General features: G+C 41.4%; 6 protein-coding genes across 22 annotated transcripts; 1 reads left to right on the top strand and 5 right to left on the bottom strand.

The window, feature by feature from the left end:
• Positions 1–13,215: 13,215 nt before the first annotated feature.
• LOC118830760 (transitional endoplasmic reticulum ATPase) lies at positions 13,216–30,576 on the bottom strand. Of its 3 annotated transcripts, none has more exons than XM_036737680.1 (17): positions 30,483–30,576; positions 25,260–25,371; positions 24,964–25,136; positions 23,555–23,697; positions 22,794–22,924; positions 21,998–22,129; positions 20,408–20,510; positions 19,403–19,536; positions 19,176–19,311; positions 18,779–18,891; positions 18,090–18,254; positions 17,879–18,001; positions 17,443–17,655; positions 16,934–17,242; positions 16,507–16,662; positions 14,256–14,410; positions 13,216–13,882 (listed from the first exon to the last, which is right to left on the bottom strand). In XM_036737680.1, exons 1-17 carry the CDS (start codon positions 30,485–30,487, stop codon positions 13,777–13,779), a joined length of 2,409 nt encoding a protein of 802 aa, XP_036593575.1. In that variant the 5' UTR covers positions 30,488–30,576; the 3' UTR covers positions 13,216–13,776. The 3 variants fall into 3 exon arrangements, with proteins under 3 accessions (XP_036593575.1, XP_036593574.1, XP_036593576.1); XM_036737679.1 differs by lacking the exon at positions 30,483–30,576 and adding an exon at positions 29,493–29,859; XM_036737681.1 differs by lacking the exon at positions 30,483–30,576 and adding an exon at positions 29,390–29,449.
• A 949-nt stretch (positions 30,577–31,525) lies between these two features.
• On the bottom strand, positions 31,526–41,217 carry FANCG (FA complementation group G). The gene is made up of 14 exons (XM_036737678.1): positions 40,947–41,217; positions 40,158–40,248; positions 39,667–39,798; positions 39,107–39,297; positions 38,622–38,781; positions 38,161–38,291; positions 35,977–36,123; positions 35,532–35,683; positions 34,412–34,478; positions 33,611–33,954; positions 33,190–33,278; positions 32,762–32,932; positions 32,265–32,394; positions 31,526–32,168 (listed from the first exon to the last, which is right to left on the bottom strand). Exons 1-14 carry the CDS (start codon positions 41,148–41,150, stop codon positions 32,063–32,065), a joined length of 2,115 nt encoding a protein of 704 aa, XP_036593573.1. The 5' UTR covers positions 41,151–41,217; the 3' UTR covers positions 31,526–32,062.
• Positions 41,218–47,625: 6,408 nt separating this feature from the next.
• On the bottom strand, positions 47,626–58,766 carry PIGO (phosphatidylinositol glycan anchor biosynthesis class O). 4 transcript variants are annotated; one of them, XM_036739263.1, is made up of 11 exons: positions 58,735–58,766; positions 56,417–56,916; positions 54,492–54,635; positions 54,061–54,184; positions 53,308–53,467; positions 52,749–52,928; positions 50,953–52,477; positions 50,239–50,445; positions 49,687–49,889; positions 48,669–48,739; positions 47,626–48,355 (listed from the first exon to the last, which is right to left on the bottom strand). In XM_036739263.1, the coding sequence occupies exons 2-11, from the start codon at positions 56,913–56,915 to the stop codon at positions 48,226–48,228; spliced, it is 3,243 nt and encodes a 1,080-aa protein (XP_036595158.1). In that variant the 5' UTR covers position 56,916; positions 58,735–58,766; the 3' UTR covers positions 47,626–48,225. The 4 variants fall into 4 exon arrangements, with proteins under 4 accessions (XP_036595158.1, XP_036595157.1, XP_036595159.1 ...); XM_036739262.1 differs by having other exon boundaries at positions 58,548–58,758; XM_036739264.1 differs by having other exon boundaries at positions 56,750–56,916; positions 58,548–58,740.
• A 1,309-nt stretch (positions 58,767–60,075) lies between these two features.
• On the bottom strand, positions 60,076–64,372 carry STOML2 (stomatin like 2). The gene is made up of 10 exons (XM_036737393.1): positions 64,274–64,372; positions 63,384–63,521; positions 63,013–63,112; positions 62,629–62,687; positions 62,443–62,544; positions 62,096–62,230; positions 61,594–61,738; positions 61,397–61,476; positions 60,904–61,032; positions 60,076–60,388 (listed from the first exon to the last, which is right to left on the bottom strand). The coding sequence occupies exons 1-10, from the start codon at positions 64,316–64,318 to the stop codon at positions 60,251–60,253; spliced, it is 1,071 nt and encodes a 356-aa protein (XP_036593288.1). The 5' UTR covers positions 64,319–64,372; the 3' UTR covers positions 60,076–60,250.
• A 2,288-nt stretch (positions 64,373–66,660) lies between these two features.
• FAM214B (family with sequence similarity 214 member B) lies at positions 66,661–82,899 on the bottom strand. Of its 7 annotated transcripts, none has more exons than XM_036739127.1 (10): positions 76,964–77,069; positions 74,907–74,966; positions 73,649–73,791; positions 70,139–71,107; positions 69,643–69,701; positions 69,315–69,420; positions 68,986–69,144; positions 68,598–68,666; positions 68,289–68,464; positions 66,661–68,070 (listed from the first exon to the last, which is right to left on the bottom strand). In XM_036739127.1, the coding sequence occupies exons 4-10, from the start codon at positions 71,030–71,032 to the stop codon at positions 67,917–67,919; spliced, it is 1,617 nt and encodes a 538-aa protein (XP_036595022.1). In that variant the 5' UTR covers positions 71,033–71,107; positions 73,649–73,791; positions 74,907–74,966; positions 76,964–77,069; the 3' UTR covers positions 66,661–67,916. The 7 variants fall into 7 exon arrangements, with proteins under 7 accessions (XP_036595022.1, XP_036595020.1, XP_036595024.1 ...); XM_036739125.1 differs by lacking the exon at positions 76,964–77,069 and adding an exon at positions 75,891–75,958; XM_036739129.1 differs by lacking the exons at positions 74,907–74,966; positions 76,964–77,069 and adding an exon at positions 82,778–82,899.
• A 17,033-nt stretch (positions 82,900–99,932) lies between these two features.
• Positions 99,933–431,278, top strand: UNC13B (unc-13 homolog B). 6 transcript variants are annotated; one of them, XM_036737945.1, is made up of 41 exons: positions 99,933–100,028; positions 161,087–161,116; positions 198,931–199,030; positions 224,912–225,029; positions 225,737–225,860; positions 242,014–242,087; positions 246,281–246,338; positions 289,942–290,164; positions 308,001–308,324; positions 310,042–310,132; positions 384,426–384,472; positions 388,389–388,467; positions 390,362–390,367; positions 391,110–391,184; positions 391,436–391,655; positions 397,612–397,839; positions 398,690–398,831; positions 399,999–400,168; positions 401,138–401,253; positions 402,886–403,049; positions 403,868–404,018; positions 405,478–405,546; positions 407,124–407,213; positions 407,614–407,745; positions 410,542–410,663; positions 411,339–411,424; positions 417,269–417,395; positions 417,589–417,685; positions 418,027–418,170; positions 418,608–418,685; positions 419,213–419,290; positions 419,601–419,689; positions 419,935–420,087; positions 420,273–420,396; positions 420,623–420,679; positions 421,221–421,301; positions 423,232–423,379; positions 425,381–425,437; positions 428,948–429,040; positions 429,397–429,556; positions 429,708–431,278. In XM_036737945.1, the coding sequence occupies exons 1-41, from the start codon at positions 100,007–100,009 to the stop codon at positions 429,991–429,993; spliced, it is 4,833 nt and encodes a 1,610-aa protein (XP_036593840.1). In that variant the 5' UTR covers positions 99,933–100,006; the 3' UTR covers positions 429,994–431,278. The 6 variants fall into 6 exon arrangements, with proteins under 6 accessions (XP_036593840.1, XP_036593841.1, XP_036593839.1 ...); XM_036737946.1 differs by lacking the exon at positions 390,362–390,367; XM_036737944.1 differs by lacking the exon at positions 390,362–390,367 and having other exon boundaries at positions 410,536–410,663.
• The last annotated feature ends 71,005 nt before the right edge of the window (positions 431,279–502,283 follow it).

Genomic DNA, 502,283 nt, shown 5'->3' with positions numbered 1-502,283 from the left:
CAAGAGAAGCATAAAAAGGTAAACAGGAAAGTTTCCCTTCATAAGGGACTTAATAAGGTTAAACTGTTTACACTCCGACATGGGAAGATGATATTTGTAATTCATAAGACCTTTCTCTTTATTAGATTAGTTAGAAGGAGTATATATTGACAGAGAGCATAGGTGTGAGTTGAATATAAAGGATGACATCTAAAAAATAAAATTAAGGGGTGAGAAAGAAATGTACTAGGAGAAAGAGAAAGAGAAAGGGAGAGGAAGAATGGTGGCAAATTATCTCACATAAAAGAGTCAAGAAAAAGTGGAGAGAGTGGGGAAGTGAGGGGAAGTGAGTGAACTTTACTTTCATTGGAATTGTCTCAAAGACAGAATAACATTCACACTCAATTGGGAATAGAAATCTATCTTACCCTATATGAACGTAGGAGGGGAAGGGGATAAGAAAAGGGCAAGAGGTGATAGAAGGGAGGGCAGATGGGGGAGGGGGTAGTCAGAAGCAAAACATTTTTGAGGAGGGACAGGGTAAAAGGACAAAATAGAATAAACTGGGTGGGGGAAATAGGATAGAGGGAAATAGTTAGCAATAGTAACTGTGAAAAAAAATGTTGAAGCAAGTTTCTCTGATAAAGGCCTGATTTCTCAAGCATATAGAGAACTGAGTCAAATATATAAAAATAAGAGCCATTCCCCAATTAATAAATGATCAAAAGATATGTTCAGTTTTTAGATGAAGTAATCAAAGCTATCTAGAGCCGTATAAAAATACTCCAACTCGGTACTGATTGGAGTAATGCATATTAAAACAATTCTGAGATACTACTTCATACCTATTAGATTGACTAATAGGACAGAAAAGGTAAATGACAAACGTTGGAGGAAACGTAGGAAAAATGAGACTAACGCATTTTGGTGGAGTTGTAAGCTGATCCAACTATTCTGCAGAGCAATTTGGAACTATGCCCAAAGGGCTACAGAACCATGCACACCATTTGACCTAGCAATACCACTGCTAGATCTGTATCCCCTGTGAGACAAAAAACAAAAAGGAAAAGGACCTATATGTACAAAAATAAATATATTTATAGTAGCTCTTTTTTTGGGTGGAGGGGTAAAGAATTAGAAGTTGAGGGGATGCCCATCAATTGGGGAATGGCTGAGCAAGTGATGGTATGTGATTATGATGCAATACTATAGTGCTATAAGAAATGATGAGCAGGATGCTCTCAAGAAAACCTGGAAAGACTTGTGTGGGCCGATGCAAAATAAAATGTACTGTGTATGAAGTAACAGCAATATTGTAAAATGATCAGCCACAAATGACTTTGCTATTCTCAGCAATATAATGATCCAAGACAACTTGGAAGGACTTATGATGAAAAATGCTGTCCATCCCCAGAGAAAGAATAGATTGAAGCATATTTTTTAACTTTATTTTTCTTGAGTTTTTATTTCTTGTCTATGTTTTTTTTCACAACATGACTATTATGAATATGCTTTGCATGACTACACATGTATAACCTATAACAAATTGCTTGCCTTTTCAATGAGGGGTGGGGGTGGGGAGGGAGGAAGGGAAAGAATTTATGTATTAAAAATGAATGTTGAAATTTTTTATATGTGACTGGGGGAAAATAAAATATTAAATAAAAGCTTAAAAATAAATAAAATATTTTGATAACCATACTTTGATATAATTGGTTTCCTTTGTGATTTTCTGTATGTTACTTTAGGCATTGGAAAATACTATTTCGAGGCATTCATAGCATTCATTAGACTACCAAAATGGTCTGTGATGCAACAAAGGCTAAAAATTGGGTTCCCTCACTAATGCATGGAGTTGTGAACTGATCCAACCCTTCTAGAGAGTAATTTGGAACTATGTCCAAAGGGCTATAAAACTGCATACCCTTTGACCCAGCAATGCCACTACTAGGTCTGCGTCCCAAAGACAAGGGGAAATGACCTATTGGTACAAAAATTTAATAGCTCTTTTTGTGGTGGCAAAGAATTGGAAAATTAAGAGGATGCTCATCAATTGGAGAATGGCTGAACAAGTTGTGGTATACTAATGTAATGGAATATTACTGTGCTATGAGAAATGATGAGCAGCAGGATTTCAGAAAAACCTGGAAAAACCTATATGAACTAACGCAAAGTGAAGTGAGCAGAACCAGGAGGACATTGTACACAGTAATACAATATTGTATGATGATCAGCTGTGAATGACTTAGCTATTCTCAGGCATACAGTGATCCAAGACAGTTTCAAAGGAGTCAAGATGAAAAATGCTATCTGTCTCCAGAGAAAGAATTGATGGAGTCTGAATGAAGATAGAAGCATACTATTTTTCACTTTCTATATTTTTATGCGGTTTTTTCCATTGGATTTGTGTCTTTTTTCACAACATGACTAATATGGTAATATGTTTTGCATAATTGAACATGAACAACCTATATCAAATTGCTTATTGTCTCAGGGAGAGGAGAGGTGAGTGATTTTCCTAAAGCTCAAGACTAACCATATCATGATGTTTCTCAACAAACTCCTGTGGCTCACTATTACCTCTAGGATCAAATACAAACTTACCCTATTTGGTATTTCAGGCCCTTCACGACCTTACTCCCACCTACTTTTCCAGTCTTATTAATGGGGTACACAGAGTCAGACATGGCTTAACAGGAAAAAACATGGTAATTATGAACCAATACTTAACTACTTTCTAGGTGTTTGAAATGGGAGAGGGAAACAGTAACCCGCTCCTACTGTAGTAGCCTGAGCCAGAACAATAGACAGCCCCCAAATAAGTCTTACAGCTTCATTGAGAAGAATTACAGGACTCTGATTCAAAACTGATTTGGAAGGCCCGGAGTTCTTTGGTTTCCTTTCTTCTTTCTCATGATTCATTCCATTGGTTATAATTCTTTACAGCTGTGCTATTATGTAAATGAGTTCAATGAGAAGGTATATGTAGAACCTATATTGGATTACATGCCATCTTGGGGAGGATGGGGGAGGAGAGGGAGACTTGTGGAACCTAGGGTTGCAAACTAAAAATTAAAAATAAATTTAAAAAAAAGAAAGAAAAGAAACACTTCCACTAGGAGATCCAGAGAAAACTAAAATGCAGTGAACCCAAAATGGTGAATAGACCTTGTTAATTCTACTCCCCAGAAGAAAGGAGGGGAGGAGAAGAAAGCCTGATCCAAAAACCATCAGTCCCTTTTCCATTTTCTCAGTCTTTTAACGACCCCAGCAGAAGTGGCAATGCAATCAGCTACCCTACCACTGCATTGAACTACGAATGGTTGTGAAGAATGTCCCAAAGGACTCCCATAAGAACTTCTCACAAAGCCACCTGGGCTCTCTTCCCCCTCTAGGCAATTCTGTGCCCTGTTCTCCTCACAAACATATGCTATTTGTGTAATAATCAACCCTCACACTGGTGGAAAAGTCATCATCGCCCTCCCCTCCACTTCCTCTAAGAGCTGGCAATGTCCCTCCTAGGCACTAACAATACTAGGAAAAGAGGAGACTGTCAATTTAAGGATTAAGTCAGGTCTTCAGGGCCAGGTTGGCTCCATGGTCTGGGTCTGTCTTCTACTCTCTGACTACACTTCTCTGAACCCAGCGTCTTTTTGCACCACTGGATGCCACTCTCATGCTACCAGCTTCCCTTGTCACACTCCTTGGGCATACTGGTCTCTTGTGACTAATCCTCTGCCACAAGCTTTCCATTGTCCTTTCAAACTGGTCATGTTGAAACTTGCTGTACCCGTGCACAAGGCCCTGGGGGATGTCATTCCAGAAGTAAACATAGATTCTCTTCTGTTCTGGATCCATCCCTTTTACAGTTGTATTTTATCAAAAGTCTTCTCTCTTCACATAATAATATAATTTTAGGATTTTTTTCACACTGATTATTTTCCTGAAATTAAACTATCCTTCCATTCTAGGGACAATTCCCACTTGGTCGTAATGAATAATTTTTTAATATGCTGCTGCATTGTTTACTACTATTTCACTTAAATTTTCACATTAATATTTATTAACGTCCCATGGTGTTCCTTTTTTCAGTCCTGTTTCTCTTCAGGCTTCAGAATCAAAACTTTATTCTTTTTCCACATAAGTAGGCAAGCTATGAACACAAAGTGTTATTACAGATAAGTCATGTAGCTAACCAAGGACCATAACATTCCGAAGAAAGGAAAGAGGCATTCCATACGCTGTTTCCTGCCAGTTCTTTTCTTATAAACAGGCTGACCTTGACTTTTGAGGCTAGGACTGTTCTTTTGACCAGGCTGAATCTCTGTCAAACACATATAATAAGCCTATATACTCTTGAAAGCCCACCCAGTTCACTAAAAGACATTTACTTTACAGAGGAAGGAAACTGGAGAAATGAAATTATTTCCCTGAAGTCCAGTTACTGGTAGAGTTTTCGTTCCCCAGTCAACAGCATGTCGACCAAAGGGGTTGCTCTAGGCCTCTAGATCTGATGGGTCCCAAAGCACCATTCTGTATAGGAATTGCTTTGCAAGTAATGATTCTTACTTGGGGATCGAGTGGATGAGAAGTGATGTTACTGTGGGTCTCACTTCTTCTGCCCTTGGACAGGTGCTAAATTGTTCTATGCACATTCTATCACATCTGCCAGTCTAGGTTTTATTGCCAGTGTGTGTCTATGTGTGTGGATACGCATGTACATGTATATAAAATTTTAAAAATTTTAGCCTCCTCTCCCATATTTGTCAGTCATCTCCACTTGTCACAATTCTATCTTCAAGACCCAAATCCAATATTACTACATCAAACTTTGCAAAGCATTGAAGCAAAAAAAAGCATTAGTTTGAAGTCAGAAGACCTAGGTTCAAATTGTGACTTTCACCAACTAGTGGTATCACAGAATTCAATATCAAAGGTGTTCATAAAGGCCATCTAGTCCAACCTGAACATAAATCCCTTCTGACATTCATCTAATCTGACATGCTAGAAGACCTTACAGATTAATTGAGAACCCATTGCCACCCAGCTCATTCCACTTTTCATAGCTCTAATTATAAAGAAGCCTTTCTCTTACATCAAACCAATTTTTAATATTTTTTTATTTTTAAACTATTTTATATTTTTAGTTTACCACAACTTTTTTTATAGTTTCCACAATTTCATAATATAACTTTTGTCATTTCCACCTAGTTTTGCCTTATGGGACCTAGCAAAATAAATCTAATTCCTCTTCTATATATATAAAACCTGTGGCACAGTAGAAGAAACACTAGCACTGTGTTCAAATCCCGCCTCTGATGTTTGATATCTATGCAACCCTGAGAAAGTCATTTAACTTCCCTGGGGCTTGGTTTTTTGTTCGGTTGCTGTTTAGTCATATCTGACTCTTTGTGACCCCATTTGGGGTTTTCTTGGCAGAGATACTAGAGTGGTTTATCATTTCCTTCTCCAGCTCATTTTACAGATGACAAAACTGAGGCAAATAGGGTTAAGTGACTTGCCCAGCATCACACAGCTAGGAAGTATCTGCTGCTTGGTTACCTTATCTGTAAAATTAAGGAAATGAACTGGATAACCTATGAGATCCATTCTAGTTACCCTTCTAGCTCTAGGTCTATGATTCCTCACATAACTGGAGACAGCTATGATGTCTCCCCAAGTCTTTTCTAGTCCAGATTCAACATGCACGGTTCCTACAAAAAAATCTTTAAGGCATGAACTCAGGGCCCTTGACCATCATGTTGACTTTCTTCTGGACACTCTTCAACTTATCAATGTTCTTACTAAAATGGTGCACCCAAAAGGGAACTCAATTATCCAGGAGTAATCTCACATTTTTAGGCTTGTTCCCTCATCTGTAAAATGGGGAAATTAGTGTCCATCTTGTGACTTCATAGGGTTGTTATGAGGATCAAAGGAGATTCTCAACAGGGTCTGTCCTCAGCATGGTTCTATCGAACACTTTTATCAATCCTATGTTTGGATGGTAACATGAAGATGTAGTTACCAATTCTGTAGATGTCACAAAGCTGGGGGGGCTAGCTAAAAAAAAAATACAAACCCTTTGATGATAGAATCAGGATCCAAGTTAAGTTAGGAGGTCAAATTTAATAAGATAAAATTGAATAGGGAACAAATCTTCATTGTTGTGGGATCCTCACATTCCTTTACCACTTATCAGTCATACTTGGTGCTTGCATCAAGTTCAGCTAGCTCCTCCCCTTCTCCACTTTTATTTCTGACACTTTCTCAAAGTTCAGAGAAGCTCCAGTTTGATTGGCATGTCCTGGTCCAGCTACCACACAGGAAGGTGGGAAATGGAAAAGCAAAGTGGGATCATCTTTCCTAATCCTCCCCAAAGCTGGGTTAGCCCATGGGCATAGTTGAAGGCACCCCACCCAAGTGCTGTAGAAAAGAGACACAGGATGAATTCCCCATGACTCAGTTGAGCAGGGCTATGTGAAGGGTGAAGCTGTGGGACCCGAATTTCAGAGTAGAAAGTTTTAAAGGGTCTAGAGATGTCAAGCTTGAGGTCTTCCCAAATGCCAGCTGAACCAGATTAAACTATAATTGGGGAACATTTAACAAAATAAAGAAAAATAAATCAAAACAAAAATAGATGTTAACTAGGTGGCACAGTGGATAGAGCGCTGGTCCTGAAGTCAGAAAGACTGGTCTTCCTGAGTTCAAAGTTGGCCTCAGACACTTACTATGTGACGCTGGGCAAGTCACTTAACCCTGTTTGCCTCAGTTTCCTCATCTGTAAAGTGAGCTGGAGAAGGAAATGGTAAACCACTCCAGTATCTCTGCCAAGAAAACTTCAAATCAGGTCACGAAGAATCAGACATGACTTAAACAACAACAAAGTCAAAATGCAGCCCACAAGAATCAGTTTGAGTCTGAAACCACTGCGGAGGAATCTTAACCTTGGGCATGCTGGAAACAGCTAAAAGTGTAAAATAACCCAGACACGTTTTGGCCTTGACTATCTCATTCTGGGAGAGTCAGAGCAGCACAATAGAAAGCTACTATCAGAGGCAAGAGAGACTTCAATTCAAGCTCTGCCTCTGATTCATACTGGCTGTGGGACCCAGGGAAAGACACTTAATCTAACTGAACTCCTAAAGTGCTTCCAGGCACTAGAATTTGTAGAGTAGGTGTCAATCTGCTACGGAGAAAAGATGTTTTCACTTGAACCAAAGAAATCACAGCTCTGCTTGCCCTCCTCCTCCTGCCTCCTTACAAATTACTTTTTCTATTTTCTGAAAGTTATGAACGGGGATTACATTTCCAGGGTAAATCCTACATGGGATATCTAGAATGGACACTATCTCTTGGCAGGGCGAGGGGGAAGAGACAAGAGAATCACGGTAGTGAGCATTTGCAGGGTGTTCCAAAAGCCTTAGTGCAGTCAAAAGTTTAAATAGCTATGAAAGACTGTGGGGACACTATATGTGGGCTCTAGCATGAGTCCTTTCTGCATTTTTTATTGCCCTGACCACTTATCTTCAATGTTCTCCTTGTCCCATTCATCTCCTTGTGAAGGACCTTGTTGGAGCTAGTGCTCTCTCTTGCTATTCTCAATCTGTTCTCATTAGGAAGCCAACTAGTACCTTTTTTCTCATATCTCTGTCTGTCTGTCTGTCTGTCAGTTACCCCTCGCTCATTTTAGATGGAAGGAGGAATGGAAAGAGGGCCACCTGCCATGTAATCCACCTGTCAGACTGTGGGTGGGTCTTGCTACTGTTCAGGTCTACATGATGCCAGCTGGGAGACACTACTACTAGCCTATTCACTTATCGTACAAGTATTGGATATTGCAATCTTACAAACTCAAAGGGGCCTTGGAGGCAATCTATCCAAAATGTGAAGTTCCCAACTCCAACATGCCTGACACACAAACATCCAGCCTCGGAAATTAATACCTCCAGTGACAAAAACTTCTTCCATGGGCAACCCGATTTGGGGTCACTACAATTACAAGGAATTTCCTTCTTAAGCTGGAATCTGTCTCCCTACAAATTCTATCCTGGTTCTAATTCCGGACTTTGCAGACAAGTAAAATGCATCTAACCCTCCCACTTAATAAGAAAATCCTTCTTAATCACTCACAACCCCCCCCCCCCACTTTACCTTTCATTATTTAAGATAAAAACATCCATCATAGTTCTTTCAGTCAATCCTTGGCTCCATTCCTTCACTCCTGGGCATTCTTCTTTGTACAAACTCCATCTTGTCAATAAGAGGGCCGGTTGCCAATGTCCTTTCTAACCCTAATGCCCAGAACTGAACACAGTACTCCGGATGTGGTCTGAGCAGAGGAGGGGGTGCTACAGCACGATTATCAATTCTTTTCTTCTGGACAGTCGCTGAAACTCAGGCATTCTCCAAATCTACTAAGCTAGTAAACTGATTTTTTAGGATTTGTTATTTCTTCAGTAGTTTCTATGTGTTCAAACTCTTTCTGGTGCAGAGAAGGGGAAAGAAATCATGATTTGCTATGATATTTATGAGACACTGTATGAGGCACAATAAAATAAAACTATCTGATGCTACTTCTTGTTACCGAGTCCTTGTTGGCAATGTGCTGCAACTTGCTTACACCCACTGTACATCTCCCTACTGCCCTTTGGGTGAGGAGTAAGAGGAGCATCTACCCCATGAAGGCTAAGCCAATTTTTCCTTAAAAGGCTGTCTTCAAGATTTTACTGATCTAGGGCACAAAGTCGAAGATGACTGATGTAGATTCCTGGTTGCTGAAATAGAAAAATACAGCACATAAAATGTTGTGTTTGGAGAGAGGTGGTCGTCAGGCATGCCATTCCTTTTCTTTTTCTGTTTTTGGAGTGGGGGGAAAGCATGGCAATTGGGGTTAAATGACAGCTAGTAAGTGTCAAGTGTCCGAGGCTGGATTTCAATTCAGGTCCTCCTGATTCCAGGGCTGGTGCTCTATTTACTGCACCACCTGGCTGCCCCCATCTTCTAGTTTCTTACAGAATTTCCTGGTTCAGACAAGAGAAATTTCTTGGAATGAAAGTGAGGCTAGGGGAAAATCATTGATCTGACTGATAGGACCTAGACTTCAGCAGCTAGTTGGCACAGTGGATAGAGCACTGGGCCTACAAATGAGGAAGACTCATCTTCCTGAGTTCAAATCTGGCCTCAGACACTTGTTAGCTGTGTGACCCTGGCCAAGTCACTTAACTCAGTTTCCTTATCTGTTAAATGAGCTGGAAAAGGAAATAGCAAACCGCTGCAGCATTTTTTAGGAAAACCCTCAATGGAGTCACAGAGAGCTGGACGTGACTGAACAAAAGACATCCCCTAACCCAAGAGTTCCTTATCTTTTGTGGGTCAGACTCCTTTGGCAGTCTAGTAAACCCTATGAATCTGCTTTTAAGGGCACAAAATACATAGGATTAACAAGGAAACCAACTGTATTGAAATACCAAACATAATGGAAAGTTACCATTTTTTTTAAAGTTCACAGACCCCAGGGTTAAGAAGTCCCACCCACACCCATTCTTTTACCTTCCTTAACCAGGATAGACCCTAAAAATAAGGAAATATTTCCCATTAGCATTTTTTCATTCATAGATGACTGTACTAGTCACTGAAGACATTTCTAACATAGCACATAGCCTCAAGGAGTCTGAAATTTGTCAGAAGAATAAAGTAGGTACACAAATAACTAACAGAATTTAGAATAAATACAAAAGATCAGAGAAGTAGAGGTTCTGGGTTGGGACATTGATATTTATCTAGAGGGTAGGGATATGCAAACCAAAATTCATGGATATGAGCTTTTCATAAAGGGAAGGATTTCAACTTGTGGAAATGTGGAGGGAGTCTGTTCCAGGGAAGTGAGACAGCCACACAAATGTACTTGACAAGGCAAAGAGATGAAGGAAATGCCTAACAGTTCAGTTTGACTGAACCTAGTGTGTTTGAAACAGATTAATGCGAAATAAGGAGCATGGCGGTCCCATAATCACATCCATGCATTAGGAAGCCCATTTTAATAGTAGCATAAAGGATGTATCACAGAGGCGCTTGATAAGTGGTGGGGAATTGACCTTAGAGTCTCCATGGAGGCAGAGGCGAAGAGGAATCTACTTCAAAAAAGCCAGAGTGGTGGGTAAGGACTAGAGTGGCTGGTGGCTACGGAAGTGAAAAGGAGGGGACATATAAACGATGTAGCTTCATCAGAATCAATAGAACGTGGGAAATGATTGGGGTGGGGTGGGCAAAGATACCAATAGATAAATGGTCAAAGTACATGAACATAAAGTTCTCAAAAGAATTGCAATCATATCAAAAGAATGCTCCAAACTGTCTAAGTCAGAAAGATGACAAAGGATTAGGAAGTCAACATCACAGCAGTTGTGGAAAGCCAGGCAAGCTGAAATATTTTTGATAAGCTGTGAACAGAGACAACTATTCTGTAAAGCAATCTGGAATTACGTGAAAACAAGTGGCTAAATGGTCTAAGCCAGAGACTCCGTGACTGGTATAAACCCCAGGCCAGACAGTAACAGTAACAGAACACTTGTAGAAGCACTTTTTGTGGTAGCTATGTAAACGCCCACTGACCAGGGAATGGCTACGCACACTGTGGTACATGAATGGAACTGATTATTCTGTGAGCAAATACGAATGACAAGTTTGGAAAGAACTTAGTGTGAAATGATGCAAGGTAAAGGAAGTAGATCCAAACAATATACGTAACTGCTACAACAATGTAAAATGAAAGAACCACAAAATAAGCAAAACTGCTTCCAAATTAAGATGACCAAGCCTGGCCCCAAAGAAGAGATGAGAAAATGCTTTTCATTTGTTTGCAGAGGTGTGGGGACCATAGGTCGGAAACATCGCATATGACGTCAGACCTTTTCAATATGTTGGCTGCTGGACTTCTATTTTAAAATTATAAAAAAGATGGCTCTCTGGAAGGTGAGAAAGGGATACTAGTGGGACACATGATGTAAAAATTAAAGATATCAAATAATTTTTTTTAAAGCTAGAGATGAGAGAGGGAGGAGACAAAGGTAACTCCAAGTTTTTGAAGCTGGGTAACTGGGAAGACAGGAATAAGGAAAGGTTTTAGGGAGGAAAAGTTGTTTTTAAGACAGGTCTAGCTTGGGATGTCCAATGGGCCTTTGAAAATGCAGGAGCTCAGGGCTAAACCTAGCACAAATGGTTGTTTAATTGCAAAGGCATGAGTGAAGACAAAGTGGATGAGAAAGCAAAGGGAGTGTCCTTTCTCCCACCCCTATACGAGTGTAACTTTCCATCAAAGGTTTACTTCACCCCAGTCTAAAGGCTAACAGCTCCTATTCAACCCTTCCATGAACTCCTCTTCTAATCACTCCCACAACAGAATCAAGAGTGTTACCCATCCCTGGGCACCAAGGACCATCCATTGACATCTCACTCAGTCAAAAACCAGAGTAAGAAAATATCAGAGTTAAGTGTGCACCCAGTTCCATTAGGAAAAAACTTTCATGAGTACAAGTTATTTACCCAATGCTAAAACATCATTCTCCCTGATGTAAAGGAGTGGGCCCATAGTATTACCCAGGGACAAAAAGATAGCACTTCTTTCTTGAAAATACTGAAATTAGAAAACTGAGGTTCCAGTTTGGATTTCACTGCTTACCACAATTCTAAATCACAATGTGAGATTATTTCTCTGCAAGAGGAGATTATACACAGGCTTATACCACTCACCTCACAGGGTTTGTGAGGAAAGCATTTTTTTTAACTGTGAAGAGGAATAAAAATGAGTCACTGAGCTCAGAGGTAACGCAGCAAAGCGGGGAGCTTGAGTCAGGTAGGCTTAGGTTTGTCTCCCCTCAGACATATGTTGGCCACAGGACCCTAAGGAACTCACAGCCTCCCAATGCCTGGGGCACTCAGAAGGCTCTCTAAGTTTGTAATTTCCATTGGCAGAGAAGTTTCCTCACTGCAAAATCCTTACACTAGTGTTTCTAAAGCTTTTTGGTCAAAGGAACCCTTTACACTCTTAAAAATTAGTGAGGATCCCCCCCAAAGACCTTTCACATGAGTTACATCAATAATTATCATTAGAAATTAAAATACAAATTAATCCAATGCGAAGTTATACAGGACAGTTATATGAGCTTCCATGCCGTCTTGGGGAGGGAGGGGAGAAAATCTGGAACTCAAAACTATGTAGAACCATGTGTGGTAAACTAAAAATAAATAAATAAATTTAAAAAAATAAAAAAAATAAAAAAGAAATTAAAATACAAAAAATTTTGACCTTGCAAGACCCCCTGAAACGATGTCAGAGAACCCAGACCAAACTTTGAGAAACACTGCCTTACATCAGTAAAATGGACACAGACCCACATTAAAATGAATTGCCTTAGCTACCAGGCCTACCTTCAGACAAAATAAATTGCCTGAGCTTACTGGCTTCAGGTAAAATAAATCTCAATACAGTCTTCCCTCTCAGGGATTCACAGGATTGGTATTTTTTCTGAGATCTCGGAACTATAGCACTTCCCAAATTCAAGGCAGGCTCAGAGTAAGACAGCCTTCCCCAGTCTTCATGTAGTCAAGGCCCTGGAAGTTCCAGGTATTCAATGAAGGCCCAGAACTGGACTTATATAGAAACAAGAGCCAGGATGACAAAGAGAGATTCTAATGGTGAAGTATATACCAACAAAACCAGTGTTTTGCCTTGGTCTCATACTAACAAGTTGCCTCATCTTCTCCTTTTGCAACTGATTTACTTTCCTTGGCTCACCCTGGGTCCCAACACCATTTTCTGATTAAGTGGGGAAGAAGGAAAAAGAACATATCGCATTGATCCCTAACAGTGGTCCACCTCCACTATCCAGGCTCATTTTCTAGAGTGTACCCTAGATCCCCCAGGGAAATATAGGCAGTGGAACAAGAGAGTGTCATCTGCTACTACTTCACAAACCAGCTCCTTCACAGATCAGGCTGGGGAGGAATGATGATGACTGAGTAAGCCACAGTTGTCCCTCCATCCCCAGCCAAGAGGAATACTCTAGGTCCTAGCCAAGGCAATGAGAAGCCAAAGCAGCTCTGGAAAGAAATTCTTCTCAAGTGTGGCGTGGGTTTGAGGCACGGCCTTGGTACCCACCCTCCCTATATGTACAGGCCAAGATCAGAAAGAGGCTTCCGGGGAAAAGAAGGAGGAGCAGGGGCCAGCACTCAGGCTCTGTTTTGACCCAACGTTTATTGTCCTTTTACAATGTTTTTGGTTTAGAAACTGCTTGTGATTAGTTAATTTAATTTTCCAACATTAACTCAAAAGCATGTGAAATAAAATGAACCTACTTGCTATGTAAACACCCAGCAGCTGTGGCCCTTATCCTGCTGCGGAGGGGAAAGAAGGGACAGCACGGGCAGCACGGAGTCAAGTTCAGGCGCTTTTATTACTGCTGGGGGCTGGGCGCTGGCTCCCTCGCTCACGCCCCACACAGGCCACCCGCCCGCCGTACCCCCTCCAAACTACAACAGAAATGGCGCAGGCTCAAGGCCCTGATTCCCTGTTGGTAATTCACTCTCCGCCTCCCAAATGAAAATCGCTTTTATTTTATCGCTTTTGTTTTGTATTTTTTGCAACAGAAACCCCCTGTCCAGAGTCTGACTGCAGCGTAACTGTTCGGACTGAGGAATGGAGCAGGCCCCGGGTGCCCCCGGTCCCTCTCAGGCACCAGCCTCCCTCCCCCGGGGACCGAGGCCTGGCCAGCTTGCTCCATGGCCAGCCGCTGCCGCTTAGCCATACAAGTCATCGTCATTGTCTTCCGTGTACACGTTGCCTCCTGTGCCTCCTCCACTGCCCTGGCTGGGGCCAGCCCCGCCTTGGTTCCCTGAGGGGAATCTGCAGGCCAGAGAGTGTTCATTAGGAGACAGTCAGAGGCAGCCTCCTCCCTCCCACCCTCAGGAGGCTATCTGATCTAACCCACTCTGACAAAGAGTGACAAGAAGACCTGGGGAGGTAAGTAGCTTGTCCAAGATCACATGGAGAGGGAGAATTAGAAGCTGGATGTGGGCCCAGGCAAGTCCTGACCCCAGGGCCAGGTTCTTTCCGTAACCACCTGCCTAGCATGACCAACTCCCAAGCACACAGATGCTATCCCATTTCTCTTTAGCTGGTCCACTTTCCTTTCTCCCTCCCAATGGTCTAGAATGTCTATGAGCCATTCCCCAAGTCCCTACCTTGGGTTTCACCTCACAGGTCTCATCCCTCTTACCTGAAGCTGCCAAAGCCCCTGCTCTGCTGAAGGGTCTGGGCAAACATCTCGTATTTCCGGATATCATTGTCACTGACAGAGCGGCGGGCAAAGCGCATGGCCTCCTCAAAGTGGTCCCGGCGGATCTCAGGGACTGGGTCATCCTCTTCTACCTCCTACACAGTAGAAAGAGGTGAGCAGGGGTTAAGGCCTATCAGAGCTCACCAAGCCTGGCTCTCCCTTTCTGCCCCCCTCTCACCCAAGGAGCTCAGGGCGACTGGCACCTCACACCCAGTAACAGAGGTAACCCAAGATAAGGCCCATGCTCCAGGTGGGCACTGAAGATCAGCCCCACGGTCTTCCCAGTCCCAAAGTCTGACTATGCTGTACAGACATAGTGAGGACGCTATTGCTAATGCTGTCTTCAAAGATGCCCAAACATCCTCCAAATTCCCTGTAGTGATCCATTATATCAGATAGGGACTTGTCTAAAACCTCCTTGATTTCAGTTTTTATTTTCAGCTTAAACTACAACCTGGGCAGCTACATAATCTTCATTATTTAGTGAACTACTTTGCAAAGAATATCTCAGTATTTGCCCTAAAACTAACTCCCTTCGGGCTTCATAGTGTATGGATCAGAGAGGTGTGTGTGTGTGTGTGTGTGAAAAAGAGAGAGAGAGAGAGAGAGAGAGAGAGAGAGAGAGAGAGAGAGAGAGAGAGAGAGAGAGAGAGAGAGAGAGAGAGGGAGAGGGAGAAGAGACAGACAGTAGTTCTAGTGTCCTAGAATTTAGGGGAAGAACATGTTCTCCATGGGTCGAGACCTACGATTTCGCTGGTAGAGAGTGAGGAAACTCCCTCTACCAACGTAGTCTGGCAAATGCTTTGCAGCTTTAAAAAGCTGTTTGGGACACTGAAAGGTTATGTGATTCATTCAGGCTCCACTCAGAGATTTGGTCTTCCCAATTCTGAGGCCAGTACTCTATCTACCACACACAAGGCTGCCCCTCAAAAATCTCTCTATTGATTGGAGAGAAGACAGAGACAAAAATAACTATAATCCATGGCAGAAGGTGGCAGAATACAATAGTGCTCGGAGAATTTAGGAGAGGAAGCAATCACTTCCCCCGCTGGGGAAATGCCTAGAGCAGCTGGCACCTGAGCAGTGACTTGAGGGCAGGATGAGATTGAGAAATGACAAGTAGTGTGTTTTGCTATTTCGACCATTTAGGCTGGAGGTCACTGGAGTTTGAAGCAGGGTGGTGGGGAGTGGGAGAATAAAGGAGGGGACAGATTCAAGAGATACCACTAAAGAATCGAGATGACTTAGCAATTAACTGCTCGTGGGAGGTGAAGGAGAATGAAGAGTCAAAGATGACTAGAAGGTTTTGAGGTGGTTGACTAAGGCAATGATGATGCTATAAATGTAGGAAAATATATTCCTATATTTAGGGGTGTGTGAGGGTGGGGAAGATAAGCTGTTCAGTTCTGTTCACACTGAATTCATGCGGCAGATATGTTACAATGGAGCTCTAGAATGAGTTCAGGATTAAAGATACAAATGTAGGAGTTATCTGAATAAAAGCAATAATTGAAATAAACTGAATGGCCAAAATAGCCAAGGGACAGAAAGCAAAGTGGACAGATAAGGCCATGGGGAGAAGAACCTTGATTTAGAGGAGAAAAAAAGGCTAACAAAGACAGCCCCAAAGTCCAGTTTAATGCAAGGAGGGCAGCTATATCAAGAAGGGCATGTTCATCTGTCAAGTACAACATCAAGATCAAGGAAAAGGCAGAGTGAAAAAGCCACTAGGTTTGGTGATGAGGTCGCTGATAGCCTTAAAAGCCATTTCAGTAAATACACTGGTGAAAGTCAGACTGTAAAAAGGGCTGAAGAGGATGTGAATAATGAAGCTATAGCAGCAGTTTGGTGAAGGGCTATGGACAGAACAATAGCTTGAAGGCACATAAAAGCAAGGATTTTTTTTCTTTTTGGATCGGCACTTTTTCAAATGGAAAAAATTAGTGCAATAGAAGGAAGCCGGAGGTGATGAGATCAAGCACTTGGCATGATGGAACAAAAGATGCACGAAAACTTAAAAAAAGAGGCTTTCAGTGGAGGAATAAGAGCTCCAATCAGATGTGTCTGGTCTCCTTATCAGAATGTAAACTCCTTGGGGGAAAAGTCCTATATTGACTCAAGAACACGGTACTGGTTCAGTGTTCCTTAAAGCCTGGCTAAATGAGAAAGCAGGATGGGTAAGAGGACTTACCATGGCAGAGGGGTTGGTCTGCCTTTCCCGCTCTCGTCGGATTTCACTCTCAATGGATTCACGGATAGCCAGTTTGCAAGCACGCTGGCAGATTTCTGTCAGGTCAGCCCCAGAGAAGCCATTAGTCATCTTGGCCAGGAACTCTAAGTCTACATCCTGCCGAAAGACAGATAGCAAATTCAGTACTCAGACCTCAAGTCCCAAATAGGTCTTCCTTCCCCTAGTTCACCCTAATTTCCCCTTCTATAATGACCATTCCAGACCCCAAAACCAGAATTCACAAGAGTTACCCAAGGAACACTCCAAACATGGCTTAAATATTTCTTTTGGTAAAACAATCTGGGAGAAGAACTACTTCTCACCACACCAGGCTGCTGTAAGGAAAGAAATGTGGTTGTCAATTTATCACCACAATCTCTCTACTCACCTTGGCAACAGGTGACTTTCTCAGGTTGGCCTTAAGAATTGCAACACGGGACTTTTCATCAGGTAGGGGTATGTAGATGAGCTGGTCCAAGCGGCCAGGCCGAAGAATTGCAGGGTCAATAATATCAGGCCGGTTGGTGGCACCAATGATGAACACGTTTTTCTTTGTGGACATACCATCCATCTCTGTCAGAATCTGGTTGATGACTCTGTCAGCAGCACCTCCTCCATCTCCAATATTGCCACCACGAGCCTTGGCGATTGAATCCAGTTCATCAAAGAACAGAACACAGGGGGCAGCTTGGCGGGCCTTCACAGAGGAATGACATAGAGAGATATGAACACTTGCATAGGCCCTCCCTCCTCCCTCCCAAAAGCTCCTTCATTCCCACATCCAATGGTTTTAGTTAGGCAATGGTGAGATGGGTTTCATAATTCAGTCCAAATACAAGCCACCCAGTCAGTTTGGAAATCCATAGGGTAAGAGGTCTGATCCAATACAGGGCTTACCTTGTCAAAAATCTCACGGACATTGGCCTCAGACTCGCCGAACCACATAGTGAGAAGTTCAGGGCCCTTGATGGAGATGAAGTTTGCCTGGCATTCATTGGCGATAGCTTTGGCCAATAGGGTTTTTCCACAGCCTGGGGGCCCATAGAACAGGACTCCCTTGGAAGGTGTCATACCAAACTTGAGGAACTTGTCTGGATGCTCCACAGGATACTACATGAAATAAAACCTCAGAGTCAGCCTTTAATATGAGGAATTGGGAAGACAGATGTCACCCAGTTTGTTTTAAACCACCAGTCTCCCACAACCAGAAAAGCCTAGGTTACATTCCAGGCACCCAAAAGTAGTCTCCCCTGCTACTACAACCCCTGGGAAGTAGGTACTAGAAGCCTTACTCACCATTCAGCAGAACTCTGAGGCTTCAAGACCCCCTCACCTGAACAAGCTCTTGGAGCTCCCGCTTGACATCCTCCAGACCACCGATGTCCTCCCAGGTCACCTGTGGCACCTCCACAACAGTCTCCCGAAGCGCTGAAGGATTGCTCTGGCTCAGGGCCCACTAGTGCAGGAGGAAAAGAGCTGGAGTAAGACTGTTAAAGGAACAGAAGGAGAAGGAAAGAAGCAGGAATTATGAAGGGTACCCTTACCCGGAAGTCATCCATGGTGACAGCCAGGGAGTTCATGACTTCAGCATCAATGGTCTCGTCCTCCAGGTCAATGAGGTCCATCTTCTTTCGAATAGCCTGCAGTGCTGCCTCTGAACAGAGGGCTGCCAGATCTGCACCTACGTGTCCATGGGTCTCATTGGCCACCTATAGGTAGAAGGTCGATCTGGTTAGAACCCACCTCCACACCTGCGGTCCCCTCGCTTCCTCACTGTGCAGAGAAGGCTGGTCACACTCCATGCATGCCAGGCCTCCTGCAATCTCTTGCTCATTTCTCTCTCCAGGGTCCCTTCTCAGGACACATGGCACTAACAGATTTGCCTTCAGAATTTCAATTGTTCTATTCTCTAAGTCACAAGCTGCCCATTACTGCTCAGGGAACAGTTTATACTGCCCAAAGTCAGGGCTCTCAGTGACTGGGGCCTCGACACACATCAATGTTTCCTTTGCCATCGCACACCCAGGTTGAGTTAACTTATTTCAAAGTAACCTCAAAATTGTTTTCCTTCCCATCCAAGTTCACGAATGATTACAGTCCATCTCCCAAAGCTCAGGTCTCTGGCTATACCTCTTCCTCGATAAGCGCCCCACTTCAACAGAGCCCAGCAAACTCTCCCCTCATCCCTGTCAGATTCTGATCCTTCTGTTTATCCCCTAAGGTCTCCTCTTACCTGTTCTAGGTCTACATCATCCGCCAGCTTCATGTTCTTGGTATGGATCTGCAAAATCTCCAAGCGTCCTGTCGCATCAGGAATTCCAATATCTACCTCCCTGTCAAATCGACCTGTGGGGATGCATGTATACACACAACTCAACCCTGGGCGCTAGCCACATGTGCCTGCCCCCTCCCTAATGGAAATGTAGGTTAAAAGGGAGGACTCCTATTGTTAAGTCATCTGGGGGAAGGGATAGAAAAGGGAGAAGAAACAGGTGGAGAAAGGGAATGGAACTTCAGGAAAAGCAGTGGCAGGAATCTGTTACTACCCAGCCCAACATCTTAAGATCATACATACGATCCTATGATCACAGAGAGAAGAGCATTCATCAGAAATGCCAGGGGGCCATTACCAAACCGTCTAAGAGCAGGGTCAATGCTGTTGGGTCTGTTGGTTGCTGCCATAACGATCACATGTGCCCTCTGCTTCAAACCATCCATGAGAGTCAATAGCTGTGACACGATTCGACGTTCTACCTCTCCATGGGTCTGTCAAAGCACAAGGCCCTTGCTCAATATGGGCAAGCTCGTACCCCAATTGCCCTCACCTGGGTCCTCTCTCCCTTAGAGCAGTCCATACCTTCTCTCTCTTGGGAGCAATGGCATCCAGCTCATCAATGAAAATGATGGCAGGGGCATTCTTCTCTGCCTCTTCAAAAGCCTTCCTCAGGTTGCTCTCTGACTCACCAGCCAACTTGCTCATGATCTCAGGACCTGAAGAGATGCATTGTGCAAACAAAGATGAGGATGGTTTCTTCTCCACAAGGAGAGGAAGCCACAAGGATTGTTCACTACCCCTGCCAGGCTCTGAGAAGCTCTCCAGCCACCTCTGACAGACCCGAACCTGGGCAAACAGCCAAGGCCATGAATGAAAGCCACACTGCTCATTTTTCCCGGCTTTGAAAATGAGATGATGAAGATGCTGCTAAGGAGAGCAAGTCAAAGGAGACAAGTTGGCCAACAATTTGCTGGCCAGAACAACCATGTGAGAATTTGATGTGGTCCCCCTCCACATCAAGTTACTTTTCCTATGACTGCTCCCTCTGTCCTCAGAGGATGCAGGACCCAAATGGATGATGGATTCTTCATGGCCTCTCTGACCTTACCCAGGCACTTTCAGAGAAGCAGCCTCAACTATCCCTAAAGAGCCAATTCAGCATTCCCATATAGCAAGGACAGGTGATGAAATAATTCTAATTTACCTGCCCACCCATTCCCAAACTGTTACTTGTCCCTCTATTTCTTGAACTCTAATAGAAAACAGTTCTAGAGGCAAGGACATACAGAATATAATTAAAAGAGCCCTGTGACGCATGCCTATAACCCATTTACCTCCCCTGGTAGGGTTTGCATTTGAATGAATTCACACTCTACTAGGGGAGGCAAATGTCATATACCTCCTTTCAGAACCAGTGATTCTCACCTGTATCAGCCTTAACTAACCTGGGGGGAAGGAGTCAGAGGAAAAACTCTGTGTGTGTTTGTGTGTGTGTGTGTGTGTGTACACACTGTGTATTGAGAGGACATTAGAAATCAACACAAAGAGTCAGATCCAATACACCTATGAAACAGCTAAGTAACTCACCATTTATCAGAAAGAAAAACGCTCCAGTCTCATTGGCCACAGCTCGAGCAATCAGGGTCTTCCCTGTTCCTGGAGGCCCATAGAGCAGGATGCCCCGAGGAGGCTGGGAATAGGCACAAGGTAGATTAAAGAGTGAAGCTAGTACCCACCGCTGGTTTTCTTCCCTCCCTCAATTCTCTATCTTCAAGAAGTTTAGCTAAGGCTCCTCATATTGGGGACAGGATGAAAAATTTAAACCTGACAAAAAGAATGAGAATGAGTCCTTAGGTAGCACAAGCAACAGTATGACTCACTATTCAGCCCAGAGGAGTAAGTTGTTCACAGTGAAGTCACTGGAAGGGGAGAGAAGACAGGGAAAAGGTATCAAAAATTCTGGGGCATGAGCACCTGTATCTCAGGAGGTTCAGGAGTTAAGAAACCTCAAAAGACATAATACTTTGGAAAGTTTTAGTCAGAGATTCCAGAAACTAGAACTAAAAGGTGGCCTGGTCCCCAGACTTCAGCAAGTTGACTAGATCATGAAGAATAAATAACAGATCTTAGAGAACTCTGAGGATTCAAGTTCCATACTTTCCATCATTGTCCCATTCTAGTGTTCATTAAATCCTGGGTAAATTCTTCCAAACATAAACTCTATTGTGCCAAGCCCATTAAAAAAATTCAGAACAAAAGTTGAAAAAGACCTTAGAAGTCACCTGACTCCTGCATTATCATCAAGGTGAGAAAACTAAGACTCAAAGAGGTAACTTTGACTTGCCCTCTGCCCTAGTGTTTCCTTCTCCATGACATGAGAGACAAGAGTGACGGCTTAGTACTCCCTCACACACACCACTCACATGCCACGTACTGAATTCATTACTGAGTTCTCTACCTCATGCAAGAGGCTGTGATGAATATACAGATGAATGAAACACAGTTCCTGTACTTCAGGAGCTTTCCATCTTTCAAACTTTTTCTTCTTCAGGCTAATATCAAACTGTAACCTAGATCAATTTTTCCATTCCTGTACTTCTCTTTGATCCTTTTCTCTAAACACTCTCTACATCCTACAAAGTGACCTGACTTGGATATAGCATTCAAATTAGGGACTTACCTAAAGATTACTTCCCAGCATCCAGTCATCCCACTTCTTCTAAGTAAATATTATGTTAGGTTATTAACTTAAAACATCAGTGTGGAATCAGACTCAGCTTGTAATCTGAACTCCACGACTCACGCTCTACCTCTACCCAGGCAATCTATCCCAAAGTGTAATCCCTGGGATGCCCCCGTTAATTGCATACTCATTTTTACTCACCTTTCTAATTACCAAATTTATTTCTGTCTTCTGAAAGACTCAGAAAATCAGGCTAGTACCAGAATCCAGGATTTCCAGGAGCATATGCACCCAAGTCATTTATAAAATGACTGCAGAGCATTACCTCTGTAGGATACCACTCACTATCCCCCTACAATGATATCAAGGCTGCAACAACTATTTTTTACTTTCCTCTTACTTTCCATTCCCCCTTCACAAAGTGCAACTTTAAAATGCTCTCTTCCTTCTGTTCTTCCTGGGCAGGGCCTTATCTGAAGCCAAAGGTCAAATACCTTTACACCAATGGCCTTGAAGAGGGCTGGATGTCTCAGTGGCAGCTCCACCATTTCCTTTATCTGAGCCAACTGTTTCCGGCAACCACCAATGTCATCATACCCCACTTCATTGAGGGATTCCTCTTCATCCTGGATGAAATGAAATATATACATACATACATATATTAGCAAGACCAAAGATTCAACTTTGTCAAATGTCAGAATATGGGGGTATAGATTATTTCAGAAAAAAGGAAGGCCCTGAGAACAGATTTCCACAAGATATCCTGGTTCTGGATCCAAGGGAAATCTCCCCCTAGAAAGGTCTCTAACACAACTATTTCTACCAGCTGATGAAAACAACTCTACTAGAGTGTCACCCAAAGGCTAAGAACTAGGAAACTAAAGACCTCAAGACTTCTGAAGGTACTATTCTTGGGGAAACTAAACTGTCACTGAGGTCTGAGTATCTGTGCCCAAGTGTTTCTTCTAAAATTACCCTATCCAATTGAGTTCAGTACAAGAAACCATCAAGCCCAAAGGCTGCATTCTGCTGATTCTTGGCCCACACCTAAGCCCTTATTTCTATACTAGAGAGGCAGAACCAGGGAAGGCTATCTTATCTCAAGGAGCAGCTTAGCTTGGGCCCATACTTGAAGATGAAGCTCTTCAGCCCCTCTAACTGCTACCATGTCACTCCCAACATACCATTCTACTCACATGAATTCTCTACTCAGCTTCCTCAACACCCCACTTCAAATCGTCCTATACAATCAAAAGATCGATGAGCTTGTACCACACGCGTGGAGCTTACCTCTCGTTTGATGGGCTCGCCTTCACAATGGATCACTGTATCTGGAGCAACAATGCAGTAGGGGCTGGGATCTGTCTCCACCACTTTGAATTCTACAGCACGCATTCCACCACGGACAAGGAAGATGTCGCCTGTAGGATCATTGTAGTATATAGTTACTACAGGCCACAATAGTACATGGATAGTAAGGTAGAAAACACCAAGTGCGAGTTCAGCCACTAACACCCTGAAAGCTCTGAAAGCACATGGGTCCCCATGTCCTGACACTTGGTTAAGGGGCAGAACATTAATCTGGACTCTTTGCCACTTGGATACCCTGTATAGAAGAAAATCTTTCCAATAAATGATCAGTTTTTGCCATAGATGATTAACAGTCTAGACTTCAAACCAAACAAGTAAGAAGGGCCAGTATTAGAGTTTCACATAATGGGGGCAGGAGGAACTATGTACTCACTAAGAATCAGAATTGGGCAAACTGGCAAAAACCTTACCTAGGAAGGGTGTTGAGGGCCACCTGGAACCCAACCACCATCAAGGTCTAGCCTGGCCTAAGAGAAGTAAAAGAGGTAGATTTCTCTCCTGGGGTACAGGATATACCTATGTAAGTGGGGGCAGACGGGCGTGAGAAGTTAGAGAGGAGGTCAGGTGTTAAACATCTTCTAGAGATCATGAATATCTGCACCACATAACCCTACCTATAATCAATACACTGCTATGAAAATACTAGTCCTACTAGTTTATTTCCTAAAGCCCTTACTTACCTTTCCGGATGGGTCGATAAGCTTCCAGGAAGTATGGCTTGAGGTATACCTCAAAGAGATTGCCAGTGATGCCTTCCACCGTGTCATCGATGGGCAGTACATGGATACGTTTGCCGTACTTCACATCTGGGCATGGCTGGATGCTGAGGATGACAAGCAGACTCCACGTTACCCACCACACTGCAGCCCCAAGCACTGGGCATCGGAAAGGGCCTGGTACAGAGAGCTGATGGCAAGTGAAAGAGAAAAGGCAGGGATGGCTTTAGGTGAAGAGAGGCAGGAGAGTGGGGTGGAAGGGAGGGTAGGAGAAAAGGCAGGAGCTGAAGCAAGACATCACACACCCAGGCCCTGGACTCCGAGGGAGAGCAAATGCCAGAAATTCAAGATGGGGACCCAGCTTAAGGACAATGACTCTTACTACCACTCAAGGGAAGCAATATGGGAAAAAGAGAAGAGCAGCTCTTCAAGGCAAATTGTTAACCTCCTAAACCTCCTTCTCACGGCCTCACTTAATAGGGAAGTTTGGGCCAGAGGTGAGAAGGTGTAAAATGAAAGAATAGTAAGCTAAACACGAGAAACAGGAGCCTTGATAGCAGTCATTATACGTATGGATGCAAATATACCTCCACTCTACGTGTCTCAGAATTTTGCTTAAGGGATCTCTTTAGCTCTAGTCTCCTAAGAAAAAGATTACATGAGACTCACAGCCAGGAGAAAGTAACTCAAGACATCCAAGATGAAATAATACAGAGTGAGAACCCTAGTGTAAAAGGCAGTGAAAGAAGACTTCAACCAAGGATTGGGCAGAAGGAACCTGATTGGAACAGAAAGAGAAAGCAAAGAAGGTCACTAGAGAGCACCCATCCATGACCAGTACTACATGAGCACTTTCCTGTGACAGCTGGTTTTCTTAACTGACTTTCCTCAGGTCAAAGTCTGACATGCACAGACTCTCTCTTTTATTCATCACCATAAAACCCCCAGATTCTTGGATAATATCCCTTCCCTTAGTTCTCTACTATCCAGCAGGAAAGCACAGAACCCTCAGCACAAGCAGAGGCAGAAGAGACACCGCAAGAAAAACTATTAGTCTGGGTCCCTAAGCAAAGTCACAAAGCCCTGGTTTTCTATGAAATAGTGAAAGTTAGACATTCAACTTGAAGCCATGGTATTAGAGAATTTACTGGAGCCGATCTCACACCCTTCCCAGTCGCCAAAGTGGTTGCTGGGCCCTTAGGGTACCTGAGACTTCCCCAAGAACATACCTGAACCCTAAACCGAAGCTCCAGTCTCCCTTCTGTGGTAGGAAGGAATGTTTACGATTGGACAACTTGTGCCTACCTAGTCCTACCCCACTGTCCAGATCTCTTTCAGGTTTCCCTCATGAAGGGCCAAGGATCCCCACACACCTGATGACATCCCCCAGGCGCACTCGCAGGTTGTTGCGGACAACCCTATTCATGCGAATCTTCTCATCAGAGCACGTGTCATCAGAAAGGACAATGCATACAGCTTCCCGTCTCTTCTTGCCTTTAAGCAACACTGTGTCACCTCGGAAGAGCTGCAATTCATCCATCTTGGCCTAGAAACAGCATGAGAGCCACTGGTCAGTAGCGGGCAGCCCCAGCCCACATCCCTGCTGATCACTCTTCCCATTAATGCATAAAGCATGTCTGAATAAAACAGATCAGCAAAATAAACTTACCTGGGACAGGGACACCACGCTGTTGTCTTCATTGATAGCCTCATCAACAATTAACCGATTGGGGCGGTTCTTCTGCTTGAGAATGGCTGTTGATAAGTCATCTGCTTTTGAACTGGAAAAGGAAGGTCGGTTAGACTCCCAAGACCACATCACTCTTGGGGGTCTCAGCTTGTCAGGGAGGCTTTAAGGTCAATTATTTTCACAATAGTAAGATGTTTTAATTTCTAATACGGCAAATGCTGACAGCTGTAACTCACATAAACAAAAGCTCTTTGGGTCCCTCGATCCAGTAGAGTACAGCCACAACAACAAGAGACTTAAAGCCCATAAACCAAGCATGGACACTGACCTATGCAAAACCCAGCACCACAAGTTTTCAGTGAATTTACTGCTGGAATATCCAAGTGTTTCTGCCTCAAAGACAGAAAAAGAACACAAGAGACCTAGCTAGACGTTCTGGAAAAACGGAAGAGTGAATACAAATTTCACATGACAAGGTCAAAAAGTCTACTGCCCCCATGGATAGTCATGGGCAAAAAAGAAAACATTTCTGTGAGCAGCCTCAAAGGTTCATAATGGTACTCTGTTGGCTACACATCCATTTGTTCACAACACTGTTTAAATAACTACTATGAGAGAGGCAAGCTCTTATAGGTTTGGGTGGCCAACTGGTATGGCACTGGTCTCATGAACCAAAGATTATGGGTTCTCACCCCGTCCATGCCTGACATGGAAAACTTCTTTAAACCAGAAAATGTGGGGAGGCCGTGTGATGTATGGCATAGAGCACCAGACTTGGAATTAGAAATAATGGGTTTGATTCCTGCCTTTAATCCTAAGCTGTGTGACCTTTGGGAAGCCACATAACCTCTCTGACCCCAACGACTTTTGAGGTCCCTTCCACTTCCTTAGGATCCTCAGTTCCTAATAGAAAAGTTTAAAGTAACAATTTGCACCAGGTCTCAGAGAGGCCCCAACCTTCTTTCAGGCTGCCTAGGATTAAACCCAACAAAAAGATTCTCAATACCCCATGGTCTTCTATTGTCAGGACCCCATTTTAAGCCTTCCCTAATGGCTTCTATCCACAACTGTAATAGCCAGTCCAAGGGCTATATAAATTATTAGCAAATTTGGGAAAAAACAAAGCAATAGAATGAATTAAGTCGGAGGTTTCCAGAAAAAAAGTTCACACTGGATGCGCAAAACCACGTTGGAAGCCAGCAAAATGCTACTAAGCAACGAAGTTTCACAGGAAGTTGAGCCCCAAGACACAGCTTAATGGAACTAGTCAAACGTCAAATGGTTGAAACTAAGAAATGCAGAAACAGGTGAGGAATTTCTTCTTTTCATCTAGGCTTAAAAATCAAGGCTGTCAGGGATAAACTAGCCACTCATTCTACACACTTCATACAAATTCAAATAAAAACTTTGAGAGCATATCAATAACTATCTTACCAAGTCCCACACCAGCACCCATCAGCTAAGCACTTAGGGACACTGCTTGATTTAATTTGGAGAGGCCTTTGGGAAGGAGCAACCAATTCCTTTTTGATCAAGACTGACATAGAAAAATAAACTTAAGCCCAACTGATGAGGGAAAAAAGTCTCTTGCATGGTAACTGTCTTTTAAATCCCAGAACATGCCTTCTGGGGCCAATGGTATCAATTCTCATTCTCTGTCTCTCTTTCTCCCCCTCTCCCCACCCCCATTTCCTTCTCAATAACTTTTGTTAATTCTTCTGCATAAAACGAGCACCCAATACTATCATTTCCATCAGCTGAAAAAGCCACCTGTGCAACTAATGTGGATAACATGCTTCAAAGCCAGAGTATAATGGTAATGATAAAGGATCCGTATGCCCACTGCCACGCAGGACTTAAAGCCACTTTGGGGCAGTGAAAGCTTAGCAGGGCCCTCTTCCCCAGCCTGCCCCTCCCACAATAGGGACCAGAAGTGAATGGTCTCTAAGGCACAGCCATCTTGTTGCCTTACTAATATAACTGGAGAGTAGTAGCATAAAGTGGCAAGGGGAATGAACACAATTTTAAAAAATGCCACTAGGGCAAGTTTGCGCTGCAAGCTACCAATAACCCACCAATATGACTGGCTTCCCCAAGGGCAGCCTCTCCCTCAGAACGAAGGAAAAATAGGTCAATTGAGCCGAGGGTCAAGTGGTATGCTAACTCCTGAAGGCTCTTTAGAACACAGGATTCAAGGTGTATGGTCATTAGTCCAATCCCCCTTTACAGATGAGGAATCTAAAGCCTGGAGAAGCCAAATGCCTAGCCCAAGGTTACACAAGTAGTAAGCACTGGCAAGATTTTGAACCCATGTCCTCTGACTCTAGAGCCAATGCACTGACCTTTTACCATGCTGTGTCATCTTCCACCAGCTTTAACTTGACTCAGACCCTAACCTGAGTAATCCTGGGTCCACACTCTGGGCTCTATGACTTCAGAGGACCAAAGAGAACCCTGAGATACAAGCCACAAATATGAGGAGGGTCCTAAAGAGCAACGTGGGGATTTAAAACCAAAGGTTTATTTAAAAAGTCAACAAGTTCTCTATCATGATGAAGAAAATGCTGAGGGAGTGGCCTTACAGAGGTATTCAATGGAGAATTACTACAGTGATGAAGCAGTACTACTATATCATGCCTTACTTCAGGGAGAAAGGGCAAAGAACAGAAGTGCAGTAAAACACCAGGAGTTACAGTAGAGAGTCCCAGACTTGGGTCAGGAAAACTCAAATTAAAATTATGAACTATTTCCTAATGGATAAAAAGAGGATAACAATACTTTTCCCCTTCCTAGGCTTGTTGGGAGAATCAAGTCAAAGCATTTACTAATGGCATACTATGTGCAAGGCACTGTACTAGGTGGTGCAGACACAGAACAGGAGGAAAAGCACTTTGCGAACCTTAAAGGCCGATACAAGTGTTAGATAGCATTAAAAATGGCCCCAGCGCTGGAAAACCCTGAAACACTCTTGGAAGCAGTGAAGGGCAGAGGAGGAAAACTGCCTTTCAGCCCTGAGAGCTGGTGATCGAAACTTTTAACATTCTAAGCTTTGGGATAAGAATGGATCGTGGATGTCCAATGAATGACCATTCTGGGTTTACCTTCCTCACCACTAGGAACCTACGAGGCGCAGGGGCCGGGTTGCCTGGGCACTCCCACCAACAATGCTGGCAGCTCGGGTAGGTCCCCACCTCCACCCCCAACACCGGTGGAAGTCTGAACTCAAAGGTAGCCAGTATAGGAGCCCACGGGTAATAAATCTAAAGACTGAAACCACTGACCACGGCGGGGAGAGAGAAGAAAGGAATAATCTCAGCTCTTAGAGAAAAGAAACCGGATTTCTCATCTGCATAACAAGAAGCAACGAAGTAGGCCATTTAAAGGGGCCAAAGCAGTGCCCCACCCCAATCAATTGGCTCTCCCCGCCTAGGAAAAAGCAGCAAATCTACCTCCAATCAAAATTCCAGGAAGTGGTTTTTGCCCCAAAATGCCCACCGCTTTGGCCGAGGTGGAGGGGTTTCTTCCCCATAACCCCACCGCCGGCGCGCGTTCCCCAAAGGAGTCCAGGTCCACCCCACCCTCGATAATCGCCGCGGCCCGGCCGACTCAATTTCCCCTAACAGGCTGGTTCCTACTTCTCAGCCAGAATCTGTTCCGAGAGCCCCAGCGCTCACGTGGCCTGTCCCCCCGGGCCGGGGGCCCTGGGCCCGGCATCTGCACAGGCCGGGGCCCTGGAGGAACCACCTACTCCAGCCGAGGAAAACCCCGGCGCCCGTGCACACCTCCCCATCCTCCTCCTTCCGCAATCGGCGCGGTTCTCCCAGAGGACGAGAGCAGGGCAGGTGTCCTGGGCCCGACGCTCCTCGCAGGCGGTGGCGGCCCGAGGGCCAGACTAGGCCCAGCGGGGCCAGGCCCCTTCCCCCGCCCACTGCTCCCGCGGGAGCCGCCGGGGCCTGCATGACACAGCAGGATCGGGATCTGGCCCGGGCCCGGGGCTCCCAGCGCCGCGTGCCCGCCGGGCCGAGCTCGAGGACGCGCGCCGGAGAGAGGTGGCCCGCCTGGCCTACGGCCCATCCCTAGCATGAACTGCGACCGGGGCCGGGGCCTACCCAGCTCGGCCGCCCGCCCGCCCGCCGGCGGCCAGAGGTCCGGGGCCCGGGGCCCATGCGCGCCCCCGCGGGGGGAGGGGACGCGCACGGGGGAGACACTTACTCGGCTCCCGAGGCCATGGCGCGCGCCTGTCTCCCGGCCGGCGGCGCGCGGGTAACGGCTACGAGGGGCTTGCGGCGGGCGGCTGGGCCCGGCGGGGCTCGGCTCTCCCAAGCGGACGGTGGCGGTTCCTCCGGGTGGGCTCCCTCTCGCTCTTCCCACGGAGGCGGCGGCGGGGAGGGCGGGCGGCTCGGGCTCCGGTTTCGGGAGAAGGAAGCGCTTGCGACTACGGCGGCGGCTGCGAGCGCTTCAGGGAGACTGAGCCGAGAAGAGCCGAATCATCGGAAGGGGAGAAGCACGCGGCGCAGCCAATCAGCGCCCGCGCTGCCGGCCCCCTCCCTCCCCTCCGTTCCTCTCCCCGGCAACCCGCAATGATCGGCCAATCAGAAAATTCACTCGTAGATCCGCGCCCGCCCCTGGGGTGCAACACGCCTGGTAACGCAATGGTCATTGGCTACGGCGCTACGCTTCCTCGGCGGAGTAGGAAGCGCAGCCAATTAATAGGAAGGACGACGTCAGATGGACAGACGAGAGGAGGGAGCTCTCCCACTTGGCCCCAGTTCATTGGCTCCGAGGGTTAGCGCTCCAGGGTTCCCCAGCCGACGTTAACACAATGGCCCGGGTCCTCTCGCTTCCCCTATTCCGGTTATCGACCCACACTTCAAACCATCTTATTCCTGTCACCCATCCCTAACCCTAACCCCACCCACCTTCCTGTCATCTCCAAATCCCACCACTCTAACCGCCTTCGCTCCCCCTGCAAAATTCCCAATCGCCGTATAACCCTGTGCCCTAATCTTCAACCCTATCACACCAGTCCTATTGAGTCCAAAAACCAGTCACTCCAGGCCTCTCACGGACCTCCTAGCTATACATAGTCCTCGGGAAGCCCACCTACGCTTTCACCTTTGCGTCACTCAAACCCTGATCCGCCCCCGAGTGCCCCGTTCTCGCTGCTCTGCCGTGGAGCCAGAGCCTCTCCCTCCACCTCACCTCATCGTACCCCATGCAGCGTGCACTCCCCTACGGCTTTAATCAGGTCAACGTGTTCTCACTCCTCAGCCCAACTATTTCTCGAAGTGAGAACGATGGCCAAAGAACTACATATCCCAGCATACACCGCATGCCCCTTACCCCTCCGGAACACTGCATGCTGGGACTTGCAGTCCTTGGCCCCAAGATTAAATCCATCTTTGAACCTAGGCCCCAATACTTGACTCCTGTCCCAAGAATGGGAGGGGGAAGGGAAGCCCTTCTAAAGCACGACCCCTCCCCCATGATTTCACCACCTGAATTTTCTGCTCCCTCCTGGCCAGCTTGCTTCCCTCTCATTCATACTCCCTCCTTCATAATCTCTTCTCCCTGGAAATCCCCAAGTGACCCTTGCTTTCAGTTCTAGATTGGATTTGTCCCAGCCCCGATGGCTGTAGCTTCTGATTTATAAGGAAGTGTAGTGAAATAGAAAAGGTGCTAGATTTGGAGTCTGGAGAAGGGCGTGCAGAATTTTACCAGCTATGTGGTCAGAGGCTCAGTTTCACCAGCAAAGGAGATAACACACCATCTGCCTCACAAGGTTGAGGAAAGTGCTTTGCAAACCTCTAAATGTCAACTATGATTACTGGCCACTGGGTTTCCTTCTATTCTGCTTTGTGTCTTCTCCATTAGACTGGACCATGCTTCCTTTTTACATATTGCCCTAGGGTCTAGCTCAGGGCTCTTAAGACAAAAGACAGGTCAGAGTGGCATAAAGACAAATATTCAACCTATTTTTTTTTAATTTGTCTGTTTTTCTGATACTGTCCTTCATTAAAGAATAGAAAGGAAAGCCCATGACCTCACAAGTCATCATTAACCTCAGGTCATTGAGTCTCTCTCAGGAACACCCAAATTCGTATCTTGTACATGGTCAATTTATCCTGGATAGTTTGTACATAGTTGTTTGCATGTTGTCTTACCCACCACTGTGTGCTGCTTGAGAGCAGCGACTGTCTTTTGTATCTCCAGCACATAGCACAGTGCCAGGCACACAGTATTCACTTAATAAATGTTTTATTTATTGATTGACTGTTCACCACCAAAACACACAAATACTGAAGAGCTGAGTGAAGGAAGAAATAAGGTAAGGATAGGGAACATCTCCATTTCCAAGACAGAATCTCTTAGAGAATAGGGAACTGTCGCCCCTATCATCAGAATGTATCACATCAGGTAAAGGGCCATATGGCCCAGTGTCCAGAGACCGGCACTTATATGCCAAAGACATATATAGTGGGGACAGACAGACCAATGGAAAATTTTACTGGAAAAAAGGAAAGGTGTGACAGGTACCAAAAAAATACAGTGATAGGAAGACTGACACCTAGATAGATGGGAAGGGGACAGAGTGTTCTCTGATTACTCATCTTTACCCCTATCTTTCCCAATGACCAAAAAGACCAGCCAAGAGACCAGGGACATGGCTTTCTTCAGCCTTTATGAAGTCCCAGCCCTAGGCTCTGCTACTCCCCTAGGAAATGAACTAGGAGAGAGGCCCAAATAAAGAAGATCCCTGGGAAGTAAGGATCAAATGACCACTAAGGGCATGTGGGCCTCTGCAGTGATTTCCGAAGCTCCTGCAAGAGGGACTCCTGCTCAGTGATTCGAATCTGGTTCATACAGGACTCCAAGTACTGGGGGAGACTGGAAAGAGGGAGAGGAGCATAAGAGAGAAACAAAGGCAAGATGGTCCTCTTGCGGTCCACCCCCACCAGCCCACCCACTAGCCCTCAGTCTCACCCTTCAGAGTCATCCTGTTGCTGGTCAGCCTCAGCCTCAGCCTCTAGCTTCTGAAAGACTGCAATGGCCTCTTCCCTCCGCTCTAGCCTCCATAGGACACGCAGCAGATGTAAGGAAGCATTTCGGTCACCTGCATCACCCATATACCCGCCCCCCACCCCAGTCTTCATTAGCTTTAAAGGTATCCCCCACAGGTGACTTCTCTCATATGTCACAGAACCCCTCAGAAGTCTCCACCACAACAGATGGTATAAGAGCACACCAGTCCTACACCCAAGCTGGCAAAAGAGAAACACATCCACAACACATATTTGTGATCACACCTTCAACATAGACCTTGGCACAGTCCATGTACCTGTATAAACAAATATACATTTCATATGCCATCATAAATACTGGTATGTGCAAAAATTTCACAGTTGGGCACTAATATACATCCCTCCAAACATACCTATACACACACATCTACATGAGACTTTCATGCCACCCATCCATACCTGGGCAAACCTGTACACCAAGGAGGAAATCCTGTAGAGCCCGAGCATCCTGGCCTTCTGCTACCCATTCCAGCCCTCGGCTAATTAATGCCACTGCTTTCAGCCTCTGAAGAACCTTTGTAGGTGGGCAGATCTCTGAAGGGATCTCATCTTCACCTCTGGAGACAACATCTACACCCCCCCCACCCCGCCCCGCCCCACCCCAGTTAGCAACCTGCCTCATAATCAGAAAGTTCCCAGGGCAGCTCAACATCCATACCCTTTCTCTCTGTTCCCTGTTCTCAGTTCATCTGTGTGTGGCCATCCTATCAAAGCCTCTCTTTGGAGCACACCACAACCCCTTTATAGTATTAGAAGTTCTTTGGAGAGGACCACAGGAAACCCAGAGGTGGTGGGAAAGGAGGGAAGAACCAAAGACTGGAGCTCACCTCCACTCAAACCTTGGTCTGCATCTCCACCTGCACCTTGATCTACAACTCTGTGCAGAGGCTGCACCCGGAAGAGTAACTCAAGGCACCTAAAATGGATGAGATAATGTGTGTTTTTTGTTATGGATCCCTGTGGCAGTCCAGTGAAGATTGGCGGATCTCTTCTCAGAAGGTTTTTAATTGAAGGAAATGGTAATTTTCAAGTAGAAATTAATGAAAATAAAGATATATTCCCCCCCAAGTTTATGGAACCCTGAAATCTATCCATGGACATAGGTTCAGGACCCCTGCTCTAAGAAACAGACAGTATATGAGGACAGACCTCTCTACCCAGAGTCCCAAGAATCCCATGTTAGTAAAAAGTCACATCCGGCCACACACACACACCCCCACCCACCATTCACTGTATTCTCCTCCTCACCTGCTAAACTCCTCCAGGGCTTCCCTCCTGGCCCCCAGCCCAGCATGGCCCTGACCCTGAAGGAGGTGGGCAGCTGAAGCCCACAAGAGGCAGAACAGATGCTCATAGGGGTTCTCAGACAGAGGTGGGACTGAGGACAGAGAAGGCCTGAGGCTAGGCTCCCCTTGACTCAGCCACAGTTTTTGGGGGACCAAAAGCGATATCCGGCTAAGCAGCTCTTCACACACAGTCAGTGAATCTTGGAATCTGCCAACGATAATCAGTGCTGCTGCTGTCTCCAAGAAGACCTCGGGTACACGAGGAGCTTGAGAAGCACCAGACAGGAACCCAGAACACTGCATGCCCTGAAGAGATACCCATGACAACTTGTGACTCTTCTCTTATATTATCCACACTCTCTCCTCTGACACAGGCCTTGTGGCCTGAGAACAAAGGTCTGGAAATTCATAGCCCCTTTAAGGGACTCTTCCTTCTAAGCTCTTCTCAACACCCCTCCAGGAAGCCTTCCCAGACTCAGCTTATCTCAGCCTTCAGGTAGGGATTGTTTAATTCATTCCAGCACTCAGCACAGTGCCTGGTTGGCACGTCCAGGGCTTAGCATGGTGCCTGGCACATAGTAGGTGCTTAATAAATGCTTATTATTTTCATCCCCAGACCCTAGTACAGTGCCCCACATGTAGTACACTAGCTGGTTGAGAGATCACTCAAACCTCATGAGAGGAAGATGGAACTTTTCTGCTATAATCCAGATGGAAAACCATGCATATAGCCCTCCCCCATCCTCCTGCCCACCACACACACCTGTGACATTGATCCATCCAGCAGTAAGGCCATCAGGTCCAGGTACTGCTCCACAGCTTCCTCATTTCTAAGGATCCATAGCATGGATGACCCTCTACCCCCTTCCTCCCCCAGCTCTGTCCCTCCCACCGCCCTCCAGGCAGGACTGGTCCTGACCACCCATGTCCCCGTGACTGTCCCCATTATGTAGGTTTTTCAGAACCATGACTTCCCTTCTTTCTGAGTCACTGCCCCGCACTGGGGGAAGGAATGCTCATATTTTGTTTCTTGGCATTTTAACTGTTCAATGGTCAACAAGAAAAACAAGGGTCGGGGATGGGGAGAAGAGGGAAGGAAACAAGCATCTGTTAAATGCCTGCCACGAACCAGGCACTCCTCTAAGTACTTCACAAACACCACCTCGTTTAGTCCTTGCCAAATCCCTGGGAGGTAGGTGCCATTATTAGCCCCATTTTACAGCTGAGGAAACAGGCAGGCAGAGGTTAAGTGACTTGCCCAGGGTCATTCAGTGGGAGTCTAAGGCTGGATTTCAACTTGGGTCTTCCTGACTCCAGGCCCAGCACCACATCCACTGTGCCACCCACAGTTACAGCTAGGGGAGGGAGAGAGACCTCTCGCTTTCTGTTCCTGATTGTATAGAAAGCAACTTGACATACGTGGGTGTCTGCATCTCCAACCACCTTAGACTGGAGAAATGGGGCGGATGCTGGGGTGGGGCAGGATCGCAGGACAGTGAAGTGAGAAGGCAGAGCTGGGGGCAGGCTGAGGCCAGGGGCCAGGAAGAGAAGAGGCTGGAGGCAAGGGGGAGAGAGGCAGCCTCTCAGAGAATAAAAATTCCTGGGTGGCCTTGGATGCTTGCCCCAGTTCCACCACTAACTTGCTCTCTGATCTTGAACAAATCTTCTTTTTCTGCCACTGTTTCTGACACCTGCAAAATACGGCATCAGACCAGACAGCTCTGAATTCCCTTTATCTTTGTATCCCTAACACCTAGCACAGCGCCTGACCCTACAACTATCACTTCACAAACGTGTGCTGGTTGATTTTAGCTCTAACAGTCTATGATCCTATTAAGTGGAGATGGACATAGGGAGAGGGAAAGGGGCAGATACACCAATACCTGCCTGTCTGGAGACACCTGCTTGCCAGCAGGTGCTTGGCCTGGCTCTGGGTCCCACAATAAAGAGAGGAGGCAGGGCTGGGTGGAGGGATCAGAAGTTCTACCCCAACAGGGAATAAGGGTGGCCTGGAGCTGTGAGGGATACTCAAAGCCTGTGAGAAACAGTAGATGGTAGAGAAGGGCCTGACCCCACCAGCCCAGCCCACGGAATAGGACTGCCTTCCTATCTTATTCCCTAAGATGCTGCTCCCTGCCAACCCTACGAGCTATAGGGATCCCTCCATTCTTACTGAAGCCCTGCCTCCCTCCAGCACCCAAACGCCCAGGCTCCCTGCCCTAGCCTGGCTGAACAGGGCAGATGGGGAGAGACTGTCCAGGCTGAGTGGGGAAAAGGGGAGTCCCAGATCCAGGGCACCAGCCTGGACTCCCAAGCCCATGTGCACACCTCTACCAGTAGCTTTAAGCTGTCCAGTTCAGCTGTGGTGTGGCCGAGCTGTCGATAGAGTCGGGCAGCCTCCAGGAGAGGGGGCCCTTGGCCTGGGCCTGCTTTTAGAGCCTCAAGAAGATGCAGCAGTGCCCTCTGTGGACGGTCCTGGGACAGAGAAAGTCAGGAAAAAGACATGAAAACAGGACCTCAGGGCACTTGCTGAATGCCCTCTCCAGGAATCCTAGCCCATACAGAAAGCTGTCCTACTCCATGTCCCCCTACACCTAAGTATATGGGTCCCTGCAAAATCTCAGCAGAAAAAGACCTCAGAGGCCACCTTGTCCACCCAACTTAAATCCAAACAAGGATCCCCTCCACAACATACCCAACATGGGGTCATTCAGCTTTAGCTTGAACACTTCCAGTGATGGGGGACTCACTACCTCCTGAAGCAGCCCATCCCACTTTTGGACCACTATAGTTGAGATGAGGTTTGCAACTTCCACCAGGTATTTCTAATTCTGCCTTCCAGGAAACAACAGAACAACTCTATTTCCTCTTCCAAATGACAGCTCTTCAGTATTCATAGGTCCTCTCTCCTCTAGGCTACACTGCTCAGATCCTTCAGCCTCTCTTGAAATCGAAGCTCTCCACCACCCCTGCTGCCCTCCTTGGGATATCATATCTTCTGGATATTTCTAGTAAATCAATGCCCTTCCTAAACCGTGGCCCTCAGAACTGCACAGATCACCCCAGATGTGGTTTGACTAGGCCTGAGAGTGGGGGAGTGGCATTGCCTCCCAAGGCCTAGCTGTCATGCGTCTCTCACTGTGGTCTAACATTGGCATCTGCTCTTTTATCAATGTCACATCACATTGGTGAGTTGTACTGAGCCAACAATTCAATGAACATTTATTAAATGCCCACCGTGTGCAAGGTGATGAGCAGGGTGCTGCGGGGAGTCCTCACTGGGACAGAAATTATATCCTACTGGGTGTGATACAACTATACGTAGGTGGTTCAGTGGCTAGAGCGGTGGGCCTGCAGCTAGGAAGACATGTGTTCAAGTCCCATCTCAGGCACTTACTATCTGTGGGAGCCTGGACAATCAACTTGACCTTTGTCTGCTTCAGTTTCTGGTTTTAGTGCTAATAATACTAGCTCCTACCTCACAAGGTTGTTGTGAGGATAATGTGACTGTTTTTTTTTTAAAACAAGTATACATACAAGTATAAAATGTATATGAAATACTATGATAGTTTCGAGAGGGGCCAACATTAACAACTGGGGAAAATCTGGAAAGGCCTCCTGTAGGAGAGGGCACCTGAGCTGTGTTTGGAAGGAAGCTCGAGAGTCCACACTGTGAAGGTGGGGAGGCGAAAGCTGAGGTGTTATGTATGGGGGAGTTCTAGAAGGCCAGTTTACCTGCAAGGGAAAGCATGTTAAGGGGTACAGTAAGACTGGAAAGATCCACTAAAGGAGACTTTTCAAACCATGATCCAGTCATGTCTTCACCTTGTACTCATGGACTCTTCAGACCCAAGTGTCAAACTTTACAAGTGTCAGCATTACATTTCATTATGTAAATTTGGCTCTAGCCTATCAGGATCTTGTTGACCCTTGACCGTCACCCAGAGTAGCAGCTACTTATCCCTTCCAGCTTTGTTTCATCTGCAAATCTTATAAGCGTGCTGCCTGAAGCCAGGTTATTGTGACAAAAAGGATAAAGAGCATAGAGCCAAGCACAGATCTTTGGGCCATTCCATATTAATTATTCCTCTTGGGGTCTGGCCATTCAGAAAGTTCTGACTTCACCTATCATCTACTATAGTCTAGTCCAGGGCTGTCCAACCTTAGGTTTTTATTGAAACAATAGACAATAATATATTCTGATTTGCTATTTTAGTGAGAGCTCTGTGGTAGCTTGGCTTCCTTTACTAAAGCATTTATGCAAATTTCTATGCTGGTAGGTAGGCCGCATAAATCCCATTGCAGCCACACCTTTTGGACAGCTCTGATCTAGTTCATATCATTCCACCTTTTGCAAAACAACAGTATAGGAGACTGACAAATATCTTTTTAAAAATCTAAGTATATCTATAGCATTACCCAGCTTAGCAGGAAATGAGATTAGTCTGACAACCCCCATGAAGTTCGGCATCCTTTCCCCCCAACTCAGGGCCTTCCCCGTCTTCCCGTTACCATTTTCCGAAGGCAGGCTCCCAAAGCTGTGTGGACTTGAGCCAGCACAGGACGGGGGCACAGGCTGAGTGCTGCTTTCTGCAGGCTGCTCAAGGCTAACGGCAAGTTCCCCATATGAAGCTCTTGAAGACCTGGGAGGTATCAGGAGGGAGATCTGTTGAAAGGGGCTGGAGCTGGGGATGGGAGGTGGGGCTGAACCCTTGGGGTCCAGGAGGTTAGAATGATATTCACATGAAGACCTACCAAAAAGAAAGTGAAGGCAAATGAAAAATGGGGAGGTTAGTTGCAAAAGAGACTGAGACCTCGCATTGACCCCATAAGTGATGGGCATATGCTTGGCAAGAAAAGGGGAATACACTCTACAAGAGGAACTCCTTGGGGCTAGAAAGAGAATATGTAACTCACTTTCCTTCATGTCTTGGGGCTGGGTGTACGAGCACACACCTAGGCTCTCTGCTCACCTTGGTGGAACGCAGCTGTCGTAAGAAGGACATCCTTCAGACTCCTGGCATCCTGTAGGGTCATTGGAGCATCCAACTCTTCAACTGGGGGGTCCCACGCACTTAGCAGTGACGGCAGGTCCTCAGGAAGTCCAGGGAGAGGAACCCCACTCTCTTTGCACTTGTTTGATAAGAAAATGGGGTCAGAGACTCCAAAAGGCCCAGAAATCCAGCCACTAACTCTCCCCTAAGGAACCCCTACCGTTGAGCCACAGAGGGAGCTCTCCTCTGCCCCTCCTCTCCTTTCACGAACCCAGACCCACTCCAGCCAGAGTCCAAAGCTCTTACATCCCTGCCTCCCCAAACATTAGCAACCCAGATAGGGGCAAGTTGGACTCAAGAGGTCAGCACAGAGGGGAGGTGCTCAGAATGGGGAAGGGGAGAATTTATGGGGGGCACAGGATTAGGGAAAAGAGCTCTGGACATATACTGCCACTATTTCTCACCTGGCTTTTCATCACGGTACACAAGAGCATAGCTAGGTCTCCAGGACGGTTATCTGTCAGCCATATGGCCCCTTGTAGGCCCACCAAGTGGTATAGGGGTGGTAGCATCTCAGAAGGCATGAAGGGGCTTTGAAAGATGGTCTTCCACAAGTCCCCTGACTGGGGCAGTGGCACCCCTTGGGCATTCAGCACTACAGAGCCATACATGGTTAGAGAGGGCACTTAGAGAAGCCAAGACAACTTATGTGATCCTTCCTCATGTTACTCCACCCCTTTTCCAGATAAACTGTGACTTTTGCTCCTCTACCCTTTACTCCAACCTGTCCCACAGAAGGGCCTACTGTAGTTGGGGAGAGGGACTGAGAGAACGGTTGAGAGTTCAAGCAAGGTTTACGGGGAGGTTATTGTGAAGTGTGTGTGTGTGTGTGTGTGTGTGTGTGTGTGTGTGTGTGTGTGTGTTGGGGCACTGGGAAATTCCAGGTAAGGGAAAGAAAGGTAGTGGTAGTAGTAGTCAGGATAGTGGGTCAGTTGGGGAAAAAAAAATCAGTATCTGTCCTCACCTCTTTCCAGGCCCCGCTGGATGTCCAAAGCATGATCCTTCAGGAATTGCTGGGCCAGGCCAACCCCCAGGGTCAGGGTATTACCCAGGACAGTCAGCTCCAGAGGAAGCACAGAAAGAGCTGAAGGCAGCCCTAGAGTCATACATCAGGAGTCACTAATGGCTCTTTCAACCAGACCTCCCCTCCTGTCTTTCCCAGAAGTCAGCAAGTTCCCCCTTCCAACCAAGGGGATTTCCACCACCTCCACCTAAAAATCCTAGGCCCAGACTGAGCCTCACATCTGGAAATCTGTTCCCCTCCAAATGCACTGCCCTCCTCAACTGAAACCCCTCCTACTATACAAAACTGTGCTTTGAACAACATCAGCAGCTCTCCAGGGGCACAGAAACTAGGCTTCCTTATTCCCTGTGCCCAAAAAGGCACAATCCTTGAGGGTCCTAGAGACTAAGACCCCTCGCTCTCAATGCCCTCCTTCCCCATTCCCGTCATACCCTGCAGTCTGTGGAGAAGCCCCCTGAAGCCCTCGAGGACACGATGAGCAGCCTGCTGCTTCAAGGACCGTCCAGAACCCTGAGCCACCACCTGCCAAACACAGAGAGCCATCCCTGGAGGCACTCCCACCCTCCCCTCCCCCAGCACCTGAGGCCCCGGGACAGGGAGATGCAGGGACTGAGGCCTGAGACAGGTCTACACTCCAGGCTATGAATTAAAGACAGCGCTCTTGGGTGTGAGGCCCAGAAGCTGTCCAGGCTGCTGCTGCTCTGGGAAGAACAGAGGAAGGGCTCAGCAGGGGGCTGAAGGAAAGGTCTGGTGGGGGATCTAAGTGGGGATGGGCCTTTAGAGGCCTGCTTGGCTGGTCTGCTGAGTGGGGCAGCTGAGGTCTCGCAGCAGACCTCAGGAAGGGCTCAGTGAGAGGCACCCACAATCCCCTGTGGGGTGTCAGGAGGAGGGCCCTAAGGTAGGGGAGGGAGCTGTCAGTGCGGGGAGCTGTGGGAGGTAGAACCTTCAGTGCAGAGGAAGCTGTCAGTGGGGGGACACGTTGGTGCAGAGGGGCTGTCCTGGGGAGAGGCTGGGGGGAGGAGAGCTTTCAGTGGGAGGAAGTGGTCAATGGAGGAGGAACTGTCATTCGGCGGGGGGAGGAGGAAGGGGGGGGGCTTTCATGGAGGGGGGCTGTCAGTGCGGGCACCTGCGGCGGGAGTGTCAAAATGGGGGCTCCACGGGCGGGAAGGGGGGGGTGTCTCCGTGGACAGGGTAGGGGAATCGTAGGAACCGAACTTTACCCGCCACTGCCGGACCAGTCGATCATTTTCCTCCCTCCACAGGCCCAGACAGCCGGGTTGAGTCGGGGGCGCGGGGGAGCCTGGGGACATGCTGTCCCCGGCTACTGCCTGGGTATTTCTCAGGGCTTCTCCAGGACCCACGTCCGGCCAGGCAGCTAGCGCGCAGCCTAGCAGTGGGAGACGCCTCGGGAACACCCGCGGCATCCGAGGCGTGGGGGAACACGCGGGAAGGAAGTTCACGCATGCGCAAGCCTGAGTCTCGGCTTAGCTCACCGTACGTCCTCCACACGCAGGGCGAGGAAGAGAGCTCTCCCCGCCCACACAGGCTCCAAAGTCGTAGCGGATAGGCCAATCCGGCACAGTCCACAGCTGTGATTTGCTGTTAAAGAAAGGGCGAGGCCCGCGGGAAACTTGAGGACCGAATGATGGGAACGCCTCCTCAAGGAAGGGCATCTATTAAACTATTTAAGTATATGGGGGATGGTGTTATAGGGTCGATTACGAGATCGACCTAACCGCCGCCCTCGCAAGCAGCCAGTGGTAAAGAAGTCCGGTCCCTGACCGACCTCCCTCTCTCCCCCGAGCCATACATCCCAGCCTGCTTCGGGAGTTCACCGCTTGTCAGGGCATGCTGGGAAGTGTAGTCCTGAGTGGATAGCTTTACAAGCCAGCTATTCTTGGGAAAAGAAGGCAGTCCCCTCTCCGCCTCTTCACCAAACGACGCAGGCAGGCCACTAAAGCCCATCCCAACTTAGATCCCCCATGAAACCTTTCCTTCAATCCCCTCTCTGCCTCTTCACCAGGTCCTGCTCCCACCCACCTACATTCTTTGTAGCCTCCCCATTCAAACCCTCACTCCTTCCCGAGTACCATCTCTCTTCTTGCAGTCTAGCCTAATTGCCCCCCAATAAATCACATTTCTCAAGAGCTGTTTACACTTGCACTTCCCCTTCCTCACCATCCACCCCTCCTCATCTGGATTCTGTCATCACCCCACAGAATCCTTCTTCAAAGTGACTTCCTAATGTCCAAATGCACTTACTTTTCCATCAATGCTCATTCTCTGACCTCTCTACTGCACCCTTTCATTCTTGAAAACTTCTCTATTTTCATTTTTAAGTAGTAGTCATAAAAGCTAGCGTTTATATAGCATCTAAGTGCCAGTCACTTTGCTAAAACATCATAAATATTATCTCACTGGAACCACAGAAGAATCCTGGGAGGTAGGTGCTATTTATTATCCTCATTTTACAGTTAAGGAAAATGTAGCAGACAGGTTAAGTGACTTACCCAGCATCATACTGCTAGTAAATGTCAGAGGTCACATTTGAACTCATCTTCTTGACTCCAGACCTAGCCCCTCAATATGGCACAATGGGTCAAATGAGCTATTTATAAAGAGTTTAGCACAGTGCCTGAGGGACATTAGGTGTTTAATAAATGCTTGTTAGTGACAATGAATTCTGTTTAATTCAATCAATATTTATTCAATTAATCAAAGCCAAACCAGCAGTTGTCCTGAAAAGGATCTGAAGATCTGGGTGGACTGCAAGCTCCATACTGCAAGTGAGTCAGCAGTATGATGTGACAGCCCAAACACTAATGCAACCTCTTGCTGAATTAGGAAGAGCACAGAGAGGGAGGTGATGAGGTTGCTGTACTGTGTCATTATAAAGCTTCCTCTGGAGTGCTGTATTCAGCTCTGGGCACAAAGGTTTAAGGACAGCAATGAGCTGGAGTGTCCAGAGGAGAGCAATCATGAAGGGCCCTGAGTTCATGACATATCTGGTGAAGGAACTGGGCATGTTTAGCCTACAGAAAAATAAACTCGGGGGGGATGTGAGAACTGTGTTCAAGTATTTGCGGATGAGGAGACCAGGAGGAGTAGGTGGGAGCTGAAAAAAGGCAAATTTAGGTGTATTACCAGAAAAAAAAAAAACTTCCTTAAAATGATAGCAGTCACAGAGTGGAATGGTTTGCCTCAAAAGGAGCTAGATTCCCCCTCCTTGGAGGTTTTCAGGCCGTGGAGATTTTTAATGTACGAGTTGGACTTAAATGGCTGCCGAGACTCTTCCAACTCTCATATTCTGTGATTCCCTAACCAATCAACAAATTTTAACTGCCTACTTTGTGCCTACGGGAAGCAGCATGCTATATTAGTTAGAGAGCTGCCTTAGGCATTCAGAAGACCGGAGTGCAAGTCCTGCCTCTGAAGAACACTGGCTGTGACCCTGGACAGATCACAACTTGCCAGTGCTGCAAGCAACTGTCTAAGACTATAAGTTTCAGAGAATGTGCTGACCAACATTAGTAGAGGGAGATTCCTTATCCAGGAATTCTCTAGATCTATCCCAATTCTTATGTGTCAGACGCTCTTGCTAAGTGCAGGGGAATAAAAGACAAAAGTGAAAAGGCCTCGAGGAATTTACATTCTATTAGAGAAGATGACATGGACATAGACAAATATATGCAAAATGAATACAAGGTGGCTTTGGGAGGGAGTATAGTAGCATCTGGGGGATCAGCTGCTCGTACATAGAAGATGGTACTTGAGCTGAGTCTTAAAAGAAAGCCCCATAGTTTGGGGTGAGACTGCCTGGTATAAGTGACAGCTAATACAGAGATAGGAGGGAATTAGATTGCTATGTGTGCAGAAGAGTAAGCAGGCCAGTTTGGCTGGACCAAGTGAATGGAGGAGTGTAATATGTAAACAGGGGTGGGCAAGCTGCAGCCTCTCCTGCAACATTTTCTTACTACCCATAATAGTTATCTTAGGTCAGGACTGTACAAAACATGGACCGCGCGCCCCCATGCGGCCCACCTGTGTCCACCACAAGCACAGAAATCAACACAAATGCTTTAAAGCATTTATGTCAATTTCCACACCCGTAGTAAACACAGAAGGGCTGCATAAAATCCGACTGCAGGACACACTTTGGACAGTCCTGTCTTAGGTCATTCCCTGACCAGATTTTGTGTGTAATAGGTGATGCGTTGCCATTGAAGGTTTCTGAAAAGGTCAGTTACATAGGGCTGTACTTTAGGGAGATCAGGCAAGACAGGAAATAAGATCAATGGAATGATTGAGGCCAAAGGCAGGAAAACCAGTTAACACGCTGTTGCTGTTGCGATAGTCCAAGATAGAAGTAATGAGTGCCAGAATTAGACTAGTAACAATGCGCCTGGAAAGCAGTGTGATTAGAGACATTACAAAATGAAGGCAGAAAGAATTTGGTCACCGATTGGATATAGGGATTGTTAGAAGCCAAATATGACATTGAGGTTTCAAGCCTGAATGACTGAGTGTGCCATTGATAGGAAAAAGGAAGTCACAGATCACAGAATGACAGAATCTCAAACTTGGAAGGGATCTAACCTGTACCTGAAAGAATTCTCTCCATGACACCACCTACCGGTGGTCATCCAGCTTCGTCTGAAGACTTCTAATGAGGGGAACACAATAACTATCAAGGCAGCCATTCAACTTGCGATTACCTATAATTATTAGTTTTTCCTAACATCAAACCCAAAGCTGATTCTGACTTCCTCCTGTTGTTCCTAGTTTTGTCCTATGGGCCAAAAAGAACACATGACAGCCCTTCAGATGTTCGGAGAAGACCAACATGTATCTACCCCCTTGAAGCTTCTCTTCTTTACGTGAAAGTGCAGTTCCATCAAGCAATCCTCATACTGCTTCATCTTAAAGACAACCACCATTTCAATCACAATTCTCTAGAGTCTAGACACTATAGGTTGTCAAGATCCTTCCCAAAATGTGGTTCCCAGGAAGGAACATAATATTCAGTTCAACATTTAGCTACAATAGGACAATCATACTTCCTTGTGTTCTGGACATTCTGCTTCTAAAGCATGTTAGATTTCTTTGCTACTATATTCCACTGTTGATTTTGAGATGTAAGGTCACTAAAAACTGCAGATTTTTTCCACATCTACTGGTTTTTAGCTATGCCTCCTTCCATTTTGTAATTGTGAAAATTATATTTATATTTGTTTCTATCAGACGCCTAGAATCACAGCTAGAACGCTTTAGAGGTAATCTAGTACAATTCATACCTTGGCAAAAATAACCTCCACATCTCTGACAAATAGTCTTCCATGCTAATTGGGGACTTCCAGTAGAGGGGAACTCAGTACCACAAAGGCAGTCCATCTCACTTTTAGATGGTTCTATTGCAAAATTTGTCCTTTCACTGATGTAGAATATAGCTTTCAGCTTCCCCACTCTCAGGCAAGGTGGAATGTCTGACTGCTTTTCAACACAAGCCTTCAAATAAACAATAATTATGTCTCCCCTCACCAGTATTATCTTCTCTGGCCTAGACATCCCCTGTTCCTTCATATACTTCCTTTTTCATGGTGTGGTTCTAGGCCACTTTACCATCTTGGTCACTTTCTGTTGCTTGTTAATGTTCTTCCCAAAATGTAGCCCCAGAACTGAACACAATACTCCAGGTATGGTCTGACCAGGGCAGAGAATAGGGAGACAATCACCTTTCTTGTTCTTGACAAAAATTGTTTTTTTCTTCAGCCTTAAGATCACAGTGCTTGCCTCATCAAACTACAGAGTGTTAAGACTGGAGGCCCTGGACTTTCTGTTCAGGGGTCTGACTTATTAGGAATGGGTCTAACATGGTGCTGACTCATAATCTGCAAAGGTTCGTCTTCTGAATGGGTATTTTCTTTTAAATTGACCTTAAGGATCATAACAGATGAATAATCAAGGGTTTCAGCTTGGAGGAAACAGAAAGTCACAGAATACAGCCACTGGTCACAACTTGAGGAAAGAGAAAGGGGACAGTAAGCATCCACAAATCACGCAACTCCAGAATGGTATTTAAAGAGCACTAAACAGGGTTAGGAGATGCATTCTAAACTTTTTTTTTTTCCTGGGTGGGGGAAGGCAGGGCAATTGGGGTTAAGTGACTTGCCCAAGGTCACACAGCTAGTAAGTGCGTCAGCTGAGGCTGGATTTGAACTCAGGTCCTCCCGAGTGCTCTTTGCCACCTAGCTGCCCCAATGTATTCTAAACTTCCATCTTACCACTAACTCACTGTGTGATCTTGGGAAAATTATTTCCTCTACAACACCATATAATCTCTAAATTCCTTCCAAGTTTCACACTTGGAGGCAGTCCCCTAATTCCATCTCAATTTCTCCCAAAATCAGACTCTATGAAGCGATTCTGACTCAGTAATGATTATATGTCTCATACTCCCAGAGAAGGCTGTAATTGCCTGAGTTGTATCCTAGCTCAGCATTTTCTCCTATCAAGATGATTTTTGGATTTTGACTGTGATCCAACATATTAGCTCTCTCTCTCCCAGATTTCTATTGTCTGCAAATTTAATAAGCATGTCATCACATAATTTATAAAAATGTAGAATACTGCAGGATAAGGACAGATCCTTGGAGTGCTCCATTAGAGACCACTCTCCAAGCTGACACCAGTCCATTATCAACTACTTTTTTTGAGTCCAGTCATAAAGTCAGTTCCAAATTTACCTAAGTGGATGGTAGTCTAATCTACACTTCTCTCATTCACAAGGGTAGCATGATTGCCAATTTACATAAACCAACTTACCTCTCTAGGTCTCAGTTTCTTCAGCAGCTAAGTAGCCCAGCAGACTGAATGTTGGGGCTGGAGTCAGAAAGACCTGAGTTCAAATCTAGTTACAACTCTTACTAGCTGTCTGACCCTGGCAGAAATCACTTAATCTGTGCACCTCACTTTCCTCAACTGTAAAATGGAAATAATATTTGCACCTCCCTCCCAGAGCTGGGGTGAGGATCAGGTGAAACAGTACTTGTAAAGCTTCTAGCACAGCAGCTTGGCACATAGTAGGTACTTAATAAATACTGGGGGTTTTTGTTTATCCTCATGTACCTTTGTAGATTCTTGCACAGTAGGCACATAAACATTTGAATGACTGAAATGAGGATAAGGCTGAGGGAGACAAGTTGTAGCCAGATGGTGGCGTGCTTTGAGGAATTTACAATAGGCAACAGGGAGCTAATGAAGACTAAATTTCAAGTCGGTAAGTGTCTTAAAGCTTTTAAGGAAGATTATCATAAGATCATAGACTTGGAGATAAGAGACCTTAAAAATCAGCTATTCCCACATTTTAAAGATAAGGAAATTCAGAGCCAGTGCAAAGTTATTTAGGTCAGACAAGAAGTAAGTACCCAAGTAAGGGTACAGGATGTCATGGAGAAGGGAGAACCTTCTAATGGGGAGACCAGTTAAACCAGTGCAGAAATTCAGATGAAGGGAACGAGGGCCTGGATTAGGGCAGTAACAATGAGAGGAAAAGATTGTCATTCTCTAGTTCTGTGTGACTCTTATTCTCTCACCCAGCATGCCCCACCCCGAATGCCATTCCTCTCCCCCTCCAAAAGAGGAACTTCCTAAAGGGAGGGCCTGTCTTCTTTTGTGATATACACAGCATAACCTCACCTCAAATAACCTCAATGCCCACACCGAGTATAGGTATTCCAGATTCATTGAATTGAAGGGAGTGAGGGGTACAGACCCTGGGGGGGATGTACTGCAATATGGCAAAGGAAAAGCTGATGGGGACAGGACAGAACTGAGTATAGACAGTATTCCTCCCCAACAAAGTCCCACCCCACAGGACAGAGATATCTTCCCTCCAGCATCTCTCTTTCTTTCACACATACACATTTCTCCAGTGTTTTATTTCATTCTGGGCATACACAGCAGCTCACTTCCCCCAACAGGCCCCCACCCCAGATTTCTCCAGTGCCTCGGCGTCACGTTAACCCAATCTACCTTAGGGAAAGGCAGAGTCATTTTGTTTGGTCAGGCTAAGAAGAGAAAATCAATGGAGAAAACAAGGTCAGGCCCAATGCTTCTACATAGCTGCTTGGGCTGCTCCAACCCTTCCAAAGGAGAAACAATTTCAGCACAGACCTGAGTTCTCTGCCTGACTCCAATCCTGAATATGAAAACCCCAGTGAAGTCACTGCTACCATCTGGCTCCGCAAGCGTGTGACCCACTGCTACAAACCCCCTGAGAGTGGGGTACACACTCTGTCTGGAGTAGAGGATGCTGGTGACCCAGCTACAACCAGGGCAGTACAGGTCTCCACAGAAGTGGGTTGAGTCCCAGCCAGAGGTCCTGCTCAGCAGGTTGTCTCAATCCTAGAACTGTAGGACAAGCCATGTAGAGGTGAACGCAGGGCTCACTTGCCCTGGGGGTATAAGGGAAGGTTGGTCCCAAGGTTCAGGTGACAAAGGCTACCTCTCCTGGGACAGAATGAGCTGCTTGAACCAGGAACCCACAGCTCTGTCTACCCACATCACCAGGGCCACACCCAGAAGGAACGCTAGGCTGCTCACCGCAAAACCCACAGCTTCAAAGATGAACCTATAAGCAGAGAAGCAGGGACATTAGGATGGTGTACCAGGGTAGGGGGACGTTAGTATAAACAGGTAGGTTCAATGGAGACTAGCCTTTTCTGCTCATTCTAATGACTCTCCCTCCTCAGTCTGACACTCTGGATACATACCCCCAATTCACCAGGCTACCACCACCCCTCTTCCAGAAGATACTTCTCTACTTCTCTTTTACTTTGTGTCTGAGCAGACTGATGCCCAAATAAAATCCTCCACCCATGTTCTCATCCAACTCTGGACCCCATCCACCCTATATTCCTTCTTCATTGAGAACAGTCACTCACTTGGGAGCAAACACCTTCCAGACCATGAGATGCCTCCGAAGTATGGAAGCTGCCAGAACACAGGCTAAGACCTGGAAGGGAAGAGAGAATGGGGAAGAGAAGAGTGAGGATAACTGGGGTGGGGGATGGAAGCGTAAAGAGGCAGAGAAAGATGAGAGGGGAAACTCTCATGTGAGCATGAGGAGAAAAGCAGAGGTGAGCACTGCCTCATGCTCTGTGGGCCCAGGTTCCACTCCTGACTTGTCCACTAACTTGCTGTGTGATCTTAGGCAAGTCACTTAACCACATGAACCACAGCCACCTCATGGATAAAACGGCAATTTTTAAAGTTGTTAAAATTCTGCAATTCCTCATCCCTAGTGCTCAGAGCCCCCGCCTCCTTGGGAAAATGCTAAACAAATTACTGCCCCCTCACTTTGGGAAAGAATCGAGTGAGGAATCTGTACTCCGGACCCTTGAGGGTGTGGACCACAAACTCTGGTTTCCCTGTTCACTTTCCATACATCATTAGTTGGGTCTGGAATTGGACTAGGAGTTCTGTGTTCTAGTCTCCATTCTACCAGTGACTCTTGGAAAAATCACATGCATCTCAGTTTCCTTACCTGTAAGTTAGAAAAAATCATTTTGGTCCTTTTCATAGAGGAGGATTGTGGGGACCAAATGAGAGAAGGTATTTCAAAGAGCTTTGAAAACTGCTGTGACTGACAGTGAAGCATGCCTCCTCCCTCTTTGCAGAGAGGTGGTGGACAATAGAGCCAGAATGAGGCATACATTTTCAGACAATGCCAATGTGTCGATTTGTTTTGTTTGATGGTACTTGCTTGTTTTAAGGGAGAGTTATGCTGGGAGGAGGGAGTCACTAGGAAGTGACAGTAATATTTTTTTTTAGCACCAACAGAGCATAAAAAAACAAACTGTAAAGTGGTATATAAAAGTTAAGAATTACTAACTCTTCAGCTTCCATCCCTGGAAATCCCCAGCCATACCAGTTAATAGCATTCCAGTTAATCATACCCACCTGTATGCCTAGGATAAAGAAGTACTTGAGGCCCAGCTGCAGGAGAGCAGCATTGAAATGGTGAGGGGCATCCCGGAGACGCATCTCCATCAAGGGCTCCTCCTCTCCCTCCACCTCAGACCCACTGGCTAGGGGTTTCTTCTTCTTCGTAGAGCCTTGGCCCTCATGCACAAAGGGCCAGAGCAAGAGCAGAGGGCAGCCAACTGCCTCCGGGGGTGAGGGAAAAACAGGTCTGGGGTTACCTTAGGTTCCAGGAACAAGCCTTGATCCCCACAGAACAGCTCCACCCACAATTCTGTGCTTTAGCCAGATCAGGCTGGGGGTACACAAAGGAGAAGTCTTCTCTCTAACAAAAGAAGCTTCTAAGAGGCCTGTGTCTCATCATTCCTTGGCCAGAGTCTTACCCATTGAGCAAATGAGATCAAAGGATGGACGGAAACAACAAGGTTCATCCCTCCACCCTTGTGCTACTTAGGTGGGACTATCACCACTCCCCTCTAGAGTCTTGGGCTCAGTCCCAGGAGAAGGAATGGAGGTTGGGGGATAAGATACCTGAAAAAAGAAGGTGGGAGGCAAAGGTGTTGGCCCCCACGAGCAGAGCAGGCAGCACAGGGGATGAACCATGCCCTTCAGGGAAGCCTACAAAGGCAGCATTCCAGTGGATAGCTGGAAAGACAGGTTGATGGCCTGTGGAGTAGAAGGTCTGAGTAGCTGTGAGAGCCCAAGCGAAGATGGCTAGCCATGGCACGGAGAAGGGACCTGGAAGGAGGTACACAACACTGTTAGCCTGCACCACCACCCCCACCACAAACAATGTCACATGATTTCCCTGTACTTTGCTACTTGAACATTCATTACTTCCTATTCTCTGATCCTGCCTCCAGCTTCCATCTGCCTCCTAAGCCTAGTAACCCTGATCTAACACCACCCCCAAGGTCACAATCATAGACAAATGGTCACTTAATTGCCTAGAGAATCAGTGGGGTACAACTTCTCCAAAGAACGCAGTCCTGGTTGGGGTGGGGGCAGGGGGGAATGCTTGATCCCTTCTTCCTCCCAAATTCTTATAGCCCTTGAGATCTAGTGACGGCAGCACCATTATGGAATGAGACCAAATGTCAAGGTCACTGAAGTAGGCCTGCTATTCCTAAGGAGAGGACAACCTCTACCCCAGCCTCGCTGGTTCACCTGGAATTGTAGCTGTCCCAAGGGCAAGGAGATGGATATTCTAGGGGAATCTACAGAGGGGACAGCACTGCCGCCTACCAGAACTTCCAGCAGGGGTCCCAACAGCGGCGGCGAGCAGCTGTAAGAGTAGGAAACTCTGCAGGAAGAGGATCAGGAAGGCGAGGCTGATCCGCTCAGTGTGCAGCAGCAGCAGCGGGAAGGCCAGCAGGGCGAGAGCAGTCACCAGGGCAGCAGAGTACACACTCCCCAGCCCGTAGGCAGCCAGAGCCATTGGTGTCTGGCCCCCACCCCCGGCCAGCTTCCCCCTCAGTGCTTCCTGCATTCGACGGTAGATCTGAGGGACCACGTAGTCCAGGTCAGCCTGGGAGGCCGGGGGTCCCACAAAAGGGACGACGATGGGATTGGAGCTGCTTGCCCCAGTCTTGACCAATACTGTGACAGGCTGCCAGAGCAGCAGCCCTAGTCCTATGGCTGCCAGACCCAGAACAGCCCGTGGCAACCCTACCACAGCCCCAGACACCAGGGCTTGTAGCCTGGGGGGTGCCTCATCTGAGCCTGAGGCCAATGCCCAGTGAGCAGCAGTCCCCAGTGCCATCAGTGGCAATCCCCAGCGCACAAAGAGGACTGGAGGTGCAGGACTGTTAAGATTCCCACAACGGCGCAGCCAAAATCGTATAGATAGGACCAGCACCCCTAGTGCCCCTAGACATGCCCCATACCAAAGGTTCTTGGCCTGGCCACCACCCATTGCAGCTAGAGGAGCTAACCAAGGCGATGACTGGCAAACAGGTGTCTCTTCTGGGCAGCGATGGAAGAGACTGGACAGGCGTACACACAGAAGCAGGCCAACCAGTAGCCCCAGGGCCCGTGGACCCTCCCGCCGTGCCATAGATGCTGTGGGGGAGCTGAGACAAGGAGCTATGGGCCACCCCGTCAGGAGCCGGCCCTCCCAGTGCAACTGAGCCACTAGAAACAGGGACAGTGAACGCAAAAGGAAGGGGGCTGCCTGGGCTTCAGCTAGGACAAAGCTGTCAGAAAAGAAGGCAGCAGAACGGAGGAACAGGAGCACCAGGATGGGCAAAGGGCCTGGGAGAAAGACTGCCATTGGCAGCCTCCCCCTCGACTTTAAAGCCCACAGGAAGGCTATAAGGGAGGTGGCTGCACCCCCTGCACACAGCAGAACTGGCTCTAGCCCACTCCCACCTGCCATCAGTCCCCCAGCTAGCAAGACAGCCCCTGCCAGACCCCAGGCCACAGACCTTAGGAGCAGGCAGTGGGAAGGGAAGCCAGGGGAGCTGGTGAGCCCAGAGGTCACTAGGCAGAGAAGGCAGGTGGAGGCCAGGAGTATGGTGCCCCCTATCATTCGTAGTGGGCGGAATCGAGCCCATGTCTCTGTGCAGGCTGTCCGCGCCCCCCGCAAGAACAATCTCAGCTGGGAGATCAGAGCCTGTACGTCGGCCTCTCTGACCTCATCAGCCTTCAGCTGATCTAGAAGCCGCTCATATTCAGAAGATGCAGAGGAGAAGAGGTCCTGAAGGCGCTGAAGCTCCTCAGGGGGCAAGTCCTGGGCAGCTAATGAGTAAGCATGAAGAAATCGGGATACCTGGGAGAATGGAACATGAAAGAAAATGGGAAAGGGAGTTATAAGGCATGAGATGGGAGTAAAGGGGGAATAAAATAGAGATGAACAGATGTCTAGAGAGCCCCAGGGATTCCCTTATGGGATGAGTACGGACAGAAATGGGTCAAGAGGTGATGGGCCAAAGGAAGTATGAGGATGGCAGGGTCAGCCCTCGGGTTTTTATTCAGGTTCCTAATTCCTGGGTCTCTAATCCAACATAGTCCCTGTCCCTAGGGAACGCCAACCCCTCTACCTGTTGGGCATTGAGATGGTAGGCAGAGGCCTGGGCAAGAGCTGTAGCAAGAGGTTGGGTATCTCCTTCCCCTGAAAACAGGTCCATTATCACTTCTCCTATGTTTCCAAAAGGTATGGGCAGGCCAAGCAGAAGGGCCAGCGTTGGCACCAGGTTCACCTGAGGAACCACTTCTGGATCCTGAAGGCAATAAAACCAGAGGGAGAAATGAATCAGTGGAAAGGGCAGAGGGAAACGGTGAGGAAAAAAGGCCACTTCACAGACCTAGCTTAGAATACAATGATGGAGAACGGGGAAAAGAGCATTTCAAGGTGACAGAGATGGGTAGGAGTGGTGGGGAGTAGGGTATCTAGAGAGAAGGGGGAAGTGATGGGAAGGTGGTGAAAGCATGGGGAGAGCAAGATATCTAGAGAAGGAGATAATGTGGAAAAAACTTGTTAATCGTGGGGAAGAGGGTGAAACAATCATCTAATGGACACTGAGATCAGAAAGAGTTGAAGGGGGCCAAAAGGAAACAGGAGAGACCCAGGCAAGAGAATTAATGGTTGATTGCACTTACCTTCAGGGGAGCCCTGGGGAAAAGGGGCAAAGGGCTGTAGAGAAAGAGTGCAGCCGTGACTTCTGGCTTGCTGTCCCCACCATGGTCTCCTGTCTCTGTCATGCCATGATCTCCAGCCACCACCAGCAGTGTATCATTCTCCAGTCTCTCCACAAGGGTCCTGATTGCAGGGCACCAAACAATGGGGAAAGAGAAGGGGCCGCTGGGAAGATCCTAGCCTGGGTATAGTCATCCCTTGACCCCTGGCAGTCCCTAAACAGCATTCTCAGGATTTGTGGTTTTGCAAAGTTCTGTTACCTTGTTTAGTTCTTACACAATAACTCTATGAAGCAAGCAGAGCAAACTATTTTCCTATTTCACATATAAAGAAACTGAGGTTCAGAGAAGTTAACTGCTCTGTCTAAAATTTCATAAGTAATTAGGTCCCATGACCCACAGGCTAGTTTTCTATGGGACCCAACTTACTCAGTCAGTAGAGGGAACCCAAATAAACATGAAGTCCTGAGCTTCAGAAAGAGGAAACCAGTGGCAGTAATTAGTGGAAACAGCAGAGTATTAGCCAAATTCTGAGCAATGAATGTCTGGTCCTACAAGAACTTCAACAGAGACCCAACAGACGCACAGAGATCTCCCTCCCCACCAACCTATTCTCCCCCAGGAAGAGGAAGGCAGTCTCTCTTGACCAGATCAGGCTCCCATAATAAATTAGGCCCTGCCTTCTGCCCACAATCAGAGTTCTCTAGTACAACTTACTGAAGCATCTGGTCCATCTGTTTGAGCTTCTTGGCCATCTCAGGATGGTGGGGCCCATGTTTGTGGCCACAGTGATCTACACCCAGGAAGTGAGCAATCAGCAGGTCCCAGTCATTTCTGTCCACTGTAGAGACCAACACTGAGAAAAAGGGCCTGATACCCCTCCTCAATTTCCCAGCCTTTAATATTCCTCTACCAACGGACACTGATTCCAATCCTTATCACCCAGGGCAGTACCATCCAAAAGACCCTCAAAGCATCACACCCTTGTCACTCTACAGACTATAGCTCAAAATCAGATCCAATATATATTGGATCTATTTCACAAATTAAGTATTGGCACTAGCTTCTCAGAATAGGGCCCAAATATAAGGCCCCCACCCCTCCCTTCCATCAGAATCTAAGTTTGGATCCCAGTTGGAACTGCTCACTGGTAGGGTAGAGGTGCTCCAAAATGCCATTGTCCACAGTGTGTAGATCTTTGACATTGAAGGATGGGAAGAAGAAGGCTTTAGAGAAAGCTCCTGGGAACAGGCCCTCCCAAGTGTCATCCCCCATGAAGACCACTCGTTTCCCTGCAGCAATGGGAGAGTCAGAGAGAGGTCAGGCATTGAGCAAAGGAGTGCAGTCTCATTTTACAGTTCCCTCTTTTTTTTCCTTCTCCCATCAATACAAATCTGCTCTAACCATGTCAGTCTTCTCACAAGGCTCACTGTCATTCTTATAGCCCTGCCCTTGCTTACACCACTCACCCCATCTGTAAAACCCTCCCCTCCTCATTGCTCATCCAAATCCTAACCATCACTAAAATGCAATTCAAGTTGTACGGCCTGCATGAAGCCTTACTAGCCATCCTAATCCACCATAACCTCTCCTTCCAAATATCTATAATAATTCTAGTCTGATAAAACATAATTTACTACCACACAAGTACTAAATTATATCAGTCGACAGCCAAAAATAGTCCTGTCCATCAAAGAGCTTATATTTCTTTTATTGTTCTCTAATTGTCTCATAAAAGAAAATCATTTTACAACCATGCTGTGAATTCCTTGGGGGCAGGGACCATGCCCTTATTGCAGCAATCTCCTGAATAGAGCTTAGGCTGGGTACACATCAGGGACTCAAACTGCCTAATAAGGTGTAGAGAGGCAGATAAAACAGTAGGAAAGAAACCCTAGATAAAGAAGAAAGTGGAGATTCTGTGATGGTGAAGGGAAGGGAACACATAAGGAGGGAAGGGAAGGTATAAGAGAAATCTGTGTAATGTACTGGAAGAAGCATGAGATTGGAAGAACACCTCAGTTCAACTCACAGCTCTTCCACAAATTAACTGTGTGATCTTAGGCAAATCACTTCACCAGACTGAGCCTAGTTCATTCATAAAATGAGAGGGGTGGATCAGATCAGAGGTTCTTCTATGTTTTTGTGTGTTAGAGATTGCTTCATCAGCCCATGAAGCCTTTCTTAATGTTTTTAAATGCATAAAACACATAGGATTGCAAAGAAAATCAATTATATTTAATACAGTTAACAAATATATATGTGTGTATATATATATATTTAAAAGTTCATGGACCTCAGGCAAGAAAATCCTAGACTAGCTGGGCTCTAAGATTCCTTCCCACACTAATCTCCATGTCTTAATAGAAGTCCAAGTATTTTGAGCTTTTACTCAAGGGGTTTGAGCTTACTTAAAGTTCAACATGAATCAACAGTGAGACCAAAAAACCAAAAACTAAAAACAACCCTGTGATTTTAGGGTAAATTAAAAGAAATATGTATGGTTTAGACACTAGTGACTAAAAGAAATATAACCACAGGAGGTAATTGTAATCTCATTGTACTCTCTGGTCAAACAACACTTGGGAATGCTGTGTTCCCTTTTGGGTACCATGACATCAACATCAAAAAGAACATTAACAAACTGGTATATACGCAGGACAGTGAGACCAGAATAATGTGTGAAGGTCTGAAAATCATATCCTATAAAGATGGATTGAAAGATCTGGGGACATTTAACCTGGGTAAAAGAGTCTAAGGTAGACATAATAACTATCTTCAAATAGCAAAGGACTATCACAAAGAAGCACGTTTACTTTGTAGTTGCGAAGAACAGAACTGGGAACAACAGGTTTAAGTTTCAGAGGCAGACTTTCTAATGATTAGCACTGCCTTGGTAGGCCATTACTAGGGGTATAAAAGCAGAAGCTGGATGGCTACTTGTCAGGTTCGAGAAGGGATTCCTCACTGAGTGGGAGTTTGGCCTAGATGGTCCCTTTCAACTGTAAGATTCTATTATTTTAAGATCCTAAGAAGTTAAGATTCTAACATTCCATAACCTTATTAGACTGACCAGTGTTGTTGAGCTGAGCAATGAGGTTATCTTCTTGGATGGCATAGCTAGCAAAGTTGCTCCCAGCATCAATGAAGGTAGGTAAAGAGCCTGTGGTGAGGGCCTTAAGTCTTTGCATGGTGGTGGTGGGTGGGTCAGCCAGGAACCGGTAGAGGCGAGCATGTTGTGGCTGGGCTTCCAGAAGGCGCTGTATGGAGCCTAGCCTTCCTAGGAAAGGTTGTGGGGTAGGAAGGCCACCTGGCCAAGGTTGCACAAAATCGAATCGAAGTGCATCTATCAGCACTACCACAGCTCGGGAAAACCGGGGAGCTGTCCAGCAAGCCCCTGGCTCACCTCGGCCACCTCCCACCAGAGGTCCCTTTCCAGGCAACTCCTGACAGCTGCTATGATTGGTAAGCTCCAGCCGGGTGAGCAGGAAGCCACTGGTGAAGACAGCAATGCCAGCATAAAAGAGGAAGCAGACCCAGGCCAGGAAAAGAAGTACCAGGGCCTTCAGCATTCTGGAAGTCAGGAAGACAGACACATGTTACTTAGGTTCTCACTGCTCACTCAAACTTCTTGTGCAATCTCTCTCTCCTTCAACCTCTCCCTCCCTTTCTATCTCTTTCTCCCCCCACTGTTCCCCCTTCTTCCACCTCTCTGTTACTCTCATGTAAATCTTCTAAGGCAGACTAGTCAAGGAAGCTTAAGGTACAGAAAAAAGGTTCTCCCTTCTTCAATCAAACTACAGTTCAAAGCCACTACCTAACAAGCCTTCCTTGGGCCCATTCTCTAACTCAACAGTACAATGTCACGTTCCATTTCAACAGATTGTTAAAATTTCTGAATACAAATAATTCTATCCTGCTTCAACAATGACATGGGCTGTCTCATTCTGTGCCTGTTTTCATTTCTATAAAACTGACTAGATGGGCTCTTTGGTCCCTTCTCCCTCTAGATCTAATCTAATGATTCCCCTTAGACTTGAGGAATTCCTCATTGTGAGGTCCTCCTTATTCTTTGGTTAGAAATCATCTACTATAGCAACTGGACCTACACCAAGAAAGCTGGAGATTAGCAGGATAATAATAGCACTCATCTCCTAGGGTGGCTGTGAGGGTAAAGGCAAAATATGTGTAAGGCGCTCGGCAAACTTTAAAATGCAATGTAAATGCCAGCTATTATAATAATATTATAACAAATAACAAATGTCTGGCAATGAGAGTTGGATGATACAAGCTGGCATGTGTCTGAATTCTTAAATGCAATACTGGTGGGAAAGAGAGAAAGGGGTGTTCTAACCATAAGAGACTATTATCTCTCCTTTTATCCCCAATTATAGGGTCCGGGATTATCATCTACTACATAAATAGCATGAAGAAACTGGGACACTCCTTAGTGAGAAGGGATGGCTCTTTTAACACAGGCTGAAGGGCAAGTGTGGGAATGGAAGACCACTTCAACAACCACCTCTTCTCTGGGACACGGGACACACAAAAAAGGGAGACCACCCTCTAAACCAAGATGTCCCGAGAGTTCTTTCTCCTCTCGTTTCTCCCTCTCTCCTCTCTTGCCACTCCCTGCCCCACAAACAGGTTTGGGCAGTGCGCAGCACGGGGCCCTCGAAGCACCACCCTCCCTTCCCTCCCAGAGACCAACCTCTCCGGTGTCAAAGTCACCCTCACCCCTATCAAATGCAAAGGCCACGCCTCCACGTGGAGAGATTAGGCACAAAGGAAGGAACCACTAGGGACAAAAGCAGGGAGGGGAAGGGGATGAAAGACTGCCCACAGTGGAGGCTGGTGAAGGAGAACCTAAGACACACCGATAGGTGGAGACAGATGGAATGCTAGGCAGAAAGGGGGGCGCTGGGACAAGCCCATTGGGGGAGGGGTAGTGGGGAATAAGAAGCAGAAACGGTATCGGGGGAAAGATGCTGGGGACACAGGAGGGAGAGGGGTGGTGGTGGGTGGGGTGCCTTAGGAGTGTAGGAGACAGAGGGGGTGGGGTGCAGGAGGACGCGTAAGGGGGACGAACAGGACTGGGGTACATTACGGGTGTAAGAGACGGTAGGGGTAGAGCTGGGGGTGCAGAGACACGGCACGGGCAGGGGGGCCCGCGGGAATGGAAGGTCTCGGACCGTCGAGCACACCTGCGGCAGGAGGCTGACGGAAAAGTACGCGGCAGAGGACGGACGGGACGGCAAACGCATAGATCCCAGCTGCCCTCCCCGCCCCGGGGAAGGGGGTCAGGGAGCTAGGATTATGAAGGGTCGTCCCTCCCACCCGGCTAGGGGGTACCGGGGGTCCCCGGAGAGATCTCTGTGAACCCTCAGTCACCTATGAGCAGCACAGCAAGAACCCGGAAGCAGAGCGCTAAGGTCCGGAAGTGAAGCTCCGGTTCCCTAATCCCCACTTCCCCCTCCCATACACCATAGAGAAGTGGGCGGAGAGCTAGAGTGGAGCGCAGTGCCTCGAGCGCCCCCTCCCGAGGACCCTCATATATAGATAGAGAAGAGGGAGTGATGGAGAGGGACGAGAGGCAGGGGGTCCCAGGGAAAGACTAGGGGCCTCCCAGAAGTCCTGGGCGCTGGAGTGATCTTTTTAGTCTTTGCATCTCCAGCAGCTAGCACAGTGCCTGGCAATAGTAAGCACTTAATATGTTTCCTAAACAAATTGTGGGCTGCAACCCATTCCTCACCTCCAAATCACCATTTTAAGCTGAACAGTGAGGAATTCTAAAAAATTTGAGAGGGTCCCTTCATGATGGATCTTTCCCCTTAGGCAGCACTGTGACACCCCAAATGTCTATACTCTGGCCAAACTCCTCTCTAAATGGGGGCAGGAGGAAAGGGATTAAACATGAGGAATCATGGCATTTGGGAAGGGGACTTGACTCGGTTCTGTCCTCTTCTTTTTCTCTCCACCAGTGTTTATAAGTCCTCTGCCTGGTGTCCAGCCCTAATTAGGTCACACCTCAAAAAACAAAGGGAGAGGAACCCAGAGGTTATTCCAGAAATCAGGGTGGAGTAAAGTCAGGCTACTGGTAGAATCTTGACTAGACCCCTGGGGTGGACCTATATGGGTGGTAAATTGATGCATATGGCTAGCTAGGGAGGGACTGGTCTTCAAACTGTAGAGACAGAGAGAAAAAAAGCTGAGTTCCTAATGGAGACATATAGCCTCCTCAAGAAGCTGTTATTACCCCACAAATTTGACCTCTGATCCCCCAGGACAGAATGAAACTGAGATTCCTCTCTTTGCCTTGCAACACCCACTCCTACAATGGGTAAATGAGAAAGCATGGGGCTACAAGGAACAACAGGGATCCCACTTTCTGCCCCAAATCTTCTCAGCAATACGATGCAGACTACAATCCCCAGCATGCATCATGAGTGAGACTCCTCAGCATGCTGGGAAATGAAGTCTAGTCCTCCCCCATAGACAATTCTGTATAGGAGGAAGAGTGAGCGCAATGCAGAGGTGGTATGGAGAACTTCTAGTGTTCCTTTTAAAACTTCACATGTGCCATACTTGCCATAACAGTATCAACTTCTGAGAGAAGAAAAATACTCCCAAACCTAACATGGATATGGAGTGTGCAGGAGAAGGGCAACACGGCCCCACAAACTATAAAACCAGTTTCCTGAATTTCCCCAAACTCCACAACAACAAGGCTGCTTCTTGCTGCTGTCCCACTAGGTGTGTTTATTACATGATTAAAGTTCAAATAAAAAAATAACCAAAATCTTGGCTGAGGGGTCCAGAAGTGTCGAGGGCAGGGGGGTAAGGGTGGGTCCTGGATCAGAAGCCTCCCCCCAGGACTCCTAGGTCCCACAGGCCAAGCCAGATTCTGCTAACTCAGTTTTAGACGCTCCAGCTCTTCATCCAGGCTAGCGTTCGCACGCTGGGCAACCCTGATGTTTCCATCAGAGGGTGAATTTGATGCTTCGGTTGTGGAGGTTTTGGCAAGGGCTCCATACACACCCATAGCCTGAAATTGGAGACAAAATAATGAGACTGGAATGGGTGTAACTGGGTCTAAAATATAGGGCAGGGGACAGAAGCATGAAAATGGGAGAACAAAGAGGCAAAAATGAAGGGAGACATAAAGATGTGAGAGACCATGGAGAGGAGATGCGTGTGAGTATTGTAGGCAGAGGACAGACAGTAAAAACCTTAGGCCTGACTCACTCATAGGCTGAGGGGGAGAAGAAGGGACTATGGTGAAGGGTCATTCATATATTTGAGGTGGGGAATGGGCATTTCATCGGGAAGGAGGCTATCGAACTTGAAAATGGGGAGAACAAGGCCACTGGCTGTCTCTCCAGGAAGATTTAATTCTTTTTGACTGGCGATGTGAACCTCAAAAGTAAGGAAGGCCTTCTGGGAACGGGTGAGAGAAGCTGGAAACAGTATCTAGAAGGCATCTCTCTAGAGTGACCTCAGAGACTACTTCAATTTCTGGTAGAGTTTAGCTAAAATGGGGATGTTGGGGGAGACTCTAACCTGAGCCACCATGCTGGTGACATCTCCAGGATTGGAAGGCAGCAGGATAGTGTTGGAATCCTTTGCCAATTTGGAGAAAGCGCTGACATACTGCTCGGCCACCGTTAGGGAGGCTGCTGCATCTCCATTCTGTAGTCACCAAGGGCATGAGGTCAGGAATTGCAAAAAGTACAAATAACATAAGGGGTCACAGGAAATGAGATTAGGGAATATGGGACAGGTGAGATCAGGGCCCATGGGAAACAGGAAATCAGGGGATCACAAGGGCATGGAGTCAGAGGACACAGGCTTAGGGATGCATTTTAAGGTTAAGTCATGGAAAGGGAGAGGTCATGGGTCATAGGAGATGTGAGGTCAAGGATGACAAGTTCAGGTTACAGGGGACACAGGGCCAAGAGAACCCCCAAAAAGTAGACAGGGGAGCACCTGTGGATGTCCTAAAGAAGGAGTCAGGAAAGGAATCTCACACCTCATCTTTCACTAATATACTTACCTGTTGTGTCAGAGCTGATGCCAGGATCCGTATAGCCTCAGCCTTGGCCTTTGCTTTAGCCAGCACTGCACTGGCCTCTCCTGGGGGAGGCAAAAGCTCTCAATGACAGGGCACAGGGAAAACTTGTTCCTGGCCAGTCACTATAAGGACAGAAGTCTGCCCAGATCAGACCCCCTCTTTACCCCACTATCACTGACCAGCTGCCTGGTTGATCTGCTCCGCCTTCTCTGCCTCAGAGGCCAAGATCTGTGCCTGCTTCTTCCCTTCAGCCACATTGATGGCTGATTCCCGAGTTCCCTCTGACTCCAGCACCGTCGCACGTTTCCGACGTTCTGCCTCTACCTGGAAGCAGGACCACCCCACCCCAAGGTCACCAAGGGGACAGGCAGACCTAGTTCTCAGGCTATCAGGGAAAGTGCTCAGAGACATAGCCATACTCTGATTCCAAGATCATCTTGGGCTAACAAAAGGGCTGAAGAACTCAGATGTGGATAACCATAATCACTGCCGACAGAACTTCCCCAGGAAGATGAAAGGGCAGGGATCAGGGACTAAGAAACAGGAAATGTACTGCCCTTCTCAGTAGGCATTTGAACAGGATGGTCCCTGTCTCTGTAACCAAAGACCCCTCCCAGTTCCTATGGTTTCTAGCTCTGGGCTGCCCCACTGTTCCAGAAACCAAGCCCTCATTCCCCCAACCTGCATCTGCATGGACTCCTTGACTCGAGGAGGTACATGAATGTCCTTGATCTCATAGCGAAGGCAGCGGATACCCCAATAATCAGAGGCCTGATTGATGGCATCTACAATGCTGGCATTCAGGGATTCTCGTTCCTGGTATGAGGGAAAAGACCATAGGTAACATCATATCTCAGTGAGAACCCTGTCCTAGAGAGCAGGGCTAGGCAAACAACCTGACACCCTCCCTTGAATCCCCTTCACATCATCAAGCCACCAGGGCAAGATTAAATAGAGCAAGGCATGTGTAAAGGCACCTTTACACTCTTACCCCCAGCGACCAAAAGCTGTGACCTGACTCCACTCACCCGGAAAACTTTATCCAACGAGAGCTTTCCAAGCTCACTTCTCATGGTTGTCTGGGCCAGCTGGGTTACCGCATACTCTGGATCTTCTACACCGTAACTCGCCTAGGGAAAGGTTTGTGATAGGGACGTGACATCCTGAGATGGGGAGTCACAAAAATGCTCACAAATTTAGAAGTAGGAAGATACCTTGTAAGGGTCCATGATACGCAAATAAAGGACTCCATCGATCTGTAGTGTCACATTGTCTGGGGGGGGAAGGGAGGAGGTCAGGGTCTTTAATCCCTCAGTTTCTATCCAAGTTCTATGTTCACCCTAAAGCCCCTCCTTCCCTCCCTGCTGTACCCTTCCGTCCTTCATTTCATTTCTTTCTTTCCCCCCTCATCTCCCCTACCATGACCTCCCAGTCGCTCCTCAGTTCTCCCATGTTCACAGTCATATATATTCACATGTTCACTAAAAGTTGCCCACACTCACACAATTACACTCATACATAAATATAGGATGACAGTGGTCGCTCTCCCTTGAGCCTCAGCACCCCCCTTGTGCCTCTTGCCCAGGTGCCCTCCTCACCCAGGGTTACAGCTGACTGTTCAGGCACATTGATGACAATCTCCTTGAGGCTCTGTACATATCGGATTCGATCCAGGACAGGGATTAGGATGTTCAAGCCCTGGTTAAGGATGAGAGGAAGAGTCAAGGGATCTGGTAAGAATTAAGACCCTGAAGGAACAGTCCCTACCCTAGAACATTCAGTCCTTAGGTGCTTCTAGATAATCCGTATGTGTTGTTTCCTCCATTAGAAGGTGAGCTCTTTGAAAGAAGAGACTTCTCTATTTGTATCCCCATTCCTTAGTAGTGCTAAATAAATGCTTTATTCATTCTTCCGTTATTCCTCCAGCTATTCTCCAGGGGCAAAAGGGAAGAGAAAAGGGAAATCTCACCGGTTCCAAAATACGGTGGAATCGACCCATCCGCTCCACTACCCATGCCTCTTGCTGTGGCACAAACAGCACAACTGTATTTCTGGGTAGGCCTGAGGCTGTACGGTATTGAGTGGGGCCCAGCCAGGCTCTGGGACCCTGGTGGAAATAACAGTGGATGAGAAGGTGTGGAAAAGGAAGATAGGGAGAATAGGTAAGGAGGAGACTGGAAGCTGCGGACTGCAGGGATAAGATGGGGCAGTGACTCATGAGGCGGGCCAGGTACATTACTGATGGGGTGGGGGTGGGGGGGGGCAGAGTTTGAAGCAGAAGGCTTGTTGTGCCAGGTTAAGTGCAGGACAAGAAGTGGTTACGGAATGGGACAGCAACAAGAGACGTGAGTGTGCGACAAAAAGGGGAGCCGGGCTCACAGCATCATAAATTTTTAGCTGGACCTAAGAGTGCAACCTCCGTCTAAAAAGATGGGGGTGGGGGATGGGTACATGAGACAGAAAGTAGACGTGGGGCGGCCGAAGGGATGGGAGAAGGAACATGGGGGTTACAGTGGGGAACCTGAGGATGGGCAGAGGAGGCACCAAGAAAGGCACATAGGGGGCAGGGCAGGTGGCATGGGTGGGTGCAGGTACAGTAGGACAGGGGCCGGAGATGACATTAAGAGCTGTGGCCGCCGAGAAAGAACCCCCCCACACACACCCCTCCGCTCCATCCCACGTGCATGGGTGTGATCTTTGACCCCTTGGTTTCTCCCTTTAACAGTGACATATCCCACCCCCACCTTCCCCCGGTGGTAAAGGGAGGAGGGGCACGACCTCCGCCTCCACTCCCCCAGGATCATGACCCCTCTGCCGGGAAAGACCTCAGGGAGAAAGGAGGATCGGCCTCATTCTCACCTTGAGCACAAGGCCCCCGGCCCCCCGCGCCACGCGCACTAACATCGCCCACCACCGCCACCGCCACGGCCTGACCTCCGGAACCAACGAGACTCGGCCTAGAACGGCGCCTCCCTATTCCCGGAGCGCGTGCACCGCCTCATTAGACCCCTCCGGAAACACTTCCTTCCGCCGCTTGGTCTTGGAGCCAATCACGGACGCTCGGCAGGACAGGGTCCAAACTGCTCCCCGGAAAGCGAAATCCTTCCGGTGACGGGTTCCGGAACTGACTCATACCCCTCGCTGTTGCCCCCGGCCTCGGACCTGCGAGCCCCGGCACAGACCGTTGTCTGGTTTCCAGCCTCATTGGAAGAAGTGTACAGGTGACCCGGAAGGCCAGACGCCTGCATTCTTTCCCTAACTCTTCTCAAAAGCTCAGTTTACCTTCTTGATATTGTTGGGGAATTGGGGGGAGGGTTGCTATGGTTTCCCAAAGGGAGGCGCTATTACGTTGCCATAGTAATGGCTTCTTCAGGAGATGACCAGTACCCCTCCCCCACTATCGGTAACTGACCTGGTTCTCCGTTGCCATAGTGACTAGGCATCATCAGTTACCCTGGTGATGGGTCTTGGCTTCACCTCGCCCCGGGCTCTCACCAGAGAATGGAAAGAGCCTTGAGGACCACTCAGCCCCTTGCTGGCTCTCCAGATCTAGAGTCCCCTTTAGGCAAAAAACCAAAACAAAACCTGGGGCTGATAGCCATTTTCCTTAAGCCCAGGCGCGTGCCGGATTTCCACTTCTTGTATCTTCGTTATTTGTCAACCTATCTTTCGCGTTTGGATTTTTCCCTCTCCGCTTTTGTAGCCACTAAGCTACGAAGTCCTGTAGATTCAACCTCTGCATCATCTCCAGAATCTTTGCCCTCATCTCTAACGCCTCTACCCCCCTCTCTATTGCTAGAGCTTCCGGCCAGGCATTCCACAATCTGGCACATTAATATTTCTAGCCATTTTTCTCATACTGCTCCGCTCAATATGATCTATGCTCCAAGAACCTAGACCCTTTACTGCTTCTGGTACATAACATACACTTTTACACATTGTTCATGTTATTGCACATTTCCGGAATGTTATACTCCTCCGCAGTTCTACCCCCACCACCTTTGCCTGTTGAATTCTTACCCATTATTTAAAGCCAGTCAAATATCTATTCATTGAAGTCTTTCCCTGTGTTCCACCCTGCCCACCCCCAATTTGGTTTCCCTTAACAATTTTATTTGGTTCAGACCATCCTTAGGTACCTGTTATTATAGTCACCCCCCTCCCCTACTTGGTTTTGAGCTCTGTGTAATATTCATAAGGTTGTGCTCATATTTCTGTGTGACCAAATTGTAGCATAAGGCGCAGTAGTATTAAGGAAAACAGTAACTTAGGAATCAGGAAGACAAGGTCAGATGTAGCCTCCAACACTTACTAGCTGTGTGACCTCATCTGTAAAATGGGAATGATGATAACCCCTACCTCCCAAGGTTGTTGTAAGGATCAAATGAGATAATTGTAAAGTACACATGGCAAGCACTATATAAATGTCACCTATCATTATTATTGTGGGAGTGGAGCCGACCCCTCCCCTTTCATAGTTTTCTACGTAGAAGGTGTTTAATAATTATTGAATTTGAACCACTGGGAGAACATCTAGACTCAGAAACTAGCTTCCAAAAACTGAGACAATACTTACTCCAGGCATGACTGAGCCAAGAGCCGACAGTGCTTAGGCTCAGTCCCTGAGCAGACAAACACGGCAGGGTTTAGAGCAATCTCATGCTCCCTTCCCTCTAACACAGCTAAGTGATTAGAGTGGATAGAGTGCTGGGCCTAGAGTCAGAAGGACTGCGTTCAAATGTGGCCTCAGACATTAATCAGTTGTGTAACCTGCCTTAGTTTTCTCAATTATAAATTGGGGGTAATAGCAGCACTTATCTCGAAGGGTTGTTGTGAGGATCACAAAGTAATAGTCTTAGTGTTTAGCATAGTGCCTGTCACATAGTAGGTACTATATAAATGCTAGATGAAACACTCAACCAAGTCCTTCCAGAAACAGGTTCTATCCCCTTTCACTGAATACTCTCCAGCCTTCAAGTCTGTTTACTGCCCCTCCCCCCCCATGATCTTGAAGAATTAATTTCATCACTCTAGGCCTACTTCTTTCATAAAATGAGGGAATTACAGTAGATTTTTCACTAAGGCCCCCCTTCTAACACTATGAGTTATGGTAGGAAGGCACCATTGAAAAAGCCCTGAAGAGTTTCACAATATCTGCCCTTGACTAGCCTCTTTCATTCTTCCAAGGTCTATATTCCCCATCCAATCTCCATTAAAAAATGTAAGGCTCAAGTCATGTCTCCAAACAAAAATTTATTAAATTTTTCTTTTCTTTTTTTTTTTTTAAGAAAAGTACCAGGTACAATTTATTCCTCTGATTTTCAAGTTTCTGCAAATGCTTGTTCCCCTAAACTCATCCCCAGGAGGCAGGGCTGGGGCTGGGTCAGGGTCCAGGATAGGGTACAGTCCAGGGGGAACAGACAGCCAGGAACCACAGCAACCACAACACAAATGTGCAGGGACCATTCCTCCCCCAAGGTGAGGTAGGTGGGTCAGAGTCCCCAGGCAAGAGGTGGGAAGGAGGAGAGCCCTAGTTCTTGGCCCTGACTCTGCTCCCCTAACCATGCCTCTTCTGTCCCAACCCCTCCCCCCCAAACACACACACACACACACACACACACACTTCACTTAGGACCCTAAGGGTGGGAGAGGCAGATGCTGGAGGGGAGGAGCACACTGGAGTATAGAGCCCACCTTCACCCTCATTATTACACACACACACACACACACACACACACACACACACACACACACACACTCTCAACACACGTACATTTGGTTTCTGGCAGGTGTCATGGGGCAAGGAAGGGGAGAACAGGAAGTAGGGAAACTAGGTCTTTGGCTACTGACCCAGTCTCTTCAGGATAACACCTCTACTCTGGCCCTCAGGCACATGGAGTAAGGCCACCCCCATAGCATTCTGCTCTACTCTCCTCTTCCTCCTAGCCTCACTGCCCCTAACCAAGAGAGGGCAGCGCTATTCCCCTTAATAGAGATCAGTCTGCTCAAACCTAGAGGTTAGGGGAGTATCTGAGATGGGTGGAGCAATGTCAATTGTCAGGTTTTGGAGGTCAACAAAGCCATCCCAACTGAATAAATTATAAATTAACAATAAATAAAGCAAGAGGTGGCCCCTACCCAAGATGGGAAGGGAGAGCTGAGTGAAGAGTGATAGGCCTATGTTCCCAAGGTCTACAGAACATGGAAAAGGCCCCACCCCTTACAACTCCAGACATCAGGGAAATTTCTCTTCTTCACCATCTAGGGTAGTGGCTGGGAAGCCGAAAGGGAGGGGAGAGAGTGTGTGTGAACCTGGAGCAGGGCATTAATTAGCTGGAAGATGGAGAACAGGAGTTTCAAACACCAAATGGTCAATACTTCAGCCTTGAGTATAGCTGTCCCTTTAATTCAGGCCTGGAGGACCTGCCTCTCCCCTCAGGCCCACTGAGTCTAAGATGGAGTAAGCCAGTATCCTTGGAAAGGCCCAAAATCATCAGGGCAGTCAGGGCAAAGGTGAATAACGAGGATTTTGGGGGGCCTCTGTCAAGGCCTGCAGCTCATAGGGGAGCCCTGTGTCTAGTTCCAGGCTCCGGCGGGAGAAGAGGAGGCGGATGTCCCCATGTAGGTACAGCCGGCCAGAGCGAGAACTCCGGAACCTGTTGTGGGTACAAAGGATAGAGAACCAAGATGAGAGTCCACACCAGCCAAAAGCCAAAGTGAGGTCTGAGACAAGAGAAGGTGACTGGATTGGAAAGATACAGATGATCCAAAGGGAAGAGATATGAAGGCAGAAAGGGAAGCTGTATCGAAGAAAGCCGGGATCAATCAAGGTAGGAAGGACCTGAGTTTTCCCAACTATATCCTTGACCCTTACCTGAGGTGCAGCAGGTAGCAGAGGAGGCGGCGAGTGGGGCTCACACTGCCCTCCTCACCCACAGGCACCAGGAAGAGTCGGTGGCGAAGGAAGGTCACATGGGCAGCAGGCATGTCCGAGAAGTCGAAGGTCACAAGGAACATCTTCACCACCGTCTGGTTAGGGTTAAATAAGGTCTGGGGGGCAGGGAAGAATGGTCAAGAAAAATTCTAGGGGGCCATCCCGCCATCCCCTCCCAAACTAAACTCCACATTGTGGGGTTGGGAAGGGCCTGCTGCCACCCATTTTCTCCCCACGGGGCAGACTCACCACTTGAACGGTGCCCGCCTTGGGAACGCTATAGCCCTTCCTCCCCAGAGGGTTCAGGTCCACGACGCCCTGGGGATTCCAGAGGAGCCATGGAGCCATCAGCTAAGATCAAGATCCCCAGGAGCCCAGAGTCCACCCCTTCAATCTCAGAGCCCCCCAACTTCTCATTCCTAGAACCCCCTCAGCCCTCAAAGCCATGAGCTCCATCCCTTTCCAATCATCAAAACTCTTCACCCCAGACCTGTCCATCAAATTTCAAAGGGAGGGGAAGGAGGGGAAAATCTGGCAAAAGCTGATGGTTGTCTTGCCACTCTTCTCCTTCCCCTCCCCTGTCCTCCACCTCCCCATAACCTTCCAGAGGTTGTAAAACAGATCATGGAGTTCTTACCAGGAAGGGGGCAGGGGCACTATGCTCAGAGACATCAAAGAAGGTGACAGCAACAGGCAGGGTGACGTGCTGGGGACAGTAGGAACCACTGGCCCCGATCTCAGCGGTGAAGCCCTCAATGTGGCCAGATGGTACAAATCGACCTCGAAGCAATGACTCCTGGATGTCAAGAGACAGGGTATCGAAGGAGAAAAACCAAGCCTTTCCCACCACTTCCTTAAAACCATTTCCCTAGGGCCCTTCTCTCCATGGGAATCTCTCCCTCACTAATCCCTCTCTCTCCCTCCCTTCACACCTAGTGCCTTTCGAGAATCCAAAGGCGTCAATACCTCAAAATTGCCTAGCAGGGTTCGGCTGACGGCAAAGGTGGGAACAGGGGGGGCGCTGGGAGAAATCAGCAGGCCTGGCCCCTTCCGGAAGCTTCGCAGGGAGCTCCTTAATAGAGGGAGAGGAAGAGGATTATTCCGTAGTCCCCTCCCCCACCAGCTTCCCCTCCTACCACCTTTTCTCTACCTCTGGAGCATCTCCAGGGAGCATCTCCCCCCATCCCTTGGGGCTCATTGGACCAAATACCCATGACCATCTGCAGAAAGAGAAGGAGCAACCTTGTGCCAGGCTGGCACAGAGATGGTATAAGAAATGAGGTCAAACACTCACAGTTTTAGACGTCGGGCACCTTTCAGCCTTCGCCCTGTAGGACTGCAGTCTGCCAGTCCCTGCAAAGGACAGGGAGAAGAAAAGAGGGCCAAGACTGGTAAGAGGAAGGGAATCAGAAAATGGGGTGAGGGAGGGAGCTGGGCTCAGGGCAAAAATTCCCTTTCAGGACAGCTCTGCCTAAATCAAACCAACATCATCCTCAGAGAGCACTAGGAGAAAACAGTCAAGGTTAAAGTATGAAGACAAAACAGGACCTAGAATATCTGCAGTGCACATTGTGGGCAGGGACAGGACATGAGTTCAGCTCTTCATCTACAAGGTTCATCCAAAGGGACACTAGCTTCAGAGGAAAGTCCCACGAGTTTATACGTAATGGCTCACTTATTTTTATAGGGCTAGATGGATTGGATTAGAGCACTACTCTCTGACCAAACAAACAGAGGGCAGCTACAGGTCAAACTGTAGATGCGTGCTTCCTTTCCAGCCCAGGGCTCACCTGCACTGGCTCCCTGGATATGGGCAGCAGGTGGTTCCAGAATGGCGCAGCTTTGGCATCAGTACTTCGGGCAGCTGGGGGAGGGCCAGAAGGAGCTGACCTGTGCCTTCGGGGGGCTGGTCCCTCATCTCCAGAGTTGGCATCAGGGGCCTCTGCAGCTGGGAGCAGCCGACGCTTGGCAGGACAGGGCCCTGGGGGGGCTGGGCCTGGGGGAGTATGCTCAGGGCTGTGTCCATTGGCAGCGCCAGGGGGTTCCCCAGGCCAGGGGCTGCTCCCATTGCCCATCTCAGGTCCTGGGTCCTTTTCTCCTTTCTGTGCAAGACTGTGCAAATCAGCATCAAGCATGTGCAGCTGGCCAGAAGGTGCCACTGGCCCGGGGGCATCCTTTCCCAAACCCCCCTTTCCCCCAGGCCCTGGAGGGGCCCAGTCTCTGGTGTGCAAAGTGCTATAGGAAGCATGTGTTAGAGGCCCAGGGGAAATCCAGGCCCCAGCAGTCCTAGGTGGATTTGGGCTGTCTCGATGTTCCACAACCTGGAGGCCACGGTGTGAGAAGTGCTGGCCTGCCCCTCCAAGCCCCAGGCTGAGCCCAGCATCCAAAGGCCCTACTGTGGCTGGCTCTTCAAGGGTCTGTCCTTCCCTACCCGCTATTCCTGGACCTCGCTTTGCCTCACGGACACCTTCAGTAGGGGGTCCTGGCCGCTTCAGGGCCCTACGGGGTTCAGGAGGGCTGGCCAGAGGGGAGAAGATAGACACCTGGTAGACTCCCTGGGACACAGTCCCTCCTGCTTGGCTGAAGCCCATGAGCAGCCCACCCCTCCGGCCCCCCTGCCCAGCTGGGGGCTGTGAGGGGCCAGGCTCAGGGGATGGCGTTGGTTCCACCTGCACGTGGCGCATGGAGTTCCCCTCAAGTCAGGGCAGTTCCCCCAGGAGGCCTTTGCTTTGGGCCTGGGCTGGGGGTCCTGGGCACATCTGAAAAGTAAGAAGAAAAGAAAGGGAAGTCACTATCCTGTTGAATGTCCTAGATTTACTACTTGAATTGCCCCTTTGTTCCATTAGATGGTCATTGGAAGCAGAAGTATGTGAGTAAATGTCCATGACTTTCAAATCCATATCTACATCTCTGGTCTTTCACTTGGACTTTAGGCCTACATACCCAGCAGCCCAAAAGACCTCTTAACACTAAACAGACCTAAGATAAAACTAATCTTTAACCTGAATTTCTTACTCTTTCTTACTTTCCCCATTTCTTTCCATGGCAACATCCTCCTCTCAATACCAGTGCTAGAAATCTATTTGACATCTTCACCATCACCTCTTTTATCTAATCTGGCACCTATTCATCTTTCCTTAGTCAAATTTTACCTTTCTTCAATATTCCCAGGGCTGCCAACCTAGCAGCCTAACTTATAATTTATTGATACAATAGCCCCTTACCAAGTTTCCCTGTCTCTGGTCTCCCCTCATTCCATGCTGCTATCTGATAACCCTTCCTAGAACACTGCTTTCATCATGTCACCCTATGCTCAAGAACCTATAATGGTTCCCTATAGCCTCCAACATCAAATCCAAACAGCTTGGCTATCACAGCCCTCCACTGATTGGCTCTCTTCTCCATCTCTATCCACCTTTCTCTCTCCCCAATACATACATTCCAATCAAGCAAAGACAATTTATTTACAGCCTTCCTTTCTGCTTCCTTGCCCTCAATACTCATTCTCCTTTTACAGCATCATCAGATCATAGATTTAGAGCTAGAAGGGACATAGAATCCAACTCCTTCATTTGGCAGAGGTGCAGAGAGACTGACTCCTCTAAGGTCACTAAAGGTGTTTAAGGCAAGATTTACACTCAGGTCTTCCTGACTCCAAACACAACTGCTCTATTAATAATCTGTTACTCCACCTACTACCTTACTTTCTGCCTAGCTAGAAAGCTCTTCATTCTCTTCTCTACCTACTCAATTCTTAGACTTCTTGAAGATCAAATCAATACTCATCATGTCTACAAAACCTCCCCAAGTTCACTGTATCCTATAATGCATCTTTCTTAGCCCTTTAGCATACAGCTTGTGCCACATTTCCTGTAATATCTTTGCCTATAGATTATCCTATACGTAAGTCTCAGTTGTTTCATCCATTAATAGTTTTTTCCCCTACCTAGATTCAACTCAGTATTTATTAAGTCCCTGCTTTGTGCAGGACATTGTGCTAGGCACTCTGGTGAATACAAATATTAAAGAGACATGGCCTCTGCCTATGAACAATGAGCTTACAATCTAGTTGGGAGGGGGAGGAAATGATAGGTATACAAATAAATACAAGACAAGTTAGAATATAATGGCTATGAGAAAGCAGAAGGAGAAGTTATTTCCAAGGGTGGGATTTTTTTGTGGGGCAGATGGTGTAAGAGGAATGGGAAATCAAGGAAGGCATTGTAGTAATAAACTGGGTTTTAAAAGGGGAGGAATTTTAACAGACATGGAGTGGGGGAAAGAGATCGGCATTATAGGCAGAGGGGACAGTGTAAACAAAGGCAGTGAGTCAGAGAACAAGAATGAGTTTAGTTGGAGGGGACAGTACATAAAAAGGAATAATGGAAAACATGACCAGAAAAGAAGGTTGGGGCCCAATCTGTGAAGGCCTAGAACACCAGGATAGGAATTTTGAACTTTTAGTAAGCAATGAGGAGCTCTGAAGGTAGTGTTTCAAGCGCAGAGGCTATATCTTTCATTCCTCCTGCATCTCTCTGAGTACCTAGCATAGAATAAGGCATGCAGAAGATGTCAGTTAGAATAGAAATCCCTCACCACACTCCTCTCCTTGAACCATTCAGAGCCAGTAACAACATTCTTTTACTCCAGTTTGTGCCTTTTCATATGGTAGTCTCCCTTTTCTATTCCTTTCTACTAATCTAAGTACATTACATCTCTTGAAATTCACCACCTTCAAGAAGCCTTTCCCACTTCCCCATTACTGCCATTACTCTTTGCCTACTTCAGTCATTGAGAACATCATCCATAGTACAGCCAGGTCCCAATTAGTTTGAATAATGAATTTCCCTCCTGAAGTGGTTCCATGTATTTGAATCCAAACTTACTAGAAGTTATAATTGTGTAAAATATGTAACTCGTTCTAGTCCAATGGAAATATGTGGTGTGAATTTAAATAATGCAACTACTTGGGGGAGGGGGAAGAAGAGGAATCATGTGCACTAATAAAGACCTGGATGTAGATGATTTTGTACTTGGTGCTATTTTTAATTTTTCTCCAGTTTCTTCTTGCCTAAGGCCTGTCTCTCCATCTAGACTAGAAATTCTTCAGGGGTAAGCACTATCCTTTTCTGTATACATCCAAAAAGGCTCTCTTCGTGCACAGTAGATAATCAGTAAAAAGAGAATTGGCCTTGAGCCAGGAGGATTTTCAGAGTGAGGAAGAAATCCAGTCCCTATCCTAGGGGAGAAAGATAACTTAATTTGAGTGTCTATCCATCATTCTGAGACCCAGCACTCACCACGCTGCAGGGGGGCCCTTGCCTGGCTCTCTAATCCCCCTTTTCAACTGCTCTTCTCCACTAGCTGGTAGTCTGGCCCATGCCCACTCCACTGGCACGGTCACTGCCACCATCCCGGGCAGCTCCTTGGCTCAAATGGGACTCTAAAGAGAAAAGCAGAGAGATGAGTCAGGATTCAAGTCAAGGCCACAAGGCCAGGTTCTCTTTAGCCCAACCTCCCCTCCCTGGGAGAAGTAAGGAACTCCCAATGACTGCCCCCAAGCTGGATTTATTTAGATGGTTGAAGATAACATTTAGAAGGTTATGATAACTGTTTTTAAATAGGTGAGGGTTTGTTATGTGAAAGAGGGATTCGATTTATTCTAATTCCAAAGGCCAAACTATGATCAGTAGGTGGAAGTTTCAAGAAAGCTGATTTTGGCTTAGTAGAAATAACATTCTAACTAGGGGTGTCCAGCATTGAAATGGCCTCCCTTACTGGGACAGTGACTTATTTCAGTGAAAGCAGAGGCTGAATAGGCACAGGGGAAGAGGTTCTTGCAAGTGGGAGTAGACTAGATGACCCCTAAGATCCCTTCCAGCTCTAAGATTCTATGCCCAGTTCCAGTGGTGACTGAGATAATAACCAAGACTGTCTGCACCTCAGTTTCCCTACACCCCTGCCAAGACCTCCACCACACAGAGAAATACTGGACAGAGACAATACTATTCCCCAGTCTGGTTCCTCCCGTCAGCCTCCGGAAAGAAACTCCATACCTAGAGCCCCAAGGCCACAGAGAGGTCGATTGTCTCCACTACCCCCGCCCCCCATTTCCCAAGTTGCAAATCTCCAGCCAGTTTTCTTCCTTTCCTCGACCCACCCCCACCCCGACTCCCTCCTCTCAGCCCCAGCCAGGGCTGGGGCTCCTCCCAGTTAGACCCTACCCTTCACTTCCCCCACAGTCTTCACTTAGTTCCCTGGCTCTCTAGGCCAGCACTCTGGCAGGCAAGCTGTCTCCAACAGGCTCCCAGGCAGCCTGGCTCTTTAACAGTAGGCTCAGTTCCCAAGAAGAAAGAAGTTGGGGGGGGTGGGTTGAGGGAGCTAGGAAGGACAGTCGTTCCCAGGGCCTGCCCCTCCCCCTAGGGCACTGTAAACCAAAGATAAGGCAGCCACAGAAGAGGGCAGCAGTGCTGGGCTGCAGCCGTAGACACCTAAACCCCACCCCCTTACTTCAGAGGGGAAGGCCTCCACCCCACCCCAAAATACACACAAACTCACACAAACAACTTCAACTGTGAAGGTGGGTTCCTTGTACTCCAAAACAGCTGTGTTTATTATCTAGGAAACAACCCAAATACTAAATGCAATTTCACACTCGCTAATTTGTCCCACATGTACTAGACCCACACCCACCCTCAGCCCTACCACCTCACTAAATCAATCCTTCACTCTGGAACCCATCTGGAGGAGTTGTTTAAAGAGACTCCTGGAACAGGCAGTAGGAGTAAGGACTGTTTCCCTTCAGGTAAAGCAAAACTGCCCACCAACTCCATTTTGTTCCTAACACGTTATTCCTCTTCTCTGGAAATCTAGGCTATCTACCCAGAGTCCTTTTCTTCTACAAGTGTGCCTGTCCTGCCTTTCTTCTCTACCTTTCCAAACCTTATCCTGAAATGAGGTGAAGCTGGGATCCATTGGACCACTGTAAAGGTCCAGGGTTTAGATCAGGGGGACCTGACTGTCCCTGGAAGGCACTGATGAAAAAAAGTGCAGAAGGAGGACAAATCACTAGGGACTGAAGTCAGAGAGGTTTTCATGAATTAGGTGGAAACTGAGCTGGACTTTAAATTATAGGTAGAATTTCCATAAGAATTCCTTAACTGCTCCACCTCACGAGGTCTGTTAGAATGTAAAGGTTCTCTCTTTAGTAAAATTCAGGATTTTACGTTTCTGGGGTGTAGAGGTGAATCCAAAGTAAACTGTGTTTTCTCTACTCTGCCTTCCCCTCCCCCAGCCTAACATGCCCCTTCACAAAGAAGATGCTAAATGAATATCTGTTGCATTGAATTCTTCTCCACCCAGCTAACATATGCCCTGAGGAAAATGTCCTCAGCCTTTACCCCTACAGCAATTATTTCAGGTCACACCCCCACCCCCACTCAGCTTCTGACCTTCTAGGGACTCAGTGCACTCCTCCTGGGGAAGCCAGGTGATGACATGGTGCCCCAGGTGACCCCAGCATTCTTGGCATCTAATCATTACCTCAGTGCCCTTTGGAGTACCAGACCCTTTAACCAGACCCTTCCTGCTTCTCTAAGCATGGAGCCAGTCTGGATGTAGACCAGGACTCTGAGCTGACTCATAAGGCCGCTTGGGAGGGGTTCCTCTGTGTGTGGGGGAGGGAGGATGGGATTCAGTAAAGAGGCATGGACCTCACCCTCTGTGCAGGAGGTGGGAGCCCAGAAACACCAGCTGGTGTCAAACAGCTGTACCAGTCTGTGTGAACTGCAAGGACTGCAACTCCCAGCATGCCATGGGCATGTCACCAAAGAGGACTACAAGTCCCAGAACACCATAGGAACAGCACTTTCAGACACCTGCTGGGGCCAAAGTGAGAAGTATTGGGGGAGGGCAGAGCAGGAGCCTAGTCCCAGCCTCTTCCTTCCTTCCCTCTCTTCCCCTCCCCATAAACATTAAACCTGCCCACTTCTGCTCTTGACCAAGTCAGCAAAGAAGGGGGGGGAGGGAGGAGAACATGGAGAATGGTTCTGCTACCTGATCAGTCAGGGAAAGCACATAATCAAAGAGAGCTGCCAGTCTTTCCCCAGGATCTCTCCTTCCTTCTAGATTGGTCCCACTCTACATCTTCCTCCTTGCTCTTGAGTCTCATTCTCCCTTATTCATTTGGACTACGACCTTCCACCAACATTCCAGGGACCCCAGGCTGAACTTTCAAATGCCCTATTTCATATCCCCAGACCAAGTTTCCTAGGCCCCCATCCACTGCTATTACCCACGTACCCCAGTCTCTTTCCCCAGACCAGACCACCCCAGGCCACTTTTTCTCATCCCAGTCCATTCAAGTTCTCAATCCCAGCCCCTAAAGTTAATTCCCAGTCCTAACTTCTCTTCAATTCCAACCTCTCTGGTCCTCTTTCATTTTCTTCAGACTAGATCTTCCAACCTTCCACCAGGCCTTCTGATTCCTCTGACTCCTTACACTTGATCTCGGCAGGTTCTCCCCACCATTGGTCTCTTAGGACCACCCCCCCAAGTTGTCCCTATTTAGAGTAGGTCTCCCAGCTGGACCCCTGAAACACAGCCTTGCAACTCACCCCGTTCCCAAACTGTCTGAACTGCGGCTGCTGTTGTTGCTCCTCCTCCTGGGTCCCCCTCCCCTCTGCTGGCCCCCAACCCAGACAAAGGGTGGATCGGGCTCAGTCTATGAAGAGGTACGGCGCTAGCGGGCTCGGTCCCCGGCACTGGCCCCAGCTCTCGCGACCCCCCAGCTGCTGTCGTGCCCCTCCCAGCGCCTGTCCCTCCCCGGGGCCGCCCCGGCTCCCTGCCGCCGGCTCCGCGGCCCCTCTGACTCACAGGCCATTTCCTACCAGCTGATGGGACCGCCCCGCCCAGCACCCCCCAGGCCCAGGGCCCGTCCACTGCACCGGACACGCCCCCTCCTCCCGACCACACCCCTTCACCAGGCCACGTCCACGTTCATTGGTCCATGGGGGGCCGGCCTCCCCCCCGGACTCCGTTGCAACCACTTCTTCAGGCACGCCCTCTCCTCCAGTCACAAGTCCATTGGTCAATAGCACGGCCAGCCTACCCAGACCAACTCCGCCTCCCAAATTAACCCCTCACCCGCCATGAATTTCCAACTGAGCGTTTCTTTCCCACCCTTTACCCTTTTAGGATAAGATAGCTTTGGGGGCACAGAAGTCCTGGGTTCCCTGGAACGTGAAGAGTTCAACCCCGTTTCATAGCTACCCAGAAGAGAATGGGAGGTCCCTGAATTTTTCCAGATAGAATTAAAACAGCTCCTAGGAGGGGAACCTACATCCAAGTCCCACATCTGTCTCTTCTGGCCTACTGAGAAAGTTACTGAAACTCTCAGTGCCTCTGGAAATTCTCTATGACTAAATTGCAAAACAGTTGCCATTCTGCATTGGTAGAAGGAATTTCCTCACTTGGAGCGCCTTCCGCCTAAGAAATCATAGGTCTGGACAAAAAAATAAGGCTGATTCTTCCATTAGGCAGAGCCCTATCCCACCTCCTAGCCTTTTGACCTGCCGCTCTCAGCAAAAAAGCTTTGAAGCCTGTAGGTTCTTATAAAGATTTGGTGAATGACCTTAGGAAGCTCTTCTAGATCACACTGACCAAGCTGGAGGTGAATTTCTGACCCCCAGATGAGGAAAGGAGTCACTGAGTGGATTCCATTTCTATCTCCTCCTTCATACCTCCAACAATCACTGTAAGGGATCCTTGTATTTGGGTCCAATTCAGTATCGAATTGGAAGAGAAGAATGGGGAAGAGGGGGAGGAGGAGGAGGGAAAGGGTAAGGAGAACCAAAGGATAACGTGTGTGTTTCTAAAAAATCCTCTGGCCCTCATTCCAAGATTAAAATGCCCCAGAGGACCCAACAGTAACTAGCTAACTTGCACTAGAAATCTTGGTCACTGACCCTGAGGGATGGAGTATACACCCAGATAGTGTAGTTTGGGGGAGAGAGGAAGAGGGTTCAGACCAACATCAAAGCAGAAGGAAACTGGAGAAGCTGCCCAGCTTTCAGTGGTGGAGCTCACCCCCATGACTCACAGCTCCCTCGAAACTCTCCGCCCTTTATCCACCTGAGTCACCAAGGCCCCAGGCCTAGCCCAGGCCTTGACTGATTAAATGACAGGGCAGCCCTCAATCCCAACCAAATGTCTTCTTCACTCACCCCCCCCCCTTTATGTGTCCCCTTCTCCCAAAGGCAGTTCTGCATAAAAGCCCCTATTTGGTTCTGGTTTGTGGGGCAGAGGGAACCTTTCAGGCAAATGTCTCTGAATCTGCAGAAAACTCAGAGGGGAGAAGTTTAGAGCAAAGGAAGAATAAAGGGGGAAAAATAAGTAAGTATCCCCTTCAAAAAACAAAACCCTTCTCTGTCAATATAGGGATGCTAAAGTGCCCTCAACAGCAGTGAGAGATCAGTCACCAAAGGCTTTAGGTACACAAGGGTCGTTTTCAAGGACAAGCTAAGGGGATAGCTAGCACCCCCCTCCCCAGCACCTAGTTCTTACTTTATCTTCTTCTCTTTGTCACTGAAACCATCAGCTCTCCCTTCCTTGTGGAATGGGCAGATGGGAAAGAAAGAGCTTTAGGACAGGATTTTCTATCCAGTGGGATAACACAGAGGATGGAGAAAGCTCATCCTTCCTCCTTGCCCTGCAAGTGACTCTACCACCTCCAGATACCACGGTCTGGCCTTAAGTAGTATCTATGATGCTGATGCAAGAGGAGCCCAGAAAAAGGAAGATGCTGAATGGGAAGCCTGGGGGGAAGGCAGAGTAGTCAGAGTAGGTTCCCTAACAGGTAAGGAGGCATTCACAATCTGCAAGAAAAAGAACCTTTGTATTAGGGTTAGGAAAACCTATTCCTGACAAAGTCCTAGCTTAACCTCTGTCTGACACCTCCTCCCTTTCCCCCCACACCCTCAAGGGTCCCAGAAGAGGGGAATATTTTACTTTCTACTCTCTTCCTCCTATGCCGAAGGAAGGGAAGTTAACAATCCTCAGGGTATCCAGGCTTCGTTTTACCCCGGTCTGGGAGAAGGCAGAAGAACAAAAGCTGAGTCTCAGCCGTCTTGGTTTTGCTTAACCCATCCTATAGCAGCAAAGAACAGGGCCAAAGAAACTCACTTCCCCTTAGTAGCTTACCCCACCCAGAAGTTCAATTTTCCTAAGAGTGATGGATCCATGAGATTCTGCTCCCAAGGAGATACAATACTCTAAGGCTATCTCCTCCCCCATCCCCATCCTCAAATGAATAGGAGATAGGAGTAAACCCCACTGATAAGGTACTGCCCTCTCCCCACAAGGCCATGCCTATGCTGTCCTCAAAGCCAGTTTCACTAGTGCTCATCCAACTCCTTGCTTGTTCCAATGTAGTTCTACTTTCTCTATGGTCATTTAATGGTAGAATATCCACCTATTTAGGGGAGAAGACAGATGCTACCTGGGTTTCAGTCCCTGCTTTGTTACTATCTTGACTTTGAACAAATTATTTCTTCTCTCTAGGCTTGTTTCTCCATCTTTAAAACAGGATGTTGGACTAGATAATCACACCTTACATGTGTATAATATACTTTGAAAAGCGCTTCACTAATCATTATCTCATTTGAAACTTACCACAATCCTAAAAGATAAGCAAGGCAAGATACCAATTTTCTCATTTTACACATGATCCCTAAAGGGCCCTTCAAGCTCTAAATTCTATCATATTCTAACTTACCCATTGCCCAACAAGATATTCAGTACTGTCTGTCCCTCCCACCAAAAAAAAGTAGGCACTTAGGTAAACCAGCTCAATGCCACCTTCCCCCTCCTCTAGAAGGGACCATGCTGCTAACATTGTCTAACAGGGTCTCTGATGCCCTGCCTGTTTGGGCAAACTGTGCACTCCCCAGAAGCTTCTGAACCTGGTAAAGGCAGGCTATCACTACTCTCTTACAGTGGCCCCCCTTCCCCCAACAAGAAAGCCAGAAATCTGTCTGCCCTAGGCCCACCCTCTCTCTAAGAGACAGTCAGGGAAGCAGGGTTGCCATGGCAATCTGGTCGTCCTCATCAGGCCTCAGCCTGTTCTCCCCACCCCCACCCCACCCCCCACCAACCTGCCCCCCTTTGTTTGGGTCTAGGGCAGTCTTGTCTTGTCACTGACACCACAGGCTGCCTTACACATACATCATTCATCTCCTCCTGAAGCATCTCTTGCCCCCGGCTAGAACCCCTCCTCATGCCCCACCCCCAATCCAGAGAGGGAAAATGCTTTATGCCCTTAAGGAAGAGCCTTCAGTACTATACCAAAGTCTCCATAGGGATCCAAGAGGGCCGAACATTACAACTAGCAGTGCTTCTAGCTCTACTGGGTCGCTGGGAGGAGAGAAGAGTTTGTTCAGAAAGAATACAATTTCCTTACTTCTTAGTATAGCTGAGGTTTAGAGCCCACCTCTCTTCTAGGGCTCATGCTCTAAGGGAAAAGAGCCTTTGCACTTACAGAACGTAAGCTTCGATGTCTTGCACAAACGCCCAGGACATCCCAGAGGGTGGGGCTGAGTGAGCATTCAGCAAGTGGTAGAGGCCTGGTTTCTACTCAGAGAGTTCCTGGCCAGGAGAGGTCAGCTATAATGAGGAGGGTTGGGCCCTATGGACACAACGTGGTACTGTAGAAAGAGTACTAGATTTGGGGTCAAAAATACTGGGTTTGAATCCTGGCTCTGCCATTTACTACCTGTATCACTTTTGGCAAGTCATATAACTTTTCTAGGCCTCAGTTTCCCCATCTGTAAAATGAGGAGAGGGGTGGTTCTAGATGACCTCTAAAGGTTTCCTTCCATCTGTAGATCCACTGATCTGTTACCAGGGTCTCTGGGCCCCAGACACCTGAAAACAAAGCTTGCCCAGGGAGGGCAAGAACCAGCCAAGTCCCAGGCAAGGAAGGAAGTGGGAAATGAACACACCCAGAACAAAGGGGCAGGGCAAAGGAAGGTCACGGGCAGGGAGGACAGGGACCCAGGCAGACATCGGTGAGGAGCAGACAATGGGGGTTGAGGGAGGCTCTTAAGAGGACCTGGGTGGGATTGACAATAGAACCAGGTAGAAAATGCAGGCTGACAGGGAATGGGTGAAGAACAGAAGTTGGGAAGATGAGAGGGAGAGGGCTCCCTAGAGATACCATGGACTGAGAAAGAGACTTGAGCCATTATTGGATAATCTCACAGCTGGCAGAAGCGATCATCCCCCATGCCTTATTTAGGGTATATTTGACAGGGTCCCCCCAGGGGCAACAGGTCTCACCCATGTGAGAGCTCAGCACCCCCCCAAGGCGAGTGGGGCTTTGTGCTGAAAGCATCTTCTCCCTCCCTGGCCGGGGGTTCCATGGGCACTTGGAGCTGAGGAGAAAGCAGGGGCACTTTGTGGGCACAAAGCTTGCTAACTTCCACTACTGCCCCTATTACCAGGCTCCTACAAATCAACCCTCACCCTTTCACTCCAGATGGATCCCTCCCTCAGTTTCTCTTCTACTTCCCTCTTCCTTCTACAGAGCCCCCTCATTTTCCTCATGCACATACTCCCTGCCTCCCCACTATTTTGTTCTTCTAAATTCCAAGATATGGCCTCTTATGATATTCCTAATCACAAAATACTGCATACCACTCTGCCCCTTCTGACACATCCCCTAACTCTCCACCTCCCTCTCTTATGCCATAAAGCCTTCCCCTTCCAGGCCAAACCTTCTTATTTAGTTCCCCTCTTTCTCACACAAAGGAACCCCTTCTCTTCACACAGTGCTGTCCCAAGGGATCTTCCACAGGTTTATCCTTCCACCTCACAGGGTCATATATCCACCCCAAGCACCTTCTCACTGGGCTCCTTCCACTTCACCTAGACAGGGCTGCCCCTGAGACCTGACAGATCCCTCTCCTCACAGAGCTGACCCCACCTTTCACAAGCCCCTTCTCTCTCTTCATAACGTTCTATCTACAAGCTCCTTTTCTTTTGTCATACAGACACCCTATTTCCCTCTTTCAAACAGCCCTCTCATTTCACTCCACAGACCTCCCCATCCTCCCGGGATGCACCCCCTAAATACCCTCATCTCCTCTTCATAGCATCCCCCACAACCCCATTCCCCGTCTCAGTACCCACCTCCGAAGCCCCCCTTCCTCTCCTCCTATAGTCCCATCCTCACAGACCCCTCCCCTTTCTATCCCAGCTCCCCCTACAGACCCCTCCCCTTCCTCACACAGTACCCCACCCCTTCCCTTCCTCAAAGCCCCTTGGATCCCCTCCCCCCCCTCCAGCTTTCCCACAGACCCCTTTCCCACCCAGCCTCCCCCATCCATCCCCTCCTCCTTATCCAACAACACCCTCCATCCCTCCTCCCTCACCTGTAGCTCCAGTGGTCGATCCCTTTGCACCTAGTGAGGGGCAGGGACAAGAGAATGGGGGGTTGGGGGCGGTTACTGAGCAGCCGCAGCCTCCGCCACATAGTCCCGCCCTTCCCCTCCCCCAGGTCCGCCCCTTCCCTTCCTTTCTCCCTTCCCCGAGCCACGCCCCTCCCCCCTGCAGGTTCCCCCCCCCAGCCCCGCCCCGTCCATCCCTCACTCCGATGGACCCCACCCTGCTCCCCCAGACCCCGCCCCGCTGCCCGAGCTCCGCCCCACTCCCCAGGACTCGGGCTGACGGCTTGGAGGACTCGACCCCTCGGGCTCACCCTTGGGCTAGGTCGGGGCTTGGCTGGGCTCTGCGGCTCTTGATTGACGGCTGCGGTCTCGGGGCCCAAGCCGGCCTCCTGCTGTGCTCAGCCAATCGGCAGCCGAAGAGCTCAGCGACACACGGGGACTGCCTCAGGTCCCGCCCCGGCCACGTGCGGCTTCTGTGATGACAGGTCGGGAGGGGGTGGGGCCTGGCCTTTGAGAGCTGAGCAGGACCCCAAGGGGTGGGGCTTGAGGCCGGTATCCTGCTGACAGTCCGTGGGATGTCCTGGCCCAGGGTAGGCGTGTTGCCCAGGACTCGCAGGGTCACCTGTGCTCACACTGCACCCCGTGGGGCCCAGGTGAACTGGAGCACGAACCTGCCCTCCCCCTCTTCTGCATCTCTGCCCCAGACTGGTGCATAAAGGTCAGGGGCGCAGTAAGGAGAGATTCAAGTTGTAGAAGGGGATATTAACAGGCTTTGGGCTCCGATTTATTCCTCAAACTAGCTCCAGGGTTGAGGAACCTGAGGCCTCGAGGCCATTAGGTCCTCGAGTGCGGCCTTTTGATTGAGTCCAAGTTTTAAAGAACAAATCCTTTTATTAAGGGTATTTGTTCTGTAAAGTTGGATTTAGTCAAAAGGCCACACTCAAGGACCTAGAAGGCCACATATGGCCTGGAGGCGGCAGGTTTCCCCACCCCTGTCTGATCCGTTCCATTTGGAGACCCTATCCAGTGGGGCTGTGTAATTTCTTGTAGGGTCTCCTTTTTGAGGCAGAAGGTTTTTATTTACACCGGTAATGCTAAAACCTCAGAGCTGGAATAGAGGAACTCCTCTTTGTACAATTCCTTACATTTTTGAAGATGAGGAAACTTGGCACTCAGAAACCTTAAGTGACTTGCCTTCGGCCACACAGGTCCCAAGTATTCTGGTTACAAATCGTGTTCTTTTCTTCACATCATGCAATTCAATAAACATTTCTTAGGTTCCTACTACGTGCATAAAGCCCTGTCCTTGGTGCTAGGGAAATGCTACATACTTAAACGAAAACCAACTCAGCTCTGGCTCTCGAGGAGCTTGCCATGGAATTAGAGGAGACATGCACTAATAAATATGATATAGATAAAAGGTGTTAAGAAAAAAAAAAGACACCCAGGCCAGTAACTTTCCAGTTTCTCTTTTTCTGTAGACTCCTTCCTAACGTTTAAAAATTCAGCCCTCCCCCACCTAGTAGTAGTATTCTTTGTATCCAGTGAGATTATATACATATATATGTATATACATATTATGTATATTTATATTTACATATGAAAGAAGGCTACTTTGAATTCAATAAGGCTTTCAAATGAATTTCAATGTTATTAACCACAACAGTTGAAGCTGTGTGGAACAGTGGATACAGTTGATGAGCCTGGAATCAGGAAAACAAAGGTTCCAATCCCTCTTCTGATATATTATAGCTTTGTCACCTTGGCAAGTCATTTGACTTCTATGTGAGTGAAGTAACTCTCTAGCACTTATCTGCTAAGCCAGGGACAGGCTATGATCTTTATAAGTGCAGGAAGTGCTTTACCCTGAGGATACCAAACATTCTTCCTATCATCACAACTGCATCTATATAAAATGGAAAAATGGTAATATATGTGCAAGAAATTATATATGTGTATATATATATATATATACATACATACATATAATATAAAATCATCCTACCAAAAATGTTTGTTTACTCATTCTACTGAGTCATCTAATGAGATGCACTCCCTGCATTGTCTTGGTCCATCCCTCCCAGGCACCCCACCCCCCTTAGTGGGGCCATAATCCACAGATTACCAACTACCAGTCTAGACAAGTGCAGCTTGGTATCAAAGTGGATAGAGCATCAGGTCTGGAGTAAAGAGGATCTGAGTTCAAATCCAGCCTCAGACACTATCTGTGCGACACTGGGTAAGTCATTTAACCCTGTTTGCCTCAGTTTCCTCATCTGTAAAATGAGCTGGAGAAGGAAATGACAAACCACTCCAGTATTTTTGCCAGGAAAACTCCAAATGAGGTCATGAAGAGTTGGACATAACTGTACAATTAACAAGTGTAGACAAGTGAGAGAGTCAGCTAGGTTGTTCAGTGGATAGGGCACTGGGTCTGCAGTCAGGAAGACCTGAGTTCAAATCCAGATCCAGACACTCACTAGCTGTGTGGCCCTGGGTGAATCACTTAACCTCTGTTTGCCTTGATCCACAGGAGAAGGAAATGGTAAACCACTCCAAGAAAACTCCAAACAGCATCCCAAAGACTTGGACATGATTGAATAACAACCAAGTGTAGACAAGATGCTGCATCACCATGGATGAGTGCGCTAGAGTTGAAAGAAGTTGGGCCTCTGCCTTGCATCAATCTCAGGAGCTGTGTGATTGCGAGTGGAATAGAATAAAGGAGAGGAAGTGTCTCTGGCAGTCTGCTAATGATACAGCTTACCCTGGGATGTCCATCTCCCAGTTGCCTGAAGATGGCAGCATAAGACAATATAAAAGCAATGAAATTGGGGCTGGCCTGAAATCTGAGAGACTTTTTTTTAAAGAGTATCCCAGAAGGCACTTAAGAGTTTATAAGATTTTTGGGTAAATCTGTATATCTGTGTGCATCTGTACAATTCCTAGTATCTGAGTGATTGTGTGACTCTATGTATAGTTTCATTCTGGAGTGACTCTGGAGTTTGTTATAGGATGGGGAAAGTGAAGAAGCATTTGTATAGTGCATACTGGCACTGTGAGAAGTGCTTTTAACAAATATCATCGTATTTGATCCCCACAACAACCCTGGAAGTGCTATTATCTTCATTTTACAATTGAGGAAACTGAGGCAGACAGCGATTAAGTGACCTGCCCAGGGTCACACAGCTGATAAGTATCTGAGGATGGATTTGAACTCAGGTCTTTTTGACTCCAGATCCAGTGCTCTGTCCACTGCATCCCCAGCTGCCCAAATATCTTCTGGGTAAGCTTTGTTCCCAGCTTTGGGTTTCTGTCCTCACCTGATTTCCTGTATTTCCAGTCCTTTCTTTGATTAAGTATACCTGAAATTTGGAAAAATGGGAATAAAGTGAGTGATGGCTATTTGAGTAGGGGGTGGTAAACCTCCTTTGGATGAAGGTCTTCATTCTTTTCTTGGATGAAGACTCATTTCTGGTTTACCACCCCAAGTGATGTCTGCTTGATGTCTCAAGCCTTTGGGTAAGAAATTTAGGACAGAGTAGCTGGACATGGGGCTGCTCTTTTCTTCAGATAGTCATTCCTGCTTAGCCCCAGAGATCTTACAGGTCTCCCTTTCCCCCTTTTTCTTCCCACTCCAACTCAACTGCCATGACCGTTTCAAAGTTCCATGTAGGCACAAGGTTGTATTTCTAGAAGTTTCCATTCTGGGTCAGTAGGTTCTTTAAAAGGAGTGTTGGGGAGGGGGTAGAGACAGGGAAGATGCCCGTTACAGGAGCTGCAATTAATTCCTAGTTGTTGGGTTTTTTTAATAACTTCTTTATATTGACTCTTATCTTAACTAAACCTTAGGAATAAGGATTAAATTCTGGCTTTGCCCAAGGAGAACAAAATAAATAAACAACCTCAAAGGTCAATAGGTGTGATGACTCTTCCTTGAGCGGGTGGGTGATTCACTGGATGGAATCCTAGACCTGGAGTCAGAGAGACTTAAGTTCAAACTGAGTGTCAGGAACTTACTCATTGTGTGATCCTGGTCAAGTCACTTAACCTGTGACTGCCTCAGTTTCTTTAACTGTAAAATTGAAATAACAATAATGGCCTACCTCCCAGGGTTGTTGTGAAGATCGAATGAGATAATATTTGTATAGTACTCAGTGAAGTGCTTGGCACATAGTAGGAACCTAAAAAATAAGTAATAATACATAGGAGCTTGTTTCCCCCCCCACCCCTTGAGTTACCAGTTGGTCTGCTCTCAGCTCTACACCAACCAATCTATCAACAAGTGGCACGGTATTTTGTTTAAGTACATTAATACTGCCGCAATATCGCTTAAATTCATTTTTCCATTATTTCCTTTCTTTTCTCATAGCAAACAATCTAGTGAGCCTGCCTAAATTATCTCAGTAGTCTCTCACATCATGATATTTCTTCTTCTAGCCTCTCCTTGCTCCAATCCTTTGCACCATGACTATAGTATTCTTTATACAGAGATTTGGTAGTCCTCCCTGTCACGACTCTTCTGTGGTCCCCTGATTGCTTATCAGATAAATTTCAACTTCATCCTAGAGCAGTGATTCACGAAGGGTGGGTACCTGGGAGAGAGTACCACTAAGGTTCAATAGAATCTGACAGTTCTATCAGAGTTCTAGAGTATTATATGGAACTGAGAATGCTCAGCCGTTAGTATGCTGAATGTTGAGATTTCTCACAGCAAAGATAGTACTGTGTTGTAAAAAACAACCAAGTTAGAAAACCACCAGCCTAGAATGACCACCATTTTCTAACCTTGTCTTACATTATGTTTCAAAACCAAAGTTCTGTCCCCTGGCCATGTCCTTCATTCCCCTACCTTTATACCTTTGCTTACGTCATTCCCTATGTTTGGAACATTCTCCCCTATCCAGATGTCTACCTATTGAAATCTTATCAATGCTTAAGCAGCCAGTTGAAATGGTATTTCTCATAAAAAGCCTTCCCTAAACCTTTCAGTTAGTTGAAAATCATCTTTCCATCTTCAGGATTTGTAACAGTTCTTTGTATTTCTCATTTTCCATTTTGTAGAATAGTTATTTGTGGATGAGCTTGTCTCCTTTAAATGACTGTCTAGCATAAAGATATCACTTGGCAGATGCCATAGGGGTTGGTGATCCACACCCTTCTAGTCCTTTACCCTGTCATTGTGGTTAGCCTGGGGTTTCTCCCTATTCTCATTCATTGGTTCTTCAAAATCCCACCAGAGCTACTGTGGGGACAGTGTTAATTTTGGCTCTTATCTAGGACATTTTTTTTTCCCAAGTGGGGAAACAAAAAGTCACTAAATGCACAATCACAAATTGAGTATAGGACGAGTAATTTATTCCCACTCAGAAAATATATATATGTATATATACACACATATGTATGTGTGATGTATGTATACATATACATATATACATACATACACATATGCACACATGTGCTTGTGTGCAAATGTCTGACAACATTCTGTGTATATGTGGGTGGGTAAATATACCAACTGTGACTATAAGTTTTACCCATTCTACCTTAATCACATTTTTACTCAAATGGCCACCACCCTAGTTTAGCCCTCTTCACCTCTGTTGAGTAATTTTTTAGTCATGTTTGACTCTTCATGGCCCCATTTGGGTTTTCTTGGTAAAGATCCTAGAATGGTTTGCTATTTCCTTCTCCACCTCATTTTTCAGATAAGGAAACTGAGGCAAACAGGGTTAAATGTCTTGCCCAGGGTCCCACAACTAGTAATTGAGGCCAGATTTGAACTCAGGAAGAAGAGTATTCTTGACTCCAGGACTGGCACTTTACCCACAGAGCCACTCTACCCACCCTCTTCACCTCACTGGACTATTACAATAACATCCTAATTGTTTTACCTACCTCCAATCTCTTCTCTCTTCGATTCATCTTCCACAAGGTTGCCAAACTAATAACATACTGTAATAATTGATAAATATTTCCATTATGATTACATAGTATCTTCAAATAACTCAAGGCCCTAGGATTTCCCAGATTGTAACCCATCTCTAATTAGAGTATTGCCTAAAGGTCAGAGAAGTCAAGAGATTTACCTATGGTTACATAGCTGATAAGTGTCAGAGACAGGATTTGAACTCACCTTTTTAAAAAATTCTAGGTCCAGTACTGGGTCCCTTATAACACACTGCTTTTATCTAGTACTTATTTAATAAATGTTAGTTGAATTGAATTAAATTATGGGTTAAATGAAGAGCTAATTTGGAAGCCTAAGTACCATTTACTATATTTTTAAAGCCAACATTAAAATAAAAAAAAAGATCATACATAAAACCACAAACTTTAGCTCATTTACAATTTGTTTAAAAATGCATATATTAATATGACAAGTATGATACTCAGTGGAAACCACACATAGGTAGCAGAGTGGATAGAGTGCTAGCCCTGAGTTTAAATCCCACCTCAGGCACGTACCTCTGGTCAAGTCATTTAACCTTTGCCTTTGTCAATTTCCTCAACTGTAAAATGGGGCTAAAAAGAGCACCAACCTCCCAGGGTTGTGAGGACCAAATGTGCTAATATTTGTAAAGTGCTTAGCACGGAACCTGGCACATAGTAGGTGCTTAAGAAATATTTGTTCTTTTCCCTGTGTTCTCTTACCTCTTCCCATTTGGGCCACTACTGTCTACTGTAAGCAGTCCACATCAGCCAACATAACAGCAACCTTTCTTAAGACTACAGAAAGACACAGTATCACTTTATCATTTACGCAAGGAAGGAGTTGGTTAGCAGGTGTTAGAATACTTAAACAACAAGCCAAGTGGTGTTGCCAGAGGCTTTCTGCTGTGCTCACTCCATGCCAAGCCTGATGGCTCTCCTGTTTGTTGGTCTGCTTGCCTCGTCTCTACCCACTCCAGTCCATCCTCCATTCAGCCACTAAAGTGATTTTCCTAAAATGCAGGTCCGATCAAGTCACCCCACCCCCTTCCCAAATACAAAATGCTCTGTTTGGCATTCAAAGCCCTTCATAACCTACCCTCCTCCTACCTTTCCAGTCTTCTTTTTTTTTATATTGCTTCATTTTCTTTTTGTCTTTTTTTTATTTTAGATTAATCTTTTTATTTAATTGGAGGCTTAGACTGACGTATAACAGAAAGAATTATAGAACATTTGATAAAACCTCATAGAGTAGAGAAGGAACATTTACTCTGGAAAACCCATTTAAACTGGGGCCAAACTATCCTACACATCCTTTCACCCCTCCTATGGCTTCTCTTTCCTCCCTTCACCATCTTGACCATATGGTTGACCAGTTCAACCATATTCTATCAGTTATCCTTGCTTGAATCCTTTGCCCCCCTTTTCTATCAACTAGACATGCCTTGCTAAACTTCAAACTTGGGTTAGCCACATGGTCTGCTTTCTTTATTTCTACCCATCTGCTGCTGAACACTTTTAGAGAAAATAACACAAATGTTCTTGTTGAGTCATTTTCAGTTGTATCTGGATCTTTTTGACCCCATTTGGAGTTTTCTTGGCAGAGATACTGGAGAGGTTTGTTATTTACTTCTCCAGCTCATTTTACAGATGAGGAAACTGAGGCAAACAAGATTAAGTGACTTGCCTAGGGTTATACAGCTAATAAGTATCTGAGGCCAGGTTTAAAATCAGGAAAGATGAACCTTCCTGACTCTAGGCCTGGCATTCTCTATGCTGTGCCACCTAGTTGTCATAACACAAATGTAGTCACTAGAAATTTATACCATCTAATCTCCACTGAGTCCTCCATGTTGGGCAGCAATTCTTTTATTTTTCCATGATTAGCTATCACATTCACCACAGAAGTTATTTCAAACTACCTCCTCCTTCTCCCTCTCAGCAGAAGACTTCACCTCCTACCTTACTGAGAAAATAGACAGAAATAGGGAAGTTTGGAGGAGTGTTGGGTTTGAGGGAGTTGGGGTTATAATTAGTTCTGTGTTGGATGTGTTGAGTTTGAGATGCCTATGGGACTTCCAGGTGGAGATGTCTGGCAGGCAATTGGTAACGTAGGACTGTTCATAGGACAGTTCAAGATGGGACAGTTCAATAGAAAGATTATATAGAAATCTAGACATTATCTGTACAAAGATACTTGAACCCACGGAAGTTAAGGAGATATGCAAGAGAATATATCTAAGAGAAGAGCCCCAGCTAGGTCCCTAGGGAACATGCTCTCTGAAGGGATAGAGATAATAATAGCTAAAATTTAGATAGTGCTAATCATATGCCAGGCTCTGTGCAAAATGCTTTAGAACTATTATCTCATCTGATTCTCACAACAACCCTGGGAAATAGGTGCTATTATTATCCCTGTTTTACAGATGAAGAAACTGAGAGGTTAAGTGACTTGCTCAGGGTCATACCACTAGTAAATGTCTGAGGTTGGATTTAAAGTCAGGTTTTCCTAACTCCAGTCTGGCATTCTAATCTACATTGCCACCTAGCTTGCCCAATGGATAATGGATAAACATTCTCCCACCAAATTAATTTCTGGCTGTGGCATAGCCAATGGAAAAGTTAGTTCTTCATCTGAAGAACGTGGTATCTTGGCTGCTGGGTCAATTCAGTGTTAGACTGGGTTAGGCAGGTCGCTCCTCGGGGTTGGCTAGATTGCTGTGGCTACTGGGAAACTCTGCTATGGAGTCTCGTTGTTTTACCTCTGATGGTTCTTCCTTACCTTTGAAGTGTACCAGGTCCTGACCTGGTCTATTAAGTCTCTGATACCCATTCACCTAAGATCAAGAAAGAAATAATACTCAAAAAAGAGAGACAATACGAGACACAATGCATTTATGACCACATGGCAATCTTGGGTGGGGAGATAAAGCAGTGGGCAGCAGCTTCTGCTATCTCTTTCCCCAATCAGAGGCTTAGAGCATTTCTTCCTTCTCCCTTGAAAGCTGAGAGAGAGAGAGAGACAGACAGAGAGAGAGAGACAGAGAGAGACAGAGAGACAGACACAGAGAGAGAGACAGAGAGACAGATAGAAAGAGAGAATGAGAGAGAACTTTTGTTTGTTTCTGGCTCAGCAGACATTAGAAGACTTTCACTATGTGTGGGTCAAAAGACCACTGGCTCAAGTAAAAAAAACAGAGGTGTCTCGGTTTCTCAAGGCAGAAAAAAAACCAGAAGTTTTATTTGATTATGTCTTGAGAATTGGGCATCTCTCACTACCAGGGCAGAGATAACAGTGAAGAGAGGCAAGGAGAAGAAGACAAGCAGGGAGATATATACCCTTGTACAAACAATTCTAAGAAATCCCATCCCAGAGGCTGGACCCCTGTCCACATTTGTGGAGACTAGTGGCCTCACAATCTAACCAGGAATAAGTTTTTACCCAATACAAGCACAGAAACTACAGAATTACCTTATAGGGAGCCTTTAATGCTAAGATGGCTGTTTGTAAGTAGGCTAGGGGAGGGGGCTCAGAGGGGAATATCATCTGGTTTCCCTGAAATCATATGATTTACAGGAAGATGAAACTTAGGCCTGGTGAGGTTCACATCCTAACTAAATTTGTACTATCTCTATTTGAATATTGCCTTGCATGAGTTATTCATAGGGAAGCTTTCACAATCTTGTATTCCATTCACAGCTGAGGTGACATCTATAAATCTAAAGAAGGGGGAGAAAGACATTCCTAAAGGCTAAATAATCGGATTCCCACAGACTCAAATTTATCCCATTTCCCTTTTCTCTAAATATTGATTCTCAAACATTTTAGATATAAATACACATATATATATATACATACATACATATGTATGTATATATATATATATACATATTCCCTGTGAAGTCTTCACACTTTATTCTCTCACTACCTCACACAACTATGATACAGTAAACCAACAAGCAAGAGGTATTGAATACTCACGCATTCTCTGAAATGGGATTAGGGCCCCTTCATCAAGTATCATTATGTGGAAGCAGGCTTAGCAAGCCTTCACAGAGATTTCTAGAAGGTAAAACATGCTGCACGTGCTCCAGGAACTGGTCTCTTATAGGTCACTTACCCTCCCTTATCTTGGAGGATGTCAGGTAGTTTCCTCTAATGGCCCAGTCTCAAGGCAGGACACACTAATGCCCTTACTTTCCTCAGGTTTGGGAGCCACAGCTGATTTTCACCTGTGTAGGCCATTCTTCCTTTGATGTCAGTTAGCTGCGGGGTTTCGTGTCTCCAGATATACTAGCTGCACTGTCTTTGATGATTTCCCATCCAGATTGCTCACCCTACCTTCCAAGCTTCATTTCTCACCAGCTGCACTCTTTTGGACTAGACTCTGTCATGGCCCCAGAACTCTGTCATAGCCCCACCAACAATGTTTTGTTCTTGCACCTCACTACTACTCTCTGCCTTTCTGATTGGAGGGCTGGAGAGGGCTGAGCAAAGAACTCCTTCCCAAGCCTCCATCAGAGAGTTCCTAGGCCAGCCATCTCTTAATTTTCCCTGAGCTGTACTCCTTTTTTACTGGACTCCTTTGTGACCCTATTAGCCTAGTACCTGGAATAGGATATTGAATAAATGTTTATTGATTGGCTGAGCATAATTTAGGCTTCCCTCATGTTTTTCCTCTAAATTTCTCCTGCCTCCTTTCCTCCTTAGTATCTAAAGAAGGAACCTTTGCCCTAGGGATCACTTCAGTCCTGCCAGACCTTGACCTCCTGCCTTGCCCTCAACCCTAGAGGAGCTTATACCACACTCTTGTGGTGTAAGGCTTCTGCGGATATAAGCCTGAGCCTAGCAAGGCTAATTTTTCCCCCCATCTATTTGCAGTTTGCTCCAGTTTTTCCTTTAGAAAGGAAGGGATTGTGTACATCTTTGTGAAAACATCTACTGCCTTGCAGGCTTCCTGTTTTGAAGACATACCATCCAAGGAAATAGCCCCTATCTTGATTACAGGCATCTGCAATTGTCAACAACAGGTAGGAGGCAGGCCAGACTTAGCTGGAGAAACAATGTATGAACATATGAAATTCTTTTAAACACATCCCCTGAGAGAACAATTCCTGAGTTTCCACCCCCATTGAGAATATCATAGCAGGGCCAGCCCCAAAGCAATTGGGTAATATCTAAGGAAATGAGAGAACAGTCAACAAAATATTTTTTAAAATGTCTTATTGACACCTTTTATTTTTATGTCATAGTCATTTCTGGATGTACTCTTCTTGCTTTTCCCCTCCCCGCTACTTTTACTGAGTCTTCTCAGTTAAGCAAAACCAACTGACGCAATGACTGGGACTGGTAGCGTACAGCATATTCAACACCTGTAGTTTCCCTGCTTCTCTACTGTAAGGAGGAAGATGCTTTCTCATTTCTTATTCCAGTAACCGGTTATTACAAGTGATAAGCATTTGGTTTCACTTTTCTAGTCATTGTGTATATGTCATTCTATTGGTTTTACAGTTTCATATCTTCTTTTTCTGTTCTACTTTTTATATAAAAATGTGATCTGTTGTGTGTTTGTGAAATTCATTCTGCATCAATTCCGGCAACACTTTCCATATTTCTCTGAATCACTCATATTTGTCATTTCTTATGATACAATGATATCGCATTATATTCATAGACAATAATTTGTTCAGCCATTCCCCAGTCAAGGTAAACCCACTTTATTTCTAGTTTTTGCGCAAATATATTTAAAATTTACTTTATATATCTTTACATGGCCTTTCAAGATAACTCTTATTCCTTTAATGCCGGCAACACTTACAAGAAAAGAATGATAAAATCATGGTATCCCACTTGGAAGGGATCTCAGAGGTAATTTGGAACAACTTCTACTCAAATCATGATTCACATCCAAACATCTCTGACAGGGAATCATCCTCTTGTGATAGAGAGGTCGAAACTATTGTCTCAAGTGAGGTTTTTGCAACATTTCTACATTCACAGAATCATAGAATTTTAGTTTGGAGGAATTTTTAGAGGCCATCTATTCTAATCCATATGTCCATTTTACTTGTTCAGGTTCACCTTGTCTCCTCCGGGCCCTGGAATCTTAAAGCTGAAGGAGATCTAACAGGTTATATAGCCCAGACTGCTGCCCATGCATAAATTATTTCCACAGCATCTCTGATAGAGGATTTTTCTATCTCTCCTTAAACACTTCAAGTGATGGGGGAAACTCTACTTCCTAAAGCAGTCTTTCATTGGTGGATAGTTTTAATTATTAGCAGGTTCCTTATGTAGAATTAAAATCTGCTTCCTTTTAACTTCTACTCACTCGTTTTGGTTTTGCCCTAATTGAGCTGCACAGAATAAATCTGTTCCCTCTTCTCAACAGCTCTTCAGTTGTTTGAAAACAGCAATAATTTCCCTACTAGTATTTCTCTTTTCCAATTTAAGCAGTTCCACTTTTTTTAACCCCAGGCAATAAAGAATTGCATATCTTTGAAATTTTGTTTTTGTTCTGAATTTAACATCAAAAAAGAGAATATTGCCATACAAAAAAAGAGAATAAAAAGGATTATTATACACAAAACCAGAATCACTACTGCATACGGATTGATTTTTTAAAGTATATAATAAAGTCAATGTTACTTTCAAAGTTGTCCTATTTATCTGTGTTTCCTTCTGTGCTTCTTTTTGTTCTACTTTGTGCATAAAAATGCTTCAATTATCTTTTTTGTTTCTTTTGTCCTTTTTGGGGGCAATACTATCATTGCTCCCCCTCTCACTCTGAAGTCTGTTTCCCGATTAAAAAAAATTCCTTGTAACTAAAACCAAACCAAACCAAAGGAAAACCCATGATCCTTGTAACTGTAACCTTGGTTCCTAGCCAAGCCCGGAACATTTTGTAAGAGACTCTTCTAATTGGTGGAGAGAATGCTGACACAACATTGCTTTACCCTGTGAGAGAAGGAGTTGGAGTGAGAGCTTTAGAGAGGAGAGATTTTCTTTTTTGAAAGAGAGATACTTGTTATGCCAGACTCTCTTAGGGACCAAGTCCAGGCAAGTGAAGAAAGAGACGTATATTTTGGAAGTGGTAGACATGTAGGGCAAGCTGGCTCCTTCCAGTTTGCCTTCCTAAAGACTTGGGGAATTACCCCCTAGGTGAGATTGGGATACCTCTTTCTTAGTTTGAGCTATCTTGTTTCCAGCAGGAGAGCTCATTCACCCTATGTGGTTATAGTGCAAACAGTATTTCTCTCTGATTTCTGTTTGCTATTTGCTTAAATACATTGGTTTGCTTGCTATTCACTATTTGTGATGGTCTTTTATGCAACTAGCATTTGATGGGAAGGAATCAAACTTTTGAGCTTAAGCAAAGGGCTTTAAGGGAGAGTGGCCAGGGAAGCTAGAGGCTTTTGTTTTGAATTATTTTACCCCTAGATAAGCAATATTTAGGAGGGCAGATAGATATAAGTCTAATTCAACAACCCTCTCTGAGATTGGAGAACAGAGATCTCAGTTGGTAGTGCTCCAGGGCTTACTCGCCTCTCTCCCTAGGGGCCATTGCCAGTCGTCAGGACATGTGTTGCCACTGGACTGGAGGAGAGAGTGAGGCTGATGACTTTCCTCACTTAAATCCAATTCACTTGCAAGTCAAGACATCACCCTCCTGACGTCATTGATCCTTTTTGAGAAAGAAGGATGAACGGCAGCAACGGCCTCTCTCCCTAGCTATCGTGCTGGCTCTCTTCCTCTCCTCAGAGTGGCTTCAGACCTCAGCTTATATCTGAGCCACATTTATATACCTGTAACCTCTGTCCCAAAGTCCATTAACATAGGACTCCCTCCTCATTCGTGGAGACGAATGTCCAAGCCCTGCATGAGGAACAGGTCAGAGTTGTCCTCTTCAAGACTTCTCAAGCTTTAGGTTTTCCTTGAACTTTGAGGAGCTTCAGGTGCTTCTGGCTTCCATCTTTGAGGAAGATGGAAAGAGGCCAACCCCACTTTAGGTTGCTGAAGGAAAGGACTCTGGAAAAACATGAGAGGAGCCATCAGTCTCCATCGTATCCCTATTTCCAGCTAGATACAGTAGAGATTTCAGGAAGTTTCTCCTTTGGGTGAGATCCAGAACTCTCTCTTGATTGAGCTGAGTTATCTCACTCTCAATAGGAAAGCTCCTTCACCCTATATTGTCTGGTACATGTTCTCCTATGTATGCCTTCTTTGATTTCTGTTTTGCTATCAGTTTGAATAAATGGGTTTTCTTTGATGTTCATTATGTGCGTTCATTGTGGAACAGGTATTTGGTGGGACAAGGGGCTAATAAGCCTTGGATATAGCACTTGAGGTCCTCCTTTCCCCTAATAATAATGAGACAGATTATTCAGAAGTTAGATTGAACCTGAATATATCCCCCAGACCAATAATATTTAAGGGAGCAGATATAATTTGAGCCTATTACCCCCTCTTTCTGAGGAGAACAGAGTGACCTTTGGCCCCAACTTCCTGCTTTTCCTCCTAGCAGGAGTTAGTCTTCCTTGGAGAAAGGTAGGGAGAGAAGAGGCTAGATGTACCTATTCTATCTTTCTTCTGAGACAGCTCTCACCACAGGTGGGTCTCTACCTGCAGACCTTTTCTATACAATCGAAGTGGACATACTGATATGATTATACGGCAGTATAAACATTACATAACAAGCATAATCATAAGCAAAATTAGTCCACACCTTTGCCATGCCCAAAAATGTATGTCTCATTTTGCACCTTAGGTCTGTTGTCCCTGTGTTAGGAAGTTCCATATGTTATTATCTGTCCTGACTTAAATATATTAATCCATTTGTATGTTATCTCTTCCCTAAGATGTAAGAAGCTGCCCAAGAGTAGGGCTATGTCACCTAGAGTGTTGCACTAGCCTTCAAATTGGTCTTTTTTGCTTCATCTTTCCCTACTCTAATTCATCTTACACACAGCCAACAAAGTGATTTTCCTAAATTTTAGGTCCAATTAGGTCTCTATCCTTCTGTATAAACTCTAGTGGATCTCTGTCTTTAGGACTGAACATAAAGTCCTCTGATGGACTTTTAGGGTTCTTTCCAGTCACCTTCTTTTCAGTCTTAGAGTAGAGCTATTCTAGATGCAGCGATGTGGGTCTACTTGCTGCTCCTCAAGTGGGATGCTCCATTTCCCATTTCCCTTCCTTTGAATGATTGTCTCTCATTCCTGGAATGATCTCTCTCATTACCTCTGCTTCTTGGAACTCTGATTTCCCTTCAAGGTTCAGCTAAAGTACAACTACCTTATAAGAGGCCTTTCTTGATTTCCCAGAACTGTTAGTTCTCTCATTCTTCACCTCCCCTCCCCCCAGGAATTACTTCATATTTACTTATCCACGTACATGTTTTCTTCCAGGAAAAGGCAAGAAGGAAGAACAACTTTTGTCTTTGTATAGCCAGCCTAGTGCAGTGCCTGGTACATAGTAGGTACTTAATAAATACTTGTTGAAGGGAGAAGAGGATAAAATAGTCACAAATAGAAGTAATACAAGTTAGAATATGAGAGATGTCACCAGAGAGTTCCAAAGTGCTGTAGAAGTTTATGAAGAGGAAATGATTCACCTAAGGCTACACAGTCTTTAGTCTTCCAACAGGGAAAGAGGAGGGACTTCTTTCTTATCATTCCCCAGACAGGGATATAGAGGCACAGAAAGTGGATCATACTTGGCCCGGTCCTCTCTGCATTAAATCAGCAGAAGCAAATTTTCCTTTTCTGATGGAGAATATTTCTAGGGGTTTTTGAGCTTTCTTTATTAAAACAAATATTGCTGAGTAAGTATAATCCTCTACTTCTCCAGCCCTGACAGGCATAGAGAAAGGAGATGAGGAGAGTCTACAGTATTAGAGCTAAAAGGGATCTCATCCAAACTCTTCGTGTTCTAGTTGTGGAAATTGAGACCCAGAAATGTGAAGTGATTTCCACAGCATCTTCACTGGTCCCCAGTCCCTGCATTTTCCATTGTATCATTTTACTTCTGCCAATCATTTTTATATTTTATTTTTTGCCTCACTGCTTGCTAATTTTCTTGGACGAAATACTAACTCTCCAAAGTGGATAGAGCTCTGGGTCTGGAGTCAGGAAGACCAGAGTTCAAACTCGATCTCAGACACTTATTAGTACTGTGACCCTGGGCAAGTCACTTAACCCTGTTTGCCTTAGTTCCTCATCTGTCAAATGATCTGGAGAAGGAAATGCAAAAACATCAATATCTCTGCCAAGAAAACTTCAAATGGGGTCACAGAGTCGGATCCGGCCCAAGCGACTGAACAACACCCTGAGAGGGTTATCCTGAAGTTTGTTCTTAAGGGGGATGGGCCGTCTTATCTTCCGTTATTCCTTAGTGCCAAGGAACCTAGGAACTTTAAGGAGATGCACCTGTAGAGAGAACAAACCCCGCCCGCCGGAACAGAAAGGCTACAAGCCGAGATTCTTTCTAAAGGTAGAGACCCAGCCCAAGATGGGAGGGAGACTTAGAAGCTCCGCCCCTAAGTGGGCGGAGCAATGGACTGCCACGCTCCTCCTCCTCCAGGTGAGGGGAAGACTCCACCCCTCTTTGCTTTTGAACTACGTCCCTATCCTAGAGAAGGTTGGAGGCTAGTGTGCTTCTAGGGAAGAGAGAGTATGTGCGTGTGTATGTGTGCGTATGTGTGCGTGTGTGTTTGTATCTGGGCTTGTTCTTTGCCGAAGCCACACCTACAAGGAGAGCAAGCTCAAGACCCCGCCCCTGCCCTGCCAGTCCGGCCGCCTAGGGGGCGGGGCCAGGGCGTCTCTCTGGCGCTGATTGGTTAAGGACAGGGCGGGACGGGGCGTGGTGGCGGGGCTGGGACTCCGCCGGGGATCCGGAGCTCAGCCGGGAGGAGGGAAGAGGAAAAGGGGGAGGGGAAAGGGGGAGTGTCGAGGTGAGGGAGAGAGCGCGCTCCGCTGCTCCCTCCTCCCTCCGAGATGGCGCCGCGGCGGCTGCCCCCGCCCCTGCCGCTGCCCCTACCCCTGTGCCTCCAGCCGGTGGTCGCGGCCGCCCGGAGTCCACTCAGCTCTTGAGGCGCGGGACCAGGCGGGGGGGGGCGGATCTCGGGGAGCAGCCGGCGCCGCCCGCTCGGGGCGGGAGCCATGAGGAGCGGCCGGAGCGGGAGCCGGGGAACCGAAGGCGAGCGGTAGCCCGAGAGGCAGCTGCACCTGCTGAGGCGGAGGAGAAGCGGGGAGCGGCGGCTCCGGCCGCGCCTCTGCCGGACCATGTCTCTGCTCTGTGTGCGGGGTGAGTGAGGCCGGCACCCCCACTTATCTCCCTGCCCCCTCCAAACTTCGCAGGGCTGGGCTGTTAGCCCCCTACTCGGACCCACGGGGTGCTGGGGTACGGCGGCACCCATCCTACCTGAGCTCCTGGAGGGCGGGGCTATTGTTAGAGACCCCTACTCAGACCTCTGGGGTACTAGGGTACGGCGGCATCCATCTCACCTGAGCTCTTGGGGGACGGGGCTATTTTTGGAGACCCCTACCCATACCTCTGGGGTGCTGGGGTACGGCGGCATCCATCCCACCTGAGCTCCTGTGGAGCCGGAGCTATTGTTAGAGACCCGTACCCAGACCTGGGGTGCTGGGGTACGGTGTCATTCATCCCACCTGAGCTCCTGTGGAGCGAGGCTATTGTTAGAGATCCTTACCTGGACTGTGGGGTTCTGGGATACGATAAGATCTATCCACCCTGAGCTCCTGGGGAAGCTGTACGTAAGATTTTTCTAACCTCGCCCCCATCTGAACTCCTGAGGGAGCTGAGCTTTGTAAAATTTGCGCCCCGCCCCCCATGAACACCTGCAGCAAACTGTTATTATTATAAGATCCTTTCCATCTGAATACCTTGGGAAGCTAGGTTATTGTAAACCCACCACTTCCTCAACATCTGAACTTCAACCCCCACCCCCATCCGAACTCTGGAGGAGTTGTAAAATTTCCTCCTTCCCCAACTCTTGGGGAGTAGGGTTGCTATAGAGTGGCCTCCCAAACTCTTAGGGAGCCAGGTTATGGTAGTTATTATCTTAACTGAAATTTACATACTACTTCAAAGTTTGCAAAGCATGTTACATAATTTATTTCATTTAACCTTCATAACAGTCCTGTGTGGTAGGCACTACAGGTCATGTTATCCTTTTGTTACTGACGGGAAAACAGACTCAAGTTAAATGGCTTGTCCATGGTCACACAACTAGTAAATTCAGAGGTGGGATTCAAACTCAGGCCTTCATGACCCTTGTGCTGTGTAGCCCCCTTCTCCCCATTTAAAAAACAAACAAAACAACAGACGACCCCAAAGAAACGAAAAAGGCTACAGTAATTCTAGTGGAGTGGTAATTTTCATTCCTGTAGCTTCACTCCTGGAGAGTTAGAAGGTTGTTTTTTCCTTTCCTGTTTCTTTTTAGATTCTTATGGAGGACAGTTGTTAGTTATTGTCAAGTTTCCTGCCCATTTCAAGCTTCCCTATGCTATATTGTTGTTGGCTAACCATATAGCAGCATCTTTCTATGCCCTGCCAGTGGTTGATGGTTTATGTTGGGTCCTGGAGTGACTAAAAAATTGACAAGGCTCATTCTGCATCATTCTTGCCTCCATCTTGTGTTTCTGCTTTCTTCCTCCCCTCGCTTCCTCAAGAAATAGAAAAAACTTACAGCAGCTATTACCCTGAGGTTTACCTTTTTTACAATACAGCTGTTACTACCAGTGAGGGGGCCGTATGGCCCAGTGGAAAGAGCACTAGAGTTTAAGTCAAAAGAAATGTTTCAAATCCAGCTATCTACATATGTGGCCTTGGGCAAGTAACTTAATCTCTGGGCCTTGGTTTCCTCATTTGTAAAATGAGGAGGTTGTACTAGTTGACCTCCAAGGTCTGTCCTAGCTAGGAATCTACGATTTCCCCTCCCTTCCTACCATTGTTTTTCTGGGATTATACTCCATGTCTCTTCTCACTTCCTCTTCCTTTTGTAAGATTGCAGTCTAGATTACTCCCTTGTACGATTTGATCAGTTGTTATGAAAGTTACTCTCTGTCCTTCCTGGAAAGAGGGTAGGAAGGTCCATTTTATCCTCCCTCTCTTCAGAACAACTCAGGGTATGAGGATCCTTGTAATTTCACCAGTGACCTTTGCTGTGGTGGGTGCAGATATTAGGATGTAAAATGTGCTTGAAATGATCTAGGACATAGTATTTGGTTTTAGGAGGTTATATATCTGGTTGCAAAAATCAAGTCACTTGTACCTGGTCTTATTTTAGAACTAAAATTTGGAAAATTCATTGATAGCATTCATTGATGACCACTGATAGTAAAGACTTTCTGACTTACTCTGTCTTCAGAACAAAGAGCAGATAAGTGATTGGTGGTATGAAATTTCCATTCTTTATTCCTTCATGGAACCTCTCAGTGGAGTGCTCCATTGGAGAATTTTAGACTTAGTTTTTCCATGTGTTTTACGTATACTGAAGTGTTGTTTTGCTACTCTTGATCCTGTCTCCCCTTCTGCTGGCAGATGGGAACTTCCCCCCTCCCCCTCTCTACTCTGCTCTCTCCCACAGGATTATTAAATCCCCATTAACCCAGTCCCCAAACTGGGCCTTGGCTATTTCTAGAGATTACATAACACATTAAGGTTTTTTTTTCTTTTTCATTTTAAGCTTGGTCTTTCATTGATGAGGATTTTGCTTTGATTTCAGTGTATTTCCCCCTTAATAACTGGGGATTCTTTGTTTACAGAGGAGAATTACTGACATCTAAATGACAAGGTTTGAGTAGAGAAGAACTTTATAGTGCACCTTGTTTCCTTTTATTTTTGTTAAGGACAACAGTGACAAAAAAATCCTGGATGATTCAAATTAGTCTTATTCTCCTACAGTAATTGTGTTGAGGGATACTACTTTAATTACACAAAGCTGCCTATGCCTATAGTGATTATGCTACCAGAGATGGAAACAGGTTGCCTCAGTAGTAATCAAAGCATGATAAAACTGATTCTCATCACTGGACTGTCAGGAAGAAACTTTCTTAAATCCTCTTAGATTAATGAGAAAGTCTTGCTTAAATTTCAGTTTTCTTTGGTCCTTAACTAAAGTTTAGCAACTCTCATCCAAGAGTAGGGGAAGGAGGAAATTTTACAACTCCTCCAGAGTTCGGATGGGGATGAGGGTTGAAGTTCAGATGTTGAGGAAGTGGTGGGTTTACAATAACCTAGCTTCCCAAGGTATTCAGATGGAAAGGATCTTATAATAATAACAGTTTGCTGCAGGTTTTCATGGGGGGGTGTGTGCAAATTTTACAAAGCTCAGCTCCCTCAGGAGTTCAGATGGGGGCGAGGTTAGAAAAATCTTACGTACAGCTTTCCCAGGAGCTCAGGGTGGATAGATCTTATCGTATCCCAGAACCCCACAGTCCAGGTAAGGATCTCTAACAATAGCCTTGCTCCACAGGAGTTCACGTGGGATGAATGACACTGTACCCCAGCACCCCAGGTCTGGGTACGGGTCTCTAACAATAGCTCTGGCTCTGCAGGAGCTCAGGTGGGATGGATGCCGCCATACCCTAGCACCCTAGAGGTCTGGGTAGGGGTCTCTAGCAAATCCCCACCTTCCAGAAGCTCAGGTGGGATGGATGCCGCTGCACCCCAGCACCCCAGAGGTCTGGGTAGGGGTCTCCAACATGGTCAGCAATTCAGTTGCTCCTGTTGTCACATTATTTCTGTACCTCTTGTTTTGTCTTTAGTCTGGTTGCAAACCTCTGTATAAGAACCCTATATCACAAAAGATTATTAGATTGTTAATGAAGTCACATTTGTATATAATAATACAAATATAGATCAAATATACAAATTTATAGATATAAAACTATAGATCTATATACAAATTAAAGCAGCTATCTTTTAAGAAAATGGCCATTTTAATATGTTACTTAAATATCATGGAAAACACTTTTGGAATGGAGAATAAAACAAAACTTCTCTTAAACTTCAATTGTTGTATTTAATCTTGATATAGATAAAGGACAAGCAGATAACGTAGTGGCTAACTTGTTGGTCGTGGAGTCAGGAAGATCTGGTTTCAGATCCCACCTCTGCCACTAGGTGTGTAACCATGGGCAGATCGTTAAAAACTTCTTTGGGGGCAGCTAGGTGGTGCAGTGAATAGAGCACAGGCCCTGGAGTCAGGAGGACCTGAATTCAAATCAGGCCTCAGACAACTGACACTTACTAGCTGTGTGACCTTGGGCAAGTCACTTAAACCCAATTGCCTTCCCCCCTCCAAAAAAGAAAAAAATAGAGCCATAAAAAAATTTCTTTGAGTCTGTTTCCCCATTTATAAAATGAAGACTTTGGATTGTATGGTCTCTAGGGTCCCTTCCAGCTCTAAGCCGTACTGTGATAATGTTAAGTATATGAATGTTAGGTATACCCTAAAAGCAACTTTCTGTGTTATGCTACACAACACAATTCCACTCCAAATAACTTTGGAGTAGCAGTAGTCAAATGCAAACAATAGCTAATTTACTACAAAAACTAATGGAAAGTAATATCATTGTTGGTGCATCAGTTTTAGATGAATGATGCAAGATTACTTTCTTTTTCTATCCCACCTTAATTAAATCAGTCATAAAACCTTGTTGACTCTTCCTTCCATATAACTTCTGCCATCCTGATTCATCCTTCTGGCTGTGTATGCTTAGATGAAAAAAAGAGGCTTCATTTTAAAAAAATTTTATTGATATAATTTGTATTTATCTAATCTAAATTTCCCCTGGACTCCCTACCTAGCCACTTTCCCTTCCCAGAAAGCCATCTCATATGACAAGGAATTTTTTTTAAAGAAAAGCTACAATAGGCTTATAATATTCTAGTCTTTCTCTAATTCTTCCTGAATATCTAATCAGAGACAAGCTATTTGTTTGTTTTAGGTAAGGTTTGAAAGTTAAGCTCCCCTGCATTTTAAAAGTATGCCCCCTGTTCACCGTTTTCACTGGAAGATTTGAATCTGCACTATAATATGTGACTTAACTTATCACAAAATAAATACCAATATGCCATGGAAACTAATTTTTGGCACTAAAATGTGCATTTATCAAAATATATTTAAAAACATATTTTTAAATCCTACATAGCTGCCTATCTTGCTTATAACTAGTCTTGGTTGTTTATTACATAATAAAATAAGATGCTACATTAATAGTGAAATTTCCTTGCTCAACCTTTAATAGCTCCATACTTACTAGAGGATGAAGCCAAAGTTTCTTAACCTTGGATTCAGTCTAGTCCCAAACTACCTTTCTAATTTTATTACCCAGAACTCTTCTATAGGAATTCTTTGCTTTGCTTTTATTGTCTATTCGCTGTCCCAAAGCTTGTCTTTTTAGTTGTTGACTTTACACATTACCTACATTATTTTCATAGTGTGGAACATCCTTTTGATTATTCTTCCTTTATCCAAGTCTTATCTGTCCTTTAAGACATTATGTAAACCTTACCTTCACTATGCAGGCTTTTCTGACTCCCTCAACCCACAGGAATCTCTTCTTTCTCTGAATTCCTATAGAACTTATTGTTTGCTCTACTTAACAATTAATCATGTGCTGCTTTTGATATGCCTTGTATTGGTTTATACTTTACAGTATAATCCCTGTGACAAGGGCACTGGTTAGGCCACATGTGGAGTTTATGTTCAGTTACGGGCACCACATTTTAGGAATGATGTTGACAGATTAAAATATTCCCCAAGAAAGGCAATGAGGATGGTGATAAAATTCTGGAAACCATGGCATATATGGAATGATTGGAGAAAGTAGAGATGTTTAGCCTGGAAAAGAAAAGAGGGTTAAGTGGACACAATAGCTATTCTGAACTATTTGAAGGGCTGTCCCATGAAAAAGAAATTTGATTTATTTTCTGTGACTTCAAAAAGCAGAATGAGGATAAATGAATAGAAATGCGAGGGAGGCAGATTTCAATTCAATATAAGCATGCATTTCTTAATATTTGGAGTGTCAAATTTAAAAAAGAGTGGGCTGCTTTTTGGGACAGGGATTCATTAGAAATATTTAAGCAGAGTCTGGAGGACTATCTCTTCCAGAAAAGATTCCTGCTTTTGGTGGGAAGTTTGATTAGATGACCTCCAAAGTCCCTTCCAACTTTGAATTTAAGATTCTTTTTAATGCTTGCTAGTTAACTGCTCATGTGTATGCTCATGTCTCCCCAATAAAATTATAGGGTCTCTGAGGGTAGTAACTATTGTCCTACATGCCTTTGTTTAATCTCCTGAGCTAAATTAGTCTTTCAGGGCAGGGACCATTGTCTTATATGCCTTTGTACTTACCTCCACAGTGGCTAGCAAGTAAGACCTTTTCAATGAATATTTTTATTGTTTTGATTCTATGTGGCTCCAAAGTAGCCAAACAACTCACTGTGATGTGACTGACCACAATAAGATACTCCATATTCAGGACCTTTGGGTTTTACTCGTTAACTCTCCTGACTGTTGCCATAATGTGGCATGGTAATGATTCTGCTTTCTTGAAAACTCTACCAGCACAATCCAAGTTCTGGCTGGTTCTGTCAATTATGTTCAGAGCTGTTTGTCAACTGAAGGTGATGAGAGCTACTAGTAGCTCTACTGAGACTGTTTTTAAGGCATTTTGGACATGCACATTATGATGAAATCCTGCAACTGAGGTAGCCAGAGGTATTAAACACAGGCGTCGGTGTCCATCAGGAGTATGAGATCACAGGCTGAAGATATTTTCATATCTGTTCCATGGTCTCAGTCTTCTAATGTAGGAGAATAGTAACTTTTTGTATTTTGAACTAATTAATCTATTCTAGACCTGAAATTTTCAGGTCATGATGCCATGTGGAGTTGGAAGATGACATAGAAGGAGATCTTCCTACCCATTGCCAACTTGAAACCTGTGCTCTTGTCTTCTGTGCTCGCTTCCCCAAACTTCACAAATGGTCTGTGCTGAGTGCTGTCTCTACCAGTGACTGATTACTTTTGTTTTAAGTTAGGTAAGCCTTTGTCTATCAATGCACTAAATAGTTGCTCATATGGTTTCGAACCTGAGATAAATTTGGGCCTTGTAAGCAGTCAGAATATGACAAAAGATGGAAATAGTCAGTGTTGGAGGGATTGTGGGAAGATGGGTACACTAGTGCGTTGTTGTTCAAGCTTTGAATTAACATAGCCACTTTGGAAAGCAATTTAGAATGATGCAGATAAAGTGACCAAAATGTCCATACCCCTTGACACAGAGATTCCTCTTCTAAGTTTATACCTCAAGGAAGTCAGTGATTTAAAAAAAAGTTCCTATAGATGCCAAAATATTGGCACCTTTTAAGGGTAGCAAAGAACTAGAAACAAATTACATGCTTACCAACTAGGACAATGGCTAAGGACACTATGGTATGTTGGTATAATGGAATGTTACTGTGCTGGAAGAAATAATAAATATAATGGATGCAGAGAAACACAAAAGCTATAGATGTACTGATGCAGAGTGAAGTAAGTAGAGCCAAGAAAATAATATACCCATGACTACAACAATGTAAGTGCAAAGAACAAAAACTACACAACAATCAAAAGTGAATGTTACACGATTACAAAGAATAATCATAACTCCAGTGAAGAAATATGAGAAGAAACCTCTCTCGCTACTCTGCGGAGGTGAGCACATTCCACAGGTGTGGAACATTGCATATATTTTCAGATTTCTAAAACATATTGTTTTTTTATTTTTTCTTTTTCTTAAAAATATCCTTTGTTAATGTATATGATCTGACTCTTTGAGGGGGAGGAGAGATACAGGACGAAATTTAGGTGATATAAAAATACAAATATCAAATAAAATTGTTTCAAAAAAGAAGTCACATAAGTAAGTGAAAGCTTTGATGTAGAAAATTCTTTTTTCAATCAATTTCTAAGTTATGGAAAGCCTTAAATAGAACCTGCACCAATTATGGTAGGAATAGCTATTTAATGTATTTTGGACAATTACCTATTTTTTGTTTGTGTAATTGTTGTGAAACACTGAGGGTGGATCTGTGGCTTAAAGGATTATTGACATGTAAGCAAGAGAGGTTTGAATTCTGGTTGCTGTTCAAAGAGTGAGCAAAGGAGGATGAATTATTGGGTGTGATAAAGTACAGCTTAAGAAGGAGAATAGTGGCCAGAGCTGAGGAATCAGTACCCACTGTAACCAGGGTGTGAATGCTATTGCTGCCCAGAAGTGAGACTTTGTGATCTTAGTTTGTGTTGGAGGAGGGGGTACCATGTTTGTGAAACTGTAGTTATCTTGAAGCATTGAGTGAGTGTCCCTGATCTTTGAGTGTGAGCACTATCCCTGAGGGGCTCTGCTCATCCTCTCTGTATTTGTGCTAGTGGTAAGGCCTGGAAACAACCATAGCCATCCGGGACTGACTCTGGAACCTGTCAGTCATTGGTTTGAGCATAAAGGAGACATTATGGTGATACATTGTTACCTCTAATATGGTTACTTAACATTGAATTGCAAAATTTTAGCTTATTTGTACAAAATAAATGAAACATGTTGAAGTAAGCCTAAATATCTCAGTTGTATTGATAATGTTTTGTAACAGCAAAACTCAGCATAATGGAGCCACTGTCTTTGGGGAGGGAAATGAAAGTAAATAATGGGCACTGTGTTAGGCACTAAGGATACAAATACAATGAATGAAACAATATCTACTGGCAAGGAACTCCTATTTGTGCTGTGCTGAACTAATCCTTAGAAGTTGAAGTCATTTATAAAAAACAACTACCCATTAAAAATGCTTGTGTAGATACTATGGCAATTAGGCCTTTTTTGGTGCCCATTCTCCTTGCATGTTCACCTGTTGATGTGTTCCAAATGGGTGCCGGTAGGAGGTGGCGGTGGTACCTGGCTATTGCCAAAGTGTTCACAGAGCCCCGAATGGCACAGACGAATTGTGAGGTGTCCATACCTGATACTTTGACATCCTAGAGAGGCTCTAAACAGCCGCTGTGACTTTACGTTATTGTTACTTCTTTGGGTGGTTTCATCTGTCCTACTAGATTGTTCAGTTGTCCAAGAGTTCATTATGTGAAGGAAGTAGTCGATATTGGTGAATGAATAATATGTTTCACAATTTAGGTTGTTGGGTTGTGGAATGATTTTGTGGCGCTGACCTGGGTAATTTGAACCAAACTGCTTCAGCGTTTTCTGCCACAATATGGGATGTTTAGGGCCTTTGAATCACCAGTGTTCTCCAGCTTGGGATAAGCCTCTTTTAGAGGCCGTTTCCCTGTTCCAGAGCTGCAGATTAAAGGCCTTTGAGAGTCACCCTGAAGGTTAATGGGACTTCCCACAGTGAAATAGATACTATGTTGAATATTTTTACTGTGATGGTAAAGAGTTTGGAAGGAGAGTGGTCTCAAGAAGTGTTGCTCAGACTGCCTGAGAGGAGGAAAAATAATGACCAGTGAGTCCCACCTGTGATATACCCATTTTTGTTTTAATTTAGTAACTCAGAGAAGGCTATTGAATAGATTTGATATTAATTAGCAAATTAGGAAGACTACATAAAGCCAAGGTAGTTTTGTGTTATTATATTAAAGGGATTGAGATTACTTAGCTAGAGGAAGAGAAGGCTGAGGGATAGCTAAATCTTTTAACAGTCTTTCACAAACACAGAAAATACACCAGTGTGTGTGTCAGTTTTTAAAAACCTGTCTATCCCTCAGTGAATATTGAATGGTAGTCGGTCCAAACAGACTAACAACAAACCTTTTAATTTTGATTACCTGGAAATACCTGGTAAGCAAATTTGCTTGTGATAATTTATAGTAGGTCTGTAGGAGTGTATGTGTACACTGTAATGAAATAACTCTTCCTATATTGTTGAAGATTGTATGGGATTATTTCTGTATGCTTACTATATATGTGGCATTATAAACTTGCAAGGTGTTCTGGGTGAGCAAGTTGGAAGGGAGGGGTACGGGTAATGTGGGGCTATAAGCCATGAATCATCATTTGAAACTTGGAAAAGCAGTGGTGCCAGCAAGGAGTTGGTGAAGATGCAAAATGTCAAATTGAACTTGGTGGGTGTCATTCTGGCTATCCTTGCAAATGTTTAGGACTCGTGGTATCAAGAAGCATTTACTATGGAAGTGGAGCCAGAAGGGACACTAGTTTGAAAGTAGAAAAGAGCAGGGAGTCAGACTGGGGATATTGAGCTGATTGGAGCAGTGGTTTTCTATTGAGGAGTAATGGGAAGTAGGGTTAGACAAGTGATATAGTACCAAATTATGAGGGCCCTTAATGATAGAATAAGGAGTTAGGATTTGGTCTCATAGGCAGAGAGAAATCATTGTAGATTTTTGAATGGGAATTTATTTGATGAAATCGCTGTTTTAGAAAGATTGATTTGTCACAAGCATGGGTAAGGAATATCAATCAGGTAATATGTAATTGGAAAAGAAGTGGGCCAAACACATAGTAAGACACTGCTATACTGGAACCTACAAAACATAAAAAGACTTAGAGAGGAAAAACCTCCAGGACTATCATAGATCTCCGGAGAAATTGTCAGAAAAGCATGGGCAAGAATTGCGCAGGATGAGAAGGTGCTGGTACATTGTGATCTGTTCTGTTGGAGGAGGACCCACTTTGACAGAGTATAGATTCACTGAGGTAACAAGGTGTTGGTACCAGCATACAGAACTGGGGAAAACCTGGAAGCCCTGAAATTTATAGCGGGAGGGATTTAGAGTAGACATGAACCAAAATCTCATGGTGAACACTGAAATGGATTATAAAAGGAAGCTTTTCAAGAGATCAAAAACAAAACGCAATAAGATTTATGCCCTTCTGCCTAGAATAGTTTAGGTGAAGCTTGTCTAGATAAAGGAGTGATAGACTAGGATCATTGGCTCCTTGAGATATTCCATCTTTGGTTTTTGTGAATCTGCTCTGTGGTTATTGAGTAGTATAGTAGAGGCATTAGATAAAATGTTGTTTTCAATTCAGTAAATGAATATTTCTTGTTACCTGTTGTAATAGTAATTAAGTTGGAACTTTTTGCTGTTGACCGTTAATGGTTCTGGCCTTTGTTTGAATGGGGCAGATAAAGTGGGATGTTTTTGTACAGTTGGAAGCCATTGATTTGTATCTGATGTGATATTGGGGGTGGGGAACTTCTCCACACCCAGCCTGGGTGAAGTCAGGGCCCTCCTGCCCTGAATAGGCTATATAAGCGCATAAGTTAGCATTCTGGCTCCGAGCTCCGAGCCACAGCAGGAGTGGCGTGTGACTCTGGGCCAGCCTTTCTTATGAGCTCCCCGGCTGTACACCCAGATGTTGAAAATGGCGAATTGTATTTGGTCTGTAATTCAGGGTGCTGGTTTTTTCCCCTGAACTAGGTGGATGTTATTTGTATGCTGGCTTAAAGTAAGATTGTTAACCCCTTAACATTGCTTTCCTTAAGTAAAGCAGATCGAAAGGACCTGTGTTGGCAGCTTTCTGGGTGCTGGTTGTTGGTGGATCTTACACCCCCACAGAAGCTGCTAGCTGGATTGTTGACACACCTGTTCACTTTTCTGTTTGTCTTTGTGGCAAGTAAAATTTTATTTCCCTGTAGGCTATTGCTTATTGTTGTTGTCCTTCATTCTTGAAGAAGATGGCTATTGCTATACTCAAAGTATGAAGGTAACCTATTGGATTAAAGGGAGAAGAGGCATCTTATACAGAATGGAAGCCTGGTTTTTTGTTTATTTTTTACCTAGCAGGAACCCAACTTCAATTTTTTTCCAGTGATGATGGAATCAGGACTCAGCTTTCCACTTGGGTTTATATATAAAGAATTTGAAGTGGGAGTGGGGAGGGAATAAGCATTTATTAAGTACCTACCATGTGTCAGTGTGCTCAGTCCTTTACAAATATTATCTCATTTGATCCTTACAACAACCTTGTAGCACACTAATACACTGTTGGTGCAGCTGTGAACTAGTCCAACTATTCTGGTGAGCAATTTGGAACCATTCCAAGAGGGCTATAACTATAAAACTCTTTTACCCAGGAATGCCACTACTAGCTCTATACCCCAAAGAAACTGAAGGAAAAGGAAAAGGACCTCTATGTACAAAAAATATTTATAGCAGCTCTTTTTGTGGTGGCAAAGAATCAGAAACTGAGAGGATGCCTCAGTAAGTGAAGTGAGCAGAACCAGGAGAACATCTATACAGTAACAGCATTGTTGTAAAGATTATCAGCTATGAAAGACTTAGTGACTCTGAGCAATACAGTGATCCACCACAGCTCCAAAGGACTCATGTTGTAAAATGCTATCTGCCTCCAGATAGAGAGATGATGGACTCAGAGTTCAGACTGAAGCATATTTTTCCCCTATATTTCTCTTGCTCCCCCACTCCCCGCCCCCCTGCCATGGCTAATGTGGAAATGTTTTGTATGTCTGTGTATAATGGGTATCATTTTTCATGCCCTCTCAATGTATAGGAAAGGGGTAGAGAATTTGGACATGAAAATAAAACAACTACAGATACTCTATGAGGTAGATGATATTATCCCCATTTTACAGTTTAGGCAGATATAGGTTAGGTGACTTGCTCAGGGTCACACAGTTAGTAAGTGCCTGAGGCCAAATGTGAACTTGGGTCTTGATTCTAGGTCCTGCACTTTATCCACTGTGCCACGTAAAATGTGAATAAGGGAAAGCATAATTGTTATAAAGAATTAAATTTCCAGAATAAGAGAAAATCTAATCTTCATCTTTCTGTGGCTGTTTCTGTTACTTAGTTTTTATGTAGTAAGGACTTGTTGGAGACTCTAGAGACCAGATGTGTTTATAGATTGTGTTGTGTTACTGGGTCTTCTCTTGCCTTATTAATTTCTCAATGTTTAATTGTTTGTGATGAAGGGATGGTGGAAGCTAGAGGGCAGTGAAGATGGTCTGCCTAGCAACTGGGGAAAGAGTAGAGAGTAGAACATGTGAGAAGCTAATTGAAGCAAAACTGAGGTGGGACAAAGGTGGTCAAAGGATTTAACTGGCTTAAAAATGATTTTTATGTTAAATATGAGCTAGGGTCCAGATAATTTGACTTTGAAAAGGAGATGAATTAGAGAAAGAAAATGCTGCTTGTTAAGTTATGGTAGATAAATACATTATTCAGACCCTTAGAAAACAGGCCCAGTATATCCTTTCCTAAATTGCAGAAGTGGGGCAATATGGGTGTAGAATATTGCATATATAGTCAGACTTAGTCATGTATTGGTTTTGAGAAACCACTTTTCTTTCTCCTTTAACAATCTTTATTACAAAAGTAGATGGTGTATTTGGAGACATGTGATGTAAAAACAAGAGGCATCAAAATGAAGAAAACAGATGCAATTCTACTGCATTTGTTGAGGATATTAGAATGCCTGTCCAACACTATAATAACTGAGATTAACGTGGACTGGCGTAAACAAAATCCTTGGCAAATTGAGTTAAGGTATATTTTGATTTTTCAAAGGCTTCACCCAGCCTTTGGACAAATCTTTGGCCAATAAGAAGAGTAAATATTGTTCATGGATTTATAGACCAGAAAATATCTGTAGGACCCACAAAATACTATATGTACTAAACTAAGCAGTGTGGTATAGTGGAAGTAGGAATCTTTCCACTGCACAATCCACTTCCTCTGAGCTTCTGTTTTCTTATCTATAAATGGTGAGAATACGTGCCTCATCTCACCCAGATTATTATGAATATTATATTAGTTAATGGATGTGAAAGTGCTTTGTGAAAACATATGAAATATAAAGCAATATTATTATAGACAATAATAACTGATCATTGAGGCATGGTAATACACAGTGCTTCTTTGGGGAGAAAATTTAGAATATTAAGTTAATAACACACTTTCCACTTGGTTCTATACGGATAAGTCTGGCTCATCATTTGGAACTTGCGGGAAATAGTAGCACCAGCAGGGGAATTGGGACTAGTGTGGGACCAGGTCAGATTCCAGTGATGTGTGCCATATTCTGTGTGGCTTTTGGCATTTTATTGAGCCTTATATTGGGAATTTACTGGAAATGAATTTCTGGAAGCTAGAGATTGACTTTCATGCATTCCTGGGTGCTAACATTTTATTAATATCTATTTCTTACTTTGCATTCATTCACTGTCTTGTAAGCAGATTGGATTATATTATGCAAGAGGTTTTGTTTCCTAGTTGCTACATTTGTGTATATCTTCTCTATCCAAATGAATTGCAAGGTCCTTAAAAGTTTGTTTCTTTTCATTTTTTTCCATCCCTTCTAGTATCCAGTGCAGTGCTTTGTGCAAAGGAGGCCCTCACAAATGCTTCCTGAATAGGTAGATCACATGGTGAACAAGATGGATGTAGTCTGTGCAAAGTTAGGAAAGAGTCCAAGCTAGTCTACAGGATCCACAGCTTCCTGTTTCTGCGTTTTCTTCACCATCCTCTACTTTACTTTCAGTCACTTCTTTCACATACTGTTTAAAGTACTTGGCAAACCTTAATGCACAATATAAATATGGTTGTTACTGTTATAATTGCCAATTAAAAACCCAGTCAGAGGAAGGGAACTGACAAACTTACTCTGAGGTATACATCTTTCTGTGGTATTTGTATTTAACCAAAAGATAAAGTCTTAAGCTAAAGAAATTCATCTACTATAGAATCTCAGGCAATAATGAAATGGGTAGAGAAATGGGCGTGGGTATATGTCTCTTCAGCTCCTTGAAACCGTATTGGTGAAGTGTCATGTACTCTGCCTACATATAAGGGCAGTCTGGGATCTTATGCACACAGGATTTAGAACTAGAAGGTTCATCTAATTATTTCCTAGCTTTATAGATGATGAAACTGAAGCTGAGAAAGACTAAGTGACTTTTCCATGGTCATGGAAGTAGGGAGTGGCAGAAATGGTATTTGGATCTATAATAGTTGCCTCTATGAAAGACACTTGTTCCTTAATTTCAGTTCACATTGGGCAATATACTTCCTTCTGTCAAGAGCCCCGGGCTGGTTTTCTGGTTAATGGAAATTTTCCTTTACTTCCTTCTCTACCCCCCACCCCCAAAAAGCCCACCCTGTATTCTGTTCTCTTATGGCGACTTTCTTGTGGTAGTTTGGCACTGAGCCTTCCAGAATTGATCAGCCATTCAGATCTCATTCCAGTGACTTGACTGTCACTGTCTCTGTCTCTCTCTCTGTCTCTCTGTCTCCCTCCCTCTCTCTCTTTCTCTCTCTCTCTCTCTCTCTCTCTCACTCTCTCACTCTCTCTCTCTCTCTCTCTCTCTCTCTCTCTCTCTCTCTCTCTTTCTCTCTCTCTCTCTCTCTTTCTCTCTCTCTGTCTCTCTTTCTCTCTTTCTCTCTCAGCATCAATTTCCTTTTGGGAATAGATCTCTGACTCTAGACTCTCCTCCCCTGGGGAAGTATAAGCTGATGTATTTTTGTTTGTGGCTTCATATATGTAATCACATTGCTCTACTAAATTAAGGTTAACTTTTCCTTGAAGCATAACTAAGAATTAAAAGCTACCTATGTGGCTTATTTTCTTGCCATGTGGATTCTAGTTGTAAAGCCAGGATTATAGTATATAGGACTCAGAGTAAGAGTTGACAGTTCATGAGAAATCAACCAATAATTTTAAATATACTACTTGTGTTCTTCCCTTCAGTTCAGTATCAGTCATAAGAAAATGAGGTATTTAAAGAACAAAAGCAAAAAGATAGATCATAAGCTTCAGTTTCAGTTTGGATAAGATCATAAACTTTGGTTTCTATCCACACTTGGAGGATATTTTCTTAAGATTTCTATGGCTCTCAAAAGTCTAGGAGAATAATCTTCAGGCAGGACTGAGCTATACAGGTCATAGAATAATTTGTGTCTGTGTGCTGGTGGTAGATGTATTTATTTTGTAGATTATTAGTGCTCATGATCATATATTTAGAACTAGAGGATTCCTTAGAAGCCATCCTGTCCAATACTGTCATTTTACGACTAGGAAATTGAGGCTCTGGGAAATTAAATGATATGCTCAAAGTCATATCAGTAGTATCAGAGGTGGGATTTGAACTCAGGTCTTCTGACTCCAAAGTCCCACCATGTGGGATTTCATATGTGAACTAATTTGGCTTTGTGTATATCTCTGTGTTTTCAATCACCTCATACAAGATCAAAAGATAATGGATTTGGACTAGATTAGAGTCAAGATTCAAACCCAGGTCCTCTGACTTCAGACCAGGACCTTTCCCACTATACGACTCTGTCACCAATCATTGAATATCCCACACTTCTTCCTCCTAGTCTCCCTCCCATTGATTAGACAATATATGTTCAGGAAATGCAGACTCATTTTAATACCTTGGGCAATGCATAAAAGTGTCTTTTAGGGCCAAATAGAAACATTTTACATAATTTTGTGCTATGACTTTTCTCTAGTGGAGTGGATAATCAAGACTTCACAAAATCTCACATTCAGATGGCATGTCTTAGGCCAGGGGTGTGAAACCTGTGGCCTCAAGGCCCCGTGTGGCCCTCTAGCTCTTCAAGTGGGGCCTTTGCCTGAGTCCAAGTTTTACAGAACAAATCCTTTTATTAAGGGAATTTGTTCTGTGAAGTTTGAATTCAGTCAAAGGGGTGCATATGAGGACCCAGAAGGCCACATGTGGCCTCAATGCCACCCCAGTCTTAGGCCATCTAGTCCAACTGATAACTTGAACAATCATCTTCTCTAAAACATACCTGACAAATGGTTGATTGTTCAGCCTTAGTTTGAAGATTTCATCTGAGCAGGACCCCGCTACCTCCAAAGGCAGCCCAGTCCACTCTTGGACAGGTTTAATTATTAGGAAGTTTTTCTTCATATTGAGCCAAAATCTGCCTCTCTGTAACTTCCACCCATTGTTCCTAGTTCTGCTCTCCACAGCCAAGCCAAACAAGACTGATCCTTCTTCCACATGGTGGACTTTCAGATAAATACATAAAGAGAGCAGCAGACCCCCTCCCCTGGCTTTATCTCAAGACCCTTTATCATCCTGGTCAGTCTTCTCTGGATACCCTCCAGGTTCTTAATGTCTTTCCAGAACTAAGTACTGCCCAGGACAGAACACTGGGAAATGAACTATCATCTCCCTGGTCCCTTAAAGTCACTTTAGCTTTGTTGGGTGCTGTATCATGGTATTGACTCTATTGAAGCCCTCAAATCTTTTTCAGATACACTACTAGCTGTTTTTGCCATATTTTGTACTCATGAAGATTTTTTTGTAACCTGTGTTGAACCCAGTTATATTTCTTGTTATATTCAACTCCAAATTAGAATATCTGATTTTAAATTCTGGCTCTAGCACTTACTACCTTCATAAGTCATGCTCAGTTACATTCTGGATATCTTTAAAGTAAGTGGAGTTGACAAGATCTTTGAGCTTCCCTTTTAGCCCATGAACCTTATGGCCCTATTTAAAAAAACTTTATTAATAAAAGTTACTTGGACCATGACAAAATCATTGCAAATTTCAAGTTGACATATCTCAATGAATAACATGTGTTTTATTACTAATGAGGTTTTTACTCATTCAAGAAATTTATAATATGAAGAAATACAAACCGCTCTTTTTCTTATGGGCAGTAGGATATAAAGAGAGTATGAAAAATGCATGAATGACAACTACTACAGTGATACAAAGGTAGAAGAGGTTGAGAGATAGAAAGAAGGTAAAAGTATCAAGAACCTTGAATGTAAGACCCAGGAAGTTTAGATTTGGAAATTTGGAAAAGACTTGAGGAATTATAGTTCTTCATAAAGGAAGATTACTTTAATGGTGGCAATTAGAACTGAGAGGCAGGGTGGAAGTTGGGAGTCTGGAAGACCTGGGTTAAAATCATGACTCTGTTACTAGCTATGTGACCCTGGGCAAGTCACTTAATCCTGTTTGTATCAGTTTCTTCATCTGTAAAATGAGCTGGAGAAGGAAATGGCAAAGCACTTTAGTATCTCTGCCAAGAAAACCTCAGATGGATCACAAAGCGTTGGACACACTGAAAACGAATGAGCCACAACAGACTAGTTGTGATTTGCACTGATAGAGAGAAGTTTGCTGTGCTGAAGAAATCACAGATCATTTGAGGAAAGCATTATTTGATATTTTAAACAGACTGTAGGCAAGGTTAAAAGAGTGAAGGCAAACAGATGGTTCCCAAAGTTTGTTGTCTTAATAAAGAGATAAATAAGAATTACGGGTACAACAGGTATCTATCTCCAAGTTAGACTGTGTTGAGAAAGTATTTGGAAGAAGCTGATTTTTCAGGGTGAAAGAGATTGCTTTCCTAAGGCTCCAGATATTTCATGGGTAGTCCAGGCTGGGCCAGTTTTATCCTTGTGAAGTACACCATTATAGTAAAATGATTAATTTCTAGGTTACACTGACATATCCAAAGTAAGATTTGTTAAGCTCAAGTGTCACCTTCTATGTGAAACCTTTCTTGATTCCTTTTACTCATAATGTTCTAGAAAATTACTTTGTATCTATTTTGTGTCTAGCTTGTATATACTTATGTACTTCCCCCCCCCACCAACTCATTGGCACTGGCATATTTGGTCCCCAGAGGGAATTCTAAGGTCATCCTACGGGTGGTTATCCTCCTAATGTTGTACCTCATAAACCCCCATTTCTGTGATTCCCCTTTACAATCAGCCTTTAAACTCAATTAGTTTTTTAGAAAAGGTATTTACTGAAACAACATATCAAAGAAAATAATTACAAAATAGTTCTCCATCAAAACCTGGGGTACTTTCTTTCATAAATATACACAGAGTATGTGGGGAGGGGGAAGAGTGGGCATGACCTTAAAGTAATATGGTAGTTGGGCATTAGTGTAGGAAAGCCAAGGCAGTTCGTAACTCTGGAAGAATAGGAACTCATTGATTGTTCTTTATCAGGAGAGTCCTCCTGAAGTTTGCTGTGGGGTCTCATGTTGTTGATGGTTGAGTAACTGAGGTACTCCACAGGCTGACTCCTTGCCAAGGTTGGCCACTGCTGGACTGAATAAGCCAGGTCACTTGGCTATTGGGCTACTGTCAGATTGGGTGGGGCAGATGATTCAGCCACTGTACTCTTCATCGGGCAGGATAGCTCTGATGGATGTGTTGATATGTCGTACTTCCTCTTTGATATATATATATATATATATATATATATATATATATATATATATATATATATATATATATATATCTACTATATTCCTCACTCTTTGATATCTATCTATCTATCTATCTACCTATCTATCTATCTATCTATCTATCTATCTCTACAGCCTTTACTACTTTCAACCTCTGGATTGGCTGAGTGTTACCATGCTCTCTTTAACTCGAGTGTTGCAGTTTTTTTTTCTCCTGGAGGATCTCCAAAAGGATACTTAATAAGTATTTGTTAAATTGAATTGATCCTTCTGCCAACCCTAGAAAGTAAAGATGGTATTTATCATACCCAGTTGATACTTATTATCTGAAGCATTAATTTGATAGTTATGCCTTTTCCATTTTCAAAAAATTTGGACCTGTGATTTTTCTTTAATTTTTACTGATACCTTTCATTTTTATATCACTTTCATTTCCAAACATAGCCTTCCTCCCTCAATCAGAAAGTCATTCTTTATAACAAAGGTTAGAGAGAAAGTTCAGCAAAACTAACACATCAACCCTGATATCACAGTATACCCAGTGTTCCACATCCATAGTCTCTAACACCTGCAAATAAAGGAGGGGTGTATTTTCTCATTCCTTTTCTGGGGCAAGAAAAACTTGGTCATTATAATTATATAGTGTTCTCCTTCCTGCCTTCCTTCTTGTTGAAGTCATTCTATTTATCTTTTTCCTGGTTTTACTTACACCATTGCAATGGTTCATGTGAACATTTCCACATGTCTCTGAATTTTTTATATTAATTTCTTGTAGTGATGTGATATTACATTCTTGTATCACAGTCTATTTGGTCATTCCCCAATCAATGGGTACTCCTTTGTTTCCATTTTTTTTGCTACCAAAAAAGGGCTAGAATGAATTTTTTGGTACATATAAGACCAAAAATATAATTTGAGTCCCTTGACTTGTAGGAGGAACATAGAATAGACATAGTCTATAATAGGATCAAGAGTTGGAAGGAACTATTTGTTCCAGTTACTTTATTTTCAACTACTTTTATTTCAACTGAAGCTTAGAGTGATTTATTCAGGGTTATGCAGGTAGTAAATACTAGAAGTGGCATTCAAATTCAGGTTTTTCTTTTGACTCCAGAACTAGAGTTTATTACACTATGCCAAAGTCTTTCCAACTTTCTAGCTAGAATATAACAGAACCTCTGGTTTTCGCATACCCTAGACTTGAGAAAAGTGCTAGTGACATTTAGTGACCTCAGATGGGCTGGACTAAGGTGGCAATCTAACAACGCATTTAAAATGATAGTAGGAGCACCTAAGCCTTCCTGTGGGAGCTGTTTGAAAACATGTTTTCCTTGTGACCGAAAACCAAACAGAAAGGACAAGGTGGGAGATGGTATTAACTGCTGCATAAATATTCCAATCTGCTCACTATTAGGAGCTGACTGTAATGAAATAAATTTATGCAGAGAACTAGTATTATTTGAAGACTTGTTGCCTAACAGTTATTTATTCTGTTAACACCTGTTGCTTGGTGAAGTAATTTTGCTGTTGCCGGAGGAACTCCAATTTACATTCCCTATCCTGGTCTGCCCTCCTCAGGGTGATGACAGGTGCTCTTGCCAAATGTGAATACTCTTTCCATATTCCATTTAGAAGCTTTGCTATTTTGCAATATGAAGTATTTTCCCCTTCCCTTTTTAGAGATCTGTGTTGGTCTCTCAGTAGCTATGCTACTGACTTTTAAAATTATTTTACAGTTTAACTTAGGTGGCAAGCTTCTTGTGGGCAGAGATTCTATTCTATGCAGTACTTCTATATAGCTAATAAAGGGTCTCTAGCATGGTACCTACATCCACACATGTATACTCAACAAATTTCTTCATGTGTATTTGTGTGAAGCAGCATTTAGTGACCACTGGCCTTTCTTAAAGAATATTTAATAATTATTTCTTCATCTCCTATGTACTTAACATGTTTTATTTTATAATGTGGTTATTTGCACATACAATACATCCCCCTCATTAGGCTATAAGTTTCTTGAGGGTAGTGGCTGTGTTTTATCTTTTTATCACCTCTAAAATCTGACATAGTGCTCTTCTCCTAACAGATGCTTAATCAATGTTTATCGTATTAACTCAGAATAGTGAATTTTTAAATTGTTGGTATTATAATCATAGCTGAGTTACAAATAGTTCAGCATAATGGATTTCTGAACAGAACTTTGGGCACTAAAGTTAAAACACCAAACAATAGGTCCTGTCCTCATTTGTCTTCTTCCTCAGTTGACTGAGTAGCTATAGCTTTTAGTAGTTGTGGAAAGGAAGAGATAGATGGACACACTGCTTTTGGTGTGTCAATGTATAATCAAGCTTAAGTTATTTCTAACAAGTGGCTGCCATAGAAACCAGTTTGTATATTAAGGTAAACTGTGCTCTGGTTAGGGTGTATTTATTTAGGGGGAAAAAAGAGATAAATTATAACCTGTAGTATGTTTACTTTAGAATTAGTCATTGGCTTTGTTTCTTGGCTAATTGAGGTTTGACGTAAGTGCTTATTGTTTATCTTTTGTTATGAGAAGGATTTTATAGCTAATAAATTTTGTTTTTATATAAATGGTAAGATATTTTCTTGTGTATGTGACTATTACTAGTGAATATGTATTCCTTTATAACAATCCCTTTTGATTACGATATTGATAGTCTTGCTAAATTGCAGAAGATAGCTATCCAATAAACATCATTTTCAAGAGAGTACCAATGAAAAGTACAGCAAATAATGGAGGGTAATTAAAAGTGAACTCAGTTGAAGACATTAATGCCTTGCACATAGGAGTCGGCAAATAAATGTTTGTGCATTCGAATGTCTGTGAACAATATGAATACAGAGTATATCATTCATAAAAGTTTCTGAAAGTGTTAGGACTGACAGCACTATTAACACCTGGCAAATTTGATCCGATTTGTTAGAAGTTTATACAGAGGTGAGTTTTCCCCAAAGTATCTCTACTTATTTACCTTTGTTCATTGAAACATTCACTGGGCTTCTGGTATGGTCAGAGTTTCTCTATCCAAGTCATATTAAGGTAGCTCCTGGGGGAACTAAACTGGATAGTTTGGCCCTGGTCCCATTCAGCTGTGTTTATATAGACCTGGCCTTGATCACAAGAACTATAAAGGCTTTTTGTTAACTTAAACTCCTCTTGGGTATGGAAGAACTGTCTTGTTGAAACAATCAGTAGAATTAAAAAAAACATTTCTTAGGAAGGTATATTATTTAGGAATATAGAGAACAATGAGTTTTCTAGGAATTGGGGATAGATTTATTTTGCAATACAATTCCAGGCTTTCCAGGTAAGTAAGAATTAATTAAACTACATATAAATATAGGTTAAGACGTATCCAAGTTGGTATTTTTGTTTCATCAAAATGCAGTTTACAAAGTTTCAACTGCTTAAAATTGATCAATCATTTATTTGGTGCCCATTTTGTATCCAACACTGAGTAGATAATAGAAAATTAATTTGTTTTATATAACTTGAAGTCTGAACCTTAAGGAATGTTCAGTCCGAGTATTAAATTTAGAAAAAAAAATCTGAATCAATCAGTGCTGTCCTAATATGTCTGCTTAGGGTCATAGCTCTAGAGCTGCAACAGAGATGAGATACAATCCAATCTACTACCACCTTTTTTACATAAGAGTAAACTGAGGCCCAGGAGGGGGTGTTAAAAGACTTGCCTACAGTCATCTAGGTAGTAAGCCTCAGAGGTGGTATTTGAAGCCAGGTCCTTTGACCTCAGAGCCAGGGCCCTTTTTATTATATTATACCACAGTGATAGGTAAAGAAGGTAGGTAAGAAATAGTGAATCTGCCTTGCTCCCATATGCATCCCATCTGATTGATGCTTTTGTTTGAAGGGAGTCATTGTATGTCCAGTATGGCCTAGGTTCAGCTGGGATTAGCGTACGTGTGTGTGTGTGAGAGAAACTCTTATAGGGGTGAGGGGCAGGCAAGGTCGGACCAGCAGGATTTGTGACTGAATATATGGAAATAATGCTTGTGTTTAGAACCAACACATAGTTCCATTCTAATCCAATATAGATTTATTAAGTACCAACTATGTGCTAGTCTCTGTTCTAGGTCCTGAGGATACAAAGACAAGACAAAAACTAGTCTCTCCCTACCCCCTCCCACCTGGCCTCCTCCAGAGCTTTCATTTAGGGTGGGTGATGCAAGATTCAACATGTTTGCAGATAAATGTATGCATGATAATTTGAGGAGGAGGAAGAGAGCTTTAACAATTAGAAGAAACAGGAAAGAATACTTACAGGATGGAGCATTTGAGTTGAGACTCGAAGGAAGCCAGGGATCCTAAGAGATAGAGGTGAGGGGTGGGAGACATATTCTTTGCCTAGCAAAGGTACTTGTGCAAACAGACTGGAGAGGGAATGTTGAGTTTGAGGAGGTTTGGGTGGAACAGAGTACTCAAAGGCAATAATGGGAAGTAAGCCTGGAAAGGTAGGCTGGAGGCACATTGTGAAATGCTTTACATGCCAAGCTAAGAAGTTTATATCTCATCCTAGAGGCAATAGGGATCCTCTGAAGATTCTTGAGTAGAGATGTGACGAGGTCAGAGTTGCGATTTAAGAAGACTATTCTGATGAGTGTTCGGAAGAAGATGGATCAGATAATGTGGAAACTGGGAATCTAATTAGGAGCTTGACGAGGTGATGAGGTCCTGAAGTAGGGTGACAGCTGTATGAATGGAGAGAAGGTGGAGAACAAACATTTATTAAGTGCCTACTATGTGCTGGGCACTGTGCTAAGCACCTTCCAGTTATCTCATTTGAGCTTTGCAATAATCCTGGGAGGCAGATGCTATTATTATCCTTATTTTGTTGTTGTTGTTCAGTCATTTTTCAGTCACATCCAGCTCTTTGTGATCCATTTGGGGTTTTCTTGGCAAAGATAACTGGAGTAGTTTGCCATTTCTCCGGCTCATTTTATGGATGAGGAAACTGAGGCAAACAGGGTTAAGTGACTTACCCAGGATCACACGGCTAGAATCTGAGGCTGGGCTTGAATTTAAGTCTTCCTAACTCCAGGTCCAGTACTTTATCTACTGACTTCTCCCTAAGTAGGAGAGACCAACTGCCTTTTCCATTCTATGTACAAGGAAATGTCATATTTTAGACCTCCCCTTCCCTTACTTTGTAGCCTTTCCTTACCTATAGGGAAAATGAGAAACATGATGATATTTGCTGCTGGTGCTTTTGAAGAATGAGTAGCACAGGATAGGAAAATTGCAAATTGCTATAGGGATACAAAATACCGTTTTGAATTCCACCTCATGGGGGTTGGGGTGCAGTGTCCCTGTGATCTGGAAAAGCCATGTAAAACTTTTTGGCTCTCCTTTCATACTGGAGATGTCTGACTCTCAAAGGAATCTTGAAGTCAATCTAAGATAATGTAATTTATTTGGAAGGTGCTTATTTAAAATGAGAAAATGAGTCTGTGATGTCATTTCTCAAGGCATAAGAACTGTCATGTTTCAATAGTAAATATGTCACTGAATGGAGAAAGTCAGCTACCGTATGAAGACGTGATATAGCAGGGTAGGATTTTCTAACAGAAAGAGGCCTAAGTTCAATCTGGCTTCTAGTTCTGGACCTGATGCCCCTTGCCAAGGCACTTAACATCTTTCTGCTTCATTTTTCTCATTTGTAAAGTGAAACTTACCTACCTACCTCATAGCATAATTTTCAGGGGGATTAAAGATGATACAGAAGCTATGACACTGCTTTGAAAATTGTGTTATTGTCTGCTCTTCTCCCAGAACGCTTCAGCAGCTTGAATATACTTTACCTTTTTCTATTTCTGAATCTTTGTTGATTTTTTCCCCTTCATCTACAATCTAAACTCTTTCCCCAGTTGCTACCCATTGAAATCTTGCCCTTTTAAAAAAATTTCAGTCCAAATGGCACTTTCTTCTCAAAGCCTTTCCTTGTAACCATGCCAGAAGGACACTTCACCTTTTCTGAGTTTCTGCAGCACTTTAGCTATACTGCTCTTAAAGAGAGCAACCCCATACAGCGTCATCCTGTCTTTTAACTACTTATATCATTTCTCTCCTACTAGTTTGTGAATTCCCTGCGGGCAGGAACCTTATCTTCTTCTGTCCTTGTGACATGTGGCTGAACCTAGTGCCTTGTACTTAGATACTCAGTAAATTATGTTTGGATGAATTAATGCCAATCTAGCATGTAATCCTATTCAATTTAGTAACTCTTGATGAGGCATCTATTATGTGCAAGGCACTGGGAATATGAAGACAAGAATGAAACATTTCATGCACTCAAGGAACATATAATATACTGGAGGATATTGCATATACACAGATAAATAAGTACAAAGAATACACCAAGTGACATAAAATAATTATAGGAGGGAAAAAATCCCAACTATGGGGGATTATCAGGAAGGGGCCTTATAGAGAAGACAGCACTTAAACTATGCTTTGAAGGAACAGAGGAATTTAGAGTCAGAGGTGAGAAGGGAGCTTAATCCAGAAGATTACCTCTGCAAAGACACAGAGGCAGAAGATAGAATGTCATGTGCAGGGAGTAGCTAGCAGGCTAGTTTGACTGCAATAGAGAATGCATGAAAGGAGTTACAAGGAAATAAGATTGTAAAGGTAGATGGGAGCCATATTGTGGAAGGTTTTAAAATGCAAGTTGAATATTTGTATTTTATCCTAAAAGCAAATAGGGAGCTCCAGAAGTTTTTGGAGGAGAGTGACACGGTCAGATCTGGGTTTTAGGAATATCAGTTTGATTGCCGTATGGATGATATTGGAAGTGTGAGACACTGGAAGCTGGAAGCAAAGCTGTGATTTAAGTGGGGCAGGCATGGTTTTGCCCAGAACAGGTAATTGATAGGTCCTGACAGCATCTTCCTTTGGAGTGTGAAGCAGCCTTGATTTTCACTAGTGTCTTCAACAGGTGCCCTTTTTCTCTTGCCCAACTCTGCTTAATTAAGTGTTTCTGGGGTCTCATTGGTACCCTTGCTCTATCATAGTCTCTTCCAATTGGTTCTGGTGTCTGTTCTGGAGATGGCCTTCAAACAGTAATATGACATGATAGCTGGTTATTTTCAGACCTGTGAGCATGTAAAGGACATTGCTTCAAATGAAGATTGCAGAAAGGTGACTTCCAGAATTGCAGAGGGCTTCTGGGACACTTCTACTATATTATGGTACATAACTCTAAATTTACAATGGAGTGCAGAAAATCATTCATATTATAAAAATCATGCAAACAAATGCTTTAGAGACTGTTACTGTGATTATTTTAAAAACTGCCTCAAAGCCCAGGGGATTTTAGCATCATTCTTGAAAGCAGGTCCTATGAAACCTTTGTGTATTTTGATAACCACTTGGATGACATCCATAAATGACTGGACAAATTCAGAGATGACAGAGCTGTTATACATGTACCCCGAAGGAATCCATCTGACTGTTTTGTGGGCATTTCTGTTATACTGAAGAGGAAAAACAGAATTATTTTAAAATGCAAGATAGAGTAATATCTCAAAGCTTATATGGAGGGAAACAAATGGTATGTGGCTCAAAAGAGGACAATGCATCTAAGTAGTTACATTTGTAAAGGAAAAATCTTGGGAAGAGGTACAAACTGTCAAGTTTAGCTATCCCCATGGATTCTTTCCAAGTTGTTATATTGCTATAACCTTTGAAATGAAAACTTTTCTGTTGGTCCAAGATTTGTCCTAGTAAATAATTTTAACTAACCAAAAAGCAGGAGAGACGCTTTGGGGTTTCCCCAAGTGTACTTCTATCCTTTCCCCACCCCAACTCACACACCGTTTCCCTATACTCTCTCTCCTTCAGTTGTTTACCGCAAGTGATAATTTTGCTAGTTATTGCTCTGTCAGATAGGCCAATAATTGGACTATATAGCTTATAAGAGCCCTTCCAGCTCTAAATCCTGAAGTGATTAATAGCAAAAATTGGTGCAGATCAGTCAAGGAAAATGAGGACTGAGAAAATTCACTGGCATTGAAAATGGCTTTGAACATTAGCATGACCATTCTCATAGCTTACCCATTTTCATGTTCTCCTTGTGACAGTAGCACTGAGGATGATTTTTGGGAGGTCATGGCTAAGTCTCTGTGATACCAGCCTTAAAGGATTGTGGACATTCTCCAATAACCCATTATAAATCCAGCTTCCGTGAATTAAAAAAAAATCTTTTTATTCTGAATTTAATGAACACCAAAACAGAGTATTTCTTAGCTAGTTGAACAGATAAAGAGGATTATATATGAAAATGCAAATCTTTATTCACATTGCTTGCATAAAAAGTATATAATAAATTCAGTATGTTACTTTCAAAACTGTCCTGCTTGTCAGTATTTCTTTCTGAACTACTTTCATTTCTTTCATGAACATTTTTTTCTTTTCTTTTCTTTTTTTTTTTAAGGCAATCAGGGTTAAGTGACTCGCCGAGGGTCACATAGCTAGTACGTGTCGGAGGCTGGATTTGAACTCAGGGCCTCCTGACTCCAGGACCAGTGCTTTATTCTACTGCCCCTTTCCTGAACACTTTTGAAAATGTTTCAAAGACCCTCATTTATTTTCTATCTTTGTATTTATAATAACGTACTTTTGAATCTATATGGTATGGTGTATAGACTATGAGGTCTGCAGTCAGGAAGATCTGAATTCAAATCTGGCCTCAGACACTAGCTGTATGACCCTGGGCAAGTCACTTAACCCTGTTTGCCTCAGTTTTCTCATCTGTGAAATGACCTGGAAAAGGAAATGGCAAGCCACTTCAGTATCTTTGTCAAGAAAACTCCAAATGGGGTCACCAAGAGTCAGACATGACTGAAATACAAACAACCACTTTTGAAGCTAATTTGTATTTTTAGCCTCTTTATGTTTTCTAAATTTACCTTCCTTTGTTTAAAATAGTACTCTCCTTTAAGAGCAATAGCATATCTAAATTCTCCATGTAGACTTTGGGGGTGCCCCTCATTTCTAGCATCTGGGATTTAATGAATGCATCTGTGTATATCCTATGTCTTTGGTGATTTAATAGATTTAGATAATTTAGTCACTACTATTTTGGCCTGTAACCCTTGAAATCTTATTTTTATTCTCATCATTCTACTGAAACTCCTCTCTCAAAGGCCATTAGTGATTTACTAATTATCTAGGTGAATACCATTTGCCAGATCTTCTTTTTCTTGTTTGTTATGCAAACTTGATAGTCAGTGATCATTCTTTCTTTTTTTCTTTCTTTCAAACTCATAAGTTCTAGAATCAGAAGGGACTATAGAAGTTATTTGATCTAACACCTGCATTTTATAGTTGAGGAAACAAGACCCCAGAAGTGCAGTGATTTGCTGCAGGGCACACAGTAGTAAATCTCATTTGTCACACACACACACACACACACACACACACACACACACACACACACACACACACACAGACACACACACACCCCCACACACACCCCTTCTCCCCATGGCTTCATTATACTATCCTAATGATCAACACCTTTCTCTCCTCCCTTAGAGTCTGTCCTCTAAGTATGGACCTTATTGGAATCACATAATCATAAAACATTAGGGCTGCAAGGGCGTTTAGAGATTGGCTAATCCAACTCTTTCTTTTATATATAAGTAAACTAAGGCCCGGAGAGTCTAAGTGACTTGTCACATAGTACAGTAATGACACTTTGTTCTTCTCTCTATGTACTCTGCGCTTTGGAGAACTTATCTATTCTCATGGATTCAGATGTCATTCTATACAGAGAATTCTCTTTGATCTTGTTGCTTTTTGCCCTACCTGATCTTCTTAGTACCTGGATTCATGCATCCAAATTATAAGGTGATTGTTTTCTTTGATCTCTAGATCACAGCAGTAGATTTTATACTGCTTTTGAATATCTGCGTATATGTGTGTATGTATATGTCTGTGTGTGTACATATCTTTGTAAATATAGATGAACATAGCAACATTAAACAGCACAGCTCAGAACTAGCTGATAGATTGTGGCAGAGGGAGAACATTGGACTAGGGTCAAGACCCCTGGATTATAGTCTGACCTCTGCCCCACACCAGTTATATCACCTTAGAAGAGAATATGGGGGCAGCTAGGTGGCGCAGTGAGTAGAGCAGCAGTCCTGGAGTCAGGAGAACCTGAGTTCAAATTCAGCCTCAGACGCTTGACACACTTACTTGCTGTGTGACATTGGGTCACTTAACCCCAATTGCCCTGCCTTCCCCCCTCCAAAAAAAAAAAGAGAATGTGAACATCTTTATTTTTACTTATGTTAAGTGAAGATAATACTGCTTATCCTGCCCTGCCTATGTCAAAGGATTGTAGGTGTCAAATGAGATAATATATGTGAAAACACTTGAAAAGCCATAAAGTGCTACACAATTGTGAGGTGGCAGTGTTATTATTTAATTTAATTATTTTAATTTTTCTTATAGAGCAAGTTTAACATCTCTTTAGAAATGAGCAGGGGTCATTTGGGTAACTTTCCCAGTATTCTTTCATCACTGCCTAGTGCGGTTTAGTCCCAGAATTTTAATAAAATCCTATCTTTAGAGTTCCGCGGTCTATCAAACTTCCTTTGCCCTGGCTTTTCTTCTTCCTGGTTTCTAATGCTTCACATCAAGGTTTCGTCTTAAGCAGTGGCCCACCTCTAATATATGGTATGAAGATTATTTGGAACCATCACTATGAGTTGGGATTTATGTGATGTTTTAAGGTCTACAGAGTTTGCATACCTTATCTTATTTGATCCCAACAGCAGTCCTATGAAGAGAATGCTGTTATTTTTTCTATTTTGTTGATGAGAAAACTGGGCCTCATAGTAGTTAAGTAACTTGACTATGGTAACGCCACAAGCATTGGAGGCAGAATTTGAACCCAAGTTTCTTCCACTCCCAAGGTTAATGCTCTTTCCACTCTGCCATGCTGCCCTTCTAAGGTCCTCTTGGAGCCTGCTACTGAGGGGATTCTCAACCTTTCACCTTCAGTCAATCAACAAGCAGTTCTTAAGCATCTCTTAGGTGCCAGGCACTGTAATGGGTGCTGAGGATACTAAGGTGAGGCAGTCTCAGTCATCAAAGAACTTAAATCTTCCTGGAGATAACTAAGTGGTATAGTGAGTAGAATGCTGGGCTTGGAGACGGGAAGACCAGGATTCAAATTCTGCTCCAGGTACTTGTTAACTGTGTAACTCTGAGCAAGTCATTCAACATCTCTTAGCCTCAGACTGCCCATAAGTGAAGTCAGAATAATGACAGCATCTACCTCACAGGATTGTTGTGAAGATCAAACCTGTGTAAAGCACTTTGTAAACCTTAAGGTGCTATATAAATGTTAATTATTGTTATTAATATTGTTATATGTTCACATATAAATACAAATTAAGTTGGGTGGAAGCTAACATTTGAAAGACTCAGGAAAGACTTCTTGAAGAAGGTGGAACATTGAGCTAAGACTTGAAGAGAGCTAAAGGTTTCCAGAGGTGGAGGTGAGGAAGAAGAGCATTCCAGGAATGAAGGAGAATTTTTTTTTTTTAAACAGAGAGATGTGAGATGGAATATCATGGATAAAAAAAACAAGACTAATCATAACATTTATTCGGTAAAAGGCAAGAGCAGGAATCATAAAAATTTAACAGTCTATATAGTCTCCCACCAATGCATAGAATATCTATGGAGCAGAGGGGGCACGGAAACCTAGCAGAGAGGCACATGAATAGGAAAACCCATGTTTCTGAGGGAGACTTTATTCAGTAGGCTTTGATGTGCTTTGTCTCTTTAGAGAATAGTCAATAATTTTTCACTTGATTGGAGGAAAAAAAACTATCTATGCTATCTGTTCTTCTTCTGGTCTTCATAGCTCTCCTGCTGGTCAGAATCAATTCTTTGCTACTCTTGGGCTGAAGCAGTGACATGCTCCTTTAACACATAGCCACTCTTGGCAGGGTGCTGAAAAAGTGTTACACTCTTTCAGTGACAAGTAGTTCCCTTAAAACAGAACTGCTAAGTTTATCATATTTGTTTTGGGACTTTGTGGTAATTTTCTCTCTCAAGCTGTAGATAGTGATAGGGTCATACAACCTTTCTCCTGTTGGCTCCTCAAATAGCAGGGGATTCTATTTTCTCTAATCAGCTCTCATCAAGTCCCTGCCTCTGTTCACAGCAAAGAAAAGAAGATGCAAAGCCTGTCTATCCACCCCACCCCCCTCTGTGTCTCCTTCTCAAACTAGTGTCAGTAAAAGGCAACACAGGCAATCCTTGAGAAGTTTCCCCTTTCTCAGCCTGTGGATGGTGTTAGAAGGAAATAGGCTCTTCACAAAGTAGCAAGATTCAAATTTCTTCAAATGAGCTTCCAACAGTTCCAGAGTTTATCATGCTTCATGCATCTCTATGTGGACTTAGTCTTTCCCCAGTCATTCAGCTCTCCTCAAAGCAATGACTCTTCCAATCAATAGAGCATGACTGTCTCCGGTCAACCGTTTCAGCTTGGAGCAAATGTTCTCTCCTATGTTATCTTTGATTCTCTTGCACTGAGCTGCATCTTCTACTTCTCTTGATATCTGGTTATTTCTTACTGTTCTTCCATTATCTCCTACTCTTCTTCCTGGTTTCTAATGCCTCATATCAAGGCTTCCTCTTAAGCAGTGACCCACCTCTAATACACAGTATGAAACTCAAAAATTCTATCTTTTTTGTTAGGGTCCAACAGTTCTTATATAATCTTCCCATAGCCACCAAATTTATTCAGTTTATAATTTCTCAGTTTTAACCTGAAAGACTAACATGGCTGCCATGTAGCCATCAGAAAGTGCTCTTCTGTCAAGCAGATCCTCTCAGTGTATTTATCTGACAGTTCTCAGGTTTTCAGAACAGCCTCTGTTTCTCCTCAACATTTTACCTGAGAGGCTATGTTTCTTCTCAATCTAATTTTATTAGTTTTCGCACAAAAATGTTATTTTTTGCATCTTTTAGCAACTAAAATATCCACACACAAAATGCATAATATCCCTCCAGTTATTTAAGTTGCTCTTTATTTCTTTAAGTAGTATTTTGTAATCATAGTTATACAGATCTTAAGGGTGCTTTTGAGGGATTTACTACCAAACACTTGTATGCATTTTATAATTATTTTGTATATGACTATCTATCATTCCATCTTTGATTTTGTTATTGCTATAGATAAATGGTATTTAAATTTTTTATTAAATTATAAATGGAATAACCAAATACAGAAACAACCAAACATGGAAAGTAAAATCTTTAACATGTTACCCTGCCCCTTTTAAGCAGAATAAGACCAAACTAATTAAAAAATGGCAAACAAAAATGCATTTGTTCTGTATTCTCTTCAGTGTGTGTGTATTTGTATAGCTGCAGTTAATCATGTATACTGTTCTGGTTTTGATGATCTCCTTTTCTTACTTTGTTTTACTTTGATATGCCTTTTGCATTTTATAGGACTTTGAAACTGAGATTCTGAGAGCTTGTGACATGCACAAAGTCCAGGGTGGGCAGCAAAGCTTGGACTGGGTTCCCAGTCAACTACCTCATGGTATTGATTATATAGATAGTTAATATATAGAAACTAAATTAATAGCAGTAGGGGTTCGGGATGGAAGTTAGTATTGTGATTACTAAAAACTTAGTGGAAATTCCCAGAGAGTAGAGTGGAAAAACCATAGAATCAAAGTCCAAGTTCCATTTTTTTGCCACTAATCATCTGTGTGATCTTAGAGAACTCATTTAACCTTCTGAGTCTCAATTTCCTAATCTGTAAATTTAGGGGATTGGGATTAGATTAAATCAGTTTTTCAACAGCCAGTCTGCAGCACATTTTTATTGGTGTGCAAAATTTTTATGCTGCAAAAAATTCCTTTTCAAAGCCTATAAACATACAAATCTGACTTTTCTTGCATCCGTTTCCTACTTGTGGCTTTCTTCTCCATTTTCTTAGGCCCCAGCCCTCTGACCCAAGGCAAGCAGTGGCATTGAAGCTGTGGTGGGAAGACCTATTCTTTGTGAAGAAATTAGATATTTTAGTGGCCCACAATATAGTTTGAGTTGTGAAAAATTGGATGAAGATCATCTCTAGCATCCTTTCAAGCTCTACAAGTTTATGTTTCCAAGGGGAATCCTGGCCTGCTACATAACTTCTGCTCAAGGCTGGTCATGGCTCATGGTATGAGTAGAGACAATGCTAGTGATAGGAAATTGTCTGGAAGGCCAATTTAAAAAAGTGATTTTAATATTATTTTTTCACAATCATACATAAAGACAATTTTTAGCATTCATTTTTATGAGATTTTGAATTCCAAATTTTTTTCCCTCCTTCCCCTCATTCCTAAAATGGTAAGCAATTTGATATAGGTTATATATGTGCAATCATGTAAAACATATTTGCATATTAGTCACAGTTGTGAAAGAAAAAACAGACCAAAAGGAAAAAACCATGAGAAAAATAAAGTGAAAAAAGTATGCTTCTGTATGCAGAGTCCATCAGTTCTTTATCTGGATGTGGATAACATTTTCCATCAATGAATCCTTTGTAATTGTCTTGGATTATTGTGTTGGTTGTTTTAATTTGCATTTCTCTAATCAAAAGTAACTTAGAGCACTTCTTCATATGACCATCGGTAGCTTTGATTTCTTTGTCTGAAAACTGTCTGTTTATATCCTTTGACCATTTATCAATTGGGGAATGGCTTGCATTCTTAAATATTCGACTCAGTCCTCTATATATTTGAGAAATGAAGCCCAGAAGGCCAATTCTTGGGGAGCTCTATGTGATAGCTGGATCGTGTTCTAACCAGAAAACCTGAACAACCACTTGAGACAGTGAAGAGTATGTCATCTCTAGAACTAAAAACTCTTAACTGTTCATTTTCTTGTGTAACTGGTTCTGCTTTAAGGGAATATTTTTCTATTACAACTGTAAAGTTTAGGAGACACAGAAGGATAAGGGTGGTGTCAATTAAATAGCTAAACAAACTAAATAAATGGAGTAGATCACAGACTTGGGCTTGGAGCATCATGTGATCTAGGGGCTCAGTTTTCAGGAATAGAATTAGGTTTTTGGTAGGGTAGTTACAGATATGGTGGGACTATAGGTGATAATGCAGTACAGTAGTATGTAGACAATTTAGTTGGCTCCCCTGCAATAGTGATCCCCTTGGGATTTTTTTACCTTTCCAGGGAGGAAAGTTGGTAGGTAGCACAGTGACCAGATTAATTACAACACAGACAGAGGCCCTTCAACCTTTTTTCTTGTCTCATGGGAGATAACTGAAGACATAATCCTCTGAGCTGCATGGATATCCTTTGAATGGTGAGAGAGCAGGAAGATATAGATGAAGTGGTGAAACTCTGATGTGGGCAAGAGCAAAAGAGGCCTAGATCAAGAACTGACAAGTTTTAATACATAGGCATTCCTGGATGAGATTGAGTGGGGTATTACTAGTCTCTCTAAGCTAGGTCATCCTTGATGAGATTGGCTAAACCCTCCTAACATTGCATCCATGAGGGCTACATTAGGCCTTAGCTGAGCATTTGTACTATGCTATGGTGACATAATCTAGTTACAAACTCTTCCTACCATATCTGAATCTGCTGATTAGAGGCTGTCTTTCACTGGAGATCGTAGACTACCTTCCAGAATTATCCTGAAAAGTCTTCAGATTGGTCCCACAGGACATTGTCATTAAAGTATTTGCTGAGTGACTTAGAGGACTCCCTCATTTGTGAAGCAATTGAGAACAAACTTTATTTTGAGACAGTCTGAGGACTTGCCCAATGGGTTAGAAACTAATGTGAAGCTACAACTCTAGCTCTAGGAAGCTAGAGTTCCTCCGCCTTCTTGGAGAGCTTCTTGAAAGTGCAGATAAAACAGGATACAGACTGTCATAGACTGAGAACTTTCCTTGACTTGGGATTAGAGACCTTGGGTAAGCCCTCTCTGGACTTTACTTTTCTCATTTATAAAATGAGGGGTTGGCTTATGTGATCTTTAAGGAGTTCCCTTTTAGCTTTAAATCTATGGTGCTAAACAGGGTCTTTCTAACTCTAAAAGGGTCAATTCAGGGTGAATTTTTTTTCTGTTTTCCTGATCCTCCCTTAGAAGGTGTTAGTTTCTATTCATAGGGCTATATTTTTTACCTTCTAGGTGTGGATGTTGATAATGGTCTCTGTGGTGAAAAGAGAAGATGGGGGTATCATTGTCCAACACTCTTGACTGGAGGCAGCCCAGGGTTCTAGAACATATACTGTTGATTGAGCATTACTGTTGTTGCTTCAAGTCCATATATTTCACTGGAAGCAGCAGAGGGCAGTAATGGCTTGGTTGGCCATCTGATCATTGGAGGTATGCCAGGACCATGGGAGCTATTCCAGGAGAGTTAGAGATATTTATAGTTGACAAACATAGGTCATATGTCTTTTGGCAATCTGGAGCAGTCCTGTGGCCATGCTTCCTTAAGTTCTTAAAGGGATGATAGTTTGTTGGATCCTGGGACCTGATATTTGAGCCAGAAGAAGGGATAAGCAATTAAGGAATAATACCAAAATTTTACATGGATTTGTAATAACAGTGATGGGAAAGGTGAAGTTCAGAATGAGCTGAGATTTGTGGAAAATGCTAAGGATGAATTAAAGGACTTTTAAAGGTATGTTCGGAACAAGAAGATTAAAAAGAAAGGCTAGGTACCACTTGGAGAAGATGGTACAATGTTAACAGAGGATAGGTAAAGAAATATTATTCAAATGTTATTTTGCTTTGGCCTTCTCTTTCAAAGAGAATAAATTTCAAACTGAACAGAGGAAAGTTAACATGGGCATTAGTTTCCACTTAACCAAGATAAATGAGGGGATATAGTAAGAAAGCACTTAAATATTCTAAGTAAGTTTGTATCTCTTGGTCCAGATATATTATATTCCAAGGGACTGAAAACATTAAAAAACTTCAGATATGATCACTGATATTATTTGAGGAATAATAATTCATATTTCTAGCTTACTCTTCTAATTCATATAAGCCTTCTACCAGTTGGACTAGAGGTCTCTAAGTTTCTGTATAGCTCTATGACTCTATCATACTGTTATTCCCATTTTACAGATGAGGAAACTGAGGCTTAGAAGGGTTAAAATTGCTTTGCCATAGTTATATGCTAAGTATCTGAGCTAAAAGTCAAGTCCAAGTGTCCTGACTCCAAATTGAGCTCTATGCTCAGTACACTGAGTGTGTATGCTTAGTACAGTTGCTGCTAATCGTGCATAATGCCAGAGGTGGTGGTGAAAGACTGGGGCCAGACAACAAGCTTATTTATCATTTTTTCCCTTTTCCAAAACAGGAACTTTTTTCCACCTCCAGAAAAATTCTAGACTGAATTATTATTCTTTTGACTTAGTTCACTCAAGGAAGCAGTGAGCTCTAGGAGCTAACATTGGTTGCTAAGAACAAGTTATGACCAATGAACCACTTTGTCTTTTTTGGTAGTTACAAGACCGCTAGACTCAATCCAACAAACAGTTATCAAATGCCTGTGTTTTGGGCACTTTGCTAGGTACTGGGAATACCAAGATAGAAATGTGACCTGCTTCCAAAGAGCCTACAATTTTACTGGGAGAGAAAAAACATGTAAAACAGATAAACATAGTACAAAAAAATAAAGGAGCTAGAGAAACACCATTGATCATTAGGAGGCATCAGGGTAGGCTTCATGGAGGAGGGAAAAATTGAGTTAAGTCCTTTTTAAAAATCTTAATTTTTTTCAATGAGTAAAAATCTCTTTTCTTTTCTTCCCACCTCCCTACAAAGGAAAAAAAAAGAAAAACAAAACCTTTGTAACAAATATGCATAGTTAAGCAAAACAAACTCCTGTATTCTTCATGTTCCCTCAAAAAAACACTTGTGAATTGGGGGGTGGAGCCAAGATGGCAGAGTAAAAGCAGGGACTTGCTTGAGCTCTTCCCCAAACCCTTCCAAATACCTGTAAAAAATGACTAAACAAATTATAGAGCTACAGAACCCATAAAATGACAGAGTGAAACAAATCTCCTGGCCAAGACAACCTGGAAGGCTGACACAGGAAGGGTTTTTTTATTGCACTGGAAACAGAGCACAGTCCAGTGTGGGTTGCTCCAGCACAGATCAGGCTGAAGCAGGCCTCAGGACACTGAATCACCGGCAGCTGTGACAGTTTCTAGACTTCTTAACCCACAAACGCCAAAGACAAAGGAGAAGGTCATTGAGGAAACTCTGCCTGATGTGGGTGAGGGAAGAGCACCCCGGCCCTAGCTCCAGGACAGCAGAGGTGGCCAGGGTAGCTGCTGCAGCAGTAGCAGCAGTGGCTTCTTCCAGGGCTCCAGGCACACAGATGGTGGGGGGATCAAGCTACTAATCAGAGGAGGACTGCAGGGATCTCTTTGCTGGTGCTGAGGCAGGATTCTCTTGCTTTGCCCTGCTTGGATCTGGGTTGCAGTCCTGGGTAGTGGTCCTGGGGTGAGGAGGAGCACTAGTGTGGCAGAGCTTGTGGTGGCTGGGGAGAAGGAATCCTTCTCACAGTTCCAAGGCAGAAAAGAGTGCTTGTGATCACTCATAGACCAGAGCACAGGTCAGGAGAGGAGTAAACACCTCTCCTTTAATCATATCACCTTAGAATAACTGAAACCTTATAGGTGCCTAGAAATTCTCTGATAACAGCTGCACAAAACCCCTGAAATTTGGGACAGAGCACTTCCTACTCTGGAAGCAGAGTCCTACATTGACAAATAGCTCAAAAGTCAATTAATTGGCTGGGAAAATGAGCAAACAACATAAAAATATCAGACTATAGAATCTTCCTTTGGTGACAAAGAAGATCAAAACATACAACCGGAAGAAGACAACAAAGTCAAAGCTCCTATGTCCAAAGCCTCCAAGAAAAATATGCATTGGTCACAGGCCTTGGAGGAGCTCAAAAAGGAGTTTGAAAATCAATTAAGAGAAGTAGAGGAAAAATTGGGAAGAGAAATGAAAGTGATGCAAAAAAATCATGAAAAACAAGTCAATGACTTGCTAAAGGAGACCCCCCAAAATACTGAAGAAACTAACACCTTAAAAATAGACTAAGTCAAATGGCAAAAGAGGTCCAAAAAGCCAATGAGGAGAAGAATGCCTTAAAAAGCAGAATTGGCCAAATGGAAAAGGAGGTTGAAAAGCTCACTGAAGAAAATAATTCCTTAAAAATTAGAATGGAACAAAGGGAAGCTAATGACTTTATGAGAAATAAAGAAATCATAAAATGGAACCAAAAGAATAAAAAAATAGAAGACAATGTAAAATATCTCATTGGAAAAACCACTGACCTAGAAAATAGATCCAGGAGAGATGGTTTAAAAATTATTGGACTACCTGAAAGCCATGATCAAAAAAAGAGCCTAGACATCATCTTTCAAGAAATTATCAAGGAAAACTGCCCTGATATTCTAGAACCAGAGGGTAAAATAGAAATTGAAAGAATCCAGCGATTGCCTCTTGAAAAAGATCCCAAAAGGAAAACTCCTAGGAATATTATAGCCAAATTCCAGAGTTCCCAGGTCAAGGAGAAAATATTGCAAGCAGCCAGAAAGAAACAATTAAATTATTGTGGAAACACAAGGTTTACTCAGGATAACAGAGGATCTAGCAGCTTCTACATTAAGGAACCAAAGGGCTTGGAATATGATATTCCAGAGGTCAAAGGAGCTAGGATTAAAACCAAGAATCACCTACCCAGCAAAACTGAGTATAATACTTCGGGGGGGGGGCGTGAAATGGATATTCAATAAAATAGAGGACTTTCAAGCATTCTTGATGAAAAGACCAGAGCTGAATAGAAAATTTGACTTTCAAATACAAGAATCAAGAAAAGTATGAAAAGGTAAACAGGAAAGAGAAATCATAAGGGACTTATTAAAGTTGAACTGTTTACATTCCTACATGGAAAGGTGATGTTTGTGACTCATGAGACCTTTCTCAATATTAGGGTAGTTGAAGGGAATATATATCTATATCTATATCTATATCTATATCTATATCTATATCTATATCTATATCTATATCTATATCTATATCTATACCTATACCTATATCTATATCTATATCTATATCCTGAGGACACAGGGTGAGTTGCGTATGAAGGGATGATATCTAAAACAAATTAAGGGAGAGGAGGAATATATTGGGAGAAGGAGAAAGGGAGAAATAGAATAGGGGAAATTATCTCGCATAAAAGAGGCAAGAAAAAGCTGTTACAATGGAGGGGAAGAGGAGGGAGGTGAAAGGGAATGAATCAATCTTACTCTCATCAGATTTGGCTTAAGGAAGGAAAAACATACACACTCAATTGGGTATCTTACTCTACAGGAAAGTGGGGGTAGGGGATAAGAAGGGAGGGATGATAGAAGGGAAGGCAGATTGGGGAAGGGGGTAGTCAGAAGCAAACACTTTTGAAAGAGACAGGGTCAAAGGAGAAAATAGAATAAGTGGGGGGGCAGGATAGGATGGAGGGAAATATAAAAACAAATGTTGAAAATTGTTTTTACATGCAACTGGGAAATAAGATACATAGGCAGTGGGGTATAGAAATCTATCTTGCCCTTCAAAGAATTAAGGTGGAAGGGGATAAGACAGGCAGGGTGGGATGACAGAAGGGAGGGCAGACTGGGGGAAGGGGTAAATCAGAATGTATGCCATCTTGGGGTGGGGGGGTAGGGGAGATATGGGGAGAAAATTTGGCACTCAAAATCTTTTGGAAATGAATGTTGAAAACTAGAAATAAATAAATTTAAAAAGAAAAGAACACTTGTGAATTAAGTCTTGAGGGAACTTGAGGATTCTAAGAAGAGAAGGTGAGGATAGAGAGCCTTCTAGTCATGAAGAGCATCCCCTATGAGGGTATAGGACCAGGAGAGGGATATCAAGTTCAGGAAATGGCTAGTGATCCCCTCTGTCCAATACATTGACTCTGTGAAAGACAGTAATATGCAAAACCATACAATGGTAGATAGGAGCCAAACTACCAAGGGTATCAAATACCAAGAGAAAGAAGAGTTTGTATTTTTTCTTAGAGGGAGTGAAGAGACCTCAAAGGTTTTTGAGCAGATGAGTGACATAGACCGTTCACATGCTATATTTTATGTGAAAAATGCCTAGAAAGAAGACCATGGAATAGTGTGAATAGAGTGTAGGCCTTAGAGCTAAGAAGATCACCTGAGGTTGTCTTACCTCTGATACATGCTAGTTGTGTGATTCTAGGCAAGTTGTTTAACCTCTCCATGCCCATGGCAACTCTCTATGACTGTACTTTATCGAGTAGTTGCTGATCTGCTTTTATAGGAGATTCCTCACCAGGAGTTCCCTACACTGATGAAATCACAGGTCTAGGTCTCCGATTTCAGGGAGGTGAGTGGCCGAGTCCTTCAGGAAAGGAATTTGCCTATTTGCCAGAACTATGGTGATCTACCAAAAGCAGCAAGGACAAGTTTGTTCTAAACTCAAATGGGGAAGCAGATGGTAATGGATGGAATATAAGAGAACAGAGTGTAGTTCTGGCTGCATCACGTTGTGTGACCTTGGCTGTGACATCTGACTTCTCCACATTTCTTCAGGTAGTATTCCCATTTTAAAGAAAATTTAATCACCTAAGTCTGCTTACCATTTAGTGTGTTTGTGGATAGCACCATCAATTGTTGGATCTAATGTCTTCCTCTTTTTATTATGAGAATAATCTACTTCGGAGCCATAGAACTATCGATAGACACTCTGGGGTTATGATAGCTATTCTAGTGTTTGCTCTGCATTAATTTATTTGGTTTTTAAGAAATTGTTTTGGTCTTTTTATGATTTTGTCCTTTTAAAAATTGGGTTTTTGTTTTTTTTTTTTGCTGAGTAAGAGAGACTGTGGGAGTTTAGGGAACTAGGTCACTAGCCACAGTTGTCTGTGCAATGTCAGTGTTAATAGGATTATTCTCATAATCTCATGAATGTGAATTAAATATTTGATTCTTATCCTCACTGCTTAGCTCAAAGAAGCAGCTGAAAGAAAAACTTGAGAAATGAAGCAGCAAGCCAAGAAATAATTTGACGTAGCCCATATTTCTTGACTAGCTCTGCTTTAACCTGTAGAATCCATTCTGTCTCTCTTTTCTCTGTGAAGGGGGCCTCTTGAAATACACAACTTTCATTCTCTTTAGGGGAGTTTAAGGTAGCATATTAAAAGCATTCATTCATTTACCCATTTTCTTTCTCCCTAAACTCATCCCTCTTTAAAACTTTTCTGTTTCTGTCGAGATTACCACCAGTCTTCTAGTTATCCAGTTATGAAATCTTGAAGTCATCCTTCCCTCTTCAGTTTCTCTTATTTCTCATATTCAGTCTTTTGGCAAGGCTTATCAATTTTTACCTCCCTGGTATCTCTCAGGTCTATGTGTGTGTGTTTGTATAAATATATATGTATACATATACATGCACAAATATATGTTTATATATTTATATACCATATACACACACATAAAGGCAATACACAAATACATACATACATATATCTACATCTGTGTTGTTATACAGTTGTTCAGTCATGTCCTACTCTATGTGACCCCATGGACAAAGTCCAAATTTTCTTGGCAAAGACACTAAAGTGGTTTGCCATTTCCTTCTCCAATGTGTTTCCATTTTTTTTGGCACATAGTAGGTGCTATTTAATTTTTTTATAATGTTTTATTTTTCCCAATTACATATAAAAACAGTTTTAAACATTTTTTTTAAATTTTGAGTTCCAAATTCTCTCTCTTCCTCCCTTCTTTCCCTCCAACCCTGAGACAGTAAAAAATTTTATATAGGTTATACTTATACAATCATGCAAAACATATTTCTATATTAGTCATGTTGTAAAAGAAAACAGACCAAAAAAATTAAGTGAAAAGTTTTATGCTTCAATTTGCATTTAGACTCCATCAGTTCGTTCTCTGGAGGTGGATACCATTTTTCATCATGAGTCCTTTGGAATTGTCTTGGATCACTGTATTGCTGAGAAGAGCTAAATCGTTCACAGTTGATCATTGTACAATATTACTGCTACTGTATACAACGTTCTCCTGGTTCTGCTCACTTCACTTTGCATCGGTCTTTCCAGGTTTTTCTTTTTTTTTTTACATTAAAAAATTAAATTAAATTAATTTATTTAACATATTTAGTTTTCAGCATTGGTTTTCACAAGAGTTTGAATTACAAATTTTCTCCCCATTTCTACCCTCCCCCCACTCCAAGATGGTGTATATTCTGGTTGCCCTGTTCCCCAGTCAGCCCTCCCTTCTGTCACCACACTCCCCTCCCATCCCCTTTGCCCTTCCTTTTTTGTAGGGCAAGCTAAATTTCTAGTCCCCATTGCCTGTGTATCTTATTTTCTAATTGCATGCAAAAAACTTTTTTTTTTTGTTTTTGAACATCTGTTTTTAAAAACTTTGAGTTCCAAATTCTCCCCCCTCCTCCCTTCCCACCCACCCTCCCCAAGAAGTCAAGCAATTCAACGTAGGCCACACGTGTATCATTATGTATAACCCTTCCACAATACTCATGTTGTGAAAGACTAACTATATTTTGCTCCTTCCCAACCCATCCCCCTTTATTGAATTTTCTCCCTTGACCCTGTCCCCTTTCCAAAGTGTTTGTTTTTGATTACCTCCACCCCCATCTGCCCTCCCCTCCATCATCCCCCCCTTTTTTATCTTCTTCCCTCTTCTTTCCTGTGGGGTAAGATACCCAATTGGGTATGTATGGTATTACCTTCTCAGGCCAAATCTGATGAGAGCAAGATTCACTCATTCCCCCCTCACCTGCCCTCTCCCCTCCTCCCACAGAACTGCTTCCTCTTGCCACCTTTATGCTAGATAATCCACTCCATTCTGTCTCTCCTTTTCTCCCTCTCTCAATATGTTCCTCTCTCATCTCTTAATTTGATTTTATTTCTTTTAGATATCTTCCCTTCATCTTCAACTCACCCTGTGTCCACGCTCTCTCTCTCTCTCTCTCTCTCTCTCTCTCCATATATATATATATATATATATATGTATGTATATATATACACACATACATGTAGATATATACATACATACACATTCACATATATATATACATAAACATACATACATATATGCATATTCCCTTCAGCTACCCTAATACTGAGGTCTCATGAATCATACATGTTATCTTTCCATGTAGGAATGTAAACAAAACAGTTCAACTTTAGTAAGTCCCTTGCAATTTTTTTTTCTTGATTACCTTTTCATGCTTCTCTTGATTCTTGTGTTTGAAAGTCAAACTTTCTATTCAGTTCTAGTCTTTTCACTGAGAAATCTTGAAAGTCCTCTATTTTATTAAAAGTCCATATTTTGCCTTGGAGCATGATACTCAGTTTTGTTGGGTAGGTGATTCTAGGTTTTAATCCTAGCTCCATTGACCTCCGGAATATCGTATTCCAAGCCCTTCGATCTCTTAATGTAGAGGCTGCCAGATCTTGGGTTCTTCTGATTGGGTTTCCACAATACTCAAATTGTTTCTTTCTGGCTGCTTGCAGTATTTTCTCCTTGATCTGGGAGCTTTGGAATTTGGTGACAATATTCCTGGGAGATTTCTTTTTGGGATCTATTTGAGGAGGCGATCGATGGATTCTTTCAATTTCTGTTTTGCCCTGTGGCTCTAGAATATCAGGGCAGTTCTCCTTGATAATTTCTTGAAAGATGATATCTAGGCTCTTTTTTTGATCGTGGCTTTCAGGTAGTCCAATAATTTTTAAATTGTCTCTCCTGGATCTATTTTCCAGGTCAGTGGTTTTTCCAATGAGATATTTCACATTGTCTTCCATTTTTTCATTCCTTTGGTTCTGTTTTATAATATCTTGATTTCTCATCAAGTCACTAGCTTCCACTTGCTCCAATCTTATTTTTAAAGTAGTGTTTTCTTCAGTGGTCTTTTGGACCTCCTTTTCAATTTGGCTAATTCTGCCTTTCATGGCATTCTTCTCCTCATTGGCTTTTTGGAGCTCTTTTGCCATTTGAGTTAGTCTGTTTTTTAAGGTGTTGTTTTCTTCAGTGTATTTTTCAGTATTTTTTTGGATCTCCTTTAGCAAGTCATTGACTTGTTTTTCATGGTTTTCTCGCATCCTTCTCATTTCTCTTCCCAATTTTTCCTCTACTTCTCTAACTTGCTTTTCCAAATCCTTTTTGAGCTCTTCCATGGCCTGGGACCAGTTCATGTTTTTCTTGGAGGCTTTTGGTGTAGGCTCTTGCACTTTGTTGACTTCTTTAGGCTGTATGTTTTGGTCTTCTTTGTCAGCAAAGAAAGAATGCAAAGTCTGAGACTGAATCTGGGTGTGTTTTCGCTGCCTGGCCATATTCCCAACCAACTAACTTGACCCTTGAGTTTTTCAGTGGGGTATGACTGCTTGTAGACTAGAGAGTTCTATGTTCCACGTTTGGGGGGGATGTGCCAGCCCTGCCACACCAGCACTGCTCCTTCCCCAAGAACCCCCAACCCAGACTGGGCTTAGATCTTCAGCAGGCTGTGCACTCCTGCTCTGATCCGCCACTTAATTCCTCCCACCAGGTGGGCCTGGGGCCGAAAGCAACAACAGCTGTAGCTCCCCCACCTCCGCTGCCCCCGGGGCTGGAAGCCAAACCTGGAACTCCTTCTACTTCTGCAGCTTTTCCCACTAACCTTCTCCGCAGTCTTTGGTGTTTGTGGGTTGAGAAGTCTGGTAACTGCCACAGCTCACATATTCAGGGCGCTAGGGCCCCCTCTGCCCGGCTCCTGGTCTCTTTGGTCCATGCCGCTCAGGCTTGGCTCTGCTCCTCTCGGTTCCCAGCTCCATGTGGGATAGACCTCACCCAGAGACCATCCAGGCTGTCCTGAGCTGGAGCCCTGCTTCCCTCTGCTGTTTTGTGGGTTCTGCCATTCTAGAATTGGTTCAGAGCCATTTTTTATAGATTTTTGGAGGGACTCAGTACAGAGCTCACGCTAGTCCCTGCTTTCCAGCCGCCATCTTCTAGAGTAGTTTTTGATAGCATCTCTGTTTTGATGCCTTTCCTTGGATTTGCCTTAATCCATTGCTTTACCTTTCATTTCCCATCTTCTTCTCTACCTTCTCCAGGGTCATACATAGGATTGGGGATTGTGGGTCATAGGCCATGCTGTGAGGAGTACCTTGGACTCTTAGGGATAGGATCTTCTTTTCTTCTGGCATGACCATACTCACCCGGGGTTGATTGTCCTCTGTGCCCCAAATTGTGTTGCTGGGACTAGAGACTTACAAAACAACTTTATTGGGGATTTTCTGGAACTGGCAGTATTGTTGGGGCATTCTTGTAGGGATAGGATTCTTTCTGCAACCCAGGTGAACTTTCCTTAGTCCAGTCCCACACTATTACTCCTAGTGGCTTTCCTGGAGGACAAAAAGCCCTGTGGTTCCTATGGTCTTTTGGTCTCTTTGGCCCTGTGGTCTCTCATCAGTTCTATAAACCTCTACTCTCATGTTCCCTCAATGAATTTGCATTGGATTCTAGAATTCCTAGATGTTCCTTTGCATTCTGATTATCACTACCTGCAGATAATGTAGATAGTGGTCCGAAAGTTAGTCCCTTTTATCTTTGCCATCCACCCGTAACTGCTTAGCATCCAAGGGCTCTTTTGCTCATAGGTGGGCTGTGACATCTTTTGCCTCCCTAATATGCCAAGGCCATGCTGGTCCTTTGACTAGCTCTGTATCTGCCACTTCTCCATTTTAGTTAATTTCAGCAGTGTCACCTATAAGGCAAACTTGGATATTGCTAGAATTAGTAATGAAGAAATTCTGATCCTGTATATTACTGTTTGTGTGCATGGATGCCATGGGAAGGATGCCAGTCAATGCTTAAATTGTGGTCTCATCTAAATTTTACTTTTACTCAGCAGCTCAGATTTTAAGCTGTTCTAATTATGACACATTCACCATCCTAAAGGTTCTGAAAGAATATGAAGATTTCCTTACATAGAAACCGTGTTTGTTGGGGTGGGGAAATATGATGATGTGTGGAGAGCAGACAACAAGAGAATATGCAAACAGCTACTTTAGGCTGAAGTAGGGGGGGAGGGAAGGAGGGCGAGGGAGAGAAAGAGGGAGGGATGGAGGGAGGGAGGGACGGACGGAGAGAGAGAGAGGAAGGGAGAGAGAGAGAGAGAGAGAGAGAGAGAGAGAGAATGAATGAGAATGAGAATGAGTGTAGTGGAGGGCAAGGAGAAGGAAGAAATCATGAACAGTGCTGAAGTATATGTTTAACTATTGTAGTATAGCTGTGGATTGTTGGTAGATAGGAGCTCCTTTTGCAGCCTGGAGCATGGCATGGAGGGTGGTTTGTTCCAAGCAGAATTACTAGGTAATATGAATCAATCACCAGCCATACTAGGCTTAGTAAACAGTGGCTGAAGCCACAAACCAAAGGACAGTCATTTTACAAACAGCAGAAAGAGTGTTAAACCTTAGGCACATTTGGTACATATAGAGCATCACTTTAGAATATGTGCAGCAATAGGTTGTCTGACCCTGTGCTGTTCCTTTATTTGCTAGAGTGGCGAATAACATCAATCATACAAGAATTAAAATTCATTGTTTCTTGACTACCTGCCTCACATGCTCTTTGTAATCTTTAAAGAACTATATACATATAAGCCATTATTATTACTTGGGATACCTGAAGCACCTGAATGCCATAGACATTCAATTTGAGAACACACTCAGGAATGAAGGAGAAACTAGTACGAAGATTAATCACACCATTGAAAAATGTTTTCATTGCTTCTTATCTGAAGGTGAAGAAAAATAAAACCTTAAGTGTTGACTCAGTAAATGCCTGTCTTTTGTGTCAGTGATATTTACACCTCAGAGCAAATTGTAGTTAATAAATGATGCTTTGGTAGTGAAACTATTGGTGGTAAAATAGGCATTTATTAAATGCTTGCTAAGGGCAGAATTCTGCACTCAGCTCACTGTAGGGGGATACATACAAAATGGAGTATAGTTCCTACCCATCCTTGGAGATGCGAAACACAGACACATGAGATAACGTGAGACACATTACCAAACTACTTATGAAGTAAATGATAATAAAATCCAAATGATCAGGGTCTAGTTGGCATGGATATGGTAAGCTTCTTGGAGCTAGCAGGCTGTACATAAGGAGAATAATAAGGAATATAGAGTAAGGAGAATAAAGGTCTTTTAAAATGTGTTTAGGTAATAGTCTTTACTACCCTGTTAAAAGGATAGGCTTGCACTGAGCTTTGACTGGTCCCACTCCTCCCTCTTCCCCCATACCTTGGGAGAGCATGCCCATGGGTGCTTTCCCCTCCCCATTGGGGCAAAGGCCAATAGAAATCCTAGGCCCAGAATCTACATAGGCCTGTGTTTACAAGAAACTAGAGGAAACTTCCTATTCTGTACTTCCAAATTCATTATTTTGTCCTCAAGTCTTTTGCTCCACTTTCTGATGAAGAGATAATCCTCTTTGCCCAAAACCAACGGCACTACTTTGCTTGATTCTCTGCCCTCTTGTCTCTTCCAGAATCGTATCCCTTTGATCACCCCCTCTTTCTAAGGCAGTTGATGGGACAGTGGATAGAGTTCTGGGCCTCGAGTCAGGAAGATTGTAAATTGGCCTCAGACATTAACTATGTGACCCTGGGCAAACCACTTAACCTCTGAATGCCTCAGTTTTCTTACCTGTGAAATAGGGATAATAATAGCACCTATCTCCCAGGGTTGTTGTGAGGATGAAATGAGATAATCTTTATAAAAACATGCTTAACACAGTGCCTGGCATATAGTGGGTGCTGTACAAATGCTTGTTCTCTTCCGTTCCCCAGTCTTCAATCTCTCCCTATCCATAAGTTCCTTCCCTGTTGCCTACAAACGTGCTTATGTTGCCTCTCCCAAGTTTCCAAAATGAACTTCATTTTACTCTACTATCCTCTCAAACTATTACCCTAAATGCCCACCCTTCTGCAGCTAAACTCCCAGAAACAAGCCATCTGTATTCATTGTTTCTACAACCTCCCATTCTCCTTCACTTCTTAACTTATTGCAGTTTATTACAAAGGCTTCTCACCTTATCATTCAATTGCAACTTCCCTCTTCCAGGTTACTGTTGAACTTATATATATATATAAAATATATATATATATATATATATATATATATATATATAAAATATATATATATATATATATATATAACTTGTATATATAAAAAGTGTCATGCTTCAGTCTGTATTCAATCAATACCAGTTCTTTCTGTGGCAGTAGATAGTATGCTTCATCATTAGTCCTTTGGGATTCTCCGGCATTGCTGAGAATAGCTAAGTCATTCACAGTTCTTCATCGAACAATATTGCTGTTACTGTGTACAGCATTCTCATGGTTCTGTTCATTTCAACGTGCATCAGTTCATATAAGTCTTTCTAGATTTTCCTGGAGTCATTATGCTCATCATTTCTTACAACACAATAATATTCCATTACAACCATATACCACAGGTTGTTTAGCCATTCCCCAATGGATGGTCATACCTTGGATTTCCAATTCTTAGCTAGCACAAAAACAGCTGCTATAAATATGTTTGTATAAATAGGATATTTTCCCTTTTTTTGAATGTCCTTGGGATATAGACCTAGCTGTGGGATTGCTGGATCAAGGGTATGCACAGTTTTATAGCTCTTTGGGCATAGTTCCAAATTGTTCTCCAGAATAGTTGGATCAGTTCACAACTCCATCGACAATGTATTAGTGCCCCAGTTTTCCCATATCCCCTTCAACGGCCAGCATTGTCCTTTTTTCGTCATATTAGCCAATCTGATAGGTGTGAGGTGGTGCCTCAGAGTTGTTTTAATGTTTATTAAATTTATCTATACATGTATTTATACACACATACATACACATACCTATACGTGTATACACATTTCTTTTAAGTGCCTGTTCAGTAGGAAGAACAAAAGTTCCCTGTAAGGTAGGAACTGTTTTGTGTGTGTATGTTTTTGTGACCCCAATGCCTTGTACATAGTAGACACAGTAAATGCTTGTTTTGTTGTATTGGCAATGCGTATTAGAACCAGTATGTACTTACTATTTTGCATTCTGCCTCTTCTTATTCATTTAGCAAACACTTATTTAGAGTGCACTGGGCACTTCATTAAGCAGTGGGAGAAACAAAGATAAGTGATTCCCATTTTCAAAGAACTTGCAATCTAATAGGGTGTGATAAGACAGATAAATATATAAATTAGAATAAGCACCATAATAAGAGAGTATAAAGTACTATTATATTGGAAGAGGTAAAGATAGATTATTTTTATTTGCTAGGATTAGGGAAAGCTTTTTATAGGATTGTAGGGTAACTTGAACTAGATTACTTGAGGGAAAATTATTAGTTGAGTTTTATATTTGTTGAATTGGAATTGTGGAACATCTTAGGGAGAGATTTTTTTGTAGGTACCCAGAGATGGAGGTTTGACCTTTAAAGAGGTCAAGGTTAGAGATATGGATTTGTATGTTATCAACGTAAAAGAAAAGGTTGAAGCCCAATGGTTTTCCTTTTGTATATTGCCTCTCCCCATTAGATTGTAAGCAACCTGAGAACAGGGAGCGTCTTTTTCATATTTTTATGCCCAGTGCTTAGTACATGCCTGGCACATAGTAGCCACTTGATAAATGTTAATTGACTGACTGACAATGAGATCCCTGAGGGAGAAAATGAAGAGAAGTCTGAGGACTGAAAAGCTTGGGAGCATCTGCCTTAAGATTTTAGGAAAAGGATGAACCAAAGAAGCAGTTAAATAGGTAAAAGGAACCATTTCAAATTCATCAAGCATTTATTAAGTGTGGTCCCTAAAGGCTCGGGGAAAGTGAGTATTCAGAAGAAAGCAGGCAAGTATCATGCTACAGAGAAGGGTCAAGGACGATGAAGGTTAAAAAAGGCTGCTTGAACTAGTAAGTTATAGATATAGAGGGAAACATAATTGAAAAAATGATTTTTAAAAATCATTTGAAAAATTTGGGGGGCTTTCCTTTCTATTTAGATGGTATTTTTAATTTTTTTTAAACCATTCGTTGTTATTTTCCCCCCATTTTCATACAACAGATAATCCTCATTACCACCAACTGTGAAAAGCAGTGTTATTTGAAGCCAGGGGTAATAGATTCAAAAAATATTCTTTCCTATGCAGGTTCCATCTTTAAGAAGCCACTTTTTTTTAATCTGCGTACTTATTGTGTGATTAGAGGCCACAGTCAGGTTTTATATAAGCCAGATAGATTTGTGGGAAATAATGTGACTAGTAGTATCACTAGATCAGTCTGAGAGGGGAAGACCCTCAGGATTTCTGGCCAAACAGAAACAATTGCTATTTATATTCACTCTGAGCCATCAGGGTCCAAACAATGACCAAATGCCCTCAGAGTGATTTTTTTTAAACTAGGTAAAAGAGGCCATTTTTGCCTTATTTCTTACCTAGCCTTAATCACTGACTAGGTGTTGCCTCAGTCAAACTGAGACTTGGGAAAGACCTTAGCTTAAAAAAAGGCCAAGGTTTCCCACTGCATCTGGGGCCATCTCCAGTCATCCTGATCTATATCTTGCCACTTGACTTAGATGGCTCCTGTGGAGAAAGTAAGGCTGGCGACTTTGCACAACTCTCCCTCACTTAAATCCAATTTATTTTCAAGTCATGGCTTCACCTCCCTGATGTCATGGTCCTCTTCTAGAATGGGGGACAAACAACAACAACTAGGGTTTATTAATAAAGCCCTTTTTGTCCCACTCATTTCAGTGCTATCTTCATCAGGCCTAGAGTGCCATTCTTTTGTCTGTGACTTTCAAGTTTTGTTTCTGCTTTGTTGCTCTATGCTCTTTCTACAGGGTATTAATTTTCTTATCATTCTCTGCTGCCCACCACCTGGCCTTTTATCTCCTGTGTGCCACACTAAATAGGACTAAGATTTATAAAATTTCTTTTGTAGGGTTTGTGCAGTGTTTTGCACTAAATATATATGTTGTTAAATGAATGAGATGAGCATTTAATGTTGTGCTTTGCTAATTAGGATCAATTTACCTGTCAGATCTATGGATAAGGGGAGGATTTATGACCAAATAAGAGATAGAAAGGATTACTAAATGTAAAATGGATAATTTTGATTACATTAAATTTAAAATTTTTTTATACAAATAAAGCCAATGTAACCAACATTAGAAGAAAAGCAGAAAACTGGGGAGAAATTTATAGCAATTGTCTCTGATAAAGAGATCTCATTTCTCAAATATATAGAGAACTTAGTTGAATTTATAAGAATACAAGTTATTCCACAAATGATAAATAGTGAAAGGATATGAATAGGAGTTGTGAACTGATCCATTCATTCTGGAGAGCAATATGGAACTATGGCCAAAAGGGAATCAAACTGTGCATATCTTTTGACCCAGTAATACCACTACTAGGTCTGTATCCCAAAGAGATTTTTTTTAAAGTGGAGAAAAGACCTATTTGTACAAAAATATTTATAGCAGTTCTTTGTGTGGTGGCAAAGAATTGGAAATTGAGAGGATGCCCATCAACTGCCGAAAGACTGAACAAGTTGTGGCATATGATTGTGAGGGAATGCTCTTGTGGTATAAGAAATGATGAACAGGATGATTCCAGAAAAACCTGGAAAGACTTACATGAACTGATACAAAGTGAAGTGAGCAGAACCAGGAGAACATTTTGCAAATGGTAACAGTAATACTGCATCATGAACAACTGTGAATGACTTGGCTATTCTTAGTAATACAATGATCCAAGACAATTTCAAAGGACTCATTATGAAAAATGCTATCCATTTCTAGAGAAAGAACTGATAGAATCATAAATGTAAATCAAAGCATGTTATTTTTCACTTTCTTTTTCTTGGTCTATGTTTTCCTTCACAGCATAACTAATATGGAAATATATTTTGCATGATTGCACATGTATAACCTATATCAAATTGCTTACCATCTTTAAAAAATGAATATTAAAAATTGTTTTTACATGTAATTGGGAAGGATTAAAATACTCAAAAAAATTAAGATCAAGCAATCAGTCAGCAAGCATTTGTTAAGTGCCTGCAATGTACCTGATGCAGAGATGCTAGAAGCTGGGGATACAAAGACAAAAATAAAACTGTTCCTGCATTATGGGAATTTTCATTCTTTTGGAGGAACAACGTGAACACATAAAAGTAGATATCAAATATGTACACAAAGTAAATTCAGGGGAAATTCTGAGGCAGGAGGAGTTATAGGTAGAGAAATCAGGAAAAGTCTCATGCAGGGGGTAGCATGTGAGCTGAGTTTTAAAGGAGTTTATGAGGCATCAGTGAGAAAGGGATGCATTCTGGGCATGAGGGAAACCTATGCAAAGGCACAGAGATGAGAAATAGCAATTCATGTGTGAGAGACAGGAAGGAGACAGTTTAACTGGACCATAGAGTGCATGAAAGGCAGTGACGTGTGCTAAGCCTGGAAAGGTAGGCTGAAGCCAGATAGTAATGGGCTTCAAATGTTAGAAGATTTTGTATTTTTTCCTAGAGGTAGTAAGCAGTTCCAGCAGCATCTCGAGAAGGGGAATGGTATGTTTGAATATGTGCTTTAGAGTATTAGTTTGCAGCTAAATGAAATAGTTGTACTGAATCATCTTTAAGTCTGTTGTCAGCTAGTAAGGTTTATGTGTAGAATTTCTTCAGAAGTCTGCTTGAGTAATAACCTTCTTCATGAAATCTTACTTGATCCTGCCCTCCTTCCCCACCCCTCCCAACTTACCCTGTTTTGATTATACTTATTTATGTGCAAGGGGTTTCTCCTGATAAAACTCCTGTTTATTTTTCTTTTTATATTAGTGCTTGATATATAGTTCAGCAAGTGCTTAGTAAATGCTTATATTTTGATTGGTTGATGCCTCTGTATTTCTTATTATCTCTAACATGATTCCATCTGTGCTTCTGAGTCTTTGGACAGTTAACATCACCCACTTTCTGCCTATTTAATGTCTTTTAAAATATTTTTTATTGAAATATTTTGATTGTTATACCTAATACTTTCCTTTTAAACAAAAAAGCAGAATATTTAAGAAAAACTGACTGATAGTATGTAGCATTACACAACCATGGTCCATCACCTCTCTGTGAAGAAGATAATATGTTCTGATGTGAATTATCAGGAACCCCTAGTGATGATTGCACTTGGTTTGATTTTTTTTGTCTTTTGGTGTGGTCTTAAGTTACATTATTTTGGCATGTATGTTGTTCTCCTGGTTCTATTTTCTTCATTCTGCATCAGTTCATCAAGTGTTTTGAGACTGAATTTCTTTTAATTCCTCACATTTGTCAAGTTTTTGTGTCAGTGGAGTATCCTATTACATTTATATGCCACTATTTGTCCAGCTATTTCTCAAATGAAAAGCACCAATTTTCCTAGTTTTTGTTGCTACAGCAAGTGCTGCTATAATGATTTTGCTGTATCAGTATGTTTTAGAAGCTCTTTTGCTTTTCCTTCCCCTGTTATCCTTAAGGAAACTAAGGCGAAGAGAAGAGCAGCAACTCTCTTTCTCTTACTCTACCATGTTCAATCTATTGCCGATGTCTCTTGATTTTACCTTTGTAGCATCTCTCATTTATACTTCCACTCTCTCCTCTGCTGCTGCCACCACACTGTTACGAGCCCTCATCACCTCACACTTGGATTGTTGAAATAGCCTCTTTGTTGTTATCCTGTCTCAAGTTTGTCTTCACTCCAGTCCATCCTCCACTCATTTGTCAAAGTGATCTTCCTAAAGCAGAGGTTTAACCATGTCACTTCCTTACATGGTATCAGGATCCATTTTCTGACAGGTCTGATTGTTGGGATATCCCACCTAGCTACCACATATCTCTGTGAAACTTAGGATAATAAAACATCAGCTGCATCTCACCAGATGTGGTGGTGATGGCCTTGATGGTTGATGGCCTCCTTCTCTTTGATCTTGGTTTGATTTCCTGAGCAGAGAACTTCAGTAGGGCCAAGAGGAAGGAAGTACACTTGAGGATAAAAATTAAGTTGCTCAGGTATGAGATTGAGGATGACAAGACCCACAAAATCCTTGAGTGTCTCATGTCTGTGGATCTGTTCTGTGATAACTTTAGGATTTAAAAACTAATGTTCTAAGCTAGGAGAGAAGACTCCTGTTTCACTTGGTGGGAGTAAGAAGCTTCTTGGAAAGGTCAATTTTGACTCCATTTAAAAAAAAAAAGAAAATATGTAGAAAGAAGAACAAGGCGGTGATGAGAATAGAGAGAGCCAACTAGCAATTAGACTCTTGGCCCTAGTCTCTTTCAGCAGTATTTGGGATATTTGTTCATTTTTGGCTCACCTTCAGACCTGGTCAAAAGGAAAGAGGGAAATTGGGGTTGTTTTTAGGTTGCTCTGGGGTGCAGGTCTCATATTAGGATAATAGAAGGACATCTCGCTCTAAATAAACCCTGTGACCACCCAACAGTGGACCTGGACCACTTATTTTGTCTTGGTATCTCCAGCACTTAAATACAGTGCCTGGCACATAGTAGACATTTAGGAAAAGCTTGTTGCTTGATTGTCTTCTCGCTGGAAATACATGTCTCCCTAGAGATTCTGAGACAAAGAGTAAATTGGAATTCTTGTAAGCCAGAATGAATTTCCAAGACAATTCTTGTACAGAACTACAACCCTAGAAGTGGCCCAGAGTCAGAACTAGGCAAGCTTCAGGGATAGTAATTGTGGGGAAGGTTCTGACAAGTTGAACAATTATTCATTTTGGGCAGCTCTTCTTCCTCCCTAGATAGCAAGAGTTCTTAGTTCTTGTGAAGGGTATGGACCCTTTGTCACAATAAGGTTTTTACGTGCATAAACTAAAATATGTAGGATTGCAAAATAAATTACAAGGAAAATAGTTATCAAATACATATTTTAAAAAAATTAATAGATCCCAGTTTAAGAACCCTTGCCACAAAGAGTAGATAGAACAAGAAAAGAGGTACAGATATGGGAGCAATTGAAATCTGATATAAAGAAAGACTTTGGGCAGAAGACTTTTTTGGTTCCATCATAGACTTCTATGCATAGAATATGTCACAATATCTTTAGCTGCCAATTCCATTGATAAGAATATATTCACGCAACATTTTGTTCACATCCCTGTCCTGGTATAAGCAATGGATGCCGTATGTCTTTAGGTGTTTCTCTCCCTGCTAAAACCAAGCTGTGGAGAGGAGAAACATATTCAGACTAAATTTTCATTTCCCTGACCTTGTTACAAAATACCTCTCTTGTGTCACCCATCCCTTATCATATTATTCTTTCTATATCAAAGTGAAGTAATTCTACAAAAAGTCATATTTGAGAAAGTTCATTACATTACATATTAAGTTATTTTATGGTCATATATTAATTACTTCAAGTAACCTTGTTGTATGCCCCCAACAATTCAGTGGATTTAATTTCCCTGGTTTTATTTATTCTTCCAAGTGACTTTATTGCTCTTACTTTATACTCTCTCCCCTTGGAGACCTGGTCCATGCTGATTACTTTTTTTTGTATGTGCATCAGGTTATTAGATCTTTCTATTTGGCTATCCCATTGTCACCTTAACCTAAACATGTCTAATGCCAAATTAATGAATCATCTTTATACCTCCCTCACCCCCAAATTTGTCCCTTCTCTCAACTTCCCTATTTTTATCAGCACCGCTGTTCCTGATGTTTATAACCTCAGAAGTACCTTTGATGCATTCCCCTTTATATTCCATATATCATATCATTGCCAAATCAAAATTTCTTCCTTCAAAAGCAGTGAATGCTTTTATCTATAATGTCACAATTCAATTCTTCTTTTTCATTTTTACTATCACCCTATTCTAGGCCATCATTGCCTAATGCTTGGTTTGTTGTAATGATCTTTTAAATCGACTCCTACTGTCCCTCTTTTCTCTCCCTTATCCAATTTATCTTTGCTAAAATAACAATTATATCATGTTACTCTCTTATTTAAAACAAACAAAACTTCCATGGTTCTCCATTACATCCTCTATAATGTTCAAATATGCCTGGCTGCTAAGGCCTTCATGATCTGGTTTGAGGTACATTCTGCTTGAATATCTACTGAGAAATATTTGCTATTCTTTCCTTTCCCAGCTCTCTCATTCATCCATTTATATAAATATGAGGTGACTGGTACTCATTCAACAAGTATTGGAAGTCTATAATCCTGCAAGCAAAACTTATCTTCAGTGTCTGCAAAGCAATCTTTTTTTTCAGCGGAAGGGACAAAATTTCTGAGGTTCTAAATATTTTGGAGAAGGGAAGACAGATAATCTAATATAAAACTGGAAGGAAAATAACATGAGCAATGAAAAAGATCTGTCAACAATAGAAGAGATGTCACAGACAGTGTGTGATTAATTGGCATTTGAATTACACTATGTAGAAAGTTATTGCTAAAGTAGTTTAGAGGAAGGGAGGCATCCCTTCAAGCTGATGTTGGGGTGGGGTGGGGGATGAGGAGGGCTTTACAGAAGACTGGATTTATTTATTGGGAAAAATTATAGTCGCTTGGATCCTCACATGGCTTTGTTTTCAGAAGTCTGCTTTGATCTTCTCTAATGCTGAATATATTTATTAGTTGGCTGAAAGCCATTTGAAGCTTGCCAAATTCTCCCCTTTTACATAGATGCATAGGGTCCTAATCTAAGCTCTTTGATGGGCTACTATCTTTATATAGCTTAATATAAAACTCCCTTTGATCATGTTTCGCCAATTTGCCTTGTAGAAAGGGCTCTTCTCAATTTCTACTTTCATAGCTGTGTAATTCTACTGATTTTCAGTTAATTTCTAGGGGTTTACCCCCAACCCTTTATTTCATAACATTTTTCCTCTGCCTGGCATGTGATGCTTTCTCTTTAGATATTGGAGTTATGGGCTTTCTGAACTTGGCTGAGTGAAGCTAGTTGGTAACTTGAAACATTAATCAAATGTTCACAAGTGTTTGGATTAGTAAAATGCACAGGTGTTTCTGTTTCTCTATTTTTCTCTACAGGTCATGCAGTCTGTGTAGTTCTGTGGAAAGTCCTAGTGTAAGCAAGTTTGGATTCAAGGGCTGGCTCTGCCACTTAATATTTCTGTGACCTTGGGCAAGTCACATCACCTTACCTCTCTAGCCTTTGGTTTGCTCATTTGTAAAATGAGGGGGCAGGATTAGATTTCTAAAATTCCTTCTAAATTGTAAATACATATGTGGTTGGGGCAAGGAATGGGATTGTGGAAGCAGTTGCAGTTTTGGTAAGAAAGGGGCATGAAGACCTCAAGATTATTCCAAGTTACTTTTTTTTGAGATTTAACTTATGTAATTGTGGCCACTACTAAGAGAGATATTGTTTATTCCGTGTTGGTGAATTACCAGTCCTTTAAATCATGTTAGGTTTATTTAGAGTGTAATCTCTTGGGCATCTGTTCCACAGTGGGGAGGAATGCGATTAGAGGCTTGGGGGAAAAAGAAGGCATGAAACAGTATATATAGGGGAAGTACACTAACTGAGGAGGTGTGGTAGAGTGAGTGGTGTTTTCTCTTCCTTGCCTCTTTTCCTTCTCTACTTCTTTCCCTTTCTGGCTCCTGTTCATAGAAAAAACATTATTAAAATGAGGAAGAAAGGAGGGATTTCTATGTGCACAGGAGGAGGGAATATCTATCCTAATCAGATCACAAATCCATTTAAGTATCCAAAGAGCATTTCTGTTAGTGACTTTTGTTCCTTTGGGCAGTTGTCTTTAGCAATGATTATAAGAGCCTGTGGGGGGGTGGTGGAGTGGTGGAGGGGGGCTAGCTTAGAATGGTTTTGGACAATTGTATGTGTGTCTGCATTGTTCCTGCTAACATGCTGATACGTAACACAGTGGCATGTAGCTAAGGAGGGAAACATGAGATGAATAAAATCGCTGAGCACTGGTTATCCAGTTGAAATTGAATAGCATAAATTTGTTGGATTCTCTACCTTCTGGAAACTCTTTGGGGTCAGGAAGGATTGATAATAATGATAGTGATAAATAATGATTCACATCTGTATAGTGCTTTAAGGTTTACAAAGTGCTTCCTTTGTAACAGTCCTGTGAGTAGATAGAATAAATATCATCTCTCTTCTACAGATGAAAAAACTCAGACTCAAAGATGTTGTGGTTTGTCCTTGGCTTATAGCTAGCAAATGGTAGATTCTGGAATAAAGGATATTAGGGGTGATCCAGGATTTGATGATTTTATGTAGTGATTACTGTACAGATGGGAGGAAGTAATGTAAATGAATTTAACAAACATTTATTAAGCAATGTTATCAATCAACTAAGCATTTGCTAACACTAAGTGCTGGGTGTACAAAAAAAAATAGTTGGTGTCCCTAAGGAACTGATATTATATCATGTGTCCATATCATTATTTCACCCAATCTGGGCTAACCCCAATTTGCACTTGCAGATTTAGTTGGGAGGCATGATTAGCCCAAGTTCACGGTACTTCATGGATCTGTAATCCTAAAACTATATAACTCACTAGCCCCTACCAGTATGTTTTCTTTCAGTAGTGAGCCAGTTAACACAATTAACTCAAAGCAAAGGTATTTACTGAGATGACGTAGTGACTACAAAACATTACCCTCATAAATCTGGAGTACACATATCAGTAGGAAGAGTGGACCCCTAGATCTAGTACAATAGTAGAGAGACAGATACCTAGGGAACATATATGATTAAGTCAAGTCATGCCTCTTATACTGCAGAGCCCCACTGCCCTTTCCTTCTCCTGGGAAGGTTGTTTAGTTGGGCTTCATGGGCTTATTCCTCTCTTCAGTTCAACATTTGATTAATAGAGATGGTTTTTTTTTCAAGATTCCCCAAACTCACCCTCCTGTCTCAACTGGGCTTTCTCCTGGCTGGGTACAGGGTATCTTACTAGGTGAGTAACCCATCCTAATGAAGTAAGTGAGATGTCATGGTAGAAAAATAGTCTGGAGATGGGGAAGGACAGGATGAAATTCATCTATTTTGATTATATAGGAAGGGAGAAGTGTGAGTCAAGGCTGGGAAGGTAGACTAATAATCTGATGTAACTTGGAGAAGAGTATTTTCCTCAGCATCTCTTAAAATCCTCCTTAGATGCTTCATCATGACAAGAAAATGACGTTAGGTTTTCAAAGGCTATGCTATTGAAGCATAAGCTCTTGCAGGTTAGAATGGCAGTGAGGAGAAAGTGATGAACCTGGAGTCAGGAACACTACAATTCAAATCCCACTTCAGATACTTATTTGCTATCTGACCTTGAGTAAGTCATTTATCCTCTCTGAGCCTCAGTTTCTTCATCTGTAAAATGAAAGGACTGGACATGATGACCTTTGAAGTTACCTCTCCCACTTAGTCTATGACTCTATGGCCCTACCAAGTTAGAAGAGCTTCATTCATGGGCCTGGTTGTGGATTATATTATATGTCTAAAACACAAGCTAAAGATGCTTACCTGGTTTGGCTGCTGTAGTGAATTTTCCAGGAAAATAACTTTGGCACACTCAGGCATAGAGAGGTACCACAGGTATTTAGTGAAGAGGAGTGCCTCCATCATTTAATGATCAAATTACCAGTCTTCAAAGTAGAAATATTGAAATACTTCTCCCCCCAAATAATCTAACTTTAAGTGTTTAGAATGTTATAGGTTAAAAAAGTCACATCAATTTCAATATCAAGTTAAAAAATAAAATAAATCTACAATGTATTTGAGTGAAAAGAACTTATTTGGTAGTTAGGAAAGGGGGAGGCAGTCCAACCATTTGGACCTGTGTGCAAGATGGGAAAAGTCAGAAAAAGTACATTTATTGCCTGGACTAGATAATGTATTGATACTCTCAGTCTTCTAATATATGTTTTCCAAACATAAAACCAGACACTAAAAGTTGTAATACTGGAGAAAAAAGGAAGGAAAGGGGATAACAATGGTTAAGACCTCTTGCTTTTGCCCTTCCTGGCTTCCATGGGGAATTCACATTATATATTTCTACTTCACTCAAAAGAAACTATACTGGGAGTTTCCATTTCCACTTCCTGCAGATACAATGAGAATTTGGTTATATCTGAATGCCAGTATGAATATACCACAGAGTGTGAAAAGGCAAGTAATATAGAACAAAATTGGAAAGGTAGGTTGAAGCCAAGATCTGAAGGGCTTTTAAAAAGCAAGTAAAGAAGTTTATATTTGATGGTTAAGGCAATGGAGAACAATTGAAGTTTATTGAGTAGGGAAATGTCATATTTGGATCTGTGCTTTAGGAAAATCAACACTTAAGTGGTAGCCCTGTGACTCCTATTAATTTATTGTTTGGACTAATTCACTCATACTTGTGTTATTTGTGGAGTGATCATGTAAATTAGAATTATTAAATACTATTTGCAAAATGCTTTGCAAACTACATAGATGTGCTGTGCCAGTTATTATTGGTTAATGTTGTTATTTTTATTTTGGTAGATTTTTTAGACTTCTGTCGATGTTAGTAGAATCTGATTCCAGATAGCTATCATAACATTTCCAGATCCCTTCCTTAGCTATTCTTCCCAACAAATAAGCCAACCTATGATTAGTGGTGTCACTATTTTCTCAATATTATGGTCGTATCCCTACCCTTGACCTTCTACTGTTTCTGACTGTTCTGGCAACAGTCTTTCTGCAATGTTAGGAGGAACCCCTTTCTATGTCAGTTCAATGGCAGTTCTTTCCATAAGGGCCTGTTCTCCTCTACCCTTTGATGCCCCTGTTTTTTCCCCTTGTGTGAGTCTATGAAGACTTATGGAGTGGCAAACCCAACACTCCTGTTTTAACCTTGAGTTCCCTATAGTTACATATTATATGATGTAATGTCACATATTTTGACAAAGATACTCACTCTGTCCCTTCTTCTTTTGCAGTTAAAAGAGCCAAATTCCAGGGTTCACCAGGTAAGGCAAATTTTATATTCTCTATTTTTATTCTACAGTAGAACTCGATTTTGAAGGTTGAGTTAGCCAAGTGGTGGTGTGCTGTGTATTTGTTTACCGGGTTCTTATTGTTAAGTTATCTCAATGCTTAGAGTTTATTGACTCTTATTTTTAAAACTTTATTGATCCTTTTTTGTTTTTGGCACCATCCATTTCTCTGTATACTCCTGCCTTCTCTTTTGTAACAAGGAAAAAGATTTAAGTAAACTTGGCCAACAAAATGATTACAGGTCCAACAGCACATGTAACATTCTGTACTTGCCAGTCCCTCATACCTCTTCAGTGAGAGAAGTATCTTTTCATCATTTGTTCTCTGGGACTAAGATTGGTTGTTGCAATTAATGTGAGTTCAGATAAAGTTTTTCTGATGTTTTAAATTCACCTTATTGTAGTCATTCTGCATATTTGCCCTCCTAGTTCTTTGTTTGCTCTCTATATTAGCTCATACAAGTCTTCCCATATTCCTCTGAATTCTTCATTCATTATTCCTTATGCACAATATTATTTCATTACATTTCTCTTCCACGATTTGTTCAGTCAGTTGATGGATCTTCCTCCCTCCCTCCCTCCCTCCCTTCCTTCCTTCCTTCCTTCTTTCCTTTCTTCCTCTTCCTTCCTTCCTCCCTCCCTCCCTCCCTCCCTCCTTTCCTTCCTTCTTTCCTTCCTTCCTTCCTCTTCCTTCCTCTACCTTCCTTCCTTCCTTCCTTCCTTCCTTCCTTCCTTCCTTCCTTCCTTCTCCTTCCTTCTTTCCTTCCTTTCTTCCTCTTCCTTCCTTCCTCTTCCTTCCTCTACCTTCCTCCTTCCTTCCTTCCTCCCTCCCTCCCTCCCTCCCTTCCTTCCTTCCTTCCTTCCTTCCTTCCTTCCTTCCTTCCTTCCTTCCTTCCTTCCTTCCTTCCTTCCTTCCTTCCTTCCTCTTCTCCTATAATTCCAAATAGTTCTCCAGAACAGTTGGACCAATTTACAGTTCCACCAATAGTGTATTAATATGTCTGTCTGCCAACAGTTCCTCCACTACTGGTTATTCTATCTTTCTCATCTTTGCCAATTTGATACATGTATTAGGAGGGCAGAGTTTATAATCTCAAAGAGGATCATAAACATGTCTGAAACGTTCGGAACCGCCGGATATAAGAAACTCTCAAAGTAGAAGGCAGAAGAATCAAAACATTTATTTAGGCTCCACAGTAACCAACCCATGAACCAGCAACCCCATTTTGATATATTGATCAAAAGCTTCCAGGCCCAATAAGTACGCCTTGAAAGAGTAACCAGGAGGCTACAGAGAAGCATGATTGCGTAAAGCAAAATCATGTTTCCCCCTCTATGGTAATAAGATTACCCACTGGCCTGAAGTCTTTGTTCAGCTTTCTCCCGTAGGTCAGCTCTGCTACTGGCAGCTCCTGCTTCAGCTGTGGCTGTATCTGTAACTGTAGCTGTAACTGTCGCTGTAACTGTCGCTGTAACTGTCGCTGTAACTGTCTCTGGCTCCAACCGGAAAAGGAAAAGAGGATCTTCAAGCTGTCCTCTCCCCTCTTATAGAGTTTTTGACATCATCAAGCACCGCCTGAACGACCAGGGCTGATTGGTTCTTGACTTGGCCCCTCCCCCTAGCGTAGCCGTTAACACCTCCCCTCAGCCAGCCCCATGACTCATCACACAGGAAGTTGTCTGCTTCCTGGAATGCTCTTTGGGCTTCCTGCCCCGGAAGAACAAGCCACAGTGTCCAGAGGCTCAATGAGGTAAGCTGAGTCATTCAAAGAAAACAAAGGCCATTCTGGCTACACTCCACCCCTTGTTATAGGATACATAATCTAATCAGCCATGTATCCTAGAACATACATTGTGATCCAATTACAAAGGAAACTAAAACATATCATTCATTATAAAGCAAAACATATCATTTGGTGACATTCCTAAATATTGGTTTACGATTCAAATGTGATCCACCCCTAGGTCCCAGCAAGATAATCTCTTCAATCAATCATCCCCAAAATAATTATTAATAATTCAAATGTCCACCCCTAAATCCTTGTATCCATTACATAGGATCAATAATATCATAACAATAAAACAACACAGCAAGGATAACACAAAATAAGTAAACAGAACACTATCATTATTTCCACCCCCCTTGAACGATTGGGGCTCAAAATCTTGGGGTGAGGGGTGAAGGTCTCATTTTCCATAGCTTCTTCATGCTGAAATTGGATGTAGAGATGGCCCTGCCCCCAAAAAGTCCCATTCCAGAGGTCATTTCTTTAACAAGCTGGCAGGAATTCCAAGAATGCTACATGCTTAGGCAGTCACCGGAAAGTGCAGGGTGCTTAAGCCTGAAGGAAACAAAACTAGCAACAAGGTTAACCAAAACAAAGGACAGAAAGAATAGACAAGTATGGACTATAATTCTTCAAATAAAATCATCTCAAGTTTGGTTGAGATTTCAGTTATGCAAAGATCCAACATCAGAGCCAAACTCAGGTGGGAAATGTTTCTTTTCAAAAGGAACATAATGAGGAAGCCAAGAGGATCCCACCCTAGATAGAGACTAAGATTGTCCTCCCATCCTTTCCCCAAATGTACAAGTTTTCATCCGTTAATCACACAAAGTTACCTTTCCTCTGAGTGGCTTATGGCATTTACCGGCATCAGCCATACCTGTGGAGTCTGTGAATCTATTATTATAACCTATTCACGGTAAAATATATGGTTCAGGGGTACGATTTGGTAATTATTTTCCCCTGAATAGACAACTGTTACAGTGTTGTCCTTCCCATGGGCTATAACTTCTGCAGCCTTTGGAATATCATCTGGCTTCCGTTTTACCCATACCTTAGCTCCTGACTTTATTCTATCAATGGAGCAAGACCCTTTTGCCCCTCTAGTAGTTATTTTGGGAGGAGGGTCAGTTTTCACAAAGGGTATTTTTTCACAGGGGATAATAATGACTTGAACCATCCTATCATTTCTACAAAATTGTACAGGTTTTTTACCCATATTCTGGAGTGTCACAACAATTTCTTTTTGATAATTAGAATCTATCACTCCAGCCAATACATGTATTCCTTGAGCCGCTAATCCTGGTTTAGGTAATATCCGTCCAAGATGATTCTTGGGGATTCTCATACATACTCCAGTAGGGGTTTTTCTTATCTCTTTCCTATTTAACCTAAAATTCTCTATACAATGTAAATCATATCCTGCTGAACCAGGTGTTCCTGGACTTGGTAGTGGGACATCTTCCCTCACAGTCCAAAATTCAATGTTTTGGATCTCACATGTTTGCTGTTCTCTGATCTGCAGATTTGGGGTCATCATTCTGGCTAGAGGTGTACTCCCCCCTAAGGGCCTATTATTCAAATTACGTAAGGCAATAGACAAATTATCCTTCCAATGTCGATATGAATTATTTGAGCTTAATTTTCTCAGCTGTTCTTTCAACAATCCATTCATTCTTTCAATTAGCCCAGATGCTTGTGGGTAATATGGAATATGATATATCCATTCTATATTATTCAACACACAATATCTTTTCACTTCTTTGCCCTTGAAATGTGACCCATTGTCACTTTGAATCTGCATTGGGGTTCCATAATATAAACTTACAATATCTAGAGTTTTACAGGTGTTTTTCTGAGTTGCGTCTTTATAAGGACAAGCCACTAGTACACCTGAATAGGTGTCAACACACGTACATACATATTTACATCCTTTATCCTGGGGTAGTGGGCCAATATAATCTATCTGCCAAATTTGGGCTGGAACTTTTCCCCTTGCTATTTCTCCAGTAACTATCCTAGGAAGAGTTCGTTCTTTTTCTAATTGGCATATACAACACTCCTCTGTTATTTGTTTTAACAACGCATGAGAAATACTGATACCTCGATCCTGTGCCCATCGATGGGTGGCCTGGACCCCTAAATGGCCAGCAGTCTGGTGGACCCATCTTGCTAAGGCTGGGTCATCAGTTGGAGTCGGAGTAGGGACAATACATTCAGTAGCAATCTTTGCTAGTTGATCCGCATGTGCATTGTACTCACGTTCTGGTGTGGTCAGGGTTGCATGAGCATCAACATGAAAAACTGACAAATCTGTAACCAAAGACATGTCCCATATATTTTCCCATAACTCTTTACCCCAAACTTGTTTGCCATGAATCTCCCAATTCTGATTCCTCCATATAGGCATCCACGTAGCTAATCCATTAGCTACCGCCCACGAGTCAGTAAATATATGACATTGTCCTCCTTTCTCTGCTCTGATGGCCTGATGCACTGCCATCAGTTCAGCATATTGGCTACTTCCACCTATCCCAGAACTTTCCAGAGTTCTCCTTGTACAGGGGTTATAGGCTACTGCTTTCCAATGTCTCTTCTGTCCTAAATATTTTGCTGTCCCATCAGTAAACCAAGCATGTTTCTTCTGTTCTTCATTTAGTCCGTCATATCCATTATTCCATTTCACTAAGGATGGTACCATCTGTTGCTTAGATTCAAGGGGCTTTTCATTGCTCTCAGTATCAATGTTCGCCACAGATTCATGTAGAGCAGAAACTCCATTTTTGCCTGCTCTGGACCTATTCTGAATATACCACTTCCATTTGATTATGCTTGCCTCTTGTGCATGTCCAATTCTGTGAGAAGCTGGGGTACTCATTACCCAAGTCATAATTGGAATTCCAGGCCTTAATACCACTTCATGACCCAGAGTTAGTTGCTCAGTTTCTACTAAAGCCCAATATGCAGCTAACAGCTGCTTCTCAAAAGGTGTATATTGCACTCCAGATGAGGGCAGTTTCCTTGACCAAAAGCCTAAAGGTACACTTCGGCTTTGTTGTTTTTGCCACAGACTCCAATTTGCATAGTCATCTTGTACAGTCACTTGTAACTCCACTGGCCCATTTTGCATAGGCCATAAGTCTAGAGCTAATTGAATAGCAGCCTTTGCTTCCTCAAAAGCTCTACTTTGTTCAAGTCCCCAGTCAAATTCATATTTCTTTCTGGTGACTTTATACAAGGGTTTTAAAATCTGTCCCAAATGTGGGATGTGGTGTCTCCAATAACCAAACAGCCCTATGAACTTTTGGGCCTCTTTCTTATTGGTAGGGGTGGGAAAATCCTGGATTTTTTGTTGAGCTTGTGGGAGAATTTCTCGCAGTCCTCTATTCCACTGTATCCCCAAGAATTTTACAGTTTGAGCTGGCCCTTGAACCTTTGCGGGGTTGATTTCCCATCCTTTGCTTTTCATATGGTCAATTAATAATACTAAACTCTCCTCCACCTCCTTTATATTCTTTCCCTGTATCATGATGTCATCTATGTAATGTGTAAGCTGTACACCAGGTAACTTTAATTCATCCAAATGTTCAGCTACAATCCTGTGGCAAATAGTTGGGCTATGAATATATCCTTGTGGCAGGCGTGTAAATGTATACTGTCGGCCTTGCCAAGTAAAAGCAAACTGGTTCCATTGCTTGGGGTCTATTGGGATCGTAAAGAAGGCATTGGCCAAATCAATAACTGCATACCAAGTCCCTTCATGTTTTTGTATTCTCTCTATTAAAGTAACCGTGTCTGGAACAGCAGCATACAAGGGAGGAGTCACTTTGTTCAGCTGTCTATAATCTACTGTCATCCTCCATGTCCCATCTGACTTTCGGACTGGCCAGACAGGGTTGTTCCATTGAGTAGTTGTAGGGACTAACACTCCTGCCTCAACACATTCTCTTATAGTGTTGGCAATTTCATCTTGCCCACCTGGCACACGATATTGCCTCAAAGTAATTACTTCAGAAGGTTCGGGCAAAGTGATTGGATCCATCTTGATTTTCCCCACTAAGACTGCATTAATGCCTATTTTCCTCACAGCAAATTGGTATTTCCCTTCAGGTAAATTTAAGGTCATACCCTTCAAAATGTCTATTCCAATGATGTATTCGGGAATAGGCACAATAACCACACTATATTCTTTCTTGGGCAACTGTCCAATTTTCATCATTAATTTAACTTGCCTGGCTGATATTTCAGTCCCTCCTAGTCCTGTAATGGTAATAGGAGTTCCATGGCTGAACTTGTCTGGATTTCCATAAATAAGGGTGGCCTCGGCCCCAGTATCTATTAATGCCTCAGTTACCGTACTTGACCCATTTTTCCAATATATGGTCAAGTTAATGTGAGGTCTACAATCCAGCCTGTGTATTTCCTTAATTTGGACTGGGGCTCGGCCTGTTCCCTAGTATTCCCTTTCATATGATTCACTTGGGTTTGAAGGTTCAACATCTGTAGTATTTGCAGGAGCAGTTCTTATTTCCCTATCTCTCCTGTTATCAAGGCCTTTATCTCTGTACATTCTATATAATTCATTGGTTGGAATTCCATCTATCATTTCAAAACCTACCCCTGCTCTCAATAAAGCAGTAAACATTTCTTTCCTTGTTACTCTCCTTTGGCGCCAAGTTTGCTGGTTATTCACCCTTCTCTCTTGAGGAGATCTATCCCTTCCCCAGTCACCTAAGTCATGTAACTGTAAAATCTTATTTATCACTGTTGTAAGACGGCTCCCTACTTCTCCAAGTAATAAATTCAAAATTAGTTGTTTATAAGCAGGGGGAGCTGTCCTAATTATTAAATTCCTATGAGGCAGTTCCATTGGATCATTGTAATATTTGTCTGCAGTTCCTATCATAATGGCAGTCTTCATTACCTCCTCCTTTAGTCTCATGATACAATCTCTAAGTGAATACCAGGGTCTGTGCTCAGTGGGCCACATAGAATCAGTAGCATATCTCTTATTGCATCCCACAGCGGCTAATGCCAACAGAGTAGTCCTGCTATCACCATCTCCTTGCTGATGATGTTCCCTAAAAGCTTGTTGAACTAGAGGATCATGGCTGATACCTATGAATCTCATGCAGTCTGTCCTATCTACTGATATTCCACTGGCCCCTTGATCACTGAGTCTTACCATCCAAGATATCAATGGTTCTCCTATTCTTTGGCTGAATCTACTCAAAATATCTGTGACCTCTTGCGGTGAGAAATCTTCCTGAATTTCCCTTGTAACTGAATCTTCACCTCGGGTTTCTGTCTTCCTCCTTTGTATGGGTCGAGCCCTTGTCTGATCATTTAACCATCTCCTATGCTCTGTGTGAGGCACATCCTGAACCCCAGTAGTGTTTTGTGCCTCAGCCCCTAACATTGTCTCATTCTCTCCCCACTCACTTCCTCTGCCACCATGGCTAGGACGAAGCAGGCAGTCAGGCTCTTTCTGGGCTGGGTTGAAATGCACTCTGGGCTTTTTTGGTCTCCTGTTGCTCTTAGCCACATTAATAGAAAAGTTCTCATTTGAGTCAGTTTGGTCTCCTGCTATCTGAGATTCCCCTTCTTCCTGTGGGGTAGGAGTGCCCCCATGTCTTTCACTTAATCTCAATCTTTCGTATACTAGCCGGTAGGCTGATAACACTATCCAGCTTTGCCTAGATAGTGATGCCCCTGACTGAATCCCAACTTCTCGTAAACACTTTTCCAAATCCCTAGGATCTCCTCTCCGTAGCCTTGGTTCCCAGTTTTCACAGGGTCCAGCTTTTTTAGCCAATTCTTTTGCTAGGGAGGAATAAAATGGATCCTCCCATCCTGGGATATTCATCTCTTCCTCTGGAATTGTTCTGCTTCTAAATAGAGATCTTATACCTAGCGATCCCATCCTCGTCGCCAAATGTATTAGGAGGGCAGAGTTTATAATCTCAAAGAGGATCATAAACATGTCTGAAACGTTCGGAACCGCCGGATATAAGAAACTCTCAAAGTAGAAGGCAGAAGAATCAAAACATTTATTTAGGCTCCACAGTAACCAACCCATGAACCAGCAACCCCATTTTGATATATTGATCAAAAGCTTCCAGGCCCAATAAGTACGCCTTGAAAGAGTAACCAGGAGGCTACAGAGAAGCATGATTGCGTAAAGCAAAATCATGTTTCCCCCTCTATGGTAATAAGATTACCCACTGGCCTGAAGTCTTTGTTCAGCTTTCTCCCGTAGGTCAGCTCTGCTACTGGCAGCTCCTGCTTCAGCTGTGGCTGTATCTGTAACTGTCGCTGTAACTGTCGCTGTAACTGTCGCTGTAACTGTCTCTGGCTCCAACCGGAAAAGGAAAAGAGGATCTTCAAGCTGTCCTCTCCCCTCTTATAGAGTTTTTGACATCATCAAGCACCGCCTGAACGACCAGGGCCGATTGGTTCTTGACTTGGCCCCTCCCCCTAGCGTAGCCGTTAACACCTCCCCTCAGCCAGCCCCATGACTCATCACACAGGAAGTTGTCTGCTTCCTGGAATGCTCTTTGGGCTTCCTGCCCCGGAAGAACAAGCCACAGTGTCCAGAGGCTCAATGAGGTAAGCTGAGTCATTCAAAGAAAACAAAGGCCATTCTAGCTACAACTGGTTATTCTATCTTTCTCATCTTTGCCAATTTGATACATGTGAAGTGAGATATTAATTGTTTAAAACTGCAATTATCTTATTATTGATTTGGGGCCTATTTTTATAGGTTCGTTAATGGTTTGCATTTTTTGTAAAAAAAATACTGTTCATATTTATTGACCACTTATCTATTGGGCAATTACAGTGGTATCAAATCCTTGTATGTCTTGCATGTCAGATTTTTGTCAGAGATATTTGATGTAAACATTTTCTCCATTTGACACTCAGTTTCTCTTATTATGCCTTAATTGATTTTATTTGTTCAGTCATGGTTAATTTTACATAATTAAAATCATTTATTTTGTCTTTTGTGACCAAACTTCTCTTGTCTCTGTTCCTTTCTTGTAGCTACCCCCACTTTCCCCTTCTTCCTTTTTTCTTAGAATACCTAGTATCCTTCAGCTTAAATAACACCTCTTACGTGAAATCTTTCCATATTCTCCCCGGTTGATAGTGCTATCTCTTTAAAATTATCTTTTATCTATTTTGCATGTAGATATGCATTGTACTGACAGGTTGAGGCCTCAGAGAATAGCTGACATTTCTAGTAAATGTGGCTCTTTATCCCCTACCCAGTATGCTCTTCATTATCAATCAACTGTAGAATTCTATTAGCTTTTTTTTTTAGAAAAGGGATTTATTGAGAAGTTAGAGAAAGACAAGTAATTACAAAAACATTCCTTTCCTCTCCCTACACTGCACATATAAGAGCCCTGAAGAGAAAAGACTTAATTAAACTACTGTGGTAGTGAGGTTCATATGTAGTGGCCACTTGTGATCAAGTGGTACCTCCTGATTCCTGTCCCTAGAATTCCTTTTCTCTCTTTGTGGAGTCCTTATGAGGTTTCACTTAGGTATAACTCTCTAATGGGCTCCAAGGATCAGTGCCTTTCTAGAATATTTGACTAATACTTCTCTCTGTCACCAGGGGTCATAATCACTAAATTGCTGTCATCCTTGAGTGACTATCTTTCCACCTGCATCCACAGGTGCTTCTGTTGTGAGGTAGCATCCAAACTGTGGCTCCTACTACTATATCTGTTTACCAGTAGGACCTCTGGTTCTGATGGAACCTCACGATCTCCAAACATAGAAGTCACCACTTGGACGGCTCTGTCTCTGGTTACTCCTTCTCCTAAGCTCAGGATAGAATAAACACAAGAGAAACAGAAACACTTTGTGTTCATGGACACAGAGTGGCTGACTGGGACATAATGAAGTAACCCCTTCCCGCCCCCCTCCCCATCAGCAGCACACAGCAGTTCTTGCCTCATTCCTCAAAAGGAAGGAAAAAAGAAAGAGATCTGTAGGATGCTCTTTTTGTATGTGAACTCAGTCTGGTTCACTACCTCCTAAGCCATCTGCTCTTCTAGCTCTGCATCCAACTAGAGGACTTTTCATCAATGCACAGTACCAGCTCCTCAGTCACAAATGGCTAGAGATAGGCTCTCCCTCCACTTACAATTGCTCAGGCTGGAGGGAATGTCAGTGTATGCTTCAGGGACATGACATGTATATATGTACATGTCATACAGATAGATTGTAAAGTCTTTGAGGGCAGGGACTCACTTGTTTTTGTCTTTGTATCCCCAGGCATCATCATAATGATCATTGTGATAGCTAGCATTTACATAGTGCCTACTATGTGCCAGACACTGTGCTAAATACTATACAAACATCTCATTTGATCCCCACAACAACCCCAGAAAGTAGATGCCTTTACTATTGCCATTTTACAGTTGAGAAAACTGAGGCAAATGGGTTAAGTGACTTGCCCAAGGACACACAGCTAGTAAGTGTCTGAGGCTAGATTTGAACTCGGGTCTTCCTGACTCTTGACCTGGAGCTATATCCACTGCGCCACCCAACTGCCTAGCACAGTGTCAGGCTCGTAGTAGGTGCTAAATAAATGCTTATTGATTGATTGATCCCCTCTATCACTCTTTAGTGAGTTCTTTCTCTGACCAAAATGCTTACAACTTAATGAATCATATTTATTATCCAGTTCTCTCTTATGGCATATGCTTAGAACTGTTTCAAGTGTCATCACAGAAATCTGAGAAATTGGAGGACAATACCTAATTGGGTAATCATTTTCTCTTCATTTTTTTTCTGAAGTATTCAGCTTCCCTAAGTAGTACTGCATCCAGACACAAAGCTCTTTGAGATGTTGGAAGAAATCAAAACTCCATTTATATTTTAATCACCTTTGATTTTTTTAAAGGAACAAATAGCCTGCTGTGTGCTCAGGGACTATTCACTGATAACCATGTATAGCTGATTATCCAACCAAAGATAAGTAGCATGCAGACTCAAGGAGTTGGGGATCAGATGATGAAATGGTAGTAAAGTTATTGTTATGTCTTGAATTACTATTTTATTTAATATTAAATGTCTGCTTTCTCAGGGGTTGGGGTTAGTGGTAGTCTGGTTAGATTAGCTTTCACTTTGCAGTTATTATTTTGTTGTGGGAAGAGTGGCAAGGAAGAAGGAAGGATATGAGATGAGTTTCCATATGGAATAACCCCATCCAACTAATCCTAATACTTAGAGGTCATGAGAGGGTAAAGAAGCACATGGACAAGGGTAAGGCTGTGGGCATACTTCAGAGTTTTAAAAAGCATTTGAGATGGTACCATACTGAAGGCTATTTAAAAACACACACACACACACACGCATCTACCAAACCTCAATCACCATAGGACGTGGGACACTATTTTGGAACTGGTTTAGTAATAAGACACCAAGTATAGGGAAGATACTATTTGTATAGCCTTTAATAATCACAAAACACTGTGCATTTATTCAGTTTACAACACCATGAGAAAATTGAGAGATTACTTTCATCTTGAGAGAAAGGGATAGGGAAATTTCTTGGAGGGGTGTGTATCTTGGTTGAACCATGAAGGAAGGGACAAATTTCAAAAGGCAGAAATATGGGGGAAGGGGAAAGTGCCTTTTAGGAATGTGAATGGCATGAGAAGTGTGGACAGTTCTCTGTGCATGTGTGTGTTTCTTCTGGTGCGTGTGTGTTTTATTCTGGTGAGTAATCCAGATTTGCTGGAACATAGAATACTAGAATTAGAGTGCTTACAAAATAGTAAGGCTTTTTAAAAAGGTGACTTGGAGTCAGACTGTGGAGGGGTTTTGAAGCCCAGGATAAGAAATTATTTATTTGGAAGGTGATAGAAAATCAATGATTTTTTTTATTCAGAGCAGTAAATGGGAGAGATTACAAAGATTACATGGATATCAATGTGAAAGATAGTTTGGTTGGAGGGGAGAGACCCTGATGACCAGATAACCAGTTAGGAGGACATCATAATAATCCAAGTGAGAGATTATGAGGGACTGAATCAGAATGGTAGCCATAGGAAAGTAGAGGAAGTGTTAGTAATAGATGGAGGAAAGTCAAGCATGGTTGGTGCTGGGGATATGCCCATGATAAGAGGCAGCATGGTTTAATGTATAGGATGCTTGACTTGGATTCAGAAAGCTCCAAGTTCAAGCCTCAGTAAATGTATAAAATTATAATAATTTGTACTGTTGCTCTCACCTCACAGAGTTGTTGTGAGGAACAGATGAAGTACATAAAGTCCTTTGTAAACCTTTAAGTGTTTCATATTATTTTAACTGTTAAAAGTAAGAGAAGGGACAGATTTTGAGAGAATATGTTGAGTTTGAGGAGCCCTTGGGATATACAGTTGGAAATATCTAGCAGACAATTGGTAACAGATTATCTTATTTGATCTGTGACTTTAGGAGATAGGTAGCATAAGTATTATCATGCTGATTTTAATGTTTTTATTTTTATACTTTTCAAAAATAGATATAGAGAGTGGAATTTATAAATCATAGGTCAGTGAGCTTGACTTCAATTCCTGGAAAATTTCTAGACTATATTAAAAGGATAGTTTGTGAACAGGGGGTCTTAATCTTCTTTCCATCATGGACCCCTTTGGCAATCTGGTGAAACCTATGGACTCTTTCTTAGAAGAATGTTTTTAAATGTGTAAGATAAAATATGTTAGACACTAAAGGACCTCAGTTATTGCAATGGCCTCCTAATTGGTCTTCCTGCCTAAAGTTTCTTCCTACTCTAAAATATCCTCTGCATTGCTGCCAGAGTGATTTTCCTCAATTGAAAATCTGACCTTTTCTCTCCTTTCCTCAACAAACTCCAGTGGCTCCCTATTACCTCTATGGATTACCTCTAGGATCAAGTAACTACTCTATTTTGCTTTTAAAGGCCTAAACAATATGACTCTAACGTGTCTTTCAAGCCTCATTTTGCATTACTTCCCCTTCTGCCCTCTGTATTTGGCATGGTCAGAAATGGGCGAGGAGTGACAAGATGCCTTGGTTCCTGGCAAGTTAAGGCAAAAGGTCACCCACCAGATTCCAAAGTCCAGGTTCTGGTGGAGGAGGATCATGAGAATAGCTGGAGTTTAAGCAGTATGATTTGGAAATGTCTGGGAGATGGATTTGGCTTCAGAGGATTTTTGTTCAAAATCTAGCTCTCTCAGTCACTACCCGTGAGACTATGATCAGATCACTTAATCTCTCTGTGCCTCAGTTCCTCATCTACAAAATCAGAGGAGTGGACTAGATTGATGTCTAAAGTTTCTTCCTTTGGATCCTCATGTAAGATTTATGAGGGGAATCTAGACAAGAATCACACAGGATGAGAGGGCAGGGCTGGGTTATGATCTATATGGATCACTGAAGGAAGAACTCACCTTAGTTGAGATCTAGCCCATTGAATTAGTGAAGTAAAATGCCTATTCATATGTTTTGATTACTCACTGAAGATTGGTCCCTACTCTTATACACTTATATCAGATATGTTTTCCATAATTTTTCTCAATGTGCTTTATCTTATTTTGGCCATGTTATTCATTTTATGGATATTAAAAATTTTAATATGATCAAATCCACGTATTTTGGACAGAGGAAGACAGCATGGTGTAGTGGGAAGATTGCTGTCTCTGGAGTCAGATGACCTATATTTAAATGCCAGCTCTTAACACTTACTACATATATGATCTTGGGCAGCCATTTAACCTATTTGGCCTTCAGTTCCTCATTTCTAAAAAAAGAGATTTAGACCAGGTACACTTTGAAGTCTCTTCTAACTCTAAATCTATGACCCTATGATATTTTGTCCCTGACAATTTCTTCCATTTGTTCCATAAATTAAAAATTCCATTTTTCACATTTGAGATGAATATTGTTTCTATTTCTTTTAACTTTTTAATGGATTTTCCTTATGTTTAATTCATTGAACTCAATGGGATTTATTTTGAAATATGTATATATATATATATATATAGTGACTCTTTACTTGCCATAATATTATCCAGTTTATTTTATTGAATGATAGTTCTTTTCCTCAATGTTTAATATCTATGAGTTGATCAAATATAATTTTTTTGTATATGCTTGATTCTTTCTCAGCAATCTTTATTATTTTCCATTGATTTATTTTCTCACTTTCTTGCCTGCCCAGGACCAAGTCATTGTGAGAATTACCACTTTATGGTATGTTTTACAATCTCACAGGGTAAGAGCCTCATAATTCCACCTTGATATCTTTGCCTGTTTTTTCCCCTCACATAAATCTTGCTATAGTTTATACAGCCATATACTTCAACCCCTTGATATTTGGATTGTTGGCATATCATATATATAAATTGTTTTGGGAATTACTGATATTTTTGCTATATCGCATTTTCTTAGCCATGTCTAAGAGCCTCTATTTTTCAGTTATTCTCTTACTTTTGTCATATCTTTTTTAAATTATATTTTTGTAAATGTCTCATGTATGTCATGAGAAGTTGATACATAAATGGATAAATTTTTATTATTGTAAGTAATGTTTCTCTTTTTATATGATTTTTATTAGTAGCATATGAGAATGAAGATGGTTTTTTATGCTGTTACCTAAGGATACCTTTACATCCTTACAAGAGAAATTTATTATCTCAATTTTTTGTTGATCTTTTTGATGTATTATCATGCAATTTGCAAATTTAATTTGATTCAACAGTTATTTATTAGGTGCTTACTATGTGTAAGGCACTGTGCTAGGTGTTATGGGTATACACTTAAAAACCAAAAACACCCCCTGTCTTCAGGAAGCCTATATTCTGTTGGTAGTGGGGAGGATACTACATATAACGGACAAGTAAGTACAAGAAGGAAGGTAAGGGGTTGAGAAGTAAGTGTGTGGTGAGAAAGTGATGGCAGCAAGTATAGACTATAGACTATATATTGATTATAGATTAGGGGCTTGACAAAGAAAGTAGGTAGGATATGAGATGATGTTATTCAGTCATTTCAGTCATGTCTGACTCTCTGTGATTCCATTTTGGGGTTTTCTTGGCAGAGATATTGGAGTGGTTTGCTATTTCCTTCTCCAGCTCATTTTACAGATGAGGAACTGAGACAAACAGGGTTACACAGCTAATAAGCGTTTGAGGCTAGGTTTGAACTCAGGAAGATGAATCTTCCTGACTCCAGGCCCAGCACTCTATCCACTGCACCATCTAGAGTACCCTATGAGATAATATCTTGAGGAAATGTCAGGTTAAAGTGAAGGTTGTTATTTTTTAAGGATGGGTGGGTTGGGGGGAAACCTCAGCATGTTTATAGGTAAGTTGGGAAGGACACCCAGTAGAGATGGAAGAATAACCGAAGGGGCAAGACTAGCTACCAGAAGGAATGGAATTATGGGCGTAAGGTGAGCCCTTAATATAGAAAAAGACTACTTTTTCCTCAGAGGCTAGAATAGAGCAAAGAAGGAGAGGCTAGATGAAAATTTAGAAGTCATATAGGGGAGATGAGGGAGCCCATGGTGGATAGCCTCGATATCCTTAGTTTTATTGGGCTAACTCATTGGCTTGGAGGGATGGGAAGATGGTGTTTGGGGCTTAAGAAAAGATTTGGAACAGACTGTGGGGAGCATGATAGTACATAAAAAAATGAAAATGTTGTCTTTTAATGGGGAGTGTCCAGCTGATGTTAGTTAACATGGATTGGAATTGGATCCAGTCAGCATTGTTGTGTGACCCCCTCAACCATCATTAGCAGCTCCAGAATAGGAGAAGGTAGTTGGCGGGATATGACTGGCAGTAGGATAAGGGCAAAGAGTAAAGTGGGTCCAGGACAATGAACTGCTGAACTGATTAACATTGGGGACCAAGATGATGAAGGGAAAAAACCAGGGCTATAGCAGGGAGAATAGACTAGGATAACAAGGAGAACTGAAGGGCACAGCAAGGACAAAGGATAGGTTGAGGAGCAATGAGGTAGGGAGAGAGATGAAAAGACGAGATCATGATCAGAGAAAATTATTATTTCATTTGATCTTCACAACAACTCTGTGAGGTAGGTGCCATTATTATCCTCATTTCACAGATGAGGAACCTGAACCTGAGAGGTTAAGTGACTTGCCCAGGGTCACACAGTGACCTAAAGCTGAATTTGAGCTCATGTCTTCTTGACTCCAAGCCAAGTGCTCTGTCCAATGCATCACCTAACTATCAAGTGACTTTGTTGATCAGAACAGGAGCTAGAAGGGTTGATACTAATGGTGGATTTCCTCTTAAGGACAATTCAGTCAGTTAGCTGGCATTTATTCACTGCCAATTATGTGCCAGGGTAGCTAGGTGGTACAGCAGATAGAGTGCTGGGTCTGGAGTCAGCAAAACTCATCTTCCTGAGTTCAAATCTGGCACCAAACCTTGACTAGCTGTGTGACCCTGTGTAAATCATTTAACTGTGTTTGCCCCAGTTTTTCATCTGTAAAATGAGCTGGAGAAGGAATGGTAAACTGCTTCCAGTATCTTTTCCAAGAAAACCCCAAAAAGGGTCACACAGAGTCCAACGTGATTGAAAATGTCTGAACAGCAACATATACCAGGCCCTGTGCTAGGCACCACGGATACCAAGAAAGGAAAAAGACAGTCCCTGATCTCAAGGATCTTACAGTCTAATGTGGGAGACAACATGCGAACAACTATGTACAAACAAGATATAGACAGAACAAATTAGAGGTAATTTCAGAGGGAAGACAGTAAGATTAAGGAGGACTGAGAAAGGCTTTTTGCAGAAGGTAGTACTTTAACTGAAATGTGAAGGAAACCAGGGGAACCAGGAGGCAGAGGTGAGGGGGAAGGGAGTTATAGGTTTTGGGGGACAGCCAATGAAAATGCCTGGAGGTAGGAGTTGGAGTGTCTTGTTTGAGAAACAGCAAGTAGGCCAGTGTTATTGGATTGAAAAATATAAGGGGCAGGGATATAAGGTATAAGAAGACCAGAAACATAGGAAGGATCCAGGTTATGGAGGGCTTTCTACATCAAAGGACTTTATCATTTGAAGGCAATAGGGAGTCACCAAAGTTGACTGAATGAGGAGGAAGAGTCTGTGACATAGTGAGACTTTTACTTCAGGAATTTTAAGGCAGCTGCTTTTCTTGTCTTTGTTCTCATTAGTGCAAATTCTACATCTTTATAAGCACATCTTGGGAATGATGTTAGAGTGCAAATGTGATGGGCTCTCTCTTTGATGATGAAAAGAGTTCATTTTTCTTCTATTTGTTGTTCTTTCATTTTGATCCATTAATGCCTTTTGTTTATTTGTCTCTCTTGTCATACTAAAGTCTGTTTTATGAATGAGGTTTAGAGTTGGGAAAGTTGGTTCAGGTATGAAATAATTCACTTAGACCTCTTTTAGCCAACGAGAGCTTTTTATTTTACATGAAAAAGCATCATGGGCCTCCTGAGCAAGAAAGCTAAGTGAAACTGATATTTGGGGGAGTTATGCTTATAAAGAGGTTTCAGAATGATGATGTTTTTATGGAGGTTAAAGATTAAAGACAGGTCAGGATGACATAGGATGAGAGAGACAAAGGGAATTCTTTATGGTTTAAGGATTTAAGGACAGGGCAAGAGGATACAGTCTAAAAATTAAAAGATCTAGGGAACACAGGATAAGGGAGACAAAAGCAATTCTTTTAGTACAAGTTCAAGATAAGGGGGAAAGGACTTTAGGGGCCTTCACATAAACTAGGAGCTTCACAAAGTACTGGAAAATCAACTCTTAACCCTTAGGGCACTGTTTGTATCTGCATCATTTCCCCACTCCACCACTAGGCAGGAGAAATCTTTTGGAAAAGGGGCGAAGGTCATGGTCTTCTTTGATCACTTTTCTGGCTGGTCACACCCTGGCCTTATCTCTTATCTCCCATCCTGCTTGCTCCACCTGCCTCAAGAACTTTTTTCTACCTCATCAATACTACATATATTTGAGTAGCACCAAAAAATGTAGTCTCCAGGTCCAGGCATTTAAGATTTACACAATTTGGGTCCAAATAATTTTCTAGCCTATTGCTCTTCTTCATATATTTTATGGTTGGACAAACTGGACTATTTCTCTTCCACACTCTTCCTGCCCTCTTTGTGTCTTTTCTTACATACTTGTCTTCCATGTCTAGAACGCATTTCTCCACCTCTCCACAATCTTTATCTCTTTAGTCCCTCCCTTTTTTCAAGGCATAACTAAGATGCTTCTTACTCCAGGAAGCTTTTCCTGACCCTCAGGGAAAGTGCTCAATTTCTCTTTAAATTTCTCATAGCATTTTGTACAATTACTTTGCATTTATCACAGTCTCTCTTATTATCATAGTTATTAGGCTACATGCCTTTCTTGTTAGATTAGAAGCATCTTGACAGCATATCTATTTTTGTGTCCTGCACACAATAGATGCTTAACAAATGTTTGTTAAATTGAATTGTTTGATGTCTCTTTGCTGAAGTGTTTTGATAAACATTTAGTTTAGTTAAATAAGCTGCTTGTAATTTGCCTCTTAGAAAGCATGATCAATGTACTCACCCAAGGACACAATGAAACACAGTCTAAAGAATTATAAAATTGATGTAAGCAGTTAGAAAAGGATGATAGGAGACAGAATATGCATTTGTCAGATGCAGGATCCAGGATAAACAAAAATGTTGGATTATTCCAGAAGCACAGGCACAGTGAAGAACTTGCTTCCTAGGCTGTGCTTAGTCATCATTCCAAGGATAGTTGATTGATTAACAGGCTGACCATAAATGGAACTAACACTAAGAAGGCTGCTGGTCAGACCATAATCTTTCACACTTCTGTGTAATGGAGCAGCCACATTTTAAAAAAAGTAGGTTGCAAAATCCTTATTTATGTACCCAGTACATAAATCTTCTTACTTGGTTGGTGGCCTGGAACATAGAAAGTAGCCTTGACATGGAGGGTGAAAACAAAATTTGAAAAGATAGAAAGATAAGAGGGGAAAAAAAGAATGAGGCTTGGGGGGAGAACAGCTGTGGTTCAATAGAAAGAAATCTGAAGTTGGGAGTCAGAGGATCTGGGTTCAAACATGTCCTTCCATTTACTTGTATGACCTTAGGCAAGTGACCTAAGCTTTCTGAGGCTTAGTTTCTGAATTTGTAAACATGAGGGAATTGGATCAGACATCTCTGGTCCCACCCAGCACTAAAGCCATAATTATCTTAAAACCATGCATTTTCATAAATCTCACCTTCTTCATCTTTTGTTCTAGTCTAGGGGTTCTTAACCTGGGGTCCATGGACATCCAGAGGTCCATCTATCCTTTCATTGATAGATTGGGGGGAGGTGTCTATGAAAGTAGGTGGGAAAAAATTACATCTTCATTTTCATCATCTTTGTCTTCCCTTGTAATCCTATATGTTTTAAACATTTAAAAACATTCTGAGAAGGGTCCACAACACAAAAAATGTTAAGAACTCTTTTTCTAGAACATCTCCTAGGTCTACCCTTATTAGAGGCTACATAAGGGCCATCATGATACTTATTTCAATATGGAACCAATCTGTTGCACGATCAGCTTCTTTTAATGCCTAAAAAGAATGCATCTCTGCCTATTTGAGTTTTACCTCTTTGGATTTCCTTAAGATTCCTATTTTCTGTCTGAGGGGTAACTTCATCTCTAAGTCATTTTTGGAGGAGACAGTTATTTCTGAGTTCAGTGAATGAAGTTATTCCTTTTGTTGAGGGTTAAGGGAGACAAGTTCCAGGAACCTTAAGACTGGAGTTCCCAGATGGGGTTGTTAAGGGGGAGTGCCCCTTAAGAACCCAAGTACTGGAGAGAGTCGGGGCCGTCTGGAATGAATTCACGATCTCAAGCATTTCTTTAAGTCAAGGTGGCAAAGATTTATTACACTTTACAGTGGGCAAGAGTTCTTAGGGAACCTGCAACCTTACAGGGATGCAAGAAAAGTTTATATATGAGATTTTGGGGTGAAACATGTCAATTTGGTGTTTTGGGGTGGGATTAGGGAGTGGTTAAGGGGTGGTCAGTTCTTAAAGGAACATGTACTTTCTGTATCTACTGCCCAGGTATCTTACCCAGAGTTCACTGGGAAATAGCCCAAGGGGCGGAGGGGTGACATGGAGGTGTGGTTTTGACCATGAACTATCACTGAGTCAACTAATGGTCAGGGCTGACTGGAAATATCCAGGTTGCTTCCATCAACGTCTTGTTAGACAAGATGAATATAAGGGAATATACATTTGACTATGTCTAGGATACATATCAGTAAGGTCAGTAAGTAGTAAATATCGTTATGGCCTAGTGGACAACCAATTAGCACATACACAGGGAGTCCAAACTAATAAATTCTATAGGTGCAGCTGGCCACAGTATCAGGAGGAGAGATAAGTGTCTTGCTAAGGCATGCTGCACTTGAACTGGACAGGGACTGCCTGAGACAGTATTTTGAGGCTAGGGAGAGATGTGATCTTAGAACTGGATGTGGTTTTGGAATTGGGGTCCAGGCACAGGCATCCAAGCAGAGGTTAAGGAGAAATGTTAGAATTAGGGTCCAGGCATAAGCACCCAAGCACCCCCATCATTTTGACCTATGTATGGGAGAATTCTTGTTGGAAGAGAACTCATGCTAGCTCACCTGAAATTTCTCACATCACCAAGTTCTCTGATGACCCTATTTTCTTCTTTCCCTTCACCCTACCAAAGGGATGATGTTCCAGAATCATAGAATATAAGCGCTATAAAGATTCCTGGGGATCATTTGATAATGATGATGGCAATAATAATAGCTAGCATTTATAATGCTTTAAGGTTTGAATCTCTAATCCAATGCCTTTATTTTATGGCTGAGGAAACAGTTTCACAATACCTTAATATCTTTAATAAATAGTAAGAATAACAGACATACATTTCCATCAAAAGAAGAGGATGATTGTTCCTTTATACTCCTTTGTGAAGGCATATAATTTCTTTGAACCTCTTCTTAGTCAGACTGATCCAGCTGGCTGACCATTGATAATGTGAACATAAAGCCCTGGTGGCATGTCAGTGTTCTTCTGTATTTACAGGAGTTACAAGTTAGGATGTAGAAACAGGATGTCTAGTGGTCATGCACAACTCAATGGTGAATTCCATCTTTATTCAAAGCCCTTATGCGTGATGTCACTTCACTTTATTTGGGCAGAATCAGCCTTTCATCTCTTTTTATTTCAAAGTCACCATGCTCCCTTCTGACCTGCTCATTACTTCTTCCTGTTTGAAATGGACCTCCAGCAGTCATAGTACAGAAGGGATAGCTGTGTTTTTGGAACAATCATATTAAGGAGCTGAATGAGGTCTCTTCTTTGCCATCTGCTCCAAAAAGTCAAGATGTTATTTCACAGGATGGCAGTCCTAATTTCATCAAGACCTTGTCTCATTTGAACCTTGAAAAGTCAGGGCCTCCAAACCTGTGAGTGTATTCTTTTAAGATATCAACACAGTATGGATTAAAACCCTATGAACAGAGGGGTGTTACTACAGTATTTAAAATGAGTCCTGATTATCTTGAAGTGCCAGAATAATTTAATCAAGTAATTAGATTGGGTTTGCCTGTTGTGAAGACAAAAATGACTCAGCAAGTGTACCTGTAGCTGCTCCTTACTGGATCTCTCAGAAAGTTTTTGTAAATTCCATTATATGATTGATATAGTACCTAAATCTGAATCTGCTTCTGACAATTTTGTTATGTGCCTCTTCCCACCACTAGGACTCTGGGTATTTTAAGTTATACAATAAATTAACTGTTAAGCACCAAAAATTACACATCAAATGATGGGTGTGAAGACACTCCAAGTTGTAGAGAGAATAGCTTATATGGTTAGGAAAACTACTATGTATAAAGCTTACTGTTAGAGTTGTGGAAGTTGGACTCTGTAGAAAGAGAAAGAATGGAGCTGGAAATAAAGATTTGGGAGCCTTCGAATAGGATGGATCACAGGATCATAGATTTAGAACTGAAATGGACTTTAGAGATCATTGAGTCCAACCTTATTATTTTATAAGTAAGGAAACTGAGGCCCAGTGAAGTGATTTGCTCAAAGTCATATGGTGGGATTTGAACCTCTGACTCCACATCCATTGCTCTTTTCAGTGTATTTCACAGTCTCTTCATTTCCATTTGTATGTAGGTGATAAATTTTGTAACTCCCAGAGGAGTTGCAATATATACCACTAGAAATTGTCCATATACCAAGGAAATCATAATCCAATCTTATCTCTTATCTTAACCCCATATGAGCTATTTGCTCCAGCCAACCTGCAGGGCTATTTATTGTCCTCTAAATTGTCCTGAACTTTTCTGCTTCTTGGTCTCTTCTTATAACTTATGCATTCTCCTGGCTAAGAATGCCCTCCCCTGACTTATCTTTATCTATAGGTAATTTTCAAGCCATCATTCAAAACCCTCTTAATTTCCACCCCCTTTCCTTTTACCATTTTTGTTCATAATGTTCTTTCATCTAATTTCCTATTACTGTTTTTTATTTTAAGTTAACTTTTCAGGTGTATGACTTGGTTTGTAAACTCTCTGAGGGCAGGAATACTAAGTTTTATGTTGTGTGTCTTTTATAGTATAGATGGTAGCAGTTCAGGGTTGACTAGCAGGTTTCTGACTCAGCAGGACCCATCTACCAGGTTTCTCAGGTCAGATAGAGAAATAGACAGGTCTGGAAAGACCATATAGAAATCACAAGTCAGATTGAATCCATATGGATCAGAAAATGTTGGACAATCTCAAAAGTCTATGTAGACAGAGTTTGGATTCAGTATCTGGCAGGTCAGAGATAGGAGCATTAGAAAGCAAAGAGACATTGAATAATCTTTCATCCTGGAACAGAAGCTGTTATTCTCAGCCCACTTCTATACTTTTTAAAAATATGTATTCTTTCCCAATTACATGTAAAAACAAATTTTAACATTCATTGAAAAAAATTTAGTTCCAAATTCTCTTCTTTCCTCCCTCTCCTGCTCCCTCATTGAGAAGGCAAGTAATTTGATAAAGGTCATACATGTGCAGTGATGCAAAATATATTTCCATATTATTCATGTTGCGAAAGAAAACACAGATCAAAAACCCCCCAAGAAAAATATTTATTTCTTCAGTCTGCATTCAGACCCTATCAGTTCTTTCTCTGGAGGTGGATAGCATTCTTCATAGTAAGTCCTTCAGAATTGTCTTGGATCATTGTACTGCCAGGAATAAGTCATTCACAGTTGACCATCGTATGATATTGTTGCTACTGTGTGCAGTGTTATGATTCTGCTCATTTCACTTTGCATCAGTTCTTGTAAGTCTTTCCAGGTTTTTCTGAGAGCATCCTGCTTATCATTTCTTATAGCCAAATAATATTCCCTCACAATCTCATACCACAACTAACAAGCCATTGCCCAATTGATGGGTATCCCCATAATTTCCAATTCTTTGCCATCACAAAAAGAGGTACTATAAATATTTTTGTACATATAGATACTTTTCACTTTTGTACTTTAGACTGTGTGTTTTGGAGGTAGGGGTGGGGATGAGAAGGAAAACCAGGACTCCCAAGTGTATACTTGCTTCCAGAGGGAGGGTGAGAAATCCCACAGGTAGAATTTGTCCTTGATTAAAGCAGGGACAAGTTACTAGGCCTCCTAGGAGTTTTTCCCACAATCTACCTCTCATTCCACTCAGTGTTTTCTATGTGTAGGACCTCAAAAAAATTTGAGTGTGCCACCATAGGTAGGAATAGTGTGGTCTCAACAACATCCCGATTGTAGGAGTATCCTTGCCCTTTAGTATAGCAAGGACCATTTTTTAATCTGTGAACTCAATTCTTCCTTTAAGGTAGGTCTAGTTCTGTGCTGCTGCAGATTTAGATAACTAGGTTTATGTTAATATGCATCCAAATCATGAGGAGCAATTAAGTATCAGTGACAGCTGATGTTAAAACTCCATTGGCCCTTATATTTATTGGGCTGGGTAGCTTCAATTTCTTTCCGATGTGCCATGTAATGTTGGTCCAGCCTGCTTCCTCAGGTATCTGACTTGCTGACCCAGGAAGGAGTGAAATCGGAACTTTGCTAACCTCCCCCTGGAATGCCATTCCTCTGGGAACAACTTTCAAGCTATAAAAAACAATCTGGTCATATTGTTTCTGCAGAAAACTCTTTGTGGTTCTGCCTATAAAGCAGGAATGATAGTATTATTCTCTTGGTAATAACTGTCTTTAAATCTGACACTGAAAATACTGTTCTGCCCACTCCCAAATTTTTTCATTTCTCTGCACAGAGCCTGCTTTGAGCTCTTAATAATTTTTCTTTGGTCCCTCTCGTATTTTTCCACATCTTTAAAGAATAAAATATTTATGTACTATTGCATAATATTTTGAGCCTTGTTGTAATCCTATTAGGAAAATACCATGGATATGATTATCTGCATTTATTTTTTTTCCAGATGAGTGAAACTGAGGCTTAGAATTGTTAAGTGACTTGACCAAGGTGACCGATCTAGTGAGTGTCAGAGACAGGACCAGCCAATCAGCAGGCATCTGTTAAGTATCCAACATATGCCAGCCTTTTGATTAGTTGCTGGGGATGTGAATACAATTAATAAAATGATTCCGGCTTGCAAGAAACTTACATTTGAACAAGGATTTGAACCTGGTTTTCCTGACTCACATGTCCAGTGCTCAGTTGGCTATGACATGCTGTCAAGTTGGGTATAGTATGCTTAGAATGATAACCACTTTTGAAGCAAACTTCCCTTTCCTAATCTGTAGTCTATATACTAATGTAATTGACTGGTGTGAATTGCTCCCCATTTAGAAACATGTGGATCAGCGACTGAAAGAAAATGAATAGCACCTACTTTGTTGATTGCTCATTTCAAGTACAGCTTCTCTTCCACTATTCTTTTGGGGTGGTTGATATAAGCTGTGTTACTCTACCTGATTTTCCTGTCTTGTATTCAGTAGAAATGCAAGACTCTCACCATTTAGTTATGCATAAATGACATCTCTTTTACTTGGATTAGATTTAGATAAGTAAACCAAAAAAAAAAAACAACTTTGGCTGTTTGGTGTATAACTTTCTTTGCTTCATAGTTTACAAGTTCTGGGGGAAAAAAGCCAGAAGCCTCATTTTTATCAACAGTAGGGTAACAGGTGTTCATCAGGGTAGAACTGGACCCAGATACTAATGTAAACAGCAAGTCCCATGGCCAGCATTGTAGTGGGGTCTCCAACGTACACAGGAGAGATGACATATTCTTACCCTATTAAGTATTCTCTGGTGTGTATATATATGTGTATATATATATATATATACATATCTTCACGTCTGATGTTTATGATTTATACAGTAAACTAGATAGAGGGCAAGGGCTGGGTGCTTCATCACACCACTCTCATCTGCTGAAGATATCTGTACCACTTCCTTTTGGATCAAAGAAAGAACTAGGATCAATGTGTAAAAGTTAGAGGAAGATCAAATTTTGGTTTTCCATGAGGGGAACACTTCCTAACAGGTATCCAAAAGTAGTATGGGCTGCTGCCTCAGAGAGTATTGACTTCTCATTCATTATACATCTTCAACCAGAGCTGGGTGACTATTTCATGGAGATGTTCTAGAAGGCACTTCTGTTCTATTGGGTACTTCTAGTTGGGAAAGGTGTCGTCGGTCCAGTAGACTTAATCTCGTGCCACTTATTAGTGTCCGTGCATATATTAGGACCCATAGATTCAACTCATGAGATGTCAGCATGACAAAGGGAAGGGGGTCAGATTTGATTGCACCTTATATAGAAAAACTTTTTTTTTTGGTTGATATCTCTCTATTTTCCTTACCTTTTCTCAGGGATCCTAAGGCAGTGTTTGGTTAAGACGTGGGATGGTTGAAATGAGGGTTGGCCTGCTTGACCCTTGTTAATCAGCATCTCTGGGCTGGAATCTGTGAGACTCCTTCATTATATATATATGTGCCTAGAGATAGCCCATACCTCTACACAAATGGCCATTATCTACATAGTCAAACACATTATGGCTCAAGAATGCAGGTAGCAGATAGTCAAACGACAACAACAAAAATCCAAACCCAAAGGTGCCATTAAGTCTGTTCGTAGCCTAAGTACAGTCCCAGGATACAAATTCACTGTAAGAGACAAAATGTGCAGGGAAAAGAATGCTAGATTTAGAGGTAGAAGACTTGAATTTGAATACTGGCTCTGCTACTTACTACTTGTGTACTAATTTTGGGCAAGTATCTGAACCTCCCTAGGCCTCAGTTTCCTTCCTAATTACAAAATGAAGGGGTTGGACTGAGCGATCTGTAAGGTTTCTTGTGATTCTGTGACTTCAGGTCCAGGTTTCTTTCTACTGTACTTTCCTACCTCATTTATTAAGGCCCTTGTGTGCTGTAGTGACACAGGCCTCTTTGCTGTTCCTTGCACAAGACACCCATCTCCAGATTCTGAGCATGGCTCTTCCCCATGTCTGGATTTGCTCCCCCCTCATCTCTTCTCTCCTGGCTTCCCTGACTTCCTTCAGTTCTCAACTAAAGTCCCCTCTTCTGTAAGAAACTTTTTTTTTGGTCTCCCTTAATGCTAGAACCTTCCTTCACAGGTTATTTCCAGGTTATCCTATCTATATCTTGTTTGTACCTTGTTGTTTACATGTTTTCTCCTCCCCCATTAGAGTAAGAGCTCCTTGAGAGCAGGGACTATGGTTTGCTTTTCTTTGTATCTGCAGCACATGGTAGGTAAATATGTGTTGACTATTGTATACTGTGCTAGGGGAGAAATGAAGCTTAGATATTACAGTTCCTGCCCTCATGGAACTTACAGTCTCTTAAGGGATCTAACATTCACAAATAATTAAAATACAAAGCAGAAAGCAAGAGAGACAGAGACAGAGAGACACAGACACACACACAGACAAAGACAAGCAAAATGCTATGGTGATTAAAGAAGGGGAAAGTCATTGCTGAGAAGGAATCAGGGAAAGCATTCTGGAAAAGGTGACATGTAAGTTGAGTTTCAAAGAATTAACAGGTAGAAATGGAGAAGGAGGACATTTTCTTCTTGGTTCTTTTCCATTTTCTGACTAGGTGAAGATTTTATTTCATTTAGTTTATTATTTCATTGCAGATGATTCTAACAACCATTCCTAATAGTGTTATAAACTGACTTTTAAGTTAGTATTTATAACAGTCTGTGCTTAGCTTATCTTGTATAGTCGAGTGGTTTTACATGCATTTTACTTTTCCATTTGAGTTGTTTTTTGTGTTTTTGTATTTTTGAGTGCTTCTCCTACCCTATCTTGAGATTCTTTTTTCATTTTCACCAACTTCTATGTTCTCAGCTTGTTTCTTCCCTTCCTGTTTTTGAAATCATCAATATACTTGGTAGCTATTTGTTTGACAAGGGCCTGTATGTAACCCTAAATCTAACCCTAAACTTTAACCTTAACTCTAACCCTAACCTTAAACCTTGAATTTTTTAAAAAATTAAAAGGAACAAATGTGATAAATTTCTTAGAAATTGTAGAATAGGTTACTCTGGAGGGTTGTTTTAAGACCTAACAAAGAAAATTGACTTTAAACAAAGATTTACAATTCTTTTAGTGTTTTATGTCTATAAAGAGATTTATAACTTGTTAATCAACTGGTAGAGACACAACAGAATTACAGAACTGAGTGCACTAAACTAGATAATACAAGCTCCAGACAAGCTCAATTTGAATCTGATATAACTTAATTTACAAAATAGTAATTTGTTATTCAATTTGTCTAGACCCCAATTTAGTCATAAAATTAAATTATTCTTTCATCTCCATTTCGTGAGATGGGAATAAGTGACTCTGGTTTTATTTTTTACTTCTCATATGACCTTAGGCCAAATCACTTACCTAACCTGTGTCTATTCATACAGAAGTAAAATTGAGAGGGATTAAACACACACACAAAATACATATGCACGCGCATGCACACACACACACACACACACACACACACACACAACCAAATATTGGCTCTGTTACAACTGGTTTCTGGTTCTTGCCTTTTAAAAGAAAAGCATTTGAAATAACTAAAACTTTCTGGACCTCTTTCTTTGTCTCTAACATTAATGTACTAAGTAACTGTCTTTAAGAGACTACTGTGTGTAGAGCTCTGTAAAATGAAATTTGATCAGATGATCTGAGCCCTTCAGCTAAAAAAAAAAAAATCCATGATTCTTGGAACATTCACTTTTTTTTTTAACAAGTATTCCTTTGTGCTGAAACATGTACTTCTTATATCATAATGTTGATACTCTTTTTAAAAAAAGCTTGTTGTCACCTCTGAGTTACACTTAACATTAAATGGCATAATTCAACATATCCTTCTTTTCTTTACTTCTACCCCATAACAATTGGGTCTCCTTCCTGAAGCTCTGTCCCCTAGTATTATGTGTATATAATAGACTGAGGCCAATCTTTTTGAGGACAATAAAAGCTACCTTAATACAGTTGTAGAGGTTAATGAAGTCATGAACTCTATGAGGCTAGACAGAGACGTGTGTGTATTTGCACACATATTTGGTCCATTTCCTCTTGTCTATGATTCCTCTCCCCCCACTCTCCATTTTTACTATTGGTCCTTGAGGGTACCTTTAGAACTGAATCTCCTGAATACAGAGAGGGGACCTTTCTCTCTCTGCCTAGTTAATGTTTATTCCATTCTCCTGTTTCAACCAAGCTTTCTCTCTTGTGTCTTTGTTCCTTTGTCTTATTTATTGATTAGAATCCTACTAGGATTCCTAGGTTTACATTTTAATCTACTGTTATTGATCAAAGCTCTTCTAATTGCTCTCATTCACTCTGAAGCTCATTCTTGGCTTAACTAAACAGTCATTTAAGGAATACTACCCTATTGGTGACATCACGATCCCAGAATGATTAGTAGGCACACATTCATTCATTCATTCAATAAACATTTACTAAGTGACTGCTGTATGCCAGGCACTATGCTGACCTCTGGAGATATAAGAAACAGGCAAGTGACAGTCCTTGCCCTATCTAATGAGGTACCCCTTACCACTTGCCAGAACTGCTGCAGCAGCCTCCTCATTGGTCCCCTCGTATCCAACTCTTCTTTTTGCCACTCCATCCTCTGGGCAGCTGCTGACAATACCAGGGAGCTTCAGTGGCTCTAAACTGCCTTTAGAATCAAATACAAAATCCTCTGTGTATTTTGCATTTGGTTCCAGCCTACATGTCACTTTTCCTCATGCACTGTGTATTCCAGACACAATTGAAGTTTCCCATATATGAAATCCCATTTCTTTTTCCTGTGTCTTTGCATTGAAATTCTTGTCCTCCAAGAAGCCTTTCCTGCTTCTCCTATATGTTAGTCCCACTCCCAATCACTATGTAGTAATTTTGTATGTAATCTATATTTTACTCATCTGTGAACATACTGCCTTCCCCTGGTGAAATATAAGCTCCTTGAGGACAAGGACTGTCTCACTTTTGTATTAGTATCTTAAGCACCTAGCAGTGTACTTAACACATAGCAGGATCCTAATACATGGTTATTGATTAGACCCTGACCCTACAAAAGTGAAGATATAATCCTTGACCTTAAGGAACTTAAAAGGAGTGACATATACACAAATTACCATGCAGGGTGGGGTATAATGAGTTCAGGGTCAAGATATAAAGAACTCAAGACAAATGTAGGTGGGAGAGAACTTGCAGCCAGGAGAATCAGGGAAGAGGTGGTATCTCAGCTAAACCTTGAAGGAAAAGAAGACTTTGGATGGACTTGAAATGAAGGAAGGCATTCCAGGTTTCGGGGACAGACTATACCAATGCACAGAGGCAAGAGGTAGTAGCTAGAGCTTGGAGAAGAGCTCCTAGTCCTGTCTGGCTAGGAATGTGATTGTATAAAACTAGTTTTGCAAATAAAATGTAATAGTAACAACACGGTTTCAAATAAAGTATGGAATAAAATAACTCCACCAAAGAAATCATATAAAAAGCAGCAAAAATTACAAGAGGCAGTGTGGCAGAGTAAATAGAGTTGGCCTTGGAACCAGGAAGACCTAGGTTTCAAGTACTGCCTCAGAAAACACTGTGCTGTGTAGCCCTGGGCAAGTCAAAACCTTTCAATATTCCAGGCAAACTCTGAGTCTATAAATTATAGAGAAGATGCAGGCCTGAACTGGTAGTGGGAACTTCCTTGCCTTGGAGGTCCCTATACCAATGAACTCACAGATTCAGTCTCTATCCTTAAAGTGATTACTATGATTAATATAAAAATGTTCACTGACTTAGGACCCATCATTGATTGTTCTCTTATGGATCTTTCTTTACACACACACACACACACACACACACACACACACACACACAGAGTTTATTTATTTTTAATTATCAACATTCACTTATATAAGATTTTGAGTTTTAAATTTTCTCCCCTTCCCTGTCCTCCCCCCTCCCCAAGACATTGGGCAGTCTGATACAGGTTCTACTAATACATCCATATTAAACATATTTTCATATTTGTCATGATATAAAGAAGAATTAGAACTAATGACAGGAACCATGAGAAGAAACAAAACAACAAAAGAGAAGGAGAGCAAATAGTATAATTCCATTTGCATTCAGACTCCAAAGTTTGTTCTCTGGATGTGGATAGCATTTTCCATCATGAGTCTTTTGGAGTTGTCTTAGATTCTGGCATTGCTGAGAAGAGCTAAGTCTATCAAAGTCAATCATCACACAATGTGGCTGTTACTGTGTACAACATTCTCCTGTTTCTGCTCACTTCATTTTGCATCAGTTCATGTAAGTCTTTCCAGGTTTTTCTGGAATTATCCTGTTCATTTCTTACAGCACAAGAGTGTTCCATTACAATCTATTCAATCTTGTTCCAATTCTTTGCCACCACCAAAAGAGCTGCTATAAAAATTTTTGTACATGTGGGTCCTTTTCCCATTTTTATGATCTCTTTGGGATACAGACTTAGAAGTGATATTGCTGGGTCAAAGGGTATGCACAGTTTTATAGCCCTTTGGACATTGTTCCAAATTGCTCTCCACAATGGTTAGATCAGTTTACAACTTGTGGATCTTTTGGTAAAGTAGCTAAAAAAAATTCACATGCTTGGCTAATTACATATATTAAAATTAACTGAAAAATTAATTACTAAAATAATTATTATTTCTGCTTGCCTCATCTGCCAGCACATATGCAGTTAAAAAAAAGCATATTTAACTGCTAAAAATTTTAAAAATTATTTATAACATTCTTTCCATTTTATATTTTGAGTTCCAAATTCTCTCCCTCCTCATCCCCTCCCCCACTGAGAAGGCAAGCAAAATGATATCAGTTATACATATGAAATCATGCAAAACGTATTTCCACATTAGCCATATTGAAAAAAAAAGTAGAGAAAATTATACAGTGTCCCTAAAGTCTGGACACATAGGAAAACTGACAGCAATGTGGAGTTATTGCATTGAGTTCATGTGAATCTTGCAAAGTGCATCAACCTTTGCATCATAAATGATGGAAATCATATTGAAGGTGTTAATTGTTAATATTCCAATTAAATAAAATGTGGTTGAAAATTTCATTCATTTCTTGAAAATATGCATTTTTTGTCTATGTGTCCAGACTTTAGGAACACCCTGTACTTCAGTTTGCACTCAGATTTCATAATTCTCTTTCTACAGGTAGATAGCATTTTTTTTATTATGAGTCCTTTGGATTTGTTTTGGATCATTATATTGCTGAGAATAGCTAAATCATTCACTGTTGGTCATCATTACAGCATTGCTGTTACTGTGCACAATAATGTCCTGGTTCTTTTCGTTTCACTTTGCATCAGTTCATGTAGGTCTTGCCATGCTGTTTTTTTTTCTGAACCCCCTTATCATTTCATACAGCACAATAGTATTCCATCGAAATCAAATGTCACTGCTGGGTCAGCCATTACCCAGTTAATGACTATCCCCTCAATTACCAATTCTTTGCTACCACAAAAAGAGCTGTTATAAATATTTTTGTACATGTAGGTCCTTTTCCTTTTCCTTTGCTGTCATTGGGGTACAGACCTAGTAGTGGTATTGCTGGGTCAAAGGGTATGCACAGTTTTATACTCCTTTGAACATAGTTCGAAATTATTCTCTAGAATGGTTGGACCAGTTCACAACTCCATCAACAGTACTTATTTTTCCTCATCTCTTCTAGCATCTGTCATTTCTGATGGGTGTAAGGTGGTACATCAGGGTTGTTTTAATTTGCATTTTTCTAGTTAATAGTGATTTAAAACATTTTTTTTCATATAACTATAGTGTAATATCAACTGAGTTGGGACTTTCTTACTGTTTTAAAATGATTAATGAAGTGTCTTTGAGTCTTACTAGGTGCTAAGCCCCAGGCCCCAACCCCAGTTAGGTGCTAAACCTATGTGGGTGTGAATTGGTAACCAAGGTGGGGCCCCAGGTGGGGCTAACTAAGGGAGGGCCTAGTTTACACATGAGTTTGAGTAACATGTTTGGACATCAGAGGCTTTTAGACCACATGGGTTTAAGTTGCCTCTTTGTGACGATTTTAGGTCACGTGGGTGAGTCATACATGCGCCTCACCCTTGACCCTGAAAAAGATATAAAACCAGGGATTCACTTTCTCTTTTTTGGAGCTCTTACCCACAGCTGTGGTGGCATGCGTGACTCTGTGCCAGCCCTTGTTAGGAGCTCCCAGGCTGAACCTAGATGTTGGTAACTATGAATTGTATTTGGTCTGTCTGTTGATGTTTGTAATTTGTATTTGTTCCGAAGTTCAGGGTGATGGCTTTTTCCCATGAACTAAGTGAATAGTATTTGTATGCTGAATTAAAGTAAGCTTGTCAACCCCTTAACATTGATTTCCTTACTAAAGTAGATCCAAAGAACTTGGGCTTTGGCAGCATTCTTGTTGTTGGGCTTGTGTTGGTCTTTCACCCCCACAACAGCTGCTAGCCAGATTGTTGCAACATATAGATAGCTTCAGTTTCTTCTTCCTAAAACTGCCGATCATATTCTTTAACCACTTATCAATTGGGAAATGGCTCTTGTTTTTATAAATTTGACTCAGTTCCCTATATATCTGAGAAATGAATCAGAGAAATTTGCTGTAAAATTTTTGATATTAGTTCAATGTCTATTGTATCTTTGAGCAAAATGTAGTTTCCCTGATTATCTCTTTTAATTACTTTTATTTTTGCTTTTGTTTTGTCTGAGATTGTGATTGCTACCCCTGCCTTTTTTTTTTACTTCAGTTGAAGCGTAATAGATTCTGCTTCAGCCCCTTATTTTAACTCTATGTGTGTCTTTCTGTTTCAAGTGTGTCTCTTGTAAATAACATGAGGTTGAATTCTTGTTTCTAATTCATTTTGTTCTCTGCTTCTGTTTTTTGAATGAGCTCATCCCATTCACATTCACAGTTGTGAGTTCTATGTATTTCCCTCCATCATATTTTCTACTGTTTATCCTTCTGTCTCTTTTTATCTTGTCCCTCCTCAAAAGTCTGTTTTGCTTGGAACCACTGCCTCCCTTAATCTGGCCTCCTTTTTATCATCCCTGTCCCCTTCTTATTCTCTTATTCTCTTCTCTTTTTCCCTATTGTGTAAGGCAGATTTCTATACCCAACTGAGTGTATGTGTGTGTGTATTCTTCCCTCTTTGAAGCAATTCTAATGAAAGTGAGGTTCACACATTGCCTGCCATCTGTCCATTTTTTCCTCCACCATAAAAGCTCTTCTTTGTGTGCTTCTTTTATAAAGTGAGATAGTTTTTCCTTTTCTCTCAGTGAGTTCCTCTTTCTCACCCTTCCTTTTTTAATGAGATCATTGCAATATAATTAACTCATGCTTATGCCCTCTCTCTATGTAGACTCCTTCTAACTGCCCTAATAATGATAAAGACCTTAGGGGGTACATGTGTCATCTTCCTGTATTGAAATGTAAACTGTTTAACTTTATTGAGTTTCTTATGACTGCTCTTTCATGTTTACCTTTTGAGGCTTCTTTTCAGTCTTCTGTTTGTCAAATTTTGTATTCAGCTCTGGCCTTTTCATCAGGAAAGATTGAATGTGCTTTGTTTCTTTAAATGTCCATTTCACCTTGAAGAATTATACTTAGTTTTGCTGGGTAGGTGATTCTTGGTTGTAATCCTAGCTTCTTTGCCTTCTGGTATAGTAATATTCCAAGTATTCCATTCCTTTAATATGGAAGCTGCTGAATTTTGTGTGATTCTGACCATGGCTCCACAGTATTTGACTTGTTTCTTTCTGGCTGCTTGCAATATTTTCTCCTTGACCTGGAAGATCTGGAATTTGGCTATAATATTCCTGCGAGTTTTCATTTTGGGATCTCTTTCAGGAGGTGATCAGTGGATTCTTTTGATTTCTATTTTACCTTCTGGATCTAAGATGTTGGGGCAGTTTTCCTTTATAATTTGTTGAAATATAGTATTTAGTCTTTTTTTTTGTTTATGGCTTTCAGGCAGTCTAGTAATTTTTAAATTATCTCTCATGGATCTATTTTCCAGGTCAATTGTTTTTCCAATGAGATATTTCACAGTTTCTTCTTTCATGTTTTTGACTTTGTTTTATTGTTTCTTGATATCTCATGGAGTGATCAAATTCCACTTGCCCAATTCTAATTTTTTAGGGATAATTATTTTCTTCAGTGAGCTTTTGTACCTCTTTTTCCATTTAACCAATTTTGCTTTTTAAGGAGTTCTTTTCTTCAGTGAATTCTCATAACCTCTTTTTCCATTTGGACTATTCTGCTTTTTAAGGAGTCATCTTCAATGAGTTTTTGTGACTCTTTTACCATTAGGCCAATTCTGTTTTTTAAGATGTTATTTTCTTCAGTATTTTCTTGTATCTCTTCTGCCAGGCTGTTCATTCCCTTTTCATAATTTTCTTGCATCACTCATTTCTTTTCACAATTTTTTTTCTCTACCACTCTCTCTCTTTATCTTTTTCTTTAACTCTTCTTGGAATTCTTGTTGGACTTGTGTCCAATCAGCATTTTTCTTTGAAGCTTTGATTGTAGTTGTTCTCACCTTGTTGTCTTCTTCTGAGTTTATGTCTCAGTCTTCCTTGCCATCATAGTAGCTTTTTATGGTCTTTGTTGTTGTTGTTTGCTCAGTTTTCCAACCTATTATTTGACTTTGAACTTTATGTTAAAGTTTATGTTTATGTGGGGGTAGTTTGTCACTGTTCCAACCTTCTAGATTTTTGTGTTGCTGTCTTCAGAGCTGGTTCTGGGGGTTGAGGGTCTGCAAATTTTCATTGCTTCTAAGATGGTGTGATCTGGGGAGAGATGTGATCATTACTCTCCTTGTCTGTGTTTTGGTCTTTACTCAGGAAGGTACCTTGCTCCCCTGTAGTTCTCTTGGCCCTGGAACTATGACCAGCTCCCCTCCTTTCCTGCAGCTGCAAGTGTTGGTGCTCCTCCTTGCCTTGGAACTACATCAGAAGCAGAGTGGCCTAGTGGGTAGGACTGACGTTGGAGTCAAGAAGACCTGGGTACAAGCTTTCCTCTGGCTCACACTACCTGTGTTAGCGTGGATGAGTCACTTAATTTCTTAGTGCCCAGACAATTCTCTAAAACTGTAAGTTACAGATGACCATCTTCAGAGCTTTTGATTGTGTTTGTCCATCACTCAGCGCATTTCCTAACACATAGTAAGTGCTTAATAAATGCTTGTCACCTAGCTTGTTGCCTATAAAATCATAAGTCTAGACCCTTTCCTCCCCCCAAAAGAATCCCAAACAACTTTACATCAATCTCTAGAAAAATTGTAGAATGATTTTTTAAATAGATGGTTTATGAGCCCTTAAAGTAGTAATCACTAGGAGCTAACATGGGCTCAACCAGAAGGGAAATCCAAACAGTTAGGGAGTCTGTTACTTTTTCTTTTGAACAATTTTTTTCCTTCCAGTTCTTTTCTTCAGAGCTTTTATTTCATTAAAAAAAATCTTTTGCTTCATTTCTTTGGGGTATTTTTATAGGCCTTGAAGGAAATGGAAAATTCATTTTTTTTCCTCTGCTTGCTGTAGTAAAATACAGTTGCTTTCCTTCTTTTGGAGTATGCATAGATCTATAATAATGTCCTATACTTGTCAGTGTCTTACTTGTTCACTCCTCTTTCTGCTTTTAGTTTTTGAAATGGGTTTTTGTGTCACAGCCAGGGTCTCCCTTGTGTTGAATGGTTGACCCAGTTTGGTTCTAATCCAAATTCCTGTGCTGACTTCCACCTCTCATAGTTAGGTACTTCTGGATTTTTGAGGTTCAGAATTCAGTATCTTCAGGGCCTCAATGGCATCTCAGGATAGAGCATTAGGGACATTAGAACCCCAAGGTTGTCCTGATATGACTGCTACCATAGTTTCTAGTTGTTTCCTGGGGCTTTAAAGATCTTCAGTGTGAATTTCTAATAATGCTAGGACTTTTTCACGGGAGCCTCTGCTCTTGCTCTCTTGGGTCCACCTCTAGCCGTGCTGTCAGTCTGCCCCCTCGTTTGCCTGTACTGGCTTTGGCTTTTCCGGTGGCCCCATCTCCTATTGTCTGTGGGCCTCTGTCTGTGGTTCTTGTTTGGATGGTTCTGGGGTAGAAAATGTCCCAAACTGTAGTTTTCAACTGGAATTCTTGATCATTATTTGATCAGGTGCAAATTTCAGGTTTCTCCTGTATTAGGCGAATAGGAGCTGAGCTGTCTGCTACCATTCAGGAAGGCATGTTGTGTGGAAATTTTTTTTATCAAATGCTTTTAGTACCTCAGATAAACCATACGTGCATAATTCTAAAATGTTCAAAGTATATGCTTTGGATGACTTGATTATTTCATCTTAATTTTCCAAAAACATGTGAGAATACTGATCTGGTAGTTAGTGCGAGGGGCCTAAAGCATTTCTCTTCTATCTTTGAAAAAGTTTACTGAAGATATAGAAAATCTTATTATGGGATGTCTTTGTGGAGACTGTGGATAAAACCACCATATAGCCTGAATTTTCTAGTAAAAATATTTAATATAAAAAAGTATATTTTTAATGCGGCTTTCAGAAAGGAAAATTATTTTTTAAACTACATGTCCTGATTTTTTGCTTGGAAAACATGTCACTATAATTATAGAGGAATACTCAGAAGTATAATGTAGGATATAGTCATGTTCTTTAGTTTACCCATGACTGAGATGACTAAATTACTTCCTATGCCATTTTTGTGTGTGGCTATTATCACAAATTATCTAAAAAAAACTACCATGGACCTTATGCATAAGCAATCCCAAGGACTTCTTATTAATAGATTATCTTAGAAGAGAAGTTAAGTGCTCTTTGGGCTCTAAATAGTTAGACTTCCCTTTCTATTGTGCCTTATTTCCCTAACTATATATATGCTTCTTTGTTATTCCATACTACCCTGTTCACAGCAGTGGCTATGACTATTTGTTGATTTGATTTTCTTTTCAAGATATTAATTTAGCCATATTTTCCCTTTAAGAAATGAATAGTTTCCAGACTCTTTTTAATATTTTCATTGGAATGTAATTTCACTTTTCTATGAAAATCCTGCTAGTGTGCCTTATCATAACAAAATGGTAGCCTGAATTTTTGAAGGCTATGCTAATAGAGTTATAGACTATAAAAAGGCTTTAAGTGCTGGTCCAGAAATGTTCTCTGTCCTGTGAGCTAAGTTCAGAGACACATTTGACCAGAAAGTTGGCAGTCGAGTGGTCTCTTTTTTTGACTGTGACAATTCATGAAAATGACTTTTGGGGCATGGAAGGGCTTGATGGTGCACTAATGGAGTTCGCTTATCTTTTGAAGTATTAATTAAAGGTTTCATGGGACTTATGTTGTAATAATTAAACTCTTCCATCTTCAACTTTTACATCCTTTTCTTTAGAGAAATTTAATACGTATGTGACCCTGAAAGTACAAAATGTGAAGAGCACAACAGTCGCAGTCAGAGGGGACCAGCCTTGCTGGGAGCAAGATTTCATGTTGTAAGTATCCAGTGGCAGTGGCTGCCTGTGTATTCCCTCACCCCTTAAATTACAGAATTGGAGACTTGGGACTTGTTCTGAGTAGGATTTTTTTGGGGCATTATTCTAGCATTTGTTATAACCTTTAAAATTTGCAATACTTTCTTTGGCAATCTAAGGGACATAGAAATAAAGATAAAATGTACTTGTCATATAAATGTATTTTTTATCATGATGGCACATTGTATCATCACTTTGTTCAGCTTTACCAAGTAATAACATCATAGCTGACATTTATATAATACTTTGAAGTTTGCATACATGCATATAAGATCTTTTATTATGTAGACATTTAGGTTTCTAAAAAGGGCAGAAAAAGAATATTTATGTGTGGAACATTTATAAAATAACTTAAGAAGAAACACAACCGATTAGATAAAAAGGCTCAAGGAAAGACATGGACTGTTTTGTGGACTTGAGAGAAAACTGCTCTTCAGATAACGGTGCTGAGGGGACCTGTTTGAAAGAAAAGTACTAGCTAAAGTAAAGGTAACTATAGTGTACTGTGGTCCATCAGCTCATTTACATATTACTTTCAGAATTTTGAAGAAAATAGCTGATAAACTATAAATCAAATAACTGCTTGGGGAACATGGAATGATGACTGTTGAGGTTATATGACAGAAGGATAGAGAGAAGAGGAGAAGCTGTTTATAGAAGATAGAAAACTGACAGAAACTAAACAAAGCTGACAAGCCAGCTTTGCAGCTGATCTAGGGAGCTGTTTGATTGGATGAGAGTGTTGGAATCTATTTGGAGGAAGGCAGTATCCTTTGCTATTTGAAGAGCTTGCCTTCTGCACCTATCTACAACTTGAGAGAGGGGAACCTTCTCAGGGATGTTTGTGTTGCTCCATTACCCTCAGTAACTTAAGAGAAGAGAGGAGGAAAGGTGGGCTTTACTCTTTTGCTGGAAACTATATTAACATATTTTTTTGCTGAAAGAGCATACATCTTTTTCAATACCATGCCAAGAGTGCATGGAAAGTGAAAAAAAAGTGAGTTTGTTCAACAAAAGAGCTGTGAAAACTAGGAGGGAAGTAGAGCAGAGAAATATTTTTGTCCAGTAGGTGATCTCTAAAGAAATCAAGGACATCAAGGCCTTTGTGAATTGTCTTAGGAAATGGGTTTCTCTACTTATGTGCTTCACTACTAGGTTGCCACAGACTTCCACAGACATAAATGCTACTATTATTCTTGCATTTACATTTTATTGAGTAAATATTATGATTATTTTTTGTTGCCTTCTCATTTAGTAAATGTTATATATTTGAGTTAATAGTGTCATTGTGACTGATTTTGTATAATGAGAAGCATACTAGTGGGGGCCCAGGAGCTGCTGTGAAAAGTAGTAGGAGTGTATCCTCCCCTAATTCCTTCATACACATACTAGAGTTACCCTAATGACCCTGAGAGTTGAGTTATAGCAGCATGGTTGTGACTGTTACTGGCCTCCCCACTCTGAGAAAACCCTCCAGAATAACCAGAGTGAGAACAGGTTAGAGATGAGTGAGTTAGCCCAGAGGGAGAGAAGGGATGAAATGTCAGCACCACGCTCAGGCTATGTAAGTAAATAGAAAATATGTACAGAGTAATTTTTTTTTTCAGGGAGAGGAAGGAGGGAAGGAACCAACATCTTGGTAGGTGATAGTAGTTCTCATGTAGGAGGTAGCAGTTGAAGCAAGATTTGAAAGAAGGGAGGGATTCCAAGAGGTAGAAGTGAATGAAGAGAGAGCACTTTTTAGACATGGTGGGTCAGAGAATGGGGGTGGCCATGTGGTGATAAGATAACTTGTGCCAAGGCACAAAGACAGGAGGTCAAATGTCATTTATGGAGAAGAGCAGAGCAAGGAGGCCAGTTTGGAAGTGTGAGGGGCACAAAGGAGAATAATTTAGAGTAAGTCTAGAGAGCTTGGCTGGGGACAGATTGTGAAGGCTTTAAATGGTAGACCAGGAGTTTATATTTTATCTTGTAGTAGAGGCAATAAGGAACCAGTGAAGCTTCTTAAATGGGTAAGTGACATGGGCAGACTTCTGCTTTAGGAATATCATTTGGGCAGTTATGTGGGAATGGTTTAGGCCAGAGAGACGATGGATGAGTTGAGACCAGTAAAGAGGCCATTGCAATAGTCCAGGTAGGAGGTGATGACCTAGACTAGGATGACAGCTTTTTGAGTGGAATGAAAAGTGGAACGATGGTAGATTCAGTGAGACATGGCAGTTGGTTTACTGATGAGAGAACTGAGATTCACAGAAGTTAAGCCACTTGCCTGGCACCCTGCTAATTTTTTCCCTGGTATCTATTAATGAGATGTCCTAGATGAGTCACAAATTCCATTGAGCTGTGGTAAAGAAATATTCTGGTTATTCAATTATCCCATTGTTCAAAATATTAGAATCCTGAAATCTCCTGCATGTTATTTAATCTTTCTTAGTTGATTCAGAAGACGCTTAGGAGAATTTTGAATCTATAAATGAGAGTCATTAACTTTAGGAAGTCATATCTAGAGAACACTGCTAAGTAGAAAACCAGAGCTGTTATGCCTGTAGAATTCTACTGAGGTCATGTAAGGTCTAAGTGTTGAAATACCACTACCTTCTAGATTAATGCAAATGGGCAAACATGCAAGAATTTGTTTGTTAAAAAAAAATTACCCTGGAACTTCAGGCAACTGTTTTGTACTTTTGGCTTTTCCTTGTTTTTACCCGAGGAGAAAAGTCCTGATTTTCCTGCTCTAGAGTAGGGACAGAGCTCATATGGGATCCAGTGGTGCAGCTCAAGAGGCCTACATTCTTCAGGGATCGGTCCCATCTTGTGGATTTTTAGAACTTTGCTGCTTGAGATTTTTTTTTGCCATGTTGTGCTTTCATTATTAAAGGCAAAACAAGCTCAATAGAAATATCAGTTCGGAGAAACTTCTAGTTGATAGGGTGCTAGACAAGAGTGCTCCTTTTGTTGAAAATAGCTTGGATTGTTGTTCTTCTGTTCTTCACTTAGGGTCTGTGAATTTATTATTTCACTATTTTGATAAGTGTATTTCAATATAATTCGTTCTTTTGTTATCCTATATATTTCATTTTATACAGTTAAAAATATTATTCTGAGAATGGTACATAAGTTTTACCAGACTGCTAAAAGAGTCTGTCACACAAAAAAGGTTATGAATGCCTATAAAATTCTAGGACATATTACTAAAGAGATGACTAGCAATGATCTAGAAAAGGCAGCAGTGAACATCAAAAACAGATCTCAATGTAATATTTCCTTTTGTGATTGTGTTAGTGAGCCAGTAGATTAGGGAAATATAGTTTATCTAGATTTTATCAAGATATGTGACAATGTCATGCTTTTAAATGGAAAATATGGTAAGATCTAGACATTTAGGTAGATTCAGAACTAGTTAAATGGCTGACCCCAATTAGCAGTCATTAATGGTTCAGTGTCCAGTGGAGACCCTCAGAGGTCTGTGTATGGCCCTGTGCTATTTCATATTATTATCAATGACTTGGATGAAGATATAAATGATAGGCTTTTCAAATTTTTGAGTAACACAAATTGGGAGAGATAGCTCACACATCGAATTACAGAGTTAATACTAAAAAAAGATCTTTATAGGTCATGACGTTAGGCCGAATATAATAAGATAAAACTTAGGATACAAATGTAGTCTTATGTTTGGTTTTAAAACATCACTTTCTTGCATACAAGATGGAGGAGGTACAGCTAGATAACAGTTCATCTGAAAAACCTTGGGGTGGGGGGCAGGGGGGGCACGGTTAGTAGATTGCAGCCTCAATATGAATTAGTAGTCTTATATTGCAGCCAGCAAGCATCTTGGCCTTCATTAAAAGAGGCATTAATTGTGTTGGGGATTAGGAACATAGTGGCCCTGTTATCTTTTGTCCTGGTTAGACAGTATGTAGAGTATTGTGTTAAGTTCTGTAGGAAGGACATTAATAAGTTGGAGAATATCTGGAGGAGTGAATAGCCTTGAGATGATGCTACAATGGGAGTGTTTAGCTGGGAGAAGAACATATGTAGAAGGGGATATGATAACTATCCTCATATATTTGAAAAACCATCACATGAAAGAGCATTTAAATTCTGTTTTTTCCCCTGCCTATTCACAATTTTATAGCTCTTTAGGCATAATTCCCTATTACTCTCCAAAATGTTCACAGTTCCACCAACAGTGTATTGGTGTTCCAGGAACCTCTCATCTTATAAGATGAGCCAGTCTTAATGGAGAAGCAATAGCCTTATTGGTATGAGGAAAGTGAAATAAGAGGGGGGAAATACAGTTAAAGCTAAGGGAAGAGAGAGTATTCAGGATGAGTGGGTGGTTAGTAGTCTCACATGCTGCAGAGATGTTAGGGAGAGTGAGGCCTGAAAAAGATCATTCAATTTGCAACCAAGATGTCATTACTGAGACTGTTTTCTCTACATTTCCCAGAGTGGTGGGATTTGAAGCCAGAATGGAAAGGTTTGAGGGGTAGGCAGTGAGGAAGTGAAGGCAGTGAGTATGAGTCAACAATGTGACTTGGAAGCCAAAAAACTGAACACAATTTGAGGTTACATTGAGAGACAGAGAACCTTCAGAACATGGGGATAACCTCAATATATTAGACCCTAATCAGATTGCATCTGGAGTAGGTTTGTTGAGTCCTAGATGTCACATTTTCCAAAGGATTTAAAAAATGTGATGTGCCCAGAAGAGGATGACCAGAATGGTAATAGGACTGGAGACCACCATTCTATGGGAGGACTGGTTGAAGGAATTTAAGATATTTAGCCTGAAGAATAGAAGACTTCAGAAGAGGGAGACATGATGGTGGTCTTTTAGTATCTGAGAGGGTGTCATGTAGACAAGAGACTAGACTTGTTTTCCCTAGCTTCAGAGGATAGGACTGAGTGATATGTAAAAGCTATGGAGAAACAGATGGATTCAGCATTGTTAGGTAGACTTAAAGAACATTTAGATGTCCAAAAGCAGAATGGTAATTTGAGGAGGGGAAATGAATAAGTAGGAGGATTAGAGAAAGCTTAGTGGAGGAGGTGGCATGTGATCCAAGCCTTGGAGGAAGATAAAGATTTTGAGGGGCATGGGTCAGGAATGAGTACATTTTAAGCTTGCTCAAATGAATGGAGATGGGAGATAGAATGTCATATATGGGAACAACACAGTTCAATTTGGCTGTGTCATAGTGCACATGAGAGAAAATCATGTTACAGATTGTAGAAGGTCTTTAGTGTGAAGCCGAGCAGTTTATGTTTTTTCCTAGGGACGTTCAGGGAGCCATATAGTCCAACTTGTGCTTTGACAGGAGGCACTATGGCCTAGTGGGTTGAGTGGATAACTGGAATCATAGTGAGGAAGACCTGACCTGGGTCCAAATCCTACTTCTGACACTTCCCCTTTCTGAGATTCAGTTTCTTCATTAGATTAGATGGCTTTTCAGTCACTTCCACATCTAAATCTATAATGCTATAAGATCATGTTGGCAATCACACATAGGATGAATTAGAGTGGGGAGAGATTGGAAACAGGGAGACCAGTTGGGGAGCAACTATAGTAGTCAAGGTAAGAAATTATAGGGACATGAACTAGGGTGGTGATGGTATATGTGGAGAAAAGAAGACAAATGCCGAATCTGTCATGGGAATTGAATTTCTGAGTCAGGCAGCATAGTGTAGTGGATTGAGCATTGCATGTGGAGTCAGGAGAACTTGGGTTTAAAACTCACTTCCTATGTTTACTAGCTGTGTGACCCTGGGTAAATCACTTAACTTCTATGGTTCCGTTTCCTTTTCTGTAAAATAAGGGGATTGGACTCACTGACCTCTTCATCTTCCTTTAAGCTGTAAGTCTATAACACTGACTTGGCAACTGATTCAGTATGAGGTATCTGACTTGGCAACTGAATGTGAAGTATGATGGTGAGGGAATAATCATGGATGACTCTGAGATTGTGTTTCTGGGTGAGTGTGGGAGGATGATAGTGCTTTCAATGGGAAAAAGGGGGAGTTTGGAGGAGAATCTGATGTGAAAGAAGAACTATAATAATTTGTTCTTTCAACTTATTACAAATAGGATTTCTAATTAGAAATGTTTTAATTTAGCTATAGTAATAATCAGACTCACTTATCTAGAAGAAGCTATATTAATTAGGAGTTATTTGAAGATTAATAAAATGAAATGTTTCTTAAATAATAAATTTCAAGTATATGAATAGATGCATCATGATTGAAATAGTATCTATCTTGAAAGATAACTAAATTAGAATGAGTTATGTAGTTGATTTCATTATGAAGAGATAATATATGTATGGTATTAACTTAAAAAACACCCCAAAACTTTTAAATAGAGTATGAGACCCTATAGATCAAATACATGTCTTCTTTTAGATTGCCATTCTAGAGAAAATGTAGGAGTGCATTTGGACCTGGCCCAAGGTAGTTCATAGTAATTATGGCACTGCAGGAAACTTGTATGACAATGCTACAATGGTTAATAATACCTCAACAATTCCCTGAACATATTGGTGTGGATACTCCCTCCATTGGTATAGATGGCAACACATCTTTGCCTGTCTTTCTGTAAATCCTCTATAGAAGATCTATTGAATCCTTTAGAAGACTTTTTCTGCTTTTTTAAAATCATAAAGACATCAGTGTAACACTTGGGTTTTCCATCTGTTGTCAGTCACATATGATATATGACCTGGCCACTTCTTTTTATAGTTATCCACCTCCAGGATGATGTCTTTTAGGCCATTCCTTATCTGCAAGTCATCATTGGTAGTGTTATGCATCTTTCCATACCCTTTGAGTCACCTAGAAATTTGATTCTTTTAAGTTGTGGTGGTCCATGATTTCTAGTCATGTTGCATTAAAAAAATATTGGTGTCAGGTTTTTGAGGTAGTGAATATTTTGGAATCATTGAAATTATTGCACAATTTACTGAGGACATTTCAGCCTATCTCTTCTTTTTATTCAATTCTAGGCCATCTCATTCTCTTTGCCTATATATATTTTAGGTCAAAGCAAAACCATTTAATAAAATAGTATGAAAAGTAGCAATAGGACATTTCCCCCATAAATCTTGTCTAAGACACATGCATAGACATTATACACACATTTATACATTCATGCACACATATATATGTATTTGCATATAGATTTACATTCTGATGGATTAACTCAGTGGGTTGCTCAATCAATATTTATTTAATACCTACTAGGCACTGTGCTATGTGCTAAGGATACAAAAAGAGGCAAAAGACAGTCCCTGCCCTCAAGGAGCTTACAATCTAATGGGGGAGACAACATACAGATAAATATATACAAAGCAAGCAATATATGGGATAAATAGGAAATAATTAACAGAGGGAAGGCTTCTAGTAAAAGATGAGATTTTAATTGGGACTTAAAGGAAGCCATGGAGATCAGTAGGTGGAATGGAGGAGGGAATGCATTCCAGGCAGCCAGACAAAATACCTGGAGCCGAAAGATGGAACATCCCTTGTTAGTGGAACAGCCAGGAAGCCAGCGTTACTGAGTAGAAGAATATGCATTGGAGAACAAGGTATAAGAAGAATGAAAAGGTAGTAAGGAGCTAGGTTATGAAGGACTGTGAATACCAAACAAAACGTTTTGCATTTGATCCTCAAGACAATAGGAAGCCACTTAAGTTTATTGAGTATGTAGGAGTGGGGTAGGTGGGGTGACATGACCAAACCTATGCCCTAGCCCTTTGGAGAGATGTTGCAAAGGTGAAACTGACAGACCTTGGCAACAGCTTGGATATGAAAGGTGAGAAAGAATGAAAAATCCATGATAAAGTTTTGAGCATGAAGAACTGGGAGGATGGTGTTGCCCTCTACAGTAATAGGGAAGGGAGGAAGGGAGGAGGGTGGGATTTAGGGGAAAGATAATGAGTTTTGTTTTGGACACATTAAGTTTAAATTGTCTACTGGAGATCCAGTTCGAGATACCTGAAAGGCAGTTGAAGATGCAACATTGAAGGTCTGCAGAGAGTTTGGGGCAGGATAGTTGTATTTGAAAATCGCTAGCATGGAGATGATAATTAAATTCATGAGAGCTGATGAGTTTACCAAGTAAAGTAGTATAGAGGGAAAAGAGAAGGGAGCCCAGGACAGAATGCTGAGGGATACTTACACCATGATTTGGAAGTGGATCCAGCAGTGGGAGTAGAGAAGGAGCAGTCAGATTGATGAGATGAGAACCAGGAGAGAATGGTGTCCTAAAAATCTAGAGAGAAGAGAGTATCAAAAAGGAGAGAGTTTTCAACAGTGTCAAAGGATGCAGAGAAGTCAAGAAGAATGAGGACTGAGAAAAGGCCTTTGGATTTGGCAACTAAGAGATTGTAAATAATTTTGGAGAAAAAAGTTTTGGTGGAGTGATAAGGTTGGGAACTGAGTTGTAAGGACTTAGGAAGAGAGCAGGAGGGGAGAAAGGGGAGGCTTTCATAGACTGCCTTTTTATGGAGATTAGCTACAAAAGGCAGAAGAGATATAGAATGATAATTAGCAAGGATGGAAGGATCAAATGGGTTTTCTTTCAGAATGCTCATTGAAATACCACAATCTGGGAAATAGGTGTTTTGATCTATGTTGGTTTTCCTGTTTTAATGATTAAGCTGATCTCTTTTTTGAAGTCACTGAGGAGTTGTGTGGTAGCAACGTATGACTGGGAGAGTTGGACTATAAGGAAAGCTGAGTTCCGCAAAATTGACACTTTTGAATTGTGGTGCTGGAGAAGACTTTTGAGGGTCCCTTGGACAGCAAGGACATCAAATCAGTCAATACTTAAATTATTTCAGGCTATTCGTTGGAAGGTCAAATACTGAAGCTGAAGCTTAAGTACTTTGGCCACATAATGAGAAGATGAGACTCATTGGAAAAGACCCTAATGTTGGAAAAGATTGAAGGCAAAAAGAAAAAGGGGCAGCAGAAGATGAGTTGGATAAGTAGTGTCATGGACACAATGAACATGAACTTGGACAGGCTTTGAGAGATAGTGGAGGATAGACAAGCCTGGTATGCTGTATGATCCATGGGATCACAAAGAGTCAGACATGACTGAATCCCTGAATAACAATGGTTTCCTAGGTGATGATATAAGTATTATACTTGTAAGATACAGGCAAGAGAATCCAGAGAATCCCTGTTGTATTTCAACTGTGTTTAGGATATCCTCTTGTACACTGAATACTTTAGATGTAGGTTTGTTTCCTCGTTTTATGCCTGACTGATATTGACTCTTATGGCGTTATTGAACAGTTATTTTCATGATCAAATTTGTTGTGAAATCTTTTATGACCTCACTCTAGGTGTGGGAAACACCTTGTCTGAGAACAGCCATAAAACTGTGTTTTATTTTTCCTGTTCAAATTAGTGATTCTTTGTTTTTTTGTAATTTAAAATTACAGCAAATTCTTATATTCACTATATTATATGGTCATTCACAGGGCTATATGGATTTGTCTAGAGACAGCTAAGTGGTAAAGTGGATGGAATGCTAGATTTGAAGTCAGGAAGATAAGCACTCAAAAGTGACTTCATATTCTTACTTAACTATGTGACTGGGCAAAGTTACTGCCCAAGTGACCTGACCTCTGTTTGCCTCAATTTCCTTCTCTGTAATAATAATGACACCTACTTCCCAGGATTGTTGTGATCAAATGTGATAATATTTGTAAATTGCTTTGTAAACCTTAAAATACCAGGTAAAAGACTGCTGCTCTTATTAAGTGTCCATTGTTTGAAGATAGTCTATGAAGACCTGTCCATTCCTTTCTTGTTTTCAAGAAAGATATCCTTGATACATGTATACACCACTTTCATTGGTTTCAATTTTGATTTCAAATTGGAGTCAATTTTCAATTGATTCCTGAGTGCTGTTAAAATTTTGTTGCCTCCAGTATGGAGGCTCCCTAATATCTTTGGTCACGGCCAGCCACTATTCCTGACTTCATCTTCTTTACTGTCATTGCTGTTTATTCCTGGTACACGTGGTACAGAGATAGTGGATTCCAAATGTGGGGATTCTTCTATCATTGCTAATGTTCTGCCATTAAAAAGTCACTGATTCCAGGCAGAGAAACACTAGCAAAAAAAGCCATTCCTCAGTATATAAATGGTCAAAGAATAGGACAAATAGTTCTCAAAAGAAAAATCCCAAATTATTAACAACCATATTAAAGAATGCTCCAAGTCACTAATTATAAGAGAAATGTGAATCACTATGACCCCAAGGCTTTACCTCCCACCCAGCAAATTGGCAAAAATGACAAAAAATTTGGAATGGTTAATGTTGGAGGGGTTTGGGGAAAATAAGCACACTAAGACATCATTGGTGGAACTGTGAATTACTACGAACATTTTGGAAAGCAATTTGAAATTACCTGAAAATAGTGACTAAAATGTCTATGCTCTTTGACCCAGCGATTTTATTACTCGGTTTATACTCTAGGCAGGTCATGGTAAGAAGAAAGTAGCACCATTTTTGTGATAGAAAAGAACTGGAAACAAAGTAGGTGTCCATTCATTGGATAATGGCTAAAATTGTGCTGTATGAATGTAATAGAATATTCATATGTTGTAAGAAACGATGAATATGATGAATACTGAGAAGCATGGAAAGACTTACACGAACTGATGAAGAGTGAAATAAACAGAGCCAAGAAAACAATACATACAGTAGCTGCAACAATGTAAATGGAAAAAAAAACAGCCACACACGAAAAAGTGCATGTTGCAAAATTACAGAAACAAGCCTGGTTCCACAGAAGAGGAATGAGAAAGCACTTTTTAGCCTCGTCTCCGATGAGATGGGAGGTCTATGGGTGTGGTGCATTATACATATTTTCAGACTTTTTCAATATATTGATCAGTTCTGCTGATTTTTCCCTTTTTTATCTTTAAAAATATTCTTTGTTATATGGGATGGCTCTCTGAGAAGGGGAGGAGAGAAAAGTATGGAGATGTAAAAGTCAAAGGCTGTCAGTAAATACTTTTTTAAAAAAAGAAACTGTGGCAGATCCATTTCATTTTACTTGTATTTGTTGTCCTTCCATTTTCAGCTGGAAGTATTCTTGGGATGATCTACTGAATTGAATCTCATGCCAATCTTTGTGCAGGCTTAATTTCCCCTCAACTGCTTTTTTATTATTTTTTGGGTGATATTGCTTATAATCTTCCATCCTTTTATGTAATGTTTGGAAAATGAGATTGTGCTTCAAACTTGTCACTCTTGGATGCCTTTTTTCTCTGTTTGGACAAAAGATTGTGTTTCCTAGCTGACAAGGTTTTAGGAATCTTCTCTCATTTCTCATGGTTGTGATTTTTTTTCCTGATTAAGTAAGCTTTTCTAGAAATAGTAATCAACAGATCTAATGTCTTTCTTTTGTTCCTTTAACATTTTATTTTTGTAGTCAACAGCTTAAATAGTCAAATTAGAGTGACTATAATTAGGTGAAGTTGGAGGGGTGTCTTTTCATTTTTCTTCCTTTAGTCTAATATGGTCCTATTGACTTTTGTTGATCAGATAGCAAACTGACAGCTGATTTAAAATTGTCTATTACTATGAGAGATTTCCTTTTAACATTCATCACAGATCACCTGCATCATGCATGGTGACAGAAACTACTATATATTCTATAACACTTCAAAATTAATTTGTATATTATTAATCACAGCAGCTTCTAAGCATGTTGGGAAAATAATATATATGTGAGACACATAATTTATTCTGTCTTTAAAAGGTATGTTTGATTACTTTTTCTGAGTCACACTGAATATTTTGTTGGTTCTAAATAAAGATTAAAAGACTATATCTAAAGAACATATGGCTTTGCCGATCTGTTACATAACTATGTGGAATTCCAGTAACTTTATGCTCCATCTGTGGTCCCTGACCCTTGGGAAATCCTTGGGAATCCTTGATGGGGTTAGTTTCATTGTTAATGATTTTGTTTGGTCTTCATCTTATCTAGCACCCAACAAATGTCTTTTTGAATAAAGTGTAATATGATAAATTGTTGTAGCAGCCTTCTACTTGGTCTCCCTGCCTCAAGTCTGTCATCAATCTAATTCATCCTACCTACTGCTACAAAAGTAAATTTCCTGAAGTATACACCTGACCATATCACTCCCTTACTTCTTCAACTCTAGGGGCTTCCTATCATCATTAGGAGAAAACATAAACTCCTCTCTTTTCAAAGCTCTACAAAACTTGGCCCTAATCTATCTTTCCAGCCTCATTAAAAATCCTGTACTCTGTGATTCAGCCAAACTGACTTTCTCTCTGTTCTTCAATCATGACATTCCATCTTCTATCTCTGTGCCCTTGCACTGGCCACCTCCCATGCCTGTAGTGCGTGTCCTCTTTACCTTTGCCTCATAGAGTGTTTCTTTTCCAGCAAGACTCTATTCAAGTGTTTGTTTCTGCATGAAGTGTTTTCTGATTCCCTCCCCAGTCCAGCTGCTCATACCTTTCCTCCAAACTATTTTGTATTCAACTACTTTGTATTTATTCACTCTATACATATTTTTTCTGTATATATGCATGTATGTATACACATGTATACACACACACACACACATATTCATCTTCTTCATTAGAAAGTTAGTACCTTAGGAATTACCTACTTGTCACTGTCAAGTGAGATAATGCCTGTGAAAGCCAAGTAGCCGTAACTTGCCATATAAATAATGTATGGCATTAGAATTATTTTTATTGTACCCAAATTGTTCCATACTTATTTCATGGACAGATGTTTGAATAAACTATAATTCACTAGAAGAGAGATTAAATTATGCAAAACAACTGCTAAGGTGCTGGGCATGAAGTTAGTATTTAATGAGTGCTTAGTATGTGAATGAATATACTAGGTAGAATGAGAGGTAGTATAGTGGAGTGAAAAAAGCACTAGAATCTGGAGTCAGAGAGCCCTGGGTTCAAACATGGTTTCTGGCACTAGCTCCAAGACTGAACTTAGGTAATTCACTTAACCTCTGAGGCTCAGCTTCCTGATCTGAAAATCAGTGATGATAATAGCTATTCAAGTACCTACCTCACAGGTTTTTGTGAGGTTCAAATGAGATGATGTGGTTAAAGTCAGAGCACCCCAGAAATGTCATTTGTTATAGTTATGATCATCCACTCATTCCTTTCTTTTCCTTCTTTAAAAAAATTCAATTTTCTCTCTCCTTCCCTTCCCCCACCCACTGAGAAGGCAAGAAAAATAAAACCCATTCTAAATACACAGACATGCAAAATAAATGTCCTCATCAGCCAGGTTGCAAAAGAGAGAAAGGAAGGAAGGAAAGAAGGAAGGAAGGAAGGGAACGAAATAGAAGAAAATATGCTTCAGTTTATACTGAGTCTATCAGTTCTCTTTCTGGTGGTGATGCTATTGCATGTTTCATCATGAGTCCTTTGGAATTATGGTTGATCATGGTGTGTATCAGAATTATTAAGTCTTTCAGAGTTGGTTATCTCACAATATTGCTTTTACTATACTAATTGTTCTCTTGGTTCTGCTCACTTTATTTGCCATCAGTTCATACAAGTCTTTCCAGGTTTTTTTTAAACCATCCTCCTCATAATTTCTTAGAAGACAATAGTATTCCATTGCATTCATATATTATATCTTGTTTTCTCAGTTAATGAATATCACCTTAGTTTCCAATTCTTTGCTACCACAAAAAGAGCTCCTATAAATATTCTTATACATATGGGTCCTCTTCTTGTTTCTTTGATCTCTTTGGGGTATAGTCCTAGTAGCAATATGACTGGGTTAAAGAATATGTATAGTTTAATAGTGGGGGGGGCAGGGTTGGCAGGGGGAAGAGGTCATAGTTCCAAATAGCTTTCCAAGATGATTGAACTACTTTACAGATCCACCAATGGTGCATTAGTGAACTTATTTTCCTTTGTCATTTTCCTTTCTTATTATGCAATCTAATGGGCATGAGGTGGTACCTCATAGTTGTTTTCTTTAGTATTTCACTAATTATTAGTGAGAGCATTTTTTTCATATGGCTATTGATAGCTTAGATTTCTTCCTCTGAAAACTTCTTAATCGCATCTTTTGCCTATTTATCCATTGGAGAATAGTTCTTGTTCTTATAAATTTTACTCCATCCCTAAGATATCCCTAAGATATCTTAGAAATGAAACCTTTATCAGAGAAATGTGCTGCAAAGATTATTTTCTTAGTTTCCTGCTTTTCTACTGCATTGATTTTGTTTGTGCAAAACCTTTTTAATTTTGAATAATCACAATTATCCATTTTACATCCACAAACCTTTCTATCCCTTGTTTGGTCGTGGACATTTCCCCTGTCCATAAATGTGACAGGTAATTTCTTACCTGCTATACTAATTTGCTTATGATATCAACCTTTATGTCTAAATCACGAACCCATTTTGAGTTTATGGTATGAGATGCTGGTCTGCACCTAACTTTTGCCAGACTACTTTCCAGTTTTCCCCACAGCTTTTGTCAAGTAGTGAATTCTTGCCCCAATAGCTATGATATTTGGGTTTATCAAACACTGGGTTATGATGCTTGTTTGCTTCTATATGTTGTTGTTCAGTTGCTTCAGCCATGTCTGACTCTTTGAGACCCCATTTGGAGTTTTCTTGGCAAAGATACTGGAGTGGTTTGCCATTTCCTTCTCCAGCTCATCTGTAACGATGAGGAAACTGAGGCAAACAGGGTTAAGTGACTTGCCTGGGGTCACATCGCTACTAAGTGTTTGAGGCCAGATTTGAAATCAAGATGAGTCTTTCAACTTCAAGCCTGGCACTTTATCTACTGCACCATCCAACTGCCCAGTTTCATTGATCAACCTCTCTATTTCTTACCCAGTATCAAATTGTTTTGATGATTACAGCTTTGTAGTATATTTTGAGTTCTGGTATGGCTGATCTCCCTTCCCATTTTTTTCATTAATTTTTTTCTTATTCTTGACTTTTTGCTCTACCAGATGAATTTTGTTATGCATTTTCTAGCCCTATAAATAATTTTTTGAAATTTAACTGAATAAGTAAATTAATTTAGGTGGTATTGTAAGTTTTATTGGCTCACCTGCCCATGAACAACTAATATTTCTCTAATTATTTAGATCTGTCTTTATTTGTGAAGAGTTCTTTTGTAATTGTGTTCATGAAGTTCCTGGGTGAGTCTTAGCCAGGTAGACTTTCTTTTTTTTTTTTCCTTTTTTTTTTTGCAGGGGGGAAGGCAGGGTAATTGGGGCTAAGTGACTTGCCCAAGTGTGTTGGTAAGCAAAATGGGCTCCTTAGCACTTAGGTCAACAAGTGCCCTTGAAGAGTTTGGCTTTTGTTTGCTTTGAGTAATTCAGTGTATTTCATTGAGTCTTACTAAGTGCTAAGCCCCAGGGCCCAAACCCCTATTAGGTATAAAACCTTAGTGGGTGTGGATTGGCAACTAAGGTGGGGCTCAAGATAGGGCTAACCCCAGGGAGGGCCTAGTTTACATGTCTGGGACAGCAGAGGCTCTTAGACCACATGGGTTTAAGTCGCCTCTTTGTGATGATTTTAGGTCACATATGGGTGAGTTGCATGTGTGACTCACCCCTGATGCTGAAAAAGATATAAAAACCAGGGGTTGGCCTCCTCTTCTTTGGAGCTCTTTCCCACAGCAGTGGTGGTGCATGACTCTGGCCCAGCCCTTGTTCCGAGCTCCCAGGCTGAACCTAGATGTTGGTAACTATGAATCTGTATTGGGTCTGTCTGTTGATGTTTGTAATTTGTATTTTGCTCTGAAGTTCAGTGTGCTGGCTTCTTCCCCTGAACTAAGTGTGTGCTGAATATTTGTGTGCTGAATTAGAGTAAGCTTGTCAAATCCCTTCACTTTGCTTTCCTTAGTTAAGCAGATCAAAAGAACCTGTGCTGTTGGCAGCTTTCTGGGTGCTGGCTGTGGGTGGATCTTATACCTCCACAGAAGCTGCTAGCCAGATTGTTGAAACACCAAGGTCACACAGCTAGTAAATGTGTCAAGTGTCTGAGGTCGGATTTGAACTCAGGTACTCCTGACTCCAGGGCTGGTGCTCTACTCACTGCGCCCCCTAGCTGCCCCACCAGGTAGACTTTCAAGCATTTTATACCATCTGTAGTTGTTTTAAATGAAATTTTTCTTCATATCTGTCTTGCTAGGTTCTGTCAGGTGTTGGTTTTGTTTTTTTTTTTTTGCTTTTGGCCTTCAATAAAATATGATGATTTGTGTGGGTTTATTTTCTATCCTTCAACTTTGCTAAAGTTGTTACTTATCTTGATTATTTTTTTTAATTGACTAGAATTCTGTACATAGTAAACTATCAGAGCACCTGCAAAGAGTGACAACCCTAGTTGCAGGCAAGACAGCCGGAATGACATGTCTTATTCTGTTCCCATGTGATTTTTATTTCTTTAGCTAGGTGTCTCTATTTTAAAAGTTTTTCATTCCACAAAGCTTGGAGATTAAGTGTTTGGTAAGGTGGCATCCATTTAAAATATTACTATTTTTATGTTTTTTTTTTGAATGAGAATCTAATTACTGTGAGTTTTCATGAATAAACTAGAATTGGGAAGGAAGTTGTTAAGAGCTGTTCCTGCGTCAAAGTTGAACTTGCCCTTATGGAGTAGGTGAAATATTTTTAATGAAAACACTCTGAAGTAGAATAATCTTTTAGCACAGGTACTTTGGCATGATAATTTCCCCCTTTCCACCTGGCCTTTCCAGGAAAAGACATTAAGTCTAAAAGGCATTGTTCCTAGGTGGTCTCTGTAGGGGTAATCACAGTAAATTTTTTAACACTAAATCAGTTGGTGTCCATCAACAGCATGGCTCCCCTAATTCACTGTTGATGGAACTGTGAACTAATCTAATGATTTTGGAGAGCAATCTGGAATTGTGCCCAAAGAGTCATTAAATTACCTGTACCCTCTGATCTAGCAATACCACTACAAGGTCTGTTTCCCAAGATGTTTAGGGGAAAAGGAAACGAACCTATATGTTCTGAAATATTTAGAGGAGCTCTCTTTGTGGTGGCGAAGAACTGGGAATTGTGGGGATGTCAATTGGGGCATGGCTGAACAAGTTATGGTATATGATCATGATGGAAAACTACTGTACTATAAGAAATGATGAGCCTGATAATCTTAGAAAAACACAGATAGACTTGCATGAAATAATGAACAAAATGAGCAGAACCGAGAGAACACTGTATACAGTAATAGCAATATTGTTTTAAGAACAACTTTGAGCAACTGTCATATTGACTATTATAAATATCCAAATTAACCAAAAAGGGCCTATGAAGGAAGATGCTGTCAGCATCCAGAGAAAGAACTGATAAATAGTTGTATAGAATGATTTTACACACACACACACACACACACACACACACACACACACTTTTGTGTGATGGTAGTCATCTCTAGTGTGGGGTGAGGGGGAGAGAAGAAAAGAAAAAAATTACATGGTAACTTTATTATATATTTAAGAGAAATAACAAGTTGTACATAGTAGTTTTGTAGTTTCATGAGCAATCATCTTTTTTTCTATTCTACTGTGTTACAGAAATGCTTGTTTTATTTCTTAAGTTCAGAGTAAAATAAAAATAAAACAAAACACAGGGTCCCCAGACTTAGCTGATTCTATTCCCTTCCTCTGAATATGCCATTGGGCTGGTACCATCTCATGAGAGACTTTTGGGACTTTAAAGCTCTTCTGAGCTTGACATCAGAATCATGGGAGTTTTTGCTAGTATGACGAAGTACATCACTCCCATTTTATTACTTCTCAGTATGCTGTTGTTTTGGAAAGTCCTATCACTATGAATGTTTAAGTAGTTACCTATGTGGAAAACCTAGTTCTGTGAAGGTGTGTATCAATGTATCAGTTAGCAAAGTCTTGAAGTGACTGGGTGATTCGAGCTAGTGACAATTGTTTGAGAGAATTTAGTAACCAAGTGCTGGAGCTTATTTCGTTTTTCATATGGCCACCTTTGCTTCTATAATTTCATCCATTCTTCCTTTTTTTGATATTTTACCTCTAACAGGTTTATGAGGGGGAGTGGGTGTGGGAAGTTAAGTACTTAGATCCTGGGTTGCAGTCATCTTTAAAACTTCATTAATATTTGAGATTCTTATCTCCATAAGTGACTCATCCAGAGTTATTGAATTATATAACAGTCTCTGGCAAAAATTAATTGAACTCTAGATCTCTTGAGATTTTTTCTTTGGCAGTTCATTACTATTTCCAACAAAATAATGCTTTAAGCTAAGTAGCTTGTATTTTCTTTTTTTAAAAAAAATCATTATTTATTTAATACTTTTAGTTTTCAGCATTAATTTTCACAAGAGTTTGACTTACAAATTTTCTCCCCATTTCTATCCTCCTCCCCACTCCAAGAAGGCATATATTATGATTGCCCCATTCCCCAGTCAGCCCTCCCTTCTGTCACCCACTCCCCCCATCCCCTTTTCCCTTACTTTCTTGTAGGACAAGATAGATTTCTATGCCCCATTGCCTGTATATCTTATTGCCCAGTTGCATGCAAAAACAACTTTTTTTTTAACATCTGCCTTTAAAACTTTTGAGTTCCAAATTCTCTCCCCTCTTTCCTCCCCACCTACCCTCCCTAAGAAGGCAAGCAATTCAACATAGGTCACATGTGTATCATTAGGCAAAACCCTTCCACAATACTCATGTTGTGAAAGACTATATTTTGCTCCCTCCTATCCTGTCTCCCTTTATTCAATTTTCTCCCTTGACCCTGTCCCTTTTCAAAAATGTTTGCTTTTGATTACCTCCTCCCCCTATCTGCCCTCCGTTCTATCATCCCCCCTTTTTTACCCCCTTCCATCTTCTTTCCTGTGGGGTAAGAAACCCAATTAAGTGTGTATGTTATTCCCTCCTCAAGTCAAATCTGATGAGAGCAAGATTCACTCATTCCCCCTCACCTGCCCCACTTCCCTTCCAACAGAACTGCTTTTTCTTGCCACTTTTATGTGAGATAATTTACCTCATTCTATCTCTCCCTGTCTCCCTCTTTCAATATATTCCTCTCTCATCCCTTAATTTGATTTTATTTTTTTAGCTATCATCCCTTCATATTCAACTCACCCTGTGCCCTCTTGTCTATATATATATGTATATGTATATTCCCTTCAGCTACCCTAATACTGAAGTCTCATGAATTGTACACATCATCTTTCCATGTAGGAATGTAAACAAAACAGTGCGACTTTAATAAGTCCCTTATGATTTCTCTTTCTTGTTTACCTTTTCATGCTTCTCTTGATTCTTGTGTTTGAAAGTCAAATTTTCTATTCAGCTCTGGTCTTTTCACTGAGAAAGCTTGAAAGTCCTCTATTTTATTGAAAATCCATATTTTGCCTTGGAGCATCATACTCAGTTTTGCTGGGTGGGTGATTCTTGGTTTTAATCCTAGCTCTGTTGACCTCCAGAATATCATATTATAAGCCCTTCAATTCCTTAATGTGGAAGCTGCTAGATCTTGTGTTATCCTGATTGTGTTTCCACAATACTCAAATTGTTTCTTTCTGGTTGCTTGCAGTATTTTCTCCTTGATCTGGGAGCTCTGGAATTTGGCAACAATATTCCTAGGAGTTTTCTTTTTGGGATCTTTTTCAGGAGGTGATCGGTGGATTCTTTCAATTTCTATTTTACCCTCTGACTCTAGAATATCAGGGCAGTTCTCTTTGATAATTTCTTGAAAGATGATATCTAGGCTCTTTTTTTGATCATGGCTTTCAGGTAGTCCAATAATTTTTAAATTCTCTCTCCTGGATCTATTTTCCAGGTCAGTTGTTTTTCCAATGAGATATTTCACATTGTCTTCCATTTTTTCATTCCTTTGGTTCTGTTTTATAATATCTTGATTTCTCATCACGTCACTAACTTCCACTTGCTCCAGTCTAATTTTTAAGGTAGTATTTTCTTCAGTGGTCTTTTGGACCTCCTTTTCAATTTGGCTAATTCTGCCTTTCATGGCATTCTTCTCCTCTTTGGCTTTTTGGAGCTCTTTTGCCATTTGGGTTAGTGTTTAAGGTGTTATTTTCTTCAGTATTTTTTGGGTCTCCTTTAGTAAGTCATTGACTTGTTTTTCATGGTTTTCTTGCATCACTCTCATTTCTCATCCCAATTTTTCCTCTACTTCTCTAACTTACTTTTCCAAATCCTTTTTGAGCTCTTCCATGGCCTGAGACCAATTCAATTTTTTTGGAGGCTTTTGATGTAGGCTCTTTGGCTTTGTTGACTTCTTCTGGCTGTATGTTTTGGTCTTCTTTGTCACCAAAGAAAGATTCCAAAGTCTGAGTCTGAATCTGAGACTGTTTTTGCTGCCTGGCCATATTCCCAGCCAACTATTTGACCCTTGAGTTTTTTCTAGGGGTATGACTGCTTGTAGAGAGTGCTTTGTCCCAAGCTTGAGGGGCTGTGCTGTTGTTTTCAGAGCTATTTCTACACAGCTAGCTCTGCCACACCAGCACTCCTTCTCCCCCAAGAACTGCCAACCAGGACCGGGACTCAGATCTTAAGCAGGCTCTGCACTCCTGCTCTGATCTGCCACTTAATTCCTCCCACCAGGTGGGCCTGAGGCCAGAAGCAACTGCAGCTGCAGTTCTGTCCTCAGAGCTGCACCACCTCTGCCTCCCACCATGAACTTCTTTCACTCTGTTTTTCCCACTAACCTTCTCTGTTGCCTTTGGTGTTTGTGGGTTGAGAAGTCTGGTAACTGCCACAGCTCACTGATTCAGGGTGCTACGGCCTGTTCCACCTGGCTCCAGGTCTGGTTGGTCTGGTGCTGCTCACACTGGGCTGTGCTTAGCTCTGCTCCCAGAAGTATTTCAGTATTTTCTGGGTCTCCTTTAGGAAGTCATTGACTTGTTTTTCATGGTTTTCTCACATCCCTCTCATTTCTCTTCCCGATTTTTCCTCTACTTCTCTAACTTGCTTTTCCAAATCCTTTTTGAGCTCTTCCATGGCCTGGGACCAGTTCATGTTTTTCTTGGAAGCTTTTGGTGTAGGCTCTTGCACTTTGTTGGCTTCTTTAGGCTGTATGTTTTGGTCTTCTTTGTCAGCAAAGAAAGAATGCAAAGTCTGAGACTGAATCTCGGTGCGTTTTCACTGCCTGGCCATATTCCCAGCCAACTAACTTGACCTTTGAGTTTTTCAGTGGGGTATGACTGCTTGTAAACTAGAGAGTTCTATGTTCCACGTTTGGGGGGGAGGTGCCAGCTCTGCCACACCAGCACTGCTCCTTCCCCAACCCCCATCCCGGACTGGGCTTAGATCTTCAGCAGGCTGTGCACTCCTGCTCTGATCCGCCACTTAATTCCTCCCACCAGGTGGGCCTGGGGCCGGAAGTAACAACAGCCTTGGCTGCCCCACCTCCGCTGCCCCCGGGGCTGGAAGCCGAACCTCGAATGCCTTCCACTCCCGCAGCTTTTCCCACTAACCTTCTCCGCAGTCTTTGGTGTTTGTGGGTTGAGAAGTCTGGTAACTGCCGCAGCTCACTGATTCAGGGCGCTAGGGCATGCTCTGCCAAGTTGCTGGTCTGGTTGGTCCATGCCGCTCAGGCTGGGCTCTGCTCCACTCCATTCCCAGCTCCCAGCTCCGTGTGGGATAGACCTCACCCAGAGACCATCCAGGCTGTCCTGGGCTAGAGCCCTGCTTCCCTCTGCTGTTTTGTGGGTTCTGCCATTCTAGAATTGGTTCAGAGCCATTTTTTATAGGTTTTTGGAGGGACTCGGTACGGAGCTTACGCTAGTCCCTGCTTACCAGCCGCCATCTTGGCTCTGCCTCCCAGAATATCTGTGCCAGGCATTGTACTAAGCCCTAGTGATACAAATAAAGGCCAAAAAACCCCAGGCTCAGCTCTCAAGGAGCTCGTGGTCAAATAGGGGAGGCAAGATCCAAACAACTAAGTGCAAACAAAATGTAGCCTGGATAAATTAGAGATAATCGATAGAGGTAAGGCACTATAAGAGTAAGGGGAATTGAGTCTGATTTTAAGTTAATTGTGCTTAATTGTCACTACATATGACCTCTTTACCCAGAGTTTGCTCCTCTTACTTTCTCAAGTAATTTCACTCTCCTTTTATTGCCAAATTTCTTTAATGAACCGTCTGAGGATGAAGAAATCAGAGAACAGAGAATAATATACACAGTGACTGCAGTCATGAAAAATGAAGAGTAAAATAGCAACAAAATTCAGGCAGCCAAAGCTAAGATGCAAATTTACTATGGTTATAGGGATGGAGATGGGAAGAGAGATGTCATTAACTCTGATGTTAGACTCCTGATGAGGATTACATGGAGGCAAAAGCTAAAATACTGGCATATAGCTGTTGAGTGCTAGAACACAGCAGGAGTAGAGAGATTAATCAATGTGCCATGCTGCAATCAGGAATGGAGGGGCTGTTTTTTCTTTTTTTACTCTCAAACAAAGGCATATGGTAGACTTGAGCAGACCATAGATCTAAGCAGCAGAGCTTCAAATAGGAGGAAGCTGCAATCAATCACTGCAGGCACAGTCCAAAGAAGTGTCTTCGTGTATAAGGGTACACAGGACACGTTATAGTATTTTGTCTTACATGGGTAACAACTATTTTCAGTGATACACTGAATGCTTTTTTACTTCTGGGCTCAATACTGAGTTCTGATAATGCTAAAATTTTTGTAGACATTAGGTGATTATTGACCAGTTATGGTACATGGATAGTCTGGGATCCTGATTCATTTGCTGATTCTTTTTAACCCCTCACAAATAGATTTCCCTTCTAATTTTAGAAACTCTGTGTGTATGGGCTGTCTAGTCCAAATCCTTCATTTTACAGATGAGGAAAATGAGACCCAGCCAGGCTGAGGCTTGCCTTAGGCCACGTAGGTAGTAAGTGGCAGGCTCAGTTTTCTGACTCAGATCCTCTCACCCAAATCTAAACACACCTTGTACTATGTCACTAGGCTTCTTCTCCTCACCCCAGCGCATAACATCTTTGCATCTTTCTGTTGCTGACTTTCCCACTGTCTCAGAAGAGATTTCTATCCTTTTAAAATCCTCCATCTGTGTCCTTCATACTTCTCTTAATATTATGAATATCCACCCATTCCTTCTTCAGTAATGTTAATATCATAGAATCTTAGAATTTTAGAGCCAACAAGGACCTTAAAGATAGCATGCTTTCCTTGTTTTCAACCATGTATGAAATTGTTTGAAAATGCCTTCATTTGATCTTACCTGCTTTATAGGATCACAACAGATAGAACTGAAAGAGACCTTAGAGAACATCTAGTCCAACCCCATATTCATTTATAAATAAGGAAACTGGTTCCCAGGGAAGGCCCACAAAGTGGTTACACAGGTTATAAGTTCATATTCAGTCTTATTTCCTGTTCCTAGATTGAAAGCACCTCAAGGGCAAAGAAAGTAACAATATTTTATTTTTGATCTCTCACCGTTCAGAGGCTATAGGAGGTGATTAATAAATAGCTATCAAATACAGTCTTGCTTTTTGTTCATTATATAAAAACTTGAAGCCTTGGGTAGGGCAAGGTCTTTTAAATATTTATGAAATATGTGGTACCTTAGATTGGACTAGATGAAGCCCTTACTCTGGATCTCACATTTAGTTAGCCCAAGTTCTAGGTACTTTGTGGGTCAGAAGCCACTCCAAGTCATAGCTTGTGAGCTTCTCTCAGTGTGTTGAATTTTACTAGTAACACTGAGGGACATAGTGGTAGGGCACACACATAATGGGCTAATTTGCTTTAATACCACAAAGCTGCTGACACTTTCTGTTCGTGTCATCATGCTGCTTTCTCCAGACCCACGCCCCACCAGGCAAGTTTTCTCAATCCTGTTGAGTCTCCATTTTCTCAATCTGTAAAATGAAGGGACTGGACTCAATGGCCCATACATCCATGGTTTTTAAATAATTAGGAGGGAAATCTGCTTTTTCTAAGGGGTAACAAAAATTAGGGATTGAACCAGCATTCCAGACTATCTAGACTTTCAGTACTCTCTGCTGATCTTTTCTAGATTTTGCACCTCAGCTGCTCCCTGCTGGGCACCTCCACGGCTTCCCTCCAAGTTTCACGACTGTGTTCCAACTGGTCTTCAATTCCATATAAATTCAAAGTCACCTAATGATACGCTGTCCAGCATCCACTAGGGATAGTGAACCTCTCCCTTAAGGGGAGGGCTTGTTACTATTGTGCCTCAGCTGGAGTCCTCACCTGAGGTGCTATCTTCAGTGCCACGTGCTATTCCATAGACTTCCATCTCCTGCCAATACTGTGATTAGAGAAGCCTTTATTCCGCAGAGCAGAGGTAGAGCTTTCCTCACTTAGCCCTCTTAGCCAGTGGCTATAAAGTTTTTCTCAGCCAGACTGCATCAGAAGGTAACAAAGGTCAGGCAAAAATCAGCCATGTTCTTCGATTCTTTTAAATGAGTCACCCAGTATCGATTAAGTACCCAGTTTGTGCCAGACGATTACCAGGTGCTGGTGTTCTTAGAACTCTTCTTAGATTCTGTCATGCTCCTCTGACTAGGCAGATTTCCTTTTCCCTCTCTGCTTTCCTCAAATAAAAGAATCTGAATGGTAAGGGCAGTTTTTAATCTACCACTCATGCTTTTCTGTTCTCCACAAGTAGAAATGACTGTGCTCTCTAGAGAAGACTGAAAAGGCTGGTGACCTTTGCCCTACTTCCTCAGGGAAACATCGGCCTAGTTAGTCTCTCTGAGGTTTCTTTATGTATATATTCACAGAAATTGTAGTTCCCAGCAGATAATCTCTCAACCTGTCTGCCCCACCTAGTATGGGGCTTTTTTACACAGCGAGAATAATTGTTAAATGTTTGTATTGATTGAGTTAACTGGACAAATCACTGACTTTCTTGATGCCTTAGTTACATCTTCTGAATGATGTGAGGGTGGGGGTACACTTGATGCCTGCTAGAGTCCTCTCTAGGGTCCAACCTCTGATCCCATGATCCTGTGATCTCCAGACAGGTATGCAGTCTCATTCTTATGAATCTCCAGGATATAGATGGGCCTGGAAAGATGTTAGGGAGGGAAGTCTTTCCTTTGTCACCAGGGACAGCTGTGGAATAGAAGTACAAAGAAAACTGGATCTGAACTCAAGGGGACTGGTTTGAATTCTAGCTTTGCCAGTTCTGTACTGCCATTCTTTTGGGATTGTTAGGAAAATAAAACAAGAGCATGAATGCAGGTGTGCTTTGAAAAATACAAAATATATAAAGTCAGATGGTAGTGTTAAGTTTTGATGCGTGTGTGTGTGTGTGTGTATACACACATACATTTATGTATATGTATATTTTGTTTGTTTGGACCTATGATTATATAAATTATGCACACTGGGAAACTCCCAGTTTGGAGACCTCCACCAGTACATTGGCAGACAGATTGGCAACTGTACTTTATAGTCTTAGAAGAGTTGCCTGGGGTATCAAAAGGTTAAATGACTTTTACATGGTCATAAATTAATATAGTTGCAGCAGGGTCATAAATCCAGGTTTTCTGGACTTTTAAGGTTTAATTCTCAGCATACTACCCTGTGCTGCCTTTTATGGGATATAAAATGTATATCAAAATTTCTGAGACTATTCCTCTCTAAAAAATGACAACAGAGGCTTCTGGGTTTCCTTCCAATTCTAGATCTATGACTTATGACATATATAAGTAAGAAGTAGGCAGGTTTGTTTTTGTTTTTTTTTCATAGTGTCTGGATCTCCTCAAAAGTCTATTTTTTCTTTCCACCAGTGAGATCAGTCGCCTGGACCTGGGTTTAAGTGTAGAGGTATGGAACAAAGGCCTGATTTGGGACACGATGGTAGGCACTGTGTGGATTGCATTGAAGACCATCCGGCAGTCAGATGAGGTTAGTTATTTGTGTTGCCTTTCTTTGGGGTTTGTCTTGGTGAGGTTAATTCAATTCTCTTCTACCTGAGATATCAGTCCTCTTTACTAATTGGAAGTATCAGCTCATATATGAGAAACCGAGCAGCTAGAATTCAAACACATCATGTATAGAGTGAATGTGGAACCAAACTAGAAAATCTTGAGCAGGAACCTAAAAGGGATTTTGGGTTAAAGGTTTTCATACTAAAGAAATGCCCTTCATGAGCCTTCTGCACCATGTGGAAATGCTAAAATCATGTAGGGGTGAAGCATAGTAAAAACTACTTTGTTCCAGCCAAAGGAATTAGAACAGAAATTCTTAACTTTTTGTTCATGGATCCCTTTGGCAGAGTCTGGTAGAGGTTATGACCCCATCTCAGAATAATATTTTTAAGTGCATAAAATGTAATACATGAGATTAAAAAGGAAATGCATTATATGGGGATATACTTATCAAAACACATTTACAGACCCCAGGTAAAAGACCCTTGTGTTAAAGGAAAGTCAAGATGAAGAGCAAAAGAGAAACATGATTGCTTTCATAGAGCATATATGATTGTCAGAGACTCCTGCCACAGTTACCTTCTAAACAAGAAGGGCTACAGGAAATAGAGTCCTGTGGAATGGTAATAATAGAAAAAGCATAAAAGGAGTTTAAAGTTTAATCTTAGATTTGTGCTCCTCTAGGAAGGCCCTGGGGAATGGTCTACCCTGGAAGCAGAAACATTAATGAAAGATGATGAAGTCTGTGGAACCAAGAACCCAACACCCCATAAAATTTTACTAGATACAAGATTTGAATTGCCTTTTGGTAAGTATGTTTGATTATGTTTTTGACCATTCAGCACACATTCATATACTGTTTTAGAGTTATCCCACAGTTATTTGCATGTATATATGTCTTATCTCCTCAACCAGGTTATATATTCTCTTCAGGGCAGAGAGTCTTCTTCCTTAACAATGATTGTCCTATTGAATTGACTTTTAAAAATGAATTGAGGTGTAGGAGCTTGTAAGAGTTTGCTTTTTAAGAAGTTTAGTTTGGTAGAAATATTTATCATACAGTCACTTGTGTTGCTCTGCAGATGCCACCTATCCCAGGAACATCACTAATTTATTCTATTTTAAAATATTTTAATTTATTTATAGTCTTGAAATCTGCATCTACATTCTGTTTCTGATTTTTAAATTTTAAAAAACTTGAGTAGTGCTAATAAATAGCACAGTAACTAAAAAGACTGAAAGACCAGCTGTTGTTTCAGAGGCATTTTATTTTATGAGCAGCCTAGGAGTGAGAATTTCAGTAAAAATAGCTTTTTTGGGCTCTGGGTTCCAGAAGAGGCTAAGGTTACAGCAAGGCTATAGGGACTGACCTTCAAGATCACCTCTAACATCAAAAGAAACCGAGAAGATTAGGATCCTGGAATTTGGCTCAGACAGAAATGAAATCAAAAAAAAGGGTTGATACAACTGGATGGGAGAGATTTAGAAACTTATTTTTAGAATGAGCTAGAAGAGAACTCATTTTGGATGAAAATAAATGCCATGAATAACACCAGCATGAAGATAAAATAATCACCCACTCTGAGCTAATCTGCATCACTGAAGCCAGTTTTTGGAGGAAACTCTTCTCTTAGGGGCGCTCCTGCTGTAGCAGCGGCCATTGCAATCGCTTTGGCCTTCCACGCTCCTTTCTATTTAGAGGAAAGGGAGCGATGCTGTAGGGCAGTGGCACAGAAGGAGACTCCCCGCGAGTTTTCCTTTCTAAAGTCACAGTTGCTTCCATGGTCATATGACCATAAGGTAGAGTAGAAACCTGTCAGGTTCAAGTATAGGTGCAGAAGGAAAAGCCTGTGCTTTCTGTGTTGAAGTTGATGGTGGCTCAGCAGCAAGTGATTCTGAAAGATCATATTCTTTGTGAAGTACTTGGTAGTGGCATTTGTTATCAGTTTGTGAATATCCATCCCATCTGGCCCCCAGAACTGCTTTTAGAAAGAGAAGGACTCAGAGACCTTTTGGTTCTTAATTGCTTTGACTGGCTTAGTGCCTCAGTTGCTGTCTCTGTTACTACCATCACCCAATTCTTTTTCTATTCTAACCAAAACCTCCAGTCTGTTTTCAGGGTATATTGTAAACAGTTTTGTTCCATTTGACAGCATCGAGTTTGGGAGATCCTGTGCCCAGGATGTTTGTAACATATTCAACAAAAACCAAATATTTATGGAGTACTTTTTTTAAAAAATTAATCATTCTTTTAAAAATTTTAAGTTCCAAATTCTTTCCCTCCCTTTAGCCCCTCCCTACCCATTGAGAAAACAAGTAATATGACACCCATTATATATGTAAAATGATGCAAAATGTGTTTCCATATTAGCCATGTTGCCAAAAAAAGTAAGAAAAATGAAGAAAGTGAAAAATAATATGCTTCAATCTGTACTCAGAATGCATCAGTTCTCTTTCTGGAGGCTAATAGCACTTTTCATCCTGAACCCTTTGAAATTGTCTTGGATCATTGCATTGATCAGAGTAGCTAATGTCTTTCAGAGTAGTATTAAGTACTTTCTATGTATGGGGAATTGTTCCAGGCATTATAGGGTATGCAGAAATAATAAGGTGGGAGGAACCAAGATGGCATCTGGAAAGCAGGGACTTGCTTAAGCTCCCTTCCAGGTCCCTCCAAACACCTATAAAAATAGCTCTGAACATATTCTAGAGCTGCAGAACCCACAAAATAGCAAAGGGAAGCAGGGCTCCAGCCCAGGACAGTCTGGATGGTCACTGGGAAGGGTCTATCGCACAGAGCTGGGAGCAGAGCTGAGCACAGCCCAGTGTGGGCCATGCCAGGACCAACCAGATCGGGAGCCAGGTGGAACAGGCGGTAACACCCTGAATCAGTGAGCTGTGGCAGTTACCAGACTTCTCAACCCACAAATGCCAAAGACAACAGAGAAGGTTAGTTGGAAAAGCTGCTGGGACAGAGTGAAAGGAGTTTGTGGTCAGCCACCTCCCTGGGGGAGGCAAAGGTGGTGCAGCTCTAAGGCTGCTTCCAGAGATACAGCTGCAGTTGCTTCTGGCCCCAGGCCAACCTGGTGGGAGGAATTAAGCAGCTGATTAGAGTGGGAGGGCAAAGCCTGCTTTGCCCTGCCTGGATCTGGGCCACAATCCTGGTTGGCAGTTCTTGGGGGAGAAGGAGTGCTGGTGTGGCAGAGCTTGCTGTGTAGAAGTAGCTCTGAAAACAACAGCACAGCCCCTCAAGCTTGGAACAAAGTACTCTCTACTCTACAAGCAGTCATACCCCAACAAAAAGCTCAGGGATCAAGTAGTTGTCTGGGAACATGAACAGGCAGCAAAAACAGTCTCAGATTCAGACTCAGACTTTGGAATCTTTCTTTGGTGACAAAGAAGACCAAAACATACAGCCAGAAGAAGTCAACAAAGTCAAAGAGCCTACATCAAAAGCCTCCAAGAAAAATATGAATTGGTCTCAGGCCATGGAAGAGCTCAAAAAGGATTTGGAAAAGCAAGCAAGAGAAGTAGAGGAAAAATTGGGAAGAGGAATGAGAGTGATGCAAGAAAACCATGAAAAACAAGTCAATGACTTGCTAAAGGAGAACCCAAAAAAATACTGAAGAAAATAACATCTTAAAAAATAGACTGACTCAAATGGCAAAAGAGTTCCAAAAAGCCAAAGAGGAGAAGAATGCCATGAAAGGCAGAATTAGCCAAATTGAAAAGGAGGTCCAAAAGACCACTGAAGAAAATACTACCTTAAAAATTAGATTGGAGGAAGTGGAAGTTAGTGACTTGATGAGAAATCAAGATATTATAAAACAGAACCAAAGGAATGAAAAAATGGAAGACAATGTGAAATATCTCATTGGAAAAACCACTGACCTGGAGAATAGATCCAGGAGAGAGAATTTAAAAATTATTGGACTACCTGAAAGCCATGATCAAAAAAAGAGCCTAGATATTACCTTTCAAGAAATTATCAAGGAAAACTGCCCTGATATTCTAGAGTCAGAGGGTAAAATAGAAATTGAAAGAATCCACCGATCACCTCCTGAAAAAGATCCCAAAAAGAAAACTCCTAGGAATATTGTTGCCAAATTCCAGAGCTCCCAGATCAAGGAGAAAATACTGCAAACAGCCAGAAAGAAACAATTTGAGTATTGTGGAAACACAATCAGGATAACACAAGATTTAGCAGCTTCTACATTAAGGGATTGAAGGGCTTATAATATGATATCCTGGAGGTCAATGGAGTTAGGATTAAAACGAAGAATCACCTACCCAGCAAAACTAAGTATAATGCTCCAAGGCAAAATATGGATTTTCAATAAAATAGAGGACTTTCAAGCTTTCTCAGTGAAAAGACCAGAGCTGAATAGAAAATTTGACTTTCAAACACAAGAATCAAGAGAAGCATGAAAAGATAACAGGAAAGAGAAATCATAAGGGACTTACTAGAGTTGAACTATTTTGTTTACATTCCTACATGGAAAGATGATGTGTGTAATTCATGAGAACTCAGTATTAGGGTAGCTGAAGGGAATATACATACATACATACATATATATATATGTATATATATATATTTACATACATACACACACATATATATATACATATACATATATATGTATATATATATATATATATAGACAGAGGGCACAGGGTGAGTTGAATATGAAGGGATGATAGCTAAAAAATGAAATCAGGTTAAGGGTTGAGAGAGGAATATATTGAGAGAGGGAGAAAGGGAGAGATAGAATGGGGTAAATTATCTCACATAAAAGTGGCAAGAAAAAGCAGTTCTGTTGGAAGGGAAGGGGGGCAGGTGAGGGGGAATGAGTGAATCTTGCTCTCATCAGATTTGATTTGAGGAGGGAATAACATACACACTTAATTGAGTTTCTTACCCCACAGGAAAGAAGGAAGAAGGGGATAAAAAGGGGAATGATAGAAGGGAGGGCAGATGGGGGAGGAGGTAATCAAAAGCAAACACTTTTGAAAAGGGACAAGGGTCAAGGGAGAAAATTGAATAAAGCGGGACAGGATAGGAGGGAGCAAAATATAGTTAGTCTTTTATAACATGAGTATTGTGGAAGGGTTTTACATTATGATACACATGTGACCTATGTTGAATTGCTTGCCTTCTTAGGGAGGGTGGATGGGGAGGGAAGAGGGGAGAGAATTTGGAACTCAAAGTTTTAAAAGCAGATGTTCCAAAAAAAATTTGTTTTTGGATGCAACTGAGAAATAAGATATATAGGCAATGGGGCATAGAAATCTATCTTATCCTACAAGAAAGTAAGGGAAAAGGGAATGGGTGGGGGGAGTGGGGTGACAGAAGGGGGGGCTGACTGGGGAATGGGGCAATCAGAATATATGTCTTCTTGGAGTGGGGGGGAGGGTAGAAATGGGGAGAAAATGTGTAATTCAAAATCTTGTGGAAATCAATGCTGGAAACTAAAAATATTAAATAAATAATAATATTTTTAAAATGACAGAGAAAGAAAAAAAATAATAAGGTGGTTTGGTCCTTGCCTCTTGGAGCCAACGGTGTACTAGTCTACTAGAAAAGCTTAAGACAGTGCTTGGAATATAGTCGGCGCTTAATAAATAGTTGTTGACTTGAAGGAATATAGGTAAAACAGAAAATCTTGTGAACGATTATTTCCCAAGTAATTCTGTAAGATATATATGACAGAGTCATGAAATCACACAGGATCAAAGAGTTGATAGGAACATTAGAGGACATCGCTGGGACTAATATCCAGGCCTCCTGATCATGCCTCCCCTTGATAAAATTAGAAATGCATTCCCACAAAAAAGAAACATGGCAACAGACATATGAAAAATGGCAGATAAACCCATAGTCTGCTTTGTGGTTTAGAACTAGGTGCTTTGGACCCCTTCCTCTACTGTACTGGGTTCCTAGAGTCAACCTCAGTCAGCCTTCCCAGTCCAAAGACACTTCTGTCATATCTAGCAATTACCTGACTCCATCAGCAGAGTTCCCAGTTCTTAAATCTATTCTTTCCTGCCTGGACAATTATACCTTCTAGAGGAGCTAGTTGGTAATATTATATTTGATCAGTAGGTGTTACCATCTAACATAGGATCATAGAATATTAAAAGTTGGAATAGACACGAGACCTCATTTAGTTCAGCTCCTTATTTTATAGATAAACTGAGGCCCCAAAAGGTGAATTGACTTGTTTAAGCTCAAACTGTCACATGTGCCTTGTACCTAGTAGGCACTTAATAAATATGTATGTTTAAATTGAATTGAATTGCTGCTAGGACTGGGATTAGAATTCAAGTTCTCTCACTCCTAGTTCAGAATTATTTCCACTACCCCATTCTAAATCACAGCCTGAAAGCTGCTTAAACTCTGAGGTGAATTTAGGACTTGGTGGCATTTGTTTCATCAGTTGCCCAAGGTCTCATTTCCTGGGACCCTTGATCATCTTACCTTGTAGTGCTTTGAATAAACATGAGAAAAAAGATCACTGTGAAGATAATTGTGGTTTATGAGCCTTCACCTTTTGTAGAGGTTAAAGAAGCAGAGAATTCCTACAAAGGATCTAACAAGATTTTCTAAAGTCTGGAGGATCTGAACCCATTCAATATACACCTTGACATTTGGTGGTTTCAGTTCAAAGGTGTTAGGCATGGGGAGAATGACAAAAATGTTAGAGAATATAATTTGGGATTAAGAAATGAAAGAAACTAAAGGCTTGTAGGTTATGCAGATGCCTCATGCCTATATGGTATGAATACTTTCTTCAAGAGCACAATTGGAAGTTGTCAGACATTTTAAGAATCAAACTATGTTAGAAAAAGTAGAATTTACTACGGATGTGAAATGATACTTGCTGACATGTGATTCATTTTTAAATCAGCTGCCTGTATGTAGTCAGACCACTGACCGCTTAGAGCGAGCCAGCATCAATATTATATTAGAAGAAATGATGAATTAGGTGTAATTGTTAGAGTCCTGGACTTGGATGTAGGAAGACCTGAGTTTGAATCCAGCCTTAGGCACTTACTAGTTCTTCGACCCTGGGCAAGTCAGTTAACCTGTCTCAGCCTCAGTTTCCTTGTGTGTAAAATGGAGGTACTAATAATAACTACCTTCCAGGGTAGTGAGGATCAAATGAGATGATATTTATAAAACACTTGGCAAACCTTAACGAGCTATATAAATGCTAGCCATTATGATGATAACGACGACGATGATGGTGATAAGGACACTACATATACAATTAGAAGAACTCTAACCTGCTCTATTCACAAGCTCTGAAAAATAGGAAATGAACAAAAGTAAAGACACTGGCCTTAAATATTACTATTTCTTTGAGAAGTTTATTGATTATAAAAGAATCACTAGAATGAGGACCAAATGGCCCAGAAATTGCACCAGCTAGCAACCCCTTGTGCTCCTCAGGGAGTGGAGAGGCAGCCAAAGGAAACACCAGCTTGGCATACATGTTCATTTGCATAATGTTGCAGAGGAGGATAATAGAAGACCACAAGCAGTTATCAGCTCACAAAACATTAAAAACAACTAGGAGGTGGGGTGGGGAACAAATTTTTGCAGAAAGCTCAGTGTGAGATCCAGCTAAGCAAGATCATGCTAATGGAATTCCTAGATGAAACCAGAAAGAGAATACCAAGTAACTTTGAAATGGAAGAAATCTGTCATTATTTTCATAGTGATTGGTGTTTATCATCTATAGTAGGGGAAGCAAATTTCTCTGGTAAATGTCTAATATGTAGGGAATTAACATAAATATAGAAGAGTAGAAATCATTCACGACAGATACATGGTCAGATGAAAAAAGCAAGCTGTCAGTAACCATATAAAGAAGTGCTCCAAATCATTAATAATAGAAGAAATGAAAATTAAAGCATCTCTGAGCTTCTCTGTCAGACTGGCAAAGATTACAGAAGAGGAAAACATCAGTTGTTGGAGGAAGGACAGATACGTATGACACCAAGTGTCAAAGTTTCCATGGGTTGCTATCATCTGTATGCATATGCTTCCCAAGTCTGTATATCCAGTTGTAATCTTTCTCGTGAACTTCACATCTACATTGTTGTTGTTGTGTTTGTCCTTTGTTTTCGAAGAGGACCATGACATCAGGAAAATGATGACATGACATCTACATTACCAGCTACCTGATGAATAATGCCTCCATCAAGTTATCTTTTAGGCATCTTTGAAAACCAAATTCATTATGTTTTTTCTCCAAACAACCCCTGCCTCCAAATTTTCCCATTGCTGTTTGGAGGGCCACCATCCTTCCAGGTCACCCAGGTTTGTAGCCTTTGAGTCATCCTGGAATGATCCTTTTCCCTCAACCCATATCCTGTCAAGTTTGAAAAGATGATTCTGTCTCCACATTTTTAACCTTTGCCCTTCTCTCTACTTACACGGACACTACTGTAGTTTAGGCCTTCTTTACCTCTCGCCTAGACTAATGCAATAGCCTAATTATAATTGGTCCATACTTTTAATTTCTTCCCTTTCTAATCCATCATGTCAAAATAATCTTTCCAAAGTGTATGTCTGATCAGGATACTCCTTGGCTTAAGAAGCTTCACTGTCTTTCTCACCTCTAAAATAAAATACAAACTTCAGCTTGTCATTTGAAGTCTTTTACAGTCTGCCATCAGCTTACCTTTTTAAACTTACTTCATACTATTTCCTTTCATGTAATCGACATTCCACAAGCTGCCATACTTGTGATTCCCTGAATTTGACATTCCATTGTTTGTTACAGGTTTCTGACCATGTTAGATGAGGGTCTTGAGGGACTAAATGGAGACAGGAAGAGGAAAGGTTAACAGAGGAAACCAGTTTACAGAAAAGTTTAAAGTCAAGGAATAGATCTGAACTTACCTCGGCCTCTGTCACCTTCTGGCACAGTCTGACTGAGAATAAGATACCACCTTGTTGATAGTCACTCAGATTCCCAACCTCAGGACTTACCCTTGACTTTTCACTCTCTTTTATCCTCTACATCCAACCCAGTTGCCAAGTCTTGTCTGATTATGCCTCAGTACTAGCTCTTGTGTCCAGTCACATAGCCTCAACCTTGGTTCATACCCTCATCATTTATCATTTGGACTATTGCAATTGCCTCCTAATTAACATCTCTACCTCAGTCTCTTCTCCTTTTTTAATCTTTTAATACATCCTCCACATAGCTGCCAAACTGATATCCTAAAACACAAATATGCCTACATCTTCAGTGGCTCCCAACCTTTGGGATAAAATACAGGCTTCTCAGCCTGGCATTTATGTAGCTTCCACCTAACTTTTAAGTCTTATTCCATATCATTCCCTTTTTTGCTGTCTCCATTCTAGACAAACTGGCCTTTTACCTTTTCACCATATACAACATTTCATCTTCTCCCTCTTTACTTCTGATCACTATGTCTAGAATGTAACTCTTTATTACTGCCCTTTAGAAGCCCTAGATTCCTTCAAAGTACAGGTGTCACCTCCTGTACTAGGCCTTTCCTGATTGCGCAATGGTTAGCATCCTTTCTCTGATGAAATTACTTTGTATTTTTTGAATATGTGTTGTAACCCCTCTGCATTTTCTAAGCTCTTTTCAGGTTGGGACTGATTTTGATTTTGTTTGTTTTTTGTATCACTAGCACCTAAGCACAGTGCCCTACATATATAGTAGTAGTAGTAGGTTTTTAAGAAATTTTTGTTGAATGGAGAAATATCAGAAAGGATATACTTGCCAAAATAAATATCTTCCTAAACATACCATTAATATTTTCACATTAAAATGGTGCAGGCTTTTAAGAAAATTCATACACCTAACTCTTCTATTTTAATTTAACTAACATTAAAAATAAGCAATGTTAGTAAGCTCCACAGGGAATTCTACCTTGTGGGGCACAGACATTCTATGACTATGAAGGCAATACTGTTTTACAAAAATATCACATTTTCTAACTGGCTGACCTATAAAGTTTCAAGAACTGAAAGTAGTCCAAGCCACATTTTACCACAGTTATAGCTCTGGTTGAATCATCTTCAAGCTGAACTTTAAATGACAATTTTAACACTAGCTCAAGAGCAGGATATAAAGAAGCTGGAATTGTGAACTCAAAAAGAATCTATGAACTCAGCTGGCTACAATGATCAAAGAAGGTGACATATAAAACTAAAGTGACCATTGCCTAATGCCCTGGAAGGGCCATTTTGACCTGGTATTGAGTGTAAGATACTCTGCCTCCCAAATAGCACAAAATAAAGCTTTTTAGTTCCTTGTGGGAATGACTTAGGGATTTCCTAGATTGTTTTCTCAGATGAAGAAAAGATAGAGACTGGAGAGAGTGAAATTAGATAGGTCAACCTCAGTAATAGGATCCTTAACTGGAAAGCAGTGTGGAGGAAAATTGCACAAAGGGACAGGATTCTTAGTGTTGCTGTCTGGCAAGAATATCACTGAGGTGAGCTCTGCCAATGACATAAGACTACCCACTAGATGTGAACCCAGGGGAAGATAGGCACAATTTGAAAGAATGGACTAAATGCTTTAGAGGCAGCCGGATAGAGCAGTAAGCCTCTCAGCACTTGCCAAATGCTGGAGATACAAATAGAAAGGAGAAGACAATTCAAACCCTCAGGGAACTTATATCCTGGCAAGAGGAAAACACATGTAGAGGAGTGGTGGCAAGGGAAGGGCATTTTATTTGGGGAAGTTATGGGGATGGTCAGTGGAACAATAGGAGTGTAGTTAGACATGCCTTTTCTAGGGGCCATGAAAGTTGATTGGATTTGGGTTCAAGAACGGGAAGGAGTGACGGACTGAAGAACTAAAGTGAAGCATGGTTGGAAACTGGCCCAGATATGAGTGGATAATAGAGGCAATCACCAATCAGCATAGTGCGGCTCCTCCTCCTGAACAAGGTTAGAGAGTAGAGAATTAAGGAGTGGGGGTGAGTTGGTATGAAGATGGTCAGTGAGGGAAGAAAAAGATGGCTGGGGCCAGGCCTAAACTAGATGTAGGGGAAATGCAGGACTGGAACTCTGCAGAGAAACTGTGGCTGGATATATAGAAGACAGTGCCCCCAAAGAGATGCTTATTAAAGTCATGTGAATAAATGAGAAATCTCTTTGTAGAACGATTTGAACATTGTCAACTTAGAATTCTTATAGGAAACAGAATCAACCAACTATGAAAAATCAAAAGTATTTAATATGAATTAGTTGAGGGTGCCTTGGATAATTTGAATTCATTATTGAGAAAACGTAGAGCTAAGAGTGTGCTAGATTTTTGATATCCTTAATTTTACTAAGAGGTGCAGTTTCAAAACACAGATAACATATGTATATAGGAACTTCTGGGAAAATGCTTTCTGTAACATCTTCTTTCCATCCATCTGTCCATTCATTAATACTTCACAATAATTTCTGGATATTGCCAGCTTGCCTCCTCCACCCAGGCTTTTCTTGTGACCAAATAACAAAACAAAACAAAAAACCTCATAGTTAATTGTAGTTATTTGATACAGTAACTATATTTGATAGCATATATAGCTTTCTACACCTGTAGTCTTCCATATCCCTAATGAAAGAAATAAGGTACACGTCTTCATCTGCTCTCTGGGGACAAGATTGTGGTTATAAACATGGAGTTCAGTTTCATTTTATTGTTCCTTTTGTTTACATTTCTGTAGTCACTGTGTATATTGTTTTCCTGGTTCTGTGTTCTTTGCTTTGCATCAGTTTATTTCAGTCTTCCATGTTTCTCTGAATGCCTTATTTCTGGCAAATAATAGTATTCCATTATATTCATACTCCACAGTTCAATTGTTCTACAGTTGATGAGCACCCACTTTGATTTCTAGTTCTTTGCTATTAAAAGAGTGCTGTTATGATTATTTTGGCATATTTCTTATTCAGTTGTTTCTGACTCTTCATGACCCCATGGGCCAACTGTCCATGGTGTTTTCTTGGCAAAGATACTGGAGTGGTTTGCCATGTCCTTCTCTATTTTGGCATGTATAGAATCTTTATTTTTGTTTTGCTCTGCTCCGGGTATATCCCTCATACTCCCTCACTATTTTCCTCTCCCTTCCCTTCTCTTCCCACTGTGGGATAAAAAATTATCTTAATAATCCTTATTTCCTTTTGCATAAATCTTTATATTTAGTTATAAACATACATTTATTGAATGTTTGTTCCAGGACGCATGTGTAGACTCTCTCCTGTACTAGTAGAATAGTGTCTTTTAGAGAGTGTCTCTTGACCTAATGCAACTTACATTTAAGACAGAGGTGTTAATGAAATTTCATCTCCTCTAAGTAGTAAGTCAACTAGGATTTATTAAGTGCCTTCTATGTGCCAAGCACTTTGCTAAATGGCCCAAAAAAGGGCAAAAACCCAGTCCGTTCTCTCAAGGAGCTCACAGTATGCAAACGGCTATGTACAAACAAGATACACACACACACATACACACAATAAAGTAGAGATAACCTCAGAGGGAAGGCACTAACTAAGGCATCAGGGAAGGCTTCTTGCAGAAGGTAGGATTTTAGCTGAGACTTGAAAGAAGCCAGGAAAACCAGGAAGTAGAGAGGAGGAAGGAGTGTAATACAAGCCAGAGGGACAGCCAGTTAGGTTACCCACAGTTAGGAGATGGACTGTTGTGAGGGAGAAGCAGCAAGGAAGTCAGTGTCACTTGATTCTAGAGGACAGTAAGACTGGAAAGGTAAAAACAAAGGGCATTCAAGGCCACAGATAGAATTTTATATTTGATCCTGAAGGGCAATCCGAAGTCACTGGAATTTATTGTAGGGGGGGTGGGGTGAGGAAAGTGCTGTGTTGGTGATGACATAGTTAGACCCATGATATAGGAAGATCAATTTTACAGCTGAGGGAAGGATGGCTTAGAGCAGGGAGAAACTTGAGACAGGGAGCATAAGCAGAAGGCTGTTACAGTTGTCTAGGCATGTAGTGTTGAGGGCCTGTGCCAGGCTGGGTGGGAAGAGGTTTGTATGGGAGATGTGGCAAAGGTAAAATTGACAAGACAGATTAACAACAGATTGGATATGAAGGGGGACTAAGAGAGAGAGGAGTCAAGTGTAGTGGTAATAATGATAATAGCTAACATTCATGTAACACTTTAAGTTTTGCAGAGTATTATATATATTTGGTAAAGTCGGTGCTATTATTATCCCCATTTTACAGATGAGGAAATTGAGGCAGAGAGAGATTAAGAGATTTATCCAGGGTCACACAACTATGAAGTGTCTAACATTGGATTTGGCCTGAGTATTGCTGTCTCCATCTTCAGTATTGTCCCAATTATTACCACCTGTATTAAAGGGAATGGATGAAATCTGAACCAGCCTGAAAAGTTGCAGGGTTTGTAACTGAGCTTAGAGAATGTTCTTGCTAGTATTGAGAAGCAGCATGTTCTTTTTTTCATTTAATATTTTTAGTTTTCAGCATTGATTTCCACAAGATTTTGAATTACAAATTTTCTCCCCATTTCTACCCTCCCCCCCACTCCAAGATGGCATATATTCTGATTGCCCTGTTCCCTAGTCAGCCCTCCCTTCTGTCACCCTACTCCCCCTGCCCCAATCCCCTTTTCCCTTACTTTTTCTTATAGGGCTAGATAGATTTCTATGCCCCAATACCTGTATATCTTATTTCCCAGTTGCATGCAAAACAACTTTTGTTTTGAACATCTGCTTTTAAAACTTTGAGTTCCAAATTCTCTCCCCTCTTTCCTCCCCACCCACCCTCCTTAAGAAGGCAAGCAATTCAACACAGGACACATGTGTATTATTATGCAAAACACTTCCACAATACTCATGTTGTGAAAGACTAACTGTATTTCCCTCCATCCTATCCTGTCCCCCTTTACTCAGTTTTCTCCCTTGACCCTGTCCCTTTTCAAAAGTGTTTGCTTTTGATTACCTCCTCCCCCATCTGCCCTCCCTTCTATCATCCCCACCTTTTTTACCCCATTCCCCCTTCTTTCCTGTGGGGTAAGATACCCAATTAAGTGTGTATGTTATCCCCTCCTCAAGTCAAATCTGATGAGAGCAAGATTCACTCATTCCCCCTCACCTGCCCCCTCTTCCCTTCCAACAGAACTGCTTTTTCTTGCCACTTTTATGTGAGATAATTTACCCCATTCTATCTCTCCCTTTCTCCCTCTCTCAATATATTCCTCTCTTATCCCTTAATTTGATTTCATTTTTTTAGATATCATCCCTTCATATTCAACTCACCCTGTGCCCTCTGTCTCTCTATATATGTATATTCCCTTCAGCTACCCTAATACTGAGGTCTCATGAATTGTACACATCATCTTTCCATGTAGGAATGTGAACAAAACAGTGCAACTTTAGTAAGTTCCTTAGGATTTCTCTTTCTTGTTTACCTTTTCATGCTTCTCTTGATTCTTGTGTTTGAAAGTCAAATTTTCTATTCAGCTCTGGTCTTTTCACTGAGAAAGCTTGAAAGTCCTCTATTTTATTGAAAATCCATATTTTGCCTTGGAGCATTATACTTAGTTTTGCTGGGTAGGTGATTCTTCGTTTTAATCCTAACTCCATTGACCTCCAGGATATCATATTCCAAGCCCTTCGATCCCTTAATGTAGAAGCTGCTAGATCTTGTGTTATCCTGATTGTGTTTCCACAATACTCAAATTGTTTCTTTCTGGCTGTTTGCAGTATTTTCTCCTTGATCTGGGAGCTCTGGAATTTGGCAACAATATTCCTAGGAGTTTTCTTTTTGGGATCTTTTTCAGGAGGTGATCAGTGGATTCTTTCAATTTCTATTTTACCCTCTGACTCTAGAATATCAGGGCAGTTTTCCTTGATAATTTCTTGAAAGGTAATATCTAGGCTCTTTTTTTGATCATGGCTTTCAGGTAGTCCAATAATTTTTAAATTCTCTCTCCTGGATCTATTCTCCAGGTCAGTGGTTTTTCCAATGAGATATTTCACATTGTCTTCCATTTTTTCATTCCTTTGGTTCTGTTTTATAATATCTTGGTTTCTCATCAAGTCACTAACTTCCACTTGCTCCATTCTAATTTTTAAGGTAGTATTTTCTTCAGTGGTCTTTTGGACCTCCTTTTCAATTTGGCTAATTCTGCCTTTCATGGCATTCTTCTCCTCTTTGGCTTTTTGGAACTCTTTTGCCATTTGAGTTAGTCTATTTTTTAAGATGTTATTTTCTTCAGTATTTTTTTGGGTTCTCCTTTAGCAAGTCATTGACTTGTTTTTCATGGTTTTCTTGCATCACTCTCATTCCTCTTCCCAATTTTTCCTCTACTTCTCTTACTTGCTTTTCCAAATCCTTTTTGAGCTCTTCCATGGCCTGAGACCAATTCATATTTTTCTTGGAGGCTTTTGATGTAGGCTCTTTGACTTTGTTGACTTCTTCTGGCTGTATGTTTTGGTCTTCTTTGTCACCAAAGAAAGATTCCAAAGTCTGAGTCTGAATCTGAGACTGTTTTTGCTGCCTGTTCATGTTCCCAGACAACTACTTGATCCCTGAGCTTTTTGTTGGGGTATGACTGCTTGTAGAGTAGAGAGTACTTTGTTCCAAGCTTGAGGGGCTGTGCTGTTGTTTTCAGAGCTACTTCTACACAGCAAGCTCTGCCACACCAGCACTCCTTCTCCCCCAAGAACTGCCAACCAGGATTGTGGCCCAGATCCAGGCAGGGCAAAGCAGGCTTTGCCCTCCCACTCTAATCAGCTGCTTAATTCCTCCCACCAGGTTGGCCTGGAGCCAGAAGCAACTGCAGCTGTATCTCTGGAAGCAGCCTCAGAGCTGCACTACCTCTGCCTCCCCCAGGGAGGTGGCTGACCGCAAATTCCTTTCACTCTGTCCCAGCAGCTTTTCCAACTAACCTCTGTTGTCTTTGGCGTTTGTGGGTTAAGAAGTCTGATAACTGCCATAGCTCACTGATTCAGGGCGCTCCACGTGTTCCACCCAGCTCCCGACCTGCTTGGTCCGGGCACTGCTCACGCTGGGCTGTGCTCAGCTCCGCTCCCAGCTCTGTGTGATAGATCCTTCCCAGCCACCATCCAGGCTGTCCTGGGCTGGAGCCCTGCTTCCCTTTGCTATTTTGTGGGTTCTGCAGGTCTGGAATTTGTTCAGAGCTATTTTTATAGGTGTTTGGAGGAACCTGGAGGAGAGCTTGCACAAGTTCCTGCTTTCCAGTTGCTATCTTGGCTCCACCCCCCTGAGAAGCAGCATGTCCTAATAGAATGATCAGTGTGCTCTGGATCAGAACACCTGAGTTTCTAGTCCTAGCTTTACCACTCTTAGACAATGTACTTAACTCTCTAGCCATCAATTTCCTCATCTGTAAAATGGGAATGACATAATACCTGCCCTGGCTACTTCACAGGGTTTTTTCAAATTGTCGTTAAATGGAATAATGGATTGGACAGCACTTTGTAACTATAAAGCACTGTAGAAATGAAAGGTCTTACTACTATTACCAGAACCATGCCAAAAAGTCACTGATGGCAGAAAGGAAGTTTGTGCATTATTTTCAGAGTTCACTGATTTTGTTATTTCTTCTTTGCAGTTGATTTTTGCCTTTGATTGAAAGTGGGTCCAGTTTAATTATCTCCAAAGCTGACTCAATCTATTTGGTGCCTCTCTTTTCTGTCTTTGTGGTGCTGAAAGTATTGGTCACAATTAGAAAAAGGAATTCTGAAAAAATAAAAAAATTACCTATTGTTATAAACTATGAGAGATGTAAAAACTAAATCAAAGCATTAAACTTTTTTTAACCCAAGCCAACCAGTCATGAGGGTTTTTTCTTTGTTTGTTTTTTATTTCAAGATCTCACCTTTCTCGAACGGGAATTTATTGGGCCTGTTTTGACTGCAAGTGATAGACTAAACTAGCTTCTGACATTTTTTTTTTCTTTGTGTCATAGATATTCCAGAAGAAGAAGCCAGATACTGGACCCACAAATTGGAACAAATCAATGCTCTGGGGGCTGACAGTGAGGTAGGGGCTATCATTTCTGTAATATCAAGAGGGATTGGAACACATCTGAAGGGCCTGCATTATGTAGCTTGGGGTCCTGGTATTAGACCAGATAGTGACTGAAAGCTTGAGATCAGGTGGGTCTTCTGGTGGCCAGAAAAGGGAGATACAGAGTAGTATATGTTTCTGCCGTCTTTGGTTGAGCTGTTGAACAGATATTCAATTAGCAGAGTTATTAAATGCTTACTATGTGTGAAGCATTTTGATAAATGTTAAGGATACAAAGAAAAATGTAAACAGCCAGCTTTCATTCTGATGGGGAAGACAACATGTACATACATAGTTATATATGTGACACATACAAAGTAGATAAGAGCAATTGTAAAGGCTGGAGCAGTTAAAGAGCCGGGAAGGGCATCCTGCAGAAGCTGGTATTTGGGCTCAGTCTTGAAGGAGGAATTATAAAGAGTTGAATGTAAGCTGGGAGAATGTTCTAGGCATGGGGAAGAGTCAATGCAAAGGCATGGAGGTGGAAGGTACACTGTCCTGTGAGAGGAATAGCAAGTATGGCTGATTCCTGGAGTGCATGGAGGAGAGTAATGTTTGAGAAGACTAGAAAGACAGAAAAGGATGAGGTTGGGAACAGTTTTAAATGCTGAGCAAAGGAGATCATAAGGAACCACTGGCCTTTATTGAGTGGCAAGGTAATATAGTCTGACCTGTGCTTTAAGAAAATCATTTTGGTCACCATGTGGAGGACGTATTGGCATGGAAAGAGACTTGAGAACAGGGAGATCAAACTGAAGGCTATTGTTCAGTGCAGAGATGATGAAGGTCTGAACTGGGGGTTGGGGACGTGTGACTGTGTGAATAGAGAGAAGGAAGAACATTTGAGAGATCATATGGAAATAGGAACAAAAAGATTAGGCAACAGACTGGAGAAGTGGGGTGAGTATGAGTAAGAAGCTGAGTATGACTCTGAGGTAAGGTCCTTGGTGATTGAGAGAATGGTGGTGCCCTTGATAGTAACAAGCAAATTCTGAAAAAGGCTCAGGTTTTGGGAGAAAACATTATGAGTTTTGTTTTGGATATGTTGAGTTGAGATGCTTACGAGACAATTCAGTCTGGAACATCCAATAGGCAGTTGATGGTGTGGGACTGGAGGTCAGGAGAGAAAGTGTAGCTTTCAATATATAAATTTGGGAGTGATCTGCATAGAGATACAATTAAACATGGGGAGCTGACGAGATCATCCAGTGAGAGAATGTAAAGGGAAATGAAAGTGGTGCCAGGACAGAGATTTAGGAAATATAGTTATAGGGTGGGATATGCATGAAGATCCAGAAAAGGAGACTAAGAATGAAGATTCTCAAAGAGGACCAAGGACATCAGGAGGGTGATATCTTGACTTGTAAGTGAATTGATTTAAGTGAGAGGCAGAGTTGTGCATAGTCATCAATCTTACTCTCTCCTCCAGAGTCATTGGAGTTCAGTGGCAAGACATAAGTCAGAATGACTGGCAATGGCCCTGGATGCAGTGGGAAACCTTGGCTTAAGAAGGAGGAATCAGACAGATAGGAAGAAGATTAAGAAAACAATGGCACAAAAACCCATATTGGATAGAGAATCCAATAGGAAATGTGGCCAATGATGTTAAATGCTGTGGAGGTCCGAGGGATAAGAACTGAGAAGAAAAAACCATTAGATTTGGCCATTAACAGATAAAGGAAACTTTGGAGAAAGTATTTACTTTTGACTAATGAGCTCCAGAGCCAGACTGTAGAGGTTTACAAGAGAGTAAACATCATAGGCTTCCCTGATCTTTGAATTCTTTCAATTTGCACTTTGTTTTCTGTGTTAAGAAGTTCCGTGCAGTTTTTTTTTTTTGTATTTGTTGCATTATGGCCTTCAGGTTTTTTGACTTTTCATACTCTTTGGGGAAGCCTATGATCCTTAAAGTTGTCTTTGTATCTTGTCTTTGAAATCAGTATGTTTTGCTTTTATAGAGAGTGTATCTTCTAATGTCTGTGCCTTTTGATTCTCTTCTTCCAGATTGTCTTTCATTTCCTCTGATTTTTCGTCTCTATGGAAATAAATATGGAGAGCTTGTTAGCCCACAGGCCTTTCTCTCTAGGTTTAGAGCAAATGCTTTGTGTTGATTTCTCAATAACTAAAATCATATTCTTTAACACTAACCTACTTCAACTGGTTACAAGGGCTGAGTTATGGGTGGTTCACAAGGCTCCTCTAAATGGATAATAAACTCAGTCGTTTGTTTTGGCTGTAGGGTCTTGGGGCAAATGAAATGCCTTTGTGGTACCACTGTGCTTTCGTTGCCAGTCTTTGCAGTGGAGCATTGGTGCTGTATGCTGCCATCAAATAGAATATTATCTTTCTTTATGGTCCTGCAGTCTCCTCTAATTCAGGTAGGATCTATCTGGGCCCTTTATAACTCTAGGGTCTTCTGGAACCCTTAACTTGAAAGCCAAATTTCTATGGTCTACAAATGGCGGAAGTGCTTCCTATGTGGCCAGCTGTCTGCATATGGACCAGTAAGGAGTGGGGACAGGATAGTCTTTTATAAGTGCTTAATAAATAATACTGAGGGCTTAGAACTCTTTCATCTTTTAGGCTCAAAGCTGATGCTCCAGCTTTGAGTGGTGGATAGGAAAGACCTTTCCATAACTAGAACAACTTTTGGCTTTTATATTATTATTCTGCCTTAGAGTTACTTGTCTGATAATACTTGGGAGAGCAGGAAGTACTGAAAATAGGCTTCAGGTAGGGAGTGGCTGAGGAGAACCTCCCCTGGAGGGATTGTTGGCATCTTATCCAACCCAATAAACATTTGTTAATATAATTTGCATGACTAACACTGGACAAAACAGGACTATTTTGAGCCTTGGAACATTATGTCAGGCCCATATGTTATTTGGAATGGGTCATTAGGTTTGTCTTCAGGAACTTTTCATAGTTGAGGCAAAATAGTTTTACCAGTACTTTCATGTAGTGTGATTTTAAAATGTCATTGGCCCCTGACCATTGCTTTCTGAAAGAAGGAAGAAATAACCTTCCCTTGTGCAGAAATACAGACCTAAAGATTGAGCATTGTATAATCTGATCTTAACCTACTTCTCCGACCATATTTCCCTTCCTTATTTCCAGCTAAAGTGGTCACCCCACTGTTTCCTGAGGCCTTTGATTAATCCATTTTCTCCTCCTGATATCCTCTTCCTTGTCCCTGCTGCTTCTTCAGACTGTACCCATTCTTCAAGGTTTGACTCAAGCCTCTTTCTCAAGAAACTTTTCCGGATCTCTCTTGCCCTTAGGGCTTTTTTTCTCTTTCCTCAGCACTCTTAGCTTTTGTCTGTACTATTCACTTGACAATTCTTGTGTTGATTTGTGTTGTTTAGCTTTTCAAGAGTTTATCTTACCTTTCCACTGAGATCTATAAAGCTCCCTGCTGTCAGGGACCTTCTCTTAAACTCCTCTGTAGAAGTGTACCTAGCACAGAGTTGGGGCAGAGAAGATACTCAGCGAAAGCTTGTGGAATGACTGTTAGGTGGTAAGAGGCTATCAGATTGGGTCCTCAGAGATGCCCAGTTGTTTATGCTTAAAAGACTTCTGAGCTCAGCCTGGTCCATAAATAGCCTCTAGCTATTGGTAAATCATCTAAGGTAAAATGGATGGTCTCTTGTTCTTGCCACCGTGTACCTCCAGGAGGGTACTGGGAGCCCCTCTGTTTAGTGGGAAACTGCTGTCCACAGAAGTCCTGCTTCATTTGGAGGCCTTGGGAGAAGAACCTTGCCTCCAGAACCAGGAAATCTGCTTTCCTTCTGCTATGTATACACCTTGCAGAGTGACCAGGGGAGGAGGTGATAAGACAGAGAAGGAGATTGTGAAGGCAACATCCTGCTCTCCTGTCCTCCTTGGCTTAGCCTTTACAGCTGCCTGAGGGTTGTGAGAACACTTGTGTACAGACAAGGCCAAACATTTCACTTGAGCTATTTCATTGGGAATGTGTCGGCTTGCTATAGGACACAGGCAGAGAAGAAATCTGACAGTCCGTTCTTTGCGTGAGGACATTCTATTTCAATTCAATGCTGGACTGTGCCTTAAGTGAATACTTAACTTTTTAATAGGTAGCTATGATTTCTTTTTGCCTATCATATGTTGGGCCTCTTACACAATGTGTTTTTCTTCCCTGCCTCTAGTATTCCTTCCGAGAAGAAAGCCAGAAGAAGCTGTTGCCCATTGCTGCCACCCAGTGTTGTAAGTGAGAAATTCTGTTTTCTCTTAAATCCTATATAATTTCTCCCTACCCTTGCTTTTACTTCCCCGGATCTCTGAAATGAGCAATTCCGTTTGTCGGAAGGGGTTGGAGTGGGTCGTAGATCAGCAGAAGTTTCATTTTGTCCACCTGTACCTACCTGTGAGCATTGCTATCTCCGGGAGGACAGGTTATTAGCCAGGGAATAATAACCCTGCAGGGAATGGTTGCCTCCTTTTGGGCCCATGGCAAAGGAAAAAAAAACTGACCCAAAGGCTTTGTTAAGTTGGAAATCAAGCTCAGTCCCACTGTTCTTTCTCCTGCTCTGCTCACTCCCATAGCAGAGCTGTGTAAGGGCCCAAGTAAAAGGCTTGATTTTGCAGGGTTGGGGGGAGAAAGCATGCTGTCTACTGAGATGGTGATATAAGTAGGCTAGTTTGGAGACTTGTAAATGGTGGTGTTTTTGTGGTCATGTTGATGATGCCAGTGGTGATCTAGAGTTGGGTGGTGATTTTTTTTAAGGGGATACCATGAAAAGCTTCTCAAATAACTCCTTTGGCCTTGGTGAATTTTTGCTATATGCAGGATTTAGGCAGTCCTACTGTTTCTTTTGAATGGGTGAAGGGAGCTTTGCCTTATTATTCCTTGACGGAATTATTTTCCTAAGAAGGGTTTCGCATTGTTTTTTAGTGAGGACAACAGTTTCAGGACTGGAAGGGACCTCAGATGTCGTTTAGTCCTCTGGCCATGGAATATGTCTTAGGCTGTCAACTGGTTGTTCTTCCCCATTGGTTTTAACTGTCTGTCTTTGTTAGGAGGGAGTCCTTTAATAGGAAGGGATTGGTACTAGGAAATAGCTGTTGTAAAAATAAAACAAAACCTAAACCAAACAAAGCCATCAATAAATCAATAAAAAAGAGTCATTTGGTTCAGTCTACCCCTGATTAGGATTCTCTTCTATGTAAGTCAGTTCATTTCATCACGCATATGTTAAAGGCCAGCTGTAATGTGCCAGGTATTAAGTATGCAAGGACCGTAATAATAATGATAATAGCTGGCATTGAAGCTTTGTTACACACTTTACAAATAAATAGCATCTCATTTTATCCCTGTGACAACTCTGTGAGGTATTTAATATACCCATTTTACAGATGAGGAAACTTGAGGCAGATAGCGGTTAAGTGACAGTCAGCAAGTGTGTGAGGTCTGGTTTAAATTTGGGTCTTCTTGACTCCAGGTCCCGTGCTTTGTCCCCTGAGCCACCTATGTGCTGCCTCCTGTCTCAACATTCCCTGCCCTTGAGGAATTGACATTCTGTTAGGGGATAACAACAGATACATAGAAAACTAAATACAAAATGTATATGAAGAATACACATTTGGGGACAGGTCTAATGTGAAGGGCAATTTGCTAACAACAGAAAAGGGGTTCCTGAGGGCACAATGGAAGGGCAGTGAGATAGGGACATAGGAAGGGTTGGGGCTGGCATTGGTTGGTGTGAGGAAGTGGGGAATAGCGCTAAGGAAGGGAGCCCAGTGATCTTTCCATTATGCTTTGGAGTATCTTGGCCTAAAGCAATGGAATGAAATTAAAAAAACATTTTTTTGTTACTATCGTTTGTCTTTATATGGTCTACATTTTCCCCAGAATCCCTCCCATTCCAGAAAGCTATCTGTTACGACAAAGACTTTTTAAAAAGGGAAAAAATGTTCAACAAAACTAACCAAAATATTTTTAAAAGCCTGACGTCATATACAATCTTTTATGCTCCTTCTCTCCCATCCCTGTAAAGAATTAAGGGAAGGAGACTTTTCGTATTTATTCTCTGGGGTCAAGTGTGGTCATTATAATTTTGTAGCATTCAGTTTCAGTGGTTGTTGTTCTTTGATTTATATGATTATAGTCATTGTGTATGTTGTTTTTATTTCATTTGTATAATTTTGTGTAAATGGAATGGAATTTAATAGAAATAAATGTAAAGACCCGTACTTGGATTCCAGGAACCAATCCCACAAGTGCTGAAGGGGCAATATGGAGTAGGGCTTGGTTGATGCTTGATATTGAGGGAAGCTTAGTCAGAGCCAGTACTGTGTCATCAACATCCAAATAGCAAATACAATCTTTTTGGCTGCAGTAAGAGAGGCATAGTATCCACACCCAGGTAGATAAATCTCACTGTAGTCTTTGTTTGTTGGGCCACATCTAGAGTATTGTGTTCGATCATAGTGTCCAGTTTTAGGTACTACAATAATTTTTTTTCATCTTTCTTGTTTTATTTTTTTAAAATGCGCCTATTATTTATTTATTTTTAACATTTTTTAAAGTTGTAAATGTTCTGAATTCTCTCCCTCCTTCTTGCCCCTCCCCTACCCATTGAGAAGGCAAGCAATGTAATATCAATTATACCTGTAAAATCATGCAAAATATATTTCCATATTAGCCATATTGCAAAACAAACAAACAAGAAAAACAAAGTAAAAAAATTATACTTCAGTCTGCATTCAGATTTCATCAGTTCTTTCTCTGGAGGTGGATAGCATTTTTTATCATAAGTGCTTTAGAATTTTCTTGGATCGTCGTATTGATCACAGTAGCTAAGTCTTTCACAGCTGATCATTGTTACAATATTGTTGTTACTATATACGATGTTCTCCTGGCTTACTTACTTCATTTTGTACCAGTTCACATAAATCTTCCCAGATTTTTCTGAAACCATTCTCCTCATCATTTCTTATGGTACAATGGTACTCCATCACAATCATATACCACAGCTTGTTCAGACATTCCCCAATTGATGGGCATCTCTTCGATTTCTAATTCTTTGACGCCACAAAAAGAGCTACTATATATATATATATATATATATATATATATATATATATATATATATATTTACATATAGGTCATTTTCCTTTTTAAAAATAATATTTTCCACCAGTTACATTTAAAGACAAATCTTAACATTCATTTAAAAAATTTTTGAGTTTTAAATTTTCTCTTTCCCTCCCTGAGACAGTAAGCAATTTGATATAGGTTATACGTGTTCAATCATGCAAAACATATTACCATATTAGTCATGTTGTGAAAGAAGAATCAAACCCAAAGGAAAAAATGGAGAAAATTACAGAAAGTGAAAAATTGTATGCTTGAATCTGCATACAGAATATATCAGTTCTTTCTCTGGAAGCGAGGATAGCATTTTTCAACATGAGTCCTTTGAAATTGCCTTGGATCATTTTTGCTGAGAGTAGCTAAGTCATTCATAGTTGCTCATCTTACAGTATTTCTGTTACTGTGTACAGTGTTCTCCTGGTTCTGTTTACTTCACTTTGTATCAGTTCATATAAGTCTTTCTAGGTTTTTCTGAAAACAGCCTGCTCATCATTTCCAATTCATAGCCACCACAAAAAAAGCTGCTAGAAATATTTTTGTACAAATAGCTCCTTCCCCTTCCCCCTACCCTTTAAAATCTCTTTGGGATATAGACCTAGTGGTAGATAAGGGTATGCACAGTTTTATAGCCCTTTGGGTATAGTTTCAAATTGTTCTCCAGAATAGTTGGATCAATTTACAACTTCACCAACAGTGTGCATTAGTGTCTTAATTCTCCCATATTCCCTCCAACATTTATTATTTTCTTTCTTTGTCATATTGGCCAGTCTTACAGGTGTGAGGTGGTACCTCTGAGTTGTTTTAATTTGCATTTCTCTAATCAATAGTGATTTAGAGAATTTTTATAAGATTATAGATAGCTTGATTTCTTCTTCTAAAAACTGCCTATTCATATCCATTGACCATTTATCAATTGGGGAATGACTCTTTGTTTTTATAAATTTTACTCCATTCCCTATACATTTGAGAAAGGCGCCATATTTAAAGAAGGACATTGATGGACCTGATTGTGTCCAGAGGCAAGACACTCAAGTATAGCAAAGAATGTGAAAATAGTACTTTAACATTGATATTTGGTTTTTTGAATTATTGAAATTTGACTCTCTTGAGCAATTTCCCAGTTAAAGGAACTGGTAACATTTACCCTGAAGAAGACAGGACACGACTTGGAGGTGTGGGTAGAGAATTTAATAGTAATTTTCTAAATATTTAGAAGGTTATGATCTCAAAGAGAGAACAGATTTGTTTTCCCAAAGGCAGAAGTAATAATAGGTATAGGGACTTGTGATTTCTTTGGTATAGGAAATTCCTGGATGAGGTACCAATTCTCCTCTCAGTCTTAGAGAGCTGTGAAGATCACTGAGAGGCTTTTAAAAAAATCAACAAGTACATGTTTATTTATATATTCAAAGAAAACATTGATAGTCTAAGAAAATGTGATGTATTATCAATTACCTTAACCTGAGGTACAGGGAAGATTTGATTGGTTGTGTATCTTGTGTGCCTGCTCAGGTAGAAAGGAAAGGATGGAATTTTGCTAAGTGCCTACTTTTAAGATTTGAGTTAGTGGAAGAGTGGGGAGGAGGATGAGGAGGATGGGTGGGGCCAGCAAGGCTGGGTGATTATTTTCCTAGGGAGCCTTTTGCAGTGGGAGTAGAGAACCTGATACTTCATCTAGACCAGGAACTATGGACAGAGGAATCTGTTGGATTGACTTATAAGAGTACGGGCTCAGTTTGTGCCTCTACTTGAGCTGATCAGTAGTTATATCTGCTGCAATCGCAAGCTGGGGTCTGTTGCTGAGTGGAGAACTATAGTAGCATCATCCCCTGCAGCTCAGAAAGACAACATCCATAGCCAGATGAGGGAATCACAATGTTCAAGGTCAATGAACTCAGAAATATCTACCTTTTAATCCTTTTACCAACTATTTTTCTATTGTCAGTACATTTCTTCCCTCAGTCCAGGGTCACATAGCCAGAGTGTTTCTAGAGTGTTTTAACGTTTGAAAACCATCATCTGTGTGAGGTGGATAGTAAAATATCTTGAAAGATCGGTACAGGAAGGCAGACTTTATCTCAGCATAAGCAAGAATTTTCTATCAGAGCCAATGGCAGTTTTTTCATCATGTAAAAGGCTGATTTCCAGCTATCAATCTAGAGCAGGGGTACAGTTGGAGAAGTTGAAGAACCAGTCCATTTTTGTGATCCAGTCATGAGATGACAGTTGCTAAGTCAACAAGGGTGAGAGACAAGCCCAAGAAGGGTTGCTTTGATTAGCTGATTAAGATCAAGTACAAAGCAAACTAATATGAGTGGGGGTGTCTACAACTGAGAATTTCTTGTTGTCATTTAGTTGTGTCAGATTCTTGGCAAAAATACTGAAGTGGTTTGCCATGTCCTTTTCCAGTGTGTCCCCATTTTACAGATGAGAGACTGAGGTAAATAGGGGTTAAGTAACTTGCCTATGGTCATACAGCTCTTATGTGAGGCAGGATTTGAACTCAGATCTTCCTGACTTCAGGCCAGTGCTCTATCCACTGCACCGCCTAGGTGCCCCACAATTGAGAATAGTCAGAACCTATAGATGTTAACAGTGTTTTTGTGACTGCACACCTTCTGAAGGTGCTAAGAAGTTCCTTTAGTCCTGATCTTCCTGGTGCATGTGGGACCTGGACCCTAACACCTGACTGAGTTCTGACGCTACCAATGGAAACTGATTAAGGAAAAGGCTCTTGGGAATGGATAATGAGGTACTGGCTTACATTCACCTTACAGAGATCTTCTCAGGTGTAATGCAATTAAAAAAAAGTCAGGGGAGTGGGGTAGATGAACAATCCCAGAAATGATTTTTCCCCTTCTTCCTTTCCAGGGAAATCCCCCTTGGAAATGATCCTGTTTAGTTAGAACAGATGGAGATTGGATGATCTGTGTGTTTGTCATTGACATCAACATTGAGGGGAGGGGTCAGTTTAAACATTGGCTTCAGTCCTTGTTTAAACTTAAAAATAGCACTTTATATCTCTAGTAGTCCTTTTTCTAGTAGTCCTTCCCATCTGTAGCCATGTTGGGTGTGGTTTAGAGGGTTTTTTTTTTCTCTTAATGATGTCACTGATGTCAATACATTAGCTCCTGACAGTCCATGTTTGCACATCCTCATTTTTAATGAGAGCTAGAACAAATCTTAGAGGTCATTTTATCTACCCCCTCCCCCTCACTTACAGAGGAAGAAACGGTCCCTGAAAGGTTAAATGACTTTTCTGTGGTTATAGAGGTAGTTAAGAGGCAAAGCTGGAATTTTAACCCTGGTTCTCTTACTACAAATACAGCATGTTTTTCATTATATCTAACACTCTTTCCCTTTCTGCCATTCTCAGAACTGCTCCCAGGCACCTCCTTTAGGATTATAGGTTCTTTATGAAGACAGCAACTAGCTTGCAAAGAGCTTTGGCTGTGTTCTGTTTTAGTTTTATTTTCCAAAAGTGGTGATCATGGACAAAGATGGCGGGGTGATGTATTTGTGTAATATAAGGGTATGGAAATCTTCCTCTTTTTACCCTTCTCTCATTACTTTCCTTTATTTTTTGACCCCAAATCATTCTGTGTTCTCTCTATCAAAAAATAGATTTAGCCTCCAATTGCTGTGGAAGGCCTATTGCATAGCTCTGTTTAAGCCTGTACTATTAAGCCTAAGAAATTCAAACTCACTAACATATGAATTGGCTGATGAGTCACAGTTCACAGCTCCAAGATTATCTACCAAATGGGGATAGCCACAGAAGCATTGGTGTTTGGCATTCAAGGTTCACCGTGACTGCTTTTCCCTATATCCTAGCTTGCCCCTTGCTATTGGTCTAATGTAATTCCAACTCTGCTTTAAGGCCAAGAAGTAAAAATATTCTCTCTGTGTATTCCAGGCAGAATGGACAAATAAAGTGTGAAGTAAACTTCTGTTGTCTTTAGTCAGGTGCGCCATGTTGAAAGAAAATGTTAAGGTAAAATCGGAGCCCTGGCTTTGTTTATGTTCACTGCTTCCATTTCCTCACTACTTAATCATTTTTTAACCTAAAATAATCTAACTTCTGTCCCACCACTCTTCTGAAACTGCTCTCTGCAAGCTTATTAATGACTTTCTAATTATCAAATTCAACAACCTTTTCTTAATCTTTATCCTTCTTGACCCGTTCCTTATAGCATTTGCCACTGTCAATTCTACATTACCTAAAACTTGCTTATGTTTCCATGAATACTGAAGCTTCCTGGTTCTCTATCAGTATCTTTGATTCTTCTTCCTCTGTTTCCTTCACAGCCTTTATTTTCCCCTCTAGCAAATGTGGCTGTTCTCCAAGGTTCAGACAGCCACCAATCAACCAACAAGCATTTTATTAAATGCCTATTCTGTGTCAGACATTGTGCTAAGGACGTTAAGACAAAAACAAACATTCCCTGGGTCAAGTTACTTCACTCCTTTATAAAATTCGCAGTTCAGCTAAGATTACTTTGGGTGGGGGAGGACTAGGAGATTTTAAAGAATCCTCCAAACTAATATTCTGTTTCTATGCTTATGATTTTCAATTCCCTGCTAGGGGGACATTTTGACTTTATTTCTCCTTGGACATTTTGACTTTATTTCTAACATAACATATCTAAAACAGAATTCATCTTCTCCCTCTAAGACTGCCTTTTTCCTCCAGAGAGCTGAATTGTAAGTGGTATTTTCATTCTCCCAGTGACCCAGGCTCAAAACTAAAAGTAGTGTTTGACTTCTCCCTCTCTTTTGCTTTTCACATTAGTCACTCCCTAAATTGATTCTTCCCTCGTAATGTGTCTCACATCTCTACCTCCCTTTGTATTTCTAGTGCTATTGTTCTGGTCTAGGACCATATCACCTCACATATGAACTACTACTATGGTTTTCCAACCCATCTCCCTGCTTCTAGTTGTCCCTACATCCAGGCCATCCTGTATATCACCGTCAGTTTAATTCAACAAATAATTTACTGAGTGCCTACTATGTACATCATACTAAGTACTGATATGCTGCTTCTTTGTTCAGAAAGTTTCAATGCCTTACCATTATTTATAAAATAAAATCCAAATTCCTTAGTTAGGCATTCAAGACCTATCATATGGACCCAATTTACCTTTCCAATCAATCTCCCACTCACCCATTGCCCAAACTACCTCCTTCAATCAGATGAGCTTGTTATGCTATCCTTTTTTCAGTCTCCCTTTCGCCCTTCATCATCTTCTTTTATCTGATTCCTGTCTATCCTTCAAGGCTAAGCTCAAATGAACCTCTGTGATGCATGTCTTTCCTGATTGCTTTAGCCACCCTACGGGGATAAATCTCTGACTTCCTTTCTATAAGACTTATTAACAACAGCACTCATGTGGCCGTTGCAAGTTTCCTTGTTTTCTTATTTATATTTGTATTTATATGTCCTGTCCCAACTGAACTGTAAGCTCCCAAAGATCATATACAATGGCTTAGAATTTTTGTGCCTTTTGCTAGTGTATCATTTGCATAGTTGATTGGCAGAAATGAGAGCCAAAGCTCTACCTTGAGCAGGCAAGAGGAAAAATGTTTTGTTAGCCTATTTCATAACTATTCATGTTCATAACAGTAATGAAAGATTGGTGTAGATTGTGATGAGATCCTGCAGCTATTAGACCTCTTTATATGCCTTTTTTGTGGTATTTAACCCTAGGCAATTTATCTTCAGGATTAGTATTACTGAGGAGGTTAGAAATCTAAATCCATGACTGTGTTTTATCTTTGGTTCTCATTGCTCCTCTGTGACCTCCCCCCTTGGCTCCCTTTATGCTTCATCTTGCCCTCATATCTCTGCCCCCCAGAAAGCCAGCTCCCCTCTCTTCTTTTCTTTGTAGCATCAAAAAGGCTTTGATCAAGCACCTCTCTGTACTTGGTGCTTTGATTGGCACTGAGCAAAAAGCAAGTTAGATCTAGGAATTGGCAGTTTTTCAGTAGGCAAACTTGATACAGTCAGACTTAAAAGATCCTATAATATAGACAGTTAAATAAATCCTGAGTCAGAATTAAAATTAAATGATTTATATTACAAGTAGCTGCTTAGAACATTTTGGAGGGTGAAGAAAGGAGTCACAGGAGTTGTATGATGAGATAAAATGGAATTAGAGAATTGGTTCTTTTCTAGTTCAAGAGGGGAAGCATTCTTGGAGATGACTTTTTTGGAACTGCTTAAATGGGGGAAAGAAAGGGAAACCTAGGGAAGGTTTAAAGGTGTATGATGTTTGGATGAAGCTGATGTGATTGGGGGCAGGGGGATGCCATTAAGAAACCTTGGGGCCAAAGGGAAGAGTAAGGGTGTCAGTAGTAATCTATTCAGGGAAAGCCTACTTGAATGAATGAATGAATGAATAAAACAGTATTTAGCACTTATTAAGTACCACACACTGTGCTATATTCTGGGGATATGAAGGCAAAAGACAGACAAGCCCTACCTTCTAAAAGGGGAGACAATATTATTATTAGTGACATTAATAACTAATATTATAGAATTGTAAGATTTGCTGAGAGCTAAGATATCACGGTTGATCCATACAACAATCCGAAGTGCTGCTATCATTCGCATTTTTGAGAAAATGGAGACCGAGAGGTTGAGTGAACTTGCCCATGCTCACACGGTAAGTGTCTGCATTAGTATGTCAACTCAGGTCTTCCTGGTTCCAAGTCTAACGCTCTATACTTTGTCTTATATAGTCGCCCCATGGGGTGCCTCATACTGGCCAGGGAAGAGTGAAGTCACAGGGTTGGTGGATGAAGGCCAAGGGTAAACAATTGGCACTCATTTCAGGAACAATGGTAGCCTGTATTTGACTGCTTGGCTCTGGATCACCTAGAGGTAAGATGAGCTCAGTTTTTAGGGTGAGCCCTATTGCCTTGTCTCCACAGCTTCAAATAGATTAACTCTTTCCCACCACTGCCCCCTCCTTCAGCCAATGGTCATATCGTAATTGTGATGAAGACATGCATGTATTCCATATGGCTTTGGACTGTGCCACAATTTGGCCAAGGTTTATTTTACTTTATTTTTAAGTAGGTCTGATCAGGCAAAGACTTGATGCGCATTATTAAACTTGTCAGCATCTGCCAGAGTCATGGGAATGCAGGGTCAGGACAGAGGCCAGAAAGTGCTACAATTTTTTATTGGAATTTTGGCAAATAGACTTTGGTCCTGTATTGGACCTTTGAGAATTTGCAGCTCTAACTGCTTGAGGTTGCTTTCATGGATTTTGTCAGCTCTCCAAATCTGGTAAATTAGCTCTGCTGTGCAGGGCTTGCAGGAGAAGAAAGCACAGGGGTGGTTCTGAGAGAATTCCTCCTGAGTGTATGGGTTCTTTCCTGAGAGCCCGGCAGGTGGTGCGTTGCTGTCTTTTCATCAACCGGGCTGTGAAGCTTGCAGAGATGCCAAAGGGCTGACAAAAGTCTGCTCTGTTCTCCTTCTTCAAAGCCTTGAGTTTTATTGTTGCTTCTGAACAATTTGTCAAATCAAATGTCAGATTCCATCAGTTGGGTTAGTAGGTGATGTTGCACATTTCCTCAAATTGCTCCTGGCAATGACGAGTTCCATCATAATCAGTGAGTCCCCTTTCATCCTGACAGCCATGTCCACCTCTAAGACATATCTAGCCAAGGGCAGAGGTTTCCTTCCATGCAAGTGATTTTGCCTCTTTTTAAAAAAAAAATTTAAGGAAAGTGGCTATTCTTCAGGAGAGCTATTGCCACTTCTGTCTTAAACTGGGTATCTGAAATTTCTAGATTTTTTAGGGATTTGGGAGACAAGGAAAATCTAGATGGAAATCTAGGTTTACATTTTTAAAATCCACACATCCTCTCATACTTCACTTTAGTTATTAATTTTGACCCTTTCACCAAGCATATCTTTGACCAAGAAGGCTGACAGGGAAGAAAATTGATTTGAATTTCTGTTTCTTTTATTTCTCTGATCCATCCTTTGATAGAGAGGAAATACACATTGAAATGATCAAAGGCAAGTAGTAGAAGGGAGGAGACAAAACAGATTCTATGGCTAGAATCCATAAACTAGATCTGCTCCTGGATAGTTGGAAACCTGCTGCAATTGAATAAAAATTCTATTTTTGGTTGGTCAAAACAGTAGTTGTAGTATTTGAGCTATTGTCCCAATGAGCTCACCTTTCTTAATCAAAGACCTTCAGGCTAAATAATCCAAGTTCCTTTCATTTTTTTCTTCTATTTTTCAACCATCTGATCTTTTTCATTGCTTTTGTTGGAACCTTTTCTACATTCTTTGTGTTTGGAATTACGGTATTTCAACCTAGAAACTCAGCTCTTGTTATCAAATACTGATTAGTTTCTAGGGACCGAAGTTATACAATATTCCAGTTTGGAAATTGCACAACTACTAACAATACTGTACTTTTCTTATAACATAGGTACTGTGAGCTTCTAACCCTTTCTTGATTAATATTTTTTTGGTAAGCCTGCAAGTATTATTGTAATTTGTGACACAAAATCATCAATGACCTCAGCTTTCATTTGGTTCTAATATAGTACTGCCAGAATATTTCTACAATTCTATAATTAGAATATATTTTATTATGTCTCCTATGAATGAAAAGTTTGGCAATAGGAGGTTGTGAACCGAAATGTCCTGAAGGTCCTCTTATTTTGTCTGAAGTTTTAATATTTATTTGGATCTGCCTTAAATCTCTCCTTACTTTAGTCCATCCTCTATTGAGCTGCCAAAGGGAACCTTCTAAAGTGAAGATCTAACCATATCACCCTCCTACCCCCATTCAATAAATTTTAGTGGTTCCTTATTACCTTTAGGATCAAATATGGAATTCTCTCTCTCCTTCCCTTCTTTCCTTCCTTCATCTTTTCCTCCCTCCTTCCCTTCTTTCCTTCCCTTTTACCTATTAATCCTGGGCCTCAATTAGTATTGTTAATTGATTACTGCCTGGAATTTTGCCCTAAAGGCCACTGTGTTTTAAAGGATAAAATCAAATCTTCCCAGAAATCCTAGAAATATAATTAGCTTAGCTGAGGAGTGTAGTTGGCAGAAGCTGCTGGAAGGTGGCATTCTTTTTCTTCCGGTGGGAAATCCTTCCATTTCTATGGAGCCTGTGGATTGGCAGTAATTAAGGCTTTTGGATACCTGGGCAGACCACAGCGACTGAGCTTGGCAGTAAATGGAATCCTATCAGTCAGATCTTTAAGGGATTTCCAAGAGCTAGTCAGGTTGCTCGTTTTTATCTTCTAAAAAAGCGAAAGACTGTTTAGTGATAAAGTAATATGAGCCCAGTGGAAGAGCTACCACACATCTCTAGATTTCTTTTCTGAAGCTTTGAGGTTTGAGAAGAACAATAAAAGAAAAGCATATATTGCAGGTCCTGGGTAACAATGACAGGTCACTGTCCAGTTTTTTAATCCCATCTTTCCAAAGGCCTATTCCTAGTTTCACTTTGTTCTTTTTTTTCTTTTCTACTGTTAATATCAGGGAATATGATGGGGTAGGGATAGAGTACTACAGAATTAGGTAACATGATCTCTGTCCCTTCAAGGAGCTTCCAGGCCAGTTATGGAAAGAGTGCAGTGACTTAGAAGTGTTTGTAATTGTTTCAACATTCTGTATCATATTTTGACAGAAGACAGATATATTAGTCCAAGCTATAAAACAGAGCTACGTAGTATTTCCCTTTTGGATATCTGAGAGGAGTTGTTTTTGGTTTGTCTTTACTGTATTGAATAAGATTTTATAACAATTTAACTATTATGTTAACTATTGTGTTGGGGTTAAAATAACCCCAGCAATTTGATCTTTATATTTCATGACTCATTTTGAATATTACTATATTGGCATGAATATAGGTGGCCCCCAAATGTAGGCTGTGCCCTTAAAATGATTTTATATACATACATCTTTTTGAACAGAAGAAGGGAAGCATAGTAGAAAGAGAGCCAGCCTTAAAACCAGGGGATCCCGAATTAAAGTCTTGCCTCTTATAAATACTGATTGTTAATTGATAGTTATGATACCTAGCATTTATATAGCACCCACTATGTGCCAGGCAATGTGCAACCTGGGAAAAGGTGCTATGATTATCTTTATCTTGTGAATGATGAAACTGAGGCAGAGAGGTTAAGTGCCTTGCCCAGGGTTACACAGCTAGAAAGTGTCTGAGGCTAGATTCAAACTGAGGTCTTCTTCACTCCAGGCCCAATACTCTGGACACTATGGTGTCATTTAGCTGCCTTGTGTGACCCTAGCCAAGTCTCTTATGATCTCAGTGCTCTAGACAACTCTCTAAGTCTATAACTTATTAAGAAGATGCTAGCCTGTGTTGGTAGAAGACATTTCCTTTCTGGGAGTTCCTTACCCAGTGAAATCAGAGGCCCAGTCCCTAGTCCTGTCTTTGTTTTTTCCTTTAGCAAAGGCATTTACTCAAATGGTATAATTAGGACAATAGGTACAAAGCATTTCCTCCAGCACCAGGGACATACTTTCTTCTCTCACCTTGGTCTTTAGGGAGAGTGGTCTCAGGCTGAGAACAGGTTTTATATAGCATTAGTCTCATCAAGTTCATGTCCAAATTCGACACTGTATCCTTACCTGCCACTGGGCTGAGTCCTAAAGGTCATTCCTTGCTCTTCAGGGCATCAGTGCTTTGCTGGCTGGCAGCATGGACTATGACCCCCAGAATCCTAGGCCTTGGGAGGCCCCTGGAGGTGTGCTTTCCCCAACTTCTGGAACTCACAGGGGCTAATCCTCCAGATTAATCTTCTTCATAAAAGAAAAAAAAAGAGGAAAAAATTTATACAATAATTTTATATTTAAAAAGAATAGCAAGCTGTATATAACAGATTTCAAGTTTCATGTGCCATCATTTTTACATACTATGTTATAGAAGTTCTTGTTTTATTCCATAAATTAAAAATAAATAAAAATTTTTAAAAAGAACAAGTTTTAAGGCAAAGAACTGAAGCCCCCATTTTCACATGTTGGGGCTGTATCCGGGTCTTTGAAGGGAGAAAGTCCAATATCTCTCTCCTTATATTATTGCATCTTACCAGATATCATCAGCAGTGGTGTCAAACCAAGAGTAGAGATCTACAAAGCAGGAACAGCGAAAGAGAATGCTATCTTTATCTCTTTAAAGGGAAAATATATGTCTATGTTAAGAAGTATTATCAATTGTGCAGCACATACAGGTGTCATACAAGACAGATTTTTTGGGGGGGAAAGTGTAGTTTAAATTTAGATTGATACTTTAAGAGGTCTGTGATTTCATTGGTGTTAGTACTCTTCACCAGCACAGATTGCAGCACTTTAGCAGATAGTCATCAAGGAGGCAGCATAGACCAGTGAAAACAGCTCTGGGTTTGAATACCAGTTAAACTGCTTCCTTCCTAGGCAAATTAATGAACCCCTCAGAGTTTCAATTTCCACCTCTTGATAAGGGGCTAGGACTAAATGACCTAGAAATTCCCTTCTGCCTCTAAATCTATGAGTTCATGATCCTAAATGCTAAATGCTTAGTAATAAGGTTAAGGAGGTAATGAGAATGCTGGAGAAGTTAACTTAGGAAGTCATCCAGAAAGACATGAGTCCTGAAACTATTGCAGAATGTGTTGGAAAGAGCCTCAAGGACCATCAAATCCAATTGGCCCCTGAATAAGAATCCTTTCTGTGACATCCCTCATAAATTGTTATCCTCCCCACCTTTCTGGAGCGTAGATTTTCCTTATTCTCCCCACCCCAGTCCCCCACTTCTCTATCCCAGCACAGGTCCAACCCAGCCAGCATCTTCTTGACAAACAATTCCTCCTTTCTTCCTCCTCCTTCCCTCCATTCCCCGATTATGTTCTCTTTCTATCCTGGGATTGCATTGCTTCACTCCAGCCAGCAGTATGATGCCCATGCTATTGGTTCCCAGGCAGACCCAGAGTTCCTTCCCTCAGACTTTAGCACCAAGATTTCCCTGTGTTCAAGAGACAGGAAGTAGGTGGACCCCCTCAGATCATGGAGGAGAGCTTAGAAAGAACCAAAAAACCCTCATGTCAGATATGGGGGAGAAAGAGCTCTTCAACTCTTGGACATTTATTTTAAAATGTATGTGAATGTCACTGGAGGGAAGGAGGATGAGAGTAGTGAGGATTAAACTGTACTGAGTATCATGGGGAACAATTGGCATTGATACTGATTATAGATACTGGAGAACTAACAGAGAAGAGAAGCTCTAAAGATTTAGTTTGGCTGTGTTAAAGTAAAAATAATTACAGTCATTTACATCAACTGCTTACCATTTATGTCTAATTACTATGCAGCACAATAACAATTATGGAAATCGTTAGATGTGTCAGATTAACTGATTACTGTCCTAGACCTCTGCTAGTATAGTAGTAGTAGCCTTCAGAATTTGTGGCTCATATAGCTTGGTCATATGTTCACAATTTAGAACAGGATTTTGTTGGGGAGTTGTAGAAGACAGTAGAGAATGAGTAAGGTAATAATTTCTAGAAACTTTAAATAAATATACGGTTACTTCAATAAACAAATACTCTAGCAAGTAAGCTTTTATAATGTTTTTAAAAAGCAAAAAAATCATGTTAAGTATGGTTGCATTCCTGGTGTCATGGAAAAAGCATGGACAGAGTCACAAAACCTGGCTTCCAATCTCAGTTTTGCCACTGTGTGCCCTATTGCAAATCACAACTTCTCTGGCTTTTCAGTTTCTTTGATTATGAAGAGGTTTGGTTTTGAAGGGCCTTAAATGCCCAAAGGAAGAGTCTGTGTTTGGTCCTAGATCAAAGTTTCCTAGCCTTTCAAAGTTGTCATGGAACCCTTTGACAGTCTGGTAAAGCCTTTGGATTCCTTCTCTGAATAATGTTTTTATGTCTTTGTTTTTTCAATAGGGAGTCCCTAGAGTTTATTGAACAGGGCAGTGACATGGAACACATACCAAATAAAACAAATGAAATGTGGAAGGGTATATAATTAATCACAAAATAGTATGTGGAACAGACAGTAATGAAAGAGTTGTAGAGATTGTGATCTGTACAAGGGGAGAAACAGGATAATGTTTTTTAAATGCACAAAATAAAATACAAAGGAAATAAATTATATTGAAATGCAGTTATCTATCTATCTATCTATCTATCTATCTATCTATCTGTCTGTCTGTCTGTCTATCTATGAGTCTCCATCCTAGATGTAAAAGGCAGCCACTGGGGTTTATTGAGTAGAGAGTAGGTCAGACCTGCACATTAGAGGGGTGGAACTCCATGATCTCTTTTTTCAGGAGAGAGAACCAACATTAAACACTTGAACCGTTGCAAGGCACTGCAAGCTCACTGTGAGTCAGCAGTGTGATGTAATTCCCCCCAAAAGTTATTGTAGTCCTTGGTTGCATTAACAGACTACAATATTTAGAATAAGAGAAAGCACTAGATCTACTATTCTCTGTGCTAGTCAGACCACATCTGTGTACCATTTTTAAGAGGGTTATTGACAAAACCCAGAAGGTTACCTGGATATCAAAGAGTCTGGAGAACCATGCCATGAGGTCACTTAATCCCTGTGGGTCTCAGTTTCCTCATCTGTAAAATGAGGGGGTAGAACTAAGTGGTCTTTAAAGTCCCTTCTATAGTGCTTTCTCGTTTATCTTGAGGTTGGTTACAGGCCCAAACAAAAGTGCCAGAGCTGTGCTCTTCTTTGAGGAAACCCAGGATCACTTCCACACCATGATGAAGCATTGGAATAAGATTTCAGTAGAGGCAACAGATTTAAATGATGCAATTAGAACACGTTGTTTAATGTATAATTTGGTGACTTCTTGGTCTTGGTGACATTCTTGTGTTTGGGGGTTTGTTTGTTATTTCTATCATCTGGAATCACCTATCTTCCACTTGCCTAAACTCTATTTTGACACATTGGGAAATATTGTCATATTTTCTATGTTTAGCTTTGCAGATTTTGGTCTCCTAGCCTCAAGCCTTTTCCCACCCTAATTCGTCCTCCACACCACTGCTGAAAAGCTGTTTCCTAAGGCTCAGGTCTATCCATATCAGTTACTGCCAATGGCTTCTTATTACCTCCAGGATCAAATACAAATTTCTTTGTTCAACATGTAAAGCTCCTTACAACCTGGCCCTTCCTACCTTTCCAGCCTTCTTACATTCTACCCCTAGTTTCCCTGCCACACACTCTGTCAGCCATACTGGCTTGCTCTCCAAGAACTCCCATTCTCGTGGACGAAACAGTATCTATGGAAGGTTTCAGCTGCCAATCAGATGGAAAGGAAAGCCCCATAGAACTCAGGGGCAAAAGAGATGTTCATGCCTCTTCTTTAATATAATTCCCACTGATAAAAGCATATTGGTTTATGATGCTGGAATATTTTATAGTGTCAAAGATTTTGTCTTTAATGGATGTGGCTGTAGCTTCTGCAGGAGCAGTTGCCAGCCTGCATTTGCATAGAAGTTGCTCCCAAGATGATAACTTTGGACAGTTGGATGGAAGCACTGTAATTCTCAAGGCTTTTAGCTCTAGGGTTCTGGGCTGTCTCTATCATTGAGACAGGCATAATCATTATCTTGAGGGGAGATAGTGGTCAAGGTGGTGCAGGTGCTTTGACTTGCCTGGCACATGCTGCCTCCTATCTCTCTGTCGGAATGCCTTGCTGCCTTAGGCAAGCTGGCTTGCCTGCTCTGTGCATGGCATGGCATGGCATGGCATTTGGTGGGGATGGCTGGTCCCTTCTCCATAGGAGTTGCCTCCCTCCATGGCTTTGAAGTCTGAGCCAAGAGCTGTTGATGGTGGTGATAAGGAAGGAGGACCCCTCCTCCACAATGATTTCTCCCTTTAATGATGGTTTCAGGTAGTGGACTAGAAGTAGGTTCAGTGGCCTGGGGTGACCTACTATTCACTACATGGGGTTCTGCCTCCACAGTATAGATTGATCATAACCTTTCTTCCCCCTGCCCTAGTTGACAGTCTTTGTGAGTTAACGTGTCTGAAAAAAATCAATTATCTGATGACCAGCCCTCCTAGCTGGGCCTCAGGCCACAGATATTAGCTAGGGTGGTACCATGAAAGAAGCACTGCCTCTAAATCTCACCTTTGATAATTGCTACTTTAGTGATTTTAGGCAGGTCACTTAATCTGTGTGGGTCTCAGTTTCCTCATCTGTAAAATGAGGGGGTGGAACTAAGTGGTCTTTAAAGTCCCTTCTATAGTGCTTTCTGATTTATCTTGAGGCTGGTTACAGGCCCAAACAAAAATGCCAGAGCTGTGCTCTGCTTTGAGGAAACCCAGGATCACTTCCATACCGTGATTGGAATAATACTTTAGTAGAGGTAACAGATTTAAATGATGCAAATAGAACAAGTTGTTTAATGTACAGTTTGGTGACTTTCTCATTAATCCCTAAAATTTATTAATCCTAGTTTACTCTAAATCTGTCCCATTGTTAACATTCTGAAGTCTTTGTTTGGAATCAAAAGCCTTCTTTACCTGTCAGCTCCAGGCTCTTGGATTACAATGCCTTTAGGCAGCTGCCTCTCAGCTATTGGCTATGGGTCCTTTAAGTCATCATTCATTCTTTAATTCTCCAAATATTTACTGTGTCTACAATATACCAAAGGGAGAGGCACTGTGCTAGGTGTTTTGTTCCTCTGACTCCCTTTCTTCACTGCCCAATGCTGAGGTAATACCTCACGGATTTCAGCGCCATCTGAGACTCCTCTTTGATTTCATGTCTTTAGGATATGGCTTCATTTCCTTTTACTGTCACCATCCAAGCTTTCCTCTTCCATGAAGTCTTCCCTGATTACTTCAGCTCACACAGATATCTCTCCTCTTTAAATCTAGGTTTAGCAAAACTGCTGATGAAAATAAAATTGGGAAGACAATGATATTTCACAGTGCGTTTCTCAACTGTAGGTTCTTTTCTACTCTTTTCTATGTAAATACAAATAGGATAGTGATTGTTTCATCTTCTGTCTTCAAAAGAAAAGGAATGTACCAAACAAGTATATATCATTATTATCCTCTGTGAGCTAAATGGCATTCAGCACAATTTAGTAATTGAAAGGGCAGTCCAGTAATTGAAAAGACAGATGGCAGTCCTCTCAGAAGCTATGACGATGTTATTAACTGCTCTGGCATTTTGTTGTCATGGAGAAATTAACTTGTGCTGGACCATTAATTGGTGTTTGCACATGAGGCAGTTGGGTTGCTTGGGCGTGTTGTTTCACAATTATAATCATTATTTTAAAATATGACCATTACTGATTCATAGGATTTCATGTAGCACAAACACAATGAAACAGACCAGACAAGAATGCTAGTGTGGTGCAGAGAAGGAAGCAGGAGGGGGAAGGCGATGGCAGTTTTGGCTCCCAGAAAGTGCTTTGGTTCAAGAGATGACTAAGTACAGCTTATTTCTTTCAGAGGGTTTTTTCCCTTATTATTGGTGAGCAATTGGAATTCGTGGGCTACCTTCTGATAGTCTGAAATCACTTCATGCGCACTGGAAAGAGGGGTGGAAAGAAGGGACATTTGGAAGGGCTAATTCAGAAAGTTATATCAGGAAGGAACTTATTCCCTTATTGTTGGAGAAGGAATTAAAAGATAGGCTTGCTGAACCAGGATCATGTAATGGTTTTTGGAAGAAAAAAATGAGTTTTCAAAGTAAAATCTTTCATCTGCTTCCTTGTCTTTTATATGTGGTGCAGATTTGAGGCTGAGAAGTGGTTAGGTTAAATTATCTGCAGCATCTTCTGTACTGCTGTAGTGGTTGTCACTGCTCAGTCACTTCAATCATGTCCAACTTTTCATGACCCCGTTTGGGGTTTTCTTGGCAGAGATATTGGAGTGTTTGCCATTTCCTTCTCCAACTCATTTTACAGGTGAGGAACTGAGGCAAATATGGTTAAGTGATTTGCCTAGGGTCACACAGATAGTAAATGTCTGAGGCCGGATCTGGATTCAGTTCTTCCTGATCCCAGGCCCAGCCCTCTATCCACTGAATTATCTAGTTGCTTTCTATATATGCTATAGTGATAGACTTTAAGAATCTGAATACCATTTATAGGATTTCCTTGCTGCAGGCTGCTATGTAACCTCATTAATTGCTTGATTGACAGTCTTTTATTAGGCTGTAAAATGACTCACTCAGGCAAATTATTTTTTTTTGAGTTTGACTGGTGACGCAGATTACACTATATATATATATTTTTTATTACAACTCAAGAAGTCAGGTGCATAATCTCTTTGCTACGTTCACTCATTCATGCACCCATGCACCAGGAGCTGCTATATATAGAATTTTGAGGTTTTACTGTCCACTGCATTGTGGCAAGTCAGATATGCTATGGGATTGATGGCGGAGCTCATCTCATGCTCTTTATTCTACTGTGGTTAATCAGTATAACAGCACAGATTATTTAAATTTCATAGTCTGTTTTCACCACATTACTTGGTTGTGTGGTAGGTATTTCTATCAGAAAGCACTATCTTCTGCACAGTCTCCAATGTTCTTTCCACAGAATCTCACTTTAAAAAGGATATACTCATTAGCTTCTCCAGATTCTACCTGTTGGTCATGCATACCCTCACCCCAACTCCCAATTAAGCTTTGTAGTATGTTAACACAATATTTTTTGTATCATCAATTGCTCTGTCTTTCCATATGTTGACTCTGCAACCTTTTAGTTAAGATTTTGTATGCATTTATTATTGTATACATTTATCATTATGTAACATGCCTGCATATTATACATTATGCATTTATCATTTCTATAATCATAGTGTTATATCATGAACTTAATTAGTTTATGACTTGGAATATTTTCAGGCTAATCCATAGTTCTGTCCTTATTCTACAAGTCTTTCATCATTTTGTGTCTGTGCTTCAATGACACAAATATCTAAGTTCTACAATGACTGTCTCAAAGACTTTTGATTTATTGCCGTAGCCTGTTGAGTTGAAAGGATTTCCTGGGGGAACCAATTGTGAATTCTGACACTGTCTTTCAGATCCCTTATTTCCTGCTAAAGCAGGTCTATAAAAACCAGAGTGAATAGTTTTAGGCTTATTATATAACTCATCTTCACTCAATTGGTGGTAGGCCATTAATTGGAAGAGATACCAGCAATATAAGTACTGCCTGCTGTATCATGAACCGTCTTAGGATATTGATGAATTTCTCAAGGCAGTTATATTTCTTTGGTACCTGCCGGAATCCAGAGCTACTGATGGTATCAAATACTTTTATAAAGCTGATGAATAAGAAGTGGAGGCCTGACGTTCTTCCTTAAATTTCTTTTTTATTTCCTATGGGGCAGAAATCATGTCTGCTATACCATGTTGTGGTTCAGAGCCCTTTGTGTTAACAACTGCAAAAGGCAATATAGAATATTGTCTAGGGCTCTTCTGGCAGTGAAGAGAAATTAAGTGGGAATACTTTTTTAACCTTTTTTTCTTGAAAATGCCAGCACCTTGCAGTTCATATGGACTTACCTCAGCATTATTTGTATAAAGGAAAACATAGTCTGGCTCTCTGACTCATCTACACTGCCTTTCCTCACCCCAAAGTAGATGGTCATTTAGGGCTAGAGGATTAACCAGCCTTGTCACTCAAAGATCTATGCTGATCAACACAGGCTGATTTCCAAAAAGATTATGATGATGTTTCAGATTCCTTTTGCTTTAGAGATCCCCATCTTCGGTGTTGAAATGGTGGCACAATGGATAGAGTGCTGAACTTGGAGGCAGGAACACTTGAGTCTAAATCCTGCTCCAGACACTTATTAGCTATCTGACCCTGGACAAGTCACTTAACTGCTCTGAGCCTCAGTTTCTTCATCTGTAAAATGTGAAAATAATGGCACCAGCCTCAAAAAGGTATTGTGAGGATCAAGTGACTTCCTTATGACATATGTAAAGCATGAGTGAAGTGAGCAGAACAAGGAGAACAATATACACAGTAACAGCAACATTGTGCAATGACCAACTTTGATAGACTTACATCTTCTCAGCAATGCAAGGATCTAAGACAATTCCAAAAGATTCATGATGGAAAATGCTGTCCCCATCCAGAAAAAGAACTATGGAGTCTGAATGCAGATTGAAGCACACTATTTGCTCTCTCTTTCTTTGTTGTTTGTTCTTTCTCATGGTTCTTCTCATTGGTTCTAATTCTTCTTTACAACATGACTAATATGAAAATATGTTTCATATGAATGTATATGTAGAGCCTATACCAGATTACATGCTGTTTTGGGGTGCAGGAGGGCAAAGAAGGAGAGAAACTTTGGATCTCAGAATCTTGCGGAAATGAATGTTCAAAAGTAAAAATAAATAAATACTCATATTTTTTTAAAAAGATATATAGAGCACTTCGCAAAACTTAAAGTGCTATATAAATGCTGGTTATTATTATTGTTAATATTACTGTTATTATTATTGTTAGGGAGAAAGCTGTTAAAATGTTGTTGTCTCCCCTGGATTCGCTCCCTATTCATGACTCTCTTCAGACACCAGTCAGTAATAAATCTAGAGATTACTTGACTACCTCAGTCCATAATGATCTCTGCTGCTTCTGACTTGTATGCCATCTGGAGTTAGTAACCCTTACAGTCCTGTCAGATACTGCCTCATTAGTTCACTTTTTCATCTGTTAGCCTTATCTCCCTGCCTAGACAATAAACTCCATGCAGGCAGAAATGGTGTGTTATTTCTTTATACCTCCCATGGTGCCATAAATATACTAGACACTCAATAGATATCTATTGACTGAATGCAGTAGGGTACGTTCTTCTTTGTTTAACTTGCTTTGGCAATCATAAAGCAGTAAGCATCTTATATAGTTGTCGGTAGCTGTATCTGCAGACCTCAGTGAACTTAAGAAACTGTAATCAACCCTTACAAGTCAGTGAGAAGCTATTAAAATCTTAGTGCTTTACTTGCTGAGCATATTCTGGTCCTTAGTTCCTGTAAGCACCAAATCGCATCTGTAAGTATCGAGTTATTTCTAAGTGCTGAGCACCATATTTAGTCCTGTGAACCATAGAATTCATGGTCTTTGCTCTCACAAAGCATACATTTTAAGGAAGGAAATAAAATTAAAGCATCTAAAGAAATCAGAAAACAGTGAGATGCCAATTTATGTACTACTGACTGTAAATACAATAGGAATTTAGAGAAGAGGAACATCAGTGTGGTTTGGAGTAATCAAGGAAGGCTTTTACAGAGGAAGTGGTACTTGTGGTGGCCTTGAAGATTAGGTACAATTTAGATAACAGAAAGGTTGAGTGAAGCAATCTAGAGGAGGACAAGTGAGAATGACCATGACATGGTCAGGAAATAGTGAAAAGTGCCAATAGTGAAAAGTGGAGTTGCTTAATAATTTGTTGTTGAATTAGATGATGGAGAGTAATAAGAAATGAGGTTGGATAGGTAGGGTGGGACTTTTAAATCGTGGAGTGCCTTGAAAAGAGCATTAAGTTTGGACTTGATGTAGTAAGCAGTAAAATGTTGTTGAATAGGAGAGTGAAATACTGGAAGCAGTATTTTCTTTTTTTAAAAATTTATTTATTTTCAGTTTTCAACATTCACTTCCACAAGTTTTACATTTTTTCCACCTCCCTTCCCAAGACAGCTATGGGCTTTACGCATACATTTCTATTAAACACATTTTCACATTAGTCATGTTGCATAGAAGAATTATAACAAATGGGAGAAACATGAGAAAGAAAAACAAAATAAAACAAATAAGAAAGCAGTCTGCTTTGTTCTGCATTCAGACTCCATAGTTCTTTCTTTGGATGTGGATGGCATTTTCCATCATGAGTCCTTTGGAGAAGAGTTAAGTCTATTACAATCAGTCATCGTACGCTGTGGCTGTAACTATGTACAGTGTTCTCCTGGTTAAGCTCACTTCACTCAGCATCAGTTCGTATAAGTCTTTCCAGGTTTGTCTGAAGTCCACCTGTTCATTTCTTGTAACACACTAGTTTCCCATTACATTCATATACCACACCTTGTTCAGCCATTCCCCAATTGATGGCCATCCCCTCAATTTCCAGTTCTTGGCCACCACAAAAAGAGCTGCTATAAATATTTTTGTACATGTGGGTCCTTTTCCCATTTTTATGATCTCTTTGGGATACAGCCCTAGAAGTGGTATTGCTGGGTCAAAGGGTATGCACATTTTTATAGCCCTTTGGGCATAGTTCCAAATTACTTTCCAGAATGGTTGGATCAGCTCACAGCTCCACCAACAATGAATTAGTGTTCCAACTTTCCCACATCTTCTCCAACATTTATAATTTTCTTGTTTTGTCATGGTAGCTAATCTGATAGATGTGATGTGGTACCTCAGAGTCATTTTGATTTGTATCTCTCTAATTATTAGTGATTTAGTGTATTTTTTCACATGACTGTAGATAGCCTTAATTTCTTGCTCTGAAAACTGCCTGTTTATATCCTTTCGCCATTTATCAATTGCGGAATGACTTGTGTTGTAAATTTGACTCAGTTCTCTATATATTTTAGAAATGAGGCCTTTATCAGAGACACTAGTCGTAAAAATTCTTTTCCAGTTTTCTGCTTCCCTTCTAATCTTGGTTGCATTGACTTTGTTTGTGCAAAAACTTTTCAAATTAATGTAATGAAAATTATCCATTTTGCATTTCATAATGTTCTCTATCTCTTGTTTGGTCATAAACTCTTCCATTCTTCATAATTCTGACATAAACTATTCCTTGCTCCTCTAATTTGTTTATAGTATTAGAATTTATACCTAAATCATGTACCCATTTGGACTTTATTTTGGTATACAGTGTCAGACATTAGTCTATGCCCAGTTTCTGCCATACTATTTGGAAGCAATATTTTCTTTTTTTAAAAAAAGATTAATTTACTTATTTTTAGTTTTTAACATTTATTTCCACAATATTTTGAGTTACAAAATTTCTCCCCATCTCTCCCCTCTCCCTCACCCCAAGATGGCATGTATTCTTATTGCCCTTTTCCCCAGGCTGCACTTCATTCTATCACCCCACTCCTACCCCCTTATTCCCTTTCCTCTTACTTTCTTGTAGGGCAAGATAGATTTCTATACCCCATTGCCTGTATATCTTATTTCCCAGTTGCATGTAAAAACAGTTTTTAACATTTGTTTTTAGAACTTTGAGTTCCAAATTCTCTCCCTTCTTCCCTCCCCACCCCCCTCCTTGAGAAGGTAAGCAATTCAGTATAGCTTATACATGTATCATTATGCAAAACACTTCCATAATGGTCATGTTGTGAAAGACTGACTATATTTCCCTCCATCTAACCTGTCACCCATTTATTCAATTTTCTCCTTTGACCCTGTCCCTTTTCAAAAGTGCTTGCTTCCAACTATCTCCTCCTCCAATCTGTCCTCCTTTCTATCATCCCTCCCTCTTATACCCTTCCCCCCCATACTTTCCTGTAGGGTAGGATACCTAATTGAATGTGTATGTTATTCCCTCCTTAAGCCAAATCTGATGAGAGTAATGTTCACTCATTCCCTTTCACCTCCCCCCTCTCCCCTTCCATTATAACAGCTTTTTCTTGCCTCTTTTATGTGAGATAATTTACCCCATTGTATCTCTCCCTTTTTCCTTCTCCCAATATATTCCTCTCTCATCCCTTAATTTTATTGTTTAGATATCATCACTTCATATTCAACTCACTCTGTGCCCTCTGTCTTTATATATATATATTATATATATTATATATATTATATGTATGTATGTATGTATGTATGTATGTATGTATGTATATTCCCTTCAATTACCCTACTACTGAGAAAGGTCTTATGAGTTACAAATATCATCTTTCCATGTAGGAATGCTAACAGTTCAACTTTAATAAGTCCCTTATGATTTCTCTTTCATGTTTACCTTTTCATGCTTCTCTTGATTCTTGTGTTTGAAAGTTAAATTTACTATTCAGCTCCAATCTTTTCATCAAAAATGCTTGAAAGTCCTCTATTTCATTGAAAATCCATTATTCCCCTGAAGCATTATACTCAGTTTTTCTGGGTAGGTGATTTTTGGTTGTAATCTTAGCTCCTTTGTCCTCCAGAATATCATATTCCAAGCCCTCCAGTCCTTTAATATAGAAGCTGCTAAATCTTGTGTTATCTTGACTGTGGTTCCACAATACTTGAATTGTTTCTTTCTAGCTGCTTGTAATATTTTCTCCTTGACCTGGGAACTCTAGAATTTGGTGACAATATTCCTAGGAATTTTCTTTTTGGGATCTTTTTCAAGAGGAGATTGGTGGATTCTTTCAATTTCTATTTTACCATCTGGTTCTAGAATATCAGGGAAGTTTTCCTTGATAATTTCTTGAAAGATGATGCCTAGGCTTTTTTTTTGATTTTGACTTTCAGGTAGTCCAATAATTTTTAAATTATCTCTCCTGGATCTATTTTTTAGGTCAGTGGTTTTTCCAGTGAGATATTTCACATTGTCTTCTATTTTTTCATTCTTTTGATTCTGTTTTATAATGTCTTGATTTCTCATAAAGTCATTAGCTTCCATTTGCTCTATTCTGATTTTTAAGGAATTATTTTCTTCAGTGTGCTTTTGGACCTCCTTTTCCATTTGGCCAATTCTGTTTTTTCAGGCATTCTTCTCCTCATTGTCTTTTTGGACCTCTTTTGCCATTTGGGTTAGTCTATTTTTAAGGTGTTATTTTCTTCTAGATTTTTTGGAGGGTCTCCTTTAGCAAACTGTTGGCTCATTTTTCATGATTTTCTTTCATCCCTCTCATTTCTTTTCATAATTTTTCCTCTGCTTCTCTTACTTGATTTTCCAAATCCTTTTTGAGCTCTTCTATGAACTGAGACCAATTCATATTTTTCTTGGAGGCTTTTGATGTAGGATATTGGACTTTTTTTGTCTTCTGGCTGTGTGTTTTGATCTTCTTTGTCACCAAAGTGAGATTCTATAGTCTGAGGTTTTTTTACAGTGTCTACTCATTTTCCCAGCCAATTACTTGACTTTCGAGCTCTTTGTCAAAGTATGCCTCTGCTTCCCAAGTGGAGAGTGCTCTGTCCCACACTTCAGGGGTTTTGCACTGCTGTTTTCTGAGCTACTTCTGGTCACCTCTAACTTTTCAGTTCTTCTGAGGTGGTGTGATCCAAGGAGAGGAATATACTCCTCTACTGGTCTGCGCTCTGGTCTGTGAGTGACCTCAAGCACTCTTTTCTGCCTTGGAACTGCTAGGAAGTCTCCCTCTCCACAGCCACCACAAACTCTGCCACACCAGCTCTCCTCTTCACCCCAGGACCACCACCCAGGACTGCAACCGTAGATCCAAGCAGGGCAAAGCAAGAGAATCCTGCCTCAGTGCCAGCAAAGAGATCCCTGCACTACCACTCTGATCAGCCACTTGATTTCCCCCACCGTCTATGGGCCCAGAGCTCTGGAAGCAGCTTCTGTTGCCCCCGCTGCTGCCACTGCAGCCACCTCCACTGCCCTGGCGCTGGAGCTGGCCTTGGACTAGCCTGTGCCCTTCTCTCACTCAGGTCCAACAGAGTTTTACCACTGACCTGCTAAGTTGTCTTCGGTGTTTGTGGGTTGAGAGGTCTGGAAACCACCATAGCTCAGTGATTCAGTGTCCTGAAGTCTGATCCGCCTGGTCTGCTCTGGCCAGGTCTGTGCTGGCGCAGCCCACACTGGGTTCTGCTCCCAGCACATTGCTATAGACCCTTCCCAGCAACCATCCAGGCCATCTTGGGCTGGACTCTTGTTTCACTCTGTCATTTGGTGGGTTCTGTAGCTCTAGAATTTGTTTAGAGTCATTTTTACAGGTGTTTGGAGGGATTTGGGGGAGAGCTCAAGCAAGTCCCTGCTTTTGCTTGGCCACCTTGACTCTGCCCCTGGAAGCAGTATTTTTGAAAGTTTAGTCTCTCCTCAACTCCAGTTTATCAAGCATACTATCACCAGACAACAGGTAGAGAATGAAGTTAAGAAACTGTTGCTATGAAGCAGACAGGAGGTGATGAGAGTCTGACTAGTAACAGGATCTTAGAGTTCAAAAGCACCTTAGAAGTCATCTTTCTAAGCCTCAGTTCACTCATCTATAAAATAAGAAACTGGATTGTATGATTTCTCTACTGTTCAAATTCTAGAAATTGAATTCAGCTTCCTTCCCTTTCTTTAAAACATCCCTTAGAAAATGGTCACCCAGAACATTTCTAAAGATAGAGGAACTCATTGCCACCTGAGGCAGCCCTTCCCATTTTTGGACATCTTGTTTTTAGAAAATTCCTCCTTATTATGAACCTTCTAGTCATTTATACTCATTAGTCTTATGTGCTATGAAACTAAACAAACAAAATTCAATTCTTCCATAGCTTTTGATATATTTGAAATAGCTATCATTCCCCTCTAACGTCTTCTCTTCTCCATGCTAAGCATCCTTCTATCATTCCCCATTTGACATGTAAACATGTATAGACATTACACCCACTACCTTGGCATTATTAACACTATTCTAGCCAACTGGCTTACTGGTCACATGTGGTGGCAATACCTTTAGAGAGGAAGGTGCAGATATGAATCATTTCAAAGGAAAGAGATAAACCTTGGTGTCAGGGGTGTGATGGAAAAGGAAGAATCAACTACTGTTGTTGAAACTCCTGGGTTTCTAGCCTGGGAAATTAGAAGAATGGTGATATCCATTGCAGATATGAGATTGTCAGAATCTCAGCAGTTAAGTTTAAATGTGGAAGGAACAGTCATGCTCTGCTTTTGTGTCAGTGGAAAGTTTGAAATGCTGTTTAAAGAGAGTGTGAGTGACATACGTGGTTCAGTTGCATCTGGACTCTTAGGTCCCACTGTACTAGAGACTTATTGTGTATTCATTGGTAAGAGCTGTAGCATGTGAACTGAAGATGTTCCACTCCCTAGGGAGGTGGGTATCATTAGCTCTCTAATTAAAATTATAAACTTGAAATCCATTTAGATTGTGGGAGTCCATTTAATATGTGTGAATGCCCATTTTAAGAAGGTTGTTCATTTTGTAATAAAGCTGTTAGACTACTCAGCGTTACCAAGGGAGCACGTTTTATATGATGCATTTTTTAAAAGTCTTCTATTTTCCTGGCTTACTGTGAATGTACAACCTGGTCATCAAAGGGTATGTGTACAACAGATCATTGACTGAAGTAGTAGTAACTGTGGATTTTGCAAAATAAAATAACTCTGAGGTTTTACCTCATACTCCTCAAATTGGCAAAGATGCTGGAAAATGAGAATTGTCAAAGTTGGAGTGGTTGTGGAAAGGCTGGCACAGTAGTGCACAATTGGCGGAGCTGTGAATTGGTCCAGTCATTCTAGAAAGAAATTTGGAATGATGAGAAAAAAATTACTCTAGTAAACCCTTTCACAAAGAGATTCCATTGCTAGGCATGTGTGTACTCCAAAGAGGACAGTGGCACAAATATAGGCCTAACATGCAAGACACTGTATATATGGCAACACTTTCTGTAGCAGCAAAGAACTAGAAACGAAGTAGATGCCTATCAGTTATGACTCGGCTGACCAAATTCTAGCATGTGAATGTCATGGAGCGTTACTTTCCATATGGAATGATGTAAGTGATGAATATAGAGAAATATTGGTAAGACTAATATGGACTGATACAAAATGAAATGAGCTGAATCAGGAACAATATAAATAGATAAAATAACAACATTAAAACAATCAAAATGAAATACTATGAAAATGTTATGACCAAGCTCAGGCCATTAAAAACTATATAGAATGAAGAGAAACAAGACTATAGTAGCAGTGACACTTGCTAGCATTTACATATTGCTTTAAGCTTTGCCAAGGGCTTGACATGTTATCGAATTTGATCCCCACAACAACCCTGTGAGGTAGTTACTATTATCATCATCCCCATTTTATAGATGAGAAAATTGAGGCACAAAGAGGTTAAGTGACTTGGCCAAGGTCACATAGCCGGTAAGTGTCTGAGGTAGGATTTGAACTCAAGCCTTTCTGATTCCACACCCTGTGCTCCATCCACCATACCCCTTAGCTAGTTGCTCATGAGTGTGGACTGTGGGTGTAGAACAGTGGACGTAAGGTCTGACTTTTTTGATATGTTGGTTGTTTTTGCTTTACTGTTTTTTCCGTGTTTCTTACTCTTTGTTATAGAACACTGCCCTCTGGGGGAAGGGATACATTTGGAAATGAGGTGATATGAAAACAAAAGATATCAATAAAAATTATTTTTAAAAAAGAAACTGATTTCTCTCAAAGTGCTAGGGTAGCCTATGACCTCCTTTCCAAATTATCCAGAAAAGACAGGGGATTTGGTGCTTACAGCTGTCAGTGAGGCAAAGGGTAGGGTTAGCGTTGTGGCACTAGATTTGGAATGGGAAGAGTGGGGTTTGAATCCTCGCTCTTTCACTTCCTACATGTGTGACCTAAAGTAAGAGGGGAAGTCTCTTTTCAAGGCCTCAGTTTCTCCATCTGTAAAATGGGTAAGCAGGGCAGAAATACATGACCTTTCATATTCCTATCAATTCAGAAGCTGTGATCCTGTGTCTGAGGACTCCCAGCTCTGAGCCCTGGAAACTGGCACGCCTCTACTTTAGAAACTGTTGGATTCTTCCTGGGTGGGGGTTGTTAGGATTTTTCTGGTGAAGGCAGGGGTCTGTACCTGGTGTTCAATTTTTCTGCCACAGATTTGGACTGGAGGCAGTGCTCAGTACAAGTGCCAGTTTCTTTTTTAAATGTGCTTTGGGGGAGACACTTGGGTGTTTCTCATTTTGGGTCTTGAGGCTGAATATTTGTTCCATTCGTAATTAATTCTTCTAAGAAATCTCTTTGCACAATATCTAGGGCAGCACCATGCATAATAAGGCCCTTAATAAGTGTATTTTGATGACAGTGGTGATTCTCAGAGCTCTTTTATGGCACCTATATATGGAACCAAAGGACCTTGAAAACGAGTAAGTTGCAATATGTTTGGTCACTTCTCCGACTCAGTTTACAGATTTGTACTAGCATTCAATGCAGCTACAGAGGGGTGACATAGGCCTAAAGTTCACCTTCCATTAATACTCCAGCTCAATAGTGATGAGTTGTGTTTTGAGAAAGAACTGGAAAGACTTGGTTATAAAAAGACATAAGAAATGCCAACAGTGGGTCATCCCAATTTTCCATTTAGAGCAGGAGAGGATGGCATTATAGAAGCACTGAATTTAGAGTTGGAGGAATCTTGCATTCCACATAGTTCCCTTGACTATTACCTGTTCTGGATCTCTCACTGAGGTTTCTCTAAATTTTCTTGAACTTATTTCTCTATCTGGTCTGTCTAACCAGTTTAGTGTGAGTTTCTTAAATTTACTCCTCGCCCTATGAAGCTGTTACTTCCTTTAGTTACATAATTAGACATCACGATGTCCCTTTCCTTTATGATGCCCTCCTCAGTGACAGCTCTGTCCTGCCTGGTTTTGGGTCTCCTTTGGGGGCTTGGGATGGGAATGCTAGGCTGACTTCTCCTTTTGAAATCTACCTTTGATCTTCTGTGGGAGAAATCTCTTGAATGCTTTTTTATGTGTTGTTATATCATTGACCCTCAACTAATTATCATGTCAGACTGACTCTTATGGTTTCATGCTGATGTAAGGTGAGAGCGATCTGATTACATTAGCTACACCCACCTTCTTTTGGTAAAGTAACCTTATTAAATGGGTTTTGTTGGTTTGTTTTAGCAGAGTTTTTTGTGATGTAAAAGGATAGAGACCTTTTATTTTCTTATGAATTTTATTTCCTTGTGGGCAGCGAGGTGATGCTGCAGATAGAGTGCTGAGCTTGGAGTCAGGAAGACCTGAGTTCAAATATAACTTCAGACACCGAGTAGCCATGTGACCCCGGACAAATCACTTAACCTCTGTTTGCCTCTGTTTCCTCATCTGTAAACTGGGGATAATAATAGCGTCTACCTCACTATGTTGTCAGGATTAAATGAGATATTTGTAAAGGGCTTACCACAGTGCCTGGCACATAGTAGGTGCCATGCAAATGTTAGTTATTGTAGGAGTTATAGTCATTTGGCCAAGGTTCCCTTGGAACAGGGGTCCAAAGGTTAGGATCAGGGTACATGAACATGTACGTATGAGTGTGGGTCCTGCATGTATGTGTTTTTGGGAGGGGGGTAGGGAGGAGTGCAGCTGAGTTTCCAGTAACATGGTTTACATGTCCCATGTGGAGTCTGAGAGCCAGATCCCTGGGAAGTATTTGATTGTGATTTTTGCCTCAGACATGAAAAAAGCATTCGAGGCAAAAGTGACTGAAGCTGTATCCTAGACACAGCCAGAAGTATCTAGCTAGCAGTGGCTAGAGTATTGGACTTGGAGTCAAGAAGACCCGAGGTGAAATGTTACCTCACATACTTACAGCTATCCTCACTCTTTCTCACTCCCCATATCTAATCTGTTGTCAAGTCTCGTTAGTGTCACCTTCTTAACGTCTCTCAAATACACCAGCTTCTTTAATCTGATACTGCCATTACCCTGGCGTGAGTCCCCATCTCCTTGTGCCCGGGCTATTGCAACAGCCTGCTGGGGTGGGGGTGGGGTCTACCTGCTTCCAGTCTCTCTCCAGTTCTAGTCCATCCTCTATTCAGCTGCCAAAGTGACCTTTCCATACCAAAGATCTGATCATCTGAAAACTGTAATGGCTTCCTATTGTCTACAGGATCATATCTAAAAATCCTCCATTTGGCATTTAAAACCCTTCAGACCTGTACCCTTACCTTTCTGGGCTTCTTACACTTGACACCCTTCCCTCCTACCATGTATTCTGTAATCCAATGTGACCAGCCTCCTTGCTGTTCCTTAAACAACACACACTCCATCTCCTGACTCTGGAAGTTTCCCTGGCTGTCCCCCACCCCGGGAATGCTCTTCGTCTTCCTTTCTGCTTCCTGACTTCCTTTAGCTAAAATCCTATCTTTTGCAGAAAGCACTTCCCAGTCCTTCTGAATTCTAATGCCTTCTCTTTGCTGATTTTTTTCGAATTTATCCAGTATATAGGTTATTTGTACCTAGTTGTTGGCATGTTTACATCATTAGACTGTGAGCTCCTTGGGAGCAGAAACTGTCTTTTTACCTTTCTTTGAATCCCTAGCACTTAGCACTGAGCCTGGCACATAGTAGGTACTTAATAAATGCTTATGACTGACTAAAATTCTGGGCAAATCACTTAAACCCGCGCCCCGCCCCGGACCTTGGTTTCCTCATCTCTAAAATAATGCTAATGATAGCACCTACTTTATAAGGTTGTTGTGAGGATCAAATTAGGAGTCTGTAGAATGCTTTGTAAACCTTCAAGCACAGTATAAATGTTATCATTATTATGTGGAGTTCTTGAAAAAACTTGAGGAAGAGAGAGCTTTCACTTTCTAGCAGTTCCCCTAACAGAACACACACACACACACACACACACACACACACACACACACACTATTCCTTTGCTGTTGTTCACTTGTTTCTGTCACGTCCGACTTTCTGTGACCCTGTTCAGTGTTTTCCTGGCCAAGATACCAGAATGGTTTGCGATTTCCTTCTCTAGCTCATTATATATATGAGCAACTGAGGCAGACAGGGTCAAGTGATCTGCCAGGGTCACACAGCTAATAAGTGTCTGAGGCCAGATTTGAACTTATGAAGATGAGTCTACTTGACTCCAGGCACAGCACTCTACGAACTGTGTCACCACGTTCCTGGCTGACCTAGTTTGTGATACTCTATAACCCAGCTTGGCTTTTTGCCTGTATTTTTATTCATTGGCTGCATGAGGCATTATACTGAAAAAGTTGAAACCCCTGAATTTCCTTTTTTTCAACTTTGGAGCCAATTATATGCAGGGGCTGAGCCCCCTCCAGAGTGGTGCCCTATAGGAAAGGGATTCCCAGGGCACAAAGTCATTATTTTATTTTCAGGGGGTGAGGCATTGCAGCTTGCCTGCAGCACTCTGGGTGGATGTGCACATTCTGAGGTTTTACATGATTATTTAGTTTCCAGTTTTCTTTTCAATTAAGTAGTTATTCTCAGACAGTTGCTGTTGCCATGGGAACTGTGCTACTGACTAAGAGTATTTCCTTAAAGCCGTACTTGCCTCAGTCACAGGGTACTGAATATTATGACCCTGTGATAAAAAAAAATACAGTGGACCTTTAAACATACCTCCTCTTTCATAGAAGGTTTAGAAAAGGCATGCTCCCTCCTGACAGAGGGAGGAATTTATAGTTTAAAATGAGTGCTGGATTTGGAGTCAGAGTAATGGAATTTGAATCCGGGCTCTTCTGCTTACTCTGATGGACCTCAGAGGTAATTTCACCTCATCTCTGAAATGCGGGGTTAGGTTAGATGAACTTTAAGGTCCCTTCCAGCTTTAAAGTGTCATCCTGTTATCCTGTGATTTTAGAAATTATAGATCAAAATTTAGAGCTAGAAAGGACCTTAGATTCATTGCATCCAGCACTCTCATTTTAAAGATGTGGAAACTGAGTCACAGAGAGCTTCAATGACTTGATTTGGATTGCACAGCTAGTATCTGGCAGGGATCAGGTAATGAGGAGGATTTGAACGGAGGTCTTGTTAGTTCCAAGACTATACCCTGTGGTCAACTGGTTCTATACTTGGATGTATTTTTTTCTTTAACTTTGAAGTAATTAGCAGATCTGTTCACTTTTGTTTCCTCATCTTTGTATTTTAGGGCAGTCTGGTCAGTGAATCAGACTGTTCTGTGTAAGAATCAAGCTCTTCCTTCTTGCTCATGGAGGGTAACAGAAGTTTGGGAATAGGTGGGCCTCATTCTGTCCCTCTGTTCCCTGCCCACCATGACTGGCACTTTGTAGTTGTGGGGATTCATTTAAGAAGCCAGTACTTCACAACTCTGGGGATCTTGTAAGGACCTTTCAGAGCTCAGATCTCTGCAGCTCTCGTCTGGAGCCAGATCAAAATCTGGAGGCCATGTCTGAGCTAGAACGAGTCCCATAGATCAGGAATTTCGAGTAATTCCTTTCCCACCAGCGGCCTTCTGTTGACTTCTTATGGCCCAAGATGACTCGGCCTCATTCCTTCTGCCTGTTCTCAATAGCATCTTTGGTATGCTAGCTGCCCCTGACACAGTTCCTAATAGGATGAATATTTGGTTTGTTTATTGAGTTATTTTAAGAGTATAAAAAAGAAAAACGATACATACCATCAATCATAATCATTCTACTAAGTAGTCTTAGTAACTGATTTTTATTAGATCAGAAGGTAGTAAGGATGTGTTTGTTGGAAAGTGACTGATGTGTCAAAACAAAATGCCTCAGCAAAAAGAAAAAAAAGAGCATAAAGGTTGTCTGTTTCTTCCTCTGTTTTCATGGAGTCTGTGTAAAGGGGTATTAAAGTTCTAAGTTGGGTGACTTTGGGATCCTGACAAGCAGCTGATGTTCTATCTAGAGACAGCTAGAGGTGAATCACTTAGTGTGAATGCCCTCTTGACACTTCCAAGGCTTCTCGCTGTTTGTGGCAGTCCCAGCCGTGTTGTAAAATTAAAAGATAAATAAGTGATCATCATCTCCTTCCTCTGAGGCTTCCCAGTCTGAAGGAGATCAGTGTGGACAATAGTGTGACCTCCTATGTGACTGCTCTAGGCTAAGAAGAGGTTTAAATTAGAAGAAGCAGTAGTTTTTGTTTTTTTCATATCTTTTGGAAGTGACTTTGAAATAGCCAGGAGATGTATAAGAGGGTGTCTTGGGGAATAATTTTGGTGCTTAGAAGAAATGTGTACCTTGTAAGTTATGTAATGTCAGTGCTTTACAAGCTGTATGGATGACAAGTCATAGTCTCTCTGGGTCTCCGTTTTCTTATGTAAAATGAGGGGGGGAGGGTGGACTAGCTGTTTTTCTAAAGTCCCTTGTAGTTCAATGATTCTGTATCCAATAAGGTATTTTACTGGAAAAATAATTTTTTTCATTATTTCTGAAGTTTTTTTTTTCTTTGCTCTTTTTTCTTGCTGCCTATTGTGGTTTTCTCAGGTAACTGGACCTATCTGGGATGGGGAGAAACACAGAGTATGTAACAGTTTTAATTCTTCTTAAGTTTCTTGGTCTTTCCTTTTATCTCCCTTCTTCCTCTTTATACCTTCCTGCCCCCAGTCCCAAGAATCTAGCTACTCATGCATACAAGCATAACACTAGGTTATCTTTCCCTCATTTGTGTCTCTTGGCATAATTGCTTGAGGATGGAATGGCATGTGCACTGGTGTACTTCCAATTTGGTTTCCCAAAGGCTTTTTGTATTAAACTTAAAACCAAATTCCTAGTTTCTGTAGCTAGAAAGGCCCAGTAGTACAAACACCCATAATCCTTAGGAGAGTTCCTCTGCCTGACACATCTACAAGGTATTATCTGCCACCAGTCAGAGTGCAAGTCCTCACATGTGGTAACAGATTCATGGTTTGGGAAGCCAATATAATGACTATGCCCTTGCAAATTGTGGTAGATTGAGTTCATTCCCTGCATTCTACCTCAACTGGAGAAAATGGGCTGAGGGCAAAAGGAAGTGGCCTGATGGCCAGTTTTAAAAACTAATCCATTTGGCAAGATGAATGGATATATTTCTGGCCAAAGTCTATTTTTGTAGCAGTGAGGGAGATGGCCCTCATTTCTTCTTCAAAATTACCTGGTCTTAACAGACATTTTTAGCAGCCTTGTTTGTCATTTTTGACCTGAGAACCCACATTTCTAGCTAAGCATGTCTTTTCAACAGGATTCCTAGTGCCAGACTGGTTGAACTGATTGTCTGACAAATCTAACTTGGTCATTTCACTGGTTAGGTTTGAGCCATTGAAGTAATCTAACACACTGTGGTCAGAAAGATAAGTTCTGTGCTCTTAATGAATCTTTTTATAAAATTTTGTTTGATTCTAACCCAGAACATTTGTCACCATCACTTGTAGTCAGTTTTACTGACTTTTAGGTGATTGAAAGTTTTAAAATAGAATCATAGAAAAAGAAATTGGACTTTGAAGGAAAATATATTTGAGCAATGATTACTCGTTATTCCCCAAATATAGCCTATGCTTTCCCATCTCTCTGCCTTTTCTTATGCCATGTTTTCCTGCCATGTGCAGTGTCCTCTCTCTCCCTCTTATCTCATTGTTCTCCTGCAGGGCCCAGCTCAGGTGTGACCATAAAGGCTTTTCTGACCTTTCCCAGATGAATATGGTGGACTTCTGTATCACTTTGTGCATGTATTTATTTAGTTGAGTTAAACAAGTACCTATAATCTGCTGGGTTTATCACATTATAATTATTTGGAGCCATATGTTATCTCCTTTACTAGCTTACAAACACCTTAAAAACTAGTACCATGTCTAATATGTCTTTGTACAACCCCACAATGCTAGTCACATTAGATGTTGAGTAAATATTTGTTGGATGGATGAATAAATGAATAAGAGAATTTTCTCAGTCCAGTGGGGTTTTTTTCTGTCCCTAGATGGGCCTTTCCAGACTGAAGCTTTTGCCCTACAGATAGATGACAGGTCCCAATTTTGGTTGGGACTGCTGTACAATTCCACAGTCTCTTTTCAACATAAACAGTTCTGTCAGGTAACTTACAGGAAAGGAGGCAGTATCTTTTCTGAACAAGAAGAACAAATTTCTTTTTGTTTGTTTGTTTTTAGAGAGGGAACATTAAATCCCTCTAAGAAGCCCAAGGTTAATTTGATATATTCCACCAGAATTTTAATACTCAGTTTTTGAAGAAGGAAGAGTTAATTCCCACAGATGACATGACATCTCAGTAAATGATCATTGAGTCCCACCTCTGCCATCTATAGTCTTCAAGTTCTATGTCAGGTATCAACCCCATGAAATAATCTATGGCAAAGTACTTTATAAACCCTAAGAGCCCTATAATTGCCAACTTATTATCATAACTAGTATTAAGTGACAATTTGAAATGCTTTTCAATCTTTTGAAATCCTATTTATTTTGTTGCAAAAATGCTCTTCATTTGCTCAGCAGATGGCTATAAGTAAGAATTTCCTAATGCCGTGGTAAGGAGCAGGAGGTTGACCTGATTGCATTTGGAAGGAGCCAAGAGTTAGCCTTGAGACTTCAAGGCTAGATCTATGTTTTCAATGAGTGAAAACAAAACAAAATAAATCAGTGGGCTTTTATGAGTGTCCTACATCAATAGAGCATTCTCTATCTACTGGTTAACATTGCATGTGGGAAGAATGCATGGCTAGAGATATCATTAAGACAAAATGCCTCTTTAAAAGCCTGCAACTGCCCTTATTTTGATCCAGGCTCAACTTGTCAGAATTAGTCCCCTTAGGTGATTGACAGAAGAATTTTACACGGTTGTTCCTCCTTGTCAGTTAGTCCTGTGGGGATGAGTCATGCAGACTCGCCTTGCAGCTTTTCAGGCCCTGTTTAGATCTGGTTGTTCTCTTCAGCTAACACCATGGCTGTGGTTATGCTGGTGGTGGCCAAAATGGGTCCTGTGGGCATTTCTTTTTGTTTTGTGGCGTGTCCGCCCTTTCTGTGGGCATTCCTCCTTGTTTTGTATTGTGTCTGCCCTGTCCTTTTCTCTAGTTCCTGACCAGTAGGCTGCCAAGGAAGGACTGCCAGCCTGGAACCACTTCTCTCAGACAGATGAGGATTAGATGTCAAAGGTGCTGTCAGAAATGGTTTCCTTTTTAAAGAGTGGCAACAAAGAGCTTCTATGTTGAGCTGCCTTAAAAACACAGTATAATCAGCCTTTATTTTTGCACAGGACTAAGTCTGACTGTTGTGCATTTTAGCTGACACATTTACAAAGGCTGTTAATTTTCACTTCACCCCATGAAGTCAGTGAGAGGCAGAGAAAATTCTGTTGAATAGCAATCTTTGTCATCAAGTTAACTTGGCCATGTTTTCAACATCATCTTGAATGATTTAATTTACATTTCTTTTTCTACTTCTCCCTGAATTCAGCCTAGTGCTGCTCTCTCCCTCAAAGTACAGTGAAAGAAGGATGATTCTTTCTGAGCTGAGTTTAGGGGCTGAGGAAACATCACTAAAGCTAGACAAGTCAGGTTCAGGCAGTAAACATTAGGTGTTAACTACATTCCAGGCATGGTGCTAAATACCCCCCAAAACACCAAAGAAGCAAACCCACAGAAGACAGGCAGGCCCTGATCCCAAGAACTCACAGTCTAATGGGGGAGAGGATAGGCAAACAACTATGTACAGACCAGCTATAGGTGGAATAAGTCATAGATAATCTCCAATGAAAAGGCACTAAAATGAAGAAAGACCAGGAAAGGCAATAAGATTTCTGTTCCGCGAATTTTAGACTGATTGGTCTGAATCCTTAGGTCTTAGTTTGGACCAAGAGCCATCCAGGAGCCTTCGCACAATTCTTCTGTGTCTGCCAGATTTTTACTTTGATAGAATCATTCCATATATACATTTAAGACAAAAATAAATAGCTCTATAATTTCATGGATTTGAGCCAGTGCAGAAAGCACCATCTTCACCTACACGTCCTTTTATTCCTATTCGTGTTCTCACAGCTAAGTATACAAGGCAGTAATTAGAGCACTGGGCCTGGAGTCAGGAAGACTTGAGTTCAAATTCAGCCTCAGACATTTATTAGCTGTGTGACCCTGGGCAAGTCACTTAACTTTTGTCTGCCTTAGTTTCCTCGTCTGTAAAATGGCATAGTAATAGCACCTACCTCTCAGGGCTGTTGTGAGGATAAGGTGAGATAATGTTTATATAGTGCTTTGTAAATGTTTAAGCACTGTGTAAATGCTATCCTTCTCCTCCTCCTCCTCCTCCTCCTCCTCTTCCTCCTCCTCCTCTTCTTCATTCCAATGTACTAGAGATCTTTCTTTAGGTCTTTTTACATTTTATAGGTCGTAGAGCAATACTTAGGCTGATGACCAGCCCCTCTCTTTTTTACAGTCATACATTTCCTTGATAATATTCCTTATGCCACTTCTTGCATGTGGATCATTTTTGAAATATATTACAGACTAATTGCACCCCTCATGCATCATTCCATTGTCTTCTGGGTCACTCACATCTTCGATTTTTCAGAGATTGTGGTGTTCCAAGGTTCACAGCCATATATTATCACAAGAAGAATTTTTATATGTCCCAAGTCCAATCTAGCCTGTTCTTTTCTTCCTCTAATTTAATTCTGAACCCAATTCATTGTCTATTCGCGATGCCTGACCGTTGCCTAGCACAGTGCTTTGCACATAATAGGTATGCAATAAATACTTACTAAATAGAATCTATGTACTGTGGTATTAACAATAGGAATTAGGGGGAAAACAGATTTTATTATTTCTCCCCAAAAGTGATTAAGATGACATTAATGACTGCCAACCTATTTGGCTAAATTCTCAAAGATTTTTACAAAGATGAATGAGATCTGTAGCCTTGATGAAGGCATGAAGAGGAAACAGGCACATTTTTGCAAATGATTTTCTATAGCAGATTTACATCTTTACAGTTTCAAAGTTGAACTAAAGGTACAGAGAATAAAGGTTCCTTTTCTGTTTATCATTTATCAATTTTAAAAAATTTATTTATTTTTAGTTTACAACATTCAGTTCCATAAGCTTTTGAGTTTTAAATTTTCTCCTTCCCCCCACCCAAGACAGCTTGCAATCTGATATAGGCTCTACATATACATTCATATTAAACATTTTCACATTAGTCATGTTGTAAAGAAGAATTATAACCAATGGAATGAACTACAAGAAAAAAGAAACAAAACAGAACAAAAAATAGAGAGCAGATGCTATGCTTCAATCCATATTCAGACTCTATAATTCTTTCTCTGGATGTGGATGGCGTTTTACATCATGAACCTTTTGGAGTTGTCTTAGAACCTTGCATTGCTGAGAAGAGTGAAGTCTGTCAAAGTTAGTCATCACACAATGTGGCTGTAACTGTGTACAATGTTTTGGTTCTGCTCCCCTCACTCAGCATCAGTTCATATAAATCTTGCAAGGTTTTTCTGAAGTCTGCCTGCTCATCATTTCTTATAGCACAATAGTATTCCATTATATTCATATGCCACAACTTGTTCAGCCATTCCCCAATTGATGAGCATCCCCTCAATTTCCAATGCTTTGCCACTACAAAAAGATCTGCTATTAATATCTTTATACATGTGAGTCCTTTTCCCATTTTTATGATCTCTTCGGGATACAACCCCAGAAATGGTATTGCTGGGTCAAAGGGTAGGCACATTTTTATAGCCCTTTGGGCATAGTTCCAAATTGCTCCCCAGAATGGTTGGGTCAATTCACAACTCCACCAACAATGCATTAGTGTTCCAATTTTCCCACATCTTCTCTAGCGTTTATAGTTTTCCTCTTTTGTCATGTTAGCTAATCTGACAGGTATGATGTGGTACCTAAGAGTTGTTTTGATTTGTATTTCTCTAATAAGTAGTGATTTAGAGCATTTTTTCATATGAATATAGATAACTTTAATTTCTTCCTCTGAAAACTGCCTGTTCATATCCTTTGACCACTTATCAATTGGGGAATGATTTATATTCTTACAAATTTGACTCAGTTTTTTTATGTATTTTAGAAATGAGGCCTTTATCAGAGACACTAGTTGTAAAATTCTTTTCCAGTTTTCTGCTTCTATCCTAATCTTAGTTGCATTGGCTTTGTTTGTACAAAAACTTTTCAATTTAATGTAATGAAAATTATCCATTTTGCATTTCATAATGTTCTCTATTTCTTGTTTGGTTGTAATTTCTTCCCTTCTCCATCAATCTAACAGGTAAACTATTCCTTGCTCTCCCAGTTTGCTTATAGTATCAGTCTTTATATCTAAATCATTTACCCATTTTGACTTTATTTTGATATATGGCATAAGATATTGGTCTATGCCCAGTTTCTGCCATACTGTTTTCCAGTTTTCCCAGAAGTTTTTGTCAAATAGTGAGTTCTTATCCCAGAAGCTGGAGTCTTTGGGTTTATCAAACAGTAGATTACTATAGTCATTGACTACTATGTCTTGTATACCTAATTTATTCCACTGATCCACCACTCTGTTTCTTAGCCAGTACCAAGTAGTTTTGATGATTACTGCTTTATAATACAATTTAAGATCTGGTATGACAAGGCCACCTTCCCTAGCATTTCTTTTCATTAATTCCCTTGATATTCTGGACCTTTTGTTCTTCCAGATGAATTTTGTTGTTATTTTTCTAGCTCTATAAAATAATTTTTGGTAGTTTGATTGGTATGGCACTGAATAAGTAAATTAATTTAGGTAGAATTGTCATTTTTATCGTATTAGCTTGGCCTACCCATGAGCAACTGATGGTTTTCCAATTATTTAGATCTGACTTTATTTGTTCATTTATCAATTATTAAAAACCAAAAGAGGGGGGCATTAGTCTTGGTAGAGAAAAACAAAATGTTAAAGGTTATCCTCCTAAGAGTCTCTCATGTGTATGTCAAGATCATTGAAGATTCATTGATAACTCCAATCACCAAAAACAACTTTTTAACAACTCTCTGAATATTCATGCCAAGTGAAGCATAAAATGGGGTGAATGTATGCTTGGTAAAGGTGGTCACCACTGAAGTGGAGGATGTCTTACCTAAAGCCCAAAGTGAAAAGGGATTCCCTATATATACATCATGGATTGTCCAGTAATCATGTTGGGTCCACAGGTCTGTGGATGGATTTCAGGAGATCTGTGAAGTGGGATGGGAAAAAATTACATCTTTTTACTAATTTCTAACTGAAATTAAGCATTTCCTTTAGTTATAAATGTATATAACAACGATTCTGGGAAGGGGGCTGATAACACAAAAATGGTTAGATGCTTCTGTAGATGATTAAATCCTCCCAGTGTTCTACTTTGCAAATGATGTTGTGCTGATTTACGATCAGATGTCTGCAATGGGATCCATGATTGATAAAAAGAGATTACTCTAAAAATCCTTGCTGGCAGGGGCGGGGAAGGGAAGAGACAAACAACTAAATAGATGAATATGTCCATTGTCCAGACTATAACATTTGATTTGTGAAAATGTCAAACCAGAAAATTCTCTCCCTTTTCCTCTATACCAAGAAAAGGATGGACCAGGATAGGAAGGAAGGACCACCCCTCACCACCCCTTGTCCCCACAAACCTTTCTTGCCTTAAATGGAGAGTGTATACAGTTTGTTGGAAAGAACACTAATGTGGAAGTCAGACAACATGAATTGGAGTCCTGGTCCTTTCATTGAATAAAGCATGACTTTGAGGCTAATGGTATGAGATCATATGATTTTGAGTTGAAAGGAATCATAGATTGTCTACTCTGGTTCCTTCACTGTATGGGCAATGAAACTGGGTTCCAGAAAAGAGATCCAGAAAAGATCTGGGACTAGTCATGCTTGATAATTAGGGAGTAATATGAATAAGAACAAAGGATGGAGCCACAGAAGAGTTTTTGTTGTGGATGAAGTGGTCTTTGAGCTCTCTGTGTAGCTGCTTTACAGTCCCATGGCCCAGGCTTACAACCAAATGAGTTGGGAGCAAGGAGGCCTTGAAGGACTGAGGCCAGAGGGTTGTGTACTAATTGCAATTCTTTCTCAGCTTTTGAGGACCCTGACAGTGCTGTGGATGATCGAGACAGTGACTACCGCAGTGAGACCAGTAACAGCATTCCTCCTCCGTATCATACTACTTCCCAACCCAATGCCTCTGTTCACCAGTTCTCCATGCCAGCCCAGCTGCAACGGCAGCTGTTTCTTCAGGGCAGCTCTCGGGACTCTGTGCAGAGCTATGACTTTGATTACCCAGAGCGGAGGGCCCTCAGGTGGGTACTATGGGCAAAATTGTGTGAGTGCATGCATCCATCTGTCTCTGTCTGTAGTAAAGTAGAAAAAAAAATCTCTGCCACTGGAGGCTAAAGTACTTCCCACCAGAGGCAGCTAGGTAGCACAGTGAATAGAGTGCTGGGCCTGGAGTCAGGAAGACCTGAGTTCAAATGCAGCCTTGGATACTTACTAGTGTGACCCTAGGTAAGTCACTTAACCTCTGTTTGCCTTAATCTACTGCCAGGAAAACCCCATAGACAGTGTGGTACATGGGGTCACAAAGAGTCAGATGTGACTGAACAAAAACAACAGCCAATCCCACCTCTGATGCTTACTACCTATATGATTTTGGACAAGTCAGTTAACTTCCCTGGGTCTCAGTTTATTCATCTGTAAAATGAGGAGGCATGACTAGAGAGCCTCTCAGGTCCCCTTCACCTCTCTATCTGTGATCCTATGACCCTACAAAAACTTCATGCAAATAGGCCATTGATGGGAGGGATTTGGGAGCTATAACTGAAAATAAGAAATGTAACCTCCCAAGCTATGGGTGCTTTGTGTAGAGTGTTCCTTTTCAGCAAAATCTTTCCATGGGAACTTACTGACAAAAATGCCCCAAACTTATATACCAGCTCACCATACCATGAGGGTGGGGGTGGGCCTATAGTAGTATAGAAGGGACTGCATGTAGATAAATTTACCATACTAGATTCAGCAGCATTACTTGGCAGTTTGTTTAAAAAAAATCTAATTGAGCTAATCTCTTCTGTTTCTAAAATAAAAACTACTATCTAATGATCTCATCCTGTTATCCATCTTGCCACACTGCCATCAATAGAACAAAAGTCACAAGCTTCAATTTGTTGGGCACCTGTGTCTCTTAAGAGAATCATTCAGTGGATTACAGGTTACTCTGGTTTAATATTCTCTTTAAGGATCTTTCCAAGGAACTTTCTTCACCTGACTATCATAGAACTAAATTCTTTTTCTTTGTAATCTAATCATAAGGAGCCACAATAAGGAGTCTCCTTAGAGTTAGTCTCTTTTAAACTGTATCTTGCAAATTTGTGTAAATATGTACATGTTGTTTCCCCAATATAGCGTGAGCTCCTTGAAGAAATGATTATTGAATGATTGCTTGGTTAAATCAATTAGTCATTTGATTTAATTACTTACTTGGTTTCTGTAGTTTTAATTGTTCTTGGCAGTTCATTTTAGTTCCTGTCTCTCCTCCTTCCAATGCTGATGAGATACACATTCACTGGCATTTCTTCCAATGAGATTATCACTAAGCTTATGAATTCTTTCCAACTCGGTTTGAGGGATGTTGGAAGGATGACAGCTATTCTAGTTTGAGCTCGAGTCATAATGTCCTTTCATTTGCTGAACGTCTCTTACTTGGAAGGCAGAGACATTTTGAAATTCATTTCTATAACATTCAGTTTCTGCTCTCCAAGAACAGCAAAAACTTGGAACCACAGCTCTTTCCAATCCCAGGTAAGGGAAATCACTCAGTCAACAAGAGTCTACTAAACTCCCCTGGATGCCCAGCACTCTGCTAGGTTCAGTGTGGGAGTCAATAAAAGTGTAAGACAACCCTCTCCTGAAGCTCCTAATCAGGAAATAATTGGGGGTGAAAGACTAAGACACATTAAACAATTAGAGAGCAAGAAAGTCTTAAATTCTATGGTATTTCCTATAAGGACTATAGGAGTTCAGAGAAGAGAAGGATCTTTATGGAGTGGAAATCCAGGGAAAAGTCCTCTTTATTTTGCTATAAGAATTCCTCTAATATGGAGTGATTAGAATTGAATACTTTAAAAAACTTAGTTGAAAACTTCTTATATAGTTTTAGAGTGAATCACAGAATCAATCAACAAATATTTTAAAATGTCTATTATGTGCCAGACACTGTGATAAGCCCTGAGGACACAAAGGCAAAAACAGTCTTTGTTCTTAGAGTGTTCACAGTACAATTAGGAAGACAGACACGTGTGGGTGTGCACACGTGAGCTCACACACACACACACACACACACACGCGCGCGCGCGCACATGCACACATACACACAAACACACATACAATGTAATGAGAGGGGAGGATGGGGAATGCATTAGAAATGCCTCTTGAAGAAGATGGAATTTGACCTGAGTCTTGAAAGGAGAAAAGGAAAGACAGGCTGCTGAGATGATAAGGGGGAATATTTCAAACATTAGAGACAGCCAGTGAAAATGACCAGAGTCAGGAAATAGAGTATCATGGTGGCTGGAGTTGAAAGCTGAAGAACAGGATTTGCAACCTAATTTTTTACATTACTCTGCATCAATTTTGTCAGGTAACTTTCATGAACAACAATTGCCTGCTTTTTAAATTCTTAAACAGATTTAAGAAGTATGGAAAATAGGAACACATTCTGTTATAAAATACCCTAATTTATTATTTTTAATTGATTGAGTATACAAGATTACAGTTAGTTTAATAATCCAATGATCAGAATTTGGACATGATAATTTACGTATTCTACTGTTGGTTAGCTCAGTGTATGAGAGCACCATTTTACTAACACCAAGGTCATAGGTTTGATCTCCTCTTGAGCTAGTTTTTGTTATGTTACATGGCCCCAGACTGTCCCTCTAACCCTCCAGGTGACTTACAAATGTGTACCTTTGATCACAAGGGCTACCAAATGGCAGCTGAAGGATCTGTACAAACCCAGCTTAACTATCACTCTTCATCCTCCTTGACTTCTCTGCATCTTTTGACTCTGTTGACCAGTTCCTTCTAATTGACTTTTTTTTTTCTTTTCTTGGCTTTGAAGATATTACTCTCTCCTGGCTCTACCTCTAACCACTTCTCTTGATCCTCATCTTCTTCTTGTCCTTTAACCTGGTTGTTTTCCAAGGGTCTCTCATTGGCCCTCTTTGATTTTCTTGTTATACTCTTTCCTTTACAATTCCATTCATTCTCAAGGATTCAAATACTACCTTTATGCAGGGAACCCCCAAATTTATATCTCCAGATGGGACCTCTCCTTCTTGGTTCAGATTCACATTTCCAACTAGCTATAGGACCTTTCTGCCAGGAAGTTCCACTGTCACCTCACACTATGTATATGTCTCAAATTGAGACAAATGCTTAATCTTATTCTTTCTGATGTTACTCTTTCTGCCCATGCCACTTGCATTCACAATGTCTTCCTTATTAGAAACCTTGGGATTACCTTTTACTCTTTCTTCTTCCTCGGTTTATATATGCAATTTTTTTTACCAAGTTCTGTCTATTTTACCCCAATATGCAATTTTTTTTTACCAAGTTCTGTCTATTTTACCCCAATAATATCTCTTGCAACAGTACCTCATATTTCTCCTCCCTCCACTTTCCCACTGGTAATGTACTCTATACCATCTGTCAGGACAACTGGAACTCAAATCTTACTGCCTCTACTCCTTTTCCTTCCAAACCATCCTTCTAGCTGCTGTTAGAATAATCTTCCTTACATATGGTTCTAGTCACGTTGCACTACTGCTCAAAAATTTTCATTGGTCTCCTATTTCTTATTGAGTTAAGACTCATTTGCCCAACATTCAAGGCTCTCTGCAATTTGGCACTAACCTAACTTTCCATCCCTATCTCATATAACTTCTACTCACTTCATACTCTAGTCAAATTGGTCTACTCGTTGTCTCCTTCACGTTCCCTGTATTCTCCTCCCTGTGTAACTTTTGTTCATGCTATTCTCCATTTCCGAATTGTCCTGATCACTTCTTGAGTTCCTATCCATCTGTTAAAACTCAAATTACTTCCTACCTCCTCCATGAGGCCTCCTTTGATCACACCTAGTCAATAACTAATTTTCCCATTGGACTCCACATGGCACTTGGTTTTTATAATTCTGAAACAAACTTAGCATGTAATATTGTGTATTATAATAATCTGTGTCTGTCCTGTGTCCCCACTGGTTGATAAATTCTGTGAGAACAGGAGCCGTCTTATCTAAAAGTGGCATCTCCTCCAGTATCTTGAATATTTTATTGATATCTTGTCTTTACATTACAAACATTTAAGTACAAACAAAAAATAAAGCATCACCCCCACTCTGGGAGAAGGATCTTGTAAGAAAATAAAACAATTAAATAGAACTAATAGTGCAGTGACCTTATCTGAAAAGTTATGCAACTTTCCACTAACTAACAGAAATATATTTCTCTCCCTCTTACCTCATTAAAAAAAGATGAGAAAATTCCTTATGACAATATGCAGAGTCAAAGAAAAAAAGTCTCTCAGTGGCTGTGTACAAAAATATATGGCTGATTCTTCAGTCCATTGCTTCTTTGTTATAAATGGCATGTTTCTTCATCAGTTCTCTGGAATCATAAATGGTTGTTGTATTGAATGTAGTTTTCACATCTTTCAAAGCTGTTTACCTTTCCAGTGTTGCAGTTATTGTATAAATCGTTCTAGTTCTACTCACTTAATGCTTTATCACTTTATAAAAGTCTTCAACTTCATTCATTTTTGTAATATTGATGTTCTAACCTAAATTTTTCTTCCAATTCTGCTTACTTTGCTCTGCATCCGGCCATATAAATTTTTTCTTCTGTAAACTTTTTGTCTCTGAAACAATCTGTTTCCTCATTTGTTTTACAGCATACTCCATCACATTCATATTAGCCATTATTCAATTTATGTAGTTAAACCTCTTTTTATACAGATGAGGACATTTTAAGGCCTATAAAGGTCAAGCTACTGGCCCCAGATCCCAGAGCTAGCACTCGGCAGAACCAGGAATCAAATATGTCTCTTCTTATTTTCAGCCCTGTAATCTTTCTTTTGTATGTGGAGATGCAATTAATACTATCTCCAAATGTAATTTTTTTGCGTTAAAGCCTAATCATTTGGGTCCCAGTAATTGTCATTTTTTTTACATTGGGGGATGGAGTTGTACCAATCCATTTTTTCATACAGGATAAGGATAAATGGCTATCATAGATTTCTGGGATACCTTTAAAATATTTCCAGAATGAACTTCTTTTTTGAGTACATCCAAGTACTTTGGAAACATAATGACCCTTGTGCAAAATTTAAGGTATGATTGTCTCTTGATTAAAAGTGTTCACTAATAAAAACTCAAATCACCAAATGTTTATATATATATGTGTGTGTGAGTATGTGTGTGTGTGTGTGTGTGTGTGTGTATCATATAAAATAGTGCAATGGACTGCTAGGCATCATTGTGCCTAGTTTAGATTGATGTAGGTACTTGAAAATACTAAATTATATTTCTTCACAGATAGTCTATAAGACAAAATTTGTGGTAAATCATCTGGGCTGTCTCCTGTAATTCCTGATTAGGAAATTTTTATTAATAGGCTTGATGCTACAATTAGACTTAGCTATTATTATTAAATAGCTAAACTGTTGCATTCACTGAGCAGTGATCTGAGAGGCCAGTAGGAACATAATTAGAAGATTTCAAATGTTTCTACCCTTGGTCAAATGTCAATTCCACATGGCGTGATATGTGAAGGATGCCTTTTTTGATTTCCTGAATTAACTTGCTTCATGCAGGCAACTTTCCTTCCTTTTATTTTGATTTAGAGTACAAACACTTGAAGAGCTTAGTGACTAATAATATTCCTCTTTACTCTTGTTTCTGTTTACTTTAGGGATAGTAGATTGTAGACTATATCTCCAGTAGGCGTTAATTCTCTTGTTGAGTATAATGAGTAGATATGCTTCCTGGGAAGCAAACAGTCTGTAAGTTTGAAAAGTGGCTTAGACCTCAGTTGACAGCTTAAAAGCCATCTGTACTTGCAATATATTTTGCTGTTATGGAGTGACATAATGATATCTAATTTCAAATATGACTCTAGCTATTGATATGAAGCCTTCTGTACTTCTTTAGTTAGATTTCACAAAGAACAGGAATTTATTAGTATTAGTTTGTCAGAATATGACATTTTGACAATAGTTTTTTGTTTTGTTTCTGATAGTATAACACATGCTTGACAAAGTCTGGGTCATGTTGATGGGCAATGATTATTTTCATTGTTTTAATTTTTTTCTTTCTTTTTCTTCTTTTTTGTCATTCTTTTTAAAGCCATGCTTCAGGTCATGTCCCTGGCTATATGGACTCTGAAGACTTATTTAGGCAAGTGGGCAATGATGTTGGTGTTTCTTTAAACTCAAACTTGTCTTTTATAGTTATATAGCTATCAGGTTAATGGAGTTTTCTTAAAACCAATGGATATAGCATAGGTCTGTTTGAAATAATTAACTCTAAGATTTTAAACTCACAAATTTATTTCCATCACCAGTAATTTTATTGTCTCATTGAAAGTAGAATTAACTTTTAAAAACCTAACAGAGACAAAATGTGTTGTACACATACATTAACAAATTTTTCCTTTTGGTTATAATTATTTTTTTCAGACTTAAATTATTCTGTTTTACTTCATAGGAATGCCATTGTTTTAGGAATTCTAATATATGTTTTCTTTGAACAGTGTTTACAGTTTTATTCATTTTGATTGTTTCATATACATTGTACAAATCAAATTGACAATATAACTTTTATCTTTCTTACAAAATATTTATTAAATAAACATTTTTTCTTCCTTTCCTTCCCTTTCTTTCCTTCTTTGCCTTCCTTTCCCTTTTATTTTTCTTCTTATATACCAGACAAGGTTCACTAGTTAGAAATGAAAAAATTAAGATCATTCCAGCTTTCTCCAGACCTGGAGATGAGGAACAAGAGGACATAAATGAGAATTTGGGAGAGCAATTCATAGAAGGGTTTTTAGAAAACAATCATCAGAACTGGCAGGAAACAAAGCTAAAAGAAGTCCAAACCCTTTATAAAACTAAGGAAAATTACCACCATCAAGAAAATGCAAATCATAAGGATAGGCAAAAAGTAGAACTCCAGGAGCAACACAGGAGATTTTCTATCACATCAAATTTTGATACTGAGTCAGAAATACTTCCTGTTTCCAGATACCCTAAGGAATATAATACAATAGATAGGAGAAGGAAAAACAAACTTAGATACAATAGTTTTGAAGACAGTGAAAGAAGCCAATATAATCATAGAAGCTTGAGATCTCATGATTCTATCTCAGGTGCAAAGGTAGTGAGTAAATCTGAAACTAAAAATAAATTCTCAGGATATGCCAGTGCTGAAAAATACAACTTTTGCCACACTGAAAAGAAAAAACAAATTTACCCCATTTTGCGTCCATACAAAAACGGGCTTCTGGTTAAAAGTGGCAAGTGTGCCACCAAGTTGGAAAGTGTTGAATATGACTATTCAAGTTGCCTTGAAGCTTGTGAGAAAGTAATTAGCTTAGAAGAGCCCAACACTAATTTTACTCCTGTAGGTACTCCTGAAGAATCTGATAGCAGTGCTTCTGATGAACTGCACTGTTCCCTTCTTTCGCCTGAGGAGCTGGATAAACTAGCTTTACTTTCATTGTGTCCATCAAATACCTGTCATTATGGAGAGTGTCTTGAAAACTCTTATGTAGCAAATCCAGCATTCTCCCCACAGAGGATCAGTTGTGATGCCAAAATATATAAAGCTAAAGGAGAAAACATGGGAGGTCACATGCAAGAGTTAGTGCCGTCTCCTACTGAGGAGCCTCAGGAGGAATATGTTGATACCATGGACGAGTTACAGTATTTGGTGGAAACGGTGTCTGAATATTTAGCTGAGAAGGAAGAAGAAATCAACAAATTTAGTTCTCTTTCAAAAGCTAAAACAAAATATAAACAGAATAGCACTTTTAATATTGCAGATCAGAAACCATCAGTGGAACAAATACCACCTTTACCCACTCAGGAGAGTGGCAAGGATTGCAAGGTCAAGACCCTTCCCCTCCCTGAGTTGACTGGAGTGAAAAACACAGTCAGCTCTTTGTTCAGTTCATTCACTGAAAAGGTGGGCTCAGGCACAAAGCATCTCTCTGCGTCTGTGGAAAAGCTTGTTTCCTTAGTTCCTGAGAAAGCAGAAATATCTCCCCAAAAGGAAAATAGTAGTTCAGATTCTAGACCTGGAGCCAATTCAGTATCACCAAGCCTAAAAACGGGTGGCCAAACAGAAAGAGACCTTTCCATGCATTCGCCATTACTCTCTCAAGCAAGTGACGATGCAAATGCTGGTAGAGGGAACCCAACCCCTGAAAATGATTGTAAAAATACTAAGACTGTCGCTCAAAGTCTTCAGGATTCATCAGAATCCATCGGAACCAAATCAAGTCTATCAGAAAGTGCTCTAACAGACTCATCTTCCCCACAGACTCAGAGTTCAGTCATCAGTTCTATTTTTAATATGATAAATCCATTAAAGATGTTTTCAGAAAAGGAAGAAACAAAAAAAGAAGTTGACCAGTGTTTTCTAACGACAAAAGAAAGCCACTTAAAGGTTGACCATGAGTCAGAACAAGAGGAAGCTACTGTAATAAACAACAATAATTGCAGTCTAGTGTTAGATGTGAATTATAGAGAGACTATTGGCCAGGTCCAAGTTCATCCATGTGAGGATTTGCCATCTTCAGGAGTAACCAATGAATTTCTAGACTCAGTTGGTTCTTCCTGTGTGAAAGATAGCATAGAGAGCCTTTCAGAAGGAGAAACATGTACATACGTGCCTCACCTGTCAAGTCATCAAGAAGCATGTGCCAAAGATATACCAGGAGTTCCTTGTGGATCAGGTTGTAGAAACGAAAATAAAGGGAATGTAAATGAGGAGACTTCTTTACCACCTTTAAAGCTAGACAAAGTATCTGATGATGGTTTTTTCCTTAGCCCATTAAAAAAATCCTTTAGTCAGTTTTTTCTTACTTCCCCTGAATCATCTTTAAAAGAAGCTTCGTTTAGATCCATGGAAGTTCATGAATCTGATGTTTCGGAAAGCAGTCCAAAGGAAGATAAACACTCGTTTTCCTTCAGTGGGAAGCTACATATTCCATTTTGGGGGTCTCTTGGTAGTTCTGAAAAGCAGCAGGATTTAAAGGAAAATGGAAGCATCTTTCCTTCTTTATTTAAATTTGCTTCCACTGACAACATTACAGACCCTCCAGATCAGTATTGTCATGACCCAACATTAGTTGCTTCTGAAGAATCTAAAAACAATTGCCCAGAAATTTCAAAAAATAATTTAGCAAAATCCGATTCAGTTTCCAATCTTCCAGATGAGTTTAAGGATACACAAAAAATCCACCAAAGTAAGCACAAACTAGAAGATGGAAATCAATGTGATAAAGATAGCTTGGACACTCCTATAATTGTACCCAAAGAATATGAAGTTTCTGATTTTTCAGGAAGAAGTAAGAATTTAAAGCAAAATGTAAGAACCTCAACTCTAGATTCTTCATTAGTTTTAAATGCTGACTTCTCAAAATCATCAGCAGCCTGTGAGACTAGAGAAGATAAAGTCATGGATGATACTTCTAAGAAAAGCACTAGACAAGACCTACTTTACGGACAACTGAGATTTTCTTCTGAACATTCGCTCAGTCCACAAGAATTAAGTATGAGAAATGAAAGTCCCCATCAGAAAAATAATACCCCAGGTTTACTTTCTGGAATACTTAAGTTTGCCTCAAGTGAAAATGTTGCAGATGGTAAACCAAATAAGGTAAAGTCCAAGTCTCTAGATTTCAGAAAATGGTTGGGTGTAAGTAAGCATTCTAGCCTTGATGAAATGCCTGTGAACTCAGATGAGACAATCAATCAAGAGAATCATGTTGAAAAGCAAGAGGCTTCTAGCAATTTAAAAAGCTTCTTATCTTTGCCTGAAAAGAAAGATAAAAGCATACAAGTAAGTGAGTCTTGGATAGATGAAAACCCTACAACAACAAATAAACCAAATGAAAAGTACCACATTTCTTTTGACTGTCCTCTTTCTCATAGTATGCCTAGTGTTCAACAGGAACTCGTAAAGAAATCTTTATTTAGAGAGCAGTTTCCTCACCAAACCCCTGGGCCAAAACTACAAGAAAATTCAAGTGAGTTGAATTCATCTTTACTGAAGACTAAAATTATCTGTGCGTCAAATTACTACCAGACTTTTGAGGACATGAATAGACCTTTGGATTTTGAATGGAATTCTGGCATAAAAGATTTCTCGGGAGATCTCAATGAAATCATGCAACCAGTTTATTATGTTTTAAAGCAAAATACCCTTCCACTAGCTGAGGTTTTCTCCTGTCCTCAATCAGTTAGTTCCATAGATCTTTGCCAAAAAGACCAAAACACAAATACATTGGAATGGAGAACAAATCTGGATGGTGTTGACTGCAATGAGTTGCCATATGAATCACTTGACCAGTTAGCATTTCACGAAGACTACTCAGTAAAAGGGAGTATGTGGGCAGCTAACTCAATGAATGGAAATTGCAGTCATTTTCCACTTTTTGAAGCTAATAATAAGTATTTGTTTGAAGAGTTACCCATTGACTTAAGTTATTCTTCAGGTTATAACCCAACAATGTGGACTGTAGTTGATCAAGAGTCCTTAAGGATGGATGAAACTTTTGCGTTTTTAAGTTTTGATTATGAATACCATCAATGGTTGTCATGGCTTGAAAATGGAATGTGGTGGCCATCAGAGGATGGGGAATATGGGCATTATGTGTACAGTGATGGCCAATATATCTATTCTCTGCTCACTGATTCTACTGGGCAATATGTATATGTATATGGACCTGATCCTTCTTTTCAAGAGTACTTGGACTATGATTTCCAGATGGATGCTATTTCAAACGCTATGTTAGATGATAACATGATTGCTTTATGTGGCTTCAAAGTCCTTCTTGGCAGTGAAGATGAACTATTGTGGTGTGGTAAAGATAAACCATTAGATGACTCTGTTAATAAGCCTCTTGATTTGTCTATGGCATTGCAAAGACGTGACAAATTAATGAATATGAATTTTGAAACCCTTTCAGAAATGCTTGAGGAATCAATGTATTGCCAAAGTGATCAGCCATTAGATTTTTCAGGATATAAATTTAAGAAGTTCAAAGTAGCTTTGGGACATAAAAAAGAAAGATCTGAAGACCTTGAGGAGATCCTTGATCTGCGAAGTCAACCCAAAAGACTTAGTAGTTGGGGTTTAAATGGAGAGACTCAGATTAGAGAGAAAGATAAAAACCAATCTATAGCTGAAAATACTTCAGGTGGAAATTTTGATCTCCATATGCAACAGGCTTCCCCTAAACCAGCTGTACCTTTGGTTCTTCCTGAAAACACAACCACAAACCCTAAGGACATAGCAGAGAGATTGCCCACAAACAAAATGACTTCCTTTTTTTCTACTTTGGGTGATTTGGTGGGGAAGACTTTGAATTATGATAAAAATGAGCCCTTAGAGACTTCTGCCATGAAGAAAATGGATCTACAGTTACAATCAGCTGAATTACCAAATGATGACCCTCCAAGTGGGCTATTTGCAGCGAGCTCAAAAACTGTGGAAGAAACTTTTCCTGAGAAAAATGCAAAGAGACAAGCCATTTCTAATATTCAGAGTTTAGAAATTAGTAAAAATCAAAAAGAAGAATTACCTATAAATAAAAATACTCATGTGAAAAAGCAAAGTTTGTTAAGATCAACTTCACAAGTAAACCAAATAATTCCCGATGTTAAATCAGGTGGAAAAGAGCATAAACTTATTACAACTGATTCTATTTTATACCCTTTTGGATCTGAGTCTGATAAAAATGAACAGAAGGAGTGTGAACTTCCTGAGAGCCAATCTTCCACAGAACCAGAGGGAACACTATTTAAAAGTGCATTGAAACTTTTTGGTCGGGGAGAAGATTCTTCTGTAACTACAGCAATGGATAAACCCCAGACATCTGGATTTTTTGACTTTTTTAAGACCCAGAGTAATAAGGGCAGTTCACCAAACCTGGAAAGTAATGGTGGTAAAGAAGGAAAGGCACAATCCCAGGAAAAGAGAGAGTCTACAGGTATTTCATCTCTCTTTGGTTCCCTTGGGGATCTCTTTAAAGTAGATGTGTCCCCTTTACAGTTAGCTGAGAAAGGCTCTATTCCTTCAAGTATTGATAGCCAAGAAATGGTCATGACAGAAACTGATATCATGCAACCAGCCAGCCAGGATGACAATGTACTTCCTTCTACACCTGCTTCTTTATCAAGAAAAGCTAGAGCTAGAGTCCTGAACAAACAAGCCACTATCCATGACAGTGGGCCAAAGGAGCCTTCAATTGGAGAGAACCAAAGGAAGAATAGTATAGGAACAGGCGTATTCTTAGGAGATCAGCCACTGAGTCCAACTCCCTGTATTAACCATCTTGAAAAATTATCCAAAGACTCTTCATTGGAACATAGTGGGGGTTTGTCTTTAGTGACAATGGAGGACGCAGGAGATAATCAAAAGTCTTATAATGTATTGGATGGAATTAGTTCGAATAAACAAGATAAGTTCTCTGGCAAAGAAGGGAGTTTTTCAACCACTACAAACTCTACATCAAAGCGAGAGCTTCCAATGAGCAAGAGTATATTCTCTTTCCTGACTGAACCGGAAAAATCTAGAAAGCAAGCTCCTGTCACTAGCCCAAGTGCTAAATTTCAAGAAGGAGAAGGGTTATTTAAACTACCTTCCTTCTTTTCCTCTAGGGGCTCTAGCGGTAAGAAAAGTGTCTCTCAGAGTAGCTCCAGTTTTGGTTTCTTTAACTTGTCTTTCTGGGATGAAAAGCAACAAAATACTGTTGAGAAACAAAACTTTGTCAATGTACCTCCAGTGACTTCTCAACCCTCTAAGCCACCAAGTATTTTTGCAGCCACCAGTGACAAAATGAACAGACAAGCAGGTTTAAATGGAAACATGAATGTCTCACCCATGGAGGCACTGCATGAGCAGAAAGTGGCTACTGGTACTCTCCTCAATGGCACCAAAGATGTCACCTCTGATGTCGTTGAGTATCTTGAAGAAACAAAGGTCTCTTCCCCAGATTCTCTCTCTTTGGGTTCTTCAGTCCAGGTTGTCCACTTACAGAAAGACAGTTCTTATTCTACAGAACCACAAGCATCAGAGAAAATGTTCCTTGTGGATACAGGAATTGCAAAACCCCTTATGGAAATGCCTTATGAAAAAGAAGATTTGGGTCAGATAATCTCTACTAGTGATTCCCTACGTAATTCATTTTCACATGATATCCACATCTCTGAAAATCTAAATGATCTTAGTGATTCTACTAACATTCAAAGAAATGAGAGTTTTACAGAGGACCAGTTGAATTTGTCAAAGAAATTGCTCAACCAAGCAACTGATAAAGATAGCTTTCAGCAAGCCAGTTTCTCTGATCAGTCTGTAAATACACTGAATTCACAGAGCAAACCTGTAGAAGCCCCAGAAGGAAATTCAGTTTTGGATTCTTCAGCAGAAATATTTTCAGGCCTTATAACTAAAATGAAATCTTTCTCTGGGAGAATGAGTGAATCTCCCAAAACATTCTCTGGACTTTTCTCCCCATCTCAAATGGCAGAAGGAGCTTCTCAGTCTCCAAAGAAAAGTTCCTTCTTTGGTTTTTCATCCAGTATATCATCTCAGACCATCACAGGAGACTTGTTTAGCATATTCAAAGGTCCCAAGCCAGAGACTCATGAACAAGACTCACATCTCCAGGTGAGCTCCCAGCTTCCAGACAATTGTCCCAGAGAGATTGTGGAATCAATACCCAAAAAGGAAGCCAAGAAAGAAGAAAACTCAGAAGCTCTTCCTTTAGAATCAGCTATCAATGACCCTGAAAGGGCAGGGAGCAATGAAAAGTTAGAAGCTTTGACTGATGAATCTAGATTGAAAACTGAAATAGAGGACAATAAAACTCTGCTAATTGAACCCAAAGGTCCTGAATTAAATGCTTCTGATTCTTCCATTTTGGGGAATGATGTTGTGATGAGAACATCATCTCCAAGTGATATAAGAGAGAATGAGGCACTGCAAGGTACCAACGTGGAGCACATATTCAAAACAGAGAATACTTCGATTACCTCACAAGTGGATGTAGACCCTGCCTGCATAACCAACCAGACTCCTCTTCCAGAACAGGCAGGTGTTTCTGAGCCTTATCTAAATCATACTCTTGACCTGATGCCAGACCTGCCAGCTGCTCAGACAAGTCAAGACTTGTTGGAGTCATGTTTAAGTAATGAATTAAAGACTGAACATACTCAGGATGATCAGGCTGAAGTCAATTTGTGTCCACCCAGCCCAGGCTGCCCATCAGAGACCAAAGGACAACTGGAGGAGCAGTTAGAGATGTGTGCCATCCCAGAAGCAAAGGAAGATACTGACCAGTCCCCTTCCCTGAAGAACCCACCTGCTGTTCTCCCAGAAACAAGCCATCAAAAATCTATGTTTGACATTCCAAATGTGCCTAATTTGCCAAAGTTTGATTTCCTGTCCTCTGCTGCTGATCGTGGGAAATCACTTGGCTCTTTCTTTTCTCCTTCATCCTCTTTTGGGAATAAAGCATCAACAGAGTCTGGTTTCATGTCAGGTTTTAAGAAGTTCTCAGTTCTGTTTGAAGGAAGTAATGAAGAAAAAGGGAATGCAGTAGACAGTGGCTTAAAGCTAGGATTTGGAAAGAAACTAGACATTCCATTTCTGTGGCAAAAGGAGAACAAGGAGAGCACCGCTCAGGGGGCTCCAGAGACCACTCCTCCAGTTTTAGTAACAGACAGTGATCAATGTCATATGCAAAGTAGAGAAAATATGGCTACATCTCCTGATGTACCTGGAGCTAATGTTGAACCAGTTTTATCCTCCACCAACCTGGAGGTCATGCAGAATGAATGCGTCAAAGACCTTGCAGGGCCTGAAGTGATTAATAACAAGCAAGAAATTCCAGTATCTGGAGAGCAGCATCATACCAGGACTATCATCTCTTCCTCCATGGATCTCATAGAGCCAGAAGGCAAACTTTGCCCCGAGTCTGAGCTGCTTCAGAAGAAGGAAAAGCAAGGGCAAGAAATTGTGCCTGACAGAGGGCTTCTTTCCGATGGTGACTCCTCGTGCAAGCCCCAGCTGACAACATCGAAAGGAATCATGGAATCAGTGACTGAGAAAAGGCCTGTTCTCAACAAGAGCATAATAAATGGTTTCAAGCAATTGACCATTTATAATGCAAGTGGCATAGAAGTAGATCTAGGACCCTGTGTTTTCATTCCCATCCTTGTTATTATCCTGTCTATTTTCTCATGCCTGTGCTTAGTGTTAGAGGTAGGTAAAATAGACAGTCAATGTGTCAGCTTCTCCAGCCTGTTACCTTTTTACTTGTGATGCTTTTGTGTTAGATAATCTATCCCATTCCCTCTGGGGCTGTGCTCCTGGGTATACAGCCTTGAAGAGCTTAGTCATTCACTCATTTGCCTCATTTACTGATTTAAAAGAGTCTGCTGCTAAAAAGCCTTACTCTGATGCTTTGGGGGGAAAATCTGTGTTGCATAATGAGTGAAAAATGGGGTCAGGGAGGAATATTACCCAGAAAAAATCAAGTATTCCATATGAGTATCGATGAAAGTGGGCCAGATTATTTCTTTGAGTCTAAGCCTAGTCAAAACTTCCCTTGTTCTGTATTTGGGGGACACTGTTTTAAACTCTTCTCACTTTTCAGTCTTCTGTGGTACTTCCTCTAGTCGCAGCAAAGGTGCTAGATACAGCTGGATATGATGTACAGAGAATAAAAGTAATAAGAATTCACATTTATATATCACTTTAATATTTACATGGAAAATCTACACTCTACCCTTAACTCATGCCCCTCAGCTGCTCAGATCTATGCATTTCCTTCCTACCATCAGCTGTTGGTTAGGGTAATGGGCCTTTGATGTCCTTTTTCTGGCTATCACTGCCCTTAAGCCCAAAGGAAGTTATAGAGCCCAAGAGAATTCCCAGGTGAGCTGGGTCAGCCCTACTCACAAGACTAGAATACTGTCCTTCTAAATGGTGGTAGAAGAGATGGACTTGTCCTTTGATGTTCCTATTGCAGGTTAGTCTAGGACATTGTTCATGACTTGGATTCAAGGGCCAGTGTTTTCTTTGCAAGAGAGGCACAATCAAGTGCAAATTAAGAATGCTGCCTTGCCTTTTGTGCCTAGGCCAACTGAACTGGAATGGTCATAGCCTTTGCAGAAGTAGAGACAGAGGTTGTTCAATTTATACTCAGGAAAATGCTCAATGCAAATCATGACATAGTTCTTCTCCCAGCAGCATTAACAAGGGTTATTGGGAGTGGCCTAAAGATACTAGCTTTTGGAAAAACACTCCAATTTCTTTCTTTCCCATTAGATTTGCTCTCAGAGAGGGTAAAAACTTGGCTGTGTGTGGCAGGAAAGTGTCTTGCTTGCCTTCCTCCATAGGAAATCCATCTGGTTCTTTTGTCACAGTCTCTTAGCCAGAAGAAAAGAATGGGCTGGAAAGAAATAAACTGACCCATAGTGTAACTGGTCTTTTTTATATCCCAAGTCTAGATTTTTCAGGTCCTGTTGAATTTGTGAAGCATCCCTGGGCTTCCCAACAGGAAGACAGAAATAATAAGAGGACATCTTATTTGGCCTACCTGCAATCGCTAGCCTGCAGTCATCCTTTGAGTAGAAATGCCTTATTTATCTCTGAACTGTTTGGTATCAAATTCCAAAGATAGGACAATGCTGTGGAGTTGGTTAGTGAACAGTTAACCTAGGTTGTTAGCCTGAGGTAGCTTCCTGCTGTTTCTATTTCCTCTTCCACGCTGCCCACCTTGCCATTCGTTCACTCTGCCAACCCCTTCCTCAGCTTCCTTCGTTCACTGTAATTATCTCCTGCTGCAAAGTGGATTGCTTGTGGGGGAATGTAGGAATAAACTATAGTGGAAGATAATATGGATGTTAACACTACGGAGTAGGGATAGGGGTAGGGTAAGATCTATGGGTCTGCTCCAGGAATAAAGACACCTGGCATGGTTCTTCCTTTAAAAATGGAGTATGCCCACTTCATCCAAAGATGGGCCATGACCTACAAATGGTTGAGTGACCTACTGTGGGAAAGCTACCTGTCATGGGTATGTTTTCGTGATTCTTCTTCTATGGTCAAGATTTTTAGTTGTTTTATTCACTCTAACAAGATCATTCACTTGTGGAGTTTCTATGGTCCTGATTTTGTTCTTTCCATGGCTTATCTCAGGTTGACTGACAGCACAATAAGCAGTGCCACTTGCCTGTGGTTAACATAAGAATTAATCATTTACATTTTTCTTGGTGAGGAAGGAGAAAAGGGAGACTTCACTTTAATGAAACAGAAGTTTTCTCAGGGGATCCAGATCAACCAAGGTTCATTTGGAGAAATAGTAAAAAATTAATAAAATATTAAATCATTCCGTTTCCAATGTGTTCACCCACTCTGTGGGGAATGGAAAACGAATATAAAATTGAATTCATGACAACCACTGGATAAAAGCTTCCTGAGAAGATTATGAGGTAGAGGGAAATTTTTAGGTAAAAGTATCATACTGTTTTAAATAATTCTTGATTTTGTCAATACAAATATAATATGCAGGTAAGATAGTCTTTGATACTGGGTATGAGACTGGTGTTAAAGCTTTTGGAGAAACCAGGAGTCAACTCCATTTTATGTTTTTCCTCTACTGTACTTTCTGTTAATTAGAAAGTAGTTCTACTAGACTGTGAGGTCTTCCCACTGAGAACCCTAATGTAAAATCCCCGATGCTACTGTATGGAAGCAACATTTCTCCTGTTGGGCACTGGTTTATATTCATTTCCTTTTTTCTGTCTGACTTCTGACTAGTCTTTGTTTTCTTCTTCTTCTCACAGCCCAACTGGCAGTAGTAGGTATGGTTCTTCCTGTAATGTGAGTCAAGGAAGCTCACAGCTGAGTGAGCTGGACCAGTATCATGAACATGTTCATAGCTCAGAACAAGATGATGACCACCGAGAAAGAGACTCAATTCATTCCCGCCACAGTACTGGAAGCCACACAAAGGATGGCCAAGCAGGCTTTGGGGAACAGGAGAAATTGCTGGAGGTGACCAGCGAAGCTGAGAAGGGAAAAGCTTGTGAGCCAAAGGAAGTGGTTAAAGAGGAAAAAACATCTCATCTTCCCCTAGAACTAGAGCCACATAAAAGCCCCCAGGAGAGGTAGGTAATTTTTACACGAAGGGGAATTTTCCCAGCTTGCAGAACTGGCTCTGTCATGGCAAGTTGTCTCTTCCCCATTCCCTCCACCTGCCTCCTCTCCAAATCACAGAAGAACAATGTGGTAGATCAGCTATTGGTGCTGCTGAACATGAGTCCCTTGGACTTTTGTAATCTGGATGCTGCAGTTCCACAGGTAGTCACTGTACGGGGTCAGCACTGCTTCTTCTGCTGGCAGGTCCTGACCTTCTGATCTGCGTCAACTTAACTTCTCTGGCTCCAGAGCTGACCCTAAAGCCATTCAGAAGTAAAAAACATTGGGGGAATTATCCTAGTGGCTTGGCCACTGTTGGCTGCCTTATGGATTATTTTTATGCATTCAAATTCTGGTATTTCTTAAATTCTGAGTGTACCTGAGGCCAAATGACTCAGGACAGAGCCGTTAAAATTCATTCAGAAAGTCTTTACTGACTCCTCATGCAGAAGAGCATAATCTTATATTAAGCAATTTGGACTTATAAGAAAGAAAATAGAAAACTTGACCTTTTAAAATCCATATAGGAGCTAAGCCCATAAATAGTGTATTGTCACTGCCAGGCAGCATTAGTCAGTCGGGTAGCCAGGAGTAGCTGACAGGTGGTGGAGGGAGGGTGGTTGAGGGTGACTAAAATACTTGGTATTTTGAAGCAGAATAACAAACTCTAACTATCCCTCACCTTGAGTCCTGGAGCAGCAAAGACCAGTCACTTGGCAAGTGACTGTGTAAAAGAGAATGGCATGTCTATAACATCCCAGAGCTAACTCTAGTTTTGAGTACTTTTCCAGAAAAACAAAGCTGTCTTGTCTTTTCTCCTTCCATCTGTCTAGTAAGTGTCCACTCTTTGTGAATATTCACCAGAGGGGATAGAGAAGAAACTAAGGAGACTAAGCTTTGGTATTATACTTCCAGTCAGTAAGTAGCCCACATTTGGATTGGACCAAATATCCTAGCCTTGTTTTGAACAGTGGTAGGGACTGTGGCAGGACAGGTGTTTGGATGGCTGGATGCTGCACACTTCTCTGTCATCCCAAGGCTGGGAGGAAGGAGGTGAGTTACTGCTGACTGAACATTATGTACTGTCAATAATAGGAAACGTGACCAAATGATCCAGCCTGATGTAATGTAGTCATCTCTCCCTACAAGATGCTCGGTCATCACCATTGTTTGCGTCACAGAAAAAGTTCTGGAGGCTTGAGAAGTTCTTTCTCTGACTCAGGGAAAGTTAATGGCAATAATGGGGCTGAAATCCTTAGTACTGGGACTTTGTGTTTAGGATAAGTGTCAGCAACCGTTCCATAGTGTCTGAGGTTGGTTGTCCTTAGGCAAGGGGACATTTCACTTCTCTGAGAATTAAAGAATTTCTCTGCATAAGGAAGAGAGCCTAAGAAGGAGGGGGATGTAAGTGGATCAATGACAGGTTCTTCTAATCTATATAAACAGCTCTAACCACTGGATCACCATCTCATTGCCCGTGGCATAGATCACCAAACCTCAGTGTAGTGTTTAGCCTACAGATAGTGAATAAAACAGGGGTGGGGGCAAAAACAGTAAACTATGGAAAGGGTCAGATGAATGATGCTATTTGATTTGGTATGTTCCTTAGTTGTAGTAGCTCTTGTTTTGTATTCTTGTTTTGTGGGATGGTCTGTTTGTAAAAGAACTTTTTGTCTTTGTTCCAAGTTGTCCTGAAGAGAATCATTCTTCACCGTTTACCCAAGCTAGAGCACATTGGATTCGAGCAGTTACCAAAGTCCGACTCCAGCTACAAGAGGTAGGGAAGCTACTGGTGTGGTATGCATCAAAGCTACTTATCCTTTGTGACTGAAAAGCTTATGGTACTGATTGGGGGCATTTCTTGGTGAGGAGGGTGGAGAATAAGAAAATTGTTAGTTTTATCAAGCAGTGCTTCCAGTGGTCAAAAATCTGGAAATTAGAAGGAAAGAGACCATGAGATCTGAACTAGTTTTTAAACCCTCCCTGAGTATTTTGGGGTAACAAGGCATTAGCTTTCTTCTTTCTCATTGTCAAAACAGGAAAATCAAATGAATATGATGTCTCAACAGTATGGAAGTGAACTTAAATGCTCACCTCCAGCATCATGGTTGTTTACTCAAATGTATCTGTGATATCATCAATTCAGAGGTTCCCTCTAATGATATAGATTGCAGCCCATCCATTCCTGCTCATCATGTGTGTCTCTTGTTTGTGCACTCCTACATAGTCAGCAAAGGGGGGTCCCCTCCCCCAGTGTGTGAGAGATTTTTCTTGTTTTCTTCTGACATCATAAAAATATCAGAGGAGCATACTGGCTGTCCACTTGTTATCCCTTGCTTTCATCCTATGACCTGCCTATCTTCTCTTCTTATCATGAGTAATTCCATAATCTCTTTTACTCTTGTTCTTTTGGGTTCTTCACTGGTTACATGCTATAACCTTCTCTCACCCACCATGCACCTCTCCATTGCTATCTGTGTATGATCAATTTTTAATTCTATAGAGATAGTTGAATTTCATATTTTGCTGCCATACAGTAACACAAGTAAAATTTTAGTATTGCCAAGGTGGACCTTTGCTTTCACTGGAAGCTTGGGGTCAGTAAAGGAAGTTGCCAGCCAGTTCTCGCTTTCTTGTTCCTATCTTGGTCCATTTTGTTGTCCGTCTGTACTGTCTGTCTCAGATGTGCACGCTGTTGAACTGTTGCCACAGGGTATCCTTCCAAATGCACATTAAAATTTGGGGATTAGATATTCTCATATTTCCTTTGTGGATGGTCAAGTCACACTCCTTTGAAGAAGAAATGCACGAAAGAGAACAAAGATGGGGAAAGCAGCCAGATTGGACCAATCTATATTAAGGAAATCATGCTAAAAGCAACACAATTAAGGCACCAAAGAAGGGAAAGATATCAAAAGTGCAGGGAAAATCTCAGACCTTATCATTATCCTAAAAATGAGCAAAATAGCATAAGCATCCTCCATGCCTCCTTTACTGTCCAAGATCCCATTGTGTTTATTGTTTATGATGAAGCATTTGATTTGGCAGAATGAATCTTCACCTTATAGACTTTTACAAGGTGTCTCCTATCCATATGTCAGAATCATTCAAGATTCCCTAAAAGATATGACAACAGAAATGGTCCAGTCCAGTGATCCTCTGATAATAAGCAGGTGAGACATAGAACAAGGAGATAGATGAATGTTTGCCAACAGTGTTTGCCATGGTAATGGAGGAGATAGAGTGCTGAGTCCAGGTTAAAGAGGGATTTCCTATAGATAGGAAGGTCTCCCTGATGCTCCTGTTTGCATGTGGCTTTGTGCTGATTACATCAATGAAGAACATTGCAGATCCTCCTAGATAAGATCTTGATGTACTTTGACCCAGCCATTGTTGTTCACAAAGTCGTTTTATTCTGTTCAAATCTAAATTCTTTTCTCAGTGTTGTGGGACTCTGCAGGACTCCCTCAATTGAACCATTTTTTAATTTCTTGGGGATTAAGTCTTATTGACTAACTCCCAGATTATGGGTCTTAAGCTGTTCAACATCTGTTTTCTGTGAATCTCCTTTCCTAATTTAATTGTTCAAGAGCCAAGACATCACAACTAGAAATAATCGACTATAGTAAGGCAAGAAATTTTTTGTCATAAAGTGAGAGACCTTTCTTGTATCCAGTAGCAGATTTGAAATTTTTAGGAATGTACCAGCTTTAGAGCCAGGTAGAATAGTCTGGCACTTTTTCCCTTGTGCCAATAGTAGCAGTTATCACTGCTCACACTTAGGAGAGGAGATCTGTGGAGAGTCTCAGAAGAGGCAAGATTGTCTATCATGATTATGAACAGCAGGACCCTTTGTTCTTGGGTTGTGTCTGAGAACTCAGACTTTGTTGCTGTCTCTTAGGGAATGCTGAAAGATTTTTCATGAGCTACCTTGCAAAGGACGCCGTGTCTCACTAAATCAGGGGTATGTAAGCGTTCTCCTTTAGTATTCTTTGCTCATTCACTGGAGAGCATGAGCCCCAGAAAGAATGGTGGAGGAAAGCCTTTATGAGGCACATAGCAAGACTGAGGTTTGGTTTTTTTTTTCCTGTTTCTAAAGGAGCTTTCAAAACTTTGTTCCAAATTTGGAGTTTGGTGTTGCGTGGTGATAAATGGAATGATTTGGGAGTCTTGAGATGTGGGTTCTGACCCTATTTCTACCTCTAACTGGCAGTGTGACTTTGGGTACTTCCTTGGCTTTAGTTTTCTCATTGGTCACATGAGTAAATTAGATTAGAGGGCCATAAGAGTTCTCTTCAGGTCCTCAGTACCTCTCTCCTGGGCTATTTCAATAACCTTCTATTTGGTCTCTGCCTCAAGTTTCTCTCCATTTCAATCCTTCCTCTACACAGCTGCCAAAGTGATTTTTTCCTAAAGCACAATCTGACCGTGTCACCCTCACCACACTCAGTAGACTCCAGTGTCTCCCTATTAGCTCTAGGATCAAATATAAACTCTCATTTGACATTGAAAGTTCTTCATAACCTGATTCCTGCCTACTTTTCCCATCTCCTCACAAGTTACTTCTCTGTACTTACTCTGTGGCCTTTGACACTATTGGTCACCCTCTCCTTCTAGATACTCTCTTCTCATCAGGTTTTTGGGACACCACTCTCTCCTGGTTCTCCTCCAACCTACCTGACCACCCCCTCTCAGTCTCCTTTGCTGGATCTCCTTTCGGATCATGCCCTCTAGCCATAGGTGCCCCTCAGGGTTCTGTTCTGGGTTCCCTTCTCTTCTCCCTCTATACTACTTCACTTGGTGATCTCACCAGCTTCCACAGATTTAATTACCATCTTGATGCTAATGATTCTCAAATCTACCTTTTCTTTGTCAGGACTCTTCCCCATTCCAATCCATCTGCCATTCAGCCACTAAAGTGATTTCCCTAAAACACAGGCCTGATCATGCCACACTGCTCTTCTCAATAAACTGCAATGGTTTCCTCTTGCCTCCAGGAGCAGATACAAAATGCTCTATTTGGCATCCAAAGCCCTTCATAGCCTACCCCCTTCTACATTTCCAGTCTTCTTACCCCTTACTCCCAGACACATACTCTTCAGTCCAGTGACACTGGCCTCCTGGCTGTTCCATAAACAAGAGCCTCCATCTCTCAGCCCTGGGGATTCTCTCGGACTGTCTCCTATGCCCTCCTCATCTCTGCCTCCTGACCTTCCTGACTTCCTTTAAGTCCCAGCTAAAATCCATCCTTCTACAGGAAGCCTTCCCCAGCACTCTTCACTCTAGTGCCTTCACTCTGTTAGTTATTTCCTATTCATCCTACATATAGTTTGCTTTGTGTATATGTTTGCATGTTGTCTCTGTCATTAGATTGCAAGCTCCTTGAGGGCAGGGACTGTCTTTTGTCTTTTTTTTGTATCTCCAGTGTTTAGCACAGTGCCTGGTACTTAGTAGGAGCTCAATAAATGTGTATTGACTGATTTATTGATGTTCTTGGCAAGTGATGCTCCATCTCCCATCACTGCATCCTTGCATTGCCTGTCCCCCGTGGTTAGACTGCTCTCTCTACTCACTTTCACCTCTTGAAATTTGTGCTTTTTTCCAAGACTTAACTCAAGTGCTACATTCTGCAGGAGCTTTTCCTGGAAGTCCCTTCAACTGCTAGTGCCTTCCCTTCTAAGATTATTTTCTAGCTATGTTGTATGTATCTAGTATGTACATACTAATGTACATGTTGTCTTCTCCGTTAGAATATACATTTCTTGAAGGCAGGGACTGTTTAACTTTTGAGTTTCTTAGCAGAGCTCCTGGCACGTGGTAGGTGCTCAATAAATGTTTATTAACTGATTGGTAGATTCAAGATATAATACTCTAGCTGTAGCCTTCTTAAATTTTCTGCAATTTTGCAGTCAAATTGTTAATGTATTATAATGAAATTGCTACCCCAATGTTGTAATAAGTCTAATCATCAGACAGCAATCCAGCACTTTTCATCTCCTTCTTCACTTTGATCAGTCCCTAGGCTCTCTATGCCCTTGGCTACCCCATGTGCTCTATCTTGGACCAAATCCTCCTGGACCAGTCTTAGCTCCATTCAGCTTCATCCTATGCTCTTCTTCAGCCTCCTCCCCCTCATGCTTTGTGCCCAGAGTATCTCTAGCTGCTGTACTAAAACCTATATCCTGGAGCCTCTGGATACCTATGACTCCTGGCCTGCCTTCACATCCGCTCACTACTTTGAGAGCTCTATGGCCTCCACTTGCCTAGGGCACTCTAGACATTTGATCTGGCCCTATACCCTAAACATCCCATGCCTCTAATCATCAAACTCTCCTTCCTTTAGCCCCAAAACACTCCCCAAGCCTCCCCTAAACCTGGTGGTACCTTAACACTGCTTCATGCTAGAGTACCTAGGGTGCTCTCCTCTTTTCTACATTGTGTTCTGTCCCAGCCTTGCCACCTCTTTCCCTAGGACCACCTATCCTACTCAGGTCTGCAAATGACCACCATCACCCTTCCAGGAACACATATATATATGTATGTATGTATATGTATGTATGTATATGTATGTATGTATATGTATATATATATGTGTATATATATATGTGTGTATATATATATATGTGTGTGTGTATATATATATATATATATATATATATATATATATATATATATATATATATATATATATATTACTGTGTTCCTGTGGCCTCAGCTACCCCTTTTTCTATTGATTTCACTCAAACTGTATTTTTGTAGACACATTCAATGGAAGACAAAATATGGCTATGCAATTTATCCTGAGAAGAATGAGTTACAAAGATCTATTGACTTTGTGAATGCAAAGTGCTAGAGCAGTAACTAGCTTGCTTTAACTGTCAGAGTAGATTCTTCCAAGGAATTATTCTGGCCTTCCTTCCTGACCAGTCAAATGATAGGTGGCTTTTGGAGATACTGAGCTAGCCCTTCACCATCAGCTAAAGTGGAAGGGACTTCTGATGGAACCTGATGCCTTTCCAGTGGCATCCCCCACCCAAGAACCCTTTACCTCCCGATATTGATGCTTGACATCCAGGCCTAGGCCCCAGGATCTCTTCCTTGGTGACCCTGTGAGCAAGCACTGGTTTGCCTTTTTCTGTTGCCTGACTGGAGACCTCAGGATATGGCATCTGAGCTTAGCCTTTGAGAAAGCCAGGAATTTTGAGAGTTAAGGAGAAATTGTAGCTTGTGGATTAAATCAGGGGCAGCCTTGTGAAAAGGCAGAGAGAGATGGGAAATAGCATGTTGAATTTGGGGAGTAGGCCACTTTAGCTAAAATATGCAACATGTGAAAGAGAGTAATAGGAAATGAATCTGGAAAGGTAGGTGACAGCCAGATTGTGGAGAGCTTTAAATGACAGGTCTTTTATTCTAGAGTCAATGGGGAGCCCCTGAAAAGTTTTGAGTAGGAAAGTGACAAGATTAAATTATAGTTTTAGGAATATTCCTTTGGCAGTTGTGGAACAGGGATTGGGAGGCTCTTACAGTAGTCTAGGCAAGAAGTAATAAGGGCTTGAACCTGGGTAATGGCTGAAGGAGTGGAGAGAAGGATATAGATCTGAAAGATGTTGTGGAGGTAGAATTAACAGAACTTGGGGACTGATTGGATATTGGGAATGAGGGAGAAAAGAGTCAATGATGACTTAGGCTGTGAAATTGAGTAACTGTAAGTCTATCAGTCCCTCACCAGAGACAGGGAAGTTTGGAAGAGGGATTTTTTTTGGGGGGGGGAATATAAGTTCCATTTTGGAAGCATTAAATTTGGAATGATGAGAAGACATCAGGTCCCCTCATGGCACAAGTGCTGGATTTCAAGCCAAAAAAGCTGGCTTCAAATCTCGTCTTTGCAGCTTACTACATATCTAACCCTCAGCAAGGTGCATATATTTAGCATTTGGCAATATGGTGCTAGTGATGGGGTACAGTATCTGGGAACCCCCTTGAACCTGATGGGGCACAGTCTTTGGGAACCCCCTTGAACTCTCCTTGGATCTTCCCACTTGATCTGGCCTTAACCTGAGGCCATAAGCCTTCCATTATTGCTGGGCCCAAATCTCTGTTACTAGGCTAGCCCTGTATTGTCTGTTATCTCCGGGTGGCCTTCAGCTATTTCCCACCCTTAATCTCACTTCTGGAGTCTTGACCTCTAGTCACCTCAGTCCCATCAAGATCCTCGGTAGACCCTTCCTTCAGATCCTCCTTAGACTCCTCCTCAAGACCCTCCCTAAACCCCTCCTCTAGTCATCCCAAACTACTTGACCACCCCTAGATCTCTCCCACAATCTTTCTGTATATAAGTCTCATCTTGCGTCCATGAAGGCGCTTGGATTCAATCTAGCTAAATTCAGATTCAATCTAGCTTAGCTCAGATTAGTCTGGCCTGCTGGCATTAGCGTCACAAATTAGTGTCAGGCTTGAGTTGAATTCATTCAGCAGGACTCCATGCATCAGTATTTTGGGGTCTCGAGCACCTCTAAAAACATGTGGTTTCCTACCCTCATCATTTTCGTTAACCTCATCACTAGTGTTCAGGAAAAAGACTGAAGTTGGATGTCTGTGTATAGATGAAAATTGAATCTATGTGATCTGATAAGGTTTCTAAGAGAATCTATGGATTGAAGGAAGAAGTGAAGCTAACCCAAGATGGAGTCTTGGGGACACCCATGTCAAAGGGGCAGCAGGTGCCTGATGATTCAGCACAGGAGAACGCAAAGAATTAGGCAGTTAGAAGTGCCACAGGAACCAAGGGAAGTGAAACTATCCAGGGAAAGGGATTGGTTGACAATGTCAGAAGCTACAGAGAAATCAAGCAGAATGAGAATTGAGAGAAGGTCATTGAATCTGGAAGTTAAATCATTTCAATTGAATAGTAATTTGAAAGACATTACTAAGGGCTGGGACGTAAGTAGGAAGTGAGAAAATGAAGGTAATGATTGGGGGTTATTTCTTCTTGGAGTTTGGCTGTGAAAGGAAGAAGAAATATAGGATGATAGCTTCAGGGAATGAGGGGGTCAAGCAAAAGCTCTTTAAGGATCAGAGATATTTTAAGGCAGCAGCAAAGGAGTCAGTGGATGAGGAGAGATTAAAGAAGAAAGGAAACATACACTTACTAATCACCTACTAGGTGCCAGGCATGTGCTAAGTGCTTTACTAATATTATTTCATTTGATCCTCACAAATACCTTGGGAGCGGGGCAGCTAGGTGGCGCAGTGAGTAGAGCACTGGCCCTGGAGTCAGGAGAACCTGAGTTCAAATCCCGCCTCAGACACTCAACACATGTACTAGCTGTGTGACCTTGGGCAAGTCACTTAACCCCAATTGCCTTGCCTTCCCCCTCAAAAAAAAAAAAAAGAAAGAATCAAATACCTTGGGAGGTAGGTGCTCTTATCCCCATTTTATAGTTGAGGAAACTGAAGGAGACCGAGATTAAGTGACTTGCCCAGGGTCACACAGTTAGTAGATCAGCCTGCCACTCAGTCCAGTGCTCTATCTATTGCACCATCTGGCCATAAGAGGGAGGATGACACAAAGGGATAAGCTTCCTGGAGCAGAAGGGATCAAGAACCCAGGTAGAGAGAAAGGTTGGTTTTGGAAAAGAAAAGTCTCCTCAGAGACTAGGTGGAGTAAAGGAGGAGAGATTGAGGAATGGTATACAGAGGCCTTGAGGTGCAGTGATAATGGAGCAATCACGGGAGATTGGGTTCTATTTCCTTAGTCAAGGAGGAGGCAAGGCCTGCTAGGAGGGAGAGAAGGTGGTATAGGGATCTTAAGGAGCTAAGTAAAGGTTTGGAATAGTTGGCAGGGAACAGTATAATAACCAGGTGAGGTGGAATAAAAGGTTGTTTTGCAGCAGGGAGGGTCCAGGTGAGATTAGGTACCTTTTTCACATGAGGATGACACAGGTGAAGAACTTCCTCCAGACTGATGATCATCCAATGAGGTCTGAATCCTAATTGCACTGTCCGGTTTGTCCACAAGGACATTATGAGAGAAATGTTAAATGCCTTGTAGAAATTCAGGTATCAGTCAATCAGTTCAGTCAGTTTTCAGTCATGTCCGACTCTTTGTGACCCTATTTGGGGTTTTCTTAGCAAAGATACTGGAATAGTTTGCCATTTCCCTCTCCAGCTCATTTTACAGATGAGGAAACTGAGGCAAACAGGGTTAAGTGACTTGCTCAGCATCACAGTTATTAAGTGTCTGAAGCCAGATTTGAAATCATTAGGCTGTCTTCCTGATTCCAAGCCCAGTGCTCTATCCTCTGTGCCACCTAGCTAGTCTTAAATTATTTTCCTGACCTACTAGGCTACCAAGTTGTATTTGTCCTAGGTTTTCGAAGAAGACCATGACATCAAGAAAAGGGTGACATGACTTGCAGTTGACTTTGATTTGAGTGAGGGAGGACTGTGCAAGGTCACCAGCCTCACTTTCTCCTCCAGAGCCCTCTGGGTCTAGTGGCCTGATATTCACCAGGATGACTGGAGATGGCCCAGGATACAGTGGGAGACCTTTCAGGCTAAGGTCTTTTCAGGTTCTCACTTTGAGTGAGGTAATACCCATTCAGTGAATAGGCCTCTTTAAGAAGTGAGTCAAGGGGTGGCGCCTTTAATTAGAAAAAAGAGGGGAAAAAATCAAACTGGGAGGGGAAGATCCTCAGGGTTGCTGTTCAAAAGAGAACCAGTTACCATTGACATTTGCTCTAAGCCTGGTGGGCCCAAATTATAGCCAATTAAGTGGAGCTTGGGCAGGGACCTATTATGGTCCAATCTATGAGCTTCAGGGTAAAATGAATCAAAAGAAAGAAAAAGAGAAAGAGAGGAAGGAAGGAAAGAAGGAAGAAAGGAAGGAAGGAAGAAAATAATTTAGACAATAAAATCCAAGTTAACATTAGACTACTAATGCTACCACTGAAGAAAATGGGGTTAATATGGAATGAATTGTATTTGAACCCATCCAAGTTACTAATATAATAATGTGTCTTAGAATTTCACCATGAAGCAATGCGTATTAGTCTATAGCTTAAAGAATCTGTCTACCTTCTTCCTTTTTTTGAAGATCAGGACATTTGCCAAACTCTTGTCCTGTGGCCTCTCACCTAATTTTACAACTTTTCAAGTGACTTGCAAGTTTGGTTAGTACCCTGATCTAGGTGATAAAATCAGTGAAGCCAGCTGGATGCTTTTCCTCATCATCTCATTATCTCATGAATTTGAGGTTCAGGAACAAGCCAAGATCTGAGGTCGTCAGATCTGTGCTTTATCATTATGGCACCTGTGTGGAGGATGGCTTGAGTAAGGATGACCTTGAGGCTGGGAGACCAATTAGGAGACTTGTGGAATGATCCAAGCAAAAGGTGATGAGGGCCTGAGAATCTCACTTCCTTTTTAAGCATATTTGATCTGAATGTCTCACTCTGAGGATCATTCCCCTTGGTAGAGAAAAGCAAGGCAAAATAGGAGCCATCTCCATTGTTTTCATCCCATCTCCTACCCTGCCCCCCACCCTACACACAAAGCACTTTATCTTGTCCTTAGTATTCAGTGCAAACCTCAACTTTCTCTTGATTCTGGTTGTTTTGTGAATGCAAAGTGTAAGAGCGTATTCTTCCAAGGAGCTATTCTGGTGGTCCTCCCTGCCCTATCAAATGATCAGTGGCATTTAGAGATACTGAGCTGGCCTCTCACCATCAGCTGGAGCAGAAGGGGCTTCTGCTGGAGTCCAGTGCCCTTCCAGGGGCATCTCCCACCCAAGAATGCTTTACTTCTCGATACTGACCCGAGACGTGTGTCCAGACCTGGCCCCCAGGATCCCTTCCTTGGTGACCATGTGAACAACTACTGTTTTGGCTTTTTCTGTTACCTAAGTAGAGACTTCAGGAAGTGGCATCTGAGCTTAGTCTTCATTAGAAAGCCAGGGGTTCTAAGAGGTAAGGAGAAATTGAAGTTTGGGGACTAAATCAAGTATAGAAGATGAAACTGAAGACAGATGGGGGAAACGAATAGCAAAAAATGACATCATCCTGTAGGATCATGGATGTAGAGCTTAGGCATCATATAGTACAATTCTCTCACTTTACCAATAAGGAAACTGAGGTCCAGACAATTTGAGTGACCTGCCCAATGTAGCACAGGTTGAAACTGGGAGAACCAAAACTCAAACCCTAATCTTGCAGCTCCACATTCAGCACCCACGAATCCAAATCAAGTAATTTAAAAAATTAAAGTTGGTTAAAGATTTCCTTTTATGACCACATCAATCTCTCTACACTCCTTTAGACTCCATAGAATTTTCTTTTTGAGAACATAATATCCTTCTTAAGCATTCTTCTCATGAAGAGGCTTAAATTATGGTATCATACCAGTCCTTTTTCAGATTTGGCAAACACTATGTGCCAGGCTCTGTGCTAGGTGCTGGAGATACAAAGGTAAACATGAAATGCCCCCTGCCCTCAAAGAGCTTCCATTCTATTAAAAGAAAATAGCCTATCTATAGAAAGTTAAGTACAAAATATACACCAAGCAATTTTCAGTGAAAGGGCACAGGTCTATCATAAAAGGGAAATTGTTCATGATAGAACAGGGGTTTCAGAGTGTACAATGTAGGAGTAGGGAAGAGTGGAATAGGACCAAAGGAACTGTACTGTTCTTGCCACTAGAGACATTAAGTTCTAAATTTTAAAAAAAATCCTTTCTTCCAAAGTCTAGAATATACATCACATTATCTGTCTTATGAAACTCAAGGATGATGTGGTTACTTGCTCCGTTTCTCCTTGTCCTGATTGGTCAGAATAAAGTGAGAAATATCATTTTCCCTGGTTGCTTCCTCCACCTTCTGAAGGATTAAAGACTTATTGAGGTGTGCCAAGAAGTGTTTTCAGTGTCCTTCTTTCAACAGAGAATGATCTAGATGTTTAGATGAATTTCCCCCTTGCCATTCTGTCCTTCTTTTAAGTCCATTTTTGTGATTTGCTTTTGTGTCTCATAATCTAATTCCTTCTGGCAGTGCTGGGGTGGGGTGGCAGTGGGAGGCCTGTAATCTACTTCCATTACAGTATGACTTATGTTTCTTACTCTGTAACTCCCTATCCAGATGTCTCCGCCTATGCCTCCTCCTTCTCACAAATGGATGAGTGTGATAGGAAATGCTCCTACAATGCCCGTTCTATCCAGTCAGTTGCCATTATTATTAGGGTGACGCTTCCAAGTCACTTATATAATTGATCATTTTCTCTGAGTGGAGTACTGCTAGTTCATAATTAATACTCAATTAAGACTCTTTCTTGAGTTTTCTAGGAGATAAACTAGAAAACTTGCCATAGTTACTACTTTGTGAGCAATCCCAGGGATGCATTAACATAGATTGGGCTTTAAACAAGGGAAGGGAGCTTCATTTTTATGTGGGTAGTTATCATACTTACTTTAAAAGGGACAAGTTGAACCATTGTATGAACTTTCACAATGAAGGCTGATGGTCCTTATGTTTGTGTCTCTCTGACCCTCTGCATGTATACCACATACAACTGTGTAGGCCTTAAATGGTCAGGCAGAAGAATACAGGCATTCATGGTGAAATAGATGAGTCATTTGATATCAATTAAGGCCTCAAAACACTATTTATTGGTCAATTTTTAATGACAATAGACTGCTAAAGTTGTACTTGATTTTGTAAATTGTCTCAGCATGAAAAATGTACTTTGAAAATTAGATTGTGTTCCACCTTTGCTGACCACATGATTGGCTAATGAGTCATGCTATTGTCCCTGCATCCTTTCCTTTCCTCCTTGCTTTGAGTAATGAGTATTTGCAGCGCCAGGGACTTAACTGAGTGGCCAGTGGATTGGCCAGCACCAAGAAACAGACACCTGTTTTCACACCTAGCATGTATGAATCAGTTTATGACAGGCAATATATTCTATTCTGTTCATCTTCCTTTTAGAGGGGGCCAGTGGGCTGGATGTGACTAGCTACTTGGCTGGCGGGTGCTGGAAAAAGAAAACTGTCAGGTTTTCAGCTGTCATCATTGCTCTACAACAGCCTCATAGACATGGAGAACAGGAGAACTGTGTCTGTGTGCCCTTTCTGGGTATCCCTGTTATTTTCATGGTGAAAAGAAGGATTTAAAAGTTAAAGCCATTGAAGAAAAACTTGTGATATCAACCCATCAATTTATTTTTGACAATTTTTTCTCCCAAGTTTCCAGTTTTCCCCCAAACACTTGAACTTCTATGGGATCATCTGGCTTTCAGGAGATTGGGGGAGGAGTGCTTGAAGCCAGTGAGGCCATGAAAGGAGCAGGCTGCAGCCAATTAACTTTTTTTAAAAATTTTTATTGATATCTTTTGTTTTTACTTTGCCTACATTTCCCCCTGTATTCCTCTCCCTCCCACAACCCAGAGAATTATCCCTTATGACAAAGTTTTGTTTTCCTTTTTTTAAAGAGGAAAAGAGAAATGAGTCAGTGTTCTTTGAACAAGGACTGCTATCCCCTCTTAGTATTAGACAAAACCACTTAGTCTGTTCCCCTTAGCACCCTTAGACAGCCTTTTGGTACTGTGGAGAAAGAGTTTTCTTTGTCTTAGCAGAGGGTCAGATGAGCTGCTAAATTATTTATGACCTAATGTTTTGGTGGCTTATTCTCCATATATTATATAAAAAGAAATTATTTTATTTAGCAGGTCTTCTCTTGGTAGGCTTTTCTCCAAGAGAGCTGAGGGAGCTAGTGGCAACATTGTGTTGTGGAAAAAGCCCTGGACTTTGAATTAAAGGGCCTCAGTTCCTATCAAAGATTTACTATTTCTGATGTTTCTATAGAAAGCTTTCTTTATGCCTTTGCTCATATGCTCCGCTCTGCTCCCTTCCCCTTCTCTGGTAATGACAGGGAGAAGAAAGAGGTCGCTATGAGTTGGATTTAGTGGAATACTTAAGAGAGGAGGGGGTGCTTGAGTTGTAGCTTAAACGAAGGGTAGTATTTGAATAGCTAGAGAAAAGATGGGGGCAGGGGCAGGGCGTGTGGTGGCATATGAGCAAGGGCATAAAGAAGGGTTCAACTGAGTCTGTTGTTCATAGCAAACTAGGCTGACTTGTGCTGACATCCAGCAAGGGTACAGCTATGGGGTTCTTTTTTCTTCTTTTAGCCTTGTTAATCCTCTCCCACGAGAGCTCCTTTCATGTCGCTGTACTGGAGCCAACAAACGTTTGCTATAATGTCCAGTACAGAGAGAGACAGATGCATATAGATATGGAAATAAATATGGAGATCTATACGGATACGTTTGTTGTTTTAGGATTTTTGTAGGTACATGTGCCAGTCTGCCTCTGGGAATGTAAACAAATTTATATTACTTGATAGAGATCATACATGCACATCTCTCTCTGTATGTGTGCATATTTGTGTGTGTGTGTGTATAGTATGTATGTATATAGCTATATTGATAAGCTGAGATTTCCACCCCTAATGTCAGAATTCTAGTATAATTTCATCTCCTCATCTTGTTCAGCATTATTATATAGAATCTCAAGGGAAAGTTATAAATTCTAAGAACAAAGACTCTATTGTCCTTCCCCATTTCCCTCCCGTTCCAGCCCTCTACTATGCCTGCCCTCCATTCCCCAGCAAGCCTCCAGCCATTTCCCTTCAAGACAGAAAAAGCTATTAGAAGATAAAGAAAACTCCTTAGGATACTTTGAGTACTTTTGCTTAGCTATGCAATTTATAGCAATTTCACTGTTTTGCCTAAACTGCAGGGAAGATCTCTATTTAAAACTCTGATAATACTCATCTCGGCCCAAATGAAATTTTTCAGATCGCCTCACTTCCCATAGATAAGATTGCCACATCCTAAGTGGAGATAACAAAGAAAAATGCCTTTAGAGCCTTCATTGGCCATCATGTTCAGCTAATTATTGTCCCAGTATGCTGGGAAATAGAAAATTGAAACATTTTACTGACATGCAGCAAATAGGACATAAAAAAAAAGAAAAAACTGATGAGCCATCTTTGGTACTAACACCTGAGTGTTGTCTCTCCCACCCCTGCTAGCCATCTGTGGTGTAGCTTCCCTTCTGCAGTGCTATTTGCCCTCTCTTGGGTGCTAAGCTCTTCTGAGACTTCTGGGTATTGCCACTCAATCCCCAGCTGGTCTGGGGCCCCAGGCCACTGTGCTATCCAAACAGCTGGCTGCATCTCCCCAACTAGTTATTTGGTGAACATAACAACTGTTAGCATTCCCTAGCTGATCTAAGATACAGACTTCTGTGCTGCTCATATAGTGGGGGGACACAGAGACCTGGGGAACATCCTATCTCATCTCCAGCCCTTTGCAGCTAACCCCTCTTGGCTACAAAGAGTATCTTTTGCTATACCTTATTAAGGTAAATGATGTATAGGTATTCTGTTTGTTTCTTCCCTGGATGTATCAGTTAAATATTTACAGAATCATTCCTTTAGAGGGCAATTGCTGCTAAATGTGGGAATTAATATGAGTATGAGAAACTAATCAAGTCTTTTAACTTATTTTCTGTGGACCTCAGAAGTAACCCTATCTAATTTGAATGGAGAAGGCTAATTCAGATGCATGTTTATCCCTGTAAGTGAAAAAATTATACTGTGCAATCATTTGTTCGTTGCTCTATGCCTAACCTAGCAGAGGACTTGGCTTGCAGTAGGCATTTACAAATTTCAGTCGATGACCTAATTAAGCAAGTGTGTGTGGCTCACTGGGCACTTGAAGAATAAACAAAGTTTGAAGTTTAGATTAGATAATTTCTGCTCTCAGGAAGTTTACAATCTAGTAGAGGATATGACATCAGTAGAGAGTCTCAGAAGAGATCCCAGAGGTCGTTTGTCGACAACACGCTTTCCTAATATTCCATCATCTAATACAGGTCGTCATACTATGTAATATTACATAAGGACCTTAGGAAGCTACAAACAAAGTGTACCGCCATCATCCTAGGCATCTGGGCTCGCAGCTTTGGTGTATGCCTCCCTCTCGTTCACCCCACATACCCAATCAGTTGCCAAATAGTGCTCCTTCTACCTTTGCAATATCTCTTGTATGGCTGCTAATAATTAATAATAACAGTTAACATTTCCACAGTGCCTGCGAGGTGCCATGCACTGTGCGAAGCGCTTTACAATTATTATCTCATCTGATCCTCGTAACAGCTCTGGGAGGTAGGTTATATTGTCGCCCCCATTTTACAGATGAGGAAGCTGAGGCAAACAAGTTTCAGTGCCTTGCCCAGGATCACATACTAGTAAGTATTTGAGGCTGGATTTGAATGCAGGTCTTCCTTACTTCAGGCCCAGAACTCTAACCACTGTGCTACCTATAGGGCACTTGCTCTCCGCTCACACAGATAGCACTCTGGTTCGGGCCGGGTCTCCCTGTCTCAAGGTTCTCAGCACTCCAATCCATCTTCCACTGACTGCCAAGGTAATTTGTCTAAAGCACTGGTTCTTAAACTTTTTGGTCTCAGGACCCCTTCACATTCTTAAAAATTATTGAGGACCCCAAAGAGCTTTTGTTTAAGTGTATATCTATTGATATTTACCATATTAAAAATTAAAAGTGTTAAGTTGAAATATTTACTTATAAATTCATTTAAAATAATAATACATGTTAATATAACATATTTTAATGGAAAAAATAACTATATTATTCTAGACAAAAATGAAGCCAGAAGAACCACATGGTTTTACACACTTTTAAAATATCTCTAACACCTGGCTTAAGAGACAACAGCTGCCTTCTCATGTCTGTATCTGCATTATCAATTGTTTTGGTTAAAGTATATGAAGAAAATCCAGCCTCACACAGATATGTAGTTGTAAAAGAGAATCTTTTAATAGGCAAATAACATCTTATTATGAAAATAGTTTGACCTTGCAGACCCTTCAAAAAGATCTTGGGGACCCCCAAAGGTCTACAATCCACACTTTGAGAACTTTATAAACTGGCCCTTCCCTGCTTTTATAGTTTTCTTATTTTTTGCTCCTTACCATTGTTTTAACAACCCAGCTAGCAGCTCCTGTGGGGGCATAAGATCCCCCCACAGCCAGCACCCAGGAGGCTGCTGGCACGCTGGGAAAGCACAGGTTCTTTTTATCTGCTTAAACAAGGAAAGCATGGTGAAGGGGTTGACCAGCTTACTTTAATCCAGCATTCAGTTAGCATACAGACAACATTCATTTAGTTGAGGGGAAAACGCCAGCATTCAGTTAGCATTCAGTTAGTTCAGGGGAGCAAAGAGACAAGCATCAAGAGACAGACCAAATACAGATTCATTGACTTACTTCAGGGTAAAAAGCCAGCACCCCGAAGTTCAGAACATTCATTTAGTTCAGGGGAAAAACAAAACCAGCACCCTGAACTTCAGGACAAAATACAAACAAATTACAAATATCAACAGACAGACCCAATACAATTCATAGTTACCAACATCTGGGCTCAGCTTGAGAGCAAGGGCTGGCCCAGAGTCACGCTCGCCACTGCTCCCACGCCAACCGGAAAAGGAAAGAGGACTCTTCAAGCTGTCCTCTCCCCTCTTATAGAGTTTTTGACATCATCAAGCGCCGCCTGAATGACCAGAGCCATTGGTTTTCGAGTTGGCCCCTTCCCCTAGGTTAACACCCAATAGGGCGTGGCTCTGGAGTCAACACCTCCCCTCAGCCAGCCCCATGACTCATCACACAGGAAGTTCTCTGCTTCCAGGCATGGTCTCTGGGCTTCCTGCCCCGGAAGAGAAGCCCCAGCACCCCACAAGGCTCAATGAGGTAAGCTGAGTCATTCAAAGAAAACAAAGGCCATTCTGGTCACAACCATACATTTCATAACTGGCCTTCTTGCAATCCAAAGAACCTGTAACTGGGATACTGGCCAATAAGCCCCACCTTTGTGAGCCTGCATATTTAGCTAATACAACGCTCCACATGGAAGCAGGCTTTCTAGCCTCTGTATCAGCTAAGCAGACTGCATATACTGTATTTAGGCTATATCTACCCTTCAGGGTTCTGGGAGTAGCCTGAGGAGTTGAAGTGCCTTTTCTTTAATGCCATCGGCTCTTAACCCCCCATTCCATCTATGTTCCCTTCACTCTTAGCCACCAGTGACTATAGCCCCAGTTCCATATAAACTATTTAACATCAGTTAACTTTTCCAAAAGGATATTTCAAAGATATGGTGAGAATAGAAGTACACACAAACGCTTCAGGGATACACTCTCCCCTCTGCTTCTTTGATCTCCAGGGACAGAGTAGACCCAGAGTACACTGGCTGCATTTGGGGCTTTGCCTGGAACAGCATTAGAAAAGAGAATTCCAACTCCTCTGAATTACCCCTATAACTCTGAGGGTGAGATAGAGCAGCCTGGCTCTGGGATAGTGAGCTCAGAGAATGCTTGCAACAAGCCTAACACTCTACCTCCCTGACTTTGCACTGGCTGTCCCCTCACTTCTCTGCCTCTTAGTATTCTTGGTTTCCATTTCGCCTTCTTCAGGAGGCCTTTCCTAGTCTTCCCTTCACCCCCCAATCTGCTAATACCTTATAATGCCCCTCTTCAATTGCCTTCCATCTAATATCATCTATCTGTAGGTATATTACACATGTATCATATATCTATGTATATCACACATACATACATGTAATATAGATATTATACACACATATTCTGTATGCCTAGTTACTTGTTGCCTCACCATTAGAATATAAGCTCCTTGAGGACTGGGATTGTTTCTTTGCGTCCCTAGCATTTAGCAGAATGCTTGGCGTATAACAAGTGCTTGGTAAATGCTGGTCGATTACAGAGAAGATCATTATCAACCTGGGAGATCTAGGAATGCTTTCTGGAGGAAACAGCATTTGAGTTAGGTAGAAAGGATGGTTTGGGATTCAACCAGCAAAGAAAGACAGAGGTTTACTCTCGGCCCATGGAATTTCCTAAGCAAAGGCATGAAGGTATGAGAGCACAGTGTATGTTTGCAGGAAGAGAGTTTTTCAATTTGATAAAGCATTTCTTAAGCATTTCCTACACTTGTGCTAAGCACTGGGGATACAAATACAAGGGGTGGAATCCAGAGAGAGTCAAGGCAAGCGTAAGATCCTTCCCCAAATGGTGTCGCCAGAGAGGGGGTCACAAATGAAGAGAACAGAGGGGCAGCTAAGTGGCCCACTGGATAGCACACTGGCCCTAGAGTCAGGAGGACCTGAGTTCAAATCCAGTAAGTTGACACTTACTAGGTATGTGACCCTGGCCTGGGTTGCCTCCAAAAGAAAAAGAAGAAAAAGAAAACAAATGAAGAGAGAAGTCCAGGTTGAAAGTTTCTCAGGGTAGCAATGCAGCAGGTGAGGAAAAAGAGTCCAGAGAAAATTGAGTGAGGCAAAATGTTTGTAGTCTTTCCCAAAATAGTAGTTTTAGGCAGGGAATAACCAATTAAAAAAAAGAGCCCCAGGTCATGTTTTCCAGAGTGACAAAAGTTTGATACAAATATATAATATGGCAAAATTGATATGAGATAAAGTTGAATAGGTAGGACAAGGTGTAAAGTTATGGAGAACCTTGAATACCATGCAAAGTAAATTTGGTTCAGTTGGTGTCAATATCTACCAAGCTTCCTCTCCCCTATAGATTGGGCCAGTTCTTTCCCTAAATTGCAAGGAAGCTGTCCTCAAAATGTGATTGGCCCAAGGTGCCAAGGCTGAAATCCGGTAGACTCAGGCCATGTTGAAATAGCTTCCTGGTCATCTCAGAGCATAAAAACTCCTATTCCCATAAGAATGCCAGGCCCTTCGGACTTGGGGGATGTTCCAAGTTGGGTCTAGTAACTGCACCCTTGAAAGGCAGCTGTGTGTAGTAATCCAGGTAGATATTTCTAAAAGCCTGTACTACTACACTATGAGTAACACTGCTAATGGTAGCACCAAGGATAACCACAAGGTCATGAGAGACTAGGTGAACCATAGTGATATTTACAGAAATAATGTAGTGAAAATTCAGTGAGCTTAAGTTATTAACTGATTGCCTGTAAGAGCCCAAGAATGGTGTTCATGGCAAATATATGGGGAAAAAATATGGGGAAAAATATGGAAAATAGTGGTCTTTCTAGGACATTACGTATTTGTTTCAATGTGCCTAGAGATACTACTTTGTTGTGGGAAGCAGTTATAATCCTAACTGGAGGCAGGTGGCTAAGTGAGGGTTACTCCAGAGAGTCTTCTCACTAGAGAGAGGCTCTGGGGCTTATTTCATGACAAGAGCTATCTCTCTTGATTTGTGGGTTTGTTGGCGTTTTTTTTTTTTTTTTTGCCACTTTTGCTATGCTTTTGGCTCTAAAGCCTGGATATTTGGCTATGCAAATGTGCAAATAATCTCTGGTACCCATGAGGCTGTACTGCAACACAAAGGCAGGCCTGACTTTTGAGAGAGTGCTTCACCTGAATCTCTGCTTTATAATCTCTCTCCCTCGTCTGCCCCCTGCTTAAATTACACTATTCAGTTTCCCCTAGGTATAAATGAAGTCAGCCTTGGAGCTCCTGTCAATCCTTCCACACATTCCACCTCCATGCCTTCTCCCACTCTGTCCTTTCCACCTGGATTGCCGCCTACTTCACAGTCAGCAGTTTATCACCTCCCAATGTTCAAATTTTGATTTTTCCTCCAGGAGATTTTTTCAAATAAGGTTTACACTCATGTCCATCCCCACCCACTCTACCAATATGACTACCTAGTTATCATCACCATCAATTGACATTTAATGAGCACCTGCTCTGTGCTAAGGATGTACTGAAGTAGAAAGCATGGTCCATGCCCTGAGTAGTTTAGTTGAGATGGGAAGATAGGACATATATTTAGAAAGATGATTAACATTACATGCATATGATGAATGCTTCATAGGGGATCCAATCAATACGTATGATAAATAGAAGGAAGAGATTGTGGCAGGGGTGATTGGGAGAGATTTCCTAGAGGAAAAAAAAAGATTGTATTGTTTCAAGTTGTAAGGGACCTTATGATAATATAGTGCAACCTCTTAATTTTATAAATGAGGAAACTGACACCTAGAAAGACATAGCAATTTTCAACATGTTATAATGGAATGTTCACTGTCTTTGTAGCCAAGAGAAACCTGGGTTTGAATCCTGGCTGTGATACTTACTAGTCATGTGACTGGGTGAATTGACCCTCCCTGAACCACTTTCCTTGTTTGAAAATGAGGGTAAAAATACTTGTGGTATGTACATCATAGGGTTGTGAGGAAAGTGCTTTGTAAACTTTAAAGTGCTATTTATAGAGTTAGCAAACATTTTGTTAATAGATTTTATTAATATCTTTTGTTTTTATCTCATAGATTCCCCCCCTTCCTTTTCCCTCCAGACAGCTAGCTCTTATAATAAAGAATTTTAAAAAAGAAAAAGAGAAAGGTGAGAAGAAAAATTAAGTAAGACTAACCATGAATGAAAACAAAATCGAATACTATATGCACTGCTCCATAGTCATGGATAATGTGCCCCCCCCCACACACACACACAAACACACCTCTGCAAAGGTGTGGTGGAAGTGTTTTCTCTCATCTCTCTTTGTTGTAGCCAAGCATTCTTTGTAATTTTGCACCATTCATTTTTCATTGTTTTGTGGTAGTTCTATTTACAACGTTGAAGTTATTGTGTACGTTGTTGCCCTGGCCCTAACTAGCTCATATTTATACAAAGCTTTAAGGCTCAAAAAGCACTTTACGTATATTATCTCATTCGTTCCTCACAACAACCTTGTGAGGCATGTGCCATTAATATTCTCATTTTACAGGTGGGGAAATTCAGGCAAAAAAAGGCTAAATGCCTTGTCTAGGGTCGTAGAGCTAGTCTCTCAGGTAGGTCTTCCTGACTCCAAGTTGGTTGCTCCGTCTACCATACAACCTATCTATATGAATGTTACTGAGGTATAGTTATTGCCCAAGGCCACACAGGTAGTAACTAGCAGAACTGGGGTTCTTGTTCTGGACCTTTAAGGATTCAGGTAGAGGGAAGGGAGAAGGTCATTCCAGCCAAGGCAGTGTTGTAATCAAAGATGCAGTAGCAGGTATGGATGGCCGTACTTTGTACTCAGGAACTAGGTAGACAGTCTTGGCTAAAGTAATGGATTCACATAGGAGTATGTGGAGAAGGTGATATTGGAGAGGTAAATTAAATTAGGGCCAAATCGTGGCAGGCTTTTAGGGCCTAGGCAAGGAATTTGGATTTTATTCTGCAAGTAATAAAGAGCCCCTGAAGAATCTAGGGTAGGAGAGTGCCATGTCCCAAGTGTAGTATTTTAGGAAGATTAAGCTGATACTGGTGTGCAGGATGAGTTGCAGTGAGGAGGGACTAGAAACAGAAATGATTAGAAAACTATTTTGCTATGGTTATGGAAGAGTACATATTTTCATATTTTTCAATGTATTGATTGTTTTTTTCTGATTTTTTTTCTCTTCTTTTTCCCTTAAAAATTATTTTTTTATATGAAATGGCTCTCTGGGAGGAGTAGGACAAGGCTACAAGGGGAAACTTAGGTGATACAAAATAAAAAATATTAATAAAAATTAATAAGAAAAAGAAAAATATTGCTATGGTCAGGATTTGAGGTGATTAAGGCTTAACCTAGGGCAGGGCTGTCCAATCTTAGGTTTTTATTGAAACAGTAGACAATGTATTTTTATTTGCCATTTTAGTGAGAGCTCTGTGGTAGCTCGGCTTCCTTTGCTAAAGCATTTATGTAAATTTCTGTGCTTGTAGGTGAGCCGCATAAATCATATTGCAGGCATGTGGTCCCTGGGCTGCATTTTGGACAGCCCTGAACTAGGGGAAATCTATGTTGTCTGTAATATATCATGGTGCTAAAAATAAATACGTAAAACCACATATATGCATACCCCCAAACGTACTTATTTTAAAGAGCCAAACTGGTTGGAAGGTGAGTTTGAAAGTCTCTTCCCACACAAATAGCAATCAAAATTATAGGATTTATTCTGAGAGAAGTAATTTTACTTCTTTCAGTTACACATCATCCTTGATTTACAAACAAGTTTTGTCCCAAAAGTTTTTTTATAAATTAGTTGTTTAAAGCTCTGAATATATTTTTACATAGAAATAATATTATAATTGTATTCGGAAACCATTTATTGGGTGTTTATGCTAGAAACGTATTTAGAGACATTTAAGACAGTTATTACCCTCAAGAAGTTTACAGGTAGAAGGGACAACAGAGATCAAATAGTGCGATCCCTTCATTCTATAGATGAAGAACCAGGCCCAGAAAGTGAAGTGACTTCCAAGGTCAGTCAGTCAACTAGGTTTTATTAAACACCTTGGTGAGAAATAATCGTCTTACCCAAAACTCCACATAGCCATCAGTGAATTAAAGAAAGATTTTATTTATCACTCTCGCAAGAGCCCAGGTGACCCATAAGGAGACACACCCCTTCAGACAATTACAAAGCCTTGTATGTCTTATCCTGATTCTCATTTCCCTCCCCTGTTCTCCATTGGTGGGATACAACTTCCTGAACCCCCCATTCCATGTTGTTCTCCTGGATGTGTTCCCCCTCCCTTGTTATGTATCACATGTGCATTTAAGTTAGCTAGCTCCACCCTGTGTGCATGTGGGTTAATATTAAACAGCTTGTTAAGCATGCGTACAAGCTTCTGACCTTTTACTTCATCACAAGCCTGGTTCTGCTAGGTCATAGCTCTAGTTGGAACTGGTTGCCTCTGACTTACATTCTGTTATCTTTCTTGATTGTGTGTAGGTGTCATTCTTGTGGAAACAGAACTCTTTCTTCTGTTTCTCCTTTGATATAGGAGGCACCATAGTAAGTGCTGAAGATACAAAGAAAGGCTAAAAATCATTCCTATTCTCAAAGAATTTACAGTCCAGTGGGGGAGACAGCATGTAAACAATTATGTGCAAACAAAATACCTAAGGATAAATTAGAGATAATCAACATGAGGGAGGCACTAACAGTAAGGAGGATTAGGAAAGGCTTCTTACAGAAGGTAGGACTTGGCCAAAACTTTGAGGATGCCAAGAGATGGAGGAGAGGAGATAGGGTTTTCTGGAAAGGAGGGACAACCAGTGAAAATGCCGAGAATTAGGAAATGGAACGTTATATGTGAGGAACCACAAGGAGGCCAGTGTCACTGAATTACAGAGTATGTGGTAGGGGCAGAGGCAGGGGATGTAAGGTGTAAGAAGACTGGAAAGGTAGGATAGCAAATCAGTGGCAGAATCAAATCTATTACCCAACTCTCCAGCCTAATAAAGGAGAATAAAGAAATAACTTCAGTTAGGAAAAGGGACCAGCTCTCAAAACTGAAACCCAGATCTGGTTTTGCCCAAGGTTCTTTTCACTGTAACTGGTTGTTGTCCTTCATTCTCAAAGAGGACCAAAATGACGTCACTGTGTTGGGGTCAAGGTAGAGTATGTCCAATTGTGGCTGATCAGACCAGTATGAACTCAGAAGGCTCTACCACAGTCAGGCACAAACAGTCCATATGAACATTTGGAGTGGCGATGTCTCCAAATTTGGGCATCTCATGTTTCCTTTGAGTTACTTCAATTCTACTTTGCTCATAGAGCACAGCACCTTCTTTGATGTGGGCATGCTGAGTAGTCCTGTGCCAGTGTCTCTCATGTTTCATAATCAATTCCAAAGTTCTTGAGAGGGACCTTGAGAGTGTCCTTGTGTTGCTTTTTCTGCCTCCCATAGGAGTGCTTGCCTGGTGTGAGTTCTCTGTAAAATAGTCTTTTAGGCAATTGTGTGTTTGGCATTCAAACAAGGTGGTGAAATTGTGCCCTCTGCGGTAGAGTTTGAATGCTTGGCAGTTCAGCTTGAGAAAGAATCTCAGTGTCTGGTACCTTATCTTGCCAGGTGATCTTCAGAATCTTTTCTTAAGACATTTTAAATGGAAACAATTCAGTTTCCTGGCCTGGCCTAGGTAGGCTGTCTAGGCTTCACAGGTATACACCAGTGAAGTCAGCACAGCCACTCTGTAACCTTTAGTTAGGCAGGCAAACTAACACCTCTTCTCTCCCACAATTTCCTCAGTTTTGCCCAAGGCTCTTCTCACTGTAAAAGGCCACACCCTAGAGGTGCTGGATTGATAACACCTCACTGCTCGTTCATGGAAATGGCAGGGTATACCACCCAAACCCCTAAAAAGGGTACTTGAACTTTCCCACAAATTTCCACAGCTCAGATCCCTGGCATTTGCTGAGGCATCCAGTCCATCCCAGTATAATCCTTTCAACTGTCCTTTCACTGTGCCCCCCACCCACCCAGCCCAGCCCTTCATTCTCTGTTACAGTCTCAGGACCACCTCAGGCTACTTGCCACTCCTTGATCTGATCCAGATTTTCTCAGTCTTTTTCTGTATAAAAATATCGTTCCCATCCTCATCATATGCGCAGATTCCTTAAGAATCTGGCCAGCTTTTATTGGCATCACAAATACTGCAGACTCACTAGGAATCTTGCCCACCCAACTGGTATCTTAATAAATTCACTATTTGGACTGAAAGAAGGCTTGAGTGGTCAAATTCTTTCGAGGCAGACCCACCCTGCATTTCAGGGTTCCTAGCACCCCTAGACAGAAAGAAATCCCATTGAGGAGGGGAATCCGCTCTCAAAGCCTAACGCTGACCCGGTCCTATCTGAGCTTCTTATGATATGTAGATATTTTGATTCCATATCAGCTCAGCACATTTGTTAAGAGCGTACTATGTGAAAGGCATCGTGCTGTCATCTACCCTTTCTCAACCTACAACAAGCTTTCCTGAACCCATACTATTTCCTGTATATGTGCAGCTTGGAACTCTTCATAACTTATAGAAGGCTGTGTTCCCTGAGATAAGGGAATTCATATTAATGTGGGGAAAAGAACTCAACATCTGAGATCTTATATCTGTAACATTTGTGATGCTAAAAATACCTCCTCATCTGAGATCCTAAAAGTGCCACCTAACCTGATGTGCAGACTTCCTCTCATAGGCAAAGTTTTAGCTTTGTCGAAGTTTGGGTAGACCTGGCAGTGGGCCTGGTAGAAAATGCTACCTTTGGAGGGGAGCATCTGAGGAGCGGCCTGAGCTGCTTCATGATTCAAAATAGCCATTTCTGGCCGGTTCATAGGTCCTGGATCATATGTGAATCTCAAAACACACAAAAGTGACTCAGGCACCCAAGGTTTTCATATTAGAAAATTTGGGGGAGGGAGAAGAAAACTAGATCTATGATTCCAGTGTTCTACAGAATTCCCATTGAGGAAACTCCTTATACCAGTGCATATCTGCACCTACTTGGCAATTTTTATTTTCTTAGTTACCTGCGGGCACTGAGAAGGTAAGTGACTTGCCCAGGGTCACACATCTGATATGTATCAGATAGGACTTTTTGGTCTTCTGAGGCCAACTCTTTTGCCACTATAGAATGTTAGGTACCAAATAAAGTTGGGCTTTTAACGCCAAAATGAGCTCCTTTCTTTCTCCCTTTGGAGCTTGTTAACAGAGATTAGGAGAGGCTTCCCTTACTTCTTTCCTTAACATCTTTCTCCCTTTCAAATATTACACGCAGTATGTAGGAAAAAGAACCTGCTAGGTCCTATTACTTCTCCCTAGGAAAGTGCCACACTATTCTACTTATTTGTGACGGTGGGTTATGCAACCTTGATGGCTTCTGGGGTTTGGCAGCCAGAGTCCTTTGCTACATTTGCATATTTTTGCCTGTTGTTCCCCAAAGGCTCCCCTCCCTTTGCTTTCCTGGGTCTTGGGTCCTGCCTGGGGCCTAGAAGCAAGGTACTTTTTGAAAACAAATATTTCCCCTCATTTCCTTTTTTATTTATCCCCTAACTCACTCTGACAAGCTGCAATGATGTATTTGGTGTGAAAGGGCCTGAGGGCCAAGATGTACATCTGAAATGTCTTCCCACTTTTGTCCATGGGTTCAACACTCAAACCTTTTTCAGGCTTAATAGAATAGCATTTTGCTTTGAGTTGTGAAGCTTTGTCAAGAGAGGGGTATGTGTCTGTGTCAGGCTTAAGAGACATCTGCCCTTACCCTGCAGCCTCTCTCTTACAACTTCAGCAGAGGCCAAGCTTCACTGAGGCCACCTTATATAAGCTCCTTTTGCTATGTGATAATATGGGTCCAAACTTCCATTCTTCTGTATAAAGCTTTGCCTTACATTAAATCTAATTGATGTCCTCACCAGCACCTCTAGTCACTTTACTCTTTCCTGCTTTCCAGTCCATCTCTTCTGCTATCACTTCACTTTCTTCTCTTTGTGATTTTAGTTCTACTTAACCAGTTCACCTCCAGTTTGCTGTCCCTCTACTCTCAGTTGTCCTGTTGAACTGAAACCCTGACTCACCTCAACCACCTGCCTTCTCTTCTCCTACTTGAATGCTGCTGAATACCTGGAGGAAGTCACACAATTGAGATAGCTACAAATTTATGTTTTCGAATCTGTCATTTATTCTCTGATTGACCCTCACATTCCCTACAACAGCTGTTCTAGAACTTCTCTCTTTGGACCTTCTAATCCATTCACTTCCTCCTTCCCATCAGAGCACTTCCTTTTTACTTCACTGAGAAAACAGAAGCCATCAGTCGTGAGCTCACTTTTCTTCCTTATCATATACTTCATCTTCCCCTCCTTTGCTAGTTAACGGTGCTTGGTTAATACTTTGATTGATTGAATAGTATCTAAAGCTCCAGAGAGATAAAAAAGAATGAGGACTGAGAAAAGGCTTATTGATTTTAGAAATTAAGGGATCATTGGTAACTGATCATTGGCTTCTTCCTTGCCAATTGCAAATATGTTCAGGTTATGCCTTCTTTGCTGCCTACAGATATGCTCAGGTTACTCCCTTCCTTAAAAATTCTTCATTTGACCCTATTGACCCCTTAATCTATTATCCAATATTTCTTCTCCCTTTTGGTGCCAAATTTTTAAAAATCTTTTACAGCTAGTGCCTGCGCTTCACCATCCGCTCACTTCTCAAATCCCTGCAATATGACTTCTGACCCTACCATGCAATAGAAAATGCTCTCTCCTTGGTTACAAATGATTCCTTACTTCCTAAATCCAATAACCTTTTCTTAGTTCCCATTTTCCTTGACCTCCCTGTAGCTTTGGATACAGTTCAATCAGTCAACAAGTATTATAAAGTGCCTATTATGTGCTAAGGACTCTGCTAAGCACTGGGAGATACAAAGACAAAAATGTATATGTGTGTTACAAAGTATTGTTCATTCGTTCAATTGTGTCCGTGTCTTTGTGACCCCACGGACCGTAGCGTACCAGGCCCTTCTGTCCTCTATCATCTTCCAAAGGCTGCCAAGCTCGTGTTCATTGCTTCCATGACACCATCTATCCATCTCATCCTCTGCATCTCATCCCTTCTCTTTTTGCCTTCAATCATTCCCAATATCAGGGCCTTTTCCAGTGAGTCCTGTCTTGTCATCATGTGGGCAAAGTAGTTAAGCTTCAGTATTTGTCCTTCCAATGAGTCATCTGAATTAATTTCTCTGAGTATTGACTGATTTAACCTTCTTGCTGCCCAAGGGACTCCCAAAAATCTTCCTCAGCACCACAATTCAAAAGCCTCAGTTCTGCAGTGCTCAGTTTCCCTTATAGTCCAACTCTTGCAACCATACGTTGCTATGGAACAACCATAGCCTTGACTATACGGACCTTTGCTGGCAAGGTGATGTCTCCGCTTTTTAGTGTGCTGTCCAGCTTTTCCATAGCTTTCCTTCCAAGGAGCAAGCATCTTTTAATTCCGTGTCTGTAGTTGCCATCTACAGTGATCTTTGAGCCCAAGAATATAAAATCTGACACGGCTTCCATTTCTTCTTCCTCTATTTGCCCGGAAGTAACGGGACCAGTTGCTGTGATTTTAGTTTTTTTTAGTGTTTAGTGTTAAAGCTTCAAGCCAGCTTTTGAACTCTCCTCTTTTACCCTAATCAAGAAGCTTATTTACTTTGTACCATCCGAGTGAGATGCACATACACATACACACACACACACGCCTGTATATTTGAGGAGGGAGAGAGAAGTGAAAACTCAGGGGTTTAGGGAAAACTTCATAAAGGAAGTGGTACCTGGACTTACAACTTGAAGGCTAGAATTCTGAAGTGAGATGAGGAGGGAGTGTATTCTAGACATGGGAGGGGCAGCCTCCTAAGTGGTCTCTGCATCTAGTCTCTCCAATCCATCCCTCACACAACTGAAAAAAAAATCTCCTCAAAACACAGGTTTCACTACATCAGTCATCTGCTTAAAAACAATCAGTGACTTCCTATTGCTTCCAAGATAAAATATGTACAGTATTCCTTGGCCTAACATTTAACACCCTTCATATTTTAGCTCCCACCCCAGACCTATTCCCTTCAAGAGTTCTGTTTCAACCAAATTTACCTGATAACTATCTCCAAACTCGGCATTCCATTTCCTGCCTCTGAATTCTCACTAGCCACCCAAAATCTGGAATGTACTCTCTCTCTTTGTCTCTGCTTCTCAGAATCCTTATTAACATCAGAATCTGGAAATAACATTAATAAAAAAGGCTTTAATATCTGCTTTGGTGCTATACCCTAAGGATCATGGGACTTTTTAGTCTGACTCTAAACTTAAACTTTTCGGTCAGTCAGTAAATATTTATCAAACACCTACTATGTGCCAGACACTGTGCTAAGCACCGGAAATACAAATACAAATGAAAACAAATACAGCTCTGACCCTCAGGGAACTTACAATCTAATGGGGCAAAGACAACACACAAAAGGAAGCTGAAAGTGGGATTGGGGTTGAGGGGAGGAGGTACCCAGTAAATGCAGGCAATACAGATGGTACCCATGAGGTTAAGGTGAATATTAAGGGTTGCTTTTCCAGTGAGGCCCCTCTTGAGGGGAGGGGCTCATTCTGTAGCTCATCCTGTAACTTGAGAGTGTCCTACAGTCCTTTTCCTCTTATCTTGAAATACCATAAAACTTTTCCTTAACCTGTACCAAAAGAATTGCTTTTGTCTCTCTTATCCTGTGTTCCTCTGTTCCTAATCCTTGACCTGTGTCCCCTTGCCCTTATACTTAATCTTTAAACCACCATAAAAGCCTAAAAACCTTCCTATCTTTAATCTTTAACCATCATAAGACCCTAAAAATCCATAAGCCATATGGCTTTCTTTTCTTTTTCTTTTCTTTTTGGAGGCAACCGGGATTAAGTGACTTGCCCAGAGTCACACATTTAGTAAGGGTTTGAGGCTGGACTTGAACTCAGATGGATTCCTTTGTCCAGATTGCTAGAAGTGGCTGAGTCTCATGATCAAGACACATCTTAGCAAGAAGAGCTGAATGCTTTTAGCCCACCTCCTCATTTGAAAATCTGCCTCCTCATTAATCGTTCTCCTGTCAGGGTTGATTTTCACTTGTCAGAGATAATCCCCTTTTCCAAAAGTATTTGAGCATTTGGGGATCTCCATCCATGATTTTGTCTATGGTTACCTAGAGAGACCATCGATCATCAATTTTTTATCAGCTAGCCTAATTAATAAATTGATTATTAATTATCCAGAAACTCTGTCTCTTGGGCTTTTCATTCATCTCAGTTGAATAATAAAATATGTAAATAGCGATTGACTGCAATAGAAGAGATGTCACAAAGCTATGTGATTAAATACCAGATGAATAATATACACAGTAATTACTAAAGGAATCCATAGAAAAGAGCTATCCTTTCAATCTGGTGTAATCAGGAAAAGGTTTATGGAAAAATTCCCAGGGTATTCTAAATTGGGAAGATTGTATGGTGCCAGGAAGCTCGAAGAACTTATTTCTGGGACCCAGAAACTTGATATTGGCAGAAGGGGAGAATTTATTTCATCTTTTGTTTTTATACTAATAATCTGGGCATGGCATAGTGAATAGGGTACTTGGTCCAGGAATATCTTGCCTCAAATACTGTTGTCTCTGAGGAAGTTACTCTCTGGCTGAGTTTCCTCATCTTTAAAATTAGAAGGTTGGAATCCATGATCTTCAAGATTCTTTTCAGCTCTAAATCTATGATTACAAAGCACTTACTGCATGATGATTAAATGGCACTAAGGACTTCTGTAACACTCGAGAACAGTGGTGTCAAATAGGAATATAGGGAAGGGGACACTAAATGGTACATAAGGATCCTTGCAGGCTGCATATGGTTTTAGAAAACCACATTAGCATTATTATGTTCTGTTATGTTTTTATTTATTTCCTTAAATATTTCCCAATTACTTTTTAATCTGCTTGGCCACATTGTAGAGATTTGCAGAACTAGGCTTTGAATACAAACCTCTGTTCTAGACGAAATCAATAGGTTTCATTTTTTAAAAAACTTCTACTCAGCTTAGTTTTACCAACAATGTGCTCAAACTAAGAAGGCCCTGAAACACAGCTGGAAGGTGGATGACATGAGATTTTGAGTGAGTGAAATTACAGGGATGAGTCTAGGCAAATACTCTACCTAGAACCTTGATACTTCTTCCTTCCTATTCCTGGTCACATTCCAGGATATTGAGCAGATGTGTCTGTTCAGTACGCCCCCATAGAGCATTCAGAAATAGTCCTTTGAACATAGGCAGAGATGACAGGCAAGAAGAATGTTTTAGATGAAAGCTAGTGTCCTAGAGAGTGTTGTAATGAGGGATAGGCTGATGATTCAGAAAGGTGTCCAGGATGGGTGTTCTATGTACTAAGACGGTTCCTGAGACCTACTTGGTGAAGGCCCAACCTTCAAGCTAAGAAGGTGACTAATGCTATCTGGGGAGAGGTAGTGTAGACAAGGAAGCTAAGGAGGCCAAATGGAAAGTGACCAGAGCTATTCCTTTTATTCTTAGATCTCATTCATTCATTTAAGAAGCATTTGTTAAGCTCCTACTATGTGCCAAGGATTGTACTAAGTCACAGTTAGTACAATTACAGTACATAAAACAGAATGAGTCACTGGGTTTGAACTTGGATTCAGAACCCTGGTTTCAAATCTCTGCCTATGAGACCTTGGCAAGTCACTTGATTTCTCTAGATTTCAGTTCTCTCATCATAAAATGAGTGATTTGGACTAAATGATCCCTAAATCCCTTACACCTCTAAATCTATGATCCTGTGGAATAGTCCCCGCACTTAAGAGCTTGCGTTTTCCTGGGTGAGCTAGGTTTTAGTACTTTCAGGTAGGACTGCTTTCTGTATGGTTTCCTAGGACCAGGAATTTACCTCAAGGATGCTACCTTCAGACAAATATCCTGTGACTCAAAAAGAGTGAGGACCAACAGAATTCCTACTGATGAGGTTTCATGGCCTGACGGATAGTAGCATCCAAATGAATTTATACAATTTTAAGGGAGGCTGCTCTTCAGTAACTGTACTGTAGTATCCCTAGGCAAGCAACTTATTGGGCATCTGCCCTTTGTTTCCTAATTCCTAAACATTAGGAGGTGATTAGACTGACCATACTCAGTTACGATTAACACAGATGTGTTAATTATTTAATGCCCTTTATTGTAGTATAGTGTATAAAGTTGATCCACTATAGTCGCTATAGTCCAGTGCTGGGCTTGGGAGTAGAAAAGTTTGAATCCTACCCCAGATACTTATTAAATATCTGACTCTGGGCAAGTTTTATTTTCCTTGGATGTCAATTTCCTTATCTGTATAATGAGGAAATTGGACCTATTAACTTTTAAGGTCTCTTCTAACTCTAAATCTATGATCCTATGATAGTGCCATGTTCCATCAATTTGTCTTAATGGCCTGCTGAGCTGGAAATGAATTGATTGGAGGGAGCAGGTTTAGAAACAATTAAAAACCTTCTTTTTTTCTTCCTTCCTTTACTAGAAGTAAAATGTCCAGTCTAAGGGACAGAATAGCACCAGTGAGTTTGTCTTCACTTCTTGGCAAGATTCTTGATATTAAAAGGATGGTTAGTGAACAGTTTAAAAGAAGTAGTGATTATATAAAGCCAATGCTTCCTAACAATTATAACTATATTAAGATTGAAAGGGTTAGGTCCACTAATGCACTTTTGGTGAAGTTGTGAACTGGTCCAACCACTCTGGAGAGCAAGTTGGAACTATGCCCAAAGAGCAATAAAGCTGTGAATATCCCATGACTCAGCAATACCACTACTATGTCTGTATCCCAAAGATACCAAAGGAAAGGGAAAAGAACCTATTTGTACAAAAATATTTATAGCAGCTCCTTTTGTGGTGGCAACGAATTGGAAACTGAGGGGATGCCCATCAATTGGTGAACTGACCAGGCTGTGGTATATGATGGTAATGGAATACTATTGTGCTATAAGAAATGATGAGCAGGATGGTTTAAGAAAAACTTGGGAAGACTTATATGAACTGATGCAAAGTGAAGTGAGCAGAACCAGGAGAACATTGTACAAAATAACAACAACATTATAATGATGATCAATCATGAAAGACTTAACTACTTTAAACAAGACAACAACCCAAGACAATTCGAAAGGACCCATGATGAAAAATGCTATCGACCTCCAGAGAGAGAACTGATGGACTCTGAGTTCAGATTGAAGCATACTTTTTTTTGACTTTATTTTTCTTGCTTTTTTCCCTAACATGGCTAACATGGAAATATGTTTTGCATGACTTCACATGTATAATCACTTTGTCACTTGCCTCCTCATTAGGCAGAGGGATGGAAGGGAGGAAGATAATTTGGAACTCAAAATTTTAAAAAATAAATATTAAAAAAAATTTTTTTAAAAGATTGAATGAGTTGCCTCTGAAAGTAGAATTCCCCTTCACTAGAGATCCTCAAGCAAAGGCTGAATGACAACTCGTCAGGTATGTTCTTGGTCAGTTATTGGTTTGAATAGGTTGCCTCTGAGTTTACCTCAAACTGACACCCTGATTTTGTGATACTCTGCAGTATTCAGTAGTATTATGTTCACATCTGGGTACCATATTTTAAGAGGGACATTAAAGTTTAAGCCTTTATGGTGAAAGGTATGGAACCAATTTTATGAAAGGAAGGGTTAAAGGTTTCATGTTGGAATGGTTAGCCTGAAGAAGAAAAAAACTTAGTGGGGACTTAATAGGTCTTTCCAAATATTTGAAGAGTTCTTATTTAAAAAGGAAACATATTTACTTGATGTTACTTTAAAAGACAGAACCACAGCAAATGGGTAGAAGTTTTTAGAAGCAAATTTTTTGTTAAATAAAAGGGAAAACTTTCTAGCTCTTCAAGAATTGAAAAATGGAATAGACTACCTTGAGAAGTAGTGAGCTCTGTATTTCTGGAAGTGTTCAAGCAGCTGCAAGGTTCCTTTATTGGATAAGAAGTTGGACTAGATGACCTCTAACTCTTTCAGCTGAAAAGACTTACAATGCATATCGTTTTGCAAATTAAACTAGATCCAATTTAGTAAAATATTAAGCATTTATTATGTGTCAGGCATTGTGCTAAGTCCTGGGAATACCTATAAAAATAAAAGGAAAGATAAGTCTCTACCTTTAAGGAACTTCCTTCTAATGGGGGAGGATAACGCATAAAGGGAACTGAAAAGGGAGAGTAAGGGGAGAGGTACCCACACAGGGAAAAGTCCAGAGCATCAGGAGCAAAGACGGGATCGAAGTAAGTGTGGGCAACCTGGGTCCTCCCTCAAATGGAGGTTCTAGGCAGGACCAAGTGGAAGAGGAGGCCTCAGACGTGGAGGTATGTTCAGTATGAGCAGGCAGCCAGGGGTGAAGTGTCAAAGAGTAGTAAACTCATTTATCTGAGCCTCTAACAATTGGAGAAATTTGGAAATTTCTACAGATTAAAATAGACCAGAAAATACTAGCTTTGTACTGCTTTCATGCTCTCATCTCATGCTGGTTTATAGTGTACTGGTCTATTGCCTTGTCCGTACTAGATCCATACTCTCTTTGAGGGTAGGATCCACATCTTATTTATCTTTGTACTGCCACCAGTGCCCACTACAGGGCATTGCACCATAGTAAGTGCTTTGTTGTGTGAATGAATGAAAATAAATGCGTAGTGAAATTCTGGGCTTTCTTTCCCAACTTACACACCTATTAGCAGGTCAAGTCACCAGAGGTAGGCTGGCTATACCTCCTTCTCAGTGTTCTAAGGATACTCTTGAGAGGTTGGGGGTATCTCTCTAATGCTATCAGCTCAAGCCCCCATTTTAATATATTCTTACCAATATCAAGTGCCAATAATTATCACATCAGTATCATCTCTAACGCATTAACATCAATTAGTTTTTCCTAGGGGAACTTTATTGAAAAAAAAAATGCAGTCAGGATCAAAGTACCAAAAGGTCCACATAGACCCCTCCAATCATCCTTCCCACTTCTCACCCTCTATACCAAGGCACAGTCTCCTCTCTACTACTGCCTTTCTTGAGTAGGGTTGGCTGAGATGTAAAGTGTGTGCTATGAACATTCATCCCACCAAAATCACTCAAAGTGTTGCATAGCCTCTGGACAGGTTGCTTCCCTTCTTGAAAGGTGCAGCATCTCCACTGCCTGATTGATTCACCGCTGGATTGAATTCTACTCATTGTTCCTCAGTGTTATGCCCCTCTCAAGGGTTGGCTGCTGGCAAATTTTGATACAGACTTCAGTTTCCGGACCTTTGGTAACTGTAAGCCTTTCAGAGCTCACAAGGTTGTAGCCTAATTCTTTCCAACTCCAACACTCTTTCACCTAATAGCGGAAAGAACAAACAAAAAGGTAAAGAAATAGAAGTGCCCTGTATTTGTGGGCCACACAGTAGCCTGAGTGGGGAATTAGGGCCAAAAGCTAAAGGTTCCCTTTGTTACCATTCAGAAAGTGAGATCTCGATTTGGTTAGTTAGTGCCTTTTGTGTGCACACTTAATTCTGGCTCGGCAGCTGATCAAAAGACTTCTTCATCATGCAGTCAACATCGAGGAAATAATTACAGAATCCAGGGGAACAGGGTTTCTCCCTTACCCAATATCATACACTTCCTTTATGTTTAATTTTTTTCCCCTTAGTACCAAGAACTCACATTTCTACAGCATGTTAAGACCAACAAATTACTTTCTTCATAACTGCCCTGTGAGCTAGACAGTATAAATATTATTATCCTTATTTCAGAACTGAGAAAACTGAACCTCAAAGAGACTAAGCGATTTAGCAATAGTTTCACAAGTAAATAAGCATCAGAGCCTATATTCAAACCCCAGTCTTTCATAATACACTTCATTTAGAAACAGGCCCACCAAGCCTTCCACCTGGGCAGCCAATAGGCAGACCCTATTGTGTGTTCTCCCGGGACTTGGCCCTCATTGACCAATTCTCCCAATACAAAATAAATTCTGTGATGAAGACCAAAAACAAAAGGAAGAAAAGAGACTGAGTTTCAGTGTAACTAAGGTTTCCACCTTAGTTATTTTTAGAAGCACTTTAAACTCTATGTAAAAGAGATCATGGTTTCATATATAATCCTCCTTCGTGTTCTTCATCTTTCGAAAAGTTCGTTTTTCTTAGTGATTATAAAGTTTAATATTTTTTTAAAAAACTTTGTAACTATGTTTTCTCTTCCAACATCTCTAGTAGCAAAATTAATTAGAAAGGCTCTGTCTGACTCTGAGGAAGCAAGAGGAGGGGGAAGTTTGGCCACAGCCAATCATGCTAGGATTTAGTAATGCCTGTGTAAGCATAAACCTGATTCTGTCACTGGGGGACAAATCAAGTTTCTTCAGGTTCATGGAAAGAGACAAGCCAATATTTGGACTAAGAAAATACCTCAGGAATGCAACGAGTAGGGGAAGGAATTTCTTCACAGAGTTTCTGTTTATTCTTTGAAATAGCCCCTGAAAATTAAGGAATTGCACTAGAGGACTCAATGTACCTTCAGGCTCTAAATCTATGATCCATTATCTTTAATCTAATTAGCCCCACCAAAGGGGTGAGAGTTTGAATTAATGCTATTTGTGTTCAAGAGGCTTTTCTTGAAATGAAAAGAATTGATCAAGTTTCCCCACTCTCTTATTCTTAACATTTTTATTGATGTTTCGTTTTTATATCATATGCTTATTTTAATTCCTGCATTTGGTGGCAAGTACCTCTCTAAATGAGTGATTAGTGATAAATCAGCACCCATGCTAGGAAAAGTAAAGGGGAAAAATGCACAAAATTTAGATGCCCATATGAGATTTACCAAAGAATATTTTGTAAAGTAGATAGACTTAGGCCTCAAAAGGGTTGGGGATGAGGGCTCAGGGATGGATGGTCAAGGAAGGTGTTTTGGAAGAGATAAGACCTGAAGGATGGGTATTATTGCATAGGCTGAGAGGAGCAGAGGAATTGTTCTATGTGAGGGAAACAGAATATGAACAAATGTATGCCGTGAGAACTGGAAGAGAAATTAATCTAATGGGTAGTTTCTGAAGCGATTCGTGGTATGTGAGAGCTGACAGTCTGTGATGTCAGAGAGAAAGATGAGGAAGGATTAGTTATGAGACCTGCAAGAATTGGTAAGATTTCAGACACAAGAAATGAGGGAGAATGAGAAATCAAGCCAAAATCCCTAAGCTGGGGGTAGAGATGATACTCCCACCAGATGTGATATAGTCAGGAGGTGGAAGACTTACAAGTCCTAAAATATCACATGTCTGCACTGAAAGTGATTTCCCAACATTCTCTTGACTAGCCTCCCACCTCAATACAATTAGTGCAGATACCTGAGTTATCTGTCTTCTCTTTGAGAATTATCAAAGGAAGCAATCTTAGCCATCGTGATTCTCAGACTTTTTGTTTGCTTACCTTTAAAAAGGTAAAAAAAAATCCCTGGTTTTTGGGTAGTGTCGCCTAGCACTTCCCTTTTGTTGTTCAAATAGTAAATGGAACAGTTTGGGGAAGACTGATTTTGAGTATCTGAATATTTTGGATCTAGGAAAGGCACCAATTGCTCTGCATTGGGGGAAGACTTGTTTTGAAATTAGGAGGCAGGAGCATGACAGAGGTCAACTTTCAAAGTGCTATGCCAGCTCCCTGAGGCCACTGCCAGCTTTGTAGTGCTACCTGGTCAAGCATCAAAATTATTGGGAACAGGGAGGGGAGAAATGGGGAGGAGGAAGAGAGAAGTAATTCCTTGGTGAACCCACTCTTCTGACCTCCTTATAGATATTTCTTTTAATTTAGGTTAACTGAAAATGGGGACCACCTAGATTTTGGCCAAGGAGAATTGGTTTTGGCTTGTTTTTCTCCTCCTCCTGTTATTGCTTACATTTACCACCATCACTGTTGTCTTTATGACATCTGACAATTTTAACAGAGTTCATTTTGAATTCCAGCTTCAAGGAACATATTTTCTTTCCCCATTTTAATTTAGCTTTCACCCTCACCCCTGCCAAGGACTCTGAGAACATATTGGAGCCAAGGGGTAAAGTTATCTCAATTTGTAGGTGAGTTCAAACAGATAATCTGTTACCAAATTCTTCTTTTAAAAATATTTATTTATTTTAAATATTCTTTTCTTTTTGAATTTTGAGTTCCAAATTCTCTCCCTCACTTCCACACTACCCTCCCCCATTGAGAAGACAAACAAAATTATATCACTTATACATGTGAAACCATGCAAAACATTTCCATATTGGTAATATCACAAAAAAAAAATAAAGGTAGAAAACTATCCTTTGGTTTACATTCGGAGTTCATCATTCTGGAGGTCAATAGCATTTTTTCATCATGAGTACTTTGGAATTGTCTTAGATCATTGTATTGATTGGAGAAGTCAACTCTTTCACACTTGATCATCATTGCAACATTGTTATTACTGTGCACAATGCTGTCCTGGTTCTTCTAACTTCACTTTGAATCAGTTATTGGTCTTGCCATGTTTTTTCTGAAACCATCATCCTTGTCATTTCCTATCACACAGTAGTACTCCATCATATATTATGTGAACACAATCATATTCCACAACTTGTTCAGTCATTCCCCAGTTGATGGGCATCCCTTCAATTTCCAATTCCTTGCCATCACAAAAGAGCTGCTATAAATATATTTGTACATATGACTCATTTTCCTTTTTCTTTGATCTCTTGGGGTACAGATCTAGTAGTGGTATTGCTGGGTCAAAGGGTATGCCTTTTTTTAACCCTTTGATTTGAGCATAGTTCCAAATTGTTCTCCAGAATGGTAGGACCAGTTCACTACTCCACCAGCAGCTTATTAGTATACCTATTTTCCCTCATTCCTTTCAGTGTTTGTTATTTCTGATAGGTGTGAAGAGGCATCTCAGAGTTGTTTTAATTTGCATTTGTGAGGCATTTTTTCATATGACTATAGATAGCTTTGATTTCTTCTTCTGAAAATTGCCAGTTTATATCCTTTAACCATTTATTAATCGGGGAGTGGCTCTTATTTTTATAAATTTGACTCAGTTCTCTATATTTTTGAGAAATAAAGTCTTTCTCAGAGGAACCCAACTGAGTGTGTATTTATTCTCAATAATGTTCAAGCACTGCCTGATACCCCCCCTCCCATTTTTCCCTCCACTATTAAAGCTATTCCTTGTGCACCTCTTTTTTTTGTGAGATAATTTCCCCCATTCTACCTTTCCTTTTTCTCTTCTCCTAGTCTATACTTCTTTCTCATCCCTTTATTTAAAAAAAATTTTTTTTGGAGATTGTCTCAACATAATTGGCTCATACTCACACCCACTGTCTATGTAGACTCTAACTACCCTAATAATGATAAAGTTCTTAAGAGTTAAAAAGTATCATCTTCCAATATAGTTTACATTCACAAATAGTTTAACTTTATTAAGTCCCTTATGATTACTCTTTCATGTTTACTTTTTATGCTTCTCTTGAGTCTTGTGTTTGAATGTCAGATTTTCTATTCATCTCTGGTCTTTTTTATCAGGAATGCTTGAAAGTCCTCTATTACATGAATTATCCATTTTTTTCCTTTCTCAGTTTTGCTGAGCAAGTTATGCTGAGTTGTAATCCTAGTTCTTTTGCCTTCCAGAATATCATATTCTAAGACTTATGCTCCTTTCACATGTAATCTGCCAACTCTTGTGTGATTCTGACTGTGGCTCCACAATGTTTGAATTGTCTCTTTCTGGCTGCTTGCAATATTTTATCCTTGACTTGGCTGCTCTGAGATTTGGCTGCATTATTGCTGGGGTTTTTAATTTTGGGATCTCTTTCAGGAGGTGATTGGTGGATTCTTTCAATTTCTATTTTATTCTCTGGATCTAAGATATCAGGGCATTTTCCCTTAATAATTTTCTGAAATAAGATATCTAGGCTCTTTTATTTTTTGATCATGGCTTTCAGGAGTCCAGTAATTCTTAATTATCTCTGCTCTATTTTCCAAGTCAGTTGTTTTTTCGATGAGATATTGCAAATTTTCATCTTCTTTTTCATTCTTTTGACTTTCTTTTATTGGGGTTTTTTTGGTGGGGTTTGGGTTTTGGGCTTGGTTGTGTGTGTGTGTGTGTGTATCTAATGAAATCATTAGCTTCCACTTGTCCCATTCTAATTTTTAAGGAAGTATTTTCTTCTGAGATTTTATACCTCCTTTGCAATTTGGCCTATTCTTCTTTTTAAGAAGTTCTTTACTTCAGTGAATTTCTGTGCCTCTTTTACCATTTGGCCTATTCTGTTTTTTAAGGTGTTGTTTTCTTCAGTATTTTTTGTGCCTCTTTTACCAAGTTATTAATTCTCTTTTCATAATTTTCTTGCATCGCTAACATTTCCTCTACTGCTCCTAGCTCTTTCTTTAACTCCTCCAGGAAATCTTGTTGGGCTTGTGTCCAATTAGCATTTTTCTTTGAGGCTTTGGTTGTAGGTTTTTCCCCACATTGTTATCTTCTTCTGAGACTGTGTCTTGGTCTTCCCTGTCACTGTGGTACTTTTTTATGGTCAAGTTCTCTTTTTTTTCTTGTTTGTTCATTTTTCCAATCTATTTCTTGACTTTGAATTTTATGTTAAAAGTTGGGCTCTGCCCACCTGGGGGTGGGGAGGCACTTTCCCAAGCTTCAAGCTTTTTTGTACTGCTGTTTTCAGAGCTAGTTGTAGGGATCTGCAAGTTTTTGTTGCTTCTGAGGTGTTGTGATCTGGGGAGAGTATGACCACTGTTCCCTTGGTCTGTGCTCTGGTCTCTATACAGGGACCACCTGTGTTCCCCTGTAGCTACTAGTAGTAGCTCTAGTACTCCTTTTAGTTCTGGAACCAGGTCTTCTATTGCCCTATAGTCACAAGTGTTGGTTCTCCTCTCTGCCCTGGAACTGCCCTGGAGCAGGAAGGGGTCCTGCTCCCTTGTGGCTAACTACAGGTTCTCCTCTTCACTCTGGACCATCAGTTCATGCAAATCTTCTTTTGTTTCTCTGCATTCCTCATACTTCTCATTTCTTACAATATTCCACTGCATTTGTATATATTAGTTCAGCTATTCTTTAGTCAGCAGGCACTTGAGTATCAGTAAGATGTAAGGGGGACAGAACTGCATAGGCACAATAGAGTTGCTAATCAATGCCACCTGCACCCAGTGCCAGTAAAGGGACCTGTGTAATTTCTTTCTGTTGGCCAATCTCCTTACTGTCTCTGGGCTGAGAGTCCCCAAAGCTGCTGCTGAGGCTGTCCCAGCCACCTCCAAGGCCTGCTGCTGGTGCTGCTGCTACTTGTGCTCTGGCCTGGCCCTGATTCTGGTGTCACAGACCTTTCCTACCAACCTCCTAAATTGTCCCAAGCTGGAAAAATGTCTCACCCTGATTTTTTGTTGATTTTGCTGCTCCAAAATTTAATTTGAGATGTTATTTTAAAGTTGTTTAGAGGGGAATGTTGGGAGAACTAGCTGGATTGCTGTCTGTAGTCCACCATCTTGGCTCCCTTCTCTACCAAATTACTTCTGATAAAATATTTTAAAAGTAGTTTAGAAAGGACTTATATGTATTTTAGATTTATATCTGGTCTTAGAACTTTGTCCTGACTCAGCTATCCAAAAGCGTCCTTCAACATTTCATTTTTTAGAAGGAATTTTTAAAAGTACTGATGATGTGACAGGCTGAAAGTCAGGAACCTAACATTAATGAGGTATTTGAAAGGAGTCAAGGTGTTTAAAGTGACAGCACTGTCCAGCTTGCTTGGTATATGTATGACAGTGTTGCTCTGCTACCAGTGCGGTATTGGCTTTAGGACAGATGTTCTCAATGACAGGACTTATGCCAGACTGTGTGGCCAGCAGAGAAAGATGGCTAGGAAGAGGGGGTGTGCTGGAGAGTGTTGGGCATAGCACTTAAGGCGAGTATGTATGGAAAGCTTTTTATGAACCTTAAGTGCTATATAAATACGAATTATTACATCTATTGTACTAGCTGTTGTTGGCAATGGATGTGGAAAGAGCAATAGCAACTTTTTGTTCGTTATAAAAAAAGGTTTTTGACACTGTTTTGACATTACCATCATTTCCCAATAACCCCCAGTCTTAAAGTATGCTTCCTTGTATCAAAGAAAAATAGTTAAGACAAATAAATGGACATATCAGCCATGTTTGACAATATATATGACACTCTACATGTGTAGTTCACTGAGAGGAGGGAATATATTTCATCATCAGATCTCTGAAATAAAAATTGGTCATTGCATTAATCTGAATTCTAATGTCTTTCAGTAGTACCTTTCTTTACATTCTTGTTGTCATTGTGTATGTTATTTTCCTATCTTTATTCTGCATCAGTTCATGCAAATCTTCTCTTGTTTCTCTGAATTCCTCATACTTATCTTTTCTTATAATATTCCACTGCATTTGTATATACTAGTTCAGCTATTCTGTAGCCAGCAGGCACTAGGGTATCAGTATGATATAGGGGGGACAGAGTACTATTTTGCAAGTCAGAAATATCTAGATTCAAATTGTCATCCCCATCAGCTGTGTGACCATGGACAAGCCACTTGAATTCTCTGAGCCTTGGTTCTTATCTACAATAAATGTCCCTTCTTCTTGGTTATTGTGAGGCTCAAGTGAGACAGCAGTTATATAAAGCTTTAGTAAAAACAAATCAATAAAGAGAAGAAATAAAACCTCAAAAGTGGGCATGCCTCTTGACAGCTGCTCCTTTTTTATTTGTGAGAAGCTATATTTTTGTGGAATTTTGTAAACAAACTGAGATGTCAGGGCCTAGAAAAATGATACTTGTGTCTGCCATCCTCATGCTTGTTCTAGCAGCTGTGTGCTATGAGGGGGCAATGTTGCCATTACCAGTCTTGCTATTACCATTATCAATCTTTGTTCCCCTATTGCTGAGCTGGCTTCTGCTTTTCCCAGAGATAGTGCTTCTATCCATATGGGATGCCCACATCCATCTCAGCCCTCCTTTGTTGGAGAGCCCATGTTATGGGCATGAAACAAATTACCCTCTCAGCCTTAGATAGGTCTCCATGCTAATGAGTCTCCTGTACTGACAAAAAATCAACTAATTCAACTTCTTTATTTCATAGATAAGGAAACTGAGGCCCAGAGGAGTCAAATGACTACTCTAGGACAAATAGTGAGTTAATAGTGGAGCTAAGTCTCCTTGCCCACAAAAGGATTTACAGTACCTTATGGTGGTGTGCCTTTGATTTCTCCATCAAAGGAATGGCTGTGTTTATAGTCAGAGGTTGTCTCTGAATTGAACTTTTGGTAATCATAGTCTCTATGGTTGGGACCAAGAATTTCATCCTTTGTGGAATGGAAACTGGAGAATTTGTTAGCTGATGAAGCTTGTCCATAAGAATCTGACGACCTTTTCTCAATTTTGTATCCAAATCTTTTAAGTCCAAAATGGTATCTGACTAGGTTGTAGAATTGAAGTTTGTCAGCAATTCATGATCCTTGGGTTTTTCAATATAGCTCAAGGGCTTAGATTTCTGGCTGTGTGGCAACTATGCAATGGCTTCTTAGGAATGCTGTGGCATTTTGCAAAGGATTTGGATTGGATGAATATCACTCTTTCGGTTGTTGTCCAGTCATTGTCAGTTGTGTCTGACTCTTTGTGACTCCCTTTGGGGTTTTTCTTGGCAAAGATACTGGAGTGGTTTGCCATTTCCCTTTTCCGGCTCATTTCATAGATGAGGAAGCTGAGACAAACAGGGTTAAGTGATTTGCCCAGGGTCACACAGCTAGTAAGTGTCTGAGTCTGGATTTGAACTCAGGAAGATGAGACTTCCTGACTCCAGGAAGCTAATATCTATCCACTGCACCACCTAGCTTCCCCCATCACTCTGCTAAGCTTCTTCTTTTCCTGGTTACTACATGCACTCAGAAGAACAGGAGAGATTCAGGAATGAGGTAGTCTTTGTTGGCATTAGATTCTATTTACCTGTTGTGTTTTGCCTTGTTCAGTTTCTTAAGAAGTTTCATAAAGGAGCAGTTATATAGAAAAGAAACGTGGTTTTGCGTCACTTAAATTGAGTCAGTCGCCTTGTGAACCAGCAAAGCCAGTCTAACCTGCTGAACTCCAGTTTGGTCACATGCACCAATGGCTATATATTGTTTTTCATATTTACTTAAGCTTTGGTTTCTTTAATATAGAGGGGAAAACAACCACAATCACTTAAGATCTGAAGAACAGCAGAAAATGTATACTTGATTGAGTTTGTACCTGAAATGTGTACTTGATTGAAAACATTTTGTACTTATTTGTCTGGGTACACGTTGTTCCTCAGCTCCCTTCACCACCAGAATGGAACCTCCTTGAGGGCAGGGACTGTTCTTATTTTTGTCTTTGTATTCCCAGAGTCTGACATACAACAGTTGTTTAATATGTGTTTGATGAATGAATGAATGCTGATTCTTATAGGTAAGTGTAGGTGCCAGTTGGCATTAGTGTGGCTCTTCAGAGTGACAATTGATACTACAGACTTGATAATGAAGAGGTTGATACTATATTGCCAGATCTCCAAGGATCTCTAAGGCCTTGGACCCTAGGTGGAGACAGACCCTTCCCTTTCAACTCATTCTGGTTCTGGGCTTGGACAGTTGACAGATTGATTTTTGTGAGACAAGGGAGAGACAGTTTACGGGATATTCTTCCAATTATCTTTCTGTTCTCACTTGGCCGGTTTTAGCTAAAGATGGAATTTAGTATGCCAGGTGGCCTTGTGACTGCCCCACTCCTGAATCTTCAGTCTGCTTGCAGTTCTGAACCTTCCTTTAGTTTATTTTCCCACAACTTTGCTTCAGTGTCAGTGTCACAGAATGAATTTCCATCTTGACTCATCTGTCTCTAGGCAAAAATCCCTACAAATAATTTAAATTGTGAACCAGACCTTCAGTATGCCGAAGTATCTCAGTGATTTCAGATGAATGCCTTTTTTCTTTCTTTTCCTTAACCCAATCTGTCTTCCCATACAGTATCTTATTTGATCTTCACGTTAGTCCTATGAAGGAGACAGGACAAGTATGATCACTGTATCCTATGTTGTTTATATAGGAATACGGTCAAAAACCATAGCTTCATGGAAGGTTGGAGCTGAAGGGCATTTTAATAGTTATCTATGTCCTGTTTTTCAAATACCAGGACTAAGGCCAAAGAAATGAGGACTCTTTACCAAGGGTACACTGCAGAACTGGTATTCAAACATGTTTCTCTTTCAATTGTACCGTACTGCCTTAGTCTAATTCACTCAGGTGCTGATCAAGGTGAGAGTCTCACTGCCCTATGGAAAACAAGATTTCTTTGAAGAGAGTCATCTGTGCTAGATCTTTAAACATGGATTTGTAAAAATCAGAACTTTAATAGGATCACAGATCTAGAACAAGAAGGGGCACCTAGTCCAGCCCCCTAGTTTATGGAAACTGAGGCCCAGAGAAGTCAAGTTGAAATCTCTCTGAGAAAAGAATACACACACACACACACACACAATGAGAGAGAGAGAGAGAGAGAGAGAGAGAGAGAGAGAGAATATGAGAATCTGTGACAGGAGTCCTGCCTATTTCTAGTTTATTTGAAACTGTGAAGAAGGGATTTTAAAAAAGATGATAGGCTGTGCTTGATACTCAATTAGCTAACCCTCACCTGAATGAGTACATAGTAAAGCTGCTCAGGGAGATTAGCTTCAGAACAAAGAATAACCTTTTAATGAGATATTTTCTGTGGGTGCTCAGAGAAGCTTTCCTTGAAGTTTTGCAGTTGAAGGGGCTATCAACTGTCAGTCATTCATGGAGCACCCCAGGGAATGCAGCCAGATGAGCCTGGCTATCTTGACCTGATCTCTGTCAAAGGATTTTCCTTCTGGATAGATAGAAATTTTTTTAAGGCGTAAAGATGAGTGTGTAGCTCATTCCCAACATCCCCACCCTCACCCCAAGTTCATTGCAGCTAGTTAAGATATGTTTCTCTTGAATGCCTCATACACCCTAAACACTTGTCCTGGGAAATTCATTCAATTGCTTTGTTAAGATGAATGATCAGACTCATGCCTGCCTCTTAACTTCATACAGGATGCTTTCTGCAGACTCTGCTTAACTGGAACAGGCAGCCTATGTTTTCCAAGGGGAAGTGATGCATATACTCCCTTGAAAGTGCCCCCAGAGACTAGGGAAAATCTTTCCATGGCTCATGAACCAGAATTATAGGGACAGTAGTAATGATTCATATATATTAATTTTCACAACTCTGTGGTGGAGAGTTAATACAAGCATTAGCATCCCCATTTTGTGTGTGAGGAAACAGGCAAAAAAGTTGAGTTCTTAGATCTAATTCTTATATTCACATTAATTCTTATATTCATGTAACTAGTGAATGGAGAAACTGATAGTTGAACCCAGGTCAGTTGAATCCAAGTCCAGAGCTCTTTGTACTATGCTGGTTTTCTTCTTCATGCATACAATAAGTTCCTAGGTCTCCCGGGCCTAGGAAGTCTAGATTGGCTCAGGCAAGAGAAATTCATTTGATCTAGTTTCTCTGTGGTTGGCGGTGGGAGTGAGGGTGGAGAGAGAATTCAGATTTAATGAGCCTTTTCTGCATTTTTGTGCATCTGACTCTTGGCCATGCCCTTTTTTCCCTGGATGAAGTCCAGGGAACTCCATAGCCAATTGCCTGAGAGTTCCACTAAAATCTGACAACATTCAAATTTTTGTTACTCTGAATCTGGAAATAGTTGGGTTTTTCTGTCAATCCTCATCTTCCCTGTCATCCTGCCAGCTCCCAGCTGGGTTTAGGAGGTATTTGCTTTGCTGCAAGGAGTTGGCTGCATAATTAGGTGGAGGGTTCAGAAATGAGCTGTAGGGTTCTCTTGGAATATAAATTTCTTACATCACATGAGGGGGAGAGATGTAATTGGAAGAAGACAGCAGGGAAGTGAATGCTCTCAGTGTAATCAATGTTTTTTTACTTGTAGGTTTAAATAAGTCAAGTGAATTGGTATTCATTTAAAAAGTTGGTTTTACCTACTGGATTAGGTTGTTGAAGTCTTCACTGAGATGACCCAAGGTCCCTGCAATCTAAATACCAAGTCCCAGGGTTAACAGGAGTGCTTCCTATGGGTGCAGAGTTATAGGGGCTCATTCTCATGTCAGAAGAGCAATTTTTCCCTAAAAACCAGTTTTCCAGGATTCTGTTGGTAGATTGGAAGTGGGAAAAAAGACAGTTTTTTAAAATTTGGTATTTCATTTTAAATTACTTTTGAAACTTAGGAAGATAAAGTAGGTGTTTATAGCACATAAAGCTTAACTGCTCAATACTGGGTAAAACTTGAAACTGAACTAAACTTCAGGTGTAAAATGCATAATACATTATTGCATTAGTGAGCACAAGTTGACTACTGATGTGTATCTGTTCACTGCTAAGAGGCCTTGGTGGTGGGTGGATAGTACAAGTCACATTTTGTAACCAAGGTGGAAAGAGAACATGACTGTAAACTTGAGCAGTGTTTATTGCCTTCACAGAGCTTTAGCCTTGAGATTGAAATATACAGTGTACCAATTTATAATGCAGACCTTTCATTAAATCTGCCAGTCTATTGGTAGGACCAGCTTAAAAAACGTTTTTTTAAAAGTATTGCATGTAGATCATTGTTTGGCCTGTAACTTTGATCCAACTCCTATCCCTCAAAGAACCTGGGAACAAGAAGGCTGCAGGGGCTCTGGGACTCTCTGAGACCAATTCAAAAGTTTGTAAAATCACCCTCTTAACACAATCTCTAGTTCCTCTGTCTCTTCCTCTTTTCTTAGTACTAGCCACTCTTTCCTCACTTCAGTCTTAATGCTATAGCTAACTAGGTCAATTATATTTTTTCACACTCCATCCTTGATTCCTTTACCCCTTTGTCTTTCCATTTGTACCTTCCCATTCTCAACCCCGGATTACTCCCTCATCATGTGCCCTTTTTGCTCCTACTCTCAAGATGCTGGTTGTAGCTAGAGGAGGTCAAAGAACTATGATGACTGAGTCAATTACAAATTCAACTGTTCTCATAAAGACAAAAATCTTTGAAAGACTTAAGAATTCTGAATGGCAGTTAACACCCACAAATTCAGCAGACTGATGAAGAGTTGTTTTTCTCACCTCCTAACAGAGAGGTGATGTATTTAGGGTACAGAATGAGACATATTTTTTGGACTTGGTCAGTGTGAGATAACAGATGTGCTTGTAACAAATATAAATATCTGTTTCTGGGGTATTTTTTGTCTTTTCTTTTTCCAATGGGGGTGGGGAGGTAGAAAGGAGATAAAATAGATTTTATTCATTAAAAAAAAGAATAAATTTTAAAAATCAAATCCATCTGTTCTCAACTGGGCCCTCACTGCTGTAAAGCAATATTCCTTTTATACTTTCCAGGCTGACTACCATACTCACCGAAGCAGTTTTTATAAGTTTCTTCCTTACTCTTGAAACCCTGTATGTTACCCTCTCTGATCAATTTGCAAAGGACTTCACTTCCTACTCCACTGAGGAAATTGAAGCTATCCATTTTGGCCTTTCTCATCTTTTCTACTCTACCACTCTGACTCTTCGCCCATTCTCACCATCTTCTTTTACTACATTCCCTGAGGAAGAGGTAATCCTTCTCCTTGCCAAATCTAACCCTTTTACATATACTTTTGATTTCATCCCTCCCATCTTTGAGAAATTCTCCCTTTAATATTTTCTCTGATTGAAAATCTCTCCACGTATCTGCTAGCTTCTTCCTTGTTGCCTACACATGTGCTCAGTCCTTATTCTCCTTGACCTTTCTATAGCTTTCAATACTGTTGATTATCTCCTGCTCCCTTGCTTTCTGTGACACTGTTCTCTCCTGATTCTCTTACTTGTCTCACCATTCCTTCTTGTTCTTCCTGGTCCCTCGTTTCTTATCTTCTCTCTCTCTCTCTCTCTCTCTCTCTCTCTCTCTCTCTCTCTCTCTCTGTCTCAGCGAACTCAACATATTCCATGGATTCAATTTAATAGCTTTCTGATGATGACTTCTAAATCTACATATCAAACCTGAATCTTTTTCCAGAACTCTAGCATTCTAACCCAACATGTCAGAAAGAGAACTCCTCTTCTCCCCTAAATGCACCCCACACCGAAACAGCAGTTTCTGTTGAGTCTATCACCATCTCTTCTATCACCCAAGTTTGTCATTTTGTGGTCATCCATAATCCTTCCCTCTCTCTCTTCCTCAATATCTAATTGCTAAGTCCTGTCCATTCTATCTCCATGATTATCTCTTAGATCTGTTAAAGCTACTCCACTCACACTGCTGCCAACCAGGTGTAGTCCTTTGTCCCCTCTTGCTTGGACTATTTCAATAGTACTCATTGGTCTTCCTGCCTTTAATCCCTCCCCTCTCTGATCCATCTTCCATAAAGTTACCAAAAGACTCTTTCTAATGTACATGTCTAGCAATGCCCCTTACCTACCCAAAAATCTTCAATAACTCCCTACTGTCTCTAAAATAAAACCTAAACTCCTTAGCAAGGCATTTTAAGTTCCTCTGCAATCTGACTCTAACCCAACTTTCTGATCTTATTTCATATTTACTTCCCTTTGTGTATTCTGTGTTCCAGCTAAACTAGTTTGCTCAATGTTCTCCACTTCTTTGTGTTTGCCTCTACTATTCTCAATGCCTAGAACACACTCCCTCCTCAACTTCACCTCTGTTAATCTTTATCTTCTTTCAAGACTCAGCCCAAGCCCATATCCTTCATGAAACCTTCTTCAACTATCCCCTCTTCTGTTTTGTTTTTAATCTTAATTAAGTTTCTTCCAATTCTAAAACCTTTGATCCTAGGTCACAATATAGCTACCAAGTTTGTAATATACATCTCAAAAGATAAACATAGGCTTCATGGTGGCGGGGCGAAGAAGATCAGCAACAAAAGCCCTTGTACCAAATCAGAGTACTGTCTTTTCCCCCACCCACTCCATGGGGCAGTACATAGAGATTAGACTTGGAGCTAGGAAGACCTAAGTTGGAATCCTTCAGACACTAAGTACCTTTGTAAACTTGGATAAATCATTTAATTTCTTTCGGCTTCCTCATCTTCCTTCCGATCCCCTAATCCCTTATAATCTCAATCCCAACCCTTCCCAGTTCCTATTCTCCTCTATTTTCCCTTTCTGTCATGCCCTCTGGATCCATTGTTTGTTGTTAACAAACTATTCATCATTCTGGACCTCTTTCATTCATGTTCCTTCATTTTTCCTTTGCTCAATAAAACCTAGTTTTCTCCTAAAGACACAATAACTATTGGCATCCTCTCTAAAACTTCTATTTCCTTTTTCATACCCCTTGATACACAGAGTCAGAAGGAAGTCACCATATTACTTATTCCTGACTTCTATTTTCACTCTACTGTGATACTGGCAGTTATACTGGCAGTATCACTGCGTACCCACCTCTGTTCATTTCGAATTGACTCCATCCTACCTAGATTTTAGTTACTGTCATCTATGACTCTCTGGGTCACTCAGTCTCCCTCCTCCTTAATAGGCTCAGTACCTGCTTCATGCTCTTCTTCCAACCCAGGCTCTCTTTGAATGCCTTGATCTTAGAGTACCTCAGCTTCTTCGGTTGACCACAGCCTTTGTTTCCTGTCAACCTCAACCACTCACAGAAGTGGCTCAATCTTAGATCGAACACTGCCTTAGTCAGCTTTATTTGCTCCAGGTGGCAGAATTCCCAGTTATGATTGCTCAGAATGCTCAGGCCTCTCAATTTCTCCAGTAGGAAAGTAGGCTTAATAGGTTGGTGGATAAATGAATGAATAATGATTGTCTTTGTCACAGTAAACAGTCAGAAGGTTTGTAGAAAATGCAGCAATTCAAAGCTTGGAATGGATATCTTAAAAAAAATTTTTTCTGTTGAAAACAAAGTCCCAATTTTTGATAAGAAGAAAGGAAGGTCAACATTTTATTCCTAGCATTACTGGGCCCCAGCCTAGTCTCTGCTCTTTAGGGCTACTGTTTTGAGAGTATCCCTTAGGACGTAGGCAGGTGAATGTGGGGTTTTAAAGCTGGATTCTTCTGGGCTTTGGCAGTCAACCACAAGTTCCTTTGGATGCCTTATATTAGGGGAACATGGAATAGCTATCTTGTGGGCAGTGCAGTGGATAGAGGGGTCAGTCTAGAATTGGGAAGATTCAAGTTCATACCCAGCCTCAGACACAATGACTGTGTGAACCCATATCTGTCCATCCATCCATCCCTCCTTCCATCCTCCCCTCCATCCTCCCTCCCTCTCTCCCTACCTTTCCCAACAAGCTTTCCTCTTGGTAACTTGAGTTGGTATTTACATTTCTGTGAGAACAGAATTTCAATGACTTTCCAGTAAATTCAAGCAGTAACCATTGCTCTTCACAAGGATCTTTCCTTCATCTCTGCCTCTCTAGAACTAGTTTCTCCACTCTCTTTTGCTTAAGGCAACCCTGCTTATTATATCTCATACCTACTTTTCCTCATTTCTAATTCTTGTTCCTAGAGGAAGCCAGATGACACAGTGGATAGAGTTCTGGACCTGAAGTCAGGAAGACCTGAGTTTAAATCCTTCCTCAGATAACAGTTCTGTGACCTTGAGCTGTTTATTTAACCCCTCAGTTTCCCCATCTATAAAATGAGCATAATGATAGCACCCATTTCACAAGGTCATTGTAAGGATCAGATGAAATAATATATTGAGATCTTTACTTACTGATTTTTCTGACAGTCTGCTCACCTTGTGCAACTGCATGTAAGGAATTTTAAAAGCAAATCATGAGCAAACCTGAGGAAAGATTGACAAGGTTGGATTTGGAAAACTTGAGTTCAAGTCCCAGGGATCACTTACTCTTTATGTGACCTTGAGCAAGACCCTTAAATTACCTGGACCTCAGTTTAGTTTTCTTATCTGAAAAAAATGTGAACATTGACATTAGCCCAGATGACTTCTGGGTCCCTTCTAGCTCTAGTTCAATGATTCTATGTCTCTAGTTGCTTCCAAGCTCCTATATAGTTCGTTTAAGAATCAGGTGGTTGATCCTTTAATCTTTTACTATCTTTTAGTGAAATCTTCCTGACCTAAAGAAGAATGGCTTCTATAAAGTGAATGTATCATTGATTATTTTGCCCTATAAACATAATCAATCCCCAAAGCTAAATAGATGGGTAAATAAAGGAGAGAAAGAGGGAGGTCATCTGTATCTCTGTGTAGCTTTCTCTCTCCCTCTCCCCTCTCTGTGTATATGCATAATTTTTTTTCCAGAAAGATAGGAATGAAGAGAGGAAGGTTGGGGGAAAGAGTAAGATATATATAGCGAGACACACACAGAAGGGTGTGTGAGAGAGTGAGCGTGGTGGGGCGGGGTGTGGGGGGGCGGGATGTGTATGCTGCCTGCGCCCTGGGAATGTGTGAGAAGGGCTGGTGCTGTATGGGAGGTTGCAGGCAGGAAGCAGCTGGAGAGGAGGAGGAGCAGCAGCAGGAGCAGGAGCTACCCTGCTTTCTTTCTCAGTCTCAAAGCGCCCGAATCAATTGAGTTAGAATAACAGATCCAGCTGAAGTTTGGCTGTCTGTCTGCAGCCAGGAAAAAAAGCGGTGATTCCAGTTAGTGACCAGAAGCCTCCCTGGAGATCCTTCATAAGACGGAATTTCTAGCTTTGCAGCCAAGGAATCTCCTGCCCTCCCTGCCTTTCATCTGGTGGATTTCTGGGCTGTGCCTTATTTCCCATCATCAAGTTTGCGCTGTTCCTCGACAGGGAGCCTGCTTGGCACTCGAGCCTGTCAGTTCGGTGCAGCTAACAGTAGCTTCTTCATTCTTCTTGCCAGGCATGCGATCAGGAATGGGCTTTGTCTTTGTTAGAAAGTTCATTATGTAGCTTCGGTATACCATTGACAAATCCTCCAGGATGGTTTTCTTTTAAAGAAATCACTTGGGGTCTATAGTTGAGCATTATTTTTCCCCCATTTTCCTTAATCCTCATTTTGATTATAGTAGCAAGGTAAGTGTTGTAGAGTGCTATTGGCTATACACAGCAAACTGGGACAGGAACAAAATATTATTGATAGAGAGTAACTGTGTTAATTATATAACCAGCTTGGGGCTCTGCTGCTGATGGGTGTCATTCTGGCAAGACAGATGTGTCAAATTTGTGCTCTAAGAACAGCATCTTTAAATATGCAACATGTGTACAGATAATTGGTATACCTTGTTTGTACATATGAAAAGCATTCATTAATTATGTGAGCCTGTATACAGATGTGATTTTCCTTGGCTATGTGTTCATCCACATGTATCCTGATAGATAACCTATCCATTTCATATGTATCCATGTGTTTATATAGATATAATCCATTATGTGTATGTACATGTGTATGTGTGTATATACATACATGTATATATGAATAGTTGTTTTGTTTGTGAATATATATTTCACATATATATCCATACAAATAGAGGTTACCTGTGTCTCATGGATATATAGTAATAACCATCTGTCTTGTGTGTGCACGTGTGTGTGTATGTATACAAATAATCCAACCATGGGGGGAGGGCGTCAACAATCAGCCCACCATTGTATTTATGCATATAGATGAGTTATCAATTATTTGTGTACACAGGTATGTGAGTATAGATTATCCACCTCAAGTATGCTCATTTCTGCAAATAAACTATTCATCTCTGTGTATGTATAAACTGCCTAGGTAGTATATATGTGCATGTGTGCAAATAATCCATCCATTTCATATGTGAGCTTATATAATCAACTCATCTTCTGTGTGTGTACATGGGTGCAGATAACTCATCCATCATCTCACATGCACAGTGGTACTTTGTATATCAGTTGAGCTGAGATTGTACGGTTGTCGCTAAAAAATCTCTAAGACAGTAAAGGAGGGGTAGGGTGTTCTTTATAATGACTGGATTTACCTTGTGATTAGAGTGGGGTTGTTCTTAGAGTGGATATTCCCCAAGGAACCTAGAGGTGTAGCAGGACTGAGGAAGGTAAAGTCCTAGAGGTTTGCTACTTTGGACTTTTATGATAATCTGAAGCTGGATGGGTGATATGCAATAGATGCAGCTGATATATTGAATTGCCAGCTGGGAGTCAAGTGAATAGGATGGGAATTCATATGAAGGCACCAGGAGGCAGGCTTTTACCACTGAGTCTTAAGGTCCATGTAGGGCATGGGATGGAAGCTTGTCTAGTTGGAAGCATCCCTGTGCCTGTGCTGTGGTTAGGTACAGGGTTAGAGTGATTCAGCCAGGGAAGATTTCTTCCAGAAAAATTGGTGATCCAGGAGTGAAGGGGGACTGGCATTTTGCCTAGGACTGCATGAGGCTGGATATTGCAGTTGGATCTTGTACTCCAGAAAAACACAAAATCACTTAACCTCCCTGGGCCTCAGTTTCCTCATCTGAAAATGAGAAGGTTGGACCAGATGGCCTCTGAGGTTCCTTCCAGCTTTAAGCCTAAAATTTAAATTAAAAAAAATCCTATAAAGATACTGGGGTGAAGACAGATTGAGACTTTATGGGCTATTAAAAGGAATTAATACTGGGAAGAGAAGCTGCGTCTCTAATCAGAAGATAGAATTTGGGGTCTAGTGTGGACAGGACCATTTTAAAGCTTAATTTAATGTAGCTACAGAATTGTGGTCTGGTAGGCTTGATCCATGTTCAAAGAGAATGAAGTCTCCCCCCAGTCAAATCTCCCTGAGCTTTAGTCTGTTTCAGGGCTGCTGTAATCCACCATTAATTAGCCCATATAAGCAAATGGTTTGGGTTTATTAGCAAAACTATTATTACTAATAAAATAAGAATCCTTTACAATTGTGTAGACTCTAGTCTAAGGGTTCTTACTGTGTGTGTGTGTGTGTGTGTGTGTGTACACATGTGTGTGATGGACCTCTTTGGTAGTCTGATGAAGTCTCTGGTCCTCTTCCCAGAACCATATTTTTTAATGAACAAAATTAAATGCATGTGATTACAAAGGAAGCCCATTCTGGCCTAAAAATCCCTGATCTCGTGCTTTACAATTTACAGAGCGCTTACATGATCTAATTTATCTTCACAACAGTCTTATGAAGAATGGATAGCAGGTACTATTACTCCTTTGTGCAGATGAGGAAGCTTATGGGACTTCTCCTGGTCATGTTACTGTTTAGTAGCAGAGCCAGGATTTCTGCTTTTCCATCCAGTGCCCTTGCCACTACCCTCCATCATTGCTTTTTCTAGTGCATTTGATGAGAAATTTTCTCCTGCTTTGGAGCATAGAAAAGTTTTTCTGGGAAATGAGATGGGACCGCAAGGTTTTTGGGTTCTCAGAGTTGTACAGCCAGCTCAGTGATCAGCCATTTGAAAGTACTGGGCCTGTCCTGTTTGGAGCAAGAGGTTTCCTTCAGCGAGTTGCCATACTGTTGGGTCTGTGGCCAAATCACTCATGTGAGTCCTTAAGACTTTGAGTTTTTTTTGCTTCACCAGTTCCTCATTTGCTATGGGTTTAGGTCCAGAATTTCTAAAGGCACATGCTTCACACTCCTTCAGGGTTGGAGAAGGTGGAATGGAATGAAATTCTAGGGTCAGAGGTCATCTTAGTCCTCTCTGAAGGGCAGTGGTCCTGGTAATACCAATGTATTGGGTCTGTGGGTGACTCATTTCTGCCTTGGACACCTGTCCCAGAGTGTTATCAGCATGGGTTCCTAAAGCATGAAAAGACTTGAGGCAGACTTCACATTTATGCTTTTGAAGGGATTGCTTTCTGCTCTGGGGAGATGATTGTTTTAGTGAAAATCAGACATAACCTTCTGAGGGCAAGAATTCTTAAACTAAAGGTATTTTACCCAGGCTTCAGGCCACAAGCCAAATAAGGGTAGCTGAAGGAATACAGAAGATTAATGAAGAATCTTTAAACATGTATTATTCAGTCTCCCACCCACATAAAGGCTAGACAAGGTAGAGGGGATAGGAGAGCTAGAAGAAGTTACTTTACCACCAGCAGAAAAAAATCACAATGTTGTCATATCTTCCTACCAACATGGGCATTCCAAAGATACATCAAAGATATTCACTAGCTTCACTGCCATCTTCACTTCCTTCTTTAGTTCCTAGGGAAGGTTGGAAGAGACAGAGAGGAAAGAGAAGCAAGTAGCCTGGAATGCTTTAGGGCCTCACAGTCTCTCTCATTGGTGTCTAGTTTAGGATCTTAAGAAAGAAAAGGAAGGGAAGTAGGAGAGAGAGAAGGAAGAAACCATTTGTTTAGAAGTAAGCACTCAGTTTGGGAGGCAGCATGGTGTAGTGGAAACAACATCTGGCTTGGACTAAGGAAATATGGATTCTAATATTTTTGCTGCCAGTTACTCATCGTGATCATGAACAGATTACTTCCCCTTTCTGTGTACATATCAATGTCCTGCTCTATAAAATGAGAGGCTTGAACTAAATGATTTCCAAGATTCCTTCAAATTCTAATGTTAGAGGATTGATTACTTTCCTGTCCCTCCCTATGCCTCAAGGGTCAAGGAGAAGATGGGACACAAAGAAAAACTTGGGCCCCTTAATGGAGTTGGCTATATAACTTGATGGGAAGAGAGCAGGAAGGGAGAGTTAGGATGGAAACTGCTGGAAACGGGGGGTGGGGGGGGGGAACAGCATGAGAACACTAGTTGCCCAGATGGGCAAAAGGTAGGCACAAGGTTGGGAAGGAATTGAGGACTCATGTGATCTCCTTTACAGTGTGGGTCTCTAGTGAGTCCAGTCTTATAGATTATGCAGGGTATTTTGGCAGAGGTGGTCTGGAAGTTGCTAGGGAGTAGACTGGCCTATAAGCTCCAAGTGTCCCCTTCTCCATCCAAGATTGCTTCCAAAGTATAGGAAAAGTGGGTAGATAGATCCTTTTTGCTTAAAGTTAATCGCTTTCCTCTGTTTGATGTCTTATGATTTGCCTATTCAAAGATGCCCAGTGCCCTTCAGGACTCTTAGTAGGTACAAAAAGTCTCTAAGGCAGTTGGTTGATGGAGAGAGATGGTAAGAATGGTGTTGTCCCATGAATACCTTCAGAAAGAGGGGTCAACAAGTCATTACCTACCACTGGCTGGGCCTCTTTACCATCCAGAGCTAATTCTCTAAAGAGAGGTTTTTCTGGACTTGACTAACATCATGATGTACAATGGAAAGTGTACCAGCCTTAGCTTCCTCTTCTGAAAAACGAGGTCAGACTATGTGGCCTCTGAGGTCTCTTCTAGCTCTAAGTCTGTGATCATGTGGTCTATGGTCCTCTGAGTTTGCCTTTGGTTCTGCTAAGGCCACATCAGTAGATTCCTGAAGGAACTTTTTTTAAAGATTCCCTGGAAATGGGTGATTGTCCTAGGTGGGGGCTGGGAACAGGTTGCTATGGCAGCCCTGGCTGGAAATTTCCTGCTTCTCTCCAGTGTGAGAAACCAGGCAACTATTCTCATGTAAGGGGTGATAGGAAAAGTACCTGCAGCACCTTCCATTGGCTCTGCTCCTGCATTTCTGGAAGGGGTGCCAGGAGGAGAGTCTGAAGCAGCTGGAGGTCAAGAACCTCCCTGGCCTGCTGCAGCCCTTCTGGTACTTGCATTGTAGAGATACTAAATTGGCCTAGGTAGTTTTCACCTCCAGAATTAGAGCAAAGTCTGAAATAGCTATCTAAACAATGGGATGATTTAGCAGGAGATCCAAGCCTGCTTATAGATCATAGCAAAGAATAGCATAGAGTTACATGCATCCCTATTGAGACTGTGACCAACCTGTTCACAAAGGTCCTGCAAGGACCAGCAGGGATCTTGTGGTGGATATCAGTGTCTGGGCCTTAGCTTTCCCAGCTGCTAAAGTTTGTAACCTATGTCACTGGTGTTTGGAACCATCTTGGATCTGATCTTCCTTTCCGATCTCTGGGGTTTTCTCACTAATTATCCATGTCAAATATCTTCTCTGGAGAAGGTCAGGGAGAATAGATAGATCTAATTAGGCTCTAAATGCTAGCAAATGTTTTCTTTTGGCCTAAGTCTGATCTAAGGAGGATTTGCAAAGTGGACAGTAGAAGCTCTCACTTCTTCCTTAATTTTGTGTAGAATAGTCCTTTTCCTTCTCCCTCCTTTTCATCCTCCTCTCTCTCCTCCTACTCTTCCCTACTTCCCTTCTCTCTCTCTCTCTCTCTCTCTCTCTCTCTCTCTCTCTCTCTCTCTCTCTCTCTCTCTCCCTCCCCCTCTCCCTCTCCCTCCCCCCTCTCCCTCTGCCTTCCTTTCTCTCTCCCTCCTCTCTCCCTTCCTCCCTGCTTTCCTCCCTCCCCCTCTTTCTCCTCCTCCTCCTCTTCCTCCTCTTCTTCCTCCTCTCATAATAATAGCCTGCTTCAAGGTGTGCAAAGAGCTTTAAGTGTAACACTTCAGTTGACCCTCACAATAACCTTGTCAGGTGGTTGTAGTATTACCCTTATTTTACAGATAAGTGAATTAGAGTGCAAAGAGGTCCAGTGACACCCAAGGTCACAGAGCTAGTTAAGTATCAGAGGCAGGTTTTGAACTTGTTTTCTTGACTCCACATCCAGTGTTCTAGCCACTGTTGCCTCGTAGCTGCCCAAAGAAATGCTGCTGGAACAGGTGGGCCGGCACTCTCCAAACCCCGAGGCTTTCCTCCTGGGAAAGGGAGCATCCATGGCACAGAGCCAGGTGTCATAAAAGGGTGATAGTTCCTGAAGAATGAAGCATCTGTTTTTTATGAAGGAGACAATAAAGGAGGAGGGGATGAAGGTAGTTATTTTGGTCTGTGTGTATTCAGAACCTCAGCTCTGCCTAAGCCCTAAGGATCTGTGGTTCTAATGATGTAGGAAAAACAACTGTCTCTCAACCAGAGCCAGAGAATGCTGTAGTGTTGGTGCACCCTTAGTGGCATTTGAATGAAGCAACAATGAAGTAGCCAGTACCTGCTGCTCTGAAGGTCATTTGTGGCTCACTCTTTGATTCTAGACATGGAAACATAACATTAGCTAGGAGTTAATAAAGCAGTGATTCTTCATCTTTCCTGTGTCATGGACCCTTTGGGCAGTTTAGTGAAGCTAAAGTCTTTAAAATAAAATAAATAGGATCATAAAGGAACCTACTCACATTAAAGTACAGTGATAATTTTTTTAAATTAATGAACCCTGGGTTAAGATTACTCCTGTGCTATAGAGAGCTGGGAATTGATTAACTTAACCCACATACTCCTGGCCTAGGTGTTGCAATGAGAAGTTGCTGATTGGTAGTATGGCATAGAATGGCAGCTAGGTGGCACAGCAGATGAGCAGTGGGCCTGGAGTCCAAAAGATCAATCTTCCTGAGTTCAAATCTGACCTCAGACATTTACTAGCTGTGAGACCCTGGGTGAGTCACTTAAACATGTTTGTCCCAGTTTCCTCATCTGTTGAAATGAGCTGGAGTAGGAAATGGCAAACCACTCCAGTATCTTTGCCAAGAAAACCCCAAATGGGCTCATGAAGAGTCGGGCATGACTGAAGAATGATTCAATAACCAAAAGCAAAAGAGGTGGAAAAACTAGTAGACTAGGGACAGGGAGACCTGGGTTCTTGTCCTGGCTCTGTCACTGATCCACCATGTGACTCTGGGCAAGTCAACTTAGCCCTTTTGGGTTTTATTTTGCACATATGTTAAACGATCAGGCTGGACTAGAAGACCTTTCAGCCCCTGTAACCATGACTGGAGGTAACTTCTTAGTGTACAGGCTCACTTTTGTGCTGATATTCTCATCTAGGTGTTGATAACTAACCTATATTTAATCCATGGACTCTAATTCTAGACAGATGAAAAGAGATCTTGTTCATTTTTCCCTCTGACTCTAGAAAACAGTCTTGGAGGACCTGAAGGGTTTTCCTAGCTCCAAGCCTAGTTCTCTCTGTCCATTATGCCACAGTGAGGAAAACAGGATACAGACTCAATCTCTCAGGAGCTGTCAATAGTACAAAGGAGACTAGAATCCTGGTTATATTTGAACCCTGGTGCCTGGCTAGCTGGAGTGGCCATCCACATCCTGGGAGGCTGCATCAGTCACATTTGCAGCCACATCGGATTATGCTCCTCCCTACCAGATTCATTGTTAGAATCAGTGCTGTCTTTGGCTGGAGGGGAGAGGTTGAGGAGCATTTACTACCATGCCAGAACAGATCATGAGCAGGCTTTGTTTTCCCTCTCATGACTGATGTCCTTCCATCCATTTCTGTATCACTGAGGGAGCATGTGCTGAAACAAGCCCTGAGGCATCTCATAGATTCTCAGATAAACTTTGCTTTGTGTTCTCCTTACTTTTGTATCAGGTTTGTTTGGGTTTTTTTTTTACTTTCTCTTTGGGAATAATTTCTTTAAAATTGGATCCTTGTTGAAGTCCAGTCCTCCACAGAGCAGAATTCATAATAAAGGCACAATAAGTTCCCTAGAGAGAACCCTCTGGGGAGTTTGGGCTTCTGAAAAAGGTTGCCTCACTCTAAGCTATTTTCACCTGTAGGGTGGATGGATCCCAAGGATACTTTAGTAGTCAACCTCACTGGCTGTTAATAGTTATCTAGGCCTTCAAGGTTTTCAAGACCTCGACATAGATCATATCATTATCTAGAACGAAAGAAGTTTTTTGTGCAGTATCTAGAGCCATAACTTGGCTCAATTGTCAGTGATGGAACAAAGTGCAAAAAGTTCATTTTTACCTAACCCAAAGTCTTTTGTCACCTGACATCAGAGGGGTGTGCTACGTGCTGGTTGATGGTACCTGAACCACTGAGTTGTGGTAAGGACTTAGTTCAAAGATACACTTCAGTTTTCAATCACATGCAACCTAGAACAATCACCTTGTTTAGGTTCAAAGGTGTCGTCTCATTTCGTGCCACATTTCATCTATATATTTGAACAGTATCATTAAAATGTGTTTTGGTAACTATGTAATTTGAGCTCCTTGGTGTTGCTATTTTAGATATTCATTCAATTCAATTCCTTCATTTGTTTATTCATTCTTTAGCTAATCCTTAGTTCTCTAATTTTAAGTGATTTCAATATTAAGGAGGCACCCATTACCTTGAAGCCCGATTTCCTTCCCTCATCCCCTAGAATTCCTCTTCTGTTACAGGTTATAGGAAATTTTGCTTCCCAAAAGGAAGGGGATCCTGGAAGACATCTATATCACAGAATTTGCTTTTTATTTGGCATTAAAAACTGCAGTGAAGACCAATGATTGAGAGCTATAGGACCAACATTCTTAGCTAGGATTTACTGACAGGCCAGAACTACATCAGGAACCCTAAGACATAAAGCCAATTCTATAGACTGTATCTGATGGATCTGGGTTTTCACTGTTGTGTTTTATTTAATGCTGCTTCTTTTTTTTTTACCTCAGTGCACTGTTTTTCCTCTCTTAGAGTTACCTGGTAAGAAAGTCAAGCTGGGATCCACAGGCATGTGTTGGACCTGAGAGCTAGACACATCTCTCTTGGGCAGCATGATGCACCAGGCCCAGCGCAGCTGCCAATGATGTTTGCTAGGAATAGATTGAAAAGATCAGGACGTGGCATTGCCTTTCCAAGAAAATCTCTAGGAAGCATCCTGGCCAAAAAGAAGGGGAAGAAGCAAAAACCCCCTCAGGCCCTGAGGGAAAAAATGAAGAGGTTGTTGCAGGAGCCTCAGGAGGAAAGCTCTGCAGACCCAACTACCTGCTCAGAGCTTTCCTCAGCTGATTCAGGATCAGCTACGATAGTTTGTAACATCAGGAATAAGCCCTCAAGCCCTATGGGGGCTTCTCCTCAGGACAGAAGCTTGCTGCCTACTTGCTGTGGGCAAGTGGTCACCGCGAGCAGTGGGAAGGTAGAAATGACCTGCAGTGATTGCTCTGGGCAACACACTGGCCCTGGCATAGATGGAACCCAGTTGGGTAAGGGACAGCTCAGCCACTCAAAGCCTGACTCTCAGGACCACTCCACTGGAAGTCCTGCCATTAGCCAGCAGGAACACCCTGAAAGGGAAAGACACAAGCCGTCTCCATCCAGAGGTAACAGCCCCAGGCAGCAGCCAGAGCCCTCTGGAGATGTGGTGGACTACATTGTGAAAGAGCTACAGGGGATCAGCCGCCTCCAGCTGGAGATTGCTGAGCTTCAGCAGCACCTGAGCCTGGTTAAAGGCTCTGTGGATGAGGTATCTAGCTGTGTGGATTCAGTCCTGAGTGAGATTGAAGGATTACAGGTGGGTGGTGGTGCCTCTACAGTCAAAGCTTGTATAATGGGGAAAGCCAAGGAGTCCCATGTGGAAAGCCCCAGGGAGGAATCCACTTTGTATTTTTATGGCCTTCCTGAGCAAGATGGGGAAAACACCACGGAGCTTGTGAATAGCTTCCTGGCCAAGCACCTCTGCGTTAATGGTATCCAGTGCAGCAAGTACATCAGGGATGCTTACAGGGCCAACGTGGCTACGGGCAAGGCCCACGATCCCAGGCCCACAATCGTCAGGCTAGTACACCCAGAGCAGAGAGACTTCATTTTGCAGAAATCAATCCTCTTACAAAGTGTAGGGGTCCATATTGCCACACAGGAAGAGCTCAGCTGGTCAAAGGGCTGGAGCCCCCAGATGGAGTCCATCTCATTGTTGCATCAAGGGCTACAGGAGCATCGCTGGCGCTCTCTGAGCCTTGATGAAGGGGTTCTACATGCAGATAAAAGGGACAAGGCACAAAAAACAGATGCCGACTGGGCCAGAGCTCAGAATCATACTTGGGATTCCCAGGGCCAGAAGCTTCATTTTCCACCCAAGGTCACCCTAGCAAAAAGAAACAGTATGGTGTCTGGGCCTTTGAAAGAAGCAGAGAAAGCAGCCCAAACAGCCTTTTGCAGCCATGGAAACCAGACTGGGCCCCAGAGGGAGGCCCTTTCACCTATTTTGCAGGAAACTAAGGGCTCTTTCTTAGAGTTCATCCCCAAAGAGGAAGACTCCAGGGAGGCACAGGAGTTTCCAGAGCAGCATTGTAAGGGACTTTTGTGCACAGCAGCAAAAGAAGTTGGCTGCAGCATTCGAGAGGAAGCCAGCCACTGTCCATCTCCTGAGGGTACCAAAGCAGAGAAAGGCCAGCTGTTGGGTTGTGGAACAGGACTTGAGATTCTGAGCCGAGAGCAATTAAATTCGCTTTTAACAGATGAGTCCAGAAGGCTGATGACTCTAAGCCATGAAGGCATGATGGATGAAGTGACCATAGGACCTGCAGCTTTCAAAGACATGGTTCATATTGACTTAAATGAGGAGGAGGAGACTGCTGTGCAGGGCCTTAGGGATGTTTTGGACAGTTCCGCATATGTTCTAGATGCCTCACAGGAAGATGGAGATGGCACAGATGTGAAGTTTTACACAAATAAATTAGGAAAAGCAATATACCACTTCAAGTCAGCCCTTCAGGGAGTGTTTCAGAAGCTGGAGAGCAGTGATTCCTTCAGTCCGGAAGGCCTGGAGAGCAATGAGAGTGGCTCCCAAACTGATGACAGTGACGGGCTACTGCAGATGTTGAGCCCAGGGGGAGACAGAGACTACTTGGTGGAAAGCCCCTTGAGTAGAGGGAGTGAGAGCTTGGCTAGTGATGCTGCAGCCAGTGAACTGATAGTTTCTAAACATAAAGAACAAGTCAATTTGGACCACAGCAGCCTTTCTCCTGCTTCCAATGACTCTCTGCTCTCTTGTTCATTGCCATGTTCAGATTTGGATATCTCTCTAGGACAGCTGAAGCCCACGTGCAGCCTTGGGGATGAGACTTGTTCAAGGCCTCCGGAGTCCAAGGATGGGAAGTTGAGTCTAGAGCAGGTGTGTGCAGAGACTATATACCTCAACAAGTGCATCAACAACTTCAAAAATGTACTGAGAGAAAAGAGACTAACACAGAAGAGACTTTTACAGGAATTAGTTCAGGAAGCAAACTGTCTTTCAGCTGAAGAAATATATTCAGGTACATTAAATCTGTGGTGGTTAAGGCCTTGACTGGTTATGCAGGATTTCCTTTTGGCCAGAACTAGACATTTGAAAGAGTATGGGGGTGGGTGGACTTGTCTCAGTCCAGCTGTTCAGATCTCTAATAAACAAAACACACCCATGTTCAGAAACCTTCACTAGGACCTGAGGAGAGAAAGGAAAGGCATGCAAAAACAATAGGAAAAAAACTATTTGTCTGCAGGGAGTTCCCAGTCTGATGGAAACATAGTAAATATACAAGCAAGAATCAAATGGGTCAGAGATAGGGACTAGACCTGTAATTTTATAGGTATAGGGAACTCCCAGGTGAGGGAACTCAAGTAGGCATCTTCTCTTCAGTTAGAGTTGCCTAGAGCACTGAGAATTCTTAACGACTTGCTCAGGCCCACACAAGCCAGAATATGTTGAGGATAGGACTGGAACCCAGGTCCTTCTGGCTTGGAGGCGGGCTCTATATCCACTGTTTGATAACAGCTTCTCAAGAACCCAAAGAACAAATACAGATAAGAGCAAACTATAGAGTTGTTTAGAATTATTGCTATAATAGGACATCCACAGTGTGTGGTTGTAACACAATTTGGCTAGAAATTTTGTTCCCCATCTAGAAAAGTTGGCAGTGAAATAGGTCTGAAGTCCATCCTTCCAGTAGTAAAATAGAAAGTGAAGTGTCATTCATAGTCCCTTTTCTCCATTTCCTTCCAATTCTCTTAGTCTCCGACATGATGTGGTTTGAGTTTATTGAGTGGTTTAAAAAATTATATGAGGTTTTCTGGCTAGGGAAATGAGGATGAGTGATGTGGAGAAAAGACTTCAAGAAGAGTAATTCAGGAAGAGTATTTTGTCTAATAACAACAGGACAAAAGTTCATTTTTTCTTTTTGTTTAGAGAGCAACTGCTATTCAGAGATCAGGGTAAGTATTGTTAAATGTATTTATTCCATTTAGGGAATTATACCCGGATTGACAAAGTACCCTTGTTCTGGGCCTTCAGCTAGAAAACAGAAGTAGCTTTGTGAGCACAGCTACCATCCCAGGCTCAGCCTGCTTGGCAATATAGCTTGGCAGCGTTAGGGGGAATTTTGCTGAAATAATGTTAAAGTGAATAATAGAATCGGCTGGTTTTTGTTTGTTGAGGAGGAGGGTACAGTGGAGGGATTACAAGTCTTCACTGAGGTGGTAGGCGCTAGTTGAGAAGTGTGACAGCGTTTTTAAGATTATAGTGGGCTGGTGCGAAGAGCTGTGAAGGAGAAAGAAGAAGATGTAGGCCTTGTCCTCAAGGGACTTAGAGTCTTACTGGGGAGACAAGCCTCGCCCACATGAAACAAATAAACAATATCAATGAATCAATAAGCATTTATTGGGTGCTTCTCAGGTGCCAGGAAATGTGCTGAGATCTGACGATAAGAAAATGGCAAAGCCATCCCTTTTCTCAAGGATCTTATGTTCCAATGGGGGTTGTAACACATAAATAAATAAGTATACCACACAAGTCCAGAGTACATGGAAGATACAAGATGATTATGTAGGGTGATTCCACTGGTGTGCTAAATTATTTGATACAGATCAAGTCTGTGATTCAGGTTAAATCACTTAACCTCTCTGGGTCTCAGAGTCTTTATCTGCCAAAGGAGGTTATGGGGAAGAGGGGTTGGGGTTGTTCCAGTAGATGATCTTTAAAGTCCCTTCAATTTTCAAATTCTCTGACTTTATGACTATAAATATGGTAGGAGCTCTTAGAAATGGGAGATCAATGAGGCTTAGAGAAGTGAAAGAAGAATTCTCAGAGAAGAGATTTGAAGAAAGAATAGGATTTGTATAGGAGAAAGCAGAGGTTTTAGGTAAGAGGAACAGTGTGAGTAAAAACAGCGTGAATGGGATTCAGGGGATGGTGTGCAGACTGACCTTACTAGAACAGAAGGGGAGTAGATTGGGGAATAGGCAGCTCTACTTAATAAACTCTGGTGGCTCCCTGTTGCCTATAGGATTAGATATAAACCTCTGTTTGATACTAAAATCTCTTCACAAACTTGTCCCTTCCTACTTTTCCAATCTTACACTTGACTCCTCTTGTACTCCACAATTAACCCATCTTTTCTGATGTCTTCATTGTTCCATACACAGAATGTGGTAGCTCCCTTTTTCATCATACCTTCGCACTGTCCTCTATCACAGGTTTCCTTCAGGACTTAATTCAAGCATCACCTTCTACATGAAGTCTTTCCTAGTCCTCGCAGTTGATGGGTCTTCCCTGCCAAAACTACATTATATTCATTTTGCATATTTTTTTGTATGTACTTATGTGCATCAGTTGCTTCCCCATTACAATTTTAGCTCCTCAGGGATAGGGAACTATTATTTTTGTCTCTTCATCCCCAGCATTTAGCTTACTACCTGAAACATAGTAAGCACTTAATGTTTGTTAATTGATTATGAGGTCAGATTATGAAAGGCCATCATATAAAGAGTTTGGACTTGATCCTACAGGGACCTGGGAGCCATTGAAGTCTTTTGAGTAGGCCAGTTATCTGATGAAAATTGTATTGTAAACAGATTAATCTGGCAGTGGTCTGCATCATGATTCAGAGGACAGAAGAAAATGAACTTTGGGTCAGTAGGGTGTGAGATGATGAGGGCCCAGGTTTAGGCAAGTGGTAGTGACAGTGGAGATACGGGAAGGGATGAGATAGTAGAAGAGCAACCTGTCTGCTTTATAAAGTTCTTTAAGTGGGTTCATAGCACAGGTCTAAATTGGTCCTGAAAAAACTGTCCCTGTGGGGTGGGGTTGGAGTAGAGGAGAATATGTAGAGGGTAATAGCAGGAAGAAGAGGGTACAGGCTGCCTCTTTCTCCCCTCCAGCTACTTAAAAAACGAAAGAGAAGGGAAATGTCTGTCATCCTTCCCCCATAGGAAGATGGAATTGGAGTTCTATTGGAGAGTGAAACAGGGAGAATCACATATTATGTTTCTTCCCAATTATGAATGAGCTGCGATACGCGATGTTGATTTTAGAAAATAAACTTAGGCAAAAATATCAAAACCACCTTCTTGGGCTGATGATTGCGCTTTCCAAAGAGTTTGACTTTATCTATCAGTGGTAGACTCCAGGGATACTTTCTCCATTTCCATCAGTCTACTCACTCTGTAAGGACTGGGGCTTGTCAACACAGAAACTTAGCTCTCTTTGAGAACCAGGATCCATCTGCAAAGCTAACTCTGCCCAGATTCTGGCTAGATAGTATTTTTGACCTGCTCCTTTCTCCCCTTGTTATGTATATATTTGCCCATGGGCTCTAAGCAGCTGGCCTAGAGAAGAGAGTAGTTTTTATCTCACGAAATGAGGGGGCTTCAAGCCAGTATAGGGATTCGTGACAAACATAATTTCTTCAAAATTGAATTCATGCGAATAGCATATGCTCCATTCCTTTGCTGTCAGCTTTAAGTGAGACAATTAAACCTGCATACCACCACTACACTAGTCTTTCTAATGTACTACCTTGGTCATCTTATTCCCCTCTTGCTTAATTGCCTTCAGTGGTTCCTTATCACTTACTGAATAAGTCAAAATTGCTTGGCTTGACATTTAAGGCCCTCCACAGGACCAGCAGCAGAGGGGAACAGAGTGGGAAGATACTATCAAAATCTTAGCTATTCTTAAAGGCCAATCAATCGTCGTCTCTTTCGTGAAGTCTTTCTTGATAAATCCCAGCTGCTGTTGCCAGGTTTGTGTTTTGACCTGGAAGCACCTTTTTCAGCTGACTGATTCCCAGGGTACCAGCTCCATCCAGACAGCCAGCTGGTTTTGGATGGCACACTGATGTGAGGCAGCTCTGGGGCGTTAGGCCAAAATATTCCAAAGGATTGTCTAAATACACTAATTTTAGAGTAAGCAGGTAACGCAAAGGAAAGGGGGAGGCAGGTACTATACACACGAATATTCACTAGATGTTCCAGCAGGCTCTATATGCATATCTCCTCTGCTTGGATGGGGGCCTAGTCTAACTTGCCCAAATCTCGCTAATATGGAACTTAGCACATTCTACCTTGTGTTGTAGCTATATCTACATTTTATCTCCTCTACTGGACTGTAACGTCTTTTATTGTATGTCTTTCTCCCCTTCAGGTACCTTGCACTTAGTAGGGTCTCAGTAAATATTTATTGGATAAGTGAATGAAATAAGGAAAGACACCTAAATGCCTAACTGGCAGGCCTCCTTTTGGGTGAATGGGCAGGACCCTGTGGCAAGACTCCTGGGCACTCCTCTGAAAGACAATGACCCCTTACTTTGGGAAGCATGGGCACAGGCTCTTCTCCCCATAGTGGTATATCCTCATCGACCTCTTTTGTACTGGCCTAGAGAATGGGAGAGATTTTGTGGATGAATTTAAGATCAATTTAGGGAGAAAGGAGAAGGGAAAAAAGCCAAATGGGCTTTCTGAAGGGGAAAGGAAGGGCAATTCTCGTTAGGTCCTAGGGAAGAAACATGCAGGAAGCTTTCTTAGTCTAAGAATTTGGTATAGGGAAAGAGTTCTAAACAAAACTAACTAGGTATGCTTTGGTCTTTCTGTTGCATCAGGATTCCTTCACCATATCCTTTCCTGTATACTCACTAGATCTGGCAAGCTAGGTAATATGCCCAGGCAATATTGATCATCCACTTTCACTGGAAGTGGAGTGAGGTGAATTGGGGAAACTTCAGTCACTAACTCTGATGTTTTCAGGTGGCCTCTGGCCTGGCCTCCTGTTGTTCAATGCCTCTGTTGTCTCAGGATAGCAATCATAGTGATGTTTCTTGAAGAAACAAATGAGAAAGTAGGAGGCCCTAGGCCCTGAGTGAAGCTAACTTGTCCTTGGGGTGGAGTTGGCCTGGATACTGCTGAAGAGCTTGCCTTGCTTCAGAGATCTGAGGCAGGAAGTTTGAGCTTCCCTAGAGGAGTAAGCAAAGCAGTCCCTAACTTCATCTCCCTCACAGGCACAGGAGGAAGAGGGGAAGAGCATGAAACAAATAGGCCCTGTTTCCCAAAGTGGCACATCAACTCTACCATTAATGCAGCTTCTGAAATTTCTGCTTTCCCATCAGCTGTTGATTAGAAAGTAGCTATTTTCCTAGAGAAATTTCACAGGAGAAAATTTAGCTATGGTGACCACACTCACACCCACGAAACAATTGGAGGACAATTTTGCATTGAACTGTGAGAACTGACTGAATGTAATAGGAGTTCAGAGAAGAGAGATCAGTGTGAACCTGAATAGTTGGGGAAGGCTTCGTAGAAGAGACGGGATCTGAGCTGGGCCCTAAAGCGTGGGTAGGATTTGGACAAGTTCGGGGAGATAGAAGTGGGATGGGACATTCTAGATGATGGGATGACGCAGTTATGTCATGTGTTCTTCAAATAGGAGGCACTTTTTTGATAGGAAGCTGACCTAAGTGGTTCCTACTACAAGCTCATCCCCAGGGTCTAGGGCTTCTCAGTTGAGTTGTCAAGGTTCCAGCTGGGACATGTGAGTGAGAACCCACGGATGGCTCCTGTTTCCTGATGAGGAAAGGATTCAGCAATTACAGAATTTACTTGGTCTAAATCTAGAATGAGGTTGTATGGCCCCTGAAAAAGCTGTGGTTCTGATCTGAAGACCCTTCTGGGTAGCGTTGGGTCTGTGACCCCCATTCCTCTTATCCCATGAGTATGTCTCTGACTACCCCACTCTAGTTGGTGGAATGAACACAATGGAGAAGAGAAATGAACACAAGGTTCCCATCCTTTCATGAGAAGGCCTTTCTTTGTCTTTGTCCCTGGAGGGACTCCCAGCTGACGGAGGAGTGTGATGAACTGAGGGGATCAGGATGGGAGTGCATCAGTCTAGATTTTCAAAGTACTCTCCTTTCCCTTCCCCTCCCAGCTCCTCATCCTTGGGCTTCTTGGAGAGTTGTCAGCCAGTTTGGTGTCTCACTGATGCGCAGAAATTTGCTCTAATATCTCTCCTCTCCTTTCCTCTTTGTATCTTCTTTCTTTTCTCCTTGCAGAAGGAAGGCAACAAACCCTTCAGGTCACATCTCTTGGCTCTTTGTTTGTTCCCTAAGCGGGGTGTGCATGCTCTGTGCATGCTTGTGCTTGCAAACACTTTGTGTCCTCTCCCTAAAAGTGGTGTGCGTGCATGTTCTGTGCCTTCAGATGCCTTGTGTCCTTCCTGCACTCAGCATGTTTGGTTTCCAGCAAAAATTCCTGGGTAGAAAATAAGAATCTGTTTGGTGCAGGGGATGCCTGTCTATTCTATCGGGGGACAGAGGAAGGGAATACACATTTCTATAGTGTCTACTATGCGTGTTAGGCTCTTGTTACACAGCTCTCATTTGATCCTCACTACAACCCTGCGAGGTAGATACTGTTGTTATCCCTATTTTACCGTTGAAGAAACTGAGGCAGAAGTTAAGTGACTTGCCCAGGGTCACACATCTAGTAAATGTCTAAGGCTGGATTTTAATTCAGGATCAGCACAGAGTCTACCAGTAATCAGAACTGAGGACCTTCAAAGACTACTGGGACCTTCTACTATTGCTTTTAATAAAAAAATTTATTGATATATTTTTTTAAACATAGTTTAACTTTCCTCCCCCTTCCCAGAGAGCCATCTCAAAAGCAAATAAATTTTCCATTGCTTCTTTTTGGAAATTCTTTACCTGGTGTTTGTATATCCTACCCAGAGCCAGGACTAAGGGTAGATAGGGTGAACAACTTCCTTGGGTGCCCCAGAGAGACGTACACAATCAAGAATGTTTTTAAATATGTATTCTTATAAATGCACACATTTGTAATGCCAGAAAACTCCACTCTTAGTGTTATTTATTTTGAGATAAGTCAAGATGCTTGGATTACTTCTCAAAGCCTCAACACAAAGACCACAACACAAATGGAACATAATTATCTAACAAAAGGTGCATACTTTCAAACCTTGCCCAGGTCATTCTCATCCTGATTCTTGAAAAGGTCTTGAATCCTCACTCACCATGAGTGCACTAGTGGCCAAAGCCAGGCAGCTTTGTGCCCACCTCTCTTCCCTCTCCTCACCTTGTCCATTGGAGTGCTATGTCACATACATTTTAATTGTCAGGAGCTTAAGCCTGAGGGCATCCAAAAGGCTGCATTGACTCTGAAGTTTTGGGCTGGTCATGGCTGTGAGAGAAAGGGAAGGAGCTGTAGGCCCTGGTACTTAGTTCTGCAGTTGGCTCCCATAGTGCAGTGTTTGCCTCTGGTTTGCTCAAGAGACTTGGAGATTCTGGAACATGTTTTTCACCCAGACTAGCAGACTCTAGCAGTTTGAAGTGTTTGTTTTGATTCTTCACATGTTAACTTTTTCCAAGTGCTTTTTTAGCTGTTCCTTTCTTGTTTTCTTTGAAGCTCCTACTACCAGAATCTCACTTCAAGATTCAGTAGAATCGCCAGGGAGAATGATCCAGGTTTAAAGACTGGTGCTGATCAGCTAATCAGCTGATCTTCCTTGAGAAGCCTTTGATCGAATGCCTGAAATGTGTATGATGGTATCAAATTGTTCTCAACCCCTAGTCTGAGTCCTGCCCAGGGCTCAGAAACCTTGAATGGAAGGTTGGCTTTCAGAGATTTGTGGCAGTGAGGCAGGTCCTAGCTGGTGGCTTTGGGAAGGCAGTGAATGAGCTCATGTGCTGAAGGTGGGATATCTTCAAGTTAACACAAACCGTGCCACAGTAGGAGCAAAATAGTTCAATGAATATCTAGGCCTTGAGCCTTAGCCTCTGATTGAAGCTAGACCTTTATTAGTTCTTCCTGCTTGTCCTGCCCTTGAGAGCCTGCGTGCCCTGGCCTATTCTAAGACTTTTGATTGATTTTCTTGTGACCTCAAAGAACCTATTCTTTAGGAGGTTGTGGGGTGGGATGCAAGAAGAGCAGCTGCTCACTCCAGCCCTCACTCTTATACATCCTGAGATGGGAGTTGGTAGGACCTGTGACACTGGATGGTCTCATTCTTTGGGACCCTTTTGATTTAGAAGGAGCTGGCCCTGGCCTTGATTTCTAGGGGGGAAGGGAGCCTCCTGCCTGAATTGGACTCAGATTATTCTATGCAATGCACAGTATACAAACCTTGAATCTTGGAGAGATGGGCTTAGGGCTCTCTGCTGAGCTCTCAGCTATGCATCCTCCCCCTCATTTTCATCTCTCCTACCCCCATCCTCCATCTTAGGTGGTCCTGGGTCCCTGGTGAGCTCTTAGCTATACATCCTCAAGTCGTAGGGCCAACCCCCTCCCCACTCAGCTATGCATCCTTCACCTATCTCAGGTGGTTCCAGGGCCTCCTACCAAGCTCTCAGATGTGCATCTCCTGCCTACCCCCCATTCCTATCCCAGGTGGGTATTTTTTTTTCTGGAACTGTTCATTTGTGAGCCAGGCAGCTTGTTTCTCAGGTCATCTTTCTGAATAGCCTCAGCTCCTGATAAAAGGTAGAATTGTTAGGTGGGTAGAGAAAACACCAGCCTGGCTTTGGCAAATAAATTCTTGCCTTCTGTCTTCCCCAACCTGTTCTTCTGATGAGCAGCAGCTCTGGGACCTGCCTTTGCATCCTTCAGGTCTATTTGGGAATCTCTGGTAACAGATCCCTCTAGTGAAAAAGAAAGTCATCTGGTATGGTGGGAGGTGTGTGTGTGTGTGTGTGTGTGTGTGTGTGTGTGTGTGTGCGTGCATGTGTGTGCATGTGTGTGTGTGTACTCATGCCTCTGAGCCCCAGCTTAGCCCAGGGAAGCAGATGGATTTGAAACAAGCTGGCTATCAGAGTGACCAACCCTCAGCAAGTAGCAGTCCTGCCAATCTCCAGGAGCATGAGGGAGGTATCTGTGTTTGCTGAGAAGAACAGGACTGAGGCAAGGGATAAGGGGAAAGTCCTACTTTCCTTTGAGAAAGGACAGAAAATGTTTCTGAGCCAAGCTCTGGGGAAGTCTGAGTGTTCCCATTACTCATTGTTCCAGGCCTGGCCTACAGTAGCAGCATTGCCCTCTAGCCTTCTCTGTTTGCAGGAGATAGTGAGATATACAAAACTTTCCAGTTGTAGCAGCCCACGTTAGACCGTACCTCCAAAATTGTGAGGAGACACAAGCAGGCTTTCACCTCTTGGCTTCACCTTGTGTATAGCGGAGAGAGGGCTGCTTCTTCTTGTTCCCCTCGGCTGATGCCAGGGGCACTTCTGGCCCTGATGCCAGGGTTTATCCCAGGCTCGTCTGTAGCCTTGTTGGGACCAACAATCCCCTTCCCAGACACGACTGCTTCTCCATGTCTAGAGGTAACCCTGGATTTGACACCCCAGATCCCTTGTTTGTTCCTGATAGGCTCACTCAGCTACATTCTCTTTTCCACTAAATTTGAATGATTTTAGGTCCGAAGCGATAAAACTCTAAGTTGTTTGTATTTGCTTTCCTGCCTGTTCCCTGACAGGGTTCATCGGCATTTACATCCCTCTGGAAGCTTGCTTTGCACATGCTTTTAGATCACCAAGAGCAGATTTGGTGATTTGAATATCTGTAGTTAAGTAGCTATCTGCATCTCTGGTCAAGACCAGGTTCGCCCCCTCTTCCCTTCACCACCACCACCACCACCACCATGCCTGGTTTTCAGCACAGCCACCTGGGCTTTCCCTGGAAGGGTATATCAGGACAACTCTTGGAAGGGGGTTAGCTCCAGCTGGTCTGAGGGAGACTCTGGTGCCCATATACAACTGGGCCCTAGGACCGTCAATGACTGTACTTCATGGCACCTGTCTCAAAGTTAAAACCTCTGCCTTGTGGTCTACCTCTTTGTGACCAAGTACAAGAACTATCATGGTTTTGGTCCCCATTGGGATTTCTAGCTAAGATAATTCATTCAGCAACCACTTATCAAGTGCTTATTGCGTGAGAAATGCTGTATTGGAGGCAGGTGACATACACAGATGAAAAGCATGTGGTCTTTCCCTCAGGTAGCTTCCAAACTATGAGAAAAATCAACCTTTGATCAAAGGAAGGAACCTAGGGTAGATGTTGGTTGAAGTTAGAATCATTTTACTTATCTTAGGCCTCAAAATTATGAGGGGGTATTTGTCTTCATGCTGAGATCAGCCTTCATCTATAAATTTTCTCCCTACCTTTGCATGAGAACTACTTAGCGATGTTCTTCTCCTAAATAAAGCAAGAATCTTCTCAAAGTGTGGGGTATGGCAGGGAAGAGTGAAAACATTTCTTCTGATTATTTTTTCTACAGAACAGATGCACTGAGCAGACTCTTAAAATCTTTGCTGAAGCAGCCAATGGGTAGCAGCCCATGGTCCTTGTCATTACAACCTGCCTTTCCTGGAATCCGGCAGAGATATTTTGGGGATGGAGTTGTTAGAACCAGGCACACATTGCTAGTGGCTGTGTCTCTGTGTCTATGTGTCCATATGTTTGTGTGTTGTAAGTTGCATGAACTACATTCTAAGAGAACAGATTCCCGGGTCTCCCTCCACCTGTCCTACTCTCAGCCCAAGTTATAACTAAGGCTTTGGCCTTTCTTAGGATCTAACTTAACTTTCCTTTTCTTTTCTGAAGGCTCCTGATGATGGTGACCCCTCCAGGCAGCTGTGGCTCCCCAGTGGGTAAGTGCTTCCTGGGATGGCATTTACTCTGTGGTTCTTTCCTGAGATTTTTTTTTACCTACCTTTTGTATGAGGCAGAAAATAGGGCGCTATAGATTGGTTCCCATGACTTTTCTTTATTTCTGACCCCTGGCATCACAGCAGTGAGTCGTACAGCAAATGGAAAAGTGGAGAACTAGAAAAAAGTTTCACCCAGAAGCACTTTCTTTTTGATCACTACCAACCAAAAAGAAGCTTCCAAATCAGCCTTATTTAGAACAAAGTCAAGAAAGGAGAATCTTGGGGCCAAGGCCAGGGGAATCCCAGGGAGAAAAAGACCTTTGCCTTGTGTGAAATTCTTTGTTAGGAACAGTTGTTAGATCCTTGAACTGGAAGAACCCATGGAAAATCTGTTCATACACTAACCTTCAAAGCAATTGGATAGTTAAGCCACTAGGATCATCTCCTCTCTTCTAGAGCATCACCAGGCACAATTCCACTCTCTTCTTTGGCTACCTGTCTTCTAGTATTTAACTTCCCTCATAATAAATTCTTTTTTAAGGTTTTATTGGTATTTGTTTTGTTTTGTTTTGTTGCATTATAAACATTTATGGATTACTCCCACTGCACAAGAGGTCTCTTGTAACAAAGTAACACAATTAAATACAATGAGTAATACTGTGACCTCATCTGAAAGTGCATGCAGCATTTCACATCAATTAAATCCCTCTTTTTTTATTGAACAGAAATCTATTTTCTCTCCTTTCCACTCCCACCTCATTCAAATAAAAGAAAAATTGCTTGTAACAAATTTGCATAATCAAGCATAACAAATTCAATCAATGGCTGTACATATGTATATACATATATACACACACATATGTATCCCATTCTGCACCCTATTTCTGTCATGTCTCTGTAATGAGTAGCGTTAGTGATTTCTTCCTTATTTCTGAAAGAATCTTTCTTTTTTTTTCCTTTCAGACAATTTCCTCTTATTTACAACCAAGTGATCAAACTTCCTCTCACCCAAACCCTCAACATCCCTAAAAAGGTCACTAAATTCCTTCTTAGTCCTCTCTTCTTTAGCTGACACACCCCAAAGTTCTGGACTTTAACCTTGCCTCCTAGAACATATTCCCCATCCTCATTCTCTTCTCTGCCACCCTTTCTCTGGACCTTCTGATACTTAACTACCTGTGTGGCCTTGGGCAAGTCACAGCCTCCCTGGACCTCACTCTTTTCAACTGTGAAAATGAAGAGGTTGGACTAGACGGCCTTTAAGGTCACTTCTGACTCTGGATCTGTGATCTTATTGTCTTCTTCAGTTTATGAACATTTTAGAGGTGACCAGGCCTGAAAAAACATCACTTAAATAAGGACAAAGAACATATAGAGCATAGATTACTTCCTAGTCTTTCCTACTTTTTAATGCATCTCAGTGTCAAATGATATTATGTCATAGTAGTACTATGATACTGTCTCAAATTGTTTGTGGTCAGCTCAGCCCTTTAAAATGTTTTTTGATTTCCTAGTGAGTCCATTTGGAATTCTTCGGCCCAAGTCTTTAGCTATTTTCCTATGCAACTTATTAACATTGTGAACGACCCCATATTAAATATTGGCTAAGGCAGAGCTAACTTCTGCAGCTGTCTGTATCCTTTCACTCATGGGCCACCTCTCCAAGGGTCCCCAGTTCTCTGGCTTGCCTCTAGCTTCCCAAGAAAACCCTTAAGTTCTGACTTCCTACAGTAACCACGGATTCCCTCTTTTTCCCCAATAGCCAACATCATCCCATGGCAATCCTCAACATAACTTTGAACACGCAGTCCCAAGCATGATCTCAACTAGATTCCTGTGAAGTTTTCTTGAGATTACATGTGTGATGACTTGGAAATTGGACAGAGGAGTAGCTTCAAGAACCAGCATTGATGGTGGAGTTATCACACGACATTACATATGCCTAGAGTACCTCTCCTCGTCCCAAGGTCCCAGTGTCTCAATGGAGAGGGCAAGGGACCAGTCACGATTTAATAGCTAGTAGTCGTTGTTGGTTTTAACTATCAAGTACAAATACCAACCTCATTCTGAGACAATATGGTATTGTGGACTTAGAGTCAAGAGGGACCTGGGTTTAAAATCCCACCCCAGCTACTCAATATCTTTGTGACCCTATGTAAGTCATTTAACCCTTCTGAGTCTTATCTATAAAAAGGAAGAAGTTGGAATTGATATCCTTTCAGTTCCCTCCCTGCCTTCTTTTCTCTCTCCTCCCTCCTTCTCTTATTCCCTCTATCTTCCCTTCCTCCTTCCTTCCCTCTTTTGCCCTTCCTTCTCTATCTCCCTTTTTTCCTTTTCTCTTACCCACCTCTTTCCTTCCCTCCACTAAAATCTGACTCTGATGCTGCCTCATAGCCAAACAGCAAGCATAACCGTGAGCCTGGGTTCTTCTCGCTGTGCGCGTGCAGCTGCAAGCTCTGATGCATCCCATTAAGCTGGAAAGGCTTCTGTTATGCAACCATTGATGGCATATGTCTGTTGTCTTAGGAGCAATCTTGCTAAGTTTAAGGTGCCTTATCACTCTAAACTTTAGTTTAGTTGCCTAATAGTGAATTTTTGGCCATGACAATTCTAGAAGACTGTCTACCAAGTCGTGTAGGACTTATAATTTACATCAATGGGGAGTAGAGGAGTGTTCCTACTCCATTGATTCCTTGAAACATTGAAACTCTACTGCTATGTAGCGTCTTTTGTTTCATGTGGGTAAATCTATGTCCTAGATGTATTGTATTGCTCTGTGAGGGAGCTTATTTTCTCAATTCAGACTTGTTGAACTGAATACAAGAGAATCCCCTGCTTCTCTATCTCCAAGGGCTGTTCCCAGCCAAACCCTAGGACTGTTCCCAGTGCCTAGCTCCCATATGTAGAATGGTGACTCTTCAGGAGTCATGAGCCTTCAAAGCTGAAATAAGACTGTATCACAAGGTACTGAAGACATTAGAATATTGTGTTGGACAGTGATATTGGTCTGTACATGCTTAGGCTCTGGTTCCTACCATATGAGCTACCCACTCCCTTGGTTTCCTTTCCTGGTTCTCTTGATTTGGAAATGTTCATCAGGAGGACAAGCATGATGATTGCTTTTTTTCTTCTGGCTGTTGGGAATGTGAGGAGAGAGTTGAGTCATATTATAAAATTCCTAAAGACTCATCTCCTAAAACTGTCTAAATCATACCTTTCCTTAAGCAGGGGTTGCAGTTGGAGGGGCAGTGCCTGTGATCCATCCCTAAGAGTTGACTATGGAGTCTGCCAGTTTGAAATTGTGGCTGCCAGGAGCTTATTCCTGCTGTGAGTCTGTCACTAGCCAGAAGCCATAGATCTAAGAACTACCTGCTTGATGAATAAGTTAACAAATTTACCCTGAGTCCACCCATGTGTCCATCTGTGTGTCACCTGTGTCCTACCATGCTAGTTTTGGTGGAGAATTTCAAGAAAGGGAGAAAGTATGGTCCTTCCCTCATGGCTCTCACAGTCAAGTTGAAAGACTTGTCCATGCAACAGATCGTAAACATAGACTACAAGAAAGGAAACAATTCAGCACAATATTCAGAATCAGATTCCTAGCTGTCATCTGTCCTTACCACATCTGGAAAGTGCTGCCTGGGGAGATAATGAGCTTCCCATTGTTGGAAATGGAGCCTGAGGCTGAGTGACCACCTGCCAGGCATGCTGACTCCTACATGAACTGGGAAGTTGGCCTGGAGGACCTCTATGGTTCCTCCCACCCCTGAGGATCTGCGCTGTTATCTCCTTTATCCAGCTCTGCTGAAAGCCTTTGGCCATGGGGAAAACAACAAAAACAAATGAGCTAAATGGAGTGGAAATTCCTTGCATCTGGGGAATATTAGTTCTGAGTCTCTCTTTCTTCTTTCCCTAGGTCAGCTGGTGGGCTCTATGGCATTGACAGCATGCCAGACCTTCGCAAAAAGAAGCCACTTCCCCTCGTCAGTGACTTGGTAAGAGTTGTTCAGACCTGATCTCAGAAATAGACCCAAGGTACAAGTGATATCTCATTGTAGAATCTGACATGTGTTGGTCACTTGGTCTCATTTTTTATGATGACTGAGTTCCCAGCAATGGCCTGATGACAATTTGCTAATGACTCTTTCTTGAACAGATGCTAAATAGCTCTTGTGGAAGAGACTGGCCTAATTGATGCTTGACCCTTCCCAAAAGCATGTTATGAGAAGAAACCTCAGTACATGGCCTCAGTGGGGCACAAGTCTTCCTGGGAACACATGTGGAATGGGATCCTAGCCCATCAAGGGAGCGTATTGGGAAAATGAATCCTCATTGTGGTCTCAGTGACCCCTCTGCTTTTTTCTGGAAGCATATCTAAAGAAGGGACATAGTAGCTGGCCTCAGAGGAGCCCTTTGCCTAGCCTCTATGCATCCCCAGGAATTATATTCTAGTTGTCCTCCTTGGTCAGGATCTATTGTTGGGATACATTTGGGCTGAATTAGGGGATTAGCCTTCACACTTTCTAGGCTTTCTATAAGACTCCTCGATTATATTGAATGACATTTGCTCATTAGCTATATACTTAGAGACAGAGCTTGAGGATTTGTGCAGTTGAGGGGTTAGTTTCCTAAAATCTATCTCACACTATTAGACTTCCTCTAAAACCTGAGGGTTTCTGAGGGAGCTGGCTCTGAAGCTGAAAGGTCAAAGGATCCTTGCCAGTCTCTCTTATTGTGCTAGATAAGATCAGCCCTCTTTTCCTTAGGTCTCCAGGATGAAACCTCTACCCTCCCTTTCTTTCCTCTCTCCCTCCCAACGTATACCTCTGACATGCCCTTCAGCCAGATTTCTGGGGCTAGAGTCCCATTGCCATCCAGGCTTTGATGGTTGGGTGACTTGCTTCAAGGTCACGCGCTGAGTAAGGACACATTCAGACCCAAGTCTTACGACTCCAACTCCAGATTTGTTTCCACTACATTGTGTTTCCTCTAGAGATATGTGGTATAGAGACCCTGCTTTGTTTCCCCAGGGTCCCATAGCAGGCTCTTTCCTGTCTTCTGCTAAGAGTCAATTAACTCTTCTGGATTTTTTTTCTCCTTTCCTCTCCTTACACCTTTCCTCTTCTACCTTCTTGGGTGGCAATCCAACTCCTATGACATGGGGCAGAGAATTCTGGTCCCTATAGCTGCCCAAACCAGCAGTATATTTTCCTGTTGGACTGAGGGGTTGAGACTTTGTCTATTTTAAAAGATGGTAAACAGAACCAACTGTCTCTCTGTTGTGAAACCACTAAGCTCCTTTTCCAGATGACTTCTTTTCTTCTTTCCTTTCTTCCAGTTATACCTTCAAGCCTGGTTCTCCTCCTGCTTAGTCAGTCACCAACTATCTCTCTCTGGACAGGGTTTGTCTAAGGGCCCCTTCCTCCATGAAGGGTACTTCTTGCCCTTCTCAGGAATTGGGACTCTGGATTTGCCCATACTGTGCCTATCCCAGGGATTAAGTGGAAAGCTTCAACAAGAGACCTGTAGGGTTTAGACTGCAGAATCCTCCTTGGCTCTCCAGCCCCTTATTCTATCTACATGGGCTTTCCTTTCATCCCTTCTGACCCTGGTTTTCTGGGCATAGTATTGGGTCCTTATCCTGGCTCAGCCAATAACCTCAGACACTGTGAAATCAGTACCTCTAGTCCTTTATGTTGCAGGACCCTGTCCTAGCACAAATGATACAAATTCCCGAGGTCTAGGCTTGAGACAGGTTTGTCTGAGGACAGAAGGGGTTTTGGACAGAAGGTCAATGGCAAACCCTGCTTGGTTTATCCCTTTAAATGCAACCTTCACTGCTGGAGCATTAATATCCTATTGTTCCTTTCTCTGCTCTCCTCTCAACAGGCCATGGTGAGTGTACTCAGAGTTCTCTCCCTTCCTAGCATCCATAGACCATGCCATTGTGTGTCCTTTCCCAACCTTTGCTCTTGTTTTAGTTTGATATTGTGAAGTGTGCCTGTAGCCACCACTTCACTGACATAAGCCAGCCCTTAGCAGGGCAGGTGGCTGTCCTTGGGGTGAAACCTTCGGCCTCACTGTCATTCATTTTCGGTTGCCTTCTGTGCTGCGTGTTGGATTTCTGAATGCTGTCATTTTTCTGGGGGCTTTGGGTCCTAGGGGTTGGTACCAAGGGTGAGAAGTGTCAGTAAAGCTCCAAAAGGTGGTTTTGTAGTCACTGTTTTCAGTTATGATCACTACATGTTATTTAGACACATTCAGATGCAAGTTTCTGTCTCACATCCCTGAACTGCATCTCTTGTCCACAGGCAGCTTTAGCTTTTGTACCATGAAGAGAAGAACATTTTAGAGCAATGGGGGAAAATGAAGCCCTTTGGACTATGTGCTTCTTAATCACTTCTGCTGTGGAGGCACAGGACGGGGTGGGGCATAGGAGGGATCTGTTAGGGCATAGTCTCCCTAAGAAGCTGAGACAAGGGGCAGCCAGCAGGAGCCTTGGCTTGGGGTCCTATGTCACTGGGACTTGGAAGCAGTGAATGATAGGACAAGCCTGTGTTGGGAACAGAGTAATTTGGTTCCCTGTATCCACCCCAGCTAGACCTTGACAGGGTTCATGGCCTGCTTCTTTTCACAGTCACTGGTCCAGTCCCGGAAAGCAGGAATCACTTCTGCATTGGCCACACGGACCTCCCTCAAAGATGAAGAACTGGTAAGCATCAGTTGACTTGAAGCTACATTTCTGTTCTGGTCTGAGTTCTGGGCTCTGGAGTAGAGCAAGTCCAGCCAAGCTAAGACCAATGACACAATTACTAGGAGCTCTCTTGCCGGGTCTGAAGGGAAAGCCAGCTTCTCCTGAGACTCTTGGTTGGTTATGTAAGGAAAAAAAAATCTTTGTTCTAGGATTTCCTTGCCTAGAGCTAAAGGCAGATGATGGGGTGTGGCATGATATGTATTTTTCAGAAATCTCACGTGTACAAGAAAACCCTTCAAGCCTTGATCTACCCTATCTCCTGTACCACTCCTCACAACTTTGAGGTATGGTCAGCCACCACACCTACCTACTGCTATGAATGTGAAGGCCTCCTGTGGGGCATTGCCCGGCAGGGCATGCGGTGCACTGAGTGTGGGGTGAAGTGCCATGAGAAGTGCCAGGATCTGCTCAATGCTGACTGCCTACAAAGTGAGTACTGCTGCCTGGGCCCACTTGAATTGGGGGTGGGCTGAAGGTGGTGGAGAAAAGGACTGACGGGCTCCGGGAAGGCAGCATCCTCAATAGTGGCTCTTCTAGCAACATGATTTCTCCTTATACTATTGCCAAGGGGATGCTCTGGGATGGTCCTTCTAGGCCCATTTGATCTGAAGTTCTTGCATCAGGAACTCCTTAGGCAGAGTTTTGAGGGTGTTATTATCTAGTGGCTGCTTTTAATGCTCTCCTAGGAGTCCTTTGGAAACATCACTGCTGGCTTGCTTGGGTCTTGGGGGTGCAGTTTGTTGTGGGGAGGTGATGAGTAGAGGAATGTGGACCTGAGAGATGTGTTCATACTTCACTGCCATCACTTCCCAAATGGCTTCGGTAAGCTCAACCCAGCATAGCCACCAAGGAGGAAGAAGAGTGCCTGTGGTAAATAGTGGGCATGTGGCTATGGGACTCTCGTGATACATATCCCACAACCTAGTCCCAGGAGTCAGGACAGGTAGTAGTTACTCTGATTCATCAGTGGAATCTCCCAGACAGGAAAGCCAGGAGTAGAAATTCTAAAAGAACTGATATCAGGAGAAAATGTACCTTTTGTGCTCCCAACTTCCCAAATCAATGACGGGATGTATAGCTTCGTTAGATGTGGGTTTTGGAAGAGTGCTGGAGCTGAGAAATCGGGAAAAGGAAAAGCAGAGAATTCACGTAAAAGGAAATGGTGGAGGCAATGGTGTCTCCTCTCTCGTTCTGTTCTCACTGTGGCTGAGCCTAAGCAAGAGCAGGGTCCGGGTGGTTTGGGATGCTTTCCTCCTCACCTTCAAGCCCAACATGAAACCTGCTTGGAAGGGAGGGAATTGATTTAAGCTCTCAGATTCTTTCAGATTAGGTTGTTCTCCTTTTTTCATAATAAAGATGCTTGACAATGAAAAATAATGTTAAGGTACAGAGCCCTCTTGACAGTGTAAACCTCCAGGCATGTTCTGTGGTACTAAAACAGATAAATATAGTGGGGACAGGTAGAGGATATCTCAGAGTGATGGGGCATGGTGCCTCCTGAAGGTTTTTCAAAAGCTTTTCACTCTCCTGAAGCTTCAGGAAAAGCCAAATCAAATTGGACTGATTGCTACTTTTGTTAAGGCTTCAGTTAGCTCAAGGTATTCAGGGGAGGCCAAGGGAACAGTTTGTGTGTAGACATCTTGAACACTTGATCTTTGGGACTCTTTACCATGAAAATTCTACTCCAAAGAGCAGTGCAGTTTCTTAGCTACAGTGTACCAGGGTCTAACGACCTGGGTGAAAATTCTGACTCTGCCACTTATTACGTGTATGCCTTCGGGCAAATCACCTAATCTCTCTGGGTCTCAGTTTCCTCAGTTGTTGAAATGGCAGGATTGAACTTGATAACATTGAAGGTCTGGTCCATGTCTAAATCTATAATCCTAAGGACCTTTTGCATTTCCCTCTATTACTTGTGTGATGAGCACTTGGGAAGAGGTCAAGAGCCTACAAGTTTGTCATCTCCGAGTTTCCCAAGAGTCTGTGTGGGTTTGTGGTTGGGGTTGTTACTGCTCCAGAGCCCAAACACAGTATATCCAAAGAGGTAAAGGGGCCTTTGTAATGAGGATATGTGTCACAGATTCAATTATGGTGTGTCTTACTTCAGCAGTTGAGTACAATCCCCTCTCCCCACAGCAGGCACAGGGATATATCACACCTTTTCTCCTCCCTCAGGGATAGGACTTCCTGTTTCCCTCATAGTCATTACCTGATGTTTTTGAAAGAGAGTGTCGCAAAGTGGAAAGAGCATTGGATTTGGAGTCAAAGGACCTGAGTTCAAATCCCTGCTCTACTCTTTACTAATGTGACCCTGGATAAATCACCTGGCCTCTCTGGGGCCTCAGTTTGTCTTTTTGTCTCTGATATGAGGGGTTGGACTAGATGAACTGAGTCTGATTACAGCTCCAGTTCTGTGGTCCTCTAATCAATGTTGTCTTTTCTCCATCACCTGTTGCAGAATGGGGTCTAATCTTACAGCTTCTTGCTTGCTTTTTTGTCTCTGATGCAAGCATCAAGTCCCTTGTGAATTTCTAAGGGTTTTTTATTGCTAGTAACACTTAAAACAGGTAGGTGATAAAAATAGCAAATGTGGAAGTTACAAAAAACCCTCACAATCTCACAATAAAATTTACCACTAGTATTCATTGGAGCGTAAGTAAAGATAGGCCTGATCTTAGCTCCTCTCTTGGCCTTGTCACTAGTACACCTTCCTTATTCTTGTCTTGAGAACAAGCAAGTCTCACCCAACCCTCTACACGTTTTTTTTATTTTTAAATCCAAATCCCAGTCCCATTTCCCTTCAGTAACAATGTCTCCATCATAGACTTTCTCCATTTTTTTCTTTCTTTCTCATGCAATCCCTCTAGAATCAGACAAAGACAAATGTAGATGCTGGGAGTATGTTTCCTTAGTTGCCTAAAGAACTCAAGTAAGATTGACCTTGGAGGAAACCGATGCTCTTTATGTCTGCATTTTCATACTTCACTTGGAAAATTTCCTGAGAAGTGCCTTATGGGTGAGGTCTGAGTGTTGAGGATTTCACTTGTGCTTCTAGCTTACAGACTGCTCACAGCACATAGAAATGTAGCCATGGTGTCATGGAGAACCATTGAGAAGGGCAGTGAAACAGAGCGGACCCAGGATTTAACCCCAGCTCCTTTACTTACTAGTTGTATGGTCTCCAACTACTTGTATGATCTGTTTCTCAGTTTTGTCATCTGTAAAGTGGGATAACAAGGCACGTACAACCTGCTTGGGCTGAGTTGTTACTGGAAATACGCTATGTAAACTTTAAAGCACTCTATAAACACGAGTAGTTGTTGCCATTGTTGTATAAGGAATGGATATGCTACTGAAGTTAAAGGGTCCAAAAGTGGGGTGAATGAGAAAAGCACAGGAAAGCGTGGAGATTCTTTGGGGAGTATATTAAAGGACAGATTGGCAGGGTTAACCCATCATGGCAGGATGAGGACAAGATGATTACTAGTCCACAAAGATTGGCATGACTGAAACCAAGTTTTAGGTCTCCTGTAGTGATGTTGGTTTCTAGGCTGCCATAGATGGAGCTGAACCTCGAGCCAGACACCTTTGCAAAGTCAGGGCCCAGCAGTGTGTCTGAGGCTTCTCTTGTGCTAGCTAGCTAGCTACATGACAACATCCCAGGTCTCTCGACCCCAGGGCTGCTTTTCTTCACGGATAGGGCATCTGATGTTCTTCTTTCCTCTGAGGCCCTTGTAATGACAATTTAGATTTAAAGATCTTTCCCACCCATCAATAGGCATCACAGGAAGCATTATTGCCTCACTAATACAGCCCGTTCCTCAGCTTCAATCTGAGAAAGCAAAACCTTGGATGGGACACTAGCTCCTTTTGCATTCTCCTTTGGAGGAGCTGGGCTCCCAGCCTCCAGTGAAACAGTCCTGGGGGGGGACCACTGCACCTCCTGTGAGATTAGATGTAGATGAACTTAATCAATAGGGAATTCTGAGTTGCTGTAGGCTATTAGGATAAGAGGTTGTTCCTGTTATCTCATCTGGAAGAGAACATAGGCAGAGCCATTTGAGGGAGAAAGGTATGTTAGTTCCTCCTATGGGAAACCTAATTCTAGTTTCATACTATGGAGGAATTGTGGGTCCATTTTAGTTCTCAGAGCATCCTGGGAAAGCCTTGGCAGCCTTTCTGTGACCAGAGAATGTCTCTGAAGTGAAATCCATGTAAGAATGACAGCCAGGACCATTTTTAAGGAAGATGACCCCAAGCTGTATCCTTTTCTTTGTTTATACTATGTCCCTACAGCTATAGTCCTTCAAATGAAACCCTAAATGATGAATGAAGTTTGACACAGGATATAGGAGCCCTGTAGAAGAGCAGAGAACCCAACCATAGGTACTCAGATGTTTGCTGAATGAGGATGTCCAGAGAGAAAGGATACCCTGGGCTGGCAGCAGATCTTGTTGCCCATTACTATTGGGCCCCAATGAGCAGCTGAGCTCCTGAAAACCAACAGCACAGAAACATTTAGAGTGATGACAGGAGGGGGCTTTGATTCTAGGAAGCTTACTCTGGAATTGCCAGAATCCAAATCACAAGGAGAGAGGAACTTGACTCATAAGGAATTGGTATTATAGTGCCAGGGAAAACTCTGAGGGGGCTGGGTGCATGCACCGTAGCCATCTGTCACCATTCTTTTACTTACCTGGTTCTGAATCAATACCATGTTGGCCACTTGTGGATCTGACATTTATAGGGAAGAAGAAAAAACAAAATTAGAGGACTTGCTTTAAAGGACCGTTAAGGATAGACCAAAGTGAGCCGCCATTTTGTAAGGCAAGTAGGATGTCTGAATCAGCAAACAAGTACTTATTGAATAAAAGGTCCATGTTAGCCCTATTCTAGGCACTGTAGGGGATACAGAAGAAATGTGGGATGTAATATCTCCCTTTAAGAGACTTATAAGTGGGGAGGCAAGGTTTACAGGAAACTACAAACAGGCTAAATCTTGGAAATTTACTTCCCAGGTTTTGTTGAAGAGATGGGGCAGTATGAGGAGAATGTTTCACTCAGTATCACCCATGATCAATGTGTCAGTTGGTTTTACTTAATTGAATTTTTTTTTACTACAAAGAAAAGCTTGTTGAGTTTGGGTGGCAGGTCATGGAGGGAAAATGTCTACTGAGAAATGACTGTGATATGAAAACGATGAATCTAAATTAAAAAAATAATAGGACAGCAGAGGCTAAATGACTCTCTTGAAGGGAGGGCAGAGGGGAAGGGAGTACCAAGAAAACGAGGTAGGGTAGCTGGATAGGGACACATTATGGAGACCATGAAGGTGAATTGAGGTATTCAGATTTTGATAGTAGATAGTTGAAAGCTATCTAAAGTTTTTGAGTAGAGGTATAATATGATGAAAATAAACTCTTAAGTTTCTTCTTTCCCTAGACACCAAATGCTTGAAATAGGTGAGAAAACCAATCAAGAACCGGGTATAGGCTCCATTTTTAGTCCCAGTTATTAAGCTAATATATGTTGGCAACTTGGATCGCTTCTGTTTGTGGGCTCCTTATCAGTATAGCCCATGGTTATGAATTGGCCAGCATAGATCCAAAGACTGGACTGTCTCCATCTCTGAACTTCCAGGCAAACCTTGGCACTAGTTCTTCTTGGTGGTTTGGCCATTAGAACAGAGATTGGGAATGTGCAAGTTTGTACTCTGTGCCCATTGGAAGCCGAGCCCTGTTCTGGGCAATGGTATGAGGCAGACAGAAGAAGAAAAATATGTGATTCCTGCCTTTATAGAACCCATAGTCTATTTGGAGATGAAAAGCTCACATAGATGAAACAATTCCATCACTTCCCCTTACCTCCCCTCCCCTAGTTCAGAAGTGCTACTTAGAATGCCCTGCATTTATATTAATCTTTATTATGACTTCGAGTAAGGGTTGGATTATTAGCTACTGTTGTGATACCTCAAGCCCACCCCATACCTTTATTGCTAGGCTCTCTGCTCACTAAACAATTGGATTTCTTCTCTTTAGTTCATCCGTACCTGAATCACTTAGGGGACTCACTGGCCACTGGAGCTAGGGAGTGTCTGTTAGTTCTGATATGAGGAGGCTTTTGTTCTCTGATTTCCTTGAGCAGCATGAGGAATATTTACAAAGTCATATAGGGATTAGCCTTTAACCTTGAGACAAATTCTCCTTTGTGTCCTAAATCCATCTCAGAGTGTCCTTATGATATCAACTGAAGGAAAGTAGTTTCTTCTAGGTCTAGAACCCCACTCTTATTCTTCAGCTAAACCTATATCTATCCATCCCTTGTGTCAGAAACTTGCCTTCGCCCCAAGTGGGCATGTTAATTGAGATTTCTGGCCACCTCTCAGGGGCAGCAGAGAAAAGCTGCAAGCATGGAGCTGAGGACCGGACTCAGAACATCATCATGGCTATGAAGGATCGCATGAAAATCCGTGAGCGGAATAAGCCAGAAATTTTTGATGTTATCCGAGATGTCTTTACTGTGAGCAAAGTTGCCCATGCACAGCAGATGAAGACAGTGAAGCAGAGTGTGCTAGATGGTACCTCCAAATGGTCAGCCAAGATCACTATCACTGGTAAGGGGAGAGATTGGGGTTAGGGCACAGAAAGAAATAGAGGGAGGTGGCATTGGGGGTAAGGAGGGGGAAAACTGGAATGGGTAAGATCTGCAACACTGGTAAAAATAGGGAGAGGGTATGGAGGAATGGAAGGTTTGGTGGATGAAAGACAATTATAGAGCCTAGGGAGAGAGTAGATACAGGGAGTAATGGCAGGAAAAATAACGAATTCACTGAATGTATGCTATGTGTTTAGCCCAGGACTAGGCACTGTGGGGGAGACACAGTTGGCATAGTTATTGCTCTCAAAGAATTCACCTCCTTCTTAGGGAAACTTCCATGGGTGAGAAGTTAAATGACACTACCAAAATTAAATTACGGTGTTAAGAGATAGCACAAGACAGAACATGATTAATTATTAAGTAAAGGGCACAAAGGTGGAATATGTTGAGTTCAGGAAATAAGATGATGTGTGGGCTTTATTAGTCAAGGAAAAACTCCACAGAAGAAGAGGAATGGGGCCTGATCTGGGCCTTGAATTAGTCTCCTGTTTGCTGAAGGGGACTATGGTGAATGGTTGGCCTGTAAGGAGGGAACAATCTCTCATCCTCCTGGAAAAGTAAGTAAAATACATAGAATCAGCACCCCACTGTAGGAGGGGAATATCTTAGGAAAGGAGATTAAGTAGACAAGGAGGAATGGTATTGAGTGGGAATGTCTCTGGTTCCTGCCTTGGAGTTCCCTGCATTGGCTGAGCTTCTCCGCAGATGCTGCTCCTTATGCCAGCACTAGCTTGATTTTAGGATGGTGTTGTGCCCTGGGGAATCATGTTTTGTAGCTTCATCCTTGTTCCATGCTTGCCTTGTAGTGGTATGTGCTCAGGGTCTGCAGGCCAAGGATAAGACTGGCTCCAGTGACCCCTATGTCACCGTGCAAGTTGGAAAAACAAAGAAACGAACAAAGACCATTTTTGGCAACCTGAATCCTGTTTGGGAGGAGAAGTTCCATTTGTAAGTGGCCAAGGAGGAATGCTTAGTTTGGCTGGTGAAACTGAGAGCTATAATGCGCAGAGCTCCCAAAAACAGGGAAAGACCTATTTTGCCATAAGGTCAGAGCTTCTCTTGCTGTTTCCTAGAACTTGAACAGGCTTGGGGAGGAAAAAGGAGAATGTGAGCAAAGCAAGCTGATTCTCCCCTATTTAATTTTGGCTGTGGCTACTGCTGTTTCTTTCTTCCTTAGTTCCTTCTCCCAGATGTATTACCTCCAGCTTCCAATTAACCATTGCGTCTTTAGCAGATATAACACACTTCCCTGGTGTAGCCAAGAAAGCTTTTATTGCACAGCTGGGTGACAGACATGGGGCTGCAGACCAACAATAGGAATCCAAACAGGAATGACCATTTGTTGGGTATGCTATTGAGGGGATGCCTGTTCAGGTATTGGTAGGATTAGATGGCCTCTGAGGGTCCCTTCCAACTCTGGGACTCTGATTCTGGGAGTATTTCAAGGAAAGGAAGCTGAAAGACCTCTTCTTCTGAATCAAGTTATCTCTGGTTTGTATATGGAAGCACAGGTGGACGTTTATTTCTCCTCAGTTGCTCTGCTTTCACTCCCTCCTTCCAACTCATTTTCCCAGTGTTCCAAGTAGTGTTGGTGGCCAATAAACCCTGGGTACTTGATGTCTCCTTTCTGCCCATGACACTCAGATACAGTCCAAAGTCATTGGCTTTCAGGGATTTCCTTGATCCCTGGACAGACAACCTTTTCCCTGCTTCTCCCCAGAGCCCATCTTCTTCCCTCCCTTTCAAGACAGTGAAAGCATTAGCCTAATAGATAGCTTACTCAGATCCCTGCCCAAGCCACAGAGAAGGCACTTGTCTTCTGCATTCCCCCTAGTTAGAAAACATAACCTCAAGTAGAATTGGACAGTTCTACTCTACTGGAAAGACTCATTCTCTAATAGGATCAAAGAAAGACAGATTGACATATAACTGAATACATCAGGAAAGATAGACTGCTCTCTGACTCTTCCTCTCGTGTCCTTCATTCAAGATGCTCTGTGTAACTTAGTGCTTGGGTGACAAAATGGAAAAGTCATAGCTGAATTTCAGCCCATAGGCATCTGTGCTGAATGTTAAGTAATTCTCCTTTGTGGCCATCTATCTATACTCCCACAGTGAGTGCCATAACTCCTCAGACCGAATCAAGGTACGAGTGTGGGATGAGGATGATGACATCAAGTCAAGAGTGAAGCAGCGGTTGAAGCGGGAGTCAGATGACTTTCTTGGCCAGACTATCATTGAAGTGCGAACCCTGAGTGGCGAGATGGATGTCTGGTACAACTTGGGTGAGGATCTGGGGCAGAGGATGTGGGCATTTCCTTTGAAAGAAGGAGAAGGCCAAGGGAAATTGTTTGGGAATAAACCCAAAGGACCCTGGACACAAAGGGAGAGACTTAACAGAAAGCTGTTTGGGACCCCTCTACCACCACTGAGGCAGATGTTTGTGAACTTGGCAGGGAAATTGTTATCATCACAGGTCACTTTCGGTGTGAGCACTGACTCTAGTGTACGTATCACCATCTATGCCAGCTATGTTGGGCCCTACATTTCCAGGACTGTGTCTGTCCCCTTCATGGCTTGTCCTAGTCTAGGACCTTCCAGTTATCCTTCCAGCTACTATCACCATCACCCTCAGTCTTCTAAGCAGCTCATCACCGTGGAGCTGAGGAAGGGAGGGGAGTTTGGGAATATCTCATTATTGGCAAAGAGCTTTGTCTTCTTAGAAAGAGTCTACAAGCCATCTCTGACTAAGAAAGAGACTGAGTTCTTTTGGGTGCCTAGCAACCCTTCTTACCATCCATTACTACCTCATTCTCCCTGTTACCATTCCATTTTCTCCTTCCCCCTGTTATGTTTTGGGAGCCAAGACTGAGAATTCCCAGTTAGTAGAATGCTAGTGACCATCTTTCCACCTGTCCTGTGCATACACATCCAGCTTCACTGAACCATGATGATCATAGCCTAAGTGGGGAGAGGCTTGGGCCAGTGCTGATTGGGTTTGCCCTAAGCTCCAGAAGCCCCCCGGACTCTGACATCTAAACTAGAAATTTCCAGTCCTCGTTACACCTGCCCAGTCTGCTATACATATTGGGCTTCATGTCTTTGTAAGGGTGATTACCCTTTTTAAATTGTAACCCTGGCCCTCCTTCCAGAAGGCCTCTTCTTTCCTTGGACCCCTACACCAAAGTTGGACATGTCTTGCTTAGTTTGGGTATTTTTGAAGGTGTAAGTTTCCTGTCTCCTTTCCCTTCTAGAAAAGAGGACAGATAAGTCTGCTGTCTCAGGAGCAATCCGGCTACATATCAGTGTGGAAATAAAGGGGGAAGAGAAGGTAGCACCATATCATGTGCAATATACCTGCCTTCATGAGGTAAGTCAGCCCCAGGCAAGGGCACCTTGCTTGCTCACCCACACCTCCCTAGGAAGAAATCCCCAAGGTGAATAGCATGATCTCCTTGGAAGAAAAGGGACTAAGTAGCTAGAGATCTGATAGCTGTTCTTTGTTCTGTTGGTGGCTAACTACATGACCTTGGATAGACTAACTAACCTCTGCCTGGGTCTCCCACTTGTAATATAGAAATATTAAGCCTTGCCTTCTGAGCCCTCTGTGATGAAATTAGGCAAGAATGACAAAATTTCTATGAAGTTTTCTAATCCCTTAATTCTCATATCCCTGGCCATCTACATCCTTCATACTCTGAACTTGCAGCAGACTTTTTTTATTTTTGGTAGGCAAGTCTCCCAAATTCATGTTTGTCAAATCAACTTCACCTAGCTGTACCAGGCTGTAAGAGGGACAACCGTGCCCAGCTATTTGCATTTCTGGTCCCCCAGATACCCTGTAGCTCCTGTCCCCTGGACAACACCAGGGCTTTCCTTACTTCCATTTTCATCCACATGAGTGGCCACTAGAGCTCCTGGCTTCAACAAAGCTATGCCCATCTGTGTAAGGCCTTGAGCTAGGCCCAGAGCCAGATCTGCAAGTGATTGGATCCACTAACAAGGACAGAGCCATTGCTTGGATAGTGTTAGAATTAGCTAGGCTCTTTGTGATATGATTCCCCCCACCTCTACCCCTTCCATCCCTCTTCCAAGTGCTGGGTCTCCGAAATGGCTTGGAGTTTGTGTAGTTGCCTGGAGTTAAGGAAAGAGGGCAGCAAACTTTACAGTAATGTTAATGCAGTGCACCACACTGTGGTGTGGAAATTACACAAGGGAATCATTTGCATGGAAATGCTAGTTGAATCCATGGCAGCTGACAAAACCACTGAGAGAGCATGGGGAGTACTCAGATCTGTATTTTAGAGCTATCAATTTAGCAGCTAGATGGATCGGAGAAAGGAGAGATTGGAAGCAGCAATATTACTTAAGATGCTATTGCAGTGCTATAGGTGGAGAGATAGTAACGATTTAAACCGCAAGTTCTTTAAGTGGAGAGAGGGATGGATGTCATATATTGTGTGGAGAGAGAGAGGATCCACAGGACTTTGCAAATTATAGGAAGTGGGGAGAGAAGGGAAGGGTCAAAGATGGCTCTGTGGCAGACCTGGGCAGCTGGAAGGATGGTGGCGCTTTGGACAGAATTAGGGATGTTTGGTATGAGTAAGTTTGGAAGGGGAAGAGGAGAGCTTGAGATGTCTATCGAGCATTTAGTTGGTGATGTCTAATAGGCAGTTGGTAATTCAGGAGAGAGAAGAGGGCTGGATATGATGATTAAGAGATCATCACTGAACCCATGGGAACTAACAAAGTCACCAAGAGAGCCATTAGAGAGAGAGAAGACCCCGTTCATCCAAAACAAGAGCCTGGAGAGTACCCATATTTTGTAGGTAGGAGGAGGATAATGGTCCAGCAAAGAAAACTAAGAAGACTCAGTCATACAGGTAAGAGGAGAACCAGAAGTGCTATGGTGTTGAGGATGTTCAGGAAGAAAGTGGTCAACAGTGTCACAAGTAGCAGGGAGGTCAAGATGGGATTCTTCACTTCCCTTTGTCTCTTGCAGAACCTGTTCCATCACCTCACGGACATCCAGGGCAGTGGAGGAGTCCGGATCCCTGAGGCCAAAGGGGATGATGCATGGAAGGTTTATTTTGATGAGACAGCCCAAGAAATTGTGGATGAATTTGCCATGCGCTATGGCATTGAATCAATATACCAGGCTATGACGTGAGGTTCAGTAGGAACTCTAGGGGAAGGGGTGCTGATCACTTGAATGCTAATGAAATCTTACTGACAAAATAGATTGCCCCTTAGTAAATGGGAGCGACTCACAGCTGAGACTACCCAGCACTGCCAGTCTCCAGCTCAGTCTTCCTTTCACAGTCATATTTACCATTTTCCTTAAGGTGGAAAAGGACGAGGGGTATATATGTGACTATTCCCAGGGCCTGAATATGGTACAGACATATCACTGCTCTCCTGGGAGAGGAGAGATGGGGGATATGCTTTCTTGCCCTGGATCCCGAGGAGAAAAGGAGGTATGTGTCACTGCCCCCATGACTCCAAGAGGGTTAAAGAAAGGTATATGTATATGCTGCTGCCTCCAAGACCCAGAAGAGGAAAGGGAAGGATATGTGTGTATGTGACAATTCTAGGAAGGTAGGAAAGGAGGTGTGTGTGCATGTGTGTATGTGCAAGTGTACATGAGTGTGTAAGATCACCCTACCTTCTTGACCTAAACATATAGTGAAGGAATTGATCTGTGGAAAAGGAGAAAGCATCTACCGATTAGGTTACCTGAAGTTCCTATAACAAGGATTTCTTCTTGTGATTAAAGATAGGAGTAAGGCTTGTCAGGCAGCTGACTCAGTGTTGCTCAGAAGAGCCAACTCAGAGCAAGCAGGATTTGGCAGCACCATGAAAAGCCATTGGCTTAAATGAGGAAGATGACCCTGAGATGATTGTGGGGTACCTTGTTAGAGTATCCTGTAATTTGCTGTAGGATCCATGCTACTGGTATAACTACAAGGGCTGTGTTTTCTCAGGCACTTTGCATGTCTGTCCTCCAAGTACATGTGTCCTGGTGTACCAGCAGTGATGAGCACCCTGCTTGCCAACATCAATGCCTACTATGCCCATACCACAGCCTCCACCAATGTCTCTGCCTGTGACCGCTTTGCAGCCTCTAACTTTGGGGTGAGTGTATGTCTTCCATCATTTATTAAGTTTGTTCTTGCAAAGACAATTCGATAGAAGTCACTTATTTTCTCCTAAGGTGCTATGTCTGGAAGTCATGTCACTGTCATCTGTTGAGTGGTGATGTCTGCTTATAGCTGTAAAAACCGTGTAGATAGGGTTTATCTTAGATATGGATATTTGCAACAACAAAAAAAGAAAAGGAAAAGAAATAGCACGTGCTTCTACATTTCGGTTGCTTTTTCATAAAAGAAAATTGTTAAAATCTCAGCATAAATTATTTGGGAAAACACAGTAAGAAAGATATAAACTAAGAAATATGATGGAGCAAGATTGAAAGAGAAGCCTTTAAATATATCAGCTCACCTTTTTAGAATATCATCACCCAAAGTGATAGCAAAATGTTGAGAATGTTGTAGATCAGATTCTTGGTCAGGTATTGATTAGTGGTGATGGTTTCTGAAGTGCCTTCTAATTCGGAGATTTTTTTTTATTCCTCCCAGAAATGGCTATCAGAGCTGTGGCTCCCTCACTAAGCCATGGCTCACCAAGCAGTGGCCTCCTGGTTGCACGATCTCCCCAGTGAAACTCGTCGTAGTAGCATCATAGTAACTCTTGTAGTGCAGTCAAGTCGACAAACATTTGCTAAGTGCCTTTTCCTGTTTGCCAGGTACTTTGCTAGGCACTGAGGATGTGAATAAAGGCAAAAAACAGTTCCTGCTCACAAGGAACTCCCAGCGTACTGGGAGAGACCACATGCAAGCTGCTATGTACAGACAAGATATAGACAGAAAGGATACACTGGTGATTGTTGCAGAGGGAAGGCACTAGCCTTAAGGGGGATGAGGAAAGGACTCTTACAGGAGGTTATATCTAGTCTGGTTCTTGGCGGGAGCCAAGGAAACTAAAATGCAGGAGGAGGAGAGAATTCCACGTATGTAGGAGAGGCAGCGAGAATGCTCAGTGCTGGAAGATGGAGTCTTTTGTGCAGGGAACAGCAGAGGCCAGGATGAGAAATCTACTGTTGTCTCAGTAGATCTCAGAGGCCCAATTGATTAGAAATTGACTTCAACGTGCAGTTTGAGTTTCCTTTCTTATTAATTGAGGAACTGAATTGAGTTGTCCCTTAAGGGTTAGGGATGCCATGAGTTTTGGCCTAGCTGCAACACCAGGCTCCTGTTCCTAGATCTTTATCATATACGGGAAGCCATGTCAGCTCCCTGTACCTCAGTTTTCCCAGGATGAACAGGATGAGGCTCCACAGGGCTGCTTAAGTGCCTCAAAGAAAACCTAGGGGATCTCGAAGAGCCTGTTTCTAAACTTGCATCATTGCTCCCTTCTCAGAAGTCAGGGCCAGAAAAGGGAGTCAGGCTCCTTCCTCTTCTCTTCCCTCGCACCATTGTGGTCCCAAGGGCTCAAGACTGGGTAGTCCCAACTGCCGTTCCCTCTCTTTTCACAGAAAGAGAGATTCGTGAAACTGCTGGACCAGCTGCATAACTCATTGCGAATCGACCTCTCCACGTACCGGGTGAGCAGATAATTCTAGCCTGGCCAGCTGGTAGCACCTAGTGAAGGGGATACTAATAGGACTATTGGGTGTGGCCTTTTGACTGAGTTCAGGTTTTACTGAACAAATCCTTTTATTAAGATTTGGATTCAGTCAGAGGGCTGCATTTGAGGGCCTAGAGGGCCTCAAGGCTGCGGGTTCCCCACCCCTGAAACAGTGATAGACCATACCTGGAGGCGGCTCTGCCGGCTCGAGGGGTCAGGAGGCTGCTGCGTGGTGCAAGAACGTATGATGCTGGATTTGGAGTCTCCAAAACCTGACTTCAAATCCTGCTCATATACTTACTGGCTGTGACACCATGGGTAAGTCCCATGTCCTCTCTAAGCTTCATCTGCAAAATGGGAATAACAGAAACACCTTCTTCACAAGGTTGTTGGGAGGATCAAAAAAGATAACCCGTGTCAAACCTGAGAGGGCTGCAGACACGCTGACTGTTCGCCGGCCTGTGTGGCCAGTGCCGCTGACAGCCGCAGGTTATAGCACTGTGTACAGATGAAATGGGCTACGGCGAAGCTGTGCTGCAGTTCTGCTGCCCCAGTCCTTTCTGTGCTGTGGTTTATTCTGTGATCAGGTCATCCCTAAGGCTCAGCTGCCAGATTTCAAGTCCTTAATTTAAGGCCTCCACTGTTCCTTCGCCTTCTCCTCCCTCTATCCCCTGTCCAGCTGAAGCCTAGGCCAGTGAGCCCATTTGTTTTTTAAATTATTTTTTTTTCTGTTATCAAGCACTTGCCCTTTTTCTCCTTCCCATCCACTGAATAATAAGATGGAACTAAATACAGAACCCCTGTATCATACAGGCTTTAGAGAAAGAAGGGGAAGCTTGGCTCAGGCGGGAGCTTTGCATGTATGTTGTTGGTCCCCATGACAAATCAGAGCTAGGACATGAAGGAGAAAGGTGAACCCAAGCAGCTTCCCCAGGTCCCTTAGAGCTGGACAATATGGGCTTCACTACTTTCCTTAAAGTGTAGTGAATTCTAAGAAAAGCAGACATACCCACATTTAAATGTAAGTGCAAAAACGCCCTATAAAGTCAAAGGGAAGTGAGGCTTGAATGGTCTGTGTGCCTAGTTCCTTTTCATTTGCCTGGATAATTGGGAGTTACTAGTATGGTGCCTTGTTGGTATCTTGTGCCATGTAGGTGGGCCTTTTATAGTTAAAAAACCTTTTTCCCAAAATGGAAGTTAGTTTGCTTGTGAGATCAGGCTTCAATGAACTGTCCCTTCAAACCTCTTTATCAGCAGCTAGGATCAGCTTCCTGACCTCCTGTTAAAGCCTGTTCTGAAGTCAGAAGGACATGTGTGTATACATAAAACACACTTAACATTGCTCTAAGCATTTGTCACAGCCCATTTCTCTGAGGGATTTGGTGGGTTCAGGAACCCCTGAAGTAGGGAGGGGGCAGGCAGAGAAGCATAGTAGATGGGATCTAGAGAAGGTTCCATCAGCCAGAGTGACAGAGGAGTTATTGGGTTGATGTTTCCTATTTGCTGAATTTTTTCACTGTTGTCTACATTTGGTTTCTCTAACAATAATTGTAGAACAATTTTCCTGCTGGGAGCCCAGAAAGGCTGCAGGACCTGAAATCCACTGTGGATCTTCTCACCAGCATTACCTTCTTCAGAATGAAGGTGAGTGTCTGAGGCTAGATTGGGAAATTGGTTGTCAAAGGGAAAGACTCTTGGTCAGGCTTGAGCCCCTAGATCTCAATGGGGTGAGAATGCCTGGTACCCTCAGAGCCCCCGATTGGGGAGAAGTTTCTTATTCTTTCAGTCTTCCCCTCCCCACAACTTGTCTTATGCACTCCGTGGGCTAAAGGAGATGAGAGCTTGGGTTGAATAATCCCCCACAGATAGGCCCAGTAGCTCCATCCAAGGGCATAATCTGGTATCTAAGGGGAAAGCCAGGCAAGGGAATAGTGGAAAGAAAGCTTTTCCTAAGACTGACCTAGGAGGGAAAGAAAGAAGCTCCACCTCCCAGGTTAGCAGGGTCGGCTAACTCTAGGGTCATGTTCTTCTGGATCCATTGTAGGTACAAGAGCTGCAGAGTCCACCACGTGCCAGCCAGGTAGTGAAGGACTGCGTGAAGGCCTGTCTGAATTCCACCTATGAATACATCTTCAACAACTGTCATGAGCTGTACAGCCACCAGTACCAGACTGAAGTGAGATGTCCTCCTTTCCTTCCCCCTTCAACTCCTACTCCCTGCCTTTCTTCTTGGTGATTGATCTGTCTTTTCCCTGCTGCTGTGGCCATTTGGGTTTCTGGCTTGTTTTTTAATAGTATCTTATTTTTTCCAATTACATGTAAAGATAGTTTCCAGTTTTCATTTTTGTAAGATTTTGAGTTCTAAATTTTTCTTCCTCCTTCCCTTCCCTCCCTTCTCCCCAAGACAGCGAGCAATCTGATATAGGCTATGCATGTACAATCATACTGAACATATTTCCACATTAGTCATGTTGTGAAAGAAGAATCAGAACAAAAGGGAAAAACCATGAGAAAGAAAAAAAGAGAAAATAGTCTGCTTCGATCTGCATTCAGATTCCATAGCTCTTTCTCTAGATGTGGATAGCAGCTTCCATCATGAGTCTTTTGGAGCTGTCTTTGATCATTGTATTTCTGAGAAGAACTAAGTCTATCATAGTTGATCATCACACAGTGTTGCTGTTACTGTGTACAATGTTCTCCTGGTTCTGCTCACTTCACTCAGCATCTGTTTATCTAAGTCCAGGTCTTTCTGAAATCCACCTGCTCATCATTTTTTACAGCACAATAGTATTCCATTACATTCATATACCACAGCTTGTTCAGCCATTCCCCAACTGATGGGCATCCTGTTAGTTTCCAAGTCTGCCAACACAAAAAGAGCTGCTATAAGTATTTTTTGTACCTATGGGTCCTTTTCCCTCTTTTACAGTCTCTTTGGGATACAGACCTAATAGTGGCATTGCCAGATCAAAGGGTGTGCACAGTTTCATTGCCCTTTGGGTATGCTGTGGCCATTTGTAATGACAGGCTAGGCATTTGGTGTAACAGTTTTGCACTTTGAGCCTTCAGCTTCTTCCAAACTCTCAGACAGGTGCTATGTGAGATCTGTGATTGATTTACAGTTAGCTTGAGACTACCTTGAATAGCTGCGGCTATTTGATCTAATCTGTTTTCAAAAGAGATTTATGGTTTGGAAATCTGATGAGAATTCAACTAGTTTCTCTGCTCTTTCTTTTTCATTCCTAAGATGAGTATGTTCTTTGAACTGTGATTGTTAAGCAGTCTAATTGACCTTCTCTTTGATGTTATTGAAGAATTCTTCATTGACTCCAGCCTTTATCAGAGATTTCTTGATTAATTTTCTGTTTATACCTGACTTAACATGATTTGTGGGTTCCCCATTCTTTTTCCTTGGGCTTTCTCTTTTGAAAAGATGCCCTTTGCCTCTGGCTAGACTCTCCCTGTCAGCCACACAGCCTAGTTTCTCTGCTCTGGCCTATAGTGAACCTCTATTCCCAAAGTATCACTTATAAACCATTTAGCCTTTCAAACTTGGGTAGCAATGCCTTTTATCCTTTTCCTGCCTAATGATGATAATGTCTCCTAAAATGGAGTTAAATCCTTGGTAGGTTTCTTGACTTTTCCTCTTCTGCTAGATGAATGACTATGATCGGGCTGGAATCATTTGGACCAAAGTAGTGGTTCCCTCAAAGATCCTTGCTGTATCAGGACTAGGTCCAGTACTGCAGGGGCAACACTAGCACTTTACTTCTATTATTGGGGTAAAAATGCTTCCAGGAAGCATCTCCATTGTGTTTAGGAAACAATCGCTTTTCCCATCCCTGAACATTTTTTCCATTTCTTGACAGTCTTGACTTCATTCATTTTCTTTCTCTCACAGCACAGTGGAAAGAGCACAGACTCTGTGAGCAGAGGTAGAGGGCCTGGTTTCAGATCTTGTCTCTGATGCTTAACTGCCTGTGTGACTTTGGGGAAATCACTCAGCTTCCTTGGGCCTTGATTTTCTCATCTGTCAAATGAGAGGGTTGGGCTCAATCACTTCTGAAGTCCCTTCCATGGGTCTTTCACATTATCATGCTTCTTCCCCCTCAAATCGGAGATGCCAGATGAACCCAGCTCCTACTGTGTTGTCCAACATTCTAAAGTTCTGCATGATAGGTGTGCATTTATTATTTTTGTCCTCAATGCCTAACTACCATACTTTTCTCACCAGTCAAGTCTGATTGGTGACTTGCCCTTATCTTCTTCAAACCTGTCATTGAAAGGCCCAACCTTTCACACAGGCCTTGCTCTTACATCTGAAGGGTCCCCCCAGTTGTCTTCTGGGCAGCAAAATTTCTCTCTTGCTATAGAGACAACTTCATGAGACAAGCTGGACTGTGGGGTAGTTGTGGATCAGAGATTGGCTGATAGAAGGGAGCAGGAGGGGGTCAGTCATTAGTTCTAGTGGGTTGGAGCACAAAGCCCAGTATTACTTTAAGGACACGTAGCCCTCCTTTGTTCTGGAGCCAGGCTTAGTCCCTTACTCACCTCATTTATCTGTAGGAATGGTGGGATTTCCACACTGTAAATTCTGGGAGCCCCTAGAGCAGTCTAAATAATCACAACTTACTCCCTGAGTTTCTGATTTTCCTTCGTGCACACTGATGTCAGTACTTTTGGACCAGAAGAAGAGACTGGGTTTAGATGGAGGAGAATGGGTCGGTGCTGCAGAGTCTGAGGATCTGAGGATGCAGCTGTTGTGAACCAATAGGAGAGGAGAGTTCCCTGCCCCTGGGGAGGAGGCTGGGCTAGAAGAGGAAGGGATTTGGATTATGGGGAAAGAGTCTGCGGGAGAAAAGAGCCTTTAACTGAAAAGGAGGTGGGGTTTCCTTCATAAAGGAGAAGCTGCAGGGTATGTGTATGTTGGGGATACTTTTAATATTGCTATGATTTCTGGAACAAGAAACAGGAGCTGCCTCCAGAGGAACAAGGCCCCAGCATCCGGAATCTGGATTTCTGGCCCAAGCTCATTACACTGATTGTGTCCATCATCGAGGAAGATAAAAATGCCTACACACCTGTCCTGAACCAGTGAGCAAGCACCCCATCCCCAGACCCCGGCTGCCTCAACCCTACTCTGTCTGTCTAATGGCCTCTCTTTTCTGTCCCTATATGTTTACAGTGCCGCCTCTTCTTCCTGTCCATCTGTCTGTCCATCTATCCCTTGTGTCTGTCTGATTAACTGCCTTGAGTAGGGCTGGAGATGGGTGCAGAGATGCCATGGGTGCTCCTTCCCTCTGTGGCTGAGCCAGTTACCCTGGGGTGAGAGGCTTTATGTTCTAGATGTGCTCCACGGAGGCCCAGTGACTCTGTGTTCACCGTGTTCATCAATATGGCACTTACCATACTCGACCCTCTCTCCCCTTAGCACTTCCCTTCCTTTCTTTCTCTTGGGGTATCATACCCCTTCTTCTTGAGACCCCCCCTTTCCTCTTCCTTAGAAGTCTCCTTTCCCATGAACCTAGGCCTCTCCTCTCTCCCCAGACTGCTTCTCTTCAAATTGGACCTCCCCACCCCCCTCCTTTGGTTCTTTCCTCTCCCTCCTCCTGGGCATCCTCTATCTCTACCTCCAGTTTCCCCAATGGATTTGTACATTCCCTGTCCTGGATCTTTCCAGTTCACAACTCCCTTGGGCCAGGCCCTCAGTGACAGAGCCAAGCAGACCTTGTATCGCGCCCTAACTTTGAAACCCCTTCCATTCTCCAGGTTCCCCCAGGAGCTGAATGTGGGCAAGGTCAGTGCAGAGGTGATGTGGCACCTATTTGCCCAGGACATGAAGTATGCCTTGGAAGGTAAATAGTTAAAATCATCTTCATCCTCCCTCCTTCTCCAGAGCTGTTATTGGTTGTTGCTGGCTTGGCCATGTGGAATGGAGACAGCTCCATCTTGAGTTGATTTCATACAACAATCTCATGCCAATAGGATCATTATTGAGGGTCTCATGGTCGGGGAGGAGAAGTAGGTCAAGGGTTTTGCTACTTAGGACTGAAGGAGACAGTAGAGTCACATTACAGCATGGCTTGGGAGGACAACATAGATGGGAATTTCCTGATCTAGTCTTCCCAGGGCTGGATCCTCAACCTTCTGCTTGGTATGGCAGAATCCAAGGCCAGTACAGTCTTCCTTCAGAGATGTCCCCCTCCCATTCCCAGGAGCAGGGCTCCCAACACACTTTTCCATTCTCATCCGTATCCATCTGTTCTGATGTTGTCTATCATTTGTATATCTTTGTGTCCCTAGTCTGAGATAGTGGGCTGAGACAGTTTGATCAGAGGAAAATATCTTTCTACTCAGTCCTCAGTATAGCATAAGGATGAAGCAGGGTTTGGACAACATTGAGGACTGAAGCAAGAATGAGTTTGGGTGTTAGTCTTAGGAGAGAGCAATATTGTTGGAAGCAGGGTGGTAGCATCATTTCCCTATCATCATGGCCATGGTGAATAGGAATGTAGATACAGAGCTAGAAGGGACCTCAAAGGTTATTTAATTCAAACCCCCTAATTGTACAGATGAATAAATTTGAGTCTAAAAAGATGAAGTCATTTGCCCAAGGTCACACATAAAATAAGTAGCCGAGTTGGCATTTGAACCCAGGTCCTTGAACTACAAATCCAGTGCTTTCCATGGCGCCATATTGCTCACATTCCCTGTCTTCAAGGGGCCTACAATCAATCTAATGGGAGAGATAAGATATAAACATATGGAAAATTAAATACAAGATAAAAAATTAGTTACAGTTCAATAGAGACACTGAAGAAATGTTATAAGGCAGTCCAAATGAATTGTCTGAGCAATAAGTGCTTTGTCTTATTCAGCTGAATAAGAAAAAAAACACTTGAAGGTGCTGTGGGCAGGTAAGACTAAGACTTTATGGAAAAACTGGGACTTGACCTCATTTTTGAAGGACAGATGGGAAGAGTATCACAGGAGACACAGGAATGGTGTGGGCAAAGGATTGGAGGCCAGCCTTTAGGCAGGGCTGCCCCTAAAACCATTGAGATGGATGTCTCAGTGACAGTGCCAGTAGTGGAATCATAAACTGTAGCATATGGTAGGGTGCTGACTCTCCCTCTGTAGGACATTTTTATCACTCTATCTCTTAGGATTCACCCAACACTTACATAATCCAGCTATAAAGTAATGAGGCTGATTACACATGTCACACACACTGGGAAAATTTGCTCATTACTGTAAAGGCGCATGTCTTCCTGGATAACCACATCCCAAGCTCAGCGCTGTGGAAGAGAAAAGAAAATTCAAAAAACAGCTCAGCAGACATTAATTAAACACCTAATCTATGCAAAGCAGTGTGCCTGGGGATGCAAAGCCAAACATGAAGAGTCTCTACCCTCAAGGAGCTTAGATTCCTCTGGAGAATATGTGGTGTTGGCTTTAGAGTACCTAGTGCTACAGAACATAGACATGTGAAACCGAGAATGACAGGAGGCTACCTATGCTTAAGATCCAACGTGAGTAGTGGTGGTGAGAGACCCACAGACTCTGATGCAGTGATAGGAGCACTGAATTTGGAGTTACTGGACCTGGGCTATGCTACTTCACCAGCTGCATGATCTGTAGCAAGGCTCTTCACTCCTTGGGGCCTCAGTCTCCTCATCCATAGAGTGAGGGGGGTGGGGTTAGATGGACCCTGAGATTCCTTCTAGATCTAAATTTATGGTTTTATGAGCTTTGTATAACATGTTCAAGCTTATCCATACTACTGGGGCTCAAAGAAAGAGATCGGTGTAGGCAAGGGAAGCTTTTATGGAGACAGGGTTTAGACGTATGGTAAGATTGGAATAGGCATTCTAGGGCAGGAAAAAAACAGGGACAAAGGCTCAGGGGCAGAAGCAGCAGAGTGGGGTGGAAAGAGCCCTTAGAAGCTTGGGGTTTGAATATGAGCTGGGCTACTTACCCAGCTGTATGACCATGAGCTTGGTGAGTAATTGGATGTAGAAGCTGAGAAGAAAGGGAGGCATCTAAGATGACAGCAAGCGTTTGAATCTGGGGGCTGGAAGAATGGTAGAGCTGTCAGAGGACAGTCAAAAAGGGAAGTTGGAAATGAAAATGGGTCATTTCCATTGATCGCATATGTTTAAGAAATGAATAGCAGGTAACTGAATGGAAGAAATGAATAGCAGGTAACTGAGACTGAGTGAGGGCTTTAAGCTCAGCCCTGAGGTCAGGGATGGAGATGTAGACATGAGAGGTAAAGCTGGAGTAGAGAGGATCATAGCATCATAATCACCATTGTAAGAACAGGTCATATTTACATAGCATTTGAAAAACCTTGTGAAGAATACAAGACTCAGGCTCAGGCAAATAAATGAGTTGCCCATGTTCAGAAGTGAGAATCAAACTCAAGCCTTCTGACTTCAGGTTCTGATGCGTTTTCTGCTACACTACACTGTCCTGCCCAAAATGTTGAAGGAAGAAGAGATTGTAGAAAGGTTATCTTCATTTAAAATATGGGAAAACTGAAGCCCAGAGAGGTGAAATTACTTGCCCAAAGCCACACAGCTAATCATAGTGTAGAAGGAGGAAGACAAGCAGGATATGGGAGGAAGAAGGGAGTAAATCCTTACCACTGTTGACCTGGGTGATGCCCAAACCTTAGAAACCATAGCACGGTTCCCCTGGGACATGTCAGAGCATTTGCGGAGGCACGAACACTGCTTAGTACTTACCCTTTATTAACCTTCTCAAACCAGGCTGCTCAGCCATAGAAGCCACTAGGTATAATAGAGAAAGGATTAAGTCAAGAAATTCTTTAAGGCAGGAAACATACAAATAAATGCATAACTTCAAGACTTTTGGTACCTGAGAGAAGGCAAAGGTAGGGAATTTAGAACAATGGGAAAATCCTGCTCTCTACCTCCAGCATGATTCTGGATGGGATGCAGAGATTGGTTCCCTCAAAGAGACTCTGAGTGATGCCCCACTGTTTCAGGACCCCATGGCCAGTATTCCTTTGGCTTAAGAAGGAAGAACCTCATTCTCAGCCCCTACAAGTAACAGGTCCTTCCAAAGTTCATCTAGTCTTTACCCTTCTTGGATAAGGGCAGAGGAGAAGGGGTTGGGGAGCAAGGCACATCTTGGGCAGGTATGACTGGACCCTGAAGAGGCTGCTCTGTTGTTTGCCATTCTCTTTGCATTATTCACTGTTGTCTCTGCTCTGCCACAAGGACCTACTGTCTTTCGCATTCGCAAAGTCCTCTTTCTGGGTGGTAAGAGCTTTCAGTTGATGCCCCTTTGCCTTTAGCCTTTCAGCTTTCATTTTATCCCCTTCCCTCTCCTTCCTACCTCTGCATAGAGAAGGCCCCAATTGTGGCTTCAGGGGCTAGTAGCACTGCCTGGCACAGTATTAGAATGAAGCCCTCAGGACGGGAGCCACCTAGACTGTTGGGCTTGGGCTATGAGGGCAGGCTTTGGGCTAGAGCTAGGGCTAGGTCTTACCTCAATCTAGTATTGCCTTTGCTTCCTCACAACCACCAAAAATTCCCCTTGTCCTGTTTCAAGTGCCCTTCCACCCTTTCCCCAATACTTCACCTGGATAGCCCTTTTTTACTCATGCCCAGTGATGAGAGCCAGAGTGGGGAGTGGCCCCATTGAGGTCTCTTCTTCTGAGTATGTGGGGCATGTGTTCTAAGAGGGGAGGAGGGGGCTACAAATGGCCTTGAACAGTGCTCCCATGGGGTTTCCTCTCACTGAGAACTTGTTTCTCTGAGGAGTATAGCTCCCAGCTGGGACCCCCCCCCCCACCATGGCCAGTATTCCTTTAATCTGAGAAGAAAGAGCCTCATTCTCAGCTCCCACAAGGAACAGGGTCTTCCAAAGGTCATCCAATCCTTACCCATCTTGGACCAGCTTTGGCTTTGGGAGTGATTGGGGGATGCAACACTGTCTTATTGGGACTGAATTTTTCCTCAGCAATAAGTCTGAAGTCTTCTGAGTGATCTGTAGCCCCAAACTCCTAAAGTTAGGGCCTTGGAACATCTGTTCTTCAGGCCTTTCTTGTGCCTACAAGAATCTGCTTCAAGCTCGCTATTGCTTTGCTAGGCTAAGCTGTTGTAAGGGATGTGTGTGTGTGTGTGTGTGTGTGTGTATGTGTGTGAGAGGGGGGGGAGCGGGGGTGGTGTATATGGTGTGAATGGTTTAAATACATATTTCCTAGTAATACTGAAGGCCAGAGAATAGACATTTTGAGGACTATGTTAAAAGAAAGTGGCAGAGAATCAGATGTGCCAATATTCTAAGATAGGCCAGTGTCTCAAAAGAAGACTGAGAGACCCTCGGAGATAAACAGGGATCTAAAAAAAAAGAGTAAAGGCAACTTTCATGATAATACACAGGAAAGGACGCCTGGATTGGGAAATCATCCCTCTTTGCCCACTTTGATCAGGATGCACATTCATAGAACACTTACGTGAGCCATAATTTTGCAGAAAATGAGGTATAAGTATGGCTGGACAATTAATATTGATTTGAGGGAGCAACTCAGCTGGCAACTCAATACTAATCTAGCACATAGACTTTCACTGCTTATTATTCACTGATGCTTCCCTCCCACTTTTCAGATTTTTTTTTTACCAGTTTACATAAAATGGCAATCCTTGTATAGGTTGTATTTGTTTTTTAAGTAGGTTCAATTTATTGCCAAAAGAGAGAGAAGATTAATTGTAATGGCTGTCTTCACAGATAATAAAGCATTTACAAACCTTAGAGCACCATGTAAACATTACTTATTAGCTATTATTAATATGCAGCCACACAAACGAAACATGTATACCCATTGACTTACTAATGAAGGCATTGTGAGCAGAGCCACTGCCTCCAATTCTCTGGTCAGACAAGGGCATATAGAGTGGCGAATCTTTGTTTTGGCATGCGCAGAAGAGGTCCCTGATGATACAGTGAGATGCTTCACTTCTCCACACAGATCGCAGACATCCAGCTACTTGATTCTCATTTTCTACAACATTAAATAGCTTTCTGTAGTGTTCACATGCATTCAGATGTCAATGATTCCTCATTTTAGATCTTCGTACCCTCATACTTATCTTGAAGTTCTGTTCATCTTCTGTCTCTTGGTGTCTTTGCTTTGGCACATTGCCACTTGTCCTGGGACGCTGGCCCTCCTGGATTCTCAGCTCTCTTTCCTTTCAATGCAGTTCTCAGTTTAATTGTGCATTAACCCTTGATGCCCCTGTGAAACTGTCCTTAATTCATTCACAGTATCTGTGCTGCGGAGAGGGCTCCTTGAAGGCAGCTCTTTCTAGAAGTAGTTTGGCTCAGGAAAGCTCCATTGGTCCATGATCACTGTGTGGCACTGGGTGATTCCAAATTCTAATCAGTGGCTCACTGAAAGTATCTTCCCAGTCTGGTTGTTCTCTCTGTGCAAGTCAGAAGAGAGCATCCATTGAAGGCACTAAGTATATGTGTGTGTTTGTGTGTATGTGTGTCTGTATGTGTGCATGCATGTGTGTCTACATGTGCAGATTGTCAGAAAAGGGCCATGGGGCCCCCTTGTCTCTGGGAATATTCTCTTGAATGCTCCAACTGGGCCTGTTACCTTCAGAGTTGACAACATGGTAGCCATGGGCCCTGCCAATCAGCCTCAACCTTGTCTCCCTCAGAGCATGAGAAGAACCGACTCTGTAAAAGTGCCGACTATATGAATCTGCACTTCAAAGTTAAGTGGCTTCACAATGAGTATGTTCGTGACCTGCCTGTGCTCCAGGGGAAGGTGCCTGAATACCCAGCGTGAGTCAAGCTGCAGGAACAGGAGAGGGGCATCAGGGAGGAAGGTTGGGGCTGGAGAGAAGGAGGATTTAAGCATTCAGCTTGTAGAGAGAGGAGGGTGAGAGCGTACCCAGGTTTGGATGGGGGTGGAGCAGAAAAGGAACAGGGGGCATAGGGTCAACTTCTCTCATTGGTCTCCCTGCCCCTGCCACAGGTGGTTTGAGCAATTTGTGCTGCAGTGGCTGGATGAGAATGAGGATGTGTCTCTGGAGTTCCTGCATGGTGCCCTGGAGAGGGACAAGAAGGATGGGGTAGGTCAGGATTGGATGGAGCTTCTATCTTTTGAGGTGATGGGCTGGATATCTCTGCCCACCGCCTGACTGCTTGGCAAAGTCCCCTTGGATGTGGTGCCTGTTCAGTCCTTTGCCTTTGGGCGGGGGGGGGGGGGGCAGGGTTGTCATCCAGCATGTATATTGATATATCACAGGAATGGAGGGTCCGTGAAACCCTGTTCTGGGGCTGCTAGCTGGGAAAAATGACTTGTCATTTTCCTTGGGTGACTGGGAGGCCAAGGGACCGAGGGGCCTTTCCTCTTCCGTGCCCTAGCCCCAAGGACTGTGGGGAATGACCCTGTACCTGTGGCTTTCTTTAGTTCCAGCAGACATCAGAGCATGCGCTCTTCTCCTGCTCCGTGGTGGATGTCTTCACACAGCTCAACCAGAGTTTTGAAATCATCCGGAAATTGGAATGCCCAGACCCTGGCATCCTTGCCCATTACATGAGGAGATTTGCCAAGGTGATCATTGTCCCTGACCCTTCCCCCAGTCACAGGCTTCAGTCTTATTGGCTCTTCTGCTTCCTGCTTGTTAGGTCTAGCTCTTTCTCAGTCCACTAAGAGGGGAGATGGACCCATGAGAGTATGATCATGTGAAGGGATCCCAAGTCTGTGCCCTTTTGCTCATGCTTAATGCTGAGGTTAACAGGTTCTTAGAGGCTCACGTAAATGGACACTGGACACTGCTACAGAGTTGCCAACTAGGGTTTGGACAGATTTTTTTTTCCATCTCTTGTGGTTGGGGGCTCTATGGCTGTTATGCCCTTTGGGTGGAAGCAATGCTAGGAAATATTTCTGTGGGTGTGCTCCGTGGCTCTCCTTCAGGTCCCAGCTTGGGCTAAAGCAAAGCTGACAACTCTTTCTCTCTCTGTCCTCCCTCTATGCCCTCCTCTCCGCAGACCATTGGAAAGGTGCTGATGCAATATGCAGACATCCTAGCCAAGAGCTTCCCGTCCTATTGTGACAAGGAGAGACTGGTAAGAGGGGGCCTCCTCCACAGGGGAGGGTTTTTTCTTGGTCCACAAAGGAAAGAGCAGAATCCTGGGGGAGTCATGGTGCTGGATTGATGGCTGACCTGCTTGGAGGAATCCTCTGTTGTTCTCTCTCCTCACTCTTATGCCACTGACTCCCTTATATTTCACATCGCAGCCCCATGGTCCCAGCTTATCTGCTGTCAGGCTTCGTTCATTCCTTTTCATTATCATTTCACCCTGGCCTGAATTTCTGTCTGATGTCTATAAGCAGTAAGCATAAGAATATTCTTTGTTTCCCTCCTACTTTCCCATCTAGACGAAGGTTGAGCAGTGAGGGGCCTTCTGTCTGTCCTGGACAGGTTGGGACTAAGATAGGAAGTACCCAGACCAGTCTTCATTACCACCTCCTGGCTGAGCCACTGGGAGCTTTGGGGACACTAGAGGGGAGGAGGCTACAGATTTAGCAACTCATTCGTCCTTCGGCGCCTGGGAGTGGGGAGGGTCTCAGCAGCTCTGCCTTGTTTCTTTAGCCTTGCATCCTAATGAACAATGTACAGCAGTTGAGAGTACAGCTGGAGAAGATGTTCGAGGCCATGGGGGCCAAGGAGGTAGGGCCTGAAGGGTATTCTGCCTCCTTCCATTCCTTCCCAATAGGCCAAAAAAAGATGCTGCTGTGGGGAGGGGGAGGGTTCTCTCCTGACCTGGTGGAAATGCCTGTCCCAGAGCTAAGGTAAAGGGCTGGGGTGGCTGGGTGGGTGTTGGGAGTTGGGGGGGGGGGCGGTGTCAGGAAGGAGGAACCAAGGTAGTAGAGAAGACAAAAAGGCACTAGGAAGGTTGAGTTGTGGGAATGGAGGATCCCCCGGGTGAGGAGGGAAAAGAAACAAATGTGACCATAACTGGGCTGTTCTGTGTCTACAGCTGGATCCTGAGGCGGGAGACAACCTGAAGGAGCTTCAGGTGAAACTAAACACAGTTCTAGATGAGCTCAGCACAGTGTTTGGGAACAGGTGAGTGATCTAGGCCACCTATGGGGAGGGAGGGGTCTCTGCCTCTGTCCCAAGCATCTTCTAGCCCCGTTTCATAATGGTTGGAGGCATTAAGAACTTTGTACCCCTCACTATGGGAGCAAGGAAATATCTGGAGCAAAGTTCCTGGGGCAGCTGGAAGAACAAGAACTTAGTGGAACTTCCCCTTAGAATCTCCAAGGGGCAGATAAGAGCAGAGATCTGAGCTTTATATAGTGGATGTGTAGTTTTCAGACACGGATCGATGAGTGCGTTCGACAAATGGCTGATATCCTGAGTCAGGTGCGTGGCCCAGGGACCGTGCCCCCCAATGCCAGAGGCTCAGTGGCTCAGGATGCAGACAGTGTGCTCCGACCCCTCATGGACTTCCTCGACAGCAAGTGGGTATAGTATTTGAGGCAGTTCTCTGGAGAGTGGGCATTGGGCTGTGGGGGCAAGTAAACCAAGGGAAAGAGACTTTTGGAGAAATATAGGGAGAGGCTCTCCAAGGTGAGCTAAGCCTTGCTGTGTCCTCTCTTGGTCCCTGTCCTTGCCATTCTTAACCCGATGCTCTGGCTTTCCCCAGCCTCACACTCTTTGCCACAGTATGTGAGAAGACAGTGCTGAAGCGTGTGCTGAAAGAGCTATGGCGAGTGGTGATGAACACAATGGAGAAAACAATTGTTCTGCCACCACTCACAGACCAGACGGTGAGGCCTACCCCTGTTTATTGACTGGATGGTGAAAGAGATACCCACAATATGGATGATTCCCCATTCATCCATCCTTGTTCACCAACCAGATAGTGAAGCACTCACTGACCAGACAGTGAGCTCTCTCTGTACCCATTCAGAGGACCAGGGTACTCCATTTTCTATGGTTAAAGTGTGTATATTTTTAAAAATTAATCTTCGTCGTCCTCCCCTTTCTGCTCAGGGCCGCCAGTTGATCTTTACAGCTGCCAAAGAGCTAAGCCATCTCTCCAAACTCAAGGTATTATGCTCTAGGTCAGGACTGGGAGATGAGGGTAGGTATTCTGAGTAGGGTGGGGGGTGGGAGGGGGAGGGATATCATGGATACTAAGTGTGGCATCTTCTCTATCTAACTGTGGGGCTCAGGAGGAGTAGTTCATTGCCTGGGCAACTGGCCCTTCCCAGGAAGATAACAGTGATGATCATTTCTGGTGCAATCCAAACGGGCTGGAGTTCAGGGATGGTAGAGGAGGGAGCTTTCAGCTGTCTAAACTGAAGAGGATGAAGGAGGATGTTATTATGGAGTTGTATGTTGGCAGAGGGTGGGGAGTGGCCATTCCTTTTTTTTCCTCTTTTTTTTGAGGGGGGAAGGCAGGGCAATTGGGGTTAAGTGACTTGCCCAAGGTCACACAGCTAGTAAGTGTGTCAAGTGTCTGAGGCCGGATTTGAATTCAGGTCCTCCTGACTCCAGGGCCGGTACTCTACTCACTGCAACACCTAGCTGCCCCGTGGCCATTCCTTTTAACTTCTGATCTCATGTCTTCCTGTATCTGGGATTCTAGGACCATATGGTACGAGAGGAGACACGGAACCTCACCCCAAAGCAGTGTGCTGTCCTTGACCTTGCCTTGGATACCATCAAGGTGGGATGAAAGACTCTCCCTGATTTCTCTTCCCTCGGCCCACCTCACCCACTCCCTCCTTCCCTCCACAGCCCAGCATAGCTCTGCCTCCACTGAGTCAGGAGCTTCGTATGGCCCTTTGTCCCAGCTGTGCAACCTGATTTCACAGTGACATCAATAAGAAGTTAAGCTAAATTTCACCAAAACATAGTGAAATCTTACCATAGCGGTGACTGGATTTTGGAGAAATAAATCCTCTCCACTCTCTTAATGGCAATTGGAAGAGAAGCCCACCTGGGAGCCTTTAGTACTTAATCCATTCAGGAAATGCTTTCTAGGAGTCCCAAAGCTCTTGTGACCTTGCCCCCAGGGGAGAGATGGTAGGTAGTTGGCGTTGCTTTTTCCTGACTTTCTGGGTGAGCCCAAGGAGAATGTTTGAAATTGGGTGGTGAATTGTCAGGCAACAGGAATGCCCTCTCCTTTCTCACACATGCACCCTTGTTCCACCAGGCATGTCACAAGTGGTGGAAGGGGCACATGAGGAATAACTTGTTCCTTCCCTGCCCGCTAGATCCAGTTTTCTACAGCAGAATTTGGGACCAAAGGGATTTCCATTACCATTATGAGCACCATATTGTCTCAGGTCTCTGTAAAGGCCTAATTTAAGCTTTTAGTCAAAATTTTTGTCATGTACAAAGCAAGTATCCCCTGCAATATTGGTTCAACTAATTCTTTTAGGTGGGGTATACCTCTATGTCATTGCCTCTAATGGAAGAACTTTTAAAGACTTCTCTCCCCAAGTCCAGCATTCCCTAACTTAAAAAAATGAGAGCAAAGGATACCATTTTTCCTATTAATTTGGTGACCCCAGTTACCTGAGCACTGAAGTCAATCTTATCTACGAGATAATAATTAATAATAATAGCTGATGTTCATACAGTGCCTACTATGTGCCAGACATTTTACTAAACTCTTTACTGATATTATCACATCTGATCCTCACAACCCTGGGAATTAAGTGCTAGATGAGGAAACTGAGGCAAACAGTGACTTGCCCAGGGTCACACAGCTAGTACATGGCTGAGGTCACATTTGAACTCTGGTCTCCCTGACTCTAGGCCCAGGCCCAGTGCTCTATCCACTGTGCCACTGGACCTCCTGACTGCATCAGTCTGTGTGTGTGTGTGTGTGTGTGTGTGTGTGTGTGTGCGCGCGTGCGCGCCTATGTGTGTGTAATCTTAAAGTCATGCTACTACCCTGGTCAAGAACCTTCAGGAGCTCCCTATTGCCACTAGCATAAAACATATATTCCTGTCTTTGAATTTAAAGGCTTTCATATCTACCTTCATCTTACCTTCCCAGGCTTATTTCACATTACTTTGCACACTAGTCAAACTGGCCTTCTTGCTGTTACCTAAAGCCTCCTACCTCTGTGCTTCTTTTGGCTGTTCTCCATGATTGGAATGTACTCCTTCCTCATCTCTGCTTCCTATCTCTCCTTAAGGCTGAGCTTCGGTGCTATGGGATGGAGTCTTTCCTGATTCTTCTGATTGTTAATGTTCTCTCCTTCCTTAAATTAGGTGTATGTACACACACACACACACACACACACACACATATATATATATATATATACAGAAATGTACGTATATGTGTATATATGCACATATCATGGTGTATGGTTCATAGAGGTGCTTAACAAGTACTTATTGTTTGGGATTGGATACTACAGAGAGGATTCCTGTTGGACAGAGTGCCCTCTAAAGTCTCTTCTACCCCCTTAAGATTCTGTGAATACGGGTATTGTCCTGGATGTGGCGCTTACTGGAGTAAGTGCTGCCCTCTGTCTTCTGTTTCTCCTCTCCCTTCTTCTAACCTCATTCATAGCCCCTTTCCATCAATCCTGTATCTAGTGTTTCTGACGCTCTAATGATAACTGGTTCCCTTCCAGCAATACTTTCATGCCGGTGGCAACGGACTGAAGAAAACGTTTCTTGAGAAGAGCTCAGATCTGCAATCCCTACGCTACGCCCTGTCCCTCTACACACAGACCACAGACACACTTATCAAGACCTTTGTGCGGTCACAGACTGCCCAGGGTGAGGCCTCTGAGGGCAGTGTCCCTCTCATCTGTTTTATATGCACAATCTCAGCCTCCATCCACACACCCATTTCCCCAAGGACTTAGTGTCTCCACTCGCTCCCACCACATATCAGTGATACCTAGGGATTCATAATCCCAGCCCTATCCTCCCTGCAGCTCACAGTTTAATACCCCTACCTTTGTTCTTGACCTCCAAGGTCCTTCTTCCCATTGATACTTGCCCTTTGCCCCTCAAGGTTCAGTGTCCCCTGTGCCTTGAAGGGCACAGTGTCTCCGGTATCCCTAAATCCCTAAGGGCTCATTATCCCCTTCCTTGCAGCCAGATTAGACGATCATAGTCTCAAAGCTCAATTGCTACTCTCCGTAATTTCCTGAATTCAGCCATCCTTATCTTTTAGCCTTTGCTATAGGCCTCAACATTTAGGGCTTCTCACTACATTTTTCATTCATTTCATAGAAGTTGTTTTCCACCTCCTATTCATTCCTCAGCCAAGACATAGACTTCCCAAGGATGTCAGCAGAATCTTTCACTACTACCAAACTATCAGATACATCTTGTTTTCTGTGCCCAATTTTTTTCTTCCCCAGGAGCCTCAGAGGGACACTGAAGGGAGAGAAGCCCTTTATTCATAACCTGGCTGGGGAGAGTAGGAAATGGAGAAAACTTCTATAAAATAATAAAAACAAATGTACTCAGAGCTCTGAGTATTGACAAATAGCCTTGAATAAAAAAAGGTTAAGAGATGGCTTGCCTGAATCCAGAAAAGCTTAGGAAGTAGGGGAAAGGAAGGAGATTTTAAACTAGTTTTAGAGGGGAGGGGAGACATAAATAAGGGGGGAAAATAAAGGGAAGAGACATTTTAGGACTAAAGATCTCCAAAAGTATAATTGAATGCATTGAGGAGAGGAGCAATAAACCAATAGGCCTGTAAAGAACCAGAGGGGTTGTGCTGAGGGATGAAGAGACATAGTAAAACTTTGAGTTTTGGATAAGGCTTTGAAGGTCTGGCCAAGGACTTGAGGTTTGATGGGATAGGGATGCCATTGAATAGGGAGCCATTGCAGGTGTTTGAATGGGGAAATGACCTGAAGAAAGCAATGATGGGGAGAAGCCTGCCTCCTAATCATGGTGATGGGCATGTGGGGGGAAGGGTGGGATGATGGATATAGGAACTCTGGTGACTGGTCAGAGCTATTTAGATAGAGCTAGAAAGGACAGAGTAAGGAGTTGGAGGGGGATGGGGATGGTATGAGAAACCTGGAGGAGAAAGTCTGAGGAGGCACAGAGAGAACATGTTTTCTTCTCTCAGGCCTCCTAAAGATCACTTGTGTATTCTATAACCCTCTGTTTCTTGACTAAGAGAAAGCAACAATGCCTCCTCCTCTTTGCCCTGTTTTTAAGTTTTCCTGTGTTCCAGCTATTCCCTTTATAGAACTTGGCAGGGGGAAGAGATGTGTCCTGTGGTCCTAGTTCTATTATTGCCTTATCCACCTTTAAGCTGTGGGGCTTGAGTCTTTACTCCAAGATGGATCCCTGACTCAGCTCCTCTTTCCTAACTTGAGTGGGTTAGAGATACCTCTCATGTCTGCCCTGCTCAAAGACATTGGGAAATGGTGGTTTCTGTCCATATCTCCAACTCTCGAGGGCCTAGAAAGTCAGGGACCCTGAAGATTTATATGGGTCCTTAGAGATCAGCTAGGTTAGTCCTCCGTGCCATATTTTACATTTGAAGAAACTAAAGTTACACTTTAAAATTCATTACCCCTTTGTTCTGTATTCTCTGCTGCTTGCAATCTGACCGCTCATCTGATCTCTATTGAATGACATTCTGTCTTTGATGGGGAACCTCTGATATCTAATCTCTTAACTTCCAGGACTATATTTTTCTTTGTAAATAGTTACTCTGATTGGTGTACCTGATTACTTTCTAATTACTCTTCTCTCTCTGTTCTGCTGCTGCTGCCAACACCACTTGACTTTTCTTTGCTAACCCAGTGCATGATGGGAAGGGTATTAGGTTTACTGCCAATGAGGACATACAGCCGGAGAAGGGTATGTTATTGTCTGCCATGGTCCCAAGCACATCAGCCAGGCCTCTCCTTTTCCCTCTCCCTCTTCCCGGTGGACTGATATGTGCTGCTTATGCCAGGGATAGGGGTAGGGTGCTAGTGAGGGGTGGTGGTAAAATGAAATAATTCAGAATCTTTGTTCTGTGTCATGGAAATACAACATATTCTGACACCCTGAAAGAGACTTAACAGTAGTTTTGGACTGGAGTTTTAGATAGAGAGTAAGGATGGTGGCTATGCTACAGGAGGCAGCCTCTCCTGTTTATGCATTCCAAATTGGAAGCAAAGAGAGAGAGAATTCTGGAGCAGGCCTGAGCTTTTCATATGTTTTTTAATTTGTTAATTTTTTTTTTGACCTTCTGGGTCTTTGGGAGCAGTTGCTGTAAAGCAGGTTGAAGAAGGCAAGATTTCTACTCGTGATCGGAGGTGGGGCCAAGTGTACACATTGTCCCAATACGGGAGATCCCAGGGTGGATGCAGTTCTTAGGTCAGGCCACATGGTGGCACAGTGACTAAATTAAAACATTTCAGAATTTCAATTTTAAAAGAGACCTCAGAAAACATCCCATCTACCCATTACCTAAATCATCCCTTCCAGAATATATCTGATGAGTGGTCATCCAGTCTTTGCTTCAATTCCAGGAAGGGGTAACCCACTACCTCTAGAAGCTGATCATCCTACTTTGGGACACCTCTAATTATTAGGAATTTCTTCCTTATATCAAGCCTAAGTATACCTCTCGGCAATTTCCACTCCTAGCTCAGCCCCGTGTGCAGGCAGAATGAAAGCATTGGCTGTGTTATCGAATCACAAATACCACCTGAAAATATGGGATAAGCATTTCTTCTATGTCTTTTTTCAAGTCATTGATAGAAGTTATAAAATAGCATAGTGCCACATACACATTCTTGAGCTCTCTTTTAGAATTCTTTACAAGTTCATACTGAACTATTAATGACTACCTTTGGTCTTGGGTCGTTCAGTTATCTCTGAATCCAGCCAATCATGCTGTTGTCTAGTGCGTGTCTTCTTCCTCCAGAGATGCCATAGAGGCTAAGGCTTGGCTAAGTTCTGGGTAGACTACATCTACAGGCTTCCCCTCATCTGTCTGTCTATCAACTTGATCAAAAGAGGAAATGAGTTTAATCCGACCAAACCTGCTCTTGGTGATTCCCTGCTGGCTCTTGGAGATCACCAATTTTTTTCTCAATGTTCACTAACCGTACCTTTGATAATACATTCTAAAAAAAATTTTTTTGGCTAGGGGGTCTAAGTCAAGTTCTCTGGCCTATCAAGTACTGACTTCCACTCTGCCCTTTTTAATTTTTGAAACTTGAGCTGACATGTTTCTTTTACAGTCTTGTGGTACCTCTCCTGTTCTCCAGGATCTTTGAGAGGCCATGCTCAGTATACACAGCCACCAAGTCTTTCAGAACCCTGACATGTAGTTCATTTGGACCTCATGACTAGATCTCATTTTAGGGAAACCAAGTCATCCCTTATTGTCTCCCTGCTTCTACTGGGTTTCAACTCCCTAGTCATTTTTGCTCTGCCTTTTTCAGTCAAAAGAGCATTCATCCTCCTTACAGAAAAGACAGAAGTACAGTGAGAGGCAAGTGGCTCTGTTTTCCTTCCACCATGGGTTACCATTCTACTCATCCTAAACAGCAACATTCTTTGGCTTGCTTTTTTTAATATACTTTCCCTCCTTTTTCTACCCCTCACCCCAACCCTGCCCCCAACAGAGTTCAAAACTTTTTATTATTCTTAGCTTCTTTGTGGTTATTAATCATTTTGAGATTTAGTACTTGTGGTGCTATTCTTACAGGACTGTATTTACTTTTATAGTCATCTTTTATTACTTGCTTCTGCTTCCATCTAAGATGGTTGATGAATTCTTTATGAATTTATATTGCTGTCTCTAGACAGTTAGCCTCTGGAAATTGTTTTCCTTCATATCTTCAGAATGGTTTCTCTTTGTGTCTTCAGAATTTCATTCTTGAGAGTTTCTTGTCCTTTCTGAGTTGACTGCCTCTGGGGAATTTTAAGCTATCCTACCCAGCCTTTCTCTGAAAGCTTAAAAATTTGTTCTCTAAAAATTGAGGGTGCATGTCAAATTATGCCCAAGCAACTCCAAGACACTATTGGTCACTTGCCCACAAGGTTCCCATCATTTTTATTTAAGCAAGTGGTTCTTGTTTGTGAGAATCAAATCCAGATTTACTGTCCCCATTATTTATTTCTACATCTTTTTGAAAGGTTGAAATTACTGTTAGGGCAAACCAAGAAATTATTAACTCACATATTTGTGGAAGAGAGATCCAGCAGATGTCAAAATGTTTGAAGTTACCATGTTTTCATGTCTAGTTCATGATCCCTTTTCCAATCTCTTCATTAATTTCCTCTTTCCATTCCAGTTCGTATGTAGCATATGCCCTTATGACTACTAATTCTGTTTTTGCTTTTATTGATCTTTAGCCAAATGCTTTCCACTTTGTTTCCCCTTTCTGCTGCCTGCATTTCTTTATGTGTGTTTATTGTCTTAATAGGTAGTGCTACTCCCCCTCAGCCACTTCCTATCTACCCTGTTCTTTTTGAGTAAAATAGACCCTTGCAAGGCCATATTCCATTTAAGGTTCCTGAGTCTCATGAAAATTTGCCTCTTTGTGTTAGGATTTGTAGTTCACCTTACTTATTGCTTGTACTTTATATGTTTCTGTACAGAAATCTACTCCCTTCCTTTCCAGTTAAAGGTCCTTTCGGTTAGGCAAATGTCTTTTTAAACAGCTCTGCTCAGGGCTGGTTTCCCTGCTGGCCCGCTCTTCCTATATTTTAAACTGGGATGGAGAAGTCCAAATTTGGTTCTCAAACATCATCTTCTTAACCCCTTCCAAATCTACCCTTCCTTTCGTTGTCAGTCATGATGAAAATCCTCTGTATTATCCCAAGGTTCTTAGTGTCTTGCTCAATATTTCATAATCCTGAATGATGCTTTCTAGATGTCTTGTTGCAGTCTCATGGAAAATCCCCATCTAGCCGTCTCTGCAGCCTTGCCAGCCTCTTGTGTGCCCACCTTGCCCTCAGAAGCAGGTAGCAGTTTACAGGTTCTTCTATTGTGGTGTCTTCAGGAGAATACTACAGCCTGGGAGCCAACAATATTTAAGATTCTAGCAAACTCCTGGTGAATCAGAGAGAACTGGCCAGGCAACGATGGAGCCATATCCACAAGGAATTGTCCTCCTAGAGGGGCAAGGAGACAGGGATTTGCATTATCAGCCTTACCTTCACTTTTCCCTTCCTTTCCTGCATTACGCACTCCCCAGTGGCTGCTGCAAGATGGTTGCTGCTTGGCTTTGGGGCTGGGTGGGAAGGGGCCTGCCTGTAGCTCTTTTCTTACTCTGGGCTCCCAGACATTGTGGCCTTGCTAAGGGCTAACCCAGCCCCAAGGCCCCCATTTAACAGCTTTGGGGGGCTTATATGTATTCTTCACAGGGTCAGGTGTGGATGATCCTGTGGGAGAAGTTTCCATCCAAGTGGATCTGTTTACACATCCTGGGACTGGAGAGCACAAGGTCACAGTGAAAGGTGAGAAAGGCAAATGATATATGCATTGAGGAGGGAGGGGAGAAATGACAAAAGCCAGGAATCCTTGTGAAAAGGGTGAGAAAAGGAGGAGGTTAGGATAAAAGGGGTCTCTCCTCTTTCTAATCCATAGAATCTTCATTGAGCTGCTAAATTTCCTAGATTCCTTTCAAACTAGACTTTCCTTTCTTGACTCCTAGGCACAGGCCAAGTCTAGAGCATCCACGGTGTCTAATCTTACCTAATGTCCTAGAATGTCTTTCCTAGTTTCTCTATCATAGCAAGGGTGGGGGAGGTGTGTTGCATGGCTATGGGGAGGTATTCATATGATTCTAATTGGGCTTTCTCCATTTGGGTAGTGGTGGCTGCCAATGACCTCAAATGGCAGACAGCAGGCATGTTTAGGCCCTTTGTGGAGGTGACCATGGTTGGCCCACACCAGAGTGACCGAAAGAGAAAGTTTACAACCAAATCCAAGAGCAACAACTGGGCCCCCAAGTACAACGAGACATTTCACTTGTGAGTGAATAGTATTTTTCAAAGGGGGAAGAAGATCCTAGGGGTGAGGGGAAGAGTGGAAGAGTGGTGATGAGGATATTATGAGAAATGTAGTTTGTGTGGGGAAATTCAGTTGCTCAGCTAACATGGCCCCACCCTCCTGTGCCCACAGCCTTTTGGGGAACGAGGAAGGGCCAGATGCCTATGAACTTCAAGTATGTGTGAAGGACTACTGCTTTGCACGTGAGGACCGGGTGCTGGGGCTAGCAGTGATGCCACTGAGGGAGATGGCAGCCAAGGGTAGCTGTGCCTGCTGGTGCCCCCTGGGCCGTAAAGTCCACATGGATGAAACAGGCCTGACTATTCTCCGGATCTTGTCGCAGAGAAGCAATGATGAAGTGGCTCGAGAGTTTGTGAAGCTCAAATCGGAGTCTCGCTCCTCAGAGGAGGGGAGTTGAGTCCATTATCATCCCATGTGCCAACCTAGGCAACTGTGCCTGCCTTCCTTCGCATCATCTATTTCCCATCCTTCTCCCTGCCAGGCTCATGGAAGTTAGCTGTGTTAGTTAGCCTTTGAGCATCCGTAGCCAAGAGGTTGATGTCTGATTTTTCAGGAGAAATTCTGGGTGAGGGAGTCCTCTCACAGGGTGGAACTTAGAAAGGGAGAGAAATCAGGGACACAAGGACTAGGCTGCGGGGGTAGCCAGCCAGAGATTTTCCATAAGAAACAAATCAAAATCTCTGACTGTGTTGCTCTCAAGAACCTTTCCTGAAGGATTCCCTCTATTGATGTCTCAACATACACTTACACTCTTCCCCCTCACTTACCCACACTCGTCCTCCTTCTTATCTCTTCTCTCCCCACCCCAATCCTCATTTAAATGTGTCCACACTACCCATATGAAGAAGTAGGGGGATCTAGAATGGTCGGTAATGAATGTGTGACAAACAGTGTAGCCGGTTAAATCCACAGATGTGCCTGATACCTCTAGTCCAGGGAAACCTCATTGGTAACCCAGAGGATGTCACCAAGAGCTGAAGTGCCTGAGCAGAGGCCGCTTTCATCTTGCTGCTTCAAGCCCCAAGGACAAAAGTATGTCACTAAGAACTGGAACTTGCCAGGGATGAATTATACCCCCCAACTCCTGGGCTTGGCCTAAGAGCAAGTCCCATTGCCCTTTATTCTTAGTCCTTAACATGGAATTTCCAGAAGCTTTTTAAAGTGTCACAATCAGAACAGATTCACATGGTGCTTAGGAGCCTGAGATGGTGTCTTCGGGTTGACCCAGCCCGGGTTGCTGCTATGAATGGCAATGAACATAAGCAGGCCAACATAAGTAGGAGGGGAAGGCTGCTTTTCTTTCCAGCCTAGATCTTGAGATAAATCAGTGGCTGCTGGAGTTGGATTTGGGAAGAGTTTTCCTGCCCCATATGCCTTCTGTAGATGGTGGTGTCCCACTGATAAGTAGGACTAATTAGTCCCCATTACCCCATCGAGCCAGCAGGTAGGACTCTTCTTGGATTTTTTTTAATAGGGACTTTCTTTAGACACTTGTATATGAAGTGAGACTTGGATTTCCCTGGCATGCTTCTAGGATTCTTGGGAACTTGGTGTTGTCCACAGATACACTGCCCAAAACACTAACAAGAAACCAAGGCATTTTTTGCTGTTGTTAATCATTGTATGTGCCATTGTTGCAGGAGATTATAGGATAGTCTTTAATAAATTATCTTTTAGCAGCATTTTGTGTGTGGTGTTTTATGATAAAATGTGTCCAAAAAAAGCCATGGAAATCATGTGGGCTATTCATTTTAGAATTACTGATAATACGTCAATATAATGATTTAGAGTTTACAAAGTACTTTGTATGGATTTGGTTTGATTATCACAACAACCCTGTGAGGTGGGTACTATTACTATAACTCTCATTTTAGAGATTACTAAACCGAGATAATGAGAAGTTAAATGATTTACCCAGGGCCGAGCTAGGGTCAGAGGGAGCTTTTAAATTGAGGTCTTTCTGCTTCCAAGGCCAATGCTACTACAACCTCCTCACAAACATTTGCTGTTATTCCCCTACTCAGTTTTAGAGGAACACCAAGGAACCATGGAACAAGCAATATGATATAGAGCAGGGGCATCAAACTGGATTAATGGGCATGCCTGCCTGAACTAGATTAAAATGTAATTGGGGAGGGGGCAGAGCTAAGATGGCAGCATGAAAACAGGGATTCGCTTGAGCTCTCCCCCAAATCCCTCCAAATACCTATAAAAATGACTCTAAATAAATTCTAGAGCTACAGAACCCACGAAATGACAGAGTGAAATAAGTCTCCTGCCCAAGACGGCCTGGATGGTCACTGGGAAGGGTCTATTCCACAATACTGGAGAGCAGCCCAGTATGGACCATGCCAGGACACACCAGGCCAGAGTAGACCGGCTGGAGCAGGCCGCAGAGCATTGAATCACTGGCAGCTGTGGCAATTTCCAGACTTCTCAACCCACACCAAAGACAATGTAGCAGGTCAGTGGGAAAACTCTGTTGGACCTGTGTGAGAGAAGGGCTTGGTCTGGCTCCAGCCCCAGGGCAGTGGAGGTGGCTGCAGCTGCGGCAGCTGCTTCTAGAGCTCCAGGCCCACAGACAGTAGGGGGAATCAAGCAGCTGATCAGAGTGGGGGTGCAGGGATCTCTTTGCTGGTGCTGAGGCAGGGTTCTCTTGCTTTGCCATGCTTGGATCTGGGTCACAGTCCTGGTTGGTGGTCCTTGGGGGAGGAGTTGTGCTAGTGTGGCAGAACTTGTGGTGGCTGTGGAGAGGCAATCCTCCTGGTAGTTACATGGCAGAAAGGAGTGCTTGCATTCACAGACCAGAGCACAGGTCAGAAGAGGAGTATCATACCACCTCAGAATATAAATAGCTCTGAAAACAGCAGCACAAAACCCCTGAAGCTTGGGACAAAGCACTCTCCACTCTGAAAGCAGTCATACCTTGACAAAGAGCTCAAAAGTCAAGTAATTGGCTGGGAAAATGGGCAAACAACATAAAAAAATCAGACTATAGAATCTTTCTTTGGTGACAAAGATTGAAACATACAGCCAGAAGAAGTCAACAAAGTCAAAGATCCTACATCAAAAGCCTCCAAAAAATATGAATTGGTCTCAGGCCATGGAATAGCTCAAAAAGGATTTGGAAAATCAAGTAAGAGAAGTAGAGGAAAAATTGGGAAGAGAAATGAGAGTGATGCAAGAAAATCATGAAAAATAAGTCAACAGCTTGCTAAAGGAGACTGTATCAGTAAGGCAATAATAACAATGTAGATGATAATTGTCAAAATGCCTATGTGGTTCTGTATTGCAAAATATACGAGACTCTCCATAAAGAAGGTAGAAGTATAATATTTATTCAGACACCAGAGAACCATACCCCATAACCAAATGTTCAGCTCCCACAGCCAGTTAACCCACTTCATCATAACAACAAGGAACCCAAAACACTATATCACATCATGGACCCTCTCCATCCCAAAACCTTTCTGACCCCCTCCTGCTGGGGTCCTCCCAAAAACAAACTCACAGTTCAGTTAAGTCAGCCTGCTTAGTTCTAACCACCACAATGGTGGCCATTAGCAGCCATTAACAGCCATAACTGCTCTCTCTCTCCCTCCCTCCCTCTCCCCTCTCTGCGTTTCCTGTGACATAACTTCCTTTTCCTGTCAGGAAGCTCCTCCTACCACATGTAACTTAGGCTTCCTGTGATGTAAGCAAGTCACATGACCTATCAATGGGTGGGAAAGATCTTCAAATCTAAATTGCTAATATAGAGACCCAAAAAAATACTGAAGAAAATAACACCTTAAAAAAATAGACTAACCCAAATGGCAAAAGAGCTCCAAAAAGCCAATGAAAGAAGAATGCCTTAAAAGGCAGAATTAGCCAAATGGAAAAGAAGGTCCAAAAGATCACTGAAGAAAATACTGCCTTAAAAATTAGAATGGAGAAAGTGGAAGCTAGTGACTTTATGAGAAATCAAGAAATTATACAACAGAACCAAAAGAATGAAAAAATGGAAGACAATATGAAATATCTCATTGGAAAAACCACTGACCTGGAAAATAGATCCAGGAGAGATAATTAAAAAATTATTGGTCTACCTGAAAGTCATAGTCAAAAAAAGAGCTAGGACATCATCTTTCAAGAAATTATCAAGAAGAACTGTCCTGATATTCTAGAACCAGAGGGTAAAATAGAAATTGAAAGAATCCACTGATCGCCTCTTGAAAAAGATCCCAAAAAGAAAACTCCTAGGAATATTGTAGCCAAATTCCAGAGTTCCCAGGTCAAGGAGAAAATATTGCAAGCAGCCAGAAAGAAACAATTTGTGTATTGTGGAAACACAATCAGCTTAACACAAGATCTAGTAGCTTCTACATTAAGGGATCAAAGGGCTTGGAATATGATATTCCAGAAGTCAAAGGAGCTGGGATTAAAACCCAGAATCACCTACCCCGCAAAACTCAGTATAATCCTTCAGAGCAAAATGTGGATTTTCAATGAAATAGAGGACTTTTCAGCATTCTTGATGGAAAAACCAGAGTTGAATAGAAAATTTGACTTTCAAACACAAGAATCAAGAGAAGCATGAAAAGGTAAACAAGAAAGAGAAATCATAAGGGACTTACCAAAGTTGAACTCTTGTTTACATTTCTACATGGAAAGATGATATTTGTAACTCATGAGACCTTTTTCAGTATTAGGGTAGTTGAAAGGAATATATATATATATATATATATATATATATATATATATATGTATGTATGTATATATATGTGTGTGTGTGTGCATATATATGTATATATATATATAGAGAGAGAGAGAGAGAGGACACAGGGTGAGTTGAATATGAAGGGATGATATCTAAAAAATAAAATAAAATTAAGGGGTGAGAGAGGAATATATTGGGAGAAGGAGAAAGGGAGAGAAAGAATGGGGTAAATTATCTCACATAAAAGTGGCAAGAAAAAGCAGTTCTGTTGGAAGGGAAGAGGGAGCAGGTGAAAGGGAATGAATCTTGCTCTCATCAGATTTGACTTAAAGAGGGAATAACATACACACTCAATTGGGTATCTTACCCTACAGGAAAGCAGAGGGGAAGGGGATAAGGCAGAGGGGGGATGATGATAGAAGGGAGGTGAATGATAGAAGGGAGGGCAGATTGGGGGAGGAGATAGTCAAAAGCAAACACTTTATAGAAGGGACAGGGTCAAAGGAGAAAATTGAATAAACGGGGACAGGATTGGATGGAGAGAAATATAGTTAATCTTTCACAACATGACTATTATGGAAGTGCTTTGCATAATGACACATGTATAACCCATATTGAATTGCTTGCCTTCTCAAGGAGGGTGGGTGGGGAGGGAAGAAGGGAGAGAATTTGGAACTCAAGAGTTCTAAAAACAAGTGTTTAAAAAAATTTTTTTACATGCAACTGGGAAATAAGATATACAGACAATGGGGTATAGAAAACTATTTTGTCCTACAAGAAAGTAAGGGGAAAGGGGATTGGGGGGGGAGGGGGCAATAGAAGGGAGGGCAGACTGAGGAAAGAGGCAATCAAAATACATGCCACCTTAGGGTGGGGGGTAGGGTAGGGATGGGGAGAAAATTTGTAATTCAAAATCTTGTGGAAATGAATCTTAAAAACTAAAAATAAGTTTTAAAAATAAAAACTATCAAAAATGTAATTGGGAAATGTTTAGCAAAATATAATACAACATTGATATTGTTAATTTGTGATTTTCCAGGGCAATGTGCTGCCCAGAGAGCCATTTCTATTTGAGTTTGACACCATTGCTATGGTGGATACAGTGCTGGATTTGGAATCAGGAAGACCTGATTTCATATTGCACCTCTGACTAGCTGTGTGACCCTGGGCAAGTCACTTAACCTCATTTGATTCTGTCTCCTCATCTGTAAAGTGAGCTGGAGAAGGAAATTGCAAACCACTCCAGTGTCTTTGCCAAGAAAACTCCAAATGGGGTCATGGAAAGCCAGAGACAACTGAAACAACTGAACAACAACATAGCCTGTAGGGGAAAGTGAACTAGTTTCCTGGAACCTCAGGGGTAGGAAGGAACCTAATTTACCTTGGAGGGCCAGGGTTCATGGTTCCCTGAGACCCCGTTCATCTCTATGCCTGCAGCTGACTTTTGGATAGAGTAGTTACTACGCTTATTCCATAATCATTTGTCATTTCCTGTGTGCAAGACACTGGGAATACCAGGAGACTGAGTTCTTGCCCTCAGAGACCTTACTTTCTATGGAAAGATGCAACGTTTGTATATGGATAAGTATATACATAATTCCAGAAGAGAAAAAACACTGAGAATCAGGAAAACTTTCTCATAAGTAATAGCAGTTGGGTTAAGCATTGAAAGAGGCTGTGGATTCCACTCTGGGAGGCAGAGATAAGGAGGAAATGATTCCTAAGAATGTTGGGCACCAGAGGGGGTTAAGTGTCTTCCCCAAACTCGCTCCTGACGACTCTGAAGTTAAATAGGTGTCGATGACTTTGGACACCTGGCCTCAAATAGGCGCCAGTAGCCTTCCAAGGAGGGATGAAACTAAGACCTGTGGAAGCCGAGCTAGTTTGGGTGGGAATTCAGAGGTGTAGAGAAGAGGGGCGGAGCCAGCGGAAGCCGCGCCTGCGCACTGGTCCTCGTTTGGGTGGAGAATCGAGAGGCGTCGGCTATGAGGGGCGGGGCCAGCGGACGCTGCGCCTGCGCCCTGAGCCTGGTTTGGGTGGGAATTCTGAGAAGACGTCGCGGGCGACAGGGAGTCCCAACCCGAAGCTGGGTGTGGGATGGAACTGGGAAACGTCGCAGGCGACGGGTGAGTGACTAGGGCCAGGGAGGGTCCTGACAACCTCCATGAGGGAGCTGGGGGGGGGCGGAGGAGGGCCGTGCCCGGTCCCCGGGACGCCCCTCATCGCGTCCCGAATAGCCCAGGGCCCAGCCCATCCCCCAGTGACCCTGCTCAGCAAGGGACGCCTCCCTAAGGAGATTCCTGCCCCTCCCCCAGGCCGCAGGAAGTGATGCCCTCCCGTGGGCCTGGCCCTTCGGGGCAGCAACAGCCTGAGCGAGCACCTAGGACCCCGAGGCCCAGCGTGGGGCATTCATTAGTCCATGTTTGGTCAGACTCCGCCCCTGGGAGGCTTCGGCGAGGGGTGGTAATGTCTTTAAATCGGGGGGCTTTGCAGACCCAAGTTTTCCCCAAGGTGGTCCTCGGCAAAGGCGGCAGAAACGTCCCCAGCCAGTTTGCATATTGTGTCCCCCATCACAAGCCTTGTAACATCCTTCCTCGTTCGCGAGGCAGAAGTGAAACTCAGACCTACCTATTTTAGAAAGAACACCTAATCCATTTTAGGGGAGTAGTATTAGAACTCCCCTTATTTTAAAGGCAGATGTATTGTGAGCTTCCCTTTTGGAGAGAAGAAAGACATGACAGGTTCTGGCATACAGAATTTATAAATGATTTATCATTTGTTGTGGGAATCATGTTTTTGGTTATAATCCATCCCCCACCCCACACACATAGGAGCACTTGTAAGCAAACTTCAGGTCTTTAAACTACGAAGACTCTACAATCCCCCTGGGATTGCTCATATCCTGTACTATTAAGGGCTGGTCAGAATGGCAACAGAGGCTTTTGAAGGCGATATTCAAAGACCAGTCAAAATGCTAATAAACTGCTTTTAGGTGAGTATAAGAATGTGTTTTTAATGGTGACATTATGGAAAATTCTACAAAATGAAAAAACAATCAAAGTATAAGTTCTGAAATCTGGTTTGCCATGCTTTTTATTGCCTGTTGATACTTGACAGTTTGGAAAATAATGATGATAGCTTATAAATACCTATATACATTTATGTATGTATATATATATACACATATACACATACACACACATATACACACATACATATATATATACACACACATATATATACACACATACATACACACATACATATATACACACACATACATATACACACATACACGCACATATATACACATACGTATATGCACACACACACATATACACATACACACATATACATATACATACATATACACACATACATATGTACACATATACATATATATACACGCACACATATGTATACATATATACACACATATATATACACAGATACACACATATACACACATATATATACACATATACACATACACACATATATACACATACACACATACATATATATGCACATATATACACACATACATATATACTTATACACACATATACACACAGGTACACATGCACATATATACACATACACACATACATATATGCACATATACACACACTTACATATGTATACACACATATATACACATACACACACATAGATATACATACACACACACATATATATTTAGGCATCTCAGAATCAGCACATCTAAAACAGAACTCTTCCTCTTTCCCCTAAAATCTTCCCCCTTTCCCAACTACCACCACCACTTCCCACCACCGTTTTCCCAGGTCATCCAGACACTTGCAACCTCAGTTTTAATCCATTCCTCACTCAAAATCACCCTACACATCCAATTTTTGTCAAATTTTGTTATTTTTACCTTCACAGCATACATATCCCCTTTAGCTCTATTCACATAGCTACCCCCCAAAATGCAGACTCTCATCACCTGAACTATTGCAATAGACTTCTGGTCAGTTTCCCTACCTCTGTATATATAGAATGTGAGAGCCTTCAGAGCAGAGATCATGTGTTTGCATTTTTGTATCCCTAGTCCTTAGCACAGTGCCTGATACAGTAATTGCTTAATAAATGCTTGTCAACTAATTGCTTACCATGTACAGATTAAATTGAAGATTGAGTATGAATAGAGATGGAGAAGGAAGGTGAAAGCACAGAAGGGACATTTTAAGTTTTGATTATTTGGATACCTGATTATTCAGTTAAGTAATCAGCCTTGCTTCCTGTTTCTCCTATTAAAAATGTTTTCTGTCTTTTGATCATTCTACTATTCTTTCGTAACCCAGAAGAAATAACTGATCCTTTAAATAGCTAGGTGGCATAGTGGATAGAACACTGGGCCTGGAGTCAGGAAGACTTGAGTTCACATCCAGCCTCAGATACCAACTGCTTCTATCTCTTTCCACTTTTTTAGTCAAGCTCCATTAAAAGGCCGTCTTCCTTTCCTCACTCTCTTCTAAGCTCTCTGATGTCTGACTTCCCACCTCATTACCCAAAGTTATTTTTAAACTGCTGTATTTAATGGCCACGCCTATTTATTCTCTTTCTTGACCTTGTTTTTGGCATTGTCGATCACCCTTTCCTCTTTTTTACTCTCTTTCTGGGTTTTTGCCATGCTGATATCTCCTGGACTCCCTCTTTTCTTTATACTTTCTCACTTGGTGACTTTATCAGCTCCCATGGGTTTAATTTTTATCTCCATGCAGATGACACCCAGATCTGCACATCAAGCTCTAGTCTCTCTTTCTTGAAGAGTTCCAATTAACAATTTCCTACTGGTCATTTTCAACTGCATGTACCTCAAATTCAACATGTCCAAAACAGAACTCATTATCTTTTCCCAAAAACCCATAATACTTGTAGTCACCCAGGTTCACAATCTTGATGTTACTAACTCTTCACTCTTGCTTACCTCACATCCAGTCAGTTGCCAGATCTTGTAATTTATAGCTCTACACTATTCTGATACATCTGATCCCTTCTTTCTTCTCACAAAGTTCACTTCTCACTTCTTGATGGACAATTACAGAAGCTTCCATTTGGTCTCCCTGTCTCAAGTCTCTACCCATTTCAATCTAGAATACAGCTTTTAAAGTGATTTTTCTCATGTATAGGTCTGACCACATCACTTTCTTACTTGATAAACTCCTATTATCTCTAGGATCTTGTATAAGCTCCTCTGTCTGGCATTTCAAGCTCTTCACAACATGACCCTTTCCTTTCTCCCCCCATTCTTCTTACATATCACTCCCCTCTATGCACTCAGTGATAAAGCCAGACTGGTGTACTTCCTGTTCCTCAGACTTAACATTCCGTCTCTAGTTCCTTGAGGGCAAAGACAGTCTTTCTTCTTTTTGTAGTCCCAGCTCCTAGGACAGTAAGTACATAATGTTTTTTTCCTTCATCTCCTATTACCATATCTTTACACTGGCTGTCTCATTTGCCCCTCCCCTCTGCCCCTTGAAATCTCCTGATTATCCACATTAAAGGGGGAAGGAAGTTAAGAACTGGTCTAGTCCCTTTTAGTGTCATTCTTGCTGAAGAAAAAAATCTTTGCAGCAAATTTCTCTGATAAAGTTCTGATACCTAAGATGTATAAAGAACTGATTCAAATTTATGAGAATAAGAGGCATTCCCTGATAGTCAAAGTATAGCAACAGGAAGTTTTCCATGGAAGAAATCCAAGTTTTTAACAACCATATGAAGAAAATACTTAAAATCATTAATAATTAAGAGAAATACAAATCAAAGCAATTCTGAGTTTTCACCTCATAGCCATCAGATTGGTGAAGATGATAAAAGAAGAAAATGATGATTATTGAAGGGGCTTCAGGAAAACAAGTATAATAATGTGGTTGAGCTGTAAATTGATCCAGCCATTCTAGCATACGTTTTGAAAGCATGTCCCTCAAATCACCTTTGACCCATTGATGCCACTGTAAACCAAAGAGATCAAAGAAAGGGGAAAAGGACCCACTCAAATGTACAAAAATATTTATAGAAGTTCTTTTCATTGAAGCAAAAAACTATAAACTAAAGGGGTGACCACCTATTAGGGAATGGCTTATGGTATATGAATATAATATAATATTTCACTGTAAGAATGGATTAAATGGATAGTTTTGGGGGAAATTGGAAAGAGCTATATGACCTTATACAGAGTGAAATGGGCAGAAGCAGGAAAATAATGTCTATACTTCAATGTAAAGAAAAAATTGTTTTGCTTCCCTGTGCATATTGGTTACAAGGGTTTGGTTTGGGTTTTTTTAAGTTTATTTATTTTTAGTTTTCAACATTCACTTCTATAAGATTTTGAGTTTCAAATTTTCTCCCCCTTCTCCTCCCCCCTCCCCAGGATGGCATGCAATCTGATATAGGCTCTACTTATGCATTCATAACATATTTTTACATTAGTCATGATGAAGAATTAGAACCCATGGGGGCAACCATGAGAAAGAAGAAACAAAACAACAAAAGAAAAGGAGAGCAAATAGTATGCTTCCATCCGCATTCAGCCTCCAAAGTTCTTTCTCTGGATGTGGATTGCATTTTCCATCTTGAGTCTTTTGGAGTTCTCTTAGATCCTTGCATTACTGAGAAGAGCTAAGTCTATCAAAGTCAGTCATCACACAATGTGGTTGTTACAGTGTACAATGTTCTCCTGGTTCTGCTTACTTCACTCAGTATCAGTTCATACAAGTCTTTCCAGGTTTTTCTGAAGTGCACTTGCTCATCATTTCTTATAGCACAATAGTATTCCATTATATTCATGTGCACCAGCTTGTTCAGTCATTCCCCAATTGATGGATATCCCCTCAATTTCCAAATCTTTGCCACCACAAAAAGAGCTGCTATAAATATTTTTGTACATGTGGGTCCTTCTCCCATTTTTATGATCTCTTTGGGATACCACCTAGAAGTGGTATTGCTGGGTCAAAGGGTATGCACAGTTTTATAGCCCTTTGGACATAATTCCAAATTGCTCTCCCGAATGGGTGGATCAGTTCACAATTCCACCAGCAATGCATTAGTGTTCCAATTTTCCCACATCTTCTCCAGCATTTATAGTTCTCCTGTTCTGTCATGTTAGCCAATCTGACAGATATGATGTGGTACCTAAGAGTTGTTTTGATTTACATTTCTCTAATCGGTAGTGATTTGGAGCACTTTTTCATGTGACTATAGATAGCTTTAATTTCTTCATCTGAAAACTGCCTGTGCATATTCTTTGACCATTTATCAATTGGGGAATGACTTGTATTGTCATAAATTTGACTCAGTTTTTATATATTTTAGAAATGAGGCCGTTATCAGAGACACTAGTTGTAAAAATTCTTTCCAAGTTTTCTGCTTGTGCAAAAACTTTTCAATTTAATGTAATCAAAATTATCCATTTTGCATTTCATATTGTTCTCTATCTCTTGTGTAGGTAATAAATTCTTTGGTTCTCCATAAATCTGATAGGTAAGCTATTTCTTGCTCTCCCAGTTTGCTTATAGTATCAGGCTTTATATCTAAATCATGTATCCATTTTGACTTTATTTTGATATATGGTGTAAGATGTTGGTCTATGCCTGGTTTCTGCCATACTATTTTCCAGTTTTCCCAGCAGGTTTCATCAGATAGTGAGTTCTTATCCCAGAGGGTTTATCCAACAGTAGATTACTATAGTCGTTGACTACTGTCTTGTGTGCCTAATCTGTACCACTGATCCACCACTCTGTTTTGTAGCCAGTACCAAGTAGTTTTGATGATTGCTACCAGGTAGTTTTGATGATTGCTTGGTTTGGTTTTCAAAGAACGGGGAGGTAAACCTAGTAGGGAGATAAAGGGGTGTGATAGGGTAGGGGTAGGTTTCACTGTCTCTTAAATGACAAGAGTAGAGAAGATAAGCTAAAGAATCAAAGACAGACAGGGAAGCTTTGAAAGTTCTATATATTTGAAAAGAAAAACAAGCTCTATGTGATAAATGTTTGAAGTTTCATATACAGTCTTCTGCTATTCTGTGGTTTATATGCAAATGTTCATTTTATTTGCTGTTGAGTTCAGGAAAAAAAATGAAAAGAAAAAAGATCACATGTGCAGTGGTGCAAAGAGAAGAGAGAGGAGTCAGGATGGAGTGTATGTTAATAACCACATTAGCTGAGATGAAGTATGATAAAGGCCTGAAACTGGATATAGGCATATCTTGTTTTATTGTGTTTCGCTTTATTGCACTTTGTAGATGCTGCATTTTTTACAAATTCAGAGTTTGTAGCAACCCTACATTGAGTAAGTCTATCAGTACCATTTTTCCAACAGCATGTGCTGACATCGTCTATCTGTGTCACACTTTGGTAATTCTCTCAATATTTCAAACTTTTTCATTATTATTATATCTTTTGTGGTGATCTGTGATCAATAATCTTTGGTGTTACTATTGTAATTGTTTTGGGGTGCCATGAACTGTGCTCATATAAGATGGTGAACTTAATAAATGATGTATGTGTTCTGACTGCTTCACTCACCAGCTGTTCCCCCCATCTCTCTCCCTCTCCTCTGGTCTCCCTATTCCTTGAGACACAATATTAAAATTACGTCAATAAATAACCCTACAATGGCGTCTAAGTGTTCAAGTGGAAGGAAGAGTCAATCAACACAGCAAACGTCATTGCTGTCTTAAGACGTTACCACAACCATCCTAACCTTCAGGAACCACCACCCTGAAGAGTCAGCAGCCATCAACATGGAGGCAAGACCCTCCACCAGCAAGCAAAAAAAAAGATTATGACTTGCTGAAGGTTCAAATGATGGTTAGCATTTTTTTTAGCAGTGTAGTATTTTTTAATTCTGTGTGGGTTTTTGTTAGACATAATACTATTGCACACTTAATAGACTACAGTATGGTGGAAACATAATTTTTATATGCACTGGGAAACAAAAAAGAATCATGAGAGAGGGAAGGGGACAAAGAGGAGTCTGAGACTTTAAGGCAGGTGACAAGCAGGATAGTGGGAACACCAGTAGTTATAAAGAGTTTGGTGGGAGAGAGGCATATTTTAATGAAAATATGATAAGTTCTGTTTGGAGATTTAAATTTGAGATAATGTTGGTACATCCAGTTGGAGATTTCAACAGCAGGCAGTTGAAAATTTGGAAACTGTGTAGTAGGAACAGCATGGGACTTGGAGGTTCTGTTTATTAGTGTGACTCTGTGCAAGTCATTTAATCTCTAAGGACCTAAGAACCTAAGTTTATTCATCTATAAAAAAGGGATTGGGACTAGAAGATCTTTAAGATTTCTTACTACTCTATCATTCTCTGAGTGTAGGAAATACATGATTGGTGCTTTAGGGAGAATTAAGGGCTAAAGATATAAATCTGAAAATTATTTTTAGTTAAAGGTGCTAATTGAATCCATGGAAGTGTATGCTGTCTTCAAGGGAAGTTTTGGAAAAGGGACTAGGATAGAATTCTGAGGAACATTAATCTTTAAGGGATGAGAGGAAGCTGAGGAACCAACAATAGAGATGGAGAAAGAGTGATCAGAAAGGTGGAAAGAGCTCCATTAGAGTTCAGTGTCATGGAAACCAGAAAAGGAGGGAGTTGGTCAGCAGTATTAAATGCAGCATAGAAATCAAGGAAGATGAATACTGAAAGAAAGGCCTTTGGATTTAGCAATAGGAAAGTTGTTTGTGATCTTGGAGAAATTGGTCCCAGGAAAGGAGGGCTAAGGGCTATCAGAGTGGTGAAGGGGTTTGAGTTTACACCATTAGAGAATTAGCTGAAGGAACTGTATATGTTTAGCTTGAAGAACAGAAAACTGAGGGAAACATGATAGCTCTCTTCAAGTATTTGTAAAGCTGTCATGTGGAAGAAGGAATATAAGAAGGCAGAACTGAAAGCAAACAGTAGATATTGCAAAGGGGCAACTTTAGGCTTGATGTAAGAAAAACCTAACAATTAAAATTCTACAGAAGTGGAACAGGTTCCCTTGGGAAGTCATGGATTTCCTTCTCCTCACTAGCAATCTTCAAGTATGGGAATAGAAGCCATAATGATGATGATGATGATGATGATAACGATAACGATGATAACTAGCATTTTTGTAGTGTGTTTTAAAGTTTGCAAAGCATTTTATGTATGTTAACTCATTTGATCATCACAATAACCCTTTGAGGTAGGTACTGTTTTTAGCCTCACTTTACTGTTGAAGAAACTGAGACTGAGAGGGTTGTGGTTTGCCCAGGGTTACTCAGCTGTTAAGTGTCTGAGGAAGGATTTGAACTCGGGTCTTTCTGACACCAAGGCCAGTGCTCTAATCATTGAGCCATCTAACTACCTAGCTACATGGGATAAAAAAGTGAATTTAGGAAGAGGAAAATATAGTAATGAGTACAGATTAATCTTTTTAAATTTTGGTGGTGAAAGAAAGGAGAGAAATAGGATAAATTCAAGGGGTATCAAGGTTATGAAGGTTAAGGACTGTTGAGGGGTCCCCTGAACTTGTCTTTTCGAGTTGCCATATTTTCCAGAAACACTGGACCCAGAGCAGGAGGTCCTGAATCTGTCAAGGATGAAGTTCCCACCCCCCCCCCCAGCTGACATAATGTGTTGTTTCCATCCTGAAGTGCACCCTCTGTGTGTCATTGAGACTCAAGACAGGAGCCAGTCAGTCTGTGCTAGTTTGAGAAACTGCTTGTGCAACTGGGACCTGTTTAGATAAGCAGACCATCCTATCTTCATAATCTAGCAGTTCCCAAGGGAAAAGAATGGGGCTTTTGCTATCACCTTGCTCCTCCCCTTTGGGAGGGGTTTTGTCCTTTTCTCACCTTTACTGCACCTTTCCCCCTCCCATGCCATGACCCTTTAGGTGGAGATTTCTGGTATCTCCTTCCTTTGTCCTGCTGTTATAAAAAATGCAAACTTCTGTACGGATTGTGAACTCTTTGAGTTCCACATGCATGTTCATTTCTCTTGTAATAAACCTAGTTTTCACATAAGTTTTTGAAGTTGTGATTGCCTATTGATAAGGAAAAGGTTTTTTGTTTTGCTTTTGTTGTTTTATTTTCAGAATAGGGAACACCTGAACATATTTATATTTATAGAGTATTCACAGTCCTGGGAGAGATGGGTCATGATGGAATTAAGAACACAAGATTGACTTTGGCAAGGAGGAGGGCCAATTCATCCTCTGATACTGGAGCAGAGGAGGTGAGGACAAAGATTTTAAAAAGTTGAGGGAACTCATGCTGGGTAGCCCTAATGTCAGGAAAGTAGGAGGTAAGATTGTCTTCTGAGACTGAGGGAAATGGTCCATAAATAAAAGAAAGTACTAGTTCCCTTCTGAAATTCAAAGTTGGAAAAGTATGTTATGTTTGCGGATTAACTGTTAAGTCTCCTGATATTTAGGTAATGAACTTTTCCATCACAAAGCATGGACAACTCTGGATAATATGAACTCTTTAGCTGTCTGTCTGAACATTCCTGAGGAGCTCAGATTACAAATTCCTATTTCTTTATGTTCTTCTCTGCTCTTAGTTAAAAATAGAACTTCTCAGTAGTGCAAGGTTCTAAGACAACTCCAAAAGGTTCATGATGGAAAATGCTATCCATGTACAGAGAAAGAATTACAGCATCTGAATGCAGATTGAAGCATACTATTTGCTCTCTCTTTTTTTGTTTTGTTTTGTTTCTTCTTTCTCATGGTTCATTCCATTGGTTATAATTCTTCTTTGCAACATGACTAATGTGAAAATATATTTAATGTAAATATATATGTAGAGCCTATATCAAGATTGTGTGCTGTTTGGGGGAGGGGGAAGGGGAACGAGGGGGAGAAAATTTGGAACTCAAAAGCTTGTGGAACTGAATGTTGTAAACTAAAAATAATTAAAAAAGAAAAAAACTCCACTGGATTGTCTATACCAATTCCCTACCTCCTTACATACATTCTGGACTCCTCGTTTTGTATACCTTAAGCTTTAGATATATGTATACTCCCTACATTTATCTTGTCAAGACATTGATGGGTGGCAGACTAGGCATTCCTCAGTCAGCCCTGACTTAGTGACGTAGCAGGTCTAAAAACCACACCTCTCTGTAGCCCCTCCTTGGGCTTTTCCCAATGAATTCTGGGTAAAATGCCTGTGCAGTAAATACTAAAAGTGCATGTTCCTTTAAGAACTGACCACTCCTTAACCACTCCCTAATCCTGCCCTGAATCACCTAGTTAGCACGTTTGTCAGATGTCCTACTACAGAATATCTTACATAAACTTTAACTGTATCCCTTTAAGGTCACAGGTTCCTTAAGAACTTTTGCCTGCTGAAAAGCATAACAATAAATCTTTGCCACCTTGACTTAAAGAATGCTTGAGTACATGAATTCATTCCACACAACCCTGTCCAAATAGTATACGAAATAGTATATGAAAAATAGTATATGAAAAAGTTCTTCACACACTGTGGCTGTTACTATGTACAGTGTTCTCTTGATTCTGCTCCCCTCACTCAGTATAATTTCATATAAGTCTTTCCAGGTTTTTCTGAAGTCTGCCTGCTTATCATTTCTTATAGCACAATAGGATTCCATTACATTCATATACCACAACTTCTTCAGCCATTCCCCAGTTGATGGGCATCTCCACCATTTCCAGTTCTTTGCCACCACAAAAAGAGCTGCTATAAATATTTTTGTGCATGTGGGTTCTTTTCCCATTTGCATGATCTCTTTAGGATATAGCCCTAGAAGTAGTATTTATTTCAGGGTCAAAGAGTATGCACATTTTTATAGCCCTTTGGGCATAGTTCCAAATTGCTCTCTAGAATGGTTGGATCAGTTCACAACCTAGTGGAGTTCTTACAGGTACAGCTTGTTACTGTACCAGGGAGAGAGATAAGTATTTTCTGTACCAGGGAGAGAGATAAGCATTTGGTTGGGGCCCACTCACCAGTAATTGCTAGGCATAGTGTTATTGGGCTGGGGAGAAGCTTTCAGAGAAAAATGTGATTTTTGAAATTGGGGACCAAGCACCCCATCATTACCATTACTTCTGTCTCTTGGTATGTGTGTGGGGGGAGGGAGAGTAGAGGAGAAGAGAGACAGAGAGAGATGTAGAGAGAGTGTGTTGGACTTAAAATCAGACAAACAGATTCAAATCCTGCCAGAAGTGACCAAAAGTAGAAAGGCCTTGAATGAGTCACTTAATCTCTTTGTACTTCAGGCAACCCTGTAGGATTTATCTTTTTTCTTATAGAGTTGTCTAAGGGCCCTGAGAGGGTATGTGACAAGGCCACGCTGCTAGCATGTGACATAGGCTAGGCTTGACCACACTTCTTTCATAACTTTGAGACAACTTATTCTCTACCCACCTCATATCTGCATAACACCTGAAGTCTTATGATTAACAGTTTTGTTTGCTCAGTGCTACACTGTGCTGTGTTCTACCCACAAAGCCAGGAAATAAGCCAGGTGTTTTCTATGAGGAGTCATTAAAGAGCTGTACCTCATGAAATCCAATGAGAAGCTGCCTCTAATTTTGGACATCTGAGAAACTTACCATATACCTGCAGAAAATCCAACAAGGTTTCCACCTGACCTGGTTGATGATTATATTTGCTAAAAAAGCAGAAAAAAATCCCAAAGTTAGGAAATTTAAACTCATAGAATCAAGTGTTTTGTAGAAAATTTTCACTGTAGCTTTCTTTATGGTATTTTGTCATCTTTGGGAATAGTCTTTGTGGAATTTTTTTTAAAAAGAGAGTGGTGAAAGGAACATCCTGATTAAAGATCATCCGGTAAGTGATTTAATTTTGAAGATATTTTGAACAAAGACCTCGCACCTACTTATGAACATTGGCAAAAGTATCTTTAGCGAAAATTATGGATGATAATGTTTCTAGTCTGTATGTGCTGAGAAGTGGGAACAACATGACTGAAATTTGCTGGAGTTTGTTGTCTGAAATTTTGCTAAGACAGTATAGAGCAGTAAAGTTTCAGTAGTAGGTGTGGCATTGAACATTCCTTTATTTCAAAAAACATAATGGCTTCCTAGGACAGTGCTATTAGAAGGGTCATTCTTGTTTGTTTTGTTTTCAATCCTCTACTATTGTCCTAACTCTCTTCTGCCCAATATAAAATGCTTTGCTTTTTGTGTGACTGACCTTGGAGAGTGCAAGGTGGGCCATTTTAGACTTTACACAGTGAGAGAGATCTCTCATTGTACTCACAATTTATAGTATTCTCCCATATTTGGAGAGCTTTAATGGGAGTTTCCAGCTGTTTCTCAAATTCTTTGGATATAATCAAATCAGTATTCATCAAACAGTTGGATCTTAATCCTGGCCATAGGGTCATAGATTTTGAGGGGAAAGGGGAATAATTCACCCCATCCAAGCCCCTCATTTTATAGATGAAAAAATTAAGATTGAAAGAGGTTAAGCAACTTACCAGTGGTCACACAGGTTAGAGCCAGAATTTGAACCTGTGTTTTCCCAAAAATTTGGGAAAAGAGCAGTCAGAACAATCAAGAAAGGGCAGTGGTAAAGAAGTCAAGGAGGAGGACTCTAGGAAGAGGAATTATCCAAAACTGCAGAGAGAGCAAGTAGAATGAGGACTAAGAAAAAACCATGGGATTTAGCAGTTAAGAAATTGTCAGTAACCTTGGAGAGAACCTGGATGAGCACTTATCAGAGGAGACGAGAAAGAGTGCTCTGATAGGTAGGAGGAGAACCAGGAGAAAATGCTATCTGGAAAACCTAGAGAGAAGGGAAAGTATCAGGCAGTAATCAACACTGCTGATGTCACTCCAAGGGCTTCAGAGGGATCCAGGAGAATGAAGACTGAGAAAAGAACATTGGATTTGACAGTTAGGAAATCAGTGGTAACTTTGGAAAAAAGCAGTTTTGGTGGAATGAGGAGTCAAGTAGATAGGGAAAGATTGAAGATAAGTGAGAGTGGGGATGGCAGAGAGGGGCAATCTGTTGGAACAGATGGAATGGAATAGGTTGTTTGTGCAAGAGGGGAGTTTGCCTCGGCAAGAAGAAGGGGCCTCTTATTATGTGAGTGAAGGTGGAGATAGTGGCAAAAAGCATCCGAGTGATATAATACAAAGAAGAGGGAGCTCTTGGTGCATGGCCTCAATTTTTTCAGTAAGATATGAGGCAAGGTTCTCAGCCGAGGGGGTCAGGGAAGGGGGAGCCATAGAAGGCTTGAGGAAAGATGAAAATGTTTAGAAGAGCTTTTGTGGAGAGTGGGATGATGAGTTGATATGGTGTTATAAAAGGACTGTCTAGCAGCAGTGAGGGTCCAGTTAAGGTTGTGTGATATATCCTTGTAGTGAATGCAGTCAGAAATGGTTCCCTTGGGGGGGACAGCTAGGTGGCGCAGTGAAAAGAGCACTGGCCCTGGAGTCAGGAGGACCTGAGTTCAAATTTGGCCCGAGACACTTGACACATGTACTAGCTGTGTGACTTTGGGCAAGTCACTTAAGCCCAATTGCCCTGCCAACCCCCACCATAAAAATAAAATAAAAAAATAAAAAGAAATGGTTCCCTTGGGGCAGCTAGGTGGTTCAGTGAGTACAGTATTGGCCCTGGAGTCAGGAGGACCTGAGTTCAAATGCAGCCTCAGACACTTGACACACTTACTAGCTGTGTGACCTTGGGCAAGTTACTTAACCCCAATTGCCCTGCTTTCCCCTCTCCAAAAAAAAAAAAAAAGAAATGGTTCCCTGATTTTCTTGCCTTTGTTCAGCAGCATGTGTATATGAGCAAAGGCAGTGAATGGTGGGAGTGATCAAAGCCTAAGGCTTAGCAGGGCATGAAGGCTTTTCAGGGCTGGGGGAGGCCTGGGCATATTAATATGTAATGGGGAAGAATTCAATATGTAATGAGGGATTTGTAATTAGAGAAAGAGGGGAAATGATTGATGTGGCAAGCCAGAGGACAGATGAGGATTGAATTGTCAAGTTATAGGATCAAGATTACGATGGGATAGAAGTGAGGCCAAAGCAAGAGTGATGGACTAGGATGACAGAAGTGGATAGAGGGACTGGAGGTCATGGTGTGGTGCAGAAGGAGAGAGGGCAAAATTGAAGGATAAGAGGTTGTGGTTGGAGAGAATTTCAAGGTTTTAGGTTATGGTGATTGAACAGTTATACATACTAACTAGCTAGATCAAGGGCGTGACCATCTCTGAGTGTAGCTCAGATGGAATGAAGGTGGAAGTCATGGGGGTGTAAAGAGGTATTAACCTACTAAGGTTTGGGAGGCTAGAGTGTTCAAGGAAACAAGGCCTCAAATATGAGGTCAAAGGTTGGGATGGAGAGGAAGACTGAGGGTCCAGTATTGAACTACTTGAGAAAAAAGGGACAATGATTTCAAAGTTGGTAGATAGTTGGGATGAGGATTTAAGGTGAGTAGTGTTATTTTTCTTTCTTATTTTATATTTGTTTCAATATTTAGGTTTATAATATGTTTTTGTTTCTTTATTTGGTATTTGTGTTCTGATAAAATAAAATAAAAAACTGTTTAAAAAAAAAGGTGGGTAGTGTAGATGGAGTGAGCCTTAAAGAAAAGAGTAACTGCTGAGTGATGGCGGGAAAAGGCCACTCTGGGAACAAAATTAAGGAACAAGGAGTATACACACTTGTTCTCCTGGCCAAGTTTTCAGGGGGCACTACGGAAGTAGAAAGGGTTGCTAAAGATGCATTGGCTTCTGGGGAGAGTCTTATTATCTGTTAGTGCAAGAAAATGGAAATAATGGGTTAAATTAAGAGATCTGGTGTAAAGAAGAGTTTATAACCAATAGACAAGGAGTCCTAGGCAGTCCAATGGAATAGGGAAAGAAGAAGGAGATATGGACTGTGAAAAAGCTGAGATGGACAGGAATGAGATATGGGGAGAAAGAAAATGGGGATAGGATTTTTTTTCTTATAAGACATTCACTCTGAGTGATAGGGATAAAGAGAGCAGGAGATGGGACTTTGCCCCTTATTTTATGGAGAATGGATAGGTGATAGAGGATACTCTTCCTCTAGGACAGTGGTGTCAAACTCAAATAGAAATGGGGCCACTAAACCCTATATAAGGATCTGTGCTAACTACACATTCACATTAACATTATCTCTTTCCTAATGTATTTTTATTAATTTCATTAGATGTTTCCCAGTTACATTTTAATCTGGTTGAAATTTGGACAAACTACTGGGCTTCATCCAGCTTACTATCAAATTCTCTAACAGATATCTGTAACAGCTGCTAATTATATTATGGATTAAAGTGAGGACCAGAAACTTCATTTATTAGGGAATTTCCTCCAATGATACATATGTATAGCACATCAGAACAAACATATGGCACCAGTTTTATATATACATATACTTTTTTTTTGAGTGGTCATACAAGATCCTGGATTTTTCTTTCTTAATCCTGTCATTTGATGGCAGGCCCCCAAACTCCCTAGTTGGGGCAGGGGGAACCAGATTAGAATGTAATTGGAAAATGGGGAATGGAAAGGAACAAGTATTTATGTAGTGCTTTCAACCTGCCAGACATAAATAAAATACAAAATAAATTTTTAAAAATACAACATATAATTAATTTGTAGTTTTCTAAGTCAATATGGAGCCAGCAGGGATCTGTTTCTCTTTTAAGCTTGATACCACTATTCTGGAAGACTGTGCCAGCAAAGTACAATTCTTGTAGCATCTTGATGGCTACAAAGCCATAAAGAGGGGCAGGGGTTTGTATTGATGGAATGAGTGCTCACATTAGTTAAATCATGACTCCATGAAATATTGAGCCTCATTTATTCAGTAGCAATTTATATCATAAATCTAGAGCTGGAAGGGATCATAGACCACAGAGACAGAAGAGATCTCTCAAACTATTTAGTCCAACTCCTCTTCCTTTCATATGTAAAGCAGCTATTAAAGAGTGTTTGACAAAGGATGAAGGACTTTCTTATTCAGCTTGAGAGCATTATAGGGACTTGGTCATTGGATGAAGTCAACTGAAACCATCCAAGAAACATCCAGTGATTTGCTGATAGAATCCGTTTTGCCCCTTGGTTAAATATAAAAAAGCTAGCCATCTAGCAGAGTGGAAGGCAGTCAAAGGTCTGAATAGCTGTGTCTCTCTTCTTAGCCATGGAATAACAGATTTACTTATCTAGAAGGAGACATCTCATCCGGCTGGAGAGAGTTCAAGAGATTCTAAGCCAGGAGCCAGAAGTAGAGAAGGAACCTAGCTCCTGAGAGGGAATCCCTCCATGGAGGTAAATGGAGAAGATTATTCTCTGCTGCCCCTTTTGTGTCACTTTGAAATGCCAAGGTACTAGTAGAAGACAGTGCTCCAGAAGGAGACACCCAACAGGGAGGAGAGACACTCACTCCAGAAATACGTGGATACAGATAAGCAGTTTCTTGAGGGAAGAAGTGGTTTCAAGGAACAGGACCTTTGGCAGCAGAAAAGAGTCACTTACGGATCGCCTCAACAATCAAGAGTCAAGCTGTGGGGAGGAGTAGACTCTGGGAACCCAAAGAGCAATAACCTGCCCATCAGAGTGTTCCTGGGGGGGGACCCTGTAGGAGGGAAAGGACTTCTGGGCCCTGCACTGCTGTGTAGCCTTGGCCACATGTATTCCTCACATGTGCCTCACTACCATTGTATTCTAAATTTGTGCCCACTATTTCCTAAGTACTGTATTTGTGGGAAATTGTACCCTAGGATGTAGGAAATGTTTTGTAGCTACTCTTTTTACTATATCATCTTATTAAAGGCCTCTCTTAAGAGCTAATTATGTTTGCTGTCTAGCAACAAGAATTGCAGTGGCAGGGCTCATGACTGTTAGCAGTAGCCACACCATGCCCATATGGAAATTTGTTTTGCTTAACTATGCATATTTGTTACAAAGGTTTTTTTTTCTTTTATTTCTCAGGGAGGGGAGTGGAAGGGAAAGAAAATAAATATTTGTTAACTGAAAAAAATGGTTTTTTATAAAGGAACCACCCACAAGGTACCCTGGAAGCTGAGAGTAAAATGATCCCTTTGGAATCTAGCGATCAGGGAGCATGCAAGTTGGGGAAGTAACCACAGGGGCGTTACTACATACAGATGAAGAAAATGAAGATTAGTAAAGTTAGTTGACTTGCTCAAAGTCACACAGATCATCAGTGTCAGATTTGTGGATCCAAGAGTGCTTTAGATCCAGTACCCTTTCCACTCTAGTGTGCTGGTATGGGCTGTTCTGTATACATTTTCTAGATAACTGAAACTTCAAATGACGAGGAGAGAGAAACTGTTCCTTTAAGCACTAAACAAATTTTTTTTAGAAAAACATTTAACCACTTTGAATGAAAGAATTTTTTAAAATGTTTTATGCAGTTTCCTGCTTCCTTAAATGGTACATACCAGAATTAATTCAATTTCTTTTCAGTGAGTCAGGATCACCATTATAAATGATTACTTATTCTAGCCTCTGGTACAGAAATGCCCCTGAGATTACAATTATGTAGGATTGTTTGTCGTACACTTAACATTCTAAGACTGTTGTGCTTTTTGATTTTTTATATTTCCCTTTTTATAGCTTTTCTTTCTCCTCCATCTGACTGACAACTATCAGATTGACAACTATTACTACTTATTGCTATTAGTGTCCATCTCCCTTTCCAGGAAGGTCAGTGATCTGACGTACTCTGTGTTGAAGTTAGTAGCTGAACCAAGGAAAGTCAGCCCAGTACAGGACTTGTAGTCAAGTCTGGAACACAAATGAAAAGAATGTACATCCCTTCACTATGTCTAGTCTATTTTCCTTCCTTCTTTCTTCCTTCCTTCCTTCCTTCCTTCCTTCCTTCCTTCCTTCCTTCTTTCCTTCCTTCCTTCCTTCTTTCCTTCCTTCCTTCCCATTACAGGCTGTTTCCCTCCCTCCCAACTCCACATGAGAGAAGGTCAACATTTCTCACATATGCGCATGTGCGCACACACACACACGCACAATTTTATGTAAACATAGTTCCATATACCAGTTCTTTCTCTGGAGATGGATAGCATCTTCCTCTATGGGCTCTTTGCAGTTGATTTGAATATTCAAATAACTCAGAATAGCTTAGTCATTCACATTCACTCTTTGAACAGTATTGCTGTTACTATATATAGTGTTCTCTTGGTTCTGCTTTTTTCACTCTTCCTTATTTCATCTAAGTCTTTCCATGTTTTCCTAAAATCAACCTGCCCATCATTTCTCACATCACAGTAGAATTCCATCATAATCATGATTCCACAAGTTACTCAGCCATTCTCCAATCAATAGGCATCCCCTCAATTTCCAGGTCTTTGCCACCAGGAAGAGAACTGTTATAAATATTTTAGAACATGTAGGTTCTTTTCCTTTTTCCTTGATCACCTTGGGAAACAGACCTAATAGGGATATTGCTGGATATACACAGTTTTATAACTCTTTGGCCATAATTCTAGATTCCTCTCCAAAATGATTAGATCAATTCACAGCTCCACCAACACTGTATTAGTGTCCATCTAGGATATTTCAATCAAAAACACTTCACTGAGCTAATGAAAACTTTCCTGTATCTGAGAGGGGGGTTTGAAATTGACTAATTAAAATTTGGCTGACCTCAGCCACCGAAGTTCTCCCCACTTTGTCCATATATCATTTTTATTTGCAATATTATATGAGTAAAAATGAAAGCATCAAGATTGTTAGTAAAATGTCAGGCTGTATTAACGTTTTAATCAGAGTCTTATAGAAATTGAAAAAAATTAAAGTTATGAAGGAGACTACAGTCCATGTGAGTGATAATCCCTGATTATCAAGAAAGTGTGGAACCAAATGCTCTGCAGCAAAAATTTAGGGGCAGTTGGTAGGTCAGGGTCATTAGAAAAGTCTGAGTTACTGTTGTGGTGAATTAAATCTTTTCTACTAGAATGACCTGTATTTTCAATAGAAAATAACCAAATACTTTAAAAAGATAATAAAATGGAGTTAAAGCATTGCAAAATAATAACCTCAACCAATCATAATTTTAATATTCACTTTTTGGAAGGCTGAATATATTACTATAGTTCTTGTCAAGATTTTAAAAATCACTACTTCCTGCATGTCCAAAGGGATAAAGCTTAGTAACGCAGTTGGCTCCCAAGTAGTAAATATAAGAAAATTTTGCAAAATGATAACACACTGGCACCAGAGAGAGCATACACACATTGCCAAATTATAACTATTTTATCTGCTGAGTGCTTTTTAACTCTTTCTTCCCTTTTTTTCTGGGGAGCCGTAGTCTTAAAAGAAAACTAGCCAGAAAACCTATTTTGGTCCTGGGGACTGGTTTCTCTGGAGTAATGAACTTGGAATTTGTCGGAAAAGTGGCTTTTATATACATTATTCCCTATCACTTCATGTTCCAGAAAAACTGGCCTACTTGGCTATTCCCTGAACATGACATTCCATCTCCCACTTCTTTGCCTTCATACAGTTCCTCTCCCATGGCTGGAATGTTCTTCTTTCTTGCCTCTACCCCTTATAACCCTCTTAGTGTTGGTGTCTTCCCTCTTTTGATTATCCCTGATTTATCCTGTATACAGCTTGTTGAAATATAGTGGTTTTCATGTTGTCTTCCATGTTAGAATATGAGTTCCTTGAAGGACTTACTTGTTTTGCCTTCATTTGTATCTCCAAAGTTTAACACAGTGCATGATGAATAACACTTAATAAATGCTTGTTGCCTTCATGATTTTATGTATATCTTATCTTCTTATTGGATCATAAATTGCTGAAGCACTACTATTCTGTCTTACTCATTTTTGTATCACCCATAGCACCTAGCGCAGTGCCTAACTCATAGTACTACTCATAAGAATTACTTTATAAATGTTTTGTGAATGAATAAGAATGAATGAAAGAATCAAAGAAACATGGTTTAGAGTGGTGTTTTGCAATTTTTCTAGAATTGAGATGCTCTACTTTGAGATTTATTTTCAGAATTCTCACTAGCTCACACCTCCTCCTGCTAAAGGTCCTCCCTTTGTGGCCTATCTTCATTTTTATGTAAATCAAGTTGGTTAAAATTATGGGATTCACAACTCTAGGGATAACTAAAAACTTCTTGGTATTTTGGAGTCTCTGGTGGAAGTACTTCTGCCTCTTACTACATCTAAGTAGGGGTCTCCTCCTACTCTTTCCTATTGAGCCAGTATCAGTTATTCACTCTTAACCAGGTTGGAATATTGAGTGGAGTACCACAATGGCTATTTTGTCACAAGGTAAGGGTGAAAATCAAATGAATCAGTCAATCAACCTACTTAAAAGTGATTGGCAAGGTGCCATACCTTACCTTTGTTAGGTGAGAATGTCTCCTTTGAGTCAGTCAAGCAGTCATGGTATGAACTAGGTATGAATGAAGTGTAGACATCTCTATTGAAACAGTTAATCAAAGACTTAAGGAAAGGTTTGAAAAGTTGATCAAGTTAGAAGTTCTTGAAAGCCATTGGATGAAATGGAATGATATTACATGAGAAATCTATTAGAAGTAGTTGAAGAGATTTGGACATGTCTTGTGGGTTTTGTGTAAAATAGCAAGCCATTTTGGAACCTAGGCATTTAAATGTCTGGCAGCATAATGGAAAGAGCTGTTCCAGCTAGGCTTCTGAGAAGGAATTGCTTGGGGAGGGAGAAAGACCCCCTGTTTGATTTCCTTACCACTCCCTTGACTAGAAGAGAACCTTAAGTACAAAACCAAAGGGTTTTGTACTTCTTGTCAGCATACCAGGGTAGCTCCATGACAGTTGGCAACAGAATCTACATTGTAGCTATAGACAAACTAGTGATAGTGAGAAAAGGTAGCTTTAAGATTCTATAGGGTACCTAGTATAAAGCTATAGTATTCCATACCTAGGAAGAACTTCATGAGGACCCTGTGAACAGGAGAAAGTGCTTCTAGCAGCCAGGAGCTATGAATTACCCTCCTTTCCCACATATGCTCTCTAATATTGAACCTACCTTCCCCTGGACTATGTATGCACTTGTGGGAGAATGCATCAGACTTTTAAGAAGATGTTTGGGCAGAGCCAAAATGGTGGAGTGAAAACAGTGACTTACTGAAGCTCTCTTACAAATTCTGTCAGATACTTCTAAAAAAGTGAATCTGAGCAGATATGAGAGAGGTAGAAGACACTAGGAGACCGAATGTAGCTGACTTCAAGCCCAGGAGAGTCCCTAGGGTCGACTAGATGGATCTGTGGGCTGAAAGAGTGCTGGGTGTAGGGAACTGTACCTGACCACACCACAATGGGAGCAGCAGTGGAATTCAGCCACTGAACTGGGCTGGGAGCGCACTGGGGGGCAGAACAAAACCATACTGGAGCGAGAGTAGGAGCAGGCCCAGGACTGAACTGCTGGCCGTGGTGGTGATCCCCAGGCCTCTCACCCCAGGACAGGCGTCTGTCAGAGCAATGTGAGACAGCAGAACAGACCCTGCGGCTGTGGCAAAAGTTACTCCTGAGGCATTCAGCCCACAGTCTAAAGTTATGAAACTTGCCTTCTTTAACTTAAGGGAGTCACAATGACCATGTAAAACAGTTCTTGTCCCTCCCTTCCTCACCCAGATAATATTCTCCTGGGAGAAAACCTGGAACAGAGGAGTCAGAAGCGGGGCTTCAGTAATCTTATAGCTTGGGAGGCTGCAGGCCCCTCTTGTGAAGGTGGAAGGAGTATAGAAAGGGAGGCATCCCAGCAGGCCCCACCTTGGCAGACCAGCAGGAGTTCCTGAGCCCCAGGGGGGTGGAGCTGGCAAACACCGACACCAGGACCCCAGACATGCCTTTGCACAGCAAAGGAAGTTGGCAGACACCAGTGTAGACACCAGCTGAGACCACCCATGCTGTAACGCAGCCCTAGGGAAAGAGACTTGCAGCATCCAAACCACTCCTCCCACATACCTCACATAGTGACCCCCCTGGGGAAACTCAGAAAGACACACTGGGCCTCAATCCTTAGCACACACCAGCCAACTCCAGCTCAGCAGCAGGTGAGCCAGCACACTATACAGCCTCTAGCTGACAAAACCAGAGGCCACAGCATACAAAGCTTGGGAAAGAGCCCCCTGGGCCCCAGAAACAGAGATCCACTTAAAAAGCCAGGAAAAAGGCAACCACCATGAAGAAGGAATCTAGAAAACTAAAAAAAACCCATTGAATCATAGGGACAGAGAAGATCAAAATATGAATTCAGAAGAGGACGGCGTTGACCCTATACCAACATCTGAAAACTCAAAAGGGAATATGACCTGGTCTGAAGCCCAAAAAGCATTCCTGGATAAGCTCAAGGAGGATTTTAAAAACCAAATTGAGAGGTAAAAAAAATGGAAAAAAAAATTCATTGATGAGAACAAATCTCTGAAAAGTAAAATTGGTGAAATGGTTAAGCAGGTTCAGAATCTAATTGGAGAGAATGAATCCTTGAAAAATAAAATTAACCAAATGGAAAAGGAGGTTCAGCAGCTAAATGAAGAAAACAATTCATTATAAATTAGAATTGGGCAAGTAGAACCTAATGACTCTATGAGGCATCAAGAATCAATCAAATAAAATCTAAAGAATGAAAAAATAGAAGAAAACGTGAAATATCTGATTGGAAAAACAACTGACCTGGAGAATAGATCCAGGAGAGAATTATTGGTCTACTGGAAAGCCATGATGAAAAAAGAACCTGGACAGTATCTTCCAAGAAATCAACAAGGATAGTTACCTCAAGCTCCTAGAACCAGAGGGTAAAATAGTCATCGAAAGAATCCAGTGACCACTCCCTGAAAGAGATTCCAAATTGAAAACTCCAAGAAATATTATAGCCAAATTCCAGAATTATCAGGTCAAGGAGAAAACACTGTAAGCAGCCAGAAAGAAACAATTCAGATATTGTGGAACTACAGTCAGGATCATGCAGGATCTCTCAGCTTCTACATTAAAAGACAGGAGGAACTGGAATATGATGTTCTGAGAGGCAAAGGAGCTTGGACTACAACCAAGGATCAACTACCCAGCAACACTGAGCATAATTTTTCAGGCAAGGAGACGGGCATTCAATGAAATAAGGGAATTCCAGACCTTCCTGATGAAAATGCCAGAGCTCAATGGAAAATTTGATCTTCAAATCCAAAACGCAAGAGAGACATAAAAAGGTAAACAGGAGGGAAAAAAAACTTGTTATTCAATAAGGGCAAATTGTTTACATCCTTATATAGGATTATATTGTTTTATATATGTTTATATATGTTTATACACGCACACACGCACACACACACACACACACATATATATCAATCTTGAGAAAAGTACAGTTATTACGACAATTAAAAGTAATATACATAGACTGAGGGTGTCAGTATAGAGTAGCTGATATGATAAAGAACATAATTAAGGAATGTAAAGGGATTGTTCTGCGAGAAGAGGTAAGGAGGAGGTAGAAAAGGGTAAATTATATCACATGAAGAGGCATAAAAACATTATAGTGGAGGGAAAGAAGGGAGGGAGAAGAGCAGTGTTTGAGCTTTACTTTCATTGGATTTGGTTCAAGGAGGGAATAACATACTCTAAGTATAGAAGTCAAACTTGTCCTATAAGCAGTAGGAGGGGGAAGAGTAAAGAAAAGGGGGGGGGAGTTGGAAGGGAGGGAAGAAATAGCAAGTGGAAAATGGTAAGATAAGGGAGGGGAGTCAGTAGGGAGGGAAAAGTGAGGAAGGCAGTGGTCAAAAGCAAAACTCTTTTGAGGAGTGGAAGGGAGAAGGGAGAAACAAAAGCATAAACGGAGGGAGGGGGAAGTAGGATGGAAAAAAAGACACAGATAGTAATCATAACTATGAATGTGAATGGGATGAACTCTTCCATAAAACAGAGGCAGATAGCAGAATGAATTAAAAACCATAATCCTACAATATGTTTTTTACAGGACACACATTTGAAACAGGGGGATAAAGGTAAAAGACTGGAGTAAACTGTGCTGTTGAAGTTAAAAAAAAGCAGGGGTAGCAGTCCTAATCTCAGACAAAGCAAAAGCAAAGCTAGATCTAATTAAAAGAGATAAGGAAGGAAATTATATCCTGTTAAAAGACACCATAGACAATGAAGCAGTATCATTACTTAACATATATGCACCAAGTGGTATAGCATACAGATTCTTAGAGGAGAAGTTAAGGGAGCTACAGGAAAAAATAGACAGCAAAACTATACCAGTGGGAACCTCAACATCCCCCTCTCTGAACTAGAAAACTCTAACCTCAAAATAAACAAAAAGAAGTTAAAGAGGTGAATAGAATTTTAGGGAAAGGTAGATATGATAGACCTCTGGAGAAAACTGAATGGGAATAAAAGGAATATACCTTTTTCTCAGCGGTATTTGGCACATACTCAAAAACCGACCATGTACTAGGGCATAAAAACCTCACAATCCAGTGCAGAAAGGAAATAGTCACTGCATCCTTTTCAGATCATGATGCAATAAAAATTATTTGTACTAAAGGACCATGGAAAGATAAACTAAAAATTAATTGGAAACTAAATAATCTAATCCTAAAGAATGGGTGAATCAAAGAACAAATCATAGAAACAACTAATAACTTCATTCAAGAGAATCACAATAATGAGACAACATACCAAAACTTATGGGATGCAGCAAAAGCAGTTCTTAGGGGACATTTTATATCTCTAAATGCTTACATGAATAAAATAGATAAAAAGGAGATCAGTGAATTGGGCATGCAACTGAAAAAACTAGAAAAAGAACAAATTGAAAATCCCCAATTAAATACCAAATTAGAAATAGTGAAAACCAAAGGAGAGCATAATAAAATTGAAATCAAGAAAACTATTGAACTAATAAATAAAATTAAGCTGGTTTTATAAAAAACAACAATAAAATTGATAAACCTTTGATCAATTTGATTAAAAAGAAAGAAGAAAACCAAATTGCCACTATCAAAATGAAAAGGGTGAATTTACCTCCAATGAAGATGAAATTAAAACAGTAATTAGGAATTATTTTGCCCAATTGTATGCCCATAAATATGACAACTTTAGGGAAATGGATGAATATCTGTACAAATTGCCTGGGTTAACAGAAAAGGAAGTAAAATACCTAAATAGCCCCATCTCAGAAAAAAAAATTGAGCAAGCCATCAATGAACTCCTTAGGAAAAAATCTCCAGGGCCAAATGGTTTTTCATGTGAATTCTATCAAGCATTTAAAGATCCATTAATTCCCATACTTTATAGACTATTTGGGAAAATAGGCAAAGAAGGAGTCCTACTAAATTCTTTTTATGACACAAATATGGTACTAATACCTAAACCAGGAAGAGTCAAAACAGAGAAAGAAAATTATAGACAGATTTCCCTAATGAATATTTATGCAAAAATTTTAATAAAATATTAGCAATAAGATTGCAGCAACTTATCATGAAAATAATATACTTCAACCACGTAGGATTTATTCCAGGAATACCAGGCTGGTTCAATATTAGGAAAACTGTCAGCATGATTGGTCATATCAACAATAAAACTAGCAGAAACCATATGATTATCTCAATAGATGCAGAAAAAGCTTTTGACAAAATACAACACCCATTCCTATTAAAAACATTAGAAAGCATAGTAATAAATGGAGTCTTCCTTAAAATTATAAGTAGCATCTACTTAAAACCATTAGCAAGCATCATATGTAATGGGGATAAGCTAGATGCATTCTCAATAAGATTGGGGGTGAAACAAGGATGTCCATTATCACCCCTATTATACAATTTGGTACAAGAAATGTTAGCTTTAGCAATAAGAGAAGAAAAAGAAATTGAAGGAATTAGAATAGGCAAAGAAGAAACTAAGTTATCACTCTTTGTAGACGATATGATGATTTACTTAGAGGATCCTAGAGAATCAAGTAAAAAACTACTTGAAATAATAAACAACTTTAGGAAAGTTGCAGGATATAAAGTAAACCCACGTAAATCCTCAGCATTCCTATATATTAATAACAAAGCCCAACAGCAAGAGATAGAGAAATTCCATTTAAAGTCACTGTAGACGCTATAAATATTTGGGAGTCTGCCTACCAAGACAAACCCAGGACCTATATGAACACAATTATGAAACACTTCTCACACAAATAAAGTCAGAGCTAAATAAATGGAAAAACATCAGTTGCTCGTGGTTAGGCCGAGCTAATATAAGAAAAATGACAATTTAACCTAAATTAATTTACTTATTCAGTGCCATACCAATCAAACTACCAAAAAATTATTTTACAGAGCTGTATAAAATAATGACGAAATTCACCTGAAAGAACAAAAGGTCCAGGATATCAGGGGAATTAATTAAAAGAAATGCTGGGGAAGGTGGCCTAGCCATACCAGATATTAAACTGCATTATAAAGCAGCAGTTATCAAAACTACTTGGTACTGGCTAAGAAACATAGTGGAGGATCAGTGAAATAGGTTAGGTACACACGACGCAGTAGTCAACAGCTATAGCAATCTACCCTTTGATAAACCCAAAGAATCCAGCTTCTGGGTTAAGAATTCACTGTTTCGGAGGCAGAGCCAAGATGGCGGCTGGAAAGCAGGGACTTGCATGAGCTCCCCGCCCAGGTCCCTCCAAAAACCTATAAAAATGGCTCTGAACAAATTCTAGCGCTGCAGAACCCATGAAATAGCAGAGAGAAGCAGGGCTCCAGCCCAGGACAGCCTGGATGGTCACTGGATAAGGTCTATCGCAACATGCTGGAAGCGGAGTAGAGCAGAGCCCAGCCTGGGCTGCTCCTGGACTAACCAGACCGGGAGCCAGGTGGAACAGGACCTAGTGCCCTGAATCAGTGAGCTGTGGCAGTCACCAGACTTCTCAACCTACAAACACCAAATACAACACAGAAGGTTGGGGGGAAAGCAGTGGGGACAGTGAAAGGAGTTTGTGGTTTGGCCACCGCCCCAGGGGCAGCAGAGGTGGTGCAGCTCTGAGGACAGAACTACAGCTGCAGTTGCTTCTGGCTCCAGGCCCATCTGGTGGGAGGAATTAAGTGGTGGATCAGAATGGGAGTGCAGAGCCTGCTTAGATCTGAGTCTGGTCCAGGTTGGTGGTTCTTGGGGGAGGAGGAGTGCTGGTGTGGCAAAGCTTGCTGTGTTGAAATAGCTCTGAAAACAACAGCGTAGCCCCTCGAGCTTGGGACAAAGTACTCTCTACAAGCAGTCATATCCCAACATAAAGCTCAAGGGTCAAGTAACTGGCTGGGAACATGAACAGGCAGCAAAAATGGACTCAGATTCATACTCAGACTTTGGAATCTTTCTTTGGTGACAAAGAAGACCAAAACATGCAGCCAGAAGAAGTCAACAAAGTCAAAAAGCCTACATCAAAAGCCTCCAAGAAAAACATGAACTGGTCTCAGGCCATGGAAGAGCTCAAAAAGGATTTGGAATAGCAAGTTAGAGAAGTAGAGGAAAAATTGGGAAGAGAAATGAGGGTGATGTGAGAAAACCATGAAAAACAAATCAAGGACTTTCTAAAGGAGACCCAAAAAATACTGAAGAAAATAACACCTTAAAAAATAGACTAACTCAAATGGCAAAAGAGCTCCAAAAAGCCAATGAGGAGAAGAATGCCTTGAAAAGCAGAATTAGTCAAATGGAAAAGGAGGTCCAAAAGACCACTGGAGAAAATACTACCTTAAAAATTAGACTGGGGCAAGTAGAAGTTAGTGCCTTTATAAGAAATCAAGATATTATAAAACAGAACCAAAGGAATGAAAAAATGGAAGACAATGTGGTGAAATATGTCATTGGAAAAACAACTGACCTGGAGAACAGATCCAGGAGAGATAATTGAAAAATTATTGGGCTACCTGAAAACCATAATCTAAAAAAGAGCCTAGATATCATCTTTCAAGAAATTATCAAGGAGAACTTCTCTGATATTCTAGAGACAGAGGGTAAAACAGAAATTGAAAGAATCCACCGATCACCTCCTGAAAAAGATCCCAAAAAGAAAACTCCTAGGAATATTGTTGCCAAATTCCAGAGCTCCCAGATCAAGGAGAAAATATTGCAAGCAGCCAGAAAGAAACAATTTGAGTATTGTGGAAACACAATCAGGATAACACAAGATCTAGCAGCTTCAACATTAAGGGATCGAAGGGCTTGGAATATGATATTCCAGAGGTCAATGGAGCTAGGATTAAAACCAAGAATCACCTACCCAGCAAAACTGAGTATCATGCTTCAAGGCAAAATAAGGACTTTCAATAAAATAGAGGACTTTCAAGCTTTCTCAGTGAAAAGACCAGAGCTGAATAGAAAATTTGACTTTCAAACACAAAGAAGCAAGAGAAGCATGAAAAGGTGAACAAGAAAGAGAAATCATAAGGGACTTACTAAAGTTGAACTGTTCTGTTTACATTCCTACATGGAAAGATGATGTGTATAATTCATGAGACCTCAGTATTAGGGTAGCTGAAGGGAATATACATATATGGAGAGACAGAGGGCACAGGATGAGTTGAATATGAAGGGATGATAGCTAAAAAAAAATAAATTCAAATTAAGGGATGAGAGAGGAATAGTTGAGAGAAGGAGAAAGGGAGAGATAGAATGGGGTAAATTATCTCATATTAAAGTGGCAAGAAAAAGCAGTTCTGTTGGGAGGGAAGAGGGGGCAGGTGAGGGGGAATGAGTGAATCTTGCTCTCATGGAATTTGACCTGAGGAGGGAATAACATACACACTCAGTTATGTATCTTACCCCACAGGAAAGGAGGAGGAAGGAGGTAAAAAAGGTAGGGATGATAGAAGGAACGATAGGGGGAGGAGGTAATCAAAAGCAAACACTTTTGAAAAGGGACAGGATCAAGAGAGAAAAATGGATAAAGGTGGATAGGATAGGAAAGAGCAAAATACAGTCTCTCACAACATGAGTATTGTGGAAGGGTTTTGCAGAATGATACACATGCGGCCTATGTTGAATTGCTTGCCTTCTTAGGGAGGGTGGGTGGGAAGGGAAGAGGGGAGAGAATTTGGAACTCAACATTTTAAAAGCAGGTGTTCAAAAAAAAGTTTTTGCATGCAACTAGGAAACAAGATATACAGGCAATGGGGCATGGAAATCTATCTTGCCCTACAAGAAAGTAAGGGAAAGGGGATGGGGGAAGTGAGGTAACAGAAGGGAGGGTTGACTGGGGAACGGGGTAATCAGAATATATGCCATCTTGAAGTGGGGGAAGGGTAGAAATGGGGAGAAAATTTGTAATTCAAACTCTTGTGAAAATTCATGCTGAAAACTAAAAATATTTAATAAATAAGTAAATAATGATTTTTAAAAATGAATTTACTATTTCACAAAAACTTTTGGGAAAATTGGAAAATAGCTTGGCAGAAGCTGGACATAGACCAGTATCTTACAGCATATACCAAAATAAAGTCAAAATGGGTTCATGATTTAGGAATAAAGGCTGATACTGTAAGCAATTTGGGAGAACTAGGAATAATTTACCTGTCAGATTTATGGGAAGGGGATCCAACAAGAGATACAGAGCATTACAAAATGCAAAATGGATAATTTTGATTATGTTAAATTGAAAAGTTTTTGCACAAAGGCAATGCAACAAAGATTAGGAGGGAAGCAGAAAACTGGGAAAGAATCTTTACAATGAATGACTCTGATAAAGGACTCATTTCTGAAGTATACAGGGCAGTGAGCCAAATTTATAGGAATACAAGTCATTCCCCAATTGAGAAATGGTCAAAGGATATGAACAGGCAGTTTTCAGAGAAAGAAATTAGAGATATCTGTAGTCATATGAAAAAAATGCTCTAAATCACTATTGATTAGAGAAATGTAAATCAAAACAACTCTTAGGTACCACATCTCTCCTGTCAGATTGGCTAACATGACAAAACAGGAAAGTGATAAATGCTGGAGAGGATGTGGAAAAATTGAAACATTGTTACGTTGTTGGTGGAATTGTGAACTGATCCAGCCATTCTGGAGAGCAATTTGGAATTGTGCCCAAAGGGCTTTAAAAATGTGCATACCCTTTGACCCAGAAATACCACTTCTTGGACTGAATCCCAAAGAGATCACATAAGTGGGAAATGGACCAGTATGTACAAAAATATTTATAGCAGCTCTTTTTGTGGTGGCAAAGAATTGGAAATCAAGGGGATGCCCATCAGTTGGGGAATGCCTAAACAAATTGTGGTTTATGAATGTAATGGAATACTATTGTGCTATAAGAAATGAGGAACAGATGAACTTCATTATAACCTGGAAAGACTTAACATGATCTGATGCTGAATAAGGGGAGCAGAACCAGAAGAACATCATACATGATTACAGACACACAGTATCTGTAAGGACTAACTTTGATAGACTTGGCTCCTCTTATCACAGCAAGGATCAAAGACAGCTCCAAAAGGCTCATGATGGAAAAAAGCTACGCACATCCAGAGAAAGAATTATGGAGTCTGAATGCAGATTGAGGCAAACTATTTGCTCTCTCTTTTTTTTCCTTCTTTTTTGGTTTTGTTTCTTCTTTCTCATCATTCATTCCATTGGTTATAATTCTTCTTTACAACTGGACTATTATGTAAATAAGTTCAATGTGAAAGTATATGTAGAACCTACATTGGATTCATGTCGTTCTAGGGGAGAGGGGGAAGGAGAGGGAGGGAGAGAAAATTTGGAACCCAAAAACTTATGGAACTAAGTGTCATATACTAAAAATTAAAAATAAGGGGCAGGCAGGTGGCTCAGTGAGTAGAACAGCAGCCCTGGAGTCAGGAGGGCCTGAGCTCAAATGCAGCCTCAGACACTTGACACACTTAACTAGCTGTGTGATCTTGGGCAAATCACTTAACCCCAATTGCCCTGCCTATCCCCCTCCAAAAATAAAATAAAAATAAAAAATAAATTTATAATAATAAAAAAGGAGATGTTTGTACCAACTGTTCTTAACTATACCATTTTAACAAATGGCCCCTTCTAAAAGTGAGTTAAGTCTGACTAATTGATATCAATGGATAATCATGGGGGTGGAAGCAGACTCTGGAGCTGCAGCTTTAGATCTGTTCCCTCAATCCTAGTCAGTCCCTCTGTGTTACCCTAGAATACAGAGAGGGAAGAAGCAACAGCTGAGCTCTGGGAACCCAGTGCAAGAGGGGTATGGGAGAGTACCTCTACAATATGCCATAATCTATTTAATAGAATTAGTAATAAATTATGTGGAAGACTAAGAAGATATGTTAGGAACTTCCAGTGGCACCTAGTTAGGTGAAGTTAGCACCTTGGAAGAGTTGGGGAAGTGGGCAGATATAAGAGATATAAATAGGGTAAAGTTAAATGGGACCAAATGAAGGATAATTCTTTTGAGAGAGGAAAAAAAGCAAAGATATGACATTGGATAAGGACTGCCTTTTATAAGTGTAATCAAAATATGCCTCAGGATAATTATTAAGTTGAAAAGTAGGTGTAACACAGGAACATAACTTAAAAAATAAGTGTGATGCTGGGATATATGAATTTCTCATCAAGAAATTTAGGTGTATTCCTTCCTTTCTAGACACCTTGGCCAGAGTTTGGAAAACATTTACTCTGGAGTCCAACAATTAGAATGCACCATGGTCAGCTTGGAGACATTTTGCTCAGATTTGTTTTGCTTTTACAGAAGCAAAATAGCATTGGATTTGGAGTCAGTCAGTCAACATTTATTAAGCATCTACTTATGTCTTGGGCACTATGCTAAATACTGGTGGATATGAAGAAAGGCAAAAGACAGTCTTCTCTCAAGGAGCCCCACAGTCTAATGGGGAGAAAACATGTAAGCAACTGCTTTTAAACAAGCTATAAATTGGAGAAAATCAGCAGTGAAAATGGAAAGACATTTTCCAGTTCTGACTTTGCTATTCACTACCTATGTGACCTTGGATAAGTCATTCTGTTTTTCTCTGTCCTGTCTTTCTACATCATTTTCTAGCCCCATTTCTATGATTCTGCTACTCTTGTAGGATGGTTCACAAGGCACTAAAGTATCAAAGACAGAAAGGGCCTTAGAAATCATCCAGTCAGGCAGTTCTTAGCCTGAGGTCCATGACCTTGTTTTTAAAAAATATTCTGATAACTATTTCAATATATTTCTTGTATTTTATTTTTTATATTTAAATTTTACTTTTTGCACTTAAAAAACATTGTTTTGAGAGGGGATCCATAGACTTCACCAGATTGCCAAGGGTATCAAATTGAGTAATTCAATGAAGAGAAAACATTGTACGCTCAAGAAATTGCTACATAGCTTTGTTCTTAAAAATTGAAATGTATAATTTATGTACTTTGTTTTAGGCAGGGTCTGTATAGTACAAAGTTGTGAAGAACTGGACTTGAATAAATATACAGAAGAAGTATGTGCTAGAGGCAAAATAACTTTGAGGACACTTGGGGATCAATTTGTAAGATATCTCAAAGACAGGAAAGGTCCAACTGATCTGGCAGTGGTTTAGGTATGGCCTTGAAATTTCTGGGCCATTGCCCAGGTTGAACAGGGCCAATAGTGACTCATTGCCTAACAAAAACTCATAATTGAAGTACTGAGTTGAGGGGACCAATGAAGCAGAAGATGCCATGGTTAAGTTGGAATGGGTTGCTTAAAGACAAAATTAGTGGAGGAGGATAAGGGCTATGCAGAGTTCAAACATTCCTGTTAGCCATGTCTTTTCTGTTCTCATTTGGTGGATGCTGAAGGTCCTCAGTTCCTTCTCCTTTATGCACATAATGCTCTGAGACCAAAAGGAGGGAGATGGAGCTTTCCAAGTTCTCAACCCACCACTCTGTATATGATGATTAAACCACATCAGAGTTCTGGGGATCATTTGGTTCTTGAGTCAAGTCCATTGTACCTAAGCAGTGACCATGAGCTTTCCTAAAAATAGCCACAATAATCAAGAAATCTCTCTCTTCCCTCTGAGATGAGAAACTAGCATGTTTATGAGGAAGCATTACCTGCCTAGTTTCCCCTTCTTTCATGGGAGAGATAAGATTCATAATCTCTCATTCCTGGAAGGTTGGAAGATGAGGTAACTTGTTTCCATCACTGGTGTTCAGAGTACCTCTTGCTAATATATGTCCTTAATATCTCAGTGTTTGTTATTTTAAATTTATCATTCGTTCCAACTACAGTTTGTCATTATGGCTTTATCTAAGAGAAAGTGGGATAGTTCCAGTGAGATGTAGGCAGTAGCTCATGGGCATCTCATACTCAGCATATCAAAAACAATTCATTAACTTTCCCCCAAAATATCTCTCATCTAACTTTACAGTTACTGTTGAGGACATCACCATCCTTCCAGTAGCCCAGGTTCTCAACCTTGTCATTCTCATGGTCATCCTCAGCTTCTTACTCTCAAACACCTCACTATCAAATCAGGTGACAAATCTTGTAATTTCTTTATCTCCAACAATTCTCACATATATTCCCTTCTCTCCATTCACAGCTACCACCCTAAGTTCATGCCATCATCACCTCTTGCCTGGACTACTGTAATAGCCTTATGACTATTTTTGCCTCAAGTCTCTCCCAGCTCCAATTTATTCTCCATTCAGAAGCCAAAGTGATTTTCCTAAAGCATAAATCAATGTCATGTTTCCTTTTCATCCACACCCTACTTAATAAAATCTAATGGTTCCCTCTAACCTCAAGAACTAACTATAAAGCCACTTTTACAACCTGGTCTCTTCCTACCTTTCCAGTCTTCTTACACTTAATTCTCTTCTATGCACTCTACAATTCAGCCATACTGGCTTCCTGTCTTCTCAGTACTCCATCTCCCAGATATCTGTATTTTTACAGGATCTACTCTATGCCTGGAATGCTCTCCCTCCTCATCTTTGCTTCTCAGAATCTTAGAATGGCTTTCTTCAAGGCCCAATTCAAATGCCACCTTCTACAAGAGGCTTGTTCTTACCCTCCCAGTTCCTAGAGTCTTCCCTTCTGAGGTTACTTTCCATCCACTATAGAGGTAGATAGATATTGTATATGCCTATTAGGTATGTGTATGTTGTCTTCCTTCTCTCTTCCCCCATGATTAGAATGAAATTTTCTTGAGGGTTGGGGCTATTTGTGTGTGTGTGTTTCAATTGCTTAGCACAGTCCCTAACACATAGAAAGTGCTTGTTGATTGATTGAGATAAAAATATTACCTTTGCAATATCTCTTAAATATGCCTCCTCTCCTCTGATACTACCACCACCCTTCTGCAGGTAGGTCCTCATCACCTCGTGCCTGTACTATTTCAATAGAATGCTGCTTAGTCAGCCTTCTACGAGTCTCTCTCCATAATAATCCATCCTCCATTCTACCACCAGAGTGACTTTCTTAAAGCATAGGCCCAGCCCATGCTTAGTAAACTCCATTGGCTTCCCATCAATTCACGGGTTAAATATGAAATCCTGTGTTTGGCATTCAAAGCCCTTTATAATCTAAGCCCCCCTACCTTCCCAGTCCTTTGCTACTGTGTACTCTTTGATCCATTGACACTGGCCTCCTGGCTCTTCCAGAACAAGACATTCCACCTCTTAGCTCCAGGCATTTCCACAGGCTGCCTCTCATTCCTGGAATGCTCTCCCTCCTCTTCTTTGCCCCTTGACTTTCTAAGCTTCCTTCAAATATCGGTTAAAATCCCCCCTTCTACAGGAAGCTTTTCCCAGTCTTTAATTCTAGGGCAATCCTATTTCCCGTTTATCTTGTATATAGCTTGTTTGTACATAGTTGTTTGCATGTTGTATCCCCCATTAGATTGTGAGTTCCTTGAGGGCAGGAACTATCTTTTGCTCTTCTTTGTATTCCCAAGGCTTACTTAGCACAGTGCCTGGAACTGAATAAGTGTTTATTGGCTGGCTGACCCACTGACTGACTAGAATAATAGGGCAAGCAGATCACTTTGGAAAGGCCTACATACCTCCATTACACCAAAAGGAAAAGGCAACTCAAAGGTTTTATACCTTTTTTCTCTTCTTCATAAATCTCTATGAAAATGGTTTATGCATACCCTGATGAGAGAAGGGAAGTTTTCACAGATGATTTGCTACAGCAGAAAACATCTTCATAGTAATACAGTTGCTTGAAAAGTGTATAAGAATACAAGATTCCCCTCTTTTTATTGTTTCTCAATTACAAAAAAAAAAAAAAGCAAAAGTCAAAATTTAGTACAGCATAGCAAAACACAGTTAAGGGCACCTCTCTAACAAGTTACCTGCCATGCATATGCTAATGTATAAGGTTGGTTCAGTCAGCAGTCAGTATGGTGGGATAGGTATTATGTAAATCATCCAATACCTCGTCCTTCAGTGTTATATCCTAGGATCTTTTGTTTAGGCCAAGAGCAACTAGGTGGCACAGCGGATAGTGTGCCAGGTCTGATGTCAGGAAGACTCATTTTCCTGAATTTAAATCTGGCCACAGACACGTATTAGCTATGTGACCATGGGCAAGTTACCTAACCTTGTTTGCCTTCATTTCCTCATCTGCAAAATGAGCTAGAGAAAAAAATGGTGAAACACTGGTATCTTTGCCAAGAAAACCCCAAATGGGGTCATGAAGAGTGAGATATGACTGAAACAACTGAACAAGAAGTCATTGTTCATTGGCACATTTCCCCATCTCACTTGTAAGCTCTGCTCAGCCAGACCCAGGCCAATGAGCAGCTATTTAATTCTCATGATGCTAATTAAGCATGAAGTTTAGTCAGATTAGATGAAAGCATAATAAAAATCAAATGCAGTAGACACATGCATCAAAAAGCACAGTCTTCATTCACTTCCCATTCTGTCTCTCTGCTTTTACCCCAACACCAAAAAAAAAATTCAAATAGGGATCTGGTTCTCCCAGCAGGGAGACATAAGAAATCAGTATCTGATTATAGACATACCCAATTTACAGCCCCAGCATGAGACATAGGCAGAGAGCCGGTTTGCAATAGATGGTTGCTTAGGAACTATGGCGCACTGGATGAACTTTGCTAATTCTCCTAATCACAGTTGCATGGATGAACAGGAAAGCAAGACTGTACCTATTAGTCCTTGGAATTCCTCTTATTGGCAAGAGTGACTACTTAAAGGTATTTTCTAGGCTTGGTTTGTGGGGGCCATCTCCAGTTGTCCTGATCTATATCTTGCTACTGGATCAAGATGGCTCCAGAGGAGAAAGTAAGGCTGGGAACCCTGCACAGTCCTCCCTCACTTAAATCCAATTCATTTGCAAGTCATGGCATCAACTTCTTGATGTCATGGTCTTCTTCAAGAAGGAAGGACATTACATGCCATCTTGGGGGAGAGTGGGGAGGAGAGGGAGGGAAAGAAAATTTGGAATCCAAAAACTTGGGGAACTGAATGTTGTAAACTAAAAATAAAAAATAAATTTACAAAAAAAAAGAAGAAGGAAGGACAAACAGCAGGCCTAACTATATCCTTCAAGCATTACTGACTTTCACAAGTCTAATATTAAGGGCACTGATAGGGCTGTGCTAACTCCCTAAGCCACTATTGTGTCTCATGTTTCTCTTTCAAGAACTACATGCAACTTTTCTGTATCTGGTGCCATGTCTTCAAAAATAATAAAAATTGACCTGGGCCTGGAAGTCCCTGCGAAAGCAGTATTTTAGAACTACACCAGAGCTATATACAACACTAGGCTCATACATGATACTGTGATAGTTGTTAACTATAATGATTACATTGTCGATCAGCAAGCATTTAGTAAGCTCCTACTATGTGCCAGGCATTGTCCTAAGTTCTGGGGATGTTGTCCCTCTGGAAAAAAAAACATACAAAAAAACCTAGTTGCTTTCAAGGAACTCACGGTCTAATGGAGAGACAAAATGAAGACAATTATGTAAAACAAGATATATGCAGGATAAATTGGTGATAATTAACAGAGAAAAAGTATTAGTATTAAGGGGGATCAGAAAGGCTACTTGTAGAAGGTGGGATTTTAGCTCAGACCTGAAAGAAGTCAAAGGGTCCAGAAGACAGAAATGAGAAAGGAGAGAGTGGGTAAAAATGTCCAGAGAGGCCAGTGTCACTAGATCACACAGTATGTGAGGGTGAGTAAGGTGTAAGAAAATTAGAAAAGTAAAAAGAAGTTGACCTGAAGGGCTTTGAATTCCAAACAAGATTTTATATTTGATCCTAGAGGTGATAGAAAACCATTGGAGCTTAATGGATAGGGGACTGACATAGTCAGACCTATGCTATACAATCAGTTTGACAGCTGTGTGGAGGTAGAACTAGGGTGAGAGAGACTTGAGGCAGGAAGTCCAGGTATGAGATGATCAAGGTCAGCACCAGTGTCAGAGGAGAGGTTACAAATGTAGAATTGACAGGACTTAGAGATGGGAGTTGAGAGAGTGTGAAATTGAGGATGACACCTAGATTATGAACCTGAGACAGTGAGAAGGGTGGTGTCCTCAATGTAATAGTGTAAATATTACTCAATGAGCCTCTGATTTATGGACATAAAGCAAGGCAAAAAACAGACATAGCCAAAAGATAAATGTGCCAAAGCTGTGCATTGCTGTTTAGAAGTGTGTTTTATAAAAAGTTTAAATAGAAGCAAGGAATCCTTATAGATGGGAGGTTCCTCCAGATCCTCCTATTGATAGATATTTCTGTGCTAATTTAATAAAACTCCAGAACGATATAAGGTCTCCCCAGAGAGATCCATGGCCACTCAAAAGAGATCAGCTTAGCAAGCTACACAGAAAAAACTGAACAACTCAAAACCTCTCTCAGATTGAAATCTTGCTCACAATATATATATAGTTTTGGGAAGCAGTGTGCTACGGTGGAGAATGCTGGATTTGGAGTCAAAGGACTTGGATTGAAATCTTGCCTCTGTTACTACTTGTGTAGGTGGACAGATCACTCACCTCTTTGGGCCTCAGCTTCTTCATCTGTAAAATATGGTCATTGGTATAGATTACTTTTCCTCTAGCTTCTAGTTGTAAACCTAGGATCCTATGATTTAATGGGATGAAGCCTGCTTATTGCACAGATTATGACAAGCTATTGGATGGCCAGCCCACTGTGTTGGTCCATCAGTAGCTATATTTTGAGTGGGCACCATAGATGGACAATGAGTTGGGTAAAGAATTGAATGGAAGGAGGAAAGTGGGATAGATCGTATTCAGGGAATTGTGCAATGCTTTCAATGATCCCAAGTTTCTTCCTGACAAAAAAAATACAAAAAACAACCAAATATCTTTTTAATATTGTCAGGCAATGCTGCTGCTGCTGCTGTTGTTCAATCGCTCAGTAGCATTCAACTCTTTGTGACCTCATAGACCATAGCATGCCAAGCCCTTCTGTCTTCTGCTATCTCCTGAAGTCTGTCCAAGCTCATGTTCATTGCTTCCTTGACACTATCTATCTCTCTCATCCTCTGCTGTCCCCTTTTCCTTTTGCCTTCAGACTTTCCCAACAGCAGGGTCTTTTCCAGTCCTGTCTTCTCATCATGTGGACAAAGTAATTAAGGTTCAGTTGCAGTACTTGACCTTCCATTGAATAGTCAGAATTAAGTATTGACTGATTTGATCCCCTAGGTGCCCAAGGGATTCTCAAAAGTTTTCCCTAGCAACACAATTTGAAATCATTGACTCTGCAGTGCTCTGCTTTCCTTACTGTCCAACTCTCACAGACATACATTGTTACTGGTAAACCATAGCTTTGAATATATGGATCTTTATCAGCAAGATGATATCTCTGCTTTCTAGTATTGCCATAGCTTTCCTTCCAAGGAGCAAGCATCTTTTAGTTTCATGGCTGCAGTCACTGTATGCAGTGATCTTTGAGCCCCAAAATATAAAATCTGACACTGGTTCCATTTCTTCTCCTTCTATTTGCCAGGGAATGATGGGATCTGTTGCAAAAATCTTACTTTTTTATGTTAAGCTTCAGGCTAGCTTTCACACCCTCCTCTTTCACCTTCATCAAGAGGCTTCTTAATTCTTCACTTTCTGCATCAGAGGTGTCATCTGCGTATTTGAGACTGTTGATATTTCTCCTGGCAACCTGAATTCTGGGTTTTGATTTGTCCAGTCTGGCATTTTACATGATGAATTCTGCATATAAGTTAAATACATAAGGTCACATTATTCATATGGCCTTGTCATACTCCTTTTCCAATCTTAAACCAATCAGTTATTCCATGTTTGGTTCTAACTGTTGCTTCTTGGCCCACGTACAGGTTTCTTAGGAGACAAGTTACATGATCTGGTATTCCCATCTCTATAAGGACTTGCCACATTTTGTTGTGATCCACACAGTCAAGGGCTTTTTGGTGTAGTCAATGATGCAGAAGTAGCTGTTTTTCTGGAACTTCCTTACTTTCTCCATAATCCAGCCAATTTTGGCAATTTGGTCTCTAGTTCCTATGCCTCTTTAAAAACCAGCCTGCTCTTCTGGTAATTTTTGGTTTAAATATTGCTGAATCCTAGCTTGCAGAATCTTGAGCATAACCTTGCTGCCATGTGAAATGAATGCAATTGTTCAGTAATTGAACATTTCTTGGCATTGATCTTCTTTAGGATTGAGACATAAACTGATCTTTTCCAACCCAGTGGCCATGGTTGAGTTTTCCAAATTTGCTGTCATGTTGAATTCAGCAGTTTAACAGCCTCATCTTTTAAAATTTTAAATATCTCAGCTGGAATTCCATCACCTACACTAGCCTTATCATTAGCTGTGTTTCCTAATCCCCACCTGACTTCATTCTCCAGGATGTCTGGATCTAGATCAGTAACCATACCATCATGGTTGTCAGGGATGTTAAGATCTTTCTTGTATAATTCCTTTGCTTATTTTTGCCACCTCTTCTTAATCTTTTCTGCTTCTGTTAAGTTTCTACCATTTTTGTCTTTTATAATATCCATTTTTGTCTTTTATAATATGCATTTTTGACATCTCTAATTTTCTTGAAGAGACCTCTTTCCCATTCTATTGTTTTCTTCTATTTCTTTGCATTGTTCATTTAAGAAAACCTTATCTCTCCTTGCTGTTCTCTGGAATTCTGCATTCAGTTGGGTATCTTTCCGTTTCTCCTTACTTTTTCCTTTTCTTCTTTCCTCAGCTATTTTACAAAAAGTCTCGTGAGACAGCCATTTTGCTTTCTTGCTCTTCTTTTTCTTTGGGATGTTTTTTTGTTGCTGCCTCCTGCACAGTATTGTGAACCTCTGTCCATAGTTCTTCAGGCATTCTATCTACCAGATCTAATCCCTTCAATCTATTCTTCACCTCTACTTCATATTCATAAGAGATGTTATTTACTTCATACATATATAGTCTGATTTCCTACTTCAATTTAAGTCTGAATTTTGCAGTAAGAAGCTCATGATCTGACCCAAGTCAGCTCCAGGTCTTGTTTTAACTGACTATAGAGCTTCTCCACCTTTGGCTATAAACTATATAATCAGTGTGATTTTATATTGACCATCTGATGATGTCCATGTGCAGAGTTGCCTTTTGGGTTTTTGAAAAAAAGTGTTTGCTATGACCAGTAAGCTATCTTAACAAAACTCTATTAGTCTCTGCCCTGCTTCATTTTGTACTCCAAGGCCAAACTTACCTATTATTCCAATTATCTTTTGATTTCCTACTTTAGTATTCCAGTCCCTATGATAAAAGTGATGTCTTCTTTTTGGTATTACTTCTAGAAGATATTGCAGGTTTTTATAGAACTACTCAACTTTGGCTTCTTTGGCATCAGTTTTTAGAGCATAAACTTCTATTACTGTGATGTTGAACACCTTGCCTTGGTTTTGAACAGATGTCATTCAGTCATTTTTGAGATTATACCCCAGTACTGCTCTTTTCTCACCCTTTTATTGACCAAGAGGGCTATTCCATTTCTTCTTTGGCCCAGCCACTTCATTAGTACTGAAGTTATTTATAATAGTCCTCTACTCTTCCCCAATAGCATGTTGAACACCTTTGGCCCTGAGGGGTTCGTCTTCCTAGGTCATCTCTTTATCATGTTGAAGTCCAGGGGGTTTTCTTGGCAAATAAAATGAAGTGAGTAGCCATTTCCTTCTCCAGTGGATCACCCTTTGTCAGAACTCTCCACTATGACCTTGGGTAACTGCACAGCATAGCTCTTAGTTTCATGGAGCTTATGCAAGCCTCTCTGCCACAACAAAGCTGTGATCCAGGAGGGGAGGTGACACTATGTACCAGTAAATGAAATGTGATCTACAAAGAATCAAAATTGTAGGTACTCCAAAGGGTAATGAACTTATCTATATAGTAGGTTGTAGTATATTAAATAGGGATTTGTATACAAAGAGTGTCATAAAAGATACCATCAAAGAAACTTATCAAAAAAGATAGGCAAATTATGTAGCAGAAGCAAAGGATAACAGATGAATAACCCAAGTGCTACAGCAGCATCCATGAAATGTGAATTTTTTATTATGAAATTTATCATTGACAGATACATCTCCAAATACACAAAGAAAAGGGAAAAAAATTTTAAGTGGGGGGACGGAGCCAAGATGGCAGCTGGAAAGCAAGGACTTGCCTAAAGCTCTCTCCAAGGACCCTTCAAACACCTATAAAAATGGCTCTGAACAAATTCCAGAACTACAGAACCCATGAAATAGCAGAGAGAAGCAGGGCTCCAGCCCAGGACAGCCTGGATGGTCACTGGGTAAGATCTATTGCAACATGCTGGGAGCGGAGCAGAGCAGAGCCCAGCCTGGGCTGCTCCCGGACCAACCAGACCAGGAGCCAGGTGGAACAGGCCATAGCACCCTGAATCAGTGAGCTGTGGCAGTCACCAGACTTCTCAACTCACAAACACCAAAGGCAACAGAGAAAGTTAGTGGGAAAAACTGTGGGGATGAGTTAAAGGAGTTTGTGGTTTGGCCACCGCCCTGGGCCGTGGAGGTGGTGCAGCTCTGAGGCTGCTTACAGAGCTACAGCTGCAGTTGCTTCTGGCCCCGGGCCCACCAGGTGGCAGGAATTAAGTGGTGGATCAGAATGGGAGTGCAGAGCCTGCTTAGAGCTGAGTCTGGTCCAGGTTGGTGGTTCTTGGGGAAAGAGGAGTACTGGTGTGGCAGAGCTTGCTGTGTTGAAATAGCTCTGAAAACAACAGCACAGCCCCTCAAACTTGGGACAAAGTACTCTCTACTCTACAAGCAGTCATACCCCAACAAAAAGCTGAAGGGTCAAGTAACTGGCTGGGAACATGAACAAGCAGCGAAAACACTCTCAGATTCATACTCAGACTTTGGAATCTTTCTTCGGTGACAAAGAAGACCAAAACATACAGCCAGAAGAAGTCAACAAAGTCAAAAAGCCTACATCAAAAGCCTCCAAGAAAAACATGAACTGGTCTCAGGCCATGGAAGAGCTCAAAAAGGATTTGGAATAGCAAGTTAGAGAAGTAGAGGGAAAATTGGGAAGAGAAATGAGAGTGATGCAAGAAAACCATGAAAAGCAAGTCAATGACTTGCTAAAGAAGACCCCAAAAAATACTGAAGAAAATAACACCTTAAAAAATAGACTAACTCAAATGGCAAAAGAGCTCCAAAAAACCAATGAGGAGAAGATTGCCTTGAAAGGCAGAATTAGTCAAATGGAAAAGGAGGTCCAAAAGACCACTGAAGAAAATACTACCTTAAAAATTAGACTGGGGCAAATGGAAGCTAGTGACTTTATGAGAAATCAAGATATTATAAAACAGAACCAAAGGAATGAAAAAATGGAAAACAATGTGAAATATCTCATTGGAAAAACCACTGACCTGGAGAATAGATCCAGGAGAGAGAACTGAAAAATTATTGGACTACCTGAAAGCCATGATCACAAAAAGAGCCTAGATACCATCTTTCAAGAAATTATCAAGGAGAACTTCCCTGATATTCTAGAGCCAGAGGGTAAAACAGAAATTGAAAGAATCCACTGATCACCTCCTGAAAAAGATCCCAAAAAGAAAACTTCTAGGAACGTTGTTGCCAAATTCCAGAGCTCCCAGATCAAGGAGAAAATACTGCAAGCATCCAGAAAGACACAGTTTGAGTATTGTGGAAACACAATCAGGATATCACAAGATCTAGCAGCTTCAACATTAAGGGATCGAAGGGCTTGGAATATGATATTCCAGAGGTCAATGGAGCTAGGATTAAAACCAAGAATCACCTACTCAGCAAAACTAAGTATAATGATCCAAGGCAAAATATGGATTTTCAGTAAAATAGAGGACTTTCAAGCTTTCTCAGTGAAAAGACCAGAGCTGAATAGAAAATTTGACTTTCAAACACAAGAATCAAGAGAAGCATGAAAAGACTACTCCTTCAACTTGCCTGCAAACCAGATCCCAAAAGCCTTCAAATGGATTATCCAAATATTTCTACAAATGAGGAACAAAATGATTATATGCTCATCATTTTGATCAGCTCACAAACTCCATCATTTGTGGTCAGGCATAAAACATTTTTTTTTTCTACAAAGTAGCCCCATCTCAAAAAGAGTTCGACCATAAGTGTGCTATCTAGAATCATGTACCTTTCCATAGATAGGCTATTGAATCTGTTGAATCTGTCATACTAGCACAAAAGTAAATATTTACAAAAATGGTCATTTTTACAAAGAAATCAAACTTTAGATATATAAAAAAAAGAATTTGAAGTGAAACTAGGCTTCTGTTATGTACAGTTTGGTTGTTTTTGTGTTTTTTTTTTTGCAAAGTATTACCTGCCCTGTTTGTTTCTGAACTTTTTTCTTTCTCTATATTTTAGATGTTTTTCTGATGCTTTTTAAAAAATCTGTCACTCCCTAACTTTTCACCTTCCCTCAGTGAGCAACATAGATAACCTCACCCCCTTCCACCTCAGTCCATTTTGAGTTTTACCTCTACTGACACTTTTCTTAAAGGATCCTGCTGTGCTTTTATTCATTCTCCATTACTTATCCTTGCTGTACACATCTTTTTAAAAATCTAAATAAAGAATTAAAAATAGGAGCAGCTAGGTGGTGCAGTGAAGAGAGCACGGCCCTGGAGTCAGGAAGACATGAGTTCGAGTCCGACCTCAGACACCTGACACACTAGCTGTGTGACCTTGAGCAAAGTCACTTAACCTCAATTGCCTTCTCTTCTTCTCCCTCAAAAAAAAAAAGAATTGAAAATAACCAAGAATAATAAGAATAGAAAAACGTTCTTGGTTATCAAGAGGGATAAGAAACTTTGTAAGAAGAGGTAATTGCTGACATCTTTGTAAAATTTTATTATTTTCACGTATTGGGGTCATATAAAGGTGGTATTGGTCTTATGACAGTGAATTTGGCTTACTTTAAAACTAAGGAGATACTAGCATTGAAATTACGTAAATATTTAGAATGTGGGTGCATGTATTTAGATGTGAGAACAAAGGTACTCCTAAAAGTACTTCCCTTTAGCATTAATCATTTAGCAGTGATTATTCCACAGAGTTCAGTGTTGAGGTTTATAAGGTGATACATGCTCTTCTGAGGCAGTGCTCCATGAACCAAATTGATAAATGCCATAAAAATACTCGTGTTGTGATTTCCCTTTTTTCCCCATCTCTAACTTTTACATAATTATGGAAGTGAAAATAAATAATTGGGATTATCAGGATCAGACCAGTAAATTATGAAGTGTATACAGAAAAGTATATTTTCAGCTATCTTTTTAGCTAACTTTATATAGCACTTAACTAGTATTCCAGGCACTGTGCTAAGCACTTTACAATTATTATCTCATTTGATCTTCACAACAACCCTGGGAGGTGGGTGCCATTATTATCTCCAATTTATAGATGAGGAAATCAAGGCAAACAGAGATTAAATGATTTACCCAGTGTCACAACGTCAAATAAGTATCTGAGGCCTAATCTGAACTCAGGTTTTTCTGACTGCAGGCCCTCTGTCCCACTCCAGGTGCTCTATCCACTCTACCGTCTGGCCACATAATATAAACAGAATAAATATATCATCATGTAGGAGGGTGAGCTCCAAAAGGCTATATAACTTAGACATAAAGGGTAACATAATAAACAAAGTAGAGGAGCAAGGAAGATGTAACTTATCAAATCTATAGATAAAGGAAGAGTTCATGACCAAACAAGGTATAGAGAGGATCATATTTGATTATGTATAATTTAAAAGGTTTTGATTAAATAAAACCAATGTAGCTGAAATTGGAAGGGAAGCAGGGAAATATGAAAAAAATCTTTACAGCAAGTTTCTCTGATAAAGGTATCATCTTTGAGATATATAGGGAACTGATTCAAATTTACAAGAATAGGAGCTAATTGATAAATGTTATAAACACACAATTTTCAGAGACACATGAAAAAATGCCCTAAATCACTGATAATCCAGAGAAATGTTAATTAAACAACCTCACACCCAACAGATTAGCAAAATTGACCAAAAAAAATGAAAATGATAAATGCCAGAGGGGCTGTTGGAAAATAGGTAAATTAATACCTTGTTGGTAGAGTTCTGCACTGGTCTAGCCATTTTGGAAAGCAGTTTGAAACTATGCCCCCAAAGTTATGAAACTGTGAATACCTTTTGAGCCAGCAATACTGCTAAAGGTCTGTACCCCTAAAGAAGTCAAAGAAAAAGGGAAAGAACTCATATGTGCAAAAATATTTATAGCAGTTCTTTTTGTGATGGTAAAGAACTGGAAACTGAGGAGTACCCATTAATTGGAGAATACCTGAAAAATTATCATATATGAAAGTGATATAATACTATTGTGCTACAAAAATTATGAAGGAGGTTATATTAGCAAAGCAATAAACAGAACATCGATGATAATTGTGAGTATGTCTATATAGTTCTGTATTGCAGAATACAAGAGACTCTCCATATAGAAGGCAGAAGCAAAACATTTATTCAGACACCAGAGGACCAGATCCCATAATCAATGAGTCCAACCCATCAAAATAGCAACCAACTCCCCAAACCAGTAAGCCCACTTCATCATAACAGCAAGGAACTTAAAACACAACATCACAGCATGGAGCCTCGCTATCCCATAACCTTCCCACAAACATACTTACAGTACAGTTAGCAGCCTGCATCTGCTCTCTCCCTCAGCTCTAACTGCTCTGAGCATTTCCTGCTCCACCCTTTCCTGTTCCTCTTGTTCAGCAAGCTCCTTCTACTACAGGTGACTTAGGCTTCCTGTGACATAAACAGGTCACATGGGCCTATTAATGTGTGGGAAAGATCTTCAAATTTACATTACCATTACAGAGACAGTTTCAGAGAAACCTGGGAAGACTTATGTGAACTGATACAGAATGAAGTTGAGAAAAATCAAAAGAACAATGTATATAATAATAGTATTGTAAAGACAAATAACTTTGAAAGACTTGAGAACTCAGTGTAGTGACCAACCTCAATTTCAGAGGACTCATGATGAAACATACTACCCACCTCCTGACAGAGAGGCGATAAACTTAGATAGCAGATACAGATATACTTTTTTGGGGTAGGGCCAGTGCAGGAATTTTTTTTTCTTGACTGTACATATTTGTTACAAGAGTTCTGTGGAGGTGGAGGAAGAATACTTTTTGACGAGTAGCATAGAATTCATTGAGGAAATATGAGAGGAACTTTGTCAGACAGTAATCACACTCAGTGTAGCCCAGCTCATTTTCCCTCCTACACAGACTAACAGGATCCCCAGAGTATCTTTGACTACATCTCCTTGAGGAGTTGGAGGGTTTTCTAAGAGTCACTCACAAACCACCACACTGTTTACCCTGTTACCCCCAGTGTCAAATTTGAATTAGTGTTTTTCCAATATCATTTAACCAATTAACATCAATTCACTTTTGCAAAGGGATGCTTGCTGAAAAGGTATAACAAAGACTGACATAACAAAAACATCCCAAACCTCGAGTACACTCTTCTCTGCCACTGTGGTCCTTGGGGACAATGGACTTAAAGTGGTTGCTACAAAACCTTCTTACCACAAAAGCCACTTCCTGGCTTGGCATTGATGATGGATCACAACTCTATTGTTCTAACTCCTTCCTACATGGCTGCATTTTGGTGAGAAAGGAGAGACAGTTCTCTAAGGGAAGAGGTGTTGGACCCTTTTCATCTGATGCTGACATGTGACCCAGGATTGTGGATAGATCTCTGCTCTTTTGCATTTATTCTTCTGAATGTTAGATAGAAAAGACTGACTTTGTGACATGATCTTGTGAATTTTGAAAGATCAAGAGATCAAATCACCAGGAGGACTAGGAGGGCACTCTATACCAAGTTTTGAAGTCTGGATTTGAACTCAGGTTCTCCTGACTCCAGGGCAGGTGCTCTATCTACTTCACCACCTAACTGCCCCCAAAAGTTAATGGATGTTAACTGGTTTATTGGAACTGAAGGATTAATCACTGGCAATTAACCGTTGGGAGAACACACTGGAATAGAGGGACTTTAGCTAATGGCATTAGAAAAAAGATCCCCATACCCCTCAGAGGTACTTCTAGAACTCCAAGAGGAAGATATAACCGGCTGTGCTCTAGGATAGTGAGGCCTGAGAATATATACTTATATGTGGCTTAATAAATTTTCTTTAACTGAATTGAATTAGGATTTCCTAGCCAGTGGAGGAGCACATGGCTTTCATTTGCCTCCGAGACCTACTTCCAAATTTTGGTTAAACTTTCCTCAAGGCAGTTCCCTCAATTCTTTTTCCTTTTGCAATTTTATATTCCAAGATCTCTTTTCATTTCTATTAGAAACTGTCAGGTTTGGTGTGATTGTTAATACTTGAACTGTTTCTTTCTGGGTGCTCTGAATATTTCTTCTTTGACTTGGGAACTCTAGATTTTGGATGTGACATTCCTGGAACTTTTCTTTCGGGGATTCCTTTTAGAATATCTTTGGTAGATTGTTCAGTATTCCTTTTGTCATCTGTTTCTAAAAGATATGGGTAATTTTTATCTATATGGGTAATTTTTATCTATGATTTCTTGAAATATAGTGTCTTGGACTTTTTTTTTATTTTTTTTTTCTCTTGGACTTTTTTTAATTACATTTTTCAAGGAATCTAATGATTCTTAAATTATTTTGCTTGTCCTGTTTTCCAGGAAAGTTGTTTTTGATATTTAATATATTTTACCTTTTTCCCCATTTTTTCTATCTTTTGATTTTGTTCTATTTTATATTATATTATATATATTATATATATATATCTCAGGGAGTCATTCATTTCTGTTTGATCTTTAGTTTTAAGGATACCACTTCTTGGGTAAGGTTTACCACTTTCTCTTTTAAACTATTTATACTCCTTCCATTTTTTCTTCTAGAGATTTTCATTTTTAAAAATCTGCTTCATTTCTTTGGGGTATTCATTCTAGTCTTATGGAAAATTAATTTTTTACCTTTGAATTTCTGATTGTACTTATCTTGGAGTTACTTGCTCTCTGTTTTTGAGATTTCTAGATCTATAATAATTTTTTATACTGGTCTTTTTTTTCTTTGATTTACTCACCTTTTCTACCTATAGTTCCTGAATTGGGGCTTTTGGCCAGGACCAAACTCTATGCCCTGCTGTGCTTTTGAATGGGTGATCGCTCATGTTTGGTCTTGTCCTTGGTCCTCTTGGGTTTCTATACTGTTTTCTACATCCCAGGATTAAGCTCCCATAGAGCTTTGAGGTTCACAGTACAGAATCTTTAGGGCTACCTCTGGCATCTCAGGACAGAATGTTAGGGACCTTAGAGCCTTATTGTACCACACTAGACTGATTGCTCACTGTCATTCCCCAGGGCTTCCATGAGTCCCATGATGGGACTTTCCGACCATCATGAGGGCTTTCTAAGTGGAGCTCTCTACTCTTTTGGTTTCCAGACAGAGCTCTGCAGGCTGTATTTGCCCCAGGCCTCTATCTCTGGTTGTCCTGGGAGGCTGTCCTACCCGAGAGATAGTTTTGATGCTTGCCCTCTCTTCTATTGTTCATGGGCTTCTTGATAAATTTTTATGCTAATCTTGGGTGAGAGAAGTCACTTGCTGTATTTTCTCATTAGATTTCTTCATTATTATTCATTCAGAGTTTTGCTAGGGTAGGTATTTGGAAGCTAGGAGGTCAGCTTCCCATTCAAACAGCTATGTTGGCTGTAAGAGTCACCTTTGTTTTCATCAGATTCTCTCAAGTATACTTTCCACCTCTGGATGTCCACATAGTGGAATATCTCCTTGATGAATAATGCTACTACATCTCCTATTTAATGTGTTCCTTTTTAATAAACTGAGTGACATCCCACTAAATTTCAATGATTCCTGTAAAGTTAAGTCTCTATACTGCATTAAAATCTCTAGTTCACTACATATATGTAAATTCCTGAATGCTCTCTCCCTGAAATATCTCACAGATTCTCTACATTATCACTCTGAGGAGTATAGGGCAAGAATTTCACTAACCCTCATTACATATTAGAAATACAGTATGATTAGGATGATTGCATAATGAATAGATTTTTAGGACTGGAGACAAGAAGACTTAGTCCAAATCCCTACCTTAGATACTTGTTAGCTGGATGACCCAGAGCAACTAATTTAACCTCAGTTTCCTGATACATAAAATGAGGGGATTGGATTAAATGGTCTCTAAGGTTTCTTTCAGCTCTAAATCTGTGATTCTGTGATCCTATGTCTAGTCCATAGTCAGTTCAGCCATTGACTCCCAATCTCCCAAACCAGTCCTTAATTAAAAGCAAAAACAATTTTAAAACTTCCAGATAGAACCAAAAAGCATTGTAGGTAGTGTATAACTTCTACATAATTATGGAAGTGAAAATAAGTAATTCAGCATTATCAAAATCAGACCAACCAATTATGAACATAGTCTAAGGAGCTAAAAGAATTACAAACTGATAAAATTGTGTGCTTCTTCATTTTAGTTTAGAGTTGGACAGAGCTAAATACAATCACATCTCTGGCTGGGAAAATATGAAGATCTATAATTACTTGAAAATCTATATTGGAATCAGAGAGGTAATTGTTGAAGAAGTTTTAAGTTTGAAACCAGAAATCATTAGCAAAAGGGCTATGAAATTTTTTTCCAAGTTCTCCCTCTTCCTTTCATTTTTTAATTTGTTGTGCCATTCTGTTTACGTTTTTATATTTGCTTTAAAAGAAACTTAAAGTATGGCTTTATTAAGGCAGTCAGTGCAGAAAAGGAAAATGATAAATTTTGGAGGGGATATGGAAAAATTGGGACACTAGTGCATTGTTGATAGAGATGTGAACTGATCCAGCCATTCTGGAGAGCAATTTGGAACTGCGCCCAAAGGACGATAAAACTGTGCATATCCTTTCAGTAATACCATTACTAGGTTTGTGTACCAAAGAGATCAAAGAAAAAGGAATAGGACCTATATGTACAAAAATATTTATAGCAACTCTTTTTGTAGTGGCAAAGAAATTGAGGGGATGCCCTTCAATTCGCAAATGGCTGAACAACGTTGTCATGGAATACTATTGTGCTATAAGAAATGACAAACAGGATGGTTTCAGAAAAACCAGGGAAGACTTGTATGAACTCATGCAAAGTGAAGTGAGCAGAAACAGGAAAACATTGTGCATAATATAGCAGTAGTATATGATGATCAACTGTCAAAGACTTAGCTATTCTGATCAAGACAACAATCCAAGACAATTAATTCCAAAGGACCCATGATGAAAAATACTTTTTTAAACTTTATTTTTCTTGTTTTGGTATTTTGAGGCAGTGGGGGCAGGGGGCTGGTTCTGTGTTTTCTTTTGCAACATGGCTAATATGGAAATAGATTTTGCATGACCTCACATATATAATTCATATCAAATTGCTTGCCTTCTCAAGGAATAGGAAGGGGAGAAAATAAGGGAGAGAATTTGAAACTTGAACTTTTAAAAAAGAATGTTAAAGAAATTTTTTTAAAAATATCTAATTGAGGAGAAAAGGGCAGTCATTGTAGAGTCTGAAAATCACCTAGGGTAATACCAGACTGTGAATGAGGGGAAATATACAAAATAGTCTATTACAAAGGAATTTGGCAAGCTCCCAAAGCCCTTAATTTCCTTAGGAGTAGGAAACTGAAGTAGAGTTAATCATCTGAATGGAATTACAGACTAGACAATATTTCAACGTTTTCAGATTTCCATTTAGAAGATCTTTGTTTTCCTAAAGAATCCCCCTCCTCCATTGCTAGAAAGAAGTTGTGGTTGAAGTTGAGAGAGGAGATGGCAGTGGTGTGTAACTGAGAAGACAGAGGAATGCAAAGAAGTTTTATGGAATATGTTGTAGGTGTGCTTTTAAAATCACTTAAGGGTAAGATTTACTTTTACTTGCTTTGTTTGCATTTTTTAACATTTGGTTATCTAGCTCCTGAAATCAGAACCTATATGAGAAGCATTGGGATAAAATAACCAAAAAAATCTGGGTGGTGTGAGAAGGAACCATTTTGATTTTAGGCTTCTGAGAAATGATCTCGTTTTAATTATCAGGTGTATAATATATCTGTTTCAACTTTTAAGGAAGCTGGGAAGCTTTTAAGAAGTGCTAAGAATAATCTGCAGTTGGCCTAGGTGAATTTGTTTTAAGTCCCCTTGGTTTTCAATACTCTTGTAGGCCAGTAATAATTATTAATTGTGTGGATACATTCACTGATACCTTAGCAGTAGAGAGTGACATTAATTGTACCAGTATCCCAATATATTGTCATGACTTTAATTTTATTTATGGCCTTTGCCCCCTTCCTCATGTTGTTTTTTTTTCCATTTTTGTGTGTGTGTGTGAGATGTATATTCATACATAATGTATTTATGCTTTTCACTATACATGTCACTCTGAGTAGTTAATCCTCATCCATTTAAAATCAAAGCAGTGACTGGACAAGAGTGGTAGTGGGTTTGGGTAGTGATTCCAAAAGAAGGGGTTTTCACTGCCCACATAGTTTTTGTAGATCTCTCCAGAGTTCTGTTACTTTCCTCACTTAGCAGAGCAATTCCCTGGTCTCAGTCTTCCTCATTCTTGTTTTACTTAGGAACAATATTCGAATCGTAGAATGTTAGAGCTAGAAAGGATCTTAGATATCATCTGATAATAGTAATTCCCTCTTTAAGGCTTGCAAGGTGCTTTGAATACGTTATTTCATTTGATACTCAAAACAACCGTGTGAAGTAGGTGCTGTTATTTTGCCTATTTCATAGATGAGGAAATTGAGGATCAGAGAGGAGTCACACAACTAATAAGTGTCTGAAGCAGAATAACCTGGTTCTTCTTGACTCCAGAGTTCAACACCGTTCACTTCGTGGTACCCTAATGCCACAATATTCCACATGAGGAAAATGAAACCCACAGAGGAGAAGTTAATTTCCCAGTGTCACATAGCAAGTCATTTATAGAGTTGGCTTGCTAACCCAGGTTGCCTGACTTTCATATCCAATCCTTCTTCCGTTGTACTACATGAGCTCATCAAGATAGCTGTGAGGACTGCTGTTTTAAAATGATAGACCAAAAGTACTATTTTAAAAACTATCTGATCTATTTTCATGTCATTTCCATATATATTTTAATTGTAACATGATGCAGCACAATATTTTAAAAGTAAAAATGTTTTATGTTAAAAATTGACGGGCTTACAAACTTCTTGAGTTTAAAGTCCTCAGGCAAAACAGCACTGTGTTTATTTCTGTTTTCATCCTTCTCAGACCAGGCAGTAGGCAAAAATATGGAATTCAAAAATTGTGGTGCCTCGTGTATCTATAAGAAGGGAGAGTTCACTTTTGTCAATTCAGAATTCAAGAAATTACTCCTTTTGTCTGTCTACAGTCTTTCTTGCTGCAGTTTTAGGTCCATTTCTTCCTGGCCAGGCCTCTAGAAAGAGGCTGTAGCTTATGAAGGAGAACCAGGACTAAGATAGGGGGAAGATGAGACCCAAGCTTAAGTTTTTTTTAACCAGCTTTTATTTTTCTGACTGTTGTGGGGTACCCTTCTCACTCTTCTTTTGTTCTTTTCACTCTTCTATTTCCTTTCTTCCTTCCAATTCAATAGAATTCAACAAATATTCTTTTGAACACATAATATGTATAAGGCAGTCTGATAAGCTCTGGGGATACAAACTAACATAGAGCCTAGAGGGAACCATTTGGCTCCAGGACTGGTGGCCTGCACAACCTGCAGTCACAGCATGCAGTTGTGATTTACATAGGTTCAGCTTAGAGGAAGCATGATTTCTCAGTAGGGAAGGTAGGTAGGTTACCTCTTTTCATATTCATTGGCTAATAGCTACCACCCCAGCTGCTCCATGGACAATTCTACTTTTGCTTCTAACCTAGGGTTTCTCCAAAAAGGAGGGAAAAAAGGTACTAAGTAAACAATATGAATTACATATAGACTAGATCATTTATTCCCATTTGGAAAGGGGAATGCTAAACATAAAAGAATGACATCATATATTAATGAATGATTAGACCAAATTTCAGCAGTTTGCTCATAACTACTGTCATAATCTACTAGAAGGCTGTTAGGTAAGCTTTGTTAAGGTACACCACAGTTAGTGCTTCTGCTAATTATCAATTTCACATTCTAACTGTGCACTGGACGTTGGTTTTACCACGCAGCTGAGTTCAGTCATTCCTGTGGTCTTTCTGTGGTACCAGTGCTCCCCTGAGTGCTAACCTTGCTACTCCTAGGTACTCTTCCCGTTATTGCTTAGTTGCTAGTGAAGGAGAAGGCGCCAGCTGGTGTTAACTGCAGATTTTTTTTTTTTATGTTCACAAGGTTGATGCTAAGAAAGAAATAGGAAAAAAAAAGGCAAAGGCAGCCAGAGTTCCTAGTACAAGCCCAGTTAGTTCTGTCAACATTCCATGAGGGGAATGGTGTCCTCCATTGTCATCATATTGGGATATAGATGGGATATAGACCCATCCTTCTTGAAGCCACTGAACTCTTATCATGGCACCTGGAGGGCTGCATCCAAGGAGGCTTCTAAATCATAAACCACCTCTCTTGCTAGGTACAGGTAAGTATAGGTTCACCAGCCAATCAGGAGCTTGTTAATAATGAGTCATTCCTAGCTAAAAGCCAGCCCTCTCAGATCTCCCATATGGTCCACTAGAAGCAGGCAGATACTATCTGTGAATTCTCTGTGGAGAGGGCCCCATCATACAAAACCAAAATGAAACACTCCTTGCCCTGAAGGAGCTTGCATCTTACTAGAGGAATACAACTTGCTTCCTCCCACATATGGCATAAAATAAAATGAAGTTTAAAGTGTCTCCCTTGTGGCTGATGGAGGTCAAGTGTCAGGGGTAGAGGGACTCAGAGCCGTGCCAAGCCGCATAATCCCTCTACTGGCCTTTTCTGAAACTTCTCTGGGCTTATAATTTTGGGTTTGGGTTAGGGGTGAAGACAAGTTTGAATATAAGCATATTCTCCGGTCTTTACCTCTCTAGGTTATCACCTTGGTTGGCTTAAAACATGGTTGTGTCAGGACAGCTCATTATTCTCTGGATTGCATTAGCCTCATGGCTGAATGAGACCAATTCTTCCTCTTACCATATATCCATTGTTCACCAAATGTCCAAATACCCAAGATTGTTTTTGTGTATCAAGGATGAAGAAGTAGAGCATAAAAAAGGGGAGAAAGTAAACAAAACTCTCAATAGGGGGTTGGAACTAATTGGCGCAATGACATTTCAGTAGTCAAGGATTTGTCTGATTGCAGGGAAGAGGAAGAGCTTCCCTCTTGAGATACTGGAGGTATCTCACTCATTGGTATCTTCCTGTTGTGTGTGAGAGGGGTATGGAGAGGTGAAGAAGGGCCACAGGAGTCGTGCCTATGAAAGGTCATCTCATTCAGCTGGAAACCAAGTCCTAGTTAGTATCTCTATTGTCATCAGTTTCTATAGCCCTTTTGGATTCAGGTGCTGGGAAAGAAACTAGGCCCTTCACAGTTCCCTTCCTAAAGGTGCAGAAAGTTGTCTCAATATGATATAATCTAACATATTTTGAAAAATTCAGTTTGTTTCTATGCTTTCTAGTGTTTTTAATAGAAATGGTGGTTGTACTTTGTCAAAAGCTTTTTCATCATCTATTGATATAATGATTTTATTGTTATATAAATTATGCTTATAGCTTTCTTTATATTAACTGAACTCTATTTTCCTTATATTTATACTGGGTTATAATGCAACCTGGTTATAGTAAATAACATTTTTAATATGTTGTTGTAGGCTCTGTGCTAATATTTAATTTTTACATCAATATTCTTTACAGAAATTAGTCTATAGTTTTCTTTTTTGCTACCTTGTGTCTACCAGGTTGAGAGATAAAGACTGTATATCCTAAAAGGTCTTTGGAAGGATCCCTTTTCCTATTTTTTTCAGCAGCTTATGAAATACTGGAATTAATTATTTTCTGAATGTTTGGTAGAATTGCTTATAAAACCATTTGTTCCTGGAGATTTTTTTCCCTTTGGGAGTTCATTTTTTACTTCTTCTATTCCTTTTATCTAAAATTGGATTACTTAAATTCTCTATTTCTTTGTTGTTCTAGATATTCTGTATTTTTGTAAGGTTTCATCCCTTTCATCTAAATTACCCATTTTGCTGGATCCAGTTATACAACCGTGAGTTCCAATAATTTTCTTTATTTGTTGTGAATTCTTTTTATATTTGATACTAATTTGGTTTTCCTGTTTTTGAATCAGATTAACAGCTTATCTCATTTTATTAGGTTAAAAAATTCAGCAGTTTTTTTTTATTTCAACTTTGTTAATCTCTTCTTTAATTTTCAAGATTTCTGTTTTGTTGTTTAATTGGGGTTTTTCATATATTGCTTTTCTAATTTTTTTTATTTTAGTTGCATGCTCAATTCACTGATCTATATTTTTTCTCTTTTGTCGATGAAGGTTTTTAGGGATATAAATTCTCCCCCAAGGAATGCTTTGACTGCATACATTTGTCTCATCATTATAATTTTCTTCGAGGAAAATTATCTCTTGTTTCTATGATTTATTACTTGACTCACTAATTCTTTAGGACTAATTTATTTGGTCTGTAATTTTTAAATTTTTATTTTATTTTCAGTTTCAAAATCTCTTCCTTCTCCTCCTTCACAAATGTGTATAGTCATGCAAAAAAAAATTCTTGCATTAACCATGGAAAGAAAGAAAGAAAGGAAGAAAGAAACATATGCTTCAGTTTTACTTAAAATTTCTGCATCAGAATTCTTTAGGGAAATTGGTCTATAGTTTTCTTCTTCTGTTTTGACTTTCTCTGGATTATATATCAAGATCATATTTGTGTCACAAAAAGAATTTGGCAGGATCCCGTCTTTACTTTTTTTCAAATAATTTATATAATATTGGAATTAATTGTTCTTATGTTTGTTAGAATGGACTTGCAAATCCATTTGTTCCTGAGGATTTTTTCCTTGGGAGTTCATTTATGACTTGTTTATTTTCTTTTTCCCAGATAAGAACTGTGTTAGTATTCTACTTCTGTTAGTCTTGGCAATTTATATTTTTGTAAATATTCATCATTTCATTTGGATATTCAGTTTTATTGTCATATAGTCAGACAAAATAGATCCTAATAATTGCTTTTTATTTCTTTGTCATTGATTGTGAATTTACCTTTTCCATTTTTCATACTGGTAATTTGGTTTTCTTCTTTCTTTTTCTGAAAAAATTAGTCAATGACATCTATTTTAATATTTTTAAAGAAAATAACTCCTGGTTTTGTTTATTAGTTCAGTGTTGTTGTTATTGTTTAACTTTAAATTTTATTCATTTTTCCTTTGATTTTCAGGATTTCTAGTTTGGTGTTTAATTGGGCGGTGGTGGTTATTTATTGGTTTTCTAATTGTAGTTGTTGTTGTTATATGCCCAATTCTCTGGTTTTCTCTTTTTTATTGAAGTAAATATTTAAAGATATAAAATTTCCCCTGAGTACAGCTTTGGCTGCATCCTGCAAATTTTGGTATATCGTTTCATTGTTGTCATTATTTTTGATGAAATTATTGTTCTCATGATTTATTATTTGATCCACCCCTTCTTTAGGATTGAGTTATTTAGTTTCCACTTAATTTTTACTCTATATTTCAAATGCCCTTTACCTATTTAAATTTTCTTGCATTGTGATTGGGAAAAGTTGCATTTAATATTTATGCTTTTTTCCATTGTTTATGAAGTTTTCTGCTGTAATGCATAGCAGATACAATTTTTGTGAAGTTGTCATGCATAAGTCCTTTCTGTTTCCACTCAATTCCTATTTCCATTCAGTATTCTCTAGAGATCTATCATACATAACTTTTGTAAAATTATATATATATATGTGTGTGTGTGTGTGTGTGTGTATAATCTCATTAACTTTTTCTTATCTATTTTATGATTAAATTTATCTGTGTCAGCGAGGGGTAAATTCTGGTGTTGTTCCCCCCCCCACTCCCCCATTATAGTGTTTCCTGTCTGTTTCTTCATTTAAGTCATTTATCTTTTCCTTAAGAATTTATATGCTTTGCTCTTTGGTGTGTGTATGTTTAGCATTACTATTAGTTGTCTGTGGTACCTGTCAGTAAAATGAAGTTTCCCTGTTTATCTCTTTGCATTAAGTCAATTTTTGCTTTTACTTTGTCTTAGATTATAATTGCTACCCCTACGATTTTTGCTTAAGTGGTACTATAATGGATTCTGCTCTAGCTTCTTATTTTAGCTTTCTGTGTATCTTTCTGTTTCAAGTGTTTTTCTGATAAACAATATATTCTTGAAGTCTTGTTTCTAATTCATTCTGAAATCCTGTTCTGTTTTATGGGAAAGTTCAACCCATTCACAGTCACAGTTATGATTGCTGTTTATTTCCTTCCATCCTATTCTATTATGATTTTCCTTCTTTTTTTTCCCTTTCACCTCTTTCAGAGTCTGTTTTGCTCCTGACTGCTATCTCCCCTAAACCCCTCCCTCTTATTTTGCCTCCTTTTTGCTTAAATCATTTCCTTCCTACTTCTCTGTTGGATAAGAAGAATCTATGTAGTCAAATGTATGTATGTTTTTATTCCCTCCTTGAATGAGTTCAGATGAGAGTGGGGTCAAGTGTTGCCTGCTGTCCCACACACACTTCTCTCTCTATTGTGTAGACTTGGCTTTGCACACCCTATTTATGTGAGATTACCCTCAATCTTCCTCTCCCATCTCCCTTCTCTCAGTCTATCCTCCTTCCCCATCCTTTCATTTTTCTTTGGAGATCATCTAAATATAATTCAATCACATTCAAGCTTTCTGTCTAATTAGACCCCTGGTGATGATAAAATTCTGAGGAGTTACATATAGCATTTCCCTGTATAAGAATGTAAACAGTATAAACTTATTTAGTCCCTTATAATTTCTTACTCATGTTTACTTTTCTATGCTTCTCTCGAGTCCTGCATTTAAATGTCAGATTTTCTATTCACCTTTACTTTTTTCATGAGGAATGCTTAAAAAGTTGTCTATTTTATTAAAGATCCATTTTTTCCCTTGTAGGACTATACTCAGTTTTGATGGGTAGGTTATTCTTAGTTGTAATCCTAAATCCTTTGCCTTCTGTAATATCATATTCCAAGCTCTCCATTCTTTTAAAGTGATGGCTGCTAAATTTTGTGTACTTAATTTTTTTTTTCTGTCAGCTTGAGCAGACAGATCTTGAAGCTCTGTATTTTGGTGATAATATTTCTGGGGGGTTTTGTTTCAGGGCTTCTTTCAGGAGATAACCAATAGATTCTTCCAGTTTCTACTTTGCCCTCTGGTTTTAAGATTTCTATGGAATTTTATAATTTCTTGAAATACGTTTAGGTTCTTTTTTCATTAATGACTTTCAGGTAGTCCAGTGATTCTTAAATTATCTCTACTTGATCTATATTCTAACTCAATTGTTATTCCTTTAAGATATTTCACATTTTCTATTTTTTTCAGTATTTTTGTTTTATTATTTCTTATTATTTCATGGTGTCATTAGCTTCTTTTTGGACAATTTTACTTATTAAGAAGTTATTTTCCTCCTTTATTAAGTTGTTTTCTTTTCATATCTTTCTCGCATAATTCTCATTTGATTTTTAAAATAATTTTTTAGTTTCTTTAATTTTTTCTAGGAATTCTTGTTGGACCCATGTCCAGTCTGCATTTTTCTTTGTGGTTTTGCTCACAAATATTTCAAGGCATTGTCTTCTTCTGTGTTTGTGTCTTGAGATTCCTTGTCACCTATAACAGGTCTTTGTGGCTGTAGACTTTTTTTATTTGCTCATTCCTCCAGGCTACATCTTGAGTTTAGACGACTGGGCTCTGTGCTTTTCTGTGGTGAAGGGGTATGGGGAATCTTGTATTGCCTGAGTTTTTGTCTTTTTGTGTCCTCTTGCTTTTGCAACTTGGACTGGAGGTCTGCAAGTTTTCAGTGTTCCCAAAGTAGTGTGATCAGGAGAGAGGTCTGTTCACCAACCTCTTGGTTTGAGCTCTGAAAGTTCCTAATAGCTTGTGTGTGGGAATGTTGGCTGCTTATGTGTGGTAGAATTTTGGTAGATTGCTGCTCGACCCTGTCATTGTTAGCCTTCTGGGAGGTTCTGAAGGTTCAGAGTAACTGAACTGCTGACTCTCCTTTGGTCTAAGTCTCTTGCCCCTGGACCTCTTTATCTGAATCCCTAAGCTGCCATGGACTAAAAAAATGACCTGCTATGACTTTTTTTTGGCTTTCTCAATCATAATTCAGTCTAGTGCATTTTCCAGGTTATTTTTGAAGAGGTATTCTGGGTAAGCTAGGCAAAAAAAAAATGTTTCCTTTCACTCCACAACCTTGACTCTGCCTAATGTTCAGTCATGTCTAATTTTTCATGACCCCATGGACTATACTGTCCACGGGGTTTTCTTAGCAAAGATGCTAGAATTGTTTGCCATTTCCTTCTCTGGTGCATTAAGGCAAACATAGGCTAAGTGACTTGCCCAGAGCCACTCAGGTAGTAAGTGTCTGAGGCTGGATCTGAACTCATGTCTTCCTGACTGCAGACCTAGTACTCTCTCCACTAAGCCATCTAACTGCCTCTAGATTCTGCCTGTAGTCTCCAATTAATATTGATTCTTTCTTCAGAGTTTTTATTGTGCTATGGTAAGTAAAGGATGTATTTACTATTTCTGGCTTCGTGTGTATGTATGTATGTATGTATTCTTCTCTATTCTAGTTTAATAATTGCCAGAGATTTCTCTTATCTAAATTTTATAAAATTCTTGTTGCTTAGTTATTTTCTTGCTAGATTTGTCTAAATTTGAATGAAATACATCAAGGATCTCAGCTATTTTAGTTTTGTCTTTTTTCCCATAAATAGTTTAACTTGTCCTTAAGTATTTAGATACTCCATCATATGATGCATATGTTAAGTATTAATATTAATTCATTGTCTATAGTTCCTTTAAACATATAATTTCCCTCTTTATCACTTAGTCATATCTGTTTTTATAACTACCTTGTCTGGAATAATTATTGCTATCCCTGATTTTTCATTTTGCCTGAAAGATAATAAATTCTGTTCCAGCCCTTTAATACTGGGAATCTTTATTTTTCAAGTGTATTTCTTGTGAAGAACATATTATTGAACTGTGTTTTCTAATCCATTCAACTGTCCTTTTCCATTTTATAGCTGGCATCTCATTAACATTCATGGCCATGATGGTTAATTGTGTATTTTCCTTTAGCCTATCCTCTTATACTTCTCCTTTCCTGGCCTCCTCTTTAAGAAGAAGCTAGTGAGAGAAGTGTGCTTAAAATTAGTAAACAAATTGATTTGATCCATTGCCCTGCTTTTGTTCACCCACATCTTAATTATAGTTTTTTTTATCCTTTACCTGTTTTTCTCCCCCACTTCACTATCCTCTAGTGCTGTCTCAAAAGTTGTCATTTGTTTTGCTTATGACTAATTCTTCTCTTATTCTATTCCCAGTAAAACTCTCTCCCCTCCTCTCCTTGCTTGTTTACCTGTTAAATTTAATATTTTTCTACACGACACTTTGTGCATGTTTTTGCTGAAGTGTGTTCAAATCTGCTTCGTGCAGTTCGTAATAAACTGAGGTTCATTTGACCACTTGCTTTCTCCACCCTTTCTGTTTGTATCGTCTTTTTCTTGCTTACCATATTTCTCTAAGTATGTACTTCTAAACATTAATATTTCTATTGTTCTATTTAAAGATACTAACTAAAGGCATATACTTATTAAATGTTAGCATGTATTACTAAAAATATGCTACATTCTGTTTTAGGAGTCTGATATTAAGTTTCTTAAGCACAAGTATGATTTGGACAATGTCTGCATAAAGAATTCTAATTTGGATTTTTTTCTGTTCTCAATTCAGAAATTTCATGGAACTGTAACTGCAAGTATCTGGGATGCCACTATTAAAAGTACCACTTAGAAAACAGAAAAAAATTGGTAAGTATTTTTGAAAAGTACAGAGTGACAAAGTATGCTGTTTTCTTGGCCTTTTTCTTGAAATATGTCACTCAAAAAGGGAAGTTTTGTTTGTATTAACAAATACTTTTTGCTTTTGAGTGTTTGTCTTGTTACTATTGCACTGTGATGTTCGGTGTGTATATATATGAGATATATTGTAATAAGTGATATGTGTATATATGATATATATACATATATAATATATGTCTGTGTGTGTGTTTGTATACACGCACACATATACATACACACAAGGACTGTAAGTAAAACTTGTGGTGTGGTGTGGGGGGGCAGAGCCAAGATGGCGGCTAGAAAGCAGGGACTTGCATGAACTCCCACCCAGGTCCCTCCAAACCCCTATAAAATGGCTCTGAACAATTCTAGAACTGCAGAACCCATGAAATAGCAGGGGGAAGCAGGGCTCCAGCCCAGGACAGCCTGGGTTGTCGCAGGGTAAGGTCTGTCACACCAAGATGGGGAGTGGAACGGAGCAGAGCCCAGAGGTGGCCGCGCGGACCAACCAGACTGGGAGCCAGGCCCCTAGCACCCTGGGGAACTGGCCCTAGCACCCTGAATCAGTGAGCTGTGGCAGTTACCAGGCTTCTCAACCCACAAACACCAAAGACAACAGAGAAGGTTAGTGGGAAAAGCTGCTGGGACAGAGTGAAAGGAGTTTGAGGTTCAGCCACCGCCCCAGGGGCAGCGGAGGAGGTTCAGCTACAGATCTACAGCTGCAGTTGCTTCTGGCCCCAGGCCTACCTCGTGGGAGGAATTAAGTGGCAGATCTGAGTGGGAGTGCAGAGCCAGCTTAGATCTGAGTCCAGTCTGGGTTGGCGGTTCTTGGGGGAGGAGGAGCACTGGTGTGGCAGAGCTGGCTGTGTAGCTCTGAAAACAACAGCGCAGCCCCTCAAGCTTGGGACAAAGTACTCTATACTCTATAAGCAGTCATACCCCGATGAAAAACTCAAGGGTCAAGTAACTTGTCTGGGAACGTGGCCAGGCAGTGAAAATGGACTCAGATTCATACTCAGACTTTGGAATCTTTCTTCAGTGACAAAGAAGACCAAAACATACAGCCAGAAGAAGTCAACAAAGTCAAAGAGCCCACATCAAAAGCCTTGAAGAAAAACATGAACTGGTCTCAGGCCATGGAAGAGATGAAATAGGAATTGGAAAAGCAAGTTAGAGAAGTAGAGGAAAAATTGGGAAGAGAAATGAGAGTGATGCGAGAAAACCATGAAAAACAAGTGGAGGACTGGCTAAAGGAGACCCAAAAAAATACTGAAGAAAATAACATCTTAAAAAATAGACTAACTCAAGTGGCAAAAGAGCCCCAAAAAGCCAGTGAGGAGAATGCCTTGAAAGGCAGATTAGCCAAATGGAAAAGGAGGTCCAAAAGACCACTGAAGAAAACTTAAAAATTAGATTGGAGCAAATGGAAGCTAGTAACTTTATGAGAAATCAAGATATTGTAAAACAGAACCAAAGAATGAAAAATTGGAAGACAATGTGAAATATCTCCTTGGAAAAAACCACTGACCCGGAAAATAGATCCAGGAGAGATAATTTAAAAATTATTGGACTACCTGAAAGCCATGATCAAAAAAAGAGCCTAGATATCATCTTTCAAGAAATTATCAAGGAGAACTGCCCTGATATTCTAGAGCCAGAGGGTAAAACAGAAATTGAAAGAATCTACCAATCGCCTCCTGAAAAAGATCCCAAAAAGAAAACTCCTAGGAATATTGTCACCAAATTCCAGAGCTCCCAGATCAAGGAGAAAATATTGCAAGTAGCCAGAAAGAAACAATCTGCGTATTGTGGGAACATAGTCAGAATAACACAAGATCTAGCAGCTTCAACATTAAGGAATCGAAGGACTTGGAATATAATATTCCAGAGGTCAATGAAGCTAGGATTAAATCCAAGAATCACCTACCCAGCAAAACTGAGTATCATGCTCCAAGGCAAAATATGGATTTTTCAATAAAATAGAGGACAATAAAATAGAAGACCAGAGCTGAATAGAAAATTTGACTTTCAAACACAAGAATCAAGAGAAGCATGAAAAGGTAAACAAGAAAGAGAAATCATAAGGGACCTACTAAAGTTGCACTGTTTTGTTTACATTCCTACATGGAATGATGATGTGTATAATTCATGAGACCTCAGTATTAGGGTAGCTGAAGGGAATATACATATATAGAGAGACAGAGGGCACAGGGTGAGTTGAATATGAAGGGATGATATCTAAAAAAATAAAATCAAATTAAGGGATGAGAGAGGAATAGATTGAGAGAGGGGGAAAGGGAGAGATAGAATGGGGTAAATTATCTTGCATAAAAGTGACAAGAAAAAGCAGTTCTGTAGGAAGGGAAGAAGGGGCAGGTGAAGGGGAATGAGTGAATCTTGTTCTCATCGGAATTGACCTGAGGAGGGAATAACATACACACTCGATTGGGTATCTTATCCCACTGGAAAGAAAGAGGAAGGAGATAAAAAGGGGGGATGATAGAAGGGAGTGCAGATAGGGGGAGGAGGTAGTAAAAAACAAACACTTTCGAGAAGGGACAGGGTCAAGGGAGAAAATTGAATAAAGGGGGATAGGATAGGAAGGAGCAAAATACAGTTAGTCTTTCACAACATGAGTATTGTGGAAGGGTTTTACATAATGATATGCATGTGGCCTATGTAGAATTACTTGCCTTCTTAGGGAGGGTGGGTGGGGAGGGAAGAGGGGAGAGAATTTGGAACTCAAAGTTTTAAAAACAGATGTTCAAAAAAAATAGTTTTTGCATGCAAGTGGGAAATAAGATATACAGGCAATGGGGCATGGAAATCTATCTTTCCCTACAAGAAAGTAAGGGAAAAGGGAATGGGCAGGAGGGTGACAGAAGGGAGGGCTGACTGGGGAATAGGGCAACCAGACTATATGCCATCTTGGAGTGGTGGGAGGGTAGAAATTGGGAGAAAATTTGTAATTCAAACTCTTGTGAAAATCAGTGTTTGAAAACTAAAAATAATTAATAAATAAATTTTTTAAAAAAACTTGTGGTGTGATATTCATTTGACATATTGGCTTATATGTGCAGTGTCATAGGTAAAATCCATCCAAAACATTTTAATTATCTGAATGCATTATCTGACCTGCCCAGCAGGTAGTGATCTACTTGATCTGTTCCTTTAGGTCTATTCCTACTACCCACTAGCTAAATAGCTTCTAGCAGAGGGGCAATATGACAAGCCCAGGCAGTTTTTCCTGCACTCAGGTGTATAGCATTTTCCCCTTGCTTTCAGGTTCCAGTCTAGTCTAAGAGAAGACATAATAATCAGATATCAAAGTATGAAGTTACCCTTTATGCTTTTGGCTCACTTTCACCAAACATTAGGGGTATTTCACTTTGTCAGGTCTCTTCCTTCAACACCCACAGATTCAGACATTTAGTAAGTTGTGATCACATAGCTTCCTTCCATAATATGGAATATGTGTGTGTGTGTGTGTGTGTGGGTGTGTATGTGTTGTGTGCACACACGTGTGTACACACAACACATACACACATATCCAGGCAGACTGTACTATCGTACATTTGGGCAACCCCAGCCCAACTCAGCATCCACACAGCTTAGAAATAAACTACAGCAAGAGATAAGGCCAGACAATTCCTAAATAAGGCAGGGCCTAGTTTTACCCACCAAATGCAGAATCAAATAGGGCCTACCCATACCATCTAGGAGTATAAGAATGGACCAGAGCACAAGCCCCCAGTACAGAAACTGAGGCTGAAGACCCAAGGGGAAATAGGAGAAAATACAGAAGACAATGAAGAATTACTTTAAAATAAGAGAAGCTCAAGGGGGAAACTCAAAAGAAAAGAATAAATCTACAATAAATCCAAGTAGAGCCTTAGAGAGAGGAATACCCTTACCACAAGGACTGCAAGATTACCTGGAAGAAATTAAATGAGAGATACAAAATTTAATAACTAAATAGGGAAAAATGGCAAGAAGAATTAATATCTTAGAGTAGATAAATTGAAAATCTGTAAAATTAGAATGGAATGAACAGAAAACAGTGACTGTATGAGACAGCAAAAAATATTAAAGCAAAATTTTTAAAAATTGAAAGAAAATATAAACAATTGACCTGGAAAACAGAACAAGGAGAGAGAAAAATCATAGGATTACCTGAAAATCATTAGCAAAAATATCTTGGATAGTATATTTCAAGAAATTACAAATAAAAAACTGCCTAGTTCTCTTAGAATAAGAGGGTAAAGTAAAATAGAGAAAATCCACCAGTTACACCTGCAAAGAAACCCCAAATGAAAACTCTTAAGAATGTTATAGTCAAAATCTAGAGTTTTCAGGCAAGTAGCCAAAAAGAAAGAATTCAAGTACTAGGGAACCACAATCAGGATCACACAAGACTTGTCAGCTGCTATGATAAAGAG

This window comes from Trichosurus vulpecula, chromosome 9 (assembly GCF_011100635.1).
Source record: "Trichosurus vulpecula isolate mTriVul1 chromosome 9, mTriVul1.pri, whole genome shotgun sequence".
Lineage (NCBI taxonomy): Eukaryota > Metazoa > Chordata > Mammalia > Diprotodontia > Phalangeridae > Trichosurus > Trichosurus vulpecula.
Note: the sequence above shows the minus strand (reverse complement) of the source record. Positions and strands in the feature narration are given on the sequence as shown.

What these genes read in the sequence shown, in the direction of transcription:
- STOML2 (XM_036737393.1), bottom strand. Translation starts at nt 64,318, where the DNA reads ATGTTAGTGCGCGTGGCGCGGGGGGCCGGGGGCCTTGTGCTCAAG. An exon ending in ACAGTCAGCTGTAACCCTGG is followed by an intron (nt 62,688 to 63,012) that starts GTGAGGAGGGCA and finishes TTCCCCCCCCAG; the next exon opens with ACAATGTGACACTACAGATC. An exon ending in GTATCATGGACCCTTACAAG is followed by an intron (nt 62,545 to 62,628) that starts GTATCTTCCTAC and finishes ACCTTTCCCTAG; the next exon opens with GCGAGTTACGGTGTAGAAGA.
- LOC118830760 (XM_036737679.1), bottom strand. An exon ending in TCAAGGCCATTGGTGTAAAG is followed by an intron (nt 20,511 to 21,997) that starts GTATTTGACCTT and finishes GCCTATTCCCAG; the next exon opens with CCTCCTCGGGGCATCCTGCT. An exon ending in AGACCAACCCCTCTGCCATG is followed by an intron (nt 14,411 to 16,506) that starts GTAAGTCCTCTT and finishes TCTACTGTGTAG; the next exon opens with GAGGTAGAAGAGGATGACCC.
- FAM214B (XM_036739129.1), bottom strand. Translation starts at nt 71,032, where the DNA reads ATGCGCCACGTGCAGGTGGAACCAACGCCATCCCCTGAGCCTGGCCCC. An exon ending in GGTGCCCGACGTCTAAAACT is followed by an intron (nt 69,421 to 69,642) that starts GTGAGTGTTTGA and finishes CCCTCTATTAAG; the next exon opens with GAGCTCCCTGCGAAGCTTCC. An exon ending in GTGCCCCTGCCCCCTTCCTG is followed by an intron (nt 68,667 to 68,985) that starts GTAAGAACTCCA and finishes TGGAATCCCCAG; the next exon opens with GGCGTCGTGGACCTGAACCC.
- FANCG (XM_036737678.1), bottom strand. Translation starts at nt 41,150, where the DNA reads ATGCCGCGGGTGTTCCCGAGGCGTCTCCCACTGCTAGGCTGCGCGCTA. An exon ending in GACAGCTGCGTTCCACCAAG is followed by an intron (nt 38,292 to 38,621) that starts GTGAGCAGAGAG and finishes GATACCTCCCAG; the next exon opens with GTCTTCAAGAGCTTCATATG. An exon ending in CAACAGGATGACTCTGAAGG is followed by an intron (nt 32,169 to 32,264) that starts GTGAGACTGAGG and finishes CCCTCTTTCCAG; the next exon opens with TCTCCCCCAGTACTTGGAGT.
- PIGO (XM_036739263.1), bottom strand. Translation starts at nt 56,915, where the DNA reads ATGCTGAAGGCCCTGGTACTTCTTTTCCTGGCCTGGGTCTGCTTCCTC. An exon ending in GGAGCACCTCTACCCTACCA is followed by an intron (nt 54,185 to 54,491) that starts GTGAGCAGTTCC and finishes TGGTCTCTACAG; the next exon opens with TGGACAGAAATGACTGGGAC. An exon ending in TGGAAGGTGTTTGCTCCCAA is followed by an intron (nt 48,356 to 48,668) that starts GTGAGTGACTGT and finishes CTCTGCTTATAG; the next exon opens with GTTCATCTTTGAAGCTGTGG.
- UNC13B (XM_036737949.1), top strand. Translation starts at nt 371,377, where the DNA reads ATGATGTTTGCTAGGAATAGATTGAAAAGATCAGGACGTGGCATTGCC. An exon ending in CAGCTGTGGCTCCCCAGTGG is followed by an intron (nt 384,473 to 388,388) that starts GTAAGTGCTTCC and finishes TTCTTTCCCTAG; the next exon opens with GTCAGCTGGTGGGCTCTATG. An exon ending in TTCCCCTCGTCAGTGACTTG is followed by an intron (nt 388,468 to 391,109) that starts GTAAGAGTTGTT and finishes TTCTTTTCACAG; the next exon opens with TCACTGGTCCAGTCCCGGAA.